Below are 576,716 nucleotides of genomic sequence, written 5' to 3' on the forward strand. Positions count from 1 at the left end.
ACCCCTATCCAGCAGTGCAGTACCACCACCAGTAGCTTTTCTCTTAAATTTACCTCTTTTCTGAAGAGCAGTGCAATAAGGGCTCCTTCCCTGTGATTGTCTCCCGAACTCACCCAGTACTTTCCTGTCTGAACCAGCCAGCCACTGAGCCATCTATTGAATTTGTGCTGCCAGAAGGTAAAGCTGGAGCCTTGTCTCCCCAGGCCTCCCTGCCCCAGCGGCATCAAAAGAGTCCACAAGCCCCCCTGAGTGAACTGAGTGGCCGGCGGCTTGATGGTGAGCTGGGTGTTCTAATATTCATCGGGGTGGGCGCATCACCAGGCGCAAGATGGGAGGCAGAGGCCCTCATACAACCTCTCACAGTAGCCTGGAGAAATACATCTACAACAAAGACTTCCCTTCGCTATCTCAGCGTAAGGACTCCACAGACAAGGCCCCGAATGGTGGCGGAGCTCCCAAGGTAACGCTGGAGGATATCATGGCGAGCCTCACCAGTGTTCAGTCCACTGTCGGATCTATATCTACAGATGTTGGTCTCCTGAGGGCTGAATTTAAAAAAATGACCTCCAGGGTCACGGAGGTAGAGCACGTAACCCAATCTCTGACAAAGGACATTTCCACATTACTTAAAAAAGTGTTGCAACTTGAAATGGACAACAAACTACTGGCGGCATGGGTAGACCATCAGGAAGGGTGCACCCGCCGCAACAACGTGAGGATCACGGGTGTTCCGGAAAGTGAAGGGGGCCTGGCAATGGACTTATATGTAGAGGACCTAATAAAAACTAGACTCCAGCCCAGGGGTCTTTCCACATTCTTCTCGGTTGAAAGGGCGCACAGGGTGCCGGGAGGCAGGCCCAGACTCGGGGCCCCCCCTAGACCAATCCTTGCTCGAATTTTTAATTTTCGAGACCGAGACGCTATATTACAGATGGCGTGGGTAGCGCCGCCATTGCGGATCCAAAACTCAACTGTGTTCTTCTTTCCGGACTACACAGCGATGGTGTTGGCACGGCGCAGGAGTTTCATGGAGGTCGAGAAGGAATTGCGAGCCAGAGATTTGCCCTACTCAATGCTCTTCCCGGTAAGACTTCGGGTGGTGGCGGATGAAAAAACCTAATTTTTTTAGACACCTGAGGAGACACATGACTGGTTGAAAGGCTGGCGGAGAGCGGAGGGCGCTGGTCGACCTGAAAGATGTCAGAAACCTCACAAAGCAGAGGACAGCCACGATGATCTGGAGCAAGTGGTGGAGGGAACTCGTCAGCAGCAGGAGGAGGCGGGAGAGTGAGGGGCTGTGAGACGGTCTGCGGCCGACTTGACAACTACAATGGTGCTGTGCACCTGAGAACACAAGCGCAGGAAAAACCATTAAACCCTTGAGTAATTTGAGCCTTTGCGGAGGGGAATGATAAGGATTCCTCTGGACTTCTCCCCCCCTTACACGCAAGTACTGTACATGGGAACGGGGTTTAAGCACTCTGCTGGGTTGGGGTGGCGGGCAGTTCAGAGTCCATTAGGCAGGGAGGCATGGTGGAGGGTGGGTAGGGGGAGAGGGACTGTTCGAATTCTTGTATGCTTCATTGTTCTTGTTTGGTTCACGCAGTTCTTCAGGGCACACATGGTCGAACGCATAGCTACGGACGATCTGCAGTTGTATGACTGGATGTTATTTTGCTATTTAAACAATACAAGGGAACCCAGGGCGCAATAAGCTAAGGACCTTGGGTAGATACTTATTATCAAAGACAGTGGCTCTTAGACAAGAAAAGAAATGTACAGGGAATAAATATAGACTAAATAGAACTATATTTCTTTTTTGAAAATGTCCAGCCGGACAGTTTCATATCTTGATAAGGATAATACACAAGGAGTTTATCACAGAGTGTGATGGACATGGGACACCAGCCGATGTCCGACTAACACACTGGGGGGGACACAAACAGAAAAGGGGAATAATAGGCAGGGTCGGGTCATCTGAATATCATAAGTCATAAGCAGATAATCCACAATATACACATATGCATGCACAATTTTTGTCAACTATGCATTTACTGCATTTTCGGTTGACGACGTTTCGAACCATCCATAATATCGGTTTATCCTCAGGACATTAATAATTGCCTAAAGAGAAAACAGTTTCACTTTAACCCACTGTGTGGGAATCAATATGCCATACAATACCAATGGGAAATAAACGGTGAGGGTAAAAGAGGGGGAGACTAAAGAAAGATAAATCATGTCAGTTAGACGGTCCCATATATCAGCTGCATAATAATAATAATAATAAAACCACTTTTAGAGCGCCTGGTTACACTCAAGACAGTGTGTCCCCGCGCTTAGAAATGCTACTGCTCCCTGAAGAGGCCGAGGTCCGGGACCGGTCTGGGTCCTAGGCTACAAAGAGACAATTATTGGCTTGGGAAAAGGTAAGCTTTTAATTTTAGTCTGAATCTCATTTCTGAGGGCTCCATGTGCAAGTCAAGAGGGAGATTGTTTCAGTGCTTACTTACAAGAAAGCGAAAGGAGCTACCTCTCATTCTAGTCTTGCGTCTTGTGTGCATACGATGTGCACAACTCATACCATGCCAAAAGTGTCAACGGCGGCGGAGTGTGGTGCACGGCTGTTACATGCAGTGCACTTGGGGTTGTACAGGGCAGGTGGGTACCTTAGGAGGCGCATCGTCCAAAGTGCGACAAGGACTGGCAGTGATGATAAAAAAGTGAAGGGTGTCACTGTGGTGAAAAGGGAACATCGTTCGGGCAAGTGGTAGAAATACATATGAGGTTGCCTATGTCTCACGAGAACACCGCACGAAGGTCAGTGAGTGATGGGATGTGAACAAGTGCAAGGGCAAGGAGCTGTGAAAATATGGTCGACTGCGGGGGCCATCTTGGGTGTACTGAGGGCAAAAGAGCCGTGGTGGTAATAACATGCAGCATGCGGGAATAAAAACACGAGCAATAAAGCGCTAAAAGTGAATATGAAAGGTGTGCCATTCAAAGTACCGCAGTGAGCAGTCAGGCAGTGACATATAAAGAATAAACAGTAAAGCAAAGCAACATTAGGCAATGTCCTAATAAAGTGGTGAATATAGTGAAAAGACATTTTTACAGAATTTTTCAAAAAACGGGTTTAAGAGAGCCAGTCAAAGTCTTATACTGAATGCAAAAGTCAGGTGTGCTGCTTTACCTTCTTTTTTGTAAACTCCCATTCTCTCCCACAGATTTACTGAATAGGGCATCGCTCCCTCTGGTAAGCCCTCCGAGCACAGCGCTTGGCTGTTCACTCGTTATTTGTCTCCGGCTGCCCTATCGTAATCTCCTCCCTTTACCCATAGGTCCTCACGTTTTTCACGCCGGACCCTTCCCGTGGTAAGTTTTCTCTCCCACGTGGCAGGGTTACTGCCAATGGTATCTTCACTTTTATGTAACCACTATTCTGTTTTCTCATAGAAATCCACCTAATCAATCGCCAATTCCGCGCTGATTGATTGCCAGCTTACCCCACCGGTAAGCCTCCGAGCTCCCGGCTATCGTGACTATATTTTCACAGTTCCTTGCCCTTGCACTTGTTCACATCCCATCACTCACTGACCTTCGTGCGGTGTTCTCGTGAGACATAGGCAACCTCATATGTATTTCTACCACTTGCCCGAACGATGTTCCCTTTTCACAACAGTGACACCCTTCACTTTTTCATCATCACTGCCAGTCTTTGTCGCACTTTGGACGATGTGCCTCTTAATGTACCCACCTGCCCTGTACAAACCCAAGCGCACTGCATGTAACAGCCGTGCACCACACTCTGCCGCCGTTGACACTTTGGCATGGTATGAGTTGTGTACATTGTATGCAGTTTGATATATGGGACCGTCTAACTGACATGATTTATCTTTCTTTATGTCTCCCCCTCTTTTACCCTCCCCGTTTATTTCCCATTGGTATTGTATGGCATATTGATTCCCACACAGTGGGTTAAAGTGAAATTGTTTTCTCTTTAGGCAATTATTACTGTCCTGATGATGAACCGATATTATGGATGGTTCGAAACGTCGTCGACCGAAAATGCACTAAATGCATAGTTGACAAAAATTGTGCATGCATATGTGTATATTGTGGATTATCTGCTTATGACTTATGATATTCAGATGACCCGACCCTGCCTACTATTCCCCTTTTCTGTTTGTGTCCCCCCAGTGTGTTAGTCGGACATCGGCTGGTGTCCCACGTCCATTACACTCTGTGATAAACTCCTTGTGTATTATCCTTATCAAGATATTAAACTGTCCGGCTGGACATTTTCAAAAAAGAAATATAGTTCTATTTAGTCTATATTTATTCCCTGTACATTTCTTTTCTTGTCTAAGGGGCACTGTCTTTGATAATATGGATGTTATTTTGCAACAATAAGCTTAGTTTCTGTGACATATGTCTGCACAAACTCAACAAGACACTAATCGCCCATTGACTCAACTAGCCCCGGTGACCCCGTTGACCGTGTTGACCTGGAATGTGCGTGGGTTGGGGGACAAGGTGAAAAGAAGTTTGGTACTGCAATATTTAAAACAATGCACACCTGCGGTAGCCCTTTTGCTGGAGACGCACCTGATGGGATCCACTTACAAGGCCATGGACAGACTGGGTTACAAAATGGTGGCCCATGTCGAATTCTCCTCCAGGTCTAGAGGGTTGGGTGCACTAATAAAAAAGAACTTCCCACTTATAATACACCAGATGAGGATAGATGACCAGGGCCGCTTTGCAGCCATTACTTGCCAGTGGGAAGGGACATTGTTTAACTTTGTCTCCATATATATCCCACCAACCTTACATACCACAGCACACTCTGCGCTTACAGTGTTCCTACTTGCATTGCCGGTGGCAGTGATGGTGATAGGGGGCGACTTTAATGATATAGTGGACGGTATAATAGATAGACACCCCACGAAACTGACATCACCACATAGTCGCCGTATGACAGGGCTTATGGACGCCTTGGGGCTTGCAGACGCATGGAGGTATATGCACCCCAATACTAGACAATACACTTTTCACTCCGGGGTTCACAACTGTCTCACACGTATAGATTATTTTCTGGTAAAGGCGGATGGCCTGGGGGAAATAGATAAGGTAGATATCCGCCCTAGGGGTATATCGGACCACTCGCCGATACTGCTAACCTACACACACCATCTGATGCTTCGGCGCCGTATATTTCCCATCCATCCTAGCTATTTGAATGTACCGGAGGTATCAAAGGGTATTGCAGACACTACTACAAATTTCTTCCAAGAAAACTCAGGGTCGGGAGATTCCTCCAGTACTCTTTGGGAGGCCTATAAAGTGGTCACACGTGGGCAAGCTATAGCATTAATTACGGGGCACAAACGAGGCAAACGGGCTGAACTTGATAAGGTGGAAGCTGACCTGGAGGAGGCAACGGTTCAACATGCAGCCTGTCTGACGCCTTACACTGCACAGCGAGTGCGCTCAAACAAACTGCATACGTGGCGTACCAGAGGGAAACGGTATTGGATAGACTCTAGGCAACGAGCCACAGGGTATATGAGCTAGGTGACAAGGCAGGGAAAATATTAGCCTGTCTAGATAAAAAGGAGAAAGCAGGTAGGGTAATTGCACAACTGGATACCCCTGATGGCTCCCCGGTGACGGCCACCAATGATATCGTAGACACACTGGCTGACCATTTTGAAAAGGTATATGCCTCCTGCACTACGTTCACGGTTGAGGAAGCGCGTGGCTATATCAAGGATCTTGCTATGCCACAGCTTACACCGGAGGCCACGCTACTTCTAGAGGCTGACCTCTCAGTCGAGGAAGTGCAGATGGCCATTGGCTCCCTAGCGTCCGGCAAGGCGGTGGGCCCAAACGGCTTCCCAATCGAACTATATAAGCGCACCGCGCAGGTGCACCCTACCTTTTGAATATGTTTCAAGACAGTCTTCAGGTAGGTGAACTGCCGCGTGACCAACGGCTGGCCACAATTGTTGCAATCCATAAACCAGGCAAGACACCGACGGATTGTAGCTCCTACCGCCCGATTTTGTTAATCAACGCTGAGCCAAAGATACTAGCCAAGCTATTAGCGATGCGGCTGACCCCCCATCTTACGTCCCCGATAGGTCCCAATCAGTCAGGATTCATGCCTCACTGCAGTACGGCACTTAATTTACGGCGGCTCCATGCTGTACTGTCTAGGCGATCTTATATTCAAGAACTTGCGGTTATCCTTTCCCTTGACGCCAGTATGGCGTTCGAAACGGTGGAGTGGCCGTACCTGTTTGCTGCACTACAGCACTTAGGATTCGGCCCCAAATGTTGTGCCTGGATCCGCTTGCTTTACAACAACCCAATGGCGCATGTAGTGGCCAATGGGCACATTTCCAGAGATTTCCCGCTTGCATGAGGTACACGACAGGGGTGCCCGTTATCCCCCCTGTTGTTCGCACTGATGTCAGAACCGCTCGCAGCATGGCTTCGATGGGAGCCCTCTATCAGAGAGCTCCAATAGACCGATACCTGTGAGGATCGCATATCTCTGCATGCGGACGATGTTCTTTTATACCTAACCTCCCCTAGAAAATCCATCCTGGAGCTACTGAATGTTTGCGAGAAATTCGGTAGGGTATCCAGATACAGGATAAACTGGTCCAAGTCGGTTTTGTACGTACTGGTTGGCCCGCCGCCGCCGCCGCTGCCTGCGGACTGTCCACTGCGAGTCACTGATGAAGCCTTTAAGTATCTGGGCATTTATGCAACATCTGACTTCAATGAGTACTATAAGAAAAATTTAAAGCCCCAATTAGACCGATTTCAACGCGATGTGGTGGTGTGGCATAATCTCCCCCTTACACTGTTAGGAAATGCGGCCCTCCATAAAATGATGGCGCTTCCATGCTTTCTCTATGCTCTCGAAAACACACTATTCTTACTCCCACAAGCCTATTTAAGGGCCATGAATAAACCAAACATTAATCAAAAACCATTAATCAAAAGTACTTGTAACAGGTATTGTCCTTTATTTAACAATACCAGATTTCAATAAAAAGAAGAGCCGTTCACTTGGGACCTCCGGCACATGCCCCTGATTGCTCTGAACTATGTATGTGACCGTTGAATGTCCCCAGTTTAACAGTGTTTCAATGGATGCCTTAATTGTTTAGGCTTTTCGTATTTGATTTGTTTCAATTCTCATTTAAAGACTGTTATAATTTGCCTTCTTTTTGACTATGTTTATTCTCCTTTGACTTTACACCGCCCTGAGCACACTCTTCCCTTCCTTTCTTCCCTTCCCCAACTGGGGTTATTTATTTATTAAATGTGAATGCTTTTTCATAATGATTGAAATCTGGTATAGTTAAATAAAGGACAGTACCTGTTACAAGTACTTTTGATTAATGGTTTTTGATTAATGTTTGGTTTATTCATAAATTGTGTCAGCGTGTGTTGTACACAACACGTTCTCCTTGCGGGGACCCCTTTCTCACACATACCACATAGCGCCCAGGTCCCCGCGACTGCATGGGTTCAACCCTCTTTTTGTAACGTATTTAAGGGCCATAGCGGCGGAGGTCACCAGTTTATTATGGGGAAATAAGCCAGCACGGATCGCACAGGACAACTAGTACGCAGCTGGTACGATGGAGAGATAGCACTTCCGAACATGCAACTGTACAACTGGGCGGCGCACCTTAAGATAATAAATCATTGGTTGCCTGCCCCACAAGTCGAGCCGGTGTACCATGCAGACAGGCAGAATTTGAAAGAGAAAGGACTGATGGCGAATCCTTATAGACGCCATAAGCCCCCGGGGCTGATTGGCCCTACGCACACACAGTACATATTTGGTACCAGGCGCATACTCGATTGCAGTGAGCAGGGAAAATCACGCAAATGACACTGCTGTGGGACTCCCAACAGCTGAGTAAAGTGTTCCAAAACTGGGACAATATTGGTCTCTCAGTGGTAGGAGATCTTTGTAAAAAGGAGGCGGTGGTCGATTTTGTACATTTACAAACACAGTACGGCATGGTGCACACAGAGAAATTTAGATATTTACAGATCTGACATGCGCTTCAAACAGTCGTACCACCGGGCACTTCACTACAGTAAGCCACCTCATTGGAAGATAGACTTCTGACGGAACACATGACGAATAGGGCAACATCCTTAATGTACCGTAAGCTGGTCAACAACTTGCCGAACCCAACATCCAAGCTGAGACAGACCTGGTCCCGGGAAGTGGGCGACTTTGAAGAATCAGAGTGGCAGGAAGCTCTGTCCTCGCCCTGTGAGACGGCGATACCGTCCAGGCTCCAACTGGTCCAACTCAAAGTGCTGCACTGCACGTATCACACTAGGACAAAGCTCCATGTAATGGGAGTGGCAACGCACAAATACTGTCTGTGCAGTTGTGGGGGGAGGGTACATTTTACCACACCATTTGGGACTGCCCCCGCATTGCGGCACACTGGGTCAAAATAATGCGCACTATTTCTCAGGCACTAGAAATCTCATCCTACCGGAGCTGAGGCGCTGTCTACTAAATGTATGGGAGCCGAATGACCTCAATTATCAGGAACAGGATTGGGCTATGCTTGGTATGATGGTACGAAACGCTGCCTACGCTTCAAAAATGGTGTAAAGATACGGATGGAGCGAAGGTGGCGGAAAAAGCGGTCTTTATGCATCGCGGATGTCCTCGAAAGTGGGAAAAAGTATGGGGGGCTTGGAATAAGTTTAGGGGATACATCTGTGATCTGCCAGAAATTTTGCAGAAAATGTCACCTTGTAATGGGGCACTTGTGTTGCGGGTGGCGGGGGGAAGGGGTTGTATGTATGGGTCTGATTCTATGATATGTGAATATGCAGAATTGCTTTGCTGTTTTATGGTTTTTATATTAATGCAGACAAAGATGGCTATTGATATATGTACGTTTGCCCTGACTTATACTTTAATAAAAACAAATAAAAAAAATAAAAAAAGATTCAGCAAGGACACTCTGATGCGTTTACCATATCAGTTCCCACAACAATACATTGAGGGAGTGAAACCAATACCTCAAGAGCCAAACTGGGGGATTAGCAAAGTAGTAAAGTAGTATTGATGGTATACTCATCTTGGTCAGTGCAACCCTGGCCATAATTGGGATCTGTAGAGTATGCCAGAAGGCCAGACTGCTCCTCAGGGCCTGTAACATGACTCCCAGTTGTTCTCCCAAATATTTGCATCAGTGTGGCACATCCTGACCCACAGGTAGAGAAACACCTGCGATTTCCAACAGATCCCATTTTCCATCACTACTTGAGGCAGTTCTGGACCTACAACCACCAGAGGAAAGGCACCGGTCATGGTCCACTTTGTTTGTGTCCGAACACCTTCCCCAGGTTCGCCGGAACCTCCATCACCCACGGTATACTCATGCACACTTCCCACAGATACAGTAATATTTCATCCATGTACAGAGATATGGCATGCTCACCCTTTCTTTAGGGGTATACCTCTCCCCTGCCTTTCAGTCCTCATCATGCTGGCAAATGGATTGACCGCTGTCCGAAGAGCACTGCGGATAGAAACAGCCCTGTCATTTGCCCTTTTGGATTTTTAGCAGGTTAGAGATGCAGCGGCCCATGCAGACCCGCACAGTACGAGTACCATAAAGAAGCAACACCCACCTGCGCCATCCCTCCCCCAGCACCATCCTGTCCATGACCTCCCTCGAATAGTCATAAACCAGGGTGTCAGATGCCTTTCTAATGTCAAAGGAGAGTACCACTCCCTCCGGAAAGTGGCTCATTGGTGGGTCTCACATTACCCGATACAATTGGCAGAGGTTAGCAGAGGTGCTGCTCTGCTGGGTGAAGCCATTCTGGTCTGCATGTACCAGGCTTGTGGGTGGGGGTGCTTGCGGGTAGATAGCACCCTACTGAGGTTGTTATAATCCACATTTAGCAGGGACAGAGGGTGATAAGACTGGACCCCCAGCACCTGGCTAGCCGGCTTAGGTATGGCCACTGTCAGGGCTTCCCTGGTAGTAGCAGGCAGCATCCCACAGGCAAACGTCCTTAAGTACATGTTCACCAGCTGCTGCCCTAGTATGGAGGCATAGGTTTGATAGAATTCAACAGATCACAATTGGAGCCTGGAGTCTTAGCATACCCCAGGTCCAATAGAGCTCCCTGAATTTCAGATTCAGTGATCAGGCGGCCAGGGCCTCCGCATCCTCTCTCACAAAATGTGAAAGCATCACCTGACCAAGGAAGGAATCCATTGCTTCCAGCTGGGTGGGAGAGGCTGCCCCATAAAGAGTTTCAGAATAGTTTCCATGTACGTCACTGCAGGTAAGACATTTCAGAGGTAGGAGTCCTAATTTGTGTAATGAGACACCCCCTCTCTTCTGTTTGCACCACCCAGGACAAGAGCCTCCAAACTCTGCCCTCCTCTACATGCATCAAGGCAAAATATTTATTTTTGTCTAGGAGCTGCAGCGAATCCAGAATTTCAGTGTGGGCTTTGCGCTTCTCCTATATCTGATCCCGTACCCGTGTGTTTGCTTGCACATCTATCTCAAGGAATTGGAGCCCCATCTCTGCCAACATGAGCTCCACCATCTGGTACCTCCAGGCCCAAACTGCATGTCTAATGCAGTGTCCCCACACCACCACTTTAAATGTGTCTAAATCAATGTTGCTATTCAACTCTGTTTGCTCATTGTTCCGAAAGTAGTCAGTACTATATCTGTCATTGGTTCCCTAAACGTGGGTTCATCTGGTAACTCAGACCTGAACCTCCAGGTGCGAAGGGGGGAAATATGCCTGCCCCAATTAAGGCGCAAGAGAAGGAGTTGTGATCCAAGCACATGCGCCCTGGGTGTTCAATGCTCTCAACTTGCCCCTAATCTCCTAAGTTCTCAACATCATGTCCAGCCAGACATGCAAGTCATGCAGTGGAGAATAAAATAAATACTCCCGCCATCCGAAATTGTGTAGTCTCCAGAGAGCACTCAGCTCTCAGTGGCCCACCCACTCTGTAAAGTTGCACACAAGATTGACTGCCAGTGAGTCAACTAAGGCTTGCACAGATCTGTGAAGATGTATGTCCTCCATGCAGTTGTAGTCCTCCTCCAAGAGAAGCAGCACTGACTCTTCTCGGTTGACAAGCATAGACAGTGTTGCAGGGAAGGGCGCCTGTCCAATATATGTGGCACAAATACTGCCAAGCACCACTCTCAGGCCATCCAGCACTCTAGACAAGATAACATAACACCCCTCCTTGTCAGTTCCTGATTCAGTGAACACCAAAGGAAATATCGTTCTCACCCACATCATGGCTGCCCTACAGAAAGCAGTGTACAAGGTTGCATATATCTGATCCCGCCATCTGCATGGGCAACTTTTAATCCAGTCCCCAATCTCATGTCTCTCTTGCGGGAGTGCATTGTAACCACCTCTGCGCTTCAGGTAAGCAAACTTTTTATTACATTTGAACACCAATCCCATTCCCCTGACAGGTAATAATAGTGGGCCCGATTCACAGAATGAACTTAAGACTAAATCCTAAACTTACTACTATTTGGTATTCACAGAATGCACTTACTACTTTTGGGATTCACAGAGTGAACTTACTACTTTCGGGATTCACAGAATGAACTTACTACTTTCGGTATTCACAGAATAGATTTAAGACTACGAACTTTATGTCCGCACTCGGGCCGTAAATTCCGGCCCGGAGGTGGAGTTTCCGGCTTGGGGCGGAGCTTACGGCCCGGAGGCGGAGCTTTCGGGCCGGAGGCGGAGATTGCGGCTTGGAGGCGGAGCTTCCGGCCCAGAGGTGGAGATTTCAGCCATGGCTAAATACCCACCTCCGAGCCGGAAGCTCCGCCTCTAAGCCGCAAGCTCCGCCTCCAGGCCGTAAGCTCCACCCCCAATCCAGAAACTCCGCCTCCGGACCGGAATTTAAGGCCCGAGTGCGGACATAAAGTTAGTAGTCTTAAATCTATTCTGTGAATACCGAAAGTAGTAAATTCATTCTGTGAATCCCGAAAGTAGTAAGTTCACTTTGTGAATCCCGAAAGTAGTAAGTGCATTCTGTGAATACCAAATAGTAGTAAGTTTAGGATTTAGTCTTAAGTTCAGTCTGTGAATTGGGCCCAGTGTACTTAGTGCTTTGGGAACTGCATCATAGTGTAGTTTCACGGGCACCATCTAGTGGCACTACTCCCAAAACAAGTGGGTTCAGCCACCCTACCGCGAACCAACCAGCAACCTCTTCTCCAACCTCTTCAAGCTCTTCTCCAGTCCCCACCTCTCAGTACCCCAAACAGGAAGTGGCCAAACAATTTCAAGCAACTTTGGATGAATAAATAGTCCCAACTCTCACTACCCGAACCCAGGCCGAGTTGGCAACGGATGTCCATCCTAATTCATATTACACAAACAGGTTGAATACATTCAAAATTCTAATACCAGTTCGGAGGTCAGGATTCTTAACGGAGGTGTCATTTTCCAGGTCAGCCACAGTGGTGCTCCAGCAGTAGTTTCCTTATAGCCGAATAGCTGAGCAATGTCAATGCTTTTCAGTTCGATGGGGGGAGCAAGCAGTAAGTTCCTAGGTACGAGATTTCCCTTCATCTCTTCCCTTTTCTGCCACTCTCTGCTCTCGCAAGCTGCTACCATTCAATAAGACGAAAACCCTCGCTATTTCAGTGTTTGTGTAGTGACTTAAGGTATACAGCTTTTGGATGCAGTGACACTGTTAGATTCCATTGATCCAGAGGTTGAGTCTGTCCAATCTACATCAAGTGCTCCTGCACGGTAGGCATGGATGATGGATGCTGCATCCAGTGCTGCAGCTCTCTCCAGGGCTGTCTGTGAATCTGTGGGCTTGGTTAGGCACCCTGTCTTGTGCCTCCTATGCCTTTTTCGTTGAGGCAGTGCTGGCCTGGTCCATGGCTCAACCTCGTTTCTGACCTTGTGTTTCTCCAGCCACTCTCAGAGGCTCTGAGGGTCATCAAGGAACCTGGTCTTCTCCATCATCATGACCTTTAGGTGAGGCCAAGAACAAGAGAGCATAACAGAATCCTGCCTTCCGAAGGTCCTTCTTGACTGTCCGAAATGAGGATCTCCTGCTCTAGACTGCCATAGTGTAGCCTGAGAAGATAACAACTGTGATTATGAGGACTTTGATAAGGCCAAGCATGTGGTCCCTGTAGCATGAGGTCCCTATATCTCAGTGAAAAAGGTGCACCACCACCAACTGTGTTGGGGCAAATAGCGGAGGTGCATGAGCTGGCACTCTATGCGCATGCTCCAGGGTAAATTATTGGGAAAGCACCTGCAGCTCTAAACTAAGCCCTAGCAATTGCTCCATGTAGGAGACCATGTCTGACTCCTCCGCTCCTCCAGTAGGCCAACAATTTGAATGTTATTACGCTGACAGCACCCCTCTGCATCCTCTGCACGTCTGTCCAGCTGCTCCACTCTTCACGCCAGGTGGTGTACTTCTTCTCTGAGATCTTTCAGCTGTGGAGAGACGTCAACCAGAGTGTGAGCATGATGTTTAACTTTGTCCATCAACTTCCTTTTGTCATCCCGGAGTATGCTCAGGTCAATGGCCATCTTAAAGTTTTGCCTTCCAGTGCTTCGCACATGGGATTAATGGCCTCAGTTTCTGGTCCAGTTTATCTGCTGTGCCTGGGGGGTGCCCCGTGAGGACTGCAACTGTGGGTCACCCCGTTGTAGAGATGTTCCCCAATGTTCTTAACGTTTGGCCCCCAGTCTGTCCCTCACAGTGTGAGATTGCCGCAATCCGTCAGGAGTGTATACAGTATTGGTAGAGGTACAGATGCCTTGGGCCCAATATGTTTCACTCTTTTTATATCCCCCCTTTCATTGTCTCTGTTTGCTGGGGCGGTCACGCTGCCAGTTGTCAGATCCCACTGCATATTGACATCACCGGTCCAGTCTCACATCCGTTCTCAGCTGTATCACAGCTGGACTACTCTTGGGCCATCCCTTACCAGAACAAGGCAGGCCCCCCAGCGTACCCAAGGCCTCTCCAGTCCTAGCATATGGACAACCAGGTAGTCCACGCAGTTTGCCTACTTCCATGCAGCAGTGGGGTCCTCTGATCAGCGGCCCTCATCCACACCACAGCTCTCCTCATCATTTAACAGTGAAGCCTTCCACTGTTGCCACTGCTCTCTGCTCTGCCTCCAGCAGTGGCGGCCTGTAGTCTGTTTCTCCTGGTGCTGAGCGGTACCTTGGTAGCCCATCTCCAAGCCATTGTCTTTACCGGCAGCCCTTGTCTTCCCTCAGTGAAGAGTCTGGAACATGCGTCTGTCCACTGTGCATCAGGCAAACGCAATGGGTGCCATCTTGAGCAGCAAGGCTGCCCGCCTCCTTGTCTCTGTTTATCCGCTGTGGACCCACACTCCCTGCACCATCAGATGCTCTGCATTGTCCACTCACACCTTGCCGCCTGATGTACTTCAGGTATCTCTGTCTACCCCCCCAGGGCTTATAGGATGTCCGGGTAATGGGGAGCAGCCCGCAGGACTTACAGGCATGCAGCCATTTTGTCTCGCGTTCCCAGAGTGCTCCCTTACATGACAATGCATGGTTCATTGGTAACTTACCTCTACAATGGCAGTTTACTGATAACACAAAAATCAAAGCAGAAAGTTATTTTAGATATTCATTCAAGGAATGTATTAATACAGCATTATTGAGGGTGGAAGAAAGGCAGTACTAGACACTAATTGGGAGGAGGCTGTACAACTGGGCGGCGCACCTTAAGATAATAAATCATTGGTTGCATGCCCCACAAGTCGAGCCGTCGTACCATGCAGACAGGCAGAATTGGAAGAGAAAGGACTGATGGCAAATCTCTATAGACACCGTAAACCCCCGGGGCTGATTGGCCCTACCGCACACACAGTACATATTTGGTACCAGGCGAACACTCGATTGCAGTGTGCAGGGAAAATCATGCAAATGACACCGCTGTGGGACTCCCAACAGCTAGGTTTCCTCCGCAGGAGTAAAGGGTTCCAAAACTGGGACAATATTGGTCTCTCAGTGGTAGGAGATCTCTTGAAAAAGGAGGCGGTGGTCGATTTTGTACATCTACAAACACAGTACGGCATGGCGCACACAGAGAAATTTAGATATTTACAGATCCACCATGCGCTCCAAACAGTCGTACCACCGGGCACTTCACTACAGGAAGCCACCCCATTGGAAGATAGACTTCTGACGGAACACATGACGTATAGGGCAACATCCTTAATGTACCGTAAGCTGGTCAACAACTTGCCGGACCTAACATCCAAGCTGAGACAGACCTGGTCCCGGGAAAAGGGCGACTTTGAAGAATCAGAGTGGCAGGTAGCTCTGTCCTCGCCCTGTGAGACGGCGATACCGTCCAGGCTCCGACTGGTCCAACTCAAAGTGCTGCACCGCACGTATCACACTAGGACAAAGCTCCATGTAATGGGAGTGGCAACACACAAATACTGTCTGCGCAGTTGTGGGGGGAGGGCACATTTTACCACACCATTTGGGACTGCCCCCGCATTTCGGTATACTGGGTCAAAATAATGCACACTATTTCTCAGGCACTAGAAATCTCGTCCTACCGGAGCTGAGGCGCTGTCTACTAAATGTATGGGAGCCGAATGACCTCAATCATCAGGAACAGGATTGGGCTATGCTTGAGATGATTATGGCGAAACGGAATATTGCTATGTTGTGGGGGTCTGAAACGTTGCCTACGCTTCAAAAATGGTGCAAAGATATGGATGGAGCGAAGGTGGCGGAAAAAGCGGTCTTTATGCATCGCGGATGTCCTTGAAAGTGGGAAAAAGTATGGGGGGCTTGGAATAAGTTTAGGGGATACATCTGTGATCTTCCAGAAATGATCGCAGAAAATTTCACCTTGTAATGGGGCACTTGTGTTGCGGGTGGCGGGGGGAAGGGGTTTTATGTATGGGTCTGATTCTATGATATGTGAATATGCAGAATTGCTTTGCTGTTTTATGTTTTTTATATTAATGCAGACAAATATGGCTATTGATATATGTACGTTTGCCTTGACTTATACTTTAATAAAAACAAATAAAAAAAAAATCTGCAAGAACACTTTGTTGCGTTTACCATATCAGTTCCCACAACAATACATTGAGGGAGTGAAACCAATACCTCAATCGCCAAACTGGGGGATTAGCAAAGTAGTAAAGTAGTATTGATGGTATACTCATCTTGGCCATAATTGGGATCTGTACAGTATGCCAGAAGGCCAGACTGCTCCTCAGGGCCTGTAACATGACTCCCAGTTTTTCTCCCAAATATTTGCATCAGTGTGGCAAATCCTGACCCACAGGTAGAGAAACACCTGCGATTTCCAACAGATCCCATTTTCCATCACTACTTGAGGCAGTTCGGGGCCTACAACCACCAGAGGAAAGGCACAGGTCATGGTCCACTTTGTTTGGAGTCCGAACACCTTCCCTAGGTTCGCCGGAACCTCCATCACCCACGGTATACTCATGCACACTTCCCACAGATACAGTAATATTTCATCCATGTACAGAGATATGGCATGCTCGCCCTTTCTTTAGGGGTATACCTCTCCCCTGCCTTTCAGTCCTCATCATGCTGGCAAATGGCTTGACCGCTAGCCGAAGAGCACTGCGGATAGAAACAGCCCTGTCATTTGCCCTTTTGGATTTTTAACAGGTTAGAGATGCAGCGGCCCATGCAGACCCGCACAGTACGAGTACCATAAAGAAGCAACACCCACCTACGCCATCCCTCCCCCAGCACCATCCTGTCCATAACCTCCCCCAAATAGTCATAAACCAGGGTGTCAGACGCCTTCCTAATGTCAAAGGAGAGTTCCACTCCCTCCGGAAAGGGACTCAGTGGTGGGTCTCCCATCCCCCGATACAATTGGCAGAGGTTAGCAGAGGTGCTGCGCTGCTGGGTGAAGCCATTCTTGTCTGCATGTACCAGGCTTGTGGGTGAGGGTGCTTACGGGTAGCTAGCACCCTACTGAGGTTGTTATAATCCACATTTAGCAGGGACAGAGGGTGATAAGACTGGACCTCAAGCACCTCGCTAGGCGGCTTGGGTATGGACACTGTCAGGGCTTCCCTGGTAGTAGCAGGCAGCATCCCACAGGCAAACGTCTCCAAGTACATGTTCACCAGCTGCTGCCCTAGTATGGAGGCATAGGTTTGATAGAATTCAACAGATCACAATTGGAGCCTGGAGTCTTAGCAATCCCCAGGTCCAATAGAGCTCCCTGAATTTCAGATTCAGTGATCAGGCGGCAAGGGCCTCCGCATCCTCTCTCGCAAAATGTGAAAGCATCACCTGAGCAAGGAAGGAATCCATTGCTTCCAGCTGGGTGGGAGAGGCTGCCCCATAAAGAGTTTCAGAATAGTTTCCATGTACATCACTGCGTGTAGGACATTTCAGAGGTAGGAGTCCTAATTTGTGTAATGAGACACCCCCTCTCTTCCGTTTGCACCACCCAGGACAAGAGCCTCCAAACTCTGCCCTCCTCTAAATGCACCAAGGCAAAATATTTATTTTTGTCTAGGACCTGCAGCGAATCCAGAATTTCAGTGTGGGCTTTGCGCTTCTCCTATATCTGATCCTGTACCCGTGTGTTTGCTTGCACATCTATCTCAAGGAATTGGAGCCCCATCTCTGCCAACATGAGCTCCACCATCTGGTACCTCTAGGCCCAAACTGCATGTCTAATGCAGTGTCCCCACACCGCCACTTTAAATGTGTCTCACTCAATGTTGCTATTCAACTCTGTTTGCTCATTGTTCCGAAAGTAGTCAGTACTATTTCTGTCATTGGTTCCCTAAACGTGGGTTCATCTGGTAACTCAGACCTGAACCTCCAGGTGCGAAGGGGAGAAATATGCCTGCCCCAATTAAGGCGCATGAGAAGGAGTTGTGATCCAAGCACATGCTCCCTGGGTGTTCAATGCTCTTAACTTGCCCCTAATCTCCTGAGTTCTCAATATCATGTCCAGCCAGACATGCAAGTCATGCAGTGGAGAATAAGCCATCGTCTTTACCGGCAGCCATGTAATGGGAGTGGCAACACACAAATACTGTCTGCGCAGTTGTGGGGGGGGGGGGGCAGCCCTCGTCTTCCCTCAGTGAAGAGTCTGGAACATGCGTCTGTCCACTGAGAGTCAGGCAAACGAAATGGGTGCCACCTTGAGCAGCAAGGCTGCCCGCCTCCTTGCCTCTGTGTATCCGCTGTGGACCCACACTCCCTGCACCATCAGATGCTCTGCAATGTCCACTCACACCTTGCCGCCTGATGTACTTCAGGTATCTCTGTCTACCCCCCCAGGGCTTATAGGATGTCCGGGTAATGGGGAGCAGCCCACAGGACTTACAGGCATGCAGCCATTTTGTCTCGCGTTCCCAGAGTGCTCCCTTACATGACAATACATGGTTCATTGGTAACTTACCTCTACAATGGCAGTTTACTGATAACACAAAAATCAAAGCAGAAAGTTATTTTAGATATTCATTCAAGGAATGTATTAATACAGCATTATTGAGGGTGGAAGAAAGGCAGTACTAGACACTAATTGGGAGGAGGCTGGGCAATGATGCAATAGCATTTACGTTGAGATTAAATTTGATTTACAAATGACTCCATGAAAAACTAAAGTTGAAGGGGAGTTCAGGTTAATGGGGGTTTTGTTATAATCCACCTTGCTCAAGAGCAGGAGGGAGCATTTGCACCCTAACCCCTTGCATACTTCAGTGTGCATATTTGATTATACCCCAGCCTTGCCTATTGGTGAGGGTCAAAATATTTCCTCCAAATTCCACATCACATTGGGGAAGAGCAAGAGGAATTCATAGCACCCATGTCTTGCCTAGGAGCAGGGAGGTAAATATTGGCACCCATCGTCTTGCCCACGTGCAAGGAATGACTTAAAAGGGCAACAGTACAGGACCTAAAAGGCATCAAATTCATAAATTAAGGTGCTACCTTGATCTTTGTTTCCATCCAAGTTTTACTCATTTAATCCTAACTCGCACAAACTATAAAAAAATAGTGTTGATATCACTATGAAAATCCTCCAATTTTAGGTTCTCATTTTATAAGCTACGCCCACACAGCTACTTCTTTCTTTTTATGTAACAATGCTATGGTTTTATCATTGGAGACTTTAATTGCCTACCTTAATTCATACTGTTTTACAATATAATAAAATGTATTATTATTATTCCCTTTGTCTTCCCCCCTTCTTTTTATCTCCCTTTTTGTAACTGTATAACCCCTAAAAAGATGGATTGCATAATTAACAGTGTACCTTGTAAAGTGAGTTGTTGTGCATGGCAATCCTGAAAGGTCTTCATTTCCCTACATAAACAATCACTGTAAGGAAGGGGGGATTATGTGCCTCTTTTACATATTCAATGGCTAATACAACAGAGACGAAGGGCTGCTACCCAGAATTACCCATTGTAGGGGACAGATACCCAGCTTCTTCTTATTGATTGGGTATCACAGAAGGCATTAAGTGGTACTCCCTAGAACACACCTTTTTGCATAGAACCTTAAATCAGCCCTCTAGGGGAAATCCTGCAGCTGGAGATATACTTTTTTATCCTTTTAACATACATAAAAGTAAATATTGTGCAGAAAATTTAACACAGTACATGGAAAATGCTCCACAATTGGGGTACATGTCCATCAATAGCAGAAACCAAGACATTTGAAAGACACCCATGCCATTTTAACAACCTTAACATTAAAAATGAGATAATATAATTTTAGGAAAGTTGTCAAATAGCTCTATCAAGAGCAAGATTATTTAAGAAAGCCAATGAGTATGTCTTTACTACAGACAAAGACAGCAGGGCGTACATAGACAACATTCAAAACGACACACATTCCATGATCAAAAGCACATGTGCGCACAAAATCTATGCGATAGACACCCATGCTCACACAAACTTTAAGCACCCATGCACACCTTTAATCAATGAATGATTGAAGACATTTGTTGAGCGCACAGCAACTCAACAAGAGTGTCCCAGCGCTAACAAGACTCCTGATCAACCCAACTAACACCCCTCGAAGTGGGAAACCAGGGTTTAAGCTGCTTCTTGATGTAGGTTAGGTCAATGACAGAATAGGCAGGTTTTAAGCAGTTTCTTAAAAGTGGCTAGGTCGGTCACAGTTCTGAGAGACAAAGGTAGCAGGTTCCAGCATCCCAAGCCCAAGCATCCTGGGACCGGTTTCGTATTCATAATCCTCATCAGCCAGGCAATGAGGATTATGAATCCGAAACCGGTCCCAGGATGCTTGTTTCCGGTCCGGGGAAGACATGGCTTGGCAGTTCGGGCTGGACTGTTCCCATGAGGCACAGGGTCAGACTGATTTGCATATGGCCATGTCTGAACTGGGGTGGCGGAGTGAGCTAAAGAATGGTGATGGATTAAACCCAGATCAGTTGACTGTGGATGAGTGTTTGATTTGCTCAAATGCTCCGTCCATCATCCCCTTTTATATTGCTTTGATATAAAGAGAGGCATATAAAATTATTAAAAAAACAATGGGATTTTTGTCACAATAAATGCTACGAAAATTGAATAAATCATGAAATCTCAGTTGCTTTGTGATGATTGCTTGAGCAGCCATCATTAATGTAGTCCAGCTAAAAAGGTAAAACTAAATATTTGGGATGAAAAGGATGATAACGAGGCGTCAATATATGAAAGTACTAGAACATATTCTTAATCATGGGAATTTTTAACACAGCTTACTTAGAGGGGCAGATTTATGTCGGACTTGCGCTACGTTTAAGCCACCGTTGCCTCATGCAACGGCGGCGTAAACGTGGTGCATCCCTGCGACCCATCCCATTTACAAAGTGGCGCATCTAGGCAGATGCGTCACGCTGTAAAGCCCTGCGCCACATGTGGGCGTTCCGGCGCAGGGTGGGCGTTCCGGGGCAGGTGCGCCTCGCAAAATTGCCTGCGTGAAATCTACAAGATTTCACGCAGGCACTTTTAGGCCAATGCTGCGTCAAAACCCTGCGCCTGCTTAGGCGTAAGGCTTGACGTAGCATTGGACAGATATGGCCCCCCAGAGCATTGCTGGAGCTGCGTCGCGCTTGCGACGCAACTCCAGCAATGCACCGCCTTTATGGCACAGATGCGTCACGCATCTGTGCCGTTTTTCCCCCATGGGTGGCGGAGCTGTGGCGCACAATAACTGGCGCATCCCTGGGGATGCGCCAGTTATTGTAAATCTGCCCCAAAATGTTTTATAAAATGTTTTTGCAACAAATTACTTACTGGATATTATAGTGTTTATCTTTACACTACGGGGCTCATTGCGATGAGCGGACGGTCTCCGCCCGACACCGGCTCGGAATCGGGACCGACTGACTTGCACTCAGCAGTTCCGACCTCCGGATTACAATGCGACCAAACACTGTCCTGTCAGATTCCCATTGTTTCCTATGGGAGCTTGTGTTATGCCTGAGAACCAGCTGTAACACAGGCAGCTCCAATGATGAAATGGTGTGTGTGTGTAAAAGCCTGCACCCTGTCGCAGGCACCCCATGGTGATTGTCACACAGTTCAGGGTTTTACAGCGGGGTACCTTAGGTACGCCCTCAGCTACCAACTGTAGTTCGTGGGGTCTAGGGGGCCTGCCAGGGACCCCAATGTCACTTTCCAACTGCCTTTCCATGTCAGAAAGGCCGGCGCAGAAAGGCTGTTGGAAGCCAACATGGTAATCCTGACAGCGGAAATTTTGTCCAGTGTGGGATGGTGCTGTTCTGACCGACTAAAATACTCTGAGAGTCAGTCAGAATTGAGTAGGAATGACCAGCCGGTTTAAGTTCCGAACATAAACATCGTAATCAGAAGGTCGGACTGTAAACTGACCGAGTCGCAGGCGGGAAGATTCCGACTGTCGAGCGGAGGCTTTCCACCCAACATCATAATGAGGCCCTTCATGTTTCACAATTGTTCAATTTATCTGCAATAATTATATGTCTTTGATATGATAGAACAAGAATGTAAGCTTGTTGAGGGGACTATAATGATGATGTAACCATATATTAAAGAATAAAATACCCTTTGCCCTATGTGAAAAACATACTTCAAGTCACCTTGCAGTCTAATGCACTTAAGTGGGAATTCAGCATTTAATTTAATTTCTCTATGCGGTTATGGAACTCCTCTGTGACTTACTATACCCTTATAATCTATTGTAAGGGGATATCCCATGTATAAGGTTTCTCTATACAGAGTAACAATATTGACCATCTACACAAACGTTAAAGTACAAAATGAATTGTCTCCTACTTCATTCATGGCAAGGTCCTCTGGGTTATTGCAGGGGTGAGTCTTGAATTTTTCTAAGTTCATGTTTCGAATGTTTTCTTTTAAGTAATGTCACTTTCAATCTAGAAATATACTGCAGTAATAAATACTTACTAATCTTTTACTTTTTAAAGAGTTTTTTCATATTTTACCTGACATTTGCTCTGTGAATTACATACATAGGGTCTGATTATGAATTTGGAGGTCCATCAGACGCCGAACCCATGGTAGAATGTGCAGTGGTGGTCGGGGACCGCCGCACCAGCTGTCCAATCCTGTATTACGAGTATGGCGGTTAGAGCATTTTGGAACAGAATCAACCACCAGGGATCCACTATCCCTGACAGTGGAGCAGCAGTCTGGAGAAGCAGTATGCATGGCGGTGCGACTGTAGCACCTCCATACATATTACAAGTTTCCCCATCACCAGCATTTTCATGGAAGTGAGCCTGCCACGAAAAGGCTGTCAGTGGGGAAATAAAGGGGGCCCTACAGGTCTCTCTGTTACCCCTGTGCATGGGGGTGCGTGCAGGGGCACTTGTTGTGCTCCCCTATGTGAATTCACCCATGTTCCTACACTGCATAGACTGCTCAGTCCATGCTGTGCAGGAACATCCATTGGAAGTGCAGCAACGGTACAGTTATAAGACTCATTATGAGTCTTTAAACTGCACCACTGCAGGACCGTTACGCCGCCCGCCAAACAACGAAATTACTCGTAATCTAGCAGGCATGCAGCGATTGAGTTTGGCAGTCCTGGGTCGGGCGCTGGTGTGACGGCCAACTCCAGGACCACCAAACATGTAATCAGGCCCCTAGTCTTTAAATGACTCTACTCCTATCTGTGACCTTTTGTCCAGGGCAGATCCTTAGCTTAGCACAGAGAAGGCTCTTCCTATGATTTTACTGGCTTGTCCACCTCTATAGTTAGTTAACAAATGACAGAATGTAAAGCACAGAGGGGCAGTACCACCTACCAAATGATTATATTGCTAAGCAGCAGCCAGCTCCCCTTCTTACATTCATTCCAAACCCATTCTAAAACTCTTTGAGATCCATAATCTAACTGGAAGAGCAGTCCACCAATGCAGCATTGCAAGCCCATCTGTGAGCAAAGTCTGCCTTACCTGGCTAACCTTCTGTCAACCTCCGGTGGCTCAAAGGAGCTGAAAAGTTGAGACACTCCTCCTTGAAATCTCCAAGTTCAAGCTCATTTTAGCCTGCAGACTATCGTTCTCGGGACAACAATTAGAGCATGGAAAATTCAAATATGACAAAGCATGGAACACTCTACCACCTGACATATAAAAGCTAACCTTCCTGACTACCTTCATTTACCACCTTAAATGATGTCTCGATGGGCAGATCCCGTCTTTATTTCCAACTCTCAAAATAACATACCTATTTGAACAGTGGAGGTTCACCCCATGAATCATCCTGGGATGTATGACGTTACAGCGCATGCTTTTACCACGCATGCCTTTACAATGCGGTTTTTACAACGCATGCCTTTACAACGCATAGTGCTTTGGGGCGCTGGATAGTAAATAGTTTAATTTACTATTCCAACTCCAGTCCCCGTGGAGAGTAGGGAAGGTGTTGGATAGTACATTAACCTAGTCCCTATCCTAGAGCGCCCCCCAGCGCAATGCGTTGTAATGGTTTGCGGTGTAAAAGTTGCGTCGTAATGGTAGTGCGTTGTAAAAGTTTCGTTGTAAAGGTTGTTTACCGAAAGCGTGAGTCGACCCTGTAAACATGATCTTAAACACAGTTTCTTGAAGTGGATGCATTAATCCACTGAATCACGAGACTCTCCTCCCAGGTACACGCATCACAGTGCACACGGTAGAATTGCTTTTCCGCGATAATTATTTGGTAATGTATTTATGAACGTACGCACGAATTTAAGAAAATAAACCCACGCTCAGAATGTGTGATTTGGAAACCCACACGCAAAATGAGGAATTTGTAGTTACGATGAAGATTTACTGTCATGCTTTTTTGAAAGCCAAAAAAGTCTATATTGCTATTGAGCCCGTCCGTAGCTGTCACGAGACAACAATTCGCTTGACACTTAGGCCTATCTCCTTGCCCTGCGTGAAAAGGGCGGATGACTGCGCGCTCGTGCTGGTATTAGGTGTCACGGTCACTGCCGGCAGTTCAGAGACATGAATTGACGACGGTGTATCGGGTTTGGTTAATAATCCACGGCTTGTATCTGCTTGAGCACACCTGCGTGACCGTGGCCGGGGATCGGCGATGAAAGGTTTGCCTCAGAGGGGGCAGATCCGCGGAAATGCAGGCGGCTCCCGGCTCGGCCGGTGATGTGTCGGTGTCATACCCGCTCAGGAATTGGTATTAATCACCTGCTGAGGCTGGGGAACTGGCTTCGTTTGTACCGCGCGCTGCCAGGGAGCCGGGCAGGGCCGAGGATGCCCGCAGCTGCCAAAGCAACTTTGGAGGCCCTGGTAACAGGCTCGGAGACCGTGCAGAGGATACTGCCCGAAGGAGAGAAAACTAGCAGGGACTTCCAGATCCCGGCCTGCTTCAGCAAGCTACCACAGGAAGCGGCGAAAAACTTTCCTCACACCAAACGAGTTGGAAACTACCTGGTGGGCAGAATGATCAACAAGGGTTCGTTCGCCAAGGTGATGGAGGGACTGCACATTCCAACCGGACAGAAGGTAATAGCCTTGAAAGCGACCAATTCTGAATATTTAACAGCAGCCTCAATGGTTCCTATGATTGTGCGTCTCAATCAGTCCCTTTTCCGATATGGCACGCTATATGCGCATTATATCCAAATCACTTTCTTCATGCAGGGGCGTAACACAGGGTCATGAACCCTGAAGCTTCTGCGACGCAGGGTGGAGAGGGCAACTCTTCAGCGCCACCCAATCAGCGCAGGCCAATGAATAGCTGTGAAACATCGGTATGGGATACTGGGGTGCCCTCATCACAGTCTGCAAGAGGCCCACCATTTTGTGTTACGCCACTGTCTTCATGTAGCTGCACAGCTTAACTGTGAGGAAAATCATGTTGAATGATATTTTAACACGCAGATCAGTGCAAGAATGGCATTTGCAGGACTGGAAATTGCATTTTGCACAAGGTGAATATTGCATGTAACTTTGCACTTTTGCCACAACCAGTACACAATTATCTGCCAATTGTGCAATGCACGTAATCCGGGTGTGCTTATCTGAGTGTTTGCATTAGGGACTATTGGTGAGTATGAAATCGAATTCTTTGCCTGATCCTTACAGCCCTGTTGAACCTTTTTTAATCTGCTGCATACATTTTTTAGGGTCAACCCATCTACAAGCGTTGTCTTTTCAGTGAAATCCCATGAAATTGACTCTCTTCTGAATTATGTCATAAAAGGTCATGAAACCCAAGCTGACATCATCAAACAATGAATGTTGTAGGATAATTCTAGGATACTTATTGTTGGTGATTTCTTGTGATGGAGGACTGTGTAGGGAATATTTATTTTCTCTTCACCGGCTGACGCCTCAATGTCCAGTCTCTCAGAGACCCTCCAGGATCCATGACATATTATCAAATACATCTAAATCTCGCCAAATGTTTCACAAAACGGCTAAAACGGATGTGGCCAAGTTACGTGCCTTGCACTTGTGACTAAACAAGTTAGTAATGGCAACAGGGCTTTTTTGCACAAGTATTTGCACTGTTCAGTGCGGGAAATGTATCTCTGGCAGTGCTGAGGTTGAGCAGATGGTTGCTGGTGAGGGCCACCAGCACTTATTTTGGGGGCTGACACTTATTTTATATTTTTCCACTTCAGGCATTTCCTGAGAGTAATGAGAGGGAAAACAACTCATAACGGAAAGAAGGAGGAAAAAGATGAAAAATCGGCAGAAAGGGAGCAAGCAGAAACCTGCAAGAGAGAGAGAAAGTGATAGGGATTGTCTGGTAGTGGATTAAAGAGGCATGAGGTGGGTTTAAGAGTACCAGCCTTGGTATTCAGTAGGGTTAAATTTAAATGCACTGTCGCTGGCTTCAGATCAGAGCTTTCAGCACTTGCACTTTCCCATTTTGATTGATTGATGTACGAAATAAGCACTGTTAATCTGTCAATATAAATGTTATTTTACACTTGTAGGTCAGTGCAAATGCAGGTTCAAAATAGCCAAGGCAGCAGTGCAAACTAGTGTTGTTACTGTTTCAATGCTTGTTCTCTTGCCACCCACACTCACATCACACCACACCTGAAGGAGCTCCACTCGACCCCCATTGACAAATGATCCCAATTCAAACTCCTCACCAACACTTTCAATTAAATACATAACACTAGCCCAGCCTCCCTCAACAATTTCATCTGCTTTCACAAACCTTCCAGACCCCTCTGCTCGTCCGGACTCATACTTGCACAAATCCGAGGAATATGGAAAACCAGATCTGGCAGTCAAGCCTTCTACTACAACACTCCTAAAGAATTGAACGACCTGCTTCCACGATAAAACCCTCCTCTTCACTTCTTGAATTACACAAGAAGCATAGGACCTGGCTTTTTGAGTAATCTCACTAGGTATGCCTAGACTCACACCTGCTCAACATCAGGCTACCCTCTTGAGTGAAAGTGCGCTCTACAAATGCGCATAACATAACAACATTTAAACCCTGGAAAGGGCACTGTGGATTATGCTATTACAAGCATTATTATTATTATTATTATTTAAAATCTTATATAGCGCGCAGCTACCCTTGGGCATCCCGGCGCTTCCAGACAACATCAGATGGTAGAGGGGAAAGCATGCTTTTGATTGCCTGTTAAAATGGATCCAGATGTTTTTGAAAGGCTGCATACATATTTCCGTGCCACCTAAAAGTGGAATTTCTTTGACAGTCCATCGCTGCCGGACTCAAGTCTTTACAGTATCAATATACAGTGAAAGTTCATATTTAACGAATAGCATGACAATTCATGTTTTTTAGTTTAGTTTTGTCTATGTTGACGAAATTGTAGACATCATTTCAACCATTTCACATGTTAAGAGTCATCAATTGGATGGTGAAGTATAAGCCTGAGCACAAGGTTTGTTGATTCAATACTGGCAAAAAAGTCAGACATAAGCAAGATTTGGAATGCTTGAAGTACTTTTGAGTAAAGTTGGAAAATTGGTCATTCAATTAATAGCTGCTAATTTCTTTTGGAGGACAAAAACAGTAATAAAGTGAAAACACAACACACAAAAAATCCCAAACCAATTTAGAAACAGAGAACATTCTAATAAATAAAATCATACCAGAACAAAAATATCTAATCAATAGAAACAGAGATATTGGGTTTTAAAGTGAAAATAGCACCTAAAGCACAAAGTGCCACTTGTGGTCGTCTGGTCACACTAGATCGGTGGGAAGTCACAAATTGAGGCTTATGGAGTGTGGGTTGGATACAGAGAGCAGGTTATTCCTGCAGAAAAGTTTCCTTCAAAGTGTGGCTCAAAGTCTGGCGGTGGAGGATGCTGTGAGAAGGAGGCTGAGCGTTACGGATGGTTATCAATGGAGCACGAAGAGTAGGTTGAGCATCGCAGACAGTAATTTCTGTAGCATGGAGAGACAGTCAAGCATCTCAGAGTAGTCATTTCTGTGTGTTAGGTGTCTTTGGGGGCTGTCATTACTGTAGCCCGAAGTGTAGCTCTCGCATTGCCAGTCGTCACTAGAGGTCACTGGAGGCGTAAAGAGGCGGTTTGACTGGAACTTTGTGTTGATGGTTCGGTAGTTGTGGGCAACAGAGTTTTGATGTGAACAGGCCCGTTTGTGGTGTCAAGTAGCCTAAGCTTGAGTATTTTCACCTTTTCTTTAAGATGAGTACACTTTTGATGCCAGCAAGAGTCCCGGACCTGGTGAGGCACCACTTGTGGATCAGGCACTCACTCCAGCAGAGACCAACAGGACTCTAGTAGATCCAATTGCAGGTCCAAGCAAGTCCAGTAGCAGCAGGTTAGCAGGGCAGTTGCAGGGAGGCCTCTGAAGCTTGTTGTCTCCCAGAAGAGGTGTGGCGCAGTGGCCAGGGTGCCCGACTCTGGACCACAGGGTTCAGGGTTTGATAGCCAGGCATCATGAGACTCTGGGCAATAGCTTGCTTAATCTTAACGACGGCCGCCAGCGCTGGGACACCTCCGCCGAAGGTAGCTGTGCACTTTACAAATGCTGGCATTCATGTACCTCACACAGGAGGTTAACCAGCTGACCAATGAAGTCACTCTGGTTAGCCTGGGATGAAGGCAAGCAGGTCCAGTCTTCCTTCTCAGACAGCAAAGCAGTCCTTCAAGCAGCAGGCCAGTCCTCTGGCAGTGGGGCAGTCCTTATCCTGCAACTTCCACAGGTTCAGTAGTGATCTGAGCAGTGGTTCTGAAGATCCAATATTTATATATTTATACCTTGTGCTAGCTTTTGTGTTGGGAGGCTCCCTGTCCAACTCACACATCTGGTTCTGAAAAATTCATCTTTCCCTGTCAAAGTTCCAATCTGTCTTGGGTGACAAAAGGCTGGGATCGGGGCCCCTTCGTACATGCTGGGCCTTTTAAGTGTAAGTGCCGCAGAGTAGAACTCTGCCCACAGCCGTCCTGGCTGGATGGTCCATCCTGTCCAAACCTAGCCCCCTTTGTCAGATCATCCATCTGCGATACACAACCCAAAACAGCAAAACTATTCCCAGTCATGTGATTCTGGATGCTTGCAGCTGGCCGGAATGGCGAGGAAAAGAAAAGGCAATCTGTTAACATTTTCAGAATTGTGACCTAAAATCCCACTTTGCCATTAAAGAGGACTTACAATTACAATTCATTTGAGTCTAAATGGCATATCTCTGTCTTCTCCCAATCTAAAGTTGGCACTTATGTAGTAAGGTAACCCAGTGTTAGTCAATTGGAGAGATGGGCTTTACAATAGTGAGAAACAACTTTAGGGGGTTTTCACTGTCAGCACATATAAAACTTACACACATGTCCTACTTTATAAACACAATGCGCCCTGCCCTATGAGCCTTTAGGGACTATCTTAAGAACAACTTATACATATAAAAAAGGAAGTTTGAGGCCTGCCAAAATGTTTATTTTGCCAGGTGGAAATGGTAGTTTAAAGCTTTCCTAGAGGCTGCAGTGCCAGGCCTGACACATGTTTTAGAAGGCTACTGTAGTGGGTGGGACAATGAGTGCTGCAGTCCCTTTTGTAGCATTCTATTCACAGGCCCTGGGTACATGTAGTACCATTTACTAGGGACATACAAGTAAATGAAATGTGCCAATTAAGTGGTGACCATTTTTATCATGTTTGAAGGAGAGAGCACAAACACATTGGCACTGGTTAGCAGTGTTAAGGTACACAGAGTCCTAAAGCTAACAAAAACAAAATCAGCAAAACAGGAGGAGTGAAGGCAAAAGTTTTGGGGAAAGACGACACCAAGGATGTCAGTTCTAACAGCTAGCATGCACTATTTTGCTGTGTATTCCCTTTAAGTTCACCACTTTCAATTCAAACTTCCTTTATGCTTTTATTTTCATAATACTCCTTTTTAAGGGTATAGCTTTTCCGTCAACCAGACTCACATTCTTTTGCAAAATTGAGGACCAAAGGGAAATAGAGGAGTTGTCTGGCATCTCTTTTGCTACAAAGGCCTTTTTGGAATATTCTACCACAGGTTTGTATTGGTGGGGGCATAATCATAGGAACTGTCAACCAACTGAGAGCTAGATTTGTCTCTGCCAATTGGCATGGAGTAAACAGAACACCACTCCTCCTCCCCCTCTGTATACATATTTCACATAACGTACCCGGTCAGCAAAATTAGGAGAAAAATATGTTACCCTGTTTCTACAGATCTGATCTCTTGCCAACAGATTTAGATAAACAACAGCTTCTTTGTGTGAACTGGTATTGAGATATAGTTAGCTGGCATTCAAAAAATGCTTATAAAATAGTTTACTTCAATTTCCTAATTCAAATACTCCAGCAATTATGTGACTCCTTATTCGAGAATGGTTGAAGACCTGGTACAAAAGGGGGTGGTGATGGACGGAGCATCTGAATCAATCAAACACTCACACCCAGTCAAAAGATCTGGGTTTAATCCATCACCATTCTTTAGCCCACTCTGCCACCCCAGTTCAGACATGGCTATATGCAAATCAGTCTGACCCTGTGCCTCATGGGAAAAGTACAGCCTGAACTGCCAAGCCATGTCTACCCTGGACCGGAAACAAGCTTCCAAGGACTGGTTTCTGGCATTCCAGCCGTCTTCAGCCCGGCTTGCTTGAATCCAGTGGCAAAGTGAGCAAGGGACTCACGTCTGACTATACCCTGCCACACTTATGGCGGCCAAAAGCGGTACAAAAGGGGGTGGTGATGGACGGAGCATCTGAATCAATCAAACACTCACACCCAGTCAAAAGATCTGGGTTTAATCCATTGCCGTTCTTTAGCCCACTCTGCCACCCCAGTTCAGACATGGCTATATGCAAATCAGTCTGACCCTGTGCCTCATGGGAACAGTACAGCCCAAACTGCCAAGCCATGTCTTCCCTGGACCGGAAACAAGCTTCCGAGGACCGGTTTCTGGCATTCCAGCTGTCTTCAGCCCCGCTTGCTTGAATCCAGTGGCAAAGTGAGCAAGGGACTCACGTCTGAGCATACCCTGCCACACTTATGGCGGCAAAAAGCGGTACAAAAGGGGGTGGTGATGGACGGAGCATCTGAATCAATCAAGCAGTCACACCCAGTCTAAAGATCTGGGTTTAATCCATCACCGTTCTTTAGCCCACTCTGCCACCCCAGTTCAGAAATGGCTATATGCAAATCAGTCTGACCCTGTGCCTCATAGGAACAGTACAGCCCGAACTGCCAAGCCATGTCTTCCCTGGACCGGAAACAAGCTTCTGAGGACCGGTTTCTGGCATTCCAGCACAGGGTCAGAGCTGATTTGCATATAGCCAGTGTCTAACCCAGGGTGGTGTTGAGTGCAAAAAAACGATGTATTTAGGCCCAGATCCTTGTACTGGGGTGAATGTATGACATTGTTCTACATTCTATCCATCAACTGTGTTTTTTGCAATTTTCACCCCGAGTGTGCTGGGTATACTCAGACGTGAGTCCCAGGCTCTCCACACCACTGGAGTCAAGCTATCAAGGTTGATAGCCAGAAACCGGTCCTTGGATGCTTGATTGCGGTCTGGGAAAGACATGGCTTGGTAGTTCGGACTGGACTGTTCCCATGAGGCACAGGGTCAGAGCTGATTTGCATATAGCCAGTGTCTAACCCAGGGTGGTGTGGAGTGCAAAAAAACGATGGATTTAGGCCCAGATCCTTGTACTGGGGTGAATGTATGACATTGTTCTACATTCTATCCATCAACTGTGTTTTTTGCAATTTTCACCCCGAGTGTGCTGGGTATACTCAGACGTGAGTCCCAGGCTCTCCACACCACTGGAGTCAAGCTATCCAGGCTGATGAAGGCTGATAGCCTGAAACCTGTCCTTGGATACTTGATTCCTGTCTGGGAAAGACATGGCTTGGTAGTTCGGACTGGACTGTTCCCATGAGGCACAGGGTCAGAGGCGATTTGCATATAGCCAGTGTCTAACCCAGGGTGGTGTGGAGTGCAAACAAACTATGGATTTAGGCCCATATCCTTGTACTGGGGTGAATGTATGACATTGTTCTACATTCTATCCATCAACTGTGTTTTTTGCAATTTTCAACCCCGAGTGTGCTGGGTATACTCAGACGTGAGTCCCAGGCTCTCAACACCACTGGAGTCAAGCTATCCAGGCTGATGAAGGCTGATAGCCAGAAACCGGTCCTTGGATGCTTGATTCCGGTCTTGGAAAGACATGGCTTGGTAGTTCAGACTGGACTGTTCCCATGAGGCACAGGGTCAGAGCTGATTTGCATATAGCCAGTGTCTAACCCAGGGTTGTGTGGAGTGCAAAAAAAGTTGGATTTAGGCCCAGATCCTTGTACTGGGGTGAATGTATGACATTGTTCTACATTCTATCCATCAACTGTGTTTTTTGGTTGAAGAACTGGACACTACCTAAAGATGTGAATGTCACTGGGGATCATCTGCTTGCATTTAGGGCATGCTTTCTCTTTGTTCGTTCTGAACGTGGCATCTGCAGAGGTCCAAAACAGTGGGTAGCATAACTATGCTCCACTCCCAATCACACTGCGTTACAGGATATTTAATCCTACTCCATATTTCTACATTATATTTACTCCATTTTTAATCCATGTTCATACACTTTTTTCTTAATGTTATTCCATTTATACTCCACATGCATGAATTGAATTGTGCGTTTTTAAATGCTTCACATATTCAAAATGTGCCGATCCGGACCTCTTCACGAATACGATCAAAACACATATTTTGTCCAAAACAGCATATCTTTATTGGCACCCAATGCCTTTCAGGCTTAGAATAGCCCTTCATCAGGGGTTACTGCAATTAAATCATTTTAACACCAAACATTACTGTGTTGTCCTTTTGTCAAGCATATACAATTGATCATATAACCTCTCTTATATTAGTGGAACATTACAAATACACAACATGTGCCCTGTGCATCAATCTAAAAACACAAACAAAACAGCTGTCCAATTTTCACAAATGCAATCTCCGCCCCGTGAACCCACCATTGGAAGCCAGCCCTCCTTCTCTCATGTGTAAAACAATCAAACACCTGCCTCGAAACCTCACTTGTTCACGCATCTTTGATTCTCCATACTTGTGGGTTAAAACCAAGGAATACACCCACTTCCTTGTACTCCACACGTACCTGCCACAAACCACATTGTTCTTTACTTAGCTTCAGAGGTCCACCACAGCTTTGAACATTGAAAAATGATTCTCCCTAAATAAGGCAGTTTTCACAATTCCGTAAAGATAAATCTATAAGTCTCTTAATATTTTCCAGTTATTCCCAATCTTTGACATTGCAGGCATCCATCTCAGACCTTCAAATGTGATTTTATTTCATGTTTGATGGTGTCCAGGAGAAGGTTGCAATAAATCGCTAATACTCTAGTTTCATCACTTGGAAGAATGGCAGCACACTTCAGATCAAGGTGGCGCTCTTTGTACTCATCCTACTTTATTGTCTTTGTCCACATAGATAATTGATTACATCTCAACAGTTTTGCAATCTATATATTGATCTAGGTTGTCCCACGGGCATAATACCCTTCTAGAAGTAAATCCCCCAGACCAGAAATCCAGTTTGTCTTATAGGAATACTAGGGTGTGACACAACCCTTCTTGAGTGCCAGGTGAATTCCAAATAGGTTTCTTATCGCTGTAATATGGCATAGCTTCTACTTGCCCAATGCCACTCCATAAATGTATTTGTGTAAATACAGTCTTCAACCTGACTTTTTTTTTTACAAATGTAGGAGCAGAATCCGTAAAGAGAAAGTCATGCCCTAATAAGGCCTTATTAAGACAGTAGCCACAGAGTCCATAAAACTCTTACAGACGATCGCATATTTAACTCTAATGCTCTTGAGCTGGACTCCCCAACAAAATAATTTAAAGTCTTGCACTGTATGCCACTTTCTTCAAAGACTTTCCCAGTTTCTTCCATGACAGAATAGAACCCCCACTAGCACCAACACAAGTGTTGTAGGCAGAATTGTTTTTGTGTAGGAAGGAATACCTCCAAATAAGGTAGAGTAAGCAATTCTAAATAATAATAAACATGTGGTTTGATATTCCTTGAGAAAAATAATGGTCAGAGAGTGTGTACTAATCATTGACCATCATGCCCTTTGAAAATGATTTCAAAATGTATGGGTATCAAAATATTACAATGTGCTGTTTTTCCTCTCACCACTAAAATAAACAGTATTGTGGCCAAATGGCAAATCCAGATACCGACATTAACTTGTGGAATCTCAGAGGAATTTATCATATTTCTTGTAATGTCTAGACTGAACATAAAAGCACTCAGATGGAATTCATTCTCTGCAACATCTAACACACCAAAACCAGGAATGACTTTTTAACATACCAATGAATGAATTAACAAAACAGTCACCATAACACATCACTCATACTCATAGTTAAGTTATATTTCTATTAAGTGAACTTCAAACTCACAGTCCAAGCACTGGTTCTCTCCTAACTAATGGTTAGAACAACTTGTCAGCGTTCCTGACTCTACTCTTTCCCAACAGAAAAGCAAACCCCAAGCTGTTTCATGACTGGTAAAAAAACTGCCACATGACTTCCACAAGGGGAATCCGAAATGTCTGTCCTACAAGCATGCCTCATCTTCAAGACCAATTGCATCAAACACAAGCAGTTATGAATGGTATCTAATCCGAACCTGAGAGAAAAGCAAACCTTTCTCATGAGCCTATGCACCAACAGATTTTAGGGTATTGCTAATCGGAAGTCAAGGAATCCAGAGATGAAAAACTCAGATGCGAGCCTTCTGCAAACACATACTAAGAATAAAGAACCACATCACTCAAAGCATTAGGTCTGTTGCTGCAGTTCAGAACAGGACTAAAAACGTATTACACTTAAATCTGTCATTGTGAATGCAGCTTCCAGCTTCCATTATCCACCAGTCTCCATACAGTTTCCAAACACAATGGACTCCGCTATGCCTTTCACACATGGAGCATATGTACCAAAGTTTTGCATCGCCCATGCACCATGCAAGGGAAAGCAAGGGTGATACAAAACCTAGATGAGATTGACCAAGCCATGAAAGGCCACCTCATGTGGCCCTGGGGTGCTTGGTAAATCTTGAAAGTCACTGCCTTGTGTTACTGTACCCCAGAGATGCATTCCAAGGGTGGAGAGTGGGTCTTCCCACGCATCCACCCACGGATTTTGACACTTTCCCATATTTAATATGAGCCATAGACATGGGCATGTGTCAAACTGCTACGTCTTCTCAGGGGAGCCGTAATACAAAGAAATATCTTTATTTCAGCACACGTAGAAAGAGGAAAAGGCCTTAAAGGACTGTTTTTGTGCAGGAAGGTGCAAGGGCGCCTGAGTTGGCACTAGGCAACCCACAGGGTGGCAGCACAAGTAGAGAGCAGGAACTCGCCATATCTTAATAGATATGGTGCATTCCTTCCCTCTCCGTTTCAAACAGCCCAGTATGATGTCTTGCTGCATTGCTTTGCTTTAAAAAGTGATTAATATGGCCCTCCATAGCCATAATCTCTAATCATCTCCCTAGACCTAATCGATATACACTGGTCTTTAGCTCGCTGGTTAGGTTTGCTATGCATACTCTCACATAAAGACTAGCTCCAGAGGTCCTAAGAAAGCAGACGGCAGGCAGAAAAAAATCCCTGGAGTCTAGGAGTGTAATTTGTAGACAAATCAGGAGCAGGAACAGTTAACAAGAAAGAACTACATCTAAAAAATAATACATAAACGCAGAGGGAGACGACTAGGCAGTGCATGATGAAGGATAGTGTCTGTTTATATTAAGCAGGTGCCATCCCCCAGACCCTGAAACCCCAAGAAGTGTAATAGGCAGGCTGTGAGCTTAGTGACTGGGGAAACAACAGCAACTCCTAAATAATTGGATCCTATTGGTTCAGAGCAAGTTAAAGTTATTGTCTATGGGGCCCTCTGCACAGCCTAAGTAAAGCAGCATTTGACATTTTAATCCACTGCGTGTAAATCATAATTAACACACTCAGCATATTTATTTACAGAGTACATTGTTACTCCAGCATATTGGTCAGTTGTGCACTTTGACAGCTCCTGTCAATTACTCCTACAAAAGAGTATCTGCTGCTAGCGCCTACTCCCTTTTCCTCTGTCTGTGTTAGAACTGATCCAAATAAAGCTGAGAGGGGTCCTACTTACCCAAAGTGACAGGGTACCGTGTTAGACTATTAAGTCAAATAAAAGAATCCCTTTGGGCTTTTATAATAAATCTCAGGCACACTCAACATTCATACTCCAATCTCATTCTACACTTCATAAACACCTCCGATGGCATTAAGGATCAAACATCACACCTGTATGTTTAAAAAAAATGTTTTCCTCTTTGACACTTTAATAATATACAAATCCCCAAATCTAATCTAAAAACAATAATCAATTCACATATCACTGCCAGAAACTTTTGTGTCAAAACCACAGTTGTTTAAATATATATATATCGTTTGCCCTATTTCACAATAAAAAACAATTCATTACAAAAACACATAAACGCTGAAAAGGAGAGTACAGTAGATAGTCACATGTCTTTACACCCACTAATCGTTCTAGATCATTGCTCGTGGCAGAGTATCTTCAAATAGTAAGTATCTACTGTGTTAGAACTGAGCCATCCTCCTGGCAAACCCGATAAAATGAAACCGCAGATGCTCAGAGCGGCAGGCTCAAATTGGCTGGCATAGACAGCAACTTTTATAAGTTGATGGGAAATATTCACTTCACATTAATGCTTTTCGATATCTAATGATTTTTTTGCACAGCCATCAGAAGTGATTACCTAAGTTCAACAGAGTGTTAGTCTGAAAGATATGTCACCAGATTCAACAGTATGAACTTCTCAGTGTATCAAACTTTAAGGGCATTTTTAGTACACTTCCTCAGTTCAAATCCCAGCACTCCAGGGTGCTATTATCTAAGACAGACCACATTTCTCAGACTTCTTTAGAGTACTTGGTCATTGCTTAGATTTCTAGAACTACACACCAATTTCAACATGAGATATTTCAATCCAAAGGAACACCGAAATTGTAGCACGCTGAAGCGTCTAGGACAAAGTGCAAAGCATTACAAAACTCCTAACCAGGGTCTGACTGGCCTATTGGGAAATCAGGGAGTACCCGGGGTGCTGGTCTGATAGGTCAGTGTGTGGCCGTTTTCTTTCCGGTTTGTTGGTCTGTTTTATGGTCTGTTGACTGGTTTTTATTGTTCATTTGTCTGATATTAAAACAGACATCGCCTGCAGCAAATACAAATGCATGCAATATACCACTCCTGGCAAAACACTTTATACAGCATGTCTTCACCAGTTAAAAACTGCAATATTTCCAAATGGGCCACTTTTTGGGCTCTCTGACCTGTTAATGGGAGCCACTTTTATTTCTATGCCCGACCTACTTTCTGTCACAATCTGGCCCTGCTGCTAACCAATAAAAATAATTGTCATTGTGATGCAGCAACACTGAAAACATTACTCTTCATATTTTTAGACTTCGTTATGTTCAGAGTTTTTTCAGACCATGAATTTTTTTTTTAAGTTTGAAAGCTTTATTTGAAGCAAAGTGTTCAATACAATAAGGTGACATCAGCAGAGCAACCAAAGGAAAGGGAGATTATGGGAGAGATAAAACATAGGCAGCCGATGGCACAATGAAAAAATCAAAGCATTTTTTAATTTTACAAGGGGGGAAGGGAGGGGAGGGAAATAAAACCATAATAATACAATATAAGAGTAAAATAGAAAGAAGCGTAATAAATGTTGGCAATCAAGTACAGTAAATGCACAAAAAATCTAACAATATATGGATTGAGAACATTAGAGAAAACCTGAATAAAGAAAGAAACTGCATCAGTGAAAGTCAAAAACTGAAATAACAAGCAGGAGTACATATGTTCAGGGGGGTTTAAAATTTTCAGAGGAAGATGGAGAATATTTGTTCTTGGTGGATTGATCTAAATATAGTGTAAGAGGTAACCAATAGAGTTCAACATTGCAAAGAGGTTTGCAGGAGGATGCAAAAGCAACATCAAGTCTATGGGAGTGACATAATAAGTTCCACCAACAAATTAAGGAAAGTTTGGTCAAGGATTTCCAGTTAGAAGCAATATGTTGTAGTGAAAGGGCTAGCATAAGGTCAAAAAGACCATGTGAATGTGGAGGGAGGTCAAGAGACTCTGAAAGACTACCCAGAAACACCAAAGAAATAGAAAAAGGAATAGAGATATTAAAGATACGGGAAAGACGAGACCATATCTGTGTCCAGAAAAGTCGAACTGAAGGACAGAGAAAAAAGAGATGGAAGAGATCAGCATTGGGAGCATTCCAGGTCCAGCAAGTAGCAGTAGAAGAAGAAAGAAAACGAGAAAGAGAGAGGGGAGAAAGATAGAGTCTATGGTAGAAGAAAATAGGGATTGAGTGAGAGATGCATTGCGGGAAGTCTTCAAGGATTTAGTCCAGATTTTATCCCAGAGAGAAATCGGCCAGGAGAGACCTAAGTGTTTTTCCCAAGAGGATTCCAGTTTTGATTTGGAGCGATCAGGATTAGGAGCTGAGAAGTATTGATAAATAAGAGAGGCTTTAGGAGTAGTAGAAAGAATTGCGAGTAGAGAGGAAGGCAATGCGGGTGATACAGCAGAAATAAGGGAATAATATCGATCAAGAACAATTTCCATAAGAATGAAGTATTTCTTCGCGAATGAAGAAGAGCAGTGAAATTGGGATTGAAATTGGGGGAAGGAACAAGGAGATGAACCGTCAAAAATATGATGAACCCAGGTAATACCCTTTGATCTCCACGAAGGCCATGCAATAGGTCTATTTCGTATTACAATGAGTGAGTTATACCAAATGGGCAGTAACAAGAAGGATTCTCGAGAAACAGAAACTGTAGATATCAAGGGTCGCAAAAGGGAAGAAGTGTGCTTGAATAATGGAGGATTAAGACATGGAGCTTTAGTTGTGAAGCGAATGACCTCTTGAAAAGAATAAGGTAGTAACAATTCATGCTCAACAGAAAGCCAAAGGGGGGAAAAAGGAGAGATGTCTTCTGATAACCAGCAAGAAGCTTGGCGAAGAGAGAAAGACTTATGATAAAGGCGGAAATCTGGAAAATTAACTTCACCATTGGATTTAGACTTACGGAGAGCTGAGAGAGAAATTCGAGCTTTCTTCTTCTTCCAGAGAAACTTAGATAAAACAGAGTCAATACGACGGAAGTAAAGGGCTGGGATATGAATTGGAAGCATGGAAAGTAAATATATTAAGATCGGAGCAATCATCATCTTGATGGAATCAAGACGACCCCACCAGGACAGATATAAAGGATTCCAAGAGGAAAGTAAAGAGTCAATCCTGGAGATAACTGCATTCATGTTAAGTTGGATAGACGATGAAATAGAGTTAGAAAAAAGAACACCAAGGTACTTTATTTTCTTAGAATTCCAAGCAAAGCCAGTGGAAGCAAAAAAATGTGGAAGGCAAAATTTAGTTATAGGAAGAATCTCCGTCTTATCCGAATTTATTTTATATCCTGAAACCAGGGAACATTTCTCAAATTCATTTAATAAGGAAGGAACTGAATTAACTGGATCCGAAATGAATAAAAGTATGTCATCAGCATAGGCAGATAGTTTAAGATGATGCTCACCGTACGTAAAGCCAGAGATGGAAGAATTGTTACGAATAGAAGATAGGAAGGGTTCGAGAGCTAAAATAAATAAAAGGGGCGAAAGAGGACAGCCCTGACGAACTCCACGTTTAAGTGTAAAAGGGGAAGTAAGTTGACCGTTGACAAGGACTGACGCCTTGGGCATAGAATATATTAAAGAAATATAAGAAACCAAAGCCATGCCATTTCAGGGAAGCCAACAAAAAGGACCAGTCAACCCGATCAAAAGCCTTTTCAGCATCAACTGAGATAGCCACCAGGGGAATAGACAGAGAAGGGGCATTACTGAGAACATTAAGGAGGAGTCTAGAGTTGTCTGAGGTGAGGCCGCCCTTAACAAAACCACATCGCTCTTTCCCAATGAGATGTGGCATGAGTGGGTCAAGACGAAGAGCTAATAATTTTGCAAAAACCTTATAGTCTACATTAACTAGAGAAATTGGTCGATAATTTTTACAAAAATGGGGATCTCTACCCTCTTTAGGGATGAGGCATATGGTAGCATCTTGAAATGAGCCTTGGGCCAGACCAGTAGAACAAAAAGACTGAAAAAGAAAAAGAAGTTTGGGTAAGAGGAGATCAGAAAAGTGTAAATAAAATTCAACTGGAAGCCATCAGGCCCCGGAGTCTTGCCTTTGGTTAAAGAAGACAAAGCTGTGGACAATTCAGAAAGGGTGAGGTCAGTATCAATGCACGAGAAATCGAGTTGGGAGGTATTTGGCTTAGGCAGGTTATCAAAATATGATTGGAGGAGATCTGGGGTAGGTGGTTTTTTCAGAGGAGTACAAAGACTCATAGAAAGAATGAAATTGGTCCAAAATTTCTGCATCGGTATGTAGAAGGACATTAGAAGGTGAATAGATAGAGTCTATGATGGTACGCTCTTTACGCGATTTCAAGTAGTTGGCAAGTAGTTTGCCCGATTTATTGCGACCTCCATAATATCGTGCACTACTCCGGAGTAGAAAAGAGGATGCTGAATCTGTAGTAAGTTTATTAAATGCAATTTTAGCTTGAAGGAGGTCAGGAGACATGTGATTTGGAGAGGAAGTGTAGAATTGATGTTCTAATGATTTAATATGCGCAAGAGCAACCTTATGTTTTTGAAGAAACTTTTTCTTTTTTTTAGAAACAAAGTCGGTAATAAATCTGGGGGCTGTGGCCTTAAAAGAATCCCAAAGAACATGGGGCGGGGATTAGAATTAAGTTGGAAAAATTCAGAGGTGAAAGTGCGAAAAGAGGAGGAAAAAAGAGGATCAGTGAGAAGAGAAGAGTTAAAGCGCCAGCGAGAAGATTTAGGAATAGGAGGAAGAAGATCAAAGACAGTGATAATAGGAGCGTGATCGGAGATAACAATAGGCTCAATAGAAGAGGATAAAAGATTTTGAGATAAAGAGGAGGAGAGAAAAATATAATCTAAACGAGAAAAAGAGGCATGTGGATGAGAGAAAAAAGAAAAATCTATAGTGTCTGGATGAGTAAGTCTCCATGAATCCACAAGATGAACCTGGGTAATAGTATCAAGAAACTGTTTATGTGGCTTGTGTGGGGTGAAACGAACAGAGGACTTACGATCTAAAAAGGGGTCAATAATCTGATTACAGTCTCCGCCTAATAAAAAAGAATCATCTTTGTGTTGGATACATTTTGCAGTAATTGAGGGCCAAAAAGAGGAATCAAAGGATGTAGGACCATAAACATTAAACAGAGTGAGTGGGATATTATTAGCAAGCAATTTAGCTAAAATCCAACGACCCTCATCATCCTTTTCTTCAAGAACCACTTTACATTTGAGACGTTTGTGAATTAAAATAGCAACCCCATTCTTTTTATGAGAGGCTGCAGAAAACAGGACAGTACCAACCCACAATCTTTTTAATTTCATAGATTCAACATCTGAAAGATGGGTTTCCTGAATGAGAACAATATCAGGATTGTAAGAGGAGAGGTGTGAAAGTACTCTCTGCCGCTTAATAGGATGGTTAAATCCTTTCACATTCCATGAAACAACTTTGAAAGTAAAAACATATTAAACTGTTCAAACTTGAAAAGTGCAAAAATATACTGTGCAAGCAATAACTCAAATTTACGTAATTTAGAGAATAAATGAAACATTAAAGGTTTGGAAGAAAGACTAGGAGGAAGGAGAAGAAAGGGGGAAAGAAAAAGGAAAAAGAGGAAGGTAAAGGAAAGAGGGTCCGCAAGGAAAGGAGGAGAAAGAAAAGAAATGAGGCATAGAAGACAGTACAAATCCGTAAGGATGACTGTAAAAGACATACCTGAAGGGGGGAAATACACAAGGGAAGGTGGGGAAGTGGTGATGCGTTACAAGACGGGTAGACCAGGAGGAGAGGCACAACCGCACCGAGACCTCACAAAAATTACAAAGGGCGGAATATGATGATAAAGGGAACAGCCAACACGTATCTGCATGAGGGGAGAAAGAAAATAGTTAATATACTATGAAGCATGTAATACAGAACACATAACCATAGAAAGGATAAGAATAGAGAGGAATTGAAAAAGGAGAATATCAATGGAGAACATGTTCGGGAAGATTCAAGAAAAAGAAGTAGATAAGGTGACAACAAGGAATCCCGTGCAAGAACAAAAGAAAGAGAGGAAAAAATAAGAGAAGGATTAGGTAGAAACACAGGATACTAGAGAAAACAATTAGAGAGCATTACACAAAAACAGCAATAATATTTCAGCCACTGTTTGAAGGAGAGGCTTCCATTCCCTCTTCACCCTGCAAAAGAAGGAAGTTACGTAATTCACCAGGATCTTGAAATGACCATGTCTTATTCCGATGAGTGACTCGGAAGGTACAAGGATGGAATAGGCCATATCGTGCCCCAATTTAGCGCAAAGAAGGGCGGAGAGCTAGAAATTCCTTAAGCCTGGAGGCAGTAGCATTAGAGACATCTTGAGACAAGTAGACTCGTTGACCCATCCAGGATATTTGTCGCTTGGATCTTGCTGCTGAAAGAATTGAAAGAAGATCTGTGAACTTCAAAAAGAGAATAATAACACCACAAGGTTTTGTAGATGAAGATGTTCGTGCTCCCAGTCTATGAGCTCTTTGAATACTGATGGACGTAGAAGGAGGCATGTCAAGAAGCTTCGGGAGGAAGGAGGTAAAGGAGGTTACCGGGTCGTCACCTTCAAGATTCTCTGGTAAACCATAAATACGAAGGTTGTTTCTTCTGTTGCGATTTTCCAAATCCTCCGTATGTTGCTGTAAAGAAAGGACAGTCTTTTTCAATATAACAATGCGTTGCGTGTTGGATTGAACTTCAGGTATCTGCTGTTCAACTGAGGATAGCCGAGCATCCATGGACTCCCATTTATCTTTTAAAAGTTGCATATCTTTGCTTGTCTCCTCGATGAAAGGACGCATTGCACGAATTTCTTCCAAAATTTGATCAATGGAGGACAAAGAAGAAGGGTTATCTGGTGGAGGAGAATCTTGTTTAGGTCGTTTGCTGGAAGTGGCAGGAGGGGAGGATCTATTGGACGACGAGTGTCCCGAAGGGGAACGCTGAGAAGATGGAGTCGTCATCCTAGTAGATTGACTAGAGGTAGATGCACTGGTTGAAAGGCTCACAGGGGTGATCACAGATTTGAATTTGAATTTAAAATATTTATATAGCGCGACGTTCACCGTGCGGTTTCTTGGCGCTGTGGAGGCAAATTTAGCAGTAGGAACGAAGGCTGGAGAGGGGGGATCAGTATACATTAAGAGAAAGCCTGAGTGAACAGAAATGTCTTGAGATCTTTTCGAAAGATGGAGTATTGCGTGGCCAGGCGTAAGTGGTCGGGGAGGGAGTTCCAGAAGGATGGTGCTAGAACTGAGAAGTTGGCTCCGCCCCATTTCTTACGTCTGTACCGGGGAACCTGAAGGAGAGATTGTGTAGATGAGCGGAGCTCACGAACAGGGGTGTAGTCTTTTAACAGAGAGGAAATGAAGGCAGGGGCAGTGCCCTGGCGCGCCTGAAAGACCATGCAGCCTGTTTTAAAGAGGGATCGCTCCCTGACAGGTAGCCAATGTAGTGCCCTCAGGAGGGGAGTAGAGTGGTGGGAACGGGAAAGGCCATACACCAATCTGGCCGCCTGGTTTTGAACCAGCTGGAGCTTCCGCAGACTATACGCTGGCATGCCGTTATAGAGGGCGTTAGCGTAATCCAGCCGGGAAATAACCAGAGCGGACATGATTAACTTGAGTGCAGGGGGAGAGAAGAAACGAGAAACAGAGCAAATAGTTCGAAGAACGAGAAAGCAGGAAGAAACAACAGAACTAATTTGTGAGTGAAGGTTAAGGTGATTGTTAAGTTTGATGCCCAGAGTCTTAACTGAGGGAGAAGGTGTGGGAGGGGATCCTAAAGCAGAGGGCCAAAAAGAAGAATTCCAGGGACTGGAGGGACCACCCGTAAGGACCAATTCTGTTTTATCAGGGTTCAACTTCAGATGGTTGTGGTTCATCCAGTCCCTGATGAAAATCATAATAGACTGAAAGAGGACAGATTAAAGATGAGCTGGAGGTCATCTGCATAATTATAAACAGTGACCTCCAGTTGCTGAAGTGCTAAAGATAAGAGGATAGATGTAGAGATTAAACAGAAGGGGGGAAAGAGAAGAACCCTGGGGGACACCACATGTGACTTTGAGTTGGGTGGCCGAAATGGAGATGGAGACAGATGGAGCAAAAACAAACTTAGGTTTACGTAGTCTCACCATAGGAAATGTGCACTCTAGTCAATTGATCAGTCACAATGCCTCGAAAGACAAACCAGAGTACGCAGAAAGCACGCTGTTATAGTGGGGGTAAATGAGTTTCAAAGGGTCATCCCAGCGCAATTAGGAGCAATATGCGAGTGCAAGATGCCAGAAACACAGCACATTTAAATATCCAAGAATAACTTCAGGAGGAAGAAAAATGTGGGTGTTGAAAGCGTGAGGAAACCATAGCAGGGTGCACTAGAAGACCTCCAGAAGGTTAAAGGTTTGCGTATAGCTGAAATTCAGGGGTGCATACATTGAGAGTAAAGGACTTGAATATATAATAACATGAGGTGCAGGAATTAAAAACTATTTCCTCAAGATATACTTCAAAAGTTGCATTAGGAACTCCTCTGTTGTCTGCGTAGATTGTACATTAGGAAAGCCAACGTTGCTGAATAGCCAAAGGTGCTGAAACGCATTAAAATTGCGGCAATGCGCTTGAATGCTGAAAATAGCGTAATGTAAGGCACGATATCATGAGGCTCAGTGCTATAAAACATGAAGTCATGAGGAATCCATTAGAAATGGCACTCAAGCACCGTAAGCGAGCAGGAGGGCATATAGACAGGAAGAGCCTGCAGCGCTAAAAAAGCAGAGCTTCTAAAATGGTGATTCTTACCCAAGCGGCGCCATGATGCAGATTCCAAGCAGCTGCTTCACAGACCAGACAGAGTAGCAAAGGGCACAGGAAAAGTTCATGAAGAGCCCGGTTGCTCACCCTAAAGTCCGTTGATGCAGGAGAGTGAAGAGAGAGGAGTAAATCCTGTCAGGCTGCATAGGCGGAGGTCCGGTAGCGTGAGGAGCGCTGAAGATGGCGGTTCCGTGAGGCGCGATACACACGCTGCAGAATTAAGATGAAAAGCGGCACTTTGAAAGCCGCAAAACCGCTCCGCCTGCTCTCCGCATACTCCAGTGACGAAAGCCGTGAAAAAGATACAGAAACAGTCCCCTTCACATCGGGAAAACTGTTTTGAGGAGATACGGTGCATCCAAGCCACCCAGTCTCCCAGACCATGAATTTAAATCTTTGAAACGTAATCATATTGTAAAGCATACAATTACCTAATTTCTTGGCAAACGAGCACATACCACAAAGATATCCGAGGGTGCATTGGGGGGTCTAAAATATTTAGAGAGAACAACTATTTGCATGTTGCTAGACCTCACATCCTTGGCATGGTATTCCCCCAATCTTTTTGCCTTCACCCCTCCTGTTTCCTGAATTTGTTTTTGCTGGCTTTAAGACTGTCAGCTCTTTACTACTGGTAATCAGTGGTAACATGATTGTTCCATCCTCTCCTTACAACATGGAAAATTCGGACTACACCTAATTGGCACATTTATTTTACTTGTAAGCCCCTAGGAAATAATACTACCAGTATCCATGGCCTGTACATTAAATGCTACTAGTGGGCAGCTGTACTCACCATGTCATCCACTAAAGTAGCACTATAAAACATGGCTGTGGCCTTCCAAATCAACCCGTATGAGCAGTTTTAGATTGCCATTTCAATCTGGCAAAATAAACCTTTTGCAAGGCCTAAACCTTCCTCTTCAATACTCATAAGTCACCACTAAGGCAGGCTCAACGTTTTTAGCATTAAAAACTCCTAAAGTATTTTTTTACTGTTGAAACAATCTCTTATTGTCTAATACTGTGTTATCCTATTACATTTAATAAGTGCTAACTTTAGATTGGGAGCTAACAGGGATATTCTGTTTATACTCAAATGAACTGCTAAGTAAAATCTTATTTATTGGTGGTCAGAGTTAAAGTTAAATTAAAATGGGTCACATGACTAGGAATAGTTCTACTGTTGGGGCTTGTGTATTACTTCCAGGCAGTGACACAAAGGGGGCTTAGCTGTGGATAGGATGGGCCATCCTGACAGGATGACTGGGGAGGGGCTGTACCCATACTCACACTTCAAAGCGCTTTGCCTATCACACCCACAAAGGAACCTGGCACCAGGCCTTCCCTTCCTTTTGTCACCCCAGACAGTGTGGAGCCCTGACCAGGGAAAGGGAAATAGCATTTCAGAACCAGTGTTGGGGGAAGGACAGGGAGTCCCTCCACACAAAGGCTGGCACAAGCAATAAATATTGGTCGTCCAGAGCCACTCATCAGAACAGTCCTGTGCCTGTGAAAGTTTCAGAAGAATTATTGCTCTGCTGCAATAGGACTGCCCTGATCCTAAAGGACTGCATTCCTGACTGAGAAAGATGACTGATTCTGCCTGTCTTCACCCCCAGGCTACCAAGAATGACTCCAAGGGTCAGTCGGCCTTCTTTCTGTTTGAGCTACAGGAACACAACAAGCTTCAGAGACCTCCTTGCACCTGCCTAGCTGTCCTGCTGCAATTGGACCTGCCTGGAGCTGCAACTGGGCCTGTCGGAGCCCTGCTGCTAGTCTCTGCTAAAGTGAGCCCTGATCTCCAAGAGTTGCCTGGTCCACGCCTTCCGGCTACACAAGACCTGCACTTTGCGCTACAGCAACAACAGCCGGAGATGAACAGCAACGCAAAATTACAGCATTGACTGTTCACAACGATTGATTGGCTCTTCACCCTACAGCAACAACTGTCAATGACCCCCAACCTGCTCTGCGAGCTACAGCAATGACTGTCCACAACTCTCAGGCTACCCCTTGCTTCCCCTTCCAATGCAAATTGAACTCTTTGCTCTAAACTTGAGAAGGTAACTCTACAGCAGGACTAACCTTGTCCTGGTAGCCGACACACACTTCATCAAGGTTGGCGAGAACATGTGACTTTCCCCCAGTCTTGCACTACCAGAGCGGTGCTTTGTGCCTTTAGATGCTATGTTCACAAAAATCTTCAGAATTGAATATCTCCGTTTCTACTAACTGGATATTTGTCATTCTGGTATCATTTTATTTATTAAAATGTAGTCTATGTTCCTAAAGTGGATTAGGATTTTTCTTGCATTTTATTTTCACTTTATTACTGTTTATGTGCTGCTTAAATAACTTACACATTACCTCTAAGCTAAGCCTGACTTCTTTGTGCCAAGCTAACAGTAGGGCTTCCACCTCCCTCAACCAATAACCCAATTTTTCAGACATGTAATTTATTTACATTGTATCACTAAGTGAGTCTCTGAGACTGCATTGTGGGGCCGATTCACAAAGGCATGTTGCAGCATGTAAAGCAGTACTCCTCTAGGTACTCATATGCCTTAAGAATTGACTCTAAATCACCAAAATTTGACTAAAATGGCATTATTCAGGGAATACTCATATATATTTCGTAATAATAGAAATGACCTCTTAATGGAGAAATAGAAATTTAGGAGCTAATTCACAAAGGCATGTAAAATTGTGTAAAAGAGTACTTTTGTAAATCAGTCCCTTACTGTGCAGCTACATACAGCCTACCATCAGTTACAGCCAGTATTTTAGATTTGTGTGCAGAGGCACACTGGCATGCATAGGTGTCTATCTGATAATGTTAGAGAGTGTGTGTGTGTTTGTGTTTTGGATGAGATCACTGGTCATAGGCTATAAACGCATGCGTTAGGTCACTGAATGATCTAATTAGCACATGCATATCCCCTCACACTCTGTCAACACGTCATTGGATCTGCCTGTGTTCAGCCCTTTGCCCTGTGAAACTGATCCATTCTCTAGCTCTTGAACAGAAGTTGATACTGTAACTAGATGTTGAACAATTTACAGGACTTACAAATTGAAAAACTTGTGCTGATCTTGACCCTCAAAAACAGACCTTTATCATTGCTACTACATCTGTAATTTCATTATCTTCTAATTGTAATGTTTACCGGTCAAAATCCTTGCTTTTCATACATAAAAACACACACACATACATACACACATTCACTTGAGCGTAGATAGATAGATAGATAGATAGATAGATAGATAGATAGATAGATAGATAGATAGATAGATAGATAGATAGATAGATAGACAGATGCTCAACTGATAAGAGAATTAGAAAGAGCTAGAATTTCGGAAACAAAGAAATGGTGGAATATGACTTCTTTGACAAAATACATAAAAAATGCAATGATCCAGAGGGGCAAAGAATAATGTTAATTCCCACATATAATGATGTGGATTCAGATCTGTTAGAAGAGTGGCGAAAGCATGTTGAGGGATGTTACCTTAACCTAATGTGAACCCTTGCAAAATAGGCAAAATTAAATTGAAGATAGAAAGGATTAAGGAACTGCTGAAGGAATAAACAGAGTAAAGGAGAAGGAAAATGTGAATTATCTATCACTTAAAATGGGGAAAAAATTGTATCGCGGGTACCATGGTAATACACTGGGTCCCCAAATGGCCCTGGTTTGTGGTGGTTGGCTGCAGGGTCTGTCCCCAGGGTGCTGTATGCAGGGACTAACCTCAGACCAGGGCCTGCGGCCAACCACACACTACGTATGGCAGAAGGGCATGCATAGCTGCAGGTTGGCTGTCCATAGGGGGTGAGCTCCCTGCTGCACACCGAGGAAGGCCTTGCGCAGTGGGTGAATGGCTTCCTACAAGAGGTTGGCTGTAGGGCTTGGCACTAGGCCACGCTTGTGGCCAAATCCCTGCTATGCATGGCAGGGGATTGGGTGCCCCCAGGGTGCTGGGTCCTGGGCCTGGATGCAGGCCAGGGCCTGTATCCAGCACCACACCATGCATGGTAAAAGGTCATGCACATTGGGGGCTGGGCACCTGTGGGAGTTAGGTATAGGGTAGCCCAACTTTGCAACCAACCAAAAGCTTTCCTCACAGTGGAGTTAGGTGAATATGAGTAGAAAAACAAGAATGTAAATTAAAAAAATATAGGTTAAAGTCAAGTTATAGGTAGGTATGGTAATCAGATCCTACCTTACGTTAGCAACATCTCAGATATTTTTTGAAAAAAACAAATGTTAAAGTGAGATTATAGTTAGGTATGGTAATAAGAATTTAGATTAGGTTAAAAAAATAAGAAAAGCATTGAAAAAAAGAAAGGTTAAGGTGACAATATAGTTAATTGTTCAAACAACACAAAATTTATGTTTGCAAATAACCCCACTGGGGCACTAAGTGAACTAATGATTTTCAGCATTCTGTTCATTAATAAACATTCATTTTTGTGCTATTTTATCACGTAGCTACAGAGTATCTAGGGTAGATATAGTTAGGTCAGTGTTTCCATAATGTTGGAATGGCGAACTGTTTGCCATTTGACAAATTTCCACAGAACTTTCCAAAAAAGTTCTCTTTTTTGCCTAGTTTGTGCATAAAAAGTTTCGAGATGATCTGTCAAGCGGGAATCAAGAAAAAAGGAGGGGCCCCAAATGCAAAATCCCAGTGCATTTTCCTTTATACAGGGCTACAGCAAAAACAGAATTACACCAAATGTGGCCAGGCAGCTAGATCTTGGGCCACAGAGTGCAATTTTTATGATTTGGTATGTTAGATCTGTCATCATTGGCGTGAGTCTCCCTTCCATTTTGACGGACTTCATCCTCTGTTTTGATATTTTTTTGGTGGTTAAACGCTTTGGGCATTGTGCCACTGCTATTCAGTGCCACAGTGCAAGTGCTCCCTATGTTAAACTGATGTACTAATTGGTGATTCCATGATTGGGTTATTTGATTTACCTGTCAGCCCCTAGTATAGTGCACCATATGTGCCCAGGGCTAGTACATCAAATGCTGCTGGTGGGCTTGCAGCACTGGTTGTGCCACCCACAGAAGCAGCTTGTAAAGTGTGTCTCAGGCCTGCAATTGCAAGGCCTGTGAGCAGTCTAGTACTGCCATGTCGACTTGGCAAGTGCACCCTCTTGCCAGTCCCTAAACCTTCCCTTTGCTTCATATTAGGCACCCCCCTATGGTAGGCCCAAAGGCAGGGTGCATTGTAAGTATAAGGTAGGACATGCTCTGGTGTGTGTAGCATGACCTAATACGGAATTACACCCATTTTAGTTTTTCACTATTAAAGGCTACCTGTCTCCATAGGCTAGAATGGGCAGTTCGATTATTACATTTGTATAATCCTAACTGACTCAGGGAACACAATAGAATTTCAAATTTAGTATGCCTGAACTCAGAATAATAAAATACATCTTTTAGTAAAGTTGGGTTTAATATTCTGTGTTTGAAAATACCACTTTTAGAAAGTAGGAATTTTCGTGCCTAACTGTCCAGTCCTGCCTCTGCTAGGTTGTGTATTCCTTGTCTGGGTCTGTGAGTGACAGGGCTGGGGGATTCCAGAAGACAGGCTGGGGCAGCCTAGTGGTGAATAGAGAGATCTGCATCTACATGTGGGGAGGAGTTGCACCTGAGACCTGAATAGGGCTGGGCCTTCCCTCTACAATGCTGGCTCCAACTTCTGTGGCTTGTCTGATGTCTCTGCCCTACACTGTGAAAGGAGATGAGGAATCATGTCAACAGAAACTGTTACCGCCCACAATGAGGGAAGCCATGCTAATTGCTCTTTTGAAGCCAAACAAAGACCCTGAATATTGTGAGTCATATAGACCACTGCCGCTTATCAATGTAAATACCAAGATACTGGCCAAACTTCTTGCCATTAGACTACAACCACTAATGACCAATTTAATTTTACCAGATCAATCAGGGTTTATCCCTTCAAGGTCAACAGCCCACAACACCAGAACACTCTTTGCACTCTCGCATTATCTGATTCCCGGTACTAAAGCCAATGCGATTCTATTAGATGCTGGTAAAGCATTTGATTCTATTGAATGGTCATATTTACACTGTACGAATGGGATTCCCCCCTATTTTCTTGCAATGGATACAATAACTGTACACTGCTCCAACGGCACGTATTATAGGTAATAAATACATATCTAATGCCATATCCATCACCAGGGGAACACAAATAGGGTGCCCACGGTCCCCACTACTATTTGCAATAGCACTGGAACCATTGGCATGTAAGTTCAGGCAGAGGCATCATTACTCAGCGCTCCAATTCCCACAAAGACCTTTGCATATATCACTATACGCAGACGACATGATGTTATATGTACGTGACCCGGAAAACCATTTAAATCCTCTACTAAGATAATACATTAAATTTGGACAACAGTCAGGCCTCAAAATAAACTGGGACAAATCGCTAATTATACCATTAACAGGCACCACACACCCGCACCCCACGGACTAGCCACTAGAATGGCAATCAGAGCCCGTAAGATACTTAGGTGTTTGGTATCATCGTGACCCAGAAGTTGTAGTTCGCACCAATTATGGCAGGGCAATTAGCGTACTGGAAGAGAAAATAGGGTGATGGGTTCAACTACCATTTTCATTAGCTGACCGGATTGCCATTGTAAAGATGGTTAACCTGGCCAAATTATTGTACCTGTTCAATAATATCCCGATTAAACCCTCAGCAGAAGTATTTCGTAGGATAGCTACTTTGGTACTTTGCCTGATATGGGCAGGTAAACAGGCCTGAATCAAACTGCGCCACCTCACTTTGCCCTATTCACAGGGAGGATTTTAGGTTCCAGACTTTTTACTTTATTATTTATGTGGACAAGCACAATATGCGCATTTCTGGTATCATAGGGTCCCATATCTAACACATGTCGCAATTGAAGAGGGTGAAGCCATGCCAATCCCGTTGGATGCTATCATAACACATTGTAGACCTCCACTGCATAATCGAGACATAAATACCATAGATACGACGAATGATGCTTGGCGAACAATTGGTCGAAAGGCCAATAAATTACAGCTTTATGCACCATCACTGCCACTACACTATCCTCCAGGAATATTGGTCACACAGGAAGAGGTGGCAATGGGTCTATTGCATCAAGTAGACATCATATAGTGCACACTACACACAAGGCATTGGGGAGGTGGAACAAAAGTCTAGATGAACCGTTAACGGAGGAGAAAAGAGCTATCACCTGTTCACTGACGGGTTTATTAACGCCCAATTGTAGTTTACGTATGTTGCACTATAAATACTTGCACCAGACCTATTATACCCCCGCAAGGCTTTGTAGGTGTGGTTTACGTATGGATTCTAAATGCCGAAGATCCAACACAGAAATAGCAGATTTTCTACACCTAGCCTGGTCCTGTGTAGCAGTGCCTGAATTCTGGGAAGCAGTAACACAGATGTTGGGTGATATGTTGGCCATCACTGTTGATTGTTCATTTTGTACATGTTTACTGGGACTCGTTCCAGGGGTGCGAGCCACCAAGCGCAAATTTTGTGTAATTGCATTACTGCTAGCCAAGCGCAGAATATCATTATGCTGGGGTAGCAGACAGGCCCCAAAGGTTAAACAGTGGATCAAAGATCTAACGTATTTTAAAGACACCTTGCAAACATATGAGGAGGAGCTAGCCACTGGCTCAAATCCTAGAGATTACTGGAAATATTTGGTTGAATATTTGCAAACGCACCAAGATAACTAAATGTAATTAATAGTAGTGCTGTAAAAATGCATTCAAGGATAATAATGTAAAGTTGCCACTGGATGATGGATGTTGTTGTACAACGGTCTGTATGTTAATTACATGTTGGACATTGTATTTCTTTTAAAAATGCTAATAAATAAAAATGTTAAAAAAGATCGTCATATGTGGGGAATATCTGAGACCGTAGTCCCCTGGGGACCCTGTTCAATCGCAGATACTCTTTAAGAGTGGCTTCATCCCACCATCGTGAGTTTTCTTTTTTTTTAGCCTTTCTAGCTTTATGAATTTCTCTTTGAGACCTTCATTAAGTCATGGATTTTCACTGGCAACACTGGTTATGTTGCCTTTGGCGAGATTTTCAAACAGCTCCTATGTTGCCTTATCCCTATCCATAGTTGGGGTTGTCAGGTGTTAGAGAAATCAGCACGTTGCAGCTGCCATTCCTAAAGCTATTAGTGTAATGTCAAGTCAAGTCAAGTCAAAAAGCTTTATTTCGATAAAAGTCATTATCATAAAAGCAGCTCAGTGTATAAAAAGTTACAGTTAAGAACAACAGTAATACATTTAAAAAGATTTTATATCTCTGTTCCAAACATTTAGAAAAGACAATAGTTTCAAAAAGTGTTTGTTCAATTAAACTAGCCAACTAGTTGGTTAAATTTTAGAGGTTAAGCGATTTTGACAGCATTTTTAGTTTAAGAAGTTTTTCTAAAAAATAATTAAACAGATTGTTTTAGCTTTTTGGCTCGGATAGCCCAGGCCCAGGATAAAAATTTGGCTAGGGCACAAGCATAGGGTACGCTACAGTCCGAGATAAGTATCCTGATTGCCACATCATGACTCCTAGTCCCCAGCTGGCGGCATAGATTTTTGAGCCAGACCCTCCTTGGAGTGGCGTATTCGCCGCACACAAACATAACATGTGCTAGTGTTTCCGATTTGTCAAGACACGATGGGCATAGCTCAGACGTTTCCATACAGGATTTCCATCTTTTAGTGAAGGTGTTAAGTGGTAAGGTTCCCATTCTAAATCGGAAATACAAGGCCCTATCAGAGGGTTTTCCAATTGCATCCAGGTACAGTTCCCGCCTGGGACAGTCTTTGAACCTCAGAAAGTCCTCTGTTAGCCTGCCCAGGGTGGTGCTAGAGTTTCTTTGAGAACAAATCCAGTCCCAATAGAGTTTTTTAAGAATTTGCTTTGGGGGTGAAGTTCTATTTAACCATGAATCAAGTTGACCCAGCTTAGTTAATACATTTTTCATGTCTTTTAGCCATTTGATTTTATGCCAGCTTGGTGAGGACATACTTTCCTTGAGGCCTCTGGCATATCCGCTTAGTTCTTCTACCCGCCAAATACGGGCCCATAGTAATAAAGGGCGAAATTTCGCGATTTCGCCAATCTGGGTGCAGCCAAGGTCCATAAATAGAGGAAGTGTCGGGGTGCCTTGTGGAAGGGACATTATTTCTCTGCAGAATTTGTTCTCAGATCTCTGCAGAGCATCAGTAGACGAGGAACCCCAAAGTTCCGCCCCATAGAGGGCAGAGCTAACGCCTTTAGCTGTGTAAATCTCAAGGACTGTTCCTATCGGCCTTGTTGTACTGGAGCGTTGCTCTCTCAATAGGGCACCTGTAATCCTTTTGTGGCTCAACAGCATTTTATCTAGGTGTGGCGTCCAGTCCATTTTGTCCGAAAGGCGTATCCCAAGGTAATCGAAGACCTTTACCCTTTCCAAGAGTTCAGCGTTCAGGGTGGGGGAACGCACATGTTGTTTCGGTGGATTGAGGACAAGGTACTTCGTTTTGTTTGTATTTATTACCAGACCTCGCTTGGTACAAAAGGATTGGAAATTGTCCAAAAGTCTCTGGAGTCCCATTGGGGTTTTGGAGATTAAAAGCGTATCATCCGCGAAGAGGAGGGTCGGTATGCGTTCGCCAGCCAGGGATGGCTCGTCAGATGGATGCTTGAGGAGATGCTCAACCACCCCATTGATGTAAAGAGAGAAAAGGGTGGGAGCCAGAACGCATCCCTGGCGGACTCCTCTCTCGACCGGAATACTGCCCGTTTTCTCCCCTCCAGGGCCCCACCTGATTTGGGCAAAGCTGTCCTGGTGCAGTTTGACTAATAGGGATAGTAAATAATGTGGCAGCCCCATGTCAGCCAGTACTTTCCATAGTAGGTCCCTAGGTACAAGGTCAAAGGCAGTCTTTAAATCGATAAACGCGAGATAAAGACTGCCCTTGCCTATAACCACAACCTTCCAATATACCATCATGAGTCTGAATGCTTGCTCAATCATTCCAGTACCCACTCTAAAACCTGCCTGAAAGTCGGAAAGGATTTTGTTTTCTTCTGCCCAATTTAAGATTCTAACTAACAGGACTTTGCCGACAACTTTTTGGCTGGTGTCTAGCAAGCTGATCGGCCTATAATTAGATGGGTCATCCCTCGAGCCTTTCTTATGGATGGGGACCACCTCTGCCCCTTTCCACGATGAGGGAATAGGGGCACCCCTACAGATGGCAATAAGGAGGGAGTGAATTAATTTACCCCATTTGGCGCTGTCGGATTTTAGCAGGTCCCCGGGAATCCCATCAGGTCCGGCCGCTTTTTGTGGAATGATGGAGCTTATTGCGTATTCCACTTCCTTTAGCGTAAAATCAAAGTCAGTGGGGCAGAGTGCATAGTTTGTGGTAAGCGGGGGTGTGACAGGCCTTCTCCCATCGAAGCCGTCATGGCAGGAGTAGAGCTTGGAGAAGTGATCCTCCCACACCTGGCTTGGAATGTTGCAGGTTAGCAGGTCACTGTCTGGTCTGTTGCGTGCCCTTATAGTGTCCCAAAAACATTTAGAATCCTTTTTCAGGCTGGCTTCATTAAGGGTTAACCAGTAGGCATCTTCCCACTCCCTTTTGGCTAACCTCAAGGCCTTTTTATGTTCCCTTCTAGCTATTTGAATTGATAGGGCGGACTTCCCTTTAACTGCCTCAATTAGACATGTCTTGGCCTTCCTGCACGATGCAGAGTACCAGTCATGTCTACCTTTGGGTTTGGTTGGAGGTTTGGTTTTCCCTATGGTCCCTTTTACCCAAAAAAGGTCCCCTATAGTTTTTATGGCTACTTCGTAGATAGTTGTTACCTTATCTGCTGCCAAAAGTAAGTCTATGGAGCGGATTTCATCTTGTGTGCCTTTAATCACCTCTTCAATAGTGGTCAGTTTATTAGTGTTACACAAGATTTTATTCCACTTAAGGCGTCTCCCACAAGAGGAGACAGTAATCTCCTGTGGACAGCTCGGTGGTGCCAGCGGCGCTCCGGTGGACCAGGAATTCATTAGGGTTAGGGAAAGTGAGTTGTGATCACTCTCTATGGTAGGAATAACAACCATATCGATGACCGAACTCCAGAGCCCCCGGTCCAACAGAATATAGTCTATCCTTGTGGAGTGACCAACTCTGTTGAACGTTGGAGCACCCATCTGATCAGAGCGTGTGCGGCCATTGGCTGCTCTTAATCCAAACTCTAATGTAAGTGCATTAAGCTGTATTGCACTGCGAGTCCAGCGCTTAATGGGTGGAATGGAGAGAATGGGAATACCCCACCTACTGTCCTCTTCTCCTAAATCAGGTATTCCTTCTAGGGGGAGTGGCTCATATGTGCAGTTAAAATCTCCTGCTATTATGGTGTGGCCAAGTTCGCTATGGTCCCCTAGTTGGGCCTCCAGCTCCGATACTGTTGGTGAGATGCACCCATTTTTGGAGCCTCTAGCGTAGACATCGTAGATATCTACAAGTAGTCCCCCACGTTGGCCCGATAGAGAGATACCAAGAATATCTGGGTTTCCTGCCTTCTTTATGGTTATCCGACAGTTGAGCGAAATGCTCACCCAGATGATAAGCCCCCCTGATGGCCGCCCCTTCCCTGCCTTAGGTTTTACAGCTGGTGTAAAGAATGTGACGAACCCAACACGATGCAGTGGCTCAGTGATCCAGGTCTCTTGGAATACACAGATATTGTGGGCGTCAATCAGGACGTTCCACTCCGGGAGGCCTAGTTTCCTAGAGATCCCCGCAAGGTTCCAACTAAGAATTTTTATCTCGCCATGTGTTGGATCACCGTCGGGGATGGTAATAATTTTAGAATTTGGTGGGACTACACTATCCCTAGTTAATATGTGGGGAAGTGGTATTGGGGGTGCCACTGTTGGGGATTCGGGACATATGGGGAGAGATGTAACTGGCGGAACATCCTCCATATCATTGGTGATGATAGTAAGACGTGAATCTGGAGCTTCCATGAAGTTGAGTCAGTCTACCTCATCTAGCACACAGTATCTATTTGGATGAGTGAATTGCGAATACAAGGGGTCGAAAGAAGGGGGCAAGTCCTGCCATGGCTGTTGCCACTGATGATTTGCGGGTTGTGGGGGCTGAAGAGGTTGCTGCCACTGCTGAGCGGACTGATATAGGGGTGGTGGGTGTTGGAAAGGTTGTTGCCACTGAAGATTAGCATGGTGTGGGAATAAAGATGTGAAATGTGGTGGTTGCTGCCAGTGTTTAATGGTATGCTGCGGGGGATACACAGACCCTCTGTTGGTTGGAAAGGTAGGCCGATGCGGATTTAGTCTTGGCGGCATGGGAAGGAAGTAAGACAAAGGGAGTGGATTGATTTGGGTAGCAGGACCACTGTTGGGTGTATTGCATATGTAGCTAGCTGCCCCTATATCCCTAAAGTTAACTGTAATTACATCCCCTGCTATTGTTTTCTTACTCCTGCCCACCCAGTCCCCTCTACGCACAGTAAGAATTTCACCACTCATATTGCTAGGTAAAGGTTTGTGTAGCTGAAGCCACTGGGCACATTTGTTTCTTAACTCTACAAAGGTTTCTTTTACTCCCTCTTTCAGTGGGGGAACGGCTGTCAACACAACCACAAAAGGAGAGACTTCCGGTGGCAGGCTAATTGATTTAAAGCGCGCCTGCTTTGGCTTAGAGCCTTCGGGCTTGGTTGTAGAGTGAGGAGCTGCAAGGTTAGTAGACTTTCCTGTGAGATCTTTTGCTTGCGAGATGGTAGTTTTATTTCCACCAGCAGATTGTTGCAAAGCCGAAGTGGGACCCACCGTCTTCGGAGTAGATAGGGGTGGGGGTTGAGCAGAATTATTCCCTGTTTGGGACAGATGTAATACGGCTGAATCCTTGGTAGCTGATGGTATTTTTACCTTGTTAGATGCATCTTTAGAGAGCTTGACGCAAGGTGAAAGCTTGGGAAGTGTTTCTTTAACCCCTTGTGGCTGAATAGACCCAGGCCCATTCAACTTATTAGGCCATTTCGAGTTTATTAGCGACGTGAGTCTGTCAAGTTTGGAAATTAAAGGTTTAATTTGCGCTGCTATTGTGGTCTCAAGGTCCAGTTTGAGATCTGTTACCATGTTTTCAACCCAACAGGGTATGCCTGGCGCCAGGTGCGGAGTAGGCGATATCAAGTTGTGATTCCTGGCTTTGGCTTTGGGTTTGGGTTTTTCCTTAGACTTAGTCTTGGACGCAACCTTTGTGAGAATAGTAACCCTTCCCCCTGAGTCGATAGGTACAAGAGGTGTTCCTTTATCCATTTGCCCAACTAGGCTTGGCTCCGTCCTGTCAGATGTCTGGCAGGCTTCTAGATCTGGGGTAGCCTCAAGATCGACATAGGACGGATCCAAATCAGATTGGGTGACTGACAAATCGACAGCGTTCGGTACTGTGAATGTGCCAGCGGTGGTCAAGGGTAGGGGTAAGGAACGATTGTTCAAAGCTTGCTGGGAGGGTGAATTTGCGTTTGCAAGAGAACCCAAGGAGGAGCGCTTTGCGTTCGTGAGGTCCAAGGAGACTCTTTTTTCCAGCAATATAATACTTTTATCGATAGTCTCATTCACCCGTGAGATGAAAAGATCTATAGGTCCAGTCACTTGTGCTACCGCCATGGCTTTTTTAGTACAGCATCTGGTTCTATTCCGCATGGTTGACATTTGTGGTACTGGGCCAGATGCAAGAAGGGGCCTCACAAGAGCGGTAAGTGATAAGACTAGGTGGCGGCCACTAGGTGTTAACGGAAGAGATGAAAATCACGTGCCGCCTACCTTGCTGACAGATTGAGGGCGAAGATACAGGGGTTCAGGGCCAGGGCCGTCCTCTGCCGTCCTTGAACTGCCTTAAACGGCCCGCTCTTTGCCCGGTCTTCGCCCCGGCCTTAGCCCCGCGCGCGTCCTGCGTGCGCGTTGTTACCACAGCTTATCTAGGGAGAGGTCAAGTGAAGGGGGCGGGAAGAGGACCAGCTGCGGCCGATCCGCGCCGCTAGGCACGCTGGTCCTCGCAGTCCCGCCTCTGCCCTTGGTGACCAGCTGTTGGTATCAGGAAGCGCGTTGGTGCTCAGATGCACGTCGAGGGACAGGAGACTAAGTCCACAGCAAAAGAGGGTCTTTGCCTGCGAGCGGCTCCCGCGAAGCGGGGGCCACGAGGCGTGGCGAAGTGGCCGGAGAGCAACAGCAAGCAGCAACAGCACTCCAGGCAGTAAGGGACCCAAGGCACACTCACTCCGTGCAAGTTTTTATGGGAGGAGGGGGCGGGAAGAGGACCAGCTGCGGCCGATCCGCGCCGCTAGGCACGCTGGTCCTTGCAGTCCCGCCTCTGCCCTTGGTGACCAGCTGTTGGTATCAGGAAGCGCGTTGGTGCTCAGATGCACGTCGAGGGACAGGAGACTAAGTCCACAGCAAAAGAGGGTCTTTGCCAGCGAGCGGCCCCCGCGAAGCGGGGGCCGCGAGGCGTGGCGAAGTGGCCGGAGAGCAACAGCAAGCAGGAACAGCACTCCAGGCAGTAAGGGTAATGTAGCCATTGTGTACCAATGGCGTTAAAGGTGGATATGGTGCTAGCCAGGTAGGGGAGACCCCTGTAACCCCTATATCTGTGTGGGAAAATGCCACAGCAATATCGTACAGCCAAGTCCCGACCAATGTCACCTGACTAAGGATTCTGATTCCTCAGCAAGTTAGTCTCCAACCTGTTGTGCTTAGGCCACTTTTGTATAATTTCCAGCCCTGAAGAGTCAGAGGTTCACCGATACCCTGACGAAACATGTGTCGGCTGGTTGTTCCATGCTGATTGATTGACAACACATAGAAAATTAAAATAAATAAGAAACAACTCCTCTGCGATTGTTACTACTGTATGTGAGTGCCCGGAACTTGGTCTATACAGGAGTTACTCTCCACCTAAACTTGGGAACCACCCAGAATTCTCTGATTCTATTTTGCATTATCTATGCGGCACTCTATGCCTGAAGAGATATTGTTTTGACTTATACTGGTGCTCCCTTGTGTCTGGACAAAGCTAAACCTCTCTATAACGAGCTATCGTCGTAATGAACACACATGTCAGAAGTTGCGTTTGTTCATTCCAGGTTCACTTGGATGGTATTGTACTAATCCGGAGCTGGTATACTGTGCCTGGAGTGGTAGAAGGCTTTTGCCATTTTACAGCTCAGCGTTGATGGCTCTCTGTTAACCCTATGCATAAAGGCTTTGCCATAGAAATGACAAAAAGAGTTGACCCTTTTTATCTCGGCATGAATGGCAAAAAAAAATTCACCTACCGTGGCCGAGACCATCCGCAAACCATAGAGGAGTGTGAAAACGCTGTTCTGGGGTTGTTTGTTCATTTCGACGACTGGGGATGGGATTCCAAGTCCTCCGGGCGGATGCAGTGAATTGCGGCTCCCACACGGCGTACTCCGGGTTGTGGGCAGTGGCTTCTGGATCCAGCAGAGGTTAGCAGAGCGCGATCGCAAAGGTCTCCTTTCTCTTCCGGGGCATAAGCGGCAGTGGCGGCGCAGGCAAAGCGGACACCTCAGCTGTTCTACAGACACGCTTCCGGGTGAGAAGTGGAAGCGCTGCTGGACCAAAACCGACGAAGGCAGAGGCAGAGGCTGCACGCTGCAAAGGGGAGTGCAGGCTAACGATCCCTGTAGAGGTGAAGGTCGTGGAAGCACCGACTACCTGGAAATCGATTCAACTGGAACCCTTGAGCAAGGTACAGGGGGGGGGATGGAGGTGAGGGTGTCTTTTCATTAGATTTACTCGCTGGACGTGGGGGAAAGAAGCAAACAAGGGGTAACACCGAAAAAAGGGAGAGGGGGCCAGAGTTGGGAACTGTCACATATACTCCAGTTGCATCTGCAATAGAAACGAAATCCCCACAAGCAGATTTAGGGGCTAGGGGTAGAGCACACACCCTAGTAGGAGTAGAAGACGGAGTAGGGAACAGGCTATGGTCCAGCTACTGCCTAAGGAGTAGCCAGTTCTCCAAGCAAGTCCTCCCGACTAGGCAATCTGTCATACCAAGGAACACAAAATCAAGCTAACCCCCAAACTACAGCAGAAAAAGGACAGAATTGTAAAGGGAAAAGATCAAACAGAGCAGAAAATTAAGTAACCCCCTCTCTTAGGTCCTTCTTCAAAGTACAGCAGCAAGTCCAGACAGGGGGTAATCACCCTAATCACCCTAATCATCTTAATCACCCAAACTCACAGGGCAAAGTCAATCCTCCAGACACAAACGCAGGACTAAACATAGACTTTAGCACAACCTCCGCAACCCCCGAAACAACCCCCGGAATAAAAGGGGATCTGAGCAACAGAGAATCTCGGGACATGAGCCAAGAAACAATAAATCTCACAGGTCCGCAAATGGAGGCATCAGGAGGCACTAACGTACTATACCTGGAAGACTCATTAGCAACAGAGCCCCCCTCCATGTTAGAACAAACAGAGAAGCTCTTGGAAAAATTCATGGACAAAGTTTTAGGTGAAATGAGAAAAAAATTCTCAGTCTCAGAGGCTAATCAAAATAAGATACAGGAGGTGTGTGAAACTTTGGACCAAAAGTTGAACACTCTTGGAGAAAAAGTGACTGCAGTCGAATCAGTAGTAGAAGATCTCAGTAAGAAAGTTGATATAAACCAGAAAGAAATAAGGCAGCTCAGAGATAATGAAAAAAGCATGAACGAGAAGCTTGAATTGCAAGGAAACCAGGCGGGAAGAAATAACCTGAGGGGGTTAAATGTTCCTGAAAACCTGGAGGGAACGGACATTAACAAGTTCATCATTTCTCTTCTCGAAGAACATTTCTCATGAGCCAAAGAAGTCAACCTTACTGATGACATACAGAGGGTACACCGAGACCCTTTCAGGAAAAACAAAGAAAGGAAGACACCGAGGAAAATCCAGATAAATTTTAAATCCTACACACTGAAAGAAAGACTGCTAAGCAAAGGTCTAAAATGTGGCACCATGAAAAAGGACAATTGGTCCTTCAGGATTTGCTCAGACATGTCCAAAGCAACTCAGGACAGACAGTGGGAGCTAGGGCAACATATGGAAGAACTAAAATCCCTTGGTGCCACTGTCCAGATGAAATTCCCCGCCGCACTGAGGATCATGTGGAGAAACAAAATGCACAACAACAGGGATCCCAGAGAAGTAGAAATGTTCATAGGGCAAATAAAAGATCAACTGCGGTCTGATACAGAAACTCAAGAAAGGTGAAAATCGCAAATTCTAGGTGAAGCAACGAGCTCAAAAAGGGCGAATAATACCGCCCAAAAAGAATAAGGGAGGCTTCCTCAGGGTGGGAAACAATGAACCTCACGAAAAAACACAAATACCTTACAAAAAGAGAGCACGGGTAGGGAGCAAAATAGGGAAAAAAACAAAAAAGATGTCCTCAGAAATTATAGTAAAAGGAATATTCGGGACCCATAAACACGAAATGAGCAAAGATACTCCTAATAGGAATGGCGACAAACTTTAAACAATTCAGAGTCCTCTCTTGGAATGTCAATGGACTTAAAACACCCAGTAGAAGGAAAAGGATTCTTGAGTACCTGAAGGAAGTAGACAGCAAGATAATCATATTGCAGGAGACGCACCTCCTAAGTGAAGAAGGGGATCAAATAATGAAAAATCTCAATTGGGTTGACGCCTATGTCTGTACCAACCAGGACTGCAATATCAAAGGCATAATAATAATCCTCAAAAAAACACTCAAAGCCAAAATTGAACACAAAGTAGTTGACAACAAAGGAAGATGGGCCCTAATCAAAGTAAGAATACATGATACCTCGTTCACTCTAGCAGGATATTACGGTCCTAATGTAGACGACCCAACTCCTCTGCAAAAACTTTATACAGAATAACTATCAACAACCTCACCGATAATCTTAGGGGACGATTATAACATTTGATAGACCCAAGCCGGGATAGATCTCCCCCAGACAAACAATCAAACCTACCCAAAATGAGGGAATGGCTATGTAACTATAAAAATTACCTGGGACTGTTGGACATATGGAAAGAAAAAGGTGATAAAAATATCCTTATACCTTCCATAATAAAAAGCTTGGCCATAGATCAAGAATAGATTATTTCTTAATAAACGCGAGTCTACTAAATAATGTCAAGAGTATAGAACATTTACCAGAACATTTGTCCGACCATTCGGCAGTCCAACTAACCCTACAAATAACGAAAAACAACATACAACTGAGATGGACGGTTGACCGTACAATACTACTAGACCCCCAGGCAGCAGAAGAACTAGGGATAACAACAGCCAATTTCTTTGAGGAGAATCAAATTTGCACATCAAAACAAAACACCTGGTACACATATAAAGTGGTCATTAGGGGAAAGTTATTAAGCATGGGATCCTATAGATCTAGATGTACAAAATTAGAAGTGGGAGGTATGGAAAATGATAACAGAGTGATTGATCTTCAAATAATGGCGGACAATACTCCATATATGAAAGAAACATTAGAGAAAGAAAGGACACAACTAAAGGAGAGACTAGTTGATCTTCTGGAAAATAAAGTGAGGAAAAGATGGGAAGCCAGCAAATGATAAAACCACGAATATGGAGAAGGATGCGTAAAACTGCTGGCTTGGAAAACGAAGAAAGACCAAACTAGAAATAAAATAATCTGCATTCAACAAAACAATCAAAATGAACCATGAACTGAGGATTCTATAATAATGTAGGAATTCATGAATTTCTTTTCCAACTTATACAAGGAGGATGCAAATCCCACAGAGGAACAGATCCGGAAGTATCTAGACCTCAGACCATTTCCTCAACTAACGGAATTGGAAAAAGAGGAACTAAACGCTGATATTACAACTGATGAAGTAAGAACCATTATAACAGACCTGAAAAAAGGGAAAGCAGCAGGCCCAGACACCTTACCAAATGAGCGCTACATAATTCTGAGAGATTCCTTGGCCCCGCCCTTAACAGAGCTGCTAAATCTAATTTACAAAAAACAGGATAAAATTCCCAACTCCTGGAACAACGCGACCATTAGCATAATCTTAAAACCAGGAAAAAACCCAGCATTATGTGAGTCGTATAGACCCATTTCATTACTCAATTGCGATTATAAAATCTATATGCAGGTCATGGCGAAGAGACTAGCCTCGATAATGACTAAATTGATTAATCCCGATCAAAAAGGCTTTGTAAAAGGAAGACAACTACAAGAAATAGCCCATGAGCTTTTTGCTGCAATAGACATAGCCATCTCTGAAAAAGTCCCATTAACCATAATCCCTTTCGATGCTGTAAAAGCATTTGACAGGGTCAACTGGACATTCCTGAACAAAGTCATTAGTAAATATAATCTAGGGGACAATTTTGGCCACATGGTGGCAGAGATATACAAAAAACCAAGGGCTAAGATACTTGTCAACGGGGGTCTTACCAGTAATATTGCTATACAAAGAGGGACAAGGCAAGGGTACCCGTTATCACCCCTACTTTTCAATCTATATATTAAAGCCCTTGCAAGCTCCCTGAGAAATCACAGCACAATAACCCCCTTCCAACATTAGGAATGGTCCAAAAAGGTGGCACTATATGCCGACGATCTGATGATTTTTACAAATGACTATCAGAGTTCTACTGCAGCAATAGAGTCTACAATAGCCAACTTTGGCAGAGTATCAGGGTACTTGACAAACCAAGAAAAAACCGAGGCTATGAGCTGGAACACGCATTACAACACTCCATACTCTAAAGATAAAATAAAATACTTAGGTATTACGCTAGTGAAAGATATAGAAAAAGTTCCTCAGCTAAACCTGAATAGAATCATTGTTGAAACTAGGAAACTGCTCAAAGTATGGGACGGGCTTCCCCTTAGTTTCCTGGGAAGGTCAAATATAATGAAAATGTCCATTGTTCCCAAATTCACCTACCTCTTTAACACTATTCCATTGGAATTCAAGAGAGATGCCTTAAAGAAGATTCAAGGAGAAATCACAAGCTTCATATGGTCATCCAAAGGAACAAGAATCGCATGGAAAAAATTAAGGAGAGGAAAACATGAGGGGGGAATTGCAAGCCCTGATCTTATCGAATAATGTAAGGCTTTCCACTTTAAAAATATGAGACCTCTTCTTAAGAATTTCCAGTTTTACCCCGACTTCCTGCAAAATATGACAGGCAGAAAAGATCACTTTCTATATAAATTTGGACACCCAAAATTTTTCAAAAAGATAAAACTAAAGATCCTAATCAATGCAGGAAAATTATGGTATCAAGTTAGAAGCACTCTAAATATACCATATTATAGCTCACGGGCCCCCATTTGGGATTCTCCAGGCACACCAGATTGCTTAAATACTCTTTGGGCCGGATGTAGGCCGGTCGGTAACGGCCGAAAATCGGTATTTTCGGCTGTTACCGACCGAGTTTCACAAAATGGTTTGTAGGGCCACATATTTTACAGATTCGGTAAATTTACCGATCGGTAAATTTACCGAATCTGTCAAATACCGAATCGGTATTTTTACCGATTCGGTAACAATGAGATGTAAGTGGGACTCTTCTGAGTCCCACAAGCCTTACAGAATCGGTATTTTACCATGAAATCCAACTTCATGGCAAAATACCGATTCCGGTGTGCATGCACATGTGTGCATGCACACCTGTGCCCTATGACAGGCAGACCTGCCCTTAGGGCATGTATGCCTGCCACATGGCCCCCGAATCTTTTTTGGGGGTGCTAGAGGGTGTCAAAGTGACACCCCCTGCACCCTTGTCAAAATCGGTATTTACCGATTCGGTAAATACCGACCGGTAATGCCCCATTCATTCCTATGGGCTTCAAAGCCCATAGGAATGAATGGGGCATTACCGGTCGGTATTTACCGATTCGGTAAATACAGATATTTACCGATTCGGTAAAAGGAACATCTGGATGCTCCTACATATCCACCCCTTAGATTTACCGATTTTTAATTACCGAATCAGTAGAATTCGGTAATTAAAAATCGGTAAATCGATTTTACCTACATCTGGGCCTTTGGCCCTACCTCTGAAAGTAGCTGGTCTCGAAAAGTGGAGCCAGCTGATGTCAGGAAACTACATAATCCCCTGGAACCAACTGGTCGCAAATACAAACTCATCAGTGTCCAAATTTAAATATTACCAAATGGCAGGCTGGGCGAAATCGCTTACAGAGAAGAAAGAGGGAAATTAGGACATAGAGAAAGAAATGCTGAAAACCAACCCAATAAAAAAAGAAATATCTAGGTGGTATTGGGCTCTAATCACAGCACGAGAAGTAGATGTACTGAGCCCAGAGACAGTTTGGAGGAAAGACATATCAGACTTAGATCTACAAAACATCTGGATAAAATCATTGGAAAAGTGCTGGACTTCCATAAAACCAGCTGCTCTGAAGAGAAATCACCCGTTTACTATACATAGGGCATATTGGACCCCGAAAAAATTCAAAGGAGCCAGCATAAAGACCTGCCCAAAATGCAGACTGGAAAGGGCAAATGACCTACACATGTTCAAAGAATGCCCCATTATCAACACTTTCTGGAAAGAAGTCGGTAAGATGATAACACTAGTTCTGGGAAAACAAGTAGAAGTAAGTATAATTCTTATTATCTTTGGGATTGACACCAATATTGAACCAGGAAAACTTACTGTTTGTACTGACACTTCTAGCTAGGCGAGAAATATGCATAAATTGGGTTAAACCTACACCACCACAGCACGGGGACTGGCTAAACTCAGTAATAAAAACCAATAGAAGCGATAGACAAGGGAAACCGAATAAAAAGTTTAACTTCTGGGAAATCTGGGAACATTTTTATAAAATGGATAACTCAACGTGAGAATGTGGCCCTGAAATACAAAGTCCAATGATTAAAGCGGAGACAATAATTCAGATGAGAAGAATTCCCGCCGAGTAGCCAGGTGGGCTAGCTCACCCCACAAAAACTGAATTATTGATTATGATAAAGGTCACAGGAGACCCCAAACCAAAAAACAACCGGTAATGGGAAACTCCCCTCCTCAGGTTGGCCAAAAAGGGGCTATGAAGGCACAAAAGTTTGAAGGAATGGGCTCCCGATACAAACCTTATACATACAATGGCAAAATGCGAGATAAAAAAAATTAATGGCAATGTACCAATTCTGTGCTTAAAAACTTTTATAAAAAAGGAGGCTTTTGAGGTGAACAAATTCAGACTGTTGCTCGTGTTGTAGGGGGCTCTTTAGAGATTCTGCTCTCCACCTAATCTTGGAACTGCCTAGAGCTCTAGAGTTCTCTGATTCTTATATATATATACCTTTTGTTACGGTTCATTAAATACATTATGTAATAAATTTAATGTACCATAACAAAAGGTATACCTTATGACCGATACACAGTTTAGGTTTTTTTCATAAGTTACATTCACATGTCAAAATGAGGAATGATGATCATGAAATGTATTACGACCATTATGAAATAATGTGCAAATACGATTGCAAATTTTCTCATACAGATATGTGTTTGTTACAGTGAAATAATTCATTAATGTATTGATACATGTAGAAACATGGGGCAATAAACTCATTACAAAATGGCGCTCACGTTAGATCGATAGCGCTAGTCCTTTCCTTGTTTTGATGAAATTGGAAATGTTGAAAAACATGGCGTTTCCGATGTGTCATTGACATCGAAAAAGGCATTTCCGCCGAAATGCGTCTGTTGCTGGTCATTGAATAAACTCTCTTGATTATGACCCCCGGGAGTGCTATATCTTCTTTCTGGATTATAAGGAGTAGAGCAACATATATATATATATATATATATATATATATATATATATATATATATATATGTATATATATATATATATATATATATATATATATATATATATATATATATATATATATATATATATATATTCACTGAAAAAACCATAGGTTATAGACCATATACAGTTAGGGATTGGCATTTACAAAACCTTATTTTATTCGCACAAAACCATTGAAATTCCATATATAGTTAGTTGCACTAACTATATATCGCGGACCCGCAATCCACTGCTAATGATGTCACATATTACATCATTCATGACATGGTCAGTGACATCACTGATTACATCACTGATGACATCTCATATAGTATATAGTTATATAGTATATAGTATAGTTAGTGCAACTAACTATATATGGAATTTCAATGGTTTTGTGCGAATAAAATAAGGTTTTGTAAATGCTAATCCCTAACTATATATGGTCTATAACCTATGGTTTTTTCAGTGAATTTTCAAGGTTTTGTAAATGCAAATTCCAAACTATATATGGTCTATAACCTATGGTTTTTTCAGTGAATTTCATTGGTTTTTTAAAAGCTAATATCTATAGCTGTAAAATATATTCTTTATTACGTGACGTATCACGTAGCCCGTGAGACGCCTCATGATGCATCGCATAACCGTGACGTATCGTCTCTGCAGCGCAAACCAAACCCGTAACGTAAGCGCGCCAGAGCACGCTTAAAGATATATATATATTTTTTTAACCTTAATTAGACAAAATCCACACGTGCACATATCACAAACGTTCAAAAAACACAATATGTCGGACTCCCGTTACGCTGCCGGTTAGCTGCCCGGTTAACGTACCGGGAAGCACCTTTACCGCGAAAAATCGCATTTTTTTTTTCTTTTGCCCCGCGGGGAACTTTAATAGCCCCCTCATCAATCCTAGGGGTTCAGGAGGGGTCTACCTTACCCCTTTCCTTCATTTACACCTTTTTTTTTTCCACCTCTTGTCTCTCGATCCCACAGAGAGACAAGATGGCGGCCGCTCCGGACTGTTTACAATGTTGACAGCCAATCAGCTACTCCTCAGACTCCCGTTACACTGCCGGTTAGCTTCCCGGTTAGCTGCCCGGTTAGCTGCCCGCTTCGCGTACCAAGACGCGTCTCTACGGCGAAAAAATCTGATTTTTTTTTTTTTTTTTGGGCCCCGCGTGGCTCTATAATATCCCCCTCATCAATCCTAGGGGGTCAGAAGGGGTCTACCTTGCCCCCTTTCCCTCATTTCCCCCTTTGTTTTGGCCTCCTCTTGTCTCTCGATCCTACCGAGAGACAAGATGGCGGCCGCTCCGGACTGTTTAGAATGTTGACAGACACCGGAGAGCCAATCAGCTTCACATCGCAAAGTTCCGTTACGCGAAAAGTACGCGAACCGGAGCGCTGCCCGGAGCGCTGTTACAGATATATATCTTATTTTGAACGTTAATTTCTCAAAATCCACTGGAGCACATATATTGAGACCTATGTCATTTGAGATGTCATCAGTGATGTCATCAGTGATGTCACTGACCATGTCATGAATGATGTAATATGTGACATCATCAACAGTGGATTGCGGGTGCGCAATATATAGTTAGTGCAACTAACTATATATGCGAATTTCAATGGTTTTGTGTGAGTAAAATAAGGTTTTGTAAATGCTAATCCCTAACTATATATGGTCTATAACCTATGGTTTTTTCAGTGAATTTTCAAGGTTTTGTAAATGCTAATTCTTAACTATATATGGTCTATAACCTATGGTTTTTTCAGTGTATATATATATATATATTCACTGAAAAAAACATAGGTTTCACACCAGTTATAGTTACCTGGAAATTTTACTGACATAAAACCATTGAAATTCCCACGTTATAGTTAGTTGGACTCACTATAACTTGCGCGCCTGCAATGCACTGCTGATGACGTCACATATTACATCACTCATGACATGGTCAGTGACATCACTCATGACATCACTGATGACACCATCCAGTGAATGTGTCTTTCTGAAAAAATGTTTTTTTTATATGTATTTGTAAAGTACGATGCAAGAATAAATGGTTAAATAAGTGTGTAAATGGATGTTTGTTTTTAAAAGAATTGATTGGTTAACTGCCTTATTAAGTGTATCTTAGTGAATACATATATTAGCAAGTAACTTTTATATATTGAAATGTATGTATCAGTGTTTCACTTTGTGTATAAGTGGCTGTATGGGTTGGTGACTGACTCACTGTTTGTTTGTGTTTTGAAGACAGCATATGTACAGGACTGTATGGATGTATGAGTGTGTATATGTGTATGTTAGTGAGTAAACGACTGTCTCACTATTGTCTTTTTCAGTAACGACATATGTTTTAATCTAGTATATGTGAGTATTGATTTATAAAACTGAGTATATGTGAGAGTGAGAGATTATAAGAGTTCCTGTTTAAATTAGTATGTGTTTATATAAGTGATTGTTTAAGAGAGTAAGTATATGTAAGTATTTGTAGAAGTAAAGTGGTAGTGTGTGTATAGCTGTATATGCAAATAAATGAATGTTCATTAGTTTATTTGCATGTGTGAATATGTGTCTGAGTAACCTTTGGATGACTGTCAGTGTGTAACAGGATGTATAGGTGCATCACTACATATAATGAGTGAGTATATGTATGAATGACTATATAGAACTGTTTGTGAATGAGTGGATGTGTATATAGATGGTGGAATTACTGAATTGTTTGTTGTAACTGGTATGGGTATCTCCACTTTTTTGAAAATGTTAAATTCTATTCTTGAATATGTGTTTCAAGACTTACATTACACTGAAAGGAGGACTCTCACTCTGTCACAAGGATGGTGTAATCAGTGATGTCATGAGTGATGTCACTGACCATGTCATGATTGATGTAATATGTGACGTCATCAGCAGTGCATTGCAGGCGCCCAAGTTATAGTGAGTCCAACTAACTATAACGTTGGAATTTCAATGGTTTTATGTCAGTAAAATTTGAGATTTGAAATTTGAGATTTAACATTGAAAAAAATCCTAACTATAACTACCTACTGGCGACCGCCAGTAGGTAATATATATATATGTATATATATATATATTATAAGTTATAGTGAGGAAAGATAAAAAAGATTTTCTGTTACATTTAGAAAAAAACTAAGAAATTCACTTTGAATTCCAAAGGTTAAAGTGATGTTATTGTGACGTTATTCACCAGTGAGAGATTACTGAGTTAACTATAACTTTCGCCCAGCCATGCACTGCTTAAGACCGTACGAAATCGATGAACTTGAAGATAAAATCAAAAAAATGGGCAATATAGAGGATGCAATGAAAAAAATTGCTTAATGCAATAAAGAATTAGAATCATTCTCCAGCTATTTAGATAAAAGAAAGAACGATAAATTACTTAAAGATAAACGTTATGCCACAATTGAAAATACTTACCCCTATTTAAAAGCAGACTTTTACAATCTAAACCATTTCACTACAGACAACAGTGAAGTACAACAACGGGTCAATACCTTTTCCCAAAGTTCAGATTCTGAAAATGAGACTGAAGGATACTATGAACCTGAACCAACCTATAGCTACAACTCAGGTAGAGGAGCTCGTAGACAGCCTTTTTTAGGGAACCGAGGGATGGGACGGGGTCGGCCCAGAGTGCATTTTCAGGGACAACCAAGAGGGAATTACAAACCCCAACATCATCAGCAACAACAACAGGAGGAACCTCAATTCATAAGGGAAACAAGGAGCAGACAGTATTGGAAGCAAGGAATATAATTCCCATTTTCAATCTGTCAAAAGTAGACTTAAATCCTTCCAGTACTGCTTTGCTATCTAAGGGTCTCTCCTTTGTGCCCCATTCAACTCCAAATCTCTTCGAACTACACTGTGACTTAATTTCATTCTTTCGTAAGATACGCCTTAAAAAGTTCTTTTCAGACAAAGATGATACTAATACAGAATTGTTTAATAGTAAAACTTTAAGCCTTCCATCGACCTTCAGTCCATCTTTGGAACAATTAGGACCAGAAGTGGCTACTTTTGAGTTGGTCGTTTTAAAGAAATTAGACCAGGCCTTGAGATACATCCCCAAGCCTATCTACAACATAGATAAAGAAGAACATCTAGCCTTGTCAACCATCTCCTCAAATATAGAGCTTACTATTAAAAGTTGTGACAAGGGAGGAGGAATTGTCCTTATTGACACCTCCCAATACGAACAAAATATGTTAAAAATGTTAGACGACAAAAACTTCTACATCCCTATTCAAGCGTATTCTTCATTGAATCTATCGAAAAAAATAAGATCCTTAACCAAAACAGCCTTGGACGAAGGTTATATTAACCCAAAGGAATTTGAGTTCCTAAACCATAACTCAGGAAAAACAGCTTGTATATATGGACTCCCCAAAATCCACAAAAACACCTTAGACCCTCCTTATAGACCTATAGTTTCAACCATTGGCACAGCAACTGAGCCCCTCTCCAAATATATAGATAACTACTTACGTCCATTTGTATCTAAGATTAAGTCCTATGTGCGTGACACAGGGGACATGATTCAAAAAATGGAAGGCTTAACTTTTATCCCTGGCCGTGACCTTTTAGTCACATTAGACGTCGAGTCTTTATATAGCAACATTCCTCTCATTGGAGCAATGGAAGCTACATCCTGGTTCATGGATTCATATAACATCTTTTGCCCCAAATCATTTCTACTGGCATGTCTGAAAATTGTCCTGACGGACAATTTTTTCGAATTTGGCTCACACACTTATCGCCAAATAAAGGGCGTGAGTATGGGCGCATCTGTAGCGCCTTCAATTGCAAATATATATATGGCGGCCTTCGAAGCGAAAAATGTCTATAATGAACTAGCCCCCTTTTTTGAGTCTGTCTCCCATTGGTCCAGGTACATAGATGACATTTTCTTCATCTGGACCAATGGGAGAGAGGCATTAAACGAATTTGTCTCTTGGATAAACGAAGCGGATCCTAACCTCCACTTTACATCACATATCAGTGATAATAAGGTGGAATTCTTAGACATTGAAATCATAAATGATGAAGGCATTTTAAAAGTCGACTTACATACAAAACCCACTGCCAGAAACACGCTACTGCATTATAGCAGTTTCCATCCTAGATCACAAAAAGATTCAATTCCCTTCTCACAGTTCCTAAGAGTCAGGCGGAACTGTACAAGCTTAGCAGACTTTGACAAACAAGCCACCGTGATGAGAAGCAAATTTATCGAGAGAGGCTACCCTCACCGATTAGTAAGACACTCCTATAAGCGGGCTCGCTATTACGATCGCAACCACCTGCTCCAACCAAAGCAAGCGAAAACCACTAATCAGGTTGTATGTGTAACTAAACACTCCACCCTCGATACAAAAATTAAACAAGTGATAAATTCAAACTGGCACATTTTGAATAGCAACTGTACTCCCGAAACGAAACTAGCAAAACCACTCTTTGCCTATAAAAGGAACAGAAATATCAAAGAACGTATTGTTCGCTCACGCTTCCAACCTGTATCTGACAAAAATTATTCTATACAAAGGTCAATTGTATCAGGCAATGCAGTAAAAGGAACATTCCCTTGCTCTTCGTGTTCCTCCTGTGCCAACATTCTAAGAGGTAAAGAATTCACACATAATGGCCACACCACAGTGGCAAAAGAAATGTGGAACTGCAAAACCTCTAATCTGATCTAGCTCCCTCGGGTATATAGGAGAAACATCCCGTGCAATACAGATACGGCTAAATGAACATCGTTCAGCGATCAGAACTCGCAAACTTGCGGCTCCGATGGTGAAACATTTCCTAGAAATGGGCCACCAAGCAGAAGATTTTAAATGGAGAGTTCTCGAAAAAATTCATACTCCAGACTCCAATGGTGGTTGTGCCATCAGAAAAAAGAGAGAGGTGTTCTGGATATTTATCTTTAACACATTCCGGGAAGGAATGAACAGCGAATTGCCATGGGAGCATGCAATTTGTTAATATTGTATTCTTCCGATCACAAGTATAAATATTTCTGCTGTCATTACTAACTTCTCTGGATCGATAGCTATACAAAAATCTGTCTTCAGCGCCACTAGATAAATGACAATGATGCTCAATTACAATTCTCCCCTTGTTTTGATGAGATTGGGAACCTCATCTTATATGATTCAGTTCTCTTTCTTTTATCCGTACCCATTACCATCAGAAATGTTCTTTGAGTCATTCAAAGGTGCCTAATAATGGGCATAAATCATATATGATCTGGAACCCCATCATGTAGATCGCCGAGGGTTCATCAATTATATTTACCTATTACGTTTCAATTAATATTCTTCCTTAATCCAGTTGCATTATAAATATATAATCCCCCAAAACAATAATTGATAAACGAGTGACTAAATTTGAATGCCTCTCCAAGGATGGCCTCTCAGATTCCATATTAGTAGTTATAAGAAAATTGAGTGCCATTAGATGAAGGATAACGATGCTCTATAATTATTCACCTCTTCGAAGAAATTAGGAGCCAAATCTTATATGATTCAGCTCTTTTTCCTTCTATCTTCAATCATTACTAATAAAATTGTTCTTTGAAGTAATCAAAAGTATTTGACAATGTGCAAAAATTGCATATAACGTAGATCCGCGTGTCAATTAAGTATATTTTCTAATTGCGCTTTAGTTCATAAACCGCCTGATATCCTTCCTAGATTTAGTTGCGTTACGAACATTCAAATCTTCGCAATAAATAAACATAGAATTACGATTTTCGAACGTCCTTTTTAAAAATGGCGCCTTTGTTTTCATCTTGTTTTAACAGTCCACTCTGGTCATTGCAAGACATCTTCTATGTCTATGTAATGACTGATCTCTTAGTAATTATTGGCGATATCGCTTTAAGTAAAATCAGTCTTCACTCCATCTCCTCTTTTACTCTGTGGTCCTTCTTTTGTGTTTACACACAAATCACCTGAATCTACTCCTCCAATTGAGTAGAATATATAAACAGCACGCCGAGAGACCATTCTACCGCTATCGTTTAAGGAAGGAGCACAGAACCCCCGAGTCCCGCCGCCGGAATTTTCGAGCCCTGTAGAAACCAATCGGGTAAGTCCTGCAGAAACCGTTGGTGGGATACAACTACTCTAGTTACTTCTTTTACCTTGTAAACCCCTACTAAACAGTAAATAATACAACTTCCCCATTATCTTTTGTCTCTCACAGACAGGGAGTTATTTTATACTAGTTGAAATCAACCATCGCTTGGAACACAAGCAAAAGGGTAATTATTATTCCTTCCTTTGTAGAACTAACCAGGCTAAGAAGTTGTTACTCCTCAATTCCACCGCATAGAATTTTATGTTAGGATTTTTTCACCCATTCTTTAGGCTATCCATGCCACTTACTATCCCCATATCAGGAGGATTATATCTGGAAGTCCCAATATAAATACGTACCACTGAGGTCATTATTTTAGTCTCCGGTCGGCGGGTCCAAATGAACTTCAACTTGTAATACAAGGTACTTCCATTCCTCTGAAATAACTGTTCGATTTCTTTGGTAAAATATTGTACCCTAGTCGATTATCAAATGTCAATATAACTTCATAGATTTATAGAACCTGTTAAATAAAATATTGCCTAAAAATCTCTCTAGGAAATAACAGAAGAATATTTTAAATTGAACACTCGAGATGAAGCAAACATATCAATAATCACATAATCTCCCTCGGTATCAACCATTACAATAGGTAATATAACAACACTTATATTAAATATCAGTCAGAAGGAAACCACAAAATAAGCAAGAATAATAACTATTGTCTATGTGCTGCTTTCTATGATTTAGAATACCCTCATCTACCATCCAAAGGAAGGATTCTAGATATACTGACAAACAAGACTGCTGCGTCGCAATTGAATAAAAATTATTCGTGTTCTTAAAGTAAGTGTTCGTATTTAAAATACAAATACTTTGTATATTAATCTTCAGGCCTCAGTACGATAACCTCTATATAACCGGTATCAGTTAGAAGGTAGTCTAACTCTGTAGCATCAACTTCATTTATATGACTAGATAAAGAGATACAATCATCAGAAATCTGAGATTAGACATCCAACTAAAATACCTTTCAATCTCCAGATAATCGGGTACGAGCTTATCTATACCATGAGACTATGTCTTTTCTTACCTTTCACCTATTTGGCAGATGGATTATTAAGGCAAGGAAATGAAATCTTTAAAAATGTCAATGAAATCTTCAAAAATGTCCTTGTAACAAAATAGGTTGGTCATAAGAAAATAGAAAGTCTGAGACTAGTAGAATAACATTGGATTGTTTTTTGTAAATTGTGCAAATGAAAAAATGAACAGAATATTCTGTTTTTAAGGTACTTTTTCACCCTTCTTTTTTAGATATTATCGTGGCTGCTCCAGAAGAAGGCGCTGGTTCGCCGAAACGCGCGTAGAGATTAATTTAGCCACATTTCTCTCATTTCATTGTTTATGTATTTTATATAAACCCCATCTGTTGAATTAATTGCTTCTTTTAATGCTGGTGTTATATTTCTGATTTATTAAGATATATGTGTTATATATTATTTGTGAATGTATATATTTTTTCCTATGTGTTTTTAAAGAATTTTTTGTGAATAAAATTGCACTTCCCCTCTTTTTACAAAAACCTTTGTTTCTAGCTCAGTTCATTTCAACCAACTAATTTGCTGTGTTGCCTAGATTGATACATATCATTTGATTTTAAGACCGTACATGTTACACAACTCATGACATGTTAAATTACATCATTGATGACATCACTGATGATATCTCAAATTACATAGTTGATGATATCACTAATGACATATTCCAGTCATTTTGACAGAGTCCTACATGGTTTGTGGACTTGAAGTAACTCAGTACCCCACACCTGTGGGCAATTTTGTATCACCTATTACGTGATAATGAACATAACGTTTGACCATATGTGGACACATTGAATATCTGTTGAGTCGCCCACAAGTGGAGGATTTTACTCTTTTTACTGGTACTCACATATTTAGCTAACAAGATGCCGTCATAGATTTAAATAGGGTCACCCCCTTTTTAAATCTTGATCACCCATCAAAAAAGAGTTTTTACATTATTCACCTTAATGAGATCTCCCTCTTAACGAATTCACATGACTCCAATTTTAAGTCAAAAGATTGACAGGAATGCAATTACCACTGATAATGCATTTTTGCCACTCCCTATGGACATCCTTCCATTGTTTACTAAAATACACTACACACTTTCCTGAGATGAGCTCAATGACACATAACCTTAGAACCATGCTTACAACTCCGCTGTAAGTTTAACCACCTGCATGTAGCTCAACCCTAAATTCTACATTATTCAACAATCTTTAATGCCTCAAAAAGTTCCGGAAATAAACATCCAAACCTCATAAATATCCTTGTTACATAGAATTTGTCTATAGCACTGCAGTACAACTATGTAACATAGGCATGCACCCAGACATCCTCAGGTGGATAGTGAATTGTCAACAGAAACGTTGGCTTTTCTCACAAATGTTTTGCAACAGACTTTGGCTTTAGGCCACAACCAAACTATGAAACATACCTCTGCAGCTCATATCAGGTGCACTCAGCCTTTACCTTGCCCAGCATGGGGGCTTGCACTTCAAACTTTACTGGTTTGTATACCGTTCACCATATACTTTTTTTTTTTTTTAAGGATTTTTTTTTTCAATCATCAGTACATCAGTGAAACACATCAGTCAACTGGTAATAAATGAAAATAAATGGCCAGGCAAAGGCTTAGAAACAGTAACATGGAGAACAAAGAACATGCCTAACTTACCCATGGTGAAAGACAGTGAAACAATAAACAAAAGACATAAATCTCAACCGCATGCATAGCTAATGAAACAAACCTGGTCCGTAAGACGGATTGCAGATGCTAGCATGAAGCCCGGAAAATGAGACCAGGGGCAAAAATTAAGAGGGTCGGTGTGGCTTGGGCTCTACTCTGGATAGTGGCACTCGACTGAGCTCTGGCAACCCTGCTGCTCTTACTGCTGGTAAATAAAGCCAATTTTGGGCAGTTTCACCCGTTTACAGCCAAAATAGTTGGTGGAAGCTAGCCAGATGATGTGTTATACCTGATAACGTTGACTACACCATCAGGCATTAGAAAGGATTTGTAACTGCTGAACAATGAACACCCAAGATGGCAGTGTCGTAATTTCTTTACGAACCACAGCATTGCTTCATCATTTTCTCTGATGTTACACCACTCTTTCGAAGAGTGGATCGAATGCCATTATGGCTCACCTTTACAGCAAGTCTTCTCTGATGATGACAGGTGTGTGGTTACACTACTTTCATGCTGCACAGGATGAGACATGTTGTGTGGCCCGCTCACTGGCTCCTTGCTCACATGCCACTGCCCATCGGACCTACCACTCATCAGCCCTAATTTAATAAGTATTATTCACATCTCTGAAGCTTCTCTCTAGAAACCAGTGGTCTAATCTATTTGCATTAGTTTGGGATTGAATACCCCATTATGAATACATGTTACAACACTGCCCAACCTTCTCTACGGCACTCTTCCAGTATCAACAGCATCTTTGTGGAAATGCTCGTTGAATGGGTTTTGAAGTAATGATGTATTTGATTGCAGAATTACTAATGCAAAAGGGAGAAATAAGCACATCATTAGTCTCTCTCAAATGCAACATCACAAATTTGGAATACCAAAACCGTAGGAGCAATTTTAGATATTTGGTCTCCCAGAAGCTGTTAAAAACACTGCTCCTTGATGACAACTTTTCTGGAAAAATGGATTCCAACCACTCCAAACATCAACATCACCAAAGCCTTTGAACTACCTTGATGCTATCAATCATCATTATATAGATCAAATGACTACGGTTCACTTAGTTCCCAAGTGAACCATTGTCATTTGGTCTATATATTCACCCTGGTTCTTAGGATAACTAGGTTGACTCCATAAGTTGGTGCAAATCATATTTGAGCATCAACACTCTCAAAGTATCTTAACTCCTATGCGGAAAGTTAAATCTCTAACTTGGCTAGGAGATAGGAAATCTAGCACACAAGACTTTGCTAGAGATATTGTTATCAGAAGGAAAAGCTCTGTATCCTTTGGAAAAAGTCTTATGAAGAGATCAATCCAGCACTCTTTTATTGGTCCATCTGAATGCAAAATCATTTTTAAAGGTAAAACTTTGATATTCTCGAAAGCACCAGATCCAGAATCATTCTTGAATAACACTTTGAAATTCATATAGACAATGATGAATTGGATCCTCTTCATTTCCTCCTACCTGAACATTGCCTAGATTTTCATACCAGTTTCCTCCACTGTTGACCGTTTGCTTGGTCTATTCTCCTATCTGCCTTTTTGGTTGATTTTGTTTGTTTGTTTTCTTATTGTCAATGTTTCAAGTGATCACCGACTTCAAGTAAAAGATTTGAGGAGGAAAACAATATGATTATCATGCCAATCTTTTTTTTGTACTTCCATTGCATTAGAATCTATGTTAAGCCTTGCTGAAGTTATTTACTACTATGTCTGTTACCTGCTTGGTCATTATGCAGGTCCCTTTGATAATCAGGGTGCCATTTGCTTTTGTTCTTCTGTCACTGGTCTATGTGCGTGTGTTTGTATTTCATATAGCGCACTTCTACCCTGAGGTCTCGTAGCGCTGTATTCATACCGCTGTGGAACCCTTCCTGGCTTTCCTGTAAGATGTCCACTCCTGGGCATCCCCAAGGTGAAGCCAGGCATCCAAGCGCTGCTGGGGTCGTTGTGGAGATTAAGCAAGCTATTGCCCAGAGTCACAGAGTGGGACCCATGATTAGACTAGTCACCGAGGCGAGAATGATCAGGTCCGAGGAGATTGAGTCCAAGAGCCGCCGAGGCGGGAATTGAACCCTGGTCCCGGGTCAGACCTCTACATCAGGGTCTGCCGCTCTAACATGAGCCAAGCTTCTCCTTTTCGTCCCTCTGGTTTCATGACTGAGGTAAATGCAGATGTTTATCAAATTTGTTTAAGTTCTTATTACATTACTGCCTTGTAGATGCAGTGGGGGGTGTCCATTGTGCGGTTGCCCTCATAGCTTGGTGTAAGAACTTTGTCTTTTGGGACTTTTCTCCTCCTGTTGGGAGATCTCTTCAAGTTTTTTCCTTCACCTCTAATTATGTTTTATTTTTCTGCTCTTATTTAGTTACCCCCCTGCGTCTTTCCAATTCAACCATGTGGTTCATTTTGACTTTACAGCATTACCTATTTTTCCATCTGCCGTACAATCTCTCATACCATCAGTTCTATCACCAATTGTACTGAATACTACATCATACCTCCTTTCCAAGTGATATTACCTAACACTAAGGGGCTTAACCACCCAGTAAAATGTAAAAAGATAGTTGATTATTGCAACAGACTTAAAGGTGATCTAATAATCCTTCATTAAACTGAAATTAGATACAAAGAAGTCTTGTGCATTCGATACAGTGGGATAATCGATTTGTCTTGCTCAGCTGAAATATAAAAAGAAAATAGTGTAATCACCTTAATCTTGAAAAACTGAGCTCGTTCAGTCTTTGTTGTGAATCGAGACAGTGAAGATAGATGGCCGATTACCCGACAATAGCACGATGACACTGAATTATATGCTGTAAATATCTATGCCAACAAAAAAGACAATCCACTGTTTTGGTCTCGCCTGACAACCAAATTAGCAAATCTACCACGAAAGGCTTGTATCATCTTAAGTATTGACTTCAAGCTTCCAATCGATACAATCCTAGATAGACAATCTGCTTTTAAAAATAGAATTCCCAAAGGACACAAAGCCATGCATGATCTGTGCACCACGTTTGGTTTAGCTGACGTCTGAAAACTTCATCGTCACACAACCGAAGACTTTACCTTCTTTACTACACTACATAAAAGTTACTCAAGGATAGATTATGTGTTAGTTGATTACTCCCTTCTCCAAAATACCACTGACTCTACGATTGAATCCATTTTGGATTAGTGATAGTGACATGATCTTTGCACCATGTTTGGTTTAGCTGACGTCTGGAGACTTCATCATCATACAACCGAAGACTTTACCTTCTTTTCTACACTACATCAAAGTTACTCAAGGATAGATTATGTGTTAGTTGATTACTCCCTTCTCCAAAATACCACTGACTTTACAATTGAACCCATTTTGGATTAGTGCTTCTGTAAATTGAGGAATTTAAAGAAATTTCTGCATTTGCTGCCAGAGGAATGCCGGAAAAGCATAGTACATGCCTTAGTGACATCTAGGCTGGACTATGCTAATGGCCTCTATCTGGGCCAACCAAAGTATTTGATGAAGTGCCTGCAGATGGTGCAAAATGCGACTGCAAGGCGGATTATCAGAGTACCTTTTCGCGAGCATGTCTCTCCGCATATAAAAGCACTTCACTGGCTCCCAGTAGCCAGCTGAATTGAATTCAAGGCTGTGACACTGGCATTCTGAGCTATGCATGAAACATGCCCGAACTTTCTCAAACAAAGATTACGCGGATATAAGTAGGCTAGATCCCTGAGGTCCAACTCACAATTTTTACTGTGTATTCCCCGCTTTAAGAAAGCACGCATGGGGGGTAGATCCTTTATGCTTGGAGCAGCAAAACTGTGGAATTCTTTGCCAAATAACTTCCGTTCCACAGAAACTGAGACCCTCTTTAGGAAAACGGTGAAAACCTGGCTCTTTGAGGCAGACTAGGGGCCTTAGACCGTGTTTCTTTTTCCTTCTGCTGCTGCACTACTGATCTCTTCAGCGCCGGGACACCTCTGTTTGAGGTCGCTGTTCCACTTTACAAGTATCCGTATTATTATTATCTACAAATCTTCTGACAACAGTTGTTCTCATGAAAAAGAAGGAATACTTGTACAGCTCTAAAACACGTCACTGTGTTTTCCAGTACTCGAGGATGTTTTGAAGTGCAGAAGAGTCCACTAGGTTGATGTTTAATAACAACAAGGGTTTTACTGAGCTGTGAGGAGAGTTAGATCTATGGTGTAGATCTTTTTGTATGTTCTACCACACTTAAAGTGCCTCATTTATGAGGCCTTGTGTCAGTTTTGCGCTTCGGATGCGTCACTTTTTGTGACGCATCGGCGGCGTAAAACATGCCTTCTGTTGTGCACTATTTACAAAGTGACGCATCTAAGCAGATGCGTCACTTTGTAAACCACTGCGCTACATTATATCTGCGTCAGGTATAATGTATGCAAAAAGTCTCGTAGAAGTGACTCAGTGAAATCTAAGAGATTTCACTGCATCACTTCTAGGACTCCGATGCGTCAAAATCTTGCGCCTGCCTCACAGCAGGCGTAAGACTGATGCAGGCACATTCAAGGACGCATTGCTGGAGTTGCGTCACTTTTGTGACACACTCCAGCAATGCGTCACTTTTTGCGCTTACAGATACGTCAGAAATACTGATGAATCTGTAACTCCTTGCGACATGATGCGTCATACATTAAATATGACGCATCAGGTATGCTGCAAGGAGTGCGCACTGAGAAGTGACGCATCACTGCTTTCACGCAGCGATGCGTCATTTCTCATAAATGATGCCCTAAGTTTTTAATATCGACCTGCAACAGTATCAACTACAAAATATTGACTGCCACATATACATTTACTATTCTTAACTCCACAGCTTCTTACCTTTACTGTATAGCTAAAGGTAAGTATAAACAAGTAAGATTAGATTGACTATTCTTAACTCCATATCTACTAAACTTGATAGCATTGTCTAAATAAGTAGACCTTGACAATATTGTTATTGTAATTAGAGGTGAAGTTAAGAATAGCAAACCTGTGCTTAACTCTGTATACTTACCCTGCTCATATAGTTTTAGTCAATATTATGGAGTTAATATTTTTGCAGGTTGATATTGTGCATCTCGATATTCTAACAGTACCCTAGATAAATGTAAAAACTTTGAAATAGAATCCTTCCTTGAGAGTAAGAGAGTAGAGAAATAAGGATAGGTTGAACAAAGTCTTCTTGGCCAGAAGTGAGTCATGTGACAGAGTTCTGAGCAATCTCAAGTATTTTTAGGAGGTTTGGGTATTTTTGATGTTGCTCTACTCAGATCTAAGAGAAGTGCCCATGAAAGAAGTCTGGTATCATTTTCACAGAGATATTTAATGTGCCTTATACTTTCAAGTGAAAGTCTGCCATACAAACTGACAGGGTTGATGTCATGCTCAAAACAAACAGAGGTATCTAAGGTTACACCATGGCTTTTAACATATTCATAGCGGAGACACAGTTGTGATTGAAGATCAACTGGTTTTGTCAGGAGAAATGCAAGGGATGGAGATATGTTATTTCTTGGATCAGGAAAGGCAATAGTACATTAAGACGTATCTGGTAGTTGATCTAGAATAGGAAGTGCATTTGGACACTTTGATTTTTATGAATTTTATGCAATAGAACACGTGTGATTACAATGCACCAGTCCTCAGAAGAGAATGGGGGCAAGGAAAATGGACACATTTAATTTTTTGTCCACCTTGTAAGAAATTGGGTTGTTGGTTGACTGGGATGTGTGCCCTGGTAAAGCAGCAACCACAATCCTTGTCAGAGTGAGGCAAAAACCTGCCCTAAATTAACCTGTGCTCAACCCTCTGGTAGCTTGGCACAGAGATGTCAGGCTTAACATAGAGCCAATGAGTAAAATATTTGTGCAACACTACAAACAGTAATTAAACTAAAACAGAACACAAAAAGGGTACCACACCAAGTTAGGCACAAAGGACTCTGTTTAATAAATATAACAATACCCAAATTACAAAAATCCAACCAGTAGAACCAGAGATATACAATTTTAAAGAGTTTAGTGAAAATAGCACAACAAAGCATAAAGCGACAACTGTGGATATCTGGTTGTGATGAAATGGGACAAAGTCACAAGTTCAGGCCAACTGCGATGGAGTGCAGGCCAGCTACAGGGATCTAGTTAGGCCCACTCAACAAGTACCTTAAATCCTCGTTTGTGGAGCGTTGCCAGAATCCATGTCAAAGATGCATTGCGCAGCTAGAGCAATGTATTGGTTCTGAGATGTGGCAAGACTGCAATGCGAGGGCCTGCATCCTCATCGAGGATGCCGTCGATGGGGCTTGTGATTCAAAGTCCGGTGTTGGGGATGTGGTGCGCAGTCAGGGTGATACGTCAGTTCCAAAGAGCTGCGAGGCTGCAATGCGGAGTCCGTTGCCATCATCGAGGCTGCCGTTGACGAGGGATGCAAGGGCCTGCAATGAGTATGCGTCAAGCAGTGGTGGTTACGATGGCCTGCTATACAATGTGGCTCTTTGTGAAGGGTTCAATCCATGCAGCAGTGGGGTTTGTCTGTTCTGATCGGGTTTCCACCCCGCAGCAGATGAGATGCATCAGTTTTGCTGGATCCACAGATGCTGGCAGAGCACCCTAATCCCTCTTCCAAGGGTCCAGGACTGGGGTCTCAACCCTTGGCAGGGTAGACTCACAGTTGGCAGAGACCAGTTGGAAATGCAAGGTTACTGAAATCCTGTTGTGCCCCTGAGGTTTTGGATCTTGAGGCCAGTCAACTAGCTCTTGGAGTCACTCTGGGTTTTGGGTTAAAAACATGCAGGTCCATCCTTCTCACATTGGCAAGATGGCAGCAGTCCTTCAGAGTAGCAGTTCAATAGGGTGGTAGTCCTTTCAGCAGCACATCAGTACTTCCTCCTGGCAGAGTATCCACAGGTCCAGACGTCTACTGAAGTGGTGGTGTCTGAGGTCCAGTATTTATATCAAGTTTTGTCTTTGAAGTGGGTAAAAGCTTTTAAAATCATGACTTTGAAGTGCACAGGCCCCCTGACTTCCTAGTTCTGGCTCCAGACTAACTATGGAGGTAGGCAGCCCTGGGTTTGGGGCTGGGTCTGATTCCTCCTTCCCATCCTGCCAGTGATTACCAGGGATTACCGATCCAGTCACACCTAAGCTCCCCATTGTGTGTGGCTGTCTAGGAAGACTATACAAAGCCCAATTGTCACCTACACCCAGGTATGCGACCTAGGGACAAGAGCAAGGCATCAAATGGCTAAGGCAAGAAAATGCCTTTCTAAAAGTGACATTTTCAGAATTATAATTTAAAATCCAATTTTACCGCAAGTTAGGATTTCAAATTGAGATTACAGAGACACCAAACATTAACTGAATACCTGTTCCCATTTGGAAATGACTCTTATAAAATGTAATAAGTTAACTCCAATGGTATCCTATGGGAGAGGTGGGCTTTGCAGTAGTGAAAATGAATTTGAGAGTTTTTTACTACAAGGACATGTAAAGCTTAAAAGTGCATGCCCTACCTCTTAAATACATTGCACCCTGCCCATTGGGCTGTCCAGGGTCTACCCTAAGATTGGCTTATGTGTATTAAAAAAGAAGGTTTTGGGCCTGTCAAAATGTTTGCTTTTCAAGGTCAAAATGGCAGTAAACTAAATTTGCCACTTAAGTGTAAACCAATCCCGCATGTTTTAAGGAGACATCACAACCACTTTAGCACAGGTTAGCAGTGGTAAAGTATGCAGCATCCTAAGGTCAGAGAAAGCAGGAGGTCTGACAGCAAAATGTTAGGGGGAAACCACACCAAGGATGTCAAGTCTAACACACCTTGAAAAGCTCTAGTTCTATTGGAAGCTGTAAACTATATGGAAGGGACATGATTCTTTTTACTTAGGTCATTGGCAGGGATGGAGCAAGTCTGCATAAATCTGTAATATATAGTATATATTCAAGCAGCGAGGAATGGTTTAGGTAGAATGAAAAGTTTGCTTTAGGGCAGTTATCTGTGAAGTGAAGTGAGGCTTTGCTCTACAATTGGCAAGAGAGTGGCCATTTGAGAAAAGAGATGAAGAAGTTGTTGAACCAAATCGCAGCAGTGATGGCCATGTGCAGGATGATTGTAATTAAAGATACTAAGTGTTCCAGGGTGTTTTCTGTTTTATGAATGGAGCATGGACTGATTAGAAAAGTGAAGAGGATGAAATGGCATTGAAGACAGAGCATACATATAATGCACTCATCAGTGATGAAGATACCAATGTAGTCATTGAAGAGCAAAAAGTGAAAATCAAGACATTGTGATTGAAAGTTAGGACTTTTCTCAAGGTGACTCTAGAGCATGGTGAGGATAAAAAGGTGCATCCTTGGTATGCAGCCATTACAAACTAGGGAATCACAAGAAGTGAAGCTATAAATCCCTGAAGGAAATGTGAGGAATATCACGGTGTGTTATTGCAAGGACTCCTCTGAATTTGAATGACTAGTGCTCTGTGGAGTTTTGTAACTGCCCAATCAGAGAAGATCAAAATGGAAAGAATAGAGGTGCATCCTTTTTAGCAGACCTAGGGGCATATTTAGGAGAACTTTGTGTCATGCTTGCACCACGCAATGTGGTACATGTGTGACGCAAAACTGTAAGTCAGATTAATGAAACCACTCAAAGCCACTCTGCATGGCTTTGAATGGCTTAAAAAGGGAAAGCAGTGCAAACTCTGCGTTGCCTTACTCTGAGCAAGGGAGGTGTTCCCTGTGTGTTGCAGTGGGTGTTCCAAAATGAAGTGGAGATGGCGGCACTCTTGAACCGATACATTTAGTATCCTATTCTTTTGTCGTTTTCCTGTCTAAAACTCTACCCCTTATTACTTCATGTTTCACACCCCCACTGCTTAGTAGCTATCATGCTCCCTTTCTGTTATGTAACGTTCATAGTTATCATCCCTTTCCCAATCTTTGGCCCACTCTTGGTCATCACCCTTCAGGTTAAATTTTCCCCTACCTTCTGGCCTTTGAGGTTACTCACTTACACACTTCTCTTTTTCTGACCATCATGACCTTTTTCTAACGTTCCTTTTGACATTCAACACAATTTTATTTTTATGTACTTGGTGTTATCCACAGTGATTACATAGCATGATTGACCATTCTAAGATGGCCGCCATCATAAATGCCAAGGGTTTGTTTACATTTATAAACGCTCACCTATCCGTTGATTTTTGACTTTACTATCATGTTACTGCTTATGGCCACGGCCAGTATTAGGTTTTGCCCCACATATAAGAATTTATAGCACATTCACCGAGTTCACTAATATTCACGGAAGTCCGTCATTTATTTTTAGTAACACAGCCACCTATTTACTTCCGCGTTTACCAACGCGTTCACTAACCCTCGGCAACCCGGCGCTCCGTGTGTTGCTGCCCTGAATCACCGGTAAGCTTACACTTGTTTGTTCGTCACGTTTATGATTGCTCTCTCTAGAATGCATGCCGTCACGGTCCTCCGTACACGATAGAGGGTTTCGCCTCTCGGTTGTCAATTTCACATTTCGCATGCACGCAATGTTTCGTTTCAGTTCCATTATTTGTACCATTGACCCGGTCTTTTTTTCTCTCCCGTTTGAAGTAAGTTTATAGTTTGCCAGGCACGTTATGGGTGCTCCTGTTTCACTTTTTTTAACCACGGACACGGTACTTTCCTCTACCTCCTTCACTTCCCTTCAGTGCTGATTAATGCTCGTGTGGCACATTTCCTTATTTTTTCATTTTTTTGAAATGTCACATACTCCTCGTGGTTGCGAGATCCCCTTCCTGACACCAATTTATTTACTTGCAGATCTTTTGCTATCCCCTGACGAAGGGCTCCGCCCGAAATGCATAGGGATGATGCATTGATCAAAGGATATTGTTCATGAATGCAATTGACGCATTACTTTACTAAAGAGTTACTATGAAGATTTAATATGTAACCTACCAATTAAAAAGAACTTTCCAAAAAAGATTACCATCGACTAGACTTGCTTGATTCATATGAAATTTTATTGATGGAATTATAATTCAGGAGTCCTATCTCCGAACGGAGTGCCTTTGGAAACAGTGCAAGTAGTTCTTGCACTCCTTCCCTTTTGCAGTGGGTGTTCCCACACAACTCCCATGGTTTTTGACACATTCCCAGATTTATAAGGACATTTAAACTAGGGAATACACCAAAAAGATAGCCCCCGGAGAGGTATAACAAAGGGAAATATCTTTATTTCTCCACATTTCTTTCTCTTTCTATGAGTACTGCGCTCTGCAGTACACATAGAAAGAGGAAAACGCCTCCCAGGATTGTTTTCATGCAGGAAGGTACAGGTTCCTGCACAAAAACAATCCTGCCTACAACACAGACATTCTTGTACCATAGTGTAAGGGTGCTCAAGTTGGCGCTAGGCTGTCAAAATGGCCCCCACACAGGGTGTAAGTCCAGGAATGTCCAGTATTGCATAAAAGCAGTGTATTCCTGATCTTTCCCTGTGATGCAAGGCAGCACAGCAAGGTGACTTGCTGCATTGCCCTGCACCCCAAATTTCATAAATATGTCCCCTAGTGTCTAGGTGAGCTATGATGAGGAAAGAGGCATTGAAGTGGGAGGACACATGAATGCCAACTGCTGTGGGACGAGGTTCGTGGTGCTACACAGTAAAACAAGAATGTGATATAGTTTTTGTTTCTTTCTGGTGGCCCGCCTGTTCCTATGTAATTTATTTGCGCATATACACATCTATCCTGATACCTTAGTGAGTTAAAGTACCTATCCCAAGATATCTGTTTGCAACCTTGAATGTCCCTCATTTCAATCTTGGAATATCCATGCAATCTTTCATTCATCCACTGCTTCTTTGTTTTTTTTCATTTTGTTTTTTATGTAGCGCAACATTTGCCATTAAAAAAGCTTCAAGGCACTATTCTATTAAAACAACACATGATAAAATACATAAACATATAAATGACATACATAAAAGAACAAGTTGGGTACAAATAATGAGCAGTGCAATGAAAAAATTGACCATCTGGAGCAGCTGTTCAACAAACTAGATTACTCGAGACAGATGACTGGTTCTAAAGGATGTCTATTAATCTTGACGTAAACGTAAGCAAAGGGCACAGTCAAAAAGAGATTAGTAATAGGTCCTTCGGTGTGGCCCCAGCTACATTTAGAATTATTTTTCCAAATTTTGAAGCCTTCCACCATGGTTAATTTGTGGCCCACGTAGAGCGTCGAACTCACATATAATCTTTTTAATGGAATTGCTTGATTGAAACTGCTGATGAAATGAGAGCCACCGAGCTGTGGTAACACAGTCAACATAGTTGGAAGATGATTTATCCTACAGCAAGTTTAGGCACTGTCAAATTCCCAGTAGCCAGGGAGTCATACACCAATGAGTCAAGAGAAAGCAGCAGTCAAATTCTATTCTTCCATTGAAATAGGAGGGGCACATTCTTTCCTGCCCCAAATACAGTGACACAAATAGTGTCAGCCATTTGGATTTTTTTTACAAAAATTAAGTAATTACCTTTGCCAGGAATCTCTAGGAAAGCCAGATTGGCAATAAAATTAATGCATCTCCAGCTGGGCCTCCATAACATGGGTGTTTGCAAATTAGGTCACTCTTTACTCTGATGTTATTTGGACCTAATAGTTACCTGTACATTCCTAATATACATACATTACTCCCAATTGATTCTACCTTTTAACATATAAAATCCAGTTCTGCAAAGAAAGCACAAACACAACATGGTAACTGAGGGCCAAATTTACAAGCCCCTTAAGCCAGATTTGCGCCGCCGTTGCGTGTGACGCAGCGGTGGCGTAAAGCCAGCGCCATGCTGTGAGCTATTTACAATGTGATGCATCTGGGAGATGCGTCACGTTGTAAAGCCCTGCGCCACATGTGGGCGTTCCTCCGCAGTGGGGAGGGCGTTCCGACGCAGGAACGCCTCCTAAAAGTGGCTGAGTAAAATATACAAGATTTCACTCAGTCACTTTTAAGGCCATGCTGCGTCAAAACCCTCGCCTGCTTGAAGCAGGTGTAAGGATTGAAGCAGCATGTTAGGGATAGGGGCACCCCGAGCCTTGCTAGAGCGACGCAACTCCAGCAATGCGCCGCCTTTCCACCGGGGGATGGGACACGCATCTGTCCATCATGGAGAAGTGTGGCTCACTGGTTAGAGGAGGCAGACCCTGATGCAGAGGTCAGACCCGGGACCAGGGTTCAATTCCCGATGCAGCAGGGTCTTGAGCTAAAAAATGTGCACAGACTCGATAATTCTCGCCTCGGTGCCTACTCGAATCATGGGTTCACACTCTGCAACTCTGGGCAATAGCTTGCTTAATCTCCACTACGGCCCCACCGAGATGGGATGCCTGGTCTTCACCTTGGGGATGCCCAGTAGGGGTTATCTCGCAGGGAAAGCCAGGACGGGTTCCCAAAGCAAGCGCTAAGAGACCTGTTGGTGATTTGCCGCTATATAAATCGAAATTAACATAACATAACATAACATCAGTGCGCCACAGTGCGCCACATTGTAAATGCTGCGCATCATTGGTGGCGCACGGGTGGGCAGATGCGTCACAACTCTTCAGGCTTATCCCTGCTGATTAGCAGAGATGCACCAGAAGTAGTAAAGCTGCCCCTGAATTTAGTGTAGTAGCTCCATGTCCTGGTAAGCCACCAAGCCGCATAGGGAGGAGTGTAAAACTAGACACTGCAGAGGTCTAAGGAGGAAATTTCAGGGGACCAAGAACCAGGGCAGAAGAGGGGTAAGGGCAGGGGTCATTCCTGGACTAAATTAGCCTAACCATAATTTTACTCCTCTGGCACACCAAAGCCTGTGCCCTGGCATGATGCCTTATGACAGATTGATAGTGGGATTGGGCAATAATATTGGAAAATCAGGTGTCATCATCAGGGTTTGTCCAAGGGCTGGTTAAATAGTGTCTGCTATGTGGGATACTTCTGAGACAGTCTGCAATCTTTGAAATTTAGTATTTAAGTTGTTCAGTATTAAAGTTGTTCAGTGATATTGTGATGTGTTTTCGAGAGCTTTAGCCATTGACCCCCCTTTTTTGTCAAACTTTAATACCCTGTTTGTTTTTTGTTTTACAGGTAGCCATGAAAGTCATTGACAAGAAAAAAGCCAAGCAAGACTCCTACGTTTTAAAGAACATGAAAAGAGAGCCACGGATACACCAAATGATTAAACACCCTAACATTGTTCAGCTGTACGAAACGCTGGAGACTGAAAACTCCTACTACATGGTAATGGAACTGTGCCTAGGGGGAGATCTCATGGACCGCATCTGTGACAAGAAGAAACTAGATGAGAGGGAAGTCAGAAAACACACAAGACAGATCATGTCAGCAGTCGAACATATGCACCGCCATGGGATTGTTCACAGGTAATTACCCACTCAGTTATCACCCATATAAAAGACACCGTAGATTTTAGGGATGTAATGCTTCTCCATGTCATCATTGACTTCTGACCAAAGAGATTCCTAATTTTTATTTGTCGAACTAAAGTTCTCAAGTATAGTTTTTCAGAGGTCACACCAAAATGCCGAGGACATGTTCATGTACATGTATGTATGTATGTGGTATATGTATGTATTTATTTATTTAGTAGCTTTGTATAGCACCACAGAATGCTTTTGGGGCGCGCCAGCATGCTTGTAGGAGAGTTTGTGGTAGGTGGCCGGAGTCGGATCGGCTCTAGATGGGACCTTATTCAGTGTTCATCAGTCACACCTCTTGTTCTGTGAGGAGATGGTAGAAGAAGTAGGGGTGAGCTTGAAGAGTCCATTTTAGGCGTTTCCTAAATTCCTTTTAATTTAACGCCGCCACTGTGATAAGGTTCAGGACAAGGGGGGTCTACTGCCTGAGACCCTGCAATTCCACTAAGCATCCTCTGAGTCAGACACTTAAGGGTTTCCTTAGATAGTCATGTGCACAATTTTTTCTACATCAAAATATGCATTTTTTTCGAAACAACGTGACATTTTGTTTACAGACCTAGAGGGCATTAGATAAAACAAAAGTAGTCGTTGCTAATGCAGCCCCATATTTCCATCAATCCAGAATTACTACATAGGAGAGTTTTTTCCCACAAAAATAATTCCATAAAATAACTTTACAAAGTAAATAGAAAATAAAATTGCCATTGAACGAGTATCAAGGGACACAGATTTGACAGTACAGATAACACTTGACAGTTCGTTCATATTTATATTGTTTGATCATATAAAACAGCGAATGTTCTTATTATGGGTATATGTTATGCTGCTTTAACATATTTGTAGATGTCTGACTCACCACTGCTCAGCTGGTAGACAGAACAGTAATGAGAAGTGTTACATAGTGTGATACATTTTTGAAGCGTAGTTTTTAATAAAAACATTCTACGGATCAAAAATTAAATATACTTTTAGGAAAAAAAAACATTGAAAAGTCTCTTCCTGGAATAAAATTACAGCTTTTTTCTGCCCAGTGATACGGTATCTGGATTTTCTATGTGATGTTGATCACATGCGTGGTTGATCACTCACCCAAAATAAATGATAGTGATATCTCCAATAAAAAAAAAAGATAATGTTCTAGACTCAGATAGGGTCAAAACACTGAAAGAAAATCCTGAAGTGCTTTCTTGGGTTTTGGAAAAGGATACAACTTATTTTGAGAGGAGGGAATGATTTTGAAGAGTGTTGAGGAAGAAGGGGCACAAACAGATTTAATGTCAGCCTATCTGAATGAAACATCTAATAGGAAATCATGGTAACAATACATCTAAGTAATTCAAGGCAGTGTACAAGGAAACCTGCAATGACTGGGACTTCTGCTATCGATCCCTGGGATTATAAGAGACTTCCCCAACAAGTATTTCATGTTTTAACCACTCTCTCCAAAATATGGTTGTTTTCATGATTCCATATGAGACTGACATGACTCCAAGCCCGTTATCAGAAAGAAGTTCTCATATTTCAGGCTTCCATAACAAACAACGCGCAAGGTCTACAAAGTAGTGTGCAATGAATATCTATGCAATTTCCTATTAGCTTTCAAGTGAGTTCTTCCTTAAGTGTCAAAACACATATGGTCTGTTTATGATGGCAGTGGGTAGGGCCCACTGCCATCTAGCCCATTGGATCCGACTGCCACATTAGGATGCAGGTGGTCGTAGCTCGGCTGTCGAGGGAAAGACCACATAGTCCGACAGGATCAAGGATCCCGTCAGGGAGGCGGCCAGACTCCTATTCTCTGCAAAGACGGCAGTAACTGCACCGCCGTAGGGATTAGGATGTCCCTTTCCATCTGCCCTTTCAAGGCAGGTGGAAAGTGACTTTGTAGGGCCCCCCCTTACCCTCTGGCCCTCCACTTTTCACTAATCCTGAGGGTAAACAATGGCACTTACTTTTAACGGTCCTTTAAAAGTAAGTACCATTGTTTATCCTCAGGATTAGTGAAAAGATGTGGAGTGTCAGTATTCCCTGATTTCACGGTACCCGCAAAGGGCAAAACAGAAAGCAAAATAATTTCTTGCTTCTTAGTGGGGTGGGGAGCCCTCGTACTCTAAGCCACTATCAAATATCTGTGGCTCCCAAAGAGAGAAGCTGCCAAAGTAATCCTGATTTTCTTCAGCACACCGAGATGTCTTTCAGAAATACATTTCCCAAAACATATTCACATTTAGTGTAAAGCGATTCCAGGAGAAATTGTCTTTTCTGGACCATATGATAAATGTATCATGCTCCAAAATTTGATACTCTGCCATCCACTGATATAGAACATCATCTGACTTACATGCCACAATAAAAAAAGCATTGACATTTGAAGCCTCACTCCCTGGCTGAAGTCAGTTTTTTTCAGTTCAGAAAAGTTTTATTGATAAACATAAATTGAACTTATACAAAGGAAGGATAAATAAGCAAATAGAAAAGTATACAATAAAATGAGTGAAATAGTCATTGTGAAGTCAGCTTTAATGATTTTCCAGTGTAAAATCTACCAACCAATTGAATATCAGTGTAAACTTTCTAAAAACAGACAAGTGCATTTTGCACCCCTATAAATCAAATCATCCCTCACCTATGACAGTGAATAACAGGAGAAGAATGCCTTACTCTTCCAGTTTCCTGAGACGAGACTTAGTCGGCCTTAGTTTTGTATATATGTGTGTTATATGGCCTTTATATGTGTTATGCCCGCTAAACACTTTGTACACGTTTGACAAATCTCAAAGAAACATCCCAGACCTAAAGCTTTTTCTAAGGGGGTGGAAATAATTAAGGGGTGTTCCAAACATAGGTTTCCCCACCAATGCATTTCCCAAAGGATTTGTATCGTACGTAGTGCAACAGTGGCTGTGTGGATTTCAATGAGTATAGAGTATAGATTTTGAGTGCAGATGATCCATTTGGTAACTACACATAAGTAGGGTAAATATATTTAAAGTTATTTGCATTTTAACTTAGTGATATCCGTTGTTGTGGTCGTTTTGTAAAATGTAACTAAAGTACCATGGTACATGACAATGACACGTTATTATATAATTGTCTAATAACTGCCTTTACAAACGTTAAAGGCAATAATGTTGTTTTAAGTACACTAAGTACGTGTTCTGGGTTAGGGCCTCAGGTAGAGGTTAGTGTTAGGTTTTATATTTTTCCCTAACTATACCTCTTCATGAAATAAGTAGTAGTTAGTGGAATTTTTTTATAAGTTTATGTAAATTAAAAACAAAAAAAATACCCAGGGAGTACCGTGGTACTTGATAAAAACAAATAAAATGTAAAAAAATTAAACAAGCATTGTAATGCACAATAATTCACAAATATAGTGTACTTTCAACTTTTTACATATTTAATCTTTTTTAGAAAGTGGATGGAGTGGCGTAGAAATACTAGCAAAATATCGCGCAACATAAAAGAATAAAAAAAAAGTTAACTTTTTTAAAAACACAAGCCTAATTTATGAGGCCCTACTAGCACTATTGCCCCACCGGCACATCACTTTTTTTTTACGTTCGGTGCCACTATGTGCCACTGGCATATTTATAAGGCCACTTAAAGCCACTTTACGTGGCTTTCCATGGCCGTAGAAATATGTGCCCATGTCAAACTGCGTGATAGGGGCGTTCCATGGGTGTTGCTGGGGCGTTACTAGCAACATCCATGGTTTTTTGACACTGCCCATATTAACGAGAAATTGTAACTCTGAAGCAGCACCAAAAACATACGCCTCCCAAGGGGAGGCGTGATGTAGGCACAACGAGGAGAAATGTCTTCATTTCTCCTTCTTTTTCCTCTTTCTGTCTGTGCTGCATTCTGCCGCACACATAGAAAGAGGAAAAAGCCTCTTGCGATTGTTTTTGTGCAGGAAGGTTTCCCTTCCTGCACAAAAATAATCACCCTCTCAACGCAGGCACCCTTGCACTATGGGGCAAAGTTGGCTGCATTGGCCCACAGCTGCCAATTGTGTGACGGCACAGCAGAAAAGTACAAGAATGTGCTTTATATTCGGTCATTCCTGCACTTTTCTTTTGGCATACGGCAGCAAGGCCTACTGCACTGCCCTATGGCAAAAAACCCATAAATGAGGTCCACCGTATTTACTAGTTGTAGCCTTAACTTTTTAAAACATGGAAAAAAATTACAAGCACATTTCCCTATATGTTACTACTGTGGTAATTGGTAGGGAACAGTAATAAAACCTAATACTTACCTATATCTAACACCATAATCTGTCCAATTCAAAAAGGAGGTACTAGATCTGATCCGAATAACTATAGCCTAATAGCACTCCTTGATAATGAAGCTAAATATGCCGGCTTGATTCTGGAGGCTCTATGGCTGTATGTTTGAACAAAATGGTCTAATCCCATGAACCCAAACATGGTTTAGGGCAAAGTCTGGCATGGTAACCAACCTAATGGTGATAACAGTTCTGATGGATAAGGCAACAGCTATCATTTCTTTGATCCACTGCTGCTTCGTCTACTTTAACGCGGCATTGGACAGAGTACCAAGGAGCTGCTGTGGGCTAAACTAGAGAGATTGGGAATACCCTCAAAACCCTTGGAGGCCATAATCCAGCTACATTCCGTACCTGGATCTGCATCAAACTGGTAGATGGTGCCCACTTATCCAGGAAAATTCGGACAACATGGGGAGTGAAGCAGGTGTGCAAGCTAGAACCCTTGCTTTTTAACCTATTAACTGCAGATCTACCACAGCTCCTTGATGCTATCAACAGTCACCTCCCAAAAATTAGTGAGCAACCTCTTCAGTCATACAAGGGTAGGCCTCCAACGGCTGCTCAAACAACTGCACACCTACACAACCATTAATAACCTAGAGGTGAAGATGAGGAAAACAAAGGTTGTAGTATTCGACTCAAACAAATTCCAGGGAGGTGGATGGTTTTACAATGGCAATAAAATGGTGTCAGATCACAACTACTAGTGTCTAGGGGTGCACATCGATGTCAGAGGTTGTTTTGTGAAGCTATGGAAAGTAGTTGAAGCAAAAGCCCTAACACTCCATGTGATGTTAATAAGTTACCACAATCACTACTGGGGCCAAGTCTTTCCCCACTGCTGGAAGTTATGAGGGTCATAGTCTCTCCCTCATTAACCTATGGCAGGACGATTTTACTGAGCAGGGACAACAGTTTGCTGAATAAACTTGTTATAAAGATATATAAACAGGTTTTCTAGCCTCCTTAGTTCTCATCGGCATCCCAGATCAGGTTGGAATTTGGCCTCCCTGACCAACAGGCAGCTGGGCCCTACCTCAACCTGTGTCTCAAGCTATAGGGGTCCCGGGCTGGCTGCCTTGAGGCATTGATAAGATCTAGAATTAGTTCCAGCGGGCCAAGCCAATCACATATTTGGTTTCTTGAGGATTGCCAGCAATTATTAAATGTGAAAGATCTCTGGGTCCGTAACCCTAGCCAATTAACCTTTAAAACAGGCATCAGAAAAGTTGAACGTGTTTGCCTTTAGTCATTCCATTCAGATAGAGAATTCCTCACCAAAGGTAGATATGCCTGGTCAGTCATCAACAGGTACCAGCCAGCCACCCCACCTTCATATTTTACCTACACTTATGCTACCCATATGAAGGGCAAGAGTCATGGGCCTTAGGTTAGGGCAGTGGTTGTTCTTGAAACATCTAGCCGGTTGGCATCGGACAACTGAGGAAACAACCTATAGGGGCTACGGCTGCTACAAAGCATCCTTCAAACATGTTGTGTACTCTGCCTAGTATTACTAAATGAGCGCAGGGCCAGACTACGGGGACAGTGGATTAACAAGAGTTTTCACATGCCGGCAGGTCATCATTGCGTCCCTAAACTCTGACAACAAAATCTTGAACATCCTGTTGACAAAAATTTGCTACCATTGCATCAAACAGGTTTAGTCATCTAGGGTCTTCATTGGTGGGTTCTGCAGACATCCCTAGGGCACCCGCTGAGAGGCCTAGCCCTACCCTCCACATTCCCTAGGACATTAGTTTAACAATTGATCTGTTATATAACTCTGTGCCTACATCTGCACATTTATTCTCTAGTTGATGCAAACCACAACAAACGTTCCTTTTGTGATGCAACTTTAATGCTGACTGCTTCAAGGATCACTTGTTGCCACCCTTGTTGAAAATTTGATGCCATATATGTTGCATTAGCACTCTATCGAATCATCCAGCTGCTACTAATTTGCTGCTACAGCTGTTGCCCTAGCACTTGAGAGAAATTTTGTGCACAGTTGAAGATAACTTTGGTGTTTTTTTAAAGTGATTTTTATGTATTACTTGCTTGTTCGATAGGACAGCTGATACCATCCCACCGCAATAAAGTAATGGTATTCTGATGGGGTCGGACTAAAATAAACAATTTGCAGTGGAATCCCTGCACTAGCACTTTTCTACCTATCAAGCTTTATCAGCTAATCAGTGTGGCACTCCCTGCATGTTTTCATTGCAGATTAAACTGTCTTGATATGTTTACATCTGTCCCCTGTTTTAGTAATTGGAACTGTTTTAAATAAACACATTCAAATGTTGACTGCACCGTTGCAATAATTTTTAATAACTGTTATTGTTTTAAATAGCCACTTACAATAAAGAAATAAAAAATATTTTTTTAAATTAAAATACTGAGTTACGAGGTATACATCAATGTCCTGATTTGCTAGTCCTTAATAGCGATTATTAAGGAATCGCTATTAATGACTCGCAAAACGGGATTCATGTAGAAATGGCAATATTATTTGCGATTTCTACAGCTTCCTTATTTGCGATTGGGCCTAAAGGCCCATAGGAATCAATGGGGAGTCATTCCTTATTTGCGATTAGCAATTTGCTAATCGCAAATAAGGATGCGATTTCAAGGGTGCCAGGGGTGTCCAAAGGCACCCCTGATATGTAAATGTAGACTGATGTTGCGCACACACATGTCCAAAGGACATGTGTGTGTGTAACATACAACTTAGAAACATGCACTAAAGTGCATTTTTCTAAGTTTTTGCTATTTACCACGAAGTCAGACTTCGCGGTAAATAGCGGCCAAAAATAGCGATTTCGCAATTTGAAAATGTTTCATCAATTGCATTTAAGGAATCTCAAATAGAGATTCCTTAAATGCAATTCCTCACAATTTAGCTATTTCGCAATTTGCGATTTTTGCATTTGGGGTGATGAATCCCAAATGCAAAAATTGCGCTCGCAAAGGGCCAGATTCTCAGAATCTGGCCCTTTGCGAGCCGATTTTACAATGATGAATCTGGCTGTTAGACTTTTAATCCAGTTACCAAATTATTGTGATGAATTTTAAACTAGCAATATTTATTACTTTGATATATGTATTTGTTCTATCTTGTCTTGTGTGATGGATATTGAAGGTTTTTTCATATGAGACACAAATAATGGCTTCTCATCGTGAATGATGCCAATTGTGGCTGAAAAACATAGAATCTTTTGCCCACAAAGTTTTTCAAGACTATATCTAATGCCTTAAACCAGAACACAAGCAAAATGTAGTACAAAATAATTAAATTGTGTAGGCACTGCCATTAGCCAATTATATACTGCCTTGTCATAGGCATGTGCCACAGTATGCTGCGGAGTTACCATGGTATACCGGGGCCCAACATATGACTAAGGTCCAGATATATCATTGTATTTTGTTACCCTTGCATCGTGCATGGGCAATGCAATGCTTAAGTCACATTTACAAAGCAACACAATGCCACCATACTTCCCCATGTGTCACTTGGTAAATCTGAGGAAATGCACGGCAGTGCCAATCGCTATCTTGTGTAACACTACACACCATATTATACAGTGCTGTCAAATGTCCTCTACCTCTTCCACACTTCACTCTATATCATTCCACTATACACCACTCTGTGAGAATGATGTGGTGTTATGCTTACATTTCTTTCTTTCCTTTATTCTTTATTTTTACTCTCTAAAATCTGTCTTTTTAAGTGTGTATGCTTGTTTTCATATATGATTCTCAGAATGATGTATTGCTTGGCATACTGATTCCATGACAGGTGGGGCTCTGGCTGGCGAGGCCAGTTACCTCTCTGGTCGTGGGTCCCTGTTCTTTGATTAAAGATGGTTCCCTTTTTTCCAAACTTCACCTCCTGCCTCTTCTGTGTAATCAATTACCAAACTACATTTTGGAACGTGGAGTGGGGTACCATTTTTGGGATTACCTTGAGGTGCTGGAGGCATTCCTCTTGGAGCACTACAGGTTAAAGCAAGAAGTCTACTTTAGTCATGAGGCCTTCAGGAGGCAAGGGGATTTCATCCCCCAACTAGCAGCGCACAAGGAGGTGTATTTGCAGAGTAGTGGAGAAAGGGAGTGTGGCCTCCAAAGACCTCTCAGCAATCCCGCTGTGTGCGACTTCCTGTAGGTAATAGGAGGTCTTTTTGCCCCCCAAGAACCATCAGCAGCCAAGGGGTCTTTATCTCCCAACCAGCAGTGCACCAGGAGGTGCGTTTGCAGAGTGGTGGTGAAAGGGGCCAGGGTCTCCGGTGAGTTGCAGAGTGTGGCCCCCCTGACTGGCCGATTTCAGCCTCTGGTACCCCATCCCCCCGGGCTTGGCCTCTAGGCTGTGTGCCCTGGTCCCTCCCAGGTCACTTGCTGCCAATGTTGGGGACTGCAGGGGGAGCGTGAAGGGCCCTGCAGTCCCTGCTGGCTCCCGTGTCCTGTGGGAGCAGGTATTGCTTTTTGACAGACGGACCTGCTGAACATGCAGCTCCCTGTGTCCATAATTAATTTGGCTCTGCTACTAGTAAGTGAGAGCATTTTTTCTGCTCTTGCTTACTAGAGTCGGAGCAGAGTTTACTATGGCTTGGCGAGAGCAATGAAGCACCCGCTAAGACATAGCAAGCTGCAGTGTCCTGGGGTGGGAACCACAAGACATTGAAGGAACCAGCCCTAGGTGGTGGCAGTCCCCAAGTCCATCTCGGCTCCGGGGGGGGTGCCCCCCCTTTGTTCTAATTTGCCCCGGAGAGGTACAGGTCTGTGGGGGGGGGGCTGCACAGCCCACCACTTTACATTTCATGAAAGTCCTGTGGAAGTGTTGGACCCCAGGGCTGTGGGGGGTTCTCCGTGGCCACCCGTATTTTGTAAACATTAAGCCCCGGGGACATGGTGGTCCCTGGGGTTGATGGTTCTGAGAGACCCCCCATGGCCAAAATAAAGAAGCCACAGGGACCACCACCTCTTGTACGGGCCTCCCCCACATTTGAAAAATGCAGGAGCCTGCACTTCTAAAAAATATATTCGGTCAGATCTGTGGATCCTGCTGAAAAGTTTTTTAAAATAAATTTTTGGGTCCCAGGCCTACCCTGCTCTGCTCCGTTCCTATCTTTTTTACACTTTTTGTGGGACTCAGTTCAACCAAGTCCCAAGATGGCTGTCAACACTTCCTGGTTGAAGTGTTGGCAGTCAATCAAATTTCAGTAGGAATTTGGGCTCCCAGATATCTATATTTTTAAACTTAAATATCTCTGAAACTACTGAACAGATTTACACCAAATTACTAATTACAAAAAGCACGCTTTCCCCCAAATTTTGTGTAATTCCGTTCAGAGGTTCGGGCTGTAGTCATGGTCAAAAAATGAAAAATGCCCTTAGGCAAAACATGGGGTAAAATAAGTTTTGGGACCCCCTTTTTTTCTTGACGGCAGCTGTACGGATTACACCAAAACTTCTAACACAGCAGCTGAACCAAAAACGGGGGTGTATTTTGAAAAGTTTGTGAAGATTTGTCAAGCTGCACCAAAGTTATTGGCAAAACAAAAAACATTTACGTATGGAAACTTTGGTCCATACTCCTACTGGTGACCACCAGTTGGATGTATACATATATATATATATATATATATATATATATATATATATATATATATATATTCACTGAAAAAACCATAGGTTTCACACCAGTTATAGTTAGGAATTAGCATTTAAAAAACCTATTAAATTCACTGAAAAAAACATAGGTTTCACACCAGTTATAGTTAGCTGGAAATTTTATTGACATAAAACCATTGAAATTCCCACGTTATAGTTAGTTGGGCTCACTATAACTTGCGCGCCTGCAATGCACTGCTGATGACGTCACATATTACATCACTCATGACATGGTCAGTGACATCACTCATGACATCACTGATGACACCATCCAGTGAATGTGTGTCTTTCTGAAAAATAAATATGTTTTATATATGTATTTGTAAAGGTGGATGGAAGAATAAATGTTTAAATAAGTGTCTAAATGGATGTTTTTTTTAAAATAAATTGATTGGTTAACTTGCTTATTAAGTGTATCTTAGTGAATACATATATTAGCGAGTAATGTTTAAATTTCATAGGTTTTTTAAATGCTAATTCCTTTCTATATCGAGTTTGTAACCTACGATTTTTTTAAAAATTTGCTGTTTTGTGTGAGTATTAATTAGTATTATTTTTTTTTATAATAATATTATTTTTTTTTTAAAAATTGTTATCATTTTTTCTTGGGACGCTCTGGGTCCGCGCACCAGTAAGCTCTCCGGAAAGCGCACCCAGAGCGCTACTTGCGTTCGTGTAAAAAAATATGAATGAAAAGTAAATAATAACGCAAGACATTTAGTACCATACATATAAAAGCAGTTTTTTTGAATAAGGAAATGAAAATAATTTAGCATTTCCGTGAAAAAATCAAAACATCACTTAGGCGCGCCGTGTAAGCGCCCCCGGAAGCGCCTAAGTTCGCGCCGCGTATGCGCCCCGCGTCAAGTCATGTGACCTTAAAATAACACTTTTTATTGGTTGCTAACAGTTTTTTTTACAAAGAATGAAATCCCCACCCATTTCCTTCACTTCTTCTTTCACTTTTGTGACTGAAAGGCCTGCCTTTTTGCTGTTGCATCTTTCTTGGATAATCATGGCTGCCAGACCATACAGCAGTGAAGATGAACCTGAATTCATTGATGAAGAGCCTCCTCAGCCAAAGGTCAAAGAGCATTTCATCTGGAATTTTTTTTCCATACCTGATGACCAGAAGAAGGTCAATGCTCCAAAAGAAGAGTGCAGGATCTGTCACACAGTCCTGTCACGGGGTGACCCCACTAAGAAATATTCTTTTGGGAACTCCACAATGCTTCGCCATGTGGAGAGGAGGCACCCCCAGAATTTTGCCCGGGAAAGTGTCAGGGCTCTGGCACAAGAGGTTCCCTGTGATGGGGCCTCTACATCAACCGGAGGAGCAACTACTTCAGTGAGGGGGTGATCGCAAGATCTGGTTCCAAACATTCAGCCTGCATTCAAGAAAGGTGTCCTGAAATGCAGATACAGCGATCAGCTGCTTACCTTTGGGGAGCAAAGTGTTCTGCTCATGGTTCGAGCATTGGAGAACCATCGCTGCCGTTCCCAGCCCTAATTTTTTTTGCTCCTGTTGAGCAGTTTCCATTCCCTGTTTTTGTTTTTGTTCTAAAAAAAGAAAAAAAAGAAGAAAAAAAAAGTTATTTTCAGAACTACCTCCAATTCTCATCAAAGAGCTATATTCTTAAAAAAATTAAAAAGAGTAAGTGAAGTGGAGTGGATTGATAATGGAAAGGAAAATGAGTAAGAAAGAACAGAAAGGTATGAGAGGAGAAAGGAAGTGAAGTAGGGGGACTGAAAGAAGGTGAGTGTTGGGAAGGAAAGTAAGGAGAAGGAGAGTGAACATGGGGAATGTGGATATTCAAAGAAAATGTTGAAAAGGAACGGGGGTGTGGAAGGGTAAGAAAAGATGCATTGCTGGAGTTGCATCATTTTTGTGACACACTCCAGCAATGCATCACTTTTGCGCTTACAGATACATCTGAAATACTGACGTATCTGTAAGTACTTCCGACATAATACGTCATATACTTAATATGACGCATGACTAGAAGACTGAAGGCCTCATTTATGAGGCCATGCGTCACTTTAACGCCACCGGTGCGTCACTTTTTGTGACGCACCAGTGCTGTAAAAAATGCACCTTATTCAGTCATATTTACAAAGTGACGCATCTAGGTAGATGCGTCACTTTGTAAGCCCCTGCACCACATTATACCTACGTCAGGTGTAATGTATGCAAAAGGGACGTATTGACGCAAGAAAGGGTCGTAGAGGTGATGCAGTGAAATCTATGAGATATCACTGCGTCACTTTTATGACGCTGTTGCGTCCAAATCTTGCGTCTGTATCACAGCAGGCTTAAGACTGATGCAGGCCCTTTCACATGGGGCCTGGCTCCATGTGAAAGGATGCATTGCTGGAGTTGCATCATTTTTGTGACACACTCCAGCAATGCATCACTTTTGCGCTTACAGATACGTCTGAAATACTGACGTATCTGTAAGTACTTCCGACATAATACGTCATATATTTAATATGACGCATGACTAGAAGACTGAAGGCCTCATTTATGAGGCCATGCGTCACTTTTACGCCACCGGTGCGTCACTTTTTGTGACGCAACAGTGCTGTAAAAAATGCACCTTATTCAGTCATATTTACAAAGTGACGCATCTAGGTAGATGCGTCACTTTGTAAGCCCCTGGCCACATTATATCTACGTCAGGTGTAATGTATGCAAAAGGGACGTATTGACGCAAGAAACGGTCGTAGAGGTGACGCAGTGAAATCTATGAGATATCACTGCGTCACTTTTATGACGCTGTTGCGTCCAAATCTTGCGCCTGTATCACAGCAGGCGTAAGACTGATGCAGGCCCTTTCACATGGGGCCTGGCCCCATGTGAAAGGATGCATTGCTGGAGTTGCATCATTTTTGTGACACACTCCAGCAACGCATCACTTTTGCGCTTACAGATACGTCTGAAATACTGACAAATCTGTAAGTACTTCCGACATAATACGTCATATATTTAATATGACGCATGACTAGAAGACTGAAGGCCTCATTTATGAGGCCATGCGTCACTTTTACGCCACCGGTACGTCACTTTTTGTGACACATCAGCAGCGTAAAACATGCACCTTATTGAGTTATATTTACAAAGTGACGCATCTAGGTAGATGCGTCACTTTGTAAACCCCTGCGCCACATTATACCTACGTCAGGTGTAATGTATGCAAAAGGGGCGTATTGACGCAAGAAAGGGTCGTAGAGATGACGCAGTGAATGAACTGGGTTTTCCCCATGCTACGCTCCCCGGTCCGCTCCCCGGTGCGCGTACCGGGCGCTCCCCCCGCTCAAATCGAAAAAAATATATATTTTTTTTTCTCCCGCGGGGCCCTTTTATAATCCCCACATCAAACCTAGGGGATCAGGGGGGGGGTCTACTCTGCCCCCTTATGGTCATTTCCCCCTTTGTTTTTGCCACCTCTTGTGTCTCGATCTTACCGAGACACAAGATGGCGGCCTCTCCGGACTGTTTTGAATGTTTACAGACACCCGAGAGCCAATCAGCTTTCCGCGCGCAAGTCGCGTATCGCGCCCGGTGCGCTCCCCGGTGCGCGTACCGGGGCGCGGCTATAGATATATATATTTTTTTGAACCTAAATTACTCAAAAACCACTGGAGCACATATCTTGAGAAATAGCAAAGGCACATCGGGCTACCAGTCCCTACAATTTTGCCAAGTTTGGTGGAAATCCATTCAGACGTTCGGGCTCAAAGTGAGGTCGACCACCCTATGGAAATTAACATGGGGAAAACACGTTTTGGGACCCCCCTTTTATCTCGGCCCCCGCTTGACGAATCCCCCCCAAACTTTCAGGGAAGGACCGGAGCGCCGCGAGGCAAAGTTGAGGAAATTTTCAGGCAGATTCCTCAACCGGCGCCAAAGTTATTCCCAATAGAATGTTGAGATTTTGCATTGAAAAAAATTCTAACTATAACTACCTACTGGCGACTATAGGTAATATATATATATATATACCCATATACCCCTCACTGTTTGGGTTACCACATTGCACTACGTTCACCAGAATGCAACGGGACACAGGCCAGCGCGAGAACCTATGCAGCGCACCTGATAACAACTTCGCCGTGGGAGTGGCCAAGGAACCATTCTGAAAAGACACAAAGCCCGTGGTGGTAGAACTGGCATAGAAATGAGGCACTGAAGAAAGCCTATGCTGAAACACGTCTGCCACAGCGTTTCTAAATACCTGCAATACATGCGCTGTTAAGACTCTCTGAAATTAATCCAGTTGCGAAATTTCATGGTGTGTCGGGCTCATTTTGATGTAAGTGAGCGTCTGGTGTTTATATATATATATATATATATATATATATATATATATATATATATATATATATATATATATATTAACGCTCAAACTCTTCCTCGTTACACAAGAAGGAGGCAGCACTCGTAGTCCAAGAGTCAACCAAAGTTTTAATCTAAGGGAACAGATAAGCACAGACGTGTTTCGGCGTGAGCCTTCGCCAGTGTGTCACTAGTCAGTATCATACATCCCATTAAATAAACAAACAAATTCATGAGCATTGACATAAACATAGGACTATACCCCTTTTGGCCACTGTGGGCGCCATATTGGAAAGGTGTTCTGTCCGAATAGGGGTCTTATCTAATTCATGCGTGACTGTTCTCACGTTGAAAATAAAGCCGTGGATCGGCTGGTGTCCTATGATTTTGTGTACAATGCCAAAATAAACAAACAGTGCAAAAAACAAACATATAACAAAAGTCATCAGGCACATGGAGAGAGTACTACTACCCTTCAAATGGAAATCGTCAAAAATTAATCATCGAAATTTATCCTGATCAATAGAGATTATTGTTCCATGGGATATATAGCAGAAGGGTACTCTTTCAGATCAATGGGCCAACAAAGGAGAAATATATACAAGATATATATACAGAGTAAGACAAAGGCACCATCCGGTGTGTATGTAAATGGGTAATAAAGCTGGGTTACCCAAATGGAGGCTTCCAGGACATGAATTTCAATTAGTTTCTAAATGCAGATATCTACATCAAAGTCCTGGTTCAACTATTGTGAAATACCGTCCATAGTAGTATAGAAAGGCCTCATTTGAGAGATATTAATCACAGCGGACCTCACATATTAGGTCATATTTGCACTGGCTATTTCTATACACATATGTACATGCTTTGCTATATACATATCTACATATTTACACACCTATGGTAGCCTGTCATCATCTACAAAGGGGGTATCACAATTGATATTATTGTCAGAATCAAAGTTCAAAATCAAATTCAAAAATTCATAAATCGAGATCAGAGACAGACACAAGATTGGAATAATATGGTAAAACATTTTAGAAAAACATATTAGAAAAACATGTTTGAGGAATACGGTCTTACAGTGATTCGGTTACAGTACTGTTGGAGGAATGTACATAATATAGTTGGACTGACATTTAATGTACCAGACTTCCTAAGAGAAAGAGTTTCTCCTCCTCCTATAGTCTTACTTCCCCAGATGGCATGCTAATTCCTCACCGCTATTGAGTCCCCCAGGGTGTTTCGTGGAGAGATCTACAATATATCTGGACTCAAGTCTGTGGAGTCTCCTTAACCTATCACCTCCTCTTACATTGGGTGGAACAATGTCCAATCCAAAGAATCGGAGTTGTTTGCGGTCTTTACTATGCTCCTCCGCAAAATGCCGGGCGACCGGATATGAGGTGTCTACTTTCTCGATCGCCCGTTGGTGCTCCAGGATCCTCAGTTTGAGCTCCTTGATAGTACTGCCTATGTAGCGTAAGCCACACGGGCAGACTAAACAATAAACCACAAACTGGGAACTACACGTAATAAAGTGCTATATATATATATATATATCCAACAGAAGAATGGCGTCTTGGAACGCTCTTCCACTCCAGTCGGGGTGTTTGTCACAAACGGACGCCGCTGATTTGTATATAATCCAACACTCATTCCAACTTCCAGTAAGAAACGAGCCACTGCGATTGTAGATGCAAGTTAAAGATTTATTTGGGCAAACAAACGACGCCTTTTGGCCTGGCCAGGTCTTGGTCACATGACCATATTGACAAACTTCCGTGTTTTGAGCATTCAATGCCTCCCACATGACACAACAACATAGAAAAAACACTGAATTTTGTTTGTTTCAGCATATTTGCACTGGATGCTGTAAACAATCTAATTATATGTGCATTAAATTAAATTATTTGTAAAATAAATGTGCAGATACGGTTGACTTTACATTACATAAAACTTATACACTTTGTGCATTCATTACTTTCATATCATTGAAATGTCCCCTTGTTCAATGTGCATGAGGGCTTCCCTTCGAGTTTGCCCCACGTTGGGAACATTACACTTCCCTTAGGTATTTAATTACATCAGTGTTCGTGAAGTTATTTCTCCGCTATTAACTGGAGTACGTATCCGTGTATATTACCCTTGCGTTATCTTTTGGGCTTATCTCTCTCATCATTGCGTTTAGTACCCTTTATTGAAGCCCCTAGCATCCGCCACAGGAATGGAAGTATCCATCTCTCCTTACTTACGGTCTAGTACCACAATTTATCAATGCCATAATCTCCCCCATGGAAAAGGAATTAATGATAAAGATTTCCCTAGTTCAGGCATAGTTCCCCAGTGTCATGTATCATATTTCCTTCAATGCTATAAAGTTAATATTTAATAGTCATTAACCCAAAGTTCCTTACATAGTTGTGCTACTTTTCATGTCCATTATCTTAAGATATAAAATTTGTTATAAGGAGATAAAAGGCTGTTACTTGGAACAGTTTGGGGTCGCTGTGCTTTCAACTTCCTTATTTGTGACTGTTGTTAACCCCTTCGACGCGAATGACAAAGCCAGCTCGTCATGGGCGTTACCTGCGCTGCGCGGATGACGAGCTGGCTTTGTCACGTTACGCGTTTTTTTTAAAAATGCCGCGCACAGCGGGAAAAGCCGCCGCGGCGATGCGGTTAAAGAACCATTGATTCAATGCAGAAATTTGGGGGACAAAAGAATTATATTAACTCTCCATAGAGTACCATGTTGGACACTTTTAAATATCTATTCACTTGTTATCTACTAAAATGATATCAACCTCTTGTTAAAAATGTTGATACTCTCAATATATGCTGAATTTAGCGTGAGTGCAAAAAAATATATAATGATGTGCGTCAAATCAAACAAAAGAAAATTAGTAAGACTGGTAATTACAGTTAAACAAACTCTGTAAACTCCTGTTCTGTAGTCCATACGGGAACCTCTAGCCTTTCAAAAGTGTACATGTAACTCCTCATCATTATTCATCCCTACGGGGAAAACACTGCCAGCCTGCAAGATAAATCTTGATTCTGTTCTGCTTAGAGCTTGGATACGGCTGCCACCGTTCTTAGGAACAGTGTCCAGACCAAAATTCTTAGCATTGGTCCAGTCACCATCATGTGCCTCTTGAAAATGTTTACAACAAGGGGTGGTGAGGGACAGAGTCTCTGAATTAAGCAGAAAGCTCTCACCCAGTCAAGAGATCAGGGCTAGATCCAACACCGTTTTTTAGCTCACTGCACCATCCCAGTTTCAGAACCTGGCTGTATGCAAATTAGTCTGTTCCTGTCCCAGTGCATGATAGGAACAGGGCAAACCAAACTACAAAAGCCAATTCTTACACTGGGAAGGAAACAAGCTCCCGGGGACCGGTTTCTGGCATTACAGCCGTCTTCGGCCCGGTTTGCTTGAATCCTGATGGTGCAATGAGCAAGGGTCTCACATCTGAGAATACCCTTCCACGCTTAGGGTGGACAAAAATATTTACAACAAGGGGTGGTGAGGGACAGAGTCTCTGAATTAAGCAGAAAGCTCTCACCCAGTCAAGAGATCAGGGCTAGATCCAACACCGTTTTTTAGCTCACTGCACCATCCCAGTTTCAGAACCTGGCTGTATGCAAATTAGTCTGTTCCTGTCCCAGTGCATGATGGGAACAGGGCAAACCAAACTACAAAAGCCAATTCTTACACTGGGAAGGAAACAAGCTCCCGGGGACCGGTTTCTGGCATTACAGCCGTCTTCGGCCCGGTTTGCTTGAATCCTGATGGTGCAATGAGCACCTGCTGCTCCATCAGGATTCAAGCAAGCCGGGCCGAAGACGGCTGAAATGCCAGAAACCGGTCCCCGGTAGCTTGTCTCCTTTCTGGTAAAGAATTGGCTTGGTAGTTTAGTCTGCCCTGTTCCCATGATGCACTGGGCCAGGGACAGACTGATTTGCATATAGCCAGGTTCTGAGCTGGGATGGGGCAGTGAGATAAATAACGGTGATGGATCAAGCCCTGATCTTTGGACTGGGTAAGAGTGGTCTGCTCAATTCAGACACTCTGTTCATCACCACCCCCTTTTGTAAATCGATTTTGGCCACTATAGGTGTGGCAGGGTATACTCAGACATGAGTCCCTTTCTCACTGCTCCATCAGGATTCAAGCAAGCCGGGCCGAAGACGGCTGAAATGCCAGAAACCGGTCCCCGGTAGCTTGTCTCCTTTCTGGTAAAGAATTGGCTTGGTAGTTTAGTCTGCCCTGTTCCCATGATGCACTGGGCCAGGGACAGACTGATTTGCATATAGCCAGGTTCTGAGCTGGGATGGGGCAGTGAGATAAATAACGGTGATGGATCAAGCCCTGATCTTTGGACTGGGTAAGAGTGGTCTGCTCAATTCAGACACTCTGTTCATCACCACCCCCTTTTGTTAATCGATTTTGGCCACTATAGGTGTGGCAGGGTATACTCAGACATAAGTCCCTTTCTCACTGCTCCATCAGGATTCAAGCAAGCCGGGCCGAAGACGGCTGAAATGCCAGAAACCGGTCCCCGGTAGCTTGTCTCCTTTCTGGTAAAGAATTGGCTTGGTAGTTTAGTCTGCCCTGTTCCCATGATGCACTGGGCCAGGGACAGACTGATTTGCATATAGCCAGGTTCTGAGCTGGGATGGGGCAGTGAGATAAATAACGGTGATGGATCAAGCCCTGATCTTTGGACTGGGTAAGAGTGGTCTGCTCAATTCAGACACTCTGTTCATCACCACCCCCTTTTGTAAATCGATTTTGGCCACTATAGGTGTGGCAGGGTATACTCAGACATGAGTCCCTTTCTCACTGCTCCATCAGGATTCAAGCAAGCCGGGCCGAAGACGGCTGAAATGCCAGAAACCGGTCCCCGGTAGCTTGTCTCCTTTCTGGTAAAGAATTGGCTTGGTAGTTTAGTCTGCCCTGTTCCCATGATGCACTGGGCCAGGGACAGACTGATTTGCATATAGCCAGGTTCTGAGCTGGGATGGGGCAGTGAGATAAATAACGGTGATGGATCAAGCCCTGATCTTTGGACTGGGTAAGAGTGGTCTGCTCAATTCAGACACTCTGTTCATCACCACCCCCTTTTGTAAATCGATTTTGGCCACTATAGGTGTGGCAGGGTATACTCAGACATGAGTCCCTTTCTCACTGCTCCATCAGGATTCAAGCAAGCCGGGCCGAAGACGGCTGAAATGCCAGAAACCGGTCCCCGGTAGCTTGTCTCCTTTCTGGTAAAGAATTGGCTTGGTAGTTTAGTCTGCCCTGTTCCCATGATGCACTGGGCCAGGGACAGACTGATTTGCATATAGCCAGGTTCTGAGCTGGGATGGGGCAGTGAGATAAATAACGGTGATGGATCAAGCCCTGATCTTTGGACTGGGTAAGAGTGGTCTGCTCAATTCAGACACTCTGTTCATCACCACCCCCTTTTGTAAATCGATTTTGGCCACTATAGGTGTGGCAGGGTATACTCAGACATGAGTCCCTTTCTCACTGCTCCATCAGGATTCAAGCAAGCCGGGCCGAAGACGGCTGAAATGCCAGAAACCGGTCCCCGGTAGCTTGTCTCCTTTCTGGTAAAGAATTGGCTTGGTAGTTTAGTCTGCCCTGTTCCCATGATGCACTGGGCCAGGGACAGACTGATTTGCATATAGCCAGGTTCTGAGCTGGGATGGGGCAGTGAGATAAATAACGGTGATGGATCAAGCCCTGATCTTTGGACTGGGTAAGAGTGGTCTGCTCAATTCAGACACTCTGTTCATCACCACCCCCTTTTGTAAATCGATCTTGAAAATGTTTAGCGGTACTATAAATAAAGTCTTTATTAGTTATAGCCCCCCAGTGCTCTAAAATTATTTTCTTCACTGAAAAGTTTGTGGAACCAATATTTCGCTTCCCACAGGGGCAAGTGATAACATAAACAACAAAATCTGTTCCGCAGTGGATGCTTCTTTTGACCTTCCATTCTCTATTGGTTCTCAGTAGTCTGACCTCATTCACATTCTCACTGTGGCTGCAGGCTTTACACATTCCACATTTGTGGAATTCTCCCCCTTCTCCAACCAATTAGTCTTGTGTTGTGCCATTAGGCTCTTGACTAGCATGTCCTTTAAGTAAAGATTTTTTCTATAAGTGATAGAGGGAATTGGTCTCAATTTGGCCTTTAAAATGGGATCTTGTGTTAGGATATCCCATCTTTTTTGGATGATTTGGGTACTGAAGTTAGTTATGAGCCTAATGGGGCATCCTCATCACCTGTTCCTCGCCCTGTCTTTGGTGTTTGATATAAGGCTTCATCTTGATGGTGTCTGCTTTTCGGGCTCCCAGCTTAAGCATTTGAAGGGGATATCCTCACACTCTGAGTCTTCCCATCATTTCCCTTTTATTTTTCTCATAGCTATTCTTGGAACTGCAATTCCTTTTAGCCCATAGGAATTCCCCATAGTGTATATTCCATCTGAAATTGGGGGGATGGCAGCTAGCTGAGTGCATTATGGAATTCTCTGTTGTTTCCTTCCTAAACAGATCGGTGTATAGTCTGCCATCCTGAACAGTTAACCTGATATCTAAAAAATCCACTGTATGTTGCTGTGTTGCATAGCACATTTCAGATTCACAGTATTGCAATTCAATTCCGTTACAAATAGTTTTAAGTCATTCTCATTGCCTTCCGATACAAAAAAACACATCATCGATGTACCTTAACCACAAATTTACTTTAGATATCCAGTGTTCAATGCTTCACTCCAGAGCACCTGCTTCTCCCACCAGCCTACCAAGAGATTCGCATAGCTGGGAGCAAAGCAGGTACCCATAGAGGTCTCTTGCACCGGTTTGTAATACACGCCATTAAATGGTAACACATTCTCCATCAATCATTTGAAGTAACATGTGCATATGCTCAAGTCGCTGTATGCTTCTAGTTATAAAAAAAGGCTCAAACCATCTCAGTATTTTATGTCTGTATAGGGGCTTTCCACATCTAAACAGACCAACTAGAATTCATGTCCCCAATTCTGTAAGAAATCTTTTGTATCCCTCAAGTAAGTCCCTCATGTATCCTGCTAAGAAATGATCTACATAGTTGGAAACGTTCTCAACCAAGCTGTTGTTTGAGGATACTATGGGGCGACCTGGTGGATTCAGTAGGCTCTTGTGTACCTTGGGAGATAGATAGAACTTGGGTACGGTCGGTGTTTCATTATTCAGGACTTGATGTTCATCCCAGTTAAGTAGTTGGTTTTCAAACCATGCTTTTAGGAGGTAATTTTGTTTAGGAGGTTCTTGAATCTATTCTGCAGGTTGGTCAAATAAGATTTTTTTTGCTCTTAAATAACAAGTGGTGTTGTTTAATTGTTGCAATGCCCTCTCTACTCAGAAGGACCACATTCCAGACTTTATCTGTGGGCTCAATAATGATGTTTTCATCATTTTATAAGGCTAGAATTGCTTCCCACTGATTTTTAGTGACATTGGTTCTTAAAGGTGTTGTCTTTAGAAGTCGTAAGATATCTTGTTTATATATATATATATATATATATATATATATATATATGAGAATTTAATCACATTAGGTGTTTGACTATCCGCTCTAGCTCTTTGGGCATTGTCATCAGTTTACAGGATCAGCATGGCAGAGGCTACGCTGCAAGAAAGGGAAGCAGCAAAACAAGAATTATTTGAGAATCTCCCCTCAGCCTTAGAATTAGGCACAATAAAGGAGCATTGAAATCATCGCCGGATGATCACTGGATGGTGATGGCAAAGCACTTTTGAAAACATTGGAAAAACACATGAGAAACGAAAGGACTAAATGATGTGAGCAGAAGCAGAATGGATACCATGGGGTTAGCGCATTATGATAGCCCCTAATTTTGAGAATCCCAACCCGCCATGTTGAAGTATGGACCGACAAACCGTGAAAACGGACCCCACTTACCCTGTGGCCAGGCATTTTAAAGCAGTGCACAACAATGATTTGGGCTGCCTTAAATATTTTGTAATAGGTGCGGTACCTTCATCTAAAAGAGGATGCAGTAGAGAGATGTCACTCATACTGGATTTGGACTCCAGCATGCCAAATGGGCTCAACACTGGGGAGGAATTGTACAACTTCCTCTGATGAACTGACTTAATGGAAGGTTTTGATGAGCTACAAGTTAGCTGATATGGTCCTTCTGATAGTCATAATGTCTAACTTTAGCTATAATTGGATAGGAATTTAGTACAATGCCCACGTATGAAAAAGAGGAGAGGGCTGTCCCCATTTATTTAGTCTGAATTTAGTAATAACACCTTAATAATATTTTTCAAGTTGTTTTACAATATTGGTGGATGGGGGAAATGTTTCACAAAATTAGGGAGTTTTATCAGGACTAGTTGCCTTATTTGAAAAGGATACATTATACTGCTGCCCCTTCAATTCCCTTTAGTTAATAGGGTTTTTTGAGCACTCAAGCACTGTATTACACACTTTGCCACTTTATAAATATTTGCACTGATTTTTAGGAGAATATAGGTTGGTCTATTTTTGAGAAAATTCATGTATCAATGTTGGTTCTTATGATTAGTATGTTGCTTTGAGCATGTACATTATTATAGCAGGGTTTGTCATGTTGCTATACTCTAAGTATAGACACATTGTGCGAATATTAGGCAAAGAGGCTCTTTAACAAGTGAGAGGCAACATAACCGACTAATTTTAAGCACAAGGCACTTAGATAAATCTATTGTGGAGAATAGCACTATTTCATCAAATGTGTATTTATTATCAATTCTTCTCAGCTTCGAAAGGTTGAAGTAATTTGTTGCTATATCTAATGTTCATGCATTTAAGCAATATCAGTAGTTTACCTTGTAGCAGATTTGCACATTATTTATTGATTATTGCAGTGCGTGACAATTTTGTCAACAGTAGTGGTTATATAAGCGTGTTGCACTCTGACTTTATTCCCAGGAAGGAGTGATATTTGGGATCAAGGAGTATTTTCTTTAAACGAACATAGTGGCACTGCCTCCAGTAGCCAATGTACTAAACTGCGAAACTGATGCATTGAAGCACTTTCAAGTATATATGTACACCGTACAGCTAATTTGCACATGAGTCATGTTTACATTTGTCGCAGTACTGTCAAAACTAGTACTGAATATTGTTAACAAGTATAATCTGTTGTGATTTTACTTTTAGCAACAGTAGCAAAGGGGAAACAGAAATGACGATATTCCTCAAGTTATAGTCGGTTTTTCATGACCATACCTTTGAGTTATCACATGGTGTGTGTTTTTTTATTAAAAAATGTTGGTAGTTTTGTGGCGCGTCTGAGTATGTGAACAAGCCCAGTGTGGTGGGCGAACGCGTCATCTCGTCATGTTGCTAATAAGAGAAATCTAAGCGCAGCACAAATCTAGGAGTCCATGTCACGTATTTGCAAGGAAGTGCATTGGGATCCAACTGTGAAAAAAAAAAAATATACAACCCTGGTGGTCCACCGCCGTCGGGCCACCTTGCAATGATGTAAACAATTACACTCAAGAGGATTGCCCAACAATATCTGAAGACAAATTTTGCCAATATTTGGAATCTTTTCAATAACCAGTCCATAAGTAGAAAAATGTTATTCCAAAATAAATGCTCTTCTCCTTTAATTCAACAAAATCACAGTTCTTTTCAACAAGTCCTTTTCTTCTTTTACTTTAAAGGTCACAGTTCATTTCCACATATATTTTAGACCAGCACATTCACAAATTCAAATCAGCCGACGCATTTCGTCCTATGCGGACATCATCAGGGTTGAAATAAATAATAAGACAAAATATATCAACCAATTGCCGTCTTCTTGCTAGATTGACAAAGTTCAAAGTAAACCGATCCGCAACAATTTATTCATTGAACGTTTAAGATCCCCCTTTGAAGGTTCAATATTTCTTGCAAATTCCCACATTCTCATTCTACCTGCCTATATCTTTTTATTTTTTGTAAATGGTAAATTCGTTTATTGTGTAGTTAATAAAAACCATTACAATATAAAATGCAGCATTATTTTAAAATATATAGAAAAAGACTTTCTTATATAGTGTTAAAACAACCGTTAATTAAAAATGGTAAACATGGTGTTGTTAATGACCTGATGATGCAAAGAGCTGATTCAATGTCAGGAAAAAACAAATTAAGAGTTCAATAGGGTCAAGTTTGTATTAGCTCTGTGCACAATTGTTTTTCCCAAAATTAATAACGTATTTAATTGTTCGGCAAATAAATTGTGAGTCCACTGAGTCCAAGGCTTGGATAATCGCTGAGCGGCATGTGCGAATTCCTTTTTCATTAAATTTTGCCTTAAGTAAGCGCCGGCGTTCACTATCCAATAGAGGGCAAATGCAGATCAAGTGAATAATGTCTTGTACAGCAGCGCCACATAAGTTACACTCCTTTGGACCTGGTGTCCTCCAGCCAGGTTGGTCCGCATTTGTAGGCAATTTGCCCATACATAGGTTTAGGTATTTTAGTTTGAAATGTGTGTCCTGAAGATGGTGGCCTAATAATTGTGGTGCCACCGAAACGCGTTGACGCTCTGAAGTGTGGTTAAATTCTTTTGGGTTCAAGAGATACAGAGGCAGTAAAATTGATGTCCTTTTCCTTGTGCACCACGTTGTTCGAATTAGCTGTGCAAAGGTTAAAAATTGTCTTTGCCTTAGTTACCTTCCCTGCATTATTGAATCATTTGGACTAGTGTATGCAGGTCTTCTCACTATTAGAGTGAACACTGTGATTTTGTTTTTATTATGTATATTGTAATTTTAAATTGACAAATTGTGTTTATCTTATTCAATTGATTCAATTGATTGTGTATTGCTAATTAAATGTACATTATATATATTTTTTATTTTTTTGTGTCTTGTCTTTTTTTGTGTCTTGTATTCCTATGGGGGTGTTCTCAGTAGGGTTGTTTAATTTGTGTGACAGCAGGGTGATTGAATACTTAGCCTGATGTACATTGTTCTATTCCAAAGGGAATGCTAGTTTGACATTGCAAATACAAAAGAGCAAAGAAGCAATAAATAAACAAAGTCATGTGTGCAACATCTTTCACACTGGTAGGGGAAAATGCAAGTTAATTGGTACATAGACTATAAAATATCTTCTAAAAAATAAAGATTTGCAAAATATTGACCTTATAATAAAAATGTCCCTATAAAGATTTTGGCGTGTTGAGTTCTTAAATCCAGCTAATCTTAGATTCCCTCATTCCCTCAATAGTTTCTTTTACTATTTATCATGTGTAATTATTTATTTGTTGCTTTCTTTCTATGCTAAGATTTTTTTTCCAAATAGCATGCGTCACACCTGTCCTAACTTATTGGTAGGAAAGTGGTTGACAGTAAATGTTGATATTTCTGTAGCATTTAGCAAGTTAGCCTCATTTGGACATGTCTGTGGAGATAGTTTCCAATTCAACCAAACATACTCTCATGGCCTGTGAGGTCTATTAGATATCTGTTCTGTCAGATTTCTTAGACTTCATGTCAAATGATACTTCTTATTTTGTATGGCCCACGATCCACTTTGCGTTTTGGTTAATTGGGAAGATGCACTGTTTATTCTGATTGTTTGCCACATCTTAAGTCCCAATTGGAAGGTTTCTTCCTTTCTAATTAGAGAGTGGAATGTTCTATTATATAGTAATCAGAGTTTCAATAATGATTGAACATGTACATCATTCAGGTGTCAGCTATGGCATCTGAGAGAAATTGGGTTGGTTGAGTGAGCTATAAACCCTTCTAAAGCAACAGCCATAGTCCCTCTTAGATTGAACCTCTAAAGTCACTAATTAACATTTGCATAACCTTCTAGTAATTTGTCACCAAAAGCAGTCAGGCTTAGCTTAGAGGCAAGATGCAATGTATGTATGCAGCACACACGCAGTAATAAAGTGAAACCACAACGCAAGAAAATTCCCATACCAATTTAGAACAATACAGTATATTTTAATACATTATTTGAGATTGATCCAGCGCCCCTATAGAAATTCCGTCTCGATATTTCACTACACTCTACCTAATACTCACCGTCATATAAATCTCACAAGGCCCATGAATCTGAGACAGAAATTGAGCAACTGAATAATGTGGCCTAATTAATCAGACTATCTAAATTTTATATATACATTATGTACAACTTCAGTATAACTTTTAACCATGGCGGACTTTACATGAACATTTAATTATGCCACTTTTGGCCAATGAATCAGCTAATGGTAACGACTAAAATAATCATGACCAGCTTGACGTTTTAAGTCTTTTATTTTAAAATGAAAGCATAGAATTTCAAATCACTATTATTAGCTCATTTTTATTAATTGCAAACATTTAATTAAATCATTAGGTTTATTTCAGTTTTAGAAAAAGGCACAAATGTCTGGCATTTCAGGATAGTATCATAAAAGAATTTAAACAAACATAACCTAATTCCCTATGCTAGCTTTCTGACCTGCCAAGGAAAAAGACACTTAGCAAAATATTCTTACATGTCCTAGGAAAATGGACAGCACTGCGCCCTCAGGAACAGTCAGCCCCGCTCCTCTCAAAGGGCTTAGTTTTTATACCTTTCTAACTCACTATTCTAACTAAAATGTAATTATTTTAATGTCTTTCAGCAACCTGATTGGTTGCTAGTAGTCAGACCATCCTGAGGCCACTTTTTCAACACACGAGAACGTCATTGTCATTGTCCTTTCACGTGAAGCGACACCGGATTCCGAGGTTTGATACATTTTATTAAATCATTTCACAGTTTCCTCCATAGCTCGGCTGATCCGCCGCTTGTCACTTCCTTAGCCTTGGAAAATAACTTTTCAGAGCACATTTGCACAGTTGTTCTTGTTTTGACTTCAGTTTATTCAAAGAAATGTCTTTTTGAAAAAGCTTTCCAACATGGCCGTGCTTGGCTCATCTCTGTCAGGCTAACCATCACAGGCCTCAAGCCTCTCACTCGGGCTAGTATTCAAACAAACACAAAATAATAATAAATTTCAGATTATGAAAGTCGTTCTGGTACCCACCCTCCATTGCTAATGTTAGCCCATCAATATATATTACCTCGCAAAACCACAAGAAAAGCGGCATTTTATAATATCTACCATTATTCATAAAGTCCAGCAGGATTCTTCATATATCTGAAAAAGATAAACAGACACAACATAGACAGAAGCACATACAAAATAAGTTCATGCCATTAATTAATCAGCCGCATTAGTGTTTGACAAAGACAATAGGACAAACGAAACAACATTAGTAATGAATTATAAAACATACTTGCAAATGCAACATAAAGCACATAACATTAGTCCCGTGTGTAATAGTGCGTGGAATTTTACTCTAAGTTGATTTAATAACACAAATCATGCAAAAACTTCAATAATAAAATTAGTCAAGTTATGAGAGAATAACATCACGAGCCAGATTAAAATCAATTCTGAAACTCGCTCCATCAAGATGAAAAAAACAATTAGTAGAACCGGAGATATGCAGTTTTGAAGATTCAGGCAAAAAATGTACTTCAAAGCACCAACTGTGGTTATCTGGTCACACCCGGTCAAAACAAATTCACAATTGAGTGCAGGTCAGGTATGAGGACCAAGTTAGGCAAGGTGAAAAAAGGACCTTAAATACTAGTTGTGGAGCAGTGCAAGGTCCCATATCTAGGATGTGTCAGCAGCAGCGGTTCTGTGGAGCTGCATGTCTGCGATGTGAGGTCTTGTGTCGAGATACATCATGTATTGGCTGTGGGATGATGCATCACTCTGCATTGGTTCTGCTAGGACCACAGCAGTCCTGGCAGGGCACCTTCAGGCCCACCTCCAAGGTTCCAGGACTGAGGTGGCACCACTTGGAGGGGCAGGACTTACAGAAGGCAGAGTCCAGGTACCAGGTTAAAGGTGGTTGGAGCCTTTTCTGTCACTGAGGCTCTGACCAGGAGAACAGCCAACTAGCCATTGGTGCCCCTTTGGTGGTCCTGGGTTTAAGATGCGGGTCCAGTCATTCTTAGTCGGGCAGGAGGGTCCCAGAATAACAGGTCATCAGAGTAGCAGTCCTTCTTGCAGCAGAAAAGCACAGAAGTCTTTCTTCTGAGTCTTCCACAGGTCCAGGATAATAATGAAGAGTGGAGCTCAGGGTCCAATTTTTATTCGTGATGCATTCTTTGAAGTAGGAAAGGTTTCTAGACATTCCATTTAATGTACTTGGGATTTCTTGTCTCTCTGCACTTGCTACTGCCTGCCTGCAATGGTTCCTGTGGAATGATATACCATGAGGTTATGATACATAAGCACAATCGTAATATAGAGGGTTAGATAATGGCAGAGCGTGAAGGAATCACTAACACACCGATTCCAGGGTAGTATATTTTATGGATTTTTTTAACAATAAAGTTAGGAGTAAACATTATACATCAAACAACATTTTTGCATAGTGTCCCAAGTGACAAAGGGAATCTAAACCTAAGTGAAAATGTGAATATTGTATATCAATCAATCAATCATATCACTTGTAAAGCGCACTACTAACCCCTGAGGGACTCAAGGCGCTGGGGGTGGGGAGGTGCTGCTACTGTTCGAAAAGCCAGGTCTTGAGGAGTCTTCTGAAGGTCAGCAGGTCTTGGGTCTGCCGTAGGTGGGTTGGGAGGGTGTTCCAGGTCTTGGCGGCGATGTGGTAGAAAGATCTGCCACCAGTAGTCATTCTTTGGATGCGGGGGACTGCAGCGCCGGCGAGGCCGGTGGGGCTGAGCTGGCGGGTGGGGGTGTAGAAGCTGAGTGTCTGTTAAGGTATGCTGGTCCGGTGTTGTGGAGTGCTTTGTGTTCGTGGGTGAGGAGCTTGAAGGGTATCCTCTTGTTGACGGGGAGCCAGTGCAGGTCTCTCTGGTTGGATTTGATGTGGCTGCTGCAGGGGATGTCGAGGATCAGACGTGCAGAGGCATTCTGGATCGTTGCAGCCATCTCAGGAGTTTGGCCGAAGTTCCCGCATAGAGGGCTTTTCCGTAGTCCAACCTGCTGCTAACGAGGGCCTGGGTGACCGTTCTTCTCATTTTGGTGGGGATCCACTTGTAGATCCTGCGGAGCATGCGGAGGGTGTTGAAGCAGGAGGAAGAGACAGCAGTGACCTGCTTAATCATGGAGAGGGTGGAGTCGAGGATGACCCCTAGGTTGCGTGTGTGGTCGGTGGGTGTTGGAGCTGTTCCCAGTGTGGTCTGCCACCAGGAGTCATTCGAGGCCGAAGGGGTGGAACTGAGGATGAGGACCTCCATCTTGTCCGCATTCAGCTTCAGTCATCTGTTCCTCACCCATTCAGCGACAGCCTTCATTCCTTCGTGGAGGTTGGTTTTGGCGGTGAGGGAGAGGATCAGCTGGGTGTCATCGGCATTGCAGACGTGGGAGAGAGGTACCATGTAGATGTTGAAGAGCCTTGGGCTGAGGGATGAGCCCTGGGGTACGCCGCATTTGATCTCAGTGGCATTGGAATGGAAGGGGGGAGGTGGATGCTCTGTGTTCTGCCGGAGAGGAAGGATGTGGTCCAGGCCAGGACCTTTGCTTGGATCCCGGCGTTGTGTAGGCGTGTTCTTCATGTGCGGTGGCAGACCTTGTCGAAGGCGGTTGACAGGTCTAGGAGGATGAGGGCCACTGTTTCTCCATTGTCTAGCAGGGTCCTGATGTCATCAGTGGCGGCGATAAGGGCGAATTCGGTGCTTTTGTTGCTGGGGAACTCAGACTGGGATGGGTCCAGGATGCTGGAGAAGTGTGGCTCAATGGTTAGAGTGGCAGACCCTAATGCAGAGGTCTGGCCGGGAGCAGGGTTCAATTCCATCCCAACGTGACAGGGTCTTGGGTTCAATGTCCACGGACTCGAATAATTCTCGCCTCGGTGCCTACTCTAATCATGGGTCCCCAATCTGCAACTCTGGGATGCCTGGTTTCACCTTGGGGGTGCCCAGTAGGGAGCATCTCACAGGGAAAGCCAGGACAGGTTCCACAGCGGTATACAGCGCCAAGATGCCTGTCAGGTGTTAGTGTGCTTTACAAGTATACATACATACATACACATACATGCTGCTCTCCTCGAGGTGGCGGGTCAGTTGTTTATTGACGGTTTTCTCGATGACCTTCACCAGGAACGGGAATAGGGAGATGGGCCGGAAGTTCTTGAGGTCCTTGGGGTCCGCCTTGGGTTTCCTGAGTAAGGCGTTGATCTCTGCGTGCTTCCGGCTTTCCGGGAAAGTTGCTGTCTCGAAAGAGATGTTGATTACTTTCCGGAGATGGGGTGCGATGGCTGTGCTGGCTTTGTTGAAGATGTGGTGTGGGCATGGGTCTAATGGTGATCTGGAGTGGCTGGTGTTCATAATCTTGCTGGTGTCCTCGTCGTTGATGTTGGTCCAGGAGAGCAGGCGGTTGGTGCGGTTGGTGGTCGTGGGAGCAGAGGTCTCAGTGGTTGTCGGGCGGTCGTGATGTTGAAGCTGTCGTGGATGTCTGTGATCTTGCGGTGGAAGAGGGTGGCCAGCGAGTCGCACATGTCTTGCGAAGGTGGGATGTCGTTGGTGTTGGAGCTGGGGTTGGAAAGATCCTTCACGATGTTGAAGAGTTCTTTGCTTTTGTGTGCGTTGTTATCTAGGTGGTCTTTGAGAGAGGCCCTTTTGGCGGATCTGATGAGGTGATGGTGTCTGCGGGTGGTGTTCTTGTGGGCGGCTTAGCTGTCCGGTGTTCGTTCGCGAATCCAGTTCTTCTCCAGTTTTCAGCATGTTCGTTTGGAAGCATGGAGGTCTTCAGTGAATCAGGTGGCTTTCTTGCTGGTGTGGCTGTTGTAGGGTTTCTTGAGCGGGGCAAGGGTGTTGGCGCCGTCATCGATCCACTTTCTGAGGTTGCTGGCGGCAGTGTTGGGGTTGGTGGGGTTGGCGGGCGAGCTCTGGGTGAGGGTGGTGGTTAGCTGGACTTCGGTGACTTTGTTCCAGCAGTGGCAAGGCATCTGTTGGGTGCGGTGGTGCATGGTGGGCTTCCTGAAGGTGAAGTGGATGCAGTAATGGTCGGTCCAGTGGAGTTCGGTGGTGTGGTTGAAGGAGACGTGGGAGCTTGCGGAGAAGATGGGGTCAAACGTTTGGCTGGCGGTGTGGGCGGGTGTTGTCATGAGTTGTCTGAGTCCAAGGTTGGCAAGGTTGTCGATCAGGGTTCATAAGAGCATGACGAGCCCCCTCGGTCACCCTATATCAGGCTATAGACCCATTCTGGAACCCATTTCAGTGTATATAGATTACTTCATTGAGGAATATGTTACCCTACAAGAAACATTTGTCAAAGATACCATGTATATGATTAACATGGTAGATGGGATGCCATTCAATTTGGAAAATGACACGTTGGCTACTTTAGACATCAGTTCACTATACACCAACATAGCAAAGACTGAGAGTATAGCAATCATTGAACAACTGTTAGAAAGCAGACCTAGACTCATCCAGGTATCCACCACATTTATCATCACACTATTACGGATTGCCCTACAGATTAATTAATTCCTATCAGGTAGCAAATACTACCAGCAGTGCTCTGGCACTAGCATGGGAGCAGTTTTTGTGCCAAATCTGGCAAATATCTATATGAACTATGTGGAGCAAACATTTGCTCTCAACATTGACAATGTGTACCGCTCCAACATTAAATGTTGGAAGCGGTACATAGATGATATCTTTCTGATTTGGACAGGAAGTGAGACAGACTTTGGCAATTTTATCACGTACCTCAACACCATCCAGACCCATCTCACATTTACATCCACAGTACATAAATCCACCATCACATTCCTTAATATAAACATCAATCATGACAAAGGGAGACTATACACTTCCCTTAATAAGAAACCCACTGAATAGAACACCCTCCTTTCATAGCAAAGTCAACATCCACGTGCCCTAAGGGATGGACTGCCCTTTGGCCAATTCCTTAGGATACACCGCAATTTCACCCTTAAAACAGACTACATGCGAGAGGCGTAAATACTAAGGGCCAAACTAGTCATGAGAGGGTACCCCAATAGACTTATAAAAAAGTCTCTCAAATGCGCCTGGCACTGCCCCAGGGAAGAACTTCTCAAGTCAAAAGAGAAACCCAATCTTAACAAGATTGTATGTGTCACCACCTTTGGCACACACACCAATCAAGTCCGAAACCTGATCACCAAAAATTGGAATATTATACAGACTATTGATCCTACAATAGACACACCTCTGTTTGCCTACAAATGAGGAAAAAATCTAAAAGATCATCTGATCAGGTAATCAACAGACTTAATTACCAACAGGACAAACACACTGACTACTGCATGGGGCCTACCCAAAATGAAAGGACATCACAAATGTGGCAACTGTGTTTCCTGCAACTTCACGTTCAATACCAACACATTTGAACATGGTAGGGTAAAACAAGATTTACAATCATCCTCTAACTGCAATGCAAAGAATGTTGTTTATTGCATATGGTGTCCATGTTACCTCCCCTATATTGGACAAACACAGCAACCGGTCAAGGCTCGCATTGGCCAACATTGCAGCCGTATACGCAGATCAGTTGGAAAAGCACCACTTGTGTCTCATTACAATGTTAAAGGGCATACTGCTGATGATATAAAGTGGCATGTTCCTGAGATCGCCACTTTTCCAGAAAGAGGGGGTGACATCCTTCAGATACTCCAACGGAATGAATGCCGCTGGATAGACAAGGTTAATTCAATAAATGAAGGGCTTAATTCTGATGAGGAATGGAGAGGATATGTCATTACCCTTTGCTAAACAACTGTCTGTGATATAACAATTGCGGCCTGAATACACCTGTATATCATCTGACACCCGATTATGCTTGCTTCAACAGCTTTATTTAATTCATTTTTGCTGTGACATTTGAACGGTATATATTAGATCCACTCTCATAAAATACGTGTTCACCAACTAAGAATTACAACTGTGAAATGTCTGCACACATACAATGTTCACACTCCATGAAGTGCTCAGCTTGCATGATTGCATATTATAAATACCAGCAAAATTCAGATTTTTAAAAATATATAAAGTATATATGTCATTGTATCTGTTCTACCCTACTTAGTACCCATCACCAATATTGTGCCTTAATTTCCACCTATTAAACGAGAATTCACCACTGTCATTGTCGCAGCAACATCACCATTGTGCCACACTTCCTAGTTCTTCACCTCCCGCTGAGGTCTTTCTTCACTCTTTCTCGAATACAGAAACGGAGCACAGGATTGCTCGGAGCAGGGGTTTTCTCTAGCTAGGTCTGCCAGTTTCCCTTGGCAAAAAGAGCGGGAAACCCTGTATATAACAATCCTCTCTGGATGAGGATCTCTGTCATTGTACCCGATCAAGCTGACTGATGAAGCTTTTTCTGAATCTACAAGCGGAGCGCTGTCCCACTTTTCCAATCTTCTACCGAGGTAAGAAATGGCACATCCAGGCCACTTAGGTCTTGCGCTCAGCCCTTATTTTAGCATACTGACCCCTATATCATTATTATTTGAATTTCCAGAGAAACTCCCAGTGCATTGTCACTGTTAATCCACAAAGGGATTCTACAATGCTACGGCTGTGGCGTAAAATTAATTGAGACCCTCTGGCCTCCCTACATACCCCATTGGATTGACAGCCTGTCCTCACATTGAGGTAAGAACCTCAGTGAAACTTGTATTTGATTATACATAGCACATTGTCCAATTATCAGTAATTGCAACATTCTACTTTGCATCTTTTCTCACAATCATAGTACCTGGACGGGTCCTCATGTGAGTAAAACCTTTTCCTCTGTTCTTCACGTGTGGCACATCATTTTCACAAGGCTGCACAATCATAAATTCAGGTACATTTTATCCAACAGCCTTTATTTTCCTTTTTTCGCATTTGTGCCAATAAATGGGCGTTATGCTCTTTTTATTTTATTCCCATTTAGATATCCCTTCATCAATAGTCTTGAAGAGACCCCACATTGTTTTGAGGGTTGAAACACCATGGACAAACAGAAGAAGCAAACGATTTTCCAAGGCCATATCATTGTATATATCTGCTGTTTACATGGAATTTATTTTGATAATGGTCAACTTGTACAAACTGTGGAAACCTTGTATATAATATTCACACTGTCACTTAGGTTTAGGTTCCCTTTGTCACTTGAGACACTATGCACTAATGTTGTTTTGATGTATTATGTTTACTCCTAACTTTAATGTTTAAAAAATCCACAAAATATACTACACTGGAATCGGTGTGTTAGTGGTTCCTTCGTGCTCTGCCATTATCTAACCCTCTATGTTACGATTGTGCTTATGTATCATAACCTCATAGTATATCATTCCACAGGAACAACTTATTTCCTATATAACTATTATCCTGGTTCCTTAGTGAGTAGGGTTCGCCTGTTTCTCTTGAACTGCATCCTTGCAGGCAGAATGGACTAGTGTGAAGTTCTTTCTGAGAAGACAGAGCACATCGTATTAACTTGTAAGTGGGTCTGTGCTGAGCTTTCCCCCATCCTGCCAGTGATGTCCCATCCAGGTATACCTAACTCCTCAATTGTGTGACTGTCTGGAGGGAATATACAAAGTTAATATGTCAACTATATCAAGTCATGTGACCTAGAAACAGACTGCAGGTACCAAATAGTTAGAGAAGGAAAATTTCCAACCTTCTAAAAGTGATATTTTTAAAACTGTGCTTCCATCAACTGTTGTTATTGAATTTGTCACCCCGAGTGGGAAGGGTATGCTCAGACGTGAGTCCCGTGCTCTCCAAACCACTGGAGTCAAGCTATCCTGGCTGATGACGACTGATAGCCAGAAACCGGTCCTAGGATGCTTGATTCCGGTCCAGGGAAGACATGGCTTGGCAGTTCGGGCTGGACTGTTCCCATGAGGCACAGGGTCAAGGCTGATTTGCATATGGCCATGTCTGAACTGGGGTGGTGTGGAGTGCAAAAAAACAATGGATTTAGGCCCAGATCTCTGTACTGGGATGAATGTATAACATTGTACTGCATTCTTTCCATCGACTGTTGTTTTTGCATTTGTCACCCTGAGTGGGAAGGGTATGCTCAGACGTGAGTCCTGTGCTCTCCACACCACTGGAGTCAAGCTATCCTGGCTGATGACAGCTGATAGCCAGAAACTGGTCCTAGGATGCTTGATTCCGGTCCAGGGAAGACATGGCTTTTTCAGTTCGGGCTGGACTGTTCCCATGAGGCACAGGGTCAAGGCTGATTTGCATATGGCCATGTCCGAACTGGGGTGGTGTGGAGTGCAAAAAAACTATGGATTTAGGCACAGATTTCTGTACTGGGGTGAATGTAAGACATTGTTCTGCATTCTGTCCATCAACTGTTGTTTTTGCATTTGTCACCCCGAGTGGGAAGGGTATGCTCAGACGTGAGTCCCGTGCTCTCCAAACCACTGGAGTCAAGCTATCCTGGCTGATGACGACTGATAGCCAGAAACAGGTCCTAGGATCCTTGATTCCGGTCCAGGGAAGACATGGCTTAGCAGTTCGGGCTGGACTGTTCCCATGAGACACAGGGTCAAGGCTGATTTGCATATGGCCATGTCTGAACTGGGGTGGCGTGGAGTGCAAAAAAACAATGGATTTAGGCCCAGATCTCTGTACTGGTATGAATGTATAACATTGTTCTGCATTCTTTCCATCGACTGTTGTTTTTGCATTAGTTACTCCGAGTGGGAACGGTAGGCTCAGACGTGAGTCCTGTGCTCTCCACACCACTGGAGTCAAGCTATCCTGGCTGATGACAGCTGATAGCCAGAAACTGGTCCTAGGATGCTTGATTCCGGTCCAGGGAAGACATGGCTTGGCAATTCGGGCTGGACTGTTCCCATGAGGCACAGGGTCAAGGCTGATTTGCATATGGCCATGTTCGAACTGGGGTGGTGTGGAGTGCAAAAAAACTATGGATTTAGGCCCAGACTTCTGTACTGGGGTGAATGTATGACATTGTTCTGCATTCTGTCCATCAACTGTTGTTTTTGCATTTGTCACCCCGAGTGGGAAGGGTATGCTCAGACGTGAGTCCTGTGATCTCCACACCACTGGAGTCAAGCTATCCTGGCTGATGATGGCTGATAGCCAGAAACCGGTCCTAGGATGCTTGATTCCGGTCCAGGGAAGACATGGCTTGGCAGTTCGGGTTGGACTGTTCCCATGAGGCACAGGGTCAAGGCTGGTTTGCATATGGGCATGTCTGAACTGGGGTGGTGTGAAGTGCAAAAAAACAATGGATTTAGGCCCAGATCTCTGTACTGGTATGAATGTATAACATTGTTCTGCATTCTTTCCATCAACTGTTGTTTTTGCATTTGTAACCCCGAGTGGGAACGGTAGGCTCAGACGTGAGTCCTGTGCTCTCCACACCACTGGAGTCAAGCTATCCTGGCTGATGACAGCTGATAGCCAGAAACTGGTCCTAGGATGCTTGATTCCGGTCCAGGGAAGACATGGCTTGACAGTTCGGGTTGGACTGTTCCCATGAGGCACAGGGTCAAGGCTGGTTTGCATATGGGCATGTCTGAACTGGGGTGGTGTGAAGTGCAAAAAAATTATGGATTTAGTCCCAGATTTCTGTACTGGGGTAAATGTATGACATTGTTCTGCATTCCGTCCATCAACTGTTTTTTTGTCTTATAATCTAAAATCAGAAGAATTATGTGTTGGATTGGGTTGGTACTTCGTATTTCAATGTTGGCAGCATATCCAAGTTAGGCGCGTGCACTTGATGAGTACTTGAACAGAACCCTAACCTCCCAGTGGTTCGACACGCGTTGACAATATATTCTTGGGATCCTGATAATATATATTTTTTAAATATTGTTAAGCTAACTGAGAAATAAATACACAGGCCAAGGAAATATAGTTACTTGACCTATTTTTTAAAGAACAAGTTTGAATAATCACAGTCAATATTTTCCATTTTGTGTGATTTTGAAGAGGCCCAATTTGCCTGTTTGTTAATGGGACCAACCTCTTAGTACATCCCAATCAAACGTTAGCATTTATTAAATGTATTAAGGCAACCCAATGTTATCCTATGGGAGAGGTAGGCTTCACAGTAGTGAAAAACACATTTTGAAAATTTTCACTACGAGGACATGTCCAACCTTCTATTTGCAATCAGCTGTCTAGAGCCTTCCTAAGGGTTTACCCATATGTAATAAAAGGGAGGTTTAAGACTTGGCAAGGGGGTTATTTTGCCATGTTGAATTGATAATTTTCATTCCTCCAGCAGGCTGCAATGGCAGGCCTAAGACATGATTTAAGTGGGTGGCACAATAAGTGCTGCAGGTCCACTAGTAGCATTTAATTTACCAGCCTTGTGTAGGTGGTATACGATTTTTCTACAGACTTATAAGTAGATCAAATATGCCAATCAGGTGTAAGACAATTTGATCATGTTTTAGGAAGCAAGCGTAAGCACTAGCACTGGTTAGCAATGGTTAAGCACACATAGTCCTAAAGCCAGAAATAATGAATTAAGAAAAGTAGGAGGGTGATGGCAAAATGTTTGGAGGAAGACGGCTCTAAGACTGACAGGTCTAACAGTATTGCTCCCAGGGAGGGAGTCACCCACTCATCTTTCTGAATGGGTTCTGGTTCTAGTCACATTGAGATCACTTCACTACACTTTCCTGTTCATGTTGTGCTAATTCCCAATGGCAAAAGTCTTTGATCTTGTGGCTCATTAGGTAACTGCATCATCATCTCTGGATTTGGAACATGGGGTTTCAAATCACCAGTGTGTGGCAGATTGTGGGTACTTTTATTTTTTCTTCCTGTCAATTCACCATTTTTGTCTGCTCATGAAACTTTCTGCTTTTAAATTGTTGAATACCTGAATGACAAGTTTCTTGCCACTACTGAGGCACAGACCTATTCCTTTTGTTAATGCTTTGCCTTAAATGTGCTCTAGTTTGCTTTGAGATTTGGCTAACGTCTGTTGATTGCATTTTCAGCCTCACATTACCTTACTGTTTTTAAGATGGTAAAACGTCAGAATGCCTGTGTTAATTTATGCCTGCTTATCCTATTTTCTGATCATACCTTCACATTTAGCTCCATAGATCTGCACAGTCAGAATGTGCTTGATGTAGAGCAAATGTCTTCAAACTCAGGGTACAAGGGGATGGTTTGCATTGCTCGCATGGGGGCTGAGATGCTGGCAAAGAGGAGCATCATAATGAAAACAGTGCTGTATTTTTAGTAAAATAGAGTGGAAGTTAACTAATATTTAGCGTGTGCCATTATAACATCACTGCCTGTGCCAAAGAGGGTAGACTCCAAATAATCCTCAAACTCCTTATACCCATTTCTATTAAAGGATCACTTTGTTGGTACATTTACACCATAGGCATACTAAGCTGCCCATAGTATGTTGACAATCATACTTGATTGTATTTTTAAAAAGGGATAACTAAGCATAAATGCAATATTTGAACTATTGAATATATTTAGAGCTGCCAATTTAATAGAATAATTGTGAAAACATATTTGTCCTTCTGCCCCCCGCCCCAAAGAATGTTTTTTACATAAGAAGTGGTGTAACATTAAAAGTTTGTAGAACATTGGTTTATAGGCTGTAGACCAGTAGTTCTTAACCTTTTGACTTTAGAGGACCCCCACTTAATCATTTCTGGAATTTGGGGACATTACTGAGTCATTACGGGACACCTGAGACCAAGCAGTGAGTAATTGCAATGCTTTGAAATCCAAGCAATACATTAAAACAAGGAAACAAGGAAACAAATATTCATCCAACAAATGCACAAACGATGAGTTATTTTGTTTAAATAAAGAAAATTAAAAATCAAAATTCCATTTGAATGGGGAAGCTGGAGCTTTTCTAACTTTAATTGAGGGCGCCCATCATCCATACTATATTCTATTTGATACACTTCCACTGCTCCCACGAAGCAATCAGAGGATACCAACTTCAAGCCTCCAATTTTAAATTCCTTTAACATTTACAGAACGTTTTGCCTTTTTCAATTTAAATGCTGCTTCTTCTTTTATATGAACTTTATTAATCAGGTAATATAATATAATTACATTTTCTAAGCAGTTGCGCACCCCTGAGTAGATGTTGCGGACCCCCGGACTACAGGGTAAGAACCTCTGCTGTAGACAATTATTCCCTGATAAGTTAAGCTTTCTTTTGAGTCATTTTATTTTTAAAACACGTACTTGCACATACAAAAACACAGGGCCTTATTTATGAGGCCTTGTTTCGGTTTTACGCTGCTGTTGCCGTCACTTTTTGTGATGCAACAGCAGCGTAAAACATGCCCCCTGTTGCGACCTATTTACAATGTGACACATCTAAGCAGATGCGACACTTTGTAAACCTCTGTGCTACATTATACCTGCATCAGGTATAATGTATGCAGGGGGGGCGTTCCCAAGCAAGTAAGCCTCGTAGAAGTGACGCAGTGAAATCTGTGAGATTTCATTGCGTCACTTCTAAGATCCATTGCGTCAATATCGTACGCCTGCCTCACAGCAGGCAAAAGACTGACACAGGCCCTTTCACATGAGGCTTACCCCATCTGAAAGGACACATTGCTGGGGTTGCGTCACTTTTGTGACACACTCCAGCAATGTGTCATTTTTGCACCTACAGATACACCAGAAATACTGGCGTATTTATAACTCCTTGCGACATGATCTGTCATACTGTAAATATGACGCATCCAGCATTTCGCAAGGAGGGTGCAATGAAAAGTGACGCATCACTGTTTTCACGCAGTGATGCATCACTTTTCATAAATGAGGTCCACAGTCTGTCAACATTTCAGGTATTGGGACATTTGCCCGGTGTGAAGCCGCTAGAAAAATTGTAACATTTTTTTTATCAATGATGAATAGAATTAGCATACTAGTGTGTGACTCTATGTGGGCATGATTTCAACCTACATAATTGAAAAAGAACACAGCGATAACAAAACGTATGAAAGTAAATATGACAGAAATAGACAGAATATTTAGGTAATTTGAGTAAGGGCAAGTTGTGGTGCATGATTCAGGAAAGCAGTACATAATGAGTTTTCTCCATATATATATATATATAACACTGGCCCACATTAACAAAGGCATTCTGGGACTTGTAGTAACCAGACAACAGGTTACTAACAGGAAGTGTATGCATGGACTACTCACCTTAGGGGCGGACCTGTGCATTATTTAGCAGGATGGGGCAGGGCATTTATCCCCAGATGGACATCCTGTTACATACCCCGGCGCTGAAGAAGGCGATTAGGCGCCGAAATGCATTCGCCATACTGGGTGTGTTGCTGCTGAATAAAGGTGACTCCACTGTTTCCCCTGCTGTGGCCTCTCTTCTTCATTTGCTTGGAGGAGTTCTGTTAATATATATATATATATATATATATATATATATATATATATATATATATATATATATATATATATATATATATATATATATATATATATTATCACCAAGTTGCTGCAAAAATGATCCTTGACCTCACAACGCTGGCGCCGTTGGTGGCTGTAGCCGCCACACTTTATTTGAACCTGCTTCCCATCCACCTCCAATAGCTGGACACAGAAAACGGCACATCAGGAAAATCCAGCACAAATCCTTTTATTGTGCACTTATGGAACAAGGACGACGCTTTTCGGCGTTTGCCACCATTTTGTTTTCAAACATATTTAAGTCCGTCTTTCATGACAAATTCATAGAGATAGAAAACATACTTTCATCTCAGACATCAAAACATATAATCACAATGTTCAAAAAAATTTCAAAAAATGTATTGAAACAGTGTTGATAAGATATCATATTTACAAATTTACAAATCTGCAGTTTCACAATTCATGCCAATACGGTTGAGGGATTGCCGTTTAGTATATCGGCCTAATCTTGTGAGCAGTCACTAGGCCAGCAGGGTAATGTAGTTCGCCTATTAAAGGCTTGTCTGCTGTTGGGCAAAATGTATTGAATGTCACATGTCTCTACCTAGTGTCACATGATTCGCAACTGATCGCTATACGGCTGGGTAATGTAGTGTCCCGCCGGATGCGAATGGGGTTTCGAGACTGCTCTAAGGTGGAATTCCACTTTGATTATGTGTCCATACCTGTGGCACCGTAAATTATATCTTATGTCCCTGGGAGCTCCCTGGGTTCAAAACCGTGTCTGAATTGATGAATATCCCCTCTAACATAGGGTTGGTATGGGGAATTGGATATTTAAATCTGGTGGTATACCTTAGGTTCAAGTGCTCATAATTGGGAGTGAGGAAGTGGTGACGTTTTAGTGTGAATGTGTAATCGTGTGAAAAGTAAATAACAAATGGAAATAAACATATTTCCACTCAAAAGTGGCTTACGTGGGGCTTACCAATCATAGTATTTTGGCCCTGAGACAGCTAGCGTTCCTATGGTAACACCACAATTGTGGGTTATCATTCTCAACCTTTGTGTGGGTGGGCTAATGGTATGCATGTAAGCCAAATCTTAAAAGTGCTAGTGAATTTAAAATCTTACTTACAATACTCATCATACAACGAGGTAGCTTTCATCGTGTCCCTGACAGCTTTATATGCCTATATGCCTATATGTGAGGATAACTCCTCCCCACAATTGAGCCCCTTAGGGGTCTTACAGTCTAGATGTATAATGTATCTAGATTCTTTGACTCTCAACTGTGTTTCGTAGTCTCCACCACATATATTTTTGGGGATCTTATTGATGCCAAAGAATCTCAGACTGCCATTGTTGCTGTTATGTCTTTCTTCGTAATGGCGTGCCATCGGATAATTGTGGTCCCTATTTGTGATGGCATGCAAGTGCTGTAGGATCCTCACCTTCAGTGGGTGTTTGGTGCTGCCTACGTATCGGAGGCCACAAGGGCACTCCAATACGTAGACAGAAAACTCAGTGTTGCAGTTGATTTGTTGCCTAATTTGCTTCTTTTGTCCTGTGCCATTTAGAAAGTCCTTACAGGATTTTCCGTTGCGGTCAGCCTTGCAGCTACCTCAGGTTGTGAACCAATTAGGTCTGGGAGGCCAATTTGCTCGGGATGTGTCCCCAGGGTAACTGTGCACCAATTGGTCCCTAAGTGATCTTGCTCTGCGATAGGTGATTTGGGGTCCCTGTCCTACATAGGCTCCTATGATTGGATCAGTGGTGAGCAGGTTCCAATGAGCCCTCAAGATTTTATCCAGTGCCGACGCTCCCCTACTAAAATTGGTAATCATACGGGATGGGCAGGGTTGATTCGTTTTTTTCGGCTCATCGTTTCTTATTGCAGAACCTGAAATTTTAAATAGGAGTTCCTCATGTCGCAAATCCTTCACTTTGTCATGTGCTGTTTTAAGGGTTTCCTCACTGTACCCTCGCTGTTTAAATCGCAGTATCATGGCCTTCTGCTCATTCTCAAAGTCTGCATCAGTGCTGCAACTGTGGTGAGCACTCAGAAGTTCCCCATACGGTATACTCTTCTTTAGAGGTATGGGGTGGTGACTCGCCGCATGCTGCACTGCATTGCCAGCTGTGGCTTTCCGGAACAGGCGAGTGGTGATATGTCCCTCCTTTATCTCAACTGCTATATCTAAAAATTCACAGTATTTATCACTCATGTTATACGTGAATCGCAGATTCAAATCATTGACTCCAAGATGACGTATGTACTGTTTTGCTAAGTTTTCGGGACCATTCCATTTTATGAATAGGTTGTCGATGTACCTGACCTACATTAAGATGTGGTCAGTGTACATCTCCGATTCCTGCGACCACACGACCTGTTCCTCCCACCAGCCTAGGAAAAGGTTTGCTAGGCTGGGGGCAAAACAAGTTCCCATTGCGGCCCTGACCGTTGGCGATATACAGTTTTCTCAAAAAGGAAGATATTCTCCTGTAGGCAATACAGCATCATACTTCTCAGCATAGCGTTATATTCCCAATAATCCACATGTCTACTTCTCAAAAAATACATGCATGCCTCTACCCCCTTCACTTGGTCAATACAAGTATATAGAGCATATGTCCATGCTTATCATCAGGTATCCTTCCTCCCATCTCAAATCATGCAACTGTCTCAAAAAGTCTGTGCTGCCCTTACAGTATGAATTTAAGTTGCGTACATATTCATTAAGAAACAAATCCAGGAATATGGAGGTGTCCTCCATTTCCCAGGGACATAAGATATAATTTACGGTGCCACAGGTACGGACACATTATCAAAGTGGAATTCCACCTTAGAGCAGTCTCGAACCCCGTTTGCATCCGGCGGGACACTACATTACCCAGCCGTATAGCGATCAGTTGCGAATCATGTGACACTAGGTAGAGACATGTGACATTGAATAAATTTCGCCCAACAGCAGACAAGCCTTTAATAGGCGAACTACATTACCCTGCTGGCCTAGCGACTGCTCACGAGATTAGGCCAATATAATAAACGGCAATCCCTCAACCGTATTGGCATGAATTGTGAAACTGCAGATTTGTAAATTTGTAAATATGATATCTTATCAACACTGTTTCAATACATTTTTTGAACATTGTGATTATATATTTTGATGTCTGAGATGAAAGTATGTTTTCTATCTCTATGAATTTGTCATGAAAGACGGACTTAAATATGTTTGAATACAAAATGGTGGTAACTTGATAAAGGCAAACGCCGAAACGCCTTGTTCCATAAGTGCACAATAAAAGCATTTGTGCTGGATTTTCTTGGTGTGCCGTTTTCTGTGTCCAGCTATTGGAGGTGGATGGGAAGCAGGTTCAATATATATATATATATATATATATATATATATATATATATATATATATATATATATATATATTACCTACTGGCGTGTCGCCAGTAGGTATATATAGTTAGGATTTTTTGTCTATGGAACTTTTGAAAATTCTATGTCTAATAACTTTGGCGTTTGTGGACGGAATCGGCTGATATTTTCAGGAAAATGGCACATTTTTGTTTCTGAGCAGCCCCTGAAAATTTGGGGGGGTTTCGGCAAGGGGGGGCCGAGAAAAAAGGGGGGTCCCAAAACGCGTTTTCCCCATGTTAATTTCCATAGGGCGGTTGGCCTCACTTTTAGCTCGAACGGCTGAATGGATTTGCACGAAACTTGGCAAAATTGTAGGGACTGTTAGCCCGATGTGCCTTTGCTAGGTCTCAATATATGTGCTCCAGTGAATTTTGAGAAATTAACGTTCAAAACAAGATATATATCTGTAACAGCGCTCCGGGCTGCGCTCCGGTCCGCTTACTTTTCGCGAAACGGAACTTTGCGATGCGAAGCTGATTGGCTCTCCGGTGTCTGTCAACATTCTAAACAGTCCGGAGCGGCCGCCATCTTAACTCTCGGTAGGATCGAGAGAGAAGAAGAGGTGAAAAACGAAGGGGGAATTTAATGAAAGGGGGCAAGGTATACCCCTCTTGACCCCCTAGGATTGTTGTTGGGGTTATTAAAGGGTCCCGTGGGGAAAATAAAATAAAAATTATTTTTCACGGTAGAAGCGCTTCCCGGGCCGCGAACTGGGCCGCAAACTGGTAGCGAAACGGGAATTCGCCATTTTGTGCTTCGTTTTAATTAAATTACTAGGTATAAGGGGGTGCGGGAGACGTATCCTAATCCCTTATGTTTTCTGAGGGTGGCTGAGGAGGCTCATATATGTTGATACATGTCTTCCAGCGGCTGTGCGTGCGCCATCTTGTCTCTCGGTAGGATCGAGAGAGAAGAAGAGGTGAAAAACGAAGGGGGAATTCAATGAAAGGGGGCAAGGTATTCCCCTCTTGACCCCATAGGAATGATGTTGGGGTTATTAAAGGGTCCCGTGGGGAAAAAAAAAATGATTTTTCACAGTAGAAGCGCTTCCCGGGCCGCAAACTGGTAGCGAAACGGGAATTCGCCATTTTGTGTTTCGTTTTAATTAAATTACTAGGTATAAGGGGGTGCGGGAGATGTATCCTGATCCCTTATGTTTTCTGAGGGTGGCTGAGGAGGCTCATATATGTTGATACATGTCTTCCAGCGGCTGTGCGTGAGCTTTTTTTTTTTTTTGCTGCGTGACGTCTGTTAACGTTCGAATCGATGGAAATCAGGAAGTGTTGACCGCCAATTTGTCAGTGCGATAAAATATTTTGTTATAAATTAATCCTTATTGATAAACATTGTCTGCGCCATCTTGCCTTTTTTCCAATGCCACAATTTTGTCGTGCACGGCAGCCATTTTAGATGCCAGGCCAGTCCCAGGCTATCACCTAGCCCTGCGGATGTAGTTTATGGCCCCAGCTGTAGAGAATCCAGACATGCCAACCCTCCCGATTCAGGCGTGAGACTACTGATTTCAGTGCTAGTCTCCCGCCTCCCGATTTCTGCAAGCAAAAACCCGGGGGCATATTACCAACAACTAGCGATAATTTTTGTCTCTAACTTGTTTAGAGACAAAAATTATCGCCGCACATCGGCGATTTTTATCGCAGATAAACCTTGCTATTAGCAAGGTTTATCGCAAATGCGATAAAAAACGGCCGCAATACATGAATATCGCTGAAAAGTCAGCGATATTCATGCATTATCGAGCAAATGCTCTTAGCCATGTTATCCACCTCCCATTGGATAACATGGCTAAGAACTGCTCAGGGCAGGTGTTAGCTTTTGGAGATATTCGCGCTTAGCGCGAATATCTCCAAAAGTTGGTAATAGGAGATAGCGATGTTAGGGACTGTTTCCAGTCGCTAACATCTTGGCACGCCCACTTTGCATGTCATTAGTGATAAATATCACTGACATGCAAAGCGGGCCCAAGATGGTCGCTATCTCCTTTTAGCTGTCACTAACTGGTGTTAGCGACAGCTTGGTAATAGGGAGATAATTTTATCTCCGCTTTCTTGGCTTTTAAAGCCAAAAAAGCGGAGATAAACCCCCTTGATAATATGCCCCACGATTCCTCGGGGGTTTCAGCTGACAAGGCTTGGTATTGTGTTACGTGGTAATTCTTCCAGGAAACGTCAGAGGGTCGATGCAGGGGTTCTAGAAGGGGTGATAAACCATTTAAGCCTCATGAACAAGCGCATGGTCTTTTAAAGATCTGTGAAGTACTCGGGGCGGCGGTGTGTGTGTGTCCTCTTTCAGGAGCGGGCGGGGGGGGGGGCACTGCCAGCAACTTGCCAGGCCAGGCAGTGTTCAACACTTGCATCACCCTTTCTCTGCCTGCTATTGCGCTCCATGCTTCGGAAAGGTAAGAAAAAGAACCTGCATTTGAGTTTGAAATGTCCGATCCTGTAGCAGTACACTTGCAAAGCCCACACATGACAATAACCCGATTCAAGGCCCCATTCACCCGATTTTTTAAAAATATATAGCACTCCAACAAAGTAGGATTATAAAACTTTATTAACTTTTAAATATAACGAACGGAACAAAAACTGTAAAAACATTTAAACATTTTTGACAAAAAAAAGCAACAATGGTCAGAAGCTGTCTTTTGTGCGAATAGTCCCAAGGCAGCACAACGTGCTGAGTTCTGGACGGCACCCAGGTGATGTCACCTGGGTGCCGCACTGGTTTTTGGGATCCTACAATGCAGCTCAGAAAAACAGCGTGGGGCGTCCCGGGTGGTGTGGGGGGAGGCCTCGTCAGTAGCGGTCTGTTGTGCGAATAGTCCCAAGGCAGCAGAACGCGCTGAGATGTGGATGGCTCCCAGGTGATGTCCAGTAAACTGCCGCACTGGTTTTGGTATCCTACAATGCTGCTCCGAAAATTGGCGTGGGGCGGCCCGGGGGGGGCGTGGGGGAGGCAGCGTGAACGGGCCTCCCCAGGTGGCGGCCATCCAGCTGAGTTGCGCCCGCTCTTGCGGCTACAGCGTCTCGCTCACCATGTTGTTGACTTCCGCCCACTCTTGCAGTGCAGCGATAGGCGGCTGCCACAGGACTCTTAAAATGGCGGACGGCTCTTCGGTTTTGGGCCTGGTCCACTAAAATGGCTCTGGGACACCTTGGAACTCGGACGCTTGCCTGCTAGGGCTTGGGCTCCATTCTCGAAAGCGTCCCCTCAGCCGTGAAGATTCTACAAAAGTCTTGGGGGCCCTCGACTCCTGCAGGCTTCCGGTGGGGAGCGGCTGCCATGATTGCTCGCGGAATGACCACGACGGAGCCACGAGATGGTGGTGCTCTCATGCTGACGCCAGCTTCAGTCTGAATCATCCAGAAACAAGGTGGGGCTTTCATCGTTTGGGAAAAAAAAATGTTCTAAACCAATGAAAAGTGTTATTTTTAGGTCATATGACCAAGCCTTCCATCTTTAGGAAACCAAAAGTAAAATGAACCAATGAAAAGTTTTATAAACAAGTCACATGACCTGTTATGCGGCATAGGGCTACAAAAAGCGTAGAAAATCCGTTGGCACGTGAGGCGGCGTCAGTAGCGGACCGATGTGCGAATAGGCCGAAGGCAGCACAACGCGCCGAGATCCGGATGGCACCGAGTTAGTGTCCAGCAAGTTGCTGCACTGGTGTGGCTATCCTACAATGCTGCGCCGAAAGTCGGCATGGGGCGCCCCATTGGCCTGTGAGGTCGCGTCAGTCAGTGGGGGCTGTGCGTCTCCCCCAAGATGGAGGCTCCTCGGCTGCAGTGGAGCGCCCCTTAGCGTTTCACTCGCCGTCCAACTGAGTTGCGTCCGCACTTGCGGCTACAGTAGGCCGAAGGCAGCACAACGCGCCGAGATCCGGATGGCACCGAGGTGGTGTCCAGCAAGTTGCCGCACTAGTGTGGCCATCCTACAATGCTGTGCCGAAAGACGGCATGTCCAGCTGAGTTGCGGTCACTCTTGCGGTACAGTGACTCGAACGCGCAGAGATCCGGATGGCACCGAGGTGGTGTCCAGCAAATTGCCGCACTGGTGTGGCCATCCTACAATGCTGCGCCGAAAGAAGGCGTGTCCAGCTGAGTTCCGGTCACTTTTGCGGTACAGTGACTCGAACGCGCCGAGATCCGGATGGCACCGAGGTGGTGTCCAGCAAGTTGCCGCACTGGTGTGGCCATCCTACAATGCTGCGCTGAAAGTCGGCGTGGGGTGCCCCGTTGGCTTATGAGGTGATGTCAGTAGTGGACCGATGTGTGAATAGGTCGGAACCAGCACAAGGCGCCAAGATCCGAATGGCAAGTCCTGGATGTTGAGTGCCATAGTTGAGAGTTCTGAGCAGTGCTTGTAAGACTGTCTGAAGCTTATTTGCACCTGCTGCAGCTTCACTATTGCCCTGGTGTGGCCAAAGATCGCACATGACATAGGCGGCCGGCTCCCGAGGTCCGGCGGAACTTTTTTCCTTTTCCTTTTTGCTTCTTGTCCCACAATCCGTTTCACCTGAAGACACGACCAGGTCCCTGAATGTGTGCAGGGGGACGTTATTGATTGAATCAAAATGGCGGCTTCACACAAAGCTGACTCAAGCGTTGCTGTTGATGCTATACAGACAAAAATTGGTTTTCAGTTTGTACATTCTTCAGGATTTTTTTTCCATCCAAGGCTGATTGAGAGTTTGTAGAAAAATGGCTTCAGATTTTCCACATACTACTCTTCAACATTCTTCCTAAATGTAACAATGTGAGACTCACTAGGAGAACGGCTGTTTATCTTTCCTTTCAAAATGCTGCCAACAATATTTTCTGAATGGAAGACACCATCTTGTAGCATAAAGGGCCGAAATGGGTTCTGGTCTGGCCGATGGTTGGTGGAGACATTTTGACTATATCTTGGACCTGCCCGGCCTCGCCCAAAATGGCGCCGGTATAAATGGGACTCGTAACTCCTTGTTGTGTACTGGTTGAACAACCTTGATATCACGAGATATGAATGCAGTTTTGATGCTCATGGCGGGCGGGGACGAGAATTGATTGAATATTTTGACATCCCTATTGATATTAAGTTCTGATGTGTTATTGATTACTGTAGTATTGAAAGTTCGAATTAACGTCACCCATGGTACTTGCCGGCAAATGTATATCTAGAAAAATGTTTTGTAAGTGGCCCTGTCGTAATTTAATTACAAAATGTACGTCCACCGATTCCGCAACTGTTAGACACCTTAGTTCTTGCAACCTAATGGCCCGCTCGTTACGTTCCTCTATAATGTAAATGTCTCCTCATCATATACCATTTCAGTTTGCTCCATGGCCGGCCCACGTGGTTATAGGCCCGTATTTGTATACTGACATTTTCACAATAAAGGTTTTTAAAACAAAACATGGTAGTAGTATTTACATTGGTAAAGTTTTTACTTTTAGTCACTGTTTTCGAATCAGTAAAAGGCAAGTGAAATAAAGCAGTCCAATTACATGACGGATAAAAGGTATAATACGCAGGAACGCAGTAAAGATAAATGGTCAAGGGCAGTTGTGTTTTCCACTCCTGCAACATAAAGTGATCGATAAGAATCTGATAATCAGGCGTATCGGCGACTAAGACAGCAGGCCGAGTCTCTTTTACTCAACGGCTCCGTCATGGAACGAAGAAACGCCCTTTTTCTCGAAAAAGGAATATATTTTACTTGCAGGACAGTTGTAAATTTTCCGGGAAAGTACATTAGCCTGGAATATTATAACATATATGTTTAAAAAAAAAAAGTTCGAAATCAATAAAAAGCGTATTTTTTAGGTCATATGACCAAGCTTTTCATTATTAAAATAACAAAAGTAAAATGAACCAATAAAAAGTTTTATTAACAAGTCACATGACCTGTTATGCTTACGTTACGCGCTGCGCGCCGCGCCCCGGATCACTTCCGGGTGCGCTAACGCGGCGTGTCATATAACGCATTACGCGACAACGTAGGTCAAGAATATAGTCAAAATGTCTCCACCAATCAGCGTTCGGAACACAACCCCTTTCAGCAGTCCAAAAAGTTCTGTTAAATGACAACAGAGGGGACAGGCAACAAGAACCATCAGTCAAAGAGGGGAGGGCAAGTTCTTCTCCACCGGGTCATGTTGGGGCGCAACCGGAACTGATCGAATTGGTAGTCTACAGTGTTTCTGGATGTTTCAGACTAAAGCTGGCGTCAGCATGAGAGCACTACCATCTCGTAAGTCCGTCGTGGCCATTCCACGAGCAAACATGGCAGCCGCTCCCCACCAGAAGCCTGCGGGAGTCGGGGGCCCCCAAGACTTTTGTAGAATCTTCACGGCTGAGGGGACGCTTTCGAGAATGGGACCCAAGCCCTATCAGGGAAGCGTCCGAGTTCCAAGGTGTCCCAGGGCCATTTTAGTGGACCACGCCCAAATCTGAAGAGCCGGCCGTCATTTTGAGAGTCCTGTGGCAGTCGCTTATCGTTGCATCGCAAGAGCGGGAGCAACTCAACTACATGGTGAGCGAGACGCTGTAGTCGCAAGAGCGGGCGGTAAACAGCTGAATGGCGGAAGAGGCACAGTGTAGCAAAAGCGGGCGGAATGGCAACTAAAACGGTAAAGGGGCGCCCCACTACAGCGTGTCTTCAGGTCAAACGGATTGTGGGACAAGGTCCAGAATAGAAGAGTCATCAAAAGGCAAAAAGTTCCGCCGGACCCCGGGAGCCGGCCGCCTATGTCGGGGGCGATCTCAGGCTAAACCGGTGCTATAAGACTTGGGGAGGGGGTCGGAGCCAAGCGTCTTCTCCGAGTCCGTGCCATCACACCGCCCCTCGGGGGCCTCCGTCAAGCGGTTTAGGGAGGTACCATATCACATTGTTTTCAAATGCAGTCAGGTCCACAAACGACCCTCACTTACTTTGAGAATAGTGAAGCTGCAGTAGGTGGAAATAAGCTTCAGACAGTGTTAAAAGCGCTGCTCAGAACTCTGAACTATGGCACCCAACATCCAGAACTTATGCCATTTGAGAATGGCAGTGACATCGAAGCAACTCAGGGACCAAAACCATTAACGTACTTTCACGTATGAAAATCTTACTTGGGGAGGGGGCAGGAGCGAAGCGCCCCCTCCCAGTCCGCGCCACCACACCGTATGTTGAAAATCTGAAGCCATCGTTCTACAAACTCAACCAACCTTGGATGGAAAAATCTAGAAAAATGTACAAACTGAAAACCAGTTTTGGTCTGCATCAGAGTGCATGAGTTTATTGCTCGATTGATTGAGCTAGCCGGATCGGGCAATAAAAAGTATAAAATAGTTATGTAAATAGTTATTTAATAAAATGTTTTACCCTGTTTCTTTGCTGGTGTGTTGTATATATTTTTAATATTTGCATAGGGTTTGTCGTTATTTTGGGCGGGGGGGTGACGGAGCCGAGCTGTCTTGCAGCCCTCATGGTGTGGAGCTCAGTTCATCTCACTATTTTCGTATTTCTCATGAAGGGTTGTTCCTAATATTTCTATTTTAGCTAGGTCAAAAAGAGATCCAATTAGTGGCCTACTGATTTTGCTCGATTAATTTTATTTTTTTACACGATTTTTCACGATTTTTCACTATCTGCAAAGACTAAAGAGAGTATTGCGACTTTGTGCTTGTTTGTAAATAGAGAATGAACCAAAGAGAATCAATTGTAAAACAGTAAATGCTTGGATAACAATCAATCAAATGGAGAGACAAGCAGGCACGACGGATTACAACGGGGGTAAAGGCCTGCGTTAACTACCCTTCACTATCTGCAAAGAGAGAGTACTACTAAGAGAAAAGAGGGGGGGGCAGCGTTCAAAGCACATCAGCGTGCATAAACACGAAAAAGTTTTTACCTATCACATACTTGACATTTGACAGCTTTTGATATTTGCTATTAAAAAACCATTGAAATTCACAGAAAAAACCATAGGTTATAGACGATATATAGTTAGGAATTTGCATTTACAAAACCTTATTTTACTCACACAAAACCATTGAAATTCCATATATAGTTAGATGCGCTAACTATATATCGCGCACCCGCAATCCACTGCTGATGATGTCACATATTACATCATTCATGACATGGTTAGTGACATCACTGATGACATCACTGATGACATCTCAAATGACATCACTGATGAAATCACTGATAACATCTCATTTGACATTACTGATCACATCACTGATGATATCATTCATGTGATAATACGATGAACCTCTTCAGACTCTAATATAACCTTAGATACAATCAGTGTAAACAGACACTCACAGACTGTCACTCATCCATGGAGTTACTCACACACCTAGTCAGTCATGCAAAGAATCAATCACACCTCCATTTCCTCAACTATACAGTTATACACACCTTACTTATTCAAACATATACTAACACATATTTTCTCTCTTAACCAATCCCTGATACAAGTTCACAATGATCCATACAGCCACTCACACATTCACTGGCTCTTATGCACAGTTATTTATATATGTCAACTCTCACATGTACTATGTTTTACATATGTACTTACTTTGACATGTAGCACTGAGATATCCATTCACTCACCAATACACTCATGCACACAGTCAACCGCCCATACAGCTGTTTCCACATGCACTTTTGAAACCAATCATCTAGTGAATCAACTGCTCACATATCCATGCACAGAGTCCTACACCTCCCAACCACCCACACACACACTCAGTCTCCCATACAAATACTTGGGCAACCAATCAATAACCCATATAGTTACTCATATAGCTACTTATCAACACATGCAACAGTTTACAGAACAACAGACATAATGATGCACAAATTAAGACAGTTTAGTCACTAACCCATGCACTCAGTGAGACACATTTAATCACTCACTCATACAGTCAGTCATGCACCTACTAAATCCTTCATCCAGACACGTATACATCCACTCATTCTTCAATATGTAAGACATATTTTAACTTTACAGAAACATACAGTCACTGGATGTTGTCATCAGTGATGTCATCAGTGATGTCATTTGAGATGTCATCAGTGATGTCATCAGTGATGTCACTAACCATGTCATGAATGATGTAATATGTGACATCATCAGCAGTGGATTGCGGGTGCGCGATATATAGTTAGCGCATCTAACTATATATGGAATTTCAATGGTTTTGTGTGAGTAAAATAAGGTTTTGTAAATGCAAATTCCTAACTTTATATCGTCTATAACCTATGGTTTTTTCTGTGAATATATATATATGTATATATTTTAAAAATTTATAATCATATATATATTCACTGAAAAAACCATAGGTTTCACACCAGTTATAGTTAGGAATTAGCATTTAAAAAACCTATTAAATTCACTGACAAAACCAGTTATAGTTAGCTGGAAATTTTACTGACATAAAACCATTGAAATTCCCACGTTATAGTTAGTTGGACTCACTATAACTTGCGCGCCTGCAATGCACTGCTGATGACGTCACATATTACATCACTCATGACATGGTCAGTGACATCACTCATGACATCACTGATGACACCATCCTTGTGACAGAGTGACAGACCTAATTTCAGTGTAATGTAACGCTTGAAACAAATATTCAAAAATAGAAACAAACATTTTCAAAAAAATGGAGATACCCAAACCAGTAACAACAACCAATTCAGTAATTCCACCATCTATATACTCATCCATTCATTCACCAACAGTTCTATATAGTCACTCATATATATACTCACTCATCATATGTAGTGATACACCTATACATCCTGTTACACATCAGCAGTCATCCAAAAGTTACTCACACACATACTCACACATGCACATAAACTATTGAACATCCATTTATTTGCATATACATTTATACACACACTACCACCTTACTTCTAAGGAAACTTACACATACTTACTCTCTTAAACAATCACTTATAGAAACACATACTTATTTAAACAGGAACTCCTACAATCTCTCACTATATATACTATACTCACTTATATACATCAATACTCACATATACTAGATTAAAACATATGTCGTTAGTAATGAAGACACTAGTGAGACAGTCATTCACTCACTAACACACACATATACACACTCGTCCACCCATACAGTCCTGCACATATTCTGTCTTCAAAACACATACAAACAGTGAGTCAGTCACCAACCCCAGCAGCCACTTATACACAAAGAGAAACACTGATACAAACATTTAAATATTTAAACAATACTCGCTAATATATGTATTCACTAAGATACACTTAATAAGCCAGTTAACCAACCAATTTTTTTTAAAAAAAACATCCATTTACACACTTATTTAAACATTTATTCTTCCATCGACCTTTACAAATACATATATAAAACAAATTTATTTTTCAGAAAGACACACATTCACTGGATGGTGTCATCAGTGATGTCATGAGTGATGTCACTGACCATGTCATGAGTGATGTAATATGTGACGTCATCAGCAGTGCATTGCAGGCGCGCAAGTTATAGTGAGTCCAACTAACTATAACGTGGGAATTTCAATGGTTTTATGTCAGTAAAATTTCCAGCTAACTATAACTGGTTTTGTCAGTGAATTTAATAGGTTTTTTAAATGCTAATTCCTAACTATAACTGGTGTGAAACCTATGGTTTTTTCAGTGAATTTCAAAGGTTTTTTAAATGCTAATTCCTAACTATAACTGGTGTGAAACCTTTGGTTTTTTCAGTGAATTTCAAAGGTTTTTTTAATGCTAATTCCTAACTATATAAGACCTGAAAGCCCACCAGGAATCTCCAGTATGCGCCAGGGGACTGCATTGCAGAGAGGTGTAATGAAGCCACAACCCTTTTTACACCTCTCTGCAACGCAGCCCCCGTGCATGTTTGTAGAGGGGGGACTAATTCCCCTTGCATACTGGGGGTCCCTGGATCATATCTGCCCAAACACCGATATTCCGAACGATTGTAAATGACTTTTCTTGAGAAACATTTGGATTTGGATTATCATGTCCTATACTTTGGAATTTTTGAAAGACTGACTTTGAGGATGCTATAAATTACTCAAGTCTGCCCGAATTGTGTGGGTAAAATTGATACCTAGTCACTTTTAATAAGAATATACTTATGTCTCGTCTAACATTTGGAAGAAATATCTAGTTATATGACAACGGGATACCGACATAACTTGAAGGAAATAAGAACGCCCTGAAGAAGTTCTGTTGTACAGAACGAAACGTTTCGGCTGGCTGTGGTACATAAACTTAAGGAAAATAAAAGCATTTGAATATACACCAAGATTCAGCGCTTCAATAAGTACTCTAAGTGATATGATTTGATTGGACTCATTGTGAAAGTGGTGCTGTGCCAAACTTTGGAATATTCTCCACTACTCTCTACTACTTACTCTCTCCTACTCTCTACTACTCACTCTCTACTGCTCTCTACTACTCACTCTACTACTTACTCTCTACTACTCTCTACTACTCACTCTCTACTACTCTCTACTACTCACTCTACTATTCACTCTACTACTCTCTACTACTCACTCTGCTACTCTCTCTACTGCTCTCTACTACTCTCTACTACTCACTCTCTACTCTCTATTACTCACTCTCTACTCTCTACCTCTCTACCTCTCTCTTCTTCTCTCTCTACTAATCTCTACCTCTCTACCGCTACCTCTCTACCTCTCTACCTCTACACCTCTACCTCTCTACCTCTCTCTACACGCACACATATAGACATATATGCATATATATATGTGCATATGCATTTATATATATGTATGTGTATGTATAAAAAAAACAACTAAACATTTTTTTTTCTAAACAGCTACTTTTAAAACTGTCATTCTTTTTTCCCATGGTACGCTCCCCGGTACGCGCACCCGTGCGCGTACCGGGCGCTCCCCCCGCGAAAATCAAAAAAAAAAAAATTTTTTTTTTTGCCTTGCGGGGCCCTTTTATGGCCCCCACATCAAACCTAGGGGGTCAGGGGGGGTCTACTCTGCCCCCTTATGTTCATTTCCCTCTTTGTTTTGGCCACCTCTTGTGTCTCGATTTTACCGAGACACAAGATGGCGGCCGCTCCGGACTGTTTAGAATGTTTACAGACACCCGAGAGCCAATCAGCTTTCCTCGCGCAAGTCGCGTGGCGCGCACGGTACGCGCACCCGTGCGCGTACCGGTGCGCTGCTATAGATATATATATTTTTTTGAACCTTAATTACTCAAAATCCACTGGAGCACATATCTTGAGACATAGCAAAGGCACATCGGGCTACCAGTCCCTACAATTTTGCCAAGTTTGGTGGAAATCCATTCAGCCGTTCGGGCTAAAAGTGAAATCGACCGCCCTATGGAAATTAACATGGGGAAAACGCGTTTTGGGACCCCCCTTTTATCTCGGCCCCCGCTTGACGAATCCCCCCCAAACTTTCAGGGAAGGACCGGACCGCCATGAGACCATTTTCCTGAAAATTTCAGGCAGATTCGTCAACCGGCGCCAAAGTTATTCAAAATAGAATGTTGAGATTTAACATTGAAAATTATCCTAACTATAACTACCTACTGGCGACCGCCAGTAGGTAATATATATATATATATATATATATATATATATATATATTCACTGAAAAAACCATAGGTTTCACACCAGTTATAGTTAGGAATTAGCATTTAAAAAACCTATTAAATTCACTAAAAAAAACATAGGTTTCACATCAGTTATAGTTAGCTGGAAATTTTACTGACATAAAACCAATGAAATTCCACGTTATAGTTAGTTGGACTCACTATAACTTGCACGCCTGCAATGCACTGCTGATGACGTCACATATTACATCACTCATGACAGGAAATTTTCAGGCAGATTCGTCAACTGGTGCCAAAGTTATTCCAAATAGAATTTTGAGATTTTGCATTGAAAAAAATCCTAACTATAACTACCTTCTGGCGACCGCCAGTAGGTTATATATATATATATATATATATATATATATATATATATATATATATATATATATGATTATTAATTTTTAAAATATATGAAATACAAATAAAAATTGGTACAGTATCATAAAATGTGAAATTATCAAGTTAATGAATCAATGTGCAAATCACTAATAATCTGCTAACAACCCGCTCATAGACAACCCACATTGTAGGCTAAGAGGAATGAAGCTAAACAGATTTATGGGATGTTGCACACTAAGAAAGAAAATACTGCCATAGAGCCATCAATGACAAAAAGAAAAAGCTCTATCACAGACTTCATGTTACTTAGTACTTGGATCATCACACCTGAAAAATCCAAATCACAATAAAAACCATCATTAGCAAACCCACCTAGCAAGAAACAAATCCCACTTAGTGATTTACAGTATAAAGGAAAAAGGCACCCAAGCACATGTATGTTATATATAAGCACTAACCTTGCATCCTGGATGTAACAAAAATGATGCATTCTTCTACCCTTCATAAGAATCACTAATGACCACCCTCAGTAATGTATGTGACACAAATAGTACAACTGAGGAAAGGACAATGGCATAAGAGAGAATACAGGAACACTATATATTAACTTCTGTCTTGTCACTGTCCTGGGCACTTACGTCTGCCGGTTGGAATAGATATCTAAATGAAAATAGGCGATTGCAGGAAAATAGCTTTTCCTGTATGGACACCTCAGATTTTCCACCTTTTTACTGGACCCTATTTTTGTTGGTATTAGGGATCGCTGCACTATGATACTGTAATTCAGTACCACAGAAGGTGTGCTCTAACCCTAAAATGGTATTGGGAATGAAGATAGCCTATTTTATTTTCTGTTAACCAAAACCAAAGGGGATAATTGACGAAGTGTTGAGCATTGCAAGCACTCACCCCCAGTCAACTGATCTGTGTTTAATCCATCATCATTCCGGCCTCTGAGGGCTACAAATTCAACTTCCAAAATCCAGAATTGCCCATCTCAATGTCCTTTTCCTAGGATATGAGCTTTCAAGTGAAGGAGAAAGCCTAGCAGCTAACTTCTTAGAAGAGTGTGCGCTTCTCCAACCTCCAAAAACACTGAAAAACTTACAGTCCATTCTAGGTTTCCTGAATTTTGGAAGAACTTACATTCAAAATTACATAGAAAGGTTTAAACCTCTCTATGAATTAATCAAACCTGATTTCAAAATCAAAAAATGGACACAGGAACACACAGATAATCTGCGTTCACTTCAAACTGACATGTTAGCAACAAATCACTTACAAACATGCGTAAATACACGCAATTTAGTGAACCGAATAATTTCGGGTCAATGCGGCTTCACCTACTTAACTTTTAATAAAGATGAAAAAGTACCAATTGCATACAAATCACATTTTGTATACACAAGCGGAAATGTGCTTCACTTAGACAGAAAAAATCTAAGGTAAGTATGGGCGAACTTTGCGAATTCGCGGTTCTCAAATTCGCGCGAATTCTCAAAAAGAAATCAGCAAATTTGCGGATTTCCTCGCGAAATCGCGGATTTTGTTGCAATTGCACAATATACTCAACTGGAGTACTTTCTACTGGCTAATCAGTAAGTGCTACCTCGTTGGGTAAATGTATCGGGCTTTTCCTGCACTACTGCTGTTAAAGGCCCAGAAGAGTTGTCTCCAATGAGCCCGTGTGTCTGTATTTTGCCACCGCGCCCATAGGCGCGAGGTCCCTCGAGTGAGCTGTCCATCACAATGGGGGAAAGGGCGGGTGGAGGTTGCATAGCCTAGTGTGTGTGGGGCCGAGGCTTCTGTTTCCAAGTTGAAGTTAATTTCTTTGTAACCATTTTGTAAATGGTTACAAAAGAAATTAGCTTCAACTTGGGCACCTGCTGTAACCCTGAAAGTGGTTCCTGAGCAAAATTCGTCCTGATCGTGGATTTTGACGCGATTTCACGAGCAAATTCCGTGAGCGGAACGAATTTTCCGCCCATACTTAAAAAAATCTGACAGCAGTTCAACCTACTGTAGCCAAAGAAAGAGGACTAGCTCAGGGGAAACACATTATTGTTGTGACTCTAGTACCAGCCTTAGAGGCTGTTACAAAAGCAAGCATTCCAAATCCAAAAGCTTTACATCCAAGATGGACACAATGGGTTAATTCTCTTGCTACTAAGGATGTTGAATATGTTTTTGATCCTCATTTAAAACACACGCATTCCTGCAATATGAACATGAATGTCCTCTGCCTATTGAGATTTTCCCTCTTTATAAGAATGAATTTATAACTCATACTGACGGATCAGCACAACCCGCTACGCGGAGTAAGCAAGCTTACAGTGCAGCATGTGCAATTGTTAAAAGTCGTATGCGCAATGGTAAATTCCAACCAATGTTCATTAAAACTCAATCTCTAGGAGATTGTACAGCTCAGGGAGCTAAACTACAAGCATTCAAATTGGCACTTGGGAATACAGATATCGAATTCCCCGCACTTATAGTGTGCGATTCTTTTTCTGTGTTCAATAATGTAATGAATATTTACAGAATTAACTTCAAAATGGTTTCAAAGATGCAAAAGGTGGCACAATCAAGCATAAAATGCTTTGGGAACATCAGTTCAGTTGCGAGACGGACTACAAAACACTCATGTGATACACACGCTCATTCATCAAAGTTATGGCGTTCACGTTGCAGGGAATTCATTGGCTGACAAAGCCGTGATGGGGGCTGTGCAAATGGCTTCCATAGCTGCGATCACTCGTTCAAAAACAAGAATAGACAGTGAGATAATGTTGGCTGTCAATGCTTCAAGCAAAGACAGTGGTGCAGCGTTACTTAAAAACTTCCACTCAAATACTCGTATGTAACTTATGCAAACAACGTTCTGTTTGCTCACATAGACTGCAATAGAGATCGCAGTGCAGACCGCCACCAGACACCAGACTACGAAGCAGCCTGCCCAGTACAGACACCATTGTTAGACAGCGTTAGACTATCTACGAGCAGGCGTGCTTTTGGACAAATGCAAGCCCAGAAACACTAAGTCGAGGTTCTTATGGATGTGGCCTCAGCGCTCGGCTGAAGCTCAAAATGTTATGAAAGATTTGCGAGTCTTTATTGGCAAATACGCAATAGGTACACTACACTCTGACCAGGGCCCTGCTTTTACCTCTCGGGCTTACAAAGAAGCCATGGACACTTTTGGTGTTGCATTGTGGTACTCCTCTGCATTCCATCCTGAGGGAAATTCTGTTGTGGGAAAGAAAAACCGGGACATAAAGCAGCCTATAACAGCTAGAGTATTAGGTTCGGGTGATGGGTGGGTCAAACATCTTTATGGCGTCCAAGGTTTATTAAACAGTTTGCCAAGAAGTTCTCTAGTGGGGTTCACTCCATATGAGGTCCTATTTGGGACAAGAATGTGGGTACCAGATCTCGAATGTAAAGGCACAGAGGTGGAAAATAAACCATTTGATATCAAAGATCATTTGGCTATTTTACAGGACTTCAATCATATCATCAATCAATCATATCATTTGTAAAGCGCACTACTAACCCTTGAGGGTCTCAAGGCGCTGGGGTGGGGAATGCTGCTACTGCTCGAAAAGCCAGGTACTGAGGAGTTTTCTGAAGGTCAGCAGGTCTTGGGTCCGCCGTAGGTGGATGGGAAGGATGTTCCAGGTCTTGGCAGCGGGGTGGGAGAACGATCTGCCTCCTGAGGTCACTTTTCGGAAGCGGGGGACTGTAGCGAGGGCGAGGTCGGCGGAGTGGAGCTTGCGGGTGGGGGTATAGAAGCTGAGTTGTCTGTTGAGGTACGTTGATCCGTTGTTGTGGAGTGCCTTGTGGGCGTGGGTGAGGAGCTTGAAGGTTATCTTCTTGTTGACCGGGAGCCAGTACAGGTGTCTCAGGTGGGGTGTGATGTGGCTGCGGCAAGGGATATCGAGGATCAGGCGTGCAGAGGCATTCTGGATGTGTTGGAGCCGTCTCAGGAGTTTGGCCGAGGCTCCTGCATAGAGGGCGTTTCCATAGTCCAACCTGCTGCTGACAAGGGCCTGGGTGACTGTTCTTCTTGTTTCAGTGGGGATCCACTTGTAGATACTACGGAGCATTCGGAGTGTGATGAAGCAGGAGGAGGAGATGGCGTTGACCTGTTTAGTCATGGAGAGGGTGGAGTCGAATATGACCCCTAGGTTGCTTGCGTGGTCGGTGGGTGTTGGAGCGGTTCCCAGTGCGGTCGGCCACCAGGAGCCGTCCCAGGCCGAAGGGTTGGATCCGAGGATGAGGATCTCCGTCTTGTCCGAGTTCAGCTTCAGTCGGCTGTTCCTCATCCATTCAGCAATGGCCTTCATTCCTTCGTGAAGGTTGGTTTTTGAGGTGTGGGGGTCCTTGGTGAGGGAGAGTATCATCTGGGTGTCATCGGCGTAGCAGAGGATGTTGAGGTCATGCTGACAGGCAACTTGGACGAGCGGTGCCATGTAGATGTAAAACAAAGTTGGGCTGAGCCCTGGGGTATGCTGCAGATGATCTCTGTGGCTTTGGAGCGGAAGCGGGAAGGCGGATGCTCGGTGTTCTGCCGGAGAGGAAGGAGGTGGTCCAGGCCAGGGCCTTCTTCTGGATTCCAGCGTTTTGAGGCGTGTTCGTAGTGTGTGGTTGCAGACTGTGTCGAAGGCGGCTGACAGGTCCAGGAGGATGAGGGCCGCTATTTCTATGTTGTCCAGCAGGGACTTGATGTCATCGGTGGTGGCGATGAGGGCAGTCTCGGTGCAGTGGTTGCTGCAAAACCCGGACTGGGAAGGGTCCAGGATGTTGTTCTCCTCGAGGTAGCGGGTCAGTTGTTAGTTGACGGTCTTCTCGATGACCTTTGCCGGGAACGGGAGCACATGATGGACCAGAAGTTCTTGAGGTCCTTGGGGTCCGCCTTGGGTTTCTTGAGTAAGGCGTTGATCTCGGCGTCCTTCCAGCTCTCCTGGAAGGTTGCTGTCTCGAAGGAAGTGTTGATGACTTTCCGCAGATGGGGTGTGGTGGATGTGCTGGGTTTGTTGAAGATGTGGTGTGGGCATGGATCTGATGGAGATCTGGAGTGGATGGTGTTCATGATATTGATGGCGTCATTGTCGTTGATGTTGGTCCAGTAGAGCAGGAGGTTGGTGCGGATGGTGGTCGTGGTGGTGGAGGTCTCAGTGGTTGTCAGGGTGGTCATGGCGTTGAAACTGTTGTGGATGTCTGTGATCTTGCGGTGGAAGAAGGTGGCCAGCGAGTCGCACAGGTATTGCGAGGGTGGGACGTCGTTGGTGTTGGAGCTGGGGTTGGAGAGTTCCTTCACGATGTTGAAGAGCTCTTTGCTGTTGTGCGCGTTGTTGTCGAGGCAGTCTTTGAAGGAGGCCCTTTTGGTGGATCTGATGAGGGGATGGTGTCTGCGGGTGGCATTCTTGTGGGCGGCGCGGCTGTCCGGTGTTCGTTCACGGAGCCAGATCTTCTCCAGCATTCAGCAGGTTTGCTTGGAGGCCCGGCGGTCTTCAGTGAACCAGCTGGCTTTCTTGTTGGTATGATTGTTGGAGGGTTTCTTGATCAGAGTGAGGGTGTTGGCGCAGTCGTTGATCCACTGTCTGAGGTTGCGGGCGGCAGTGTCGGGTCGGTATGGTCAGCGGGTGGGCTCTGGGCGGTATTGGTGGTTAGCTGGTCTTCAGTGACTTTGCTCCAGCAGTGTTGAGGCATCTGTTGGGTGCAGTGGTGCGTGGTGGGTTTCTTGAAGGTGAAGTGGATGCAGTGGTGGTCGGTCCAGTGGAGTTCGGTGGTATGGTTGAAGGAAACGTGGGGGCTTGCAGAGAAGATGAGTTCAAGCGTGTGACCGGCGGAGTGGGTGGGTGTTGTGATGAGTTGTCTGATTCCGAGGTTGGCTAGGTTGTTGATCAGGGTGGTGGAGTTGGTGTCATCATTGTTCTCGAGGTGGAAGTTCTGGTCCCCGAGGAGGAGGTAGTGTGTGGAGGCAAAGGCGTGTGTGCTGACGAAGTCGGCGATGGAGTCGCTGAACTGTGGTCGGGTCCGGGCGGTCTGTAGATGAGGGTTCCTCTGAGGATGGTGTTGGGGTTGGTGTGGATCTGAAAGTGCAAGTGTTCGGCGCTGCTGAGGGTGTTGTCGGTGTTGGTAGAGACTCTGAGAGTGTTCCTGTGGATGATGGCGATTCCTCCTTCCGCTCCGTTGGAACGGTCCTTGCGGATGATCTTGTAGCCTTCCGGGATGGCTATGGCTATGTCAGGTGCTGAGGTAGGTTTCAGCCAGGTCTCCGTCAGGAAGGCTACATCTAGGGAGGTTGAGTCGAGTAGGTCCTAGAGTTCAACAGCATGTTTTCGGGCGAAGGCGGTTGTTGAGAAGGATGCATCTGAGGTGGTTGGGTTCTTTCCTGGTCGGCAGCATGGTGGGGCGGATGCTTGTGAAGCTGCAGTTCCGGCAGGTGAAAGCTCCATGGGTGCGCTTCGGGGCGGCCAGGAAGCAGGTGTGTGATCATCCGGTGTTGAGTGCCTGGAGGGTTTTGGCATTGTAGCGGTGTCGGGCGGTGTGGCGTTCGTGGTGTTGAGGGGTCCTGGCGCTGGGCGCGGTCCAGGCACGGACGGGCACAGACGGGCTTGCCTTAGGTGCACCAGCGGCTTCCATATGAGGGGATGTGGGAGGGAGGAGCAGCTGGGAGGCGGGAGTGGGGTGGCGAATGGGATTGCAGGTGGGCGGGCCGCAGGGACGCAGCGGCGGGAAAAATGGGCAGGGGCAACAGGAGAACTGGGCACAGGAAGGAAAAACAAGTTTAGGTAAGAAAACAAGTACAGGCACAGAGGAATAAAAACAAGTCTGGGCAAGAAAGCAAGTTAGGCACAGGGGAATAAAAACAAGTCTGGGCAAGAAAGCAAGTACAGGCACAGGGAAATAAAAACAAGTCTAGGCAAGAAAGCAAGTACAGGCACAGGGGAATAAAAACAAGTCTGGGCAAGAAAGCAAATACAGGCACAGGGGAATAAAAGCAAGTCTGGGCAAGACAGCAAGTACAGGCACAGGGGAATAAAAACAAGTCTGGGCAAGAAAGCAAGTTAGGCACAGGGGAAAAATACAAGATTAGGCAAAAGCAATGCAGGCATAGCTGTGCAGAGGCATGGGGAGCAACCTGCCTGCGAGCAGGGTCATAAAGGACTTAAATGAGCTAAGATCGTAACAAAGCAATGTATTCCTTAAACCAAACACCACTGGGGAAATTCCAGCCGTGCCAGCAAGGCCTATCTGGATCCCAAAGCTTTGGTATCTAGTCAGAGAGAAGATCGCGGACAAGAAGGAATTTGGGCCTTCTTTCAGACAACCAGTACCTGTCTAAGCCATCCACGGAACAAGAACAGTACTTCTGCCGCCCCTTGCTGGGAAATAGGAGACAAGATTTGTGTCAATCGATCTCATCAAACCAAACTATATGGCCAATACTAAGAAGTAGGCCTTCTGGACTCCAACTAAGTTGCAGACTCACTCCTCTAGCTACTTCCAAGAGATTCAAACTGAAAAACTCATCACCATCAAGAATTCAGCAGTAAGAAATGAAGGACTAAGCAACAATGCTATGGAACTTATTCCTCTTGAAACCCAAATAACAGTTTGTCCTGATACACCTGTCTACACCAACGTAACACATGATAAACTGGTGCCAGTGATTTCAACGAATCCGGATGCAATTCCAACCATTGACAGAACTGCCTCTGGCTGTTTTATTAACTTTGATACGTTTTCTGAGGATCCAAGTGAGCCTGAAACAACACCAGCCAAAATAACTTTCAAAGAACAAGCACAATATTGTTTCATTTCCTGAAAAAGACTCATCTGTTTTTACCGTGGATTGAACTATGGATTATTTCTGGAACTTTTTTCTTTCTGCTTTGGCTAGCTTTAGTGATGACTCTAGCCTGATGATAAATGGAAGATATATTCATTTGGACACTGAAAGTAAAAATGTGAACTTACTTTTAAAACCACACAAATCATCCCATCGTGAAGCAAGAAACTTGTCAGCAGTGAATATCACAGCCGTTCCTATACAAGATGGTATAGTTTGGGACAAAACAGATTATGATATATTCGGCCTGTCTGAACTTTTGAAGATTCCACACCTATTTAAAATTTCATTAAGTGACTTTATTACCTCCAGTACCTATTCTGATGATTGGGACTTTGAGACTGCTATTAACATGATGTCTGATCTAGAAAGGTCTGCTGCATTCTCTAACCATGAATACTTAAAGGGTTCATGAAACTATGAACAACTTTATTGTTATAATCACTATGGTCATCATTTCCTGCATAAATCTGCAACACCTAGAAATGTATTTATGTATCAACAATGGGAACATTGTCCTACACCACCAAGCGGTAGCTCAAATAGTTTGCAATGAGGTTTCCATATTTTTCAAGGTACAGTACATCCAATACAGAAAATGTAAATAAAACAGGAATGAAAAATATGATAACCAATACAAAACAGAATTTATTCTGCAGCCTTTATTGTCCAACTGTCTAGACAAGATTTCGACTTTTGGAAAGACTCAATTGACACAATATCTGTCTGGGCTTCAAAAGAATGGCAAGTGCAGGGGATTGAAGCTTTGTTTAGAGCCTGTGTCATCCTACAGTAATTCATGTTTTTGAATGACAGTGTCCAACAAACGTCTTGCCTTGGATTAGCCAAGATCAAAGGCATGAACACACCGTCTATACCAACACCTGCAAGTAATAGCACTACACAGGGGGAGGTCGACGTACATACTATTTTACAAAACAACAGATCAGATCCTGAATGGAAAAAAATGGTTGCTCTGGCCCACAGACACAAACATCTGTCAAGAAAGATTCCTGAACAGATTACACAGCATCCAGGGGTAGTAACAACATACATGGTAGGAAAATTATGCCTTGATTGGCTACAGAAATCTACACTCAAGGATGTGAAACAGCACTTATCTTTACTAAAAAGAAGGCGCAGACCTTAGAGATTTCTTGCTAAGTCCAAGAAAACTGTGTAAAAAATGATTCATATATGACGGCATCTATGCTGCTTATAATGAAATATGGAAGGTTACCCAAGCAGACGCCGTAGAAAGAAAACAAGAAATTGATCCTATTCATTTAGAGAAATCTCTCACTGTGGTCGACAATGGGTTAACAACTCTGTCATCCAGGATATGTTCACTGGGCAACATTGTATCCTCTGCTATAGACATACTGGAACAAGATTTGGTCATGCTGCAACAGGGCCAGTCTCTATTACGTTCTATTATGTTATTAGGCTGGACATTACAAAACTTGCATGCAGGCTATGTGCCTTGGTGTTTAAACAACACATTGTCTCTGTTTACAGAATACAATCTCACTGAAAAACAGATTGAACAGGCACAAAGGGGAGCAAAGTATAGAGTGCTGAGCATTGAAAAACTGGAAAAATTGCCATTTACGGAAGCAGAAAAAACAGCTACAGAATGGATCATTCATGGCAAAATACCTCTGCCTGTTACAACTTTCCATTTTCAGTAGTGCCTCAAACAAATGCAAGCAGGCAAATGTGAAAGGTTGGGTAAAGAATACATCAAGACATTCTGGTATTTACCTTACACACACAGATGTTGGAGTGTGGGGCGTGAAGTGTTTCTTAGCAGTACACACTGTAAAAATGCACTGAGCGGTTCTCTCATATGTCTGGATATTAGTTTACACGGGGCTCATAGCGGTTCTGCGGCAAGCCTATCCTGCCACCTGCAAGGTTCACCAGCCTTTGTAATTAATCCAACGTTTGGACAACTTTTGAATGGGAGTTGCCTCATGTTGAATGATCACAGTTGCTGTGGCATGTTGACAAGCATCCCATATCTGGTAACGGTTAGCTCCAGGGTCACTTGTTGTATGCAAGTTTTGTTCTTCCAAATAGACACAGTCAGGGAGTCGCCTTTATGGCCTTCACTGAACATCTCTTCTATATGAATTGATACTTTAAGCAGATTATAAGCAATTCTTTTACAACAAACCATGCCTTTGACCTCAGCCAAAGAAACCTATGTTCTTCAAATTGCAAGGACTTCGGCTGAGATACAGGTTCTGTTACGTACAAACTGCCCCACACATTTCACAGAAATGATGGGACGTATCTTAAACATGTCTGATAGGACTGGTATTGTGCATGTATTTAAGACCATATGTTCCGGACTGTGAACATCTTTTCAGACAGTCCTCGGAATCATTCCAAACTTCGTGCACTCGGTATTTGGTGGCCTGAAACTAATTCTAGCACTCGTTGCAGGAATCCTGTTTTTATTCCTACTACTATGCTATGGCAATCCAGTCCACCGGCATCACTCCTAGCACCTTGGAGAAAGCTCTCCTAGAACGGAAGTGTTGTGAGCGCTTAGTACAACTTTTGGTCCTACCTCGTCGACGAGAATTAAATACAACATGGTTTCTGTCGTTCAGACAAATCTGGCAAGATTGCATCTTACCTGTTTTACGCTGCCTGCTTTGCGGTGAAGAATGCGTCCTAGACATCTGTCTAACATCCCATCAGTCATGCCAACGGATATCGATACTCTGCTGGACCCGATAACGGCCCATGCTCTATGTTGTCCCCAGAGTCTACCAATCCTGATGACGTCATTCGTTGAGATCTCACAGACGCAACATGCTACTGCTGAGGTACGAGATGGATCAAAAGGCACACAGGTAACAACGGAAACGAGCATTGCTACTGGCGATGCTTCACATCTATGTGCAGTTAATCTTCTAAACGAAGTATTCCAACTGTCACCGACATCGGTATACAATCTTTTGTCTACAGGAATAGAGGATTTTATGTTTTCACCAGGCCCTTACACTGACTTTTGATTTGGCTCACAGTGTACCAGGAATGCTATGAATTTGGCCTTTAGTTTTTTCAAAAACAAAGACAAACCGTGGAACTTTTTCCTGTAATTAATGTTTTTTTTCTAAATTTGAATTTTTCTTTTTATGGCAAAGTAATCTGTTTACAGTAGAACTATTCATAGAGTACAGCATTCTTTGAACACTTCCAGGGACACAAAGTCACCTTTATTCACAACAATTTCTTTTATGTACCATGACATGAAATGGCTTTCAACTATTCTCATGTACTCGTGAACCATTTCATCATATGTATATATTTATGTTCATTCATTTAGCATTCACTGTAAACATATGCTTAGAATGAAACATTGCTTTAATATGTACAGCACCTTTGCATTTCATGTCTAGCAAAAGTTTTTAACAAAGACTTGTTTTAGTATGCTTTAACAAACTGTTTTAAGCAACTAGTGATACTCAATTTTATATGTTTAGCAATTTTAATGTTTAGCATTTAGTACTATCAATCATTTGTTAGTGGAGTGGCTGTTGTTTCGATTTAGATGTCCGTATGTAGGTTTTCCTGAATCATGTCCTTATATAGGCACAATTCGCATTGCCCTTATTACGCATAGAATCCCAGTCCTTATTTAGGCATTAGCCATGCTATCAAATACAGGCATGGTCACCTACATCCATCCACCCAACATCACAACGAGTTCTTAGAAAGCAGACCCTTAAGCCATTGGGACTTTCCCTAGCCTAGGAATATTGATTTCTCCAAGAACTCATCTATTATGCATGAACTACTATTCTTTTATGGGTTCATTCATGATGTCTTCCTCTGACGACTTTACGTCAATGCTAACATTCCTAAGCACCTTCCAGGTATATAAATATACCTTCCCTTACCATGGCAAACCACAGCTCGGCTGCACAGCTCGCCACGGCAAGTTCAGAAGGAATTTGTGTTCCCGCCTGACGCACTGACCAGACGCTGTCATCCCTGCTCACAGAGAATCCAGCTTCCAGTGTTCTGACTCCCTTCGCGGGGTGTTAGAGTTTGAGATCCGAAAAGAGTTTCCCACCTCTCTCATTCTAAGGTATGGAGCTGACTATAACCTAGAGGGACTCTTGGCATTCAAAACTATAGCTTACCATACTATTGAATACAGCACCGACTTCTTACCTTGTACTACACTTAGGTTAGGTTCACTGGGGTAGAACTAGTTAGAAGCATCAGACGGGTATCCACTTTTTAGCCTGTGTTATTTATGTATTTATTTATGTATATGTATATGAATATGTGTCATAGCTAAAAGACAATGCTATTGCAGTATTATTTCTTCTTACTGCTTACACTGTATGTATTATATCTCGCATACTGTCTTGTGATTGTAAAAGCTCATATCTCTTACACGAGAAATTAGACTGTTCAATAAATCCTTTTATTGAAACGCCCGTCTATCTCTTACTGTGTAACTCTGAAGAAACTAGACATGCACAATTGACTGAGTGAAACTGTTATCTATTGTTTCCATGATTCTGAGACATTGTCTGTTTTTAAAAGGGAAACAAAGATGTCATGTTTATGCGGTTGCCAGAAACTAATCCCATCTTGTTTTTCAAGGAGTTTCTATTGGTCTCTGAGTTAGCTGGCACACAAAGTATTTAAGTTTAATGTACTCGATAGAGGCATACTGACCGCAGTCCTATGCCAAAACTATAGTGTATATTATTCCAATGCGCAGAGCCTATAAGGGAAATAGGAACTACACTACTTATTTTTATTATTATTTATTAGGCGCAAAATGAATCATCTCCAAGGGGATCTCTCGGCACCACAATAACAAGCAGAGCTGAAGCGGAGACAACTAGTTAGTGATTGAACAGCCAGGTTTTAGGACGTTTTTTAACCCCTTCAGTGCTCACGACAGCCCCCGGCCATCACGCGTCACAGTAGGCATGTGCTAATGACTGCCGGGGGCCGTCCAAATCCCGAATACTCTTTAATTGTCTTGCTCAGCAGGAGTATTAACACTGCGCTGATGGGGTTAAATTGCAAGAGGTTGGTGCAGGCGCAAATGTAGTCTGGCAGTTTGTTCCAATGGCAGGGAGCCAGATACGAGAATGAGCGGCCGTCCTATCTGGTTTTATTTATCCTCATAGGGCACAGCAACCGCGGGCCATTAGATCTCAATTGACGGGAAGGAAAATACGGTTTTAGTTTCTTTTTCAGGTAGCCTGGACCATTCCCCTGTAGTGTTTTAAAGACCAGACACAGAAGCTTAAACACTGCTCATTTCCTAATGCCACCCAAGAGGAAGACACACCAAGTAGAATTGCCAGGAACAAACAGGCCAGCCTGACAAAGAATAAGACTGAGAAATAGCCAGCAGAATCCAACGGGACAAGGTAGAGAGAGACTATAGACCCCTCAAAGTCAGGCCACGGGAACAAAACAAGCATCTTATGTGTGAAACACAGAAGAGCGATATAAAGACTCACAAAGAACCCAATGGACATCCAGATAATGTAAACATACTTCCTTGCCAGAAATAGGAGAAGGGAAAATGGCAGGTAAAACAATAACTGAATCCAAATGTTATGTTATGGTATGAATGTATACAGAGCGCTGCCCCCGCTTTCGAATCATCTGGAGCCTTTGAAGTTGCTTCTTCAGCATATCAAGGTATAACCCATTACAGTGATCTAGTCTGGAAAGGACTAGGGATGTGACTACCATTTTCCTGCTTTCTGTAGGAATCAGAGTTAGGATTTTCTTAATGGCTTTAAGCATGAAGAAACTAGATGACGAAATTGACTTAACTTGTGCTTCAAAGTCCAGTCTCTGGTCTGTAATCTCACCCAGGTTTTTTACTTTGGGGACCGGGATAGGTGCTGTTCCCAGGTCATTTGGCCACCACCTCTGGGACCATGAAGGAGAAAATTACTGAACAGAATCATCTCGGTTTTCCCACAATTTAACTTGAGACAGTGAGAACTCATCCATGAGCTGACTGCTGTCATGCATTCCCTGAATCTATTTACTGGCAGTGATGTATTTTTGCTAATGGTTACCACTAAGTATGAGCTTAAAATCCGTTCCGCTCGCGGATTTTGCGAATTTTCTGTAAATTCGCGATCCGCAAACTCCCGCGAATTTACCGAGAATTCGCAAATCCGCGAGCGGCGGATCCGGGGGCAAAAGTTTAAGCGGCCTGTTGTAACTATTTTACAATGGCGCCGGCAAGCTGCCAGCGGATCCACGATCCGCAAATCCGCAAAATCCACGGATCGTGGATCCGCAAAATCCGCCCATGCTTAGTTACCACAATTTGGGTATCATCTGCGTACGATGTTAGTGACATCCCACATGATCTAATAAGGCCTGCCAGTTCTGAAACATAAACATTAAAAAGTGTGGTACTCAAGGAAGAGCCCTGTGGAACTCCACAAGGAAGTGTGAAGGACACAGAAGTCAGGTTCCCTAAAGCCACCGATTGTGTCCTGTCCTCTAGAAAAGAGGATATCAATGCCCAAGCCTTTCCCGAGATGCCAAAATAATTCAAAATTTTAAGCAAGGTTTTGTGGTCTACCATGTTGAAGGCAGCCGACACGTCAAGCAGCACAAGGGCTACAGCACCCCCTGTGTCCATTACGGTTCTTATTTCATCTGTGGCCTTTATTACCGCTGTTTCGGTGCTGTGTTCTGACCTGAATCCAAATTGTGCCTCATCCAGTAGGTTCTGCTGTAGTAAATATAAAGTAAGCTGGTTGTTCATAAGCTTTTCAGCCAGTTTGTCTGGAACTGGAAGGCGAGAGATGGGCCTATATTTGCCTGGATCCAGTGCATCACGGTTGGCTTTTTTCAAAAGGGTTAAAATCAAGGCTCTCTTCCACCTAGTGCAAAAAACACCTTCTGTAAACATGGAGTTAAAATGGAAGTTAATCAAGTTCCAAGTACCTCCGGGGCTTTTTTGAATATCACAGGATGCAGTGGATCGTAAGGTGATTCTGATCTTATTTTGGAAATAAGAATCATTATCTCATCAACAGTTACTGCTCTGAATTCTGCAAAGATGGGGCCATTAGGGTGTGGTACACTTGAGGCGTTATAATTATTTGAATGTGCCCCATTGCCAAAGGTGGTGAAAATTTGCTCCACTTTATTTTGAAAGGGCTGGGCCAGGACGTTACAAAATTCCTGAGAGTGGTCGCTCCCCTTTCTATCGGGGGTGTAGACAGTTTAGTTAACACCCGAAAGAGCTCTGTGGAGGTGTTTTCTTCCTCCTTAATTTCCTTAGAGAAATAGCCTTTTCTGACAGGATCAATTTTTTTATAGTCAGCTAGTAGCAGTTTGTACTTCCCAAATTCCTGTTCATTATAATTAATTCTCCAACATCTCTCCTGTCTTCTGCCCTGCTGTTTTTATGTCTAAGAGTGTCGGGGAACCAGGGGGCAGATGGAGTAGTCCTATTGTCTGAGGACTTTTTAAGGGGGGCTATAAAGTTGGCCGTTGCTGTGAAATGAAATTCGGAAACCACCACAGGCAGAAAGGAAGGGAGAAGAGGCAGACCACTCTCCCAGGACAAAATCTGAAGAAACAGAGGGGAGGACAACAGAGCCTCAATCTCCCCACCAGTTTCCTGGAAGAAAGAGCCAGCGGTCTCCAAAAGCATAACGGGAACACCCTGCAAACTCAGCAGAACCAGGGGCAAGAACACCAAATGCACCAAGGAATGAACAACAGGATGTCCCAGTAAACAACAGCTCAGCAAGCGAGCCATCTTAGAGACAACAAACAACACATGAGCCACAGGAAAAACCTGGAACAGCTGCCCAAAGGCTGCCTAGGGCAGAGACAGTCAAACCCGTCCTGAAGAAACTCCAAGACAGCTGTAAGCTCACCAGAGGAAGACGAGAAACATGTGCCCCAACACCACATGGAAAATGTCCACCAATAGCGAGCATAAGCCTTAATGAAAGATGGTCTCCGGAATTGTGGAAGCAGAGAAGCCACAATCAAAGAACACCTAAGCGCTAAGATCGGATTGCCACTCAAGAGCTAAACTGCAAGCCTCAACGTGCAAAGAGTGTTCAGAGGAAGAAATGGTGACACAGCGGGGACAGAGGGAATGACAACCCCCAATGGGGCCTTACCGACAAATGAAACAGACAGGGGAACCAATAGTGTCCCGTCCCAACTGGGGCATGCAGTAGAAATACCGCCAGGGCCTGTGCCACCATGTGAACCCCCTGAGGGAGAAGGGATTAGAGTAGAAACAAGAAAGTAAAGAGACCCTAGGGCCATAAATGAGCGAGGGTATCCTCATTTGGGAAAGGAGTGCAAACAGCTCAGTTGGGACCAAAGTCAGCCAAAGGAGACTGGACAGAAGAAGATTAGAGCGAAAATTCACACGACCAAACAAAATGTCACAGGATAGAAACCTTCAACACCCGGCAACTGCTGGGCCATTAACCCCCCCCCCCCCCCGGAGGAGAAAATGTATAAACAGCCAAGAGATGGGATCTAGCCCCTAGACAAAAATTCGGAGAAAAGAAATACAAACAGAGGCACGTACCACCCTTCTGAGTTAAAGAGGAGTGAACAACCCTGTAGTTCACCCGAACACACTGCTGCACGAACCACAGGGGACAGAAAAATAAAAAGTCATCAGAACAGACACCAGTACAGTCCATGTGGAACACACAAGCTTCCCCATTCAAAACCACTACCCCTGAGATGCAGAAACTACTAGAATGCACCCCAACCCTACCAACAGGCATATGTCACAATATCCTTCACAGAAGGGGGAACCAACAACAAAAATCCCTGGCCAAATCAACGGGGTCCAGCCACTACACAGAGATTCCTGTGGATCTGAGGATACACTGGGACCAGAGCCTCATACACCCAAAACCACCGGGTCCAATGACACAAGTGATAGGGATCAAGAAGATAAAAGTGCCCAGGGAGAAGACATAATTCCCTGACAATGGAGCCAGAGCTTGGCTGATGCAACAAGGCGAAGAAGGAGCGAGAACAAAGGGAAAGGAGATGAACCTAATGCATCTCTGACACCAAAACCACCCCCAAGTACAATCTGAGGCAGGCCTTGAAGAAGAGAAGATCCAGGGATGGCAGAACCAGGGATACCGCCCAGAAGATCAAGAAGCCGCACCCCAGCAACAGTGCGGTCACCCTGAGAAACTCCAACTGGGCTCAAAAAAGCACCAAAGGCAACTTGCCTACCTAAAAAGACAGAAAGTAAAATTCTCACCAACCGAGTCAAAAGCGTGGAGAACAACCCAGGTGCAAATGACAGTCCAGAGGGCAGAACCCGGAACAGGGAGCGGATGCACTAGACCATAAAACAGAAAAACTGCTGGTGAGAAGGAGGTATCAGGATATGGAGGAAGGTATCCATCATAATGATGGAGGTCAGAAATACAACTTCCCGGAAGGGAGGCCGAATCAGTGGGACAGACATCCAAAACCACCACTCCAACCAGAAGGGCAGAGGAAGAAGAAACTGAGTAATCCCCCACAGGACACAAAAAAGGGCACAACACACTTGACACCATCTGCACCAGGAAAAAACAGGAACAAGCAACCATGGAAAGTCCCCCCAGGAGGCTGCATGGAAACGCCAGGAGCACAACCTGCCATAAGAGAGATCACCCTCCACCAAAGAGGGAAAGAAGTCTGCCAAACTTTCCAGCAGATACCAAAATAGAAAGAAAAAGAAGTTTGACCAATGTCCGCCCACTCTCTACTCTAGAGACCATTAAAGGTAAAGTGTGGGCCGAGAATCAGGCACACACTACCGATACGAGAGACAAATCACCATCCCCTGCCTTAAAATTCGAAAAAGACAAATGGACCAAAAGTTGGGCCAGAAGAACCCATAGAATCGAGCCACAAAAGTGCACGCCAAACAGGAAACCTTATGTATATTTGGGGTCAGAGCTACTACACCAGCAGCAGGAGCTGTTTTCACTGCCTGAAACATTACCCGCAGTAGTTCCAGATAATGAAATGGCCCCTTCCCCACAAGACACTGTGGGCCCAGGACCCCCCTCATTCTGAGGAAACTACAGCAAGGCGTCACGTAGAAGGAAGCACACCCTCCATGGCAGAAAAAGAGAACGGCAAACCTGGACCCAAATAACCTGGCAGACCTTCCTCACCATGTCACTCAGCAATAGAGAGCAGAAGTCACCCTCCACCTGAAAACTGACAAGCAGTGAAGATAAGAATTAGCCTGGAACTAGACCTTGCACTCAGTGTAGCCAATGTGACTTCCCATAACCAAAGCCATGCACGGTCTAAAATCTCCACTCTCAGGCCCCGCAGAGGAGTCATACTACTGTGAGCGAGCGAGCCACCATCACCTGAGCCAGCCCCTTAATCACTTAGCTGGGGTGCAGTATATGAGGACAGCAATTGACATCCGAGGCTCGGAGACCCTAGCCTTCTCTATCACTCTATCGCCCCACCAATCCTTCAAGGGACTGCTCGTGTATAGGCCACCTGGTGCACCCGGCACCTTCTTTGAAGATCTGGATTCGGTGCTGGTGGAGTTGGCCCTGAGAGCTGAACATTTTATCGTGGCAGGCGACCTCAACTTTCGGATGGATGATCCATCCGACCCGGCTGCCACCAAACTCTCTGAGGCGCTGACCCCGCTGGGGCTTATCCCTTACCTTCAGGAGCCTACGCACGAGAAGGGGCATACCCTTGACCAGGTTTTCTCGTCTGTCCCTCTCGAGGGTATAGAGATTACTCCTGTCCTTTGGTCAGACCACTTTCTGGCCAAATTTGTGATCAAGGGCATAGTCAAATCAGTGCCTATCCCGGCACATCAACAGGGTCGTGTCCATAGGGCATTCCACCGAGTAACCCCGGAGATGCTGGCTCAGGCAGCTGTGGCCCACCCCTGTCTCCTCTCAGGCGATCTTGACAGGGATCTGCAGACCATGCAGGACTGGTTTTTGGACAGGCTAAACGATCTTGCCCCGGAATTAACATCTCGCCCGACACCGAAACGGGTCTCTGCGCCTTGGTTTACCGCTGCACTGTCGGCTACGCGGCAGCAGTGCAAGGTAGCCGAAAGAGCCTGGCGGGCACAATATGATACTGTTGCCAAGTTGACCTACAAAACGGTGGTTAAGGCTTATCACTGGGACATTCGCCTGGAAAAAAAAGCTTATCTAGCCAGGAGAATTGATGCTGCCTCCAACTCCTGCAAGGAGATTTTCTCCATTGTGAGAGAATTCACCTCCCCTTGGTCTAACACCTCGGACCAAAAACCATCAGGTACCTGGGCTACGGACCTTGCTGATTTCTTCACGAGCAAGATCCAACGCATTCAGGAGTCATTCCTGGTACCAGTGTCTGCGGGCCAGACTGAACTTGACATCATCACATTGCCACAGGCCGGGCCAGGGGCGACGCTGAGCGTGTTTCCTCCAATCTCTGCTCCGGACTCCCTGGCTCTAATGGGCAATTTAAAATCGGGTTCTCCCCTTGACCCATGCCCTGCTAAATTTCTAGCGAAAGTCGCGGAGGTGATCAACCCGCTGGCTAACCCGCTGTTAAATCTTTCGCTGAGGCTTGGTGTGGTCCCGCAAACCTGGAAGCAGGCGATGGTGATTCCCTTGCTCAAAAAACCTGGTCTAGATCCGAAGGCCCCTGTTAATTATAGGCCCATCTCTCTGCTGTCGGCCCTCACGAAGATTCTGGAAAAGCACGTTCAAGGCGTGCTTTCCAATTTTCTTGAATCTAATGAGATCCTGCATGCCACCCAATCGGGCTTTCGTCCCCATCTCAGCACAGAGACAGCGCTCCTGGAGGTCTCGGAAACCATTAAAGGGGTTCTGGACTCTGGGGGCAAAGTCATGCTGGTGATGTTAGACTTGTCGGCGGCGTTCGACACCGTTCCCCATGATGGTCTTCTCGCTAGACTCTTCGAGATAGGCCTACGGGGGACGGTGTTCGACTGGTTTTCCTCCTTTCTAGCCGGCCGCCGGCAAACGATCTGGGCCCCGCCTGATTCCGCCGTGATGCCGCCTCTGGGAGTCGGGGTCCCTCAGGGCTCTATTTTGAGCCCGACCCTCTTCAACATCATTATGACCCCGTTGGCGGCGTTGGTGGAGTCGCATGGTGCCCAGATCGTATCCTACGCGGATGACACCCAGCTCCTCTTCTCTTGTAAGAGAGGAGGTGACTTTGATGGGGAGAGTATTCGGGATTGCCTTGGGGCTGTTTTTCATTGGTTCCATCTGAACAGCCTTAAGTGCAATTCCGACAAGTCCGAAGTACTTTTCTTTGGGTGTGACACAGAGCCAGATTGGCAGACTTGGTGGCCAATGAATATGTTCCCTCCGTCTTGCTCCTCTCAGGTTGCTAAGAATCTGGGGGTGAAGATGGAGGATGTATGTCGTTACAACGCATACTTTTACTCCGCATACCATTACAACGCGGTTTTTACAACGCATACCATTACAACGCATAGCGCTTTGAGGTGCTGGATAGTGGTAAGTATAATTTACTATTCTAACTCCAGTCCCCGTGGACCCTAGGGAAGGTGTTGGATAGTAAATTAAACTTACCTCTTATCCTAGAGCGCCCCCCAGCGCAATGCGTTGTAATGTCATGCGTTGTAATGCCTGCGTTGTAATGGTAGTGCGGAGTAAAAGTTGCGTTGTAACGGGTGTATACCGAAGATGGATAACAGGCTAACCTTGAAATCCCAGATCCTGGGGGTGTCGGGCATCTGCTTTGGCATCCTTAGGATGCTGCGGAGGTTCCTTCCTCTGTTATCCGTGGAACATAGGACGCTGACAGTCCAGGCTCTGATTGGGTCCAGGTTGGATTATTCCAACATTCTTTACCTGGGCCTTCCAGAGTACTTGCTGCAGCGGCTTCAAGTGGTGCAGAACGCCGCTGACAGGGCAATTTTCGGTCTAAGCAGGCGCTCCAGTGCCTCGGGCCTGTTGGCAACTTTGCATTGGCTTCCCATCCGCAAGAGGATCGCCTTTAAGGCGCTGACCTTGGCCTATAAAGCTCTTCACAAGGGGGGAGCTAAGTACCTCCAAAAGAGACTGGTCTTTTATCAACCGACCAGGTCTCTGAGGTCGGAATCCCTGCACCTTGCTGTTGTCCCTCGGGTAAAGAAAGCGCGCCTCGGAGGCCGCTCTTTTGGATTGCTGGCATCACAGCTGTGGAACTCTTTGCCACTGGCTCTGCGGGGAGCCACTAGCTTGCTGGCTTTTAGGAAAGGCCTTAAAACTTGGCTGTTCACTCAGTAGCCGGTCTCTCGTGAATCTTTGGCTCACACTTCTTTTATTCTTTTATCTGGTGTTATGTTAGTATGTCGCAGTTTTTTTCTCTTTCTCCAATAAAGCGCCGGGACACTCTTTTTGAGTAGCCGAGCGCTATAGAAATGAATAATTAACATAACATAATTAACATAACAATCCATCAAACAGACTGAAAAAAACAATCACAAAAGAAGGAAGCCAAATGCAAACTCAGGAAAATATCAGGGCACCACACAAAATGGCCCATAAGGGCCATAATCACCCCTCCATGGAAGGATCCAACCTAAAAAAGTTTAAGCAGGGTTGTTCCCTCCAGGGCCTGAAAGGAAGCCATTGCAGCAGCCATATCCAGGAGAGCATGGGCCAGAGCTGCTCAGCAGATGGCCCAGCAACCACCACAGTATTCACCGAAACAGTCAAAGTGCCGGAAAACCCCAAGGCCTCTGCAGCATACAGTCTTTAGACAGCAGACCCAAAGAAATCAGAGCAGAGAAAGGACCACTGCAATACCAAGACCTGAACCCTCAAACTCCGAATTGAGAGGCCACATAAATGGACCAGCAAGACTAAAGAATCGGAAACAGACCTTCACAGGAAACTCTACCTGAAAGCCGACTGGGTGTCAGGGTAATGCCATCAACAAGCGTTCCTTATGTGCCTGCAGTTCCATTGGGTTGGACAGGAGGCAGGGCAAGAATGCACCTCCCAGATAGAGTGGAGTCGTAATTTTGAAACCAGGCAACTGGCGGTTCGCATGTTACAAAATGTTTCGACCGCGAAGCGCGACGCTTCAAAATACTTTGGCAGAGACACCACACGCCTGCCATGTATACCCAGACCAGGGGAATAGTTGAACATAAATACCAACCACATAAACAACCCCAAGCCTGTCACAGAGATCTTCCTGGGAGATTATTTAGTGCATTATGCGCGCCATACAAGTGGGCTTACAGTGCATAAGACTCTAGCTGTTAAGGATTGCTTTAAGTAAAGGTTCATTTGCTCCACATCTGTATTGCCCGCTGGCCTGTAATAGACAAAAATTTCACCAGCACCACTCAAGACTGCATTGCATCCATGTACGCCTTAGAGGCGAATGCCGGACCATGGTCAGAATGGAAGGTGCCACATGCAAAAATTTCCACAAAGACACGCAACTCCCTGATGACATTTCGAGCGTCAGCACTGCGTTGTGTCCAAACCCACATGGAGAGGGTGCATGAATCAAATGCAACTAAGATGTATTTATAAGCAGTATCCGAAAAAAAGCACTACAGTGATCAAGATATACACAACAATAGGCTTATTAGAGATGCAGAACTGAGTTTGTGGTGGACGTGCAACCGTAAATGGTTTGATCTGCTGACAGTTGTTACAAGAAAGTATATAATTATGAGTTTGTTTATATAAACCACACCACCAGTAATGTTGCTGCACAATTGAAACACTCGCCGAAACCCCAGCATGTGCCGAAGCAATGCCTTTGTGCGCTACTGTGATCAAAGAAAGTCTGCGGTCCGCGTTGGGAATTAACCTGTCACCAATGTCATAAATTCTTACATAAGGTACTCTATCATGACTTAAATGATACGAATACTTCGAAGGGAACCCTTGCGGGTACTTACCAACTTTCTCAGTGGCAGCAATAGCTGCCAAAATTTCATTATCAATCTAAGTCATGGATCTTGTAATGGCTGCAACTGAACACGTGGCTAATGCTGATTTAGCTGCTTCGTCAGCCAAATTATTACCGACAGCTTATCTAAAACCAAAACAATGTTAATTTCTAATCAGCACTCAATAGACTACAACATCTGCATAGAAGGTAAAAGGCTTGAAAGGGTCTCAAATTATTAATATTTGGGATATTTTGTTGGCGATAAGATGACTCTAAAAGCCCAGAAACATTACCTTACGCAACGAACCGGAGCCTTGATCTTTGCATTTAGCTCTCTGTACAAAAAACTAGAGGGCCCCTCGTTTAAACCACTACTAACGGTAATTGCAGCTAAAGCCCTTTCCACATTAACATACGCAAGCGCAGCAATGCACGGTAAGGATGGTGCCTTGTTAAATACCTTGACTACCAAAATTTATAAGAAAGTTTTTCAACTTCCCGCACTGCTTCACCAGCGCAAATGCGCCTAGAATTTGGTCTCATGAATGAGGCAGTGGGAAGACTATACACGTGCATTAAAACCTGGTACCGCATCAAAATGAATGCCACTGACAATAACTTAAACACATTTTTGTGGCAAGAAGTCGAAATGGGAACCAGATCAGAGGCAAACAAATTCCTGACTAAAGCACTGGAATTAACACGCACCGTCCAGTTATGGGATAAAAATTTGCCAGTTAACTCATTTAAACAGGTAATAAACAAAGCCGCCAAATTACATTCTCTACTTATTGACAAGGAGATCTTTTCCCATCCTTCACATTCTTGGGTTGCAATTAACAGCTACAAACTTCTTACTCCGGCGCTCTACTTGGACTCTACATACTCAGTTTTTACCAAAAAAAGGTTGATGGCTCTAAGATTTGGAAAATACCCAACGCTGGCTGATGCACCAGCCTGGAAACACACGGGATCCATTGCCTGTCGGCTCTGCGATTATAAAAAAGAGGATATAATCCATATTATTTGTCATTGTACAAAGCTGAAACAGGAGCGAATGCTTCTTTTAAAGAATCACTTTCTGACTAAGGGATTACGCACCTGCAGGTCAGCTATTATAGGCTGCTTGGACTCTACGGACACACAAATCAACTGTAAGATTGTAAAGTTTCTGCTTGCCTTTGAAAAACGCTTGATGATTGACTAATACCTCTAATACTGTAGTGTGATTTTCTGAAATCTCATTTTCGTGTCCTTTTAACGAGTATTTGAATTCTATCTTGATGTAAATTTTGAACATGTATTTTTTAACTAATTTTAACATTTTTATATTGTGTCACAAGTGCAAAGGAAATTTGTTATGGTTTTAATTAACTGAACAATAAAGTTTAAATAAATAAATAAATATTACCGACAGCGTGTGCTCCCATGTGCTGGTGGCCAAGAGTGTGAATCACCTGTGTGAGAGGCAGACGTTCTTTAAGATCTGCCACTTGAACCCAAAGCATCTTATACTTAATTGCGCTGCCTTTGGAATCACGATAGTCATTCTGAGACCAGAAGAATAAGTTATCGCTGAAAGACTGTTACTAAAGACAGGGGTCCCTAGAACAAGGAAGTTGAGCATTTGAATCAACATACGGTAAATAGACAGTATGTTCTTTGTCCAGCCGGACAGAGTTTTATTTTGACAGGTATAAATAATAACATATATTTGAGAGGTAATCCTAAGGGGGCACAGCCTGGGACCCAGACAGAACAAGACAAAACATCAATTTTAGGCAAAAACAGGCGAAGCGGTCCGTTTCCTAGCATTCGGGGACAGACTTAATTTAATCAAGGTACCATTGTGCAATACATTCTAAATTTTTAAGAGACATATGGTACGTAGGTGTCGCCGTTTTGATGCCGAAACTTAGATGTGTGGCATCATCTTCAGGACAGTAATATAAAGCATGCCTGTCTTAAATTCATACAATTGCCTTTCAGTCACACATAACATTTAAACGTGAAATTGTCTACAGAAAGAATTGTTTAGTGGAGAGAAATTGAGAAAAGAAGAAAATAAATAATATTGTTTAAAATCAATTTGCTAGGCATGGCATTCATTGACTTGGATTTGACATTCAATGGTTACAAAGTTGTACATTTGATTTAGTTACAAAGCAAGTGGCCCTATTTTTTTATCAAATAATGCTACAGTCGTGAAATAGTTCATAAGATGTGCCTTATACTTCGTGCAAGGTAAGAGAAGGTGGAATCATTATAATTCAGAGGAAGATCATGCTGAGAGGGCAGTTGGGCGATAGCAATATGCTCGGGCGAGTGCGGCTCATATAATCAATGCCGTATGAAGCGCGGTGATGGAAAGGAATGCAGCGCATTTAAGTGAGATAAAGCTTGGTGGTGGGGCTGGCGCGGTGAGACAGTTATTACAGTGTACTACGGCGCAATCAGGAATCTCTTTTAAGCGTGTTGTATTAAAAACTAGTATATGCAGTACTGGCGGTAATACATAGAAATATGGCATAAACAGGTGCCTTTTGAGGCCTAGAAAGAGGCAGTGATTTCAGTGAGACAGGGGACTGCTAAAAAACATAGTGAGGGCGCATTTACAACTAAGACAGTTATTACGGTGTACAACGGCATAATCAGGAGGCTACATGAAGCGTGTTGTATAGAAACAGGTTGGTGCAGTGCAGGTAGCTGATACTAATTAATACGGCGCATACAGATGGAGCAAGTGATTTGGGAAAGATGTGCTCACTACGACGCATAGGGAGTGTACGGAGCAGTGGAACGGGTGATTTGACAAGGGGATAATACACAAAGTAGGGAAGGGAATTACCGTGGATTTCGCCAATCCGTCCCAATTAGCAAAAGTGAGTGGAGAGTTGGCGGGTTAGATCCTTGGTGCGTGACAATACCCTGGAAGAGAAGTTCCACAATTAAGGAGACGTGCGCTTTGGTGGACCAACATGCTGGGGTCAGTTCATGGAAATATGCTTACTCAAATTAGGTGGGTATGTCAGTCTCACGCAATATGGGGAAAGGCCGTCGCGGATAGCGATATTCGGCAGTATCAAATAGAAACTCGAGCCATGTTGGAGCCAGACGAGTGGCTGCCTATTTTTATCATAATTGTACATGTGTAATAGGTTTTCTTACATTAGTAGCTCGTTTTAGGCCTTTAGGCCTATTTATATTTTGTTCCAGGTACAATGGCTTGCTAGAAGCGAAACGAAATCAAGATTTTCCCTTGTATTCCATGTAAAGAATTTTTCTCAATCTGAAAAACCATCATCGCTTTGCATGTAAGCAATTGTTGAAAAAGGTGTAAAATCGATGTCTTGCATTTATTCCAAGCGTAATGCCTGACTGAATGGTATATTTTGTAACGGCTAGCCCAGCCATGCTTCAAAGAAGAGCTTTGTCTTCCGCCCTTGATGTGGATACACGTCTTTCCTTCCGTTCTTGGAATCGAGGCCTAGTGGCCGAGAGCCATGTAAGGCAAAGTCCGGCGGGAATAAAAGACAGTTTTAGCAGAACAAGGGAAAGCGGATGCCGTCCACACCACCAGTGGAAAAAATATCAACAAACCCCTTCAACGTGAAACTCGAACTGCCCTTGCACTCGCCCTTTTCTGTTTACAACCACAAAGGGGGTTTCAGGTTGTGGACGGCCGTAGGATAGGATTATACTATTCTGGCAGGGGGGTGCAGCTAAAAATAGGCCTGCGGATTGCAGAGCCGCCAGAGGAATGTGGAACACTTGTACTTCGAACCACGCTGACTTTGGTAATAATTTCCCTAAAGACGAGTTACTAATGTTGCCAAATAGTGAGGCTTTTAATAGGCTTTAATAATGTGTATCATGCGAGCCCAGCCGCACAAAGGCACCGAGTGTAGTTCAGTCATTACGGAAAATAGCAATGTTTCCCCCTCGCACTAATGTGCCTTAATGAAGCAGCCATGGGAAGGCCCAATCCACCTATGGCTTCTTCTGTCTTTGGGCCGTGCTTCTGGTCCAAGAAAGCCATCTTTGCGGAGCAGGTCCCCATCCATGAAACAAGCCTGCCATTGCGACTAACCTTAATGTACCTGTCTGCACCTCATACGTCCTGAGTGGGAAGCCCAGGGGTGGATCCTGGCAAACAGGTTTATCGAGAGACAGAGATAAAAAAAGAGAAACGGGCAGGAGAGCCTGGTGGGGGGCGGGAATACGAGTGAGGGGAGGAGAATGGAGGGGGAGGCAAGGAGTGTGGCAAATGGTTTGAGGGAAGCGGATGGGGGCGGGAGAGCCTACGAGAGAAGCACACAGTCCTCGGAAACTAAATCATGATAAAAAATGCACATGAAATGAAGCAACACAGGGAAAGTGAAAGTAAGAAGCACACAGTCCTCGGAAAGTAAAACATGAAAAAAATGCACATGAAAGAAGCAACACGGGGAAACTGAAAGTAAGAAGCACACAGTCCTCGGAAACTAAAACATGAAAAAAAATGCACATGAAATGAAGCAACACGGGGAAACTGAAAGTAAGGCCGGCCTGATGCCGGCCATGAATAATTAGGGGAGTAGAGGCCGAGAAACTGAAAGTACGGCCGGCCTGAGGCCGGCCATGAATAATTAGGGGAGGAGAAGCTGCAGAGCGCACGCTGGGCGAAGCCCTTTGATGTGCTGTGCGGCCGTGAATGCGCGTGCTTGTTTAATCACGTGATTCACATGAACTTAAAGAAAACCGCGGCTGAAAGCCCGTGGTTTGACGAGGATTTTGCTGACATGAATTCTCGCTCCGCTCAATGCGCTTGCGCGCATTGATAGGTCGCGAGACCTAAAAACTCCTGTGTCTGAAGAGACGAGTCAAAGATATACGTGACATCTGGAGACGTCAAAGAAGAAGGACCCAACGTGGATGCAAAGCTTTAGAGTTAGGTACACTCGCCTTTGTCACTGCTTCAAGTGCAGGGTAAGGTGTCACCCCCAAAATTCGTTTCCCCTGTGCCGGTGCACATTTCTTCAGAATCACCATCTGCACAGCTGTCAAGACTTTTTCAACTGTGGAAAACCGCAACTCGGCAGAAGTGTACAAATGTGACTTGTAAGCAATAGGTACTGTGTCACCTTCATTAAAAGTCAAGTAAGTGAAACAAACCGCGCCTGGTACAATTCTTATCACCAGGTTTGTGTGGTTATCAAGTGTTAACAAATATTTAGATTCAAGAAGATCAGACTGCAATGATTGCAGAATAACTGAATGTCCCGGAAGCCAGGAGGCTTTTGAAAATGTAGGTTGTATCAAAGCGTAAAGAGGCTTGATACACTGGGCATATTCGGGATTATACGTTCACCCGAAGTTCAAAAATCCCAGCAAAGACTGTAGTTTTTTCAGGGTTGTAGGAGGTCGCAAATGTGCGCATTTCTCCAAGAACTTAGGCGTCAAGCCTCTACCTTCATTATTGAGCTCATAGCCCAAAAACAACAATGTGTACTCTGCAATGTGTGATTTTGCAATGTTAACTTCCTATCCATAGTCCACAAACAAAATAATGATGCGGTCCACGCAGAAAAGATGCGGCCATAATTAATTGTTCATGAGATAAATATTGTCAACGTACGAGTACACATCTGAGTCTATGCTGTCTAGCAAAGAGACAAAACTGGTGGCGAATACTCCCATGCTGTTTTTGTAGCCAATTGCTAATCGCCCAAATTGGTTTTGTTTTCTGTCGGTGGTGAATGCGGTCCATTGACTGCATGCAGGGGACAGATTGTGACTGAAAAAGCCATTGGAAATATCAAGTGTAGTTTTATATTTTTATGAACAAGAGCAAAACTATGGGAGTTCAAATGCCGGTAATCCAATACTAAGCAGTAAGACCCATCGGGATCGGTTACGGTAAAAACAGGGTTATTCATTGGTGACACACATGTCTCAATCACTCCTTGATACTCTAACTGAGTCTGAATCTCAGAAATGGGACCTGTAGCTTCCTGCCAGAGGGGATATTGGGGTTGAGGCTGTGGCATAGACCGCAATGGTATCTCATGCGGTGGAGAATCTTTATCCCAGCCCACATGAGTACAGTACAGTGCCCATGCAAGCACCGAAGCCCACTCTTCTGCAAAAGCCTCTGCATGCTCCTTGGAGATGCTATGTGAACAACTCGGAAGTATTACCTCCTCCCCTTTCGGAGAGGCCAGAACAAAAGGTGGGGGCCGATCTGGCTCCACTAATAAAATGTCATACAAAGAAGACAGATTGTCCCAAAAAATCCCTTTAACCACGCGTTGTATGTCACCTTCAATTAGAAAAAAACGATATCATATAATCTGTGAACATTTGGTTTTATTTTTGGCACTCATCACTTTTAGGACAGCGTTTCTGGTCCGTCAAAGCGCATTTTGGCCGTTTGAGCGGAGAAACGCTGTCACAAACCAGCATTTTCACTCACTTCCGGTTCGCCACTTAGGGTTACCGCTTTAGTGGCCAAACTCGGAAGAGTACTTGATTGCAAGCGGAGCAGCCACTCAGCAGGCAGTAGGTCGGTGACAGAGCGGGCAAGTGAGGTCTGAATCTCACTTTTCTTCTACTTAAGGTTCCGCTTGACCATAGGTATATCCTCTAGCAGAAATTTTTAAAAATAACTATTTTGCACTGTGATTTTACCATTTAGTTTTTTTTTGGCACTCAGCACTTTTAGGACAGTGTTTCCGGTACGCTGCGGTGCATTTTGGCAGTTTGAGTGGAGAAACGCTGTCACAAACCAGCATTTGCACTCACGTCAGGTTCGCCACTGAGTGTTACCTCTCTAGTAGCTGAACGTGGAAGAGTACTTCAACACATGTTCCACCGGACGTGCAGCGGACGCGTGCAGAGGGTGCGTGCAGCGGGCGCACACAGTGGGCATGCCAAAGGCAAGCACGTCTGCGCCCGTCCGCGCCCTGAACGGGGCCAGGGCCAGAGATGATGCCAGTTCCACCCCAGCACTCAGATATACAAAAAATGAACTAATGAAGCACAGCAGAATTGATGGGATTTGTAAAACTCTGTTCTGTGTAGCGAATATGGAAGGCCCGATAATATGTAGAACATGTAGGGCGACCTTGGGTGACACTGGTAGCAAGATCGGGCAGGTGTTTCCTGAAGTATTAAGCCCCCCCAAACAACTACACTGTGTACTACTTACTAAGCTGGACTTGGACTGCCATTTTGTCACAGAAACATGGCTGAATGAATGCTCAAACCCAGACAGCGTGCAAGCCCTCCCATCAGACAAAACTTAACCAGACAAGACCGAATTGGAGAGGGAGGAGGGGGGCAAGCAATAATTTTCAAACAACACTTGAATCTCTTGCCTAGCAGTCCCATAGAACTAAGAGAAGCCGAATGTCTGTCCTTCTGTTTTCAACTAGACGGTAGAATTGCGTTTTCGGGAGTGCTGTTCTACAGACCACCAGGCTCTACCACAAATTTCCTGGATAAACTAGGAGATAGCATCAGCTCCATAGTGACCAAATGCACCAAGTTCACTATTTTAGGAGATTTTAACCCCTTCCATGCTCATGACGAGCTCAGCTCGTCATGCAGCACAATGCTCGTGTGCTTATGACGAGCTGAGCTCGTCATGAACAAGGGGTTCAAGGGAGTTCAGCATCCAGGGAGAATTGCTGTAGCATTGAAGGTGTTAACATTCATTTAGAGGCTAAGGATATTCCCAATATCAGATTTTTTCTGGAAACTATCAGCTCTTTTGGTATAAAACAACTAGTAGAGGACCCTACGCACGATGCAGGACACACCCTAGACAGGATATGCACAAACAGGAGCAGCCTCTTCACAGAGCCCCCCATTACGCTCTCTTGGTCAGACCACAAGGTCATTCCATTGAACCTGGAATATAAAATAAACCCAGTTGAGAAATCCATGGGACATACCGGTCCCCTGGGTAGAAGTAAATGGAACAGCATTCTTAACAATCCAGAACTACTATCTTGGGCCGAAGCAAGTAAACCCATCTTCACGGGTAATCCCTCAGTAGATAACAATAGGTTTAACAAATGGCTATCATCCCTAGCGGATAACCTAGCGCCAACTACTCGTCTCAGAAAGTGTACCACACACAAAGAGTCTGCACCTTGGTTTACTCCCGGTCTTAAGGATCGACAGAGCCAATGCAGGAAACTAGAAAGAAAATGGAGAAGGGACTATGCTTCTGAGAACCTTAAGCTCCTAAAAATTGCTCTCAGACATTACCACCATCAAATCAAGACAGAAAAGAAGGCTCACTACTCCAACCTAATTAATCAGGCAGTGGCTGATCAGAAACTTATTGTTAACTCCTTCCATGCTGATGACGGAACCGCTCCGTCATCAGCTACGGTTGAGCTGTGCTGATGACGGAGCGGTTCCGTCATGGCCCGGGCGCTGCGCCTGCGCGGCGCTGATTTCGCGCCTGCGCGGCGCGTTCTATTGAGCGGGGCGGGCCATGACGGAACCGCTCCGTCACCAGCACAGCTCAACCGCGGCTGGTGACGGAGCGGTTCTGTCACCAGCATGCGGCCGCCGCGCGGCCGCCCCGGCCTGATAGCGCTGCGGGGGAATAGCCGCCGCAGCAAAAGGGTTAATATTGTGAAATCCTACATAAACCCAAAGCTATTAGGTCAGGAAATTCAACTCCCACAAGATTAATGTGACCGAATCGCAGAATATTTTGAGCAAAAAAATCACTGACCTGTCGAAAGATTTTATTGAACCTATCTCCCCGTTTAAAAATCTTTCATCTTTAGGGACCACAGGAGAATTCTCTTGTTTTCAAGGAATCAGTATGGAACAGTCCAGACAAGCCAACCTCTCCTGCAAATCAGGCTCACCATTTGTCCCATGCACCCCAAGAATATGTCACGCACTTGTGGATATTATGAACCCAAGGGTAAACAATTTGATTAACTCTTCATTTGAATACGCTAGTTTACCCAACAGCTGGAAGATTGCAGCAGTAAAACCCCTGCAAAAAGGAAACTGCAGACCCCACCACTTTATCCAACCTTAGATCCATATCATTGCTACCTTGGGTGAGTAAGATAGTGGAGAAGCTGGTTAACAAGCAATTAAATGATTTCCTCCAAAAAGAAGATATCTTGCACACCAAACAATCTGGCTTCAGACCTGGGCATTCAACAGAGTCAGTACTGAATCATACCACGGAAACATTAAAGTTTGCCTTAGACCAAGGCAAAGACACAGTGCTGTTTCTGTTGGATTTATCGGCGGCGTTCGACACGGTCTCCCATGATATTTTGAGGGACAGACTCAAGTTGAGCGGCATTACTAATAAGGCGCTTGCTTGGTTCTCATCATTTTTAGACAACAGACTCAAATCCTCAGAAAAACAGCTATCAGCAGGCTTGTCACAGGGTTCTTCTTTGAGCCTGACACTGTTTAATTTATATTTGACCCCATTGCTTACTTTAATTGACTCCTTTGATGTAGAAGCTATTAAATATGTAGACGACACCCAGATTATTCTTACCTTAGACAAAAAGTCCCCCACTGCAGAAGAGAAATTCCACCACTGCCTAACGAATGTCATGAACTGGATGGTACTTAATCATCTGAAGTGTAACAGCCAGAAAACAGAAATCATGCTGTTTGGGAAGGCCAATCCCTTCACACTCAGTCAGTGGTTGCCGGCCAACACAGTTCCACCACCAAACACTTCAGTTACAGCATGTAACCTAGGAATCAAGTTTGATCCAACCTTATCTTTTCACTGCCAAGTCACAGTGGTTGGTATGAGCTTTCACACCATAAAAAATATTGAAGAAGTTCTTAGATATTCTCCCACTGAATGCAAGGAAGACAGTGGCTGTTGCAATAATCTTGGCCCGTTTGGACTACTGCACCAGCCTCTATGCAGGGACAAATAAAGCCATTCTGAAAAAGCTACAGGTGGCCCAGAACGCTACAGCCAGGCTGGTACTTCGTCTTCCAAGAGGATCTTCATCAGAGGCAGCACTCAAACGACTGCACTGGTTGCCAAACCATAAAAGGATCCTATTTAAAGTCCTAGTAATCATGTTTAAAACCCTAAAGGCAGCAGGGACGGCCTATCTCAGGTCAAGAATACACCCTTATATCACGCAACCCCTGCTGCGGTCAACCTCAGGCAATCTCCTAGCAGCCCCCAGTTATCGCCTGAAAAGTAAAGGGGGTAAAACCACTGCAGTACTAGGAACCAAGGCCTGGAATATGTTGACACTTCAGTTGAGATTGGCACAATCAGAACCTCTTTTCAGGAAGCTTCTAAAAACATAGATGTTTTTCGCACATGAAAAGTTGGTACCCTCTCTCATCTGAGCTTCTTCCCTTGCTGTGCCCCTTTATTTGTCCCACACCACACACCCTACATGCCAGCGCCAAGATACTCCGTGGAGTGAATGTTGCGCTTTATAAATTCTTTCATTCATTCATTCATTCATTCAAGGGGAGCCACTGAAGAGTCTGCCGTTTCAACTGTAATATAAGTGTCAGTTGCTGTTGCAACCAGAAATGGATGCAGTGCTTGCCGTACTATGGAAACCGTCGCCGCGCTGTCTAGCAGAGTCACTGCCCAGGTTAGATTCTGGAGCCGGGTGTTCACCGTCTGTGGCATATCTCGCTGTTAAGGCTGCAACTTTCTTTTTCTGAAACTGAGGGCGCTGACGAGGAAAGTTGTCTTGTTTTCCCTTGCCATCAGAATGAAGAGGCTGATCACGTAGTATTGTTGTACCCCAACCTCTGCTGCGATCCAGGCGTAAACCTCCACTGGATTGAGAGCCTGATGTTTCCTGTAAAGAATGAGGAAAACGCTTATCAGGAACCTGAAACCTGTCTGGAGACCTAATTCCCTCATGGTCGCGCAAATCATAAGTGGGCTGAGAAGACTCAGGTGCTGGTGACGCAGCATGTGACTCTTGTTTCTGTTGTTGCTTTCCCTGTTTCTTTGTTTTCTAATTCTTTTTAGAAAATAATGGATGCTCATCTTTATCAGACTGAGACTTCTGTTGTGTCTGTGGTGGTATTTTAGCAAAAGGTGCCATTAAACCAAATGTGGTGTTGCCATGCTGTTAGCGGAACTTCAAGAGTCCTATATGGCCGATATATATAAGGAGGTACCGTGGGAGTGTATACATGGAACAATTTATCGGTTCCATCCATAGCCAGAAAGGTGACCCAAGAATAAAATACCTCAAATCGGTAAGCTGGATCAGCTTCAACCACAAAGATAAGGTCGACACCCGTGCCTGGCATCCCATAATCAGTGAAATGATGATGGAGGGCGGCGCAGGTATGTCCAGCGATATCTATATTAGCCATTAAGAGAAAGAAATAATAACAACCTAATGCGCTGCAGTGCAATAAAGGGTCTAACTATACAAGAAAAACACTTTTTATAATATCAAGCTCGAAAACAACCTATAAAAACATCAATATAGGTAAGTTACACCATCACAGCTGTTTCCAGAAACAGAAGCGAGGGTATTGTGAACAAGCACAAGACATACTCAAGTGTCTCGCAAACAAGTACCAGACCAAACGGTGGGCACCATGTTGCAGGGATTCTGCACATATACAGAACTATGCGCAGGAAACCAGGACCTCGGTGTATAGTGGTGTACCAACAACCCACCTCCCGGAACCCCAATCCGACTAGCTATAGTGTTTCATTTGTTCTCCTTACTACAGCAAAGCTACCAATAATTAGACATCTTAGAACGTGTCACTCCGTCCCACTCACTAATCGCAGAAACAAGAACACTCTTTCGCTCTCTCACTCATACTTGTCCACAACATGAGTAGTCAGAGACAAAGTATAGTTTAAAATGTTTATTTTAACTAACGTGCTCTATAATGCAGTACACAATCCAATACTAGTAGCAAACTGCATAAACACAATATAGTGAGCATTGATACAATTCTATAGAATACAAACAGGGATATCATGTTATAAAGGTAGTGGATAAAGGAGTACTGTGCCTTACCACCCTCACCATGCTAGGAGCTAGTTGATTATAATTATAGAAGACCTCTGGGCTTTGTCATGGGGGACCCCATACCTCCAAGACTAGATGCAAAGGTTTACATCTCCAGACAAGCACAGCTCTTCTCCTCTGAAAAGGTTCTCCAAGTGCCCTAACATGCATGCAATGAAATATTAAAAGCAATCAATTTTCAGTAGTGCAGCTGTGCTCTTGTATTGTGTCTACGTGCGTGGGGCTGACCAAAGCAGATTACCAAGGGATGTTGTTTTTTTTACCTTGAACATTATGTGCAGACGAAGACCACAGAGTACAGCAAGGAACGTGAAAGGCAGACAGTTCTCATGTAAAAACACACAAGCAGAGTATTTTCGAAAACTAAGGCTTATAGTAATGTTGCAAAAGCGGCAGCATGGCTGCCAAGCTTACACTAACTCATGCTAACTTAGCAATGTCCACAGTTAATCCCATATCCTCACTACACCGGATGAGTCAGGGATGGGCTGAATAGACCTGGGCTATATGTAGAGTAGTGGGAGGAGATTTCCTTGCACCTAAATGGGCCTGGCCTACCTTGGACAATGCTGTCTCCGCCTCTTGCCAAGAAGCCGGGCCCAAGCGGACAGAAATGGTTTGGGCTAGGCACAGACACTCTCTGTCCAAAAGAACAAAGAGAAACTGAGTACAATTATTGGGGCCCAGACCCCATAATTTTTGACCTCGCTGGAATCAAGGAACGTGCCAAGACGATGAGCTGGAAGAACTGCCAGAAGGAATACTTCCCCTTTGTAGTGTTGTTGCTTTGTTGGGTTGGCCTGCATTTGCTGCTTCTGCTTTGAGCAGGAAAAGGACTCAACTGACATTTCTTTACTTGTGCAAAGTATTTCCAAGGGTTTGAAGTAGAGCTTACCTCCTGATCTGAAGTCTCAGGGACCACAAAGACTTCACCCTCCTCAGAAACCGCCTCTGGAACCGTGTTTTCAGTTGCCACAGAGGGGGAAAAGCAACCGACTTCATCGCTGACTCCGTGTCCTGAAGGCACCGCAGAAGGAACTGCCGCATCTCACACCACAACCCTGGTCTCACCAACAATGACCACTGCCACCGAGCCGCTGCTTACACCATGACCTGTTGGCACCACCCTCCGCACCGCATTGCTTCACTTCACCGCCCTGGTTTACCAACACCTTCACTGCTTGCTGATTTCAACACCTGTGATCGCATCGTGGCTTGGGGTCACTGCTCTTAAGTTTTAAGATTTACCACCTCTTCCCACACCGCAGTCTGGAGTGTCCAAAGCCAGCACCCACCATCCGGCCCTGTCGCTTACACCGTGATCTGCCAGCACCTCAACAAGCACAGCCTCACTCCACATCACAGCCCTGCTCTTACTCACACCGCTGGGCAACCGTCACCGAGCTACTCCATACACCGCACCTTGAGGGCACTGCACAGTGCACCGTTTCACTTCACATAGCAACTGCGATGGTTACCACAGCAAAAAGGTACTGTTTACAAGTCTTCCAATACCGCGTCCAATATGGTCAGATGGACCTGATGGATTCTGTTGTTTTCAGTATCGCAGTAGCAGCTGACGGAGCTACCGACTCCAAGGAACTGCATTTATAAGGTTCTTCTTGCAAAGTGCATATTTGTAAGTACTCTTTGTTGGGTTCTTATTGTTTTGGTCTTGTTTTGAATATATAAAGCATTGGATAGTTTTCTAAACTGGTGTGGTGTCCTTTTGTAGTGTTTTCACTGCATTACTGCTGATTATGTGCAATTTTATGCTTTACACACTGCCTCTGAGATAAGCCTGACTGCTCGTGCCAAGCTATCAAGGGGTGAGTAGGAGTTATTTCAGTTGTGTATCCCCCTTATCCTGACTAGGAAGAAGGGTCCCTACTTGGACAAATGTGCACTCCTTTGCCAACTATAGACCCCCATTTCTAACACATAAATACCTGTAGCCAAGCTGATAATCTGCTTCAGAAAAAAGAAACAGGAAGTCCTTCCCAGGAAGCCTGGGTATGCACATTCAAGCAGGGAATCTTAGAGGCAGATTTATAAAATACTTGGCACAGTGCAAAGTAACGTAAAGTGAAGCTAACTGCCAAAAAGTCTTTCCAGCACAAACCTTTTCTGAGCTGGAAAGTTGCACTATAAATAATGCAAATAGCAATTTGTGATGCTTTACGATCCTACGTTTTACTTTGCATCAAGGAGGCTTCCCATGGTTGGGTCATGGGTGTTCTCATGCTCCGCCATTGTTTTTGAAGCAAAGTCTTATATACTAAAATTGGTGGACAGGGCTTGAGGCAGGTGCTAAGATTTCATTTTAATTTCCCTCTACTTTTCACAAATGTCATGATTACTGCACTGCACAGCATATATCTAATGTAAAAAAAGTTTTAGATTTAGTCTGAACATAATATATAGTACTGGAAGGGTGTGCTTCCAGTGAAAAATCTGTGCTACACACTATGGTGCAAAGGAGGGTGCATGGGCTAGCCAGCCTGTTTGTGCACTAGCACTGGGGAGGAGAACAGAAGTGCCATATTTTAGTTGATATGGCTCTGCAATGCGCTTTCCCTCTAGCGCAATTCAGTGCAGCTGCATTGAGCACTTTGCTACATTGCTCTACTTGTTAACCAGGGACAGAATGAATAGGAGCCCAGCAGCATCAGTTCCACCTTTGCCTAGGATGGCCTCTCATCTTTTTATAAATTACAGAGAGCTATGTACTTTGTGTAGTTACCTGTAGATTAGAAATAAATGTGCTGAAGTGTGAGCAATAAGGTTTTGAAGATCATTTACTGAATAGTGTTATGGAATAAAGCACAGTTAATATTAATGTATATATTTATCTGTCTTTAGAATTAAATCCTGATCACTCAAAATAAAGTATTGGGATAATGTAAGAGCTTGAATGCTTTTGGAAGGCTTCTTCCTCAGGGTAATAAAAAATGGTGAATTTGACGCACCATAAGGCCATTGTATATGTGAATGCTTTCACACTGAGATTCATCAAATGTTTGTAGCAGCATTTCAGACCATTATTCCTCCAAGAATGTTAGAGTCTGATCCCCTCTTCTGTTTAACGAATAAGATGATAACAAGAATGAAAGGAGGAGTACATTGCAGACCAAGAGCATATCTATATGCATGGTTTGCCTCCAGTGCTACACATGACACTGCACATGCATGATGCAAGCACGCCACAGAAACTAGATATCTATGGAATATCAAAGTTGCCAATTGGCAAATTCTGAGTTACTATGGGCACAGTGCTGTCTACAGGACCTAGGAAATGTACATGAAGTAATACAGTCTGTTTTAAATCAAAGGTGGGACTAGGAGCTGATTGTGAGGTCCAGCAAGTACAATTCTAAATTATCAAAATTACGCAAAAGGAGGACGCTGTTCCTCCAGGAATTATAGAAGAAGGGAGAGAGGACATAAAGCTGTTGGTCTGGACTAGGGAGTTGATCGACTGGTTCTGTGAATCTGAGTGATCAGAAGTGATTCCCCTCACACATCTAGGTGGGTGTCATGCTTCCTCATTGGGCTAAACCCAATCTTTCCTGGAGGAGCAGAATCCCCCTTTTGTGTAACACTGTACATTCCTCTAAACTTGGTGTGGGAAGTCAGATTCCCTTCACTAGATGTATCTTTGCAGTTGCTCTGTTATGTCTGGATGCACTGGGTCTTCTTGAGATGATTTATTTGTAAATGGGTGCCTGGTCCCTCAACTGAGTTCTGTGTAATAACAGTGCCTGTGGGCGAAAAATTCCAGGGCACAATAGATGGAGACCGGACACAGTGAGTTGTGTCTGGTAGTGAGCCCTAAGTGGCCATGCTCCCCTTTATTTAACCTTTCAGCCATGTTGGGTCATCCGAGTGTGTGCAGTGGGACTTTGGTTATGTCCTTAGTACTCTTTCTGATCTCTGGGCTATTCCTTTAGGGCAGCATAATCTTGTAGTACTTGGCTGGGGGCTGAGTTAAGTCTCAAATAATATCATGTGCACTAAAGGGCTGTTGAAAGTTCTTCTTCAGTTTATCATTCCTCTTTGGGGGGAATGGAGTGGTTTAGTTTTGGCATTCTCTGGCCTCTGAGTTAGGCCCACTGGAGTCAGATGGCCTTCTCCGGGTGGTGATGGGGTACCATGCTGGGCTTTCAGGGGCATTTACCCTCCCTCTATTAGCGTCACCCATGTTTTACTCCTTTGGTATCCTCTTGAACTATGATACTTTGTGAGTCACCCTTTCTCCTTGGTAGGATGATTCTATTGTGCCTTTGACTCTCTCCTCCATCCACAGACCCCTCTCAAACTGTGTTTAGAATTTCCAGCCAAGATGCTGGTTCTATATCAACAATTGAGCTTGGAATTATAAAAGAGTCTTCTACTCTTCTGCTGTGACTGGCATACTCATGTGATGATATTGAGAGGGGCAGGCTGTCAGTTGTGTCTTGCTGGAAGGCTGCTGCATGCAGGCCTCTTAAACATAAGTGCCATAGGGGAATATTTAGAGTGCTGTGTGGCATGTTGCAGTGTACCCTTAAGAAATTATGGAGACTCCATTCTAGGTATCCCCCTTGCCTAAGTACCTTTAACAGGCCTTGTTAAGGGTACTTACATCACCCTTAGCTTGTGGCCAATTTGACATTATTTTCCAGTGTTCAATACCAAGTTTTCCAGATTTTCAATAAACATAGCTCCTTGGAATGGTGGTCTGTTGTAAGTTCTTACCTCTGTTGGAATTTCTGTAGTTGACAAACATTTTCTCCAGTAGAAGCCTCACCCTATGAAAAGCAACTCATGTTATCTGCTTGACCACTGTTAGACCGAAACCTGGAGACAGTTTTTCCCTAAATATTTGCTTTTGTTGTTGGGCTTTTCTGATTCTCTTTTAGTGGCCTATGGCTCTGGGCACTTTCCCACTGTAAATACAGTGTGAAACTGTGCACTCCCTTCCTACATACATTAGGAAGGAGTGCTTACCTGATTTTTTAAACATGCCTCAAGTCTGCCGTTGTAGGCCTGTGGATATGCAATTGCTACTATGAGGTTTTTAAACATGTGTCAAGCCTGCTATTGCTGGCCTGTGTGTGAGCCATTGCACTTGTGCTCAAATTGACCTGTCTAAACCACTGACCAATCCTGGGGGGACCTTTCATTGCCACTGGGGCACCCCTGGGGTAAGTCTTAAGAGGTGATGTAAGTGGTAGGTGAAAGGCAGGGCAGGTACACATGTGTGTTCCCTGTCCAGGTAGTGAAGGATACCCATGTGTGTTTTCCCTACCCATGAGGTTTGCCTTCCCATAGGGTAGCATGGGGTAATGGTTGAGATTACTTCAAGCTGCAAGAGTGGCTTGCAATGGAGCAGCCTCATAATGGTCCATACCATTGGATTCACAATGATAAACCCTCCACTGTCATGAAGGGGGATTTGTCATTAAAAGCCTAGAAATGCCACTTCTAGAAAGTGGACATATCTCTGCTCTAATACTCTTTGTGTGCCTTTTAGTTTGACTCCAATCCACACTGGAGGCTGGGGAGCACATCTGTGCATTCCCCAGAGACAGCTACAAACATTGGGCTTGCAACTCGAATGAAACACCTCTGCCATTTGAGGGCCTGGCTGGATAGATTAAAGGGAGAGGTTGATTAAAAGACTATGACCCTCAGCCTGCTTCTGCTTCGCATACCGTGGGTGAACTTTTCGATTAGTGGCTAAACCCCCATTTGTCAACTGCACCTAATTAGTTCTGCTGTCTATCCCCACATTCTTCCCTGGCACCCTGACTAAGTGTGACTTCGGCAGGAAGTGGCCTAGGATCAGGGGGAAGGTTTTTATTATCTCCAGCCTGCACATGTAGTGGATTCAGGGTTAGCTGAATGGTGGAGAATGGCTTGGGCCATGTGTTCTGCATGTGCATTATCTGCTGACCTGCCAGGTATCAGTTGCACCACCGTACAGTGATGTGTGCTTGTGTGTGCGAGTGTGCCCCATACGGATCGGCCTGATATCCGTTGCTATCTGAGTGAGTATGTGGGAGTGACTACCTATTATTAATTACACTGTGCGGCAGTGTTGCTTTACACATTGATTCCCTGCCAAAATAATACTACACTTGACATTGGGTTTTACCCGTGAGGCCTTAGCCCACGGTATTGTTTAAAATTGTACCTTAGCCCACGGTATTGTTTAAAATTGTACACATTTTTAATATTGTTTGTGCACCCTATAACGGTGTGATGTTGAATTATATAATGTGGGCCTCATTTTGACAATGTTTTGTACCGCATATGGGTGCTGGGGGGTAACGTTGGATCTTTTCCCAAGTGTGCATACTACCAATGTCATTTTAAGATGGTGGGCCTAGTACTGCAAATGTGATATTTTCCCAGAAATTCATGATGTTCATGTTGTGTTAATTATTGTGGGTGTTGAATGCAAACTTTATTAACATATACGGTGCAGAGACAGAATATTGAGTAAAAAATATCGAGATGCACAAATATCAAGTCATTTATATAATGGGTCAGAAATATCGACAGCAAGAATTTCATGGTCAAGAAATTCGACTTAAGGTAAGTAATATTGACTTTAAAAATATTGGAGTGTTTAATATCGTTTGCAAAAATATAGTTGTTAAAAATATTGTTTCTTATTATTGTTATGTATTTTAGTATATATTTTATATGTATGTGATGTGTGGTTTTTGTATAAGAATTGTTTGTATTTTTAATAAATGTGTTACATTTTTAGTAGTTAGTAATTTTATTTATCTGAATTCTGCGCTTTTAGTTCCGTAGCAGGTTGTGGGTTTATAGGGGAATGGGTTGGGCAGTCATTCAATTATAATAAATGTATTAAAAACAAATTATTTGAATTTTGTGTTTTTAGTTCTGTAGCAGGTTGTAGGTTTATGTGGGGAATATGGTGGGAAGTAAATTAATTATATTAAATGTATTTATAAATTTTTGTTTTCTTGAGATGTTATAGTGTTAAATGTGTAAAGTAATTTATTATTATTTAATTATTAATTGGCAGTTAATTAATTTTAATTAATTAATTGATAATTAATTATGGTAATAATTTAATAAAATGTACATGTTTATAGGTGTAAAGGGTGGGAAGAAATGTATTTTCTATTTATGAGTTAATAATTGGTTGTTAATTAATTTTAATTAGTTAATGGTTATTAATGTTGGTAATTTTATAATTAATTTTAGGTGTGTTTTGTGGTGTTTATAGGTGTAAAGTGTGGGAAGTAATTTATTTTCAAGGTATGAATTAATAATTGGTTGTTAATTAATTAATTAATTTTAAATTCATTCTGGTAATTGGTTGTTAATTTTAATTAATGTATTGGTCATTAATTATGGTAATTGTGTAATTAATTCTAGGTGTGTGTTGTGGTGTTTAAGGGAGTAAAGAGTGGGAAGTAATTTGTGTTTAATTAATCATATATAGATGTTAATTATTTGATATTTATTTTGGGTAATTGTTTATAATATTGTGTGTTGTTTTTACTTTTAAAGTGTGGGTATAACTACATTTTAATTATTTAATTATTAGTTGTTAATAGTAATAGTTTTTAAAAAAAAATTTATTGTGTTTTATTATTTTATAGTTGAATGTAGGTGGGTGTTGTGGATATAGTGTTAAAGTGTGTGTAGTCATGGAATGGTTTTTATTGATAATATTTTTTCATTCTTTGTTAATAATGTTAGTTATGTAAATACATTTAATTGAAAATGTTGAAGTGTTTTGATATTGGTGTGGTGTTATAAGGTAGGAAATAAAATAAATACATTTATGTTTTAATAAATGTTTTGTTTGTAAATATGTTCTAGTTTAAAAGCAATATTTTTGGTAAATTTAGTGGCCTATTATGATGGTGGGCGGATCGCCACCGCCCGACCGGCGGTGGCAATCCGCCTGCCATAACTCCATGCCACACTGCCGTTTACCCCCGCCATATTACCATGGCGGGGGGTACCATGGCAGACAGAAAGTCTTTCCGCCGCTTTTCATCGGTTGGTATTCCGCATGATTGCTGGCTGGGCGGAATAGGCTCACAATATGGTGGCGGTGCTATTATGATGCTTGCGGTGGGTATGCGTTTCCATGGCGGAGACTCCGCCATGGAAAGGCCTACAGTAAATCACTTTGGGGGCCCGTTGCTGGCCCACGGGGGAATGGGGGGTGGGTGGCTGCACTTGGGGGTACCTATGTTACACCCCTTCATTGCCATGCACAAGGTGGCAGGCACCGCGCAGTGCCTGTCATGTTGTGCATGCCAATGCAAAACATGCCACTTTAACATTGCGGCGGGTACTGCTGACAGCATCGCTCACCGCTATGATAAAGATGCTGGATGCAACCGCCAGGGTGGCGGTCGCATCCTAATTGGCCCTCTGGAGGTCGGTCCCGTTTTCCGTTACCATCGTAATGGAGCCTTAATTACTATTTTATTTTATATAAAATTATAGGTTTTTGTTATATGTAATTAGGATTATAAAATGTGTTCTTTTTATTTGTCTAATATTTTTTATTTTTAAAATTGTGTTAATTATTTTTTTTTATTTAATATATATATATATTTTTTGTAAGTGTTTGAGTGTCAATAGTAATTTTTTTTCAGCTATCTAACACTTTCCCTACTGTTGCATTAACTGGAGTTGGAATAGTAATTTTTACCTCTCCGCTATGCAACACTTATCCTACTGTTGCAATCAGTGGAGTGGGAATAGTAATTTTTACCCCTCCGCTATCCAACACATTCCCTACTGCTGCTCTTACTGGAGTGGGAATAGTAATTTTTACTCCGCTGCTATCCAACACTTTCTCTACTGTTTCATAATGCTTTTTTATATTTTAAATTATTTATATATATATTTTTTTAATTTAATTTAAACGTTTTAAAAATAAATTAAAGATAAAAGTTATTCATTATTTTAAAGTAAATATGTATATGTATAAATTATTATGTTTCTGTGTTTATTTTCTTAATTACGTTTATTTGAAATATTTTGTAAAAATGTAAATTAAATATTTAATTTCTTTTGTTAAAATTAATATTAATAATAATTATTTTAATGTATATTATTTTATTTTATATACATTTTTAAATCAATAATTTTTACATCGATATTTTTGATTCAATATTTTTCTACTTACCTGTGTAGGTATGGGAGCCGATATTTTTGTAGTCTCTATTTTCTTTTCAATATTTTGAACATCGATATTTTGAACATCGATATTCTATCATGAACCCACATATACCATATGTAAAGTCTCTTTTGTGATACTCAGTGTGTTTATTGTGTAAGAGTGCTGTGCCAGTGATTTACACGTTGCCTCTGTGATAAGCCTGTCTGCTCGATGCTAAGCTACCCAAGGGTGAGCGCAGGTTATACAGTGAGTGTACTCTCCCACCCCTGACGGGAGTGGTAGATTCTGCCTGGCTAGGGCCTCACCTTAACCAACCAAAAAGTGCCACTTCCAACAGCAACTGAGAAATTTGATTGCCCATCAACCAGCACCAGCATGAGGAAGCTACCTGGGAAGTTGCTGAAGTCAATGCTGATCTTTGTCCATGGGGTTCTACAAGGTTCTGGAATAAGGATAGCAGCTGAGTGTCCTGCCACCTGGGTCAGTTAACTGGCAGGGCATGCATTTACCATTTCCTACATGGCCTGTCCAACCCTGAGAACCATAGTTTTTACTTCAGCCATGACACTGGAGAAGTCCACATCTGGTGATGCTTATCTTCTCTCTTAGGGGCACATTAGGATGGAAAAAAGGGTGCATCCAGCATTCCTGACATTTTAGCATTTCCATGCACAACATGGTAGGCACCGCTCGGTGCCTGCCACGTTGTGCATGGAACTGCTGAGGGGTACCATAGGTACATCCCATGTGCAACCCCGCAACGGGCCCCCAATGGCAGAAACTGCCTGCCTTTCGGTGGTGGCGACGCCGCCACGGAAAGGCACATCCCCGCACACATGCTAATATGGATGGCGGTGTCTCCCAGACACCGTCACCATGTTAGCTGCTTTTCTGCCCGGTCGACTCTGCGACCGGGCAGAAAACCAGTGGACGATCTTTACGTCGGCTGGGGTCCCCCCGCCATTGTATTCTGGCGGGGGAATTAGGAAGTGGACGGTGGTTTTCAGCGGGCGGATCGCCATTGCCATACAGGCGGTGGCGATCTGCCTGTTATCATAATGGGCCCCTTAATCTCCATAACTCTGCGACCTTTAGGCTGCCTGTTTTGTCCGTCCAATAAGAATCCTCCACAAAGTCTTTCCACTTGTGTTGCTGCATTGCCTTCATTGTTTTCTTTATACATTAATATTCCCACAAGGCTGCCATAATCTCCTCTTGGTTTGCATTCTAGGTGTATGGGGTGCTATGATAATAGTCTGTGGGGTTGCTTACCCCGGCTTTTAGAGTACAGTGGAATTGTATGACTGGATCTGGGGTACCCACCTCTCAATCTTCGGTGAGCAGTGTTGAGATGTGCTGGCTAACAAGTGAACTAACAACTTGTGGTCAGTCAAATCTCGAAATTCCTGTCCATAAAGTTGGAAGTGATGACATCACCACTTAATGGCTAAGGCTTTATCCTCAATTCGGGCACAGAATGCTACCCTGACAAATTGCCACTGATTAGTCTTTTTGCAAGCAGTTCTCCAAACCCCTTTTGTGTAGTTTTGATGTAGAAAGTGAAACCTAAGTCACAACACTATGCCAAGATGTTGGTCATATGCTCGCTGTGCCACTGGAACCAAGCTACAGTTGACTGAAGAGACCTAATTAGGGTGAGGGCAGATTCCATATTGATTTGCATAGAGCTGGGTTCAAACTGAGGTGACATTGTGGGTAAACAAACAATGCATTGGAATGCTCCCCCAAGCATTGCTAGTGGTTAAGCGTACTGCAAGAAATCCTCCCATCACCATTTGCATATCAGAAACATACTGTGACAATGCACAAGAAAAGGGATTGGAAGAGTGGGCTCCTAATTGGGGGGGTGGACATAATTATCCTTTAAGGAAGCAAACCTGCAAGAGGTACCCCCTGCCATTTCACTAATATCCCATATAATGGCAAGGGACAATGATCAAGTTTAAGTTCAAAATTTATATAGCGCACTACTCACCCAGAGGATCTCAAGGCGCTTGAGGGAGGGGGGTACTTTACTTATCGAATATCCAAGTTTTTAGTTGTTTTCTGAAGGAGAGGTGGTTCTGTGTAAGGCGGAGGTGGGTGGGGAGAGAATTCCAGGTTTTGGTTGCTAAGTAGGAGATGGATCTTCCCCCCATGGTGGATCTATGGATGCGCGGAATTGCGGCGAGGGCTTGATTGGACGATCGTATTTGGCGGGTGGGGGTGAAAAAGGACAGGCGCGTGTTGAGGCATTCGGGTCCTAGGTCCTAGAGGGCTTTGTGTGCGTGGGTGAGGAGGCGGAACGTTATTCTCTTGTTGACGGGGAGCCAGTGGAGGTCTTTTAGGTGACCCGAAATGTGAGCTTGGCGGGGGATGTCTAGTATGAGTCTGGCTGAGGCGTTTTGGATGCGTTGGAGTATTTTCTGTAGTTTGTCTGTGGTTCCGGCGTAAAGGGTGTTTCTGTAGTCCAGTTGGCTTGTGACCAGTGCGTGGGTGACCGTCTTTCTTGTTTCGGTGGGAAACAACGGAAGATTTTTTTGAGCATGCGTAGGATGTTGAAGCATGATGATGAGACGGCGTTGACTTGTCTGGTCATTGAGAGGGAGGAGTCCAGGATGAAGCCCAGGTTACGTGCGTGGTCCGTAGGTATGGGTGCAGTTCCCAGGGCCGGTGGCCACCATGAGTCGTCCCAAGCAGAGGGGGAAGAACCTAAGATGAGGACTTCCGTTTTGTCCGAGTTCAGTTTTAAACGACTGTTCTTCATCCACTCGGCTACTTCTTTCATTCCTTCGTGTAAGTTGGTTTTGGCGGTGTTTGGGTCTTTGGTGAGGGAGAGGATCAGCTGGGTGTCGTCTGCGTAGGAGATGATGTTGAGGTTGTGTTGGCGCGCGATGGATGCGAGGGGACTCATGTATACGTTGAAGAGGGTGGGGCTGAGTGAAGATCCTTGTGGTGCGGCGCAGATGACTTCGGTGGCCTCTGATCTGAAAAAGGGGAGGTGCACTCTCTGGGTTCGTCCGGCGAGGAATGAGATAATCCAGTCCAATGCATTTCCTTGTATTCCGACGTTGCTGAGGCGTTGTATAAGGGTGCTATGACAGACTGTGTCGAAGGCTGCGGAGAGGTCAAGTAGGATGAGGGCAACTGTTTCTCCGTTGTCCAGTAGTGTTCGAATGTCGTCTGTTGCTGCGATGAGGGCGGTTTCGGTGCTGTGTTTGGCTTGGAAGCCGGACTGTGAGGGGTTGAGGGATTTGTTGGATTCGAGGAAGGCGGCGAGCTGACTGTTGACGGCTTTCTCAATGACTTTGGCAGGGAATGGGAGAAGCGAGATGGGGCGGTAGTTCTTAAGTTCAGTGGGGTCTACTGTGGGTTTCTTCAGAAGGGCGCTGAGTTTGGCATGTTTCCAGCTTTCTGGGAAGGTAGCGGAGTTGAGGGAACAGTTGATGACGTCGCGCAGATGGGGTGCGATAATGGAGTCTGCTTTGGTGAAAATGTGGTGGGGACATGGGTCGGTTGGCGATCCGGAGTGGATGGAGTTCATCAGTCGGATGGTGTCTTCAGTGGTGATTGGGATCCAGGCGCAAAGGTTGTTAGAGGGGGGTTTTGGTTCGGAGGTGGGTGGAATGGATTGGTCTCCGGACTGGTTTTCAAAGCTGTTATGTATGTCGGCGATTTTGTTGTGGAAGAATGAGGCTAGGGAGTCGCAGAGGTCTTGGGAGGGAGTGATGTCGTTGGTGCCGGCGGTGGGGTTGGTAAATTCTTTGACGATGTTGAATAGTTCCTTGCTGTTGTGGGCGTTGTTGTCAAGTCAATGCTTGAATGCTGATTTCTTGGTGGATCGGATCAGTTGGTGGTGTTTGCGGGTGGCGTTCTTGAAGGTGGCCAGGTTGTCAGTGGTTGGGTTTTTTCTCCAGGCTTTTTCGAGGGTGCGACAGAACTTCTTGGATTTCTTAAGGTCATCGTTGAACCATCAGGATTCAAGCAAGCCGGGCCGAAGACGGCTGTAATGCCAGAAACCGGTCCCCGGAAGCTTGTTTCCTTTCCAGTATAAGAATTGGCTTGGTAGTTTGGTCTGCCCTGTTCCCATGATGCACTGGGCCAGGGACAGACTAATTTGCATGTAACCAGGTTCTGAGCTGGGATGGTGGAGTGAGCTAAAAAACTGTGATGTATCAAGCCCTGATCTGTTGACTGGGTACGAGTATTCTGCTTAATTCGGATGCTCTGTCCATCACCACCCCCCTTTTCTGAATCATTTTGTCCACCACAAGCGTGGAAGGGTATGCTCAGATGTGAGTCCCTTGCTCACTGCACCATCAGGATTCAAGCAAGCCGGGCCGAAGATGGCTGTAATGCCAGAAACCGGTCCCCGGAAGCTTGTTTCCTTTCCAGTATAAGAATTGGCTTGGTAGTTTGGTCTGCCCTGTTCCCATGATGCACTGGGCCAGGGACAGACTAATTTGCATGTAGCCAGGTTCTGAGCTGGGATGGTGCAGTGAGCTAAAAAACAGTGATGGATCAAGCCCTGATCTGTTGACTGGGTACAAGTATTCTGCTTAATTCAGATGCTCTCTCCATCACCACACCCCTTTTCTGAATCGTTGAACCAGGGGGCTTTTTTGGTACCTTGTTTGATTTGATGGTTTTTCAAGGGTGCTAGTTTGTCTGCGCTGTGGGTGATCCATTGTGTGAGGTTGGTGGCTGCTTGGTTTGGGTCCGATGATTTGGCAGGGGGGTTTTGGTGGAGCGATGTGAAGAGCTAGTCGGTGGTAATTTTGTTCCAGTTTCTTCGGGGGATTGGTTGTGGGAGGTTGTGGGTCGTGGTCTTTTTGTAGTTGAAGTGAATGCAACTGTGGTCCGTCCAATGGAGAGCTGTGGTGTGGTTGAAGGAGATGTGCTTGCTGGAGGTGAATATTGGGTCAAGCGTGTGCCCGGCATAGTGGGTGGGGGTATCAACAAGTTGTTTGAGTCCGAGGTTAGCTAGGTTGTCCAGAAGGGTGGTGGTGTTGCTGTCGTTTTTCTTTTCCAGGTGGAAGTTGAGGTCTCCCAGTAGAATGTAGTCCTCGGAGGGGAGGGTGTGTGGGCTAATGAAGTCAGCGATGTCTTCGCTGAATTGTGTGCGGGGTCCTGGTGGCCTGTAGATGAGGGTGCCTCTGAGTGTAATCTTGGGGTCAGTGTGGATCTGGAAGTGAAGGTGTTCGGCGGTAGCGAGATTATCGCCGGAACTGGTCGTGATGCGGATGGTGTTCTTATGGGCGATGGCGATGCCACCTCCTGTTTGGTTGGTGCGGTCCTTTCGGATGATCTTGTAGCCGTCCGGGATGGCTATGGCGATGTCAGGAGCTGAAGAGGCGTTCATCCAGGTTTCTGTAAGGAAGACGACGTCCAGCGAAGTGGTGTCGAGTAGGTTCCAAAGGTCGATGGCGTGTCTTTGGACTGAGCGGGTGTTGAGCAGGATGCATTTCAGGTGGTTAGTGTCGGGGCTCTGTTTGTAGTTTGTGGAATTGGTGCGGCTCCTGGTGCAGTCAAACTTGCAGGAGTGACAGGTGAAGGGTTTATGGGTGAGTCCTGGGACAGCAAGGTAGCAGTTAGGTGGGCGACCGGGGTTAAGGGCTGAGAGGGTTGCGGCGTCGTACGTTAAGCGGGCGGGGTGGAAAATGCGGAGGACGGGGGGTCTGGCCCTGGGCGCGGTCCTGGCGCGGACGGGCGAAGACGGGCTTACCTTTGGCGCACCTTCGGCGCGCATGGGGCGCGTCCGCTGCGCATGAACGCTGCGCGAAAAAGCATCTGTTATAAGTGGCTAGTGGAGGGGGGCGGAGCAAGGGAGGAGCAGCTGGGAGGCGGGAGCGGGTGGAGAGGCTGGCTACGAGGCACAACAAACAAAATGGCAGCGAAAAGAAAACTGAAACAGGACGAGATTGGGGCACACAGATGAATGACGCTATGGGCAGTGTTACCAGCATAATCAGGCAATAATTATTAATTTTAAAGTCCAGCAATGCGAGCGCCACAAATTAAATGCGAGCAAAGGACAATAGCATGCACAAGATCGTTGTGAGTAATGCTAACAAGCGCTATGATACCCAAGCAGCAATATTTGTACAGGCAAGCAGTGAGAGCCAAGCGCTGCGATATCCAGGCAGGGAACGTGGGGAGCGACCGCTTCTCACAGAGTCAGAGAGGTCACAGCACTGCTTCCAACGGGACGAGCCTAATCAGTCCGTGGGAGGGAAGAGCAGCTGGGAGGCGGGAGCGGGGTGGAGAGGCTGGCTACGAGGCACAACAAACAAAATGGCAGCGAAAACAAAAATGAAACAGGACGAGATTGGGGCACACAGATGAATGACGCTATGGGCAGTGGTACCAGCACAATCAGGCAATAATTATTAATTTTAAAGTCCAGCAATGCAAGCGCCACAAATTAAATGCGAGCAAAGGACAATAGCAGGCACAAGATCTTTGTGAGTAATGCTAACAAGCGCTACTATACCCAAGCAGCAATATTTGTACAGGCAAGCAGTGAGAGCCAAGCGCTGCAATATCCAGGCAGGGAGCGTGGGGAGCGACCGCTTCTCACAGAGTCGATCCCAGATATCTGTGGGTAATGTTTCTCATTAGTACCCTTTCTAACTCCATTTTCGAGTTATGCAGAATATATTTCTATTGATTGTGTAATATTATGGTACTTTTTCCTTCTGACTAAATAACTGGCTGGACAATGAGTTAATGATGTATGCTTGATGCACATTGAGTGCTGTGTCTCTACCACATACCACCACCGTGAGTGTGTCTTGGATTGCTTGACTTTGCTGCCCAGAGGGTCAACTGCTAAAGCTGTAAACTTGGGGGTATATTTACAAAGAAATGGTTCAGAGCGGCACTGCAAGCAATTTAACTGCGTCTCGCTGCGTAATTTAAAAAATGTAGGGATGCACTGTATTTACAAGAATAAGGCGTACCCCTATGTTTTCCGTTGCGCTAGCACTAAAAAGTACTGCCTAGCGCCCACACAGACATCCTTACACCATGGTGCAAGGTTACCTGCATTGCAGGGATGATTGTTTATGTGCAGGAAGGGACACATAAAAGTATTTCTCCCCGCTGCGCCAATCTAATACCTGCTATTAAGTGGTGTTAGTTTTTGGTGCTGCTTCAGATGTATACATCCTTGTAAATCTGAGACAGAATCAAAAAGCAATGGGTTTTGCAGTGGAATGCCCTCAACAACACCCATTGTACGTCCTTTTCACACACATACCTCTGTGAAAGGGTACAATATTTACGAAGCAGGGTTAGGCCACGCAATGTGGCTTAGCAACGCTTTGTAAATATGGAGCAGGACATTGCGCCACCGGAGCATCCTAAAAAGTGCCACTCTGGTGGGTCAATGCCCTTGTGAATGTGCCCTTTGGTGCTCAGTTGGGGGATTAGTAGGAAGGTGAACTCCCAAAACATCAGCAGTAAAAGACTCTGCTTATCATATTCTGACCCCCGTGACCATTATTACTCTCTGAGGCTCCTGAAAAAAATCCCATAAAAGCGAAGTAAAAATAGAGATGAAAGGTGAGGTTTAGAGAGAGGGAAAGAGATTGAGTAGTGGGACGTGAGGAAAAGATATAGATGAGGTTGAAAGAAAGGCAGTGTAGGCACAATATAAATATAGTGTATGTGAGATGGAAGCATAGTAGCATGGTAGAGAGACAGCGGTAGAGATGGAGAGTACAGAGGTAGAGATGTAAAGATAGGCACACAGAGTGGCGGAGAGAGGTGAGTTTGGAAAAGAGGTTGAAGGAGGTGGTGTATAGAGTGGTGAGGAAAAGAGAGCTGATCGTATGAAAGAGAAGATATAGGTACTACATAGGTGAAGAGAAGTAGAGAGAGGTTAAGGTGAAGTGGAGTAAGAGGAGAGGCATGAGAGGAAAAGATAAGTGAGATGGAGACAGAGGTGTTGTGTGTTAGACAATGTGACTTAGAAGAGTCAGAGAGAGGGGGTAATTAAACAAGTGAATTTGCTAAATTGAGTGAAGTGTATTTAGTGATGGAGTAGAGAAAAGAGAGGAGTTACAACAGGATCGGGAGGCATAGAGAGCAGTGAAATACAGAAAGGCAAGATAGAAAGAGACACAAAGGGAGAATGAAGCAAAGTAGACAGATGGAGGTGTGGTAAGCAGTAAGTTGAAGGGATGTAGACAGAGAAGTAGAGAGAGAGGTAAAGAGGGGTGAGGTCAGGTACACAGTGAGAGATTACAGATCAATTGATAGGTGAGATACAGAAAAGAGTTAGAAAGATAGCGAGCGGTGGGGTAGAGACAGGTAGAGAGATTCAGAGGTAGAGGAAGGCAGAGGAGATTGAAAGAGTCAGACATAAGTGAGAGAGAAAGTGAGGGAATGAGAAGATAAAGCAATCACTGTGAGTGTAAGAAAAACAGTCAGGTTCGAGAAAGGTGCAGTAGAAGATAGAGCTGAGGCAGAGAAAGGAAGAGGTGAGGTAGAAAGAACTGAACTAGTAACAGAAAAACTAATTTTTACCTGATTTGCTATCGTGGGCCTTCTGGATGTCCTGATAACTTTCCTAGAGAGGTCCTAGAAGATTGCAGACCCTGCGCAATTGCCTCTTTGCCAGTCACTCCTTTCTTAAAATGTGCTTTTGCACAAATTTAGGGGAATATTTACTAAGATAGTCACCTTACTGCACTGCGTGATAGGGAAAGGGCAGGAAATGAAATGAAATGAAAATTGTTTTTGTAGAGCGTGATAGCTACCCCGAGGCGACCCAGCGCTAAAGACAGAGCGTGTGTAAGGAAAAAGGCAGGGTGTGGCGATTTTGTTAAAAATCAATCAATCAATCATGAAATTTGTATAGCGCGCTACTCACCCCGAGGGTCTCAAGGCGCTTCGGGGGAGGGGGGTCCATTACTGCTCGAACAGCCAGGTCTTGAGTTGCTTCCTGAAGGAGAGGTGGTCTTGGGTAAGGCGAAGGTGGATGGGGAGGAAGTTCCACGTTTTGGCTGCCAGGAAGGAGAAGGATCTTCCCCCCATGGTGGCTCTTCGAATGCGTGGGACGGCGGTGAGGGCGTGGCTGGTCGATTGTAGCTGGCGGGTGGGAGTGTAGAAGGTCAGGCGGTTGTTGAGGTACCTGGGGCCCAGGTTGTGGAGGGCCTTGTGTGCGTGGGTGAGGAGACGGAACGTGATTCTCTTGCTGACGGGGAGCCAGTGCAGGTCTCTCAGGTGTCCGGAGATGTGGCTGTGTCAGGGGATGTCCAGGATGAGTCGTGCGGAAGCGTTCTGGATGCTTTGGAGTCCTCTCTGCAGTTTGGCTGTGGTACCGGTGTAGAGGGTGTTTTCGTAGTCTAGTCGGCTGATGACGAGTGCCTGGGTGACCGTCTTTCTGGTTTCGGTGGGGATCCATCTGAAGATCATTTGGAGCATGCGGAGGATGTTGAAACACGATGATGAGACGGCGCTGACTTGTCTGGTCATCGAGAGGGAGGAGTACAGGATGAAGCCCAGGTTGCGTGCGTGGTCCGTTGGTTTGGGTACGCTGCCCAGGGCGGGGGTCCACCAGGAGTCGTCCCAGGCAGATGGTGATGATCCAAGTATGAGGACTTCCGTCTTGTCTGAGTTCAGCTTCAGGCGGCTGTTCTTCATCCACTCGGCTACGTCTTTCATCCCTTCGTGTAGGATGGTTCTGGTGGTGGCTGGGTCATTGGTGAGGGAGAGGATCAGCTGGTTGTCGTCTGCGTAGGAGATGATGTTGAGGTTGTGTTGGCGTGCGATGGCTGCGAGAGGGCTCATGTAGACGTTGAAGAGGGTCGGGCTGAGTGATGAGCCTTGCGGTACGCCGCAGATGACTTCGGTGGCCCTGGATCTGAACGGGGGGAAGCAGATTCTCTGTGTTCTTCCGGCGAGGGACGAGATGATCCAGTCCAGTGCCTTCTGCTGGATTCCGACGTTGCTGAGGCGTTGTACTAGGGTGCGGTGGCAGACAGTATCGAACGCTGCGGAGAAGTCCAGGAGGATGAGGGCCACTGTTTCCCTGTTCTCGAGCAGGATTCGGATGTCGTTAGTGGCTGCGATGAGGGCGGTCTCTGTGCTGTGGTGGCTCGGAAGCCTGACTGTGAGTGGTCGAGGCATCCGTTTGTCTCGAGGAAGGCGGCAAGCTGTTTGTTGACGGTATTCTCGATGACTTTGGCGGGGAACGGGAGGAGCGAGATGGGTCGGTAGTTCTTGAGGTCGGTGGGGTCTGCTGAAGGTTTCTTCAGGAGGGCGCTAAATTCGGCATGCTTCCAGCTCTCCGGGAAGGTGGCGGTGTCGAAGGAGCAGTTGATGATGTCCCGGAGTTGGGGTGCGATGACGGAGTCGGCCTTGTTGAAGACGTGGTGGGGGCATGGGTCGGTTGGCGATCCAGAGTGGATGATGTCCATTCTGCGTATGGTGTCTTCGGTGCTGACCGGGGTCCAGGCGCGGAGGGTGATGGTGGGGGGCGTTGGTTCTGTGGTTGGGATCATGGTCTGTTCGCCGAAGCTGTTGTGTATGTCTGCGATCTTGTTGTGGAAGAATGAGGCGAGTGAGTCACAGAGGTCTTGTGAGGGAGTGATGTTGTTTCCGGTGCTGGAGTTGGAGAGCTCTTTGACGATGCTGAAGAGTTCCTTGCTGTTGTGTGCGTTGTTGTCTATCCGATCCTTGAATGCTGTCTTCTTGGGGTGTGGATCAGCTGGTGGTGTTTGCGGGTGGCGTGCTTGAGGGTGGTCATGTTGTCTGTAGTCGAGTTTTTTAGCCAGGCTTTCTCGAGGGTGCGGCAGTTCTTCTTGGAGTTCATGAGATCGTCGTTGAACCATGGGGCTTTCTTGCTTCCGGGTCTGTTGGGGTGGTTTTTCAGGGGTGCGAGGTCATCAGTGCAGTTGGTGATCCACTGTGTGAGGTTGTCGGCTGCTTGGTCGGGGTCCGTTGATCTGGCGGGAGGGTTCGGTTCAGGGATGTGGTGAGCTGGTCGGTGGTGATCTTGTTCCAGCTCCTGCGGGGAGCCTGTTGCGGGTGGTGGTGAGTTGTGGTCCTTCTGTAGTTGAAGTGGACGCAGCTGTGGTCTGTCCAGTGGAGTCCGGTGGAGTGGGTGAAGGAGACGTACTTGCTGGAGGAGAAGACTGGGTCAAGCGTGTGTCCAGAGTAGTAGGTGGGGGTGTTCACCAGTTGCTTGAGTGTCCGAGGTTGGCGAGGTTGTCCAGTAGGGTGGTGGTGTTGTTGTCGTTGTTGTTCTCCGGGTGGAAGTTGAGGTCCCCTAGGAGGATGTAGTCAGCGGAGGCGAGGGAGTGTGGGCTGATGAAGTCTGCGATGTCTTCGCTGAAGTGTGTGTGGGGCCCTGGGGGTCTGTAGATGAGGGTGCCTCTGAGAGTGGTCTTGGGGTCGGTGTGTATCTGGAAGTGAAGATGTTCGGCGGCTGTGAGGGTATCATCGGAGTTGGTCGTGATGCGATGGTGTTCTTGTGGACAATGGCGATGCCTCCTCCTGTCTGGTTGACGTGGTCTCTCCGGGTGATCTTGTATCCGTTTGGGATGGCTATGGCGATGTCGGGCGCTGAGGAGGTGTTCATCTAGGTTTCCGTGAGGAAGGCGACGTCTGGAGCTGTGGTGTCGAGCAGGTTCCATAGTTCCACAGCGCGTCTGTGGACGGAGCGGGTGTTGAGCAAAATGAACTTCAGGTGGTTGCTGTTGGTACTCGGCTTGGCGGGTGCTGGTGCGGTGCATGTCATGATGCAGGTGAACGTGCAGGATTGGCACGTGATGGGTCCGTTGGGTGGCTCAGTGGCAATCCGGGATCCGGCCGGTGTTGAGTGCGTTGAGGGTGGCGGCGTCGTACGCCCGGCAGGAGGGATGGCATCTGCAGGGGGTCTGGCGCTGGGCGCAGTCCAGGTACGGACGGGCGCAGACGGGCTTGCCTTTGGCGCGCCTTCGGCGCGCAAAGGGCGCGCCCACTGCGCATATGTGCGGACTCCGCCATAAATGGCGTAGTGGGAGGGGCGGAGTGGGAGGGAGGAGCAGCTGGGAGGCGGGGTGGCGCGGGGAGGGGATTGAGTACTCGGCAGCAGGGGGGGCGGGAGCTACAGGGGAGCAGCGGCAGGGAGCGGGGAGGGCGAGGAGACGGCGAGAACCAAGGCAAAAAACCAAAGTAGAACCAAGGAGAAACCAAGGAGAAACCAAAAGTCTAGAAACAAGCTCAGGGACAGAAGCACTGGCAGCGAGCAGGGACAGGCAGGAGGGGGAACTGGGCACACTCACGGGGAGGCGCGCAGCGGGTGGAGCAGCTGGGAGGCGGGAGCGGGGTGGCGCAGGGAGGGAATCGGGTACTCAGCAGCAGGGGGGGCGGGGGCTGCAGGGGAGCTGCGGCAGGGAGCGAGGAGGGCGAGGAGACGCGAGAAGCCCAGGGAAGCCAAAGAAGAACCAAGGAGAAACCAAAAGTCTAGAAACAAGCTCTGGGACAGAAGCACTGGGAGCGAGCAGGGACATGCAGGTGGGGGCACCGGGCACATTCACGGGGAGGCGCACGGCGGATGGAGCGACCGTCACCGACCACAGTCAGGTCAGGTCGAAAGGAAGGTTTTCAAGAGTTTGTGGAAAGACAGTAGGTTGGGCTCTGCTCGTAACAGGGGGGAAAGAGAATTCCACAGCTTGGCTGCATTGTGGGGGAAGGAGCAGCCGCCACATCTAGCTCTCTTGTCTTTCGGGACGAGGGCGGGGTGGGCTGAGCTGTCTGGGAGTCTGGTAGGGAGAGGTTAGTGAATGGCAGATGTCCGGGTCCGTTTTCCGGAGAGTTCTGTGGGCAATACACAGGGCCTTGAAATTAATTTGTTCTTTAACTGGGAGCCAGTGGAGGTTTTTCAGACCAGGTTTGGTAGATTGTCGTCAGGGAATTTGAAGAAGGTTCAGGCTGCACAGTTTTAGATCATCTGAAGCTTTTAAACAGTGGATTGAGGAGCCCCCAGGTATATGGGGTTCCTATAGTCCAAGCGGGACATAATGAGGCCCTGTACCATATTTTGCCTCGCCTGGAGTGGGAGCAGGGGAAGGATTTTGCATAGTAGTCTGAGCAAGCCATAACAGGATAGCATTACTGCTTAGTGGTTGAAGTTGAGTGATTGGTCCATCCAGATGCCCAGACTTTTTATTTTGAATTTTGGGGGTGGGGTGGTCTGAGGCAGCCAGGCCATAGTAAGTTCATGTTAAACAAAGGGGTGTGTCCTAGGAGCATCTTCTCAGTTTTTTCTCCGTTCAGTTTTAAGCAGGAGCGAGTCATCCAGTTGGCCACTTCCTCAAGGCAACCGCTCAGGTTGGGTCCTGCGGTGTTCGGCTGGTTGAAAGCCACCACTAGCTGAGTGCCGTCAGCATAAGAGATGATTTTTATGCCGAAGGGATGGACAATCTCAGCTAGGGGGCTCATATATGCATTGAATAAAGTGGGGCTCAGGGAGGAGCCCTGGGGAACTCCACATCTGAGCGAGAGGCTGGAGGAGACCGCTTCGAAGACCTGGAAGGAGTGGTCTGCCAAGAAGGACCGAAGCCACGTGATGGCTTTTCCTGAAACACCTAAGTTGGCGAGGCGATGAAGTAATATATTGTGGTTTACAGTGTCGAATGCGGCACTTAGATGTAAAAGAATGATAGCTTTGTTGCCTCCCTGGTCAAGGATTCTTCTGGCCTCCTCCATTACTGCAAGGAGGGCCGTCTCGGTACCATGCTTCGGACGGAACACTGTTTGGAAAGGATCGAGTAGCTGGTTGGACTCCAGGAATTCAGCCATTGTTGCGTTAATGTGCTTCTCCAGGATCTTACTCACCCAGGGTAGCAGGGAGATTGGCCTGTAGTTGCTGGGATTGTCTTGGTCAAGGGTAGGCTTCTTCAGGATTGCCCTAACCATAGCATGCGTCCATGCTTCCATGCTTCCATGAAGGGGGAACAGTGCCTGATGAGATTGAAGCATTAAGCAGATCCAAGATAGCTGGAAGAATGTTGTCTATGGCCGGCAGCAAGCAGCGCTCGCCGGAGGGGTTGGGTCCAAAGGGGAACCAGATTTGACCTTGTGCATGAGGGACCTTAGTGTGCTGGGGTCCGGGGGGGGGGGGGGGGGGGGAGTCCAGATTAGCTTTAGGTGCTGGTCCAGGGCTGGTGGGGGACACCGGGGTCAACGCACCCTGGGGGAGAGGAAGGGAGGAGTAGATACTTTGTATTTTATGTAAGAAGTATTCTGTATTGTTACAATATGTTTTAGCACCTTTTATGTTAGGAGGTTTTCCGGAAGTTTAAGCAGAGTTTTAGTGATACAATAGATTTCCTTAGAGGCAGAGGCAGCGGCTTTAATTTTTTCTTCATAGAATGTTGCTTGGGATGCTTTAATTTCATCCTTGTATGTTTTTATTGCGTCCCTGTACATGGTTTTACTGAGTGGAGAGTACTCGGACCCCCATTTCCTCTCCAGCTTCTTACAGTTGCATTTCAGCTCCTGAAGTTTGGGGGTGTACCAGGGAGAGGATGGGCTGCAGCGTTTGGCGCGCAAACGTTGCAGGGGGACCACCGTGTATAGGGAGCTGTGTATCCACCTATTATATTCATCGTTCGCTTTGCACAGTACTTAAAAATATACAGTGCTTTCCTGTTATTTTCCATCACTGGCCCACAATCTGTTGCCTATTGTAACTGCAGGCACCCTTGCACCATGGTGCAAGAGTGCCTGTGTAAGACAGGATTGTTTTTCTGCGGGAAGGGACACCTTCATGTAGAAAAACAATCCCCTGAGGCCTTTTCTTCTTCCTTTGTGTGCTGCAGAATGCAGCATGCATAGAAAGAGGAAGTAACGAGGAGAAATACACATATTTCTACTTGTTACACCTCACCTGGGAAGGCGTAGCATTCTGACACATCCCCAGTTCTACCAATATTGGTAAAACTAGGATGCTTCAGAATCCATTGGTGGATGCGTGGGAAGACCCACGCTTCACCCCTGGAACGCCTCCCCAGGGCAGAATAACCTAACACAGCGATTTGTGCTCCATTACTCTGACTTGATCAAGCCACTCAGGGCCAAGCAAGGTGGCCTTGTTTGGCTTCAAAAATCCTACTTAAGTTCTGCGTCACAAAACCTACATAAATATCTGCCTTACCATGACATCCAAGCAAACACATGTATCATCACGTTTGCGCCCAAGAGTTCTGATGCATGCATCATCATGCATGTGTTAAGATGTATGCAGACCACTGTGAACAGGTATGTCATGCAGAGTGCGTGTGCCAGCATCAAGACACTTGGTGGCAAACTTGGAATGGGTTTCCGATAATATAAACCTGTTCCAAGATTGTTGTCTTTACGCATGCGTCTGCATGCAGGTCTAAACAAGAAGTGACAAAGACAATAGCCCATCTATTTAAAGTCAAGACACATTGGGCCTCATTTATGAAGCTGTGCGTCACTTTTACGCCGCTGGTGCGTCACTTTTTGTGACCCACCAGTGGCGTAAAAAATGTGCCTTGTTGCACCATATTTACAAAGTGACGCATCTAGGTAGATGCGTCACTTTGTAAACCCCTGCGCCACATTATACCTGTGCCAGGTATAATGTATGCAAGGGGGGTGTATTGACACAAGAAAGGGTCGTAGAAGTGACGCCGTGAAATCTATGAGATTTCACTGCGTCACTTTTAGGATGCCGTTGCGTCAAAATTTTGCGCCTGCCTCACAGCAGGCGTAAGACTGACGCAGGCCCTTTCACATGGGGATTGCCCCATGTGAAAGGAAGCATTGCTGGAGTTGCGTCACTTTTGTGACACACTCCAGCAATGCATCACTTTTGCGCTTACAGATACGTCAGAAATACTGACGTATCTGTAAAAACTTGTGACATGATGCGTCATACATTAAATATGACGCTTCAGGAATGTCGCAAGGAGTACGCACTGAGAAGTGACGCATCGCTGCTTTCATGCAGCGATGGGTCATTTCTCATAAATGAGGCCCATTGGTATTATTTAGAATCACTGTTACATAGTGCTGGGAGACTTCTTAAAAGCGGTAGGTCTAAAGTATATATCAACACTTTCCATTGTAATCATCATCTTCATCATTAGGTACAAAAAGGTTGCTTTTCATTGAGTGTTGCAATAATTATTTTGGAAGCTGGAGAAAGGAACGAAAGGCCATTTGAATAAATAGATGATTTGGGAATGCTTCTTAACAAAGTGTTTTCCAAATAGAAATGCATTTTATGCGAGGGAAACATGTAGTGGATCTCTGTTTAATTTTTATGAGAAGTAACAGATATCTTTATTCTGTATCTTTTATTTGCTTTCTCTTTGCTCCCATTGCACTTGTACGAATTAAATTCCAGAATTAAATGTGCCGAGATGGAGAAAACACATTTTTTAAAGCTGCATTATGTACTCTTAACTGATGTAACTGACATAAAATAACCGAGCTATTAAATCACAGTTTTGCTTTCTTTCTTTGATATGTTTAGGGACCTGAAAATCGAAAATTTCCTTCTAGACGAAAATAACAACATCAAAATTGTTGGTAGGTGAACATTGTTCATTTGACTTTGAATTCTCGTCAGAGTTGCTTTCCAAGCTTAGACATGCTTTAACAGTTCAAGAAACCTTTTTATGACAACAAACACTTGCGGTTAAAGCATTGTTATTGGTAACCTGGTTATTGTTTAACAAATGCACTTGCAAGAACAATGTCTTGGATCATGCCCAGTGCTCATTTGTACATGAATGTATTTTCAGTGCAAATAACCGGTCTCCATCCACTAACGCAAATGCAATACACACTACTGACAAAGAACTCTGTGAGCATTGTTGACATAAGTGTCGATTTGCAGACTAATGTCTATAAATTTCAGAAAATGACTACGTTTTCATCATGAATCACCTATGTTATATTATGCTATGCAGATTTGTAGAGCGTGCTAATCACCCAAGTGGGTATCCAGGTGCTTGAGCGGGTTGGTAGGTGTGTGACCGTGCATAGTTAGTAGAAGAGCCAGGACTTCAGCTTCTTGCAGGATTCCAGAAATGAGCAAGAGCCTCTGATATGTTGTGGCAGGTTGTTCCAGGTTATGGATGTGATGTAAGAAAATTAGAGATATTCTTTTTTACTTTTGTGAATGAGGGGTGTGTGAGCTAGTGAGAGTGATGCAGGGCATAGCTGCCAGGCAAGCTAGTGACAGAGTAACGGCTGTTCAGGTATGCTGGCCCAATGTTGTGCGCTTAGTATGTGTGCCTGAGGAGTTTGAATTGGCTGTAGTATTTGTGAATGGAGCCAGAGGAGCTCTCTAGGGTGTGTGAGATGGTGCGACGTGGGAGGTTGGGGATGGTTCTTGCGACAGCATTCTGGGTGATCTTGAGTCTTTTTAGGAGCTGTTAGGAAATCCTGGCTTAGAGTAAATTGCCGTAGTCGAGTCTGCTTGTGAAGAATGCTTGTGTAACAGTACATCTAGTGTTTTGTGGCAGCCATTTGAAGATCCTTCGTAGCACGTGTAGGATGCAGAAGCAGGAGGAACTCACTGCGTTGACTTGTGCTGTCACGTTCACTTTGTTGTCCAGATGATTCCCAGTTTGATGGCATGGTCGTGGGTGTTGGTGAATGTAGGGGAGCTGTTTATGGTCCAAGGCGGAGAGATGCACATGAACAAAAGTGAGGTGAGCAGTGGGGTGTGCAGGGGTTAGGAAAAGTATAGGGCTCATAGGTTTGCAGAGCAATGAATAATCTCAAGAGTTAGCTAAATACTGAGCAAACCCACTGGCATATGACATTCCAAGTGTTCATTTTAAAATATTTTAGATGGCATAATCCCATTAGGTCATCATGATGTGTCAATCCGCGCTGTTGTCAGTCCATACATTTAGTAGAAGTGGCCCTGGCAGTCTAGACTTCTCTATAAAGGCGACCATTCATGATACTGAATCTGGCTTAAGATAAGTAATAAGGACAATCACGCAACCTTTAGTTGACCCTTTAAAACGCACGCTTTTCTCTCAAAATTAGGTGTGCTGATGTAACTGCCAAGGTGTCTAACTATTAGCACCAAAATGCCACCTTATTGGTGAACACTGCTGTTTAAACATATCTAACGTAACCTCTAATGTAGTAACCACAGATCTGGCTCCTTCGCATGCTAGAGGGATGCATTTAGGGCGAAGAGATACAGGGTGATGAAAATCTTCACTCACATTCGGGTACATTTTCAGTGTGGCTGCAGGAATTCCTCCTATGTGTGCATATCTGGCCAGTGTGCACACTGAACATTCATATTCACATGCCTTAGTGTCAAACGTTTTACATTACAGAACTGTGTAATGTATTCCCTCCACTCCCGAAGAACTTTTATTTGTAACCGTCAGGGGCATGGAAAATGTACTGATCAATGTAGGGAAAGCATTGCAATACTATGGGCCATATGTATCAAGCAAAATTGCGATCACAAACACCGCAATTTTTCTAAGTGATATGTATGAAGGCAAATCTGTGTACAAAATAAGGAATCACAAAAAATTGTGATTCCTTATTTTGCGATTGCATTTAAGGAATTGCAAATTTTGCGATTCCTTAAATGCAATGTAAGAAGCACCCAAAAAGTGCAATTTGGCCTTAAGGAAACGCAAATTACCACCAACTTCAAGTTGGTGGTAATTTGTGATTTCTTTGAAAAATTCACTTTTTTGCATTTTTCAAAGTGCAATGTGAAGCACATACATGCCCTTAGGGAATGTATGTGCGCCACATGTGCAGCAATGTTTATTTCAGGGGTGCAACAGGGTGTCCTTTTAACACCCTTGCACCCTTGAAATCGCATTCACAATTTGCGATTCTCTAATTGCTAATCGCAAATTGAGAATGTCTTCCCACTCATTCCTATGGGCCTCTAGGCCCATGGGAATGAATGGGGAGGTATTTTTCAAAAATTGATAATCATGCACATGTGCCTTTTGCATTTTTATAGATAAGAGTAAAGATTATGATTTGAAGGAAGTTGTGAATTAGCCACTTTACCAGTTGTGCCCTTTGACCCCAGTGCCAAGATATCCAGGAAACATATTGAGTAATCATATTAAAGCATCCTTTGTGTAGGTCCTGCAGCACACCCTCTTGTAGGGTCTTGTAGACAGACCCTTGGCACACTACTGCCACTTATCATTGGCACTGTTGACTCTCCTGGTGCTTGTGAGAGGCTATATCTAAGGCAGATCAAACCCAGTAGTATGCCTTCATAGACATTAGTCTTCCAGGCACTTAGCAGGGTCTGTAAGAGAAAAATAATATAGCTTTGACTGGGTGGACTTTTCACCTTTTACACATGGAGGAATTTCAACGGGTAAACAATCTAGAAAGTGCCAACCTCTGCAGGAAGACGGTGACATTGTTTGAGCTTCATTCCTGCGAAGATCAGCTTGACATTGGAAGTATTTTTATTGCTGCCCAGTACCCCTAAGATGAAACCTTGGAGGATGGTCTTGTGCCTGTAAGGAAGTCTGCAGAAGTGGTCCACTCTTTGGCACTATATGAGAAATGTCTGGCTCTGAATGATGGCTCTACTAGCTATTTCAGTATTCAAACAGAACTTTCCCCAATTAGGAAAACACTACTTCTTATTGTTTTTAGTGTTCAAAAAGCTGAAGGATCCCCTACCACCACAAGTAGGATAGCAAGGATGTCATGGGCCCTGGTGAAAATAAGGAAAATGCATCCTCTGGCTGCTATGGGGTAGTAAAATACAGCAATTATCAGGGTTTAGTGGGCCCCTGCTGGTTATGTGACCCAGTGCTACTGCACCTGCTGTACCAATGAGCCCTGTTCACTTATCCCGGCCTCCTGGTAGGAGAAGATCTCAATTCCATAACCTTTGACTACTCGTCACAGAGATCATGTCTGATGCTTAGCGTGGATTAAGAAATAGTCCTTACAGTACATCACACTTGAGAAAATGAGCACTAAGGAGTAGGGACAAGATCAGCTTCACCAGTGGTGAAAAGTTAATTATTTGTTACATCCGTGTGATGAAATGTGGAGGTCCATAATAAAGAAAAACTGGAGGCAACCTTTTCCTGTGCAAAGAAAGAAAAGGGCATTTAGTTGTTTGGTAAATGTTTTTACTGAAATAACTGAATTACTCTGAGAAAATTGATAGCTCTCAAAAATTGAACATCAACTGTTTTCCTGATGATGTTACTATAACACATTTATTTGTCAATTAATAATGGAAATAACCGAGGGATGGAGTAACTTCTTGTAAGCACTGGGAGATGATCATGGCTTTCATAATGAAAATAGTTTTTAACAGACACTCTTTTTGGTCAAGATGATTAAAAATGTGTATTAATTGATTTTAAGGACAATTCAAATATGTCCTCATCCTCCCTGTGCAGCTACGGCCTCCAACACACTGATTTTGCTGTTAAAAACTACATTAAGCTTTTCCCTTACCATCTACAGCCACTTCCCTCTGCTACCTCCTTACTGTCTCTTCATTTTGTATTTGTATGCTTGTATTCCCCTCCCTTTTTATCTGCACTTGTGGCAGAAGAAGTGGAGGGATCACCACACTTGCCTCTCATATTTCAATAATTCAATTTCATTGTTTCTTTATTTTGTTTTTTTTCATTTGACTTAATTTTAGGAACTATTAGGAAACGTTTCTTATTTTATTTCAGTGTAGGCTCAGCTTTTCAACTTAGGACATGAGTATTTGACAGACAGAGAGGCATCCACAGGTAGGATGCAGCTCCGCCTGATCACATCTTGCCTAGTGTTCCTGCACCTGATTTTCCCCAGTGCTAGAACACCAGAAACCTTTTAGTGGATCTCCAACGAATTAGTAGGTTGGAGATATGCGACAAGACCAGCATTTGAATCCTGGGTAATTACCTAAATATTTATAAACAACCAAAATATCTGTACCCTCTCTTACAAAAAAAGGAGGCTCTACGAACTGGTCAAGTCACTGCAAATGGCCAAACTTCTTGCCTGAGTGGTGCAAAAAGCACAACCCCAAAAGTACAGAAAGATTTAGCTGAGAGCAAAGTCAGGCCAAGCCCGCCAAGGTCCGAACCACAGTTTGAAGACAAATAGGACTGGTCATGGTTGCCAATGGTCCTGAGTGAACAGCGGACCTAATGAAAGTATAGGGGCATACCCTAGGGCAAACAACGGGTACGTAATCATGATCTGTTCATGGAAAGTTCAGGGTTTCAAAGAAATGGGACAAGATCACGATACTCTATCATTTTTTCAAAGTTTTGATCTTATAATTCTTCAGGAAACATGGAACCTGGAACCAATTACACTTTTAGGCTATGAAGAACCCCACATACTTGCAAAAAGACTCTGTAATTTTGGGCACCCAAGGGAAGGCCGGTCAATATTTGCCACTGTAAAACTAGATTGGTTTTCAGAAGTATTAGACTCTGGAGGAAACTGGCTGCAAGTACTGAAATTAGTGTGTAAACTCCCTACCAAAGTAATAACCTGACAACTTATATTAATAAATGTATACATATATCCTGAGAAGAAATAAAAGAAAGATACATCTACTAGCCTGAATAAGCTATCAAGCTCCTGGAAAGGGAGTATATTTCATCCCATTTGTAAAACCTGAAGTCGCAGCCTGACAGAAAATTACAGGCTAATAGCTTTGATTGACGTAGAGGCCAAACTATATCCGTCCTGCATTTTAGTCCATCTTCAAGCCTGGTTGGAGGAAAAATGTGCAATACCGAAGTTCCAAATAAGTTTCAGGTCCGGTGTGGGAACCATCACAAACCTAGCAACCTTGGCACTTTTAACAGAAAAGCTATAAAAATTAAATCTCAGCTCCTTGCATGCTTTGTAGATCTGAAATCCGCATTCGATAAAGTCCAGCAGAATGGTCTTTGGAAAAAATTGAAAGAATGGGGACTACTAACGCACCTACTTGAAGCCATGATCGCTCTCCACAGTAATACCTGGGCAATGGTCAAACTCATAGATTGTAGTAGAGTGTCAGCCAGGTTTAACACCACGCCTGGCCTGAAACATGGCTGCGTCCTGGCTCCAAGCCTTTTTAAACTGTATTTAGCTAACATAAACAACTATATGCTATCCTCCAAAAGCCATCCTCCTAACCTCGCTAAGAAACTGATTCCATACCTACAATACGCGGACGACATAGTTGTTTTGAGCAAAAGCCCAATTGGCCTGCAAAGAGTCATAAACAACTTGATAAAATATCTGGACAGGCCATAACTGGAGTTTAATAAAAGGAAAACTAAGGTAGTACGTTTAGTGGATACTCAGAATAGCAAATTCACTTGGTATGCAGAGGGCAACAAAATAGAAGAGACACCAGCATATAAATATGTGGGCATACTGTTGGAGTGAGGGACATCAAATAGAGAGCACAAAAAGGAATTACGATCCAAGGCCCAATCATTAATCTTTGCACATAAATTGTTGAGCAAAAAACTGACTTGCCCATCTTACAGCCACCTTCTAAAAGTGATGGCAGAGCAAACACTACCTACTCTGTCATACGGTTTAGCATCTTGGTGTGGTAAGGAAATTGAAATAATGAATGAGCTTCAGGCCAAGGTGTATAAGGCAGTACTCTGCCTCCCCAAAATTCGCGTCACCAGCCCAGATTAGTCTAGAATTTGGTCTTTAGAACCAGAAATTTCAAAGTATGAACTCTTTCGTGAAACTGTGCTGGAAGCTTCAGTCCTCAGAATCTGGATCACAGAAGAGCTTATGCTGGGAAGAAATCAAGACTCAAGTGGATCAAAAATTACCCAACTCATGGGGTGAAAAATTTCCAGTATCACTAGATGAACTGGATGTTCAAGATATGTGGGATAGAGCGGAAGATAGGGCAGCATTCAACAGCGTTTGTAATAATACCACAAAGAGGAAATCGCTTATGGAAGATAAAAAACCTTGAGTAAACAATGACATGCTTGGACTGTTATAAACTCCTACACGTTATTAAAACCTCAAGCTTACTTATCTGAACACTTTCGTACAGGGTTAAAACAGAGCTTTGTCAAGTATTGATTAGGAGTTCATGACTCAAAGGATCTCCAACCATCATGGAAAGAAATATCTCAAACAGAAAATTGTTGTTTAGGCGCATATGACAATGAAACAATAACCCATTTATTGTGCATATTCCCATAGTTAAAAATTCAAGGAAGGTACTTTTAGAACCAATTTTTAATGAACTAAATATACGTACCTGTACACAGGTCGTAATCTGTTGTTTGGAGGGATCATCTGCATATTGATTTGTTGAGGTGTAAAATTTTTAACACAAATAAGCACCCTCCTCTGAAAAGCAGACTTAAAAAGCTAACAGTCCTCATCATATGATTGTAGATATTTCTAAAAAAAGGGGAATAATTCATTACGTACCGTGTATCAAAAAGTAATTTCGTAATGAATTTTAGATATAACAGCAAATGATTCCAACTGTAAATTTACTGCTTTATTTTTCGTAAAAATAACTGTGTTCTTTAATGGTTAGTGAAAATATCTTGCACTTGCACTTTACTTAGACAGTTCAAAACCAAAAATCTTCGCAAATAGAACTGTATTTTTTCATGTTTGGAGAAAATATCTTGTACTTACAATTTATTTAGACAGTTCAAAACCAACAACCACCTCAATACATTAGGGTGTGTAATTGTAAGACGATTGCAGGAAATATCATGTTAGACTGGTTGATTCACTGGAATCATATGAACTGAGCTGTTGTTTTATAGTTTTATATATTTTTTATTTATTTTTTCTCTTTTCTCTTTTTATTTTATTTTGTTATGGTTTTGTTTAACTGATGCAAATAAAGAATAGGCATCTTGACAAAAGACTAGAATGCTTTACTAATGTTGCCTGCAAAGGTACTTTTCATATGAGCCAAATTTAAAAGGCTTGAATGACATAGCAGTCTTATCTGCTATTAGTATTGTCCTTGATGGTCTGTCAAAACTGACCCAAGCATCTACCAAGGGTGAGTGCAATACTGGAAAGATTTCATTGTAGAAAAAGAATACAAATAAATAACCAGCATGTGATAGAATTAAGAAAGCTAGCAACTACATGTACATTTTAGGCTACAGTGGAAGACAGAATAATAGATCAATTTATTTTGGGATGTAGCGATGAAAAACAATGTGATAAGGGCTCTGAATGCATGATGATCTATTACTAAGTAAGGTTTTAGACAATGAGAACTGAGAACAAATTTAGAATACAGTATGCGTGAAAATCTGCATTTTCTGAATGGTAACACCAGATATTTCACCTTTTTGCGGACACAATTTTGCTGGTTTTATGGCTCTGTGCACTTTACCCCTGCTATCTAGGAGTAAAGGGCCTGTGATCCGCCTTTGAACATGGTTAAATTGGCTTACTTCTGGTTGTCACATTTAACATGCTTGTACATCCCTAGTATAGGGTGTAGAGAAATGCACTCATGTCCTGGAAGTTAAATGTCTCTTATGGACTGCAGCACCTTGAGGTTCAGTGAGAATCGTAATGACGTTTTGGGTTTGCTCAAATATGGACGAGTTTGGTATCTATGAACCGCAAATGACGAGTTTAGTGGGTGTACGCGTTTTCGCTACACTACTTTGCACCGTTCGTCTTATTCGTGGGTTTCTTCATCTGAACCCACGGGTTCCATTTTAGATACGGCATCCATTTTGTTTCTTGCCCTCAAGTAGTCAGCAAACGGACATTGTCCGCTTCGTGACCCTGGGATTCCCAAGCTCTGGTGGAAGACACGTGTTCCTTTGAGGATGTCTTTATGACGAGGGGGATGACACGGCATAGGCAGATGGCTCCGCTCGAGGCTCATCTTGCCGTGCCGGTCTATTGTTTCAGCCGTGCATGCATAAGACACAAATCATTTGATCCTGCAATCATGCTTCCGATATTGCCCCCTACACTCTTTTCCAATCTGTTGTCTGTCTTTATCTTCCTTGCACCTGTTTCTGTCTCTTCTCTTAACTCGTTTACAGCCAGAATGGAATGTACTTAATGGTGGGATAATGAACTTTTACAGTTGGGAACCGGCAATGTTACTGTCATTATGTTCCGGGCTCCTGAAGACATGAAAGCAACCCTTTTGAAGTTTACTGTGGGAACTGAGTTGTAACCTTTTGTTCGCCATGTTGTACAATGACGAAAATGTGTATAAAAGGAGCGATCCACTGTTGCAATTCGAAGCAGTCTCTCAGAACCTACACATAGTGTACTTCTTGCGATTTCTGTATCCCTGCAGTAAATAAACGCTGATCTTTGACGCCGAAGGAAGTGTCCCGTGTCTCTGTAATTTGTACGCCGGAACAGGTAACCCACGAAGGTTTCAGGTGTTGTCCCCCCCCTGGCACCGCTGGGCCTTAGAATAGCCCAGTCCTTCAGTTGGCGCCCAACGTGGGGCGACATCAGCGGTACCGGTCCAAAGCCCGACGATCGTGAGGAACTTCGTGTGAAATTTCCGAGGAAAGGTGCACCCCGCTTCATCGATCCTGTTGTCGAAATAAGTGGTCTGAAGACTTTTCCCGCGAAGATTCCCGCCTCCTGACGGCTGCGACGGACTGATGCCCTGACTGTCGACCTGTTTTGGCACCTGGCGTAGTCCTTTGTACGGCTCTATAGTCGCCACGGAGTGGGTACTATCGTATATAATGACTATTGGATCCGCTACACTAAAGATGATGGTGTCCTTAGTTGGCCACCCCATGGTAGTTTTGAAACTACAATTTTGGACAATCTCGAAGCAAAATTGTTTAAGACGAAAGCTAGGCCGGCCATGTTTGATTCCTTTCGGTTATGGCGCAAAGAGGCCAAGCAGAAAGAAATCAAACAGATTAAGAAAAATAAGAGAGAAGGTATCATTACGGTGATGAGAAATGCAGAGTAGTTTCAGCGAGACAAAGAAGGGAAGGAAAAGGAAGTTTTTGCTAGACTGCAACATATGGCGGTGGATAAGTGTTATCCTGTTTTACCGTCCAGTTCTGATAAGAAGGGAGAAGAAGCGGTGGAGGACCCTTTGCTGTCCTATCTCCTGAAATCACCACCTCCATACGCACAGGATACTACAGCCCCTGTGGTTCCTCCTGTACCTCAACCTGTCGTTCCGGCAGCTGCTGGTCAGCCTGCCGTTGGTCCTGTCCTTCCGAATCCCCTTGTTCCTCAAGTTGTCCCTGCTCCCTTACCTACCCTTTTTCCTACTGCTCCACTGCCTATACCTTCTCAGTCTATTGTTCCTGCTACTTCTGCTATCTTGGCTACTCCTATTGCTCCTACTGCTCCTACGTTTAGTCCTCATGTTGTTGCCCCTGTACTTCTCTCCTCTTCTCCTTCTGTCCATAGTCGCATACCTAATGCTGTGGCTAATCTTTACTCTCCATTTGGACCGATTCTTGGGTCCGATGTTTCTGATGTCCCACAGAGACGAAGTCAAATTCCTGGTGGTAGGGAAAGTGAGACGTTAGTGAAAATGACGCGTAAATGGATTAGGCATCCTGCTAAGTACACCCCGCGTATAGTTTTCGACACGTTCTCTCAGTTTAATGAGCCCACACAAAGATTCGTGTTTGAGGAAATGTGTAAATCCTTACGAGAGGAGTGGGATAATGATGAGGTAGACAATGTACCGCCCGAGATGACTGAACTCCAGGATCAGTTTTCGAACGGTATGATTGCGGGGGGTAATGTTCGACGTGCTTTAGAGCGTCTCTTATCCTTTAGATCTACAGTGCAACCTCGAGTATTGTTTAATGACGACACTGAGGAGTGGATGGCACAACCTGGTCAGTATCCCATGCGAGAAGTTCCACCAGTGTGGATGCCAGGTGATGCCGCTGCTAACCCTGCAATTTTACCACACTTCCAGAGAGTTTGGATACACCTCCCATGGAAACGATCAGAAGTTTTGCAGGTGAAAGAAACTTTGCCTGACCCCCGCAAAAACCCGGCCGGTTATTACAAGGAATTATCGCAATTAGTGGATGCTACTATTATGAACCTCGCCGATATTGACATGTTGTTCGGTAATGTAGTACCTCAACCAATTTGGGCAAAAAACCGTCAAGAGAATCACGTAGCTGAGTTAGGCGGTGATTGGGCTGCTCTTGTGGCGGCTGACGGACGACAAGTTGGCGGGGCTAAGCCTGAACAGCTCATTACTGATCTGCCCCAGAGGATCATTACACTTATGAAGACACTTATGCCAGCAATGAGAGTTAATTGGGATAAACTGTCTGCGTGCAAGCAAAAGAAAGACGAGAGTGTCTCTGATTTCTTTACCAGATTTGAGGAGGCATTCATCGATCATAGTGGTCAGGATATGAGCACTGAGGGAGGTCAGTGACTGTTTGTTGATAAATTTGTGTCAAATTTGTTGCCTGAATTAAGCAACAAATTGAAAATTTCCGAAAGTTCGTGGGCTGTCTCTACCACTGCTCAAATATTGGCCACAGCTCAATATTATGAAAATAGAGAAAAGGAAGAAAGTGATCGTGCAGATAAGAAAACGAAGGCTGTTAAGACTAAGGTTTTGTTACAGCAAGCGTATCCTCCGCGCTCGAATCAAAATGACTCACAGCAGCAAAATAGGTCACAATCACAGTCTTCTAGGACTCAGTCGCGTACTGAATCCTCTACACCGAGATCTATGCTTGGGTACAATCAATGCGCATATTGTAGGGGTGAGGGCCATTTGAAGTTTAATTGTCCAGTTTTACGTGACCAAAATAATGGCGTTTCAGCTCGAGGAGGTCGTAGTGGTCCTCAACAGGCATCTCGCGGTAGAGGTCGTGGTGTCACTCAGAATCAGGTGGTCGCAGCTTCAGGTTTAAACGTGCTCCTCAGGGCTACTGTGAGAGTCCATCGATCTACAGCCAAGCCCTTAAGAGTCAACTTGATGCATTTGTGTTACCGGCTGGTGTGGCCTTGATTCAGTACGTTGATGATCTGTTAGTGGCTGCTGACACTAAGCAGATTTGCAAAACTGCTACAGTATCGCTGTTACAGCATCTATGTGACTTACATCACAAGGTGTCACCTTCTAAGCTTCAATATTGTTGTCAAGAAGTAACCTATTTAGGTCACTTATTGTCAAAGGAGGGAAGAAGGTTGACCCCAGAAAGAATAGCAGCGATCGCTCGAATGACTGTGCCAACAACTCAGAGAGATGTGCGTGTCTTTCTAGGTATCACGTCATACTGCAGGCAATGGATTCCAAATTTTTCATTGCTAGCGAAGCCATTGTTAGCCCTCATGTGCAAGGATATTCCGACTCATTTGCCATGGACTGAAGAGTGTCAGAATTTTTTTTCTGAATTGCGTGATGCGTTGTGTTCGGCTCCTGTGTTAGGTACCCCTGACTACAGTAAGCCGTTTACACTATACGTTCACGAGAGAGAGGGCTGTGCGTTGAGTGTTTTGACGCAACAATTTGGCGGTAAGCAGCGTCCATGTGCATATTTTTCCTCGACCTTGGACCCAGTAGCTAGAGCATTGCCGAGTTGTCTAAGAGCGACAGCGGCAGCTGCGGTGTCCATTCGACAATCCGCAGGCCTGGTCATGGATAATATGCTTATGGTGATGGTTCCGCATGCAGTTGACACTCTCTTAAATCGAACGAAAACCCAACACTTGACGAGCGCAAGGTTTTCCGGTTATGAATTGACGCTTTTGGCAAGTCATATACAAATAAAGCGTTGTAATGTACTGAACCCGGCGACATTGTTGCCGACTAATATGGAATCAGATGATGTACCACCACATGATTGCTATTTACGAACTGAGGAAGAAACGAAGGGTCGTGTTGACCTAAAAAACACTCCATTGGCAGATCCCGATGGTACTTTGTATGTTGATGGTTCGTGTTTCAAGTTGCCGAATGGTGATGTGACGACTGCGTATGCTGTGGTGACGTTGAGTACGGTTGTGGAAACTGCGAGATTGAGCCAGAACTCAGCGCAAGCGGCAGAGTTGATTGCGTTGACGAGAGCGTGTGTTTTGTCTAAGGGAAAGCGAGTGAATGTGTTTACAGATAGTCAATATGCGTTTGGCGTTGCACATAGTTTTGGTCGATTGTGGAGAACAAGAGGATTTATGACATCGCATGGCACGAAGATCCAACACGGACAGCTCGTGAACGATCTTTTGGACGCACTCACATTGCCTAAGCAAGTGGCTATCATTAAATGCAGCGCGCACCGAAAGGTTACGGATGATGTTGGTCGTGGTAATGCGTTTGCGGATGAGATTGCTAAGGAAACAGCTAAGAATCTTGCAACCCGAATGTACGTTACGAGTTCAGTGAGGTGGCCGACGGAGACTGGTGCGTGTGAGGACACTGTTGAGAGTGTGAAAGCGATTCAGAATGGGGCCACCGAAACTGAAAAGGCTAAGTGGAAAGAAAGCGCGGGAAAGTTAGATGTGCATGGATGTTGGGTTGATTTGTCGGAATGTCAGAGGTGGATGTTACCGGATGCATATGTGCTGGCCGTTGTGACTATGTCTCACGGCTTGTCACATATTAGCTCGAAGGGAATATGTAAGTTGTTGTCCCCTGTATGGAAGAATTATGGTATTGCTAAGTGTGCTGAGAGAGTGGTTAAGAATTGTATGGTATGTATGATGTATAATCCTGGCAAGGGCACCCCCACTCCACCTGGCCATTTTGCTCCTCCTACATGTCCCTTTGAGGTTATCCAACTGGACTTCATCCATATGGAGAGATGCAATATCCGGAAGTACGTTTTGGTTGTGGTTTGTGCGTTCTCCAGATGGATTGAGGCCTATCCTCTTAAAGATAATACTGCTCTGTCCACAGCAAAAGTCCTACTGAAGGAATACTTTCCTCGGTATGGAAGGCCACGGATTGTATGGTTGGATAACGGAAGTGAGTTTGTGGGGAGTGTGATGAAGAGTGTGTGTAAGGGCCTTGGAATTCGACAAAAATTCCATAGTGCCAATCATCCCCAGTCAGCAGGTTTAGTGGAAGGGTACAATGGCACTCTGAAACTGAAACTTACTAAGATTCAAGCTACGACTGGTTTGTCATGGCCTAATGCCTTGCCTCTAGCTCTCTTGTCGACCAGGGCGACTGTGCACTCTCGAGTAGGGCTTAGCCCATATGAGATTGTGTTCGTCCTGCGAACATTTGGGGGGTCCCGAGGCCTAGGGCATTTGATAGTCTCGAATACCCAATGTTGATTGATTATCTTTATGATCTGACTGCTAAACTGAGGTTAATTCATCAACAGGTTTTTGAAGCTCTACCGGCACAGACAGAGGGTCCTGGACATCGGCTCCAACCGGGTGACTGGGTTGTCACCCGCAACTTTGGGAGAAAACGTAACTTGGAGCCGAGATTTGTGGGTCCCTTCCAAGTCCTGCTGGCAACAAGGACCGCAGTTCGGTTGGAAGGCAGAAAGAATTGGGTGCACGCCACCCACACCAAGAAAGTCCCGATCCCTTTGCCAGCCGATTCTTGGGTTCGAACTGGGATTGCCACAACGGAAACCGAGACCCCTCTATGTTTTGTACCGTTTAGTGATGCTCAACCTATAGGAGACACTCCATTGCAGCCAGATACATCTGTCGAATCATCAGCATTGGGGAATTCAAGGCCTGAATTGTCATCAGAACGATTGAACACTGTTTCGCAATCTGAACAGTTATTTGAAGAGCAGTCTCGACCTGAAAGAAGTCGATATTTTCTTCGTTCACGTGACAAAGACTAATAAAAACCCTTTTTGTTTTTTCTTTTTGAATTCATCTTACCCCCTTACTGTTGCCATGAACATTATGAACACTTGCATCTTCTATTTGATTCTTTGAATTCTTTTTTTCATGTGTGTTCCTTTTTTCCACAGCTTGGAGTTTTGTATTAAAAATTGAATGTTTTGATTGAGAAAACCTTTCATCCGGGTTTGCCGTAGGGCCGTGCGGGTACTTCCTTCTGTTTAGCAGGTTCCTGACACTAGGTCGGTTACTTTTGTTGATTCCTGGGAACTCCTGGGGATTGATAATCGCTACTCAGAACGAAGTGCGTCAAGAACGTTACGGACGGTTTTTAGAGGATGGATTTCTCTAAGCTGTCGGAAGTAGAGAGGATGTCGGCTCAAAGATCGAAATTGCATAGGGTTGTACGAACAAAATGCTTTCTGTTTCAGGTATTCCTGTTGTTTCTGACTGTTTCTATGCTATTAGTGGGTGGAGTGTATTTTGGAATACAGTCGTTTTTGCCTTCCACTTCACCTACTTCTCCTCCTAAACTGAATTCTATTCCCACTGTTTCTCCACATTCCTTTCATCCTCTGCCCCAACATGAACAGGTTAGACGTGCGGAATTCATGAACAACTCCTTTGTCCAGCTCCTACATCAGCATCAGTTAGTGAGGAATACTACTAACTGTTGGGTGTGTGGGTTAATGCCACATACAATGGATAGGGGTATTCCGTATTTGGTTCTTCCTTACAGCTCTCAGGGGTCAGCTCGAGCATTCCAAACTATGTTCCGTAGTGCACTAGATTCCTACCCCCATCGAGAGCCACGCTCTGCAGATCCTGGCCCTGGCCCGTACCACAAGACTTTGGTAAGAGCGATTGTTGACTTAGATAGAGATATTTTTGATGCATCGCTTATTCCGGAGGAAGAGGTGCGAGCATACAAGGATTTGAGTGAGGCCGAGTATAGCATATCAGTGGGTGATAGACAGCTTAAGAGCTTGTCTCCGATCTGGATCGTACCCATCTCGGTAATTTCTGCTTGCAAGGTCTTGGTCGGAATCCGCGAGCCCAGCTTGGGAAGAGTGCTTGCACTGAAATGTATGTTTTACCAATGCTCTCTTCCCCTGTTTTCCTGACTGCCAAGGGTACCTATTTTGTATGTTATGATCGCGCACATACATGGTTGCCCCGTGACTTCTCGGGCACCTGCTATATTGCGAATCTTTTGCCACCGACTTTCACAGTTGCCTCGGACTATCACAAGACTAGAGTTGTGAGAGGCGTTATTAGCAACGAGGACACTGCCGGTCAAGAAGCAGGAGACTTCTTTAAGGGTTTCCTGCCGTTTTGGGGACCTATGATTAATAGTAGGAACCTGAGACAATTGACTCGTGTGGTAGAATCGACTGCTAATATAACTGCAAGAGCTCTTGGTCATCTGACAGCAGAGCTTCAGGCGGATAGGCTTATGACGTTGCAGAATCGTATGGTTCTAGACGTTGTTCTTGCAGATAGAGGTGGTGTGTGCAAGGTGATCCATTCGCGTTGCTGTATTTTCATCCCTGATAACACTCCAACTGTATATCAAGCCATCTCGAAGTTGCATAAGATCTCTGAGTCCATACACGTGGACCTAGGTGATTGGACGCTACTAGGATGGTTTTGGGGCCTGATGTCGACGTGGGGTTGGAAGATTCTGATGATCATCGGGGTTGTTGTTGCGTTTCTGTTCACGTGTTGTCTTTGTGTGCAGTGTGGTCCTGCCTTATGTGGCCTCTGTGCTACAACGTGTATAAGACGGCCATCTGTTACCAAAGAAGCATTGATGGATAGAATAATGTTGCAGCAACATCTGAACGATTTGATGAAGGAACCTCTGAGGTTCCGTGAGAATCGTAATGAAGTTTTGGGTTTGTTCTAATATGGACGAGTTTGGTATCTATGAACCGCAAATGATGAGTTTAGTGGGTGCACGCGTTTTCGCTACACTACTTTGCACCGTTCGTCTCATTCGTGGGTTTCTTCATCTGAACCCACGGGTTCCATTTTAGATACGGCATCCATTTTGTTTCTTGCCCTCAAGTAGTCAGCGAACGGACATTGTCTGCTTCGTGACCCTGGGATTCCCAAGCTCTGGTGGAAGACACGTGTTCCTTTGAGGATGTCTTTATGACGAGGGGGATGACACGGCAAAGGCAGATGGCTCCGCTCGAGGCTCATCTTGCCGTGCCGGTCTATTGTTTCAGCCGTGCATATATAAGGCACGATTCCTTTGATCCTGCAATCATGCTTCCGATATTGCCCCCTACACTCTTTTTCAATCTGTTGTCTGTCTTTATCTTCCTTGCACCTGTTTCTGTCTCTTCTCTTAACTTGTTTACAGCCAGAATGGAATGTACTTAATGGTCGGATAATGTACTTTTACAGTTGGGAACCGGCAATGTTACTGTAATTATGTTCCGGGCTCCTGAAGACATGAAAGCAACCCTTTTGAAGTTTACTGTGGGAACTGAGTTGTAACCTTTTGTTCGCCATGTTGTACAGTGACGAAAATGTGTATAAAAGGAGAGATCCACTGTTGCAATTCAAAGCAGTCTCTCAGAACCTACACATAGTGTACTTCTTGCGATTTCTGTATCCCTGCAGTAAATAAACGCTGATCTTTGACACCGAAGGAAGTGTCCCGTGTCTCTGTAATTTGTACGCCGGAACAGGTAACCCACAAAGGTTTCAGGTATTGTCCCCTGGCACTGCTGGGCCTTAGAATAGCCCAGTCCTTCAACCTATTGTGCTATCCACTTCAGTGGCAGTGCAAACATTGCTCAGGCCTACCCTGTATACCCTGACTTCTGCAGAGCAGAAACAGCAAGGCAACCTGTAAAATTTACTGTTTCTGACAGGTAAAAGAAAACACCCTTTTAAATATCTGAAAGTCACTCCTACGTAGGCCTCATAGACCACAAGGCAGAGTACATGGTATGTAAAAGTTTGATATTGTGGTGTAGTTCTTATATTCCCAATAGGCTCTGTGCATTGGAATCATATATCCTATACATATGACTTAGGACTTAGGTCAGTAGGTCTCTATCGAATATACTAAACTTAATTGTGAGTGCCAGCTAGCTCAGAGGTCACTAGAAACTTTCTTGAATTCACAAGAAGAGATTAGTTTCTGACAACCGCATAAACATGACAACTTTGTTTCCCTAGGACTGGAATAACTATCTTCAGAGTCGTGGAAACAATAGATAAGCATTTCACTCAGTCAATTGTGCAAGCTTTGTTTCTACAGAGTTTGCAGAGAAATAGAGAGACAGGCGTTTTCAAGAAAATGTTTATTGAACAGTCTTCTTTCTCATGCAAGAGAGGTGAACTGCTACAATTGTTAGGCAGATTGCAAAGTATAATGCATACAGTGTAAACAGTAATATGAAATAATACTGTAAGAGCATTGTATGGTTTCTAAGCCATATAAAAATACATACATAAATTACACAGGCTAAAATACTCAACTGGTGCTTCTAAAATACGCCTACCCCAATGTACCTAGCCTAGGTCTAGTACATGGAAAGAAGTAAGTATGGTCTTTAGCATAGGTTTAGTTTTGCCAAGAATCTACCAAAGGTTTCTCTAGGTTCTAACCAGCTCCATACCTTACAATGAAGGAGGTCCGGTATCTCTGTTTCGGTACTCAATTTCCCAACAACCCGCAAGGGAAGTCAGAAACACTGGAGCTGGATTTCTCAGCAGAGGAGAGCAGCTTACTGATCAGTGCGTCAGCTGGAGAGACGGCTTCCTTCGGCACTTGTTGTAGCAAGCTGCGTCGGGCAAATAGGTTGTCGAACTGCTCCGAACCACTGTGCTTTGCCATAGCAAGTGAACCTTGAAGGTGTTTAGGAATGCCATGTTTCAGGTAAAGTTGGGCATATGAACGTATTGAATGAACCCCTGGGGATTAGTTCAATATTCAAGCAAAGGGAAGACCCTAACGGCGTAAGCTATTTTTCCAATAAATTGTACCTATATAAGGGCATGATTTGGGAAAATCCATTTGGAATCTAGTTAGTATCCCCATGATCCTACAATGAAAAAGGCCAAAATAAATATTTGCTGTGGTAGGACTAGCTATCCTAATTAGAACAGATTGGAGATCAAAATAATAATGCTGTATCTCAAGAATGGGGTAGCTAGAAAAATAATTAAATGTTACATTTTAATAGATATTAGAAACCCATTTCAATGGTGTTGTTGGATTTGTAATAAAAATTAAGGAAAAGTAACATTTAGAAATGTTACCTTCACCTGAAGTTCCTGGAAGCTAGTTTGCATTAACTCTCCAGCAACTCCGACCATGCACTTGCCTGCATGAGGTGTGAACAAGGCGTGGAAATTCAAGGAGGAGCTATAAAATAGATCAGTTTGATTGACAGTTCGACCTGAATGGGAAGGGATGGCTCTTATGTGCTCAACTGAATATTCAGGGTATAGCTCCATACACATACCCAGACCTCATATCCCAAGCTTACTGAGGCCAAAGATGTTTGCCATCTTGAAAATGTTGTGGCATATGGAATTTTAGGACTGTTTGCAGGAAAGCAAGAGAAAAAACTGAAATATGAGGAGGGTTGCCGTGGAATCTTTCACCCCATTGGGTATGAAGTGCCTAGGAGTCGCCCCATGCTCACTACACCACCGGATTCAAGCTAGCCTGGCTGAAAAAGGGTAATGCCCTGAAACCGGTCCCAGGATGCTTTTTTCCAGTCCAGGGAGGACCTAGCTTGGCAGATCGGGTCGGAATGTTCCCACAAGGAACAGGTTCAAGACTGATTTGCATATAGATGGGTCTAAACTGGGGTGGTGTGGTGAGCAAAAGAATGATGGATTAAACCCAGATCCTTGTGACTGGGGGTGAATGTTTGCATTGTCCATCATTCCGTCCATCAATTGTTCCTTTCCCAGCCACCAGCTGGGGCCAACCATAGATGTGGCACCCCAAAGTACCACCCAAAAGCACTCAAAGTACTTTTAGAGACTACTAAACAACAGAAGAGGACTGAACCTTCTGTCTGTGCCTCGAGAGGAGGCTTGAAGGACTGGAGTTGCCTCCCTTGTACTCAGGACAAAGAAGTGGAATCTAAGGGTCAGTTGGCTGACCTCCTGTGTGACTAAAGGGACACAACTAGCTGCAAGTGGCCTTTTCTTTAATGTGCCCAGCTGACCAGTGGCAACTGGACTTGGCCTAGACTTTGCTGTTGGCCTCTCCCTGACACTATCGGAGTCTCTAAGGGAGTCTTGGGTGCATTGAAAGTGCACTGCTGTGGTTTTTGGGGTACCAGAAGAAAGTGTGAGAATGCTTGTATATTTTGCACACAGAGCTTCATGAGGACTTGCAGCAAAATGTATACAACTGGCTGTTCCACAGTATCAAATTGAATTTCAGCTTTGTCCTGCTCAAGGCTCCAAGTAGCTCCAAAACAAAGTCCCATTCTGTGTTGGGACTTTGGAACATTTTTAGCAAGAAATCTCCAAAACACCATAGGTCTAGCTAATCTCCAAAACACCATAGGTCTAGCTAGACCAGCCTGTTTCAAGTATCCATCCTTCAGTTCCATGGTGAAGGCTACAATTTCAGCAGGATTTTCCTTCCGAAAAAGTGACAAATTAGAACCCTTTTTGAACTTTTTGACTTCCATACATTCACCGGGACCATTCCACAAGTTGTATCCGACCATGGCTCCATCACGGTTGGCTTAGAATAGCATCTGGTTCCCAGTCTAGAATTTCCATAAAACTCGATTCAACTCTTTGAAGCTATTTTCACTTAAATCTTTAAAAAGCCATGTCTCCAGTTCCCAAATTGATTTTTGTCATTTTGGTGTCATATGGTTGATTACATTTTACTCTATTTTTCAAATTCAGTTTGTGATTGTTATTGCTTGGTGTTTTGACTTTATTACTGTTTTGGCACTGGATACATATTGTACACATTGCCCAACGTTAAGCCTGCCAATTTGGGCCAATATCTCACAGGGGATTGAGCAAAGGTTAATTTAGGGACTTTGAGGATTCACCCTGACATGGAGTGTTATTATTCCTTGAAGTTGGCAGTCACCCATCCCCAATAATAATCCATATTCTTACAGTATTATTATTATTATACCGATTTGTACAGGACATGACTACCCAGCCAAGGGTTTTCCAGTGCTATGCTACGGTAAGGTACCAGGAGCCGAGACAGGGTTACTAAAGGTAGCCAGGTTTAGAAGAGCCAGATATTAAGTTTCCTATGGAAGGCGAAGAGTGAACAACATGATCTCAGCTCAATCAGGAGAGAATTCCATAACTTTGGCCCCAGAAAAAGAAAGCACAACTTCCCTTTCTGACTCTCTCAACTCTAGAAACAGCTGTGATATCTGAGTTGCATGAGCATAGGGAGCAAATAGGGACAAATGGCAGCAACAAAAATCTTAAGTAGGAGAGACCAGAATTTGAGAGACATTTGTGTACATAACACAATGCCTTGAATTGGATGCAACATTCAACAGGGAGCCATTGCAGTTCGCGAAGCAGGCTAACAGTGGACTAAAACAAAGAGATGCAAAAAAAGTCTAGCTGCTGCATTCTGCACTAATTGGAGTCATATAAGCATTTTCTTTGTGGCTCCAAGATACAGGATATTTCCATAATCTAGCCTTGAGATCACCAAGATCTGAATGACAGTTTGTTGGACTGAAAATGGAAGACACCCTAAGATTTTTCGGACCATCTCAAAATGCTGAAGCAGGAGCTGGACACCTTAAAAATCTGAGGCTTCATAGAGAGACCAGTCTCTAGCCAAACAACAAATAATAATAATAATATCTTTATTTGGATATAAAATAACATCCTTAAAAGAAGCACCAACAGTAATACACATTATAAAAGCTAAAACTAACATCAAATAATCAATTTTGAGTAGGTACAGGATTTCCATATTGCATTATGCGGCTCCGTGTTAAACAGACCGCATGGCATTAAACTAGCTTTAAAAGATAAGGAGGTTGTTGTACCAGTGATTTACAGTATTGGACTTGTAAGCCAACCCACCATTGATGAATAATTACAAATATTAAAAAATGAGTTCAGATAAAATGGCAACAACAGTTCAATAGCAGCAAATCATATAAAATACAGAAGTAAAAAAAGAACTTTTTTATCAGCTTAAAAATGATACGATTTAATTTAGGCTGTTGCCGATGCGAGCGGAGCATGCATGAAGTTGTGATATGCAAGGTGTATATAGGATGTGAGGCCAATATTTAAAGCTGAGTTTTCTGGGCTTAAGGCCACGATGATTGCCTGTCTGCAGGACCGAATTCCCAACCTATTCCACTCCGCTTTCAATTTGCGTCTGCCCTGTGACATGAGTGCTGGGCAAAGACAGACCATGTGCTCTAGAGTTTCAGCAGTCCTGCCGCACCCTCTGCACCATAATACATCTGACGTACGACGCCAGCCTGGCAGATCTTTTAAAAATTGCCAGTCACCGAGTCTGATGGCCATAAAACTGAGTTTTAGATGCAGGGAGTAGGTGCACGAAAGGTAGGTTGCCGGAGCTAAAAGCCCATACGATTACAAAATTGCCCATGCGTGTCTACGTTTGACAAGGTGGTTTTTATCCATAATGAGGGAACTCATTCGGACACTTTTCTTAATGGCGGTTTTAAATACTGTCGTACTGGGGTTGAGATCCCATAGGTCACCTGCGGAGAGTTCTTGAATGGAATCCTTAAAAAGGCGACTATACGTGCCCCCTGGGTTTTTCTCGATTATATCTTGCCAAACTAGTGACTCCAATGAGCCTATGTCTGCTTGTCTGAGTTTATGGCAAACGTTTAGGTATGTGCCAATGCTGGAAACTTAATAGTTTAGTAGGCGAAGTTCTAGCCTAATCTGGGCAGCAGAGGCATTTTTGGGCAAGCGAAGGACTATTTTGTAAATTTTAGTCACGTGTTGGTTTAAGTTTATATTCAATTTACCCCTTAAAATCTCAATACCGTATGACAGTGTCAGACCAATTTTTGCTCTCATGACCTCTAGTAGAGGTGTTAAAGTTGGGCTGGAGAGTTTTTTTGAGAGCTTGGAGAGAGTCACCTGTAAAATCGCAGCTTTAGCCGATATCTCCTTACGCTGTTTCACAAAATTGCCCCTTGAGTCAAGGTTGACCCCTAAGTATTTGTATGCACTTCCTACTGCGATCGTCATGTTGTTATACGACAATCCTCCCCCAACTTTTCTTTTTTTTCCAAAGGTAACCACTTGGGTTTTCTTTAGGTTAACCTCTAACTGATTTACAGTGGTGTAATTGTGTAGTTTTACCAGAAGCCTTTGTAAATCAACATGTGTTAGACTGAAAAGCACTAAGTCATCAGCGTAGAGCAGATTACTTATGGGAACACCACCCATCTTTGGTGGGTGACTGTTGGTTTCATCTAAAGCTGTCGGCAAGTCAGCAATAAACAAATTAAAGAGAAGTGGGGCCAGCACACAGCCCTGTTTGACACCCCTAGTTGTCATTATTTTCCGAGAGAGGCGTGTGCCAGACCCCAACTTCACCTGAACCCATGTACCTGAGTGTTACTGAATAATTGCCTCCAGGAGTTTTCAAGGGATTCCCCATTTCCTTAACTTTTCCCATAGGGCTGCCCTAGGGACCCTGTCAAAGGCGGCTTTAAAGTCAACAAAGCAACAAAAGACGGCCCTGGATGTTAAACAGACTTTGTCAACAATAATGGCTAATGTCAATAAGTTGGTCATAGTCCCGGATTTGGCAGTGAAGCCTGTTTGGTTCATTGGTATCAAGTTGTTCTCGTCCGCCCATGCTCTCAGCTCGTTCAGGAGAATGCCTGCATAATGTTTAGCCTCAATGTCCAAGAGAGCGATCAGTCTGTAGTTGTTTGGTGATGAATGGGGACCTGATTTGTAAATTGGGTGGATCATTGCTCCACACCAAGAGTCCGGTATGATCGAAGTTCTAAGGGAGTAGTTGAAAAGGTTGGTTAGATGACCCAACCAGAGAGATATATTTGATTTGAATAAAAGCTGTGGTAGGCCATTGGGACCTGGTGCTCCATCCGCTCTTGCTTTTAACAGAACTTTAGTGACCCTTTCTTGAGTGGTCTGAAGATCGTTGGAGCTGGATTCCAAGCAACCAATGAACCTACTCCCGCTCTTGCTCAGACTTATTTTCGTCAACCTGGGAGCACATGCATCTGTTAGCACTGTTCCTTCTGGGGGCTTTAAATGATCCGCCAAAAAAGCGAACCAGCTAGCTTCTTGAATATTGGCTGACCCGGAGCTAGGCTTGCTGGAATTTTGCCGATTAATTAAGGCCCAGAATTTCCTTGCATTGTGATTTTTGCTCTCCCATATTAGTTTGCACCAGAATTCGTTTTGTTGGAGTTGCTTTTCTTTTTGTATTGCTTGCTTAAACGATTTTTGAGCTGATTTATAGGCCTTAAGGCGCTCATTATCTCCTGGAGATTTCACCAGGGACCGCAAGGCTCTGTTTCTGAGTGTCTTCAGTGCCCATGTCTCTCGTGAAATTGAGCACTGGCAAGTAGCAGAGTCTGTCTGAGAGTACTGTTTGGTTGGGAAAAGCGTTATCAGTTGTAAGCAGAGCGTCGACCATGCAGCAGCTGGAGAAAACCCCCGGTCAGAGCAGTCAGGAATAAGGGCCAAACTTGCCTCCGTAACAAAGGGTATTATGTCGTCAATCCATTTTAGACGTTTCAGATTATCACAGTGCGTTCCTGTAAATGTAATTGGAGCAAGTTTATGGAACTCTAGCTTTGTTTTAAGTGTTAAGGACTGAGGACGATGGTCGCTTTCGGTTCGCGGTTGAATGCTAAAGTTGCCCAGGTGTTTCAGCAGAGCCGAATTGCAGATGGTGTAGTCTAAATAGGAATACTTGCGGCCATTCGATCAAGTCCAGTTTGGTGGTGTGTCATTTGTAGACCTTCCATTCATTACCAGAAATCCTGCACTGTGAAGTTGCAACACACAAAGTTCTCCCAGACTACAGTAGCCTTGGTTTGATGGTTTAGATTGCGCCTCTACATATGCAGATGCAAATGGGGTTAGCCCTTCATGATCTTCCATGTTATCTTTGAAGAGGTTGGTGTTGAAGTCCCCTGTGATTTTACAGTCGGCATGCTGTTGATCCACGGCCAAGCCCCACACAATTTTCATTAGGCGTGTTAAATGTATCTTTTTTGTGCGGGTACTGGGGTTGATGTAAATATTGAGCAATAGAAGAGGACGTTGTTTACTCCATGAGCCAAACAACAAGATTTTTGACTACTGGGACAGGGCCAGGTAGGGTGCCCGTTACCTCAGGCCATAGGTGTAGGCCCCACAAATGAGGACAGTTTCACAGCACCAACACCTCAGCCTTGTCTCCATGTAACTTCAGAAAATTGGAGTTCATCCAGGAGCATATTTGAGTGAGATAGCTGGTCAGTGTCCTTGAGCTCGTGTTTTCATGGGAAGACAGGTGGACAATGGTCTGGGTGTCATCAGCATAGGATAACAGTTTGAGGTCATGTTTTTCAACAAAGTCTTCAAGTGATCGTACGTACAGATTGAAGAGGAGAAGGCTAAGATTAGAGCCCTAAGGAACCCTGGATGCTAAAGAAGTAACTTGGACTGTTGCTGATGGGAATGAACTTGAAATCCTCAACAAAGGAGTTCAGCCAAGCCAGATTCAATCGCTGAACACCAGCAGCCTCTAGCCTCTGCAGCAGAATATTGTGGTTCACTGTGTCAAATCTGCACTGAGATCTAACAAAATCAGTGCAGCGGACTGCCATTGTCGAATAATGCTTTAGATGCTCTGTAAATGCCAAAAGGGCAGACTCTGTAGAATGGCCGGCTTAAAAGTCCGATGGAACAATCCATAATGTTCGGTATACAATGTGAGTTGATTATTCACATGCTTTTCAAGGGCTTTAGACAAAGTAGGCAAGGTTAATTTTAATATCATAGAAATATGAAAAAGATATTAAGGATAATGTAGACCTATTCAAACCTACCATAATATCAGGGGGATATGTATTGAACCAATAAACTTGTTAAGTAATTTCAATAGAAAACTGAGTAAAAAAGGGAGCCATGCATCCAAACAAAATTATGTTTTTTTATTGAAAGTTGATTGTGTCATAAATTGCTTGCATGAATAAGATTTAGGTGTGTTGTTCAATTCAAATTTAAGTCAACTAATTCTTTTGAAAGACATAACAGAAGTATGTAGAGTAATACTTAAAGTGAAAAGAAGTTGCAGTTTGAGAAAGAATTCCATTTGCAGAAGTTTTCAGTGATTGGCTATGTTATCTACAAGTGGACATTCTCACCATAAAATTGAAGCATGATGCCCAACAGAAGATTGGCAAAAGGAATAAATGTACCCTTTGCATTAAAATACACAGTTGAAAGATATTAGGAAAGATGGGAAAAGGCAGGCATAATTGAAGAAGAAGAAGGAGCAACAGAACGGTTGGCCTTTGTGATAGTGGTCCACAAACAGGAAGGTGATGTAAGACTATGCATTGATTTGAGGGACTTTACTAAGTGTGGCAGTAGGCACATTTTTCACTTCCAAAAATATGTGAACTGGCATCGATGGTAAGATGCAGCAAAGTATTTACTATGTTGGATCAAGCGTCAGCATATCATGAAGTTTGACTTCAGGAAGACGGTTGAGACTGAATGATCATTACAATATTTATGGAATATACAGGTTTCTGAAAATGACAATGAGATTGATATCAGAGCAATGGAAGACATGGTCAAAGGTATTGATGGTATTAAAGTATATAAGCCTGATATATTGATATGTGATTGTGAGGGAGACCATTACAGCGCGGTGAGATATTGGGGTATTATTCTGCAAGATGTGAGGCATGAGAAACTAATAGGTCCACAATTGTCGCCTAACTGGGAACCAAGTACCCAATTGACTCTCTCTGGGTAGTGAAGCAGAGCAGTCCAAGGCCTATTCAGGGGAGATGGTGTGGGCTAACAATCTCCAACCACTTGCACAGAGCCATAACACTCAATAAATCATTCTCCAGTCAGTGATATGTCTTTGAAAAAGGATAACTATATTTATTTAACTCATTCTACTAAATACTATGCATTAATTTACCAATATATACATGAGGCAGATGGACGTCCATTTGGAAACATTCTCAAATCACATTTGACCTCTAGTGGGTCCTAAACCCAAACCTCACAGTACCCTCCCATCTATAGGCAGAACATCACAATATATGGCTTTGTCAAGAGGTCACTACATTAATATATAGGACAATCCTAATGGCTTTGTCAAGGAGTGTGTTTTCAAAGAAGGGAAACAGTGAAAGAGGCGAGTTTCCCACTCAAGGAGAGAGTGGTAGGTCCAGCCAGGTGTTTGCCCAAAGTAGCACGAAACACAAGAGGTACCAGGCTGTTCCTAATTGGAGCAAGGGTTTTGTGTTGGTGACACCGGTGCGTCGTGGATAAACGCGTGGGTATCCAACATGTTGGATATAATGGCCTCACACACCCTTGCAGGTGTCATGCTTCATCATCGGCAATGCTCCTCGTTGGGTCGACATGTTTCTCGCTGTTTGTCCTCTGACTAGCGATTCTTCAGGACCAAAATGAACAATAAGTTTGTGGTTCATTAAACTATCTACAAGGTGCCTTTACCTAGCTATAGAACGGTGATGGATCAAGCCCTGATCTTTGGACTGGGTAAGAGTGGTCTGCTTAATTCAGACACTCTGTTCATCACCACCCCCTTTTCTGAATCATTTTTGTCCACCATAAGCGTGGAAGGGTATACTCAGATGTGAGTCCCTAGCTCATTGCACCATCAGGATTCAAGCAAGCCGGGCCGAAGACGGCTGAAATGCCAGAAACCGGTCCCCGGTAGCTTGTTTCCTTCCCAGTATAAGAATTGGCTTGGTAGTTTGGTCTGCCCTGTTCCCATGATGCACTGGGCCAGGGTCAGACTAATTTGCATATAGCCAAGTTCTGAGCTGGGATGGTGCAGTGAGCTGAAAAACGGTGATGGATCAAGCCCTGATCTTTGGACTGGGTAAGAGTGGTCTGCTTAATTCAGACACTCTGTTCATCACCACCCCCTTTTCTGAATCATTTACCTAGCTATAGAACATTATTTCAAATAGTGTAAAGGGTCAAAAGTACCTGTGCTGTGCTGTATTTGCCTATCTTTGTGGAGGTGAGCTACAACAACAGCACCCGGCAGGTAGAGCTACGGGTTCGACCTCTTAGTTTTCAGGTTGTATTCTCCCGTGTCCCCTCGGGTGGACCTACCCCTCTCTGCCGGGTCCGGGAAGATATACTCATTAGTCTAGTCTTGTACCAGGGGACATTAATTCCCTCCGAGCCTATTCTACATCTCATTTTTAATTTTGAATAAGGGACCGCTAGAATAAACTTCATCCTGGTACCCTTTCCCCCAATTTTAACCCTCCCAACGTCTACACAATACTGGCCCCACACCCACACTTCACCCATACGGCAGTTGGATAAAAGATCTCCGCCAAAGAGCCCCTCTTTGAGGTGTTGCCCGCCGGGTATTGCACCGCCGACCCAACAAGGAGCATTGCCGATGATGAAGCATGACACCTGCAAGGGTGTGTGAGGCCATTATATCCAACATATTGGATACCCACTCGTTTATCCACAATGCACCGGTGTCACCAACACAAAACCTTTGTCAAGGAGTGACCACATATAAAAGGCAAGCTTGTTGGCTTTGTCAGAATGTAACTACATGTCATGGTGCAGCAATAAAACCAATGCAATGGCATTCAAAGGCATTCATGATTAATAAAACAAGCATTTACAATGCAATAGGTCTCGCTTTTGTTAGAGTTGGATCTATTGGCATTGTAAATGGCAATGTTTTTCTTGTATTTATGTTTTTTTTGTTTGCAGTGGAGTTATTATTTAAAGAAAAAAAGTGCAAAGTATACCACATTATAATTTTTTTTCTAGCAACTGTACAGTAAAGCTATGGCCATGTTAACGTTAAGCAACTTGGCAAAGTAGCGCAGTGGCCTCATCCCCTTATTCGGGGCCTGCGCCTATGCTGCCACTGCCCACATGGAGTGCATTAACCCATACCACCGCATTTCCCTGCCTGTGGGGTTGCCGAGGGGATCCCTGGCCTTTCGGTGTGGGAAATGTGGCTCCATCCGCCCACACAGGGCATGCTCTACATGGCTGCCATCACCGAGGAAGGTGCCCGCATGTGTGGTGTGGTAGCCCTCACCACGTCTGTTGGAGCTTAAGGAGGGGGCCCTAGTCTCGAGGTGTGTCCTCCCACCCCCTTACCTGATGCAGCGGGCCCTAGTGCTTGGCTCAGTTACAGAAGGATGAGCTGGAGTGGATGACTGCCCCCCTACCTTTCATTGTGAATGTTGCAGGAAAGCATGCCGTGCCTGCAGTAGGTGAAACACATGAAAAGAAAGTAGTGGTTACAAACTAAATAAGGCGAACCCATGTAACAACTCAAGTAAAGGGGCCAGTAGCCATGGGAGGGTACACCTGTGGTAAACCACGTCAGTGCTTTACAGAAACAACAAATACATTATTGCACAAATTTGTTTTCTATACCATTAACATACACTTTAAATGATGTTATTAGCCCAGATTGCAAAATGGGCTCACTCTGGAGTGCAAATGTGCTGATTGCATGGCGTGTGGTGCTTAACAGGTGCAAATTTGCACCGGATTCAGAGTTGAGAACTTGAAACAATAGATAACGTACAAAATTAATGTGTTTTCCCCTGTTCCAAGGTACACAACCTCATTGTAGGTACTATTTGCTTTCTGATTGCAACCATGTTTTTCCTGACAAAAATCATATGGGCAAAAGCACTAGGTGCACAAATTGCAACCGGGTTTTAATCTCATCTGGAGCGCAAACACCTGCTTGCTCCGTTTTCGGGATTTCCACCTGATCTGTATTGAGGAAGTATTTCAGCTGAAGTTTTGTGCACTATGGCTATGAGCCGCAGCACCGGCTACCTCTACGTTTTTTTGTATGAGGTTGAAAGTCCCTTTCTGGGAAAATGTGACAGTAATGGCGGAAGTTTGTGACGAGCAGCAATGTTCTGGCAAGACGAATAGCCTGGAGCCATATATACTTTGGAGGAAGTAACACAACTCATTGCATGTCAATTGTGTTAGTTCCTCCATATTTTATATAGCAATTTACCAGCTGTGGCACCACCTTGGCTTTCGGGGTCCCTAGGAGGATATCCGACCCTGGATCAGTTTCCTTGCCCTCAAGCCACCTCACTAAATGACTGGGACCAATACCTACATTTTAAATGTAGACCTCAGCAGAGAGTGCATTAAATATCCCAGCATTCTTACAGGAATGACCAGAATCAATCAGGTAACGCACAGATATCTGTACTGGCAGTTCAGCCCATCTGGCTGCCTAAATACAGTTCAGTCACTTGAGGTTACTAAGCCTCAGCCAAAGGATTCATGCAGATGGATACAGCTTACAGTGAAAAGAGAGGTACCCAGTCACCCACCTCTACCCGGGGATTGATAATTGGGACCCATTTGTAGATGCGAAGGGAGGTGTCTCCTACTGTAACCCAGCGCTTCTCCCTGCGGGGAGAGCAGGAGGCCGGTCAGATGCAAGGCTGCCCAGCCACGCAACACACCTTCCGTTCCACTACTGAGGTCCACACACAGCACAGCCACAGAACATCAACTCCGACTTGCAGGTCATGTGCAACAGTACTGGGAACCATGTGCAGCTCTTCCAGTGCAGACCAGTCCTGTCATGAGGCACTGCAAGTATTGTCACTGGAAACGACTCATGACTCCAACAATGTACATCTATCCTAGCCTGTACTACATGCTGCTGTTCCAGGACTGGAAATCACACATACACAGCCTGCCAGTGCATCTCAATACAGACCAGACCACATGAAGCAGCCGCACTCTTCAGTGCATAAAACCTCATGCAGGGCCGTCCAGTGCACTGTAATCCTGCCTGATGCACCGCCGGGTGTTCAGATACTGGACCCCACGCGCAGCTCTACCAATGCACATCTATCATACAATGCAGCACTTCCTGCTCTTCCAGTACTGGCAACCATACATAGCAGTGCTAAAATACTTCAATCCAAACCCGGATATCACATACAACTGCCAAGATCATCAGGGGTTGGATGCACATGCAGCTCTCACAGCATCTCAAGCCTATCCAAAGCATTCCTCTACTGGTATCTAACTGGAGCCTGTAGAATTCTATCAATGCACCTCTGTCCTGATCTAAAATCTCTTCTATTCTAGTAATGGGAGCCTGTTAGACCTGTCTGCTTCTGAGGGTCCTCTCACAACTATGATTTATTTTGTCCCCTTTGGCCTCAGTCTCCTGAACAGCAGAGAGATTGCAGCCAAATCCTGGAGCAATTTTCTTCACTGTTCTCCCTTGTCCCGGGTAGGACCCACCTGTTTACCCATGATGTGGACACAGGAGACAGCCCACCTGTGAAGTCTAAGATCTACCGGCTGTCAGACAAGGTGAAGGCCAGCATCAAGGGTGAAGTCACTAGGATGCTGGAGCTGGGAGTGATAGAACCTTCCAATAGCCCTTGGTCCAGTCCGGTGGTTTTGGTACTAAAAGCTGCCCCACCGGGCACCACACCTGAATTAAGATTCTGTGTGGATTACCGAGGACTAAATTCAGTAACAAAGACTGATGCTCATCCGATCCCCAGGGCGGATGAACTCATTGACCGGCTGGGAGCTGCTCAATATTTAAGTACCTTTGACCTTACTTCAGGGTACTGGCAGATCTCCCTTACTGATGGAGCCAAGGAAAGGTCAGCCTTCTCCACGCCTCAGGGTCACTACCAGTTCTGTGTGATGCCCTTTGGGCTCAAGAACGCCCCTGCCACTTTTCAGCGGCTAGTGAACAAGGTCCTTTCTGGTATGGAAGCTTTTTCTGCTGCTTATCTGGATGGCATTGCTGTCTTCAGTAGTAGCTGGGAGGATCATTTGCAACACTTGCAAGCTGTTCTCCAGGCCCTGCAACATGCTGGCTTGACAATCAAGGCCAGCAAGTGTCAGATCGGGCAGGGGTCGGTGGTGTACCTAGGCCACTTGGTGGGCAGAGGGACAGTGCAGCCCCTCCAGGCGAAGATCAAGGCTATCATGGCCTGGGAGCCCCCCAAGGCTCAAACTGAGGTCCGAGCCTTCCTGGGCCTCACTGGATACTACCGTCGCTTCGTGAAGGGGTATGGCACCATAGTAGCCCCCCTCACTGAACTTACTTCTAAGAAACTACCCCGACGGGTAGTCTGGACGGAGGCTTGCCAGCGAGCCTTCGTGACTTTAAAACAAGCATTGTGTACTGCTCCAATACTCAGGGCCCCTGATTTTTCAAGAGAGTTCACTGTCCAAACAGATGCATCAGAACATGGCATTGGGGCAGTGTTATCGCAACTGAATGATGAGGGCTTGGATCAACCCGTGGTCTCCCTATCCAGGAGACTACTCCCCAGGGAACAGAGGTGGAGTACTATATAGAGCGGGAAGCCTTTGCGGTGGTTTGGGCTCTGAAGAAGTTGCGTCCATACCTATTTGGCTCACACTTCCTGGTTCAGACCGACCACCGGCCCCTTCGTTGGCTGATGTAAATGAAGGGGGAGAACCTCAAGTTGTTGAGGTGGTCCATCTCCCTAAAGGGAATGGACTTCCGGGTGGAACATCGGCCTGGAGAGAACCACGCCAACGCAGACGGTCTCTCTAGGTATTTCCGCCTTAGTGATGAGAACTCCCAAGGGATTGGGTAGTTCTCCCCACTTTCAGCTGGGGGGGGACGCGTGTTAGACCTGTCTGCTTCTGATGGTCCTCTCACAACTATGATTTATTTTGTCCCCTTTGGCCTCTGAGTGTTATTAGTTTTTTTTTTCTTATGTCCACCCAGATTTTTGGTTGTCAGCATTGACTGTGGGGCTAGGTGTTCCTTGAGTAGGACGTTGTGCCTTACCCTTGAGGCCCAGTCATCCACATGAAAATTTAGTGAGATCCTAGAAACCTAAAATGGAGTCCACCAACTGTCATAATGGTCATCACAACCAAGCTGACCCATTGAGTTGCCTGAGGAAGGTTCTGGAACCAACTTGCAGGTTCCAACGGACTAGGGTCAGCCTATAAATGGCCAGTATTCAGGTGGCCATTTTGTGTAAGCCTGTGACCAGAGAGGTAGCAGTGACCAGTGTGGAGAGAGGCGAATTACAGAGGAGAGCTTTGCACCAGTAGGGGCGCAATTGTCCTGTGGCCGACTGTGTCCTACTTGGATGTGACCCCCTTGGATCCGACCAAACCCCACTGAGTCTGAGTATCATCTTCGCACCTGGACTTTCACCTCAAAAGCACCGGAAATCCCCTTGGTGTACTTTGATCTTAGCGGGGGTTCATACACCCCTGGGTCGCTCCTGTCAACAATCATCTTAATTACCCCTTTTGAAACGGCATTATCGTGAAGAAGGAAGAGGAGCTGAAATTACAACCGCTGTGACTGACTTCACAACAGGCGAGGCACACTTACCGTGTAAAAGGAAGAGTAGCCTGTGGCAGTGGCTGAGGAAGAGATCATCCGTCCCACTCGGAATCACCTGAAGCGGCATTGGTGTATCTGAGGGCCGGCACTTCCGCGGTTCTGTAGTGGTGGAAGACGGACCAACGCCAGTGAAGGCGGGGCCGAGGAAGAGCTTCTGAAGGAGAGCCGAGCGTCATCGGTGAAGGTGGTCCTACGCAGAGGAAGGTACAGCGCTCACACTGGTGAGGAGATCGGGAGGAGTGGTGACGCGCTCTGTCAACATCGTCGGTGGACGTCCCGCCCTTGACCCGGTCGCTGTGGAGAAGCGTCGCATGCCGGCCCCCTGACCCCTGAGGTGAGGCGGTTCCCGTGACTGTTTCGTACAGGCCGACGAACGCCTGCAGTGTCAAAAGTAAGCTGGGGCATTGCTGGGGAGAAGGGTGGAATCAGTTCTCGGAGGAGCAGTGCTTGAAAGGGTGACGCGCGATTCCCGTATGAACTAGAAGCCGGCCAGAGTATTTCCCTGAACTTGACTTTCACAATACGAGTAAGCCAGTAAAGGACCAAGCCTTAGAAACACGAGGAGAGTGAGAGGATAGGGTGGAACTCGTGGGGGGCTGTGGGTTAGAAATCAAGGAGTTGTGGGGAGATAGGCTCAATCTCTATCATAGGGGAGAGTGTAGTTACACAGTCTGAGGTAACAGTGTAAGCAGAACCTACTAAGCTGCATGTATGTCAGCAGGGGTGATGTTACTGGGTTCCAAAGTGAAATGTGATGTTAATGTGCCTATTCTTTCCTAGTGAAACAGCCGTGCCAACCCTTGTGAAGTATTGTGTACAGTGAATGTTAAAAGTTATCTGAACCTGAAGCAGCGGGGGTGAAGTATACTCTGGTTCCTTCTTAGGAATCGTCTAACTCAATAATCTTTCTGTAAGCAACTGAACTGTATTGATTTCTCTAAGAAGAAAAAGGAGGGACATGTAAACTGATACTGAAACGTGTAATGTAATGAAATGTAAAAAGTGATAAAAACTGCATTCATTTGAAAGGTGATGTACTAATGTAATAAGAGAGCTATCAAACAAAAGAGAACAGAGTCTATTTTTATAAAGTACGAACCTTATTTTCCTAACAAGGTGTAGTGTCGTTTTTGGAATGGATGGGCGCTGAGTTCCTGAGAGGTTTTACGCAAGCTTTACACATTTAGCCTTTGGAATTAGTCTTCCCCTCTGTGCCATTCTACCCACGTGTTGGCTAGGAAAACCCTAGGTCTAACATATTGGTGTTTCAGCGGTGGGATACTACTTGTGCTTGCGTATACCTTGCAGTAATTCAGGGTGCACCATAAACCTACACCTGGAGTTTTCTCCAAGCGGTCTCCCAAATTTATATTTTGATTTTCCAAATTTACTCCTGGTGGTGGGTGGAGGTTAGCCTCAGATTACGCTTCTTCGTTCTCTCCTGAGTGCCCATTTGATACCATATTTGAAAAATGGAATTAAACCTTGAAGAGATAGAGACCTACACTGTGGCCCAACTTAAAGAGTGGTGTCAACGACAGGGGGTGTTCTTCAAAAAAGGTGCCAAGAAAACGCGAGTTACAGACAAGCTTGAGGGCATGAGTGGAAGCTCATACAGAGGAGGAACGGGACACAGAAGAGAGTGATAGAGACACTGTCCTTGGGACAGGGATGCTGTACCAAACTGAAGGGGGGAATCTGCTGACAGGTCCCAGGACACTTTCAAGGGAGGGCAGCTGTGTATCAGTGAGGAGCTTTACTGACGCCGAGCTGGAAGACAGGAGGGAAGAGAGGAGACTGAAATTGGAGTTAGCTAAATTAGAAATGGAGTGGGAGTACAGGAGGTTGGCCCACGAACGAACAATAAAGGAGCTAGACCTTCAAGCCTTAACATTAAGGTCCCCTAATCCAAACAATGGTGGCAGCGAAAACAAAGAGAACACCAGGGAACCCAGACCCTATTTACCCAAGGATGTCATTACTAGCTACACCCCAGGTGATGATATTGCCAAATGGTTAGCCGCTTATGAGGTCTCCTTAAGGGCCCATGGGATCTTGGAAACCCACTGGGGGGGTGGGCTGTATAAGTACATGCCACCTGCTGGCAGGGATACCTTGTTGGCTCTGGAGCGGGATGAGCAAACCCACTACCCTACAATGAAAGTGGCGCTGGTGAAAAAGTTTGGACTAACCCCCGAAAAATACCGACAAAAATTTAGGGGAAGTCATAAATTAAGTACACAGAATTGGGTGGATTTCTTAGATTACGCGAAGAAAGCCTTGGAGGGTTGGGTGAAAGGCAGCGAGGTAGGGGATTATGAAGGTCTATATAACCTCATACTCAAGGAACACCTACTCGAGAAATCTTTTCCCGAGCTGCGACAACACCTGGTGGACAGCAAGCTGACCAGCCCCAGGAAGCTTGCTGAGGAGGCGGACATCTGGGCTAGTACCCGGGTGTCCTCAAAGGGGACTGGAGGGGATTCCCATAAGACTGGACAGGGCGCCCCCCAGAAGAAAGAGGGGGAGATAACAAAAGGGAGTTCTCAAAAGGTCCACAAAATACTTCACAAGGAAGGGGCAGAGGATTCATCCCTAAGGTTAACCCACCCCGCAACCCTAATCCTGGCCAAAGCCAGCAGCCAAGGGCTGTTCATTGCTTCGAGTGTGGTGGTGTGGGACACTATAAAGGAGATGTGAGATGCCCAAAAAACCACCCCCTCCCACTGGAGGAAAAGCCCCGGGAATAACTAGTGTAGTGCTCGGGGAGGAGATGCCTTTGGATAAGGGAGGGGAGCGGGAGGGTGTCACTTTAGTGTCCCTGGGGGATAAGGAGATGGTGCCAAAGACCCAATTGCCCTCAAATACTACCAAGTATGAGCAGTGGGTCACCATCAATGGCCATAGAGGGGAGGTTCTGAGAGACACAGGAGCCAGTATGACTATGGTGAGGAGTCATCTGGTGTCTCCAGAGCAGGTCATCCCAAATGTACTCCATCCCGCTGTGATGGCTGACATCAGATTGGGCCACTATCCCGTGGCCGAGGTACCCTTTGAGTGGGGAGGGGTTGCAGGTTCACTTCGAGTTGCCGTAAGCCCTGCCGTGCCTGTTGATTGCCTGTTAGGAAATGATATGGAGCACAATGCTGGGAGGGAGGTGGAATACCGGACTCCTTCTGAGATGCTGGGTACACCTGACTGGGCCTGTGTCAGCACAAGGTCTGCGACTACCCGGAGAGGGAGTTCGCTTACGCTGGAGCCTGGAACGATGGCCCAGCCCGCTGCCAGAGAAGAGAAGGACAGTAGGCAGGAAGAACCTGCCTCTGCATCTCTACCTCGTGAGATAGAGGGGCCACTTGCGGAGGTGGATCTGGAGTCCACGGAGGAGGATGTTACTTCCCTTGGGAACTTACCCATCTCTGCTGAGTGGCATGTGGAGGGAGGTCCATCCAGGGAGGAATTCTGCAAAGCTCAAAAGGAGTGTCCTACTCTTGAGGGGCTGCGGCAACAGGCCAAAGCCCAGGCAGCAGGGAACATTGTGGGGAACTACCAGATTTACTGGGAGGATGGACTCCTCTACAGTGAGGCCAAGGCACCCGGACATGGTTCCTCCAGGGCCTTGGTGGTCCCGCAATGTTTTAGAGCCTTTCTACTTGAACTGGCTCATGAGATACCCTTGGCGGGACACCTAGGACAGGACAAGACCTTTACCCGGCTTGTCCAACATTTTACTGGCCTCGGATGAGAGTGGCGTCTGATACCTACTGTCGGACGTGTGTGTCTTGCCAAGCCAGTGGGAAAACAGGAGTGAAGCTGAAGGCTCCCCTGGAACCACTCCCTGTCGTTAGCACCCCCTTCGAAAGGGTGGGCTTCGACATTGTAGGGCCATTGGATCCACCAACTTCAGCTGGTCACAGGTTCATCCTGGTTCTAGTGGATCATGCCACACGGTACCCAGAGGCAATTCCTCTGAGGACCATTACTGCACCTGCAATGGCAAGGGCCCTGATGGGAATCTTCACCCGAGTGGGTTTTCCCAAGGAGGTTGCGTCCGACAGGGGGACCAACTTCCTATCAGCTTATATGCGGGCTATGTGGAAGGAGTGTGGTGTTACCTATCGGTTTACCACTCCTTATCACCCACAGACCAATGGTCTTGTGGAAAGGTTTAATAAAACCTTGAAAGGCATGATAAGAAGTCTGCCTGAGAGCCTGCGGAGGAAATGGGACGTCCTCCTCCCCTGTCTCTTGTTTTCCTACAGGGAAGTGCCACAGAAGGGAGTGGGCTTCAGCCCCTTCGAACTTCTGTATGGGCACCCTGTACGGGGTCCTCTCAGCCTGGTGAAGGACAGATGGGAAAAGACTCCCAGGAAGCTTCCCCAGGACGTGGTGAGCTACATGCTGGCCTTCCGGAGCCAAATGGCCAAGTTGTGGAAGCAAGCTTCTGACAACTTGGAAGCAAGCCAAGCAGTAATGAAGGAGTGGTATGACCACAATGCTCACCCGGTGGAACTGGAGCCTGGACAAAAAGTGTGGGTGATGGAGCCTGGAGAGCTAAAGGCCCTCCAGGATCGTTGGACAGGCCCCTTTGAGGTATTGGAGAAAAAGGGTAAGGCCACTTACTTGGTGGACCTTAAGACCCCGAGACAGCCCCACCGGGTGCTTCATGCCAATCGCCTCAAACCACACCATGAGAGGCCCGAGGTTGTCTTAATGATGGTGACCGATGGAGCAGAGGAAGAGGAAAGCGAACCTCTCCCTGATCTTTTCTCGTCTCAAGAGAAGGATGGGTGGGTGGAGGGAGTGATTCTCTCACCATCCCTGACTCCTGAACAGCAGAGAGATTGCAGCCAAATCCTGGAGCAATTTTCTTCACTGTTCTCCCTTGTCCCGGGTAGGACCCACCTGTTTACCCATGATGTGGACACAGGAGACAGCCCACCTGTGAAGTCTAAGATCTACCGGCTGTCAGACAAGGTGAAGGCCAGCATCAAGGGTGAAGTCACTAGGATGCTGGAGCTGGGAGTGATAGAACCTTCCAATAGCCCTTGGTCCAGTCCGGTGGTTTTGGTACTAAAAGCTGCCCCACCGGGCACCACACCTGAATTAAGATTCTGTGTGGATTACCGAGGACTAAATTCAGTAACAAAGACTGATGCTCATCCGATCCCCAGGGCGGATGAACTCATTGACCGGCTGGGAGCTGCTCAATATTTAAGTACCTTTGACCTTACTTCAGGGTACTGGCAGATCTCCCTTACTGATGGAGCCAAGGAAAGGTCAGCCTTCTCCACGCCTCAGGGTCACTACCAGTTCTGTGTGATGCCCTTTGGGCTCAAGAACGCCCCTGCCACTTTTCAGCGGCTAGTGAACAAGGTCCTTTCTGGTATGGAAGCTTTTTCTGCTGCTTATCTGGATGGCATTGCTGTCTTCAGTAGTAGCTGGGAGGATCATTTGCAACACTTGCAAGCTGTTCTCCAGGCCCTGCAACATGCTGGCTTGACAATCAAGGCCAGCAAGTGTCAGATCGGGCAGGGGTCGGTGGTGTACCTAGGCCACTTGGTGGGCAGAGGGACAGTGCAGCCCCTCCAGGCGAAGATCAAGGCTATCATGGCCTGGGAGCCCCCCAAGGCTCAAACTGAGGTCCGAGCCTTCCTGGGCCTCACTGGATACTACCGTCGCTTCGTGAAGGGGTATGGCACCATAGTAGCCCCCCTCACTGAACTTACTTCTAAGAAACTACCCCGACGGGTAGTCTGGACGGAGGCTTGCCAGCGAGCCTTCGTGACTTTAAAACAAGCATTGTGTACTGCTCCAATACTCAGGGCCCCTGATTTTTCAAGAGAGTTCACTGTCCAAACAGATGCATCAGAACATGGCATTGGGGCAGTGTTATCGCAACTGAATGATGAGGGCTTGGATCAACCCGTGGTCTCCCTATCCAGGAGACTACTCCCCAGGGAACAGAGGTGGAGTACTATATAGAGCGGGAAGCCTTTGCGGTGGTTTGGGCTCTGAAGAAGTTGCGTCCATACCTATTTGGCTCACACTTCCTGGTTCAGACCGACCACCGGCCCCTTCGTTGGCTGATGCAAATGAAGGGGGAGAACCTCAAGTTGTTGAGGTGGTCCATCTCCCTAAAGGGAATGGACTTCCGGGTGGAACATCGGCCTGGAGAGAACCACGCCAACGCAGACGGTCTCTCTAGGTATTTCCGCCTTAGTGATGAGAACTCCCAAGGGATTGGGTAGTTCTCCCCACTTTCAGCTGGGGGGGGACGCGTGTTAGACCTGTCTGCTTCTGATGGTCCTCTCACAACTATGATTTATTTTGTCCCCTTTGGCCTCTGAGTGTTATTAGTTTTTTTTTTTATGTCCACCCAGATTTTTGGTTGTCAGCATTGACTGTGGGGCTAGGTGTTCCTTGAATAGGACGTTGTGCCTTACCCTTGAGGCCTAGTCATCCACATGAAAATTTAGTGAGATCCCAGAAACCTAAAATGGAGTCCACCAACTGTCATAACGGTCATCACAACCAAGCTGACCCATTGAGTTGCCTGAGGAAGGTTCTGGAACAAACTGGCAGGTTCCAACGGACTAGGGTCAGCCTATAAAAGGCCAGTATTCAGGTGGCCATTTTGTGTAAGCCTGTGACCAGAGAGGTAGCAGTGACCAGTGTGAGAGAGGTAAATTACAGAGGAGAGCTTTGCACCAGTTGGGGCGCAATTGTCCTGTGGCCGACTGTGTCCTACTTGGATGTGACCCCTTGGATCTGACCAAACCCCACTGAGTCTGAGTATCATCTTCGCACCTGGACTTTCACCTCAAAGGCACCGGAAATCCCCTTGGTGTACTTTGATCTTAGCGGGGGTTCATACACCCCTGGGTCGCTCCTGACAACAATCATCTTAATTACCCCTTTTGAAACGGCATTATCGTGAAGAAGGAAGAGGAGCTGAAATTACAACCGCTGTGACTGACTTCACAACAGGCGAGGCACACTTACCGGGTAAAAGGAAGAGTAGCCTGTGGCAGTGGTCGAGGAAGAGATCATCCGTCCCACTCGGAATCACCTGAAGCGGCATTGGTGTATCTGAGGGCCGGCACTTCCACGGTTCTTTTGTGGTGGAAGACGGACCAACGCCAGTGAAGGCGGGGCCGAGGAAGAGCTTCTGAAGGAGAGCCGAGCGTCATCGGTGAAGGCGTTCCTACGCAGAGGGAGGTACAGCGCTCACACTGGTGAGGAGATTGGGAGGAGTGGTGACGCGCTCTGTCAACATCGTCGGTGGACATCCCGCCCTTGACCTGGTCGCTGTGGAGAAGCGTCGCATGCCGGCCCCCTGACCCCTGAGGTGAGGCGGTTCCCGTGACTGTTTCGCACAGGCCGATGAACTCCGGCAGTGTCAAAAGTAAGCTGGGGCATTGCTGAGGAGAAGGGTGGAATCAGTTCTCAGAGGAGCGGTGCTTGAAAGGGTGACGGGCGATTCCCGTATGAACTAGAAGCCGGACAGAGTATTTCCCTGAACTTGACTTTCACAATACGAGTAAGCCAGTAAAGGACCAAGCCTTAGAAACACAAGGAGAGTGAGAGGATAGATTGGAACTCGTGGGGGGCTGTGGGTTAGAAATCAAGGAGTTGTGGGGAGATAGGCTCAATCTCTATCATAGGGGAGAGTGTAGTTACCGTCCCACAGTCTGAGGTAACAGTGTAAGCAGAACCTACTAAGCTGCATGTATGTCAGCAGGAGTGATGTTACTGGGTTCCAAACTGAAATGTGATGTTAATGTGCCTATTCTTTCCTAGTGAAACAGCTGTGCCACCCCTTGTGAAGTATTGTGTACAGTGAATGTTAAAAGTGATCTGGACCTGAAGCAGCGGGGGTGAAGTGTACTCTGGTTCCTTCTTAGGAATCGTCTAACTCAATAATCTTTCTGTAAGCAACTGAATTGTATTGATTTCTCTAAGAAGAAAAAGGAGGGACATGTAAACTGATACTGAAACGTGTAATGTAATGAAATGTAAAAAGTGATAAAAACTGCATTCATTTGAAAGGTGATGTACTAATGTAATAAGAGAGCTCTCAAACAAAAGAGAACAGAGTCTAGTTTTATAAAGTACGAACCTTATTTTCCTAACAAGGTGTAGTGTCGTTTTTGGAATGGATGGGCGCTTAGTTCCTGAGAGGTTTTACGCAAGCTTTACACATTTAGCCTTTGGAATTAGTCTTCCCCTCTGTCCCATTCTACCCACGTGTTGGCTAGGAAAACCCTAGGTCTAACAGAGCCCATCACAGCTCTGCGCTTGCATTCAACCCTCGCCCTCTGTATATTATTTAGGGGGTTAGCCCTCTAAGCCCCTCCCCTCCGTTCACTTACCATCGCCTTACCTTCTCTATAACCGCCATCACTTTCTTGATGTCCTCTTTGGCCCGGCTTCGGGTCTCGGCTCTTGTTGTGTACCCCGACATTCAGTCTCGACCCCTGCCTTCTGCACCCTTTGTATCAAATCTGCACCTTGAAGAGGGCCAAGGGTGGCATAACTGCTGTATATATAATATACAACCTGTGTGATATCTTTTATCGGCCCACACTTTTCCCAACAACATTCAACAAACAGAAAACACTACATTAGCAGGAAGTGATGTGAAAAAGTTAGAAATAAGAAAAAAACAACTGAAGCAGTGCAGGTGTGCCTGCACGAAGAAAAACTGATTAAAGTAAATAGTGCTTACAGACATAAAAACAGGGCCCGTGTCTCAACCGAAGTAAAGGAGCCAGTCGCCATAGAAGAGTACAAATGGAGACATGGTGGTACCAAGGAGGGACTAACAAACCTATTTACGAATCAGAAGCCGGCATTTACAAAGGACAAAGACACAAGCCAATGAGAAATATGTGCCGAGAGTGGGCGGGGCTTCTCTTCCATACTCTACTACAGCAGTCTCGCTGAGCGAGCAGTGCATGCGCATGCGCGCAATCATTGTTAAGAAAGTATTTTGACTAAAGCATTGCAAATCAGAATAACATGTGTCCGAGTCTTTCATTTACCTTTTCAGGCCACACAATATGGACACAAGACCAACCACTAGGAGTCCCTGCACTCCCAAGCGGAAGAGACTAAAGACCCAGCTCTGGGAATGCTTGATGATGGTCGATACCTCATCAAACAAAAAAGCGTGCTGTTCTGTAACATGGACGGGGAACCTGCCTGCATTATGGTCCTAAACTTGTCCTGGACATCCAAGGCAGCTCCTATTAGGAGCACAACCTCATCAAAGGTAGCTCTTATTAGGAGCACAACCTCTCATGCACCAATGGTGGTATGCTTCATCATCAGGCTGTGCTGCTCGTTGAGCGGTGCTGCAATACCCAATGGACCCCTCAAGGGGGCACTTTGCTAGAAATCTTTCAGTTTGTCTCTAGGCCAGGAACATCAGTTTAGGTGGAATATGAATCTCAAATGTTGATTGATATTCTACTGTTAAAATTGAATAAAGCTCTCCTTAATCCTAATGTCATTCTTCGGCTCTCTCTCAAAAGTTAAACCCACAAGATAGATCACAGGAACAATTATGGTTCCTTGATCCTTATAATAAATGGAGACATGTTTCACGCCTAATCTGTGCCTAAGAGGATCAATGGCATTTCATCAGGACCTGCTAATAAGAGCTGCCTTTGATGACCAGGATGGATCCATCACCATAATGTAGGCTGGTTTACAATCTTTGTTTTATTTAGTTGATAAAGGGAGGACACACTCTAGATGGAATATCCTTCCTGCCCCTCAAGGATTTGTAGATGGTTACACCTTCCCAGAAATGTAGGGTTGAAATCTAATAATCCTGTCAGAAGAGGCTGCACTCCCTGCAGCAGCCTACAACACGTAACCTTTACATTGTTGGTTCCCATGCCCCTCCTTGGGGCACCACAAGGAAATAAAATATGCAAATCTTCCCCCTCATGAAACATTATGGGGTGCTCCTGGGTCCGAACGAATATGAAAAGAATATGAGCAACTTTTCACCCTGCTGCAAGCAGTAAGGTGGCCTTGCACTGCCTGTTCACTCTTTTTTGCTTTTATGTGGCGTGTGCCTCAGTCCCACTAGAGGCACCCAGGTGCTATCACTCATGTACAGGGCTGGGGGGACCTCCAAGGCCCATCTGACACCACAAGCTCTCCACTTAGAGCACCTGTGCTACTTGGGGGCCACATCCTCAATTTGACTCTTGCTGTGGCAGGACCAACTAATTCTCTGCTCCTGTGGTGGAAACAGCTCTCTCTTTGTTCCTCTGCCCCATGGTCAAGCAGGTGGGTGGCTGCCATAGTGGCACTTCTTGGTTGTTGTGGTCTAAGGGAATGGGTTCCGGGGCCCTTCATGAATGTGCAAGCCCGTTAGGACTTTATATTTGTGTTGTCCCCGTGGGGATGGGTTCCTGGAGAAAATGGGCCTCTGGGGAGGGGACACATGCACACCCACTCACAAGAAACAAGAACTAATTAAGTTGTTTCCGACCTCCGGCCACTGCCCTACACTGAGAGTAATGTGGAGGAATCTGGCGGAGCTCCAAACACTTGTTTTCTTCATAGGCATGGCCAACCTCCGAAAGTGCAACGCTTGGGTCATGTTGGGCCAATTTGATTGATCTTGGGTTCATAGTACTCGTTGTGGTGAGCCCTAGCCACCAGGAGCATTTTCAACAGGCTTTGTAGACTCTGGAGTAATGTCCTTTGTGGGAAGCTGGTTTCACTTGTTCCCTGCAACAGCCTTCTCCGCTGCTTTGCCCTCCACCACCTCCAAAGCTTGGTTGTTTAACAAGGCATTTGATGGGCAATGGAGTCCAAGTCTTCTCCAGTTGGTCCTCAGGGGCGCTAAAGAGGCCAGCGCCACTGGTCCTTGAGAAACCTATCTAGTCTTGCGAACTAGCTGCAGGCAACATCCTTATTCCATCAGGTGCATAAGATGTCTTCTCCTTATAGCTGTCCATGGTGTTGCTGCTGTCGCTGTCCAGGGCCAGGGTCCTGCTCTTTATCCTCTCAATCTCACCCTTGTGAAATGGGTTATAAGTGTAGGAGGAAGGTTCTAAATTCCAGGCACCCCTGATGAACCGTAGGATGCCACATCATCCTTGCACCCCTGCCTTAACCCTCATGCACAGCATCCTGGGACTATCCAATGTGGCAAAACTGCTTTTCTCCTGTGCTGTGCTCTTGTGCCCAACCAGAGGTGTGGTCATAGAAATGAGCAGCCCCTCGTTTGTGGTCCCTCTAAACCAGTTATGGGGCAGGTCCCCCTCACCAACTGGGTTTGGAGCCAAAGTGGCTAGCAGGATAACTGAGAGGGCAGTCCCATGTATCAGTTACATCTGCCTTTGACAGGACAGGCACTTTTGAACTTACTTAAGTTACTGGAAACATACCCCAGCCCATCCTGTAAAGGAGAGAAGCTCCTGCCCCACAACCAAGATGGTTTGTCTACTATCTGAAGCAATACACATCTTACAACAGGGGAGCCATCAGCAGTCATATGACACTGAACATTGCCTTAAAGGTATTTAGGTTTTAGGAAGCAAAATGACAACTTTTGTTTCCAAAATAGTCATTTAAAATCCGACTCAACCGTTATGTTGGATTTAAGATTTCTATTAAAATAAGCCCTTGAATTATTTCTCTAGCTGCTACCAATTTAATTTCATTATTTAATAAATGTAACAATGTAACCTAATGTTTTCCTATGGAAGCAGTCAGCCTCAATACAGTGAAAATAGCTTTTGGGGGATAAACATTAATTTGTACATGTTCTACTTTTAAATGTTATGCACCTTGCTTTTATGGGCAATACCGCCATTTTGGGGAGACCTTTCAATACTGAACAGGAAGAATAACAGCCAGATTCATCATTGACCCGTTTTGCGAGTCCTTAATAGCGATTATTAAGGAATCGCTATTAAGGACTTGCAAAACGGGATTCATGTCGGAATCGCAAAATAAATTGCGATTCCTACAGCTTCATTATTTGCGATTAGCAAATTGCTAATCGCAAATAAGGATGCAATTTAAAGGGTTCCAGGGGTGTCCAAAGGACACCCTGTAGCACCCCTGAAATGAAAATGTAGACTGATGTTGCGCACACACATGTCCAAAGGACATGTGTGTGTGTAACATACAACTTAGACAAAAAAGCACTAAAGTGCATTTTTCTAAGTTTTCGCTATTTACCATGAAGTCAGACTTTGCGGTAAATAGCGGCCCAAACTTGCGAATTTGCAAATAAAAAATGGTTCATGAATTGCATTTAAGGAATCTCAAATAGAGATTCCTTAAATGCAATTCCTCGCAATTTAGCGATTTTGCTATTAGCGATTTTTGCATTTGGGATGATGAATCCCAAATGCAAAAATTGCGCTCGCAAAGGGCCAGATTCTCAGAATCTGGCCCTTTGCGAGCACAATTTTCAATGATGAATCTGGCTGTACGTTCTGTCAAAAGGGGTTATTTTGAGAGGTCAAATTTGCAGTTTAAAACTGCCACCGGCTGGTTACCTTTGTGGAGCTACTAGGCTGTGCATGACGGAGCCTCTCATGCACAGCCTGGACATCTGTACGTTGAGGTGTAACCAGTTTAGTGCCCCTTACACTAGCTTAATCGCAACAGTCTTACCTGTAAAGGCAGACACTGGTGGTAAACACACAGTCCAATTACCATGATATTACTATAAGTGACATTCTGTAGCGAGACCCACCCACAGTAAAGGTCCAAAAAAACAGGTGATCATAGGGAAAAATCAGGCGGACTACATCAGCAAACACATTTGCAGCAGTTGCTATCTATATTAAAGTGGAGAAGTGGAAATTTGATTTAAGTTGGAAGAATCTCAACTTAGCTATAATGTAAAAAAAATCTTGGATCACACTTTAACAGGAAATGGTATTACACCAATAGAAGAGCTTGCAAAAATATTATGTTATATGCCAGCAACATAAAATAAAGAAGCAATGATGAGTTTCCTAAGAATGGCAACATTTCAACAAGTTTGTGACTAACTTTGCAAACAAGACACACAACACAAGGAATTTATTTTATAACAGAGTGGAATTTAGATGTGGAATTTACATAGAATATGAAAAATAATTTTATATGATTTTAGTAACATGAATAAAGCTTTACAAAGTGTTGATCCAAAATACAATGCTAACAGATGCAGGTACTAACGGCTTGTGTGCCTTACTTATGCAAGGCAAGAGGAAAGAAAAATGAATAGTAATGTTTTCCTCAAGAGTATTAAAAGGGAAAGAGAAAAGTTATTCAGTAATAGAAAGGCCTAATAGGCCATTAAGAAATTCAAGAATTTTGTAAGGGGAACCAACTTTTGTATTTAAAACTGATCACAAGCCATTGAAAGATTTACAAAAAAGAGGAAAAGGGACACATGGTTTATGAGCCTACATAACCATGATTTTGTCAAATATATAATGGCATTGTGGAGAAGTGTGGCTCAAGTGGTTGGAGCGGCAGACCCTGCTGCAGAGGTCTGGCCCAGACCAGGGTTCAATTCCCCGCCTCGGCGGGTCTTGCGCTCAAATTTCCCCAGACCTGACAATTCTCGCCTCGGTGCCTATTCCAATCATGGAGTCCCACTCTGTAACTCTGGGCAATAGCTTGCTTAATCTCCACAACGGCCCCTCGCAGCGGGATGCCTGGCTTTCACCTTGGGGATGCCCAGTAATGGGTTATCTCGCAGGGGAATATCAGGACGGGTTCCCTAAGCAAGCGCTGGGACGCTTTCGGGCAGCCATGCGCTCTACAAATCAAATTTCATTTCATTGAAAATCAGATTGCAGAATGTCTATCCAAGCAAGTAGTTGAAAGTGATAAATCCATGACAATGAAGAGCTTACCGTGTACAAGGTTAACTTTGGCTGTCTATCTGGTCATCTAGAAATTCAAGAATTTTTAATTGGTAACCAAGATTTATAATAAAACAAAGCACACGCCATTGTGAGGTATTATTTTTTACCAAAACAGAGACTGATGCCTTTTCAAATAACATATGCAAATGTATTGTGGTGCTACGAGATCCTCATATTAAATACCTAGCATTAAACACATATACCAGGTAGCAGACTATCTATTTAGGCTCTTATTTGAAAATGATGAGGATGAAGAGAAAGAAATGTATTGCAATGGGACAGGTCTCACAAATATATGTAATGACAAGGGTTATCATACCGGAAGAAGGTAAGGATGAGATGCAAAAGGATGTTGCACTACAGGAATTTTATCATAGAATAATAATACAGTGGAAAAGAAAGATATTAGGCAATACATTTTGATGTGCAAGAGCGGAATTACTTAAAAGTGAAAGGTTAGTTTTCAGAGGTTACCGTTTAATATTAGTTTAGCCAAGTACTATAAGAAACCCTTTGATAACTTTGGCTCATAAGGAGCATTTGGACATTTGTGAACCAAAAGCTAAACTACCAAGAGAATTTTTGTGGACTAGGCTTTATAAAAAAGTTGAAAGGACGGCGAGGAAATGTGTGGAATGTACTCATAGTGACAAGACATTAAAACAAGCATTTGCAATGCAATGGTCTCGGCATCATTAAAGGTAGAGCAATTGGCATTGCTCATGACATTTCTTTTTTTTTCTTTAAATCATAAATAAATGGCATTGTCATTTACATTGCCAATACACAGCACTCTGCACTCAACAGCACACACCACTCTGCACCTGCACTCACTGCTCTGCACACTCACTCTGCACTCACTACTCTGCACACTCACTCTGCACTCACTACTCTGCACTCACTACTCTGCACTCACTACTCTGCACTTACTACTCTGCATTCTGCACACTCACTCTGCACTCACTACTCTGCACTCACTACTCTGCACTCACTACTCTGCACTTACTACTCTGCACTCACTATTCTGCACACTCACTCTGCACTCACTACTCTGCACTCTGCACTCACTACTCTGCACTTTGCACACTCTGCACTCACTACTCTGCACTCTGCACTCACTACTCTACACTCTGCATTCACTACTCTACACTCTGCACTCACTACTCTGCACTCTGCACTCACTACTCTGCACTCACTACTCTGCACTCACCACTCTGCACTCACTACTCTGCACTCACTACTCTGCACTCACTACTCTGCACTCACTACTCACTACTCTGCACTCACTACTCACTACTCTGCACTCACTACTCAGCACTCACTACTCACTACTCTGCACTCTGCACTCACTACTCTGCATTCTGCACACTCACTCTGCACTTAATACTCTGCATTCTGCACACTCAATCTGCACTCACTACTCTGCACTCACTACTCTGCACTCACTACTCTGCACTCACTATTCTGCATTCTGCACACTCACTCTGCACTCACTACTCTGCACTCTGCACTCACTACTCTGCACTCTGCACTCACTACTCTGCACTCACTATTCTACACTTTGCACACTCTGCACTCACTACTCTGCTCTCACTACTCTGCACTCACTACTCTGCACTCACTACTCTGCACTCACTACTCTGCACTCACTACTCTGCACTCACTACTCTGCACTCACTACTCACTACTCTGCACTCACTACTCACTACTCTGCACTCTGCACTCACTACTCTGCACTCACTACTCACTACTCTGCACTCACTACTCACTACTCTGCACTCACTACTCTGCACTCACTACTCACTACTCTGCACTCTGCACTCACTACTCTGCACTCTGCACTCACTACTCTGCACTCACTACTCACTACTCTGCACTCACTACTCACTACTCTGCACTCACTACTCTGCACTCACTACTCTGCACTCACTACTCTGCACTCACTACTCTGCACTCACTACTCTGCACTCACTACTCTGCACTCACTACTCTGCACTCTGCACTCACTACTCTGCACTCACTACTCGGAATATGAGATAGAAACTGAAAACTGTTATTACCAATAAATGTAGGGTTGGGCCACCTGTTCCCAGCATGCCTTGAAGATGCAAGGCCCGTTACATGTATTCTACTCTGTTCTTGTCCCGTTCACCCTGTCTCTGTAGAGAGCCACCCATTGGCATCATAGGATGAATGAAGCGCTTTGTCTAGGGCCAATTACTGGTATTGATTTTTCAGCTCAATCTTACTTCAGGCAGCTGCTCCACTATCTATTAATATGACATGCAATGTGCAATCCGAGATGTGCAGTGAGCGGGAAGGACACAGCACTGTGGAGTGGAAAACAGAATACGATGGCAACTCTATCCCACAGTCCTGCAGTCACAAGCAAACACAAAGGTGTGTCTCACTACAAAAGAGCTCACAGGATGGACACGCTTTCATTTAGCAGCCAAATATACAATAACTCTTACTGCCCCCGGAATTCCGCCGCGGCCGCACCGGAAGTCAGGCAAGGTCGCCTGTGACGGGGGCGGAGCCGCGTCCGGACCGGAAGAGGAGGCAGGCGGAGGAAATGCGTGGAGCGGCCCGGGGCTCCTGCGAGCGTGGAGAGCCCAGGGGCCGACAACAGGACATTGCACACGTGTTGCGGGGCTCCCTTGACCAAGAGGGAGTCCCGGGAAAGGAGCCGCAGCGTCAACTCTCCCTGCCGGTGCGGAGAGCGGAGTCCCCCAGATTGCCACAGTAAGTTAAAGGGGAGAGGGGGGGCCGGTGCGCGCGTGCGCGTGCGTGCGTGTGTGTGTGTGTATATGAGTGGGGGGGTTCTGTATGTATGTGCGTGCGTGAGCGCTTCTGTTTCTATGTATGCGCATGCGTGTGTTGTGTGGGAGCCTCGCGCAGCGCTCGTACTAATGCGCGTGCCAGTTTAGATTCGCCTGCGCGTGCCAGGAGTGTCTCCTGGGAAGCACACTCGCTGACAAAAGATCTCGGCGGAGACGCGCTTCCGCGCGTCTTTAGCCGAGACCTAAAAAGTGCTTTTTGCTTATTGTATTTGTAGAGTTAGCGTGTCTTTAGTTTATGAATAATAATAAATTAATCTTTAATTGTTGAAAATGTGTAATGCATGAGCTGTGTGGTGTTCTTATTCATAGAATGGGTTATATCATGTGGAATGCTCTGAGCAAAGAATGAAATGCTCATTGCTTAATATTACCTCACCAAAACTGACTGCTCTATTGCCAGTCTCTATAATGTGGTTTGAAAAGGCAGTAGAAGTTGGCAAATTAAGGCATTGGAATGGGACCTCAGGTGGCATTAACTAATGATCAATGGAACTTCCTATTATAACAAGCAATGTTCATTCACTCGTCGTTAACTGCACAGATATTCATTGATTGTGGTAGTTTTGTAACCAGTCTTGAACTGCATTGAGCCAGGCAGGTGTCTATTGTTCAATACTAGATCTTTCCGTCTAATCCGCCAATGTAATACATGGAACTGTACTCTGCCTTGAAATTATATTGCTCTGAAAAATAGACTATGAGGAGGGGGTATAACCAACTTCCATTTTTACTCACATGATTATGGGCTCTCTGCCCATCTTATACTCAACCTTAACATTCAACCCCCCTGTATAATATAAAAGGCCTTCATTCACTTTTTGTGAAAATGCTGTGCTTAGTATACAAACTGCACCGTGCGAAAGTCTTGCCATTCTCAGGCATACACACACCATGAGCAATATGTGTTCTTTAAAAAACAACCAGTGTTAGGCATGGCATCTGGGGCATGGTTTCTCCTGACTTTTTGCCTTTACCTCCTGCATTTTTGACTATGTGATGGATTTCGTTTTTGCTGGCTTAGATGCTTTGGTCACTTTGCTACTGCTGATCAGTGTCAAAGTGCAGTGCTCTCTGTGTAAAATGTAATTCTGAGAGGTTAGCCACTATTGGCATATTTAATTTACTGGTAAGTCCCTAGTAAAGTCCACTGAGTGTGTCAGGGTCTGTAAATCAAATGCTACTAGCGGGCCTGCGCAAAAGAAACAATTGATGGACAGAATGCTGCACAATGCAAACATTCACCCCCAGTCACAAGGATCTGGGTTTAATCCATCATTCTTTTGCTCACCACATCACCCCAGTTTGGACCAAGCCATATGCAAATCAGTCTTGACCCTGTTCCTTGTGGGAACAGTCCAATCTGAACTGCCAAGCCAGGTCCTCCGTGGGCCGGAAGCAAGCATCCTGGGACCGGTTTCAGGGCATCACCTTCATCAGCCAGGCTAGCTTGAATCCAGTGGTTTAGTGAGCACGGGACCCATGTCTGGGCATTCCCTTCCCACTTATGGCGACATATGCAAAATAAACAATTGATGGACAGAATGCTGCACAATGCAAGCATTCAACCCCAGTCACAAGGATCTGGGTTTCATCCATCATTTGTTTGCTCACCACTTCACCCCAGTTTGGACCTAGCCATATGCAAATCAGTCTTGACCCTGTTCCTTGTGGGAACAGTCCAGCCTGAACTGCAAGCCCAGGACCTCCCTGGACCAGAAACAAGCATTTTGGGACTGGTTTCAGGGCATCACGCTTCATAAGCCAGGCTAGCTTGAATCCAATGGTGTAGTGATCACGGAACCCACGTCTGAGCATACCCTCCAAATTAGGGCAACATATGCAAAAGAAAAGGTTGATGGACTGAATGCTGCACTGTTCCCGTAGGACACATGGTTAAGACTGATTTGCATATGGCTAGGTTCAAACTGGAATGGCATGGTGAGCGAAAAAACAATGGATTTAGGCCCAGATCTCTGTACTGGGGTGATTGTATGACATTATTCTGCATTCTGTCCATCAACTGTTGTTTTTGCACTAGCGATCCTGCAGCACTGTTTGTGACACCCGCATGAGTAGCCCTGTAAATCTATCTCAATCTATCTGTAAATCTATCTCAGACCTACAACTGTAGGCATCACTCGGAAGTGCACAACGCACCACCCTGTCTGCACTGCAGCTCTGCCACCCTTCGACGCCTGCAGTTATCGGCCTTCCTGACGACAGGGGTTGCACCAATGCCATCAACACCAGCCCCTGCATACCGTTATCATGGAGCCGTTAATTGATGAGGGTGACTTCACAAACTCTTTGACCGGAACTGACAACTCACCACTGACGCCGCCTAACTTCCCTATCCTAAACTTGATGCCTCACCATCTAGCCTCCTCACAGACTCAACGCCTCACCTCCCCCGTGGAAGAAGGGAACCAGCTTTGCCTCGGCATCTATGCTTCACCTCCACTATGCCATACATCGCCTGTTGACTTCATTTCCAAGGTACTATTATTTGGGGGTCCACGTGACTCTGTGCTGGGCCTATGCACCTTGCGGTTGCGGCTGGTCTTTGGATTTATGCCAGTCATGACGTCATAATTGCCCCAGGTGGAACTAGTTGTTTCTACAAGTGCTATTTTGAAGTAGCTGTTCTAAAAATCATATTCTTGATACATATATGTTGGATTTTTGTTGTTTTTGTCTTGTTTAGTTTAGATCAAGATACCTTATTTTTCTAAACCGGTGTGGTGTACATTTGTGGTGTTTTTACTGTGTTACTGTGTTACTCACAAGGCTGTACACATGAACTCACCCGCCTACCTCACTCAAAAGCTGACAATCTCGGGTGGCTCTAGAATTACTAGAAGCACAAACAATCTTCTGCTGAAACCTCGAAGATTCCGGAAGGAAAAAACCTATAAACGCTCCTTCTCAGGAATGGCACCTAGGATCTGGAACTCACTCCCTCCTGAAACCAGGCTCATCTCCTCCAACAAATTGTTTAAGAAAGAAGTAAAAGCGATCCTCATGGCTAAATACACATGATCTATTACTCGGTATTTTCTCATGAATCCGCTCCGTAATTACCTACTTGTATTATGACTTATTTGATTGTATACGTTCCCTCTTTGTATATTGTTATGTTGTTGATGCACCTGTCTGACTTTGCACACCGTACCTACACCACCTCAACTATCCCTACTTTTGTACTACTGATGCACCTGTGCGACTATACATCCTGCACTCACCTACCTCAACTATGCACACCTTTATGTTATCTCCTAAAACACGTTAAGCAGGCTTAAACGAGTATATGCTTACTTTTGTACTTCTATATTATTGGCGCAACTGTTTGACTATGCACCTTGTACAGACACTACCTCACCTGTGACCTACCTCCTGTTTGTTTTTTGACCTACCTATATAACTATGTAACTATGCACCTTGTACCTACCTACCTCAACTATGTAACTATGCACCTGTACCTTGACTATCACCCCCGTGCCCTTGTAAAGCGCTCTGATATCTGCAAAGATCTTGTTCGCGCTATATAAAACTTTCAAAATAAATAAATAAATAAATAAATTTGGGTGCAAATACTTTACATATTGCCTTTGGGATTAGCCTGTCTGCGCGTGCCAAGCTACCAAGGGGGTGAGCAAATCAGGGTGCGGGGAAAATTTTGTGAATGCAGTACAATTATTATACAGGGCTACAACGGCACGCATAAGGGTGAACGCGGGACGCTCAAGCCCAATTGAAATCTCGAGCTCGGCACAAGGCAGGGCTGTCCGTGCTCACCCTTATTGTTTGCAATGTATATAGATCCGCTAATTTCTAAACTAGAACAGAATGAGTGCATACGGCCAATAATAACAAAGATGGGCCCAAGCAAAGTCTTAGCGTACTCTGATGACGTGGCAGTTATTACACCCACACCCATGGAGGCTATAAGAGAGATAGAAATAGAAGCAGACCAATTTGGTCAGGTGTCCGGGTACGCTCTGAATAAAGCCAAAACACAATGCACATACAGGATGCACAGATTCACGGGTGGTGGCAGAGGGGGTATATCTAGGAGTCTATCACTGCAGACCTGGATAAACTGGTTGAATTGAACATAAACCCGATAATAAGCAAGTCTAGACGAGACTTAGACAGGGTACATAATATTCATATGTCTATAGTGGGACGAGTACATTTTGTGAAAATGAATATTCTTCCAAAATTTTTATACTTATTCAGATCAATCCCCCTATTCTTTAATCCTGGCTGGTTTAACATAATAGAACAAATATTTAATAATTTTATCTGGCCCCACGGCAAAACAAGAAGAGCTCTTAGATTTATGTTGCTACCACGGGATCAGGGGGGCTGGGCTATGCCCGATTTAAAATTATATTACTGGGCAGCAGTGTTACAACAAATGTCAGGCCTTCTGGGGGGGACAGAAATGGAGGAAGAACACCACACGGGCTCCACGGAAATTTACGGACTGGTTTTAGGGGTAGAAGTAGAGAATGTGTTTTTGAAACACACTGAACCAAGCTTTTTTAATAAAACTAAATCTAAAACAGTCGAGGCAGCCTATAAGATCTGGAGGGCCTTCAAGAAGAGTTTTGGCCTGGGTAGATTTAATGCTCACACTAGATTATCTAATAACCCTACAATACCGCAGGATATTTTCGGGGATGCAATCTTTGGGGAGTGGGAAAGATTGGGGGTTAAGAAGGTGGGGGACCTCATAGCTCCAGAGGGTATACGCCAATTCTCTGTAATTCAAGAGGTATTTGGAATTAATTCAAGAATTTTTTTTAAATATCTACAGGCAAAAAGTTTCCAGTCGGGCAAGATAGGGGTGCATGTGGATTTGAAATTAACACGATATTGCAGGTCATTGAAGAGGGGAAGGCTGTACAATCAGAAGGTTGTATGCAGAGTTAATTAAGAACAAAGAAGATGACTTAGAAAAGGTTGAATTGAAATGGATGAACAGAATAGGGATACCACGGGGGATATTCGGGAGGTCACTACAGCTGGGGCTAGAAATCCTCTGCTCATCAGCTCTGCAAGCACAACATTTTAAAACCTTGTATACACTGTATTATACACCTGCTAAAATAGCTCAATGGGGGGGAACACAGGTGATATCATGCCCTAGATGTGACTGCACGGAGGGTGATACAACCCATAGGTTTGCTACCTGCCCAGTTTTACGGCCCCTTCTAGAAGCCATGGAGATATTTATGGACAGATCTTTAAATGTGAAAGTTAGGCTAACATCAGAGCTGATTATGCTGGGAGTCTTAAGTGAGGTTTCGCGTTGCAATCAGGAATACTTTCTATTTGTAGCGATGGCAGTATTTCGTCTGTGTTTTGCTACGGCCTGGAAGTATAGAACACTCCCTACGTTGCAACAATGGTTAGCCAGGTTGTTACACAGCTGTAATTTAGAAAACTCGATTTATGCTAGGAGAGGGAAAAAGGGTAGAGTAAAAGGGCAGCAAATCCGGTCTCCGATAAATAAGTGGAGGGAAGGGGTGGGGTAGTGTCTGCAATTCATATATGTTTTATTTTTACTTGGTCCTCTCTTTTTGGCTCATTAATGACAAACGTTTATCTTCTTTTGTTTTTCTCCCTACTATTTTTTGGATATCTTACATTTATTTTATAGAAATGTACTTTGTAAAATGCTTCGGGAATGTAATGAAATGCAATGTAATGTTTTTTTTTGTTTTGTTTTTGCTCACTCCTGACTTGAGGTTTAATGAACTTTTCCTGTGGGGGAGGGGGGGGGTTGTTGAGGTTGGAAAATTGTTGTAAAAAACTTCAATAAAAACATTTAAAAAAAAGAAAATGGTTAGCTCAGCACAGCACGCCCGATTGTAGAAATTAATTCTAATCAGCCAGCAATATAACCCATCCTTTGTAAATACTGGGTGCTTGAGTCCAAAGATAACCTTCAAACAAATTCAGAAATAAAATTCTATTAGAGAAGTTTGAGCTGAAAGCAAGATAGGATATGGATATCTAATGTAGAAATGTGTGTTTGTCATCAAGTATCAGCTATAGACAACCTTAAATACCTGTTGGCCAGACATATTATTTACAATGTATAAAGAGTGGATTTTGAGGTAGCCTCTTACTCACGATTTGATGACTAAATAATGTATCTAATGTTCCAGCTCAATGCCCTTACTCTCTATTCTTGTGTTTATGCCACCTAAAAGCATGTTGGTCTTGCACTGTTCTGATTGGATGAGTTGTATCCTTCCACTGCACACCTAAGGGAGTTATGTTTTTCTTTTGTTGGAGCACTCTATGGGAGTGCATGTGTTTCCCTTCTCTCTTGCCCGTACCTCCCCTCTAATGGCGCACTCTCTTTTACTTCCTCTTGCCCCTTGATGCTTCTGTCCCCATACTGCTCCGTGTTTAAGTAACACGTTCATCTCATCCTCTCCTCGTCTGCTGTCTTTCTTTTTCATGTACTGCAGTGTGACATTGGTAAATTTAAAATGGCTACCGGTAATATGACACATGAGCGCATTTCCATCACAATGCAGGCAGTGGTATAGCAAGCACTTAGGCCGCCTGTGGCAGTCCCCTTGTTTGCCGCCCCGCTGCGGCCCCATCAAAGAGTGGGGGGGGTGCTGGTGGGATTTTTTACACTTGACACCCCTCGCGGCCCATTGAAGAGCAGGGCGGGGGTGGCTGCCGCCCGGAGACAGCATGTAAGAGCGGGAGAAGCCTGCTGTCCCCAAAACTCTGCCCCCTCTTTGCTAGGCCACTGAAGGCAGGCGTGCACACACTGCAAGACTCACACATGTAAGTGCATCATTCATGACGCATCCATGCATATCAGTATACATGTTGGAATGAGTTTTATAGAAAAGCCTTTCAAAATTGACAGCCTTGCTCTTGCAAGCATCTTTATACAATTGGAAAACAAGCAATGTCAAAGAATGAAGCTCCACATGTCCGACCCGAGGCCTATTGAATTTTGCTAATCTTGTTAGTCTTGAGGAAAGATGCCCAATTTGCCTATTTCTAAATTTTAATTATATCCAGGAGGACTTTGAGTCCCAATTTTATTCCCCAGAACTAGTAACTTTTACATTTTTTAAAACATCGGAATTTGGTACTTGATAACTTGTCCCAGTGCCTCTTGTCCTGGACGCCTCGGGCCATTTATTGCATATCTCCGTTTTGACTACTTCTCAAAGATTATGGTGTGATAGGACTTTGATCTGGGCAAAAAAAATATTTAAGCTGTGTTAAAAACAAGAGGAGTCCGAAATGCATGTATTGGCGATGTTCCATAGTAACCCTGACCTGAATAAGAAAATTGGGATAGCTCCACGCAAAAGTGCAGAAATGTATTAGGAAAATTGGGCTGATTATTTTTTTCAAATGTTTGTATTAAATGTTCACAATAAGCAAAATAATACATACTTCGTAGAGTATACAGAGCAATACACTTGTTACAATGAACATAGAGCACATATAAAAGGGTGTGCACTTTCAATTGTATCAAGGAAAACTCAAGAAGAAAAAATAAAGAAGAAAAACCAGAGAAAAGGACATCAAAGTTTATAAAAAGGACAATTAAAAAATGTACTGCTACAGTCGGCAATAATGATCAAGACTATACATCAAGGAGGCTGGTATTGGAGGGACGGCCCTTGACTGGGTTCGTTCCTTCCTGACGAACCGCCACCAATCTGTTCGAATCTTCCAATTCTCGGTGGATAGGATGAAACTCACCTGCGGAGTCCCGCAGGGCTCGTCTTTGTCTCCGCTCCTTTTTAATTTATACCTTACCCCCCTGATCCGCTCCCTCCGGGGAAGGAATGTCACTGCATTTAACTATGCAGATGACATTCAGCTCATCTTCAACCTTGACTCGCAGGAAGCGGCCCAGGACTTCCAGTCCACCCTTTGTCATATCAGCGACTGGATGGGCGCTCACCACCTCAAGCTTAACCCCGACAAGATGGAGCTCGTTCTTGTCGGAGGCCCAGCCAATCCCTGGAAATCTACCTTCTGGCCCCTTTCCCTTGGCCCCCCCCCTAGTCCCGCTGATAAAGTAAAAAGCCTGGGGGTCTACATCTCTCAGGATCTTTCCATGAATCATCAGGTCAGCGCCACAGTATCCTCCTGCTTCCATCAGCTCAGAAAAATCCGAAAAATAGCTCACTTCCTAACCACTGAAGCTCTCACCCTGGCGTTGTTGGGGTTAGTCATCTCCCGGATCGACTACGCCAACGCCCTATACGCAGGCATTCCGCAATACCAAATAAAGAGACTTCAGTTAATTCAGAATCAGGCCGCCCGCCTAATCTATCGTCAACCAAAACATCACCACGTCCGTCCCCTCCTCAAAGCCCTTCATTGGCTCCCTGTGTCGGAACAATGCAAGTTTAAACTTGGCTGCCTTACCCATAAATCCCTGGCCGGCATCGCCCCCTCTTTCATCTCCTCTCTTCTCCACCCGTACGCCCCCCCAGACCCCTCCGTTCTTCCCATCACGCTCTCCTCCAGACACCTAGGTTTAGGCGTAAAAAGCACGGAGGCCTTAGATTCTCCTTTCTGGCCCCCTCACTCTGGAACTCTCTACCTTTGGACCTCAGACTCTCCTCCTCCTACCCTCACTTTAGGTCTCTCCTAAAAACTCACCTTTTCCGTGGTGCTTATACATAAGGTTCCTCTTTCTCCCCCCTCTGCCTCCCCCTGGGTTAGTGATCAGCACCAAGAAACCGTCCGGTGAACGCAGCGCTCTACAAATCCTTTTTACATTACATTACATTACATTTACATTACATTACATCAACAACAAATAATGAACTCAACATAATAAAAACCAGACAGTATTTATGCATGACAGATATAAAAAAGAAAACTATGCTATACAGAAAAAATAATTACAATAGAGTGTTTTAGAGAAGTTATCTCTAAAATGCTCACGGGGGCTTATGTGTGGCTAAATAAATATCTAAAGAAGTCCGTCTGTTGGGGTCTTATGTGTGTCTTTCCAATTATTTAATACTATTTGTATTGCAGACGTAAGTAACCTATCTAGTAGGGCTCTATCTGCATCACTAAGAGTGGTAACCATTAGAAAACCAGTTGTTAAAGTGGAAAATTATCTTTTAAATTTACAATTGAATACGTGTGAGAGAAAATCAAAGACTTTGTCCCAAAAGGCCAACACAGTCTCACAATGTAATATAAGATGGGCCAAGTCACCAGTTTCTTGATGGCAATTCCAGCAAAGTGGGTCGTCCCGAAGCTGTTGAGAATGTAGTTGAGCCGGTGTCCAAAAAGCCTTATAAAAAAGCCAAAATTTTGTTTGAAACAGAACAGGAGAAATCTTGTTACTGGTTGTAGAACAACACACTTGTGGCCAAATAGATTCAGGTAAAGAGTTAGAAGAGTGCGACTCCCAAAAATCAACAAGGTTTTCGTTGAGAGTCGAAGTTTTGAGACAAAGAAGTTGTAAATATGTGTGACCTATTTTAATAATCTGTGTCACAAAAAGTAGTAGGGACGGTTGCGAATTGTGAAATTTGGCTTTAGTTAGCGCCGTTCTGATTTAAAAAAAATTGTAAAATTCAATGTTGTCCAAATTATATCTGGATTGAAGAGCCGCAAATGTAATAGGGTAAGATGAATGTTCTAACTGATAGGGGAAGAATATACCCTCATTGATCCATTTAACAAAGTTTAAGCTTTTCCCTTTATATAAAATATTCTGATTAAGCCAAATGGATTCCATCCTAGATCCCTTGAAACTTGCTTAAAGTTCCCTATCTACTTTTAAATGTGCCATTTTTGGGGGGAAAATAGATTTAGAACGAATTGGATACAAATAGCCATACTGGGGTTTAGTTAATAGGAATCCAATAGGAACCCTGCTTGGCCAAAAATGCTGATTGATATAACTTGAAATCAGCTAGGTTAACTCCCCCTAAGGATTTATCCAGTCTCAGTTTTTTAAGACCAATCCGAGCTTTCTTACCTTGCCATAGAAATTTGGTGAGTAGGTTATCTAATTTGTGGTTAAAGTCTTCTGTCAGGGTCAGTGGGAGCATGTTGATAAGGTAATTAATTATGGGTGTAATCATCATCTTTATCGTTTCTGTCCTTCCCCACCATGTGAAAAATTTTGGGGAGCAAGAGTCAAGTAGTTTCGCAACTTTTTCTAATATTATCTTTTCATTAAGATGGAGCGTATCAATTATATTAATACCAAAATCAATAACTAAATATTTTATATAATGTGGTTCCTGCTTCAGGCCTGAGTTTCCTACGATTTCCTTGGTACAGTGAATATTTAAGGGTTGTACCTCCGATTTGTCCCTATTAAGCTTGTATCCTGAGTGTACAGAATACTCCCCGATTGTAAGCATCAGAATTTCAATTGAGGGACACGGGTTAAATTGGGCTGCTTTTTGATATAGTATATGTTCAAACATTTGTGTTTCTTCGCTTTCTGATTGCTTTCGTGCCATTTGTATCCTGTTTTTATTTGTGTCTTCCTCTGTTCTGTATTATACCTGTGTCTTTTTATCGTCTGCTTTCCCACCTATTGAGAGAATTGTGGAAATTGTTGTGCTCTTTTTGGCGTATTTTTTTTACTGTTAAGTGATTTCGAGTCAATGTCGAGTACGTCTATTCATTGCAGTGTTCTACTTTCCTGCAATAATTATTAAAAAAGAAGTGCTAAAAAGAAAAAAGATATATAACTGCTCATTATTAGATAATTATGGATAGATTCACTACACAACTAAAATAATATTTTGTATAAGTTCCAATGGAAAGTCAGAGTAAAATTAGTATTTCTATTTTTCTTTCGTTCAATTTGCAGATTTTGGTCTGAGTAACACTATGAAGTCTGAAGGTCTTTCCCAGGAACTGTTAAATACCCAGTGTGGGAGTCCGGCTTATGCTGCACCTGAACTCTTGGCTCATAAAAAGTATGGTCCAAAGGTTGATGTCTGGTCAATGTAAGTAGAGGTATACCAACTGGTAACAAATTTAGAACAAAAACACACAAAGATGAAAAGGAGAAAGGTGTTGAAAATATTCAAACTATGAATTTACATGAATTTACATGAAAATAAAAATGTTACAGAGGTAACAAGACATCCTCAAGACAAAAGATTTTTTATTTTCAGATGTACCTTGATTGTCCAAGGCAGTAAATGATATGTCATTTTTTCCAATGTGTTCAGAAAAATGGTTTTATTTCAGTCTTTGTCTCTGGCAGTCCTAAAACCAATATATCCAGGGGTGTCTGACAAATATACTGGGGACAACATTCTTTATCCAAATCTGGTGACCTTTTCACAATTCCTAGCTGATTTTGTCACACACCTTCAACTTTTTTTGCTTGCAGGCTTTATCCTCTGGGTAGATGTTGTTCACAACCCAGCCTCCTCTGACTTAATACATTCCATATCAGTGCAATTCCTCCAACACTTGGTCCCCGGCCCCACCCATAAACACGGCCATACGCTTGATTTGATCTTTCTCTGGAAAGTGATGATAACAGTATTTGATATATTACCTCAAGTCTAAACAGATTACGCACTCATAGTCTTCCAGATTGAGCTCTTTGATAGCTCATGGTTAAAGCTCATAATAAATTTAGATCATCTAATAAGACTCTGGGCCGGATTACTTTAATCAGCCACTCAGGAAATGTTAGTGTCCTCTCCTACCACTCACCTCACCAGTGGTTCTGTGGCAGACCTGTTTGACAATTATCAAACTTGGATAACTAGGGCCCTTGATTAGGCTCTACTACTTACAAAATATTGTCTCAAATTCACCCATCAGTGACTTGGTACAATAACTCCCTAAGAGATGCTAATTACCCCTGCAAAATGGCAGAAAGAGCCTGGGGTATTAAATATTCTGTGGAGTAAAATTTAGAATTTAAAGAAGCTTTGAAAATAAATTTAAAATACGATTAAATCTGCAAAAGCAGAGCTTTTTTCAAAACAAGTTTTGAAGGTATCGAAAATGACTAAGAAGATCTTTTAAATTGATCATTCTCTTGCCAGTCCTGCCTTTACTAACAGATGATCACACTCAATGAATACCTTTGTGATAACCTAGTGGATTTTTCCGATAACAAGGTTAAGAGCATTTGAGCATCCCTTGCTTCTAAGAAACACATTACAGACTCTGGACCATCACACTACATTCGAACCAGACAATGTAACTATCCCGCAAACAAATACATTGCCCAACAACTTAGACGATTTGGAACAGTTGGAGGCTACTGACTTTATTAATACCACTGAATTAATCTTGTCACACTCCTTCTCCTCGCTTGATCCCCTCCCTCTGAAAGTCTTGAAGATGCTAGCTGATCAATTGGTCACCCCTCTCCTGGCTATCTGCAAACAGTCCTTGCATTCAGCTACAATTTCTGTAGCGTGGAAAAAAACTTTAGCTCTTCTACTCTTAAAGAAAGCCAACTGCTGACCTCACAGTGCTTAGCAACTTCAAACCTATTTCACTCTTGCTGTATCAAGGTAAAACACTAGAAAAGTAAGTTAATGCAAAGCTATCGGGTACCTGGAGGAACCTTCCCTACTAGATGAGGCACAGTGTAGGTTTCACCCGTTACATGGGACTGATGCTGCTTTGACTGCAGCCCATCAGTTGAAATATCAGACAATTTTGCATTAGCTAGTGGAATGTACCAAGGTTGTATTTTGGTCCCGCTTTTTTTATTATTTATATTAATGACTTGAGTTCCTCCTTGGTTGATGCCACAAGCGATGTCCCAAAGATACAGAACTCACTGGTCCCAGCACTACTTTATGCAGATATCAGAGTACTTATGGCACGAACATCAAGAACACTTTGCAAACTGATGGAGTCCTTTGTGACCTTTATGTAAAATAAGTTTTCTATTATGGCATGTGGTTTAGGCAGCAGAAAAGTTTATAATCTAGTGGTTGACAGTCAATCCCTGAGCTACGTCAATAGATTTTCTTATCTGGGGGTAGTGTTTGATTTCTAGGGTCCCTCGCACTCGCAGATCAATAACTCCCCCTCAAAGCTTAGTATGTCAGAAGGTGCAATATGTAATCTCCCTCAGACTGTAGGTAGAGTGACCATCTCTCCACAGCTAACTATATATAAACTGCAGTGTGTTTCATGCAACTCTTTATGGAGCGGGGGTCTGGGGATATTTTAACTCTATCCCTCTACAGACTGAAGAAAACCTCATTTGTAGTCAGCTTCAATGTCTTCCGCCTACCAGCTCCCACTTTGATATTCACTCAGAGCTTGGTTTACAGTATATCTCAGAGCAAGTGAAGTGGCCCTTCTTTTGCTCTTGGTTAAGATCAGGGCAAATAAGGAGATGAGTGTGAACTGAGTGGTCATAGATGGCTGCCTGGGGATGGAGAAGGGATTGTCAATCCTCTGGCTCAGTTATGTGAAAAGCACACTGAAAGACTTACAGCCAGATTCATCAAAGAACCGTTTTGCGAGTCTCTAATAGAGATTCATAAGGAATCGCTATTAGAGACTCGCAAAACGGTATTCATGTAGGAATCGCAAAATAAAATGTGATTCCTACACATTCCTTATTTGCGATTAGCAAATTGCTAATCGCAAATAAGGAAAAACTCCCCATTCATTCCTATGGGCCAAAAGGCCCATAGGAATGAATGGGGAGTATTCCTTATTTGCGATTAGCAATTTGCTAATCGCAAATAAGATAGTGATTTGAAGGGTGCCAGGGGTGTCCAAAGGACACCCTGTAGCACCCCTTAAATGCACATTTGAACAGGTGTTGCGCACACACATGTCCAAAGGACATGTGTGTGTGTAACATGCAAAAGAAAAAAATGCACTAAAATGCTTTTTACTCTTTTTTCGCAATTTACCACCAAGTCAGACTTGGTGGTAAATTGTGACCAAATATTGCGATTTTGCAATTTCTAATTGGTTGATGAATTGCATTTAAGGAATCTCTATTAGAGATTCCTTAAATCCAATTCCTCGCAAATATGCGATTTCGGTAATAGCGATTTTTGCATTTGGGATGATGAATCCCAAATGCAAAAATCGCACTCGCAAAGGGCCAGATTCTCAGAATCTGGCCCTTTGCGAGCGCAATTCAGCTTGATGAATCAGGCTGTTAGGCTTCTTAGATACATTTTAATCACCTTCCTAACTGAGCAAAGGAAACAATCATGTGTTTAAGCTCCAATTTCAGGAACTCACAGAATCTAATAAACACTCTGTTAAGGATTTTATTATACTATTAGTCTCCGATGAGCTTGTGCTGTATTTAACCTTAGATTTGACACATAGGGAAAGATCTCTTCTCTTTTTGTTTTTGAGCAGGTATGGTGTGGTGGCTTCTGTGTTTTTGGGAGGATCAGAGTGACTTTGGAAGCACGGCATTGGCTTGCCTATCTGACGGGCTGTCTGATCAATCTTTGATGCACTGTATGTTCTTATTACTTTATATATTATTTAAAACTTATTTTAAAGTGTTTTAAGTTCTGAAAGTGCAAGGATGCCTTTCTCTACCTGCAGTTTTTACGCAATACTCATGATTGCTTTAGAGTGTGTTCCTTTTAATTTTAGCCTGGGCAGCACTTGCGCTGGTCTGTAACGCATGCTGTATTAAGGTAGGGACTTGAAGATCTGCCCACTCTCCACCCACTTTTTTCATTGGCTTGTGTCATTGTCCAATGTAATCTGTGGCTGTTCATTGGTCAAAAGGCTTAGACCCTCCATAGTACAGCCTTGTCTCATTTTGTAACCTCCCAGTGTGACACCCCCTGTTACGTGTGTTGTTGCTCAGTAGGCTTTAATGACAGCCTCCGAGCAGTATTTACACAAATAGCTTTGCAGGCAGGACACGCACTCTCCTAATGCTTTTTTTTTAATTTTTTATAGCATGCATTTGCAACGCAATAGATCTCCCATTTGTGAGAGTTTAAGCTATTAGCATTGTAAATGGCGATGCATTTAATGTATCTGTTTTAAAAACAACACATAAATGAAAGGCATTGTAATTTACAGTGCCAATAGCTCAAACTCTCATATATGCGAGACCTACTGCAATGCAAATGCTTGTTGAAAATGGCAGTAAGGTCGCAGAAAACAATGGATGGTTGACTTCCTGGAGTCAGTTTATTATTTATGGTACTTAAGGTGATAGAATTAGATCTGAAGGCATGGTGTGTATCTGTTAATTGCAGGATGACCTCAGCTTTAAATGTATAGAACCATAGTGGACCCTTGGATGATTTTGATATCTATATAGCTGTAAATCCGTAGGTTGTTTCACACTTGCACCACACCGTGATTATTGTTTCGAATTTGATCAAATGTACCACTATGCCGAGGAATTTTAGTCAAGTCACTAAAATGCTGCTCGTTCTGATTGTATACACTTTGTTTCGGTTGTTTGCTCTTGTACTGCTATGAACGCTGAGTTTTAGGCTTTGCAGGTCGTTTTAACTGTACACAATTTAACCTTCTTATTCCTCTTGGGTTGCTACAAATACCATTTTATGACGGATTGTTTGTCTCTTTTATGATTTTAATTTAAAATGGAAGAATGACGCGTTGATTTATTGACCATAATACTGGATGATCTCCACATGACAGTAGGGGGCTTCTGCTAGCTTCTTTCCAGGCTGGCAGAGGTGGGGGTATGAGGAATGGCACTAAATTGGTGCAAAGCGTACCTGGAGAGTTGGTTTTAAGCAATACACCTGCCGCCATATAGCTTCACACTTAAACCTGTTGACCGAGGGTAGACCAGGGGTCTTCCCTCAACTCTACGCTGTCTAATGTTGATATCAAACCACTGGCTCTCCTGATCATATCACATGGCTTAAAATTAGTTAAGTATGCTGATGACATGCAGATAATTCTTATTTTTTATTTAACTACTCGTTCACCAACAACCTCTTTTCATAATTGTATGTGTGATATCTCAAGCTGGTTAGCCCCAACTCACTTAAATTCAGTAGTGAACATACAGAAATCATGTTTTGGCGTATAGGAAAAACTGGGCATGCTCTGCCAACAGACTTCTGGCCCTTGGAGGAGAATTCTATCCCAATAGTGGCAACTTCAATTTGGAACACGAGAGGGCGAATGGACTGGGATCTATCACTCTAGTACCATGTCAATAAATTATCTGCCTCCTCCTTGTTTCTAATGAGGATCCTATGCAACATCTTACCTTTACTTATTTCCCAGTGGCATCCATTAGGAGTGCCATGCGCCATTTTGTGCAGAATTGATTATGGAAATACCCTTCTCCTCTTGCGGTTGGCTAGGATCCAGTTTGCTGCTGCCAATATATCTCATTCTCTGCCAAAAGATATCTCTCGTACAGTGGCCATGGACTTGCTTCACTGGCTCTCTGTGCCCAAGCGAATTCTATATAAGTCATTGTGTTTGACCAACAGGACATTTTTCCAAGTAGGCCCAGGTCTTCTTTAGAGTAAACTGCAGAGTTATGTCCATCAAAGACTGGTATGTTTTGCCAACACCAACCTATCAAAAGTTCCTAAATTCATTAAGGCTCTTGCTTGTGACTGACCTTTTTTTTGGTGAATAGCGCCTCATGCTAACAGTTCAAACAACTCTGACCATCCAACCTTAGCTAACTTTTAACTTAACGTGTTATGAGAGGTTTCTATTAACAAGGTTCAGGATGAACACTTTTCTCCGTTTTGTCACCTTCCCACGAACTAATGGTTAGGCAAAACGTTTACCAATCTGCCCATGTGATGAACTTTCTGGTCAAACTACAATGCTTACTGTTTTGTTTTGTAAGTTCTTTACTGAGCAAAGAAAGCGTTAGATAATTCCCATTTTGAAGACTATGGGTCTCCGTAGATGCCGTCCGGCATTCCTTTGTCTCCAATTTTTGGATGAAGTTTGTAATAAGACATAGGATAAACTTAGAGTAATTTATGAAATTTATATTCTGAACACGTTTACCTTTTTTCCTATTTTATGTCCTTAGATTAAGATTTTATAAATGATGACAGATTATCTGTATTTTGTATAAGACGTCAAAATTGTATTAATTTTATCTTGTGTATAGACATATTTAAAAGTATTTTTTATGGCAAAATCTTTGTTTTGAAAATGTACTTTTATGGTTTTTCAATAACATGAACACCAAATAAAGGATTTGATGATGATGATGAATAGCGGCTCATCATGCCTTCAGGAAAATTCTCACAATGTGGCTGTACACAAAGTAACTGTTGATTGTCACAGCCTTTTTATTTTCGTTCTAGTTAGCCAGCTGCAGGATGCCTTACCAGGTTGCAGATGTGCTTTACAAGTATAAATAATATTATTTCTCACTATAATATGTGACAAAGTTAGAGATTGATCTGCTAAACCTTTTTCTATTTGCCACGTCTGACATTAAGAAATCTGATAGGGTTTTTAATCCAAAAAAGGAAAGTCAGAGCGTGCAAAGGACACATTGATTTTCCAGGTAGAGAACACCTTTGAGACGTATTGCAATTTAATGGTAAGAGGGTCAGAAAAGGGCATATTTCTCCCACTGATTCATGCGTCCTTACTTCTATGTCATCAAGCAGTTTCGCATCCTTGCCCCGAAAGATTATTGCACCGTAGTCCAAGGATGGGATAAGCTTTGCTCTCATGACCTTCAGCAAGTGATCGTAATTAGGGCATAATAGCTTATCTCTCAGTTTTCTAAAGGCAAAGGCAAGTGAAGTACCTGTAGCCTCTAAGTTATTAAAATGCTGCCTAAATGTCAATTCATCATCAAATGTAATTCCCAAATATTTATAAGTTTTTACACAGTCTATAGTCAAACCATTAATATTCCAATCCTTTACCCCCAATTTGCCTTTCCCTATTGTCAATATTTTAGGTTTTTTTGTATTGATTGTTAAGTAATTTTGAGTAACATATATATTAAAGGAATGTATTAATCTTTTTAACCCTATAACAGTTTGGCTAAGTAAAATGGTGTCATCTGCATAGTGTAAGTATTTAATTTCTTTACCCATCACAGCAGGGGAGTGTGAAATAACATTGTTAAAATGGGCTGGGAGATCAGACAGAAATAAATTAAAAAGGCAAGGAGCGAGGACACATCCTTGTTTCAGGCCGACATTAGTTTCTAGGTGACGGGTAGTGTGTCTGCCGTCGCCAATTTTGATCTGTACCCTGGTATTGGAGTATAATATTTTGATCATTTATAAAAGTGTTTCTGATATACCCCAATTAATTAACTTCATCCAAAGAATGTTTCTGGGGACAGAATCAAAAGCGGCTTTTAAGACATGAATGTACAATTTTTGTTTCCTACATTTTGATCTTTTTTACATTTTGATCTTTCGCCTAATAATGTCAGTAAAATCAAATGTCAGTAAAATCAAATGTCAGTAAAATCAAATTAGTGAGAGTTGATTCACCTTTTAAAAGCCTTTTAATGAGAAATGCGAAAATCCCATTCATCCCCAATGTAACATTAATGAACAGGAGGACAGGCCCCGTATTCAGGTCCAAACGCCGCCAGAGGGGGCTGACTAATAAAATAATAGCCAATGCTAACAAATTTGAAAATTGGGGTATTAAGGTATGGAGACTTCAAGGTTTGCAATATCCGACTCCTTTTAGACAATGCTCCAACTTCTTTTAAACTTAGCTTAGAATAGGCTCGGGAAAAGTACTGATGTTTTCATCGACTATCAAGTGGACCTTGTTTTTTTCATATTTAATCAACGAGTGGGAACGTTTTGTGATTTGGGAGTTATTGGCTACATTTACCGGGTTTGTTGGTTCATCACACCCATGAACTTTTCTACCAGACAACAATTTCGTTTCCTGAACCATAGAACTGACAATTGAAGGCAAGTCAGAAATTGTATCTATCAGTTGGGCACATGTGCAAGATATTAACTGACACTCTTTGTCTGCTTGTACCTTAGAGATCAGTTTAGTTAGTTGCAAAAGCTTTGCGTCAATTCCTACAACATGTGTTGCTAATGTATTTAAAATGTCCACCTGGACATCTAACTTATCTGAATGAAAATTAAGGGCATTAGTGATTGAAACCATAGTACTTAACATACAATCCCATATACCACGCTCAGGGCTGTTGACATTATTTTCCAAAGCACCAGGTATGGCCTGAAAGTTCCCATCAAATATTGCTAACAAAGATAAATCAACTGTATTAAATGATTTACGTTGCTTGTTTACCTTGGCTTTAGGAATGTCGAGCCTACTAGCCGCACCTGAGATCAGTAGTGACTTGTTTATAGTAAAAATAGTCTCAAAAATTATACTAGACTGGTCCAAATTGAAATGACGTGCATCACCACTAGTTAGTGTGAAGAAGTGTGGCTCAGGGGTTAGAGGCGGCAGACCCGGAAGCTGAGATCGGCCCTGGACCAGGGTTCAATTCCCCGCCTCGGCGGGTCTTGGGCTTCAAATTCCACGGACTTGATAATTCTCGCTCCGGTGCCTTCTCGACTCACAGGTTCACACTCTGTGACTCTGGGCAATAGCTTGCTTAATCTCCACAACGGCCCCTCGCGGCGGGATGCCTGGCTTTCACCTTGTGGATACCCTGCCGGGGTTATCTCACAGGGGAATACCAGGACGGGTTCCCTAAGCAAGCGCCGGGAAACCCACTGCCGGTAGCTGTGCGCTATATAAGCTAAAATACATTTACATTTAGTGATTGTTTAATTGGGCTTGATACTAAATCAACCACACCTCTTTTATTGTTTAAATCGTCAACATTGCGGACTGACACTGTAACCACATCACTCGCATTATGGATCGAACTGGAGGAGATATCAATTACTGATCCGACGCTCTCAGAGTTTTTTTTATTAAACTCCTCCTGTCCGGTGCTCGTGAATCGTCCATCTGAATTGACCCGGTAGGATACACCACAATATTATGACAATGAATTTGTGCTTGCGTCTTCAGACGGGTGGAGGGCACCAATAGACATTCAGGTGGTAAAAGTACCACATCCTCTACAGCTTTGTCTAACTTAAAACTCCTCTCCTGAGAACCAGCGACTTTGTGCGAATTAGCAATCTCTGAGGCAATTTTGGACTCCTTTACTGCACTAAAATGGTCAGTCTTTAAACTCCTCACCGGGGAGCCCACCCCTTCGCACGCCTTTGCTACTTCCAAGGAGATTTTAGACTCCATTGTTTCACAAGGCTGAACATTTTTTTGACCCAATGACGAAGATAATAAAGGGGATATTTTACAGTCACTGACAGACTCAATATTCTTAGTTGTAGTTCTTTTTTGTTTTTGAGTCTGACTATTATGATACTTAAAAAAGAAACTCTTAATTGATGGTTGGGCATCGGTCTTAGAGTTCTTTTGAACCTGGCCGGGGGTTATGGGGGATATAAATGTAAATGTTTTTGTACTTGTATAGCGCACAGCTACCTGCAGTGGGTTTCCCGGCGCTTGTACGAATACCGCAAAGGAACCCTTCCTGGCTTTTCCTGTGAAGTGTCCACTCCTGGGCACCCCCATGGTGCAGACAGGCATCCCTCGCGTTGTGGGGGCCGTTGTGGAGACTAAGCAAGCTATTGCCCAGAGTTGCAGCGTGGGACCCATGATCAGAATAGGACTTAGGGAGAGAATATCCGGTCAGGGGATTTAATGAGCCCGAGACCCGCCGGGGCAGGAATCGAACCCTGGTCCCTGGCCAGAGCTCTGCATCGAGATCTGCCTGCTCTAACCATTGAGCCACACTTCTAGGTGGAGAGCCCGACTCTGCAGACTCGTTTAAGTGCTTCTTTGACGATACACAAACTCTACTTGCACTATTTACTCCACTACCCCCCTAATTTTTTCCATATTGCTTTACTTGGGTCCCCACATTAATTGATTCATCGGACTTCTGGCGTTGTTTTAATTTTGGCAGCGCCCCACACTGACGACCCGATCTCATCATCTATCGTCTCCCAGCTGGGGGTGCCAGAGATAACAATCACAATTATCTATTATCAACACCAGGTAATGACAAAGCAAACTGAGTAAGGCTGACTTCCAATATTAAAAACTCACTCCTTCAGCCAAACTCCAGAATCAAGAATCAGAACTCATACATTGAAGTGCCTCCCTTTTAGTTAACCCCCCTTGTTGACAATCTCCAACGACTGATCAAATCCTTTCTTTTCTGCTGCAGTCCCAGCTTGGCACCACTACCGTCCCTCAGGAGCTGCTACCTCACGACGCGGCTCGCAACTTGCTCAGTTTACACAGTTCGATGAATCTCCTTGTTGGCTTGCAGATCCAGGGACTCCAGGGTCCCCCTCTACCACTGACTCCTGATGCAACAATGACCCAGAACTGCCACCACTCAGTAGTAAAGCACAGAGGCTCCACACCCCAACCATAGCTCTTGCTTCTCTTAATAACTGTGAGACGCCACCGATTAGACAGGACTTTTGCAGCCTTTACCTATGCCTTTCCCCTTTTACAGCTAATCCAAACGCCAAGTCAGAGCCTCCTTACTGCATCCCTTCAGTGGCTTTACCATGGTGCTTCTCAGCTTTCCTTACTCGGCACTACGCAGTTCGACGGCCTCACCAGCCTCGTGCCAATCACTTCACGTACACTTGCTCGCAGAAGCCACAGAAGCCACCTCACACCCCACGCAGCCCGTGGCTTTACGCAAACTTACTTGGGCTACTCGAGTCCTTACCGGGAGCTTTTCAACCCCCTCACAGCGGTAGTAAACAAACCAGCAGCTATGGTCTCTCAGTCACTCAGTACTCGGTACTTGGTTTTTGGCAACAAACGCCTCCGGCAGCTGCCGCCCTTTAACAAAAGCTGACTTGCTGACCGCCTTCTAATACCCCGAGGCTGACTGCCTGACTGGCTGCCTGAGGCTCGGTTGGTTTTGGCCGTTTTTCGGAGTTTTCAGCGTTGATTTTTATCCCACGGCTCCTCGCGGCTCTCGGCTCTCAGCTCACAGCCCGGCCTGCCGTTGTTTTTGTTGTGCAATTTTCGGCGTTAAATTTTGGAAAACCGCTCCCGCATCTACTTGCGGCTCCTCGAGGCTCTCGCTCCGCCCAGTTCGACCCGGAAATTATGAATTCTAACATAGGAGAAATTAATATAGTTGGCTACGAAAATGAGCCAACCACCTAATAGATATGAGGAATTAGATACAATCAGGTGAAATGTAGCTGGCATAGCTTCTACGTTTTCAACAGTAAATGGTATGGACTTCATGGAGTTTCCTTAGGCTCACCAGATTTGTTATATTAAAGATTTCCATCTGACAAAGCTGTGCCTAAAGGTTTTTAATATATGTGTTTTTGAATGCCCCAAGTTGCTTGGGGATGGCATAAATATTCTTATGTGTGTACCTTTGACACCCAGATGGTAGACAGTAGCATATACGTGCCAGGCTATATTATGTTGGACATTACGTTTGGGCATTGGTATTATTTGCTTTTGGTGAATGTGAATGCTAACACATTGGCACAAACAAATGGTATGTTCTTATTTTTATGACCTTCTGCTTCACTGTGCTAGTGAACCTTTGGGTTCAGAGGTCAGATATGTAATGATGAGAGGTCATTTAATTCCTAATTAAATGCTAGCTTGTTCTACATGGATGATAGCTAGAAATCTTTACATTGGTCCATACTTTAAAAGAGTCATGTTACCAGCAGATCTTTAGGCATAGTAACTATGGCATATGGGTATTGTTATATAATGGCGGTGTTAGATCCCATCAACCGGCCAAGTTTAAAATTGAGAACCTTCCTATGTCAAACCTTACTGAACTAAATCATGATACACTTGACACAGTGGTAAAATGTCCCACAATGGTAAAATGTGAGTGTAGCTAAAGTTTAGAAAGGAAAGAATCTGAACACTGTCCTCCCATCCTTAGCTTTGAGGTTCATAAACTTAATTTACAGAACTTTAATTTACTTTTAATTACTTAATTAAAATAAAACGAATTACTTTCATATTATGTCAGACATAGTGGACATGTTTGACTACATCCTTGCGCTGGCTCCTGCCGCAGATGGTTTTATTACGAAACCAGAAGTAGTTATAGAGAAAACTGTAAACGTCTGACTAAACCAGCAGAAAAAGTAAGTGCATGGGGAATGAGTACATTCTGATGGTTTGACAAGTGATGTAGACCTTTCTAGTGTACACTCTTGGAGGTAATAGAAGTAAACCACACAGATATCATTCTAATACATGAAAAAGAATAAAAGAAACGGGCAACAGCTAAAGCAGAGGTAGTTATCATGTAGCTAGAGAAACCAGCTTAATAGGGATTGTGAATGAATGAGTGAACACTGGGAAAAGTGAATTCATTTAAACTGGGACATAGAATATATCGACATGATGAATTGGAACATACAGTGACATATGTCCAAAGTAAACATCAACACTTGGAGAGAAATAACAATGACATGTAAACTGGGTATACACTGAAACGAGCACTACAAGATAGAGAGACAGTAACACTGGGCTTATCACCGGGTCTGCTCACACAGTTTGGGGATATATAGACGTTTACAAAGGGACAAAGAGAAACACATATTAGGGCTTGCAACGTGGCTTGAGACTGTACTGATATGAGGTATGGGAACATAGCAACATTAGGCTAGGACATGGGTACTCACAAACTTTCTCTCGGGGGCCACATTTACAGTGTAATGTGTGGCCGAGGACCGCACCGGTGGGGGCGGGGTCAGTAGGGGATGGGGGTGGGGCTAGAGCACAAAACTGTGACCATGAGGTTGAACACAGGCCCTTGCAGCGAATGTCTTCATACACTTAGCCACCAGGCCCGGCATACACAAATCTCTCTCTCTCTCTCTCTCTCTCTCTCTCTCTTTGTCTCCCTCTGTCTCACTCACTCTGTCTGTCTTGCTGTCTTTCTCTCTGTCTCCCTCCCTCTCTCTGTCTCCCTCCCACTCTCTCTGTCTCCCTCTCTGTCAACCTCCCTCTCTCTCTCTCTCTCTCTCTATCTGTCTCACTCTGTCTGTCTCCATCTGTCTCCTCCCTCCCTCCGTCTCCCTCTATCTGTCTCCCTCCCTCTGTCTCCCTCCCTCTGTCTCCCTCCTCCCTCTGACTGTCTCCCTCTGTCTCCCTCTGTCTGTCTCCCTCTGTCTGTCTCCCTCTCTCTGTCTCCCTCTCTCTGTCTCCCCCATCTCCGTCCCTCTGTCTCCCTCCCGCTCTCTTTACCTCTGTCTGTCTCCCTCTGTCCATTTCCCTCCCTCTGTCTCCCTTTCTCTCTGTCTCCCTCTCTGTCTGTCTCCCTCTGTCTGTCTCTGCCTCTATCTGTCTCTGCCTCTATATGTCTCTGCCTCTGTCAGTCTGTCCCTGTCTCTCCCTCTATCTAGCTCTGTCTGCCCCTGTCTCTATCTGTCTCTGCCTCTATCTTGCTCTCTCTCTATCTGTCTCTTACTGTCTCTGTCTCTATCTGTCTCTGCCTCTATCTGTCTCTGCTTCTATCTGTCAACCTGTCCCTGTCTGTCTCTGTGTATCTCTGTCCCTATCTCTATCTGTCTCTGTCTGTTTCTGTCTCTGTGCCTCGGGCAGTGCAAACGTACTGTGTCTACACGTCCCCGTCACCAGCCCAGAGACAGCCCCCCCCACTCCCCTCTCTCCCTAAGTAATGTAAAAGCCAGCTTGTTTTCTCTCTGAATTTGCTGCTTCACTGGGTTTGTTTCCCACCACTGGGCCTGGGGTCACATCTGTTGCTGGCTTTAATTCGGACTCTCACCCGAGCTGTCGGATCAAAGACCCCCTTTGGCACCTGTCATCCATCCGTGTAGGTATGAATGCATCAATTATATATAGCGCCAACCTGGCGGCGAGCATTTGTGCGCTGTGCTATGAGAGCGGAGACCAGGCCTGAGCTTCCTGGCCTTGGATCAACCCTATGACGACAGACTGACGGGAAACATCATATCACAGGCTCTTAATGTACACCTCACCTGGCTCTCACTTTCTACTGCCCTCTGTCAACCTCTGTCACCTCACCCCACGCGTGTGGCAGCTCGGGCTGAGACAGCTTCGCGGGCACACACACAGCCGCACCCAAGTACTTCACAGGTCTTTAAAAGACCATTTACTTGTTAATGAGGGTTTGTTGTATTTCACCTCTTCTTAGCGCCCCTGCATTTCCACTCTGACTCTCGCTGGAATCACCTGGCCCCAATAGAGCAGAGTCTCTCGGAGTCCACTCTGCTGCAACCAGTGCTGTTTGCTGACACTCTTAAAAAAAACACAGGTACAATGTCTGGTAGGTCCACAGGCCACCAAGGAAGGCTTGTCAGGCAGCTGGCGGCCCGCGGACCGTACTATGAGTACCCGTGGGCTAGGACATGAAATGAAAATGTGGGAGATGTACAATTCAGAATAGGAGGAGACTTACACTGAAACAGGGTCATATGGGCTGGGACAAGGAGACATATACACAGTGGTGCCTACTGAGGGAGTGCTGCGGGGCAGTTGGGTGGGGGAGGGACAGGGTGGGGGGGTAGTGGATTCTGATGGTATACACCTGTTACAACGCATTTTTTACAACGCACTACCACTACAACGCAGGCATTACAACGCATACCATTACAACGCATTGCGCTGGGGGGCGCTCTAGGATAGGGAATAAGTATAATTTACTATCCAACACCTTCCCTAGGGTCCACGGGGACTGGAGTTAGAATAGTAAATTATACTTACCACTATCCAGCACCTCAAAGCGCTATGCGTTGTAACGGTATGCGTTGTAAATACCGCGTTGTAATGGTATGTGGAGTAAAAGTATGCGTTGTAACGTCATACATCCGATTCTGATATACGACGGCAGGAGTAAGGTAAGTAATTAAAGAAATAAAACTATTTACCTTGCGTGCTGCATCGCCAACTCGGTGATGCAGCGTGCACAAGGTAAATTGTTTTATATATTTAATTACTTACCTTACTCTTGTCTGTCAGACTCCACTACCCCCCACCCTGCCCCTCCCCACCCCACCGCACCGCAGCACTCCATCTGTGAGCCACCACTGCATATACATCGGAAGGGTTAATATTCGGTCACCATAAACACAGCACTATACAGAATCTTAACTGAACATCACAGTTATTGAGAAAGATGGGATAATACATTTAGGGAGAGAGATGCACACACTGGCACAGCTGGACATGTAGTACGCCTGTCCTTTCTGTCACAGCATTCGCCGACACAGTGTGGGGGGAACGAGTGTAAAACCTATAGGAGATACTAGAAAACTATACATTGTTGAAAAGTATATAAAAAGGGTAATTCAGAAGGGTATTGTTTTTGTAGTACGCCTGTCCTTTCTGTCACAGCATTCGCCGACACAGTGTGGGGGGAACGAGTGTAAAACCTATAGGAGATACTAGAAAACTATACATTGTTGAAAAGTATATAAAAAGGGTAATTCAGAAGGGTATTGTTTTTGTATATTGTTCAAGCCTTTCCTAAAGAAAGTAATCAATGAGATAAAAACGTAGTGGCTACAAAGGGAAAAACGATTAACAGGGGTTTCACCTGTAACCTTTTGCACAGAGCCCTATCCACAAAATACGTTTACCATTACATTGGTTAGACACTTTCAGTCAGAGTCATGCATGGTGTTTGAAATTTGTTTAAAAGCCCTTGATACCCAGAACCAGACATTAAGTTGTGTTTTTTCACTATTTACTGACCAGGCATCACTTGATAATAAAACTCTAATGAAAACAAATTGGAGGCCTTATTTACAAGGCTATTGCTCCGCTGATGTGTTACTTTTCATGGCCTTGTAAATATGGGCTCATTTCATGCTTTACTCTGCATGAAAGGGGCGTTCCATGGATGTTGCTGTATGTGTTCCCACCCAATATCCCTGGAACTTAACACATTCCCAAATTTACAAAGTTTTGTGAAGCTGGGAATGCGCCAGAATCCTACGCCTCCTCAGGGAGAACTTCTTTCATTTCTCTTTGTTTTTTCCTCTTTCGATTTGTTCTATATATTTTGCAGCATGCATACAAAGAGGAAAATGCCACAACTATATTTCCTTCCAGCACAAAAACAATCATCCCCGCAATGCAGGGACCCTTGCAATATGATGCAAGGGTGCCTGCACTGGCAAATGGCAGCCAATTGTGCAACTGAGCAGGGAAAAGCACACAGATGTGTCATATTGTTGTTAATAGGAGTGATCCGTGTGCTAAAATGACACAGTCTGGCACAGCAAAATGGCTTGCGGCGCTGTGCTGCATAATTATTTTGTAAATGAGGCCCTGGGTCTGTATTAAAGCAACATATTTATGATTCCCTTATTCAAGCACTGCTGTTTGTTTGTGGGCTGTGGGGGACTCCCAGTCCCAAGCCACACTGTGCCTGGAGACTTCATAATTGCCCGCACCTGGTGAGCATTGAGGATGCGCTTAAAGCGCCATCAATCCAGCAGCGCGGGATCATTCAAGTACTTTCTTTTTCTATTGGCAAGCTTTCGCTTTGACAGCTCAAGGGTGTCCAAACAGCCGAGGCACACAAGAAAAAGAGTTTTTGGCAATACTATGTACCAGTCCACCCATTGAGCTCTATAAACTGTGTCCTGACAGCTTGCCCCACACCTGAGGGCTATGTATGAGGAGAGGCGAGGAGAGAGGGAGAGTTACTGTCTGACCAACAACTAGCCTCGATAGTGGTCATCCCTAAGGAGGGAAAGCCTAGAGAGAGATGTGCTTCTTATCGGCCCATCTCCCTGCTAAATGCAGAACCAAAAATCCTCGCCAAGCCAAGCTCTTGGCCACCAGCCTATCGTGTGTGATTAGTGCCTTGGTACACCGGACCAGTCAGGTTTTATGCCCCAAACAAATACTGTCCTGAATCTGCGGCGAGTGCACAGAGTGATAGGACGGGCTGATGCTGTCAGAGAGGACGATTAGATCTTATCCTTAGATGCCTCCATGAGGTTTGATTCTATTGACTGACCCTATCTCTTTGCCGTCCTTCTGGGGTTTGGGACGCAATTTATATCATGAGTCAGACTCCTCTATTCTGTTTCTTTGGCGCAGGTGATAGTTAATAACAAACGGTCCGCCTCATTTACTCTTGGTCGAGGTACCAGGCAGGGGTGCCCACTTTTAGCCTTGCTCTTCTCTCTCTCCTTGGAGCCCCTTGCCGCCTGGATCTGGCGTGACTCGGCCATACAAGGAATGCAATGGTCGGCGGAATTGGAGGATCGCATCTCACTTTATCCAGATGACATTCTTCTGTACCTGACCTCCCCCAAGAGATCACTCATATGTGTCTTAGATATCTTCACATCCTTCAGTAGGTTTTCAGGCTATTCTATCAACTGTAATAAATCCCTACTTTACACACTGAGTGGAGGAGCTCTGGCTTTCCCCCGAAGTTGTCCAATACAGGTGGTAAAAGATGGGTTTCGTTACTTGGGGATATTTGTTCCCCCGGATGCCAAGATCCGTTACGAAAAAAATCTGCTCTAGCCCCTACGTCGAGATGTAGCCAACTGGATAGCACTCCCTCTCACACTGCTGGGCTGAGCACTCTTTTTAAAATGATGTCCCTATCCTGCTTCCTATATGCCCTACAAAACTATCCCGTCCCTGTTCCAGCGAGATACTCCAAAGACATTGAAGAGTTACAGAGGCAGTTGTTATGGGATAGGAGACCGAGAAGAGCACTTCATAAACTAGTCCTTAACTGGTACGACAGTGGTATTAGCCTCCTGGATATTAAAAAATATTATTGGACGGCCCACCTTGCTGCCATCAACCAGGGGATATACCATGCTCCGGGAATTCCGGGCTGTGCCATGGATAGGTGGCTGCTACCGGGCGAAACATACAACAGAGCCCTCTATGCACATCCCAAGAAGCTCCCCTTAACCGGCCCCACCATGCACTCGGTCCAGGTCTGGAATTCTGTAAATAAAAGTTTCGTTTGGGACCGTAAACTGAAGTTAGCTACCCCACTATGGGACTCAGAACAACTTGGTAGCCTATATTCCTCTAAGGGTTTTGATAAATGGGGCCTTATTGGTATCTTTCGAATCGGTGATCTCTGGGTAAAGGGTGATTTGCTTAGCTTTGACCAGTTACAACAACAGTATGAGCTCACGGGTACTGAATACTTCCGCTATCTGCAGGTCCGACATGCCCTAACCACAACCTTAAAGAGAGGCACCTCCCTCCCTGAATCATCCCCACTAGAGGACAGATTATTGGATGGGCTGCTCCCGCCGAGAGCCATCTCTCTGACCTACAAAAAATGAGTCAATAACACACCTGAGCCCCTAGTTACATTGCGTGAGTCTTGGGAGAGGGATGGCTTGCTGCCTGATGATGAGGAGTGGAGAGAGGCAGTGGCCACCCCTCGAAGTGGCAATTTCTGCTCGTCTGCGCCTGGTGCAATTGAAAATTCTCCATTGGACCTACATCACCGGGCCTCAGCTGGTCTGTATGGGGCGAGGAGAGAGTGCAGAGTGCAGACGATAATGTGGGCAAGTCGCCACCCTCATGCATATTCTCTGGGAGTGTGAGCAGATAAAAAGATATTGGAGGGGGATACACATACAGCCTGATTCATCAAGCTTTTTTGCGCTCGCAAAGGGCCAGATTCTGAGAATCCGGCCCTTTGCGAGATCGATTTTTGCATTTGGGATTCAGCATCCCAAATGTAAAAATCGCTAATTGCGATCTCGCAATTTTGCGAGGAATGACATTTAAGGAATCTCTATTTGAGATTCCTTAAATGCAATTCAACATCCTATTTAAATTTGCGAAATCGCAATTTCGAGGCGCTATTTACCGCGAGGTCAGACCTCGCCGTAAATTGCGAAAACTCCGAAAAATGCATTTAAATGCATTTTTCTGAGTTGCATGTTACACGCACACATGTCCTTTGGACATGTGTGTGTGCAACACCTGTGTCACAGATCATTTGAGGGGTGCTACAGGGTGTCCTTTGGACACCCCTGGCACCCTTCAAATCGCTATCTTATTTGCGATTAGCAAATTGCTAATCGCAAATAAGGAATACTCACCATTCATTCCTATGGGCCTTTTGGCCCATAGGAATGCATGGGGAGTTTTTCCTTATTTGCAAGGGGGGTGTAAATAGGAGGCTGCACCAAAATTAATACCTGGGAAAACCTGGTGTTAACATGGTCAAAAGAGGAGAAATGTTTCATTACTCCTGGTTTTTCCTGTTTCTATGTGTGCTGCATTGTGCAGCACACATAGAAACAGAAAATCGCCATGAATGATTGTTCATGTGCAAGAAGGTGGCCTTTTATTGCACATAAACAATCATTTAAAAAATAACAATTTGTAACTTCTATGTGTGCTGCACAATGCAACACACATCGAAGTTACAATTTGTCATTCTGGATTGTTTATGTGGAGGAAGGTACACCTTCCTGCAATCAAACAATCATTACCCCCATTGCAGACACCCTTTCACTATATCGCAAGGGCGTCTGCATTGGTGCTAGGAAGCCGATCTAGCACCAGAGCTAGGGGAAACGCAGGGTGTGCCGCATTCTTGTGAATACGGCACAACCCTGCGTTTTCAGAATGACGGAGTGTGGCATTAGCAATGTTTGCTTAATTCCATGCTTTGTAATTCCCTTACGAATATGCCCCATGCTCTGTCGAAACTATAAGCCTGAATGCTTATCGAGCAAAGCCGGGCAGGGCGTACCGCTGAATCAAAGTCACTTTGGACTGTAAATGTAGTTTGGTTCCCTCTGCTGCACTTTACTTCAAGCACTTTTACCACTATGGACAAATGGTTTATATGTTGATTTTATTAAGCTTTATAATGGATAATTTGGTTTGACATTACTGTCAATGTTAACAGGTTATATGATTCTATCTGTGGTCTGGGCGTTAAATATGCTAATTGCACAGAGGATGTGAAACTATTTTAGGGGGTATTTTAATGCTAAACTTGGAATCTCTCAGCCAGCTAACGAGTGTAATGTGACAGTCAATATTGGAGTGGGTGTGATTTTTTTTTCCAGCGACCAGTGTCGGAAAACTCTCCCTCACCTGATTAATGCTTTCAACATCACCAATGTGACTGAATGTAGGGATTCTAATTATCACTCTAAGGCCACTTTTGAAAGGGGGGAATATTCGTCTACTATTAACTATATTTTTCTAACCCAGTGTTGGACCTGTCATCCTAAGGGTGGTCTTACTCCAACTTTTTGCTGTATCTTTTTTGGTCTTTAAGACTCTGAGCGTTTTACCACTGCTAACCAGTGCTAAAGTGCCAGTGCTTCTCCCCTAAAAACGTAGACATTGGTAATTCCTAATTGGAAAGGAGTAGGTAAAACTTCAGCTGCACCTGTTAGGAACTGTATCCAACCTGCACTCCATCACGGTCGGCTTCACTTTTCAGATTTACCCCAGTCAAACGTGACCTAAAGTAACCTTCATCGCTATTGACTTCTAAGCACAGTTTTAGCATTTATTGTTTAAAAATTCATATCTCGACTTCATTTGATTGGATTTGTGTTGTTTTGATCTTGGTTTACTCACATAAATAAAGCGGTGGGATAGGACTTATGTTTGTGAAATACCTTATAGTAATTCAGTGTTCACTGCAACTCTACAACTAAGACCAATATAGGTCAATTCCTACTGATTGGCAACATTTTTGTCTGTCTTCTGCTAATTGGCATTTTTTATTTTCAATTCTCCCTGATTGGCCTTTTTGATTTTTTCTGCTAAATAATGTCTCTCTCAAGAAAAAAGCCCCACCTGCAGGAATTGAATTTGAGCTTGCCAGGTTAGAATGCATCAGCTGAAAGCTTTCTGCAAGGACTTTCAAGTATTTATAAAGGCTTCACCAGGAAGGTGCAGCTACAGAAAGCCTTGAGGGCCTGCGCAGAGACTCAGGAAGCAGGGGATGACATCTTAGAGATGAGGGTGCAGGAGTTCCATGAGGAGGAGGGAAACCTGAATCTAGCCTCTGAAATGACGCTGGGTCTGCCTGTGGATAGTGCCAAAAGCTTGAGAGGATCAGCAAGGGTTGCCAGAGAGGGAACTGTGCCTTCTCAAATTGCATGTCTTTTTTTTTGTCCTCATTTGCCTTGCCCTCCTCTTAATTAGCCGCCAACCGCCAGGCGTGTCGTGCTTCGAGATACGTAATTGTTGCTGTTACCCACCCGACAACACGATTTCTGAGAGTCGGCAGTAGATGACCTTAAGAGGTACGGGGTGAACAGGATCGTGCCTGACCTGACTCCATCTTGGTATTATTGACCTGTAGAGCCAGCCATGGACAGAGGGGGGGGGCCTAGTTCTTGGAGTGTTATGGCATAATCAAAGGACCGGAGGAAAGAAAAAAAAACCCCAGCAACTATTTCCACTGAACCAAAAGGTCCCAATAAGCCACGTTACGTTTACTGCAAGATCTCGTCATATCCATCTTAGATGTTTCATACATGGAAGACAACCAGTTTGCGTGTGATGGTGCCGTATTTTCTATCCAGACTTTACATATCTGCCTTCTAGCCAGCAAAACTGCATAGAACAAAAGTGACCTTGCATGGCCGGTTATACTATTATCCCATCCAAAGATAATAAGAGGTAGTGTGATGGACACAGATATGTTGAGGATAGAGTCTAGGGTTGCTATCACTTCATTCCAAAACTGGGCTATATAAGGACAGTCCTTAAACATATGGACGTCTGAGGCCTCGATGTAGTTGCACTTGTTGCATTTCTTGCCTGGGATAAATGTAGACAGTTGTAAAGGGGAGAGGTAGGCTCGATGTATCATAAAAAAAATGGTTACGTCTTAGCCATGCAGGTTTAACGATTTTGTATAGCCGGGTACAAGATCTCTGCCAGGTTTCTATACTTTGGGCACCCAGTTCTTCTCCCCACAATTCCTCCGGGAGAGTGAACTCTCCATCTACCTCCTCTAACAAATTCCAGTACCACTGCGTCACCTCTTTACCCCCCCTTGTCGTTCCACCCACAATTGTTCTATGGTACTATACTTCCCAAGTGTTACCCCTGACCTACCCAGAGCTTTGACCCAACTATCTAATTGAATGAACTTGAATCTCGAAAACTCGGGCCCAGCTGTTCCCGTAGTTCCTCCCAAGACCTCAGGGTCTCTCCTGCCAGCAGTTCTCCCCATCTTGTTATTCCTCCATCTCTCACCGGTATTGCTAGTCTGTCTTTCAGACATAGCGGTAAGCCCGGGGAGTCCCGGGTAGGTGCATAGTTTGAGAAATACGGCAAACCTAGTCTTTTTTTTATCTGTAGCCAGGTTTTTGCCTGGGTCATAAGGATTTTTAACTTGACTTTTTTGAAGTATTTTTGGTCCCCAAATTTAAACAAAAATCCATCGGTTGGTAGTGTAGCACCAACCAACATGGCTTTAAACATTGCCCCAGTGGATGTATTAGATGGTGATTTTAAAAGCATTCTGGAATGGGACAACTGAAAAGCCCATGCGTAATACTGCAAATCGGGCAAGGACAGCCCCCCCTTTTCCCTCCTCCTCCTCAACTTCTTCCATGCCACTCTCGCCGATTTATATTTCCAAGTGAAGGAATTTATCTCTCTCTGACACTTATCCAAGGTTTTACTATAAAAGGCCAGGGGAATGGTGTTAAAAGTAAATGTAAATTTAGGGAGGATAGACATCTTTGTCAGACTCACTCTACCTAGTATGGTTAATGGAAGATTGGACCAAGATTTTAACAGTTTCCTACACTCATTGTACACTCTCTCTAAGTTGACTTGATCAATGTCACCGACATCTTGAACCACCCTGATACCCAGGTATCGCATTGAGTTGGTCACATCCAGCTGTAAGTTGGGGATGTTCCATGCTGTGATGTCAGTTTTACTAGCATTTATCTCATACCCCGAGATGCGACCAAACTCTTCAGCCCTCTTAATAACTGCTGGGAATGACATCGCCGGGTCAGATGTTAAAATAAGAATGTCGTCTGCATAGAGTGCAACCCGCCTCTCCCACTCCCCAAATCTGAATGATGGAATATTTTCATCTCCCCTTAAAATTTCTGCAAATGGTTCGATGTACAGATTGAAGAGGAGGGGGGAGAGCGGGCAGCCCTGTCTCGTACCCCTCAAAATTTTAAGAGTCAGACAATGCACCATTAATTAATAGCCTTGCTGTTGGAGCATTGTACATGAGTGATACAGTGTGACAGAGTTTCTCACCGAAGTTAAACTTCTTCAGAACAGCACCTAGATCAGGCCAATTGACCCTATCAAAAGCTTTGGTTGCGTCTAGAGTGAGTGTAGCCAATGGAAGTGAAAAGGTCGAAGCAATATCTATTGCCCCCACCAAATCGTACGTCAGGTGAGATAGCTGACGCCCTTTGATAAATCCCTTCTGATCCTGATGTATGATTTCCCCTATTACTGAACCCAATCTAGATGACATAATGGAAGCAAAGATCTTATAATCGCTTTTCAGTAATGATATCGGGACGATAGGACCCACATTAGGTTGGGTCCTTTCCTAGTTGGGGGATCAATACTATGGTCGCCTCGCCCCAAGATCTTGCGGGATCTTGCCCCTTCCTTAAGATTCCATTGAAGAGGGCAGTTAGAATAGGGGCAATAACATCTCCCAAGGCGCCATATAATTCACCTGGTAGCCCGTCAGGACCTGCCGCCTTTCCATTCTTACGTAGCGTAATGGCTTTCCTAACTTCAGCCTCAGATATTTCCATCTCCATACCTTCGCTCCGTATTGATGAGAGGGACGGTAGAGAGATCTGGTCCAACCATGTATCCCTTGCCAACTGATCATCCGGGGTATCTTCCCTATATATCTCCTCAAAGAACTCCCTGAAGGCAGTACCTATCTCCTGATTAGAAATCCTGGCTGCGCTCTCACCTTCAACCTTGATTTCTCTGATGTAATTTTTAGCTTGGTCTGCCTTGACCTTCCATGCTATTATCTTGCCCGCTGCCTCTCCGAATTCAAAACGAGAGATTTTACTCGTCTCCCATCTCTTCGAGACTCTTTCTTGTAGTATACTCTCTAATTGGTTTTTCGGTGCACGTAGATTTTTTTGGTCTTCAGGTGAATCAATTGATGCCCCAAGCCTCTGCTCAATCTTTTCTAATTCCTGCTGAAGATTTGTAATCTTCCTTCGATACATATTATGCCGATGGGAGGCTCTGCTTGTTATGCATCCTCTCAGACATGCTTTCAGAGTCTCCCATACCGTGTCAAGTGTTGTTGAATCTAGATTTATATCCAGAAACGAAATTGTTTTGCTCACCAGATATCTAACTTCCTCTTGTTCTAACAGGATAGTGCGATCGAATGACCAGGATGGATGTTTAGTTTGAGCTATAAGTTTTAGAGAAAATGTAAGAGCTGAATAGTCCGATAGGTGAGAGGGAAGAGAATAAATCCCAGAAAGGGAATTTTTAATGCAGTAACTAAATAGCCCGAAGTCAATTCTTGACTTATGTTTATATTTTAAATTCCTGTAGGATACCCCCAACTTATTACCCGCCTTTTCTCTCCATAGGTCTGCCAGACCCAGCTGTATCATTATTCCTTTAAGGGAATGTCTGGATTTGGAAGGAATGTGGGCTTTAGAATTCGTAGATTTGTCCAATTTTGGGTTTAGTACAGTGTTAAAATCTCCTGCCCAAATAATTGGAACTTGGGAGGTCGTCAGATGATTCCTTATTGTCTCTAAGTAGGACGAATCATCAGTATTTGGTCCATAATAACCGACTAGGTTACACACCCAACCGTCAATGGACATATTCACCAAGAGCCATCTTCCGCTCTGATCTTCCTTGTATCCTAGGATCTGAACCTTAGCTGATTTTTTGCATAGAAGGAGTATTCCTCTTATGTTGGCATTATGATCAGTACTGATAAATTTGCCTATCCATCTCTGCATTTTTAGAATTATATTGGCCTCAGCTTTTAAGAGATGTGATTCCTGGATGACAATGATCTGTGTGTGGGAATTTCGTAAGTATTGTAGAATACGCTCTCTTCTACCCCGCACGCGCAGACCATTGACATTCCATGATAAAAATTGGGCAGAGGTCATCGTCTGGTGTCTATCTTCATTTCCATTCCCTTCCACCTCAAAGTTATTTTATTTTCCTGAAAATGGCAGTATACCCTACGTGGGCACAAAACAAGTCTTGGAAGGCCTGACTCCTGAGCATTTTTTGAACTTTTTATTCTTTTCCCCTCCCCCCCACACCCTTCACCCCACCCTTGAAGAACCCTCCCATACTTACTCCGACCAGATGTAAGGCCGGATTTGCATCTTACAATGCCATCTCCTCCTGCACTGCTAAGTGCCCCTCGAACTCCCCCCTGGAGCAAAAAGTTCGAAAATTAATCAAGATCTTCCTAAGCTTTGTTCTGCCAGGATTCAAACGAAAGGGGTCGCAGTGAATTTGTTGTATATCTTTGTCCAGCTCCTCGACCGACTCCTCAAAATTAAGGGAATCCTTCAATATTTTAATTACAAAGGTCTTAAGGTCCCCACCTTCCTTCCCCTCAGGTATCTTCAGGAGTCGCAGGTTGTTTCGTCGCGAGTAGTTTTCCAATCATTCAACTCTCTCTTTCATGGCATCATCTTCCCTCCATAAATTTTGGATTTTTAAATCAGCTACTTCCAGGCTTGCCTTTAACACCCCTACGGAACCCTCCAGTATTTCTGTCCTTTCACTCAACCCATCCACTTTCCTCTCCAACACCTCACAGGATGTCCGAATGGCATTCTGGTTCGCCTTAGAAATCAAGAAATCATTTCTAATTTTTTCTCTCATCGATGCTATTGAGGCTGCAAGGGCTTCCAGGGCACTCTCAGTATAGGTGAGCCTCTCACTTTTGGCTCCTTCCTCCTCAGCTCCCTCCTCTAGATTGAATGACTTCTCTTGACCTGTTGGGTCTTGCACGCACCCAACATTATCTTCAACACTCATTGCAGGGAGAGGCGGTGACTCAGTCATGTCTGAGGCCAGTGCGGGAGTTTTAATCTCACTATTATCAATGAGAATGTCCGAAAATGTGGGTGTATCCAGGAGAGGTGTAGGTGATTGAGTACCCCTGTCTGGGTTTTTGGCAGGTAGCAGGTCCAACACTTGAGGTAAAACTTTGAAGTATGAGCGCAGTGAGGGGGTAATCTTGACAGTGGCACTAGTCAAGCTTAGGATATTAGACCCCCCTTGAGGACCACCATTGTTATTACTTTTTTTTCCTTTTTTGCCCTTAGCTGTAGCCCTATGGTTGAGCCTGGCTCTTTCAATGGCTGAAGTAGAAGGCTCTGCTGATTCAGCTTCCTCTGTAATGGGGGGTTCTGGGACTTGTAGTTTTCTTCCTGACTTCTGATTCTTTCCCCGCTTCTCACTCGCGCGCTTGGAGTTTATTTTTCTATTCTCAAAGTGCATGTCAACAGAGGAGCTGGAAGACAGGCAGGAGGAAAGAAAATATTTAAATTGGAGCTTGCCAAATTAGAAAGGAGCGGGCTCTAGGGGGAGAAAAAGCTGACCATGGAGGAAAGGAGGATGAGCTCAGCCTGGGAGAGCTGGATATAAGAGCCCTACAAGGGGTGTCCTGCAACAATAGTAATGGTGGCATCCTACCTACAGGATCTTCAAGTGTTTCCAAGGTCCACATACCTAAAGATGTGCTGCCCAGCTGCAATGTAGGGGATGACATGGAGACATGTATGTCAGCCTATTAAGTGGCTTTAAGAATGCACAGCGTCCATAGAGAGCTCTATGGGATAGTCTTTTGTGGTACATGCCCACAGTGGGAAGGAAGTCACTCCTTACACTAGAGGATAGGGAACAGATCAACTGCACTGCCATAAAGGCCATTTTAGTCAAGAAGTGTGGATTGACACCTGAAAAGCACAGGCAACGGTTCAGTGCTAGTCACAAACTCTCTACACAGACATGGGTGAATTTCCTGAATTATACTGGTATGGCACCGACGGGCTGGGTGAGTGGCAGCAAGGTTGAAGATTTAGAAAGGTTGTACAACTTACTTTAAGGAGCACATTCTAGATAATTGGTTTCTAGAGCTGCACCAACAACTGTTGGATAGAAAGCTGACTGAGTCTAGAAGGTTTGCAGAGGGGGCAGACATCTTGGTCAGCACCAAAGTGTATGAAAACAGACCTGGGGAGAATCCCAAAAACATGTTCAGGGATTCCAACAGAAGAAAGAGGGGGGAAGATAAAAAGAAGTTCTCTAAGGCCCTCAAAATGATTTACAGGGAAAAGGGTCTGGTTCTCATTCCCAATCTGGCTATTAGAAACAAAACTACCCTAACAAGAGTCAGCAGCCCAAAACTCCCAAGTGCTATGAGTTTAGTGAGTATAAACACTACAAAGGGGATCCCGAGTGTATAAAAAGAGCATACCCTCCCCCCTGGAGGCAAAAACCTAGGAGTAGCTAGCATAGTGCTCGGGGAGGAGTTTGTCCCAGTTAAGAGGGGAAGCTTAATGGGGTTACCTTAGTGTCCATGGTTGACATCGAGATGGATCCTAGGATCCATGTGCCTAAATCTAGATTCTATTTCCTAGTAGCATTTCAGGATTGCATTGGAACAACGCTAATGCCAACGCCAGCGACGCGTAGGCCCGGAGGCTCACAGCAACTCACAGCAGGTCAGCTCAGCTCGCAAACAGCAGCCCGCCGATTCACCTTGCTTCGCAGTCACAGACCCACCAACCCGCCAGCGGCCCCCTACCAGTGCTCCAATCCGCCTAGCACTAGCACAATTCAGTGGGGGAGGGGAAAAGCAGATAAAAAGCGTGCAAAAGTGGGTGAAAAGTGGTGAGAGCAAACATCAAGGGGGTACTGAGCTGCGGGCCCTGGTTAGAGACCAGCAGTCTCAGTGCCTAGTGCCCCAGTATGGACCTCAGTCCCACCCCTCACCCAGCCACGAAGAGGATGTAAGCAAGCTAGTGAGCCTTTCGGCTGGTGGACCCTGAGGTCCTCTGTATCCCTGCGGCCATCTGCTCAGGGGGTGGCCGGTGATAGTCACAGAAGGCGAGAAGGGAGGTCCCAGGAGTGCTGTGGTGTGTATAGCCACAGGGTCGCATCCGCTGTCACGGCTATCACCAAACATGCCTGGCTGTGGTACACACTCACCCCTCTTGCCTCCACTTGTGCTAATTTTTGTATAACACCAGCACCCTGCACCAATAGCAACGGCAATAGTGGCAGACCTGCTAGTCTCCAAGCGGCCTTGAGCGTAAAAAAAAAAAACTTGGAAGACCGCCGCCCAGACCGGTAATGAGATCAGGGAAATAAGACCACAGGTGGTAACAAAGCCTAATAAAAGGATGCGCAAAACAACTATCAAGACAAATACCAAAATAAGCAAAGGGGAACAAAAGAGGAAGGAAGAAGACTGCTCTCTGATATCACCACTTTACTCCAGCCCACAGGCTCCCACAACCACCCCAACAGCTAGTGCGACTACTTCGAGTAGTATGACTACTTCGACTAACTCTAGTCACCACCTCAAAAACATACACCAAAATTCTCCTTTATAAAAGATGCTGGGGCAGTGCTATGCTGTGCTCAAACAATGATAGAATAAACGGCCTTCCTTCCCCTCTCCAACCAAAGGTAGTGCAACAATAACAGAATACAGAATGCGGAGAGCTCACAGGTGCCAGTAATGGTCAAAATATAAGGAAACAAGAAAAGTGAGGGAAGAAGAGAAGTTGAAAGGAATTGAGGAAAAGGGGCAAACAAGCCGGGAGCCCTTGCACCAGTAAGAGCGGGTAAGGCCCAAACCCCACTTAAAAAGCACAGAGAGTGAGAATGAGGCTCTATAACCGGCTATGACCCATGGAACAACTACGACAAAGAGTGGAAAAGTTATAAACCATGATCCCAAAAGGCATACTAAGGATGAAAGTCCAGCTAGTGCGACTACTTCGATTAGTATGACTACTTCGACTAAATCTAGTCACCACCTCAAAAACATACACCAAAATTCTCCTTTATAAAAGATGCTGGGGCAGTGCTGTGCTCAAACAATGATAGAATAAACGGCCTTCCTTCCCCTCTCCAACCAAAGGTAGTGCAACATAACAGAATACGGAATGCGGAGACCTCACAATTGCCAGTAATGGTCAAAATATAAGGAAACAAGAAAAAGTGAGGGAAGAAGAGAAGTTGAAAGGAATTGAGGAAAAGAGGCAGACAAGCCGGGAGCCCTTGCACCAGTAAGAGCGGGTAAGGCCCAAACCCCACTTAAAAAGCACAGGGAGTGAGAATGAGGCTCTATGACCGGCTATGAGCCATGGAGCAACTACGACAAAGAGTGGAAAAGTTATAAACCATGATCCCATAAGGCATACTAAGGATGAAAGTCCAGATAAATGGCTTGCGTATCTCAAGAAAAAGGAAGAGAAGGTAGAAGTGAGCACACACCTTCATAACACCATCACCTCAAAGGGAGAGGTAGGACTCCTTGAGATCTCCCAACAACATCACCCAATCAGGGTACAGGTAGAATCTAAACTGGAGCGGTAACTAGCTGTCTCAGTCAAACCAGAGGTCATTGAGGGTATCAATGACCCCCCATAATTCAACAGTCAGCAAAGAAGAAATGCAATCACCTGATGCGCTCCAAACAACAACAGAGCCACAGGATCAAATATCTCAGGAACAGCTGCACCGCCAATTCTTGCAAAGTACTATTCAAACTCAACTCAACTAAAATTTGCAAGGATCACAAGCATCCAAAATCCAGGATTTGGACTTAGAGACATCTTATCTCACATCGGAAGAATGGGAGGAGCTGGTAGCATCATATACCCAGATCTCTTGGGATGAATCACAAGGAAAAATAAGGTACTCACCAGATAGTAATACTAAACAAGGCAAATTGCAGGAAAAGAAAGACATCTGGACCTCATTGCTGCATACCATGCAAATGTCTGTAAACACCGTACAATATCAATCCAACAAGATGGACATCCAACTGTCAATCCTAAACTCACTCTCTATCTTTGTTGCAAGTATTGACACCAAACTGCCCCTAAGTGTGGAGTTATTGAATCTAGTGTAGTGTTTTTTATGTCAAATTATCTTAAGTAGTCTATCATACACTATTGTAGTTTTCAGGCGCTATGGGACTATGGGATATAGTTTTTGTTCATAAAGACCTATATTTCCCATTAGTTGAGTGAGTGTACTGTCTTGGTAGCATTCCCATATAAGTAAGACAACCAGAAGAGGAATTAAGTTGCAGCTTTAATCCATGAAGAAGAGCACATCAAAGTACTTCAGTGACAGATGGAAGAATGATCAGTGGTACATCGTAGAATTCTAACAGTGCTCTGTAGAACACAGAACACCAGCATTCAAAAGGATACACAAGAAATACAAGCATGCAAGAACGAGACATTTAAAGGAAACACAGGATACTACATATCCTCCCTTTTTCTAAAATAACAAATACCAACTATCCCCCTATTTCTAAAACAATAAAAAAATAGTAAAACTAGTATAAATACATATAAATAACAAATTCCTAAATTATGTACCATAAAAACACAAAACAATTATTTTAATATCCCCACAGAACAGATGAATGTATCATTCAATAAGCTCATAACAATTTCGTCATTCACTCCTCCACGAAAATTTGATATTATTTTAACAGCTTGAACAATTTATGGAACATTGCAAACTTTATAAAAACTGAGGCTCACACATCTTTGACTCACTTTTGTATCTTCACCTACACTATTAACTAAAACAAAAAACTAGTTCAAGAGAAAAAGAATTTCACTATCTATGACAATGCACTGTATTTAACAGTAGCTTTTAACACTCTTGTCAGTACATATCACCATATTACATTGAAACTTTTCAGATGTAGAAGATGAAGGAGAATCGATGTCAGAATCATAATCAGAAGAATCAGTATCATTAACATGGAAAATTTTAGATGGCAGTGTAGAATTTCTATTGCAGACTTTAGCATAATGCCCCATAACCCAACAATTAGAACATTTAACAGACCTAGCGGGACATTTCTCACAACCTGCATTGTGGTTCTTATCTCCACAACGATAACAAGCAAAGGAAAAAGAATCATTGTTATTATACGTTTTCCTGGTGAAAGATTTTGAATTAGAAGACTTTCTCTGAGAATTCCTATTGGATTGAAACTTCTTATCACCCATCTTGTCCGACAACTCCTTATTAGTTTTTACCGAAACTTTGTTAACCGTAGTAGTTCCGGACTGATCTGCTAAAGCTTTGGAGCTTCTATCAGATAATTCAGCTTTTTTCAATAAAGTTATCACATCCTTCAAACTAGACTCTCCCTCAAGCCATAGTCTATCTTGAATACTTTTATTCCTGGAACACACAACAACTTGATCACGAATGAGTTCGTCGTGTAATACTCCAAATTTGCAATGCATGGCAAGCAATTTCAATTGGGAAACATATTCCTCTACTGACTCATTATCCAATTGTTTCCTTTAGAAAAATGCACGTCTGGTAACACCAATACATACTATAGGTGAATAATGCTCAGTCAAATCAGAGATTGCAGTTTTAAAAATGTCAATGTCACCTGCTCTCTCTGGTTTCTGCATCTGATTATAGATTCTTAAACCTTCTGGACCAAGACTATGTAGAAGCATTCTCAATTTACGTTCAGGAGACAAAGTTCCAACATTGTCCTCCAAAGTAGCTATATAATTGAGAAAATGTTCCTTCCACTCAGACCATTTAATAATTGGTTCCCCAGGTGAAGTCAAAAATTCCTTAGGTGTACTAATATTTATATTGATGTATGAAGAAGATGAAGCAGTGTTAGAAGAATCACTTGTGGAAGAAGAATTGGTATTGCTCATGCTTGTTACAAGAAGGTACAAACAAAACCAAAATAAAAACTAAAATGTTGAACAAACTTACAATGCTGGTCGAAATTGTTGAAAACGCTGAATACATACCTTGAAACTGCAGAAGAAACAAGGTACTGATGTGCTCCAAAAGAAATACAAACTCGTAATTCAGTCCGAAGAAATTCAAGATGGTGGCACGTTTAAAGCGCAAGGTTATGCAACGTGACCTCTGAATTGCCAATCAAAGCGCATCTCATACGTAATATGGCCGCGATACCCGCCACCCCCTCTCAACACACTCCCCAAGGATGGGAAACCGGAAACAGTTCTTGAACTTTTGGAAGGCGGGAAGGGAGTTACCCTTCCCGGCCGTATTTATTAAAATATGAAACAAAATTAAAACATTAAAATAACAGTTTCATATTATGTACAATTTCATTACCACATTGCGATGTTTGGCTAACCTTAACATATTCTCTAATACAAAGGTTCTCCTAGCCGAACTAACATCCTACAAAACATTAACTTGAAATTTTGAAATTGTACATCCTAACGTTTAAGGGCCAACGGCAAGGTCGTAACCGGTGTCAAGATCCCTAAACCCGAAACTCCCCCTCACTTGTGAGGGGCGACCGCACAGAGGTGTACCTCAAGTGCAACTACCAATTTCCCTTGACTTGACGGGGGCCCCAATAAACTCGACGCCACTTAAAGGTCGTTCGAGGACTCGTGTGAGGTATCTAGAAGGTAGCGTAGACCCCCTCCCAAACCCCACACAACTTACCACATCTGCCGTCGCAGATATCCTGGCCCCGGGAAATTCCCCAGGAGGGGGCTGTAGCCCCTCCTACCCAGGAAGGGGCCTTGACCGCCTTTCCTTTCCTTTCGGCGTCCCATCCTTAGAAGGGACCGCCTCCCCGTTGAGGGGCCAATGGCCACCTCCCTCGAGCGCTCCCATCCGTAATGGGTGACGCCCACTCATAGGGATCTACTAATTAGTGCTCACCGATCATGACCTTACCGCCCGACCAAAATAAATACGACAATGCTAACTAAATTACTAAATACTAAATCACGAAAAGACAGTAGAAACACAACTTTATTTAAAGGCATGCTGTACTGATGAACACCAAAGCAGAATTACTTTATTACGCAAAACATAACACAATTTTACCATTCTTTATTGCATACTCAAAAAACAATTACGATAATAACCGCAACCTGAAAACGAAAATCAGAGTTTTATCCATCAAACTTTATTCAAAACAACTTGCTGTCCTCAGGGGCTGGTGGGTGGGTCAAAATTGGCTCTTCGTTCCGTCTCGAGCTCACGTGCAGCGAGGGGTGCAGCTTCAGAGCACAGGAACAAGAGGATGCGTTCTTGGCTTGTTGCTCCTTTTATCCATCTTCGGGGCGGGCGTAAACCCGCCCCTGCCTGCCCTTAGGGCGTGGTCAGCCGCATCAGTGTCTAGGCCAGCCCACTCGAGGGCGGGAAACAGCGCGCCCCGGCTACGCCGCTTCGGGCATACCAGCCGAGGCTCGCCTCCCGCCCCAAAATGGCTTCCCGGGGGGCTCGTGGTACTCGGCCATACGTTCGGGGGGACCGAATGGTCGCCCCTTTCCATATGGCCGCGATACCCGCCACCCCCTCTCAACACACTCCCCAAGGATGGGAAACCGGAAACAGTTCTTGAACTTTTGGAAGGCGGGAAGGGAGTTACCCTTCCCGGCCGTATTTATTAAAATATGAAACAAAATTAAAACATTAAAATAACAGTTTCATATTATGTACAATTTCATTACCACATTGCGATGTTTGGCTAACCTTAACATATTCTCTAATACAAAGGTTCTCCTAGCCGAACTAACATCCTACAAAACATTAACTTGAAATTTTGAAATTGTACATCCTAACGTTTAAGGGCCAACGGCAAGGTCGTAACCGGTGTCAAGATCCCTAAACCCGAAACTCCCCCTCACTTGTGAGGGGCGACCGCACAGAGGTGTACCTCAAGTGCAACTACCAATTTCCCTTGACTTGACGGGGGCCCCAATAAACTCGACGCCACTTAAAGGTCGTTCGAGGACTCGTGTGAGGTATCTAGAAGGTAGCGTAGACCCCCTCCCAAACCCCACACAACTTACCACATCTGCCGTCGCAGATATCCTGGCCCCGGGAAATTCCCCAGGAGGGGGCTGTAGCCCCTCCTACCCAGGAAGGGGCCTTGACCGCCTTTCCTTTCCTTTCGGCGTCCCATCCTTAGAAGGGACCGCCTCCCCGTTGAGGGGCCAATGGCCACCTCCCTCGAGCGCTCCCATCCGTAATGGGTGACGCCCACTCATAGGGATCTACTAATTAGTGCTCACCGATCATGACCTTACCGCCACAGGCCGGATAGTTGACCGGCTATCCGGACCCCCCACAACACTCCTACCTAAAGGTCATGTCTTAAGGTCTTTAGCCAAGCTATACAGTCTCCTATGAGTAACTCGTTCCCCACCCGGGACAAATGAACACCATCCCCCGAATACATACCATCACCAGTAATACAACCATGCGAAATAGAATGCAGTGTATTGGAACGGAACAATCTACTCACTTTGTTATTAATTTTTCTTACTGAATGATTCAGAGCAGAAACAGAAAAGGCCCCCCGCCACACTTTTCGTGGGATCATATGGGACCATGCAATTGTGCACCCTGGAACTCTCCTCGCTAACCAACTTACAGTGGAAAGCATCGCCTCCAGGAGAAGTCGTCTACCAGTGGTGACCAAATCATTGCCCCCAAGATGTACTATGACTACAGACGGCGGTGACCTCGTCCGCCCTAGCAAACCCTCGAAAAAAGATTGAAACTGGTCAATACAGAGCCCGCCCTTTCCGTAGAAGGACACACTGTACCCGTATTCCCCAGCCACGTGAATCATGTCACCTGCCTTGAATACGTCCGCGGCACGCCTCACGTATGAGTGGCCCACGACCCACACCTCCTTTTTCACAGCCGGTGATGTCTGACCGCTGGCCCGATGTTGGGTCGGCTGCATAGTCCGCCCCGCCTCGTAGGCTTGCGCAACTGAAAACCAAACAAAAACAAGAAGCGTGAGCACATCATTACAGCTTCACAACATGTGCAACCGCACATACCTTTTATAACAACTGGAGGACCAACGCCCCACACGTTTAACTTGTTCGACACTCAGACCCCTGGCTGTAGCCTCTGTAGCAGCCCCTATCCGAAAGGAATGAGTCCCAAAGTCGCCCGGGTTCAGGCCCGCAGCGGTAATCGACATCGCAAGCACCCGCTGAAACTGAAACCTTGTCAGTGGGGTGGCGTCAGCGTGTCTCAACAAGGTCCCCCCCCATGATGCCACCCTTCGTGCTAAATAATCCTCTAAACACTTCACCGGGCACATGGAGGACCCGGGAATCCTGCGTATGATTATGCAATCACCCTTCCCACTTTGATCGGTCTTGGACCTGACAAACGAGACAGTCAATGTCTCCCCTCTGATCCGAACGTGCTCTTCGCACAGTCCTCCCGTCACATCCTGCTTGTTCCTCGCCACTAGTTCGCTTACCCGCATAGCACCATGAAATGCCAGCGTAAAAGCGGCTTGGAATAACACTGTCTCAAACTGAGATGAACATGTTGCAGGGAGTCTGGATAATAACAGGGCCAACCTATCCAAACCTATCGGGCGCCTCTCATCTACTCTGCGACCCTCAAGGCGTTGCCACCCCCGTAGCGCTTTTTGTACAACGAAAGACGCTGTCGGGTCCTGGATCCCATGAGCCCTAGCAACAAAGGAAATGGCAGCCCGATGCCTCTGGGCCGTAGCCACCGATTTCCCCGCCCGATGTAAAGACATCAGGAATTCCACTACCCATTCCTCCTGTCCCCAAAGCTCCCTTCTAACAGTCCCCAAGAAGGCAAAATAGGAACGGAACGCCCCTTCATATGCCTTCCTCGTCCTGGGTGCTAAACTCTCTCCCACGAGGTTACGAAGTTCGGGGCACCGAGAGACCAGAGAGCTTCGGGAAAGGGTGCCGGCTCCGGGTCCGCTGTGGGCAGAAAACCCCAGAAGGCCTGTATACGAAAACGAGAAAGGGCATCAGCCGCCTGGTTCATCACCCCTGGGACATGTCTTGCTTTAAATAGCACATTCAATTGCATACACAGTAATACAATTTCCTTGAGTAGTCTCAAAACCCATTTGCATCGTGCTGCCTGGCTATTGATACACTCGACCACGGTCATATTATCAGACCAAAATACCACGGAGTGATCTCTGAACCCCTCCGGCCAAGTTCTCAGGGCCACCAGAATGGGAAAAAGTTCCAGGAAAGCAATGTTACTTGTCAGTCCACTGTCATGCCACCATGCCGGCCATTTTTGAGCAGACTATCGAGTGCCGAAAATGGCACCGAAACCTACGCTCCCTGCCGAATCTGTCCACAGCCCTAGCTCCTCAGAGGACACAGCCGGTTTGTTCCAGACAACTCGACCATTGAAATCCGCCAGAAATGCCAACCAAATGCGCATGTCCTGGCGAACCTCAGCCGAGAGCCTTGTGCGATGATGACCCTCCTTCAGGCCGACCATGGCTTGAGCTATCGAGCGGGAAAAGGGGCGGGCCATTGGTATAACTCTTAGGGCAAAATTCAACTGTCCCACCAACTGCTGTAATTGATGCAGCTTAACCTTGGACTCTCTGATACACATTTGCAGGGATGCCCTGAACCGTAATACTTTGTCACCCGGTAAACGAAAACAACCTTCCCCGGAGTCAAACTCGATCCCCAGAAACTCGAGGCAAGTCGAGGGACCCACAGTCTTACCTGGTGCCAATGGCACGCCAAACTGATTCATCAAGACACAAAATGCAGCCAAAGCCTGCCCACATTCCGGATCCCCGGCTGCCCCCAGGAACAAAAAGTCATCGAGATAATGCATCACATGTTGAAAACCCGTCTTCTTTGTGAAGACCCATTGTAAGAAAGTACTGAACTTCTCGAAATAAGCACAAGATATAGAGCACCCCATAGGCATACACTTATCCATGTAATAATGCCCCTGAAACATGAAACCAAGGAGACGCTGATCGTCTGGATGTACCGGGAGCAACCGGAACGCTGACTCGATATCAGATTTTGCCATCAGCGCACCGGGCCCCAGGCGATTCAAAATGGCTACGGCCTCATCGAAGGATGCGTACCGCACCGAACACACTTCCGGGTCTATCGCCTCGTTTACGGAAAGACCACGTGGGGCTGATAAATTATGTATCAGCCGAAACTCGCCCGGTTCCTTCTTGGATACCACCCCTAAAGGGGAACAAACAAAGTTAGCAACTGGCGGTAGACTAAACGGACCAGCGACTCGACCTCGAGCAACCTCCTTCCGGATCTTTTCCTGCACTACGGTCGTATGCTGTAAGACCGACATCTGGTTTTTACATTTAGCTAAACCCTGAAAGTCCCCCACTGGGATGCGGAAACCATATGAAAACCCGTTCCGCAACACCCCAGCGGAAGTACGATCCGGGTATTCACTGAGCCAGGGAATCATTGCCAGGGTATCAATCGGGGTAGGTAAAGGCGCCCCTCGGACAATATTAGACCTGTTTGGCGCCTCCTCTACCCCCGTTATCACCCGTTTTGGCTCTGCACGTGGACTCAGGATGGGATGCTTGCCCACACCCGCTACATTCGTGTCTAAATTTGCATGACCCCTGGGGCCTAGTACATTTACCCCTGTTAAAGTTCCAACACACCCCCCTTTTACCTGCGTTGCCGGCAGGCCTCGAGTGATTGTCGGTACTTGTACCTGATCGAAAGGGCGTCCCCGCATACTGGCGGGAGGATTCGCCAACATTACTTCCTATCAATGGCAATTTCAACATACCAGTCTCCTCCATTTTGGACCAGGACACAGAATCATAACAATCCCAAGTTAAACTTTTATCATGTTCTTTTGATTTTCTGAAAATATTATCATAGCAAAACCAATGATTACCCTCGTGTGATACGGAGTACCCCATGATCCGTGACTGATAAATCGGCAATTCGGGTAGCAATTCGGGCCTACGTTCACCCAAGATGGATGTAAAAACCCCCCATGCTTTGCCCCAATTGCCAATGTTTTCATTTACCTTAAAGGCGGCCATCTTTGCGCGCCAAACACTCGGCTGCATGAGGTCCTTCTGGCCCTTAACATGCTCCATCTCATAATGATCAGTAAGCAACGAGAAGATGTTTATATACTCTCCTGCCCAAATCTTCTCTTTAATAGCTAGAGGGACATGCTGACCTAACCTTTCCCTTCGAGAGGGTGCCGACTCATCCCTCGCAATCGGCAATGGCCGCTTACCTGCACCGGACGCTGTCCCTGCGACTGAAACGGTCCCCTGTGGATTCTCCACTGGCGCAGCCGGCGTGGATGCCCTCGCTGCTTCACGTGTTTCACGCAGTTGCTTCAACAACACCTGCGCGTCGACAGCCGTGGCGTCCTCGCTACCTCTCCCCAACCACGCTGCCAATTGTGCTGCCAGCTCAGGCGGCATATCTTCCCCAGACACGGGGGTGACCACAACGGGAATCGGATTCCCTTCTTCCGGCACGGGAGTGGGTGCTTCGAGCGGTGTACTGGGATCCGGGATGCTTCCCCCAGCTGCTCCCCTCCTGGGCCTCTTGCCTTTTCCTCCCGGGGCGTCTCCCGCCAAAGGACGTTTCGGCCCCCCTTCCTCATCCTTGTCCGCCATTCGCCTCTTTAGGTCGGTCACCTCCTTCATGAGAACGCGCAGCATCTGGTCGGTAGTCATTCGCTTTCCCGCCTTCTTCGGCATTCTCCAACAAAGTATCTGGAAAACAAACAAGAACGATTATAACGCTCAAAATTGGCTCTTCGTTCCGTCTCGAGCTCACGTGCAGCGAGGGGTGCAGCTTCAGAGCACAGGAACAAGAGGATGCGTTCTTGGCTTGTTGCTCCTTTTATCCATCTTCGGGGCGGGCGTAAACCCGCCCCTGCCTGCCCTTAGGGCGTGGTCAGCCGCATCAGTGTCTAGGCCAGCCCACTACGCCGCTTCGGGCATACCAGCCGAGGCTCGCCTCCCGCCCCAAAATGGCTTCCCGGGGGGCTCGTGGTACTCGGCCATACGTTCGGGGGGACCGAATGGTCGCCCCTTTCCACATGTCACTAAGCAACGAAGAAGCGTGGAGGTGCGAGCGCTTGTTCCATGCACACACGCGTTGCTAGGCAGTGAATCGAAGAAGTGCGCAACAACGGAAAGGCAATTTCAAAGGTAAACATGCAAACAAGGTTTACTTTTCGGAATGAAAATATAAAATATGAATGAAGTATAGTTCGAACATGAACCAGCCAATGTACTCAAGTTTTGTCAATAAATTTCCTCAGAAATACGATGTTACCTGAAATTGTAAAAACCTCAACCAACATTTTACAACGAAGAGCAAAAAAATATATATATATTCTCAGAAAATAGTTAAATCTTTGTAGTAAGTTGTAGAAGTAGATTTGAAGAAGAAATCGATGAATCCTCGAAGAAATTGATGAATCCTACTCAAAATCAGACTACAAATAACGAAGAAGAAGAAGAAAAAATTCCCAAAAATGGTTATTGGTTCTTTTGAAGTATCCCGATCGTCGCCAATTTAATGTAGCATTCCCATACAAGTAAGACAACCAGAAGAAGAATTAAGTTGCAGCTTTAATCCATGAAGAAGAGCACATCCAAGTACTTCAGAGACAGATGGAAGAATGATCAGTGGTACATCGTAGGATTCTAACAGTGCTCTTTAGAACACAGAACACCAGCATTCAAAAGGATACACAAGAAATACAAGCATGCAAGAACGAGACATTTAAAGGAAACACAGGATACTACAGTCTTCACCTTATATGACATTTTCTGATACACTTAAATGAGTTTGATACCTGGATAATATTCGGTCTTTATTTTTAATTGTATTTACTTTTAGTATTATTGCAAGCAATCGTTGACATTAAGGTATGCAAATAGTATTTTTTTTTCACTGGAGTAGGTTTGAGTTCATGTTAGTTCATGCTATATATTTTACACATGGTGATGGAGAGGGAATCTGCATGTGTCACAGAAGGGTGATTATCTATTTTTCTGGTTCTAACAATTAAAATATAAGCATTTAAGCAGTTGTGATTAGTTCACTTACTTTCAATGATGCTGTAGGGTTTCCACACACGGTCTTCAAATATGAATATTACTTTTATGTTTACTTTTGCATAAGGTTTTGTCACTAGGTGAATGGTAACAGTGGTACTGTATTATTGATTATTGAGGAAATCTTTACGTGTAAAATAGTGAATGTATTTATTTTTAGACGTGATGAAGTAGTGGCCTGTCGTTATGTGAATATCATATGGCCTGCCCAATTTAGAGTGGGCCCTCACACTTTCATCTTTCCTGTATTGGCCTGCCATGTGTCTCAGTCTGGTAGTAACAAGCAGATTTCAGAAGCAATCATCCACTATTGGGTGTGACTTTGAGCTCACCCAAAATAATTTTTTGTGCTAAACGTACTTCAGTTGCAACCCTTTTAGCAAAAATGATACACAACTCAATGTGGAAGGAAGGCTACCGTATGAAAGGCAGAGATGCACCTACATTTCTTACCCACTCAACTGAAGTAAATTGAGTCAGTTCGTCTTGCAGTCATTTAGATGGTACACACAGGCACTTTTTATTGCATGCAATAGTTCCTTCATTCCAAGGTTGTGTGGGTTCCTTATTTTTCTGGTCTACAAACTCAACTGAACCCATGAATTATTCGAGAAGAAACTTTGGATGCACTCCCACTAAGTGGGTGAGACAGTGAATTTTGTTTTTCAATTAAGGTCCAATATGTAATAACAAATGAAAAACTAAACAAGAGCAGTATTAATCCTGCCTGGAGTTGACTGAAACACTACAAAGTCTTCAAATACAGCAGATTTGATAATATGTAATAGTCCCATATGCCACCTCTGCATTTTCCAGATTATATCTCCAGTGGCTTTCGTTTTCTTTTTATATTCAACCACTCTTCATCAAAAATTGTGTAATTAATGTCAACACATTCTAAAGTAAACTACACTATAATTACTCCCACATGAGATAATAGCACTAATACTTCGATATTGGAGTTACCAGTCCCCAAGTAAAAATGTTTTACAAGTTTATAATGATGTACAAAATGCTGTATTTAATTACAAGAAAGCAAGTTCCTACTGTCTCCTCATTAGATTGCTCTTTTTTCTCAACATGATACTTGAACAGCAAGCAATAAACCTTGCCATCAGAATGGTTCAGTGAGTTAAATGGTCACTGCTAACATATTCTGTGACCTGTAGGTCATGAGTTTGAATCTTGGCAAGTCTAATTCAGATCTCTGTCCCCTTCCAAGGCCTGTTAGTCCAGTGCCATATTATTAGGTAAAAGTTACATATTTAATTAATAGGACTTCTAATTGGCAAAATTGTGATATGGCATGCAATAGGAAAAAAACATTTTTCATAAAAATAGCAAATATTAGATAATTGATGCAGTCATTTATATTCTTAGATTGATGCTTGGGTCAACTTTCCCAAAAGTAAACCACAAATCCAAATAGAGTTCAAAGGAGCTCAGTGATTCATTTGGTCACACCTAATGTGACTTCAAGCACTGTATAACATACATAACAGAGTGGGGGTAGTTTTAGTTAGAATTACAAGAGAAAGGAATTCCTCAGAAATGTGTCCCTTAACACATTTGCGCATGTTTGATGAATCTCCACAAAACTTTCCAGATCTATTCTTTCTTCCACATTGGAAGGTGGTGGAAAGTTTCACAGTGATTGGTCAAACAAAAAATGGGGTCCCAAAACAGGTTTTGACCCGAATGCATTTTGCCTAGACTTTGTAGTATTGGATGTAGTGGCAAAACGCCTGAACATATTATTAAGTTTCATAGCAATGTACATTAGTCTATGCAGATCATCCTTTTTGCTATTGCAATAGATGTTATGAAGTGGTTATGAAGTTATAACGGCCAAAATTGTCCTGATATCTGTAGCCCAATACTACTAAAAGTAGCAAGGAAGCCCCCAAAATAAACAAAACTGCATATGTAATGTTTCAGATGTAATATATGAACAAATGAAAGACCCATTTAGGCTAATGGGAATTAATATAGAAATCTATAGAAGTCTGGTGTAATATCATTTATTGAAAATATTTTTTGAGATGATAAGAATTTTTAAGTCATTGTAAATATATGACTTTAAGAAATTTGAAGTAAAATGCAACAATTTTGAAGATGTAAATATGATGAATAAGATGTAATCTTGCAATTTTTTTTGCATAATTATACTTATACTTTGGTGGACAAATGTATTTAATTTGATATTAGAATTATAGACCACTTGAAAAGCACTTTATGTATGACAAAGTCTGTTTTCACTTGTAACTAAAAATAAGGTCACATAGTGTATTATTGAATATAACTTTATTGAGATGGTTGCTCGCCCGTCTGTACCCGTGAACAAGAGGCTAAGGCTGCGAAACGTGTCGGGTGATGTTTGTGCCATAATAAATTTCAACTGAGGAGAAGAAATATGGGCTGCAGTCTGTTGTTTGGAATTTAAAAAGCGACTGTTTTGTGTATATATATATATATATATATATGTATATATATATATATATATATATATATATATATATATATATATATATATATATATATATATATATATATACATATATATATATATAGAGAGAGAGATATATATGTATATATATATGTGTGCATATATATATGTTTATATCTACTTTATATATATAGATATATATATATATATAAATATGTGTATATATATATATATATATATATATATATATCAAATCAGAGTTTTGCCTGTTGGGGAGAGTCCACACAAAGAGGTAGGTTATCGGCTTTTTATTGACTGAAGATTGCAGCATTACATCAGTTCGAGGCACCTGCTCAATTCTTCACACTACCAGACACGTTTTGTGCTCTCATAGCACTTCATCATGGGCTGAGGTGATCTGGATGAACGACACAGCAGTTTTTGAAGCCGTTATTTCACAATTAATCTCCCCGCCTCTGTGGGCGTGGCCGCACTCTTACGTTCAGCATCTTGGGAATTGTAGTGCTTCATTGTCTTTCCCATGTGGGTCCCGTGCCATTTCCCAGATTATCGGCTTTTTATTGACTGAAGATTGCACCCATCTGTAAACGAGACTCGCCGTTTGAAGCCGAAACGCATTGGGTCCCATTGTGCAGTATAAAACCATTTGTATATCATCGAATCTTCAGTTGTGGCCATCAGCGTTATTCTTTTCTAAAATGGACAGGAAAAGTGGGTGATGTGCTGTGGGTTGCTTTTTTCCCTCAATATGAGGACACCGTGTTGCGAAAGATGACCTTCGAAAAAAAGAGGAGATGTCATGATGTATAAATAGATGCATACATACAAAACATACATATGCGTACATTAAGTACAAAGAAATACATACAATGCATAATGTGCTAATAACCATCAAGTGTGGATATTTTGTAAGTTTCTTAATGGGCCTTGTCCACCCACTATTCCGTGTGAAAATATGGTAAATGTGTTTAATAATAGTGAGCTCAGCAAGCACTATTTGCTCAACTGTCTGTATTGGATTGACATTTTAGTGGTTATAACTTTGTTACATATAGTTTTTAAAATGTTACTTTCTTTTACAGGGGAGTTAGTATGTTTGCTATGCTTACTGGAACGTTGCCTTTTACTGTGGAACCATTTAATATCAAACAACTTCATCAGAAGATGGTAAACGGTGAAATCAGTCCTATTCCACCTGATATCTCAACAGGTAATTAATTCCTCTAACAATCTCAATATACATTCTTCACCTCCTGTTGCCAGCTGTATATATGTAATCTCGTTTATCTTCCTGTAGTACATCCATTACATATTAAAAAGAAAACAAAAATCATTTAATTTCTTATGAATTAATTAATTAAGGTGATGTTTCAAATACAAAAGTCGATCTACGTAATTTCAATCCTTGTAATTTTTTTGAGCAATTAATGCATATGGTATAAACCAGTTAAATACCAAGACAACCACAATTATACCTTTACATTGACCTTAGTGAAGTCACCGGATACACACACTTATGAACCCTAACGCTACCTCCACCTGTGTAAGGTGCCTATCATATCTGCCAGCATTTTCTTTAACTTTTTTTGGGATTTTTTTTCCACATCTTCCCAGTAGCTTATCTGATACCCCTGAGGAGAGTTGTCATGCTGCTGCAGGAGTCATCAAGACTTTAGAGCTATGCTTGTCCTCCTATAATGATGGAGCTGGAATCCATTCTGGGCCTTTCACCTTTCAGTGGGTATCGATATTTGGTGATGGCATTATTTCATATCCCCTCAGGTTCCAATGCCAAACAGTATTCCGGATGTTGGGTACTAGGTTCCTGGAGTCCAGATGGAAAACAGACATATTGTGGTAGTCCTAAGGCAATGGCAAAAGGATCATTGTACTTCACTGGGAAAATAAATACCACCATGAGACCTGCAGGGACTCATGAGGGTATTTACCTTACTCATATGTGGCATACCCTTGTAGCAGTATTGCGAGATAAACAAAAAGGATTGGTATGTTTACTTACACTAGACAAGCCTGTGCCACTCTGGGATGAAACAGAAAGCCTGTGCAGAATTTGGTTCTGGGTTCCATCTGATTTAAAATTTGGTTTGAAGATAATTTCTCTCCATAATGTCCGATTGTGCTTGTATTGTACTTGCCCCTTGTACTGCGCTTGTCCCTAAGCAAAACCCACATGTACAAATATGTAAAGCATAAAACCTGAAAAGGAGGATCACACAACATAATAGTAGTGTACTTGGAACTGAAGAATAACCTTCTCCCTACAACAATGCATCCAGTTCGAGCATAATGGTAAGAATTGGGAAGGCATCTCCATGACATCTGAGAGACCGACTTCTGCCTCCCATGTGTATGAGCATACACTTACCACTTGGTCTAATTGAATGTGTACCACCAATATTTCTTTAGGTGGGCATGTCATGCAATAGCCTGTCTTGTATACCCAGTGATAGCAAAAATGAGCAGGAACCAGGGTGCACTGCCCGATAAGAAAGGTGAGGTCCCCATCCACCCAAACTGAAGAGTCCAGTCTCACAAATGTTTCACCATTTCTAGGTAATCTGTCACAATACGGGTCTACAGTAATTTAGTTAAAAATACTTTTAGGGCAGGAGCAAAGTGGGCAATTGCCCAGAGCCCCCATCTTTTAATGGGACCCCTGATAAAAATGAGTGGAACAGCAGGAATTTCTACCATACTAACAGAGCTCATAAAATATAGCACCATGATTAATAGGTGCTTAATGTGCATGTCAGGCCTGGCTGGTCATGGCTATCATTAAACCTAGCATTCTCGGTCAGTTGGTGGCAATTACATTGAAAAATAATGTAATTTATCTCTCCCTATTTACCCCAACCTCTTTTAATTTGCCCCTTTCTCTTAACCTCTCTCTTACACTCACTCTCTCCACATCTTTAGGTACCCACCTCTTAACTATCTCAGCTCTCTCTACCTTACCTCTGTCTACCTTACCTCACCCTCAATATACCCTGTATACCTCACTCAACTTTATCTCTCTCTCTACCTCCCTCTCATGACCATGACTCCTTATCTCTGTGAGTATACCTTTCTGCTCTTTATCTGACCACCCCATCTCTCCTTCATCTACTTCACTTCCCACAAAACCTCATATCTATTTTCACCTCACATCCTTATCACCCACTCCTTGTCTCTAGTGGCCTTATCTCTCCCTTCCTCCCCCTCATCCCTTTCTCTGCCTCACCACTTTGTCTAATCTTTTTCAAACCTTTTTATCTAATTTCTCTCTCACTACCGCACCCCTCTCTACCCCATCTTTCAATCTCACTACCTAACCTCCAAATCTACTTCAACATTTATCACCTTTCCACACACTGCTTCTACCAATGCTTTTTATAAATCTCTATGCTTCACTGTTTCTTCCTCTTTCTCTACCTTTATGCCTCTGTCCTTCTCCTGTTTTATGCTGTGACCCATTTCTCTTTCTCCGCTAGTTCACAGGTAAGTGTCCCATGACTCAAGAGCACTCATATCAAGTGGAGGCAAGGAACAAAGCAGGGCAAAACAATGTAGGCACACATTATCAGATTATAAGCAATTAAAAGAAGAAATTTCCCAGACCAGTGGTATGATTTTCATTGTTGCAGTAAGAACACCAATGGTGAAAGGGGATATATTTGTGAATAATATCCAACAACTAAAGCTACAATTTCAAGGGCTATGTGCATATTTCATATGCAAACCTCTACTAAGCCACCCTTAGCATGTTTTGTGTACAATGGGAATAACAAGTTAAGGACTAAGGGCCATATGTATCAAAAAGTCATTTTGCGATTCTAAAATAGCGATTTTTTGCAAATCGCTAATTGAGAATGGCAAAATGCTATGTATGTAGGATTTGCAATAAATTTTGCTAATACTACATATTCCTTAATTGCGAATCGCAAGTTGCGATTCGCAATTAGGGAATACCTCCCCATTCATTCCTATGGGCCTAGAGGCCCATAGGAACGACTGGGAAGACATTCTAAATTTTCGATTCGCAATTAGCGAATCGCAAATTGAGAATTTCAATTTCAAGGGTGCAGGGGTGTCAAAGCGACACCCTGTTGCACCACTGAAATAAGCATTGGTGCACATGTGGCGCACATACATGCCCAAAGGGCATGTATGTGCTTCACATTGCACTTTGAAAAATGCAAAAAAGTGAATTTTTCTAAGAAATCGCAAATTACCACCCACTTAAGGCCAAATTGCGCTTTTTTGGTGCTTCTTACATTGCATTTAAGGAATCGCAAATTTCGTGATTCCTTAAATGCAACCGCACAATAAGGACTTGCAAATTTTACGATTCCTTATTTTGCCTTAATACATACTTGGCAAAATTGTCTTCGCAAACACCGAAATTTTGCGAATTTCGGCATTTGCGAATGCAAGTTTGCTTGATACATATGGCCCTAAATCACATAAAACGTTGTTTTAAGAACAGCAATATAGATGCAAACTCCAAAAGGTATGATTCTAATATAATTTTTTATCTATTCCCAATAAGGAAACATGATAAGATGTTCAACAGTGTGCGTTTTTATTTCACTTTTTTGTTTATTCAGAAGATTGGCATTCATTCATCTGCTGTATGTACTTATTTTAATTAGTTTAAATCCAGTGGAGGCAGTAGAACATAAACTGTGCTCATCAGGAGACTGTTTACCTTCTTTCTAGGGACTTCTTTTGCCACCTCTAAGGCAAAGGTTCGCAAATGAAGTGTTAGGGGTTGCAGGGAGCAAGCCAGGGGTCGTAGCTGCGACTCCCTAAATGATGTTCATGATCATAACACCAATATGTTTCGTCTCTCAGAGTGAAGCAGGCTGTACAGCCTGGATGGGAAGATTGTGAGCGATTCATCGTCCACTCCTACGATAGCTTTTATCGTTTCTGGGACTGGTTGTGCGCCTTTGTCTGTTGCAACAAGTGAACTTTAATGCAAGTGTATTTCATGAAATAAGTTTATTTCATGAATTAAGTTAGGTAAGTATTGAAAGGTTCTTAATTATTTGCAGTTTACTTTTCTTGGGCAGCAAAATTATTACACAATGGTAACACATGAATTGTGTTGCTCACTTCATAGATCCTTGTAAGTACTATTTGATACCAGGTGTTACATTTAAAATGTATTTTAGCTGAAAGTGAATATAGAAGTATTGTTATTATTTAAAAAGAAGTTATCAGCCTTCCTTTATTCTCCCACAAACTGCTAGTTAGCTGAATTCTTGCTTACTTTCGGTTGGCGTTCTTTGAATTGCGTTTCGAAAAAAATCATTAAGATGCATACAATGAAAAAAACGAACTACTTTCATTAACCCGTTCTGTGCTCATGACGGAGCCGCTCCATCATGAGCCTCGGTTGAGCTGTGCTCATGACGGAGCGGTTCCCGCTCGGCGCGCCTGCGCGGGGCGAGTTTCGCGCCTGCGCTGAGCGTTCCATTGAGCGGGCGCGTTCGTGACGGAACCGCTCCGTCACGAGCACAGCTCAACCGCGGCTCGTGACGGAGCGGCTCCGTCACGAGCATGCGAGCGCTGCTCGACCCCCCCGCCCCCTTATTGCTACGGCGGAATTCCCGCCGCAGCGAAGGGGTTAAAAAAAGCTGTTCTTGACTACCTCACCAAAAACCCAACTGACTAGGCATAGTTTTCAAAATCAAAAGGCAGAAATTGAATTCAGGCGACATGGAAAAGAATCAGTGCAGGGACATTGACCAGTGGTGGCTGGTAGGGAATGGTGGTGTAGGGTGGGGGAGGGGGTGAGAGGGATTAGAAAAAAAGAAGAAAGGAAAGAAGACTTACCTGCTGATCGTCAGCTGCTGCCTCTCCTCTGTCCTCACTATTTTCCTAGTTCTCAGCAGCACCCAGGCTCCCAGATGCCCCTAGCCAATCACGATGCTTCTGTCACCAGCATGACAGCAGCGTCATGATTGGTCTGATCAGCCTGGTTAGAGGTTCAGACAGGGAGTTGGAGCCTCCACCCAGGCTAAGCAATACAGCTGGGTGGAGAACCTGCAAAGGGTGCATGAGGGTTTGGCAGGCCCAAGACAGCCAGCCAAACTTTCATGCGCACTTATGGTACACCGACTCCTCCTTTTGACGCGAGCCCAACTCCACCTCACCCCATCCTAACCTGGCTCCTTTGTACTAAAAATAAAATGATAATAAATTCAGTTATAATTTTTCATTTGCACTGCTCATAGAGCAGTGGAGCGGCACTCCTCTGCCTTAGTGAAAGAGGAACTGTTGACTTTTACTTATTTAAAAAATGGTTTTAGAGGTGGAATTGTCAAGTAAGTTATGTCTGTTCATGCATCTTTGCAGGCGCTGTACAGTTTATGCGCTTATTGCTTGAACCCGATCCTGCCAAGCGCCCTACCGTTAAAGAAGCCATGGAAGAAAAGTGGCTTAATGAAGGATTTATAAGAAGACCATTGAATTCGATGACATATAAGAACAGGTATTTTCTGATGTCCTACACTAGGAATTCTAAATTAAAAAGCTCAAATAAATTCAGACTGTCAAATTATATCTGTTGTTTTACAAGAATGTTACAATGGAATGTACTTTCTAAAAATTGACAAAGCACAGCTACTTGATATATTATCAGGGCCAGTGGAATTATGTGGCAGAGGAGGAACAAATTACGCAGCAAGAATAATTAAATTATAAAACACCAAAAGCTAATTATGCAGCACAATGTAGCAAGTTGTATTTCTACATTAGTTTGTCATTTTGCAATATTAAGACTGTCTGGGCAGAGATTACACCTCATTAGTATGAGTTGTTGCGCAGTAGGCGGTTTGCCACTGTGTGGCAAAACGAGTGGCAGTGTTTTTAGTAACTTTTGATTCTTTTGAGATAGAAACATTTATTTTTATTAAATTTGCAAACTATGCAGAAAATGAACAAATATGAGTCAAATCCTGCAAATCTATATGCATGCAGAAAATGCAGCTGCTGCAGAATCAATTGCAAAATACTAGTGACCCTGCATATTATACAGGCCCAACCTTTGCCAAGCCATAAAGGACTACCATCTAACTTTAACAGAGTCTATTGCAAACACACTTTGTCAGAGAAGGAATCTGTTTACAAACAATGTTTTAAGAGCCTTTCCTTACAATTATGGAATGGCCGGTTGGGACCATCCACTTCATATGAATTAGATAACCGACTTGTTGCATTGCTATTTTTATCTTGTCATTCCTTAGCTCATTCAAATAAATTATCCAATAATTGTTCCCTAAACTCCTCTTTCTTTGATATAGATATCTGTGGCCTTTGTCTAAGTTATTTAAAATGAGGCAGCCATATCGATTACAGACAGAAGCAAAATACTGACAAACACTTGCATTTACTTCGAGAGAGCTCAACTGGCTCCCGGTGTCTCTAGGTGTCATTATAGCCTCATAGCCCACTGTAGTGGGCTACACCAGTTTTTAAAAGGAGTTCTAGGCCTGAGCTGAAGTCGAGGGTCAATAACAAGGGAGAGGGCCTTTAACAACCAGTATAGCTCGAGGCAGAAAAGATGCACAAACATCCTGCATGGATATTTCCATCCAGTGTATACCTCTAAAGTCACTCCCAAAAAGGTTGAGGTAACTGTTCTCACAAAGGAAACATGAAGCAAACATATACAGATTTCAAGGAGAAGCAACATAGGCAGTTTCTGCACATGAAAACATTTTTCCTGTGTACAGAAAACAGAAAAACAATTTCCACTATACTTTGTAGAACTGTCCACTACTGAAAGAGATGGAGTAATAAGGGGTGTAACATTTATTGGCGTTGCTGTGGCACTGGGACCCAGAGATGTCGGAGTCTTACTGCACCCACTTTAGGCTGACTTTTATTATCTATTCATAGTCCGGGACCAATTTTCTTTCCATGCATTATGGCCAAAGGCAGCCTTGCTAAGCCACTGGGAGTAGTGCAGGGAGACATTGACTGCTGTAGATTTCTAGCAGTACATCTGATACTTTTGCGGATCATGAGAAGGCTGAACATAGGCTGTATACATAAAGGAATGGAGTCGTTTTCTAACTTTTATAAAAGGAATTTGTGAACGAGGACCCCATAAATAATTGAACATTTAGAAAACATTTAAACTTCCCCAAACTCCTGTATTCTTATAATGCGATGGCAGTTTCAAAGTTACTATTTCTTCATAACATTTCACTCACATGTGTGTCAATAAACTCACATAAACATTTGCAAAGCAGAAAGTTGGACTCTGCGAGAGAAGTGAGCAGATAACACTGCAGGCTTAAATACCACGTTGTCAGTTGGCTGCTACAGTCTGAGCGGTCCCCTTATTGCATTCTTCCTGCCCCAGCAGTTGTTATTTCTTAAGGTCATGTTACATGCCAGAAGTGGTCAAAAATACAGCTTCAGTACTTCTTCATTCACTTACTTATTTTCCATTATTAAGTCTGGACATGGGAGTAGTTCTCTCTCACCTCATGCTATTGACTTTTCGGTGTAGTCAGTCGGTAAGGCAAGTGAGTTTATTTGGCTCACACTGAGGCCATAAAAGGTTCATAAATAAAACATACATAAGACACATAACAATTTCATGAGCAAATCAACTTTAAAAAAACAGAATATAAAATACATTGCAATTTAAACCACAGAAAAACATTTAGAAACGTAGGGCCTCATTAAGATGACGGTGAATCCGCATCCACCGGGCCGAAGCCACCGCCGGCCATGAGGATGCGGATTCACCGCCGCTGCCACAGGAAACACCCACCGCCAGATTAGGATGGCGGTGGGATGGTCGTGGGAACAGCGGCGGATGGCAGGTACGTCCGCCGCTCATCCGCGGGTTGTTGGGCGCTATTTGGTGGCGGTGTCTGCAAGACACCTCAGCCAAATTAGGATCTGCATCGTCACATGCTTTTCCACTGCCGCTTTTCCGCCGTGGAAAAGCATGTGGTCTTCGGTGTTTGGGGGCTCGTTGCGGGCCCCCAGGGTGTCGGGGGTGGGGGGTGCACATGGTGGGTACCTATGGAACCCCCCAGCATTTACATGCACAAAGTGGCAGGCACCGCGCGGTGCCTGCCGCTATGTGCATGTAAATGTTAAACATGCATTTTTAACCTGGCGGCAGGCTGCTTCAAGCAGCACCCGCCGCAAGGTTAAAGATACAGGATGTGATCGCCAGGGTGGCGGTCACATCCTAATTGCACCGGAGCGACCGCCGCTGCCCCTGCAGACGGTCCCTCCACCTCGGGTGTGGCCCGTAGTTTGGTGGCCTCCTTCTAGTTGATAAATAATAGATATTAGGCTATCCTTCTATTGATTTCATGCATCTTACCACCTCTTTCAGAAAGGAGCAAACACCACAACAGACGTCAAGACCATTTCAAGACTGGAGATAAATCAGATCTCCCTGCAATTCCTAAGACTCAAGGGTTTTTAAATTGATTTGATAAAAAAGGTATTCAAAAGATCTATAACATTTACAAAAAACAGGGACATGTTAAAAACGTTTAACATGTCCCTGTTACGGTCTTCTCTGACAGACCTTAACAGGGACATGTTGTGGTTGACACCCTCAAGAGACCATAAAAAGCGGGAAAGCTCATTAACCACCACCCAGTATCCATCTTAAAGCGAAATAGTAGGGATCTCTTCCAGCATGAGAAGGCAGTATTTAAATACAATATGCGCTCCATAGGTACAAGAAAACACAAGATAATCTTTAAAGGAGCAGTCTTTGCAAATGACTAAACTCTAAAAATCTAAACTTCACCAGTGACATATCTGATGTTATTAAAGTGCAAGGTAGATCAAAAATGCCTGATAGGCTCAAAGCTGTAAAACTCTTACGGGCGTACGCTTACCAGGAAATAGAGCTGCCATTTTCCATTTTAATACAGCCTATAATTATGTTTCTGATTAGGCACATCTCAGTGTTGATCCAGAAACTGACCCAAAGAAGAAGAGGGGTCAGTTTCACCGTATCAAATATTTACTGCAGATTGAGCTCACATTGAATAATAAAATGAGAGCCAGAAGGAGGAAGGTGCAAGAGACGTCAACAGATGTGGTGGTATTCATCTGTTTGCAAAGTCTCAGCTTTGTGATAAGCCCAGACTGCCGCAACATATAGGGCCGCCGAGATACACTAGGCATTATAAATTTTCATGAAAGGCAACACACGCCCACTGCTTGCAGCCTGTGGCATAATAAATAAATCCCCCGCGGATCCACATAGCTTCAGGCGTGAACTGCTTCTCTGCAGTTGCCAAGAGCCTGCATTGTTAAAAGCAACCCCAAATTGTAAATATTATTCACAGCACCAAGTGAATGCCTCTTCACCATTAATCTAGAAAAAAATATCTTACCCGTCCCACATGCCATAATGTGCGACTCACGAAAGTTGGTGACCAAATCCAGTTCCCCCATGAAGAATATAATGGATTCCACTAGCATATGCAATGCCCTGTGGTCTGTGCCATGAGGACCGCGCAGTCTTCATAAAGGAGCACTGGTTCAGGGACTCCTGAGACCATTGGAATGTTACTGGTTACTTTGGTTAAGCTAGGGCACAAGTTGTTAATGTAAATATTAAAGAGGAGTGGGGCAAGGAAGCATCCTTGGTGTACTCCTGGTTCACTGCCAAAATATCAAAACCCTAAATATCATGATAAAAAGTATCTTATCTTGTCTTGCGATCGCAGGGTGTGCGCACCGTACACCCAGCAAACATGGGGTACGGCCCGTACACCCCATGATCGCTGGGGTACGGTGCGTACACCCCATGATCGTAGGGGTACGCATCGTACCCCTGCGATCATGGGGTGTATGCACCATACCCGGGGGGGGCCGTTCCGTACCTGTTTCGGGGCGAACTCTGCTTTTACTGCTGTTTTCAGCTCCCATAGTAAAAGGGTCGTACGGTGCATACCCGACACAAATCGTACTTGCTGGGTCGGAAAAAGCAGCTGCGGACCGTACAGATGACGCGTACAGCGGGTTCGGAGGGAGATTCGTACGGGGATTTGATTTGTACGGTCCCTTTTCGGAGTCCAGCTCCTGGTACGAATCGTACTTCGTTGTACGTACGGGGGACGTTGCAGGGTACGATTTGTACGGGAAAAACGCTCCGAACAGCTATTCAGAGCGGTTTTTCCCGAAACGGAATCGACCCCATAATGTTTACTTTTTAATGTTTCGATATTAGTGTAAATTGATATTTCTGTAATTTACATTACAAGCAGCTCTAGATGTTTCAGCATCATATACATGCATTAGAAACAAAGATGGAAAGCGAGCTGTAGAATATTTTGTGTCAAACAGACCTAGCAAGTATGCACAGCATACTAAAATGCTTCTTACTATGTTACTATATTGCTTAGAGAATAATTTATTCTTATTTAACTGCCAAATATATCAACAAATACAAGGAGTGGCGATGGGGGTCAGCTTATGCCCCCGTTATGCCTGTTTATTTATGGGCTGGTGGGAGGAGTTGGTCCTCATGCAACAGTATGAGCAAATCTATTCAGGCAAATATTGTAACATGGTTGCGATTTATAGATGATTTATTTATTGTTTGGAATGGTGATGAACAGAGTGCCCAGGATTTCATTGTACAGATCAATAAAAAAATAAAAGAATGATATCAACTTACAGTTTACCTCAACCTTAAGTAAGGATACAGTGACATTTTTAGATGTACAGATTGAGGTAATCAATAATTTTCTGTCCACTACGCTTTTTAGGAAACCAACAGCAGGGAATACATTGCTACATGCGTCGAGAGCACATCCCCCTTATTTAATCAAAAGTATCCCTTATGGGGAGATGCTTCACATTAGGCATATATGTAGCAATGTAGAAGAATCCAGTAACAAGCAAGCAGAAAGTAGAGCTTGTTTCCTGGCAATGGCATATAGGACAGAGGTAGTGGACATCTTAGAATGCAGTTGCAACCTAAAGTACATTGGAAGTACTAATTTAGCTGTACATAAGAGAATCCTCCAACATATCTGAGCCATCTCAAATAATGATGCCAATTATCCGGTGGCAAGGCTTTTTAAAACATGCCACAGAAGTGATTTTAGACAACTAAAATACTATGTCATAGAGGCTGTACCACCGCAGAAAAGAGGAGGATACTGTGAAGACAAATTAAGATGCCTGGAAACTACATTTATATTAGAGTTTGATTCTAAACAGCCGAGGGCCTCAACACTAGCAAAGATTTATATACATATTTATGATTCAGTAATGATAACATCTATACATCGCAAAGAAAACAGTCTTAGTAGTGTGATCAATATTAGGTCCGCAAAAATTATATGTGACAGAGGCAACGAGGTATAAGATATAACAAATAGTTTAAATGAGTATCTGGAAAGAGAGTAAGTTAAAATATATATCATTTTTCAATATTTACACCTATACAACCATCCTTCAAGTGAACTTGTGTATATGAATCAATTGATACTATTTACACCATTTATATACTTAGGGCCTGGCAGTGGCATCCTGCATATATTACATTGTGGCTGGCGGTGCTGTAAGCAGCACCCACCACAATGCAATAAATGCATGTTGTGCATTTGCATGCACAACGTGGCAGGCACTGCGCGCTGCCTGCTACATTGTGCATGCAAATGGAGGGGGGTACCATGGATATCCCACAAGTGCATCCCCAACACCCCAAGCCCTGAGGGCCCGCAAAGGGCCCCCAAAACTCAACTCTGCCTGCCTTTCCATGGTGGGGTCTCCGCCATGGAAAGCCCTGCATCGCCGCCCATCCTAATATGAATGGTGGTGTCTTGCAGACATCGACACCAAATTGAAGCCCTTTTCCGCCCGGTCGGCTGTTCGGCATCGCCGCCCATCCTAATATGAATGGCGGTGTCTTGCAGACATCGCCACCAAATTGAAGCCCTTTTCCGCCCGGTCGGCTGTTCGACCAGCGGAAAACCGGCGGATGGTCTTTCCGTCCGCGGGGGTTCCCACCGCCATCGTAAAATGAATATGAATGGCGGAGTCTTGCAGACATCGCCACCAAATTGAAGCCCTTTTCCGCCTGGTCAGCTGTTCGACCAGCAGAAAACCGGCAGATGGTCTTTCCGTCCGCGGGGGTCCCCACCGCCATCGTAAAATGGCAGGGGGAAATGGTAGGCGGGCGGTGGCAATCCACCCGCCATCCTAAAGGCCTCCTTAATAATCAAATAAACAATTTGTTTTATTTTTTTATATTTAAAACAATTATACTCAATAAATGTTCTACCCTGTACCTCTACAAACCTCCCAAACTGCTACAACACTATAAACTACTATTTTGCAATCAAATAAAAAATGTAAATAACTTAAAATTACAAAGTATATTTAATACCATCAACAACAATTACACAAACAATATAAAATATATATAATTAAAATATTATTTAAACACAAAGATACTTTTAAATCGACATTTCTTACCTTAAAATTAATATTTTTGTCAACAATATTTTTGCACACAGTATTTCGGTGTGTTGATATTAAAAACTCTGTACTTCTGCAACTTGATTTTTTTTCCTTGATATTTTGTCCTAATACCATCTCCTCTTTCTAGGGGGAAGGCTGTTTGTTGTATTATCCCGCCTCCTATAGGGGTCGCCTTGCGGCCGGGGCGGAAAAGTTTTAATATGGTGGCGGTGTCTATTAGACACCACCAGCCATATTACCATGGGCTTAGTTAGATGCATTTCCGTGGCGGCCATGCCGCCATGGAAAGGCATGCGATCTTCACTCTGGGGGCCCCCTGCAGGCCCCCAGAGTGAAGGAGAGGTGGGGGTGCACACGGGGGGTACCTGTGGTAACCCCCTGCATTTGCATTAACACAGCGGCAGGCACCGCACGGTGCCTGCCGCTTTGTTAATGCAAATGCATTTGTGCATTGTTAGCATTGTGGCGGGCGGTGCTAAGAGCACCGCCCGCCACAATGCTAACAATGCAGTATGCGCCCGCCACAGTGGCGGGCGCATCCTAATATCTCCCACAGGACCCCCGCTGTTATGGCGGGCGGTCCCAATACCAGATAGGATGGTGGGCGGACAAAGTCCGCCCACCATCCTAATGACCCCTATGTTTGGAGATCAGTAAACGAGAGGGGTTTACTGTCAAATAGAAGTTCGAAGATCCAACACAAGCCCTTGTAATGCCAAGAAAAACTTTGTTTGGAGATCAGTAAACGAGAGGGGTTTACTGTCAAATAGAAGTTGGGAGATCCAACGCAAGCCCTTGTAAAGCTAGTTTTCGAGTATATAGAATGGTCTTTAATTTGTAATGATTTATTATTCCAAATGAGTTGTTGTTGATATGAGTTAGTTGAAAGATACAAAGTCGATAAGAGAGGAATTAAGAGTTTGTGGGAATGAGATACGATAGAGGAACGTAAAGAAGAAATATTGGAAGTAAAAGTGAGGATTCCCTGAAAATCGAAGGGGGTAATAAGAAAGTTCTCTATTTTTATCCACAATGGAGGAAATGCTGGGGGCTCCGAAGAGAGCCAACGGGCAAATTGTTTAAGGGAAAAAGCAGAATGGTACATTTTGAAATCAGGAAATCTAAGCCCTCCATTGGTTTTGTCTTCTTTTAAAGAGGGCAAGGCCATACGATGGGGGTTCCCCTTCCAAAGAAATTTCGTTAAGAGGGAATCTATTTTCTTAAAATAATATCCAGGAATGTGAACGGGAATTTGGAATTAATATATAAAATCAGAGGAGTGAGCATCATTTTAATTGAATACATTCGGCCCCATCAAGACAGGAAAAGAAGATGCCAATGCACGATGATATGATTTAACGTTTTAGTAATGCGATCAAAATGTAGTTTTAATGTTTCAGGAATTGCCGGAGCAAACCACAAATCCAGATATTTTATTTTAGAAGATTGCAATAAAAAACCTGTGTGGGCAAAAAAAGTGTTTTCGACATGAAACATTTAAAGTCAAAACTTCACATTTATCTCTATCCTGAAAGCTGAGAAAATGTGCTTACTCGTTAAAGAAAAGGGGGAAGAGAGGTTGCAGGATTGGAACAATATAAAAGAATGTCATCAGCGTAGAATGACATTTTACCCTGATGAGATAGAGGTGATAAGGGGCACCCTTGTCATATCCCTCTAAATAGTGGTAAATAATATGAGGTTTTACCATTGACAACGATTGAGGCTTTGGGACCTGAATATAATAGAGTAGTTAAAGCAATCATTTTAGATGGGAATCCAGCCTATTTTAATGCTGGAACAATAAGTCCTAACCAATCCTATCAAACGCTTTTTTTGCATACAGTGCAATAGCAGCAATAGGGTGAGTTACAAATGGGGCCTTGCTAAGGATGTTAAAAAAGACTTAAAAGTTGTCAGAGGCTAATCTTCCCTTAACAAAGCCAGACTGTTCAGGGCCTTTCAGACCAGGTAGAACAGGGTCTATCTGTAGTGTCAGAATCTCAGCAAAAATCTTCTAGTCAGTGTTGACTAAAGAGATGGGTCTATAATTCTTGCAGAGAGAGAGGTCTTTACCATTGTTAGGGATTAAGCAAATCAAGGCTTCTTGGAATGTGCCCTGCAAAATACCTATATCAGAAAAAGATTTGAATAAAATTCAAAAATTGGGTAAAAGGAGTTTTGCAACGTTATCATAAAATTCAATAGTGAATCCATCAGGTCCGGGAGTATTTCCTCGTCTTAATACCAAAACTGCACAGGAAATTTCTGCTAAGAATAATGTGATGGGAGGGAGAGGAAGCAATGGACTGGAAATAAGTAGAGAGGTCAGGCTGTACTGGTTGTTCTTCAGGAAAATAAAGAATTTCATAAAAGAAAACAAATTCATTTAAAATATAATTATCCTTAAAAATAGAAGTTCCCAAGGGACCCTGTAAAAATTCTTATTTTAGTTTTCTCACTTTCAAAAAATTAGCCAGCAATTGGCCCATTTTATTTTGTACACTGTAATAGCGAGTGCTACTTTTCAATAAAAAAAGAGAGAGCAGGGTTTGTAGATAATCTGTTAAAAGTACGTTTAGCGTTAATAAGATTTTTCAGGGAACACTTGTCATTGGATTGATAGTATGTTTACTCTAGCTTTTTCATTTATTGAGTAATTGAGTAGACTGGATCTCTAGTGATTTTTTCTTTTGTGCTTAAAAGAATCCCAAACCATTACAAAAGAGGAATCAGGGGTTGAATTGATTACAAAAAATTCGGAGGCAAAGGAACTAAACTGTTGACTGAAATTATGGTCTAAAAGTAGTGAGTTATTAAAGCACCATCTAACTGAATGTGGGGGGAAGCGGATGAAGTCTTTATCAACATATACTGGGGCATGTTCTGAGATTAAAAGTGATCCAATTTCAAAGTGAATAGCATGCTGAGCCAAAGACTTGTTTAGAACAAGAGATTGTGGTGGTGTGGAGCTGAATCGAACATTTATTCTTGAAAATCTGGATGGCAGAGTCGCCATATATCAATTAAAGACTTGCGCCGAATTGTGGAAGTAAATTGTGAGTTCATTTTAGAGGGAACAAATTTCACTGTTGAATATCCGTCGAGTATCGGATCAAGAATTTGGATACAGTCTCTGCCAAATATAATGTATTCATCATCATATAAAAGCAGTTTATTGGAAATTTGTGTCCAGAAAACTTTATCAACAGAAGTGGAACCATATACATTCAAAATAACTATAGGTATCTTATCTATAAGAAACTTAACAGTAACCAAACAGCATTCAAAATCAGATTCTTGATGGACAAATGATACATGCAATTTTTATGCCATAAAATCAGAACTCCATTCTTCTTACCTAAAGCACGATAATCAAACATTTTGCCCACCCAACATTTCTTCAATTTGGAAGCTTCAGAAAGATATGGTTCCTGAAGTAATGCAATATCAGTTTTTAATTTAGCTAGATGGGATAAAACCCTTTGCTTTTAATAAGGTTACCTAGTCCTCTAATATTCCACGTAGTAACTCGGATATAACATACAAATAAGAACATGAACAATCAATGCTCTACCAATATTGAAAATAAAGTTAGAAAAAAGCAGAAGAAAGGGAGAAGAGTAAAAGAAGTAAGGTGTTTGTATATAGAGAAGAAGCATGGAAGAATGAGTGATAAAGTAGAAAACCGGAAGAAGAAAATAGTGGAAAAGAAGCCTAGGGAAAAATGCCAGGAAAGGGAAGATGAAACAGGGAACAAAAAGACAGTAGAAGTCATACAAATTATAACTGAGGAACATACCTACAGTACCCAAGATGGAATGGGGGATGGCGCCACAAGGAGACAATGATGACAGCACTCGAACTACAACAGAAGGCACAGAAACTTTGAATGGGAAGGAGCCAAAATAAAGAAGACCATATGAAGATTTGGGGGCGGAATAAAAAAAACCTGTATTAGGAAGAAAATGAGACAATATGAAAAAGATACTTTTATAAAAGTGGGGAAAGAGAGAGAAGAAAAAACAGATTAGTGCACAAACATTCTACAAATCAAAGAAAAACAAAATCAACATTCAATGAAATTTATTGATAAGGAAAAAAGCCCTGTAAGACAGAACAAAGTAACATTTAGGTAGACTTTGAGGTGTCCTTGACATCTGCCAAATGAAGCTGAAGAAATTACTGTAGAGCAGCCGGATCCTCAAAAGTGGTAGTCTTCTCCTTGCAGGTAACCTTGAAAAGACACGAATGGATAAGTCCATATCTCGTATTTATAGATCCTAGTTGAGGACGTAGATCAAGGATTTTTTTCTAATGGTCAGTAGTGACTTTAGCTACGTCCTGAGAAAATTATAGGTGATGGCCCTCCTGATAAATTTGTTTTTTGGACTTGACAACAGACAAGAATTGAATGAGATCAGTATATTGTAGCAAGAACATGATGACTCTACATGGTTTTGCGGAGACCTTGGGACCAGGTCTTTGAGCCCCTTGGTTGTTGAATGAAGTAGAGGCAGGCATATCCAGAAGCTTGAGCCAAAAACGTCAGAAAATAAACAGTTGGATTAGAACCCTCCATATTTTCAGGAAGACCATAATTGCGAAGGCTGTTCCTGTAATTTTGATTTTCCAACTCTTCAGTGTGCTTTTTAAGGAGAGTTATTTCTGATTCTAGAGCAGAGATGCATAAGCAAGTAGATTGTAGAGCTTCCGTTTTTTGTTCCGTGTACTCGTGATTCCAGTGAAGACCATTTATCGTCCAAATGTTGAAGATTTTAATTAGTTCCTCCATGAAGGGTTTCAAGGCATGAATTTCTGCAAGAATTATGTCCATGGATGGTGAGGAAGAGTGTACTGTGGACAGAGAATCCCTTTTCGGGTGTTTGGTGGAAACCACAGATAATTTGCTTGAAAGTTGTGATTTAGGAATGCGGCCTTGTGTGAGGTCAGGTTTGTGAGAAGGATTGTCTCCCATGTCATTGTAAGTAGAGTCTAAACCAGAGTGTGCAGTATGTTTAGTCGGAGTTGAAAGCTTAGGGTTTTTTAATCTCCCCATAATAAAAAATGGAAGAAGATTTTGGAGTGCACAGTGTAAGTATAAGAATGAGGTAAAACCTTCAAAAGATGTAACTAAGTTCAGTCTCAAAATGAAGGGAAGGAAGAACACAGCTCCACAAGGACAAAGCACACAAATATTTATCAGGAAACCGCAGGGTCGAATTCATTATCCAAATGGATAATGCTCTTGTAATGAAGGTTAGTGATTATTATCAAGTTAGCCCACATATATTGAAGAGAACTATCCGAAAAAATAAATCACCACGCGTAATAAGGATTCCAGTACTATTATGTTCCCTTGTGAGCATGCCAATATCATAACAGCTTAAATAGAAGACGAAGAAAAAACAATTTCACTGCATAGGGGTGAAAAAATGATCCAATAGAGCTATTTAAGGAAGCAGGGTCACGATATTGTGTGGAAAGGCTGCTTCAGTCTAGGAGGGAGTGTGTTAGCCTTCCAAAATGGCGGGCGCAACCTCACTGTGAGGAAAACTATCCCCGGGGTGTTATGGCCCTAAAGTCGCTGCTGCATTGTCTTTTTAAAGAGTCCAGCTACTCACCATTGCTAGAGGGTGAGAAGTCACGAATCTCATCCCTCGGCAAGCACTGGAACAATCTCAAATAGTTGAGTAGATTCCCCAATATGGCGAAGCCTTGATCAGTTACGCCATCTTGGATTGGCTCTGTACCCACGCCCCAGCCTCCCCTTCTAACCATTACCCAGGACTAAAAGAAAACATTCTGCACATGGAACTAGTATTCTGGACATGGAGTGTTGAATGCACAGAATGCCACACACCTCACCAATATTCATAAAAATAAAAATGTGAAAGACATCGACTATAATGATACAGTACTGAATAACACTCCATGGAGGAGAAGGAGTGAAAAAATTAAAATGAACAAAGAAACATATTTTCATAAAGCAAGGCACAGCAAAAGTGAACAAACAATAAAAAAGAATCATGTGCGCATTCTCTTAGCAACTGATTCACAAGGAATTACCACCAGGAATAGTAACCTATCTCTTATTTTATAAGATGCCTCAACTTAGACCAAAGGAAGGAAAATGGAAAGATCCAGTTGCTTCACTGCATTAAGTCACATATCACCCAAAAACTTGGCTTTTTTAACAGTGTCCGTAATGAAACCATAAAAGGCCTCCCTTCGAAACACCTTAATAGAACCTTCTGTCACATCCAAGACCAGGCACTCACCACATACCCTGCAGATGTACTTCACCTCTATTGCCAGGGCAGGGGAAGCCTGGTATATCTGGAAAAATCTCAGTGATTGGTACCTTGGATATGAAAATATACAACTTATTTGGATTCACCTGCTCTGCCGTTGTTGACAGAAGGGACATTGAAAATTATGTAAAGTGTTGTTAATTGACACAGTATGGAGTTTAAGGGTTGATGATGTGAGTCTCTTGCTTCACAGACACAAGCATATTCAACTGCCCCGTGCACTGTTTTGGACTGGTAGGGGTTCGAGGCCCTCCTCCACCCCAAGGCTCCTGCCTGCACCTCATCCCTGGTGGTCCAGTGTGAGAGCCTTGCTCTTCTGCTGGTCCACTTCTGTCTGTGCTGTATTGTGCCCTTTTTTCTGTAATTTTTCAGTCTTTTGCTCCGTTTTTCTGGTATTTATTATTATTGTGCCTGTTTTCCTGTCTTTTTATTCTTTGTTGCCTTGTCCCTTTCTGTTTTATGCCCATTTTCCCTTAACCGCCGCTGCTGCCCCGTGGCCCCTCTCCCCTGCTGCTTCCCACTGCCGCCTCCCAGCTGCTCTTTCCTCCTCCTTTCCTATTTAATGGAGGCCGCTGTGAGAGAGCGGGAGCAAGACCTCCAACCTCCTGGTCAGGGATCTGCTCTCGTTCCAGCAGCTCTGCTGTTAAGTGCTGCTGCCCTGTGCACTGCTTTGGACTGTTAGGTGTTTTGAGGCCCTCCTCCACCCGAAGGCTCATGCCTGGACCTCATCCCTGGTGGGCCAGTGAGAGAGCCTTTTTCTTCTGATGGTTCCACTTCTGTCTGTGTGGTATTGTGCCTGTTTTTCTGTCATTGCTGTTGTTCTGTCCTTATTATTATAGTGCCTGTTTTCCTGTCTTTTTATTCTTTGCTGCCTTGTCTCTCTCTGTTTTCAGCCCTTTTTCCCTCTCCCGCTGCTGCTGCCCTCGTGGCTCATCCCCCTGCTGCTTCCTGCCTCCTAGCTGCCTTTCCATACCCCCTTCCCTATTTAATGGTGGCTGCTGGCGCGCCAAAGGCAAGACCATCTGCACCCATCCGCGACCCGATTATGCCCTTGCCAGGACCCCTGGATCTCCAGCCACCCACCGCTACAACTCAGCTGCCCTTCTCACACTCAACCCCAGAAGGAACAACAACTGCCAACTGTCGATGCAGAACACCACACACAGCCATTTCTCCTGCTGACACTGCCGACATTCCTTCACCATCCACAGCACCCCCACGATTTCCGCACCAACGCCAAGTGCCCACACCAAAGAAGCCCTGAAATGCAACCTCCTCAATGTGCACTCCCTGCACTGACACTCCTTAGAGATCTGGGACCTGCTCAATACCCTCTCGCCAGACGTCGCCTTCATTGTGGAAACCTGGACAAACACCGCCTCAGCACCAGATATCTCCACCGTCATTCCCAATGGCTACAAGATTCAGATGAAGGACCGCCCCCACCGCCCAGGAGGAGGACTTGCCATCGCACACATGAGCTCCCTCTGACTCTCCATCTCCAGCAAGACAGGCTCACTCTGTAACACGAAACACCTCCACCTCCAGATCCAGACCAGCCCCAGAGCCATGCTATGTGGCACCCGTGTTTATGGACCCCCTGGGCCTCGCACTCCTTTCACTACCGCCATTGCTGAACTCGTTGCACCCCAGGCCATCACTTCCCCCGACTACATACTCATCCGAGACCTGAACTTCCACCTCGACAACTGCAGCAACCTCAACTCCACCACCATCCTGGACAACCTTCCCAAACCCAGACTGAAGCAGCTCATCACCAACCCCACCCACAAGGCCAGACACATCCTCAACCCCATCTTAGCAGGAGGGACAAACATCCAATTCGGCCACACCTCGCACCCCCTCTTGACAGACCACCACTGCATACACTTCTCTCTCAGCACCACCACTGTACACAAGCCCTCCCTGCGCCCACCATGAAGGAATTAATGCAAGGTCACAGAGGAGGTCCTCAACTCTGCCCTCATCCACGACCCCACCCTCTGCCATGACTGACGCCAACTCTACAGCCATGGAACTACACCGCTGGATCACAAGCTGCGCAGACAAGCTCGCTCCCCTCCGTCACCCCAACAGACAATGCCCCCTGAAGGCTGCCTGGTTTGCCACCGACCTCGAAGAAGTCAGGCGCACCTGCCGGAGTATCAAAAACAATGGAGATGCAGCAAAACCACAGAAGACCAGACCACCTGCAAGCATGTTGTGACAGAATACCACCAACTCCTAAGAGCCACCAAGAGGACCATCATCCGAAACAAAATCCTCACCAATGCCAGCAACTCAAAGGAACTCTTCAACATCATTCAGCAGTTCACCAAACCCCCCAGCTAAGCCATGGACATCACACCATCCCAGGACCTCTGCTACAAGCTCGCCTCCTACTTCCACCTGAAAATCAAGGCCCTCTATGACAAATTCAGCGAACAGATTCCAAAAACCACCCTCCCTGCAGCAATGACAGCCAGCCCCCCTCACCACCTGGACACCGGTCACCACCGAAGACACCTTTAGGACCATGAAAAGCACCCTCACAAGAGCCCCCACAGACTTGTGCCTGCCCCACATCTTCCACAGAGCTGCCGCCGCCATTGCACTCAAAATACGCGGCACCATCAATGCCACCTTCGAATCCGGCATCTTTACTGATGACTGAAAGCTGGCTGAGGTCAAGCCCCTCCTCAAGGAATCCACGGCTGATCCGATTGACCTGAAAAACTACTGGCCCATCTTTCTCCTTCCCTTCGCAGCCAAAGGTACAGAGAAATTCGTCAACGCCCAGCTGACCACCTTCATCGAAGAGAACGCGATCCTCGACTCCTCCCATTCCGGATTCCGCAGCAACTGCATCACTGAGACCACCCACCTCACATCCACTGACAACATCCACTTACTACTCGACCAGGGCCACATCACAGTCCTCAACCTGCTAGACCTCTCCACTGCCTTCGACCCCATCTCCCACCACACTCTGGCAGCCAGACTCCATGACACTGGCATACGGGGAACCGCCCTCAACTGGATCTGCTCCTCCCTCACCGGGAGAACCCAAAGGATCAGACTCTATCACTTTCTCTCAGAACCCACAGAGATCAACTGCAGAGTACCCCAAGGATCATTGCTCAGCCCCATGCTCTTTAACATCTACATGGCCCCCCTCACCGCCATTGTCAGACAGCATAGGCTCAGCATAGTATCCTACACCAAGAACACCAAGTTTATCTTCTCCCTCAAGAAGAACCCCGAAGGCACCAGACTCAGCTTCCAGGAAAGATTGAAAGACGTCGCAGCCTGGTCAAGCAACTTCTGCCTAAAGCTCAAGTCGGAGAAGATAGAGATCCTCATCCTTGGACCCTCCCCCGCTGCTTGGGAAAACTCATGGTGACCCTCTGCCCTCGTAAACCCACCCACCCCAATAGACCATGCCCCGTACCTCAGCATCATTCTAGACTCCTCCCTCACCATGGTGCGCCAGATCAACACCGTCCCTTCCACTTGTTTCAACTCCCTCTTCATCCTCCACAATGCCTTCAAGTGGATCCCCTCGGAAGCCAGAAAGACCATCCCCATGCACTAATAACTAGCAGACTGGACTACAGAAACACTCTCTACGCTGGAATCAACAAATCCCTGCTACACAAACTCCTGACCATCCAGAACACCGCAGCCAGACTAGTCCTTGGCACCCCACGACATGAGCACATGACCCAACACCTGCAAGACCTGCAAGATATCAGTAGGTCAAACCAATCTTGACAGAAATGCTGCAACAAAGTAAGAACATGAGGATTTAGGTGCAGAAAGCACCAAAATTGGCTTTCAATTCCCAATTTGGTAGGAACTAACTTAGAATTATACAGCTAGATTCATCAAAGTCCCGATTTGCGAGTCCTTAATAGCGCTATTAAGGATTTCCAAGTCGGGATTCATGTAGAAATCGCAAAATAAATTGTGATTCCTAGAGCCTCCTTATATGCCATAGCAAATTGCTAATCGCAAATAAGGAATAACTCCCCATTCATTCCTATGGCCCTAAAGGCCCATAGGAATGAATGGGGAGTCAATCCTTATTTGCGATTAGCAAATTGCTAATTGCAAATAAGGATGCGATTTCAAGGGTGCCAGGGGTGTCCAAAGGACACCCTGTAGCACCCCTAAAATGTGAATTTACACTGATGTTGTGCACCCACATGTCCAAAGGACATGTGTGTGTGTAACATGCAACTTAGAAAAATGCATTTAAATGCATTTTTCTAAGTTTTTGCTATTTACCACGAGGTTTGACTTCGTGGTAAATAGCGCTCCTAAATTGCGAATTCGCAATTTTTAAATGTTTCATGAATAGCATTTAAGGAATCTCTAATAGAGATTCCTTAAATGCTAATCCTCGCAAATTTGCGAATTCTTTATTAGCGATTTTTGCATTTGGGATGATGAATCCCAAATGCAACAATTGCACTCGCAAAGGCCAGATTCTCAGAATCTGGCCCTTTTGCGAGCGCATTTCTCTTGATGAATCTGGCTGATAGTTGTTTATTGCCCCAATAAACCAAATCCTTTGATATCAATATTTCACTGTCCCACCTTGCCCTTGAACAACAGGGGTAGCTGGACAACTCTCCCCAGTCTCCATTTCACCTGCTCTGCCCTTTCCCCACCCCTCCAGAAACTGCACGAGAAGCCTCAAAAAAGTGGGCCTGGGCAGGGAAACTCTACTCCGTTCGCAGGGTTTACTGAGTTTTTCGCACTCTGCCCTCAGCAGAGTTTGCAGAGTTCTGGAAAACTCCACGTAGCTTAGAAGAGCTTTTTCCTCGCTTGCCAACTTACTGTTGGTTAGCGAGGAAAATACAATGATAAATAGCTTCTCAGCGAGATTTTTCAACGTGGGCAGCTTCGCGGATGGTCGCTCCCTGTTACTTTGAGAAACCTTTCGCTCGGATTGAGTAAGCTGCCGCTCAAACAGAACTTCTACTCAAGTGGCAGAAAGAAGCAGCACCCTCTTGTGTTGCTTGGAATGCAGTTCGAGCTGATTTTACAGCATGGGACAAACACCTGGGGCCTCATTTATGAGGCCTTGCGTCAGTTTTGCGCTGCGGATGCGTCACTTTTTGTGACGCATCGGCGGCGTAAATCATGCGCCTTGTTGCGCCATATTTAAAAAGTGACGCATCTAGGTAGATGCGTCACTTTTTAAACCCCTGCGCCACATTATGCCTGCGTCAGGTATAATGTATGCAAAGGGGGCGTTCCCCCGCAAAAAGCCTCGTAATAGTGACGCAGTGAAATCTATGAGATTTCACTGCGTCACTTTTAGGATGCGGTTGCGTCAAAATCTTGCGCCTGCCTCACAGCAGGCGTAAGACTGACGCAAGCCCTTTCACATGGGGCTTTCCCCATGTGAAAGGACGCATTGCTGGAGTTGCGTCACTTTTGTGACACACTCCAGCAATACGTCACTTTTGCGCTTACAGATGCGTCAGAAATACTGACGTATCTGTAAGCCCTTGCGACATGATGCGTCATACATTAAATATGACGCATCATTGGTGTCGCAAGGAGTGCGCAGTGAAAAGTGACGCATCGCTGTTTTCACGCAGCGATGCGTCACTTTTCATAAATGAGGCCCCTGGTGCTAAAAATCCGTGTGAATGGCGAGAGGTAACGCACTCTGCCAGTCGCGAAACTCAGCATAGCTTTGCTGAGATTTTTTGGCACTTCGCGGAGTTAACTTCTCAAACTCCGCCCAGGCCTACAAAAAGGCCTGTGAACCCATTTAGGACCTGCTCAAAGGAAGTGATAAATGGATTCGGATTTGGAACTTTTCTTTTCCTCGCCATCAAAATGGACCCAGTATTTCTGAGCCTACGTGTTAGTCTCATTACAAGGAAAGTAACTTGTAATCCCTCCGTTTAGATGCAGGGATATCAGCTGGAATTGATGATACTCGTGATGGGGCCAAAACAAAGGCAATAGCTGTGCATGCTTTCATCAACACTGAACAGGTGCAGATATGACAGGGATTTCCACAACACCTTGCAAGGGGAAGCAGCAGCGCTCATAAGCCAGTCAGAGCCATGGCTGGTGAATTTTAAGGGAGAGCCCAAAGTAATATGAGAACAGAAACTTACTTCGTATCTTAAGGTCCTACATGGACAGGGGCCTTTTACTGTAGGATGGAGGTAACCCCACTCTGGGTTTCGTCCCTCGATTTTAAACACTTTTGCTGCTCCTATCCTTCTAATTTTCGCCTAATTGAACTTGGGTTTGATTGTCCAAGATCTCTGCTATTTCCTTTTTGTCCGGTATCCATCCTTTGTTTCTTTCATATGCGTCTATTTCTTTTATTCACTTTGACACACACTTCCGATTTCCTATTTGATTTTCCCTTCTCATGCCAGACTGGCCAATGAAAGGATGGCCTATTATACAGTGCGGATCTGACAGTTATTACTGAGCTGGATACGGGGACCTTTTATTACACTAGTGAGATATGCTTAGGCTGTGGGGTTTTAGGTTTAAACCTATAATAACTGATAAAACCCCACTGAAAGAAAAATACCCCTCACCGGTGAAAACATATAAACACTGAAAAAACACCTGGACAACCACAAACTAAATACCATTCAAAGAAAGGAAAACGAGAGTGAAAGAGTCATTTTTTTCTTCCTGAAGGGATCAATACAATGTAACTTTGTTCAACAAGCTAGCAGAAAGAAAGACTGGATAACATTATTCTGCTTGAGTTTTGTTCTTTAGGGATGCCACTAAAATATTCTTTCTTCTTCCTTTTTACTTTTTCACTTTTGTTGCCTTTGGTCTAAAGATGCAGGGTTTCGTTTCATGTTTTAGGTCTAGTTTAATTATTTTATAAACTATAGAGAATCAGGAAATATCAAACTCATATTTGATATTTTGGCTGCATTTGATTCTTTCACTGATAAGTAAAATGGCTGGTTTATAAACATCTTTCCTAATATGTGTCATCACATTTACCCACAGAGAATGGGTAAAAGCCCTTAGTACATCAGACCATAGTTTCTAGTGGGTCAGTATTGATAGTAGGTGAATTGCCAACACCTCAGGCTTTAAACATTCAATGCAAGGTATAGTGACAAGTATATATATCACCAAACATCTGGGATAGTTGTGAAAACATGAGACCAGACTTTTGGAAAACATGGAATGCAGTGTCACTTGTAATGCTCTGCAAAAAAAGTTCTTTCCAAGTTCAACAAAGATTGGAGTGATATTGTTTGTATTTGCAGTGATTCAGCTACGTTTATAATAAAAGTTGTGTCATGACCTGTCAAAATTGATACCAGAGCTGAAGTGATTCCCTGTAGTAGATCCTTGCCACTTGTTAGATGGTATGCTGAAAGCATCTTTACAATCTTAAGAGTCAATGAGGGATGCTATTGACTTTTTAGTCCATTCTGGTGCACTGTTTTCTTATGCACAGGAACTAAAACGCAAATATTTATCATTTCGTGCTTTATGTGGCATCAAAGAAAGAGTCATCCCAACTGTGTCCCTTAGCTGATGGTTCTCAGCCCAATGGGCTATGAATGCTGAGAGGGCCTTTTCACAGAAGTTTACATGGGAAGGAAAGAGCGAGCGCACATGACCCAAAGACTCACTGAAGAAGTATTGTATGGTGTACTACAATAAGATTAATTTGCAAACATCTATTTGGACCTCATATACACTATAAGTACACTGTCTATATACCATATTCTTTCAGTGCAGAAAGCAATCCATAATAAAAGTAAAACGTTCCATAAACACCGGAAAAACACTTTTTCTGTTGTTTTTAGTGGCACGAACATGTGTAACCACTGATAAAAACAGTTTTTTAAGATATTGAAAACACTGAAAAAACCCCACCAAAATTTATCAAAAATAGAAACTGAAAACAGGAAAGCCTAGATATGCTGATTGTGTCCCAGTGTAAATTGGGCAACGGAACAGGTTCAATGATGTCCATTCTTTGCATACATCGTGTTCAGAGCAGCAATCTGCAGGGCCTGAGGTAAACATCATATTTCTGTTCCAGCTGGACGAAATACAAATGCCTCACCTAATAGGCCGTCAGCATTCCTTTTGTTCTAGTCTCATGTGGCCATTTAGAAAACAAACTCAGCGTGTTGCTGCACACGTGCTTGAGAGACCAAATATTATTTGGAGGCAGGTGTTTGACTTTCTCCAGCCCTGTATATAGGAGTTATGCATGATCTTAACGAATTCCAGATGCATCTTTATATAAGAGAAATTACGCTATTAACCATTTATATAACACTTACTAATAGGGGGCAGATTTACAACTTCTGGCGCATCTCTGCTAATCAGCAGGGATGCGCCAGAAGAGTTACAATGCATCTGCCCCCCGTGCACTACCACTGATGCACCGCATTTACAATGCGGCGCACCATGGCGCACGGACGGGCAGATGCGTGTCGCATCCCCAGGCGGAAAGGCGGTGCATTGCTGGAGTCACTGTGCAAGCACAACGCAGCTCCAGCAAGGCTCGGGTGTCCCTATGCCTAACATTCTGCGTCAATCCTTACACCTGCTTCAAGCAGGCGCAGGGTTGTGACGCAGCATGGCCGTAAAAGTTACTGAGTGAAATCATGTAGATTTCACTCAGCCACTTTTGCGAGGCGTTCCCCCCCCCGTGCCGGAACACCCACATGTGGCGCAGGGCTTTACAACGTGACGCATCTCCCTAGATGCATCACGTTGTTAATACCTCGCAGCATGGCGCTGGCTTTGCGACGCCGCTGCATCACAAAAGTGACGCAACAGTGGCGCAAATGTGGCATAGGGGCTTGTAAATCTGCCCCTGGGTGTTTTATGCTACCCAAAGGAATTATTTTTAACAACTTTGGAATAACATTGAGGTTCAAAATGTATGCCATGCAGTTCCCTGGTTTATAATTCACTACGCTATATTACAAGAGTTTTAACTCATATGACCTGCAGCAAACACACGGGTCTGTGCAACAAAAGCATCTACATAAAATCTGTATCTATATAAAACACATCTGTTATCTGCTTATTATGTGAAGCACCTTGCAACCTGCACAAACCATGTTAGCTATTTTGTGAGTCAAACCTGTGACTAGACTTTGTATAACTCTCTCTAGCAAGAGCTTTGGCCACCAGAGTTTTCCTACTGCATTATACTCTGGGACTTGCTGGCTACAGACATATCTCTGAAGAAAGTGCCTTACTCCCATCACATATTTAAAAATGCAGTCTGTTTTGAACCAATTAAGTACACTGGAACAGTTATACTATCACATGTTTCGTTGGGACAGGTTAGAAAACAATTAAGTTGACTGTCAAACTGATCTCCTCATGTCTTCGTCCTTCATGACTCCATCACTTGAACCTCGGTTTCTGAGATCCTGAAGTATTTTTCTATTTACAGCATTACTATTATATTTTATTTCTTTATGATATTTGACGATAGTGAAATTAAAACATGTACCGACAGCCTCTTGCAAACACCTCCATATGTATCACATAATAAGCAAATACAATATTTTATTTAAAGTTCATGGCTGTAGCATGCAGATTATATTAATGCAATATGTCAGATATGGGACTGGATGAATGGATGGATGGTTGCATGGATGGATGGGTGCATGGATGGATGGATGGATGGATGGATGGATGGACGGACGGACGGATGCAGGGACAGATGGGTGTATGGAAGGACAAGTGGCTGGGTGGGTGGATGGATAGAGGTATGGGACAGAGAATGAGATGCAGAGAGAGAAGTGAAGAGGGTGAGAGACAGCGAGTGAGATTAAAATAGATGTAAAGCAAAAAGAAAGATCACGGGAAAGGGAAAAAATACAGAGAAACCGAGAGTATGGGTAAAGGAATCGAGAAAGAGATGCAGCGAAAAAGAGGCAAAGACTGTAACGTGAATAGGAGATAAGAGGCACTGCGAAGAGAGAGTTAGAAAGAAAAAGATACAGTGAAAGCCAGGGAAACTGTCGGTCTGGCATTTTTGCAAGCCCAGCGTGACAGACAGAGCACCGATGTTGCGTTTCTGTGGCCATATCTTGTAAAAAAGTAAGCCCTTCATTGTAGGCCATTCTCCTACCTCACAGCAGTGAATGCAGACTTCTCTGAAAAATAATGTATTTATGAGGAGGCCCCACCCACACTTCCATGAGGCCTACTCCAACATGTTGGTCTTTTGCTCCAGTTCTGTGTGTAGCCTTGATGCTTAGTGACCAGAAGTCAAGAAGAAGTGCTGTTCTCTGCTGCCCCTGTCGACCAGCAGGGAAAAACAAGCAATAAGGTTGTAACTTTATTTTCATTGAATAGAAAACAAAGTAGTCGGAGCTGCTCATTTTAGAACAGTGAAATTAACAGGGGGCCACCACAGGGATGGGAATGCCTGGGGGGGCCTCACACTGCCGAGTTTTTAGCACCCTGTTTTATGCCCCTGTTTCTTAATAATCATTTTGCGCCTTCTCAGAGCACCACCCACGCACCTGTGAGTACCATCAAATCTCCTCTCCCTTCCAAAAGAAACTTCTGCATCCCCTCCCACATCCACTGTGCAGGACTCTACTCCATTATTCCATTATCTTCCGTATTTACAGCAGTATAAAAAAGCTTGATGACCTTAAGTGTCTCACGGTATTTGTTGCACTTGGACCACAAATAAGGATTCCTAATTCTCACCATATCACCCATCTACACCTATGCGGCTTTCACAGCCTGTCTCTGATCAAATGCCTTCTTTCTCTCCAGCATCTTGAATACTTCTGTCGCTCTCCAGTCTCTACCGCCAGCACCACCCTTGTTCACTTTGCTTCTTTTCTATTTACCCATGATGGGCACCTAAACAGGTTGACCTTTCAGTTTCTGCAAATCGGAATCATGAGTTGCACATTGATTTTCTCCTTCTGCTCTACTTGCCAACGCTTGCCAACTGGAAAATGACCTTTGACTGGTAACTCCTTCAGTTTTGGGGCCAGATGTATCAAGGCTTTTGCGACACACAAAGGCCGACATTCGCAGAATTTCGGCCTTTGCGACTCGCAAACGGCCTTTTAGCATTTTTTGGTATGTATTAAAAAGTCGCAATTTAAGGAATCGCAAAAAATTGTGATTCCTTATTTTGCCATAGCATTTAAGGAATCGCAATGTTTGCGATTCCTTAAATGATATGTATGGAACATTTTGAAATTGCGAATTTGTGATAAGAAATCGCAAATTACCACCAACTTGTAGTTGGTGGTAATTTGCGATTTCTTTTAAAAATGCCCTATTTGGCATTTATGAGGGTGGTATGTGACACACATACATGCCCATAGGGCATGTATGTGTGCCACATGCACACACATGTAAATTTCAGGGGTGCAGCAGGGTGTCTTTGAGACACCCCTGCACCCTTGAAAGAATTCTCAAATTGCGATTAGCAAATTGCGAATTTGCAATTTGAGAATTATTGCACTATCATTCCTATGGGCCTCCTGGCCCATAGGAATGCATTGGAGATTATTCTTTATTTGCAAATTCGCAAAATGCAAATTCGCAAATAAAGAATAATAAGGAATCGCTAAAAAATAGCGATTTTGTACATACATTCCATTTTGCGAATTCTAAATAGCGATTCGCAAAAAATCCCTATTTAGAATTCGCAAAACGGAATCTTGATACATCCGCCCCCTACTTGCCAACACTTTACACCTAAACCTGACTTTTGAATGGTCTTTTTCACAAACTCGTTTAGTCTTTCTACTGTACTGTTTGCTTCTGGGTGGTTTAAAGCCGTTTTCTTGTGTGTTATCCCTCTATCAGCTAAACAGTCCTCCATCTCTCTGGAAACGAATTGCACCCTAGTAAAAGTCAACGTGGTAAGGATGTAACCTTCTCTGCTGAAACTGCCCTCCGGGAACTTCAACACGGTTCAGGTTTCAACACTGTTCACAAAGGCGATTTATGGCCACCTAGAAAACATGTTGAAGCAACACATTTGTATTTGTTCTTGCCAGCCAACATGATTCAGCCCATTATATCCAAAGAAATGTCCTCTCGTGGACCTTTGGTGGATCTTTCACAACCATGGGCTAAATACTACACTTCAAAATGTTATCACTGCAGAAACACTCGGTGCAGTTCCTCACCATCCTTTTTGGTAATAGTTCCTTTCCCAGATGCAGTAGATAACTCTTAAGCTCTCCTTGGTCTTCATGATTCCTGGTTGTCGCCCACCCTGATTACCAGTGTAATAAGTACACATTGGAGGCCATTGGAGGAATAATACTGTAGCTGTGTTGAGTACAACATCCAGCACACCAGCCACTTCTGTCTAGTGGCAGGTTTCCCCTCCAACCTACTTCCAGGTTCAAAACATAAAATTCTGTACACTGAACTAGCATTCTGGATATGAAGCATCCCATGCTCAGAATACTAAATTCTACAATAGCTCTTTTATTTATCCAGTCAAATAATGCATATCTCTTTTGCTTTTATTTTTCTCAACAGAAAATAATAAACCGGTGCTCATCTATTAACTACTTAGGCAGCTCATCTTATACTTGTATGGTGGTCCATGTTTGGGCTCTCTCTTCCTCAGTGATTAGAAGTCTTACCCTCCACATAATGTCGCCCTACCATAAATGTGATATTTTGCATACTCAGGTTTGCGAGCAGCAAGCAAAATAACATGATGTCATGTTTGCCATGCTGTTTGATCATTCATATTTTATTTATTTATTATTTGAATTTGTAGGGCGCAACAGCTACCCAAAAAGGGTTCCCTGGCGCCAGACGGACTTTGTGCTGTGAAATGGCAGAGCATACAGATAAGATTATTGATTGAATAACCAAGGGGCATATTATCAAGCCTGTGCGCTAAAATTATCGCCGCTTTATCGGCCGAAAACGGCCGATAAAGCGGCGATAATGGGCTTGATAATATGCTCTGTGGAATTCCAATCGAAGCACATGTTAGATGTGAAGACATCTAACATGGGCTTCGATTGGAATTCCACAGAGCATATTATCAAGCCCATAATCGCCGCTTTATCGGCCGTTTTCGGCCGATAAAGCGGCGATAATTTTAGCGCACAGGCTTGATAATATGCCCCCAAGTCTTTAAGGCTCGACGAAATGTAGTGTAGACAGTTTCCTTACGTAAAGCCAGGGGGAGAGTATTCCAAAGGAACGGACCTAAATAGGAAAAAGATTTACGCATGCGCTAATACATTAAGCGTCTTCCGGGCTCACTAACCAAACACACGCGTATTGAAGGAGAACCTGAATCTAACAATTACACCGGTAAGGTAAGATCAACTAACTCACATTATATTCACGCCACTTCGACTCTGATTCACTTTAACAGCCCTTTGTTACGTTCTTGGGTACATCTATATCACCAGACACGCTACGCGTCTCTTTTCATGTGCTCCTATTCACCACTTGAATATCGCTTTAAACTCGGGTCCGCTAATTACGGACGCACACTGTTTTCACCGTTTAAGCACCTAGCATGCTTGTATACCACACTATCTCACGTCTTAGATATCTTATTTTTACCACATTTGTTTGAAGATACGTTATCCCACATTATCCTTCACACCATCACCCACCATTTTGTACTCTGGTTTTCACACATGGAATTTCACTATATTTGCATTTGCATTCCAACTCTTTTGTGGAACAGCGAGAGAACATTGGGGCATATTACCAACAACTAGCGATAATTTTTGTCTCTAACTTGTTTAGAGACAAAAATTATCGCCGCACATCGGCGATTTTTATCGCAGATTAACCTTGCTATTAGCAAGGTTTAACGCAAATGCGATAAAAAACGGCCGCAATGCATGAATATCGCTGAAAAGTCAGCGATATTCATGCATTATCGAGCAAATGCTCTTAGCCATGTTATCCACCTCCCATTGGATAACATGGCTAAGAACTGCTCAGGGCAGGTGTTAGCTTTTGGAGATATTCGCGCTTAGAGCGAATATCTCCAAAAGTTGGTAATAGGAGATAGCAATGTTAGCGACTGTTTCCAGTCGCTAACATCTTGGCACGCCCACTTTGCATGTCATTAGTGATAAATATCACTGACATGCAAAGCGGGGCCCAAGATGGTCGCTATCTCCTATTAGCTGTCGCTAACTGGTGTTAGCGACAGCTTGGTAATAGGGAGATCATTTTATCTCCGCTTTCTTGGCTTTTAAAGCCAAAAAAGCAGAGATAAACCCCCTTGATAATATGCCCCATTGTTATTTCTGCATTTTTCCTACAGATTCCCACTGATGAAGTGCTCTGCAGGAAATGCATAGGGGATTGGACTGATAATTTCGTGTGAATTTTCTATCATCCTGTACGTTTGAATTTTGAATATGTAAAACGACCAAACTAGTGAAGGCACTCTATCATATGATGATACAATATGATTATGAATGCAAATGAAAATAAAATAATGATGAATGAATACCTAATTTGAGACTAACATTGCCTTACCTCATTTACGCGCTTGGACGCTCCTAGTGTGCTCACGGTCCGACCTTATACTGTATAAGTCTTGCTTTCTTTATTTAGTCTGTTAAAATGTAGACATTTATTTTTTATAATTACAATTTTACACTTTTTGGTAATTAATAAAGTTTTTAAAATGTGTTATTTGCTTGAGGTGAAGTACTCTCTCTGTACTGAAGTAGTGAATGGAGTTGGAATAGTAAGCTTTACCCTTCCTGACTTTAATGATTTCCCTACTGTTGCACAAACTGGAGTGAGAATAGTAAATGTGGCCCCCTCCTGAGTCTAATGCTTTACCTACTGCACACTGGAGTGGGAATAGTAAATGTTATTCCTCCTGGGTCAAATGTTGGCCCCACTGTTGCATAGACTGGATTGGTAATTGTAAATTTTACACCAGCTTAGTCCAACGCTTTCCCTACTGTTGCACAGCCTGGAGTAGGAATAGTAGATTTGGCCACTCCTCAGTCCAACACTTTCCCTAGTGTTACACACACTGGAGTGGGGATAGTATATATTTGTCTGACCATAGGTTGATGGTTCCAACCGTGCATTAGGATGCGACCGCCGATAAGGTGGTTGGAAACATCCATTTCTTTATGGCAGTTTGTGCTGTGGGAGGCAAAGGCCAGCAGCACACACTGTCATAGTGAAAAGGATGCTTGTAAACATCCCTGCACTGTGTGGCAGGCACCTTATGGTGCCTCCCACGCAGTGAAGGGATATTTAGGGGCATACCATAGGTGCCCCCTAGACTCCATAGCGGTGGGCCAGGGGGTAAGAGGGCCCTGCTAGGGGACACCAAAGTAATTTTCCAACATCCTTTCCTTCTCGGAAAGGCTGACATGGAAAGGTTGTCATAAATTTACATCATAATCCTGATGGCGGTGTCGTCATCATAAGGGGATTATGGTGTCTTTCTGATGCACTGACGGGCTCAAGGAGCATGGCGGGCGGTCCCTATGCCTCCGCCCGCCGCATCATAATGCAGAGGCAGGTGCCACTAGAATTTCAGCCAAAGGGATATGTGCATCAAAAGGTTACCCAGGGGCCTCATCCCATTACTTCATGATTCTCCTACCAGCCCCATCTTCATAAGATGTGCCCCGGTTCCTCTCCAGTGACCTCTTCAAATTCAAAGAGAACCCTTTGAAGTGTACTGAATGGTCTGGCTCTTCCTTCCCCGAGTGAGTGTCGCACTCAGCTCTCAGGAATACCACAATCCACAATTCTGTCTGGGGGAAGGCCCAACCCCCTTATACTCAATAGGTGCAAAGACATCATTTTGGCCATGGTAGCAGAAAAGACGGTATACGTCCGTAGGGAGTGTCCAAAAAAGTGGATATAATTGTGAGAGGTTGGAATGCTTATAGGGGCGAAAAATGTGAACGACTGACAGTGACGAATGACTCAGAAATGTAATAAGATGGACGGCATCAGCATGTATAGAGATGTGAATGAATAGTACTAAGTCACATATTTCTAGATAACAAGATTTAGAAAAAAAAAGAAAATTTATAACTGTATATCAGACATATATGAGGTGCGCTGGTGTTACGTTAATCATGCATATGTTCATGAATAGGTGAGCCCTGGGAGTCTGAGGCACACACAGGGCAGCAACGCTTGCAGGTTATTTCCGGTGAAGAGATGATCTCACTTCCTTAAATGCCAGCGCCTCTTTCCTGAGCTGCCTGTTTTTATTCCAGACTTCGCCCTGATGAACTTAACCCTGTTGTTTTAAATTATATGACGGAAACCATGGAGTTGACTATTTCGGAAACTATCAATGTCCTAATAAACAACAGACCGTCCTCTATCATGGCGTCGTACTGCCTTCTGCTGAAGAAGCTCTTGAAATATCAAAAAGACACCAAATTCCTGAAGGTAAGAAAGCTACTATAGTGCCTTGGCCGTTAGGGGTGCTGTATTCTATGATACACAGAGATATACAGTCAAAAAAGTAAAATTGCTTGAGATTTGTAATCAGAAAGATCTATTTCCTGGAAAATATTTGAGTAGGACAGTCCAAGGAATTTGCCATCCCAAGTAAAGTAAAATTTTGACAACTGTTCCTGCCAGAATAAGACAATCTATTCCTCTGCCTCTGGTAGCAGTAGTTTGGAGCCCCCTCCTGATGGTGTCCTGTATGGCACCTTATTTTGCCTGCCCTATTTTCATCCTTGCAATTGAGTGCATGTTTTGAGCTGCACGCCAGACATCATTCCACCCTGTTCATTGGTGTGTATGCATTTGTTGGGTCCTCACATGGCAATGAGGCCTCTTAGGAGTGCTGAGGGAGTGAGGACAATGGAAGAAAACAGCCGGACAAATCATGTTGGGGCATCGCCAGATTATAACACAAGCATCTTTCGAGACTCTAAATAAACTTCAGTCAGTCTTGCTTAGAGTGTGATTTGCAGAGCAAGGGAGCAGACTGAATAAGGTTGAAACTATTTGGTCACCTTTCCTGAAGCTTTAGCTCTAAATAGTTTTGATGGTAGAATAGAATGATTTCATATGACCACTTTACATTCATCAAAGTGTACAATGTATGTATGTATTTTCCTTATTTTTAGTAGCATTTTGCTTCGTCTGTTATTTTTGTTTTGATTTTTTTTTAAAGGGATACATAATTTGTGCCTTGTAAGCTAATATTTTGTATAACGTGGTAACAAAACTTGTACTTCAAAGAGAAAGGGAGGAGGAATTAAAAGTGGAGCGATCTCCCCAAATGATTGTACTTCTGCTAGTATATAGTAAGTTTTCAAATGGAGTCTTAAGTATCTAGTGAAATTCTTGACCTAGTCTCTAGCTGCTGTCCATAAATTACACTGTTAGTCAGACATGGCCTATCGCATTCAATGTGCTGCTTCATCCGGCACTTTACAGCTTAGACAGTGTGTTCTAAGCACTATAAAATGAAAATGAGGTTTTGTTTTGTTCTCGCCATTGTTTCTGCAGTACGTTCCTGACAAGAAAACATATATTTCAGCTTTAGAATTCCAACTGGGCCCTCTTGAGCACTGGAGCTTAAATGTGAGGCAGCTATATTAGATGTTTACCTGGGGCATTAGTGGGGGGGAGGAGCCAAGATGGCGTCCAGGTCGGACGCGTAGTCCCTCGGCTCCGAGGACCGTCACCTCCTTGGTACCTATCCTGCCGGTGATCCTGAACCGAGATGGCACACCGCGGAAGCAGGCGGGCTCCGACAGCTTGCGCCGAAATCCCGAGGCTCGCGCTACACTGCAAGTGGGCTAACCGTCCGACGGCAGTTCACGGCCTGTTGCAGCTCTGAAGCCGGGACCTCGAGTGGATGTGGAGGCCGGCTGCCATTCATTGCCCCGCTGGACTGCAGGTACAGAGACGAGTGTGCCTGCCGGCTCGATCGTTTACGCCGTTTGTCTGTATGAGCCCGGTCTCTTGGCTGCCCAGTGACTACTTGTGTACTTTCCCGCTAACGGCGGGCGGCTCCCGACCTCTCCGCTCCCTTATCATCGGATGGGGCGGCAGTGGCGGTGCGTCCATTGGGGGCGTTGGGGCGTTGCCCCACTATCCCATGCCATGGACGACCGCACCTGCACTGCCAATCAATCTTAACTTATTTTAAAATAAATGCGCAACTGTCAGGCACCCGAGCACTGCGCGCGACCGTTCCGGTACCAGCCCGACTGATGACTGAATCGGGCATCCATAAGGTAGTGGGCCGTGGGGGGCGGGGCTGCAGCAGAAAGAGTGGCAGGCAGGCAGCGCACAGACAAGCAGCAGGCAGTGACTGCGCAAGCTAAAACCCGGAGTCTTCAATATTTTGACTTTCCCGCGCATGCGCACAGTGTAGCCCGTCCCTCCCCCTCCCCTCTCTCTAGCACACACACACATAGCAGGACCCGGGGCCCCGGGCTCATTTAGGGCAGATAGTCTCTTGCTCGTAGGCCAATCCTGGCGCAGTGGTGCTGATAGCGCTACGCCAGGATTGGCTGCTGCAGCAGGATGGGACCGCGCGTGGGTGTTGGCTGAGGGCAGCACAGTATGGCCAATCACATATGGCTATAATCAGCCATGTCGTTTGTGATTGGCCATTTCCCTAAACTCAGTAAACTGCAGTGATGTCACCGCGCGTGGCGCACAAGTGCTCCCACACAACAACTAGTGATAGTGAAAGTATAATTAGCACGAAGGTAAGGAGAGTGGACCATGTGACTCGTGCGTCGTCGTGACTGTCTTGTGCCTACTACGGATGGACCGCCTGGTGCTTGCTGTAATCTGCGTCGGTGGGAAGACGTCATCTATCGAGTACACTCCGAGAGAGGTTTCATACTAGTAAGTGAAGTTCACGTTTTTACAGTGACTGAAAGGAAAGGTAGCATTAAGCAAGCCTACACAAATTCCACCAAGCACCTGGCCTGCAGTCTGTAACTTTAGTATCCCCACTGCTGGTACTACCAGAAATGTATACGAACATACTCTCTCTCCTCAGATATTCAAACTTGAAAAATAAATAATCCGTCCTCGAATATCTGAGCGTATTTCTTTGCCCCGTAATGCAGGCCGAGACGGCAAGTTTTATTTTCTTTAATTAAACCCCTCCCGCCTCCCCCCCATGGTCCCACGATGACCCCATTTCCACCCTACCCGTCATGCTGGCCGTGACTGTTAATTTGTCACTTGTACATAGATTAAAAAATAAATCCAGCCTGCGTGCTTAGTCTGAAAACCAGGAAGACGTGTGATATTACAATGTGCCAGTTAAATGTTGTTTTCTCTTTTGGATGGAGTCGGTTTTGTTTATCTCGAGGTCGGATCTCGGTAGCACTAGAGTGGGCACACCTCTGTTGCTCTCTGTGTACGTTTGCAGCTTCCACTTGTATCAGACGCACACTTATCTCCCCAAATGATTCATGACTGCTGCTCGCCGGTAATTATAGAATTTTAGAACCGGCATTTCATTGCCCACAATGAGAAACCATCATGATGATTTATTTAGGTAAATAAGTGTGCGCGTTAGTAAATGAGATGTGCTTCTTTTTATTGTCTTTTATGAACCTAGTTTGAACAATGTATAAGTAATGGTAATCTTTTTTATCTTAATGGAGTGGCTTGACTGCATACCATATTAATAACTACGGAACCTTTGTGCAATACATTCATTTCTCTTTCTTTGGTTGATTTACTGGATTTTCCCCAAAATATTATCACTTGAATTCGCCTGACAGTTAGATCATTTTTTCTTAAAATAAGATTATCGGAGGAGCTGGCTACAGTGCTGAAAGTGTATAATGCAGTTTAAAAAAAAACATATGCAGACACTGGTTTTCGCATTGAAGGCGAGGTTACGTGCCTGCAGGTTTAAAGGTGATAAAGTCGACTCTGTAGACTTTTATGCCATTTTGTTCTTTGCAATTCTTTTCTTATTTTAATATTTCAAGACTTCATGTTCACAATAGATTTTCTTGCTTGCTCAAATTTGCTTTAAAATACTCCATTTACCACTCCTTTTTTCAACATTTTCTCACAGGGAAGTTCTTCAACCCCACTGCAAACCCGCCTTAAGTCAGTCTGGCTCCCTCACAATGCAACACTCATCCCCCAATTTTTACGCCCCACCACTTTCAAATGTCACCAGCCGCCACTGTGGGGCGGCATCTCTAAGGGACAACGTCTGTGGCCCACCTCGGCTCTGCCTGCCGCCCCTTGCCTCCTAGCGGACTTATGCCCCTTTGTGCGTAGCCTGGCCGGATTTGTAGCGTCCCGACTGAAGACTATGGAGGGCGTACTCGAGTGCAGCATTGAAATGTCTGTGACGCAGTGTGGTCGCGGATGTATGGAGCAGCGTGCCATGTTTGGAAGGGAAAATGGAGACGCTCTGTGCTATAGTGACTTATTGGCAGCTGTTGTTTCCCTTCACCGTGATGTGGTGCATTCTACTCGAGCTCTGGCCAGCAAGGTGGACGACATAGTGTGTGCACTGGGATGCTTCAAAATGGCTGACTCGCAGGTCCACAGTGACTCTCCTTCCTCCATGCCCGCCGGCAATAAGATGGCTGCCTCATGCGCCCCAAGCCCCGGGATGCCTCACGCTGTGGCTGGTGTTCGCCCGGGACGGCGTGCAATCAGTGATTCGCGACAGCGACAGGAGTGCTCTCCCCATCTCATGCCCCCTGTTTCCCGGGGTCCGCTTCGGAAGGGACCGAACACTGAGACTTTCTTCCCAGACCCGGATACGCCTTACAACAAGGGAACTGTGTATCTTGTGCCCTTCCTGGGATAACTTGCTCTGCTTGTACCTGGACCTATTCAATGCTTGTACCAAACTGGCTCTCTTGACTTACCGTCCACGTCCCTTTGGGTTTCCATGGTTCGCAGTGGTGGAAAAGAGAGAACGGGTCAGGGGTGAACGCTTATTCTCATGGTTTGGCGGTTTCTTTGTTGCTGACCTGGGCATGTGGGTGGTGTGTTGCTACCTTTGACTACGCTGTGTGCCGACTTTGTGCTTCCAACTTACTTTGATTGTAATGCTTAACATCATCGGACTCTACACTTTGCGCTGTTACTGGACTCACAGGAGGGTGAAGCCGGGGGACGGGTGGTGGGCTCCTCCCCGCCTTTCTTTATTTAATGAGAGTTATAGATTAGGACCCTTTTCTTACTCTCTATATTTCGGGACTCCTTTTATTGGGCGACAGGCACACTGCTAGGGGGGGGTAGGCCGTAGCCAGCTGCAGGGGTGCAGGGTGGGGGGTGGATGGGGTTTTTTTTTGTTTTATTCTCTTTGGTTCTATGGGCCTTCTATTCTTTTTCTTTTTCTTTCTTTTCTTTTCTGGGTTTAGACGTTTCTCTTCTGTGTGGTAAGCAGCAGTTCTGGCATTTTATTATATTGTGTATTTGTCTATCCTGATCCTACGAGGTCGGAACCAACTCGTTGTTCTGCGATATCCTGCTCCTGTCTATCCTTCAGAGAAAACTTTTAAAAATTAGACCTCAGTATTTCTGTAACAGATCCTTTGCGCTTTCTTATGTTGAAATGTACTGTATCTGTGAGCCCTCGGGCTCTTTGCTGGGCTGTATGTGCGATTTTCTATCAATAAAGGTCTTCCAAAAATGTAAAAAAAAAAAAACTGGGGCATTAGTTGTGAACCTCTCACTTCCGGAAGGCCTTGTCATGTGGTACAAATGAATGAAAGTCAATTTAAAGGAAGGTACAGGGGCAGTCCACCCTGGGTGTCACTTTTTTGAGGGGCGGCGGCGAGCCGTGAGTGCAAGGTAAGTTTAGTTTTTTCTTCAGTCTTTCTCGTCAGCATCGCTGGAACGCCTCCCCCCCGCTCATTGTCCTCTATCACCCGCGCCCCTCCGCTCTTACTGGCACTGGGCGGCAAACTAAGGGATCACCACTGCCCCTGTATTATGAGTGTGGTGGTTGTGAGCATGAGCAGATCCAGGGAGGGGGAAATGAGCAAAGAGCAGAGTATGGCCAATGAGAGGGGGCTCAATTCCATCAAAACACATGTGTAATCAATCACCTGGCTGCATAGTATCAGAAACAGGAAGAAAATCTATATATTGATTTATTGGTGCCAGGAGACAAGGCTGACCCTTGCAGCACTTTGTACAATATGCCCATGGTCAAGGATATCAGACATGTAAATTTCACATTGTTGGCTCATTTGGGGAGCCACTTGGATCATGCAGGAGTAGACGGCCAAATTAAGCTGCAGGGTTGACCAAATTATGCGCCAAGAAAAGACAAATTATATAGTGTAATGCAGCACATATTGTGCTAGTATTACTTCATTACTCTTTCACTTTTACACTTGTTAACACTGTCTGTTCATTAGTTGTACCTTAATAGTATCAGTTTAACACACAAATATAGCAATAAGCAACAGAAAAGTGAGCTGTCAACCTTTGCAAAGGGCCTTTTACTGCGCAGCAACAGGTATTGCTGTGTTTTAGTAACTTTTGACCGATTTGAGCTAGAAACAATTTTTTTTATTATAATCTGCAGATTGCACAGCAGATGAAGGATTATGTATCAAATCTATATTTATCCAAAAACCCTGCAGCCACACAATTGGATAATTCCATTGGCCCTGCTTACCGGAGAAAAATAACACAATCTTTTCAGAGTTTTGCCATCAATGCCCTTTGAATATTTCATTGATTGGAGTATTATACTGTGGGCAAAGTGAATTACCAGTAGAGGTGGACGAGCCACTGAAAGCTCGAGCCAGGCTTGAGCCTGAAGCCTGGCTCTGGCTCAGCTCGAAGTCCTGTTCGAACCGCGAGCCCATAAAATGCTGAGCTTTCTTGTGGCTTCTGTCTGCCACCATCCCTCTACCCAGGATGTGGCTTTATGGTCAGTACTGAAAACTCTGAACCTGAAGAACCAGGAACCAGTCTCAACATTGGCTCAAATCATATGATGCTGTGCAAATCACTGAATCTCCCCATGCCTTTAAGCAATAAATGTAACCTTGAATAAGTAACTGGTGCTCATGTAAAGCATTCCAATTTCGCCTTTGTGTCAAGTTCACGCTATATAAAAAAGGCCCAGAGTTAAAAACAAAGAGTTAACAAAAGTAAAGACAAAAAGATACCAATTTCCTGGGTGATTTGTACAAAGTGAAACCAGAAAATCTGAATAAATCGGAGTTTCATTGCTTAAACTGCGTGATTTAAGCAAATATTTTTTTGGTTCAGCAAAACTCTTTTTTCTTCATTATCGCTAATAAAAGCCCTTTCAAAAATGTGAGTTCCAAATACCAGATGTAGAAAAACACAATGTGTTTGACTTAATAAACTATGATGTTGCTTTGATAATATGGGCCACATAGAGAGTTCACTTGACAATTGTCTTGCATCTTAGTGCACTAAACGTTTATGTTTAATAGCTATTACTTTTAGTAAATACGTAAATGCTTCTCAGTCCAGTGCTATAATAAGATGCATTAATGTCAATGCTTTACATGTTACATGAATAATTTTTTTTTAATTTTGAAGCAACTGTATCATGTTTTACATGACTTTTGTTCTATGATTTACATAGCAAACATTTTCAGGGATCGGCTCATGCAAGGGTTCTAAGATCTGAGCACGACCCTTGGGTCAGATCTGGCCCCACTCTCCCTGCAAATACATTGGCTCGCACACCTTTAACCCCTTAACCGCGGGCGTAATTCCCCACCTGTGCGGGGGGTGGGGGGGCCGCGCGCAGCGCCGCGGTGCTAATGATGAGCGTAGCTCGTCATGAAGCACAATGCAGCTGTGCTCATGCCGAGCTGGGCTCGTCATGACTCCGCCCACTCCCATAGAACATCCGCACAGGTGTGAAATTCACCTCGCGGGGGAGTGGCGGGCCATTATGAGGAGCCCAGCTCATCATGAGCACAGCTCTACTGTGCCTCATGACGAGCTGGGATCGACCTCAGCAGACAAGGGGTTAATTGCCAGACTGTTTGAGAAGTATTGAGACACTCTTCACTAACAAGCAGAGCTTTGTCCCCAGTAAAGGAAGGGCCCGATGATGAAGCATGTCATTTAGGTGAGTTTGGCCCTTGGTCGATTTTAAGGGGAGATCTGAGGTGTGTTCCCCACACCCCCACTACTCATTTAGGATCTGACCGTATCGAATTCCTTGTAGGGTGATCATAACAGTTTTTGTAGTACCTAACAAAGGTTAACTCTTCCCTGAAAGACATGAGGATGGTTTCAGTGTTCCTGTTAGGGCAGAAGACAAATTAATAGTCACTCAGAAGGCCATTCCTCTTCAATATCCATACCAGGCCATATGTTGAATGTGGAAGAGGAAGTAAGAGGTTCTGCCACCTTTGAACTTGGTCCAGCAATCCTATAAGTGGGCTTGAGTGGCCAGTTGACCACTCTTCCCTGCCAGACTGTTCACCATGTGGCGCAGCAGTACAGTTGGGCAGGGTCACTTATATGCCAGGTGTTGAAAGACCCAGCATGGAAGTTCCAAGGCTGGTGGAAGGTTGGGTATTGACAGATCCCTTGGTGAACCACCAAGTCCCCCATGGTATTCAAGACACATGGATGGTAAGAAAATAATGGTCAGGTGGGGAAATATAGAGGAATCACAGGCACGTTTGATGTTGGGTAGTAGTGTACTGAAATATGCACTGTCAGGGTTGTGAGCAGATTGTACCAGTAGAGACTGATAGCCTTCAACGTAATGGGTGCCTAGCCTTAATGCAACCTATACCTGAATGGAGCATTGGCCATGTCCCATGAGTTTGTAGTGCTGGCGGAGGTTGTAGCATAGTAGGGCTTGGACAAAAGATGCAAGAAACCATGCTGATCAAATGAGCAGAGAAATGCCCAATATTGGGAGAAGGCTGCCAGGAATGCATTATTGCACAGGTGGGAAGTAACAATTTCTCCAGGGGCTGTCTATAACCTCCCTGGAAGATTCCTAACGTAATTAGACCTGGACAAGTGGCCCATAGCCTTGATGGAAAATAGCCAATACTAGCAATTTTATTTGGGCTAATCCTATTTGCATCGGTTTCTCACTGGGAGAGGCAGTTGATTCTTCTGGAGTTGCCTCTGATTTTCATACTGGTACTCAAGTTCCCCCGAAGACCTATCTTTCTAAGATAGACATTCACGTAGCATGTTTTAAGAGCTAATATCTGATCCATCAATACCGACATTGTCTGGCTTGAGCTGTGTGTACCAACTCATCCTAGATTTCTTTTTTAGGACCTCTTTGAAAGAGGGTAACCAGAATCAGCTCAACCCACGTGGTCTCTGCTGTCAGCTGGCGAAAATAGGTGAAGTAAGATAGAACACCTTCATTGCTCTGCTGGATGTCACATAGGGCTTTCTCTGCAGAAAACTCAAGATTGGGCCTCTAAAACATTCATTTGAACGTGGTTAGAAATCTCACCTTTGCCTTTTCTTGTGAAAATTGAGTCCAAAACCCCTTCAGTTTACTTGGACCACCGAGAAAGTGTAGCATAGTTAAAGATACTTCGGGGACATTCGAAACCCTGGAAGCAAGAGCTTGATGCAAGGATAAGTTCTCCTCATGATGTTGCTTAACTGTCATGACTAAGGTTTGAGCTGGATCAATCTGCAATGCCTGATCGGCTTAGGTGGCGTCTGACACATGATCAATATTTTGTCATCGCAATCTATCAGACCTTTTAGAAGATGGACACTCACTAAGCAACCTTCAAGTCTGGGATGTCCGAGTAGACCTAGTTTTTAAAAGCCTTTGGGCCTGATTTAGATCTTGGGGGGCAGGTTACTTAGTCACAACAGTGATGAATATCCCATCCCCCAAAATATAAATCCTATAGGATATAATGGGATTTATATTTTGGAGGACTGGATATCCATCACTGCTGTGATGGAGTAACTCAACAGCCAAGATCTAAATCAGGCCCTTGGTTTCCCAGGGGTAAGGGTGACCCCTTCCAGTAGCCACAATGCCTCTGACACCTGAAAGTGCCTAAGCAGATAGTGCCTTCTAAGGTATGCCTTATAGAAGGTATTCCAAGGAGGAAAAAGCCTTAGGGCAAATAATCTCCTGATGGCAGGAATTTCACAGGTAGTCGGTAACCAGAAAAAAGAACCCAGAAGGAGGAAGAAGACAGGAGAAGCAGGAAACAAACTGAAGAGAATCACTGCAGAAAAGCAGGCAGCAATAGAAGTGAGGAAACAAATCTATAGAAACAAAGAAGTGTTGCGACACAAGGAGCAGAAAGGACAAAGGCCTTTAATACCGCTAAAGCAGGAAATAAATCACAGGAAGATAAAAGCCACCATGATGGATTGGAAAAATGTGCTAAAGGGATGGAGAGCTGCCATTTTGGATTGGGCTGTTATACCACCACAGTTCGGACAGTGGACCGCTCAGAAAAAGGATAAACACCAATCCTAGTATCACCAAATTAATTTTGTTTGCAAAGTCCAGCAAGCACTTTCCAAATGCTCCCTGTCCCAAGAGCATTACCCAGACCTTGGGTAAGAACTCAATTTTTATCCTAAATGGAAAAGCACAGCTATATAAGTTGGTCTGATCCGGTTACCAGAGACTATTCAACTTTTCAATTGTCCTCATATATAGACGCTGAGTCGTGATGTACAAATTGCAATATTCATTTAATGATCCACTTAAAGACAAAACATCAGCCAACGCGTTTCGTTCTGAAACCAGAACTTCTTCAGGGCGCAAACGGTGTGTCGAGGCGTATCGATTTCCAATTTCAATATTTAGTAGTATCAGGCAACTACCATAAGGATATTTAGGACTTTTTGAATGAATAAGAGGCGAAATACATCAACCGTACAGGACGAACTTCCTTTGCCTAAGATCAAGCCTCTGTAAAAATATAAAATAAAATTCGTGGGGAAACTAAGAATTTCTGTTTCCCGATTCACTTTAAAAACTGGAAGAGAACGAAATAGAAAATTAAATCAATTCGAGAAGAATGGGTGCACAGGAGATGGTACCAGGAGGCCAGTTTCTGCAAGATCAGTTTGCTACTGACACAGTACGGTGGACTATCGGCCTCTTCCCCACCATCATTGTGCTGGGCAACCCGCTCACCTGGGAGCAACAAATGTGTTTTCGCTAGGCAGGACACCAGTGCAACTGATGAAGATTTGTCTTTTTTAGACAACATTATAGGACCAAACAGTGACAATAGGCTTCTATTATAATGCACACCCTTGTGCTATAGATGTCTGACACCATAGTACGTGACTGATAACCATTGCCTAACACCATCTATTACTTTCACAAACAGAAACTAGCCACAAGCCCTAGACTTTAACCAAACTGATACAATGACGGCCCATTACTAGTGGTCGCTATCGCTTTAGCAGATAGTCAAGTACCACTAAAGAATTATTCACAAAGCCTCCTAGTATGTAAACCCTGTGACCTCATCAGGACATCTATATGCAGAAAAAAGTATAACAATCAGAATTTGGGGTAGGGTTATATGCAGGATTTTCTATGGAATATCTATGTTGGTTGGTCTCAGCGGCTTACCTTCATAGAATAATTTTGTCTTTGATGTGTTGAAGAGAAGCACTAAGACTAGAAGAAACCTGTTTGATTTCATTGGCTTAGTGTGCCCATATCAAAGTTATAGTCTCATTCATTGACACTTTATAGCATCTAAGAACCTAAAACCTTCACATTTCTCGATGAAAATCTAGGCACGTGTAACCATAGATATTTTACTCTCAAGAATTCCATGCCTTCTTATATTGTGAAATAAAAACCCTTAGATTACGAGTGGGATTCATAAATAAAGTGATGGCACATAAATTATCACTGTCCCCTCTCGCACTTCTAAAGGAAAACCCTAGTGCATTCCCATAAAAATATTTCTTCCAAAATCAAACTAATGCATTTAAAATATAAAAAAATATCCAAAAACATAAATTTCTGGTTCCCCAAATCACCTTTTTATATTCAAAAGGTATGAAAATGGAGCATTTGTAGAACATGATTGTGCCCACTGTTTCCTTTTTATCAATGCACAGGGTATATTTCAAGAAACATGAATAGAATTTCGGGACTTTCCCCAGAAATATTTACATCCTCAAAGATGTAAAATGTTGACAATTGCTTAGCACAGAGACTGCAAGCAGACTTACTGACACTTTGCACAAAGGAGGTGCAAACCAGTGCAAAGTATAAAATTGGGGTTCTCTGTCCAAGCAAAGTAGCCCTAAAGTAATGCAAAGTACCTCTATGCGCTACTTTACAACAATGGTGCATACCATGGTTTGTACATGGCTGTACAGCACACATCCAATGTGGGAAAAGCGTTAAACTATGCCTAAACATAGTACTTTTTAATGGAAGAGTACCATTCCAATACAAAATATTTGCTAGACATTCTACATTAATTCTTGCACTACTATGCAAAGGTGTGTGTATTGCACAAGGCAGGTTCAAAGAGTGGCAGTGTAAGGGGAGAGAAAAACAGTATCATTTCCTAGTAGATATGGTACTCTTCTGTTTCCACCATTTCACAAAATGCAGCACAGCACATTTGGTTGCACCCCTGCAATGCGTGAAATGTTAGTCAAATTACCTCTAATTTGAAAACTTGTACTTAGTGGGGCATATTCTCAAGTAGTTATCGCTGAGTTAACAGCACTTTATCCCAGCCAAAGTCACAGTACATTTATCACCCCATTCACAAGCTGGCGCTAACAGCCCTTAGCAGCAGTTAACCTGCGAAAGCAGCTACAAAAAACATCGCCAAAGATGGCCCCTGCATCTATCGCTAATAAGATGCAGAGTAGGTGTTCCCATGCAAAAAGCTGCGGCAACACCACTCCGCAACATTCTCAACGACCAGCAAGATCCGCGATACGACCACTAAACATGCAATAAGACGTGTTAGCAGCAGGAAACTAACACCTGCTCTGACCTGGTGTAAAGTCAGACCACAGCCTGCCCCCCAAGAAGGGAGCCCAGCCCAGAGCCACAACTGAAGGGCAACAGGTGCCATGGAGTCGCTGAGCATGCAGGCCGGACACCCAAGAGGGCCACAACACCCATCGCCACCACCCCCAGAACTCCCCCTCCCCGTTCCCCCCTGCCGGGAAAAGACATGCCACATCAACTACACGGAATCATGTACGAAATAATACGCCTGATGTCGCACAATCACATCTGGTGACATGCATGTGTTGTCACAAAAATGAGCATCACACATTCACTTTCGATTCAACAAATGAAAATGTATTCAAATTAACACAGAACAGAAATGAAGACACATGGCGGCTCCCCTGGGGACAATCCGTAGGTCACAGCCTGAAAGACAAAAATCATGATGAGAAGGTGTGTCCTGCGCACATCAAGGGACAGAAAGAGAGTGAAGGAGAGAGAGAGAAAGAGAGGGAGAGAGAGATAGACAGATAGAGAGGGAGAGAGAGAGGTAGACAAACAGAGAGGGGGAGAGAAAGATAGACGGACAGAGAGGGGGAGAGAGAGAGACAGAGAAAAGAAGAGAGGGACAGGGAGAGAGAGTTCCGACACTGCGCACCCAGGTCACACTGCTCACCTGCTGTCACCGGTGTGTCTCCAACCACGTGCTGTATGTAGCGCAGTTCACCAGCTCCCACATCTGAGACAGACCCATCACCTGATAAAGTCCAGATAAATGAATGGCACAGTACATACAATTACACCCAACATCATCACCTGTCCGCCCCTGCGCACCCAGGTAACTGCATCTCAGCCTCTCCCACCGCCCAGCAGTGCATGCCCACCCCTGCATACCCAGGCAGCTGCCGCCCAGCGGTGCATGCCCGCCCTAACGCACCCAGGCAGCTGCACCCTAGCCGCTCCTGCTGCCCAGCGGTGCATGCCAGTCCCTCCCGCCACCCACGTGGTGGATAGGCCCCCGTTGTCCGCTGGCTCAGGCCTACACTATGGTCCAGCAGGGCACACAAAACCTGAGCAGTCCAGACCACCAGGACGGGGCATCATTGCAGGCTGCACACCCGCTCAGTGCTTAAGGTGCCCCTACCTCAGTGAACCGAAAGTCACCGTCTCATGGTGGTGTGCCTGTGCCGGCCAGGATGTATCCGGTGCCACCAAGTCTGTGCCCACAAGTCATGGTTCCTCTATGATTTGGTATTGTGGTGCGGAGCCATCATGTCACTTCCGGGCCGGCGGAATGGGATGTTGCAAGCCCCTGGGCCCCCATGCCTACATGCACACACCACGGATACACCCCGAGAGAGGTTGGAAATGGTGTCGAGCATGAGTGCCCGGCCTTTTTTATTGGCAGGGTCACATGTCCTGTGATGCGTGTGCTGGATGGGTGTGGGTGTAAACTAGCTGTGAGGGAGTGGCTGTGGCATGCTGACAACTAGACCTGTGATCTGCAGATCAATACAGGGTAGACCTGGGACATGTAGTGTTGTCGTCCCCCCCTGTGTGCGTAAGCATAGTGGGCTGGCCTGGCGTATGCCAGTCCAGCGTACAGGTTTGAACAATAATCCCGGGGCTCAGGTCGTTGTTCTGTATGGGGCTGGACAAGGAAATAACAAATGTGTGTCGCTGTTGTTGCGTTGGCGCCACCAAGACAACATTCGACAATGTGTCACACTGTGACCCAAGTCCAACGACATGAGCCACATGGACATACGAGGAATTCCCTACATTCATCCATACTAGCACACTTGAAAGATCATAGGCACGATACTTCTGTGTGATTCGTAATGTTTAATGCACACTCAGTGAAGTGTTGCACGGGAGCAGTACAGGGCCATGCAAACCCCACTTTTACAATGTTGGCCCGTGGAGGACAAGGAGAGTCCTTCATGGAATGACAAGTCCAAAGGAAGAGGAAGAGTTCAGTCCATAGTCTGATTTCTGTGTCATTAGCGATCATACAGAATATGGCAGTCCATGTCGAGGTCCAAGGTGAGTGTCGCAGAGTGCCTCAGGGGGCAGTGGAAGGTGATGATGCAGAGGAAAGAACCAAGCTGAAACCGGCCATTTGGCCGAGATGAATGCTACTGTGTCCTTCTTACCAAAAATGCGGTTTTATCCGCATCTTCGTCCTCTGCTGTTCCATGTGCCTCATGTGTGGGTGGTGCTGGCCTTTCACCAGCACTGTGTGGCACTGACACCTTAGGGGCCAGAGGTGGAATATCTGCTCCACAGTGTGGCACTGACACTACAGGGGCGGAGGTGCTGATGTACTGGTAGCAGCAGCATGCATCAGTGCCAGGCCTTGTGGTAGCAATGCCATGGGGATGGTTTTGAAGTCATTGAGGAACCCAGTTACCACTCGCTGGTGTGCAACCGTGGCAGCCGCTCTTTCTGCATTGGCCCGCTCCATGGTCTCCATTAACCTCTGCATGTTTCCCAACTCCTGTGTGACATCGCTAGAGCCACTCTGACTGGACAGTTGTTCTAGTCTCTGAGTCAGGGCTCCAGCGATGTCAGCCATGGTCTGTTGGAAAGCATGGAGCGGGTGTCCGTTAGTGACCGCGAGTGGTCCCTGATGGGACTTAGCCACCCACGTATGGCATCTAGTTTGTCTGTCAGGCGGTCGAAACCCACACGCATCTGTGCAGCCAGCTGCTCCTGGGACCCCCAACACACAGCGTTGGGAGGCCATGTGTTCTTCGTGGGGGCCCTGGGAGGCAGCCGTGGTGGTGGGTGCTGCCTGCTGTGTGGTCTGTGCAGGGGGTGGGATGCCCTCATTGCAGCTGGGCTGCCCTGCTCCTGGAGATGGGCTGCAGAGGCTGTCAATGAACTCTTGGTGGGCGTCTGAGTCAAAGCTGTGGCGGTCCTCTTTGTCATCAGAGAAGAGAGGCTTGGGCCGCTCTGCAGGATATGTTGACTGTCCCTCTGCAATGTGAAGGGGAGATGCAGTTTAATAATGTGTTCATATGTATGTTGTCGCATTGTACATGTTTACATACAGACTGCAAAACTATGTACATTGTGGCTGTTTCAGTGAAGCTGCCTATTTGATGGGGACAGTGGACATTTCGACAACAGACGTGTGTGTGTTTGTACATTATTAACTCACACTTCCCTGCAATGCCACTTGTGATTAGCCTGTGTCTACACCCAGTCGGCACCAGTTGTGTTGTGTGTTCTGTTATGGACGTGTTGCAGTTTGTGCCACATTGTTGTCAGTGTTGATGTGCTTCGCATGTTATGTGTGTGTGCTGCATTTTGGGGGAGTGGCCCTTGCTGTTCTGATTTTGCTGCCCCATATCCCTCTTCGGCGATGTGCCTTTGACTTCTGTGCTTATACAGTGCTGAGATGTTGCATACTTGGGTACATTGGTCTCTTGGTGGGGGTTGGGGACTGTAGCATGGTTTGGCCGCAGATGTGCTCAGCTCAATTGGGCATGTGTGTCATTGTGCCCATCTCCCCCCGTCCGCCCAGTCCCTGGTCGTTACTCACCCTGCTGCTGTTGTGTCCAACCATGTTGAGCAGTGTCCGGTCCCTCGACTCCTGCCACTGTCTCCCCACTGATGACTGTGGACACCATTTCCTCCATATCGCGAAGCTCCTCCTGTGGCGCAGGACTCCCACCTCCAGTCTGCATTGCTACCTTCCAGTTGTTTGCGAGTTTCAGCTTGGTTTTGCCCTTGTCATCGTTCCAGCACCTCTTGACCTCTTCCATTGTCCTCTTCAGCACTCTCACTGCATTCACCTTCTCCATGATGGACTGCCATAGCCCATTTTTTGATGGCAATGACACAGCCGACCAGCTCGCGTCCTCCCTGAGCATGAACCCTCCCACCAGCACAACGAACCCAAGCCAGGCGGCCACCAACCTCACGAAGTGGATCAGCGACTGCGCAGACGAGTTCGCCCCCCTGAGGACCCCGCCCAGCAGACCCGGCAGCAAGAAAGCCCCATGGTTCACCGACGAACTCAAGAGCTCCAAGAAGAACTGCCGAACCCTCGAGAGAACCTGGCGCAGAGACCCAACACCGGACAACATGACTGCCCTCAAGCTCGCCACCCGAAAACACCACCAACTCATCCGCGCCACCAAGAAAACTGCATTCAAGGAACGACTGGACAACAACGCACACAACAGCAAAGAACTCTTCAACATCGTCAAAGAGCTCTCCAACCCCAACGCCGGAAACAACGGCATCACCCCTTCGCAAGACCTCTGCAACTCCCTCGCCTCCTACTTTCACAACAAGATCGCGGACATACACAACAGCTTCAGCACTCAACCGACGAACACCACGACCGAACCACCGCCCCCCACCACCACCCTCCGCGCCTGGACTCCGATCAGCACCGAAGACACCGTCCGCACAATGAACTCCATCCACTCCGGATCTCCGACCGACCCCTGCCCTCACCACGTCTTCAACAAGGCCGACGCTATCATCGCACCCCACCTGCGGGACATCATAAACACCTCCTTCGACACCGCTACCTTCCCGGAGAGCTGGAAGCACGCCAAACTCAGCGCTCTACTCAAGAAGCCATCGGCTGACCCCACCGACCTCAAAAACTACCGCCCCATCTCGCTGCTCCCGTTTCCTGCAAAAGTCATCGAGAAGACCGTCAACAAGCAGCTGGCCGCCTTCCTCGAGACGAACGGATCCCTCGACCCCTCGCAGTCTGGCTTCAGGGCCAACCACAGCACCGAGACCGCCCTGATCGCAGTCACCGATGACATCCGAGCTCTGCTCGACAACGGAGAATCAGCGGCCCTCATCCTCCTCGACCTCTCCGCGGCCTTCTACACTGTCTGCCATCGTACCCTAGTACAACGCCTCAGCAACGTCGGAGTCCAGGAGAAGGCACTGGAGTGGATCATCTCCTTCATCGCCGGAAGGACACAGAGAGTCTGCCTCCCTCCGTTCAGATCTGAAGCCACCAAAGTCATCTGCGGCGTCCCTCAAGGCTCCTCGCTCAGTCCAACCCTCTTCAACATCTACATGAGCCCCCTCGCAGACATCGCACGCCAGCACAACCTCAACATCATCTCCTACGCCGACGACACCCAGCTGATCCTCTCCCTTACAAACGACCCCGCCACCGCCAGAGCCAACCTTCACGAAGGGATGAAAGAGGTAGCCGAATGGATGAAGAACAGCCGCCTGAAACTGAACTCAGATAAGACGGAAGTCCTCATCCTGGGATCCTCAACGCCGCTTGGGACGACTCCTGGTGGCCCCCCGCCCTAGGCAGCGCACCCAAACCAACAGACCACGCACACAACCTGGGCTTCATCCTGGACTCCTCCCTCTCCATGACCAGACAAGTCAACGCCGTCTCCTCGTCGTGCTTCAACATCCTGCGCATGCTACGTAAGATCTTCCGGTGGATCCCCACCGAGACCAGGAAGACGGTCACCCAGGCCCTCGTCACCAGCCGTCTGGACTACGGCAACACCCTCTACGCCGGAACCACCGCCAAACTCCAGAAGAGACTCCAGCGGATCCAGAACGCCTCAGCACGACTCATCCTCGACATCCCCCGTCGCAGCCACATCTCCGGACACCTGAGAGATCTGCATTGGCTCCCGGTCAACAAGAGAATCACCTTCCGTCTCCTCACCCACGCACACAAAGCCCTACACAGCCAAGGCCCAGGATACCTCAACAGCCGCCTCAACTTCTACGCTCCCAAACGCCAGCTTCGATCAACCAGCCACGCCCTCGCCGCCGTCCCCCGCATCCGTAGAGCCACCACAGGGGGACGGTCCTTCTCCTACCTCGCCGCCAAGACATGGAACTCCCTCCCCACCCACCTCCGCCTGACCCAGGACCACCTCGCCTTCAGGAAGCAACTCAAGACCTGGTTGTTCGAGCAGTAGCAGATCCCCCCCCAGCGCCTTGAGACCCTCTGGGTAAGTAGTGCGCTATATAAATGCAATGATTGATTGATTGATTGATTGAGTGGAGGTGACGAACAGTTGTTGATGGGGTTCGAACACCTCCGTTATCCAGATTCTGTTTTCCTGTGGACTGAAGTGCTTCTTCCTACTCTTCTTCTCCTTGGCCTTCCCTGACGTCCCAGGCAGGTCCTCAGGGGGTCTTGTGGGGTTCTGGTCCTCCTCCGTTCGTGCTCCAGCAACATCCATTGTGCTTCGCTGTTGTTTGGCATTTGTCAGTTTTTTTCTATTTGTATGGTGATTTTTCCCACCTGACGCATGTGAATTGCAGGCCTGTAGCTGGTTGTTGCTGATTTTTGTATCGCGATTGCCTCATCACAGCCTTTTTTCCATTCGTGTTTCGCATTTTTGCGGAGTGGCATTGATTTGAACACGGTCATTTGACGAGTTATCTGGAGCATATCGCATGGTGCCACCGTGTTGAAACTGCTTCGTTAACACAGCATAATTTCCCCCTGACAGACTGCGATGTTGGAAGTTATGTTACGTTAATTTTTAAATGGCTATCACACATTCTTGAGAATATGCCCCTATGTCCTTTAGTTCTCCATCAAAGACCAAGCAACAGGGCCCATGTAGTGCATTACATTATACTTATGTTTCAACTAATTTGTCTTAAAATGCTGTAATGCTTGGCTAATCCAATGGCCAGCACATGAGATTTATGAGATTATATCCACATAAATAATGAAATTGTCCCCACAGCAGGATGACACATATGCAATGCATCATTATATTTTGGAACATCAGGTCTGTTGCAATCAAATGTTAACAAAATCAGTCCTATAAAGAAGTTGCCCCACAGAAAACCATAAAATACTCATTACAGTTATTATAATTTTTGGTGCACATAATCTAAGAACACTACTTTTCCCATAGTTTCCCACAGTAGGCCATGCAATTGTGCCACACCTACATATAGACAATTTCTCCAGACTGCTACAGAAAAGTCCCACATCCGCTCACTAAATTGGTCCCACAACAGATTAAGAAACATCTGCCATGTCATCCCTCCTCTGGAACTGGAAGGCAAAGGTGATGAAGGTGGCTCATCTGAGGTAAGCATGAGCGGTAAATCGGTTCCGCTTGCGGATTTTGCGAATTTTCGGTAAATTTGCGATCCGCGAATTTACTGAGAATTCGCAAATCCGCGAGCGGCGGATCCGGGGGCAAAAGTTGAAGCCTGGCCTGTTGTACCTATTTTACGATGGCGCCGGCAAGCTGCCAGCGCCATCCTAAAATAGTTACTAAGTTAGCTTCAACAGGAAGCTCTAATAGATAAAATAAAGCAGGTGCTCGATTTTATCTATTAGAGCTTCCTGTTGAAGCTAATTTAGTAACTATTTTAGGATGGCGCTGGCAGCTTGCCGGCGCCATCGTAAAATAGTTACAACAGGCCAGGCTGGTGTAATTTCCTTTCCCAAATCTACCGTGGAACATCAGCTGTGATGCTGGATAGAGGCCTTTGCATCCTTGACTTTCACTAGCGCAATACCTGTGCTGTTCTTGTGACCAGGGGCTTCTTTCTCTTCATCTGCTGAACTGATCTTTCTCTGACCTTTTATACACACAAGACGCATTGAAGCCATGCCTGTTTGGCCCCGCCCACACACTCGCGGTTTGCACCGTCTTCCCGCCATTTACCCACTATGATGGACAGCTCACTCAGGGGCCCCCTGCGCCCTTCGGGGCGATTGCATAGTAACACACACATGGTCGCTCGAACTAGTTGAAGCTCAAATTCAGTGACTCATTCATTAGCCCAAAAACAATCGTGAGCGTCGTCGAGGCTGGACAGGTGTGCCTTCATCCCAAATCTACTGTGGAACATCAGCTGTGATGCTGGATAGAGGCCTTTGCATCCTTGACTTTCACGAGCACAATACCCGTGCTGTTCTTGTGACCAGGGGCTTCTTTCTCTTCATCTGCTGAACTGATCTTTCTCAGACCTTTTAAACACACAAGAGGCATGTGCACTCGCATGGAAGCCCCGCCCCAAATCCGCGGATCCGCAAATCCGCAAAATCCGCCGATTTTGCGGATCCACGATCCGCAAATCCGCAAAATCCGCGGATCGTGGATCCGCAAAATCCGCCCATACTTAATCTGAGGCTGGCTCTCAAGGGTCGGGAAATATTCCTCTCTGTTTAGTTCAATGTTCATTGAGAAACAGTGAGACATATGGTATAAACCATTTTACTGTGTACCCATGATGTAATCTTCCAGCTACCTTCAATTAGTGCTTAGTAGCCCATTTTTAAAAGGTGGGTTTAACGTAAGGGCACAGGATGTGGTGTGGTAGCGGTATACTAAAGGCAACTGAACTAGTGTTGCTCCAGTCTTTCACTAATGCCTGTCCTTACATTTCCAGACTAATTCCAAATATGATATGCAGTTCACTTTCCTATGTGTGCTGTAAGGTTGCATTAAAACTAAGAACTCAATTTAATCTTACAAACGTCACACTTTATTGGGCTATTGCATTCATTTATCTTGCAGATCTGAGGCTGTTCTCCCAGAGCCTTATATATGAAAACTGTTGCATCACTGCCCAAAAGCAGTGATGCAACAATTTTCACTTTGCCCTCCTTGTGACAGGATGGATGCGCCGTATTTAATGTAAGTTACAGATACGTCAGTATTTCTGACGTATCTGTAGGCGCAAAAGTGGTGAATTGCTGGGGTGTTTCTGAAAACAGACACAACTCCAGCAATGTGTCCTTTCATGTAGGGCAAGCCCCATCTGAAAGGGCCTGCGTCAGTCTTACACCTGCTATGAGGCAGGCTTAAGATATTTATGCACTAGCGTCCTTGAAATGATGCACCAAAATCTTATAGATTTCAATGCACCCCTTCTACACAGCTCTTTGCATTGTAACGCCCACCCTGCATACATTATACCCGGGGCAGGTATAATGTGGCGCAGGGGTTTACAAAGCGACACATTTGCCTAGGTGCGTCACTTTGTAAATAGGGTACAGCATTGCGCATTTTTTACACCGCTGGTGCGTCATAAAAAGTGACACAATGGTGGCACAAAAGTGTCACAAGTGCTCATAAATAAGGTCCTCAGTCTCTCAATAGCAGCCAGTGCAAAGTAGACATTGTTCTATATCTCCTTTCTTTAACATGACATAAGTAAGTCATGAAATAATATATGTGGTAGTTTGGTTGCATGTGCATTTCTCTAATTCTTTAGCATTTCACCTTTCCAATGTGCAATTCATGGTTTTTCTTTTGAAACACCTCCTTATTATACTCAGTAATAGCAGCTCTTCTTTTATTGAACATTTAGCATCTCTTCCCACAGTGGAATATTGGCCAGTGGTTTAAAACTTAGGGGCTGATTACCATGGCGGGCGGACTTGGTCCACCCGCCAAAGTAGCAGTGATTGGGACCGCCCGCCAGACATGCGGCGGTTCCACCACTGCAATCAGGATGCGCCCACCATATTGGCGGGCCCATCTTGAGGTTTCAACATTGCGGGTGGTGCTGCTGGCTGCAGGGCCGTCCGCAATGTTGAAAGTGGTTGCACTGCATTTCCCTGCACCACGTGGCAGGCACCACGGTCTGCCTGCCACTTGGTGCGTGGAAATGCAGGGGCACCACCATATTAGTAGCCCTTCTCTGCCCGCCAGGCAATCGTTACGATTGCCACGGGCCGAAAAGTGGTGGACGGACTTTGCTTCTGCCACGATACGCACCGCCAATGATATATGGCTGTGGGTAAATTTCATTGTGATGGCGGAACAATTGCCACCGCCAGCCTGGCGGTGGCGATCGTTCTGCCAACGTAATGAGCCCCTTAGCTCGGGAAAGTTCATTTTTTGGTCTGGTCTGGTCTGATATATTATCAATTAAATACATTGTATAATATACTTACTTAAAAGGATTTTCAGTCAGCTCTCTTCATCCATTGGTCTGTTGTTTTGTCATTCACATTTTGTTTCAGCCTACTACAGTATACAGGATCAGACAGTGGGTCAGTTTACTTAAGCCACTGGTTAACTTCACTTTGAGTGACTGCATTTTGGGGATCATTATGATGGCGGAATGATCTCCACAGCCGGGCTGGTAGTGGCGATCGTTCCGCCATCACAATGAGATTTACCCATTGTCATATTAGTATGGCGGTGGGTATCGCGGCGGACTCAAAATCCGTCTACCGCTTTTCCGCCAGTGGTAATTGTAACGATTGCCTGGTGGGCGGTGCAGGGCCACTAATATGGTGGCGGTGCCTAGCAGGCACCGCCCGTCATATTAGGATGTGGGTATTGGAAAGGCCTTTCCATGGCGGCGATGAAGCCATGGAAAGGCTGGTGGGGATTGGGTTTGGGGGCCCGTTGAGGGCCCCCTTTGTTTAGAGGTGTGTCGCTGCACTGAGGGGTACCCATGGTAACCCCCTGCATTTCCATGCATCAAGTGGCAGGCACAGCATTGTGCCTGCCATGCTGTGTAGGGAAATGCGGTGCAAGCACTTTCAACATTGCGGACGGCGCTGCAGTCAGCAGCACCTCCCGCAATGTTGAAAGCCCAGGATGCACCCGCCAGTATGGCGGGCGCATCCTATTTACAGTGGTGGGACCGCCCCATGTCTGGTGGGTGGTCCCAATCACTGCTACGGTGCCCGCCATCGTAATCAGCCCCTTGTTTCTCGAACAATGGGCACATATGCACACAAGGATAGTTCCCATCAGTGTCAAGGATTTTTATTTTTGCATTAGTGCTTTAGTGTTGTTTTTTGTTTAAAGCCTCATATGATAGCAGGACGCTTTCTACCAACTCTTTATGCACAGAGCACATTCCAGCTTTATTAATTTCCTGCAAATGCTGTTGTAAATTCCTTTTGGAGTGTCCCTTGTTTATCTGACTGCTGATTTTTATACCACACCAGAATGTTTACCACGTAAAACATTTCTGTAATGAGTTATCATCGTTTTAGTGTGCACACAGTGCACAAAGCAAAACATGGACTCACTGACATGAAACATTTTCCAGGAAAAAATCCGACCTTTATTTTGCTAAATTTGCAGCAGTTCTCAGACTTTTGTGTTTTCTTGATTCTTTCTTTACTGCTTTCTTTCTTCCTTGCCTTCTTTCTTTCCTTTGTTATTTCTCTCTTGCCTTCTTTCTTCCTTCCTTCCTTTCTTTTTTCCTCATTCCTTGATATCCTTCTTACTTTTTTCATTTTTTCTTTCTTCTTTTCTTTTTCTCTTGCCTTCTTTCTTTCCTTCATTTCGTAAAACAAGTTATTTCTCTCTTTATTCCTTCTTTCTTTCTTTTCTTATTCGTTCTTTGTTTTCTTTCTTCCTTTCTTTCCTTGTTTCTATCTTCCTGTCTTTCCTGCCTTCTTTCTTTCATTATTTTCTTCTTTTTTCTATATTTCTTTCTTTTATTTTTCTTTCATAACTCCTTTCTTTCCTTCTTTCTTTCTTTCCTTCATGTTCCGTGCCTTCTTTCTTTCTGTCTTTATTACTTCTTTCTGTCTTTCTTGCCTTCATTCTGCCTTTCTTGACTTCTTTCTTTCCTTCTTTGTTTGTTTCTTTTTTTCTTTCTGATTCTTTCCTTCCTCTTTTCTTCATTTCCTTCGTTCTTTCTTTTTCTTTCCTACCTTTTCTTATCTTTCTTTCCTTCCATTTTTCTTTCTTGCATTTTTACTTCTATCCTTTGGTTTTTCCTTGTTTCCTTGTTTCTTTCTTTCTTTCCTTTTTTCTTTCTTTTGTTCCTTCTTTCTTTCTTACTTTCCTTCTTTCTCAAATTCAACAGGCTGCCAGCCAATGGCATAAAAATGTTATTTTTAGGTCTTTGTTAAGCAAGACCTTTTGATTTTATCACTTTCTTTGTTTACTCTCTTTGGTCTTTATTTACTCTCTTTTGTCCTTTTCTTTGTTTCTTTCTTTGTTTCTTTGTTTGTTTGTTTGTTTGTTTCTTTCTTTCTTTCTTTCTTTTTCAAAGGCAAAAGGCTTGCAGTCAAAGGGGTAAACATTGGCTTTTTTAGATCTATATTAACACAGACCTTCTGATTTGAATAACATAATGTGTATGGCATGAGTATTTATAGGGCTTTTCAGTCACACTTCATCCAGCTGTCTTTGGTTGTGCCATTCACATTTTAATTCTGCCCACCACATAAAGGGGCAATGGTCAGCTCACTTCAGTCATTGCACAACTTCACTATGATTTACCCCATGCTGCCTGTTCATAAATCATATACATGCAAAATAGTTCCCTTCAGTGCAATGGAGTACTATGGTAATGTGCGCTTTTTGAGACCAAAAACATTTTTCCCTCTAGCCAATGTTTTTCTTTAGATTGATGAAGGCCAATATGGTTTAGCAAAAACAATTAGAAAACAAAACAACAATTGGCAAAAGGTTGGAGGCCAATGCCAGACTTATTGCCATTGCCAATGTTTGTTTGCAATATGGCACAAGGCCCCAGTCTGTTGTGTGTTCTCCACCAAGTGCTGAACAGAATGCTGAATCATTTTACATGAGTCTGACTCCGCCTGAGAAAACTATCATTTGCCTTCCTAAATCTACAATATTTAGTTTCTCTGACCTTTGAGATCAACTTGAATGCTACACTGCCACAATGTCCTTCCTGAAATTCACAAACTACTTTTACACAGGGGTAGCTGTTCTTCAGCCACTCTGTACCCCTGCACATTTTTTCAGCTGTATATCTAAAGATTATTTAATTGCTCAACCTATGTGTGCATTAAATCTTACCAGCTGGATCTGAGTTGGTTACCTTGAGACCACCAAGCATGTCCAAAGGGAAATACAGTATGCCACTGGTGGCATTCACACAGACTGAATCATACAAAGCCGAATTATAGACAGGTTAGTATGATTTTAGGGGTGTATGATACCTTATTTAGAAAAAGTTAAAAGTTTTGTGGTGTTTTATTTAAAATGATTACATTGCCTTTTACAAAAGAGGTGTATGTTACCGACTAGGCAATTCCTTTCCAAGTTGTAGGTATTATTTATGTGATGAAGATAAACAGTTCAAGCAAATTTGATATCTGGGTAATGCTCCTCCATGTTAATCTTTATAGGAACAATCACATCTGTACCCTACTAATGACTCCATTAGAAGTCAGGAGCAGGGGTAACTTTGGGGGATACAGGTGTTCCTGATCATAACTTGCCTATTGTTTCTCCACCCAAAAGCCTTGGTCAGGAACACTAAGGCCAATTTTATCAATTTTATTACAAATGAAAGTGGAACCAGTAAAATTGCAAGAAAGTGCAGACAGCAGCTGTGAGCAGAGTCAAACTCTGGCTCCCATCTGATGGCTGCAACTCCACAGAGGGAGTATGGAAGACTCTAATGTTTCACTTGTAACAAGTCCCGGAGCTTCATATGCCAACCATCCCTGTCCCCTCCCCTGACCTTCAGAGAGCCTGCTGTTCCTATTTGTATCTACTATTCATATTATATGGCGAATGTGAGTTTAAAGGTCTCATCATTCTGCCAAAAAGAAGGATCTACATGAACGTTTTGAACCAGTGAAAGCCAGTCAATGTGTTATTCCTCATTTTGGGGTGCATAACTAGTACCATTCATTCTAGCTACCCAGTATTTTTAGCTGACTTGCAATCAGGCCCTAAGAAATTTAGAATGTGTAAGCTTTTTATTGATCTGTGTAATGATGTACACTTTTTAGACATCACCGCAGTTAATTTGTAAATTTGCTTTTATGCTGTTGGTCAATAGACACTGTGAAGTACTCCTAGAAATAAAAAGGTGTGGATTTGAATGGAAGAGAAAACATTATTTATTTTGCTTTTCATTTGTGATTTTAAAGACATAACGTACCACTTTAATGCCACTTGTCTGGAATACCTTGTCTCTGAATTGAATTTTAAGGGGAAAATAGGGGCCGAGTAGGTGCAGAATCATCACATGTGGCACTCGAGTAGGGGCTATGTCTTACAGCACTGTGTAGTCTAACGATATGGGGACTGGGCTGGCAATGTCACTCAGGGGAGCAGAGAGGATACAGAGGGTGGATGTTAAACCTTACCTTACATAATAATAAATGACTTGTTGGCGAGAAAGCTGGTTCTTTCATCTTGCTGGCCGTGTAGAGTGAGTGCCCACATGTGGAATGGTCCTTGTGGACAACAGCAGATGATGCAGTATATTTGGATCTATCTCTGTTTCTTTGATAGGGGTGAAGTGATTAGGTAGAGTGGTAGCCCTGCTGCATCTCAACCTTGAATTACACATACAGAGTAAAATGATTTGCATCTAGGTTTCAAGGCTGGTAGTAGTAATGAACCGTTGAACATTAATTTGGTGAGGAGTGATGAGGATAAGAAATAGATTTTCTTAGGCACATTTATAAAACAAAAGTGGGGAATTTATTTATTTATTTATTTATAAAATTTCTAAAGCGCACAAATACCTTCCGGTGTCTCGGCGCTAGAGTTCACAGAATCTGGAATTGCTGAAGATGTTAGTGACTGAGGTAGAGGATGAGGAGGATGTAGAGATGTATTGTGGAGATAGGGGGAACATGGTTACAAAAGCTCCTTTGATATGTCAGGATAACACAATAGATGTAATTTATTTGAAATAAAGATAATTAAATTTCCTAGCTCCTGATAGAGCTCCTGAAAGAAATGCCATCTGCTGGAGGATGTGTCGTGATTGACATCTCTGCTTCACATCTGTTAAAGGTCGGGCCTGACTGAATACAAAGGAGAGGCTGTGTGCAGCTTCTTTGATGTCAGAGCTGAGGATGTAGAGCCAGTTGGTATGGATCATTGCATGTCAGAATATAAAATGTAGATGTAAATTGATACTTGTATAGCGCACTACTCACCCGCAAGGGTATCAAGGTGCTTGTACGAATACCGCTGTGGAACCCATCCTGGCTTTCCCTGTGAGGCGTCCACTCCTGTGCACCCCCAAGGTGGAGGCCAGGCATCCTTAGCGTTGTGGGGGCCGTTGTGGAGATTAAGCAAGCCATTGCCCAGAGTTGCAGAGTGGGACTCCATGATTGGAATAGGCACCGAGGCGAGAATTATCAGGTCCGTGGAATTTTTGAGCCCAAGACCCTCCGAGGCGGGGAATTGAACCCTGGTCCCGGGCTAGACCTCTGCATCAGGGTCTGCCGCTCTAATATATTATCTGACATATATATCACAGTATGAATGTTGTTTACAAAAATGTTGATTATTTTCTACATTATATTCCATCGACATAAGTCTTGTAAAACCATATTTAGATCACAATATTCTGGTACCCTTACCATAGGAATATAATATTAAACCCATAATACATTTTACTTTAAATATAGGCATCTCCTTAACGGATTGTGACATTGTTAGTTTAGAGCTTACAGAGTAAACGTTATAATGAAGTGAACATTGTGGAAAATTAAGATTTGGAATTTGAAACTCATTTTGTTGTGTACTTATGTGCCCTTTTCTAGAAAAGAGGTCCAGATGAATGGAATTCAACAACCAAAGCCTTTTTGTTAGACTTAGAAGAAGGTGGTGTGTCGGTTAAAAGTCCTCTTACTCAGGTACAATATGTGCACAGTATATTTACACGTTTATTGTACATAGTGCATTAATTATTCACTGTTCTTTACATTTCAACAAACACAAGCTGCAGATGAGAAAAGTGCTCCAAGTCGAAGTGTGATATAGATTTTGTCAGAGCCCTAATTATCCACAGGCCGAATAATTCAAAGGTGATGCTGAGAGATGGGGAAGGCAGATGGTCCCATCCCAGGCTCTGTCTACCAGGCAGTAACAGCTTAACACTGGAAAGGCACCCAGAGAAAGATGCCATTAACCCATCTGCACATTACCTGGACTCTGGAGATAGATTCCCTGAAAGATTCTATGAGAGAGAGAGGGAAGTGAAAAGGAAGGGATGCAAGTTGCATGACCATGAGTGGACCAAGACAAGAAAGAGGGCACCCCTGTCGACGGAGGGTAATCAAAATCTTGGTAGAATTTAGAACAGTCTCCGGTGAATGAGTGCAGCATAAAGGCAGCTAGTCGCCCTGCAGAACAATTGTTACATGGTTTTATTTAAAAGAACCAACAGCAGGACCAGAAGATTGCAAGTCAAGTAGAACCACCTTGCATCTAAGGTCATCCTCAGTCCATGGGATGTATTATGGAATATATGAAGTAATGAGGCAGGGAGGAGTATTACCAAGGGCAGGCCAAAGGAATGAAGCAGAGAATTACCATCCTGGAAGGCAGTCATAATCTGAGTTTGGGGTCAAAGGGAAGGGTAAACTGAGGGAAAAAGGTGGGGTCAGAGAGAGGGATGTTTGGTCTGGTGGCTTAGTGGACTAATGCGTCAATTGCAGGGGCCTGTGTTCAACCTCATGGTCACAGGTTCAAATCCAGGCGGGTCCACTCAGCCTTTCATCCATCTGAGGTCGATAAAATGAGTACCATTGCGTTGAATAACAATGAACATCTGTTATTTAGCGCTAAGAGACCTCTGGGTGAACGTGCGCTTTACAAATACACTTGTCATGTTATGTTATGAATGAGCAAATTTACCGACAACATCTCGGGAATCAGACATTACAGTGGGATTTGGATCACAGATGGGCAATCTAATATTTTTTAAACAATAATCACAGTGAATATACATACAGACTACAGGAGGTCTGTTGCACTGCACTATAATGGTGGCAATGTTTTAAGCAAGAGCCATAATGGTATCATGGCTAGGCCTGCTAGCATGTTGCACTTGCTTAGTTTACCTGGTAACCGCAGGCGCCACCTTGCTTCCTTGCACGAATGTGTCTTAAACAGAGATAAAACAATGTAAATTTTAGTTGAACTATAACAAAAATATAGAGAGTCTTTTTGTTTATTCATGATCCTGCGAAAAATGTTCTAAGTCGTATTTAGTGGGAATAGTGGGTTCATTTATTAATATTTGAACCCAGGTGGAAGCACCACCTCAACGCAGACCTGCACCTGTCACCACTTCACGAGGCTCCTGTCCTGTTCACCAGTGGTGTTTAGTGATGTTCCTCTCAAACAGGGTGGTGGCCAAGACTAGCTGGAGGTGACATCTTGATGTCTATCATGGCATATAGGTTGCTTGCACCTAGGATTCAACTTCACTTGAGCTGTGGAACCAAGAAAGGGTAATCCTGGGGGTTACTATGGGTGTGACCGTAGATATCTCCCTCTGCTCAGGGTATCTCTGGGAATTCTATCATGACCACATGCATGTATATAAGAGGTCAAAGGAGAGATGGAAGTTATAACCAGCTAAGAGCTGGTACCCTTACTGAGTCCCACCACCTTTCTACTTCTACACAATGCCATGTTAAAATCAGGCTGTTATTTGGTAAGGCCAGGCAGCCGCGAAGGCGTGGACGGTGTGGATGCTGTCAACCGATTGGAAGTATCAACACCTCCACCCACGGCAGAACGGTGCCAGATCATTTGTTAGGTGAGGCCCAACTTGATGTTTTACGTATATGTGTTCATTAGAAGGTTATTCTTCCATACTTAGAAACAATTTTCAAAGGAAACATTTTTGCATGCAGCAAATGTGGTGCACAACCATCTATGTATTTTAATACTTATGAGAAATGCTTGTTGTGCATGAAAACAATTACAGTATGTGGAAAAAACAGCAAATTCGTGTTGAATAATTTTAACATGCAGATGAAAACAATTGTGGAAAGACACGAGAGTCCACCACCGCAGTGCACAACGGAAGAAAAAGATAGCCGAAAATTTGAACAGCAAGCTCCAGAGATCAGGACAAACAATGACAAGGAAGAGGATTTCCCGTCGACCCAGAAACCAGTTTTTGAAGAGGCAGATCCTGAATATGCAATCCCCCTCAACTTGGAAAAGGAAGAAAAGTTCGCAGAAGGTGACATCAAGCTTGAGCTATGATCACATGCTTCTTAATTTTATATCTGTATTGTTTAAATTCAGGAATTGTAAAAACTTCAGTGTAGTGAATTTAAGAAACAGGTTTTTGACATCGAATTGTACTGATAAATTAGTGCAAAGTGTGTTCTTATCGGGTCGTTTACAGTTTGGCTGAAGCAGGATTCCTGTCAAAAAGCAGCAGATGACCCATCTGTCAAACGTTCAGTCCACCTATGATAGAACTTTAAAGCAAAGAGTCTGTAGGAAAATTAAGGCATTATGGGCCCGATGTAGGTAGGCATTTACCGGTCGGTAACGGCCGAATTCGGCCGTTACCGACCGGTAAATGCCTTTTCCTATGTAGGGGGCATGCATTCACAGAATCGGTATTTTTACCGATTCTGTATTTACCGAATCGGTAAAATTACCGAATCGGTAAATACAGACTCGGTAAAAATACCGAATCTGTAAATGCAGATGTAAGTGGCACTTTTAAGTGTGTCACAGGCCCTTCAGAATTCGGTATTTACCATGTAATACTATTGCATGGTAAATAACGAATTCAGGTGTACATGCACATCTGTGCATGTACACCTGTGCCATGTGACATACAGACATGCCCTTAGGGCATGTATATGTGCCACATGGCACACAAGCCTGGAATTGGGGTGCTACAGGGTGTCAAAGTGACACCCCGTTCCCCCTTGCAGGATTCAGTATTTACCGATTACCGATTCAGTATTTCCCATTGATTCCTATGGGCTTCAAGGCCCATAGGAATCAATGGGAAATACCGATTCGGTATTTACCGAATCGGTAAATACCGAATCTTACAGATTCGGTAATTGTAAAATAATAATTACCTACATCTGCCTCCTTCCTATTAACCTACTCTTAAATACCGTATCGGTAAAATTCGGTATTTAAGAATAGGTAAATCGGAATTACCTACATCTAGCCCTATATTGGGGCATATTATCAAAGGGGTTTAAATATCTCATAGGAACAGCTCAGCAGGGGGACTCATTGCAAGCATTCCTCCTATCAGCTTTTGGGTGTTTTATGTACGACCCTAAGTGGCAAGGATATGCCCAGATGTGGATACCATGCACACTGAGTCACTGGAACCAAATTACACCAAGCAGACGAGCCCCACTCAGGACAAACCCAGTCTTGGGTTGCCTCTGTTCAAGTGCAGTGAGGACCTGTCCTGGCGCTCAGGCTGGACAGTTCTTATTGGTATTTGCACACTGTGAGTCCAAATTGAGGTGGCATGGTTATTAAAAGACTGATAGATTGAAATGCTACCCCACACGAGTGCCAGTGGCTATACCTATTGCAAGCACCCCTCCCAATCTCTATTTTGTGCCTGATGTACCACCCCAAGTGTCAAGGGTATATCCAGACATGAGTCCCTTTCTCACTGTGCCACTGGAATCAAGCTACACTTGACTGGCGAGCCACAATCAGGATGAAACCGATCTTAGTCTGTTTGTGTGCCTGTTCATGGAGGACCTGACCTGGCAGTTCAGGCTGAACCATTCCTTTTGAAGAAGGGTCAAGACTGATTTGCATATGGCTGGTCCCAAATCGAAGTGGCATGGGGGGCAAAAAAACTATGTGTTTGAATGCTATCCAGAGTGATTGCCAGTGGTTATACATATTTCAAGCATTTTCCCACCACCTTTTGTGTGTAGGGAACTAATATGTCCTTTTGTTGATGCAAACAGCCAACACGATCCATTGATATCTCTCAATCCTACTGGTGCGTGTAATCAGCAGTATTGGAACTAATGTAAAAGTGCATACGCCACACTGTAAGTGGAGAGGGAGCTGGTGGAGTGGGCTGGCAAAGCGGATCATAAAAATTGTCAATGCCTAATTAATTTCTTATCTAAACAGCAAGCACAAAAGGTGTCACATTTTGCCATCTATTCTGTTAGGGACACAGAGCTCCACTGTACTTGAATAGTAGGAATAGCAAAGGTTATAAACCAGGATGTCAATAGTACAATGGCAGCTCCCAATTTGTACGAATAGTGGGGCAGTCACAGACAAGTACACATGTGCATACTAATTTACATAAATTCCCTCACAAGAGCACACACATACTCACACCCACCCATCCACACGAACACACACTTACACCCATCTGTTCACAAGTGCGCATACATACTCAGGCCAACCCATCCAAATACACTCAGAAAGTTGAACGCCCTGCTTGGTTTCCTTAAATTTGGACAAGCTTACTTGCAACATTATGCTGAGTAAGTTAAACCATTGTCCAAATGCATAACTCCAACGTCCTCTCCAAACATTGGACGGACACACACACCAGGGGCCTTATTTATGAAGGCCTTGCGCCGCGTCACTTTTAACATGGGAAAAAGTGACGCACCGGTGGCGCAAGGCTTTCATAAATGAGGCCCCAGATTCTGCATGCTCTCCTGGCACACATGGTAGGATCAACGTATATGCTAAGGATAACAAGATTAGTTTTGAGAATTGTACCTAGCATCTAAGACTATGCCCATGTAATCAACAAAGAGGGGCATACAGTTCCCATAGTATACAGAAATCATGTTTGTACACAAATACAGAATCACGTTTTGCCTCAACTGAGAACCCTTTTGCAGCTTTACAAACAGCCATTTAAAAAAGTACCCTTTGATGCAGGGGGAAAATATTGTTATTTCGCCCATATCTCCTCTTGATGCATCCTCCAATGCCATTGAATGCTCAATCACTACACCTCAGATGGATTCAGTGGGCATCATCATTAAATGTGGTAGATGTACTGTTTCAATCTGATCCTACACAAGGGTACAATCGTTTCTTTAACATGAGAAGAAATTGCTCATGACTCTAGAAATATTACCCATTGAAAGTTATAAGAGTGTGATCTATACAGATGGTTCCCCACAACCAGTTGCTGGAGCAAAACTGAAACATTAAGCAACCTGTGCAGAGAATACACATAAAGAGGGTATATTTTAGTAATGACACACATACACTTAGGGGCAGATTTATGAGTTCTGGCGCATCTCTGCAAATCAGCAGGGATGCGCCAGAACTGATGCGTCACGCAATTCCCTCCTTGCGGCACCACAGATGCGCCGCATTTACAATGCGGTGCACCATGGTGCAAGGAAGGGCAGATGCGTGACGCATCTTGTGGTGTACGGGCGGCGCATTGCTGGAGTTGCGTCGCAAGTGCGACGCAACTCCTGCAATGTACAGAGGCCACCCATACATAACGTGGTGCGTCACTCCTTACGCCTGCTTCAAGCAGGCATAAGGATTTGACGCAGCAGCCTCGTAAAACTGACTCAGTGAAATCTTGTAGATTTCACTGCGTCAGTTTTACGGGCTTTCCTACGAGGGAACGCCCACCCTGCGACAGAACGCCCTCATGAAACCTGATGCAGGTTTCATGTGGCGCAGGGCTTTACAACGTGACGCATCTGCCTAGATGCATCACGTTGTAAATAGGTTGCAGGGATGCGCCACGTTTCCGCGTCGTTGCGTCACGCAATGGCGGCGTAAACGTGGCGCAAGTCCGTCATAAATCTGCCCCTTAAACTTTAGGTGACAGCACTGAACAGATCGCAGAGATAAATGCAGTGATGCTTGCACCACGGAAGAATGAGCAAGGAGTTCTCACACTAATCGTGTCTGACTAATCTTTCTGTATGCAGCCAAATAATGTGGATTTACCTGATTGGAGAATGAACTTATTCATAGATTTAAAAAAGGGACGTCAATCAGCAATAAACAACTCTGGTCAAAGGTTGCCATCTTAAACGTTGTACTTCTGTCAGTCCATGTGAGACACACATTGGTACACAAGCAAGATAGTATGCATGCTTTAGTGAACTCTGTAGCTGACTCTACAGCAAAGGGAGTAGTTATTATTTTTCTTCTTTTTTTACTATTGGAAAGGTATCAAACGGCACTACCTCATAGCATTATTAATTACAGAGTGGAATCACCAAATGTCATAATGATTATCCCTCAAAAAATCAAGAAGTAAGTAATTCATGCATGGGTACAGCAATCTGCACAGGCAGTAGGACATCCATATAAAAAAATGAATAATACTATTTATATATATAGTACATAGCCAGGAATAACATCAGACAGGCTCTGTGTAACTGGGTCCCAAATGTTTTGCAGCTTGTTAGACCCTGCTTTTTCAGTGGGTTTATCCCAAACTTTTTGCTGTTTGACCTCCTGTTTCTGACCTGTTTTTGTTGGTTTTATGACTCTGGGAACTTTACCACTGTGGATCAGTGCTAAAGTGCATATGCTCTTCATGTAAATTGTTGTTATGGATTACTGATTCCATGATTGACATATTTGATTTACTTGTCAGACCCTAGTACAGTACACTATGTGTACCCGGGGCCTGTAAATCAAATGCAGCTAGTGGGCTGCAGCACTGATTGTGCCACCCACAGAAGTAGCCTGTAAAATGTGACTCTGGCCTGCCATTGCAGAGCCTGTGTGCAGTCTGGGACTGCCATGTTGACTTGACAAGTTCACACACTTGCCAGTCCCTAAACCTTCCCTTTTCTACATATCAGTCACCCCCAAGGTACGCCCAAGGTACCCCTGTGGGCAGGCTGCATTGTATATGAAAGGTAAGACATGCCCTGATGTGTGTGGCATGTCCTGATAGTAAAATACTTCCAATTTCGTTTTCACTATTGCAAGGCTATCTGTTCCCATAGGACAGATTGGGGAGTTTATTTTTAACATCTTATAAACATAACTGACCCTGGGAACAAGATGCAAAAGTAAAGTTTAGTATGCCTGAACTCAGAATGTTAAAGTGCATTTTAGTGAGGGTAATCTTTTAGTGTCTTTTAGTGAGGGTGATCTTTACATTCTGTGTTTGAAAATACCCCTTTTAGAAAATAGGTATTTTCTTGCCTAACCATCCAGTGTGCCTCTACTAGGTTTGTGTATTGTATGTCTGGCTTTTTAATGACAGGAGCTGGAGAGGGGCAGTGGCTCCAGAAGTTTGGTGAGTCATGGCTGGGCTGAATAGACCGGGGCTGCATTTAGAGTAGGGGAGGGGATTTCCTTTTCACCTGAATGGGCCTGGTCTACCTTTAACAATGCTGTCTCCACTTCTGGCAGGAAGCTGCAGCAGTGAGGACAGAACTGTTTTTGGCTGGGTACAGACACTCGCTGCCTTCAGAGAACAAACGATTTTTGTGTATAAAAAGAGAGGCCCAGACCCCTGAATTTTAGATCACTTCTGGGTAATCAATAGGAACATTTGCCAAGTAGAAGAGCCGGGTAAACTGAGGAGGAATACTGCCCCTTTGCTGTTTGCTGTCTGGCTGCAGTGGCTACTTCCTGCTAAGGAAAGGAGAAAAGGACTTTGCTGCTTGCTTTGTCCCCTGCTTGAAGAAGAAGATCTCCAAGGGCTTGAACTGAGCTTGAGAGGCCATGCAATCATCAGTATGTAATGCATCATAGAAGTGTTAAAATACGGCCAAAGTTTCTAAGTGGTCCAATACTATCTTCCCTGTGACTTTCTAATGCCTCATATGGTATTCCTACTACTTCTGTCCTTAATTTGAAACGGCAATAGATGGCCCATCCCCTCACTGTTTTCAATGAATACCAGGCACCAAGACTAATATTGCACCCTCACATGGTCCCAGATCCTTCCCTGAATTCCATGTGCAGCACAGACAATTGATCGAAAACTCTAGCAGCATCAGCAAAGCCATATAGGGGCCATTTAGTGAGGGAAAACTCTGACTCTAATTGAAGAGGTTTCAGCTGCATTCTCGGTAGAGTGATCCACACTATCCTTATGAGATGTGTCACTCAGGGTTTGACCTCGAACAAAGGCCTTAAGAGTATCCCATTCAATTGTAGGGCTATTAAACTTTATAAACTCCTGCGGAGATGAGACCATTAATCTAATATGTCGGATCCATTAAAAACTTTCTATCAAAGGTCTACTGACAAAGCAGAAATGCATCAGTGAGTTCATATGCCCTCACAAACAGAGACACAGGATTCGGTCTCACACGATCCTTAGATTATTTCATATATGCCAAATCAGATAATATATCAGATAATATATTATGACTAGCCAAAAACATGTCAATGCAAGACGAGATACCAAGTGGAGTAGAATGATGCTTTAACGCACATTCCACACCCCTGCAGGCCCACCAGACACTACTCAATGCATGAGTCTCTCAAATTTGTTTTAGGGCCGTCCTAGACTTTGACATACACCACCAACTTGAAATAGGTTGAATCCACCCCTGAGAGGAAGGTCAGATTAAAATCCCTATAAAAAAAAGAACAATGCCTGCCACAGAAAACAATTTAAATACAGCAGGATCATCAATATTCAGGCTATATATTGTTCAAATTGTAAAGCATAAGTAACCATTAGCAAGATCAGCAATCAACCAATGCCCAGAATGATCCAGTTTCCCCCGATGTGCAACCTACTTCTTACTTTCAGCTAATAAGGCGACCCCCCATTTAGGAATATCAACTTCAGCTGCAGCAGGAATGTAAAAGCCCAGATCGCAGAGTTTATGGCACTCAGAGGTGGTAAGATGGATCTCATGGGGGCACAGAATATATTGGTTTAAGGTGGAGAATTCGTTTTTGATGTATTTAACCTTTGCAGCTGATCGCATACCATTAATATTCCAACTAAGGATATGGACCGCCTGACGACATGCACCAAAATACTGCCCATCAAAACACATGTAAACCTTAATAGATGCTGCTTGACTTCCCTTTCTTCCTTCGTACCCCAGAAACTGCATTTATCCACAAAAAAATTAAGAAAAAACCTATCTTGCCAGAGCCACACCTAACCCAAAACCACAACTCAACCCCAGACCCACCCTATCAATACCTCCACCCTAACCGGACCAAACCTTCCAAGACCCTCCCTATTCACCTGTAGCATTCCAGATGCCCCACCAGAGAGCAGAAAGTATGTGAATAAGTGTGGGACAACACAAAATCCACAAGCCCCTCAAAACCCCCAAAACGTAATAGATGTTAAAGGCAGGTCTGACATGGCAAACCCCAGCTCCCCAGTAGGAAACATAGGGATAGAAAATACAACATCCCCATTTAAAGATAAAGAGATTGGAAGCTAGCATGACTAAGAAAGTACGAAGAAAGAGCAGCCCACCCTGCGAATCACCCCCCCACCAACAGAGATACAAATGTCAATTTCAAATAGAATGCATCCTCCCACTAAGCATAATCACACTGAGTTAAGCCCCCCCACTGGTTTAGCAAATCATTAGCCTTGTCCAGATCTTATCAATAGGTAATCTGACCCTTATGACATATTTTTATGCTAGCTGACTCTAATAGAGAAACAGTAGCGCCAAGTTTCTGAAAAAGCCCAATGGTCTCTGGCAATCATCATCTACGTTTGAGATTTTCATAACAAAAGTCTGACCTGATAAGGAATTCAACCCCACAGGCTTTTACTTGGTTACGAGGATGCACGAGCTGAAATAGGAGCTGTCTGAGAATGAAATTCCCTACGTAAATTAATATGATATGAGGATGTTGCTCTGCCCAACCCTTTAACAGCTCACAAAAGGTAATTCCCAGTTGCTAGGCTGAAGAACGTGTGTTTAAATGGATTGACTATATACCCGTTATATCATCCCCTCATTGCACTCTGGGATTCCCAGTAGCAGTAGGTTGTTCCACCCCATGCAATTTTCAATACACCCCATCTTGCGGAAAACGTTTGTGATTTTTCCCTTCATATTGAGCCCATCTGGCTTGATGTCATTGGAACTGATTCATAGAAAATTGTGATAACAAGTTATTTAAGCGATCATACAACAAATCCATATTTTGTTTAATTTTTCACATCACTGCTTGCGTTTTCAAAAGGGAAGTATTTAATGCCATAGAATCCTTCTTGTACTTCTTTCAATGAAGCTGGAGAAGATTGAAAGAGAGGGAGAAGTAGCCCCAGACCCAGTGGCCTTACCATCAACTTTAGAATAAGCTGTAATTTGCCCAAAAGAGTCTGGTTTGGAGGGAGGGGACAAAGGGCTCGATTCACAGAACTAACTTAAGACAAAATCCTAAACTTACTGCCATTTTGGTATTCACAGAAGGCACTTACTCGTTCTGGTATTCGCAGAAGGCACTTACTCATTAATGAGTAAGTGCCTTTTGTGAATAGCAAAATGAGTAAGTTACTCAAAATGAGTAAGTTACTCAAAAGAGTAAGTTACTCATTTTGGTATTCACAGAGCACTTACTCATCAATGAGTAAGTGCCTTCTGTGAATACCAAAATGAGTAAGTTACTCAAAATGAGTAGGTTACTCATTTTGATATTCACAGAAGGCACTTAGTCATCAATGAGTTAGTGCCTTCTGTGGATACAAAAATGAGTAAGTGCCTTCTGTGAATACCAAAATGGTAGTGAGTTGTCTTAAGTTAGTTCTGTGAATCGAGCCCAAAGAGTCTCTAGGCTGTGCGGCGGAAGAAGTGTTACCACTATTAGGAGGGCTCAGCTGAGTAGCCCCAGACTGGTCCTCTGCTTGAACTACATTAGTTGGAGTCGATTTCGTACCTTGGAGATTCCAGACAACTCCTTCTCACAATTTGAGACAATTCCATCGGATGCACCTGCCAGGCCACAGCTGTCTTTAGTCTCCTTGTCCATCTTGGCCCTTGATGTTTTGATGAATAGCGACGTAGAGCAGCCAGCTTTGCCAGCGAGTGAAATTGAGGCCTCTACAACTTTCTCCACCCCGCCTCTGAATCATGGTCAGTGTCTGAGTCTGTCCAAGCTACTATTCTCTAGGAAGGTAAAAGAAGGCTACCAGAACTTCTTGATTCTCATGGAATTCCCTCTCTCAGACAAAATAGCCACTGCCATATGTGCCATAAATTACTGCAGATTAAATACCAGGGCCAACTCCATCAGCCTCCACATTAAGGACCTAACCTCCTGACCCACCTAGGCGGAGGCATAGCCATCATCCACAAAAGCACCCTCCACATTACAACCCTCATGGAGCACCTCCACTTCCAGATCCAGACTAACCCTCAAATGACTCTCCGCCGAGCCCTCATCTACATTCTGCCTGGCCACCCGCACTCCTTTCACCAACACCATCACTGACCTCATCACACCCATGCCCTCCCTGCCACAGACTCTATCCTACTCTGAGACCTAAACGTCCACCTGGACAACCATTATGACCCCAACATCACCTCCCTCTTAGAGAACCTCACCAACATTGGACTGAAGCAACTAGGTACCTCCCCCATGCACACAGCAGGCAACACACTCAACCCCATCTTCGCAGAAGGAAACAGCTACTCCTCAGCCACACCACAGAATTCCTCTGGACAGACCACCACTGCATCCACTTCTCCTTCATAAATCCACCGTACTCAAGCACGCCCACCGCCCTTCCGGTAGAAGCTGGAACAAAGTCAGCGAAGATCAGCTCACCTACACACTCATTAGCACCCCACCACCGAACACACCAGACGCTATCACTGCAGCACGTAACCTCCAACACTGGATCACTGCCAGGACCCTAACCCCTCCTTTGTCTGTAATCACGCATCAGGAACACTGGAAGAGAAAAAGGGCACAAATGAATCTCTCCTGGCCTGCGCTAATGCAAATCCGGCATTCAAAGATGAGCGCCGAGTTTGCGTGTAGGTTAGCGGTCTAGTTGTTTTTAGAACAATCTGCCACAGCCCAGGTGAAGCGCGCGCTAGTAACAAACTGCGCACTTCACTGAGGCATTTCATCAGAGCAGTCGCTTATTCGAAGCCTGAAGTGTTCGAGTAAATTATTAGTAATTTTAAACCCTAGTAGCAGTTTATAGTCATTTGAAGTCTTACTCGTCAAGTCACTCGACGTAAGCAGAACCGGAGCTTTCACAGAAGTACCGTGAGTGAACCGCATTCTTCACGGAGAGAGTCAGAAGACGCTGTACGGAGTCCATTGAACCTGCGCAGGCAAAAAGAGATAAGTGACAAGAATGTTAATGCAGAACCACTAAGTAAGATAAAAGTTGAATGGAAGTTAATGAGAAACGATATACTTACCTAGTGCAATTACATTGAATACCCTGAGGAAACAAAGAAAGTCGAGAATGTTAATCTGAACTATTAAATAAGGTTAATACAAGAATTGAAGCCAATAAGGAAACAATAATACTTACCAAGAGCAATTGCAGTTAAATGACCTAAGGAAACAAGGAAGTAAAAATTAGTCAAGAACATAATAGAAGGACAATACTAGCACATCAAGAGTATCACAGATACAAGATAATACAGTCTCCATCAAATAATAAGTGAGTAAGTTGAGAATCAGTAAGCATATAGAAGTAGCATTCAAGGTTAAAACTGTTAGTAACACTGTGTGATTTAAAAATATACAGGAACATACATCCACGAAAGAGAGAGAAGCTTAGGAAGATAACTGACACCCAGCATTCCAGGAAGATAAGCGGAATAGTCTAGTTATCAAAACACCAGCACAGAAGAAGGGCAAATTCTTGGCAGCAAAAGGGTAGGTGAATAATTAGAGTTTAGTTAAATTAAGAGACTAGTGTAGGAAAGACAGGTATTAATGTTTTCTCTTTCTGTAGGTTCCAGCGTCTAATAGAAGTCTGCGGGTCAGATTAGACTGAAGGAGCCAACCAAGATTGTCTCTTCTTATCTCTCTCAGTTTGTTATTTTATCCAATATCCCCCTTCCTCTCAGGATAACGATTTTATATACTTGTAAATCTCAAGCTCTGAGTCGTCGTTCAGGGTGGGATTTGGGAAAAGGCATCTCTGTTCCTGTGAATCAAATCTTACACAGTTTTCTCAGATCCTGATAGAGTGAAGTGCCCAAGTTGCACTTAGCACCCGAACAGAGATGGCTAAAGGGATTGATATACAAAGTTTAGGAGCAATACTAGATACAATTCAAAAAGAGTTAAGCGCAGTTAGGGAGGAAAACCAGAACCTTAAATCTGAAATAATAAATTCAAGAAAAGAAACCGCAGAACTGGCACAAAGGTTTAGACAGCCATTCAGTTCTGGGCATATACAAGGGTCCTTACCAGAGAGTACCAATAGGATGACCACCCAAGTTATACATTCCCTAACTCCTGTTATTCCACTAGCTGCCCCGGAAAGGTTTAGCGGGGACCCGCAAAAGACTCAAATATTCATTACACAGTGTTCGCTACATTTCCTATGCCGCCCTTCAATTTTCCCAGATGCACAGTCCAGAGTTGCCTTTGTGTTGTCGTACATAAGTGGGGATGCAGCATCTTTGTCTTTACCCTTAATCACGAAGAACGATCCAATCCTACTGAACTATGAGGAGTTTAAACAGGAGTTTTTGCGAATCTTCGACAGAAGGAGAATATCCCAGGCTGTGGACAACAAATTACTTGATTTGAAGCAAGGAAATCGGGACTTAGTGTCCTATTTGGCCCAGTTTAACAAATTGGTGGTAGAAACGGATTGGCCAGAAAGCAAGAGAGCGGCAGTATTCTATTGTGGCCTGAAGGATGAGTTGAAAGATGTGCTGGTGGCAATTCCAAACCGACCAACAGAGATCTCGGCTTTAGTAGACCTGGTGTTGGAAATAGACTTTCGACAAGGCGAAAGAAAAGGAGAGAAAAGGAAAGACTTTAGACCAACAGTTCTCGGATTCAATCGAGTTCGGTCGGAGAATAATCAAAGTCATGATGGGGAATCTGGCGCGGAACCTATGCAGATAGGAACAATTTGTGGGCCTTTGTCCAAAGAGGAGAAAGAGAAGAGAAGATCATACAATCTTTGTATGTATTGTGGATCTGGAGGTCATTTTGTCAGAAACTGCCTGAAAAAGCCCAAGACCACCCTCAAGCTGAAGGAAAACTAGCAGCACCACCTGTTGGAGGGGTTTAACAGGTGGATGCGTTACCAAAGAAAACTCCAGAAGAACACAGAGTGGCTAACACCTTGCAATCTGCAGCACCTCATTTAATCCAGTCCATCGAAATAAGGTTTAGACACATAGTATTGACTGAAGTTTCCGTGATGATCGATTCGGGGGCCACAGGGAACTTTTGTGACTTGAAGTTCGCCAATAAGGTAGGATTACAAGCAATCAAGAAGTCCAAGAGTGAGCCGGTCAGAGCTGTTGATGGAACCAATTTATCTTCTGGTCCAATAGTAAGTCATACGGAAATAATTCATCTTTTCTCCACTGATCGGCATGAAGAGAAAATCCAATTCAACCTGATTGACGCTCCTCAATTTGAATTAATACTAGGACTTCCTTGGCTCACGGAGCATAATCCAATGATCGATTGGATCACGAGAACCATAAAGATGAATTTAAATTATTGCCTGGAAAATTGCTTTGAAAGCCAAGAAAGAACTCAAGAATTTAATCCAGCAATTCCTTGTGCAAAACAGGGGAGTCAATATTTGTCATAAATGCTCAAGAAATCCCGGAGGAATATAAGGAATTTCAAGAGGTGTTTAACGAGGTAGAAGCAGAACTCCCTTCTCATCGAGTGTACGACTGTAAGATTGAAATAGAACCTGGGTCCAATTTACCTTGCAGTAGAGTGTACGCCCTAACTGAAAAAGAACATCAACATCTAAAAGAGTATTTGGATAAGTATTTACCAATGGGTTTATTAGAACCTCGCAATCTCCTGCGTCATCGCCGTTATTTTTCGTGCCGAAGAAGGAAGGGGATTTGCGGACATTCATCGACTACTGCGCCATCAATAAAATTACCAAGAAGAACTGGTATCCATTGCCTTTAATATCAGTCTTGCTAGATCAATTAAAAGGAGCACAGATATTCACCAAGCTTGACCTGAGAGGAGCCTATCATCTGATTAGAATGCAAGAAGGAGACGAATAGAAGACAGCCTTTCGGACGATATTTGGGCTGTTCGAATACCAGGTCAGGCCTTATGGGCTATGTAACGCTCTGGCAGCCTTCCAACATTTTATAAATGACATTCTGAAAGAATACATCAATCAATGTGCTATTGTATACATCGATGACATTCTTATTTATTCGACAGAAACCAAAGAACATCAAGACCAAGTCAAGGGTATTCTACAAAAATTAAAAGACAATTGATTATTTGTGAAATTAGAGAAATGTGCATTTAGTGTGACTCAAGTAGAGTTCCTAGGCTTCGTTATCTCGCCAAACTGAATTCTCATAGACCAAAAGAAGATTGAAGCAGTGATCAATTGGGAGTCCCCAACGAGTTTAAAAGAGGTACAGAGCTTCATAGGATTTGCAAATTTCTACAGACGGTTCATTAGTGAGTTCTCCCGAAAGATATTACCACTCACAAGGTTGCTAAGGAAAGGAGTCCAGTCTAAATGGTCAAAAGAAGCTGAGGAAGCTGAGGAAGCCTTGAAGCAGAATTTCACATCAGCCCCAATTCTACAACATCCAGATCCCACAGAACCATTTTATGTGGAGACAGACGCATCTGATCAAGCGGTTGGAGAAGTTCTTTCCCAGCGGAGTAAGGTAACTGGGCAACTGCATCCAGTTGCCTATAGATCAAGAAAATTAACTCCCGCCGAAATTAACTATACCATTACTGAGAAGGAACTACTGGCAATCAAGGATGCCTTCAAAGAATGGCGCCACTATCTCATGGGGGCGCAATATCAAGTAACGGTGTTTACGGATCATCGTAATCTGAAATTCCAAAAGACTGACAAAACTCTCACACTGAGACAGTTGAGATGGTCGCTGTATTTTGCGGATTACGATTTCGTGATCACATATAGACCAGAAGCACAAACTGGCAAGGCGGATGCTTTATCCAGGATAGATATTGAAAACCAAAAAACCCCTCTAGAAAATCAATCTATAATTCCAAGAGATAAGATAATTGGAGCCTTGACTTCAGTCAACCTGGAAAAGAATATTCTAGAAGTGATGGATGAGGGAGCCATACAAGATTGGGTGAAGGAAAAAGAAGGTAGAAGAATCATTCACCAATTGCCATATTTTCAGGATGCATTGTACATACCCACTACAGAATTACAGCAACAAGTTATGCGAGATTGCCATGATGCTAAGTTGGCGGGACATAAGGGTGAAGCAAAGACTAAAGAGTTAATCAAAAGACATTATTGGTGGCCATCGATGTCTAAGGATATTGAGGAATATGTTAAGACATGCAAAGTCTGTGCTCTGGGAAAGTCTGAACGGCAGGCTCCGAAGGGACTACTTCAACCTTTACCCACTCCACCTTACCCCTGGCGCACAGTCACATTAGATCTGATCACTGGCTTACCCTTTAGTCAAGGCTATGATACTATACTAGTAGTAGTAGTTGATTCATTCACTAAAATGACTCATTTCACCGCCTTGAAGGTAATTCCAAGTGCCAAACAGTTAGCAACCCACTTTAGTACAGCAATTGTGAGAATACATGGGATTCCCAAAATCATAATCTCTGACAGAGGAGCCCAATTTATTTCTCATTTTTGGAAATCCTTTATGGAAGGGTTGGGAACTGAGGTGAGGTATTCCACAAGTTACCACCCAGAGACTGATGGTCAAACTGAGAGGGTAAATCAGGAACTATAACAGTATCTGAGTTTGTTTCTCTTAAAGCAAGTAGGGAATTGGCCAGATTATTTATGGGCTGCAGAGTTTGCCCATAATATTGCTAGGAATGTTTCCACCGGTTACTCACCGTTCCATATGAATTATGGTAGGCACCCAAACGCTACCATCAGACAAACTGAAATCTCAGTTCTAGCAGTTGCAGAAATAGTATCTCATCTCGATCAGATCCATCAAAGTGCAAAAGAAAATCTGAACCAAGCTAAGGAAAGGTATAAGAAGTATGCAGACAGGAAAAGACGAGAAGGCCCATCAATTGAGATAGGGGACCAGGTCTGGTTGAGCACCAAGAACTTGAGACTAAAAGGAAACCAGAAATTCCAGCCGAGATTCATTGGGCCATATCCAGTAGAAGAAAGAATAAATCAAGTAGCTTATCGGATCACATTGCCATCCAAATTCAAGATTCACACAGTTTTTCATGTTTCCCTACTGAAAAAGACTCCAGTAAATTTGCGAAAGACTCTACCTCCCAAACATGTCCAGTTGGAAACTGGGCAGGAGTTTGAGGTGAAAGAAATTTTAGATTCAAAATGGTCTAAAGGACAATTGTATTTCTTGGTAGATTGGAAAGGATATGGTCCTGAGGAACGATCCTGGGAAAAATATGATGATGTTCACGCTCCTAGGTTAATAAAATCGTTCTATGAACGATTCCTTACCAAACCAAGACGGAAGGAATCTGCCTTGTTGAGGGGTACTGTCAGGACCCTAACCCCTCCTTTGTCTGTAATCACGCATCAGGAACACTGGAAGAGAAAAAAGGCACAAATGAATCTCTCCTGGACTGCGCTAATGCAAATCCGGCATTCAAAGATGAGTGCCGAGTGTGCGTGCAGCTTAGCGGTCTAGTTGTTTTTAGAACAATCTGCCACAGCCCAGGTTAAGCGCGCGCTAGTAACAAACTGCGCACTTCACTGAGGCATTTCATCGGAGCAGTCGCGTATTCGAAGCCTGAAGTGTTTGAGTAAATTATTAGTAATTTAAAACCCTAATAGCAGTTTATAGTCATTTGAAGTCTTACTCGTCAAGTCACTCGACGTAAGCAGAACCGGAGCTTTCACAGAAGTACCGTGAGTGAACAGCATTCTTCCCGGAGAGAGTCAGAAGACGCTGTACGGAGTCCATTGAACCTGCGCAGGCAAAAAGAGATAAGTGACAAGAAAGTTAATGCAGAACCACTAAGTAAGATAAAACTTGAATGGAAGTTAATGAAGAAACGATATACTTACCTAGAGCATTACATTGAATAACCTGAGGAAACAAAGAAAGTCAAGAATGTTAATCTGAACTATTAAATAAGGTTAATACAAGAATTGAAGCTAATAAGGAAACGATAATACTTACCAAGAGCAATTGCAGTTAAATGACCTAAGGAAACAAGGAAGTAAAAATTAGTCAAGAACATAATAGAAGGACAATACTAGCACATCAAGAGTATCACAGATACAAGATAATACAGTCTCCATCAAAAAATAAGTGAGTAAGTTCAGAATCAGTAAGCATATAGAAGTAGCATTCAAGGTTAAAACTGTTAGTAACACTGTGTGATTTAAAAATATACAGGAACATACATCCACGAAAGAGAGAGAAGCTTAGGAAGATAACTGACACCCAGCATTCCAGGAAGATAAGCGGAATAGTCTAGTTATCAAAACACCAGCACAGAAGAAGGGCTAAGTCTTGGCAGCAAAAGGGTAGGTGAATAATTAGAGTTTAGTTAAATTAAGAGAGTAGTGTAGGAAAGACAGGTATTAATGTTTTCTCTTTCTGTAGGTTCCAGCGTCTAATAGAAGTCTGCGGGTCGGACTAGACTGAAGAAGCCAACCAAGATTGTCTCTTCTTATCTCTCTCAGTTTGGTATTTTATCCAATATCCCCCTTCCCCTCAGGATAACGATTTTATATACTTGTAAATCTCAAGCTCTGAGTCGTCGTTCAGGGTGGGATTTGGGAAAAGGCATCTCTGTTCCTGTGAAGCAAATCTTACAGAGTTTTCTCAGATCCTGACAATCATGAACTGTGCCGACACACTCACACCCTCTAGAAAGCCACAGGATGACATATTATGAAAGCAAGCTGTTTTACCCCTGCACTCCAAGAAACCAAACACTCCAAACACATCATCCACAGAGCTGCCGTGGCCATCGCACCCGAGCTATGACGGATGAGCAGCTGCTCCCTCAAGACCATCACATTCCCCTATGACTGGAAACACGTCGAAGTCAACCTCCTCCTGAAGAAACCCTCTGCAGACCCGATGGACCTTAAAAGCCTCAGCCCCATCTCTCTGCTTCCATTCACAGCCAAGGTCATTGAAAAAGCTGTCAACACCCAGCTAGCAAATTTCATCGAAGCTACGTCCTGGATATCTCCCAATCCGAATTCCGCAGCATTCGCAGCACCAAGATCACCCTACTCGCTGCCATCAACTCCCTCCTTGACAAGGGCCAAATGGCAGGCCTCATCCTCCTGGATCTCTTGACTGCCTTCGACACTGTCTCCCACCACACACTAGCTACCAGAATCCATGACACTGGCATCAGTGGAAAGGCCCTCGACTGGATATGTTCATTTCTCAGAGCAGAACTAAGGGAGCCAGACTCCTGCCCTACCTCTAGAAACCAGCAGAGACCAACTGTGGAGTGCCCCAGTCATCCTCCCTCAACCCCACCCTCTTCAACATCTACATGGCCTCTCTCGCAACCATTGTTAGAAACCACAAGCTCAACATTGTCTACTGCATCAACAATACCCATCTTATCCTCTCCTTAACCAACAAACCCAACATCACCAGACACAACTTCCAAGAAGAGATGAAAGCCGTCGCCACCTGGATGAAGAAGAGCTGCCTGAAACTCAACTCCAGGAAATCAGAAGTCCTCTCCCTTGGCACCATCCCCTCCGCATTGGATGACTCCCAAGGTCCCCCTGCCCTCTGAAACCCCGCAAGCCCCAATGGACCACGCATAAAACCTTGGCATCATATTAGACTCATTGCTCACAATGAACTGCCAGGTCAACGCTGTATCCTAGGGCTGCTTCAACACCCTCCTCACACTCTAAAAAACATTTATATGGATCCCTTCCAAATCCAGAAAAACTGTCACACACTCGCTCATCAGTAGCGGACTGGACTACTTCAACACTCTCTACGCTGGAATCAAGAAGAAACTACTTCACATCTCCAGACTGTCCCGAACGCCGCAGCCAAACTAATCCTAGACATCCCCCCTCGCAGCCACGTCACCCAACACCACCGTGATCTCCACCAGCTCCCTATCAAAAGAAGAATAACTCCTCACGCATAGAAGGACCTACACAACACAGGACCAACATCTTGAACTACCGCCTCTCCTTCCACACACCCAAAAGACACCTCCGATCAGCTGGCCTCTCTTTGGCCACCGTTCCACGTATCTGCAAGACCAGAACGGGATGAAAGTCCTTCTACCTCACAGCCAAGGCCTGACGCGACCTCCCCCTCCAACTCCACCTCTGGCAAGAACCAACACTACTCCAGTTCAGGAAGGACCTCAAGACCTTGCTCTTTGGATGACAACAGCACTCAACGTAGCCTGACCCCCCTCCTCCCAGCAACTTGAGACCATAGCGGGTGAGTAGTTGCGCTTTACCAACCTCTGGCTTGATTGATTGACCAAGCATGCAAGAAACATATAGAAGGAGGTCAATCTTATGCAATCCAGAACCCTTAGTGCCAAAAACTTTAATCATAGTTCTCTGGATGGGAGCCTGTTATACAAAAGATAACCGGTCTACTGGAAAAGTGTAGTCCTGAGAGATGCCACTTGGGGGCCTACCTGAGATAAAATTGGTGAGTCCACTTCAGTAAATCCACTGCAAGCCCTTTCCACAATGGTAACATAAGTTGTGCTGCAACCAGGATCTTAGAAAAACACGAGTGATTTCCAAAGCACCAGTAGAAGAATTGGTTGCAGTCTAAAGTTCCAAATTTTCTAAGAGCTCTTGGGACTCTTTGGGCTACTTGGGCTCCGAATTGGGTTCCAAGGTGGGCACCCTACATTTCAGGAACATGGTTGATCCTCTTCCTTTGCCTTAACCAGCTGCTTTAGGCCCATAGGGGGCCCTAACTCCCTCGATGTCCAGCTTCATGTCTCCCAAGGTAGCCGTCAGACGGGCCGATGGATAAGCCTCCACAGTTTGCCGGCCATGCTATGAGGCCCCCAAGGGAGCAAGCAGGCCCCACGAGAACGCCGGATCCCAGCCATCCCCAAGAAAAAATGCCAAAGCAGGCTACCCGAGAAGTAAAAAGAGAAACCCTTCCCAAACAGAGAAGTGAGAGCAGCTATGGCAAGACGGAGTGTTTTAATATTGCCCACATGCTGCTCAATAATCACTAAGACCTCATGGTCATGGGCCACTCAGAAACAGTCTGATGCATTTGGCAGGTGTGAAAATTACAGAGCATAAACTGCTGGAGGCGTAGGCTTACATGTGCTTCTCTGCCTGATCAGATTCTCAGCCTACTGGACTTGGACGGCCATCACCTATAAGCTCCTGTGACCACGACTAAACTGGCCATAAGGAAAGCTGATCTGGCTACTTCAAATGTCTGGGGAAGATGGCATTTACCATCCAGCACAAAAGCAGGGAAGTCGGATAGGCAACATACTGGCCTCATGCCTCCATGTTTGATCAATCTTATCAGCACCCTCAGACTGTAAAAATAGCTTGTGTGATCTGATCTCTAATGAAAATCAATAAAGACATTCTGGCTACCTGGGAGCAAATGAGTGAAACACCTCCAGAAAGATTTCCTCGCAAATACTCCAACACCCTCTGTTCAGATAACGCTCTGATGGTGTGCTTTCCTGGAGTCGGAGACAGAGTGATACCTAATAAGCTGTCTAGATTAAATCTAATTAGGGCAGCTCATGAGGGGTTGGCATCTTCACATGCTGGGATGAGTTCCACTGTTTAATTGCTACAACAAAGATACTGGTGTCCAGGTTTACCAAAACAAACTAAGGAATATGTGTTCCAATGTGATATTTGTCAGAATAAAGCATCCCACCATTTAAAGACCAGAGCAAACCCCTTTATTGATCTGTTACAAACCATTTCAAATCTGGCCCATTGTAGTTCATTACAATATTTAACCACATTAAATCATTCAAGTTGCAGTAGATTCACCCTTTTGGTTGATATGGATGCTTAGAACGCTATAAAACCGGCTGCCCGGTTTGTTGTGGGGGCTCCTAAACGCTCCTCTGGCACAGCTATCAGAATGAACCTGCATTGGCTTCCCATGCAGGCGAGGATTAATTTTAAGGCTCTTTGCCTTACACATCGTGCCCTTAATGAGTCTGGGCCTGAAGCCATTCGTGCTCTTGTGGCCTATTACACCCTCGGTAGAGCACTTCGCTCTTCCAGTAAAAATCTGCTGGCTGTTCCCCGAATATCTAAAGCTAGATGAGGGGGAAGGGCCTCTCATTTTCTCGCACCCAGACTTAAGGGGATCTCTTCCCATACCCTGTTCCGCAAAGCCCTTAAGACCTGGCTATTTCAGAAAGCATATCTGTAACTTCTCCTCTGACGATTCTTGAGTTTTGAGCTTTCTTTTTACCATCCTCCAGCGCCTTGATGCTACGGGTTAAGTCGCGCTTTACAAGTCCTATTAATAATAATAATAATAAAGCATTTGCAGCATTTGATAGCCACAGGTGCAGTACACACATTCCATTTGAACAATGGTCTAGGTTCGCCTCAAAGAATTACAAGGATAACATGAGTTTGTTGGGGGGGTGTCTGCTATTCACTAATCCATTCAAAAGTAACAGAAATGGTTTAAAAGAATGCCCTAAGTCCAGGCTCCCTGGACCCTCAGATCCAATACACATGAGACTTCGGTCACTCAATCATCTTATCACCATTAATTACTATGGTGCTTTTAGGTTCCATTAGCTAAAAAATTTCCAAAACCAGTGGCTGTAGAATAAAAATTAAAAATACACTACATGCAGGTCCAGTTTATCCGACAACCGCAAGCATCCCACTTCAGGGTTCCAGCACATCAGTTAATTGGATATGATATGCAGTAAGCGCAGTAGTATCCTCTAGAGCAGTGGTTCCCAATCTTTTGACTTCTGGGAACCACCACTGAATCATTACTGGAAACCGGGGACCCTCATTGAATCATTATTGAATCTAGGGGACTCCCCAGGAGTCATTACTGGAAGCCGTGGACCCCGACCTAAGCATTGTTGAGGATTTGAACTCAATGTATCACAGAGATCCTTGCTTTCATGTGTGAGACTCTCAATCTTGCAGATAACTTTGAAGGTGTTCGAAGATCTTCCTCAATTACTTAAAGCCTTCAGATTTATGGTCCACAGGTGCCAATGATATGTTAAATCCTTTGTAATGAGCCTCAGACTGAACAGGGCAACACTGAGACTCAGCCTCAGCCTGTCCTAGGGCAGTGCTTCAAGATGGTACACCTTCCTTAGTGTTCTTGAATCGTTTTTAACTTTCTTTGTATTCAGGCCAGGTAATGTATAATGGCTACCCAGCCTACTGGAGATCAGAACAAAGAGTTGAGGCAGGCACTGCTGAACTTTAATGGTTTCCTTTTATACTTTTTCATCAATTTTAGTTTTACCCATTGTATTATATATTTCTTTTTCAATGTTATTAACTGGTGTGTATTTGAAAGGTGTTTGCCATTGATATTTTAAGCTGATAATTTGTACAGTAAAGTTTTATTAGTATCTGTATTTTGTAGTATTGTTTCTCTGGATTTTGAGGTCAATCGACTTTCTACTTTTTTTTTTTAATTTGGTTTTTCATGGTTGCCAATGATTAAGAATGTTAGTGTGGCGCTTTTTTTCAAATTTGTTTTGAATAGTTTGATTTTTATATCAAATTTGTGATTTTAAAGATACGTTTTTTTCTGAGCATGTTTTTAATATTCCTTATTCAATAAATTTAAATGCAATATCTGTTGCAATTGAAAGTGTATTGGTGTTACTTTGGTTATTGTCACATTGTTTGAACTATAACAATTTAAATCCATTTCTATTTTCTTCCTATTAAATTACATTATTTTCTAAAAAAAAAAGGAAAAAAATAAATAAATAAATAAATAAAAGAATGCCCTAAGAACAAGCTTAAGTGGACTCTGTTGGCTGTGGCCTTACGTTCAGGTCTTAGTTGTTCCCGTGATCTCTATGGAGACCAGACAGCACTGAATAGCTACCCTTGGGTAATATTAGAAGGTCAATCCCCAAATGGGATGCTCTTCGGAATACCTATGTATGTTCCTGACCTCAGCCAACATTTGATTCTTTTACTTAAAGTGCAAGAGGTAAGAGACATGCTTTTGAATGCCAAGCATTCTGATTCTGCCACCAGTGAAGAGAAGGTTTTGCAGTCACAGAAAGGCGGATCCCAAAGTAGGAGATCTGGTTAGATAGAAGATTCCAGACAAACAGGTGTTTGGACCATTATTTCAACCACCTGCATCTGTTTCAAAGACAAAAGTCACACACTCTGTAGTCTTGCCTCCATTGCCTACCTAATAAAAAAACAACAAGTATCAATTGATTACGTAAAGACACATAATGAGATCAATTACCCACAGTTGTCCTACCAGGATACAACAAATGATAATAATAATAATAATAATACTGATATTTATAAAGAGCGAACAGCTACCTCACAAGGAGGTGTCCCGGCGCTAAAAATGCAGAACTTGTTTAAGAGGAAAGCACAAAAAAGGAGGGAGAGTGCTTATCTATTCTGGGCAAAGAGCCAAGTCTTTAGTAGCTTCTTGAAACTAGATTCTGTAGAGGCAGTTGGATGGTAGTAGGCAGGGCATTCCAAAGTAAGGCCGTGCCAACAGAGAAGGACTTGTCTCCAAGTCTAGCTTTTTGGGCGCGTGGAACAAGGAGCTGAAGTCGAGAATTGGAGCGCAGGAACCTCTCCTGGTGATACTGGGAAGTCTGAATTTTAAATAGTTGGGACAGGACCCCTTCAGTGCTCTAAACGCCAAGGTTAGAGCTTTGAACTTTATTCTACAAGCCACAGGGAGCCAGTGCAGATCGTGGAGATGCGGAGAGACATGCTGTCTGAAAGGGATGTGTTTTAGCAGTCTCGCAGCTGCATTCTGCACGATCTGCAGGCGATGTACCAGGTATTTGGGTAGGCCGAGATATAGGCCATTTGTGTAGTCCAATCTAGATGTAACTGTTGCATGGACCACCATTTTTCGGCAATCTGCTGGCAAAAGAGCAAGGAACTTTCGAAGGTTCCTAAGTTTGAAAAGACAGCCAGTTGTGACCTGTTGTATGTGTGACGAAAATGAGAGACCCTCGTCCCAACCTACGCCTAAATTCTTCGCATGGGTGCAGGGTAAAGGGGCTGGACCCATTTCAGGCCACCACAGGTCCGAGGGGAGGCGATTGTGTTTGCCAAAAAAGACAACTTCCATTTTGCCAGCGTTCAACTTTAATTTGTTGGAATTCATCCAGCTAGCAATATCCGAAGACAGGCCCTCAAATTGCTGAAGGCTGCCTCAGATACGTCAGAGAAGGGGAAGACTAATTGCGTATCATCTGCATACAAAATCGCCTTGACTCCCCATTTTGAGATCAGGGTAAAGAGAGGGGCTAAATAGACATTAAAAAGTATTGGAGAAGTGTGGCTCACGGTGTAGAGCAGGCAGACCCGGAAGCTGAGGTCAGACCCGGGACCAGGGTTCAATTCCCGACGCGGCAGGGTCTTGAGCTCAAATGTCCACGGACTCGATAATTCTCGCTTCGGTGCCTGCTCTAAACATGGGTTCTCACTCTGCAACTCTGGGCATTAAGCTTGCTTAATCTCCACAACGGCCCCCCTGCGGCGGGATGCCTGGCTTTCACCTTGGGGATGCCCTGTAGGGGCTATCTCACAGGGAAAAGCCAGGACGGGTTCCCAATGCAAGCGCCGGGAAACCTCCGGGTAGCTGTGCGCTCAATAAATGCAATAATAATAATAATAATAATTGATGTCTCAGGGTTGAACCTTGCATCCTCTCCCTACCCTGCAAAAGATTACCCTTGAAGAGCTAAACAACTATGAGAACTTAAGTCCCTGTCTAGGGACAACCAGGTATGCTGTGCCTCCTATTTTACAACACATATCAAATTCTACGGAAAGGTTTGGTAACTTCATTTCTACAAGAGCAACTGTGCAATCAATTGCTGTGATATATTATAAGTACTAAACAAAACGGAGAAGAAGGGTCAGAGGGAAACTATTTAAAGACCTACCCAGGGTGAAGTCCCCCACCTAATCAATGCAAAAACAAAAAACACACACTGGGGCTCTATAACTGGGCCTAACGTGCTCAAGATGACAAAAACCACTGCTAACCAAGTTAGTGGGCGTTGCTGAGGCTATAAAACATTTAGCTTGCTCATAAAGTGCCAATCAGAGCAACCTATGTATTGGGATTAACTTCAAATATAGAATAGACCCATACAGAGAAAAATTGGATGTCCATCAACGTCAGATGTAGATCATATATTCTCATTTGGTCATCCAAATAGGAATGGTGTGTCCCATGATCATTGAGACTAATCCATAACCTTTGCTTATCTGGGTCACATCTCCAAATGTAGTGAAGACCATGTGAGCAAAAGATCGTGATAGAGTCCGGTGCAGTGCAAGTAAATAATAAAGTTTAGTGAGATTAAAAAAGGATAGAAGATCAATACAAAACTTTATCACTCCCTTACTAAAAACAGGAACAGTGCAAAGATGCAGTCTAACCATAGAACTGCATGTATTCGAATACATGCAGTAATATGGTTAGACTGCATCTTTGCACGTTTTCTGTTTTTAGTAAGGGAGTGATTGGCACTTTATGAGCAAGCTAAATGTTTTATAGCCTCAGCAACGCCCACTAACTTGGTTAGCAGTGGTTTTTGTCGTCTTGAGCACGTTAGGCCCAGTTATAGACCCCAGTGTGTGTTTTTTGTTTTTGCATATATTATAAGTACCCTGTAGAGATAACATCTATAGAGATAATGCCGATCAGAACCAGCACCTTTGGTGAGACTGAAACTGGTTACATAACAGTTTACTTTTCTTCAGATTCCTCAAACACAACATGCCTAGAAGCTGCAAAGTATGCAACTGGTTTAGTGACAGGTATTTGATACCACCATGGCCCTATATTTAGATTGCTACAGGACTGTTCATCTTTATCATGTGGCTTGTAATTTTAACTATTGTGTTATGATTGTCAAACTGACATTTGTTTCCCGACAGAACTGTGGCACAGTTGGTGGTAAAAGATCTGCAACCACATTTTCTTCCAAAAGAGTTCAAAGAGACTAATATGCTGTATATATTACAGCTTACCTCATACCGGATGGTATGGTTTGGGATAAAGTCCCTTATCAGATTATTGACCCAAGTAAAATTTTGCATAATACTGTATGTTATAAAGATGTCACTGGATGATATTACAATTCCTGGTTCCTTTTCAGATGTATGTTATATAGAGACAGTAAAGGGTATGATGTCTGATTCCGCCCGCCATCCTGTCGATATTCGGGACCGCGCACCATTAGGGCGGGGGTCCCGTTGTTGGTATTAGGATGTGCCCGCCACAGTGGCGGGCACATCCTACATTTATAGCATTGTGGCGGGCGGTGCTCTCAGCACCGCCAGCCACAATGCTATAAATGCATTTCAGCATTTGCATATACAAAGCGGCAGGCACCGCGTGGCGCCTGCCGCTATGTATATGCAAATGAAGGGGGGGGTACCACAGGTACCCCCCAGTGTACACCCCCCACATCACCTTCACTCTGGGGACCCGCAGGGGTCCCCCAGAGTGAACACCGCATGCCTTTTCCGTGACGGCATCGCCACCGCGGAAAGGCATTTCTAAATGCCCATCATAATATGGCTGGCGGTGTCTAGACACCGCCACCATATTAATCCTTTTCCGCCCCAGCCGCAAGAAAAGCGACGGACGGTCTTTCCGTCCGCCGTGGTCCCTCCCACCATCCTAATATGGCGGGGGGGAATAGAGGTGAGGATGTCGGGCGGATTGCCCCCGCCAGGCTGGCGGTGGTCACCGCCAGCCTGTCGGGGGCAATCCGTCCGACATCGTAATGGGCCCCTAAGTTCCTATTTTAAATGTGTATTATTATAAGGACATGTATGGCTATCATCACTATGCACAACATTTTATTCACAGAACTAGCTCTCTCTGAATTATTTACAATTACACACAGTGGGAAAATTCTATAACATCCCAGGCAGTCCCCCAAATTACATGAAGAAAGTTCCCAATTTTAATGGCGAACATAGGCCCTATCCCTTTCTATTAAATACAAAATCTCAAGGCAGCTCGAAAGAATGTAATGACAAGCACTAAGCCTCTTTATTCTGATGAATTTAATAGAAAACTGAACATTCAGGTTTATGAGTTTTGTAAGAAAAATGTGGGCATAAGAAGTATATGGGGTAACAAACTTTGGCAATTACAAAGTGAAGAAGCCCTATTCAGAGCAGTCATACTACCTAGGGAGATGATTTTCCTAAACAAAACTATTCAGCCTACTACCTCTTTGGGTTTTTTAGTATGACACGATAAATGACATGATTTAAAATGGTACATATAATTTGTCTATGTTCCATCCTGCAGGTTAGGTCTTATGGTACATAGACATATATGAATACATTAATTGTTTCCTTTCCAATATTTCTAGTTTCAGAGCTAACTGTTCAGCTCCCCACTATGAAAGTGGTGATGTACCTGTAATAGTTACCACTTACAGTGTAGGAAAAGTATGTCAACATTGGTTACGACACTGTAGCCTACAAGCTATAAAACAGCAATTGTCACAAATAAGAGAATATGTGGATATTCCGGACCTCATTTTAGTAATATGTATTTTGTATGTTTTGTATATTGAGTTTCACAGCAAGAAGCAGCTGAGAGAATTAGACAAATTGACAAAGAACATTTAGAAAAGGCTTTGCAAGTAGTAGACAATGGTATGTATACATTTTCAAGACATGTGTGTTCACTGAATAAAATAGTGTACTCTGCACTTGACCTGACGCAAGAAGATTTACGCATGTTGCAACATGTCCAGGCTCAATTAAGAGCTATAATCCAATTAAATTGGGCACTAAAACACTGAACTGGGCATATTCCTTGGCAGTTTCTAGATATTTCAGAAATCTTTTAGCCATGCAATTTGATTCTTAAACAGAGGAACATGGTAAAATTCAATTTAATATGTTTATTAAGAATTTGGATTCTCTAATGAGGTCCACTTAAGACTTGCATAAATAGACATATTTAAAATACCAGCAATAATTACAAAAACACTTAATTAAAACCATTATATCTTTGTCACTACATTGATTTGGACAGATTTAGATCATCAAAATACATCAAAGATTTCAAAAATCAGCTCTGCGGATCCTTTAGGCAGAAGTAGGGTCCCTCCAGTAGAGAAATACGAAAGATGATACAGTATATAATTATAAACCATGTGTAATTTGATAGAATAACATAAGGAAGCAATTTCATCTAGCAGCAAATTATTAAATACAGTGCATCATATAGCAGCAACAACATAGCAGCAGTCGTAATGTTACATCCTAAACTGAGACGGAAAAGGATAAAATCCTGATAAATATGAGTACAATTTGGAAAATGATCATATCATAGCAGCACCATATATTTTATATAAAGTGCGTCATAAAGCAGGAAAATCATTTTCCTTAGAACTTATTTAAAATAGATAAAACCCAGTTGTGCACAAACTGCAATAAGATAACACGTCATAAATATATATTTTCCACAGGTTAGAAATAGATAAAGAAGGTCGAGGAGACATAAGAGCTTGGGGCTTTAGGAGCAATATTATAAGAAAACTAGCCAACCATACTCGAAGACTAACTAAGTAAATGTAAAATATATTCATAAACTCCCTAAAAAATGTTAAAAGTTTTATGCATACTGTTTCATTTTTTGGACAAAACAAAAAATCTCGAGCAGACGAAACATTTTGAATACCATTCTGAATAAATATTGGTCGAAGCCGCCTAAATCGAGATGAAGACAAAACTGGACATACAAACAAGACATGGTCAAGGTTCTGGGTACCCTGATTACAGAGGTTTCCATTTTTTCCGACTTTCCTGTTAAGTGCCCATTTTACGGTTAAATCAGTTAGTGGTGACAGGTTCATGTGACAGAGGGTGAGCCACCAGCGAATACCGCGGCTTAAATTCCAGGAAAGGTACTTCTGCGGAACTCTTGGGGAGAAATCCTTGACTATTGTTACCAGTCTGGCCCTTGCTCTACATATGTTGACATCTCTCTGATAGCTAACTAAGCCATTTGAAATCTTTAAAAAAGATTTCTATTCTGAGAGAGTACAGAACAGGACCAAATCCTCTTGCACATTAAAATGATGCAGTGCCAAAAGGAAATCACTTGAAAAAGAGTATTTATACATTTGTCCTACAAAGATTTCCTGACTCAAAAACTCCTCAATGAAAAGGGCTCACTGTTATTTAGCTGGTAACCCCAGCGTATTACCCTAGCTAAACCTTGTATAAATGAACTTACCAAGCAAAATTCTAGCCTAATGGTGGCTATTGGGACAAGAGTATTAAGATTTCATAGTTTACAAAAGATTTGACCTTCGATCTTATCCAAGAAGCTTCATTAACTTACCGGTATGTATTGAATCGCTTATAACAAGGTGGGAGGAATTTTGGCTTTAAAGACTAAAAGCAGATGTAAGAGATGTCTTCGACCCATAGCGCTATAAAATAGGCGTAGGCCATTTGCATGCGATGCTGCTTTACAAGAGATATGTTCAGTATGGGGACTAATCCTTGCACTACTTGAATTAACTTTCCCAAGATAGAGGTAGGAATTTACAATCTCCAATTTTTCCGGGACCAATTCTCCACTGAAAATGACAGAATTTTCAATGTTTACCTCGTTTCGTAATCAGAACCTTACTTTTAGAAACATTAATCTTCAGAAATTGTGCAGATGTATAATTCTGCATTTGTGACACTTTTTTGTTTAAACCAGTGGGGGTCAGGTCCATAATTACAATGTCGTCTGCATGCATAGGGCTGGAAAATGAGTGCCCACCTATCATTAGCGCATCCCCTTCCATTAAGGAAAAATAATCCAGTAGATCTCTTACATATAAAGAGAAGAATAGAGGTGCTAATAGGCAACCTTGCTTCAAGCCATTTTCCGTAGAAATTACTGAAGATAGGCCCTGAGTTCCCTCCATTAGTACCTGACACCATGTTTGCGAGTGTAGGGCAATAACTAAGGATAACAGAGTTGAAGGCACCCCCATTTTTTATAGCTTTTTCCAAAGACGTGGCTGTCAACCTTATCAAAAGCAGTAGAAAAGTCTATAAATGTACATAGACATTTGTCCTGCGAAAAACAGTATATTTCTATTCTAATAGTTTCAACAAACAGATGTTGTCTAGGGTGGAATGGTTTTTCCTGAATCCTGCTTGCTCAATGGGGAGAATTTTCTCCTCTAGGACCCAATCAGTAAGATTCTCAAGAATACTGCGGGCAAAGATTTTCCCCACTACGTCTAATAAGGCTATTTGCCAGTAGTTACCTGGAAGATGTCTTTGGCCGCTTTTGTACAACGGGATTAGGATGCTACCGGACCATGACGAGAGGGTCCGTCCATACAGATAGCAATAATCAAACAAAGGGGTAAGATACGTAGCCCATAGTATTGGCTCTTTTTTATTGCTTGACATAGGGATTTCATCTGGATCCATTGCCCCTGAGGCTATCATTTTTTAATCAGTTCAACGACTTCCTCCTTAGAAGGAGCATTATTGTAAGCAGAATTTTTGGGGGAATTCTTTAAAAAGAGTTCAGGCAAAAAATTGTTCCGCTTTTATCAGTTCGACTATGATTTGGGAATTGATCAGGTGGTATATTTAATTCTTCATCCTTGGTGGAGTCAGCAAAAAGCCCCATACTATGGGTGGAAACTTTAGCATTAAGGTCTCCAACCAACATTAGGTTCTTACATTCTGAATTATCCGGGATGGACGAGACAAAGGCGAGCAGATCTTTTAATAAATATGTATTAGATGAGCCCGGTGGAATGTATGCATTTACGATTAGAAGGGACTCAGAATAAACAGAGTCTTCCTTGGTCTCTAGCTTAATTGCTGGAAATAGATTCGAGGCATGTGGGATTGATTTATATGTCCATTTGAGGCTTGATCTAAGCAAGATAGCAATGCCTCCTTTTGCATGTCCCCTGCTCACCAGAAGCACAGGGCGGCTCAGCACATAATAATCTTTCATGGACCAATTTGTTATAATACAGGACTCTTGAATACACTTTATGTTTGCGTTCTGTTCTTTCAAGAACAGCCATTTGTTTCAGAAGGAGACATAGCCGTTACAGCATGGCTTTTAAACAGAATGATTTTACTTCCTATTACAACGTTTCATTTCTGTGACTGCCAAGGCTCTCAGTCCTTGGGATGGTATGAAAAAGGTCATGGGAAATTTCTACATCAGAGGTAGACACCCCTTTTTGAGTACAAGTGTCTGAATGAATAAAACGATCTTTTTGTAAGTGTGCACATCTGTAAAAATAACTAGGGCATTTGCTGCTCTGCGATTCAATATCTCTTCAAGGCCTGGGTAATGGGTGATGCCTGGATTAGTGCGTTTTCTTTTAGAGACTCCCTCATTGATTATTCAAACAAAACACATATTGTCAAATGGGTCCTCTCTGCTTTTTGCAAATTCTACTTGCTCTAGGATGACTGAAGGGGTACTATTTTTCTTGACAGTATCAAAATGCTGTGGAATAACCTTCTTTCCTCCTCCTAGGCCTACAATATGAGCCAGAAAACATACATTTTTCCAAGATTAGCAACCTCATGCAGTCCTCCCCCAGAAAGACCTGGTTTTAACTTTTGATTTACAAAATGCTCTCACCTCTTCAGAGATACAGACATTGCCCAGGAAGCAATATTCAACAAACTTTGCTGACATGGTGCATCAAAAATTTCACACAGCCAGTACAACTGCTGTTATGCATTTTTTCAAGCTCATCAGCTCTGATCTACAGACTGTAGTTATTGTTCTGAGATTAACGTGCACATTCTTTCATTAAGTATTTTTAAAAAAATTTGGAGGGTTTTCCATAATCATGCTAATCATTGGATGTAGGACTATGTGAGAAAATATGTTTTTGGCTTCGGGGGTGAAGACCCTTCTCAAGCAACAACACAATCCTTGGCAGGGTTAACCATAAAAGTCATTAAATTACCTGTGCTTAACCATCTGGTAGCTAGGCACAAAAGCAGTCAGGCCTAACTTTGAGGCAACGTGAAAAGTATTTATGCAGCCCTTAAACAGTAATAAAGTGAAAACACAACACAAGAAAAAATCCCACCCTGATTCATAAAAAAAGGGAAATATGTAATAAATGTAATAAGACCAAAACTACAAAAATCCAATCAGTTAAACACAAGGGGGCAGATTTATGAGTTCTGGCGCATCTCTGCAAATCAGCAGGGATGCGCCAGAACTGATGCGTCACGCAATTCCCTCCTTGCGGCACCACAGATGCGCCGCATTTACAATGCGGGGCACCATGGTGCAAGGAAGGGCAGATGCGTGATGCATCTTGTGGTGTACGGGTGGCGCATTGCTGGAGTAGCGTCACAAGTGCGACGCAACTCCTGCAATGTACAGAGGCCACCCATACATAACATGGTGTGTCACTCCTTACGCCTGCTTCAAGCAGGCGTAAGGATTTGACGCAGCAGCCTCGTAAAACTGACTCAGTGAAATCTTGTAGATTTCACTGCATCAGTTTTACGGGGCTTTCCTACGAGAGAACGCCCACCCTGCGACAGAACGCCCACATGAAACCTGACACAGGATTCATGTGGCGCAGGGCTTTACAATGTGACGCATCTGCCTAGATGCGTCACGTTGTAAATAGGTCGCAGGGATGCGCCACGTTTTCGCCGCCGTTGCGTCACGCAACGGCGGCGTAAACGTGGCGCAAGTCCGTCATAAATCTGCCGCAAGATATGCAATTTTAAATGTTTAAGTAATAATAGCGCCAAGAAGCAGTAATCTCTAACTGTGGTTATCATGTTGTCCCAGACTGGTACAAAGTTATAAGTTCAGGCCAACTGTGATGGAGTCAAGCCAGATACAGGAACCAGGTTAGTCCTGCTATAAACGTTACCTTCCCAAATTCTGGCATGCAGAGTTCAAAATATTAGGATTTCACAGGGGATTAAGTGAAGACAGCTGAGAGTCCAAAACCTGGGGAGCCACTACTTGAGCATCAGGAGCTCACTCCATCAAAGTCCAGCAGGGCACAGGCAAGTCCCCTTTCAAGTCCAGGCAGGGCCAGTTGGACCAGGTCAGCTGGGCAGTTGCAGGGAGGCCTCTCTGGCTTGTTGTGCCCTTGTAGCTCAGAAGAGGAGGGCGGCCAACTAACACTTGGAGTCACTCTGGTAGTCCTGGGTTCAAGGAGATGATCCTCTCTCCTGCAAGCAGCAAGGTAGGCCTCAAGTAGCAGGGCTGTCCTCTTATTAAGAAAGCAAGCCTTAAACAGCAGGGAGGTCCTCTGAAGAACAAGGCAGGTCTCAAGCAGCAGAGCAGTCCTCTGGTAGCAGCAGGCAGTCCTCAGATAAACAAATCAGGCCTCAAGGAGCAGGGCACTGCAAGTTGTAATGTCAGGCTTGAGGCATCTTTTAAAAGGCTGCTTTTAGTATGTGGCACAATGAGTGCTTCTGCCCACTAGTAGCATTTAATTTACTGGCCATATGTAAGAGAAGTGCAAATAAATTAAATGTACCAATCAGATATAAGCCATATGTACCATGTTTTAAAGAGTAAGCACAAGCACTTCAGCACTGGTTAGCACTGTGGAAGTGCACAGAGTCCTAAATGCCAACAAAAATGGGTTTAGAAAACTGGAGAGATGGATGCAAAAGGTTTGGGGTTGTGCCTGCAGAGAGGGCTAAGTCCCAGAGCCTACAATCAACTTCTTCATGTGCAATGGATGCCACTTCGGAGATCACATTCAAACCAATGTACCACTACCAGCATGAACAACTGTGCAGAGACAGACTGGCGAGGTACTTGGGTGATGAGTACCACACTGAAATCAGTGAATATTGGATGGCAAGGAGTTCCCTAATGAAGTGAGACCAATGTTTTGGTTCATATACTGTTTCTTTTGAATACGCCTGGAACTGAATCTGTAACAACCACCTATGTATTGCATGAATGTAGAATATTGTGTGCAATAATTGAGGTCACATCAGAAGTTCTGCCACACAATCATGAAGTATTTCAAGAAGGGGATAAGTGCACAGCTCCAATTGTTGGGGTATCTAAAGTTATTTTTTATCCGTTGTGGGTGCTCCGTAGGTGGCAGCCAACGTCCCTGGGCGCCTGCTTAATGAATCCGAATGTTGTGTCTTTAATGGGACATTAAAGACATCCCTTTGGGCACACCTAGTTCTCCTCAATGTAACAAGAGGATTCCACACATGTTACTCCTTTGTTTCTGTATGTATTTTTATTTTTCTTATTGTTCTTCTTTTATTGCACGTGGTTTGGTAAACGTTATGATCATTTTCAATCTTTAATCATGTTCACATCAGCGACAGAGTTACATTTCAATCCAATGCATTTCGGGCATATCCATATCGCCCTTCATCAGGGAGTCAACACTATAAATAAAATATAACAACCATGAGTCGAAGTATGATGTGTATATGTCATGTTCAACTAAACCAAATTACCATCTACACTAATAAGTGTCTTATCTGCTTCACCTCCTTGACCTTATATACCCGTGACTCACTAGTCAAATACTGTCTTAACTCGATACCACTTTCGTGTCGCTGTATTCAAGCTCGGAGTGAATCACTGCAACAAAAATCAATAAAACCTATGAGGAACCCAGCATGGTTTAAAGCACTTCTCAACCGCTAAACTTCCATATCTTCCTGTTTGTAAAACTAACCTGATATTTAGTTTGTCGGCGTCTTATCTCATTCTTCACCAAGTTGACAAACCGCCTCCGTTCGGATCGTTCATCATGGTTACTAACAATACGCTCTCCTATAGGCTGAAGTTCCGATCATGTGATCACGGAACTAAAACAAAATACTCGGCTTTCAAAATTGGCATGTGCCATATAAGCTATTACCATGCAATATGTTTATCTCGTTATTCTGTCATCTTCAAAAGAAGAACTCACTCATAAAGCCAAAAAATAACTGAATAAAACCAAAAGCTTAACACTGCCAATTCCTAAAAATATCTACATGGGAACCGAACCCCCTCACTTTCCATGCTGAAATAAACGACGATAATTCCGGTGTGCTATGTTGTTTGTGGTGAAAAACAAGTGTGTTTTGGTTTAGTGAGGTCACACAGTAAATACGTGATTGACTCATGTTTCAACAAAATGAATAAATTATATACAATTATCTTTGCAGGTTTCCCTTTCCAGAATAAGGGGACCACAAAAGCATCCAGTCTTTTATAAGTAACAGGACAGTTCACTACGTTCATTGAGCCCATTCGGGCTCTGGGTACCAAGTTTATGAATCCAAAAGTTCTCTCGCTGCAGCATGAATTTAGTGTTATCTCTTCCTTCTGTTTTTTCAACAGTCTCCAATACCATGTATTTTAATTGCGAGATGTTATGCTGCGCCTCCATGAAATGGGTAGCTACTGATGATTTGATGTTTTTCATCCGTATATTAGACTTGTGTTCTATTAGTCTTGTCTTTATACTTCTTTCTGTCTTCCCAATATATAATTTTCCGCATGGACATTTCAATGCATTTATTACATTTTTAGAATCACAAGTCGCATTGACTCTCACTTTGATCTCATTTCCTTTCATTGGGTGGTTTATTATGTTACCTTTGATGATGCTGTTGCAATTTCCACAGCTTAAACATGGTTTTGTACCCTTATAAACTTTGGTTATAGGTTGACGATGTTTCAAGATTTCTCCCAAATTTTGGGCTCTAGTGTGAGCAAAAATTGGAATTTGGTCAAAAGATTTTTGAAAATCCGGTTCGAGCTTGAGCATCTTCCAATGTTTGATGATGATATTTTTGAAATTCTGACTTTGTGTTGAATACTTGGATACCGCTACTATTCGAGCTTCCTCATGTTTTATTGTGGGTTTTAAAAGTTATTTTCTATCTATGGCATCCACTTTCCTTTTGGCGCTGTCTATAATTTCTTTGGGATAACCTCTACTCAAAAATCTCATTGACATCTCTCCCAATGTGGTGTCTACTTTAGTGCTGTCTGATGTGATTCTTTTGGCCCTTGTCATCTGTGAGTAGGGTAAATGTTTTTTTAGACTGGGTTGGTGAAAGCTAGCAAAATGCAACATATTGTTCCTGTCCGTTTCTTTTCGGTACATACTTGTTTCAAATCCTTCATTCGTGATGGTTATCCTAACATCTAAAAAGGTTACTGTTGATTCTGAGATATCCCATGTAAGTTGTATACGACTATCTTCTTTGTTGAACTCACATAGAGCAAACTCTAATAGATCTTTTGAGGATTTCCAAATGATGAAAATGTCATCAATGTAGCGTACAATGAATTTTAGGTTTTCATTCCATATAGATTTCGAGAAAATATTGGTTTCTTCGTAGTCCTGCATAAAGATATTGGCGTATACCGGCGCCGCCGAATTTCTCATGGCTTTTCCTGTGAGTTGTTGATACCATAGGTCTTCGTATCTAAAGTAACTTTGATACAAAGTGAATATCATGAGTTCCATAAGGAATATCTGTAGTTCATGATTCAAATCAGTGTTCAGTAAAGCTTTCTCTATTGCTTCCACTCCTAGGTGATGTGGTATTGAAGTGTAAAGAGAGCGCACGTCTGCTGTACATATGATAATAGGTTCCTCCGGGTCTATGCTTATCTTGTCCAATTTTAGTAAGAAATCCGTAGTGTCTTTGACATACGTTCTCATATTTCTCACCGTAGGTTGAAGATATTTGTCAATAAGTTGACCGATGGGTTCATGGAAACTTCCTTGGGTCGAAACTATTGGCCGTAGTGGTGGATCCGTCAGGTTCTTGTGAATTTTTGGTATCATATAGAATACCGGGCTCTTTGGATTTGGTTTTGTTAAAAAGTTTTTGTGTTGATGGTGCCCATTTCAAATGCTCTGTTGATGATGTTTCCTAATGTTTTCGAGAATTCCGTTGTGGGATTTCCACTTAATTGCAAATAGGTGTTTGCGTCTGAGATGTGCTCTAAGACCCTCTTCTCATACATGGAATTGTTCATAATAACTAGGGCACCTCCCTTGTCTGCTTTGGTGAACCTTAGGCTTGTGTTAGAGGCCAATTTCCTCAGACAATCCAAATCCTTTTGGGTCATGTTTCTTTTTAAACGTTTGTCACACTTCAAATGGGATAAGTCTTGTTTCACCATTTTCTCAAAAAGATCCAAAGTCTTGTGGCTCACTGGTGCTTGAAAGGTACTTGTAGTTCGTAATCCACACAGTTGATCATCAGGCTCTTTATCTGGTTGAGGAAGAATATTGTCAAAAAAATGACGAAGTCTTAATTTCCGCATGAGTTTGAAAAAACTCACTTCTAGTTTCAATGTGTCTGTATTGGTCGTAGGTACAAATGATGTTCCTCTTTGCAATAGGCTAAGTTCATGTTTACTAGGTTGGTAGTCACTGATGTTGATGACCAATTGGTTTAAGTATGTGTCTTTTTCTTGTCCTTGTCCTTCCTTGGTATCGTGGTGCTCCTTGTGTTCGGATGTTCCTTCTCTTTGTCTTTTTCTTTTGTTTTGTCCTCTCCGGGGTAGCCTTTTTGGGCTTGGCCATGTTCTAAAAAAGGATTAACTGTTATTGGGATACTAGTAGTTGGTTGTTCCGTTTGTGTGTTATCCTGTATCCTTACTTCTGATTGAGATCTTGGTCCTGTCTGGGTTCCAAAAGGAAAGTGGATGCCATAGATAGAAAAGAACTTTTAAAACCCACAATAGAACATGAGGAAGCTCGAATAGTAGCGGTATCCAAGTATTCAACACAAAGTCAGAATTTCAAAAAAATCATCATCAAACATTGGAAGATGCTCAAGCTCAAACCGGATTTTCAAAAATCTTTTGACCATATTCCAATTTTTGCTCACACTAGAGCCCAAAATTTGGGAGAAATCTTGAAACATCGTCAACCTATAACCAAAGTTTATAAGGGTACATAACCATGTTCAAGCTATGGAAATTGCAACAGCATCATCAAAGGTAACATAATAAACCACCCAATGAAAGGAAATGAGATCAAAGTGAGAGTCAATGCGACTTGTGATTCTAAAAACGTAATATACGCATTGAAATGTCCATGCGGAAAATTATATATTGGGAAGACAGAAAGAAGTATAAAGACAAGACTAATAGAACACAAGTCTAATATACGGATGAAAAACATCAAATCATCAGTAGCTACCCATTTCATGGAGGCGCAGCATAACATCTCGCAATTAAAATACATGGGATTGGAGACTGTTGAAAAAACAGAAGGAAGAGATAACACTAAATTCATGCTGCAGCGAGAGAACTTTTGGATACATAAACTTGGTACCCAGAGCCCGAATGGGCTCAATGAACGTAGTGAACTGTCCTGTTACTTATAAAAGACTGGAAGCTTTTGTTGTCCCCTTATTCTGGAAAGGGAAACCTGCAAAGATAATTGTATATAATTTATTCATTTTGTTGAAACATGAGTCAATCACGTATTTACTGTGTGACCTCACTAAACCAAAACACACTTGTTTTTCACCACAAACAACATAGCACACCGGAATTGTCGTCGTTTATTTCAGCATGGAAAGTGAGGGGGTTTGGTTCCCATGTAGATATTTTTAGGAATTGGTAGTGTTAAGTTTTTGGTTTTATTCAGTTATTTTTTGGCTTTATGAGTGAGTTCTTCTTTCGAAGATGACAGAATAATGAGATAAACATTTTGCATGGTAATAGCTTATCTGGCACACGCCAATTTTGAAAGCCGAGTATTTTGTTTTAGTTCCGTGATCACATGATCGGAACTTCAGGCTATAGGAGAGCGTATTGTTAGTAACCATGATGAACGATCCGAATGGAGGCGGTTTGTCAACTTAGTGAAGAATGAGATAAGACGCCGACAAACTAAATATCAGGTTAGTTTTACAAACAGGAAGATATGGAAGTTTAGCGGTTGAGAAGTGCTTTAAACCATGCTGGGTTCCTCATAGGTTTTATTGATTTTTGTTGCAGTGATTCACTCCGAGCTTGAATACAGCAACACGTAAGTGGTATCTAGTTAAGACAGTATTTGACTAGTGGTCACGGGTATATAAGGTCAAGGAGGTGAAGCAGATAAGACACTTATTGGTGTAAATGGTAATTTGGTTTAGTTGAACACGACATATACACATCATACTTCGACTCATGGTTGTTATATTTTATTTATAGTGTTGACTCCCTGATGAAGGGCGATATGGAAACGCCCGAAATGCATTGGATTGAAATGTAACTCCGTCGCTGATTTGAACATGATTAAAGATTGAAAATGATCATAATGTTTACCAAACCACGTGCAATAAAAGAAGAACAATAAGAAAAATAAAAATACATACAGAAACAAAGGACTAACGTGTGTGGAATCCTCTTGTTACATTGAGGAGAACTAGGTGTGCCCAAAGGGATTTCTTTAATGTCCCATTAAAGACACAACATTCGGACACAATCATGAAGCCCATATTACCAAAATCCCTCTATGGTGGACCACCATCACATTTTGAGATGTTTCCAGGCGTCTGGCTTGAACAGGACTTGGCACTGTTGTCCCTTCATTACATGTAGGGAGGAGGCGAGCCATGCACCTGTTCTTCCAATGAACATCTTGAGCTGCATGCTATATCACCGACTGAATATGCTACAGAGGCTTAGCAACCACATGAAGCAGTTCACTTGCAATCTGAATATTGTTGCATAGCATGCAAATCCGGAGAGCACAACAACACTGATTAACAATTTCTGATGATGAGAAACTTTCAAAACTACAGTGTTACAGGGTTGCAATGACATAAGATAAAGGAACTGTTTCTTGGTGTCCAGACGTCCACGTGTATTGAGATTTTGTTGGAAAATTACATTTTTCTCTTCCTTCATCTTTTATTTTTGTCTATTTCTGATTACTTTGATTTTTTCGGATTGGCTCATTAAGGTATCACACCTGTTGTCTTAGATAGATAGATAGATAGATAGATAGATAGATAGATAGATAGATAGATAGATAGATAGATAGATAGATAGATAGATAGATAGATAGATAGATAGATAGATAGAAAGTATCTTTTACTAAGCCCAGATGTGACCACTTTATGTGTGACTTAAAATGTATCTTCTTCTTATGAGCTCAACTGTGATCACTTTTACAAATATGCAATAGTTTTTAATGCAATAGCTTGGAATGTGCAAACATTCACATGTAAACATGTTGATTTAATGAAAATGTAATGCAATTGTTTTTGAAAAGCACAAGCAAGGCTTTTGAGTAAGGATGAAATGTATCCGTTCTGCAAACTCTATGCATAGTTGTATTATGCTTTAAGGCACGCTTTTTAATGTGTTTGCATGTTCTATGATTGTTGTCATACAAAATGTGATTCATGTCAAATTGTTTGATAGGATATTCTTAGATGCATGTTAAGTGTCACCGACGACACCCAAGGTGGGGTTGATATAGATTTCTGAGCCATGCTCCATTTTTAAACACACTTAGCATTAACTTTTTTTCTTTTTTTGTTCTCATTTGCCTCTATTGTACCATTTCGCTTTTCTCGCTAGCCGAAATTTCCATAACCTCATTTCCTGACATGAGTCGCCGACGGTGGAGTAGCTGTAGGGCGACCTGGAGCCACCAATCACATGGTACCGAGCATTACCTTGACTAAGGTATTTTCGATTGTCAGGCTCAAACAAGTTGCCAGAACAATTCACAACACAAAGGCACATTTAGTTTGTACTACAACATCTTTTCTTTGATTATCAGCAGAGTAGGATACAAGATATGGCAGAGATGCCCTGAATAAATGCTTCCCCGGGTCGCCTGATACATACACCAAGACATAGAAGTGGTATCTTCGCAAGAGGTGATACATGTTAGGAACACTAGTTTTGACTGGATGTTTCATCCCCTTTTCTGCCTTACTTTTCAACCTCAATCAGCTAGATAAAGCAGTGGTCAGTTTGTTATATAAACACCGAGATTTGACCATTCAGGTCAGAAAGGTCTTTGCTCCAGAAGTGTTTATAAAAATATTCCAGATTCCAGACTGCTGGTTGCTGGGCCTCTTGGGTTGAGGCTGGACGCATGAAAGATATTTCAGCTGAGCTTCGCTGTCAGAGAGCATGTTTTCATTGAGGGACAGCTGTGGCATTCCCCCCACCCTCCACACCAGCTGAAAGTCGGATAAACACAAAGGCACATTGTCATGCAGGTATGCAGGGTGACTATCCAATTATGCTCCAATTTAGGGGACATTTAGTTTACTTTGTGCTACAAATATGGTGTAGGATTCAGGAAACCTATTTCTGAGAAACATGGAAGAAATGTTTGTAGTATTTTCATTCCTAGTCACCCTGATACCAGAAGAAAGCACTTCTAGCCGTGAAATTGGGCAGAGCGCAGATCTGCATTAAACCTGATATGAATTCTTTATAAATAGTACTTTGAGCTAAATCCTTGTATTTTAGGGTTAGGGGTCAAAACCTGTAGGACTAGGGTATACCCCTAAGATACACAAAAGAGTAGGTACTAAATGACTTGTCTCAGGAAATCTGACCCAAGGGAAGCATAAACAATGCATTCCTGGAGTGATGCCCATCTTGAGGAGATGTCTATAGATGGATGAGTGTCATCTCCTCTCTTGATTGACCATTCTCATTCCCTCATTACCACTATAATGCTGGCCACAGAGTGGCACAAAGCAGATGTATGCACTAGGTACATCACTGTAACATTCAAGGTGCAAACCGCAACCTATTATATCCCTCCATACATAATCTCAGATGAGTTGCTGTGAGCGTATACCACCTTGGACCTTTGATAAGAGTGGACCCTTTTTTCTCTACAATCCCTAGTAAGGTATCTGTTGAGGTGGACTCCACCTAAGTAGCTTTTCAAATAAGACTTGGCCTGCTTTTAAAATCAGACACATGATAAATACTTTCATCGAGTCTTCAGAATTGTGTGTCACCGTGACCTGACTTACTGATGACCATGCACCCATTCTTTATGACCTCATTCCTTCTTGCTGTAAAAAAGCCACCAGGGTCATCTCTCCAACACCAATTGTGTTTGACACACTGACATCTTCTCTCTTATGTCTTCAGCTTTATAAACAAAATAGTATTTGGTGATCTGAATATTTGGATTGACTCTCCCTCCTGCCCTAAAGGCCTTCACTAAATAATAAGCATTACCAAATCCTTCATGAAATGTCCTAAAAACTCTGAAAAGGTAACTGATTAGCAGCTTTCAGTTGCCTTAACAGAGTGCTTAGTTAAGGCTTTCCCTCTTGATAGAGGCAGGTGGTGATCTGTTTGACTGGTGTAATATGCTTCAGTCTTCTGCCAACTCTGCCTTGCATGATATGGTACCATTGAATAAAACGAGAGTTAAGAATCGACGTTATAAGAAACTCCATTTTACCTATGGATAATCTCCTCCTAAACCTGTAGAGAAAAACTATCTTTGCAGCTTAGTGAGATATAGGAAATCCAACTAAGAATCTATGGCCAGAACTGCTTTCTACCTTCACCTGAGGAAATGTAAGAAATTGATTACATCTCCCTGAATATGCCTCACAAAATCTTCAAATTTGTTGAAAGCCTGCCAAATCTTTAAGCAATTTCAAAAATAGTTTAAGACTTTTTGTGTTTTTCCATTCTGAATTATCTAAAACTAGAGATTGCAAAGGGTACTTCTCCCACCACCCAACTGTGTTCTGGATCAAAATGCATATTTTTCAATCTGGTATTAAAAGGAAACCTATATTTTAGTAAAAACATGGAGGCAAGCGTAATGCTTTCTTTCCTTGCTTTATTTTTGTAGCGACATGATATAAAAAAAGATGCTTACCATGATACTTGATTAAAAGAATCAATGGGATAGGAGTAGAAGTAGACTAATGATTATCACATAACACATATTAGTCTGGAATGAGAACAATAAGTCCTCTTTTCTTGCATAAGAGGTCAATCAAACAGTATGAACTAGTAGTGTTGAAAAGAAGACCAACTTAAAAAAACTAACAATAGAATAAAATAGTCCAGCGAAATCTCAATGAAATGGCTCCATGAAACAAAATGAGGCCTCAGGTTTTGAGAATCTGGAAAAGCAGAGATGATTGAAGGTGACTATGAATCTTGGAACAGCAATTTGTGTAAAGAAGCAGAAAATGTCTTAACAAACAGCAGGTGTTTGGGAAGGTGGTGCTGAAAGACACAGGGAGGATAGTTAATATATTCAGAGGATTAATAGTTGCTTCTGTTTTCTTAATAAAAATGTATACTTTCCTTTACTAACAGCTAGGGAAATCTACATTTAGTGGCGAGCCTAGAGGCTCCATTGTTGCTTGTTCAAAGCATACTTACACATATGGAAAAGACTTTAGAAATAAGATTGCATTAAAAGGTACAAAAGATTGAGTTGCTAGATCAATCTGCAGATCTATGAATGTCCTTAATTTGAACCAGCCATGAATACTGTTGATAGGTGCTACAGCTCACCTAGTGGAATCAATACTGTAGCAAATGTGTTCTGCCCTATTAGTCCGCCAGGATCATTCATTTTTTACTGCCTGGTTTTTGGACTGGACTTTTAGAGTGAGTGTGTCCCACCACCTATATCTCATTCACTGTAAACTAATGGTAATTAGACTGAGCATGCTTATCAAAGTGTCTGCCTTTTTCGATCAGACTGCTACTGCACAGCTAGGGTAAGAGACACTGGGCTGGTCCCATGTGAACATAAAGGTGCTGGGTGAGTGAGACTACAGTAGTTCACATCCTGGTATCTATGCAGTGATGGCCTGCCACAGGAGGGACTCTGCAAGGATTGGTACTGACCTGTGGGCACTCATAGAATGGGTGTGTTGTTATTACTGGAAAACTGTGGTGCTCCCACTGTATTATATATTAAAATACAGTTTTACTCCACTTAGGCCGGCAGAGTCCAGCAAGATTTGAAACTGGGGAACACCATTTACACTACGTTTGAATTGGCAATCTCCAAAAGCCCCCATCCACACATACTGGGACTTGAGGTCATAATAAGATTCCAGGTCTTTGTCCTCTTCTATTGAGTCAAGGTAATTATTCTGCTCCCCAGCAATATAAACGGGCATTCAACAATGATTGACTCAGTTCCTGAGAAAGAAGAAGTGGGGAAGAAATCATCATCTGGCAATTAGCTTGTCACGCTACCCAAGCCCACTGGCACAAATGAGAAAGTCCAGACATTGGTAACCAATGCAGAAGGGGCTCACCTTTGAAGTTCAGTGGGAAGGGAACATTCTGTTGTGTCAGCTAGGAGTGAAGCTGAGGCTCTCAAGGGATCTCTTACCCGAGACAATATGAAGTCAGTATTTTGGATAGTCCCAGAATGCTGTGCAGGGTGGTTGGGATAGGGGCTGGGGTGGTATGGCATTTTAGAACTAGCCCTGGGTGCTAGGCTCCTAAAACCCCTGCACAGGGAAGAGATAATTGAAGCAACCCTTGACCTGGGAGCAAAGACAGTGAAAGAAAGTTCTGCTGGAAGGAGAAGTTACTTGATAACCGCCAAGGACGGACTACAAACTTTAACTTAAGCTAACTCACAGGACTAAGTTGGCTCTCTCCACCCATGGCCAGTGGCACTAGTCCCTTTATGCCCCTTGTGAATCAGTTGGGGGAAAGGACCTGAACTTAATTGCAGCTCTGGTGCCCTTGAAGATTCAAGGAGGCTCTGGGGCCCTGGGGATGCTGCAAGGATGGTGTAATACTTGCTGGTGGTAGAGCAGCTGTGCAAGATGCCCCCACCAAAATGAGAGGAGCAGGAGCAAGCCAGAGGACAGGTATGGCATAGGGAACCACAAAAATCCATCTCTCCACAACATGCCAGGAGGCCTGAATAAAATGCTCCTGGTAACTAAGGCTGGCCACCAAGAGCAAAAATAGTACAAGATTGACAAGACAGGCCTGACTGTGTTGGAGCTATGCAGTTTTAAAGAGAAGGAAAAACAAGAATAACCGGCACACAGCACTCCACCATCCTTACCTGGTGTCATTCCTAGAGTGGACTAGGGTGTCAGGGAGGGGTGTTGTCAAACTATTTAATTTCCTGGTAAGGGTGTGTGTGGGAAAGAGGACCCCATCTCCTGGGGCCCGCCACAATTACTGTTGTCCAAGGAGACTCTACCCCATGGACTCAAAGCAGAATGGTATGGGTTCATTTGTCCATGTATTGGCTTCTGTGGTGCCCCAGAATGAGCAGGGTGGCCCCTAATGATTTTCCTGAATGTCTGTGGGCTGCAGACGTTATAGTAGCCTTTTAGGCGTGATTTCTAAAATCTTGCCCCCAGTCTCAGAGTGTATTGAAATTATGTCACAGGAGAGGTTTCTGTTATTTCTAAGGACTCATAGAGTTCAAATGTTTGCTCTTGGGCTCCAGGGTGTTGGGACTCCGTGTGTTTGGTTCTATGGCTCCATTATGGGTCCTGTAAAAGCGAAAAACATGTTTTCAAAGTGAACTGCTTTACTAGTATTGATGATAAATACTGCAATGTTAATCCTCTTAATGAATGTATTTGAATATACTTTTTCCCATTGTTTCTATGCCTATACAATGATGAATCATAACATGTGGCTGTTTTCTTATTGTGACAACACCCTGACAATGCCTGTAGACCTGCCTTGTGTCTTGCTACACTCCAATATAATGTGATGATGCATCTGGTATTGCTGGGTGGAGAATTGAACTTATGGGATCTAGGACCCACTTGGCATGTCATCTGGAATTAGGGTGTCACTAAAGGTACATCCAACTCCCTGAATGTACATATTTGTATTTAATGTGTAATATTTAGTAGTGTGTGTATAATAAAAGTACTTAGCATCTTCAAAAGAAAAAGCACTGGCTGAACAATAATTTGCTGAGTGTTGTTGGTGCATGTCAGTGAATTGGGAATGCTAGACCACATACCACCCTTGAGTATTCCTTGGGCTGCTCTGCTTCACTGCCCTGAGAGAGCCAACTGTCTCAATGGGGTACTAACAGCCTCATTCATCAATCTCCCGTTTTGCGAGCCCCTAATAGCGATTCATAAGGAATCGCTATTAAGGACTTGCAAAACGGGATTCATGTAGGAATTGCTAAATAAATAGCGATTCCTACACAATCCTTATTTGCGTGTAGCAAATTGCTAATCGCAAATAAGGAATAACTCCCCATTCATTCCTATGGGCCAAAAGGCCCATAGGAATGAATGGGGAGTATTCCTTATTTGCGATTAGCAATTTGCTACTCGCAAATAAGATAGCGATTTAAAGGGTGCCAGGGGTGTCCAAAGGACACCCTGTAGCACCCCTTAAATGCAAATTGAAACAGGTGTTGCGCACACACATGTCCAAAGGACATGTGTGTGTGCAACATGCAACTTAGAAAAATGCTTTTAAAAGCATTTTTCTAAGTTTTTGCTATTTACCGAGAGGTCTGACCTCTCGGTAAATAGCGGCCCGAAATTGCGAATTAGCAATTTTAAAATGGTTGATGAATTGCATTTAAGGAATCTCAAATAGAGATTCCTTAAATGTAATTCCTCGCAATTTAGCGAATTAGCAATTACCGATTTTTGCATTTGGGATGATGAATCCCAAATGCAAAAATAGCGCTCGCAAAGGGCCAGATTCTCAGAATCTGACCCTTTGCGAGCCGATTTCGGCTTGATGAATCAGGCTGTTGGTTCCCAGTAGTAAGACAATTGCTGATCTATAACTTGTAAAGGACTCACATCCATTGCAACTAATAACAATATTTCTTACAAGTACCAAAGAGAGGAATTTCAATACCAGACAGATACAAGTTTGAAGAGTTGGTTTGAAGAGTTTCCTAAATGAAACTAACAGTGAATGGAAGAGAGGTTCATAAATTAGACTTTTTTTGAAAAATGGTTGGAGCATACACACAATTTTGGTTAGTTTGTTAAGAACGTAAGGGTCAAAACAGAGCTAAAACAGCAGCAAGATGTTTATTTGACACTCCACACAACATTGCCATTACATACAAGAACCAATCTAAAAACAGCATTGAAATTCCATAACAAAGTGTCCTCTGAAACAGGAGGATTATAAAAATGTACTCCCTCTAATAGACACCTGTGTGAGGGTGTTTGCCAATTGCTTTTCCAACCACTGAATGTGTTTAGCTGAGATTACTGATCTCTGTATTGACAATTCTGTAAGATTTACCTTGACTTGTGAGGGATGCTAAAAACGTATAGCTAGAAGTCACAGATACATTTGTTTAAATGGGACCTGTTGTCATGACTCATGGTAAAATCAGACGAGATTCTAATATGCTGGAAAGAAGAATATGGAAGAAAGGCAGAAAGAGAATGCTAATATTGTGGAGACTGCTGGGGCCAGATCATTGGAGGCTGGGCATGAGAGACAGGAGCCAGGTCTTACAGGTCAGATAGAGATTGACAGCCAATCTGATTTGCATCCCTGGTAAGTTAAGCATCCTGGTGGCAGTAGCAGGCTGCATCACAATTGCTTAGTTGTATGGTTCCCATTTACTGAGTTTAAACAGCGTTTCAGCACTGCCCTTAACCTTTGTTTTGGTTTACAAATGCCCGCCGTGTTTTCTACTTGTTGTGACTTTGTATTTCTCAGAAGATCAACTATCAAATTGACTTACACCTGCTGTATGATTCGATGCAATCACCACTTCTCAGCAGCTCTTGGTGCTTCAAAGCTTTGGGAAGGGTGCCGGGTACTTTCTGGGTTCATAGTCGGCATTCACCTATGGTCAGTCTGATTTGCTGTACCTTAGATGTGTGCAATTTCTTTAAAACGTCCATGAGAGAGAGTACACTTCCAAACCATAAAACATCTAACACCTGTGAAGCAAGCATTCTACCCCAGTGCATTTTCCTTTCTACTCTTTATCTGAATTTTCCATTGTTCCAGACTAGTAGCTCAGAGACTTTCTACTTATCAGCTTACTGGTATTACTTGGTGGTGACTGGTGGACTAACTTTGGAATTCTGCCCTTCCACATACCTCCAACTGGCAAACGTATTGGGGATGTGTAATCCTCTTTGGGGGCCCATCTAAAACTAGCATTTTTAGTTAGGAGTTTAGGATTCATGATAGATACTGATCTGCCACTGAGGCCTAAAACCTCGCCTGTTACACAAAAGTTGTATCTTCTGTCTGAAACAACTTAAAAAAATCTTGCATGTTAATCCTCATTTACTGCCTTAATTAAGACAGGGTTGACACTCTGTAATGAGAACAGAAGTGAGCAGTTCATGAAGACCGTACATGATCAAATTAAGCAGAATACAGCTTAATTTATTTGAAGTCAGCTCACCCTTTACTTCTGACATCATATTTATGATATATGTTTACTTTAGAACGCATTCAGACAGAGAGGAGCTGGCATTCCTTTTACACTGCATTAATTTAGGTAACTTCTGCCTTACCGGTATACCACCAAGGCTGTTCTTATGTAGTCATTGACAGTCGCTTCTGTTGCAGAATTCCGCTTAATTTTATCACATAGCCGTCGTCATGAGCTGCTCACTTCTATTCTCTCTTTTTTTATGAGATACCCTTACCCTTTAAGTTTGAAAAGGATTCTTTCTACACTTCTACACACTCACTTGGCGAAGTTTTTCTGGGACGTGGACCACTCTTTTAAGGATACGCTGCATGTGATCAAAAACTACAACTTATAAGCCCTTGGGTGTCATGGGATCATGCACCCTGACTTCAGGCACTTGGTTTTAACTATCTTTCTGAGGGCCAGCTATATCCTCATTCTTAAGGATATTTTTCCATAGTTCCAAATCATGGTTCTCTATGCTATCTTGTGACGCACCAACTAATACAAAAAAAACTTATTTTACTGTATTATATAGGGAATTGGCACCCTAACCCAGATCTTTTTCTATAATGAATGTGTAGGTGTTATTCATCATGGCTTCCTGATGAAGGCTGAAGGGATGAAATGCGTGTAGGTCACAATTGGCAAAAATCTACTAGCCATGCTGTGTTTGCACATGTTTCAGTTTCATTAGTTGAGCGGAATTGAATTTACCCCATCTGATTGTGACAAGCCATGAAAATTCAGAACGTTTGGCAAGTAATATAAAACGAAGTAAATGAGATCTTTATTGGGCTACTCTAATTCAATCCATGAGAAAGTTAATCAATACATATTATTGTTTAGTAAAACAATGAAGATGGATTTGTGTACCCCTTTAGGTTTGTTCTCCATAACAATTTACAAACCCACTGTTTCTGGAACATATCGCTCTTTTATAAGCACTAATAATCATAAAGAATGTATTTTGGATTATGTCGTATTGAATGTACATTAATCAGGTTTTTTGTATAACTTGGCTTTTTTGATACTATTAAATTGTTTTTGATATAGATCTGGATCTGGGTTTTCGTTTTTTCATTTGTTTGCCCATTTTTTCAACAGTTCCCTAAGTAATTATTTATACACTTGTTGTTTAATCCCTGATTTAGGAACCTATCTAGTTACAGGGGTACCCTCCTTTTTGTACAATTGTCAGTCCCTTTTTCTCCACCATCCTAAGAAATGTAACAAGTGCACAATTAACTCTTTGGTCCAGGGCCGGACTGGGAACCAAATCCAGCCCGGCAAAGGGCTCGGGTACCCCCTCCTCCCCCGAGCTCTTTGCCAGCTATGCTGCAAAAACGGCCCTGTAACAAAAGCGGCCCCCACGGGCCCAAAACCAGCCCCAACCCATGCGGCACACGGGGGGATTGCTCGGTGCCCGCTACAGCCAGTCCGGCCCTGCTTAGGTCCATAGGATTAGAACACAAAACAGGGGCCACTTTACATGATCTTATCACTCTCTTGATAAAGTCTTTGTGTAGGATTTTCTGATGACCATTCAGAGAAGCTTTGCAGAGACACAAAACATGAATAATGTCCTCTGGTGCTTCTTTTCCTTTCCAAGGCAGATATTGTTTTGATACAGGTGGTATCCCGAGTCCAAAGTTTGAAAGCTGCTCCTTGTTGTAATTGCTATAAGGTATCTCTAAATATCGTTGGGGATGCCTATGTGTAGTTGCTGAGTGTTAGCCTTCCATGGCTCTTCCTTGCCAATGACTCCTTGTCACACCAAAGAGACAGTACTTGGTATTTAGTTTTATTATTCTTTCCAGCTCACCTTATATTAGGTTTCGCAGACTATGTGAATGAGTGGCCAAGGGTGATGAGTGACATTTTTAAGAAAGGTCTCATAGGAGAGCAGTCCCTCCCCTATATTTCCAGCCAGAGGTGGTGGCCCAAGGAGCTCTCCTTAGAGAATATAAGGGTTTAGTAGCAGTTCACTAAAGCCCCCTGCCTGCCCAAAGTTTGTTTTACCAGGCCAAACTCCAACCTAATTTCTGCAGGAGACGTGTATACCGTCAAGTGGAAAATATATATTTAAAGATTTTTGAGACTGTGTTTTCCAGTACAGTGATGTCCTGGTCCCTCAGAGCCTCACCCCAATAGGCCAACATAGGGAGAATTTTGGCTTGTGCTACCTGCAGGATCAGACAGAGCAGAGAACCCTTCATCTTCCTGCGCAGCAAGTCCAGACCATCCCCAAGTGTTTTGCCTTTTCTTTTTATTTCTTCGATTTGAACTGCGAACCTTCCATTACAATTAAATAGTACTTCAAGATTTTTGTACACATTGGCTTGTTCCACCTTTTTGTTTCCCTGCTGCCAAATGTAGTTGTTTAATTGTTTCCCTTGCAATGTATGAGGTTTTTCATGGTTATGGTCAACCCACTGTTATTGGAGCATTCTAAGATTGCGTACAAAAGATGTTGCAGCCCCACTGTTGTCCTACTGGCCTAAACTATATCATCTGCGTACAGCATATTTGAAAGTAAAATTCCTCCCAATTTTGGAGCATGATTTGACTTTGTTTAATAAGGGATGTAGATCTGAGAAGAACAGGTTAAAAAGAGTTGGGTCCGGCACACAGCCTTGTTTTAGTCCTACCCTTTTTTTTATGATTGTAGTCAAACACTCTTTTTATTCTTCAGCATACACTCACCCACAACGCATTGTCTCATATGCAACATTAACCACACCGTACCACCTCTTCACATATGACATAGTTTCTGTCTAGATTAAGCCCACAAGGGTCCTAGTACGTGTAACATAAATTTGCTACACCTTCCAGAACATTACAAAAATCAAATTTCTTCAATCACTCGGCAAATTGATTGCACTTGTCGGCCGGACCCAATGATCCGAAATAACTGAGGTGTGCATTGATTGGACAACTGTGATATATGTTCAGGTGTTTGAGCAGGTCTGGCTGGCAAGGATGCCTCACACATGGTTTCAGGACTCATCAAGTATTACAGGAGGTGTTTGAAATATTATGTGTCCTGAGTGATTTATTGTCCAGGACGATGTGCTGTTAGTATGTGTCCTGTGCATGCCCAAACCTGTATAGGAGCAGTGGCAACAGGAGTGTCCATTTTCTGTCTTCATTTCTGTTTAACCAATGCCCAGTATCCTTTGTCAAAGGATGTCTCTTGGGCATAATGATGCTGATCGATAATTGTTTTCATTTTCCTTTTTTGAGTTGCTTCATTGTCTCGAACTTCGTTAGTATCCACTGAATGACCCAAGTTCCATTGGGGTAATCTTGTTCTGAAGGCTCTCCCAAATAGCAAGGTGGCTGGACTTTCACCATTTGTGGAGTGAGGAGTTGATCAATAGACCCAGAGGGTCTGGCACATAGCTTGGTTAAAATCAATTCCTTCCATGGATTCTTGTTGGATGACTCTCTTAAGTGTGCCCAAGAATCTTTCATTTACACCATTTTCTTGGGGCCGTAGAGGTGTTCTCTTTAGGTGTTTGAAGTTGAGATGGACAAGAAACTCTTTGAACTCTTTGCTGTTAAAGGTTGGGCCATTATCAGAATTGAGAATTTTACAGACTGCCCCATGTTGCAAAAATGTAATCAAGTCATTCTAAGACCTTGCCATGGGTTGATGAGGATAGGTTTTCCACCAAAGGAAAACACAAATATTCCTCAATGACTACCATGAGATGGTGTCCATTTCCTAGAGGTCCAAAGACCTTTTAGCATAAGCAGGAAGCATCGTCACTGGGTGTTGCACTACATTAGGAGACAAACAATTGCAAATTTGGCAAATTTTTAGCTCCTTCGCAACTCACTCATGTAGTTGAGGGAACCACACTCGATCTTGTAGGACTGTGTTGGTGACTACAATACCATGGTGTTCTTCATGGGCCCGCTCGATGACCCGCTGTCTTAAGCTTTCATGCATGACGATTCTCAAGCCTCTCAGTATTACACCTTCTTTAGTGATGGCTAACTCATCCAGCATATTTTAAACCTTTAAATTTGGCAAGAGTCCAGGTACTTCTCCTCTATGATTGTATGGCAATAAGCTCTTTAACGGTGATCATGTCCTTAAGGGCATTGGTGGCAGCAATGATTTGCTCCACCAATTGAGCCGCTGGTGTGCAGGATCTAAAGATACATTTGAGATATGCTCCAGCTGTCTTGGATGTTGAACAGAGACAATGTAGCGGCACTCGTAAATAGTAATCTGCTGGATTTTTGATTCTTCCCTGGTTTGTGCTCAATTTCATAGTTGTACTCTTGCAGTCTTAACTCCCACCTCTCAATGCATGGGAGCATCTTAGCCTTCGGGTCCATGGAAATTGTGAGTAATGCTTGGTGATTTGTGATGACAGTGAATCGTTTTCCATAGAGGAATATATGACAAAGTTCACAGGCCCACACCACAGCCAGACTCTTCTTCTCCAGCTGAGATTAGGCATGCTCTGTCTCAGACAGGCTCCGACTGGCATAGGCAACAATGTGTCTCTGAGCATTTGGATGGCAAGTGTGTTGAGCAAGGATTGCCCCATTGTGTTGAACAAGGATTGCCCATATCTTGCATCAACCATTCAATATGTAACTTGGGGTCAAAGTTGGCGATTTCAGTTACATTTTCAATCACATGCTTAATGCCTCTGAAACTCCTGTTGCATTCTTGAGACCATCGAAATTATACATTTTGTTTTTTCAAGTCTGTTAATGGATTGCTCATTGTAGCAAAGTTGCAAATGTATCTTGGCCCATAACTGGCCATGCTTAGAAAGGATGGCAGCATGGCAACTTCTTTGGGGTAGAGGGCAAGTGGATGATTGTGCTTGAGGCTTGTCTGGTGTGATTCCCTCTCTGCAGAATATATATGCTTAAAAAACTCAAGTTTGGTTTTGTGGAATTCACACTTTTCAGCATTTAGAGTGAGACCAGCATAAACAAGTAACAGGCACACCTGGTTAAGGGCTTTATCCTGTTCTCTTTGTGTTCTCCCAAAAACCATTATGTGATTGCTTTAATTGACAGCCTGTGTAATAGGTTGGATAAGTCATCAAAAAACATCCAGACATATTTCAGCAGCTGAGGATACTCCAAAAATCAGTCTCTAATATCTGAACAAATCACCATGAGTTGAAAAAGTAGTATTGAATATGCAGTTCTCCTCCAGTTCAAGTTGATGTTATCCTTTATTCATGTTAAGATGGGAGAATGCTTTGGCTCCGTTCAATTGCATGATCATGTCCGCTTTGTGTGGACTAAGGTCTCTCTCCCTCTCAATGACTTTGTTTGCCTGGTGCATATCAACTTAGTTGCTCATTGCTCCTCTACTGTCCTTTTTGTGGTACAACTACTACTATGGGCGATACCCAGGGCATGGGGCCTGTGGAACATTCAATGATGTCAGGCTTTAAAAGCACTTTCAACACTTTCTCCATATTTTCCTATAAATGGAAAGCAACTCTACAGTTTTGCTGAGCAACAGGGTGAATGTCTTCATTGATAAATGAAGCTGTACTTTCATTTTTTTGTGTTTTCCAAGGCCATGAAACAAGAATGGAAATCAGCTTGTGATCTCAGACTGAGCACAGAGTTTGTGATTGAGGGATATTAACCCCATGTCAGCAGCGGTGGCAAAACTGAGCAAACAGGCACTCCATGAAGTCCCTTCTAGAACATGAATAGTGGCTTCTTCAGATGTCTTTATGAGTCCCATAGTTACTGTGAATGACCCTTGGCTTTGTTGTGTCTAAGAAGTGGCCCAAGTGTATACCTTCATGGCTGATGGAGTTAGGCAAGGCACAGGGGATACGGCATTAAACATTTTCACAGGCACAATATTAATTGACGCACTACTGTCTATGATGCCATTTACTGGGTATTGTTCACTTTCAATGTGATTCTGGGACAATGTCCAAATGAATCTTGTCACTTTGTGTGTTGTTTTCTTTCAACTAGCCAACCCCACGTGTGCACGCTGTCCTTTGGTAGACATCATCAGTGCACACCCAAGTTTTTCGCTGGTACTTGATAGTGATATTAAAGAGGCTTTGTACAATGAGATTGATGATAATTGATTTTGCCTGGTTTCCATTTTTCATAGCGGATGTTGCTTTTTAGATTTGTGGGCACAGCAAGAGTGCTTCTGAATGTTTTCATGTCCATCTTTTCTTTCCATCATTGTGCACTTGATTTTTCTTTATCTCGGCACACAATTATGAAATGACTCTTTTTTTCACAGCCTTTGTAAACCTGTCGAATGGCTGGACATTGACCTTCATGTGGAAACCAAAATCCACAATTGAAGCATTATTTTGATTTATTTAAAGATGTCGACTTATGTGCATCTTGATTTGCTTACTTTTCATGGCCAGGGATGATTCCTTGTGGGTTGTTCTTATTTCCATATCAGCAGCATGTCGGTCTGCTCTCATTCTTCTGCTCTCAAAGCCATCAGCACTTTTTTCCAAGCTTTGTGTTTTTCTCAACATGTGCCTTCTAAATGAATCTGGGGCCCCATTAGGTAAAGGGGGCACTTTCCCTGTTTGCACCCATCACACCTTAAAACTGGTGCGCTGGGCACAAACACGGAAGTGCGCCCTATTATATAGAAAGCCCTGCCCTCAGGCCAGCCACAAACTTGTGCCTCCCTGGGGAGGCACATTCAAGTGAAATACAAAGCGGCTTTGAAGCAGCATCTCTGTAATTCACTGCAACTCGCCTGCACTTTTAAAGGAGAATAGAGGGTCCCTTGCAGCCGGGTGCAGTGAGTGACTGCACCTAACAGCAAGGGGAAGTCTGGGGGTCCCATAGGACCCTCTTTCCCCCCTCCAGAGGGATGCTATCAGGGGGCACATTCACAGTGCACCACCTTTTAGGGTACGTATTGTCAGTGCACCCCCTCACAGCTTCTTTGCCTCTGCGCCCATTTCCATAATACGGAGCAGGCACAGAAACAAAGGGATTCCCTCATTTACATGGGGCCACACCCCCACGCAAATGAGGGAACAGACTCTTGAGAAAGCACTGGTGCTGTATGTGTGCCAGTACTCTAAGTATTACAGAAGGGGCCACTCAAGACTCTGTGGCCCCCAATGTAAAACTAAAAAGCCTCAGGGCGCTCAAAGCGGGCGCAAATGCCCATTGCGCCCCCAGGGCACTTTGTGTAATAAAGCCCCTAAAAGGCAGCAATTAATAACTCTGAAGCTCATGGCTTCTGGGTTGGTGAAATCACAGAACTTGCAATGAGTGTATCAAGTCTTTCAACCAATTTGCCCATTGTTTCACCAACCTGTTGTTGTGTGTGGTTGAAGATAAAACTTTCAAAGTTTACATTCGGAATTGGCTTGAACTTAGCCTCCAATGCTTCACATACCTTTTTAGTATGATTTTGCATCAGTCTGTGAAACTTTCTGTAGCACTTCTTTCACTCGATCAACTGCTAGGTTTCGATTTTGGTGGGCATTTTGAATGCGCTCCTCTTTAGAGCCTTCACTTGTTTCTTTGGCTGTGTATGTGCTGGAGAAGGTCTTTGACTTCACACGTACCAGTGGCAGACTACTTTGTATCGATTTGAGGCACACATGGCATGCACAAGCAGTTTGCTGTATTGTTGCAAACTCTCAGGGAGAGCAGTCTTGCTTCCTTAGGGGCACGGATGCCCTACTTATCGCCAGATGTAGCGTCTTCCCAACCTGGGATTGTGCAAATGAATTTTGCCACACAGGAGCTGTAGTGAAACACTTCTTTACTTTTCAGCATACACTCACTCACCACGCATGATCTCATACTCAACATTACCCACACCCTAACATCTCCCTCCAAATGACAAAGTTCCTGTTCGCCCTAGAGCCACACAAGTCCTAATGAGTGTAACATCAATATGCTACAGGCGGGACCTAAGGAGAGACCAACTACGCTTCTCAGAGTGAAACCTGAGCTACAAACATCCTGTGTTGCCTTGGACAACCATTAGAATTTAGAGATTAATCCAGTACAATTGCAAGCTAAACAGTGACTCATGTTGGTTAAAAGAAAGTTACGCACTGGGAAATGAAAGATATACACACTCTGCTTTCAGGGCACAGATGCCATAACGCCAAATGCCATAACAAACATCACCAGGTACAATGCACGTACTGAATAAAATTAACAACAACAGGTTTCCTCTGCACATGCTCTGAGGGAGAGGTGATCGGATATGAAGAGGAGTGACAAGGACGATGGCATGCCTCAGGCACTCACATCATCATTTTGTATGTTCTTTTCAGCTCATAGTCTCCATCCTGTAAATAGTTAATAAAGTTCCTGTTATGTATACTGGTCTTGCAGGAGTGCCAATGATTTGTCATGACAACACACAATTGTCTTTGTGTACCTTCACATAAATCTTTAACTCTTCAATGTGCTGTGAATTCCACAGCAAGCAGCCAACTAATAATTTCAGTCAGTTTTGTGAAAACCACTAGTATTACCGGTAAAAACTGTAAATTTTCACAACAATAAGGACCATGGATTTATTTCTTTTCCTGAGTACTACACCAATACAGTTTTCTTCAAGGCAATTCATGTAAGGGCTAACAAATACTGTAGACTTCAATAAATGTATCTCAGATACTTGAAGATGAAATTATGACCCCTTGCAAAAGTGGATGGTTGCTTTTTGGGCATTATTTTTTTGGCTACCCCTCTTCTCCAACTCCTTCCATAACACATAGGTCCATCCTTTGTTGATATTGGTTCTTCACTTCTTGTTCTCCTTTGGTACTGAAAGCAACATGTTCACAAAAAACCCATTCAAGGTTTTCGCTCTCTCTGGTTTTTTTTCAGCAAAACACATTCTGCGGACAATGTCATGTTTGCTGAAAGTAAAATAAATATCAATGTAAACTGTAAAGAAAATAAAGTTTGTTTTAAATTTGCACAAAGTAATGTGTAGGAATTTGTAGAATGCCTTCGGTGACAATCTCACATTTAACAATAAGCTTAGGATTTATGGAACCCAGGAGGTTCTAGAGTTCTTCTTCAACCACTTCTTATTATGAGCAAGACTTTCGGAGACTGCAAGAAAATTCAGAAGACTCAAGACATTTGAACACTATTAAAGTATTATAACAAAAGAATAGATGAATGATACACAGAAGGAAATAAGAATAGGACTCCACATAAGAAGCTGAAAGCTAAAACTTGCAGTAAAGTATGTATTCACTAGATGACTATTTGCAAATGTTTGTATGCACTTTGTTTTACTACTCTAAATGTAATTCGCAGTATAGCTGTCTGATAGGAATGTAGCACTGTCAATATATTCTCCTGTAAATGTTGCATAGAACATAATAATAAACAGTTCTTTTTTCTTTTCAGTTTCAAAGTTTGCAGGCAGAGAATTTATTCACCTAGAACCACCAAAATCTAATGAAAGGAACTTGTTAGCTACTCCTATACGTCAGGCACCTACTGATGAACTTGAGCATTTGGATGGTAACATCGATCAAGTCGATGTCAAGAATTCAGATTCTCAAAACAAAGAAAAAAGTATTTTTGTTATTAAACCAACTTTATCAGCCAGCCAACCAACTCAGAAGTCAGTAGCATCATGTCCTGGTAAAGGTGAAAAGAAATCCCTTACCCGGAACTCCTATGTGCCAGAAGAGGACACACACTTCAAAGATCTTCTGAAAGGTGTGGATGACAACATGGTGATCCCCACTTGGCGTTACCAAGACAAAGAAGGCCTGAGCCTTGCAATTACTGAGCCTCCGCAGCTTTCCCCTCTGCCTCGACTTCGGCAAACTGCCCTTCGAGACAGCATAACAAAAAGGATTCCATGGGTTGGGATGCCGCAGCATTCGACAAGTGGAATCCCACATGTCTTACCAGCAGGCACAAGACCACCAATTTTTCCAATGCCCCGCCAACAAACACTTATGGTAAGGAGTTTAAGGCAGTCTAAAGAAAAACAACGGATTCCTTTCAGCAACAATATCAGGATGAAGAGAAATATGGTGCAGCTGAAGCACACGCATAAGTCAGTAGATCTCAACCTTCCATTGTTGTCTCCACCATTTCAGTCAAAGTCAGACAAAAAGAATGAGATCTTAAGGCTGGATTTTGTATGAACTCGGTGTCTCTTGTACTTATCTGCAGTGGGATTATTTTCACAGTGCTACAGAAACACAGCACAGACCAGGTGATACAATGAGAAATGTTTACATCATCACATGAAAAGATTACAAAAACTCGAACATATGCCTAACTATAAATAAGTAATAACCAATGATTATAAGAGAAGAATTGCTATTGAGAACTTGATCAAATGCCACTAAACTCTCAAAGATCATAACATAATTATCAGAGAAATATCTCCACAATTGTGTTTTTGTGTATTATTCATATTGCTGTATTTGGAAACAATCGACTAACATTTTATATTTCTGACCAATATTTTATTTTCTATGTTTTTAAAGCTATGACAAATGCATATATTCTTTTTGTATGGAGTAAGGCAGTATAACATTGATTTAGGCTACGAAAGATGTAATCTATTCACAATATTGTAACACTATAGTGGGTCAACTGTTTATAAATATTTTTTAACCCTTGCGAACCATTTTCTACAGACTTGTATTTTTACATTTTTATTTCCCCGACTGAAGATATGACTTATAGTCTGTTTTTGACTGCCTAAATCTATTTCCATTATGTTCTATTTTTTTAATACCTGAGGTCACAGACTGTAACGTTTACAACATAAATGTTTACTCTTGAAACCAAAAACATAGGTTGTAGTCACTCCCTAACAACACAACATGATGCGTATAGCATGATGTTAAGAGCCCTTCCTCTCTTCCAGCTTTCACACCGAATTTTGAACCTTGTAGTAGTACATTTCAAAGTATGACAGTTGCATGACAAATACATGTTTCTTTAGCCCAAATTCTCATGTCTTATTTCATTATGGTCACTGTAGTTAGGTATGTTTTAAACATTACTTCACAAATTGCTCAAATGCAACTCCTAAAGGATATATTTCTCTGTTTAGTGGTCAGCTGAGTTGTGTAGTAGTGGGAGTTTGTAAAGAGTCAAGCAAGCCATAGAGCAAAAAAATTCTGGTAAATAAAAGTCTTACTTCACGTAGAAAATGTCCCCAGGTATAGTCACCAAAAAATAATTAAATCCAAAAGACTGAAGGCCAAAACTCCTTTGAAGAAGATACTGAAATGCAATAAACAGAATGAATCAGTGTTGTATACTGTCTTCTTGTACATTGTAGAAGGCACTTTAATGGACTTGATTGTCTAAATAAAGTATTTGAAACTTGAACTTATATTGTTTTCTAGGGTCGCTATTATATGTCTATTTATTAAACATGGAGTCTTTTGAATTATTCTGGTTCGATTACAAGATAGGCCTAACTACAATGCCTGAAGAAATTTCAAAATGTTACGGAACACATAACCTTTCTGATTATTCACAGCAAAAAATAATGGTACATAGAAACAATAAAAGTCTAGGCATTGCGTTGATATTGTGCTTTATAGCAAAATTTACTTACAAACATCAGATAACCTATTTGATATTTTACATATGGCACTACATCATTGACAATACGTTTATCCTTCCTCACTTCTTACCTTTCTTTGAGGACATTACATGCAGATATTTCTCAGTTCATGACCAGCATGAAAGTCCCCCCTCTAGGGAGTTCACGGACCTGTTAACTGGTCTCAATTTCTGTCAGCATATCCACACTGCTACTCATGTCAAGGGCCACATCCTGGACCAGTTGTGGTCATTAAATCAGGAAGTTTTAAATCTACAGATCTCCCCTTGCGTCTGGTCAGATCATTTTTTTATTTTTTTTACCGTACCCAAAAATCCAGCTTCTAAAGTATGTCCTACTGAGCCTCCACTGATCCTCAATTGGGGCCGAGTAGATATCCCTTTGCTTTGTAATTCGCTGGCTTCCACGACTCCTTCCCCTCTTGGGCCGCCACGTTCTCCTTTGTCTGTTCATGCCCAGGCGGATAATATCCACACCTGGCTAGCAGAAGCCCGGGACTCCTTTTCCCCATTAAAGTAACTTAGAAACAAATGCCCTCATGATGCTCAGCATTGGTTTTCTAAGGACTTGATAGACATGAAGCTTGCCCTTCGACAAACTGAGCGCAAGTGGAAATCAGACTATTGTGCTCTTAAGAGACTGGTCTTCCATTCCGCTCTGAAAGAATATAAATTAGCTATCCTCGGGGCCAAAACTAAGTACTTCTCGGACAAAATTCTTAATTCTTCTAATAAATCGAAGAATATCTTCGCCATAGTCGACGAACTGGCCAAGCCTGACTGTGTCACGATGACCCCTTCTTCCTCTCAGCGTCTCTGTGATTCTCTTAATAATTATTTTGTTGAGAAGATAGCTCTAATTAAAACAAGTATCCCTAAATTTGAACTGAGCTTTAATACAGGTAGTATCCTTATTAACCCGTCCTCATTCGTGAATTTTCCCCTGATTACACAACAGATGTTTTTCTTACTTCTCAGCAGGTCCGCTCTGGCTCTCCTGCGGATAGCTGCCCTGCTTACATTACTTGTGAGATTTTCCTTAGTCTTCCAGATGCTCCCCTCTACTTGCTCAACAACTCCCTTGGCTTGGGGGTGGTCCCCAGCACATTCAAGTCTGCGGTTGTTGCATCCATCCTCAAGAAACCTGGGGCAGATCCGGCGGCTTTGTGTAATTTTCGCCCAATATCTTAGCTCCCTTTTTTGGGTAAACTTTTGGAGGCCCATGTTTCCAGCTGCCTCGGCTCTTTCATAGAAAGCTCACAGTTCCTGGATCAACATCAGGTGGGTTTTAGACCCCAACATTCCACTGAATCTGTGACCGTGGCAGTCCATGACGAACTTAGAAAGGGGGCTGATCAAAATATCTCAGGCCCTGGTGCTCCTTGACTTGTCGGTGGCGTTCGACACCGTTGATCATTCCATCCTTCTACAGCGGGTCGAGAACGCCGGCATCAGGGGCACCCCGCTCAAGTGGCTTGTCTCATTTCTACAAGATCGTAAGCAAGCTGTTCGTCTTGGCCCTTTCCTGTCTGAAGCCAAGAGCCTTACCTGTGGGGTCCCTCAGGGCTCTTCCCTCTCCCCGGTATTATTTAATCTTTATATTTTTCCCCTCATTTCCAAGCTCCGGGAAAGATCAGTGGTCATCTTCAATTATGCGGATTACCTCCAGCTTATTTTTACATTGATCCCTCTCCAACTTCCATTGAGAACTTTCAGTCGACTATGACATATATCAGTAGTTGGATGAATGTGAACCAGCTCAAGCTAAACCCGGATAAGACCGAGCTGGTTCTCACTTGACTCCCTGGGCAATCCCTGGAACTCTAACTTCTGGCCGCATTCGCTGGGCAATGCTCCCTGCCCGGTGAACTCGGTTAAGAGCCTTGGAGTCACCATCAGTAAGGATCTGTCCATGAGACCTCAAATTAAATCTGTGATGTCGGCGTGCTTTTTTCATCTACGTCGCATCAGAAAGATCAGCAGATTCCTTACTTATGAAGCCCTGGTCTAGGTTACGCTGGGTCTGGTGATTTCCCTTGTCGACTATGTGAACTCAATGTATATTGGTATTCCTCTCTACCAGTCCCATCAACTTCAACTCATCCAAAACCAAGCAGCCAGATTGATCTTCCGGCAACCTAGGACTAGCTCTGTTAAACCTCTCTTGAGGATTCTGCACTGGCTTCCTGTAATCCAGCGCACCCTCTTCAAGGTGGGCTGCTTGACTCACCAGGCCCTCTCTCATCAAGGCCCGGCTCTTCTGGTTCTAATCTGTTGTCTGTCTGTTCTTTCTAGCGTAAATGGCTTGGGGGACTAAGATTCGCTTTCCAAGCACGTCAGTTTTCGAACACCCTCCCTCCTGATCTCCGTCTTATCCCTTCGTATCACTTATTTAGGAGAGCCCCGAAGACTTGGCTGTTTTCCCAAGCCTTTGATTAATTAAGGTCACCTCATTGCAGTCCTGTCCTTTGCCTGTCCTAAAGCGCCAAAAAGCCGTTGGTGAACGTGTGCTGTATACATTTCTTTTTCATATCATATCATATCTTATCATCTCTCGAAATGGCATTTCAGGCCTCACGAACTCAATTTCTAATGTCTCAATTACTTACGGTCATTGTAGTAATTCACAGCCGGGGTCCACGGGAGGGGGAATGTTGAGAGACGACAAAATAGAATTTGCTTATTTATTTTTCCCTAGTCTGCCGTCAGTTGACTTCCCCCCTCTGCCGCCCCAACCCAACGCGCTTACCTGCACAGACCGCTGCTGGTAATTCATGTGGTAAATATGTCGCCACATTTTGCTTCCTGTGATTCCTGATCCATATCTTGTTTTCTTTGAATCTCATCAGAGGAATGAATCAGTGCTGGATTGTAAGCCATTAAATATTCATGGGGAATAGTAATGCTTCAAATATAAATCTCTGCTGCAAAAGAGAAAGAACAATGCAAGCCTGCGTTGACGCTTGATGCAGCAGCGCTCCAGAAATTCTCTGTAAAACCATCACCTTATCCCAAAGAGCTATTCATACATTACTCATCAGTGGGGCCCATAACACTGTGAGTTACGCATACACACAATTACCCTGCTCCGAGGATTTGGTGAAGACCAAAGGAGAGCTTCTGGATTATAGTGGAGTGTCTAAATTATTACTAAACTTTATGCATTATATACATCTGCAGTTTATTTCTCTTACCATGGTTCTATTTCAAGAAAAACATTTAAACACACCACCATTAATTGTCAATGGATCTGCTAGTAAAAGTTAACTAAAGGACAAGACCAGCCTAATTCTCCATTTATTTAATCTTTATTTAGAGAATAAATCTTCTAGCAGGACCTCTTTTTTATTAACTTTAATCGATAATCATTTAAACATTAATAACCTAGAAAAGAAAAGTGTTTAAATTCAAACATTTATATTTATTAGCATAATAGTTTAGAAAATAAATGGAAAATCATATTACCAAGATTTCAGATTACAGACATCAGCATAAGGACAGAATAGTTCCCAAAGACCACCTCTCTAGTCTCTCTCAATGTTCATCTCCTATAAGGACTCTGCACCCATTCAAAAGTTAAAGTTCAGAAAAATTCAAAGTCCTTGTGCCATAGAAAACGTTTTAGCAGTCCGACAGCATGTCGGGGTGCAAAGATAAAATCGAAAAGCAAGCTTTTTTCATACTTCCAAACGTAATCTTTTATACCCTTTTTCACTAACTTATCTATCTAAAAGTTGTAACGTTTGGGGTCTTAGACTGTCCGGATTGGTCAAGTCAAGGGGTGGATGAGCATAACCTCATCACCTTATTGTTCAATTTCTGCAAAGTCATCGTTATAATTTAGAAAATGAAGTTGCTATTGTCCATAGCAGTCCTCTTCCGCTTGTGTCCTTTAAATTGTTATTCAAGTTGATTTTCCCATGTTCATGATGCTGACATTCAAGAAAGTTGGCACTCATTCGGGTAGTGAGGCAACACTGTCCTTGACCCATTCTGCACAGAAACAGGCTGCGCGCGCTCTCCTCGGGTTCTATCACACATGCGTACATCATCACAAACTCGGAGTCGCAGACAGCTTCCATTTTGTATGGGCCACATAGGCCGCAATGGGAACTATTATAGAAACAAACACAAATAAACGTTAATTTTGAAACTATAACCCTTCTGTTTACCTCCCCCCACTCTAAGGTAACCCAATTAGTTATTACCTAGCAAAATAAGCAACACATAAGCATGGTTTACTCACCATTCGCCATCATTTATGCCACAATTAAACAGACAAAAAGCATATTAATGCAAATTTCTGTAAGATTATGACAAATGCGCACAGAACAAACAAGACAACATTACTTAATTAGTAAATTATGGTTCGCAACACATGCAAATTAGTATCCCACATGTGTTTGTGTATGTGAATTCTATTCTATGTTGGTTAATTTCTAAATCACACGATTAATTCATGTTACTGTTATGGAGAAGTCATTTCATGAGGGGCACACAAGAAATGTTGGGACATATTACCAAGCAATAGCGATAATTATCGCTATTGCTTGGTTAGAGACAAAAATTTACCGCATCGCTGCGGCGATTTTTACCGCAAATAAACCTTGGTATTACCAAGGTTTAACGCAAATGCGGTAAAAATCGCCGCAAAGCATGAATATCGCTGAAAAGTCCGCGATATTCATGCATTAGCGAGCTAATGCTCTTAGCCATGTTATCCACCTCCCATTGGATAACATGGCTAAGAACTGCTCAGGGCAGGTGTTAGCTTTTGGAGATATTCCCGCTTAGCGCGAATATCTCCAAAAGTTGGTAATAGGAGATAGCGATGTTAGCGACTGTTTTCAGTCTCTAACATCTTGGCACGCCCACTTTGCATCTCATTAGTGATAAATATCACTGACATGCAAAGTGGGGCCCAAGATGGTCGTTATCTCCTACTAGCTGTCGCTAACTGGTGTTAGCGGCAGCTAGGTAATAGGGAGATAATTTTATCTCCGCTTTCTTGGCTTTTAAAGCCAATAAAGCGGAGATAAACCCCCTTGATAATATGCCCCGTTGTTTCCAACCTCACTCCATCACGCTCCATGAGAGTGCTTCTTAAACAAGCTTTAAAATGTGGACTACCATTGCCTGGACACAAAACTCACAACTGGGGTGAAACAGTTAATAATGTAATCAATGATTTGGTGACACTGGGAAGGACAACAACCATTCTCGATCCCAAATCACTTGCTTATAGGACTTAATGGATGGATAAAATTGCCTGCTGCAAGACATTTTTCTGGTATTTTTGTATACTGTTTCTAACCACTACCCAAAGTCAGATCACCATTTTTGATCCATGTTAATACATTGCATAAGTCTTACACACTACAAAGAGTGTTTAATTTCATGATCGAAGACGTAAGCTGAATTGGCATATGCAAGAATGTGGTGTTCCTTCCGAATGTGTGATCTGGACTCATTTGTTTTCTTTACTGTTGTCATGGAAACATTTGCAACTTAATGGAAAATGTATTAACTAGTGTCTGTTTCGTTTTTTTCTACTAAATTTTAAACGAGCCAACACTTGCATTTTGAGGTATTTTACTATCATGAAAGGGAAAAATAAACGCTATTTCTGAAGACAAACATTTAATGCCACGTTATTCTTATTCCGTGAGAATTCTGCATCATGTATCATGTTATTAAAACCGGTTTCTGGGAGAAATATCTGGCTCGCCCTTAGTATGTGAGTCATTCAGAGAGTCTTCATTCTGAGAATTCAGAGAATGTAGATGTTACACATGCAACAACAACTAACAATACACTTCAAATTAAAAGACTTTACCTTTCCAAACCAAGCAAGTGAAACATATATTTAATATCAATAATGATACCAAATTGAAGGAAAGTGACAGAAGGACAGAAGCGGGGTCAAAGTTGGTTCTTTGTCCCAGTCAAAAAGTACTCCTTTGCACTATGAAAATGTGTGCAGGTCATCGGGGCAATGCTGAAAGCTGTAGCCAACCAGGGATCCACAAGACTGATTCTCATTTTTCTTGATTTTCTTGGAGCCTTGAACTTTGCGGTCACACGCTCTTAGCAAGGCAAACTGCTAAAATGAAACCTCTCTCATCTTTTTGGGGGATCCTACCATTTGATGCTGGTCCAACAGATATTATTCTTTTCCACAATGTTTGTTCAAAGTTCTGCACATTGTTTCCAATAGATTTCAAACTTTCATGGAACGTTTCAGAAGTGGCAATCCACAGGTGCAAGTTGCATGAGGGCTCTCCACAACTCCAGGTCAGGGGGGTAGTATAATTTCTAGTTTAAACCAGTGACTGGGATTCCTCCCCAAAAGCAATGGCTCACTTTGTCCACAGGGCCTTCTTCTCTTCCCCAGCACAGAGGAGACTTTCACATGGGCAAGCAGGATAAATGTTCAGCTGCAGTTGGTATACAGACACAGTGTAGTGACGGTCAGAGATGACAAGGACGTCACGTAGGTTTAACAGAAGTATTTATTTGTAAAGATATAAACACTGCGACCTCAGCCACAGCCTAACGCTACAGCAGCTTCTTCACACACCTTTCCCCTGTGCTCGCCTTGGAACGCTGGTCGCGGTGACATTGTAAGTGATGTCACCGCGAGCAGCTCCATCACACGCAGAGACGCCGGTGGGGAATGAGGAGGGAGATACCACACATCCCCCTTCCCTGCGGAAAGAAAGCATTAAATACAACATGAAACAGCAGAAAGCACAGGGTGACAAAAGGAATTCAGATAAGAGATGTAATACAAAATAGGACCCTGACCAGATGGAAGGAATGACCCACGGTAGGCAGTGTGGCAAAGGTTACATCATAACATATTGATCAAAATGCCTGGGGGGTCTGGTCACTCTCCTGTTGGGCCTATTGCCTGGATGGGGGACTGCCGACAACCTCTTGGTGGTGGAACTAAGGTCCTGCCTTGAGTCACCCTCTCCCCCCCTTGCACTCTCAGGGTCTTTCTCTGGTGGGTGGTACTTTACAACTCTCCCTAGGTTCCATATTTTCCCTTCCTTTGTCTTGACTGCATTCTTGAATAGTTTAGTAATTTTAGTGGGACTGCTATACCCTGACCAACTTGCCCTCCCTGTGGGGGCTCTGATCTTGATGCTATCCCCTACTTTGAATTCAACCTCCTGTGTGGCCTTGTGCCGGTCATATCCTTCTTTCCTCTTTTTCATGGCTTCTTCTTGCTTCTTCAAGCTTTCCGCTCCTTTGGTTCGGTCTTACCACCCCTTGTGCCACTCCATCCACCCTGGGGTTAGCTTGGTGTTGGGTATCCTGGCGCGGAGCAGTTCGAATGGGGTGACGCCCGTTGTCTGATGCGGCGTGAACCTGTATGCTTCTAACCGCCTCCACGCCTCTTCTTTCCAGCTTATGCCACTGGCTTTGGCCAACTGGATGCTCTCCTTGAGGGTTTTGTTAAAACGCTCGACCATGTCATTGGTTTCGGGGTGGTATAAAGCGCAATCCGATGCCTCTTTCTTCAAGGAAGTCTTCCATTTCTTTCGAACATAGTTGTACCCCATTATCCGTGAGGATGTTGCTGGGCAGCCCTTCCCGGATGAACACCTCCTCTAGAAATCCGATGACTGTCTTGGTCGTGACTTCATTGACGAACTTTATCTCCGGCCACCGAGAATACAAATCTACGAGCACCAAGATGTAAGGCGTCCGCAGTTCTCCAGACATAGGGCCCACGATGTCTAATGCCAACTCATCCCACGGTCCTGACGGGGGCGGCCTACACACCATAGGGAGCGTCTGTTGCCTCAGGACCTTGTCACTGTTGCTGCACGGAATTCACTCTCTGATTCTCCTTTCGGTGACCAGGTCCATGTTCGGGCACCAATAGCTCTCTCTGAGTCTTTGTTTGGTCTTGGTGATACCTAAATGCCTTTCGTGGGCTATCTCGACCAGGTTGTCTCTCACTGTTGCAGGTGGTACAAGTCTTGTTCCCCTGAAAAGGCATCCGTTTACTATGGACAACTCATCTTTGATGGCCAGGTATGGCCGCAGGTTTTCATCCCGTTTGTCTCCGTGCTTCCATCCGCCTTTTACTCTTACGCAAATCTCCTCCAGTGTCTTGTCCTCTTCCAACGCCTTTCTCCATGTTTCTTCTCCCAATGCCCTCTGGATGGTGCAGACATCCTCTTCCTGAAGACCCTCCTCTTCTTCATCCGTCTTCTCTTGTCTCTGTTTCGCCTCTTCATCACTGACGAGTCTGGATAGACAGTCTGCTGCAAGGTTTTGTGTTCCTGGGACGAACTCGACGTCGAAAGTGTATTCTTGAAGGCTGACCACCCACCGCCTTATCCTGCTGGAGATGGCATCCAGACCTTTCTTACTGAATACTTCCACCAACGGCTTGTGGTCAGTTCGAAGAATGAACTCAGTTCCCCACAGGAAGTCTCTGAACTTCCCTACTGCCCAGGATACTGCTAAAGGCTCTTTTTCGATCACCGAGTAGTTGTTCTCGGACTTCTGGAGTGACCTTGAGGCAAAGGCTATGGTTTCTTCTCCTCCTTCACCTACTTGGGTGAGGACAGCTCCCAGCCCTTTTGCGCTTGCATCGGTGGTGACTACCGTTGCCCGGTTGGGTATGTATGACTTCAAACTGGGGGCCTCTGAAAGTGCCCTCCTTACATCCTCGAACTCCCTCTGGCACTCCTGACTCCATTTGAATTCATTCTCCTTCTTCAACAGTAGCCTGATGGCGTAAGTCTTTCCCGCCAGGTTTCTTTTGAACTTCCTGTAGAACTCCAACATCCCCATGAATTACTTGATCTCGTCCTTGCTCTTGGGGGGTGTCAGATTCACGATGGTGTTTTGCAGTTCGGCCTTGGGACATATACCTTCTGTCGTCACCTTGTGCCCCAGGAAGTCTAACTCTGCACAGCCAAACACACACACTTGTCTTTTTTCACAGTAAGGCCTTGTGACTGGAACCTCCCAAGCACGTATCTCAGTCTTTCATCGTGCTCTTGATGGTTCTTTGCGAATATGAGCACGTCATCCTGGTAACACATGACGCCTGGGATGCCCTTCAAGATGTTGCCCATGATTCTCTGAAACACGGCGGCAGCCGAGACTAGCCCGAAAGGCATCCTTTTAAACTTGTATGCGCCCATTGGTGTCACAAATGCTGTGAGTTCCTGAGACTCCTCGCGTAATTTTATTTGGAAATAGGCCGAGGTGAGATCGAGAGTGGGAAATACCTTAGCACCCTCTAGCATGCTCATCATTTGGGTGATGTTCGGTAAGGGGTATCGGTCGACCACGACCTCCTTGTTCAACGCCCTTAAGTCGATGCAAAGCCGGACCGACCCATCCTTCTTCTTTGCGGCCACGATGGGTGCCAACCATTCCGTTGCTTCCACCGGTTCAATGACTCCGGCCTTGCACAATTTCTCCAATTCAGACTTCACCTCCTCCTGAATGGCAATGGGGAGTTTCCTAACTTTAGCCACGACTGGCCTGGCGTTGTCCTTCAATCTTATTTTGTGACAGTAGTTTTTTAGGCATCCTAGTTCTTCTCTAAACACCTCTTTGAATTCTGTTACAATGTCATCCTTGTGTTCTTGTATCTCTTGTATCAAAATCTGGGGATTACTGTTGGGATTTAAATAGACCCCTAGCTCCTTCTGTGCTTGCCAACCCAAGATGTTGTCTCCTACAGTGGACACATACACTTTGGAGACCGTCGCTCTGTTGCTGTATTCAATTTTCCCTAGAAAATACCCTTTCATAGAGATGGGGCCACCAGCATACCCCCTGGCCTTAAATCCATTTTCCTCAACGTTATCGTTCCCTTTGACACTCGTGAGAACTCCTTTGCATTGATGATAGTTATTCTAGAACAGGAGTCGAACAATGCTTCCAAGTCAACCTCCCCTACTTTTATGGTGTCCTTGGGGCTGCTGACCTGACCTCCCTCAACCTGCACCACTATTTCCGCACACATAGAGTCGCTGGGACTTGGGACCTGCAACTCTTGTACTTGCACCATGATCTCGTCGCACACTACATTCGTCCTGTCTCTGCTCTGTCTACTGACTCCCTGCCCACTCTTGCAGTATTGCTTGAAATGTCCTTTCTTACCACACTTGTTACAGGTGAATCTGAGAGCGGGGCATTCTTTGTCGTTGGCTAGATGCCCTTGCTTGCCACACCTATAGCAGGTACCCTTGAATGATCCCCCCAATTTGCCCTCCTTCTGTTCTCTGCCCGCTAACTTCTGACCTTTGACCACAGACACTGCCTCACATTCGGTCACCACTTCACTGACATTGGTCTTTTCATCGTTTTTCTTTTCCCCTGCGTCTTGCTTTATCTCCTTGACACACTGCAGCATATGCTCCACCTGCTTGGCTATTATGAGAACCTCTCTCAACGGCGGGTCATCCTTGAGCCATAACTCTTCACGCACTCGCTCCATCTTACAAGCCAAAACAAATTGGTCCCTAATTCTTTCCTCACTTGCACCACCGAACTTGCATGTGGCAGCTAATTTCCTCAATTCAGACACAAAATCTTCTATTGACTCTCCCTCTTTCTGTGCTCTTTTCCCAAAGTGGTACCTCTCCATGATCGTGCTAGTCTTGGGGAGGTAGTGTAAATCTAGTTTCTTTAGACTTACTTCGAACTCGTTCAGGCCCCTTGCTTCCTGCGCTCCTAAGTCTGTGAGGTGATCTAGAACTTCCTCACCTTCTGCACCCAGATAATAGGCCAACAACGCAACTTTTCTTTCTAAACCAAGGTTTGGCCCACACACAGTAGCGTATTTTAAAAACACTTTTTTCCATTTTTTCCACTGGATAGTGGGATCACCTGGGGTGGTTAAGAAAAAAGGTGGAGGAGTCACGCTTTGCATGGTTGGATGCTGTATATCTGTACTTGCACCCAGGAGAACGCACAAGCCCACTGGACCACTGTAACGCTGGGAAAGACACTATTAGCATGTACCAAAAGAAGTATACATTCTTATTTTACCAGTGACCACACTTCACATATAGTTTCAGTTCCCAACCCAACTTCTAGCAGGAACAATTGGAGAGAAAATCCCTGCACGGTCCACACTCCCTTGAGGAGAGAATACAGTGCATACAACTGAGTGCAGAGCAGCGCTGACTCTAATGATGCGTGGCCATCCTCCTTCAGAATGACACTGCTACGTTTTCCTGAATACACCACACCACGCTCCACTCTTCTTACCGCCAGGTCAGTCTAACCTGAACCACGCCCGTGGCGGAGAAAGAAAAACTTGCTCATAGGACTGCCCCTCAATGCATCAGGAGGCAGTACACAGTTCTTAGAAAGAAACTGGCTAGTACAATTTCCGCATATTGGCAACGCTTGTACTTCTTTGAGATAGTGCGTGTGTGTACTCTATTCACTCTGGCTGATGGCAAAGTCATTAGTCGAACACCCTCTGATGTGTCAGGAGAGCTGCTGCCTGCGCCACCCGCGCCTCACTGCATAAACACCACACAGCTGAGATCCTTCCGTCGCGCATGAAGCATAGGCACAGGCTCTGGTGAAAGAGTATAGGTTTTGATTCCTGTACCAGACGTGCTGTTTACTACACGCTGCCCTTTACACGCCTCCCTGCATAAATTCTCCACACTAGACGTTAATGCGGTCACGCACTCTATTGGCAAAAGTCACTGAGGGAAGTGAGTGGGACGTAAATCACCCGCTCCGGCCGTGCTGTTACTTCGTGCTGCCCTGGTGCACGTTACTTAACACTCGAGACGACGTGGTTAGGGTTGTCAGTTCTGCTCTCGTGACTGCCTGTCACTGGCTACCACAAAAGCCTGAGGTGGGTGAGAAGACCGTGCACCATGCTATCGCTTACAGGACAATGTGACTGGTGCAAGGCATCCCCGCTTGTCAGACTCCAACACCCCAGAACGCCTCGCACCATAAGCGACCAAAGGTGAAAGTGCTTATTGCGCAGGACGTTTAAGAAAAGTCTTGAATTTTGCGCGCTGGGGTGGCCGACAGGCGTTACCTTACTATGAGTTCGTAGCAGTCGGATGACACGTTCTCCCCGACCCGCAGTCACCTTCGTCAAGTTCCTTCTTCTCTTGCGCCTTCTTTCACCACACCTCAAGACCCTGATCCGACACGTTGATCCTGTGTTTGCTCCGCGACGCGGTCTGTTTATGGTGCAACCGGATACCTTCAGCTGTCAGCCGCCTCTGTTAATACGAGTCAGCTGATCACCACTTCTTACTCCAGGCGTGTTGAGGTCGCAGAAGAGTTTCAAATCTTCTCCAGTTTCCAGCTTTATAGGAGAGGTTCCTCAGGGCGAGCAGATTCCGCTGGTTGGACCTCGACTTCTCAGAATTTAGGGTTGGCCGAGCTCTCGAGCCAGCCTTTCAGTCTCAGAGATGCCTGAGAAAGATGGAAAGGCAATCTATCCATAGTCTTATTCGAGGCAGATAGGGATTGTTCCAGATAAATGGGACAAGTCTTTTTTTCTAATTTGGACTTCCATCAGCTCATTCGTGTGTGCGTGTTCAGCAGGTCAGTTTAAAGGTAAAGACCTGAGAATGAAAGGATAAACCTAGGAGTAAATTCAACTAAAGTTCTTGTGCTTTTTCCACCCAACATTTTCTACAAAGAGTCCTTCCTGTTATAGGGGACAAATGTTGGGGGGCATATCTAACTGCCTGCGATGGTAGCAGCTTAACCTCATAATTCAGTTTCAGTCATTCAGTGCCAGTGTCAGTCAGTGTCAGTGTCAGTCAGTCAGTGTCAGTCAATCAGTGTCAGTCAGTGTCAGTCAGTCAGTGTCAGTTAGTCAGTGTCAGTCAGTCAGTCAGTGTCAGTCAGTGTCAGTCAGTCAGTGTCAGTCAGTCAGTGTCAGTCAGTCAGTCAGTGCCAGTCAGTCAGTGTCAGTCATTCAGTGTCAGTCAGTCAGTGTCAGTCAGTCAGTCAGTCAGTGTCAGTCAATCAGTGTCAGTCAGTCACCATCAGTCAGTGTCAGTCAGTCAGTGTAAGTCAGTCAATCAGTGCCAGTCAGTCAGTGTCAGCTAGAGCAGATCTGCTGACCTCATTCTCTGGCTCTAAAGCAGCTCTGCTGACCGAGTTCTCTGGCTCTAAAGCAGCTCTGACTATATAATGCCCACTTTGGCTGCACTCCCTTTGTATAAGCTTGATGTTATAGTAAAGGACATTCTGGACTCCAGAGAGGCCACAGAATAGAGATTTTATGCTATCAATACTGATCTTAGTCTTCTTTTAGCATTGTGAATCGGCTGATGGAGTCAGATCCATTAAAATGGCTCTTTCCTTCCCTGGCAGATTGAACAGATGACCACAGTTGCTCAACTTCGTAAAAAAAAGGTGACGTTGTCCAAGAGCAGATGGAGGATGCAGAGGGATGAGCACGTTTGAATAATGTACACATCATCAGAGTGCTGGAGGGAGTAGAGGCTGGCAACGCCACACAATATGTGGAAAGGAAACCTGTCTGCGAAGCACAGTGACACCTACCAGTCTAGATGGACTGTTTATGGTGGAAAGGGAGCACTAGGTGCCGACATGAAGGCACCACATCCGGAAGCACTCTCACACCTTCTTGTAGCTCGCAAACTAAATTTCAAGGATTAAGCAATGCACCCATTACAATGAGCAATGCATGGATCTCAGTATTTCCAGATCAGGCGGTTAAGCAGCAACTATGCAAGGTGGGTCTAACGTAAGCCCTTCTTTTCCCCGCACACTCAAAGTGATTCATGACCAATGCACCCTCTTCTTTGATACATAAGAGGCTGCCTGGGACTGGATAGAACATAAATTTCCTACTTACAGGAGACCAGAGATTTCAGAACTACCGGAGCCGAAACCTCAACTATGACCTCAGAAGCGGTGACAAAGCCCTAGAGTTCATACCTTGACTGGGACTGCTGCATCTCCACAAAAGGCTCTTACGGGGGCAGAAGACCGCGCTCATGCCTGCTACCTCTCTTCTGGTCCTGCTTCCGCCCACCAACTCCAGTATCCCATCTGGCAGTATATTAGACTCTGAATACTGTGAGAGTATGGAGCTGTTTTCTTCAGTCACCCCACAGTCTGCCAATGATCTCCTTGACTGATATGTAGTGAGTACTATTGTTTGGCGATCACTATTTTCTTGTATGCTGTACAGCCTCTCCTTTGTACTGATATAATGGGCTTTGCAGGCTGGGCCCTCCCACCACCCATGGAATGTCAAGCTACGTACCTTTCTCTCCGACCACTGTTAGACTGGTCCAGACAGTCTATCGGAAACTATTGGTAAAACCTTGGGCACCACACCAGGGATGGTTCTGTGCCTAACTATGCTCCCTTTTACAACTGTGCAATGGTGACTATAATACTTCTGATGTCCTGGGTTCTCGAGCACCTGGTCAAGGACATGCTAGTGATTAAGTGATCTTTCTGTACTTTTATCGGCTTAATAGAAGGAAGAATTTCACACCCCTGTAGCGATTGCAACTTCTTTTCTTATGTGTTCATGTTTTTTTTACAGTTTGGTCAAGCGAATGTTCATCGCTGGACCTTGTATTGGGGGTTTGTTTTAGGTTAAACATCCTCATCACGTACTGCTTGTACACTTAATATTAGTATGCACTGAGGGCAGTGTGCACACAAATATCTAGTTGTATTACACAATGCTATCAGCTAAGAGTAAATATAATATTATAACTTGACCTGCGGGGTCACTACTGCCCTCCCCGGACATCTTGGTGAGACTTGGGGTGCGCTGTCGGGGCCGGGAGCCCTTTCATGGGGTGAGTGTGGCAGGGACGTCGGCAAGCTGCTGGGGGACCCTCCTCTCCCGTCCTGCTTGGGGGAACCGGCGATCTTCGCGGCGGTGTCCGCCACTCGTCTGCGCCTTAGGGAGGGATTCTCTATCGAGAGAGCCAGCGCTGCGGCCGGAGAGATCTGCTCCTAGACCGACGCAGATTCATCCTCCCTTGTCGGGACCCTTGCCACGTGGTGGACTGCGGGGAGACCTGGAGGTGCATCGCAGCTGTGATATATAGCGACGTGGTATCTGGCACTGCAAATTCACAAGCATTGCACTGAGGGGGCGAGGAGGGCATAAAGTGGGCACTGTGTCTCCAGTCTGATTAGATGTATTTGCTGTGGACATCGATAAGGGGCCCACTGGTAATCTGGCGCCACCAAGTGCGGACTGAATACGTGCTACTTCAGCGAGACCTCCCCCCCCGTACTGAATATCAATCCCTCTAAAGTGGGGACCATGGGTAAACCGGAAAAAGCACAGACAAAACTGCAGCTTGAAGCTCAACGCAAGCCTTCTCAAACATTGCCGGATCAGCCTGGCGGAAGCCAACCTACATCCTCCCCTCCTCCTGAGCAGGCCGCGCTGGATGTCCAGGCTATGTTTTCCACCATTCAATCCACACTTACCAACATAGATGGGAAAATTGATTCTTTGACATGACATATGTTGATCGCATGTAGGAACGGCTTGATAAGCATACAGAGCGTATTGACATGGCGGAGCGGCGTATCTCAGATGCCGAAGACGCTGCTCAACAGCTTGAATTGAAACACAAAAAAGTAGACAAGGTGCTATTAACCCTGGCTGCAAAGACGGAGGATTTAGAGGCGAGGTCCTGAAGATGCAATCTGCGCATTTTGGGAGTGGCGGAGACTATTCGCACCGGCAATATGGAAAAATACGTAGAAACCCTGCATTCCACCATTTTGGGTAAGGACATTTTCTCTTCAGTATTTATTGTGGAACGAGCACACCGCACTATGGCACTTCTTCCTGCACCTGGGGCGCAAACGTGTCCCATAATTGCCAAATTTTAAATTATAGGGACAGAGATGCAGCGCTCAGGAAGGCCCGGGAATTGGGAAAACTTACCCACGAGGGGATGGACATATCTATATGTAATGTAATGTAATGTAAATACCAATTTATAACGCGCGACAATCGCTCCAAGGAGCATCTAGGCGCCCAGAAAGGACCACCAGATGTTAGGTAGTTCCTATGCTTACTTGACCGAGACCCGAATTACACTAGGCTTTGGGCAGTCGTGTCTTGTAGATTAAAGATCCAGGTTTTTAGGTGTTTACGGAAATCTATTTCTTTATCCAGTGATCTCAACTGGGGGGGAAGGGTATTCCATGCTTTTGCTCCCAGTACCGCCAGGGATTTACCCCCTCGAGTTTTAAGTCTGAAACTTGGGACAGTAAGCAGGTTGGCCGTTGAAGAACGCAGTGCTCTGGTTGGGCAGTATCTGCTGAATTTTTTCCTCAGGTAGGATGGGCCTAAGTTGTGGACAGCTCTAAAAGTAATTAAGAGTACTTTAAACAAGACCCTTTTTATAATAGGCAGCCAGTGTAATGCCTTAAGGGCTTTGGTTGCAGATGATCTTTTCGGCCACTTTAAAACCAACCTCGCAGCTGCATGTTGCACCATCTGAAGTTTGTGTGTGACAGCTTTATTTGTGCCAGCGTAGAGGCTATTACAGTAATCGATGCGTGATGTTACTAGTGCAACCGTAACTGTTTTCCTTGCTTCAAGGGGCAAAAGATCAAAGAACTTTCTCAGTCCCTTTATTACCCCAAAGCACATGCCTGCCACTCTAGCCGCTTGTTGTCTAAAAGACAGGTCAGAGTCAAAATGCACCCCCAGATTACGGGCCAAGTTGGTTGTGTGAGGTGGTATTTCAGCTTTTTCTGGCCACCATAATCGTGGGATGAACTCATTATTTGGGCCTATAGGCATGATCTCTGTTTTGCCTGTGTTGCATTTCAGATGGTTTAGACGCATCCATTCGAAGGTGGCCGTTAGGCAACCTTTGAGATTTTCCTCCCAGGCTTGGTTATCCTTATCCATTACCAGGATAAGTTGTGTGTCATCGGCATAGGCTATGGCGTCTATGCCAAATGACGAAATCAATTTTATCAGGGGTGCGGTATAAACATTAAACAGGGTCGGGCTCAGGCTCGAACCCTGCGGGACTCCCGTCAACAGCGCTTTTTCACTGGAGCAGAATTCCCCCAGGGTCACCACTTGCCTCCTGTCACTTAAAAAGTTTCTTATCCACTCAAGCACTGTCCCTGTGACGCCAGATGTTATTAGCCGGTCTAATAGGATGGCATGTGAGACCGTGTCGAAGGCCGCCGATAGGTCTAATAAAATCAAGACGGCCTTCTTACCTTGGTCTAGGGCTGAGCGGATAGTTTCTGTGGTGAACAGGAGGGCCGATTCGGTGGAATGTTGGACCCTGAAACCTGCCTGGTTAGGGTGCCATGCCTCACTCTCTTCCAAGAAACGAGTAAGTTGTTTATTTACAATTGACTCTGTAACTTTACACAGGGCCGGAAGTAGTGAGATGGGTCGTAGGTTCGACAATGTGGTGGGGTCGGGGAGTTGTTTTTTTTGCAGTGGTTTCACCGCTGCCAGTTTCCACTCAGGGGGGACTTTGGCTGTGGACAGTGAGGTGTTGACAATGGCATTTATTATTGGATTGGCGATGTCCACAATGAGGTGTAAGAGTCTAACTGGACAGGGGTCAAAGGGGGATCCAGATTTTGTTGCCAGAATTCCTCTTTTGGTGTCCTCCAGGCTAACTGGAAGGAAAGTTTCCAGCTGCATGGCTCCTTGCCTCACTATATCCTCCTCTATTCTGGGCTCTAATATAGGAACATCAAAGTCCTTCGTCAGCCCCTGTACTTTTCCCTCAAAGAAATCTGCGATCTTATCACAGAGTGCCTGCGAGGGCGGGATATCCTGCGCTAAACATTTAGGTTTGTTAAAACCGTTAACAATTTTGAATATTTCCTTTTGTTTGCTGCTGGCTGTTTCTATTGCCAGCGAGAAGTACCTTTTTTTTGCTTGTTTGATCAGCGCATGATAGGCATTTATTATCCTTTTGTATTTGCTGCGTTCTAAGCTAGAGTAATTTTTCCGCCAGCTTCTTTCAGCTCTTCTGAGCTCTCCTTGTTTGTCTTTGAGATCTCGATCGAACCAGGGTGCAGATGTTTTCTTTCTACCCTGCCTCATTCTGTTTTTTCCCTGCCCAACTGTGCCTTTCAGATCATTCATCCATGTTCTGAAGCTGATGGGATTAGCAGGTACTGCCAGCTGGGGTCTACAGTTCCTGGCTATGGTTATCAGTTCTGGGTGGGACAATATCGTTTTCCATTCGTCCCTTGTGACCATGCTGTGTTCCTTTTTAAAATCGTTTTCTCGGTAGGACATAAGAGGGAACGTAAAAGGAATCAGCATATGGTCAGTCCATATTTGGGGTCTAAGGGGGTAAGTTGTCAAAGCATCTAGGTTGGTGGCAATGCAATCTATTGTATGCCCTGCCTCATGGGTGGCTAGGGTGTCTAGGATAGTCAGGCCCATGACCTCCATGGTTTCCCGATAGGAGGCGGCAGAAGTATCGGTAGTGGACTCAAGGTGGATGTTTATGTCACCCATCAGAGTGAAATTAGAATACCTAAGTATCAATGGGCTGAGCACCTCTCCTATGTTACTCAGGAAACCCGCACAGGGTCCTGGTGGGCGGTAGATCAAAGCCCCCGAAAAGGAGAAGTTGTCATTGATTTTAATTATAAAACCCATCCCTTCTGCATCTGTCAACTCTTGCAGTGGTACCGTCGAGCAGCTGAGGGAGTCCCTATATATGATGGCCACTCCTCCACCACGTTGTTCATTCTCTCTATCTACTCTTTGTATACCATATCCAGGGGGCAGGGCATGAACCACATCTGGGGTGCACCAGGGTTTAAGCCATGTCTCCGTAATGAAGAGACAATCTAAGTTGTCATCTATCAATAGGTCCTGGATATGCTGGGCATGCCTCGGTACAGATCTGGCATTTATTAGGGCAGCTTTAAAGCTATCTTGGGGTGTTGAGAAGGCCGAAACCTGGGACCACAGAAAAGTGTGGCGGCAGGCCTGGCAGCTCACTGGTCCTGCCCAGTGTGAGGGATCATAATTGTTTGAGTCACAACAAGGCTTTGTTTGTAAGGCCAGCAGGTCTTGTCTGTCATAGCGCCTGGGTATGACATTTTTTACAGGGTCCCTGGCCCTGCGCCCGGCCTGAGCGCGGACGGGCGCAGACGGGCTGGACTCTGGCTTGACTCCGGCGTGAATGCGGCGTGCCCGCTGAGCGCGTCCGCTGCGCGGAGTCATAGCCGTCTATTTTTATAGTCACTAGCCCTACCCAAAATGGCCGCCGCCGTTTCCCTTCGCTGTCCCGGCAAGAGCGCCCTGAACTGGCCGGTTGCTCTGGGGGGAGGCTGAAGTGCTGTCCGTGCAGCGCGGGATTCGGGGGGATTCAGGAGGTAATTTTTACAATTAAATGAAATTATGCCTCCACCCTCAATAAGTGGAGACGTGAAGTATATCCAGACTTCACGTCGCAAGTCCAGGAAGCGCGCAAACAATACATAGATGTTAAGAAAAAACTGAAAGACGCTGGCATTTCATACGCTATGCTTTACCCGGCCCGTTTAAAGATGACAGTTGACGGTAAGAGCACAATTTGCAACACCCCAAAGGAGGTCCTTAAGTTCTTGCAGGCTAATCACCCACACGTGCTCAGGAGAAAGTCACCACGTGGACATCATGAAGAACAAGATCCTTCCTCGGATGCTGAATGACTGCAGCGATCAATGGGGGTATATACACTGTGGGGTTTGAGCCCATAGATCAACTCTGTTTAGAAGACTGCCTCTCGCATTGTACTCTCTGAGTGACAAAGGTTTGTTTTGTAAAGATGTAAAGGAAAGTGTTCCTAGGTATATGGCTAAATATGCTGGTCCGAAGACCGTACCCCTCATTCTGGTTTAAATGTCTCAGTAACACACGGTTGGTTATTCTGGCACTCTACTATGCAATTGCACACTCAGTGTGAATAGCTTGATCCCCCAGCCCCTAATTAGCTGGGGTACGTAGCACGCTGACGCTGCCCCCGCCCTTTTCTGTGTGCGATCCACACCAATTGTTTGTAGTTGGTTGCCACTGGGCCCGAGCTGATTCGCCACTGTGTGGCGACGGGCCTATTGCGTAGTTTACTTTATTAAGTTATCTGGGTCAGAGGCTTTGTCATGATTGGGATGGCGAACTGGGTGGGGGGTGGGGGAGATAAATGTGTTCTGTTTAAACTGGTCACGAAAGTTATTTCTGTTGAAGTTCGCACTTTAGTATTGAAGCATAAATTGCACGATATGCAGGGATATGTTCTGACGCGGATATCATGGCAGGTAAACCATTACGTCTCCTGACGTGAAATGTGCGGGGCCTCAATAACCCCAGAAAAATAAGGCAGGTCTTCGCCTATTTGGATTGCCATATGATTGACATTGCGCTCCTACAGGAGACGCATCTTCTTCCTGGCAAAGCTGGTAAACTTGGCTATAGATGGGCTGCGCATGCCATATCCTCCACATACTCCTCCTACGCACGGGGGGTATCGATCATTGTACGTAGGGGCACGCCATATACTCTAGATCACACTTACACTGACCCTCATGGCAGGTTTGTATTAATCACTGGCACCCTGAGAGGCACTAGAGTGGACATTCTCAATACCTATGGTCCAAATATAGATGACCCCGACTTCTTTGCTACTGTTTTCACCAATGTATGTGAGCTATCACCCATTGCGCTGCTTTGGGGGGTGACTTAAATGTTGCGCTTAATAAAGAAGTAGACTGGTTCCATGACACTGCTGAACATCATAAACATGCAGTTACGACAATTCTTAATGGTATGATGGAGTTTGACTTTCATGATGTATGACGTGAACGCAATCCGTCGCTGCGGGAAAGCACGCATTCTTCTACTGTGCACAATAGCTGGTCTAGATTAGACTATTGGCTGCTTACAGATCATGCATCAACTTGGGCTACAGCTATTCATCATCTCCCCAAAACCCTATCTGATCACAAGCCGGTAATCCTATCATTAGCCATTCCTACATGTGCTCCACCAATCTTTGTATGGCGATTCAGGACAGAAGCGCTTCAGGACTCCCTGTATAAGGAGGCAATGCACACTGCTATAGAAGAATTCTTTGCGCATAACACGGGTTCGGTAGATGGTGCTGGCACGCTCTGGGAACCCTTTAAGGTGACCATAAGGGGTACTTGTATAGTCACCACCGCGGGAATATTGAAAGATATCAGAACACAGCTCCAGAAATGCGAAGACAACATAGCCTCCTTGAGGCCGAATATGATATCACACATAATGCCACCACGTTGGCAGATCTGCGAGCGGAGGTGAATAGATACAACAACCTAGCGGAAGATGAAATTAAGTATACATCCTGACGTCACAAAACGCGCAGATTGGGGGAGGGAGGCAGACCAGGGCATGTACTAGCGTAAAAAATGAGGGTGGAACATAGACAGCACATAATAACACAGTGTGGAAGGTCTGTGCATTACCTCAGTTCTCCCCATGACATGGACAGACCACTCAGTCATTCTTAGCAGCCTCACTATTAAGGGCTCGCTGAGGAAAAAAGCTGTTCATTCGAAAACTGGCACGTTCAAAGCATGGAAGGACATTAACCCTAATCACCTTACGTCGCTTTTAAATAACACCAGCCCGGAACTATCCCCCGATCCCAATATTGCAACCAACCAATTCCAGAAATGGCTGGGTGATGCCACGACTCAGCTGGCACCTACCAAATCCCTCTCAAGAAATAGAAATTTGCCTAAAGCTCAGTGGTATACAAAAGAACTAAAAATTCAAAAACAATTAACTAGGAACAGGGAAAGGAACTGGCGAAGAACCTACGACAGCGAAAATAAGGAAAAATATAAAAAAGCTCTTGCTTCTTATAAAGCAATGATAATAGCAGCAAAAAAACATTTCTTCACACTCCATATAGAGACTGCGAAAAACTCTAGTAAACAGCTATATAACATCGCCAAAACTCTTTCTGGAAATACCCCGGATCTTAATCCACCCCCATCACAAGCATTATGTGATGCCTTATCTAAGTTCTTTTTCGCGAAGGTAAATGACATTTATCAAGCCTTTAACTCAGACCCGGGCAGCAGTAGTGCTACCACCCCCATGATCACTTCAAAAATTACCATGACCAGTTTTAAACCCCTTACCACTGACCAAATTAAGAGCATAGTAAAATCGATTAAAGCTGGGTCAGCTCTGGATCCATGCCCAACTTCTGTGATTGCAACTGTGCCAGACATAGTTATTCCTATCATTACTCAGGTCTGTAACACAATTCTGACATCTGGAACTTATCCTGACTTATTAAAAAATACGCTGATCAAACCCCTGCTCAAAAAGCCCGGTCTAGATAAAGGTGGACTAAAAAACTACCGCCCCATAGGGAGCCTCCCTTTTCTAGCTAAAGTTACCGAAAAGGCTATGAATCAGCAGTTGTCGGAATACATAGAAAGTCACAACTTGCTGGATGATACTCAGTTCGGTTTCCGTAAACACCATGGTACGGAAACTGCTCTCATCAAAGCAGCTGATGATATAAGAGTCATCCGCGATCAAGGAGGAACAGCTCTGCTTGTCCTTCTTGATCTCTCAGCAGCCTTCGACACGGTTGACCACAAGATCTTGGTCGACCGTGTCGAAAGGATGGGTATTCAGCTTACTGCTAGGGACCTACTTGCTTCATTCCTAGCCAACAGAACCCAGGCGGTTACACTGGGCCCTTTTCAATCAGCTGATCTGTCGTTACCGTGTGGTGTTCCCCAAGGCTCATCCCTAAGTCCGACACTATTTAATATATATGTGTCGGACCTTGCTAATGTCATCAAAGCATATGGGATGAGCCTAACCTCATACGCCGATGACACTCAGCTGATGCTGGCCATAAAGGGTGATGGACAGGAGGTGGCAGAGAGATTCCAAAGTGGGATGATTGCTATCGGTGAGTGGATGGCAAAAAATTGCCTGAAGCTCAATTCCGATAAAACGGAGGTGGTTATCTTTGGTAACCTTTTGCCAGTCTGGTCTGTAGCCTGGTGGCCATCAGCTCTAGGTACTCCTCCCTGCCCCACTGTTAAGGTCAGAAACCTAGGAGTAACATTCGATGACCAGCTTAACTTCATGGCCCACGCAAATAAGGTGGCAGCTAACGCCCACTTTAAGCTCAGAATGATAAGAAAAATCATACCTTATCTACCAGACTCAGCAGCCAAGACGTTAGTCACCTCCCTGGTCCTGACATCGTTAGATTACTGTAACGGTCTTTTGCTCAATGCACAAAACAGAGTCACCAAAAAACTACAGACCGTGCAGAACGCAGCGGCACGCGTGCTGTCCAAAAAACCTAAATTTGCACCCATCTCGGACACACTGAAAAGCTACCACTGGTTAACCATCCAAAACAGGGTAAAATTCAAATCATTGTGCACAGTCTATAAAACACTGCAGGACCAAGGACCGCGTTTCCTCAAAGAGCAACTAATTCCCTATAATCCGCCCAGAATACTTCGATCTACCTCACTTAACCAACTAGTGGTTCAACGCAGCAGAACAGTTTCCTGGGGTGACCGTCGTTTTTCAATTGCGGCCCCTAAACTCTGGAATACCTTACCAAACCATATAAAAACAAGCCCCTCACTCCTTCAGTTCAGGAAAAAACTGAAAACATGGTTATTTAATCAGTAAATCAAGCTTCTGAACAAACTGATCAGGGAGAGACATTATGGCATATTAGCGCTGAGACGCCCACGGGTAATTGTACGCGCTCTATAAATGTCATTAAAAAAAAAAAAAAATATGCATTATGACACTCCGGGTATACATGCGACCTTCCAGAAAACATACACAGATTTTTACAACACACGGCGTCAGAGTCTGAGATTTTTGACTATATTAAAGACTTAGAACTGGTATGGCTGTCAGACGCCCAACGTGAGTACCTGGCGCAGCCAATTACGGAGGAGGAGACTCTTCTAGCCTTTAAGGCCTTACCAAATGGAAAATCGCCGTGTCCGGATGGGTTTACTGGGGAATTTTATGAAGCCTACGCTGAGCTACTGATCCCACGTCTGCTAGAAATGTACGATGAGGCCTATAACAATGAGATACTCCCGCAGACATTAGGAGAGGCTTTGGTGGTCACTTTACTGAAACCGGATAAAAATCCCATAAAGGCAGATTCCTACTGTCCTCTGTCGTTGATTATTACAGATGTTAAAATACTGGCTAAGATTTTTGCTGCAAGACTCCAACCTCTAATGTCCACAATAGTTCTCCCTGATCAGTCTGGCTTTATCCCATCTCGGTCGACCACCCACAATCTGCGCACAATATTTGCCCTCCTACATCAGCTCAATCAAGATCTCCAGGCTGTGGCAGTTTTGCTTGATGCTGCCAAAGCATTTGAGTGGCCGTACATGCTGACGATACTAGGGCAAATGGGATTCCCTCTGAGACTGCGAATGTGGATTGCTCTGCTGTACACACAGCCATCGGCACGTATAAAAGTTAATGGATATATATCAGACAGTATCCCAATACAGCGGGGTACAAGACAGGGCTGTCCGTTGTCCCCCCTTTTATTTTCTATAATGTTGGAACCTTTAGCGTGCAAGATACGGCAACGTTATGCCCACACCGCTATTCGATTCCGCCTACGACCTATCAGCATATCATTATATGCAGATGATATGGTCTTGTATCTGCGAGACCCTGAGAGTAATTTATCCCCCCTACTGCGAGAGTATGTAAAATTTGGACGTCACTCTGGCCTGCGCATAAACTGGAGTAAATCTGCGGTGATCCCGCTGACGGAGTGTACAAAGGCCCCACAACTAGACTTTCCCCTTGTCTGGCAGGCGGACCCCATTAAATATCTGGGGATCTGGGTGCACAGAGATGTAGAACTGGTGATCAGGCAAAATTATGGGGTTGCTATCGATCATATGGAGACACAGATACAGAGGGGGAGCACACTTCTCCTTTCATTGGCCGACCGCATCTCCCTAATAAAAATGGTGCTTCTGCCAAAATTACTCTATCTCTTCATTAACATAGCAATCCCACCTTCCTCGTCGGTGTTTGCTAGAATACGAGCCAACTTTGTACGGCTTATATGGGCGGGTAAACAGCCTCTGATAAGTTTACATACACTCTCCATTCCATACAGTGCAGGCGGCTTTACAGTACCGAATGCGTATCTGTACTACCTATGCGCCCAGGCGCACTTCGCATACTATTGGTTCCACCCGGTGAAATAGCTGCCACACCTTGCAGTGGAGGATGGGGATGCCAACTCAATACCATTAACCAGTATCCTCACACATACTCGTCCCCATCTCACGGCACACGAGATAAACACGGTCCGAGCTACATCTCAGGCATGGCAACGCATTAGACAGATGGCGCAGAAAACACTGATTTATGCTCCTAGCCTCATCTTATCCCATCACCCTGCGCTGTCAGTAACATTGGAAACGAATAATATGTCCATACTGGCACAGTTGGGAATTTCACAGTTAGGCGATCATTTCCCGAACAGAAAATGTATCACCCTAGATGACTTATCATACATCACCAACCAATCCCTGCTCTTTAGATTTTTATACCACAGACTCAAAGCTGCTACCCGGCTTTTGTACCCTTCATTCCCTGAGGAATCCCCACCTTGCAATCATTACAATTGCTGGTAATTTCTACCTCTCATGAACATCTAGTGTCACGGTTATATCAGCAGGTTCAGTCTGATATTGGTTTTGATACGGTAAAGGCATGTGATAAGTGGTCTATCCTTCTTGAGGCCCCACTCACGGAGGAAGACTGGACAGCCTGCTGTACATTAACCACGCTCTTAACATCAAATGGAAGCCTCCGCCTCATCCATTACAAGTACATACATCAATGCTACCACACTCCAGCTAAGTTATAGAAACACGGGTTGAGAAAAGATGGTAGATGCAAAAGATGTGGGGTAGACCAGGCAGATTTTGCTCACCTAGCTTGGAACTGTGCAAGGGTACAGCAGTATTGGGGAACGGTAATAGATCAACTAGGTCTGATGGTGTCCTGTACCTTAGACTGTACCCCCAGATTATGTCTATTGGGCCTTGATATCCCCCTGAGATCTATGAAACGAAAATTGGTGGCTATAATGTTATTGTTGGCGAAAAGACGGTTGTCTTTACAATGGGATAGTAAGAAAACACTTGCGTTCAAAGACTGGTATACTGCAGAGACAATTTTGCATTATATGTTGAAGACTTACCTGCCCCTTCAAGACCTTCGGATATTTGGGAGCCTCTCACTGCATATCTGCGAGACCGCCCTGATTTGTTTGACACCCTCCAAACCCTTTTGAGTTAATTGTTGCTGTGATGTAGAAAGAGTTATGCCGTGTCATTTATGTCGTGTATGATCAAGTGTACTGCTTTGAAGCTGTATGTAGCGGATCCCCATGCTGTTTTTCATGCTTATTGTGTATTGTACGACTGTGACCAAACTACCATTTATTTATTGTCTGTATTGTTCTATTGTTTTGTTGCAAAATCAAAAACAAAACAAAAAGATATTATATTAGACATGTGATGTTGGCTATTCTGAAGTTGAAATAGATGTTCACTGAAATACATTGGAGCCCCGAAGCTTACAATTGGACTGGATTGTTTTGGGATTTACTTTCTGCTTGGGGTTGGAAAATATTATTAGTTATGTTTGTAACAATAGCCATTATTTTCTCCTGCTATTTGTGTGTTCGTTATGACCCAAATGCTCTGTTCCCCATGTATTCCTACTTGTATCTCACCAGTTAAAAGAAATGTTCAAAATGTAAATGCCCACCTAGCAATGGATCAGGATATTAATCGATTTATGAGGGTAGATGTGCATGATAACTTCCATGCTTCTAATAATTCTAGCGGAATGTCTTCAGCTAATGCTAAAACGGCCATCTGTGAAAAGTAGCTGAAATCGCTGTTAGCATCAGCTGAAGCCGTTTTGTTTTTGGCAGCTATTTTAGTTAGCCATGTGCTCACCATGAACTTCTCCCTCTTCACTGTTGCCTTCCCTTGTATTCTGCTTGAGTCATCAGTTACAGTTACCTCCTTCAGCATTGAGCCAAAGCACTTCACATGCTCAGAAAGGCCTGTAGCTGCCATAATGCACCTGCTCTTAGAATAACTGTCAGCAACTGTTACTCCTCCTACTTTGTTGACTAAGTATTTTCTGTTAGTCCATATATGTGTAATAACTATTCTTGTGTATACTTGTACCGCCTCTTTTTGAGTCTTCATGCTAACTCAGCAATAAACTGGCCATAAAAGGCCCATGGTTTCTGTACTCCTTGGACTGCCTCATGCAGTGGCCTGAGGTACCGTATTGACGCAGTCTCCCTCATGTGAGGTTAATAAATGTATTCTCTTGATAGTACAGCTTCCGTGCCAATCTCTTCTTTGTTGGTTTAAGGACCGGTGCATCAGTGAGCCCCTAAAAAGGCTTTTTATTCTAAAGCTTCTCCTGCTCCCTAAACTAATACTCTAGTCAGTGTGTATTTATTTTACATCCAATCACCTTACTCAACATATGCCACTTTTTGCAGGTAATGGATGCATCCTGTGATCAATATGCGATGGGCAGTTATCTTTCACTGGATCCTAGGCAGGCCTTCAATACCTTGGGTTGGGACTTCATATTTACTACTTTAACACGTTTTGGTATCCACCCCAATTTGCTGGGCTGGGTTAAATTACTGTACACTTGTCCTACTGCATGAGCTAGAACAGGCTCCCATATTTCCACCCCTTATCCAGTGATCTGTGGCATGAGGCAGGGATGTCCCCTTTTCCTGTAATTATGTGCCCTAGCACCGGAACTGCTGGCAAAGCATATTCATCCGGAGGCACGAAAATAGGGGATTCCCCAGGGTCCCACAATACATACTATTTCATTGAATGCAGATAATTCGGTAGTGCATGTAAGTGACCTTCAGGCAGATTTGTCTGCTCTCTGTGTTTGGTGACCTTTCTGGTCTTTGTGTGAACTATGGAAAATCATTTGCCTTTTTGATTGCAGACACCTATGCAGGGCCGACACTGCCTTTTAGCGATGCACTTATTGAAATAGACCTACACACATTCCGATACATATGGGATATGAATATTCTGAAGATGATCGCATCCCCTAAATCACAAATAATCTTTTGGGTCACACTTCCGACATCAACGATTGACTTGTTTATGCAGCCTGACCAGTTTAGCATTTTGTGAATTTACCAGTACTTGTGCCTGTCCAAATATTTAAAACACTGAACACATCATTAATTGATTTGACATTGGGTAGTGGACGATGTATGATCATCTAGAATAAGTTGCTGCTACCCACCGACAGGAGGAATGGATGCTCCAGACTTTAAAGCCTACTGCTTGGCAGGTCAAGTGCAGTGGTTGGCCTACTGGTTATCAGGCCACAACCTGGCAGAGATAGAATAAACAAATGCCATGCTTTACCATGGTAGACTACATAGCTTGTGCTGCTCTGGTTCCACAACACCCCTGTCTTGTCCTGTTCTCCTGAGCATAGCCCTCGCTTACTGGAAAATTGCCCTCTGCTATACTGCCCAATGTGTACAATATGCTCTGAATATTAATTTGAGAAATCTCCCTATATCCTCGGGTATCTTGATGTAAAACACCCCGTGACCCTGGTAGCAGGGGGGATTGACAACAGTTGGAGTGCTCTTTGAGGGTGGCACCCAAATGTCCCATACGGAGTTCTCTCACACGCATGGTCTACCGGAAACCCTATTTTTGACACACACCAGTAACATCAGTTATATTCGGTGTTGTTGGGCACTAGGCAGTTCCTAACCACTTACTCATGACTTTATATAAACAATGCATATTATGGGAGATGGCAGACAACCTATTCGCTGGCTCTATAGAGGCTTTCATACTCATTTACTGACACCCGTAAGCTCCCTTTGGGCCAAATGAGAATATCACCTCACAAGAGCTCCTCAGGATAAGGAATGGGCCTTTTTTTTAGAGTACCCAGGCAAGGTCTCCTGCAATTCCCACTTTAATTGTATTCAGTTTTCAATTTTGCACCAGGCCTACCTTACACCACATAGACTTCACACAATTTTTCTGGACATGTTTTTCCTGCATATGCAATGGGCCTGCCCTCACTACCCTCTTACTGGGTGAATATCAGGACTGCCTTATTAGAACTGACTGACTTAAACTGCTGGTACACAGAGTAACATTGTATACTTGGATTGTATCCCAGGTCCAAGGCCTCCAAGAAACTCACACGCATCGCAGATTTTGCATCATTACTAGCAAAGCATCTCCTTAAGAGACACTAGAAGTCCAAAGACTGTGGAGTGGTGTGGCTCACTGGTTAGAGGCGGGAGACCCGGGAGCAGAAGTCGGCCGGGACCAGGGTTCAATTCCCGACGCGTCGGTGCCTACTCTAATTCAGGGGTCCCTCTCGGCAACTCTGGGCATCAGCTTGCCTAATCTCCACAAACGGCCCCTCAAACGCTGGGGATGCTTGGCTCCACCTTGGGGACTCCCAGCAGGGACCATCCCACAGGGGAAGCGAGGACGGGTTCCCCAGCGTTACACAGCGCCAGGAAACCTCCGGGTAACAGTGCGCTTTACAAGCTCAAACATAATAAAGCATCTCCTTAAGAGACACTAGAAGTCCAAAGTCACACCCATGGTGCCACAATGGTGTGAGGAGGTCAAACAATGGGGCATGGCTGGAAGTGGTGCCTTGCACAGGGAAGGATACAGAGGGTTTCGAAAGCTGACCATTGCTATAGAATGGGAAACACTACTTGAAGCTTTCACAGCTCAGGAAACACTTGATGACTCTTCTGTCTAGGGACAGACCAAACAACTCATTTTGTTCCACACTACATTCCCTGGCATAATGCCGCAACCCTTTCCCAAACAGTGATACCCCTACAAGACCCAAGTCTGACCTGTGACACTGCAAAACAGAAGGATCTATGACACATGATATTTTCTCCTATGCAGGTCAATTCCAGATAGATTACTGGAATCCACTGCTCCTGTCTCACATTCCCCAGTAGAGCAATGCGGGTACATATCTTCAAATGAGACGGTGGCAAGTTAAGTGGTGGAAGTTGAATGTTATTGCTTATATCTCGTGTTGCTACACAATGTATATACTGTACTTCTACCAGCCACAACAAAATAGGGGAATCTTAGAAATGGGGTTCTCTAGTTGGCAATGGTATACACCTTTGTCCAAATAGGGACCCTTGCTTCTAGTCGCGGTAAGGGGCTACACCTCTAAAATAACCCCCGCTAACCCTCTTGGTAGCTTGGCACGAGCAGACAGGCTTGTCTCAGAGGAAGTGTGTAAAGCATTTGTGAATACATACAGTAATACAGTAAAAACACTACAAATGGACACCACACCAGTTTAGAAAAATATTTAAACTTTACTAGACTTAACACAAGGCCAAACATCAAAAATCAACAATACAGTAATCAAAAATAGGACTTTAAAATTGTAGAATTAGCTTAGTTTAATGTAGATGACAAATACAACACTATACTCTCAAATTACCTTTGATGCGTCAGGCAAAACAAACAAAAGGGTAGCAGGGAAGGTGATGCGTCAAATCCTTGCTAGGGGGGAGGAGATGTGTTGGTTCCTTACTGCAGCGCAGGGGAGGTGATACTTCGGTTCCTTACCGGAGAGGAGGTGATGCGTCGGTTTCTTACTGTGGTCCGGTGTGATGTGACAAGATGGCGCCGCGATGCGACAATCCGGTACGATGCAACAAAATGGCGTCTTTGATGCGATGCAACAACGTGGATGCGATGCGTGCACTCGACGGCCATGCGTCGAAATCGATGAACTTTGAAGCCACAACAGGCCCTGCAACACGCTTCTCCGGTGATGTGACGGCGACCTCTGTGGCGGCTGCACGCTTCTCTGGTGATGCGACATGTTACTTTGTAGATGCGAAAGTAACTGCTGCAGCGGCGACACGCTTCTTCAGCGATGCAACAGCAACTGCTGTGGCGGCGGCGCGCATCCCTTGTTGCATCGCGCTTCAAGCTCCCAGCGATGCAAAGTCTCTCAGAGGGCCTAAGCAACAGCAGGCACCTCACTGCAGGTAGAATTCCCAGCAAGGGAATTCAGGGGGAGCTGGTGGTGAAGTCTTTGTGTCCCTGAGACTTCAGAACAGGGCGCACGCTCAGTCACAATCCCTTGGAGATCTTCCTCAAGATGATAAAGTAAACACAACAAAGTCCTTTTCTCCTTTCCTTGGCAATAAAGTAACCACTGCAGGCCCACCCCAACAGCAAACCACACAGGGGCAGTAATCTTCCTTTAGCTTCTCCGGTTCTTCTCCTTGATTCCAAGAAGTGATCTAAAGTTCTGGTGTTTGGGACCCAATATTTATACTACAAAATACTTTGGGGCATATTATCAAGCCTGTGCGCTAAAATTATCGCCGCTTCATAGGCCGAAAACGGCCGATAAAGCGGTGATAATGGGCTTGATAATATGCTCTATGGAATTCCAATCGAAGCACATGTTAGATGTGAAGACATCTAACATGGGCTTCGATTGGAATTCCACAGAGCATATTATCAAGCCCATAATCGCCGCTTTATCGGCCGTTTTCGGCCGATAAAGCGGCGATAATTTTAGCGCACAGGCTTGATAATATGCCCCTTTGTTCTCTGAAGGCAGAGAGTATCTGTACATATCAAAATCCAGTTCTGTTCTCTTGGGTGCAGCTTCCTGGCAGGAGGTGGAGACAGCATTGTTTGAGAGCAGACCTGGCCCAGGTAGCTGAAAGGAAATCTCCTCACCATACTCTCTATTCTATGAGGGCTCAGGTCAGTGAAAGGAAATCTCCGCCCCCTACTCTCTATTCTATGAGGGCTCAGGGCAATGAAAGGAAATCTCCCCCCCTACTCTCTACTCAATGCAGGTCCTAATCTGCCCATCCCTGACCCCTCAGACTGCTGCACCCAAGGGTTTCTCCAGCCCCCTGTCGCTCACAAACCAGACATGAAATACACAAACCTAGCAGAGACACTGGATGGTTGGCAAAAAAATACTTTCTAAAAGTGATATTTTCAAACACAGAATTTCCAAATCACCCTCACTGAAAGATGTATTTTAGCATTCAGAGTTCAGGCATACTAAACTTGATTTTCTACCTTGTTCCCTGCGTCAGTTAGGATTATAAGATGTTATAAACAAACTGTCCATTCTGGCCTATGGAAACAGGTAGCCTTGCAATAGTGAAAAATCGAAATTGTCTGTAATTCACTATCAGGACATGCCACACACATCAGGGCATGTCTTCACTCAAAGGTAAACATGTCTCATGCACTGGCATGCGACCACAGTATTACACTTAAAGGGATAGTAATGAATAAGAATATAACACATCTCCCTCATCACAAAACAAAAACAAAAAGGAAAAGAAAACTTAAGTTAAAAGCTAAATAACATAACTTAATACATGAAGATAAGGTCTTAACATATAAAGTCAATTGACATATCTTTTAGGAATATTGATTGCACGTTTGGTATCTTTCACTCTATGAGCAATAGAATCATCTCCCAAAAATTCACTTTGCTTATTAAATGGGTTTCTCTTATCACTCATGACAGTACATTTTGCTAATTTTTTAACATTCCAAAATTTGCCATCCTGTGTCATGACAACATTGGAGAATACTTTTTTGACCTGAATGGGATCACTAAACTTACTAGAACCTTTGGATAGCAAACCCGGTCTAAGGATTCTCACCCACTCTCCCACCAGAAATTCTTGAGATTTAGTGTTCCATTTTCTGTCATACCACTCCTTAGTCTTAAATTGCTTATTCTCCACACGTCTGGCAACATCCTACATATTAACCTTGTCCACTAAAAACTGATTGCATTTCTCCTTCAACCACCATGGTAGCATTCTTGATGCTGGATCACGACCCATGAACAACTTAAAAGGACTTACCTCAGTAATAGTGTGAGGTGTAATACGGTAAGTCCATAACCTCTCCCTCAAAGCACTTAACCAATATGCTCCAGATTTGACTGATTCCACCACAAAATTCTTCAAAACTCGATTAAACCTTTCAACTTAGCCATTCTCATGCGGTTCGTATAATAAAGTAAACCTGTGAACAATGTTACAATTCTTAAGAAAATTGGCCATTTCACTAGATGTCAATTGAACACCACTAAGTAAATCAAAAAGAGACTAGCTAAAGATGGGGTTAGTCTAACATTAATTTTGTTATTGTCATAGTGACTCAGTATCGTTTTGCCAATTGGCGGTGGCACCTGTTGGGTGTCTTTAGAAAGCCCTCACCCACCAACCTAGTTGGTGGCATGCTTCATCATCGGGCCCACCCAGTGACACCTAGCGTGTCCCGGGTGTGCTTCGACGCCTGATTACAGCGGAGCAGGTATGTCACTGTGTGTGCGGTGTAGGGTGTTCAGATATGTGAGGTTAAAACGGCTTGGCGGATGGTCCCTGGGGTGAGAATACTACGCGACCGTAGCAATCCAGTCTCCGTCGGCGTTTGGTAATAAGGCACTGGCTGAAACATGTTGACACTCTTAGGACGTAGGAGGTCGTAACCCGCCTCTACGTCCCACAGCCTTATTTTTAACCGCTGACGGAGGCCCTTTTAATAAAGTATTCTCACCCCAGGGACCATCCGCCAAGCCGTTTTAACCTCACATATCTGAACACCCTACACCGCACACACAGTGAAATACCTGCTCCGCTGTAATCAGGCGTCGAAGCACACCCGGGACACGCTAGGTGTCACTGGGTGGGCCCGATGATGAAGCATGCCACCAACTAGGTTGGTGGGTGAGGGCTTTCTAAAGACACCCAACAGGTGCCACCGCCAATTGGCAAAACGATACTGAGTCACTATGACAATAACAAAATTAATGTAAGACTAACCCCATCTTTAGCTAGTCTCTTTTTGATTTACTTACATATAAACCGGGGATCTGGACTAGCTTTCTGGTCCTCTCTCTCCCTCTTGATTCTCGCACGCAATTGAACACCACTGTCAGAAACAAAAACAGAAGGACATCCTTCTCTAGTAAATACTTCTGTGAAAAAACTAATGACAGTTTCAGTGGTTGCCCTAGGGACAAACTTCACCTCAGGCCACTTGGAATGATAATCCACTATCACTAAGGCGTAACGTGAAGACTCAGGTAAAATATTGAAAGGACCCGATATGTCAAAAGTAATTTTTTGGCTCCGAAGACCATTTAACTATTTTGAGTGGTGGAGTATATACTTTTAGCATTCTTTCTTTACACACACATTCTTTACACTCCCTAACCGTTCTATCAACAAATCTGTCAATACCTGGCCACCAAAACACAGATCGAACCAACCGTTTCATGGACGAAATACCAGGATGTGTGTCATGCGCAATTTATAAAATGATGTCCTGCATGCCCTCTGGCGGTATACATTTGCCAGACTTAAAAATGAAGCCACAATCCAATTCCAACTCCTCCAAAACATTGTAAAATGGCATCAATTCCGACCTGATAATGTTTTTATTTGGCCAACCATTCTGAATATAATTCAACAAATCTTCCCGCCTTGACTCTTTTCTAACACATTCCTGCCAATCAGATTCATTAACATTCTTGAATTTCCCTTGTAACACATCCTGAATAGCTAAAACAAAATCACACTCCTTAACTATACTGACATCTTCCACCTTGCATGGCAAATGTGACAAACAATCTGCCGTAACATTCTTTTTTCCAGGTACATATACTGTGACAAAATTATATTCTTGCAACCCAGAATTTAGTCTCGCAATTCTGGCTGTGGAATTCCATCCCCCTCCCACAGATAAAATATTGACTAAAGGCTTGTGATCCGTTCTTAGAGTAAATTTGGATCCCCAAACATAAAGTCTAAAATGCTCAATGGCCCAAACGCACGCTAACAATTCCTTTTCTATCACAGAGTATTTACGTTCACACTCATTCAATGTTCTCGACGCAAATGCTACATTCCATTCCTCACTGCCTTCCCTTTGAGATAACACTCCACCCAAACCATATAGGCTGGCATCAACAGTGATGATACACTCTTTGTTAATTCTAAAAGGTTTTAAATTGGGAGCTCTGACAATGTCTCTTTTAACTTCATCAAATGCTTGTTGTTGTACATCAGACCACAAATATTCTACACCCTGTCTCAACAATCTTCTCAAAGGTTCCATCTTATTGGCAAACTTTTCTACAAACTTGCTATAGTATTCACACATACCAACAAAAGATAACAATAGGTCCTTGTTTTCTGAAATCGGAGCTTTAGTGATAGCTTCCACATTGGATTTTTTTGGAAAAACACCTTTACCTGAAAAGGTATGTCCCAAATATTCTACTGACTCTTGAAAGAGCTTGCACTTATGTGCTTTCACTGTTAGACCATTAATCTGTAGTCTCTTACATACCTCTTGCAAATGATGTTCATGTTCATTAGTATTTTTTGAGAACACCAATATATCATCCAAAAAACATTTTACATATGTATCTATATCTCTGAATATATGAAACATGACCCTTTGAAAAACAGATGCAGCGGACGCAAGTCCGAAAGGCATGCGTACATATTGAAAAAGACCCTGAGGTGTTATAAATGCTGTAAGTTTTCTAGACTCTTCTGTTAATTCGATCTGATGGTAAGCAGATCTTAAGTCTAATGTAGAGAAAATCTTTGCACCATCAAAAAGTGACACTAACTCATTTATATTTGGCAAAGGATGGCAATCAATAACAATGTTGGAATTCAATGCTCTCAGGTCCACACACAATCTTAACTTTTGGTCCGGTTTTCTTACCAAAACTATGGGAGAAACCCACTCTGATGATTCTATAGGTTCAATAATCCCCTCCTTCAATAAATCATCTAACATGCCCTTGAGTTCTTCTCTAATATTGATTGGAACACCTCTAAGTTTTTGAATAACCGGTGTATGATCCTTTTTAGGTTTTGACCTGGCCGGAGCACTGCAAAGCAGTGCCCCGCCCAGGCGAAAGCTATTGTTTACAATATGGGGGACTTGAATCCGCCCCTTCTTCCATTGGCTAGCCTCCATAAATGGAGGCTAGCCATTGGAAGAGATTGCCTGTCAATCACGTTTTCCCGGTAAAACGCAATTCGGGGGCATTTCTGGGTCTTTTTTTAAGCCCCGCCCCTTTTGCCGTGTGTCCCGGGCCGCGCTGTGATTGGCTGCAGGCCCGAGACAACCCCGTGACGTCACTTCCCGGGCTGCGCTTTGATTGGCTGACGGCCCGGGACACCCCCGTGACGTCAGCCAATCACAGCACGGCCCGGGACCTGACATGTTTTTTTTGTCACCTGAATACATTCGGGTTTGAAAGACTTTACGGTTGCTGCATCGATGCAGCATCACCACATCGCCTAGCAACCAGGCAGAGTGAGTACCAGAGCCCAGCTCTGCAGAGGACGCCAAGTGTGGGCGCCAGAGGGATGCAGAGGCCGGTCTGCACTCGGTGTGCTGTGCTCTGTCTGGCAACAAGAGTGGCGGCATCCCAGGGGGAGGAGAGGCGCCGTCTCTTGTGCCAGCACGCGGCCGCCACCCCTCCTTCGCGCGCTGGGACTGTGGCAGGGACATTGTGTCTGAAGCAGATCTGTGGTAGGTGACACCACAGCCAGGAGCAGTGCTTCTCTTCCGTCACGAGGGCATCACCCGCTCCCCTCACAGGAGCTGTCGGTGACGCTGCGCTCGTGCACCTCAGATGAGTGATGCAGCCGCGCTGTTCACGGTTCTCGTGGTAGGTAGGCCGACAGCGTCTGTCACCCAAACCTTCGCGCTTTCCCACCGCCTTTCTGAGGTTTGCACCGCCCATCGCTCGGCGGAGTTGTCTCCTTGCGTGTGAGTCCGTGTGGGCCGCCGTTTGCCAGAGCCCAGCCTCGCTCCTACCCTGCTCTTGGAAGCTGTGAACAGGTACGTGTCTGCGGCGGGCATGTGATGCTTGTTTTTACGGTGTGCACTGTTTTCATTCTCCCAGCGGAGTAGTCACTGGTTTCTCGGTATCCTGCAGCCTGAAGTTGTTGCCTTTGATCTTCTGCATATTTAACAACAAGGGGTGGTGATGGACAGAGTTTCTGAATTAAGCAGAATACTCTCACCCAGTCCAAAGATCCGGGCTAGACCCAGCACCGTTTTTTAGCTCACTGCACCATCCCAGCTCAGAACCTGGCTATATGCAAATTAGTCTGTTACTGTCCCAGTGCATGATGGGAACAGGGCAAACCAAACTACCAAGCCAATTCTTACACTGGGAAGGAAACAAGCTTCTGGGGACCGGTTTCTGGCATTTCAGCCGTCGTCGACCCGGCTTGCTTGAATCCTGATGGTGCAATGAGCAAGGGACTCACATCTGAGTATACCCTTCAACGCTTAGGGTGGACAAAATATTTAACAACAAGGGGTGGTGGTGGACAGAGTTTCTGAATTAAGCAGAATACTCTCACCCAGTCCAAAGATCCGGGCTAGACCCAACACCATTTTTTAGCTCACTGCACCATCCCAGCTCAGAGCCTGGCTATATGCAAATTAGTCTGTTCCTGTCCCAGTGCATGATGGGAACAGGGCAAACCAAACTACCAAGCCAATTCTTACACTGGGAAGGAAACAAGCTTCCGGGGACAGGTTTCTGGCATTTCAGCCGTCGTCGGCCCGGCTTGCTTGAATCCTGATGGTGCAATGAGCAAGGGACTCACATCTGAGTATACCCTTCCACGCTTAGGGTGGACAAAATATTTAACAACAAGGGGTGGTGATGGACAGAGTTTCTGAATTAAGCAGAATACTCTCACCCAGTCCAAAGATCCGGGCTAGACCCAACACCGTTTTTTAGCTCACTGCACCATCCCAGCTCAGAACCTGGCTATATGCAAATTAGTCTGTTCCTGTCCCAGTGCATGATGGGAACAGGGCAAACCAAACTACCAAGCCAATTTTTACACTGGGAAGGAAACAAGCTTCCGGGGACCGGTTTCTGGCATTTCAGCCGTCGTCGGCCCGGCTTGCTTGAATCCTGATGGTGCAATGAGCAAGGGACTCACATCTGAGTATACCCTTCCACGCTTAGAGTGGAAAAAATATTTAACAACAAGGGGTGGTGATGGACAGAGTTTCTGAATTAAGCAGAATACTCTCACCCAGTCCAAAGATCCGGGCTAGACCCAACACCGTTTTTTAGCTCACTGCACCATCCCAGCTCAGAACCTGGCTATATGCAAATTAGTCTGTTCCTGTCCCAGTGCATGATGGGAACAGGGCAAACCAAACTACCAAGCCAATTCTTACACTGGGAAGGAAACAAGCTTCCGGGGACCGGTTTCTGGCATTTCAACCGTCGTCGGCCCGGCTTGTTTGAATCCTGATGGTGCAATGAGCAAGGGACTCACATCTGAGTATACCCTTCCACGCTTAGGGTGGACAAAATATTTAACAACAAGGGGTGGTGATGGACAGAGTTTCTGAATTAAGCAGAATACTCTCACCCAGTCCAAAGATCCGGGCTAGACCCAACACCGTTTTTTAGCTCACTGCACCATCCCAGCTCAGAACCTGGCTATATGCAAATTAGTCTGTTCCTGTCCCAGTGCATGATGGGAACAGGGCAAACCAAACTACCAAGCCAATTCTTACACTGGGAAGGAAACAAGCTTCTGGGGACCGGTTTCAGGCATTTCAGCCGTCATCGGCCCGGCTTGCTTGAATCCTCATGGTGCAATGAGCAAGGGACTCACATCTGAGTATACCCTTCCACGCTTAGGGTGGACAAAATATTTAACAACAAGGGGTGGTGATGGACAGAGTTTCTGAATTAAGCAGAATACTCTCACCCAGTCCAAAGATCCGGGCTAGACCCAACACCGTTTTTTAGCTCACTGCACCATCCCAGCTCAGAGCCTGGCTATATGCAAATTAGTCTGTTCCTGTCCCAGTGCATGATGGGAACAGGGCAAACCAAAGTACCAAGCCAATTCTTACACTGGGAAGGAAACAAGCTTCGGGGGACCAGTTTCTGGCATTTCAGCCGTCGTCGGCCCGGCTTGCTTGAATCCTGATGGTGCAATGAGCAAGGGACTCACATCTGAGTATACCCTTCCACGCTTAGGGTGGACAAAATATTTAACAACAAGGGGTGGTGATGGACAGAGTTTCTGAATTAAGCAGAATACTCTCACCCAGTCCAAAGATCCGGGCTAGACCCAACACCGTTTTTTAGCTCACTGCACCATCCTAGCTCAGAACCTGGCTATATGCAAATTAGTCTGTTCCTGTCCCAGTGCATGATGGGAACAGGGCAAACCAAACTACCAAGCCAATTCTTACACTGGGAAGGAAACAAGCTTCCGGGGACCGGTTTCTGGCATTTCAGCCGTCCTCGGCCCGGCTTGCTTGAATCCTGATGGTGCAATGAGCAAGGGACTCACATCTGAGTATACCCTTCCACGCTTAGGGTGGACAAAATATTTAACAACAAGGGGTGGTGATGGACAGAGTTTCTGAATTAAGCAGAATACTCTCACCCAGTCCAAAGATCCGGGCTAGACCCAACACCGTTTTTTAGCTCACTGCACCATCCCAGCTCAGAACCTGGCTATATGCAAATTAGTCTGTTCCTGTCCCAGTGCATGATGGGAACAGGGCAAACCAAACTACCAGGCCAATTCTTACATTGGGAAGGAAACAAGCTTCCGGGGACCGGTTTCTGGCATTTCAGCCGTCGTCGGCCCGGCTTGCTTGAATCCTGATGGTGCAATGAGCAAGGGACTCACATCTGAGTATACCCTTCCACGCTTAGGGTGGACAAAATATTTAACAACAAGGGGTGGTGATGGACAGAGTTTCTGAATTAAGCAGAATACTCTCACCCAGTCCAAAGAAATGGGCTAGACCCAACACCGTTTTTTAGCTCACTGCACCATCCCAGCTCAGAACCTGGCTATATGCAAATTAGTCTGTTCCTGTCCCAGTGCATGATGGGAACAGGGCAAACCAAACTACCAAGCCAATTCTTACACTGGGAAGGAAACAAGCTTCCGGGGACCGGTTTCTGGCATTTCAGCCGTCGTCGGCCCGGCTTGCTTGAATCCTGATGGTGCAATGAGCAAGGGACTCACATCTGAGTATACCCTTCCACGCTTAGGGTGGACAAAATATTTTACAACAAGGGGTGGTGATGGACAGAGTTTCTGAATTAAGCAGAATACTCTCACCCAGTCCAAAGATCCGGGCTAGACCCAACACCGTTTTTTAGCTCACTGCACCATCCCAGCTCAGAACCTGGCTATATGCAAATTAGTCTGTTCCTGTCCCAGTGCATGATGGGAACAGGGCAAACCAAACTACCAAGCCAATTCTTACACTGGGAAGGAAACAAGCTTCCGGGGACCGGTTTCTGGCATTTCAGCCGTCGTCGGCCCGGCTTGCTTGAATCCTGATGGTGCAATGAGCAAGGGACTCACATCTGAGTATACCCTTCCACGCTTAGGGTGGACAAAATATTTAACAACAAGGGGTGGTGATGGACCGAGTTTCTGAATTAAGCAGAATACTCTCACCCAGTCCAAAGATCCGGGCTAGACCCAACACCGTTTTTTAGCTCACTGCACCATCCTAGCTCAGAACCTGGCTATATGCAAATTAGTCTGTTCCTGTCCCAGTGCATGATGGGAACAGGGCAAACCAAACTACCAAGCCAATTCTTACACTGGGAAGGAAACAAGCTTCCGGGGACCGGTTTCTGGCATTTCAGCCGTCATCGGCCCGGCTTGCTTGAATCCTGATGGTGCAATGAGCAAAGGACTCACATCTGAGTATACCCTTCCACGCTTAGGGTGGACAAAATATTTAACAACAAGGGGTGGTGATGGACAGAGTTTCTAAATTAAGCAGGATACTCCCACCCAGTCCAAAGATCCGGGCAAGACCCAACACCGTTTTTTAGCTCACTGCACCATCCCAGCTCAGAACCTGGCTATATGCAAATTAGTCTGTTCCTGTCCCAGTGCATGATGGGAACAGGGCAAACCAAACTACCAAGCCAATTTTTACACTGGGAAGGAAACAAGCTTCCGGGGACCGGTTTCTGGCATTTCAGCCGTCGTCGGCCCGGCTTGCTTGAATCCTGATGGTGCAATGAGCAAGGGACTCACATCTGAGTATACCCTTCCACGCTTAGGGTGGACACAATATTTAACAACAAGGGGTGGTGATGGACAGAGTTTCTGAATTAAGCAGAATACTCTCACCCAGTCCAAAGATCCTGGCTAGACCCAACACCGTTTTTTAGCTCACTGCACCATCCCAGCTCAGAACCTGGCTATATGCAAATTAGTCTGTTCCTGTCCCAGTGCATGATGGGAACAGGGCAAACCAAACTACCAAGCCAATTCTTACACTGGGAAGGAAACAAGCTTCCGGGGACAGGTTTCTGGCATTTCAGCTGTCGTCGACCCGGCTTGCTTGAATCCTGATGGTGCAATGAGCAAGGGACTCACATCTGAGTATACCCTTCCACGCTTAGGGTGGACAAAATATTTAACAACAAGGGGTGGTGATGGACAGAGTTTCTGAATTAAGCAGAATACTCTCACCCAGTCCAAAGATCCGGGCTAGACCCAACACCGTTTTTTAGCTCACTGCACCATCCCAGCTCAGAACCTGGCTATATGCAAATTAGTCTGTTCCTGTCCCAGTGCATGATGGGAACAGGGCAAACCAAACTACCAAGCCAATTCTTACACTGGGAAGGAAACAAGCTTCTGGGGACCGGTTTCTGGCATTTCAGCCGTCGTCGGCCCGGCTTGCTTGAATCCTGATGGTGCAATGAGCAAGGGACTCACATCTGAGTATACCCTTCCACGCTTAGGGTGGACAAAATATTTAACAACAAGGGGTGGTGATGGACAGAGTTTCTGAATTAAGCAGAATACTCTCACCCAGTCCAAAGATCCGGGCTAGACCCAACACCGTTTTTTAGCTCACTGCACCATCCCAGCTCAGAACCTGGCTATATGCAAATTAGTCTGTTCCTGTCCCAGTGCATGATGGGAACAGGGCAAACCAAACTACCAAGCCAATTCTTACACTGGGAAGGAAACAAGCTTCCGGGGACCGGTTTCTGGCATTTCAGCAGTCGTCGGCCCGGCTTGCTTGAATCCTGATGGTGCAATGAGCAAGGGACTCACATCTGAGTATACCCTTCCACGCTTAGGGTGGACAAAATATTTAACAACAAGGGGTGGTGATGGACAGAGTTTCTGAATTAAGCAGAATACTCTCACCCAGTCCAAAGATCCGGGCTAGACCCAACACCGTTTTTTAGCTCACTGCACCATCCCAGCTCAGAACCTGGCTATATGCAAATTAGTCTGTTCCTGTCCCAGTGCATGATGGGAACAGGGCAAACCAAACTACCAAGCCAATTCTTACACTGGGAAGGAAACAAGCTTCTGGGGACCGGTTTCTGGCATTTCAGCCGTCGTCGGCCCGGCTTGCTTGAATCCTGATGGTGCAATGAGCAAGGGACTCACATCTGAGTATACCCTTCCACGCTTAGGGTGGACAAAATATTTAACAACAAGGGGTGGTGATGGACAGAGTTTCTGAATTAAGCAGAATACTCTCACCCAGTCCAAAGATCCGGGCTAGACCTGACACCTTTTTTAGCTCACTGCACCATCCCAGCTCAGAACCTGGCTATATGCAAATTAGTCTGTTCCTGTCCCAGTGCATGATGGGAACAGGGCAAACCAAACTACCAAGCCAATTCTTACACTGGGAAGGAAACAAGCTTCTGGGGACCGGTTTCAGGCATTTCAGCAGTCGTCGGCCCGGCTTGCTTGAATCCTCATGGTGCAATGAGCAAGGGACTCACATCTGAGTATACCCTTCCACGCTTAGGGTGGACAAAATATTTAACAACAAGGGGTGGTGATGGACAGAGTTTCTGAATTAAGCAGAATACTCTCACCCAGTCCAAAAATCCGGGCTAGACCCAACACCGTTTTTTAGCTCACTGCACCATCCCAGCTCAGAACCTGGCTATATGCAAATTAGTCTGTTCCTGTCCCAGTGCATGATGGGAACAGGGCAAACCAAACTACCAAGCCAATTTTTACACTGGGAAGGAAACAAGCTTCCGGGGACCGGTTTCTGGCATTTCAGCCGTCGTCGGCCCGGCTTGCTTGAATCCTGATGGTGCAATGAGCAAGGGACTCACATCTGAGTATACCCTTCCACGCTTAGAGTGGACAAAATATTTAACAACAAGGGGTGGTGATGGACAGAGTTTCTGAATTAAGCAGAATACTCTCACCCAGTCCAAAGATCCGGGCTAGACCCAACACCGTTTTTTAGCTCACTGCACCATCCCAGCTCAGAACCTGGCTATATGCAAATTAGTCTGTTCCTGTCCCAGTGCATGATGGGAACAAGGCAAACCAAACTACCAAGCCAATTCTTACACTGGGAAGGAAACAAGCTTCCGGGGACCAGTTTCTGGCATTTCAGCCGTCGTCGGCCCGGCTTGTTTGAATCCTGATGGTGCAATGAGCAAGGGACTCACATCTGAGTATACCCTTCCACGCTTAGGGTGGACAAAATATTTAACAACAAGGGGTGGTGATGGACAGAGTTTCTGAATTAAGCAGAATACTCTCACCCAGTCCAAAGATCCGGGCTAGACCCAACACCGTTTTTTAGCTCACTGCACCATCCCAGCTCAGAACCTGGCTATATGCAAATTAGTCTGTTCCTGTCCCAGTGCATGATGGGAACAGGGCAAACCAAACTACCAAGCCAATTCTTACACTGGGAAGGAAACAAGCTTCCGGGGACCGGTTTCTGGCATTTCAGCAGTCGTCGGCCCGGCTTGCTTGAATCCTGATGGTGCAATGAGCAAGGGACTCACATCTGAGTATACCCTTCCACGCTTAGGGTGGACAAAATATTTAACAACAAGGGGTGGTGATGGACAGAGTTTCTGAATTAAGCAGAATACTCTCACCCAGTCCAAAGATCCGGGCTAGACCCAACACCGTTTTTTAGCTCACTGCACCATCCCAGCTCAGAACCTGGCTATATGCAAATTAGTCTGTTCCTGTCCCAGTGCATGATGGGAACAGGGCAAACCAAACTACCAAGCCAATTCTTACACTGGGAAGGAAACAAGCTTCTGGGGACCGGTTTCTGGCATTTCAGCCGTCGTCGGCCCGGCTTGCTTGAATCCTGATGGTGCAATGAGCAAGGGACTCACATCTGAGTATACCCTTCCACGCTTAGGGTGGACAAAATATTTAACAACAAGGGGTGGTGATGGACAGAGTTTCTGAATTAAGCAGAATACTCTCACCCAGTCCAAAGATCCGGGCTAGACCCAACACCGTTTTTTAGCTCACTGCACCATCCCAGCTCAGAACCTGGCTATATGCAAATTATTCTGTTCCTGTTCCAGTGCATGATGGGAACATGGCAAACCAAACTACCAAGCCAATTCTTACACTGGGAAGGAAACAAGCTTCCGGGGACCGGTTTCTGGCATTTCAGCCGTCGTCGGCCCGGCTTGTTTGAATCCTGATGGTGCAATGAGCAAGGGACTCACATCTGAGTATACCCTTCCACGCTTAGGGTGGACAAAATATTTAACAACAAGGGGTGGTGATGGACAGAGTTTCTGAATTAAGCAGAATACTCTCACCCAGTCCAAAGATCCGGGCTAGACCCGACACCTTTTTTAGCTCACTGCACCATCCCAGCTCAGAACCTGGCTATATGCAAATTAGTCTGTTCCTGTCCCAGTGCATGATGGGAACAGGGCAAACCAAACTACCAAGCCAATTCTTACACTGGGAAGGAAACAAGCTTCTGGGGACCGGTTTCAGGCATTTCAGCCGTCGTCGGCCCGGCTTGCTTGAATCCTCATGGTGCAATGAGCAAGGGACTCACATCTGAGTATACCCTTCCACGCTTAGGGTGGACAAAATATTTAACAACAAGGGGTGGTGATGGACAGAGTTTCTGAATTAAGCAGAATACTCTCACCCAGTCCAAAGATCCGGGCTAGACCCAACACCGTTTTTTAGCTCACTGCACCATCCCAGCTCAGAACCTGGCTATATGCAAATTAGTCTGTTCCTGTCCCAGTGCATGATGGGAACAGGGCAAACCAAACTACCAAGCCAATTTTTACACTGGGAAGGAAACAAGCTTCCGGGGACCGGTTTCTGGCATTTCAGCCGTCGTCGGCCCGGCTTGCTTGAATCCTGATGGTGCAATGAGCAAGGGACTCACATCTGAGTATACCCTTCCACGCTTAGAGTGGACAAAATATTTAACAACAAGGGGTGGTGATGGACAGAGTTTCTGAATTAAGCAGAATACTCTCACCCAGTCCAAAGATCCGGGCTAGACCCAACACCGTTTTTTAGCTCACTGCACCATCCCAGCTCAGAACCTGGCTATATGCAAATTAGTCTGTTCCTGTCCCAGTGCATGATGGGAACAGGGCAAACCAAACTACCAAGCCAATTCTTACACTGGGAAGGAAACAAGCTTCCGGGGACCGGTTTCTGGCATTTCAGCCGTCGTCGGCCCGGCTTGTTTGAATCCTGATGGTGCAATGAGCAAGGGACTCACATCTGAGTATACCCTTCCACGCTTAGGGTGGACAAAATATTTAACAACAAGGGGTGGTGATGGACAGAGTTTCTGAATTAAGCAGAATACTCTCACCCAGTCCAAAGATCCGGGCTAGACCCAACACCGTTTTTTAGCTCACTGCACCATCCCAGCTCAGAACCTGGCTATATGCAAATTAGTCTGTTCCTGTCCCAGTGCATGATGGGAACAGGGCAAACCAAACTACCAAGCCAATTCTTACACTGGGAAGGAAAGAAGCTTCCGGGGACCGGTTTCTGGCATTTCAGCAGTCGTCGGCCCGGCTTGCTTGAATCCTGATGGTGCAATGAGCAAGGGACTCACATCTGAGTATACCCTTCCACGCTTAGGGTGGACAAAATATTTAACAACAAGGGGTGGTGATGGACAGAGTTTCTGAATTAAGCAGAATACTCTCACCCAGTCCAAAGATCCGGGCTAGACCCAACACTGTTTTTTAGCTCACTGCACCATCCCAGCTCAGAACCTGGCTATATGCAAATTAGTCTGTTCCTGTCCCAGTGCATGATGGGAACAGGGCAAACCAAACTACCAAGCCAATTCTTACACTGGGAAGGAAACAAGCTTCTGGGGACCGGTTTCTGGCATTTCAGCCGTCGTCGGCCCGGCTTGCTTGAATCCTGATGGTGCAATGAGCAAGGGACTCACATCTGAGTATACCCTTCCACGCTTAGGGTGGACAAAATATTTAACAACAAGGGGTGGTGATGGACAGAGTTTCTGAATTAAGCAGAATACTCTCACCCAGTCCAAAGATCCGGGCTAGACCCAACACCGTTTTTTAGCTCACTGCACCATCCCAGCTCAGAACCTGGCTATATGCAAATTATTCTGTTCCTGTTCCAGTGCATGATGGGAACAGGGCAAACCAAACTACCAAGCCAATTCTTACACTGGGAAGGAAACAAGCTTCCGGGGACCGGTTTCTGGCATTTCAGCCGTCGTCGGCCCGGCTTGTTTGAATCCTGATGGTGCAATGAGCAAGGGACTCACATCTGAGTATACCCTTCCACGCTTAGGGTGGACAAAATATTTAACAACAAGGGGTGGTGATGGACAGAGTTTCTGAATTAAGCAGAATACTCTCACCCAGTCCAAAGATCCGGGCTAGACCCAACACCGTTTTTTAGCTCACTGCACCATCCCAGCTCAGAGCCTGGCTATATGTAAATTAGTCTGTTCCTGTCCCAGTGCATGATGGGAACAGGGCAAACCAAACTACCAAGCCAATTCTTACACTGGGAAGGAAACAAGCTTCTGGGGACCGGTTTCTGGCATTTCAGCCGTTGTCGGCCCGGCTTGCTTGAATCCTGATGGTGCAATGAGCAAGGGACTCACATCTGAGTATACCCTTCCACGCTTAGGGTGGACAAAATATTTAACAACAAGGGGTGGTGATGGACAGAGTTTCTGAATTAAGCAGAATACTCTCACCCAGTCCAAAGATCCGGGCTAGACCCAACACCGTTTTTTAGCTCACTGCACCATCCCAGCTCAGAACCTGGCTATATGCAAATTATTCTGTTCCTGTTCCAGTGCATGATGGGAACAGGGCAAACCAAACTACCAAGCCAATTCTTACACTGGGAAGGAAACAAGCTTCCGGGGACCGGTTTCTGGCATTTCAGCCGTCGTCGGCCCGGCTTGTTTGAATCCTGATGGTGCAATGAGCAAGGGACTCACATCTGAGTATACCCTTCCACGCTTAGGGTGGACAAAATATTTAACAACAAGGGGTGGTGATGGACAGAGTTTCTGAATTAAGCAGAATACTCTCACCCAGTCCAAAGATCCGGGCTAGACCCAACACCGTTTTTTAGCTCACTGCACCATCCCAGCTCAGAGCCTGGCTATATGTAAATTAGTCTGTTCCTGTCCCAGTGCATGATGGGAACAGGGCAAACCAAAGTACCAAGCCAATTCTTACACTGGGAAGGAAACAAGCTTCGGGGGACCAGTTTCTGGCATTTCAGCCGTCGTCGGCCCGGCTTGCTTGAATCCTGATGGTGCAATGAGCAAGGGACTCACATCTGAGTATACCCTTCCACGCTTAGGGTGGACAAAATATTTAACAACAAGGGGTGGTGATGGACAGAGTTTCTGAATTAAGCAGAATACTCTCACCCAGTCCAAAGATCCGGGCTAGACCCAACACCGTTTTTTAGCTCACTGCACCATCCTAGCTCAGAACCTGGCTATATGCAAATTAGTCTGTTCCTGTCCCAGTGCATGATGGAAACAGGGCAAACCAAACTACCAAGCCAATTCTTACACTGGGAAGGAAACAAGCTTCCGGGGACCGGTTTCTGGCATTTCAGCCGTCCTCGGCCCGGCTTGCTTGAATCCTGATGGTGCAATGAGCAAGGGACTCACATCTGAGTATACCCTTCCACGCTTAGGGTGGACAAAATATTTAACAACAAGGGGTGGTGATGGACAGAGTTTCTGAATTAAGCAGAATACTCTCACCCAGTCCAAAGAAATGGGCTAGACCCAACACCGTTTTTTAGCTCACTGCACCATCCCAGCTCAGAACCTGGCTATATGCAAATTAGTCTGTTCCTGTCCCAGTGCATGATGGGAACAGGGCAAACCAAACTACCAAGCCAATTCTTACACTGGGAAGGAATCAAGCTTCCGGGGACCGGTTTCTGGCATTTCAGCCGTCGTCGGCCCGGCTTGCTTGAATCCTGATGGTGCAATGAGCAAGGGACTCACATCTGAGTATACCCTTCCACGCTTAGGGTGGACAAAATATTTTACAACAAGGGGTGGTGATGGACAGAGTTTCTGAATTAAGCAGAATACTCTCACCCAGTCCAAAGATCCGGGCTAGACTCAACACCGTTTTTTAGCTCACTGCACCATCCCAGCTCAGAACCTGGCTATATGCAAAATAGTCTGTTCCTGTCCCAGTGCATGATGGGAACAGGGCAAACGAAACTACCAAGCCAATTCTTACACTGGGAAGGAAACAAGCTTCCGGGGACCGGTTTCTGGCATTTCAGCCGTCGTCGGCCCGGCTTGCTTGAATCCTGATGGTGCAATGAGCAAGGGACTCATATCTGAGTATACCCTTCCACGCTTAGGGTGGACAAAATATTTAACAACAAGGGGTGGTGATGGACAGAGTTTCTGAATTAAGCAGAATACTCTCACCCAGTCCAAAGATCCGGGCTAGACCCAACACCGTTTTTTAGCTCACTGCACCATCCTAGCTCAGAACCTGGCTATATGCAAATTAGTCTGTTCCTGTCCCAGTGCATGATGGGAACAGGGCAAACCAAACTACCAAGCCAATTCTTACACTGGGAAGGAAACAAGCTTCCGGGGACCGGTTTCTGGCATTTCAGCCGTCATCGGCCCGGCTTGCTTGAATCCTGATGGTGCAATGAGCAAAGGACTCACATCTGAGTATACCCTTCCACGCTTAGGGTGGACAAAATATTTAACAACAAGGGGTGGTGATGGACAGAGTTTCTGAATTAAGCAGAATACTCTCACCCAGTCCAAAGATCCGGGCTAGACCCAACACCGTTTTTTAGCTCACTGCACCATCCCAGCTCAGAACCTGGCTATATGCAAATTAGTCTGTTCCTGTCCCAGTGCATGATGGGAACAGGGCAAACCAAACTACCAAGCCAATTCTTACACTGGGAAGGAAACAAGCTTCCGGGGACCGGTTTCTGGCATTTCAGCCGTCGTCGGCCCGGCTTGCTTGAATCCTGATGGTGCAATGAGCAAGGGACTCACATCTGAGTATACCCTTCCACGCTTAGGGTGGACAAAATATTTAACAACAAGGGGTGGTGATGGACAGAGTTTCTAAATTAAGCAGGATACTCCCACCCAGTCCAAAGATCCGGGCTAGACCCAACACCGTTTTTTAGCTCACTGCACCATCCCAGCTCAGAACCTGGCTATATGCAAATTAGTCTGTTCCTGTCCCAGTGCATGATGGGAACAGGGCAAACCAAACTACCAAGCCAATTTTTACACTGGGAAGGAAACAAGCTTCCGGGGACCGGTTTCTGGCATTTCAGCCGTCGTCGGCCCGGCTTGCTTGAATCCTGATGGTGCAATGAGCAAGGGACTCACATCTGAGTATACCCTTCCACGCTTAGGGTGGACACAATATTTAACAACAAGGGGTGGTGATGGACAGAGTTTCTGAATTAAGCAGAATACTCTCACCCAGTCCAAAGATCCGGGCTAGACCCAACACCGTTTTTTAGCTCACTGCACCATCCCAGCTCAGAACCTGGCTATATGCAAATTAGTCTGTTCCTGTCCCAGTGCATGATGGGAACAGGGAAAACCAAACTACCAAGCCAATTCTTACACTGGGAAGGAAACAAGCTTCCGGGGACAGGTTTCTGGCATTTCAGCTGTCGTCGGCCCGGCTTGCTTGAATCCTGATGGTGCAATGAGCAAGGGACCCACATCTGAGTATACCCTTCCACGCTTAGGGTGGACAAAATATTTAACAACAAGGGGTGGTGATGGACAGAGTTTCTGAATTAAGCAGAATACTCTCACCCAGTCCAAAGATCCGGGCTAGACCCAACACCGTTTTTTAGCTCACTGCACCATCCCAGCTCAGAACCTGGCTATATGCAAATTAGTCTGTTCCTGTCCCAGTGCATGATGGGAACAGGGCAAACCAAACTACCAAGCCAATTCTTACACTGGGAAGGAAACAAGCTTCTGGGGACCGGTTTCTGGCATTTCAGCCGTCGTCGGCCCGGCTTGCTTGAATCCTGATGGTGCAATGAGCAAGGGACTCACATCTGAGTATACCCTTCCACGCTTAGGGTGGACAAAATATTTAACAACAAGGGGTGGTGATGGACAGAGTTTCTGAATTAAGCAGAATACTCTCACCCAGTCCAAAGATCCGGGCTAGACCCAACACCGTTTTTTAGCTCACTGCACCATCCCAGCTCAGAACCTGGCTATATGCAAATTATTCTGTTCCTGTTCCAGTGCATGATGGGAACAGGGCAAACCAAACTACCAAGCTAATTCTTACACTGGGAAGGAAACAAGCTTCCGGGGACCGGTTTCTGGCATTTCAGCCGTCGTCGGCCCGGCTTGTTTGAATCCTGATGGTGCAATGAGCAAGGGACTCACATCTGAGTATACCCTTCCACGCTTAGGGTGGACAAAATATTTAACAACAAGGGGTGGTGATGGACAGAGTTTCTGAATTAAGCAGAATACTCTCACCCAGTCCAAAGATCCGGGCTAGACCCAACACCGTTTTTTAGCTCACTGCACCATCCCAGCTCAGAGCCTGGCTATATGCAAATTAGTCTGTTCCTGTCCCAGTGCATGATGGGAACAGGGCAAACCAAAGTACCAAGCCAATTCTTACACTGGGAAGGAAACAAGCTTCCGGGGACCGGTTTCTGGCATTTCAGCCGTCGTCGGCCCGGCTTGCTTGAATCCTGATGGTGCAATGAGCAAGGGACTCACATCTGAGTATACCCTTCCACGCTTAGGGTGGACAAAATATTTAACAACAAGGGGTGGTGATGGACAGAGTTTCTGAATTAAGCAGAATACTCTCACCCAGTCCAAAGATCCGGGCTAGACCCAACACTTTTTTTTAGCTCACTGCACCATCCCAGCTCAGAGCCTGGCTATATGCAAATTAGTCTGTTCCTGTCCCAGTGCATGATGGGAACAGGGCAAACCAAACTACCAAGCCAATTCTTACACTGGGAAGGAAACAAGCTTCCGGGGACCGGTTTCTGGCATTTCAGCCGTCGTCGGCCCGGCTTGCTTGAATCCTGATGGTGCAATGAGCAAGGGACTCACATCTGAGTATACCCTTCCATGCTTGGGGTGGACAAAATATTTAACAACAAGGGGTGGTGATGGACAGAGTTTCTGAATTAAGCAGAATACTCTCACCCAGTCCAAAGATCCGGGCTAGACCCAACACCGTTTTTTAGCTCACTGCACCATCCCAGCTCAGAACCTGGCTATATGCAAATTAGTCTGTTCCTGTCCCAGTGCATGATGGGAACAGGGCAAACCAAACTACCAAGCCAATTCTTACACTGGGAAGGAATCAAGCTTCCGGGGACCGGTTTCTGGCATTTCAGCCGTCGTCGGCCCGGCTTGCTTGAATCCTGATGTTGCAATGAGCAAGGGAATCACATCTGAGTATACCCTTCCACGCTTAGGGTGGACCAAATATTTAACAACAAGGGGTGGTGATGGACAGAGTTTCTGAATTAAGCAGAATACTCTCACCCAGTCCAAAGATCCGGGCTAGACCCAACACCGTTTTTTAGCTCACTGCACCATCCCAGCTCAGAACCTAGCTATATGCAAATTAGACTGTTCCTGTCCCAGTGCATGATGGGAACAGGGCAAACAAAACTACCAAGCCAATTCTTACTCTGGGAAGGAAACAAGCTTCCGGGGACTGGTTTCTGGCATTTCAGCCGTCGTCAGCCCGGCTTGCTTGAATCCTGATGGTGCAATGAGCAAGGGACTCACATCTGAGTATACCCTTCCACGCTTAGGGTGGACAAAATATTTAACAACAAGGGGTGGTGATGGACAGAGTTTCTGAATTAAGCAGAATACTCTCACCCAGTCCAAAGATCCGGGCTAGACCCAACACCGTTTTTTAGCTCACTGCACCATCCCAGCTCAGAACCTGGCTATATGCAAATTAGTCTGTTCCTGTCCCAGTGCATGATGGGAACAGGGCAAACCAAACTACCAAGCCAATTCTTACACTGGGAAGGAAACAAGCTTCCGGGGACCGGTTTCTGGCATTTCAGCCGTCTTTGGCCCGGCTTGCTTGAATCCTGATGGTGCAATGAGCAAGGGAATCACATCTGAGTATACCCTTCCACGCTTAGGGTGGACCAAATATTTAACAACAAGGGGTGGTGATGGACAGAGTTTCTGAATTAAGCAGAATACTCTCACCCAGTCCAAAGATCCGGGCTAGACCCAACACCGTTTTTTAGCTCACTGCACCATCCCAGCTCTGAACCTGGCTATATGCAAATTAGTCTGTTCCTGTCCCAGTGCATGATGGGAACAGGGCAAACCAAACTACCAAGCCAATTCTTACTCTGGGAAGGAAACAAGCTTCCGGGGGCCGGTTTCTGGCATTTGAGCCGTCGTCGGCCCGTCTTGCTTGAATCCTGATGGTGCAATGAGCAAGGGACTCACATCTGAGTATACTCTTCCACGCTTAGGGTGGACAAAATATTTAACAACAAGGGGTGGTGATGGACAGAGTTTCTGAATTAAGCAGAATACTCTCACCCAGTCCAAAGATCCGGGCTAGACTCAACACCGTTTTTTAGCTCACTGCACCATCCCAGCTCAGAACCTGGCTATATGCAAATTAGTCTGTTCCTGTCCCAGTGCATGATGGGAACAGGGCAAACCAAACTACCAAGCCAATTCTTACACTGGGAAGGAAACAAGCTTCCGGGGACCGGTTTCTGGCATTTCAGCCGTCGTCGGCCCGGCTTGCTTGAATCCTGATGGTGCAATGAGCAAGGGACTCTCATCTGAGTATACCCTTCCACGCTTAGGGTGGACAAAATATTTAACAACAAGGGGTGGTGATGGACAGACTTTCTGAATTAAGCAGAATACTCTCACCCAGTCCAAAGATCCGGGCTAGACCCAACACTGTTTTTTAGCTCACTGCACCATCCCAGCTCAGAGCCTGGCTATATGCAAATTAGTCTGTTCCTGTCCCAGTGCATGATGGGAACAGGGCAAACCAAAGTACCAAGCCAATTCTTACACTGGGAAGGAAACAAGCTTCCGGGGACCGGTTTCTGGCATTTTAGCCGTCGTCGGCCCGGCTTGCTTGAATCCTGATGGTGCAATGAGCAAGGGACTCACATCTGAGTATACCCTTCCACGCTTAGGGTGGACAAAATATTTAACAACAAGGGGTGGTGATGGACAGAGTTTCTGAATTAAGCAGAATACTCTCACCCAGTCCAAAGATCCGGGCTAGATCCAACACCGTTTTTAGCTCACTGCACCATCCCAGCTCAGAGCCTGGCTATATGCAAATTAGTCTGTTCCTGTCCCAGTGCATGATGGGAACAGGGCAAACCAAACTACCAAGCCAATTCTTACACTGGGAAGGAAACAATCTTCCGGGGACCGGTTTCCGGCATTTCAGCCGTCGTCGGCCCGGCTTGCTTGAATCCTGATGGTGCAATGAGCAAGGGACTCACATCTGAGTATACCCTTCCACGCTTAGGGTGGACAAAATATTTAACAACAAGGGGTGGTGATGGACAGAGTTTCTGAATTAAGCAGAATACTCTCACCCAGTCCAAAGATCCGGGCTAGACCCAACACCGTTTTTTAGCTCACTGCACCATCCTAGCTCAGAACCTGGCTATATGCAAATTAGTCTGTTCCTGTCCCAGTGCATGATGGGAACAGGGCAAACCAAACTACCAAGCCAATTCTTACACTGGGAAGGAAACAAGCTTCCGGGGACCGGTTTCTGGCATTTCAGCCGTCCTCGGCCCGGCTTGCTTGAATCCTGATGGTGCAATGAGCAAGGGACTCACATCTGAGTATACCCTTCCACGCTTAGGGTGGACAAAATATTTAACAACAAGGGGTGGTGATGGACAGACTTTCTGAATTAAGCAGAATACTCTCACCCAGTCCAAAGATCCGGGCTAGACCCAACACCGTTTTTTAGCTCACTGCACCATCCCAGCTCAGAACCTGGCTATATGCAAATTAGTCTGTTCCTGTTCCAGTGCATGATGGGAACAGGGCAAACCAAACTACCAAGCCAATTCTTACACTGGGAAGGAAACAAGCTTCCGGGGACCGGTTTCTGGCATTTCAGCCGTCGTCGGCCCGGCTTGTTTGAATCCTGATGGTGCAATGAGCAAGGAACTCACATCTGAGTATACCCTTCCACGCTTAGGGTGGACAAAATATTTAACAACAAGGGGTGGTGATGGACAGAGTTTCTGAATTAAGCAGAATACTCTCACCCAGTCCAAAGATCCGGGCTAGACCCAACACCGTTTTTTAGCTCACTGCACCATCCCAGCTCAGAACCTGGCTATATGCAAATTAGTCTGTTCCTGTCCCAGTGCATGATGGGAACAGGGCAAACCAAACTACCAAGCCAATTCTTACACTGGGAAGGAAACAAGCTTCTGGGGACCGGTTTCTGGCATTTCAGCCGTCGTCGGCCCGGCTTGCTTGAATCCTGATGGTGCAATGAGCAAGGGACTCACATCTGAGTATACCCTTCCACGCTTAGGGTGGACAAAATATTTAACAACAAGGGGTGGTGATGGACAGAGTTTCTGAATTAAGCAGAATACTCTCACCCAGTCCAAAGATCCGGGCTAGACCCAACACCGTTTTTTAGCTCACTGCACCATCCCAGCTCAGAACCTGGCTATATGCAAATTAGTCTGTTCCTGTCCCAGTGCATGATGGGAACAGGGCAAACCAAACTACCAAGCCAATTCTTACACTGGGAAGGAAACAAGCTTCTGGGGACCGGTTTCTGGCATTTCAGCCGTCGTCGGCCCGGCTTGCTTGAATCCTGATGGTGCAATGAGCAAGGGACTCACATCTGAGTATACCCTTCCACGCTTAGGGTGGACAAAATATTTAACAACAAGGGGTGGTGATGGACAGAGTTTCTGAATTAAGCAGAATACTCTCACCCAGTCCAAAGATCCGGGCTAGATCCAACACCGTTTTTTAGCTCACTGCACCATCCCAGCTCAGAACCTGGCTATATGCAAATTAGTCTGTTCCTGTCCCAGTGCATGATGGGAACAGGGCAAACCAAACTACCAAGCCAATTCTTACACTGGGAAGGAAACAAGCTTCCGGGGACCGGTTTCTGGCATTTCAGCAGTCGTCGGCCCGGCTTGCTTGAATCCTGATGGTGCAATGAGCAAGGGACTCACATCTGAGTATACCCTTCCACGCTTAGGGTGGACAAAATATTTAACAACAAGGGGTGGTGATGGACAGAGTTTCTGAATTAAGCAGAATACTCTCACCCAGTCCAAAGATCCGGGCTAGACCCAACACCGTTTTTTAGCTCACTGCACCATCCCAGCTCAGAACCTGGCTATATGCAAATTAGTCTGTTCCTGTCCCAGTGCATGATGGGAACAGGGCAAACCAAACTACCAAGCCAATTCTTACACTGGGAAGGAAACAAGCTTCTGGGGACCGGTTTCTGGCATTTCAGCCGTCGTCGGCCCGGCTTGCTTGAATCCTGATGGTGCAATGAGCAAGGGACTCACATCTGAGTATACCCTTCCACGCTTAGGGTGGACAAAATATTTAACAACAAGGGGTGGTGATGGACAGAGTTTCTGAATTAAGCAGAATACTCTCACCCAGTCCAAAGATCCGGGCTAGACCCGACACCTTTTTTAGCTCACTGCACCATCCCAGCTCAGAACCTGGCTATATGCAAATTAGTCTGTTCCTGTCCCAGTGCATGATGGGAACAGGGCAAACCAAACTACCAAGCCAATTCTTACACTGGGAAGGAAACAAGCTTCTGGGGACCGGTTTCAGGCATTTCAGCCGTCGTCGGCCCGGCTTGCTTGAATCCTCATGGTGCAATGAGCAAGGGACTCACATCTGAGTATACCCTTCCACGCTTAGGGTGGACAAAATATTTAACAACAAGGGGTGGTGATGGACAGAGTTTCTGAATTAAGCAGAATACTCTCACCCAGTCCAAAAATCCGGGCTAGACCCAACACCGTTTTTTAGCTCACTGCACCATCCCAGCTCAGAACCTGGCTATATGCAAATTAGTCTGTTCCTGTCCCAGTGCATGATGGGAACAGGGCAAACCAAACTACCAAGCCAATTTTTACACTGGGAAGGAAACAAGCTTCCGGGGACCGGTTTCTGGCATTTCAGCCGTCGTCGGCCCGGCTTGCTTGAATCCTGATGGTGCAATGAGCAAGGGACTCACATCTGAGTATACCCTTCCACGCTTAGAGTGGACAAAATATTTAACAACAAGGGGTGGTGATGGACAGAGTTTCTGAATTAAGCAGAATACTCTCACCCAGTCCAAAGATCCGGGCTAGACCCAACACCGTTTTTTAGCTCACTGCACCATCCCAGCTCAGAACCTGGCTATATGCAAATTAGTCTGTTCCTGTCCCAGTGCATGATGGGAACAAGGCAAACCAAACTACCAAGCCAATTCTTACACTGGGAAGGAAACAAGCTTCCGGGGACCAGTTTCTGGCATTTCAGCCGTCGTCGGCCCGGCTTGTTTGAATCCTGATGGTGCAATGAGCAAGGGACTCACATCTGAGTATACCCTTCCACGCTTAGGGTGGACAAAATATTTAACAACAAGGGGTGGTGATGGACAGAGTTTCTGAATTAAGCAGAATACTCTCACCCAGTCCAAAGATCCGGGCTAGACCCAACACCGTTTTTTAGCTCACTGCACCATCCCAGCTCAGAACCTGGCTATATGCAAATTAGTCTGTTCCTGTCCCAGTGCATGATGGGAACAGGGCAAACCAAACTACCAAGCCAATTCTTACACTGGGAAGGAAACAAGCTTCCGGGGACCGGTTTCTGGCATTTCAGCAGTCGTCGGCCCGGCTTGCTTGAATCCTGATGGTGCAATGAGCAAGGGACTCACATCTGAGTATACCCTTCCACGCTTAGGGTGGACAAAATATTTAACAACAAGGGGTGGTGATGGACAGAGTTTCTGAATTAAGCAGAATACTCTCACCCAGTCCAAAGATCCGGGCTAGACCCAACACCGTTTTTTAGCTCACTGCACCATCCCAGCTCAGAACCTGGCTATATGCAAATTAGTCTGTTCCTGTCCCAGTGCATGATGGGAACAGGGCAAACCAAACTACCAAGCCAATTCTTACACTGGGAAGGAAACAAGCTTCTGGGGACCGGTTTCTGGCATTTCAGCCGTCGTCGGCCCGGCTTGCTTGAATCCTGATGGTGCAATGAGCAAGGGACTCACATCTGAGTATACCCTTCCACGCTTAGGGTGGACAAAATATTTAACAACAAGGGGTGGTGATGGACAGAGTTTCTGAATTAAGCAGAATACTCTCACCCAGTCCAAAGATCCGGGCTAGACCCAACACCGTTTTTTAGCTCACTGCACCATCCCAGCTCAGAACCTGGCTATATGCAAATTATTCTGTTCCTGTTCCAGTGCATGATGGGAACATGGCAAACCAAACTACCAAGCCAATTCTTACACTGGGAAGGAAACAAGCTTCCGGGGACCGGTTTCTGGCATTTCAGCCGTCGTCGGCCCGGCTTGTTTGAATCCTGATGGTGCAATGAGCAAGGGACTCACATCTGAGTATACCCTTCCACGCTTAGGGTGGACAAAATATTTAACAACAAGGGGTGGTGATGGACAGAGTTTCTGAATTAAGCAGAATACTCTCACCCAGTCCAAAGATCCGGGCTAGACCCGACACCTTTTTTAGCTCACTGCACCATCCCAGCTCAGAACCTGGCTATATGCAAATTAGTCTGTTCCTGTCCCAGTGCATGATGGGAACAGGGCAAACCAAACTACCAAGCCAATTCTTACACTGGGAAGGAAACAAGCTTCTGGGGACCGGTTTCAGGCATTTCAGCCGTCGTCGGCCCGGCTTGCTTGAATCCTCATGGTGCAATGAGCAAGGGACTCACATCTGAGTATACCCTTCCACGCTTAGGGTGGACAAAATATTTAACAACAAGGGGTGGTGATGGACAGAGTTTCTGAATTAAGCAGAATACTCTCACCCAGTCCAAAGATCCGGGCTAGACCCAACACCGTTTTTTAGCTCACTGCACCATCCCAGCTCAGAACCTGGCTATATGCAAATTAGTCTGTTCCTGTCCCAGTGCATGATGGGAACAGGGCAAACCAAACTACCAAGCCAATTCTTACACTGGGAAGGAAACAAGCTTCTGGGGACCGGTTTCTGGCATTTCAGCCGTCGTCGGCCCGGCTTGCTTGAATCCTGATGGTGCAATGAGCAAGGGACTCACATCTGAGTATACCCTTCCACGCTTAGGGTGGACAAAATATTTAACAACAAGGGGTGGTGATGGACAGAGTTTCTGAATTAAGCAGAATACTCTCACCCAGTCCAAAGATCCGGGCTAGACCCAACACCGTTTTTTAGCTCACTGCACCATCCCAGCTCAGAACCTGGCTATATGCAAATTATTCTGTTCCTGTTCCAGTGCATGATGGGAACATGGCAAACCAAACTACCAAGCCAATTCTTACACTGGGAAGGAAACAAGCTTCCGGGGACCGGTTTCTGGCATTTCAGCCGTCGTCGGCCCGGCTTGTTTGAATCCTGATGGTGCAATGAGCAAGGGACTCACATCTGAGTATACCCTTCCACGCTTAGGGTGGACAAAATATTTAACAACAAGGGGTGGTGATGGACAGAGTTTCTGAATTAAGCAGAATACTCTCACCCAGTCCAAAGATCCGGGCTAGACCCGACACCTTTTTTAGCTCACTGCACCATCCCAGCTCAGAACCTGGCTATATGCAAATTAGTCTGTTCCTGTCCCAGTGCATGATGGGAACAGGGCAAACCAAACTACCAAGCCAATTCTTACACTGGGAAGGAAACAAGCTTCTGGGGACCGGTTTCAGGCATTTCAGCCGTCGTCGGCCCGGCTTGCTTGAATCCTCATGGTGCAATGAGCAAGGGACTCACATCTGAGTATACCCTTCCACGCTTAGGGTGGACAAAATATTTAACAACAAGGGGTGGTGATGGACAGAGTTTCTGAATTAAGCAGAATACTCTCACCCAGTCCAAAGATCCGGGCTAGACCCAACACCGTTTTTTAGCTCACTGCACCATCCCAGCTCAGAACCTGGCTATATGCAAATTAGTCTGTTCCTGTCCCAGTGCATGATGGGAACAGGGCAAACCAAACTACCAAGCCAATTCTTACACTGGGAAGGAAACAAGCTTCCGGGGACCGGTTTCTGGCATTTCAGCCGTCTTTGGCCCGGCTTGCTTGAATCCTGATGGTGCAATGAGCAAGGGAATCACATCTGAGTATACCCTTCCACGCTTAGGGTGGACCAAATATTTAACAACAAGGGGTGGTGATGGACAGAGTTTCTGAATTAAGCAGAATACTCTCACCCAGTCCAAAGATCCGGGCTAGACCCAACACCGTTTTTTAGCTCACTGCACCATCCCAGCTCTGAACCTGGCTATATGCAAATTAGTCTGTTCCTGTCCCAGTGCATGATGGGAACAGGGCAAACCAAACTACCAAGCCAATTCTTACTCTGGGAAGGAAACAAGCTTCCGGGGGCCGGTTTCTGGCATTTGAGCCGTCGTCGGCCCGTCTTGCTTGAATCCTGATGGTGCAATGAGCAAGGGACTCACATCTGAGTATACTCTTCCACGCTTAGGGTGGACAAAATATTTAACAACAAGGGGTGGTGATGGACAGAGTTTCTGAATTAAGCAGAATACTCTCACCCAGTCCAAAGATCCGGGCTAGACTCAACACCGTTTTTTAGCTCACTGCACCATCCCAGCTCAGAACCTGGCTATATGCAAATTAGTCTGTTCCTGTCCCAGTGCATGATGGGAACAGGGCAAACCAAACTACCAAGCCAATTCTTACACTGGGAAGGAAACAAGCTTCCGGGGACCGGTTTCTGGCATTTCAGCCGTCGTCGGCCCGGCTTGCTTGAATCCTGATGGTGCAATGAGCAAGGGACTCTCATCTGAGTATACCCTTCCACGCTTAGGGTGGACAAAATATTTAACAACAAGGGGTGGTGATGGACAGACTTTCTGAATTAAGCAGAATACTCTCACCCAGTCCAAAGATCCGGGCTAGACCCAACACTGTTTTTTAGCTCACTGCACCATCCCAGCTCAGAGCCTGGCTATATGCAAATTAGTCTGTTCCTGTCCCAGTGCATGATGGGAACAGGGCAAACCAAAGTACCAAGCCAATTCTTACACTGGGAAGGAAACAAGCTTCCGGGGACCGGTTTCTGGCATTTTAGCCGTCGTCGGCCCGGCTTGCTTGAATCCTGATGGTGCAATGAGCAAGGGACTCACATCTGAGTATACCCTTCCACGCTTAGGGTGGACAAAATATTTAACAACAAGGGGTGGTGATGGACAGAGTTTCTGAATTAAGCAGAATACTCTCACCCAGTCCAAAGATCCGGGCTAGATCCAACACCGTTTTTAGCTCACTGCACCATCCCAGCTCAGAGCCTGGCTATATGCAAATTAGTCTGTTCCTGTCCCAGTGCATGATGGGAACAGGGCAAACCAAACTACCAAGCCAATTCTTACACTGGGAAGGAAACAATCTTCCGGGGACCGGTTTCCGGCATTTCAGCCGTCGTCGGCCCGGCTTGCTTGAATCCTGATGGTGCAATGAGCAAGGGACTCACATCTGAGTATACCCTTCCACGCTTAGGGTGGACAAAATATTTAACAACAAGGGGTGGTGATGGACAGAGTTTCTGAATTAAGCAGAATACTCTCACCCAGTCCAAAGATCCGGGCTAGACCCAACACCGTTTTTTAGCTCACTGCACCATCCTAGCTCAGAACCTGGCTATATGCAAATTAGTCTGTTCCTGTCCCAGTGCATGATGGGAACAGGGCAAACCAAACTACCAAGCCAATTCTTACACTGGGAAGGAAACAAGCTTCCGGGGACCGGTTTCTGGCATTTCAGCCGTCCTCGGCCCGGCTTGCTTGAATCCTGATGGTGCAATGAGCAAGGGACTCACATCTGAGTATACCCTTCCACGCTTAGGGTGGACAAAATATTTAACAACAAGGGGTGGTGATGGACAGACTTTCTGAATTAAGCAGAATACTCTCACCCAGTCCAAAGATCCGGGCTAGACCCAACACCGTTTTTTAGCTCACTGCACCATCCCAGCTCAGAACCTGGCTATATGCAAATTAGTCTGTTCCTGTTCCAGTGCATGATGGGAACAGGGCAAACCAAACTACCAAGCCAATTCTTACACTGGGAAGGAAACAAGCTTCCGGGGACCGGTTTCTGGCATTTCAGCCGTCGTCGGCCCGGCTTGTTTGAATCCTGATGGTGCAATGAGCAAGGAACTCACATCTGAGTATACCCTTCCACGCTTAGGGTGGACAAAATATTTAACAACAAGGGGTGGTGATGGACAGAGTTTCTGAATTAAGCAGAATACTCTCACCCAGTCCAAAGATCCGGGCTAGACCCAACACCGTTTTTTAGCTCACTGCACCATCCCAGCTCAGAACCTGGCTATATGCAAATTAGTCTGTTCCTGTCCCAGTGCATGATGGGAACAGGGCAAACCAAACTACCAAGCCAATTCTTACACTGGGAAGGAAACAAGCTTCTGGGGACCGGTTTCTGGCATTTCAGCCGTCGTCGGCCCGGCTTGCTTGAATCCTGATGGTGCAATGAGCAAGGGACTCACATCTGAGTATACCCTTCCACGCTTAGGGTGGACAAAATATTTAACAACAAGGGGTGGTGATGGACAGAGTTTCTGAATTAAGCAGAATACTCTCACCCAGTCCAAAGATCCGGGCTAGACCCAACACCGTTTTTTAGCTCACTGCACCATCCCAGCTCAGAACCTGGCTATATGCAAATTAGTCTGTTCCTGTCCCAGTGCATGATGGGAACAGGGCAAACCAAACTACCAAGCCAATTCTTACACTGGGAAGGAAACAAGCTTCTGGGGACCGGTTTCTGGCATTTCAGCCGTCGTCGGCCCGGCTTGCTTGAATCCTGATGGTGCAATGAGCAAGGGACTCACATCTGAGTATACCCTTCCACGCTTAGGGTGGACAAAATATTTAACAACAAGGGGTGGTGATGGACAGAGTTTCTGAATTAAGCAGAATACTCTCACCCAGTCCAAAGATCCGGGCTAGATCCAACACCGTTTTTTAGCTCACTGCACCATCCCAGCTCAGAACCTGGCTATATGCAAATTAGTCTGTTCCTGTCCCAGTGCATGATGGGAACAGGGCAAACCAAACTACCAAGCCAATTCTTACACTGGGAAGGAAACAAGCTTCCGGGGACCGGTTTCTGGCATTTCAGCAGTCGTCGGCCCGGCTTGCTTGAATCCTGATGGTGCAATGAGCAAGGGACTCACATCTGAGTATACCCTTCCACGCTTAGGGTGGACAAAATATTTAACAACAAGGGGTGGTGATGGACAGAGTTTCTGAATTAAGCAGAATACTCTCACCCAGTCCAAAGATCCGGGCTAGACCCAACACCGTTTTTTAGCTCACTGCACCATCCCAGCTCAGAACCTGGCTATATGCAAATTAGTCTGTTCCTGTCCCAGTGCATGATGGGAACAGGGCAAACCAAACTACCAAGCCAATTCTTACACTGGGAAGGAAACAAGCTTCTGGGGACCGGTTTCTGGCATTTCAGCCGTCGTCGGCCCGGCTTGCTTGAATCCTGATGGTGCAATGAGCATGGGACTCACATCTGAGTATACCCTTCCACGCTTAGGGTGGACAAAATATTTAACAACAAGGGGTGGTGATGGACAGAGTTTCTGAATTAAGCAGAATACTCTCACCCAGTCCAAAGATCCGGGCTAGACCCGACACCTTTTTTAGCTCACTGCACCATCCCAGCTCAGAACCTGGCTATATGCAAATTAGTCTGTTCCTGTCCCAGTGCATGATGGGAACAGGGCAAACCAAACTACCAAGCCAATTCTTACACTGGGAAGGAAACAAGCTTCTGGGGACCGGTTTCAGGCATTTCAGCCGTCGTCGGCCCGGCTTGCTTGAATCCTCATGGTGCAATGAGCAAGGGACTCACATCTGAGTATACCCTTCCACGCTTAGGGTGGACAAAATATTTAACAACAAGGGGTGGTGATGGACAGAGTTTCTGAATTAAGCAGAATACTCTCACCCAGTCCAAAAATCCGGGCTAGACCCAACACCGTTTTTTAGCTCACTGCACCATCCCAGCTCAGAACCTGGCTATATGCAAATTAGTCTGTTCCTGTCCCAGTGCATGATGGGAACAGGGCAAACCAAACTACCAAGCCAATTTTTACACTGGGAAGGAAACAAGCTTCCGGGGACCGGTTTCTGGCATTTCAGCCGTCGTCGGCCCGGCTTGCTTGAATCCTGATGGTGCAATGAGCAAGGGACTCACATCTGAGTATACCCTTCCACGCTTAGAGTGGACAAAATATTTAACAACAAGGGGTGGTGATGGACAGAGTTTCTGAATTAAGCAGAATACTCTCACCCAGTCCAAAGATCCGGGCTAGACCCAACACCGTTTTTTAGCTCACTGCACCATCCCAGCTCAGAACCTGGCTATATGCAAATTAGTCTGTTCCTGTCCCAGTGCATGATGGGAACAAGGCAAACCAAACTACCAAGCCAATTCTTACACTGGGAAGGAAACAAGCTTCCGGGGACCAGTTTCTGGCATTTCAGCCGTCGTCGGCCCGGCTTGTTTGAATCCTGATGGTGCAATGAGCAAGGGACTCACATCTGAGTATACCCTTCCACGCTTAGGGTGGACAAAATATTTAACAACAAGGGGTGGTGATGGACAGAGTTTCTGAATTAAGCAGAATACTCTCACCCAGTCCAAAGATCCGGGCTAGACCCAACACCGTTTTTTAGCTCACTGCACCATCCCAGCTCAGAACCTGGCTATATGCAAATTAGTCTGTTCCTGTCCCAGTGCATGATGGGAACAGGGCAAACCAAACTACCAAGCCAATTCTTACACTGGGAAGGAAACAAGCTTCCGGGGACCGGTTTCTGGCATTTCAGCAGTCGTCGGCCCGGCTTGCTTGAATCCTGATGGTGCAATGAGCAAGGGACTCACATCTGAGTATACCCTTCCACGCTTAGGGTGGACAAAATATTTAACAACAAGGGGTGGTGATGGACAGAGTTTCTGAATTAAGCAGAATACTCTCACCCAGTCCAAAGATCCGGGCTAGACCCAACACCGTTTTTTAGCTCACTGCACCATCCCAGCTCAGAACCTGGCTATATGCAAATTAGTCTGTTCCTGTCCCAGTGCATGATGGGAACAGGGCAAACCAAACTACCAAGCCAATTCTTACACTGGGAAGGAAACAAGCTTCTGGGGACCGGTTTCTGGCATTTCAGCCGTCGTCGGCCCGGCTTGCTTGAATCCTGATGGTGCAATGAGCAAGGGACTCACATCTGAGTATACCCTTCCACGCTTAGGGTGGACAAAATATTTAACAACAAGGGGTGGTGATGGACAGAGTTTCTGAATTAAGCAGAATACTCTCACCCAGTCCAAAGATCCGGGCTAGACCCAACACCGTTTTTTAGCTCACTGCACCATCCCAGCTCAGAACCTGGCTATATGCAAATTATTCTGTTCCTGTTCCAGTGCATGATGGGAACATGGCAAACCAAACTACCAAGCCAATTCTTACACTGGGAAGGAAACAAGCTTCCGGGGACCGGTTTCTGGCATTTCAGCCGTCGTCGGCCCGGCTTGTTTGAATCCTGATGGTGCAATGAGCAAGGGACTCACATCTGAGTATACCCTTCCACGCTTAGGGTGGACAAAATATTTAACAACAAGGGGTGGTGATGGACAGAGTTTCTGAATTAAGCAGAATACTCTCACCCAGTCCAAAGATCCGGGCTAGACCCGACACCTTTTTTAGCTCACTGCACCATCCCAGCTCAGAACCTGGCTATATGCAAATTAGTCTGTTCCTGTCCCAGTGCATGATGGGAACAGGGCAAACCAAACTACCAAGCCAATTCTTACACTGGGAAGGAAACAAGCTTCTGGGGACCGGTTTCAGGCATTTCAGCCGTCGTCGGCCCGGCTTGCTTGAATCCTCATGGTGCAATGAGCAAGGGACTCACATCTGAGTATACCCTTCCACGCTTAGGGTGGACAAAATATTTAACAACAAGGGGTGGTGATGGACAGAGTTTCTGAATTAAGCAGAATACTCTCACCCAGTCCAAAGATCCGGGCTAGACCCAACACCGTTTTTTAGCTCACTGCACCATCCCAGCTCAGAACCTGGCTATATGCAAATTAGTCTGTTCCTGTCCCAGTGCATGATGGGAACAGGGCAAACCAAACTACCAAGCCAATTCTTACACTGGGAAGGAAACAAGCTTCTGGGGACCGGTTTCTGGCATTTCAGCCGTCGTCGGCCCGGCTTGCTTGAATCCTGATGGTGCAATGAGCAAGGGACTCACATCTGAGTATACCCTTCCACGCTTAGGGTGGACAAAATATTTAACAACAAGGGGTGGTGATGGACAGAGTTTCTGAATTAAGCAGAATACTCTCACCCAGTCCAAAGATCCGGGCTAGACCCAACACCGTTTTTTAGCTCACTGCACCATCCCAGCTCAGAACCTGGCTATATGCAAATTATTCTGTTCCTGTTCCAGTGCATGATGGGAACATGGCAAACCAAACTACCAAGCCAATTCTTACACTGGGAAGGAAACAAGCTTCCGGGGACCGGTTTCTGGCATTTCAGCCGTCGTCGGCCCGGCTTGTTTGAATCCTGATGGTGCAATGAGCAAGGGACTCACATCTGAGTATACCCTTCCACGCTTAGGGTGGACAAAATATTTAACAACAAGGGGTGGTGATGGACAGAGTTTCTGAATTAAGCAGAATACTCTCACCCAGTCCAAAGATCCGGGCTAGACCCGACACCTTTTTTAGCTCACTGCACCATCCCAGCTCAGAACCTGGCTATATGCAAATTAGTCTGTTCCTGTCCCAGTGCATGATGGGAACAGGGCAAACCAAACTACCAAGCCAATTCTTACACTGGGAAGGAAACAAGCTTCTGGGGACCGGTTTCAGGCATTTCAGCCGTCGTCGGCCCGGCTTGCTTGAATCCTCATGGTGCAATGAGCAAGGGACTCACATCTGAGTATACCCTTCCACGCTTAGGGTGGACAAAATATTTAACAACAAGGGGTGGTGATGGACAGAGTTTCTGAATTAAGCAGAATACTCTCACCCAGTCCAAAGATCCGGGCTAGACCCAACACCGTTTTTTAGCTCACTGCACCATCCCAGCTCAGAACCTGGCTATATGCAAATTAGTCTGTTCCTGTCCCAGTGCATGATGGGAACAGGGCAAACCAAACTACCAAGCCAATTTTTACACTGGGAAGGAAACAAGCCTCCGGGGACCGGTTTCTGGCATTTCAGCCGTCGTCGGCCCGGCTTGCTTGAATCCTGATGGTGCAATGAGCAAGGGACTCACATCTGAGTATACCCTTCCACGCTTAGAGTGGACAAAATATTTAACAACAAGGGGTGGTGATGGACAGAGTTTCTGAATTAAGCAGAATACTCTCACCCAGTCCAAAGATCCGGGCTAGACCCAACACCGTTTTTTAGCTCACTGCACCATCCCAGCTCAGAACCTGGCTATATGCAAATTAGTCTGTTCCTGTCCCAGTGCATGATGGGAACAGGGCAAACCAAACTACCAAGCCAATTCTTACACTGGGAAGGAAACAAGCTTCCGGGGACCGGTTTCTGGCATTTCAGCCGTCGTCGGCCCGGCTTGTTTGAATCCTGATGGTGCAATGAGCAAGGGACTCACATCTGAGTATACCCTTCCACGCTTAGGGTGGACAAAATATTTAACAACAAGGGGTGGTGATGGACAGAGTTTCTGAATTAAGCAGAATACTCTCACCCAGTCCAAAGATCCGGGCTAGACCCAACACCGTTTTTTAGCTCACTGCACCATCCCAGCTCAGAACCTGGCTATATGCAAATTAGTCTGTTCCTGTCCCAGTGCATGATGGGAACAGGGCAAACCAAACTACCAAGCCAATTCTTACACTGGGAAGGAAACAAGCTTCCGGGGACCGGTTTCTGGCATTTCAGCAGTCGTCGGCCCGGCTTGCTTGAATCCTGATGGTGCAATGAGCAAGGGACTCACATCTGAGTATACCCTTCCACGCTTAGGGTGGACAAAATATTTAACAACAAGGGGTGGTGATGGACAGAGTTTCTGAATTAAGCAGAATACTCTCACCCAGTCCAAAGATCCGGGCTAGACCCAACACTGTTTTTTAGCTCACTGCACCATCCCAGCTCAGAACCTGGCTATATGCAAATTAGTCTGTTCCTGTCCCAGTGCATGATGGGAACAGGGCAAACCAAACTACCAAGCCAATTCTTACACTGGGAAGGAAACAAGCTTCTGGGGACCGGTTTCTGGCATTTCAGCCGTCGTCGGCCCGGCTTGCTTGAATCCTGATGGTGCAATGAGCAAGGGACTCACATCTGAGTATACCCTTCCACGCTTAGGGTGGACAAAATATTTAACAACAAGGGGTGGTGATGGACAGAGTTTCTGAATTAAGCAGAATACTCTCACCCAGTCCAAAGATCCGGGCTAGACCCAACACCGTTTTTTAGCTCACTGCACCATCCCAGCTCAGAACCTGGCTATATGCAAATTATTCTGTTCCTGTTCCAGTGCATGATGGGAACAGGGCAAACCAAACTACCAAGCCAATTCTTACACTGGGAAGGAAACAAGCTTCCGGGGACCGGTTTCTGGCATTTCAGCCGTCGTCGGCCCGGCTTGTTTGAATCCTGATGGTGCAATGAGCAAGGGACTCACATCTGAGTATACCCTTCCACGCTTAGGGTGGACAAAATATTTAACAACAAGGGGTGGTGATGGACAGAGTTTCTGAATTAAGCAGAATACTCTCACCCAGTCCAAAGATCCGGGCTAGACCCAACACCGTTTTTTAGCTCACTGCACCATCCCAGCTCAGAGCCTGGCTATATGTAAATTAGTCTGTTCCTGTCCCAGTGCATGATGGGAACAGGGCAAACCAAACTACCAAGCCAATTCTTACACTGGGAAGGAAACAAGCTTCTGGGGACCGGTTTCTGGCATTTCAGCCGTTGTCGGCCCGGCTTGCTTGAATCCTGATGGTGCAATGAGCAAGGGACTCACATCTGAGTATACCCTTCCACGCTTAGGGTGGACAAAATATTTAACAACAAGGGGTGGTGATGGACAGAGTTTCTGAATTAAGCAGAATACTCTCACCCAGTCCAAAGATCCGGGCTAGACCCAACACCGTTTTTTAGCTCACTGCACCATCCCAGCTCAGAACCTGGCTATATGCAAATTATTCTGTTCCTGTTCCAGTGCATGATGGGAACAGGGCAAACCAAACTACCAAGCCAATTCTTACACTGGGAAGGAAACAAGCTTCCGGGGACCGGTTTCTGGCATTTCAGCCGTCGTCGGCCCGGCTTGTTTGAATCCTGATGGTGCAATGAGCAAGGGACTCACATCTGAGTATACCCTTCCACGCTTAGGGTGGACAAAATATTTAACAACAAGGGGTGGTGATGGACAGAGTTTCTGAATTAAGCAGAATACTCTCACCCAGTCCAAAGATCCGGGCTAGACCCAACACCGTTTTTTAGCTCACTGCACCATCCCAGCTCAGAGCCTGGCTATATGTAAATTAGTCTGTTCCTGTCCCAGTGCATGATGGGAACAGGGCAAACCAAAGTACCAAGCCAATTCTTACACTGGGAAGGAAACAAGCTTCGGGGGACCAGTTTCTGGCATTTCAGCCGTCGTCGGCCCGGCTTGCTTGAATCCTGATGGTGCAATGAGCAAGGGACTCACATCTGAGTATACCCTTCCACGCTTAGGGTGGACAAAATATTTAACAACAAGGGGTGGTGATGGACAGAGTTTCTGAATTAAGCAGAATACTCTCACCCAGTCCAAAGATCCGGGCTAGACCCAACACCGTTTTTTAGCTCACTGCACCATCCTAGCTCAGAACCTGGCTATATGCAAATTAGTCTGTTCCTGTCCCAGTGCATGATGGAAACAGGGCAAACCAAACTACCAAGCCAATTCTTACACTGGGAAGGAAACAAGCTTCCGGGGACCGGTTTCTGGCATTTCAGCCGTCCTCGGCCCGGCTTGCTTGAATCCTGATGGTGCAATGAGCAAGGGACTCACATCTGAGTATACCCTTCCACGCTTAGGGTGGACAAAATATTTAACAACAAGGGGTGGTGATGGACAGAGTTTCTGAATTAAGCAGAATACTCTCACCCAGTCCAAAGAAATGGGCTAGACCCAACACCGTTTTTTAGCTCACTGCACCATCCCAGCTCAGAACCTGGCTATATGCAAATTAGTCTGTTCCTGTCCCAGTGCATGATGGGAACAGGGCAAACCAAACTACCAAGCCAATTCTTACACTGGGAAGGAATCAAGCTTCCGGGGACCGGTTTCTGGCATTTCAGCCGTCGTCGGCCCGGCTTGCTTGAATCCTGATGGTGCAATGAGCAAGGGACTCACATCTGAGTATACCCTTCCACGCTTAGGGTGGACAAAATATTTTACAACAAGGGGTGGTGATGGACAGAGTTTCTGAATTAAGCAGAATACTCTCACCCAGTCCAAAGATCCGGGCTAGACTCAACACCGTTTTTTAGCTCACTGCACCATCCCAGCTCAGAACCTGGCTATATGCAAAATAGTCTGTTCCTGTCCCAGTGCATGATGGGAACAGGGCAAACGAAACTACCAAGCCAATTCTTACACTGGGATGGAAACAAGCTTCCGGGGACCGGTTTCTGGCATTTCAGCCGTCGTCGGCCCGGCTTGCTTGAATCCTGATGGTGCAATGAGCAAGGGACTCATATCTGAGTATACCCTTCCACGCTTAGGGTGGACAAAATATTTAACAACAAGGGGTGGTGATGGACAGAGTTTCTGAATTAAGCAGAATACTCTCACCCAGTCCAAAGATCCGGGCTAGACCCAACACCGTTTTTTAGCTCACTGCACCATCCTAGCTCAGAACCTGGCTATATGCAAATTAGTCTGTTCCTGTCCCAGTGCATGATGGGAACAGGGCAAACCAAACTACCAAGCCAATTCTTACACTGGGAAGGAAACAAGCTTCCGGGGACCGGTTTCTGGCATTTCAGCCGTCATCGGCCCGGCTTGCTTGAATCCTGATGGTGCAATGAGCAAAGGACTCACATCTGAGTATACCCTTCCACGCTTAGGGTGGACAAAATATTTAACAACAAGGGGTGGTGATGGACAGAGTTTCTGAATTAAGCAGAATACTCTCACCCAGTCCAAAGATCCGGGCTAGACCCAACACCGTTTTTTAGCTCACTGCACCATCCCAGCTCAGAACCTGGCTATATGCAAATTAGTCTGTTCCTGTCCCAGTGCATGATGGGAACAGGGCAAACCAAACTACCAAGCCAATTCTTACACTGGGAAGGAAACAAGCTTCCGGGGACCGGTTTCTGGCATTTCAGCCGTCGTCGGCCCGGCTTGCTTGAATCCTGATGGTGCAATGAGCAAGGGACTCACATCTGAGTATACCCTTCCACGCTTAGGGTGGACAAAATATTTAACAACAAGGGGTGGTGATGGACAGAGTTTCTAAATTAAGCAGGATACTCCCACCCAGTCCAAAGATCCGGGCTAGACCCAACACCGTTTTTTAGCTCACTGCACCATCCCAGCTCAGAACCTGGCTATATGCAAATTAGTCTGTTCCTGTCCCAGTGCATGATGGGAACAGGGCAAACCAAACTACCAAGCCAATTTTTACACTGGGAAGGAAACAAGCTTCCGGGGACCGGTTTCTGGCATTTCAGCCGTCGTCGGCCCGGCTTGCTTGAATCCTGATGGTGCAATGAGCAAGGGACTCACATCTGAGTATACCCTTCCACGCTTAGGGTGGACACAATATTTAACAACAAGGGGTGGTGATGGACAGAGTTTCTGAATTAAGCAGAATACTCTCACCCAGTCCAAAGATCCGGGCTAGACCCAACACCGTTTTTTAGCTCACTGCACCATCCCAGCTCAGAACCTGGCTATATGCAAATTAGTCTGTTCCTGTCCCAGTGCATGATGGGAACAGGGAAAACCAAACTACCAAGCCAATTCTTACACTGGGAAGGAAACAAGCTTCCGGGGACAGGTTTCTGGCATTTCAGCTGTCGTCGGCCCGGCTTGCTTGAATCCTGATGGTGCAATGAGCAAGGGACCCACATCTGAGTATACCCTTCCACGCTTAGGGTGGACAAAATATTTAACAACAAGGGGTGGTGATGGACAGAGTTTCTGAATTAAGCAGAATACTCTCACCCAGTCCAAAGATCCGGGCTAGACCCAACACCGTTTTTTAGCTCACTGCACCATCCCAGCTCAGAACCTGGCTATATGCAAATTAGTCTGTTCCTGTCCCAGTGCATGATGGGAACAGGGCAAACCAAACTACCAAGCCAATTCTTACACTGGGAAGGAAACAAGCTTCTGGGGACCGGTTTCTGGCATTTCAGCCGTCGTCGGCCCGGCTTGCTTGAATCCTGATGGTGCAATGAGCAAGGGACTCACATCTGAGTATACCCTTCCACGCTTAGGGTGGACAAAATATTTAACAACAAGGGGTGGTGATGGACAGAGTTTCTGAATTAAGCAGAATACTCTCACCCAGTCCAAAGATCCGGGCTAGACCCAACACCGTTTTTTAGCTCACTGCACCATCCCAGCTCAGAACCTGGCTATATGCAAATTATTCTGTTCCTGTTCCAGTGCATGATGGGAACAGGGCAAACCAAACTACCAAGCTAATTCTTACACTGGGAAGGAAACAAGCTTCCGGGGACCGGTTTCTGGCATTTCAGCCGTCGTCGGCCCGGCTTGTTTGAATCCTGATGGTGCAATGAGCAAGGGACTCACATCTGAGTATACCCTTCCACGCTTAGGGTGGACAAAATATTTAACAACAAGGGGTGGTGATGGACAGAGTTTCTGAATTAAGCAGAATACTCTCACCCAGTCCAAAGATCCGGGCTAGACCCAACACCGTTTTTTAGCTCACTGCACCATCCCAGCTCAGAGCCTGGCTATATGCAAATTAGTCTGTTCCTGTCCCAGTGCATGATGGGAACAGGGCAAACCAAAGTACCAAGCCAATTCTTACACTGGGAAGGAAACAAGCTTCCGGGGACCGGTTTCTGGCATTTCAGCCGTCGTCGGCCCGGCTTGCTTGAATCCTGATGGTGCAATGAGCAAGGGACTCACATCTGAGTATACCCTTCCACGCTTAGGGTGGACAAAATATTTAACAACAAGGGGTGGTGATGGACAGAGTTTCTGAATTAAGCAGAATACTCTCACCCAGTCCAAAGATCCGGGCTAGACCCAACACTTTTTTTTAGCTCACTGCACCATCCCAGCTCAGAGCCTGGCTATATGCAAATTAGTCTGTTCCTGTCCCAGTGCATGATGGGAACAGGGCAAACCAAACTACCAAGCCAATTCTTACACTGGGAAGGAAACAAGCTTCCGGGGACCGGTTTCTGGCATTTCAGCCGTCGTCGGCCCGGCTTGCTTGAATCCTGATGGTGCAATGAGCAAGGGACTCACATCTGAGTATACCCTTCCATGCTTGGGGTGGACAAAATATTTAACAACAAGGGGTGGTGATGGACAGAGTTTCTGAATTAAGCAGAATACTCTCACCCAGTCCAAAGATCCGGGCTAGACCCAACACCGTTTTTTAGCTCACTGCACCATCCCAGCTCAGAACCTGGCTATATGCAAATTAGTCTGTTCCTGTCCCAGTGCATGATGGGAACAGGGCAAACCAAACTACCAAGCCAATTCTTACACTGGGAAGGAAACAAGCTTCCGGGGACCGGTTTCTGGCATTTCAGCCGTCCTCGGCCCGGCTTGCTTGAATCCTGATGGTGCAATGAGCAAGGGACTCACATCTGAGTATACCCTTCCACGCTTAGGGTGGACAAAATATTTAACAACAAGGGGTGGTGATGGACAGAGTTTCTGAATTAAGCAGAATACTCTCACCCAGTCCAAAGAAATGGGCTAGACCCAACACCGTTTTTTAGCTCACTGCACCATCCCAGCTCAGAACCTGGCTATATGCAAATTAGTCTGTTCCTGTCCCAGTGCATGATGGGAACAGGGCAAACCAAACTACCAAGCCAATTCTTACACTGGGAAGGAATCAAGCTTCCGGGGACCGGTTTCTGGCATTTCAGCCGTCGTCGGCCCGGCTTGCTTGAATCCTGATGGTGCAATGAGCAAGGGACTCACATCTGAGTATACCCTTCCACGCTTAGGGTGGACAAAATATTTTACAACAAGGGGTGGTGATGGACAGAGTTTCTGAATTAAGCAGAATACTCTCACCCAGTCCAAAGATCCGGGCTAGACTCAACACCGTTTTTTAGCTCACTGCACCATCCCAGCTCAGAACCTGGCTATATGCAAAATAGTCTGTTCCTGTCCCAGTGCATGATGGGAACAGGGCAAACGAAACTACCAAGCCAATTCTTACACTGGGAAGGAAACAAGCTTCCGGGGACCGGTTTCTGGCATTTCAGCCGTCGTCGGCCCGGCTTGCTTGAATCCTGATGGTGCAATGAGCAAGGGACTCATATCTGAGTATACCCTTCCACGCTTAGGGTGGACAAAATATTTAACAACAAGGGGTGGTGATGGACAGAGTTTCTGAATTAAGCAGAATACTCTCACCCAGTCCAAAGATCCGGGCTAGACCCAACACCATTTTTTAGCTCACTGCACCATCCTAGCTCAGAACCTGGCTATATGCAAATTAGTCTGTTCCTGTCCCAGTGCATGATGGGAACAGGGCAAACCAAACTACCAAGCCAATTCTTACACTGGGAAGGAAACAAGCTTCCGGGGACCGGTTTCTCGCATTTCAGCCGTCATCGGCCCGGCTTGCTTGAATCCTGATGGTGCAATGAGAAAAGGACTCACATCTGAGTATACCCTTCCACGCTTAGGGTGGACAAAATATTTAACAACAAGGGGTGGTGATGGACAGAGTTTCTGAATTAAGCAGAATACTCTCACCCAGTCCAAAGATCCGGGCTAGACCCAACACCGTTTTTTAGCTCACTGCACCATCCCAGCTCAGAACCTGGCTATATGCAAATTAGTCTGTTCCTGTCCCAGTGCATGATGGGAACAGGGCAAACCAAACTACCAAGCCAATTCTTACACTGGGAAGGAAACAAGCTTCCGGGGACCGGTTTCTGGCATTTCAGCCGTCGTCGGCCCGGCTTGCTTGAATCCTGATGGTGCAATGAGCAAGGGACTCACATCTGAGTATACCCTTCCACGCTTAGGGTGGACAAAATATTTAACAACAAGGGGTGGTGATGGACAGAGTTTCTAAATTAAGCAGGATACTCCCACCCAGTCCAAAGATCCGGGCTAGACCCAACACCGTTTTTTAGCTCACTGCACCATCCCAGCTCAGAACCTGGCTATATGCAAATTAGTCTGTTCCTGTCCCAGTGCATGATGGGAACAGGGCAAACCAAACTACCAAGCCAATTTTTACACTGGGAAGGAAACAAGCTTCCGGGGACCGGTTTCTGGCATTTCAGCCGTCGTCGGCCCGGCTTGCTTGAATCCTGATGGTGCAATGAGCAAGGGACTCACATCTGAGTATACCCTTCCACGCTTAGGGTGGACACAATATTTAACAACAAGGGGTGGTGATGGACAGAGTTTCTGAATTAAGCAGAATACTCTCACCCAGTCCAAAGATCCGGGCTAGACCCAACACCGTTTTTTAGCTCACTGCACCATCCCAGCTCAGAACCTGGCTATATGCAAATTAGTCTGTTCCTGTCCCAGTGCATGATGGGAACAGGGAAAACCAAACTACCAAGCCAATTCTTACACTGGGAAGGAAACAAGCTTCCGGGGACAGGTTTCTGGCATTTCAGCTGTCGTCGGCCCGGCTTGCTTGAATCCTGATGGTGCAATGAGCAAGGGACCCACATCTGAGTATACCCTTCCACGCTTAGGGTGGACAAAATATTTAACAACAAGGGGTGGTGATGGACAGAGTTTCTGAATTAAGCAGAATACTCTCACCCAGTCCAAAGATCCGGGCTAGACCCAACACCGTTTTTTAGCTCACTGCACCATCCCAGCTCAGAACCTGGCTATATGCAAATTAGTCTGTTCCTGTCCCAGTGCATGATGGGAACAGGGCAAACCAAACTACCAAGCCAATTCTTACACTGGGAAGGAAACAAGCTTCTGGGGACCGGTTTCTGGCATTTCAGCCGTCGTCGGCCCGGCTTGCTTGAATCCTGATGGTGCAATGAGCAAGGGACTCACATCTGAGTATACCCTTCCACGCTTAGGGTGGACAAAATATTTAACAACAAGGGGTGGTGATGGACAGAGTTTCTGAATTAAGCAGAATACTCTCACCCAGTCCAAAGATCCGGGCTAGACCCAACACCGTTTTTTAGCTCACTGCACCATCCCAGCTCAGAACCTGGCTATATGCAAATTATTCTGTTCCTGTTCCAGTGCATGATGGGAACAGGGCAAACCAAACTACCAAGCTAATTCTTACACTGGGAAGGAAACAAGCTTCCGGGGACCGGTTTCTGGCATTTCAGCCGTCGTCGGCCCGGCTTGTTTGAATCCTGATGGTGCAATGAGCAAGGGACTCACATCTGAGTATACCCTTCCACGCTTAGGGTGGACAAAATATTTAACAACAAGGGGTGGTGATGGACAGAGTTTCTGAATTAAGCAGAATACTCTCACCCAGTCCAAAGATCCGGGCTAGACCCAACACCGTTTTTTAGCTCACTGCACCATCCCAGCTCAGAGCCTGGCTATATGCAAATTAGTCTGTTCCTGTCCCAGTGCATGATGGGAACAGGGCAAACCAAAGTACCAAGCCAATTCTTACACTGGGAAGGAAACAAGCTTCCGGGGACCGGTTTCTGGCATTTCAGCCGTCGTCGGCCCGGCTTGCTTGAATCCTGATGGTGCAATGAGCAAGGGACTCACATCTGAGTATACCCTTCCACGCTTAGGGTGGACAAAATATTTAACAACAAGGGGTGGTGATGGACAGAGTTTCTGAATTAAGCAGAATACTCTCACCCAGTCCAAAGATCCGGGCTAGACCCAACACTTTTTTTTAGCTCACTGCACCATCCCAGCTCAGAGCCTGGCTATATGCAAATTAGTCTGTTCCTGTCCCAGTGCATGATGGGAACAGGGCAAACCAAACTACCAAGCCAATTCTTACACTGGGAAGGAAACAAGCTTCCGGGGACCGGTTTCTGGCATTTCAGCCATCGTCGGCCCGGCTTGCTTGAATCCTGATGGTGCAATGAGCAAGGGACTCACATCTGAGTATACCCTTCCATGCTTGGGGTGGACAAAATATTTAACAACAAGGGGTGGTGATGGACAGAGTTTCTGAATTAAGCAGAATACTCTCACCCAGTCCAAAGATCCGGGCTAGACCCAACACTGTTTTTTAGCTCACTGCACCATCCCAGCTCAGAACCTGGCTATATGCAAATTAGTCTGTTCCTGTCCCAGTGCATGATGGGAACAGGGCAAACCAAACTACCAAGCCAATTCTTACACTGGGAAGGAATCAAGCTTCCGGGGACCGGTTTCTGGCATTTCAGCCGTCGTCGGCCCGGCTTGCTTGAATCCTGATGTTGCAATGAGCAAGGGAATCACATCTGAGTATACCCTTCCACGCTTAGGGTGGACCAAATATTTAACAACAAGGGGTGGTGATGGACAGAGTTTCTGAATTAAGCAGAATACTCTCACCCAGTCCAAAGATCCGGGCTAGACCCAACAGCGTTTTTTAGCTCACTGCACCATCCCAGCTCAGAACCTAGCTATATGCAAATTAGACTGTTCCTGTCCCAGTGCATGATGGGAACAGGGCAAACAAAACTACCAAGCCAATTCTTACTCTGGGAAGGAAACAAGCTTCCGGGGACTGGTTTCTGGCATTTCAGCCGTCGTCAGCCCGGCTTGCTTGAATCCTGATGGTGCAATGAGCAAGGGACTCACATCTGAGTATACCCTTCCACGCTTAGGGTGGACAAAATATTTAACAACAAGGGGTGGTGATGGACAGAGTTTCTGAATTAAGCAGAATACTCTCACCCAGTCCAAAGATCCGGGCTAGACCCAACACCGTTTTTTAGCTCACTGCACCATCCCAGCTCAGAACCTGGCTATATGCAAATTAGTCTGTTCCTGTCCCAGTGCATGATGGGAACAGGGCAAACCAAACTACCAAGCCAATTCTTACACTGGGAAGGAAACAAGCTTCCGGGGACCGGTTTCTGGCATTTCAGCCGTCTTTGGCCCGGCTTGCTTGAATCCTGATGGTGCAATGAGCAAGGGAATCACATCTGAGTATACCCTTCCACGCTTAGGGTGGACCAAATATTTAACAACAAGGGGTGGTGATGGACAGAGTTTCTGAATTAAGCAGAATACTCTCACCCAGTCCAAAGATCCGGGCTAGACCCAACACCGTTTTTTAGCTCACTGCACCATCCCAGCTCTGAACCTGGCTATATGCAAATTAGTCTGTTCCTGTCCCAGTGCATGATGGGAACAGGGCAAACCAAACTACCAAGCCAATTCTTACTCTGGGAAGGAAACAAGCTTCCGGGGGGCGGTTTCTGGCATTTGAGCCGTCGTCGGCCCGTCTTGCTTGAATCCTGATGGTGCAATGAGCAAGGGACTCACATCTGAGTATACTCTTCCACGCTTAGGGTGGACAAAATATTTAACAACAAGGGGTGGTGATGGACAGAGTTTCTGAATTAAGCAGAATACTCTCACCCAGTCCAAAGATCCGGGCTAGACTCAACACCGTTTTTTAGCTCACTGCACCATCCCAGCTCAGAACCTGGCTATATGCAAATTAGTCTGTTCCTGTCCCAGTGCATGATGGGAACAGGGCAAACCAAACTACCAAGCCAATTCTTACACTGGGAAGGAAACAAGCTTCCGGGTACCGGTTTCTGGCATTTCAGCCGTCGTCGGCCCGGCTTGCTTGAATCCTGATGGTGCAATGAGCAAGGGACTCTCATCTGAGTATACCCTTCCACGCTTAGGGTGGACAAAATATTTAACAACAAGGGGTGGTGATGGACAGACTTTCTGAATTAAGCAGAATACTCTCACCCAGTCCAAAGATCCGGGCTAGACCCAACACTGTTTTTTAGCTCACTGCACCATCCCAGCTCAGAGCCTGGCTATATGCAAATTAGTCTGTTCCTGTCCCAGTGCATGATGGGAACAGGGCAAACCAAAGTACCAAGCCAATTCTTACACTGGGAAGGAAACAAGCTTCCGGGGACCGGTTTCTGGCATTTTAGCCGTCGTCGGCCCGGCTTGCTTGAATCCTGATGGTGCAATGAGCAAGGGACTCACATCTGAGTATACCCTTCCACGCTTAGGGTGGACAAAATATTTAACAACAAGGGGTGGTGATGGACAGAGTTTCTGAATTAAGCAGAATACTCTCACCCAGTCCAAAGATCCGGGCTAGATCCAACACCGTTTTTAGCTCACTGCACCATCCCAGCTCAGAGCCTGGCTATATGCAAATTAGTCTGTTCCTGTCCCAGTGCATGATGGGAACAGGGCAAACCAAACTACCAAGCCAATTCTTACACTGGGAAGGAAACAATCTTCCGGGGACCGGTTTCCGGCATTTCAGCCGTCGTCGGCCCGGCTTGCTTGAATCCTGATGGTGCAATGAGCAAGGGACTCACATCTGAGTATACCCTTCCACGCTTAGGGTGGACAAAATATTTAACAACAAGGGGTGGTGATGGACAGAGTTTCTGAATTAAGCAGAATACTCTCACCCAGTCCAAAGATCCGGGCTAGACCCAACACCGTTTTTTAGCTCACTGCACCATCCTAGCTCAGAACCTGGCTATATGCAAATTAGTCTGTTCCTGTCCCAGTGCATGATGGGAACAGGGCAAACCAAACTACCAAGCCAATTCTTACACTGGGAAGGAAACAAGCTTCCGGGGACCGGTTTCTGGCATTTCAGCCGTCCTCGGCCCGGCTTGCTTGAATCCTGATGGTGCAATGAGCAAGGGACTCACATCTGAGTATACCCTTCCACGCTTAGGGTGGACAAAATATTTAACAACAAGGGGTGGTGATGGACAGACTTTCTGAATTAAGCAGAATACTCTCACCCAGTCCAAAGATCCGGGCTAGACCCAACACCGTTTTTTAGCTCACTGCACCATCCCAGCTCAGAACCTGGCTATATGCAAATTAGTCTGTTCCTGTTCCAGTGCATGATGGGAACAGGGCAAACCAAACTACCAAGCCAATTCTTACACTGGGAAGGAAACAAGCTTCCGGGGACCGGTTTCTGGCATTTCAGCCGTCGTCGGCCCGGCTTGTTTGAATCCTGATGGTGCAATGAGCAAGGGACTCACATCTGAGTATACCCTTCCACGCTTAGGGTGGACAAAATATTTAACAACAAGGGGTGGTGATGGACAGAGTTTCTGAATTAAGCAGAATACTCTCACCCAGTCCAAAGATCCGGGCTAGACCCAACACCCTTTTTTAGCTCACTGCACCATCCCAGCTCAGAACCTGGCTATATGCAAATTAGTCTGTTCCTGTCCCAGTGCATGATGGGAACAGGGCACACCAAACTACCAGGCCAATTCTTACATTGGGAAGGAAACAAGCTTCCGGGGACCGGTTTCTGGCATTTCAGCCGTCGTCGGCCCGGCTTGCTTGAATCCTGATGGTGCAATGAGCAAGGGACTCACATCTGAGTATACCCTTCCACGCTTAGGGTGGACAAAATATTTAACAACAAGGGGTGGTGATGGACAGAGTTTCTGAATTAAGCAGAATACTCTCACCCAGTCCAAAGAAATGGGCTAGACCCAACACCGTTTTTTAGCTCACTGCACCATCCCAGCTCAGAACCTGGCTATATGCAAATTAGTCTGTTCCTGTCCCAGTGCATGATGGGAACAGGGCAAACCAAACTACCAAGCCAATTCTTACAATGGGAAGGAAACAAGCTTCCGGGGACCGGTTTCTGGCATTTCAGCCGTCGTCGGCCCGGCTTGCTTGAATCCTGATGGTGCAATGAGCAAGGGACTCACATCTGAGTATACCCTTCCACGCTTAGGGTGGACAAAATATTTTACAACAAGGGGTGGTGATGGACAGAGTTTCTGAATTAAGCAGAATACTCTCACCCAGTCCAAAGATCCGGGCTAGACCCAACACCGTTTTTTAGCTCACTGCACCATCCCAGCTCAGAACCTGGCTATATGCAAATTAGTCTGTTCCTGTCCCAGTGCATGATGGGAACAGGGCAAACCAAACTACCAAGCCAATTCTTACACTGGGAAGGAAACAAGCTTCCGGGGACCGGTTTCTGGCATTTCAGCCGTCGTCGGCCCGGCTTGCTTGAATCCTGATGGTGCAATGAGCAAGGGACTCACATCTGAGTATACCCTTCCACGCTTAGGGTGGACAAAATATTTAACAACAAGGGGTGGTGATGGACAGAGTTTCTGAATTAAGCAGAATACTCTCACCCAGTCCAAAGATCCGGGCTAGACCCAACACCGTTTTTTAGCTCACTGCACCATCCTAGCTCAGAACCTGGCTATATGCAAATTAGTCTGTTCCTGTCCCAGTGCATGATGGGAACAGGGCAAACCAAACTACCAAGCCAATTCTTACACTGGGAAGGAAACAAGCTTCCGGGGACCGGTTTCTGGCATTTCAGCCGTCATCGGCCCGGCTTGCTTGAATCCTGATGGTGCAATGAGCAAAGGACTCACATCTGAGTATACCCTTCCACGCTTAGGGTGGACAAAATATTTAACAACAAGGGGTGGTGATGGACAGAGTTTCTGAATTAAGCAGAAAACTCTCACCCAGTCCAAAGATCCGGGCTAGACCCAACACCGTTTTTTAGCTCACTGCACCATCCCAGCTCAGAACCTGGCTATATGCAAATTAGTCTGTTCCTGTCCCAGTGCATGATGGGAACAGGGCAAACCAAACTACCAAGCCAATTCTTACACTGGGAAGGAAACAAGCTTCCGGGGACCGGTTTCTGGCATTTCAGCCGTCGTCGGCCCGGCTTGCTTGAATCCTGATGGTGCAATGAGCAAGGGACTCACATCTGAGTATACCCTTCCACGCTTAGGGTGGACAAAATATTTAACAACAAGGGGTGGTGATGGACAGAGTTTCTAAATTAAGCAGGATACTCCCACCCAGTCCAAAGATCCGGGCTAGACCCAACACCGTTTTTTAGCTCACTGCACCATCCCAGCTCAGAACCTGGCTATATGCAAATTAGTCTGTTCCTGTCCCAGTGCATGATGGGAACAGGGCAAACCAAACTACCAAGCCAATTTTTACACTGGGAAGGAAACAAGCTTCCGGGGACCGGTTTCTGGCATTTCAGCCGTCGTCGGCCCGGCTTGCTTGAATCCTGATGGTGCAATGAGCAAGGGACTCACATCTGAGTATACCCTTCCACGCTTAGGGTGGACACAATATTTAACAACAAAGGGTGGTGATGGACAGAGTTTCTGAATTAAGCAGAATACTCTCACCCAGTCCAAAGATCCTGGCTAGACCCAACACCGTTTTTTAGCTCACTGCACCATCCCAGCTCAGAACCTGGCTATATGCAAATTAGTCTGTTCCTGTCCCAGTGCATGATGGGAACAGGGCAAACCAAACTACCAAGCCAATTCTTACACTGGGAAGGAAACAAGCTTCCGGGGACAGGTTTCTGGCATTTCAGCTGTCGTCGACCCGGCTTGCTTGAATCCTGATGGTGCAATGAGCAAGGGACTCACATCTGAGTATACCCTTCCACGCTTAGGGTGGACAAAATATTTAACAACAAGGGGTGGTAATGGACAGAGTTTCTGAATTAAGCAGAATACTCTCACCCAGTCCAAAGATCCGGGCTAGACCCAACACCGTTTTTTAGCTCACTGCACCATCCCAGCTCAGAACCTGGCTATATGCAAATTAGTCTGTTCCTGTCCCAGTGCATGATGGGAACAGGGCAAACCAAACTACCAAGCCAATTCTTACACTGGGAAGGAAACAAGCTTCCGGGGACCGGTTTCTGGCATTTCAGCAGTCGTCGGCCCGGCTTGCTTGAATCCTGATGGTGCAATGAGCAAGGGACTCACATCTGAGTATACCCTTCCACGCTTAGGGTGGACAAAATATTTAACAACAAGGGGTGGTGATGGACAGAGTTTCTGAATTAAGCAGAATACTCTCACCCAGTCCAAAGATCCGGGCTAGACCCAACACCGTTTTTTAGCTCACTGCACCATCCCAGCTCAGAACCTGGCTATATGCAAATTAGTCTGTTCCTGTCCCAGTGCATGATGGGAACAGGGCAAACCAAACTACCAAGCCAATTCTTACACTGGGAAGGAAACAAGCTTCTGGGGACCGGTTTCTGGCATTTCAGCCGTCGTCGGCCCGGCTTGCTTGAATCCTGATGGTGCAATGAGCAAGGGACTCACATCTGAGTATACCCTTCCACGCTTAGGGTGGACAAAATATTTAACAACAAGGGGTGGTGATGGACAGAGTTTCTGAATTAAGCAGAATACTCTCACCCAGTCCAAAGATCCGGGCTAGACCCGACACCTTTTTTACCTCACTGCACCATCCCAGCTCAGAACCTGGCTATATGCAAATTAGTCTGTTCCTGTCCCAGTGCATGATGGGAACAGGGCAAACCAAACTACCAAGCCAATTCTTACACTGGGAAGGAAACAAGCTTCTGGGGACCGGTTTCAGGCATTTCAGCCGTCGTCGGCCCGGCTTGCTTGAATCCTCATGGTGCAATGAGCAAGGGACTCACATCTGAGTATACCCTTCCACGCTTAGGGTGGACAAAATATTTAACAACAAGGGGTGGTGATGGACAGAGTTTCTGAATTAAGCAGAATACTCTCACCCAGTCCAAAAATCCGGGCTAGACCCAACACCGTTTTTTAGCTCACTGCACCATCCTAGCTCAGAACCTGGCTATATGCAAATTAGTCTGTTCCTGTCCCAGTGCATGATGGGAACAGGGCAAACCAAACTACCAAGCCAATTTTTACACTGGGAAGGAAACAAGCTTCCGGGGACCGGTTTCTGGCATTTCAGCCGTCGTCGGCCCGGCTTGCTTGAATCCTGATGGTGCAATGAGCAAGGGACTCACATCTGAGTATACCCTTCCACGCTTAGAGTGGACAAAATATTTAACAACAAGGGGTGGTGATGGACAGAGTTTCTGAATTAAGCAGAATACTCTCACCCAGTCCAAAGATCCGGGCTAGACCCAACACCGTTTTTTAGCTCACTGCACCATCCCAGCTCAGAACCTGGCTATATGCAAATTAGTCTGTTCCTGTCCCAGTGCATGATGGGAACAAGGCAAACCAAACTACCAAGCCAATTCTTACACTGGGAAGGAAACAAGCTTCCGGGGACCAGTTTCTGGCATTTCAGCCGTCGTCGGCCCGGCTTGTTTGAATCCTGATGGTGCAATGAGCAAGGGACTCACATCTGAGTATACCCTTCCACGCTTAGGGTGGACAAAATATTTAACAACAAGGGGTGGTGATGGACAGAGTTTCTGAATTAAGCAGAATACTCTCACCCAGTCCAAAGATCCGGGCTAGACCCAACACCGTTTTTTAGCTCACCGCACCATCCCAGCTCAGAACCTGGCTATATGCAAATTAGTCTGTTCCTGTCCCAGTGCATGATGGGAACAGGGCAAACCAAACTACCAAGCCAATTCTTACACTGGGAAGGAAACAAGCTTCTGGGGACCGGTTTCTGGCATTTCAGCCGTCGTCGGCCCGGCTTGCTTGAATCCTGATGGTGCAATGAGCAAGGGACTCACATCTGAGTATACCCTTCCACGCTTAGGGTGGACAAAATATTTAACAACAAGGGGTGGTGATGGACAGAGTTTCTGAATTAAGCAGAATACTCTCACCCAGTCCAAAGATCCGGGCTAGACCCAACACCGTTTTTTAGCTCACTGCACCATCCCAGCTCAGAACCTGGCTATATGCAAATTATTCTGTTCCTGTTCCAGTGCATGATGGGAACAGGGCAAACCAAACTACCAAGCCAATTCTTACACTGGGAAGGAAACAAGCTTCCGGGGACCGGTTTCTGGCATTTCAGCCGTCGTCGGCCTGGCTTGTTTGAATCCTGATGGTGCAATGAGCAAGGGACTCACATCTGAGTATACCCTTCCACGCTTAGGGTGGACAAAATATTTAACAACAAGGGGTGGTGATGGACAGAGTTTCTGAATTAAGCAGAATACTCTCACCCAGTCCAAAGATCCGGGCTAGACCCGACACCTTTTTTAGCTCACTGCACCATCCCAGCTCAGAACCTGGCTATATGCAAATTAGTCTGTTCCTGTCCCAGTGCATGATGGGAACAGGGCAAACCAAACTACCAAGCCAATTCTTACACTGGGAAGGAAACAAGCTTCTGGGGACCGGTTTCAGGCATTTCAGCCGTCGTCGGCCCGGCTTGCTTGAATCCTCATGGTGCAATGAGCAAGGGACTCACATCTGAGTATACCCTTCCACGCTTAGGGTGGACAAAATATTTAACAACAAGGGGTGGTGATGGACAGAGTTTCTGAATTAAGCAGAATACTCTCACCCAGTCCAAAGATCCGGGCTAGACCCAACACCGTTTTTTAGCTCACTGCACCATCCCAGCTCAGAACCTGGCTATATGCAAATTAGTCTGTTCCTGTCCCAGTGCATGATGGGAACAGGGCAAACCAAACTACTAAGCCAATTTTTACACTGGGAAGGAAACAAGCTTCCGGGGACCGGTTTCTGGCATTTCAGCCGTCGTCGGCCCGGCTTGCTTGAATCCTGATGGTGCAATGAGCAAGGGACTCACATCTGAGTATACCCTTCCACGCTTAGAGTGGACAAAATATTTAACAACAAGGGGTGGTGATGGACAGAGTTTCTGAATTAAGCAGAATACTCTCACCCAGTCCAAAGATCCGGGCTAGACCCAACACTGTTTTTTAGCTCACTGCACCATCCCAGCTCAGAACCTGGCTATATGCAAATTAGTCTGTTCCTGTCCCAGTGCATGATGGGAACAGGGCAAACCAAACTACCAAGCCAATTCTTACACTGGGAAGGAAACAAGCTTCCGGGGACCGGTTTCTGGCATTTCAGCCGTCGTCGGCCCGGCTTGTTTGAATCCTGATGGTGCAATGAGCAAGGGACTCACATCTGAGTATACCCTTCCACGCTTAGGGTGGACAAAATATTTAACAACAAGGGGTGGTGATGGACAGAGTTTCTGAATTAAGCAGAATACTCTCACCCAGTCCAAAGATCCGGGCTAGACCCAACACCGTTTTTTAGCTCACTGCACCATCCCAGCTCAGAACCTGGCTATATGCAAATTAGTCTGTTCCTGTCCCAGTGCATGATGGGAACAGGGCAAACCAAACTACCAAGCCAATTCTTACACTGGGAAGGAAACAAGCTTCCGGGGACCGGTTTCTGGCATTTCAGCAGTCGTCGGCCCGGCTTGCTTGAATCCTGATGGTGCAATGAGCAAGGGACTCACATCTGAGTATACCCTTCCACGCTTAGGGTGGACAAAATATTTAACAACAAGGGGTGGTGATGGACAGAGTTTCTGAATTAAGCAGAATACTCTCACCCAGTCCAAAGATCCGGGCTAGACCCAACACTGTTTTTTAGCTCACTGCACCATCCCAGCTCAGAACCTGGCTATATGCAAATTAGTCTGTTCCTGTCCCAGTGCATGATGGGAACAGGGCAAACCAAACTACCAAGCCAATTCTTACACTGGGAAGGAAACAAGCTTCTGGGGACCGGTTTCTGGCATTTCAGCCGTCGTCGGCCCGGCTTGCTTGAATCCTGATGGTGCAATGAGCAAGGGACTCACATCTGAGTATACCCTTCCACGCTTAGGGTGGACAAAATATTTAACAACAAGGGGTGGTGATGGACAGAGTTTCTGAATTAAGCAGAATACTCTCACCCAGTCCAAAGATCCGGGCTAGACCCAACACCGTTTTTTAGCTCACTGCACCATCCCAGCTCAGAACCTGGCTATATGCAAATTATTCTGTTCCTGTTCCAGTGCATGATGGGAACAGGGCAAACCAAACTACCAAGCCAATTCTTACACTGGGAAGGAAACAAGCTTCCGGGGACCGGTTTCTGGCATTTCAGCCGTCGTCGGCCCGGCTTGTTTGAATCCTGATGGTGCAATGAGCAAGGGACTCACATCTGAGTATACCCTTCCACGCTTAGGGTGGACAAAATATTTAACAACAAGGGGTGGTGATGGACAGAGTTTCTGAATTAAGCAGAATACTCTCACCCAGTCCAAAGATCCGGGCTAGACCCAACACCGTTTTTTAGCTCACTGCACCATCCCAGCTCAGAGCCTGGCTATATGTAAATTAGTCTGTTCCTGTCCCAGTGCATGATGGGAACAGGGCAAACCAAAGTACCAAGCCAATTCTTACACTGGGAAGGAAACAAGCTTCGGGGGACCAGTTTCTGGCATTTTAGCCGTCGTCGGCCCGGCTTGCTTGAATCCTGATGGTGCAATGAGCAAGGGACTCACATCTGAGTATACCCTTCCACGCTTAGGGTGGACCAAATATTTAACAACAAGGGGTGGTGATGGACAGAGTTTCTGAATTAAGCAGAATACTCTCACCCAGTCCAAAGATCCGGGCTAGACCCAACACCGTTTTTTAGCTCACTGCACCATCCCTGCTCAGAGCCTGGCTATATGCAAATTAGTCTGTTCCTGTCCCAGTGCATGATGGGAACAGGGCAAACCAAACTACCAAGCCAATTCTTACACTGGGAAGGAAACAAGCTTCCGGGGACCGGTTTCTGGCATTTCAGCCGTCGTCGGCCCGGCTTGCTTGAATCCTGATGGTGCAATGAGCAAGGGACTCACATCTGAGTATACCCTTCCACGCTTAGGGTGGACAAAATATTTAACAACAAGGGGTGGTGATGGACAGAGTTTCTGAATTAAGCAGAATACTCTCACCCAGTCCAAAGATCCGGGCTAGACCCAACACCGTTTTTTAGCTCACTGCACCATCCTAGCTCAGAACCTGGCTATATGCAAATTAGTCTGTTCCTGTCCCAGTGCATGATGGGAACAGGGCAAACCAAACTACCAAGCCAATTCTTACACTGGGAAGGAAACAAGCTTCCGGGGACCGGTTTCTGGCATTTCAGCCGTCCTCGGCCCGGCTTGCTTGAATCCTGATGGTGCAATGAGCAAGGGACTCACATCTGAGTATACCCTTCCACGCTTAGGGTGGACAAAATATTTAACAACAAGGGGTGGTGATGGACAGACTTTCTGAATTAAGCAGAATACTCTCACCCAGTCCAAAGATCCGGGCTAGACCCAACACCGTTTTTTAGCTCACTGCACCATCCCAGCTCAGAACCTGGCTATATGCAAATTAGTCTGTTCCTGTTCCAGTGCATGATGGGAACAGGGCAAACCAAACTACCAAGCCAATTCTTACACTGGGAAGGAAACAAGCTTCCGGGGACCGGTTTCTGGCATTTCAGCCGTCGTCGGCCCGGCTTGTTTGAATCCTGATGGTGCAATGAGCAAGGGACTCACATCTGAGTATACCCTTCCACGCTTAGGGTGGACAAAATATTTAACAACAAGGGGTGGTGATGGACAGAGTTTCTGAATTAAGCAGAATACTCTCACCCAGTCCAAAGATCCGGGCTAGACCCAACACCGTTTTTTAGCTCACTGCACCATCCCAGCTCAGAACCTGGCTATATGCAAATTAGTCTGTTCCTGTCCCAGTGCATGATGGGAACAGGGCAAACCAAACTACCAGGCCAATTCTTACATTGGGAAGGAAACAAGCTTCCGGGGACCGGTTTCTGGCATTTCAGCCGTCGTCGGCCCGGCTTGCTTGAATCCTGATGGTGCAATGAGCAAGGGACTCACATCTGAGTATACCCTTCCACGCTTAGGGTGGACAAAATATTTAACAACAAGGGGTGGTGATGGACAGAGTTTCTGAATTAAGCAGAATACTCTCACCCAGTCCAAAGAAATGGGCTAGACCCAACACCGTTTTTTAGCTCACTGCACCATCCCAGCTCAGAACCTGGCTATATGCAAAATAGTCTGTTCCTGTCCCAGTGCATGATGGGAACAGGGCAAACGAAACTACCAAGCCAATTCTTACACTGGGAAGGAAACAAGCTTCCGGGGACCGGTTTCTGGCATTTCAGCCGTCGTCGGCCCGGCTTGCTTGAATCCTGATGGTGCAATGAGCAAGGGACTCATATCTGAGTATACCCTTCCACGCTTAGGGTGGACAAAATATTTAACAACAAGGGGTGGTGATGGACAGAGTTTCTGAATTAAGCAGAATACTCTCACCCAGTCCAAAGATCCGGGCTAGACCCAACACCGTTTTTTAGCTCACTGCACCATCCTAGCTCAGAACCTGGCTATATGCAAATTAGTCTGTTCCTGTCCCAGTGCATGATGGGAACAGGGCAAACCAAACTACCAAGCCAATTCTTACACTGGGAAGGAAACAAGCTTCCGGGGACCGGTTTCTGGCATTTCAGCCGTCATCGGCCCGGCTTGCTTGAATCCTGATGGTGCAATGAGCAAAGGACTCACATCTGAGTATACCCTTCCACGCTTAGGGTGGACAAAATATTTAACAACAAGGGGTGGTGATGGACAGAGTTTCTGAATTAAGCAGAATACTCTCACCCAGTCCAAAGATCCGGGCTAGACCCAACACCGTTTTTTAGCTCACTGCACCATCCCAGCTCAGAACCTGGCTATATGCAAATTAGTCTGTTCCTGTCCCAGTGCATGATGGGAACAGGGCAAACCAAACTACCAAGCCAATTCTTACACTGGGAAGGAAACAAGCTTCCGGGGACCGGTTTCTGGCATTTCAGCCGTCGTCGGCCCGGCTTGCTTGAATCCTGATGGTGCAATGAGCAAGGGACTCACATCTGAGTATACCCTTCCACGCTTAGGGTGGACAAAATATTTAACAACAAGGGGTGGTGATGGACAGAGTTTCTAAATTAAGCAGGATACTCCCACCCAGTCCAAAGATCCGGGCTAGACCCAACACCGTTTTTTAGCTCACTGCACCATCCCAGCTCAGAACCTGGCTATATGCAAATTAGTCTGTTCCTGTCCCAGTGCATGATGGGAACAGGGCAAACCAAACTACCAAGCCAATTTTTACACTGGGAAGGAAACAAGCTTCCGGGGACCGGTTTCTGGCATTTCAGCCGTCGTCGGCCCGGCTTGCTTGAATCCTGATGGTGCAATGAGCAAGGGACTCACATCTGAGTATACCCTTCCACGCTTAGGGTGGACACAATATTTAACAACAAGGGGTGGTGATGGACAGAGTTTCTGAATTAAGCAGAATACTCTCACCCAGTCCAAAGATCCGGGCTAGACCCAACACCGTTTTTTAGCTCACTGCACCATCCCAGCTCAGAACCTGGCTATATGCAAATTAGTCTGTTCCTGTCCCAGTGCATGATGGGAACAGGGAAAACCAAACTACCAAGCCAATTCTTACACTGGGAAGGAAACAAGCTTCCGGGGACAGGTTTCTGGCATTTCAGCTGTCGTCGGCCCGGCTTGCTTGAATCCTGATGGTGCAATGAGCAAGGGACTCACATCTGAGTATACCCTTCCACGCTTAGGGTGGACAAAATATTTAACAACAAGGGGTGGTGATGGACAGAGTTTCTGAATTAAGCAGAATACTCTCACCCAGTCCAAAGATCCGGGCTAGACCCAACACCGTTTTTTAGCTCACTGCACCATCCCAGCTCAGAACCTGGCTATATGCAAATTAGTCTGTTCCTGTCCCAGTGCATGATGGGAACAGGGCAAACCAAACTACCAAGCCAATTCTTACACTGGGAAGGAAACAAGCTTCTGGGGACCGGTTTCTGGCATTTCAGCCGTCGTCGGCCCGGCTTGCTTGAATCCTGATGGTGCAATGAGCAAGGGACTCACATCTGAGTATACCCTTCCACGCTTAGGGTGGACAAAATATTTAACAACAAGGGGTGGTGATGGACAGAGTTTCTGAATTAAGCAGAATACTCTCACCCAGTCCAAAGATCCGGGCTAGACCCAACACCGTTTTTTAGCTCACTGCACCATCCCAGCTCAGAACCTGGCTATATGCAAATTATTCTGTTCCTGTTCCAGTGCATGATGGGAACAGGGCAAACCAAACTACCAAGCTAATTCTTACACTGGGAAGGAAACAAGCTTCCGGGGACCGGTTTCTGGCATTTCAGCCGTCGTCGGCCCGGCTTGTTTGAATCCTGATGGTGCAATGAGCAAGGGACTCACATCTGAGTATACCCTTCCACGCTTAGGGTGGACAAAATATTTAACAACAAGGGGTGGTGATGGACAGAGTTTCTGAATTAAGCAGAATACTCTCACCCAGTCCAAAGATCCGGGCTAGACCCAACACCGTTTTTTAGCTCACTGCACCATCCCAGCTCAGAGCCTGGCTATATGCAAATTAGTCTGTTCCTGTCCCAGTGCATGATGGGAACAGGGCAAACCAAAGTACCAAGCCAATTCTTACACTGGGAAGGAAACAAGCTTCCGGGGACCGGTTTCTGGCATTTCAGCCGTCGTCGGCCCGGCTTGCTTGAATCCTGATGGTGCAATGAGCAAGGGACTCACATCTGAGTATACCCTTCCACGCTTAGGGTGGACAAAATATTTAACAACAAGGGGTGGTGATGGACAGAGTTTCTGAATTAAGCAGAATACTCTCACCCAGTCCAAAGATCCGGGCTAGACCCAACACTTTTTTTTAGCTCACTGCACCATCCCAGCTCAGAGCCTGGCTATATGCAAATTAGTCTGTTCCTGTCCCAGTGCATGATGGGAACAGGGCAAACCAAACTACCAAGCCAATTCTTACACTGGGAAGGAAACAAGCTTCCGGGGACCGGTTTCTGGCATTTCAGCCGTCGTCGGCCCGGCTTGCTTGAATCCTGATGGTGCAATGAGCAAGGGACTCACATCTGAGTATACCCTTCCATGCTTGGGGTGGACAAAATATTTAACAACAAGGGGTGGTGATGGACAGAGTTTCTGAATTAAGCAGAATACTCTCACCCAGTCCAAAGATCCGGGCTAGACCCAACACCGTTTTTTAGCTCACTGCACCATCCCAGCTCAGAACCTGGCTATATGCAAATTAGTCTGTTCCTGTCCCAGTGCATGATGGGAACAGGGCAAACCAAACTACCAAGCCAATTCTTACACTGGGAAGGAATCAAGCTTCCGGGGACCGGTTTCTGGCATTTCAGCCGTCGTCGGCCCGGCTTGCTTGAATCCTGATGTTGCAATGAGCAAGGGAATCACATCTGAGTATACCCTTCCACGCTTAGGGTGGACCAAATATTTAACAACAAGGGGTGGTGATGGACAGAGTTTCTGAATTAAGCAGAATACTCTCACCCAGTCCAAAGATCCGGGCTAGACCCAACACCGTTTTTTAGCTCACTGCACCATCCCAGCTCAGAACCTAGCTATATGCAAATTAGACTGTTCCTGTCCCAGTGCATGATGGGAACAGGGCAAACCAAACTACCAAGCCAATTCTTACTCTGGGAAGGAAACAAGCTTCCGGGGACTGGTTTCTGGCATTTCAGCCGTCGTCGGCCCGGCTTGCTTGAATCCTGATGGTGCAATGAGCAAGGGACTCACATCTGAGTATACCCTTCCACGCTTAGGGTGGACAAAATATTTAACAACAAGGGGTGGTGATGGACAGAGTTTCTGAATTAAGCAGAATACTCTCACCCAGTCCAAAGATCCGGGCTAGACCCAACACCGTTTTTTAGCTCACTGCACCATCCCAGCTCAGAACCTGGCTATATGCAAATTAGTCTGTTCCTGTCCCAGTGCATGATGGGAACAGGGCAAATCAAACTACCAAGCCAATTCTTACACTGGGAAGGAAACAAGCTTCCGGGGACCGGTTTCTGGCATTTCAGCCGTCTTTGGCCCGGCTTGCTTGAATCCTGATGGTGCAATGAGCAAGGGAATCACATCTGAGTATACCCTTCCACGCTTAGGGTGGACAAAATATTTAACAACAAGGGGTGGTGATGGACAGAGTTTCTGAATTAAGCAGAATACTCTCACCCAGTCCAAAGATCCGGGCTAGACCCAACACCGTTTTTTAGCTCACTGCACCATCCCAGCTCTGAACCTGGCTATATGCAAATTAGTCTGTTCCTGTCCCAGTGCATGATGGGAACAGGGCAAACCAAACTACCAAGCCAATTCTTACTCTGGGAAGGAAACAAGCTTCCGGGGGCCGGTTTCTGGCATTTGAGCCGTCGTCGGCCCGTCTTGCTTGAATCCTGATGGTGCAATGAGCAAGGGACTCACATCTGAGTATACTCTTCCACGCTTAGGGTGGACAAAATATTTAACAACAAGGGGTGGTGATGGACAGAGTTTCTGAATTAAGCAGAATACTCTCACCCAGTCCAAAGATCCGGGCTAGACCCAACACCGTTTTTTAGCTCACTGCACCATCCCAGCTCAGAACCTGGCTATATGCAAATTAGTCTGTTCCTGTCCCAGTGCATGATGGGAACAGGGCAAACCAAACTACCAAGCCAATTCTTACACTGGGAAGGAAACAAGCTTCCGGGGACCGGTTTCTGGCATTTCAGCCGTCGTCGGCCCGGCTTGCTTGAATCCTGATGGTGCAATGAGCAAGGGACTCTCATCTGAGTATACCCTTCCACGCTTAGGGTGGACAAAATATTTAACAACAAGGGGTGGTGATGGACAGACTTTCTGAATTAAGCAGAATACTCTCACCCAGTCCAAAGATCCGGGCTAGACCCAACACTGTTTTTTAGCTCACTGCACCATCCCAGCTCAGAGCCTGGCTATATGCAAATTAGTCTGTTCCTGTCCCAGTGCATGATGGGAACAGGGCAAACCAAAGTACCAAGCCAATTCTTACACTGGGAAGGAAACAAGCTTCCGGGGACCGGTTTCTGGCATTTTAGCCGTTGTCGGCCCGGCTTGCTTGAATCCTGATGGTGCAATGAGCAAGGGACTCACATCTGAGTATACCCTTCCACGCTTAGGGTGGACAAAATATTTAACAACAAGGGGTGGTGATGGACAGAGTTTCTGAATTAAGCAGAATACTCTCACCCAGTCCAAAGATCCGGGCTAGATCCAACACCGTTTTTAGCTCACTGCACCATCCCAGCTCAGAGCCTGGCTATATGCAAATTAGTCTGTTCCTGTCCCAGTGCATGATGGGAACAGGGCAAACCAAACTACCAAGCCAATTCTTACACTGGGAAGGAAACAATCTTCCGGGGACCGGTTTCCGGCATTTCAGCCGTCGTCGGCCCGGCTTGCTTGAATCCTGATGGTGCAATGAGCAAGGGACTCACATCTGAGTATACCCTTCCACGCTTAGGGTGGACAAAATATTTAACAACAAGGGGTGGTGATGGACAGAGTTTCTGAATTAAGCAGAATACTCTCACCCAGTCCAAAGATCCGGGCTAGACCCAACACCGTTTTTTAGCTCACTGCACCATCCCAGCTCAGAACCTGGCTATATGCAAATTAGTCTGTTCCTGTCCCAGTGCATGATGGGAACAGGGCAAACCAAACTACCAAGCCAATTCTTACTCTGGGAAGGAAACAAGCTTCCGGGGACCGGTTTCTGGCATTTCAGCCGTCGTCGGCCCGGCTTGCTTGAATCCTGATGGTGCAATGAGCAAGGGACTCCCATCTGAGTATACCCTTCCACGCTTAGGGTGGACCAAATATTTAACAACAAGGGGTGGTGATGGACAGAGTTTCTGAATTAAGCAGAATACTCTCACCCAGTCCAAAGATCCGGGCTAGACCCAACACCGTTTTTTAGCTCACTGCACCATCCCAGCTCAGAACCTGGCTAGATGCAAATTAGTCTGTTCCTGTCCCAGTGCATGATGGGAACAGGGCAAACCAAACTACCAAGCCAATTCTTACACTGGGAAGGAAACAAGCTTCCGGGGACCGGTTTCTGGCATCTCAGCCGTCGTCGGCCCGGCTTGCTTTAATCCTGATGGTGCAATGAGCAAGGGACTCACATCTGAGTATACCCTTCCACGCTTAGCGTTGACAAAATATTTAACAACAAGGGGTGGTGATGGACAGAGTTTCTGAATTAAGCAGAATACTCTCACCCAGTCCAAAGATTCGGGCTAGACCCAACACAGTTTTTTAGCTCACTGCACCATCCCAGCTCAGAGCCTGGCTATATGCAAATTAGTCTGTTCCTGTCCCAGTGCATGATGGGAACAGGGCAAACCAAAGTACCAAGCCAATTCTTACACTGGGAAGGAAACAAGCTTCCGGGGACCGGTTTCTGGCATTTTAGCCGTCGTCGGCCCGGCTTGCTTGAATCCTGATGGTGCAATGAGCAAGGGACTCACATCTGAGTATACCCTTCCACGCTTAGGGTGGACAAAATATTTAACAACAAGGGGTGGTGATGGACAGAGTTTCTGAATTAAGCAGAATACTCTCACCCAGTCCAAAGATCCGGGCTAGACCCAACACCGTTTTTAGCTCACTGCACCATCCCAGTTCGGAGCCTGGCTATATGCAAATTAGTCTGTTCCTGTCCCAGTGCATGATGGGAACAGGGCAAACCAAACTACCAAGCCAATTCTTACACTGGGAAGGAAACAATCTTCCGGGGACCGGTTTCTGGCATTTCAGCCGTCGTCGGCCCGGCTTGCTTGAATCCTGATGGTGCAATGAGCAAGGGACTCACATCTGAGTATACCCTTCCACGCTTAGGGTGGACAAAATATTTAACAACAAGGGGTGGTGATGGACAGAGTTTCTGAATTAAGCAGAATACTCTCACCCAGTCCAAAGATCCGGGCTAGACCCAACACCGTTTTTTAGCTCACTGCACCATCCCAGCTCAGAACCTGGCTATATGCAAATTAGTCTGTTCCTGTCCCAGTGCATGATGGGAACAGGGCAAACCAAACTACCAAGCCAATTCTTACACTGGGAAGGAAACAAGATTCCGGGGACCGGTTTCTGGCATTTCAGCCGTCGTCGGCCCGTCTTGCTTGAATCCTGATGGTGCAATGAGCAAGGGACTCACATCTGAGTATACCCTTCCACGCATAGGGTGGACAAAATATTTAACAACAAGGGGTGGTGATGGACAGAGTTTCTGAATTAAGCAGAATACTCTCACCCAGTCCAAAGATCCGGGCTAGACCCAACACCGTTTTTTAGCTCACTGCACCATCCTTGCTCAGAGCCTGGCTATATGCAAATTAGTCTGTTCCTGTCCCAGTGCATGATGGGAACAGGGCAAACCAAACTACCAAGCCAATTCTTACACTGGGAAGGAAACAATCTTCCGGGGACCGGTTTCTGGCATTTCAGCCTTCGTCGGCCCGGCTTGCTTGAATCCTGATGGTGCAATGAGCAAGGGACTCATATCTGAGTATACCCTTCCACGCTTAGGGTGGACAAAATATTTAACAACAAGGGGTGGTGATGGACAGAGTTTCTGTATTAAGCAGAATACTCTCACCCAGTCCAAAGATCCGGGCTAGACCCAACACAGTTTTTAGCTCACTGCACCATCCCAGCTCAGAGCCTGGCTATATGCAAATTAGTCTGTTCCTGTCCCAGTGCATGATGGGAACAGGGCAAACCAAACTACCAAGCCAATTCTTACACTGGGAAGGAAACAAGCTTCCGGGGACCGGTTTCTGGCATTTCAGCCGTCGTCGGCCCGGCTTGCTTGAATCCTGATGGTGCAATGAGCAAGGGACTCACATCTGAGTATACCCTTCCACGCTTAGGGTGGACAAAATATTTAACAACAAGGGGTGGTGATGGACAGAGTTTCTGAATTAAGCAGAATACTCTCACCCAGTCCAAAGATCCGGGCTAGACCCAACACTGTTTTTTAGCTCACTGCACCATCCCAGCTCAGAACCTGGCTATATGCAAATTAGTCTGTTCCTGTCCCAGTGCATGATGGGAACAGGGCAAACCAAACTACCAAGCCAATTCTTACTCTGGGAAGGAAACAAGCTTCCGGGGACTGGTTTCTGGCATTTCAGCCGTCGTCGGCCCGGCTTGCTTGAATCCTGATGGTGCAATGAGCAAGGGACTCACATCTGAGTATACCCTTCCACGCTTAGGGTGGACAAAATATTTAACAACAAGGGGTGGTGATGGACAGAGTTTCTGAATTAAGCAGAATACTCTCACCCAGTCCAAAGATCCGGGCTAGACCCAACACCGTTTTTTAGCTCACTGCACCATCCCAGCTCAGAACCTGGCTATATGCAAATTAGTCTGTTCCTGTCCCAGTGCATGATGGGAACAGGGCAAACCAAACTACCAAGCCAATTCTTACACTGGGAAGGAAACAAGCTTCCGGGGACCGGTTTCTGGCATTTCAGCTGTTGCCGGCCCGGCTTGCTTGAATCCTGATGGTGCAATGAGCAAGGGAATCACATCTGAGTATACCCTTCCACGCTTAGGGTGGGCCAAATATTTAACAACAAGGGGTGGTGATGGACAGAGTTTCTGAATTAAGCAGAATACTCTCACCCAGTCCAAAGATCCGGGCTAGACCCAACACAGTTTTTTAGCTCACTGCACCATCCCAGCTCAGAACCTGGCTATATGCAAATTAGTCTGTTCCTGTCCCAGTGCATGATGGGAACAGGGCAAACCAAACTACCAAGCCAATTCTTACTCTGGGAAGGAAACAAGCTTCCGGGGACCGGTTTCTGGCATTTCAGCCGTCGTCGGCCCGGCTTGCTTGAATCCTGATGGCGCAATGAGCAAGGGACTCACATCTGAGTATACTCTTCCACGCTTAGGGTGGACAAAATATTTAACAACAAGGGGTGGTGATGGACAGAGTTTCTGAATTAAGCAGAATACTCTCACCCAGTCCAAAGATCCGGGCTAGACCCAACACCGTTTTTTAGCTCACTGCACCATCCCAGCTCAGAACCTGGCTATATGCAAATTAGTCTGTTCCTGCCCCAGTGCATGATGGGAACAGGGCAAACCAAACTACCAAGCCAATTCTTACACTGGGAAGGAAACAAGCTTCCGGGGCCGGTTTCTGGCATTTCAGCCGTCGTCGGCCCGGCTTGCTTGAATCCTGATGGTGCAATGAGCAAGGGACTCACATCTGAGTATACCCTTCCACGCTTAGGGTGGACAAAATATTTAACAACAAGGGGTGGTGATAGACAGACTTTCTGAATTAAGCAGAATACTCTCACCCATCCAAAGATCCGGGCTAGACCCAACACCGTTTTTTAGCTCACTGCACCATCCCAGCTCAGAACCTGGCTATATGCAAAGTTGTCTGTTCCTGTTCCAGTGCATGATGGAAACAGGGCAAACCAAACTACCAAGCCAATTCTTACACTGGGAAGGAAACAAGCCTCCGGGGACCGGTTTCTGGCATTTCAGCAATCGTCGGCCCGGCTTGTTTGAATCCTGATGGTGCAATGAGCAAGGGACTCACATCTGAGTATACCCTTCCACGCTTAGGGTGGACAAAATATTTAACAACAAGGGGTGGTGATGGACAGAGTTTCTGAATTAAGCAGAATACTCTCACCCAGTCCAAAGATCCGGGCTAGACCCAACACCGTTTTTTAGCTCACTGCACCATCCCAGCTCAGAGCCTGGCTATATGCAAATTAGTCTGTTCCTGTCCCAGTGCATGATGGGAACAGGGCAAACCAAAGTACCAAGCCAATTCTTACACTGGGAAGGAAACATGCTTCCGGGGACCGGTTTCTGGCATTTTAGCCGTCGTCGGCCCGGCTTGCTTGAATCCTGATGGTGCAATGAGCAAGGGACTCACATCTGAGTATACCCTTCCACGCTTAGGGTGGACAAAATATTTAACAACAAGGGGTGGTGATGGACAGAGTTTCTGAATTAAGCAGAATACTCTCACCCAGTCCAAAGATCCGGGCTAGACCCAACACCGTTTTTAGCTCACTGCACCATCCCAGCTCAGAGCCTGACTATATGCAAATTAGTCTGTTCCTGTCCCAGTGCATGATGGGAACAGGGCAAACCAAACTACCAAGCCAATTCTTACACTGGGAAGGAAACAATCTTCCGGGGACCGCTTTCTGGCATTTCAGCCGTCGTCGGCCCGGCTTGCTTGAATCCTGATGGTGCAATGAGCAAGGGACTCACATCTGAGTATACCCTTCCACGCTTAGGGTGGACAAAATATTTAACAACAAGGGGTGGTGATGGACAGAGTTTCTGAATTAAGCAGAATACTCTCACCCAGTCCAAAGATCCGGGCTAGATCCAACACCGTTTTTAGCTCACTGCACCATCCCAGCTCAGAGCCTGGCTATATGCAAATTAGTCTGTTCCTGTCCCAGTGCATGATGGGAACAGGGCAAACCAAACTACCAAGCCAATTCTTACACTGGGAAGGAAACAATCTTCCGGGGACCGGTTTCCGGCATTTCAGCCGTCGTCGGCCCGGCTTGCTTGAATCCTGATGGTGCAATGAGCAAGGGACTCACATCTGAGTATACCCTTCCACGCTTAGGGTGGACAAAATATTTAACAACAAGGGGTGGTGATGGACAGAGTTTCTGAATTAAGCAGAATACTCTCACCCAGTCCAAAGATCCGGGCTAGACCCAACACTTTTTTTTAGCTCACTGCACCATCCCAGCTCAGAGCCTGGCTATATGCAAATTAGTCTGTTCCTGTCCCAGTGCATGATGGGAACAGGGCAAACCAAACTACCAAGCCAATTCTTACACTGGGAAGGAAACAAGCTTCCGGGGACCGGTTTCTGGCATTTCAGCCGTCGTCGGCCCGGCTTGCTTGAATCCTGATGGTGCAATGAGCAAGGGACTCACATCTGAGTATACCCTTCCATGCTTGGGGTGGACAAAATATTTAACAACAAGGGGTGGTGATGGACAGAGTTTCTGAATTAAGCAGAATACTCTCACCCAGTCCAAAGATCCGGGCTAGACCCAACACCGTTTTTTAGCTCACTGCACCATCCCAGCTCAGAACCTGGCTATATGCAAATTAGTCTGTTCCTGTCCCAGTGCATGATGGGAACAGGGCAAACCAAACTACCAAGCCAATTCTTACACTGGGAAGGAATCAAGCTTCCGGGGACCGGTTTCTGGCATTTCAGCCGTCGTCGGCCCGGCTTGCTTGAATCCTGATGTTGCAATGAGCAAGGGAATCACATCTGAGTATACCCTTCCACGCTTAGGGTGGACCAAATATTTAACAACAAGGGGTGGTGATGGACAGAGTTTCTGAATTAAGCAGAATACTCTCACCCAGTCCAAAGATCCGGGCTAGACCCAACACCGTTTTTTAGCTCACTGCACCATCCCAGCTCAGAACCTAGCTATATGCAAATTAGACTGTTCCTGTCCCAGTGCATGATGGGAACAGGGCAAACCAAACTACCAAGCCAATTCTTACTCTGGGAAGGAAACAAGCTTCCGGGGACTGGTTTCTGGCATTTCAGCCGTCGTCGGCCCGGCTTGCTTGAATCCTGATGGTGCAATGAGCAAGGGACTCACATCTGAGTATACCCTTCCACGCTTAGGGTGGACAAAATATTTAACAACAAGGGGTGGTGATGGACAGAGTTTCTGAATTAAGCAGAATACTCTCACCCAGTCCAAAGATCCGGCCTAGACCCAACACCGTTTTTTAGCTCACTGCACCATCCCAGCTCAGAACCTGGCTATATGCAAATTAGTCTGTTCCTGTCCCAGTGCATGATGGGAACAGGGCAAATCAAACTACCAAGCCAATTCTTACACTGGGAAGGAAACAAGCTTCCGGGGACCGGTTTCTGGCATTTCAGCCGTCTTTGGCCCGGCTTGCTTGAATCCTGATGGTGCAATGAGCAAGGGAATCACATCTGAGTATACCCTTCCACGCTTAGGGTGGACCAAATATTTAACAACAAGGGGTGGTGATGGACAGAGTTTCTGAATTAAGCAGAATACTCTCACCCAGTCCAAAGATCCGGGCTAGACCCAACACCGTTTTTTAGCTCACTGCACCATCCCAGCTCTGAACCTGGCTATATGCAAATTAGTCTGTTCCTGTCCCAGTGCATGATGGGAACAGGGCAAACCAAACTACCAAGCCAATTCTTACTCTGGGAAGGAAACAAGCTTCCGGGGGCCGGTTTCTGGCATTTGAGCCGTCGTCGGCCCGTCTTGCTTGAATCCTGATGGTGCAATGAGCAAGGGACTCACATCTGAGTATACTCTTCCACGCTTAGGGTGGACAAAATATTTAACAACAAGGGGTGGTGATGGACAGAGTTTCTGAATTAAGCAGAATACTCTCACCCAGTCCAAAGATCCGGGCTAGACCCAACACCGTTTTTTAGCTCACTGCACCATCCCAGCTCAGAACCTGGCTATATGCAAATTAGTCTGTTCCTGTCCCAGTGCATGATGGGAACAGGGCAAACCAAACTACCAAGCCAATTCTTACACTGGGAAGGAAACAAGCTTCCGGGGACCGGTTTCTGGCATTTCAGCCGTCGTCGGCCCGGCTTGCTTGAATCCTGATGGTGCAATGAGCAAGGGACTCTCATCTGAGTATACCCTTCCACGCTTAGGGTGGACAAAATATTTAACAACAAGGGGTGGTGATGGACAGACTTTCTGAATTAAGCAGAATACTCTCACCCAGTCCAAAGATCCGGGCTAGACCCAACACTGTTTTTTAGCTCACTGCACCATCCCAGCTCAGAGCCTGGCTATATGCAAATTAGTCTGTTCCTGTCCCAGTGCATGATGGGAACAGGGCAAACCAAAGTACCAAGCCAATTCTTACACTGGGAAGGAAACAAGCTTCCGGGGACCGGTTTCTGGCATTTTAGCCGTCGTCGGCCCGGCTTGCTTGAATCCTGATGGTGCAATGAGCAAGGGACTCACATCTGAGTATACCCTTCCACGCTTAGGGTGGACAAAATATTTAACAACAAGGGGTGGTGATGGACAGAGTTTCTGAATTAAGCAGAATACTCTCACCCAGTCCAAAGATCCGGGCTAGATCCAACACCGTTTTTAGCTCACTGCACCATCCCAGCTCAGAGCCTGGCTATATGCAAATTAGTCTGTTCCTGTCCCAGTGCATGATGGGAACAGGGCAAACCAAACTACCAAGCCAATTCTTACACTGGGAAGGAAACAATCTTCCGGGGACCGGTTTCCGGCATTTCAGCCGTCGTCGGCCCGGCTTGCTTGAATCCTGATGGTGCAATGAGCAAGGGACTCACATCTGAGTATACCCTTCCACGCTTAGGGTGGACAAAATATTTAACAACAAGGGGTGGTGATGGACAGAGTTTCTGAATTAAGCAGAATACTCTCACCCAGTCCAAAGATCCGGGCTAGACCCAACACCGTTTTTTAGCTCACTGCACCATCCCAGCTCAGAACCTGGCTATATGCAAATTAGTCTGTTCCTGTCCCAGTGCATGATGGGAACAGGGCAAACCAAACTACCAAGCCAATTCTTACTCTGGGAAGGAAACAAGCTTCCGGGGACCGGTTTCTGGCATTTCAGCCGTCGTCGGCCCGGCTTGCTTGAATCCTGATGGTGCAATGAGCAAGGGACTCACATCTGAGTATACCCTTCCACGCTTAGGGTGGACCAAATATTTAACAACAAGGGGTGGTGATGGACAGAGTTTCTGAATTAAGCAGAATACTCTCACCCAGTCCAAAGATCCGGGCTAGACCCAACACCGTTTTTTAGCTCACTGCACCATCCCAGCTCAGAACCTGGCTATATGCAAATTAGTCTGTTCCTGTCCCAGTGCATGATGGGAACAGGGCAAACCAAACTACCAAGCCAATTCTTACACTGGGAAGGAAACAAGCTTCCGGGGACCGGTTTCTGGCATCTCAGCCGTCGTCGGCCCGGCTTGCTTTAATCCTGATGGTGCAATGAGCAAGGGACTCACATCTGAGTATACCCTTCCACGCTTAGGGTGGACAAAATATTTAACAACAAGGGGTGGTGATGGACAGAGTTTCTGAATTAAGCAGAATACTCTCACCCAGTCCAAAGATTCGGGCTAGACCCAACACAGTTTTTTAGCTCACTGCACCATCCCAGCTCAGAGCCTGGCTATATGCAAATTAGTCTGTTCCTGTCCCAGTGCATGATGGGAACAGGGCAAACCAAAGTACCAAGCCAATTCTTACACTGGGAAGGAAACAAGCTTCCGGGGACCGGTTTCTGGCATTTTAGCCGTCGTCGGCCCGGCTTGCTTGAATCCTGATGGTGCAATGAGCAAGGGACTCACATCTGAGTATACCCTTCCACGCTTAGGGTGGACAAAATATTTAACAACAAGGGGTGGTGATGGACAGAGTTTCTGAATTAAGCAGAATACTCTCACCCAGTCCAAAGATCCGGGCTAGACCCAACACCGTTTTTAGCTCACTGCACCATCCCAGTTCGGAGCCTGGCTATATGCAAATTAGTCTGTTCCTGTCCCAGTGCATGATGGGAACAGGGCAAACCAAACTACCAAGCCAATTCTTACACTGGGAAGGAAACAATCTTCCGGGGACCGGTTTCTGGCATTTCAGCCGTCGTCGGCCCGGCTTGCTTGAATCCTGATGGTGCAATGAGCAAGGGACTCACATCTGAGTATACCCTTCCACGCTTAGGGTGGACAAAATATTTAACAACAAGGGGTGGTGATGGACAGAGTTTCTGAATTAAGCAGAATACTCTCACCCAGTCCAAAGATCCGGGCTAGACCCAACACCGTTTTTTAGCTCACTGCACCATCCCAGCTCAGAACCTGGCTATATGCAAATTAGTCTGTTCCTGTCCCAGTGCATGATGGGAACAGGGCAAACCAAACTACCAAGCCAATTCTTACACTGGGAAGGAAACAAGATTCCGGGGACCGGTTTCTGGCATTTCAGCCGTCGTCGGCCCGTCTTGCTTGAATCCTGATGGTGCAATGAGCAAGGGACTCACATCTGAGTATACCCTTCCACGCATAGGGTGGACAAAATATTTAACAACAAGGGGTGGTGATGGACAGAGTTTCTGAATTAAGCAGAATACTCTCACCCAGTCCAAAGATCCGGGCTAGACCCAACACCGTTTTTTAGCTCACTGCACCATCCTTGCTCAGAGCCTGGCTATATGCAAATTAGTCTGTTCCTGTCCCAGTGCATGATGGGAACAGGGCAAACCAAACTACCAAGCCAATTCTTACACTGGGAAGGAAACAATCTTCCGGGGACCGGTTTCTGGCATTTCAGCCTTCGTCGGCCCGGCTTGCTTGAATCCTGATGGTGCAATGAGCAAGGGACTCACATCTGAGTATACCCTTCCACGCTTAGGGTGGACAAAATATTTAACAACAAGGGGTGGTGATGGACAGAGTTTCTGAATTAAGCAGAATACTCTCACCCAGTCCAAAGATCCGGGCTAGACCCAACACTGTTTTTTAGCTCACTGCACCATCCCAGCTCAGAACCTGGCTTTATGCAAATTAGTCTGTTCCTGTCCCAGTGCATGATGGGAACAGGGCAAACCAAACTACCAAGCCAATTCTTACTCTGGGAAGGAAACAAGCTTCCGGGGACTGGTTTCTGGCATTTCAGCCGTCGTCGGCCCGGCTTGCTTGAATCCTGATGGTGCAATGAGCAAGGGACTCACATCTGAGTATACCCTTCCACGCTTAGGGTGGACAAAATATTTAACAACAAGGGGTGGTGATGGACAGAGTTTCTGAATTAAGCAGAATACTCTCACCCAGTCCAAAGATCCGGGCTAGACCCAACACCGTTTTTTAGCTCACTGCACCATCCCAGCTCAGAACCTGGCTATATGCAAATTAGTCTGTTCCTGTCCCAGTGCATGATGGGAACAGGGCAAACCAAACTACCAAGCCAATTCTTACACTGGGAAGGAAACAAGCTTCCGGGGACCGGTTTCTGGCATTTCAGCTGTTGTCGGCCCGGCTTGCTTGAATCCTGATGGTGCAATGAGCAAGGGAATCACATCTGAGTATACCCTTCCACGCTTAGGGTGGGCCAAATATTTAACAACAAGGGGTGGTGATGGACAGAGTTTCTGAATTAAGCAGTATACTCTCACCCAGTCCAAAGATCCGGGCTAGACCCAACACAGTTTTTTAGCTCACTGCACCATCCCAGCTCAGAACCTGGCTATATGCAAATTAGTCTGTTCCTGTCCCAGTGCATGATGGGAACAGGGCAAACCAAACTACCAAGCCAATTCTTACTCTGGGAAGGAAACAAGCTTCCGGGGACCGGTTTCTGGCATTTCAGCCGTCGTCGGCCCGGCTTGCTTGAATCCTGATGGCGCAATGAGCAAGGGACTCACATCTGAGTATACTCTTCCACGCTTAGGGTGGACAAAATATTTAACAACAAGGGGTGGTGATGGACAGAGTTTCTGAATTAAGCAGAATACTCTCACCCAGTCCAAAGATCCGGGCTAGACCCAACACCGTTTTTTAGCTCACTGCACCATCCCAGCTCAGAACCTGGCTATATGCAAATTAGTCTGTTCCTGCCCCAGTGCATGATGGGAACAGGGCAAACCAAACTACCAAGCCAATTCTTACACTGGGAAGGAAACAAGCTTCCGGGGCCGGTTTCTGGCATTTCAGCCGTCGTCGGCCCGGCTTGCTTGAATCCTGATGGTGCAATGAGCAAGGGACTCACATCTGAGTATACCCTTCCACGCTTAGGGTGGACAAAATATTTAACAACAAGGGGTGGTGATAGACAGACTTTCTGAATTAAGCAGAATACTCTCACCCATCCAAAGATCCGGGCTAGACCCAACACCGTTTTTTAGCTCACTGCACCATCCCAGCTCAGAACCTGGCTATATGCAAAGTTGTCTGTTCCTGTTCCAGTGCATGATGGGAACAGGGCAAACCAAACTACCAAGCCAATTCTTACACTGGGAAGGAAACAAGCCTCCGGGGACCGGTTTCTGGCATTTCAGCCATCGTCGGCCCGGCTTGTTTGAATCCTGATGGTGCAATGAGCAAGGGACTCACATCTGAGTATACCCTTCCACGCTTAGGGTGGACAAAATATTTAACAACAAGGGGTGGTGATGGACAGAGTTTCTGAATTAAGCAGAATACTCTCACCCAGTCCAAAGATCCGGGCTAGACCCAACACCGTTTTTTAGCTCACTGCACCATCCCAGCTCAGAGCCTGGCTATATGCAAATTAGTCTGTTCCTGTCCCAGTGCATGATGGGAACAGGGCAAACCAAAGTACCAAGCCAATTCTTACACTGGGAAGGAAACATGCTTCCGGGGACCGGTTTCTGGCATTTTAGCCGTCGTCGGCCCGGCTTGCTTGAATCCTGATGGTGCAATGAGCAAGGGACTCACATCTGAGTATACCCTTCCACGCTTAGGGTGGACAAAATATTTAACAACAAGGGGTGGTGATGGACAGAGTTTCTGAATTAAGCAGAATACTCTCACCCAGTCCAAAGATCCGGGCTAGACCCAACACCGTTTTTAGCTCACTGCACCATCCCAGCTCAGAGCCTGACTATATGCAAATTAGTCTGTTCCTGTCCCAGTGCATGATGGGAACAGGGCAAACCAAACTACCAAGCCAATTCTTACACTGGGAAGGAAACAATCTTCCGGGGACCGCTTTCCGGCATTTCAGCCGTCGTCGGCCCGGCTTGCTTGAATCCTGATGGTGCAATGAGCAAGGGACTCACATCTGAGTATACCCTTCCACGCTTAGGGTGGACAAAATATTTAACAACAAGGGGTGGTGATGGACAGAGTTTCTGAATTAAGCAGAATACTCTCACCCAGTCCAAAGATCCGGGCTAGATCCAACACCGTTTTTAGCTCACTGCACCATCCCAGCTCAGAGCCTGGCTATATGCAAATTAGTCTGTTCCTGTCCCAGTGCATGATGGGAACAGGGCAAACCAAACTACCAAGCCAATTCTTACACTGGGAAGGAAACAATCTTCCGGGGACCGGTTTCCGGCATTTCAGCCGTCGTCGGCCCGGCTTGCTTGAATCCTGATGGTGCAATGAGCAAGGGACTCACATCTGAGTATACCCTTCCACGCTTAGGGTGGACAAAATATTTAACAACAAGGGGTGGTGATGGACAGAGTTTCTGAATTAAGCAGAATACTCTCACCCAGTCCAAAGATCCGGGCTAGACCCAACACCGTTTTTTAGCTCACTGCACCATCCCAGCTCAGAACCTGGCTATATGCAAATTAGTCTGTTCCTGTCCCAGTGCATGATGGGAACAGGGCAAACCAAACTACCAAGCCAATTCTTACTCTGGGAAGGAAACAAGCTTCCGGGGACCGGTTTCTGGCATTTCAGCCGTCGTCGGCCCGGCTTGCTTGAATCCTGATGGTGCAATGAGCAAGGGACTCACATCTGAGTATACCCTTCCACGCTTAGGGTGGACCAAATATTTAACAACAAGGGGTGGTGATGGACAGAGTTTCTGAATTAAGCAGAATACTCTCACCCAGTCCAAAGATCCGGGCTAGACCCAACACCGTTTTTTAGCTCACTGCACCATCCCAGCTCAGAACCTGGCTATATGCAAATTAGTCTGTTCCTGTCCCAGTGCATGATGGGAACAGGGCAAACCAAACTACCAAGCCAATTCTTACACTGGGAAGGAAACAAGCTTCCGGGGACCGGTTTCTGGCATCTCAGCCGTCGTCGGCCCGGCTTGCTTTAATCCTGATGGTGCAATGAGCAAGGGACTCACATCTGAGTATACCCTTCCACGCTTAGGGTGGACAAAATATTTAACAACAAGGGGTGGTGATGGACAGAGTTTCTGAATTAAGCAGAATACTCTCACCCAGTCCAAAGATTCGGGCTAGACCCAACACAGTTTTTTAGCTCACTGCACCATCCCAGCTCAGAGCCTGGCTATATGCAAATTAGTCTGTTCCTGTCCCAGTGCATGATGGGAACAGGGCAAACCAAAGTACCAAGCCAATTCTTACACTGGGAAGGAAACAAGCTTCCGGGGACCGGTTTCTGGCATTTTAGCCGTCGTCGGCCCAGCTTGCTTGAATCCTGATGGTGCAATGAGCAAGGGACTCACATCTGAGTATACCCTTCCACGCTTAGGGTGGACAAAATATTTAACAACAAGGGGTGGTGATGGACAGAGTTTCTGAATTAAGCAGAATACTCTCACCCAGTCCAAAGATCCGGGCTAGACCCAACACCGTTTTTAGCTCACTGCACCATCCCAGTTCGGAGCCTGGCTATATGCAAATTAGTCTGTTCCTGTCCCAGTGCATGATGGGAACAGGGCAAACCAAACTACCAAGCCAATTCTTACACTGGGAAGGAAACAATCTTCCGGGGACCGGTTTCTGGCATTTCAGCCGTCGTCGGCCCGGCTTGCTTGAATCCTGATGGTGCAATGAGCAAGGGACTCACATCTGAGTATACCCTTCCACGCTTAGGGTGGACAAAATATTTAACAACAAGGGGTGGTGATGGACAGAGTTTCTGAATTAAGCAGAATACTCTCACCCAGTCCAAAGATCCGGGCTAGACCCAACACCGTTTTTTAGCTCACTGCACCATCCCAGCTCAGAACCTGGCTATATGCAAATTAGTCTGTTCCTGTCCCAGTGCATGATGGGAACAGGGCAAACCAAACTACCAAGCCAATTCTTACACTGGGAAGGAAACAAGATTCCGGGGACCGGTTTCTGGCATTTCAGCCGTCGTCGGCCCGTCTTGCTTGAATCCTGATGGTGCAATGAGCAAGGGACTCACATCTGAGTATACCCTTCCACGCATAGGGTGGACAAAATATTTAACAACAAGGGGTGGTGATGGACAGAGTTTCTGAATTAAGCAGAATACTCTCACCCAGTCCAAAGATCCGGGCTAGACCCAACACCGTTTTTTAGCTCACTGCACCATCCTTGCTCAGAGCCTGGCTATATGCAAATTAGTCTGTTCCTGTCCCAGTGCATGATGGGAACAGGGCAAACCAAACTACCAAGCCAATTCTTACACTGGGAAGGAAACAATCTTCCGGGGACCGGTTTCTGGCATTTCAGCCTTCGTCGGCCCGGCTTGCTTGAATCCTGATGGTGCAATGAGCAAGGGACTCACATCTGAGTATACCCTTCCACGCTTAGGGTGGACAAAATATTTAACAACAAGGGGTGGTGATGGACAGAGTTTCTGTATTAAGCAGAATACTCTCACCCAGTCCAAAGATCCGGGTTAGACCCAACACAGTTTTTAGCTCACTGCACCATCCCAGCTCAGAGCCTGGCTATATGCAAATTAGTCTGTTCCTGTCCCAGTGCATGATGGGAACAGGGCAAACCAAACTACCAAGCCAATTCTTACACTGGGAAGGAAACAAGCTTCCGGGGACCGGTTTCTGGCATTTCAGCCGTCGTCGGCCCGGCTTGCTTGAATCCTGATGGTGCAATGAGCAAGGGACTCACATCTGAGTATACCCTTCCACGCTTAGGGTGGACAAAATATTTAACAACAAGGGGTGGTGATGGACAGAGTTTCTGAATTAAGCAGAATACTCTCACCCAGTCCAAAGATCCGGGCTAGACCCAACACTGTTTTTTAGCTCACTGCACCATCCCAGCTCAGAACCTGGCTATATGCAAATTAGTCTGTTCCTGTCCCAGTGCATGATGGGAACAGGGCAAACCAAACTACCAAGCCAATTCTTACTCTGGGAAGGAAACAAGCTTCCGGGGACTGGTTTCTGGCATTTCAGCCGTCGTCGGCCCGGCTTGCTTGAATCCTGATGGTGCAATGAGCAAGGGACTCACATCTGAGTATACCCTTCCACGCTTAGGGTGGACAAAATATTTAACAACAAGGGGTGGTGATGGACAGAGTTTCTGAATTAAGCAGAATACTCTCACCCAGTCCAAAGATCCGGGCTAGACCCAACACCGTTTTTTAGCTCACTGCACCATCCCAGCTCAGAACCTGGCTATATGCAAATTAGTCTGTTCCTGTCCCAGTGCATGATGGGAACAGGGCAAACCAAACTACCAAGCCAATTCTTACACTGGGAAGGAAACAAGCTTCCGGGGACCGGTTTCTGGCATTTCAGCTGTTGTCGGCCCGGCTTGCTTGAATCCTGATGGTGCAATGAGCAAGGGAATCACATCTGAGTATACCCTTCCACGCTTAGGGTGGGCCAAATATTTAACAACAAGGGGTGGTGATGGACAGAGTTTCTGAATTAAGCAGAATACTCTCACCCAGTCCAAAGATCCGGGCTAGACCCAACACAGTTTTTTAGCTCACTGCACCATCCCAGCTCAGAACCTGGCTATATGCAAATTAGTCTGTTCCTGTCCCAGTGCATGATGGGAACAGGGCAAACCAAACTACCAAGCCAATTCTTACTCTGGGAAGGAAACAAGCTTCCGGGGACCGGTTTCTGGCATTTCAGCCGTCGTCGGCCCGGCTTGCTTGAATCCTGATGGCGCAATGAGCAAGGGACTCACATCTGAGTATACTCTTCCACGCTTAGGGTGGACAAAATATTTAACAACAAGGGGTGGTGATGGACAGAGTTTCTGAATTAAGCAGAATACTCTCACCCAGTCCAAAGATCCGGGCTAGACCCAACACCGTTTTTTAGCTCACTGCACCATCCCAGCTCAGAACCTGGCTATATGCAAATTAGTCTGTTCCTGCCCCAGTGCATGATGGGAACAGGGCAAACCAAACTACCAAGCCAATTCTTACACTGGGAAGGAAACAAGCTTCCGGGGCCGGTTTCTGGCATTTCAGCCGTCGTCGGCCCGGCTTGCTTGAATCCTGATGGTGCAATGAGCAAGGGACTCACATCTGAGTATACCCTTCCACGCTTAGGGTGGACAAAATATTTAACAACAAGGGGTGGTGATAGACAGACTTTCTGAATTAAGCAGAATACTCTCACCCATCCAAAGATCCGGGCTAGACCCAACACCGTTTTTTAGCTCACTGCACCATCCCAGCTCAGAACCTGGCTATATGCAAAGTTGTCTGTTCCTGTTCCAGTGCATGATGGGAACAGGGCAAACCAAACTACCAAGCCAATTCTTACACTGGGAAGGAAACAAGCCTCCGGGGACCGGTTTCTGGCATTTCAGCCATCGTCGGCCCGGCTTGTTTGAATCCTGATGGTGCAATGAGCAAGGGACTCACATCTGAGTATACCCTTCCACGCTTAGGGTGGACAAAATATTTAACAACAAGGGGTGGTGATGGACAGAGTTTCTGAATTAAGCAGAATACTCTCACCCAGTCCAAAGATCCGGGCTAGACCCAACACCGTTTTTTAGCTCACTGCACCATCCCAGCTCAGAGCCTGGCTATATGCAAATTAGTCTGTTCCTGTCCCAGTGCATGATGGGAACAGGGCAAACCAAAGTACCAAGCCAATTCTTACACTGGGAAGGAAACATGCTTCCGGGGACCGGTTTCTGGCATTTTAGCCGTCGTCGGCCCGGCTTGCTTGAATCCTGATGGTGCAATGAGCAAGGGACTCACATCTGAGTATACCCTTCCACGCTTAGGGTGGACAAAATATTTAACAACAAGGGGTGGTGATGGACAGAGTTTCTGAATTAAGCAGAATACTCTCACCCAGTCCAAAGATCCGGGCTAGACCCAACACCGTTTTTAGCTCACTGCACCATCCCAGCTCAGAGCCTGACTATATGCAAATTAGTCTGTTCCTGTCCCAGTGCATGATGGGAACAGGGCAAACCAAACTACCAAGCCAATTCTTACACTGGGAAGGAAACAATCTTCCGGGGACCGCTTTCCGGCATTTCAGCCGTCGTCGGCCCGGCTTGCTTGAATCCTGATGGTGCAATGAGCAAGGGACTCACATCTGAGTATACCCTTCCACGCTTAGGGTGGACAAAATATTTAACAACAAGGGGTGGTGATGGACAGAGTTTCTGAATTAAGCAGAATACTCTCACCCAGTCCAAAGATCCGGGCTAGACCCAACACCGTTTTTTAGCTCACTGCACCATCCCAGCTCAGAACCTGGCTATATGCAAATTAGTCTGTTCCTGTCCCAGTGCATGATGGGAACAGGGCAAACCAAACTACCAAGCCAATTCTTACACTGGGAAGGAAACAAGCTTCCGGGGACCGGTTTCTGGCATTTCAGCCGTCGTCGGCCCGGCTTGCTTGAATCCTGATGGTGCAATGAGCAAGGGACTCACATCTGAGTATACCCTTCCACGCTTAGGGTGGACCAAATATTTAACAACAAGGGGTGGTGATGGACAGAGTTTCTGAATTAAGCAGAATACTCTCACCCAGTCCAAAGATCCGGGCTAGACCCAACACCGTTTTTTAGCTCACTGCACCATCCCAGCTCAGAACCTGGCTATATGCAAATTAGTCTGTTCCTGTCCCAGTGCATGATGGGAACAGGGCAAACCAAAATACCAAGCCAATTCTTACACTGGGAAGGAAACAAGCTTCCGGGGACCGGTTTCTGGCATCTCAGCCGTCGTCGGCCCGGCTTGCTTTAATCCTGATGGTGCAATGAGCAAGGGACTCACATCTGAGTATACCCTTCCACGCTTAGGGTGGACAAAATATTTAACAACAAGGGGTGGTGATGGACAGAGTTTCTGAATTAAGCAGAATACTCTCACCCAGTCCAAAGATCCGGGCTAGACCCAACACCGTTTTTTAGCTCACTGCACCATCCCAGCTCAGAGCCTGGCTATATGCAAATTAGTCTGTTCCTGTCCCAGTGCATGATGGGAACAGGGCAAACCAAAGTACCAAGCCAATTCTTACACTGGGAAGGAAACAAGCTTCCGGGGACCGGTTTCTGGCATTTTAGCCGTCGTCGGCCCGGCTTGCTTGAATCCTGATGGTGCAATGAGCAAGGGACTCACATCTGAGTATACCCTTCCACGCTTATGGTGGACGAAATATTTAACAACAAGGGGTGGTGATGGACAGAGTTTCTGAATTAAGCAGAATACTCTCACCCAGTCCAAAGATCCGGGCTAGACCCAACACCTTTTTTAGCTCACTGCACCATCCCAGCTCGGAGCCTGGCTATATGCAAATTAGTCTGTTCCTGTCCCAGTGCATGATGGGAACAGGGCAAACCAAACTACCAAGCCAATTCTTACACTGGGAAGGAAGCAATCTTCCGGGGACCGGTTTCTGGCATTTCAGCCGTCGTCGGCCCGGCTTGCTTGAATCCTGATGGTGCAATGAGCAAGGGACTCACATCTGAGTATCCCCTTCCACGCTTAGGGTGGACAAAATATTTAACAACAAGGGGTGGTGATGGACAGAGTTTCTGAATTAAGCAGAATACTCTCACCCAGTCCAAAGATCCGGGCTAGACCCAACACCGTTTTTTAGCTCACTGCACCATCCCAGCTCAGAACCTGGCTATATGCAAATTAGTCTGTTCCTGTCCCAGTGCATGATGGGAACAGGGCAAACCAAACTACCAAGCCAATTCTTACACTGGGAAGGAAACAAGCTTCCGGGGACCGGTTTCTGGCATTCCAGCCGTCGTCGGCCCGGCTTGCTTGAATCCTGATGGTGCAATGAGCAAGGGACTCACATCTGAGTATACCCTTCCACGCATAGGGTGGACAAAATATTTAACAACAAGGGGTGGTGATGGACAGAGTTTCTGAATTAAGCAGAATACTCTCACCCAGTCCAAAGATCCGGGCTAGACCCAACACCGTTTTTTATCTCACTGCACCATCCCAGCTCAGAACCTGGCTATATGCAAATTAGTCTGTTCCTGTCCCAGTGCATGATGGGAACAGGGCAAACCAAACTACCAAGCCAATTCTTACACTGGGAAGGAAACAAGCTTCCGGGGACCGGTTTCTGGCATTTCAGCCGTCGTCGGCCCGGCTTGCTTGAATCCTGACGGTGCAATGAGCAAAGGACTCACATCTGAGTATACCCTTCCACGCTTAGGGTGGAAAAAATATTTAACAACAAGGGGTGGTGATGGACAGAGTTTCTGAATTAAGCAGAATACTCTCACCCAGTCCAAAGATCCGGGCTAGACCCAACACCGCTTTTTAGCTCACTGCACCATCCCAGCTCAGAACCTGGCTATATGCAAATTAGTCTGTTCCTGTCCCAGTGCATGATGGGAACAGGGCAAACCAAACTACCAAGCAATTCTTACATTGGGAAGGAAACAAGATTCCGGGGACCGGTTTCTGGCATTTCAGCCGTCGTCGGCCCGGCTTGCTTGAATCCTGATGGTGCAATGAACAAGGGACTCACATCTGAGTATACCCTTCCACGCTTAGGGTGGACAAAATATTTAACAACAAGGGGTGGTGATGGACAGAGTTTCTGAATTAAGCAGAATACTCCCACCCAGTCCAAAGATCCGGGCTAGACCCAACACGGTTTTTTAGCTCACTGCACCATCCCAGCTCAGAACCTGGCTATATGCAAATTAGTCTGTTCCTGTCCCAGTGCATGATGGGAACAGGGCAAACCAAACTACCAAGCCAATTCTTACACTGGGAAGGAAACAAGCTTCCGGGGACCGGTTTCTGGCATTTCAGCCGTCGTCGGCCCGGCTTGCTTGAATCCTGACGGTGCAATGAGCAAAGGACTCACATCTGAGTATACCCTTCCACGCTTAGGGTGGAAAAAATATTTAACAACAAGGGGTGGTGATGGACAGAGTTTCTGAATTAAGCAGAATACTCTCACCCAGTCCAAAGATCCGGGCTAGACCCAACACCGCTTTTTAGCTCACTGCACCATCCCAGCTCAGAACCTGGCTATATGCAAATTAGTCTGTTCCTGTCCCAGTGCATGATGGGAACAGGGCAAACCAAACTACCAAGCCAATTCTTACATTGGGAAGGAAACAAGATTCCGGGGACCGGTTTCTGGCATTTCAGCCGTCGTCGGCCCGGCTTGCTTGAATCCTGATGGTGCAATGAACAAGAGACTCACATCTGAGTATACCCTTCCACGCTTAGGGTGGACAAAATATTTAACAACAAGGGGTGGTGATGGACAGAGTTTCTGAATAAAGCAGAATACTCCCACCCAGTCCAAAGATCCGGGCTAGACCCAACACGGTTTTTTAGCTCACTGCACCATCCCAGCTCAGAACCTGGCTATATGCAAATTAGTCTGTTCCTGTCCCAGTGCATGATGGGAACAGGGCAAACCAAACTACCAAGCCAATTCTTACACTGGGAAGGAAACAAGCTTCCGGGGACCGGTTTCTGGCATTTCAGCCATCGTCGGCCCGGCTTGCTTGAATCCTGATGGTGCAATGAGCAAGGGACTCACATCTGAGTATACCCTTCCACGCTTAGGGTGGACCAAATATTTAACAACAAGGGGTGGTGATGGACAGAGTTTCTGAATTAAGCAGAATACTCTCACCCAGTCCAAAGATCCGGGCTAGACCCAACACCGTTTTTTAGCTCACTGCACCATCCCAGCTCAGAACCTGGCTATATGCAAATTAGTCTGTTCCTGTCCCAGTGCATGATGGGAACAGGGCAAACCAAACTACCAAGCCAATTCTTACACTGGGAAGGAAACAAGCTTCCGGGGACCGGTTTCTGGCATTTCAGCCGTCGTCGGCCCGGCTTGCTTGAATCCTGACGGTGCAATGAGCAAAGGACTCACATCTGAGTATACCCTTCCACGCTTAGGGTGGAAAAAATATTTAACAACAAGGGGTGGTGATGGACAGAGTTTCTGAATTAAGCAGAATACTCTCACCCAGTCCAAAGATCCGGGCTAGACCCAACACCGCTTTTTAGCTCACTGCACCATCCCAGCTCAGAACCTGGCTATATGCAAATTAGTCTGTTCCTGTCCCAGTGCATGATGGGAACAGGGCAAACCAAACTACCAAGCCAATTCTTACATTGGGAAGGAAACAAGATTCCGGGGACCGGTTTCTGGCATTTCAGCCGTCGTCGGCCCGGCTTGCTTGAATCCTGATGGTGCAATGAACAAGAGACTCACATCTGAGTATACCCTTCCACGCTTAGGGTGGACAAAATATTTAACAACAAGGGGTGGTGATGGACAGAGTTTCTGAATAAAGCAGAATACTCCCACCCAGTCCAAAGATCCGGGCTAGACCCAACACGGTTTTTTAGCTCACTGCACCATCCCAGCTCAGAACCTGGCTATATGCAAATTAGTCTGTTCCTGTCCCAGTGCATGATGGGAACAGGGCAAACCAAACTACCAAGCCAATTCTTACACTGGGAAGGAAACAAGCTTCCGGGGACCGGTTTCTGGCATTTCAGCCATCGTCGGCCCGGCTTGCTTGAATCCTGATGGTGCAATGAGCAAGGGACTCACATCTGAGTATACCCTTCCACGCTTAGGGTGGACCAAATATTTAACAACAAGGGGTGGTGATGGACAGAGTTTCTGAATTAAGCAGAATACTCTCACCCAGTCCAAAGATCCGGGCTAGACCCAACACCGTTTTTTAGCTCACTGCACCATCCCAGCTCAGAACCTGGCTATATGCATATTAGTCTGTTCCTGTCCCAGTGCATGATGGGAACAGGGCAAACCAAACTACCAAGCCAATTCTTACACTGGGAAGGAAACAAGCTTCCGGGGACCGGTTTCTGGCATCTCAGCCGTCGTCGGCCCGGCTTGCTTTAATCCTGATGGTGCAATGAGCAAGGGACTCACATCTGAGTATACCCTTCCACGCTTAGGGTGGACAAAATATTTAACAACAAGGGGTGGTGATGGACAGAGTTTCTGAATTAAGCAGAATACTCTCACCCAGTCCAAAGATCCGGGCTAGACCCAAAACCGTTTTTTAGCTCACTGCACCATCCCAGCTCAGAGCCTGGCTATATGCAAATTAGTCTGTTCCTGTCCCAGTGCATGATGGGAACAGGGCAAACCAAAGTACCAAGCCAATTCTTACACTGGGAAGGAAACAAGCTTCCGGGGACCGGTTTCTGGCATTTTAGCCGTCGTCGGCCCGGCTTGCTTGAATCATGATGGTGCAATGAGCAAGGGACTCACATCTGAGTATACCCTTCCACGCTTATGGTGGACGAAATATTTAACAACAAGGGGTGGTGATGGACAGAGTTTCTGAATTAAGCAGAATACTCTCACCCAGTCCAAAAATCCGGGCTAGACCCAACACCGTTTTTAGCTCACTGCACCATCCCAGCTCGGAGCCTGGCTATATGCAAATTAGTCTGTTACTGTCCCAGTGCATGATGGAAACAGGGCAAACCAAACTACCAAGCCAATTCTTACACTGGGAAGGAAACAATCTTCCGGGGACCGGTTTCTGGCATTTCAGCCGTCGTCGGCCCGGCTTGCTTGAATCCTGATGGTGCAATGAGCAAGGGACTCACATCTGAGTATACCCTTCCACGCTTAGGGTGGACAAAATATTTAACAACAAGTGGTGGTGATGGACAGAGTTTCTGAATTAAGCAGAATACTCTCACCCAGTCCAAAGATCCGGGCTAGACCCAACACCGTTTTTTAGCTCACTGCACCATCCCAGCTCAGAACCTGGCTATATGCAAATTAGTCTGTTCCTGTCCCAGTGCATGATGGGAACAGGGCAAACCAAACTACCAAGCCAATTCTTACACTGGGAAGGAAACAAGCTTCCGGGGACCGGTTTCTGGCATTCCAGCCGCCGTCGGCCCGGCTTGCTTGAATCCTGATGGTGCAATGAGCAAGGGACTCACATCTGAGTATACCCTTCCACGCATAGGGTGGACAAAATATTTAACAACAAGGGGTGGTGATGGACAGAGTTTCTGAATTAAGCAGAATACTCTCACCCAGTCCAAAGATCCGGGCTAGACCCAACACCGTTTTTTAGCTCACTGCACCATCCCAGCTCAGAACCTGGCTATATGCAAATTAGTCTGTTCCTGTCCCAGTGCATGATGGGAACAGGGCAAACCAAACTACCAAGCCAATTCTTACACTGGGAAGGAAACAAGCTTCCGGGGACCGGTTTCTGGCATTTCAGCCGTCGTCGGCCCGGCTTGCTTGAATCCTGATGGTGCAATGAGCAAGGGACTCACATCTGAGTATACCCTTCCACGCTTAGGGTGGACAAAATATTTAACAACAAGGGGTGGTGATGGACAGAGTTTCTGAATTAAGCAGAATACTCTCACCCAGTCCAAAGATCCGGGCTAGACCCAACACCGTTTTTTAGCTCACTGCACCATCCTAGCTCAGAACCTGGCTATATGCAAATTAGTCTGTTCCTGTCCCAGTGCATGATGGGAACAGGGCAAACCAAACTACCAAGCCAATTCTTACACTGGGAAGGAAACAAGCTTCCGGGGACCGGTTTCTGGCATTTCAGCCGTCGTCGGCCCGGCTTGCTTGAATCCTGATGGTGCAATGAGCAAAGGACTCACATCTGAGTATACCCTTCCACGCTTAGGGTGGACAAAATATTTAACAACAAGGGGTGGTGATGGACAGAGTTTCTGAATTAAGCAGAATACTCCCACCCAGTCCAAAGATCCGGGCTAGACCCAACACCATTTTTTAGCTCACTGCAGCATCCCAGCTCAGAACCTGGCTATATGCAAATTAGTCTGTTCCTGTTCCAGTGCATGATGGGAACAGGGCAAACCAAACTACCAAGCCAATTCTTACACTGGGAAGGAAACAAGATTCCGGGGACCGGTTTCTGGCATTTCAGCCGTCGTCGGCCCGGCTTGTTTGAATCCTGATGGTGCAATGAGCAAGGGACTCACATCTGAGTATACCCTTCCACGCTTAGGGTGGACAAAATATTGAACAACAAGGGGTGGTGATGGACAGAGTTTCTGAATTAAGCAGAATACTCTCACCCAGTCCAAAGATCCGGGCTAGACCCCACACCGTTTTTTAGCTCACTGCACCATCCCAGCTCAGAGCCTGGCTATATGAAAATTAGTCTGTTCCTGTCCCAGTGCATGATGGGAACAGGGCAAACCAAAGTACCAAGCCAATTCTTACACTGGGAAGGAAACAAGCTTCCGGGGACCGGTTTCTGGCATTTCAGCCGTCGTCGGCCCGGCTTACTTGAATCCTGATGGTGCAATGAGCAAGGGACTCACATCTGAGTATACACTTCCACGCTTAGGGTGGACAAAATATTTAACAACAAGAGGTGGTGATGGACAGAGTTTCTGTATTAAGCAGAATACTCTCACCCAGTCCAAAGATCCGGGCTAGACCCAACACCGTTTTTAGCTCACTGCACCATCCCAGCTCAGAGCCTGGCTATATGCAAATTAGTCTGTTCCTGTCCCAGTGCTGGATGGGAACAGGGCAAACCAAACTACCAAGCCAATTCTTACACTGGGAAGGAAACAAGCTTCCGGGGACCGGTTTCTGGCATTTCAGCCGTCGTCGGACCGGCTTGCTTGAATCCTGATGGTGCAATGAGCAAGGGACTCACATCTGAGTATACCCTTCCACGCTTAGGGTGGACAAAATATTTAACAACAAGGGGTGGTGATGGACAGAGTTTATGAATTAAGCAGAATACTCTCACCCAGTCCAAATATCCGGGCTAGACCCAACACCGTTTTTTAGCTCACTGCACCATCCCAGCTCAGAACCTGGCTATATGCAAATTAGTCTGTTCCTGTCCCAGTGCATGATGGGAACAGGGCAAACCAAACTACCAAGCCAATTCTTACACTGGGAAGGAAACAAGTTTCTGGGGACCGGTTTCGGGCATTTCAGCCGTCGTCGGCCCGGCTTGCTTGAATCCTGATGGTGCAATGAGCAAGGGACTCACATCTGAGTATACCCTTCCACGCTTAGGGTGGACAAAATATTTAACAACAAGGGGTGGTGATGGACAGAGTTTCGGAATTAAGCAGGATACTCTCACCCAGTCCAAAGATCCGGGCTAGACCCAACACCGTTTTTTAGCTCACTGCTCCATCCCAGCTCAGAACCTGGCTATATGCAAATTAGTCTGTTCCTGTCCCAGTGCATGATGGGAACAGGGCAAACCAAACTACCAAGCCAATTCTTACACTGGGAAGGAAACAAGCTTCCGGGGACCGGTTTCTGGCATTTCAGCCGTCGTCGACCCGGCTTGCTTGAATCCTGATGGTGCAATGAGCAAGGGACTCACATCTGAGTATACCCTTCCACGCTTAGGGTGGACAAAATATTTAACAACAAGGGGTGGTGATGGACAGAGTTTCTGAATTAAGCAGAATACTCTCACCCAGTCCAAAGATCCGGGCTAGACCCAACACCGTTTTTTAGCTCACTGCACCACCCTAGCTCAGAACCTGGCTATATGCAAATTAGTCTGTTCCTGTCCCAGTGCATGATGGGAACAGGGCAAACCAAACTACCAAGCCAATTCTTACACTGGGAAGGAAACAAGCTTCCGGGGACCGGTTTCTGGCATTTCAGCCGTCGTCGGCCCGGCTTGCTTGAATCCTGATGGTGCAATGAGCAAGGGACTCACATCTGAGTATACCCTTCCACGCTTAGGGTGGACCAAATATTTAACAACAAGGGGTGGTGATGGACAGAGTTTCTGAATTAAGCAGAATACTCTCACCCAGTCCAAAGATCCGGGCTAGACCCAACACCGTTTTTTAGCTCACTGCACCATCCCAGCTCAGAACCTGGCTATATGCAAATTAGTCTGTTCCTGTCCCAGTGCATGATGGGAACAGGGCAAACCAAACTACCAAGCCAATTCTTACACTGGGAAGGAAACAAGCTTCCAGGGACCGGTTTCTGGCATTTCAGCCGTCGTCGGCCCGGCTTGCTTGAATCCTGATGGTGCAATGAACAAGGGACTCACATCTGAGTATACCCTTCCACGCTTAGGGTGGACAAAATATTTAACAACAAGGGGTGGTGATGGACAGAGTTTCTGAATTAAGCAGAATACTCCCACCCAGTCCAAAGATCCGGGCTAGACCCAACACCGTTTTTTAGCTCACTGCACCATCCCAGCTCAGAACCTGGCTACATGCAAATTAGTCTGTTCCTGTCCCAGTGCATGATGGGAACAGGGCAAACCAAACTACCAAGCCAATTCTTACACTGGGAAGGAAACAAGCTTCCGGGGACCGGTTTCTGGCATCTCAGCCGTCGTCGGCCCGGCTTGCTTTAATCCTGATGGTGCAATGAGCAAAGGACTCACATCTGAGTATACCCTTCCACGCTTAGGGTGGACAAAATATTTAACAACAAGGGGTGGTGATGGACAGAGTTTCTGAATTAAGCAGAATACTCTCACCCAGTCCAAAGATCGGGGCTAGACCCAACACAGTTTTTTAGCTCACTGCACCATTCCAGCTCAGAACCTGGCTATATGCAAATTAGTCTGTTCCTGTTCCAGTGCATGATGGGAACAGGGCAAACCAAACTACCAAGCCAATTCTTACACTGGGAAGGAAACAAGCTTCCGGGGACCGGTTTCTGGCATTTCAGCCGTCGTCGGCCCGGCTTGCTTGAATCCTGATGGTGCAATGAGCAAGGGACTCACATCTGAATATACCCTTCCACGCTTCGGGTGGACAAAATATTTAACAACAAGGGGTGGTGATGGACAGAGTTTCTGAATTAAGCAGAATACTCTCACCCAGTCCAAAGATCCGGGCTAGACCCAACACTGTTTTTGTAGCTCACTGCACCATCCCAGCTCAGAACCTGGCTATATGCAAATTAGTCTGTTCCTGTCCCAGTGCATGATGGGAACAGGGCAAACCAAACTACCAAGCCAATTCTTACACTGGGAAGGAAACAAGCTTCCGGGGACCGGTTTCTGGCATTTCAGCCGTCGTCGGCCCGGCTTGCTTGAATCCTGATGGTGCAATGAGCAAGGGACTCACATCTGAGTATACCCTTCCACGCTCAGGGTGGACAAAATATTTAACAACAAGGGGTGGTGATGGACAGAGTTTCTGAATTAAGCAGAATACTCTCACCCAGTCCAAAGATCCGGGCTAGACCCAACACCGTTTTTTAGCTCACTGCACCATCCCAGCTCAGAACCTGGCTATATGCAAATTAGTCTGTTCATGTCCCAGTGCATGATGGGAACAGGGCAAACCAAACTACCAAGCCAATTCTTACACTGGGAAGGAAACAAGCTTCCGGGGACCGGTTTCTGGCATGTCAGCCGCCGTCTGCCCGGCTTGCTTGAATCCTGATGGTGCAATGAGCAAGGGACTCACATCTGAGTATACCCTTCCACGCTTAGGGTGGACAAAATATTTAACAACAAGGGGTGGTGATGGACAGAGTTTCGGAATTAAGCAGAATACTCTCACCCAGTCCAAAGATCCGGGCTAGACCCAACACCGTTTTTTAGCTCACTGCACCATCCCAGCTCAGAACCTGGCTATATGCAAATTAGTCTGTTCCTGTCCCAGTGCATGATGGGAACAGGGCAAACCAAACTACCAAGCCAATTCTTACACTGGGAAGGAAACAAGCTTCCGGGGACCGGTTTCTGGCATTCCAGCCGCCGTCGGCCCGGCTTGCTTGAATCCTGATGGTGCAATGAGCAAGGGACTCACATCTGAGTATACCCTTCCACGCATAGGGTGGACAAAATATTTAACAACAAGGGGTGGTGATGGACAGAGTTTCTGAATTAAGCAGAATACTCTCACCCAGTCCAAAGATCCGGGCTAGACCCAACACCGTTTTTTAGCTCACTGCACCATCCCAGCTCAGAACCTGGCTATATGCAAATTAGTCTGTTCCTGTCCCAGTGCATGATGGGAACAGGGCAAACCAAACTACCAAGCCAATTCTTACACTGGGAAGGAAACAAGCTTCCGGGGACCGGTTTCTGGCATTTCAGCCGTCGTCGGCCCGGCTTGCTTGAATCCTGATGGTGCAATGAGCAAGGGACTCACATCTGAGTATACCCTTCCACGCTTAGGGTGGACAAAATATTTAACAACAAGGGGTGGTGATGGACAGAGTTTCTGAATTAAGCAGAATACTCTCACCCAGTCCAAAGATCCGGGCTAGACCCAACACCGTTTTTTAGCTCACTGCACCATCCTAGCTCAGAACCTGGCTATATGCAAATTAGTCTGTTCCTGTCCCAGTGCATGATGGGAACAGGGCAAACCAAACTACCAAGCCAATTCTTACACTGGGAAGGAAACAAGCTTCCGGGGACCGGTTTCTGGCATTTCAGCCGTCGTCGGCCCGGCTTGCTTGAATCCTGATGGTGCAATGAGCAAAGGACTCACATCTGAGTATACCCTTCCACGCTTAGGGTGGACAAAATATTTAACAACAAGGGGTGGTGATGGACAGAGTTTCTGAATTAAGCAGAATACTCCCACCCAGTCCAAAGATCCGGGCTAGACCCAACACCATTTTTTAGCTCACTGCAGCATCCCAGCTCAGAACCTGGCTATATGCAAATTAGTCTGTTCCTGTTCCAGTGCATGATGGGAACAGGGCAAACCAAACTACCAAGCCAATTCTTACACTGGGAAGGAAACAAGATTCCGGGGACCGGTTTCTGGCATTTCAGCCGTCGTCGGCCCGGCTTGTTTGAATCCTGATGGTGCAATGAGCAAGGGACTCACATCTGAGTATACCCTTCCACGCTTAGGGTGGACAAAATATTGAACAACAAGGGGTGGTGATGGACAGAGTTTCTGAATTAAGCAGAATACTCTCACCCAGTCCAAAGATCCGGGCTAGACCCCACACCGTTTTTTAGCTCACTGCACCATCCCAGCTCAGAGCCTGGCTATATGAAAATTAGTCTGTTCCTGTCCCAGTGCATGATGGGAACAGGGCAAACCAAAGTACCAAGCCAATTCTTACACTGGGAAGGAAACAAGCTTCCGGGGACCGGTTTCTGGCATTTCAGCCGTCGTCGGCCCGGCTTACTTGAATCCTGATGGTGCAATGAGCAAGGGACTCACATCTGAGTATACACTTCCACGCTTAGGGTGGACAAAATATTTAACAACAAGAGGTGGTGATGGACAGAGTTTCTGTATTAAGCAGAATACTCTCACCCAGTCCAAAGATCCGGGCTAGACCCAACACCGTTTTTAGCTCACTGCACCATCCCAGCTCAGAGCCTGGCTATATGCAAATTAGTCTGTTCCTGTCCCAGTGCTGGATGGGAACAGGGCAAACCAAACTACCAAGCCAATTCTTACACTGGGAAGGAAACAAGCTTCCGGGGACCGGTTTCTGGCATTTCAGCCGTCGTCGGACCGGCTTGCTTGAATCCTGATGGTGCAATGAGCAAGGGACTCACATCTGAGTATACCCTTCCACGCTTAGGGTGGACAAAATATTTAACAACAAGGGGTGGTGATGGACAGAGTTTATGAATTAAGCAGAATACTCTCACCCAGTCCAAATATCCGGGCTAGACCCAACACCGTTTTTTAGCTCACTGCACCATCCCAGCTCAGAACCTGGCTATATGCAAATTAGTCTGTTCCTGTCCCAGTGCATGATGGGAACAGGGCAAACCAAACTACCAAGCCAATTCTTACACTGGGAAGGAAACAAGTTTCTGGGGACCGGTTTCGGGCATTTCAGCCGTCGTCGGCCCGGCTTGCTTGAATCCTGATGGTGCAATGAGCAAGGGACTCACATCTGAGTATACCCTTCCACGCTTAGGGTGGACAAAATATTTAACAACAAGGGGTGGTGATGGACAGAGTTTCGGAATTAAGCAGGATACTCTCACCCAGTCCAAAGATCCGGGCTAGACCCAACACCGTTTTTTAGCTCACTGCTCCATCCCAGCTCAGAACCTGGCTATATGCAAATTAGTCTGTTCCTGTCCCAGTGCATGATGGGAACAGGGCAAACCAAACTACCAAGCCAATTCTTACACTGGGAAGGAAACAAGCTTCCGGGGACCGGTTTCTGGCATTTCAGCCGTCGTCGACCCGGCTTGCTTGAATCCTGATGGTGCAATGAGCAAGGGACTCACATCTGAGTATACCCTTCCACGCTTAGGGTGGACCAAATATTTAACAACAAGGGGTGGTGATGGACAGAGTTTCTGAATTAAGCAGAATACTCTCACCCAGTCCAAAGATCCGGGCTAGACCCAACACCGTTTTTTAGCTCACTGCACCATCCCAGCTCAGAACCTGGCTATATGCAAATTAGTCTGTTCCTGTCCCAGTGCATGATGGGAACAGGGCAAACCAAACTACCAAGCCAATTCTTACACTGGGAAGGAAACAAGCTTCCAGGGACCGGTTTCTGGCATTTCAGCCGTCGTCGGCCCGGCTTGCTTGAATCCTGATGGTGCAATGAACAAGGGACTCACATCTGAGTATACCCTTCCACGCTTAGGGTGGACAAAATATTTAACAACAAGGGGTGGTGATGGACAGAGTTTCTGAATTAAGCAGAATACTCCCACCCAGTCCAAAGATCCGGGCTAGACCCAACACCGTTTTTTAGCTCACTGCACCATCCCAGCTCAGAACCTGGCTACATGCAAATTAGTCTGTTCCTGTCCCAGTGCATGATGGGAACAGGGCAAACCAAACTACCAAGCCAATTCTTACACTGGGAAGGAAACAAGCTTCCGGGGACCGGTTTCTGGCATCTCAGCCGTCGTCGGCCCGGCTTGCTTTAATCCTGATGGTGCAATGAGCAAAGGACTCACATCTGAGTATACCCTTCCACGCTTAGGGTGGACAAAATATTTAACAACAAGGGGTGGTGATGGACAGAGTTTCTGAATTAAGCAGAATACTCTCACCCAGTCCAAAGATCGGGGCTAGACCCAACACAGTTTTTTAGCTCACTGCACCATTCCAGCTCAGAACCTGGCTATATGCAAATTAGTCTGTTCCTGTTCCAGTGCATGATGGGAACAGGGCAAACCAAACTACCAAGCCAATTCTTACACTGGGAAGGAAACAAGCTTCCGGGGACCGGTTTCTGGCATTTCAGCCGTCGTCGGCCCGGCTTGCTTGAATCCTGATGGTGCAATGAGCAAGGGACTCACATCTGAATATACCCTTCCACGCTTCGGGTGGACAAAATATTTAACAACAAGGGGTGGTGATGGACAGAGTTTCTGAATTAAGCAGAATACTCTCACCCAGTCCAAAGATCCGGGCTAGACCCAACACTGTTTTTGTAGCTCACTGCACCATCCCAGCTCAGAACCTGGCTATATGCAAATTAGTCTGTTCCTGTCCCAGTGCATGATGGGAACAGGGCAAACCAAACTACCAAGCCAATTCTTACACTGGGAAGGAAACAAGCTTCCGGGGACCGGTTTCTGGCATTTCAGCCGTCGTCGGCCCGGCTTGCTTGAATCCTGATGGTGCAATGAGCAAGGGACTCACATCTGAGTATACCCTTCCACGCTCAGGGTGGACAAAATATTTAACAACAAGGGGTGGTGATGGACAGAGTTTCTGAATTAAGCAGAATACTCTCACCCAGTCCAAAGATCCGGGCTAGACCCAACACCGTTTTTTAGCTCACTGCACCATCCCAGCTCAGAACCTGGCTATATGCAAATTAGTCTGTTCATGTCCCAGTGCATGATGGGAACAGGGCAAACCAAACTACCAAGCCAATTCTTACACTGGGAAGGAAACAAGCTTCCGGGGACCGGTTTCTGGCATGTCAGCCGCCGTCTGCCCGGCTTGCTTGAATCCTGATGGTGCAATGAGCAAGGGACTCACATCTGAGTATACCCTTCCACGCTTAGGGTGGACAAAATATTTAACAACAAGGGGTGGTGATGGACAGAGTTTCTGAATTAAGCAGAATACTCCCACCCAGTCCAAAGATCCGGGCTAGACCCAACACCGTTTTTTAGCTCACTGCACCAGCCCAGCTCAGAACCTGGCTATATGCAAATTAGTCTGTTCCTGTCCCAGTGCATGATGGGAACAGGGCAAACCAAACTACCAAGCCAATTCTTACACTGGGAAGGAAACAAGCTTCCAGGGACCGGTTTCTGGCATTTCAGCCATCCTCGGCCCGGCTTGCTTGAATCCTGATGGTGCAATGAGCAAGGGACTCACATCTGAGTATACCCTTCCACGCTTAGGGTGGACAAAATATTTAACAAGGGGTGGTGATGGACAGAGTTTCTGAATTAAGCAGAATACTCTCACCCAGTCCAAAGATCCGGGCTAGACCCAACACCGTTTTTTAGCTCACTGCACCATCCCAGCTCAGAACCTGGCTATATGCAAATTAGTCTGTTCCTGTCCCAGTGCATGATGGGAACAGGGCAAACCAAACTACCAAGCCAATTCTTACACTGGGAAGGAAACAAGCTTCTGGGGACCGGTTTCTGGTATTTCAGCCATCGTCGGCCCGGCTTGCTTGAATCCTGATGGTGCAATGAGCAAGGGACTCACATCTGAGTATACCCTTCCACGCTTAGGGTGGACAAAATATTTAACAACAAGGGGTGGTGATGGACAGAGTTTCTGAATTAAGCAGAATACTCTCACCCAGTCCAAAGATCCGGGCTAGACCCAACACCGTTTTTTAGCTCACTGCACCATCCCAGCTCAGAACCTGGCTATATGCAAATTAGTCTGTTCCTGTCCCAGTGCATGATGGGAACAGGGCAAACCAAACTACCAAGCCAATTCTTACACTGGGAAGGAAACAAGCTTCCGGGGACCGGTTTCTGGCATTTCAGCCGTCGTCGGCCCGGCTTGCTTGAATCCTGATGGTGCAATGATCTTCTGCATGGTCTGGCTACTCAATGTGCGATTATAGAAGTGTCCGAGCTGGGAGAGGATTAGAAGGAAGGCCTGTATTTTGACAGCATGTGCTAATTTTGGGGTGCCGTGTGAGATTAATTTGTGGCAAGGGTCTAAGGTTTTCGTGTTTTTGTACAAAGAGGCCACCTGGATTCTAACCTTTGGTAACCCGTGTGTGCACATGTCTGCAGGTAGGGCGCATTATTTCCTTTAATAAGGCAAGTTCATTCAGATTGCCCTTTTGTGTATTTTTGGGTGGTGGTGGGGAGGAGGTGGGACGGATGTAGAATTGTCCGGGCATTTGGAGTTGTCAATTATCATGCGTTTTGCTTGTGTTTATCGTTTTACTGTCAAAAAGTTTGATGGGTAATTGATTTTTTTTTGGTTCCATATAATATTTATTTTTTCAATAAACAAAGCGAATATAAGTCACAATAAAAAGAAAGAGAAAGTGGTACAAAAAATCAGTGTAATCTACATAAGTATAATAATTTTTGAGGAGAACAAAGTATACTGCATGGCTGATAATATGCATTAGCAGTGTCTCCTGTTTGCAAATACTTGAGATAATAGACTTTGAGTCATTATATTGGGTATCATGTAACTGAAAAAACAAAAGCTAATCGAGTAATAAAACGCTTAAAAGAGGAGAAAAGATGCTGGAGATGAAGTCATAATAGGTGTATAGCCTGGTTCGATACACTAATTAATGAGGTGAGATCTTTTGAGGGTTGGCTATACATAGGAGAGAACACGATTTTCACTTGATTATCAATGAGAAGTAATATTTTGTATCTGTTTGGACAGGTAAGCAGCCCTATTGTGGGACGGACAGGTAACCCTGTTGTAATGACTGGGTCAACAAAGTAAAGATGTCTGTCTTGATGCTGAGGCAGGGAAATTGTTCAAATGCTGGTTGCAGGAGAGACTTGCTTTGGCCGAGAGGTGGTCATTTTGGGTTCTGGTTGGATGTAAGTCAATTTGTGATTCTCAAAAGGAGGAAATGCACTATGGCAGGGACGTGTTCCTATGTGAGGGTCTTACAGGGCATTTATTGCTGTTTAAAGTTGGAGCAGATATGCCACCATCTGATTACCTAGTTCATGCTCATTGTAAATTTAATCTATTTTTATGAGGATGTGGATTGAACAACAACACTGATCGTGGAGCATCAAGTATATTAGTTTAATCAGATGTAGGGGTGCATGTTACTAACAAAACTGCATCCTTTTCAGCACAGGTCAGCCTAGTGGAGGTAGGTAAAGTCTGTGAGAAAAGTGAAATTGTTAAAAGCGCGGTGGTTGTTGGTTAAGTGCCATTGTCTTTTGTTTTTGTTGCTGAAGATGCATGGCGGAAAAAACTGCTTCATTTCGAAGTGGTCACGGTGATAATTACTTCCCGTTTTTTAATTGAAAGTAATGGGTTTGCTGCTTTAGGGCCCGGCTACCGTTCTAACTTGCTGCGAGTATACTTTAAATCCGTGATACTCAATCTACGGCCCATGGGGCCGCTTGCGTCCAACTTGACCTTTACATGTGGCCCCTCCTTGTAAACAGCAGCAGTGTGTGGGGCTCGCAGTGTGTGGGGCTTGCAGTGTGTGGGGGGGCTCGCAGTGTGTGGGGGGGGCTCGCAGTGTGTGGGGGGTGCTCGCAGTGTGTGGGGGGCTCGCAGTGTGTGGGGGGGCTCGCAGTGTAGGTGGGCTCGCAGTGTGTGTGGGGGGCTCGCAGTGTGTGGGGGGGCTCACAGTGTGTCGGGGAGGCTCGCAGTGTGTGGGGGGCACGCTGTGTGTGGGGTGGCTCTGTGCAGGTGTGTGGGGGGCTCTGTGTGGGTGTGTGGGGGGCTCTGTGTGTGTGTGGGGGGCTCTGTGTGTGGGGGGGCTCTGTGTGTGTGGGGGGGCTCTGTGTGTGGGGGGGGCTCTCTGTGGGGAGGGCTCTGTGTGGGGGCTCTCTGTGGGTGTGTGTGTGTGGCATTTGCGAGAGATTAAGCTATTGGCATTGTAAATGACAATGCCATTTATTTATCTGTTTTTAAAGCCAACACATAAATAAAAATGTTGTCATTTACAATGCCAATAGCTCTAACTTTTGCAAAGGCGAAACCGTTGCATTGTAAATGCTTGTTTAAAATGATATTATGTGAAAAATTCTTGAGTTTCCCTAGTTTTTCACAGAATACTGTATCAAAGTGCTTGATAAGATCACATCCTTTACTGCTTAAAATGGGATTATTTGATAGTTCAACTACAGAAATAGTATTCATCAGGCTATCATCACACAAAGACGCCGGTTCTTTTGCCCTGGGATTCAATATAATACCTAACTTCCATTGGTCAAACCATCCAAACACATTGATGCCTTTAACAGAAATGTATAACTTAATAGAAGCTTTTTTGTTCTTAAACTGAATATCAACATTGAAAAATCCAATCATTTCAATCTTTGTACCAGAAAAATGTACAGCAGAAATATCTGACTGATTAATTTGGCCTAACTTTGTAGAATAAGAAAACATACTTTCATAATACTCTTGAGTAATTATGGTCCATGGTGATCCTGAATCTACCATAAGGAACAAATCAATTTCACAAATTGTAAAAACACATTTTAGTGAATTATTTTGTAAATCTGATTGATTATCTAAAATAGAAACTACAAAACCAGATTCATAGCTAGATTCATTAATAGATTCACTATTTCTACAGTTGCTTACAGTTTCTTCAGAAACAATAGATACAGGTCGTTTATTTTGTACTGGAACACGTCTGTCCCTACACATGTTACTAAAATGTCCAATTCTCTTGCAAAAAATGCATTCCCTTTTTAAAGCTGGACAACCTGAAAAAGAAGCAATGTGAAATTTATTACCACATCTGAAACACATTCCCTGAAAATTCTGATTGAAAGACCTCTGAGAAGAAAACTGTTTTGTCTTATTGAAGGAAGAGTCTTATTTATTCCCTTGCTTATGTTTCACAACACAAACTTCTTCATCAATTTCTTTCTTCTCAGTGTTGCTTTTAACGGTATTCATCCATAGATCAGATTGTTCTTGTGCTTTGGCTACAGCAATGGTTTCAGCTAAATTCGGATCACCCATAACCCATAGTTTATCCTGAGTTTTTTTACAATTGGTATGAACAATGATCTGATCTCGTATCATTTCATCTGTGATGGTACCAAAATTACAATGAAGACTCAACGATCTTAAGGAAGTCAAAAAATCTTCAAAAGATTCATCTTCTTTTTGTTTTCTAGTATAGAACTTGAAACGTTTAAGTGCAATGCTTAAATTGTTGTTGTAATGACTGGGTCAACAAAGTAAAGATGTCTGTCTTGATGCTGAGGCAGGGAAATTGTTCAAATGCTGGTTGCAGGAGAGACTTGCTTTGGCCGAGAGGTGGTCATTTTGGGTTCTGGTTGGATGTAAGTCAATTTGTGATTCTCAAAAGGAGGAAATGCACTATGGCAGGGACGTGTTCCTATGTGAGGGTCTTACAGGGCATTTATTGCTGTTTAAAGTTGGAGCAGATATGCCACCATCTGATTACCTAGTTCATGCTCATTGTAAATTTAATCTATTTTTATGAGGATGTGGATTGAACAACAATACTGATCGTGGAGCATCAAGTATATTAGTTTAATCAGATGTAGGGGTGCATGTTACTAACAAAACTGCATCCTTTTCAGCACAGGTCAGCCTAGTGGAGGTAGGTAAAGTCTGTGAGAAAAGTGACATTGTTAAAAGCGCGGTGGTTGTTGGTTAAGTGCCATTGTCTTTTGTTTTTTTGCTGAAGATGCATGGCGGAAAAAACTGCTTCATTTCGAAGTGGTCACGGTGATAATTACTTCCCGTTTTTTAATTGAAAGTAATGGGTTTGCTGCTTTAGGGCCCGGCTACCGTTCTAACTTGCTGCGAGTATACTTTAAATCCGTGATACTCAATCTACGGCCCATGGGGCCGCTTGCGTCCAACTTGACCTTTACATGTGGCCCCTCCTTGTAAACAGCAGCAGTGTGTGGGGCTCGCAGTGTGTGGGGCTTGCAGTGTGTGGGGGGGCTCGCAGTGTGTGGGGGGGGGCTCGCAGTGTGTGGGGGGGGCTCGCAGTGTGTGGGGGGCTCGCAGTGTGTGGGGGGGCTCGCAGTGTAGGTGGGCTCGCAGTGTGTGTGGGGGGCTCGCAGTGTGTGGGGGGGCTCACAGTGTGTCGGGGAGGCTCGCAGTGTGTGGGGGGCACGCTGTGTGTGGGGTGGCTCTGTGCAGGTGTGTGGGGGGCTCTGTGTGGGTGTGTGGGGGGCTCTGTGTGTGTGTGGGGGGCTCTGTGTGTGGGGGGGCTCTGTGTGTGTGGGGGGGCTCTGTGTGTGGGGGGGCTCTCTGTGGGGAGGGCTCTGTGTGGGGGCTCTCTGTGGGTGTGTGTGTGTGGCATTTGCGAGAGATTAAGCTATTGGCATTGTAAATGACAATGCCATTTATTTATCTGTTTTTAAAGCCAACACATAAATAAAAATGTTGTCATTTACAATGCCAATAGCTCTAACTTTTGCAAAGGCGAAACCGTTGCATTGTAAATGCTTGTTTAAAATGATATTATGTGAAAAATTCTTGAGTTTCCCTAGTTTTTCACAGAATACTGTATCAAAGTGCTTGATAAGATCACATCCTTTACTGCTTAAAATGGGATTATTCGATAGTTCAACTACAGAAATAGTATTCATCAGGCTATCATCACACAAAGACGCCGGTTCTTTTGCCCTGGGATTCAATATAATACCTAACTTCCATTGGTCAAACCATCCAAACACATTGATGCCTTTAACAGAAATGTATAACTTAATAGAAGCTTTTTTGTTCTTAAACTGAATATCAACATTGAAAAATCCAATCATTTCAATCTTTGTACCAGAAAAATGTACAGCAGAAATATCTGACTGATTAATTTGGCCTAACTTTGTAGAATAAGAAAACATACTTTCATAATACTCTTGAGTAATTATGGTCCATGGTGATCCTGAATCTACCATAAGGAACAAATCAATTTCACAAATTGTAAAAACACATTTTAGTGAATTATTTTGTAAATCTGATTGATTATCTAAAATAGAAACTACAAAACCAGATTCATAGCTAGATTCATTAATAGATTCACTATTTCTACAGTTGCTTACAGTTTCTTCAGAAACAATAGATACAGGTCGTTTATTTTGTACTGGAACACGTCTGTCCCTACACATGTTACTAAAATGTCCAATTCTCTTGCAAAAAATGCATTCCCTTTTTAAAGCTGGACAACCTGAAAAAGAAGCAATGTGAAATTTATTACCACATCTGAAACACATTCCCTGAAAATTCTGATTGAAAGACCTCTGAGAAGAAAACTGTTTTGTCTTATTGAAGGAAGAGTCTTATTTATTCCCTTGCTTATGTTTCACAACACAAACTTCTTCATCAATTTCTTTCTTCTCAGTGTTGCTTTTAACGGTATTCATCCATAGATCAGATTGTTCTTGTGCTTTGGCTACAGCAATGGTTTCAGCTAAATTCGGATCACCCATAACCCATAGTTTATCCTGAGTTTTTTTACAATTGGTATGAACAATGATCTGATCTCGTATCATTTCATCTGTGATGGTACCAAAATTACAATGAAGACTCAACGATCTTAAGGAAGTCAAAAAATCTTCAAAAGATTCATCTTCTTTTTGTTTTCTAGTATAGAACTTGAAACGTTTAAGTGCAATGCTTAAATTGGGTTTAAATCTTTTCTCAAGTCTAGCAAGAACTCCAGTATAAGGATTTAAATTATCTCCACTACCATCATTTGTAGAAGTAATTTGAGGCAAAGATCTGAAAATTTCTTGTCCTTCTGACCCTAGACAATGAAGAAGGATACTTTTTTTTCTTTCTGCACCCATCCTCTCACCATCAATAGCCTTCATGTAATTTACAAATTCCTCTTTCCACCTTGACCATGGCATGGGTGGATCACCTTTTGTTTGCAAAAATTTAGTGGGAGGGTCAAATTGCATCTTGTTTGTAAATACGATGGAGTGTAGTAAACCCATTTAATAAGCAAAGTGAATTTTTGGGAGATGATTCTATTGCTCATAGAGTGAAAGATACCAAACGTGTAATCAATATTCCTAAAAGATATGTTAGTTGACTTTATATGTTAAGACCTTATCTTCATGTATTAAGTTATGTTATTTAGCTTGTAACTTAAGTTTTCTTTTCCTTTTTGTGTTTGTTTTGTAATGAGGGAGATGTGTTATATTCTTGTTCATTACTATCCCTTTAAGTGTAATACTGTGGTCGCATGCCAGTGCATGAGACATGTTTACCTTTGAGTATGTTCTGTATTCTAAAGCTGGTTACCTAAGGTTTATAACTGTTGAAGCACAGTACAGCCTGGATTGAGATACTGATGGATGGTATTCATGCTGCTTAATAATCAAGACTCATTTAACTTGAATCTGACTGCATTATGACTACAGCTACCTTTTACATATAATGCACCCTACCCTTGGGCCTACCTTAGGGGTGACTAACATGTAGAAAAAAGAAGGTTTAGGGGACTGGCAAGAGGGTGCACTTGCCAAGTCGACATGGCAGTCCCAGACTGCACATAGACTCTGCATTGGCAGGCCTGAGCTTTATTTTACAAGCTTCTTTTGTGGATGACACAACCAGTGCTGCAAGCCCACCAGCAACATTTGATGTACAGGCCCTGGGCACACATAGTGCGCTGTACTAGGGTCTAACAAGTAAATCAAATAGGCCAATCAAGGAGTCACTAATCCATTACAAAAAGGGAGCACTTGCACGTTGGCACTGAATAGCAGTGGCAAAGTGCCCAAAGCATCTAGACCAGCAAAAACACATGAGGCAACAGCAAAAGAAAATGGAAATGAGACCCATGCCAATGGTGCCAGGTCTAACAGGGAAGATGAATTATGAGAGCCATCCCATAGCCCCTTTCAGGGCACCAAATGAAGGCAATAGCTGATTTTTCACTCCCTCTCAGTAAGTTGCTCCCAGGACATAGAATGTAATTTCATTAAACGTCAGAGTAAATCTCCCTGGACCCATATAATCTTCCTTCCATGCGTTTCCTATGTGTTTCTTTTCACAGGCACATATGACCAGGAGGTGTTGGAATAAGGCCACCCATTCCTAAATCCTTTGTCTGGCTGAACTTTTCCAGCCAGGCAACTGGCCTCGTCAGACACCAAAGGGATTAGGCTTGTAAAGTGATGATGACTATGAAATGTGAATAGCGTTTAGTAAACATCATGGCAAAAGCTCAGGCCGGAAATAATCAATAAATTACAACATGAATAATTAGTATAGATAAACAAAATCTGGTTATTCCATTCATTTTATCATAGTGGATTACCCATATGCCGAAAGTTTATACCTATAGTTTGTAGAATATGCCCAACATAAGTTAGCAATTTAGGCCTTTGAATCATCCTTTCGACACAAAAGATGATGCAAAGACAACTCAAAGGGTTTTCAGTCATATTTACAAAGCAACACAAGGGGTGATCTGCTCTGCCATGCGTGACTTTGTAAAGAAATGAACCTGAATGTCGCTGCTTGCTCTGTGCTACGTTACATTTCAAGCTAGGAGGTGTTCCATGGGTGGAGCATGGCTGTTCCCATGCATCCATTTTGGCGCATTCCCAGAGATACCTTAGCTACTAAACCTGGGAATGTGTCAAAATTCTATACCTTCCCCGCTGTGCTGTGACAAGGAGAAATTATTTCCTCTTTCTATTTGTGCTGCATTTTTCTGCACACTTAGAAAGAGGAAAGTGACTCTAAGAATTGTTTTAGTACAGGATGATGTCCGTTCCGGCACAAAAAAATCCTGCCTGTAACATGGGCACCTTTTTCACTGTAGTGTAAGCGAACCTGCATTGGCACTAGGTAGCACTCAGTGTGCCATCACAAGGATAGAGAAAAAGTGTGCCATATCTTTGTAATTATGGAACATTTCTGCTTCACCTGCAACTCCTCTTGCTGCCCTGCTTTGCATGAACGATTAGTAAATAAACCCCTTGTGTTTTTCCCACATCAGAGATTATGCAGGGCTTTTGAAGCCTGCTGGGGAAAACATGCATAGTTTTAAATATTAGGCATCTCTATGCAATGTGTGGTAAAGTTTGCCAAAACTGGGCTTTCTAATTCAAATTTCCATGGGTAAATATTCTGCTTACTCACTGCAGCCTGTATTGGCTGTACTAAAGTTCATCAAATTTCAAAGGCAGATCACACTCGACTTGACTATTTGCTTTTTGCAGGTTTACTAATATTGTGTTCAGTAATTTAAAATATAACATGCATGCAATAACATATCTTTAACCTTTGTTTTTTTCAGTGAATTGCCTCCATTTTTTAAGTAAAGTAACATATTATTACAATTTCACCTTAACCTTCGTTTTTCAATGAATTTCTGTTTTTTCTTCTTATAAAGATGTCCATCACTGTGCAGTGTAGAGTTAGTCGCAGGGCCAGGCCCTTGCCAACTCCCCTACAGTGCATGCCCTTCAGCCAGGCCCTGCACCCAATCCCCGAGGGCACCCAACTCACCACTGTACATGGCCCTCATCGTAAGATTGGGTACCTTTGCCCGTGCATGGTGTTGGGTTGGGCACAAGTCCTGCCCAGCACCATCCCCTGTTGTGCATTGCCTTCATTCAGGCACTGCACCGAATCCCCCATTGGCACTCAAACCTGCGCCGTGCACAGCCTTCAGCAGGAGGTTGGGTGCCTTCAGGAGAGCATAGTGTGGAGTTGGGTTCAGGGCCTGGCCTGTGGTCAGGCCCTGCTCTTAACCCCCTTTTTGTTTTTATTTTTATGGGCCACAGATCCATCTCAGTACTTAAGGGGGTGGTGCATTGGGGTTCACGCTTGATCCATGGAACATCCCCCAAAAATATTTTACATTTGGCCCACGTGGGTTTCCTCTGGGAGCTTCCCACGTTGCCCGGGGGTCTGGGTACACCTACCCGGCCCCTATATCTCATATTTTATTTAATTTTTTTAGGATTCCGGACCGAGCACCAAGATAGTGGCCACAACTTTTCCTTCATGTTGCGGTTAGCCAATCATAATACTTGCTTGGTTTCTCAGATTTGTTGATCAACCACAGTGGTCCACAGCGGAACTGTGGCAAGAAATATACATAAATTGTGAGCCTGGATTACTCAAAAGCTACTGAACCTTACTCACCTGCCTTTGAAAGTTGTGACGATATTTTATTTTGTTTATTTTTTTCTACAAAAAATGAATAAAGAGATCATTTAAAAAAAATTACCAAACAAACTTACACAAAATCACTTGAAGCAGACTTTCTGGATCAAAATGTAGCTTTCCACCAAATTTGGTGCAAATCTGTGCAACTGTTTTTGGGGTATCACTGTTCAATTTTCCTATAGAATGGGGAAAATGTTTTTTGGATCCCCCTTTTTCTTGAACCCCGCTGGAAAGATTTTTTCGGAAAGAAACTGAGATGGATGAGACTTTTTATACACTTTGTGAATATTGTAAACATTGTTTTAATTTTCCAATGTATAAAGCTCAACTTCTGATTGGCTGAACTTGATTTGTAATGCAGTCATTTGCAGTCATCAAATATGATTCTAAGACATCAAAGAAAAAAAGAACTAATCTGAGTATATCAAAAAAGTAAACCTTTGTTACATTATTATAGATAGGGATCAATGTGGTGCAAATGTCTAATCCAAAGATATACTTGAGAGAATACAAATATCTGTACTTCTGCCCATCACCTACTTAACCATAAGAAGCCCACTGCTTTCACCTTATTTACTCTGCCAGTATTTTACCAACAGTTTTTCCCTATGAATATGAGCCTGTTGCCACCCTGTCCTCATTCCTTTCATCCTTAACCCCCGTCTAAGGATACAGAGACACAGTGATGCATATGCATACACACAGCCACACATACAATCACAAACACACTTACCCTGGCATTCCCACTAGAATTCACATATAACTCATATTAACGTATTCACCAATTCACGCTCACATCCAGTCTAGAGTGAGTGAGTGAGTGAGTGAGTGTGTGCGTGAGTGAGTGAGTGAGTGAGTAAGTGAGTGAGTGAGTGAGTGAGTGAGTGAGTGAATGAGTGAGTGAGTGAGTGAGTGAGTGAGTGCATCAAGGGCTCGTCGCTGTGAAGATCTCTCTACCTTGGTTCTAAATTGCACAAAGAAATGGTGACTCCTTTGAGTAGCCACAGTGCTGTGCCACACATTAAGGAAAGGTGTAGTATCTCATAAAGAGGATGTGTCTTTAGGTTCATAAATTAAAGGAAATGAAGTAAATCTTTTAGCCGGTTTTTCCAAGGTTCAAGTTTGGCTCTGAAGCTAATTTTGCTGTGGAATTTAACGAACCAAAAGGCACTTTTGGAGTATAGCCTTTGGAGTTATTTCATTGTTGTTTTCAGTATCCTCGGTCACAGCCCTCCATCTTTCATCTGCTTATACACACACAATATCATAAAGAGATCGATTTTTAAAAAAAAATCTTTTTATTGAGAAAATTGACAACCAGCTCCATAACATTGCACAT

General features: G+C 44.7%; 1 protein-coding gene across 1 annotated transcript; it reads left to right on the forward strand.

The window, feature by feature from the left end:
* Window positions 1-24,762: 24,762 nt before the first annotated feature.
* Window positions 24,763-438,042, forward strand: LOC147707671 (hormonally up-regulated neu tumor-associated kinase homolog A-like). Its single transcript, XM_086925234.1, has 10 exons — window positions 24,763-25,099; window positions 91,238-91,530; window positions 209,357-209,412; window positions 269,878-270,016; window positions 313,723-313,850; window positions 319,004-319,139; window positions 348,696-348,873; window positions 376,833-376,925; window positions 379,057-379,270; window positions 436,081-438,042. Exons 1-10 carry the CDS (start codon window positions 24,848-24,850, stop codon window positions 436,833-436,835), a joined length of 2,244 nt encoding a protein of 747 aa, XP_086781360.1. The 5' UTR covers window positions 24,763-24,847; the 3' UTR covers window positions 436,836-438,042.
* The last annotated feature ends 138,674 nt before the right edge of the window (window positions 438,043-576,716 follow it).

The sequence above is a fragment of the Lissotriton vulgaris genome, chromosome 6 (assembly GCF_964263255.1).
Source record: "Lissotriton vulgaris chromosome 6, aLisVul1.2, whole genome shotgun sequence".
Lineage (NCBI taxonomy): Eukaryota > Metazoa > Chordata > Amphibia > Caudata > Salamandridae > Lissotriton > Lissotriton vulgaris.

What these genes read in the sequence shown, in the direction of transcription:
- LOC147707671 (XM_086925234.1), top strand. Translation starts at nt 24,848, where the DNA reads ATGCCCGCAGCTGCCAAAGCAACTTTGGAGGCCCTGGTAACAGGCTCG. An exon ending in TTAAAAGTCCTCTTACTCAG is followed by an intron (nt 376,926 to 379,056) that starts GTACAATATGTG and finishes TTTAACATGCAG; the next exon opens with ATGAAAACAATTGTGGAAAG. An exon ending in GGAAGAAAAGTTCGCAGAAG is followed by an intron (nt 379,271 to 436,080) that starts GTGACATCAAGC and finishes TTTTCTTTTCAG; the next exon opens with TTTCAAAGTTTGCAGGCAGA.